The following is a 576,716-nucleotide window of genomic DNA, read 5'->3' on the forward strand; positions in this document are numbered from 1 at the left end:
AAGCCTCACACTTTTCAACAACTAGACTACATTGAATGGCACTATGTGTTAGTTATCAGCTGACATAAGAACAGCTTAAACAATGTCCCTCTAATTAAATTAATAACAAAAGCAATATCATATTTAATGAAAATTCACACTTTATTTTTTCAATGAACAGTATCTGAAAGTCAACTACTGGAAGTTTTCAACAAACTGCGTCTCGCACTCTTTCAGCACCACGGACAGTTCACGTAAGGCCTGGAGAGTGAACAGGAGGAGAGTAAGAGAGAGGGGGGAAGCATGCGGGAGAGAGAAATTACAATTTGTGGAAACGTCGCCTATACACATAGTCATAGTCATACTTTATTGATCCCGGGGGAAATTGGTTTTTGTTACAGTTGCGCCATAAATAATAAATAGTAATAGTAATATTACTATTAGTAAATAGTAAACAGTAATAGTCATAGAAATAATAAATAGTAATAAAATAGTAATAGAAAATAGTAATAAATAATTAAATAGTAATATGTAAATTATGCCAGTAACTTATGAAATAAGTCCAGGACCAGCCTATCGGCTCAGGGTGTCTGACCCTCCAAGGGAGGAGTTGTAAAGCTTGATGGCCACAGGCAGGAATGACTTCCTATGATGCTCTGTGCTGCATCTCAGAGGAATGAGTCTCTGGCTGAATGTACTCCTGTGCACACCCAGTACATTATGTAGTGGATGGGAGACATTGTCCAAGATGGCGTGCAACTTAGACAGCATCCTCTTTTCAGATACCACCGTGAGAGAGTCCAGTTCCATCCCCACAACATCACTGGCCTTAGGAATGAGCTTGTTGATTCTGTTGGTGTCATTTTGAGTGAAATACGTGGTTTATTTTATTATTTTAATTATAAACTTTATTTCTGCTAAAAATGTTTTAAAAGACTTACCACTAGAACTTCACCACCCTCCTGTGCTTGAGCGCTGTGAATGCTTTAATGAGCTCAACTTTGTCCAGCGATCTTGTTATTTCATGCTCAATTGATATCTGAGCAAGAGCTGACAGACGCTCCTGGCGCATGGTTGTCCACAGATGCGTTTTGATGAGCTTTAGCCTCGAAAAGTTTCTCTCTCCACTCGCTACAGTCACAGGCACTGTCGGGATGAGTCTTAGAGCAATGGTGAGTTTAGGATACAGTTCAATCAGATTGTTGCTGTAAATGTAGTTCAGAATCTGCAGGCCAGTGGTTTCTTTTGCAGGCACGGCACTGACAGCAGCCGACACCTCGCGCAAAAGGTCCTCAGCATCCACATAACCAAGTGTCCTCTTCATGTTTACGCAGCTGTCTGTCAGTGTGCGACATTGGGTGGCTTTTTTCATTTCCTCTCTTCCATAAATGAAGCCAAACAGACTGTAAAATGACTCCATCAGCTTGAAGCGCTCACTAATGCCTGTGATGGCAGAGTCCACTAGTGTAAGGAAAACTTCTCTCCTGTACCGTTCCTTGGGTGCCACTGTCAGGGAAGAATCTGCACTTAGGGACTCGTACTGGAACTGGTGTTTTGGTTTTCTGATTCGTGCAGTAGGAAAGACCATTGGCATCCCTACCTCTTCAGCTATGTCTGACATCTGTTTGGGTGGATGAAAGTCCGCTCTCTCTGTATTCCTTGAGAAATTTCAGAACCACCTCACGCTGTAGCACATCGATTCCCACTTGTAGGCTCTGGAGCAGCTTGCTGACACGATTCACCTCATGTAAAACGTTGTACCAGATGATAACAGTCAGCAAGAATTTCCATGACATGATCTCCTGTTCTAGGCCTTGGGCTGCAGATGTGGTTTCACTGTCACCTTTCTGTGTGGCATGTTCAATCAGTGACAGGAGCGCATTGCCAATGTCGGGAAGCTGGTAGCACAGGACTTTCACACTTTCCACGCGGCACTCCTGTTGCATGTTGGATATGGCCTTGAGGGTCATCTGTGGCACGTTCTCCTTTGAAAGCTCCCATCTCTGTGTCGATGAGCTGAATAGTGTGTATAGATGTTGCAGCACCCCCAAAGAAGCTCACAGACTCCACTATTGATTTTGCAGCATCGACAGTGACTAGGTTTAGGCTGTGGCTGGTGCATGGCATGAACAGTGCCTTTTTGTTAATATCTAGCACCTTCTTCTGTACCCCGCTATTTTCCCCCGCATATTGCTCCCGTTATCATATGCCTGCCCACTGCATTTTGAGATATCTAATCCTAACTTCTCCATATGTGTTAAGGAAAGGTCGGTTAAGCCTGCACCTGTTGTGTCAAGCACCGGTAGGAAACCGACAAAATGCCCACTAACAGTAGCTCCAACATTTACTTGGCATGTGACAATGCGCAGTGTCACAGAGAGCTGCTCTATGTGTGCAGCGTCAGTGGTGCAGTCCATTATCACCGAGTAGTAACGTGATTGTTTTACTCTCTCTGTTATCGCTTCCAGTGTCTTGTCTCCAATAAGTGTGATTAACTCATTTTGTATGGTTTTCCCCATGTAGTGGTCAGCAATCTCTTTTTTCTCTGCTCGTCTGATATGTTCACTCATCACTGGGTTGAACTCAGCAAGCAGCTCCCCCAGACCTAGAAAGCTCCCATTATTTGGTTCATGTAGGGTGGAATTGTGGCCACGGAAAGCAAGGTTTCGTTCTGCAAGCTGGCAGACTATGGCAATGAACCTCTTCATGACATCATTCCAGTGTTTTTTTTTCCAGCATTTGCATTTCTTGGTACGTGCTGTCCATGGCACTATTCATTCTTAAGCGCGTTTCCAGCTTGCACCAGCTATCTATGTTGGCACAGTGCACATTTGACTTCTCATGATCCTAGAGTGTGAGAGTGAGTCGCTCCCACACTCTGAAACCTCCACAAGTGAGACTGTGATTTCACTTGCTAAATAGGGTACAGCAGAAACAGAAGATTGAATCAGATGTTGCTGAGTACACTAACCATGACCGACGAATAGTTTCTCCATTTTTCATCTTCATAAGATATCTGTCCTTGGTAAAACAATGGTGTGATTGACTCTGTAGAAAGTTAATGTCCTCTAACTGAACGGGACCTCTCCTAACAATGTCGATCCACTGGTCACTGGTGATATGCGTTGGCCAACGTGCCGGATTGGTCTCTGTGAACGTTAGTGGGGCTTTCTCTCTGTCTGGTCTGCTGGTGGCAGCATCTCCCTCACCTGTCTCAGTTGTAGGACTGTCATCATGCTGTGGTGCTTGTTCATCAAACAAAGTTTGGTCATCATTATCACCATCATTGCTCTGATTATCAACATCTCCTGTACCGCTTACACTGTCACTTGGCACTGCAGCCCCATGCTGTGACGATGGTGCAGCAGCGACTGCAGTCGGTAGACCTTTTACAGATGCTGGACCAAAGAAAGATGTAACTTTTGGGAAACTATTTAGAAGTTTTGTTTTGTTGTCTAATATTTCCTGTTTTTCAGCACCACTAGGATAGGAGTGTTTCATTTTCCTCTCATTGAAAAGTAGCCTTCTTTGCTCGGAGCAATGTTTACAATTAAAGTAAATATTTTAATGTATTTTCTTAGATGTCAGTCAGCAAGCGCCCACAGGTGGTTTGGCTGGCAATAGCAGGAGAATATTGTGGCGTCTGGGAGCTGTGCATTAGATTTTTGCATGTCAGTCGGGGGCCCTGGGAGGGCGGGACCCGTTTCAGTTGAAACGGATGAAACATAGCTAAGGCCGCCTATGGTGGTCAGCAGGAAAGAGGAGCTAGAATCATTTGGAATTTGACCCCTCAGTTTTACAGCAGGACTGGATAGAGTACCACCCACAATCAATTCATTTTAGTCACTGAATCTGTAGGGTAGTTAAGGGGATGTAAATGTTTGAATTTATTATTTTAAAACAATGGATTCCAGTTAATTTGGCCATTGATTAATTGGGGCAGTGACTTATTTGGCACAACTCTTAAAGAACAATAACTAATAGAGAAAACATCCGGGATTCCCTTTGTTTATGTGGACACTATGCCACTTAATTGGGGAGGGAAGATATTGCCGAACAGGTTCTAACTAGTGTCAGCCTCATGCACTTGTGTGGCTGTTTGTTGTTACACCGTGCTTAGAGCAAACAGTTTTTAAATAGCATCAGTTGCATGTGTTTTTGTTCAAAAGGCAGTGATTTTTGTCACTGATAGTTTGTGAGAAATAAATAGTAAGACAGTTCTGAACTATTTTGGTCACTGCAACTTCAAGCATTCAGGCTTGGAGATGCCAGAGACTGTCAGGATTGAAAATAAAAGGATTTCACTACTTCAACAAGTTAGGAACTACAAAGAGTTTGAAGGTATTAACAATCATCTCGAATATTACAATAAAAATGAATATTTGGAGGATGTAATTGTCCATAACATTGTATGAAAACACTCCAAGACACTGGGTGTCTTTGCTGGTTTTGTACATTATGTACACTGGATGAATTCCTGCGTCAGTAACTATTAGGAACTAATACACAGTGTAAGAGACATGTATTCTGTGTTATTCATTTATTATGGTTATTATGGTGACTGGTCATGTTCGTGATGGTGTGGTAAAAGCAAAGACGATAAGTTACATGTTCATGCTTATTTCATGGCAGTTTGTAGATTGGGCTGGTAGAGGTCATATTTTTGATGACTGCTGAGATGATGCTCAAAAATGCTTATTTTTACTTTTGCTAATTGCCAATAAATGATTGGAATAGAGAATTCGAGTCTTTGGAGCAATCGTCAGAGCTGTGGGCGTGTCATACAGTATAACAACTCCATTTGCAGGTTTGCAGCAATTGTTTTGCTTTGATTTTAGATCAATCTTGCTGCTACACCCACAGTTTTATAGCACTGTAGTACTATTGGTAGTATTCTAATTGGTTCTGTATTTAATTTAAATGCATAATTTGTTACTCGGATTGTCTTTTTTATATATGAAAGTCCGTGAAAGTTTGGCTTATTGGGCCAAAACGTACTGGTCCCGATGTGTCCCTATTAATTGGGATCTACTATATTTTTTAAATGATTTAAGATGATTTGAATCGTCTCAAAACTTTTCATCAATGCAGAGGGTTACTTGAAAGTTCACTCATCTCTCAGACAGAGAGTCAGCCCATCCATCCTTACTCATCCATAAAAAGTGAAATTAGATCAGTGGAGAATTTCTTCAGGCAGTTGCTGGATCCACTACTGTTCCTTTGTGCTATTTTGAAAAGCTGAACTGACCACAGCCGCCTTAACACACCTCTGTTGGCTTTCTTCTGCAGCCTGTTCTACAAATGTATTGCTTACTCTTGATCCTCTCCTTGTTATGTCTGTGCACCACTACATACCAATTAAATAAAAGCACACACACGGAAGATGGCTTTAACTGGAGTATTTACGTTGCAGCGTGAGAGAGCGAACAACGTGCATGCGTAGACAACAGATCAATATGTCGTGCTAAGATGGGGTGGGGGGGGGGTGGGTTCATTGCCCTAAAAGAAATAGACCCATATGTTACACTTCCTTCCCCTTTAGATTAATGTAGTATAAACTGTATGTGTACAAAACATTCAATTTCCCTTTCATAACCCATATTCTAAATAAACATGCTTTCACAATAACAGTCCACAGCGAACTTCACAGTTCTAAGGATTCAGTTTTTTTTGGGTGGTGCTCTGTTTCTTTCAGGTTAGCACCTCTGGACCTGTGGAGTGGCATCAGGTTTGGTAGGGGTCTTGTCAAAGACAATGCTTTCAGGTTCCAGTGACTCATTGCTGTCAGTGACATTGTCACTGAGAGATAAGTCCGGTACGTGACTGTAATGTGTTTCTCTTGTTGGATGTGGTCGACTCCGATGTGTTCTTTGGTTGAGCATCCAATGATGTCTTAGTGTCTGATCTCTAACATCCCCTGTGTACGTCAGTAGTCCAGTTTTTGTAACTAGCCTACGGGGGTCCACTTGTCTTCTCGGTAATCATGCGCTGGGACTTCCTCTTCAATCTCGAAGCTCCTTGCTGCTTCACTTAGCAACTGGTTGAAAAGTTTACTTTGCACTTCCCTCTGTAGGTCTGCTTTCAGGAGGGCGATGCGAGATCTCAGGTTCCTGTTCATGAACAGCATTGCAGGTGTTTGATTTGTCATTGCATGAACAGAGTTTCAGTAAAGCTTTTCTAGAGGTTGAATAAAAAAGTCACCAAACTTCAAAAGATTAAATAAAGTAAGGAAGATGCAGGATCAGGTGATGTGCTGTAGCTGCATGATGTGGGAGCTGGAGGACCAATTGTAGTTCCTGCTGACCACATCTGCAGCAAGTGTTGGCTGCTCAAGGAAACCAGGCTCAAAGTTGATGACCTGGAATCTGAACTTCAAACACTGCGGCACATCAGGGAGGGGGAGAGTTACCTGGATTTTCTGTTTCAGGTAGTAGGCACACCCATTAGATTAGCAACCTCAAATTCGGTCTGTGGTCAGGGACAAGAGGGTGTGACTGTGAGTGAGGCAGGTAGTGGGATCCAAGAGACAGTGCTGGAAGAGACTCAGCTCTTGAGCTTGTCCAACACGTCTGAGATTTTTGCTCCCTGTGTGGATGACAGTGGGGGCTGTAGGAAGGCTGAGCAACCTAACTGTGGCACCATGGTTCAGGGAGCCACTCAAGAGGTGGGGAGAGAAGAGAAATGTAGTGTTAGTTGGAGATAGTATAGTCAGGGGAATAGAGAGAGCTCTCTGTTGCTGGGATAGAGCATCCTGAAGACTGTGTTGGTGAACACAGCAGGCCAGGCAGCATCTCTAGGAAGAGGTACAGTCAATATTTCTGGCCGAGGCCCTTCGTCCTGATGAAGAGTCTCGGCCCGAAACGTCAACTGTACCTTTTCCTAGAGATGCTGCCTGCCTGCTGCATTCACCAGCAACTTTTATGTGTGTTGCTTGAAATTCCAGCATCTGCAGATTTCCTCGTGTTTACTGAAGACTGTGTTGCCTGCTTAGTCACCCGAATTCAGAACATCTTACCTGATCTGCAGAGGAATTTGCAGTGGGAGGGGAAAGATCCAGTTGTGGTCCATGTGGGTGCCAACGACATAGGCAGAATGAGGAAAGAGGTTCTGCTGAGCGAATTTGGGCAGCTAGGGACTAAATTAAAAAGCGGAACCATAAAGGTGGCAATGTCTGGATTGATATCTGAGCTGTGTGCAAATTGGCACAGGGTCAAGAAGACTAGAGTGTTAAGTGTGTGGCTCAAGGATTGGTGTGGGAGAAGTGGGTTTGAATTCATGGGAAACTGGTACCAGTATTGGGAAAGGAGGGAGCTGTACCGATGGGATGGGGTCCTCTTGAACCGTGATGGGACCCGGATCCTAGTGAATTGCATAACTAGGGTGTGGATAGGGCTTTAAACTCAATAGTGGGGGGTGGGCTCAACAGGTTGGAGAAGTATGAATAAGGTAAAAGAGAAAATTGTGGATAAAGGTAAAGTAAAAGCAAAAGTTAAAGAAGAGAAAAGTAAGTGTGGAGTGCCGAAAAGTCAAGTGGAAAAGAGACAAAGGTCACTAGATTTTAAAGGCACAGTGAGTATAAGGGCACTTTATCTGAATGCCCCTAGTATTTGTAACAAGGTCAGTGAAGTTGTGGCGCAAATCAGTACAAAGGGGGAGGATTTAGTGGCCATTAGAGAGTGCTTGGAGGTTACAGCTGATGACCGCAACAAATGGTGAGGTACTCTTCAGCAACACCTACTGATCCTGAGTCAGTTTGAGGAGCGGAGAGCTAAACGGAGAGTACAGCTGACAGCGGACAGCAATTCCACAATGCCCTACACATGCAGCAGCTGTGGCAGAGCCTGCCGTTCCAGGATCAGCCTCAATAGCCACAGTCGATGCTGCTCGACAAACCAGTGACTACCAGAGGCCCGGTACCCACGTACCCATGGTCGACCACAACTAACGGAGGCCCCCCCCTCTCACTCACACACACACACACACACACACACACACACACACACACACACACACACACACACACACACACACACACACACGGTTGGAGGGTGGAGAGGATTGGGAATTAAATATCCAAGGATATCAGGTAATAAGGAAGGATAGGCAGGAAAGTAAGAGAGGTGGGGCAGTGCTCTTGATTAAGGATGAGCTCAGGGCAATAGCGAGAAACGATATAAAATCTAAGGAGCAGAATGGTGAATCCATCTGGGTAGAGATTAGGAATAGTAAACAGAAAAAAAAATCACTGGTGGGAGTTGTCTACAGGTCACCAAATAATAACATTATAGTGGCACAGGCAATAAACAGAGAAATATCTCAGGCATGTAAGAATGGAACAGCAGTTATCATGGGGGACTTTAACTTGCACATAGATTGGACGAATCAAATTGGTCAAGGCAGTCTTGAGAGGACTTCATAGAATGCATACGTGATAGCTTTCTTGAAGAGCATGTTACTGAACCTACAAGGGAATGTGCTATCTTAGATCTGGTCCTGTGCAATGAGACAGGTAAAATTACTGATCTCGTCATTGGAGATCTTTCCACTTGGAAAGAGTGATCACGGTATGATTGAGTTTCTCATACAAATGGAGGGTGCGATAGTTCAATCTGAAACCAGTGTATTATGCCTAAACAAGGGAGACTACAGTGGGATGAGGGAGGGGTTGGATAGGGTAGACTGGGAACATAGGCTATATGGTGGGACAGTTGAGGAACAGTGGAAGACTTTCAAGGAGATTTTTCACTGTGCTCAACAAAATTATATTCCAGTTAAAAGCAAGGACAGTAAGGGTGGGGAGAGCCAGCCTTGGATAATTAAGGAAATAAAGGAAAGCATCAAACTAAAAGCTTGTGCGTACAAAGTTGCCAAGAGTAGTGGGAAACTGGAAAATCGGGAAAATTTTAAAAAGCAACGAAGAACCACTGAGTGAGGAATAAAGAAAGGGAAGATAGATTATGAAAATAAGTTAGCACAATATATAAAAACGAATAGTAAAAGTTTATATAATTATAAAAGGTTGGCTAAAGTAAATGTAGGTCACTTGGAGGATGAGAAGGGGGAATAGATATTGAGTAATGAGGAAATGGCCGAAGCTTTGAATGACTATTTTGTATCGGTCTTCACAGTGGAGAACATGTCTAACATGCTGAAGAGAGATGATATGGATGTGATGGGAGGTGAAGACATTGATACAATAGCTATCACTAAAAAGGTAGTGCTGAGCAAACTTGTGGGCCTAAAGATAGAAAAGTCCCTTGGTCCTGATGCAGTGCATCCCAGGGTACTGAAAGAAATGGCCGAGGTTATAGTTGAGGCTTTGGTGATAATTTACGAAAATTCTCTGGAGTCTGGGCAGGTCCCTGTAGATTGGAAGAAACTGCACAGAAAAGGATGTAGGTAAAAGGCAGGTAACTATAGGCCAGTTATTTTGCCATTTTTAGTTGGGAAAATGCTTGCATTTATCATTAAAAAAGAAACAGCGAGGCATCGGGAAAGAAATGGATTCATCAGGCAGACGCAGCATGGATTCAGCAAAGGCGGGTCCTGTTTGACAAACTTACTGGAGTTGAGGGGGGATCTCATAGAAACATTCTAAATTTAAAAGGCCTGAACAGATTAGATATGGCAAAATTATTTCCCATGGTAGGGGAGTCTAGAACAAGATGGCACGAATTCAGGATTGAAGGACATCCATTTAGAACGGAGATGTGAAGAAATTACTTTAGTCGGAGGGTGGTAAATCTGTGGAATTTGTTGCCATGAGTGGCTGTGGAGGCCAAGTCATTGGGTGTATTTAAGGCAGAGATAGACAGGTTCTTGATTAGCCAGGGCATCAAAGGGTATGGGGTGAAGGCAGGGGAAGTGGGGATGACTGGAAGAATTGGATCAGCTCATGATTGAATGGTGGAGCTGACTCGATGGGCCAAATGGCCTACTTCTGCTCCTATATCTTATGGTCTTATAGTGTTCTTTGAGGATATAACAAGTACAGTGGGTAGAGGGGAACAGATGGATGTTAATTACTTGGGTTTCCAGAAGGCTTTTGATAAGGTGCCACATATAAGAACTTATCCATAACATATGGATGCATAGAGTTGAGAGGGGAATGTATGAGCATGTATAGAGGATTGGTTAACTAATGGAAAGCACTGAGTTGGGATACATGGGTGTTTCTCTGGTTTGAAATCAGTGGCGAGCGGTGTGCTACAAGGGTCGGTGCTGGGCCCACAAATGCCCACGATATACGTTAATGATCTGGAAGAGAGGACCAGGTGTAGTGTATCTAAGTTTGCTGATGACAATAAATAGGATAGGAAAGCAAATTGTGCAGAGGATATGCAAAGTCTGCAAAGAGGTATGGATAGGTTAAGTGAGTGAGCAAGGGGCTGGCAGGTGGGGTACAATGTTGGTAAATGCGAGGTCACCTACTTTGGAGGGAAAAATGGAAGATCAGATAATAATTTAAATGGTAAAAGACTGCAGCATTCTGCTGTGCAAAAGAACTAAGAAGTGCTTGTGCATGAATTGCAAAAGTTTGGTTTGTAGGTGCAGCAGGCTATCAAGAAGGCAAATGGAATGTTGTTCTTCATTGCTAGAGGGATGGAATTTAAGAGCAGGGAGGTTATGCTACAACGGTACAGGGTGATGGGGAGCTGACGTGAAATGTCTGATGAACAGTTGGAATTCTTCTGATATGTATTGTGCTCCATTGCCACTCCCAATTTGTTCTGGTAGACATTTCTGGTGAAGATTGTCCTCAGAGTGAAAACAGTCTTTGCTGAAGTGGTTGACTTCATTGGTATAGCCTCTGGCCACTTCAAATGAACATCCACAGCAATCAGGAACATGGAGTCCATGAATAGCTCAGCAACGTCAATATGTACTGTTTGCCATGGTGATAACAACCACTCCCACGGGTGCCTATGAGGGTGCATTTTAATCTTTTTAGCATCTGAGATAGCTTTTGGCCAAGTCTTCAATCTGCTTATCTATTCCTGGCTACCACACATAGCTCCAGGTGAGACTCTTCATCTCGACTGTACCCAAGTGTCCTTCATGCAGATTTTCTAACATTCTGGTGCACAGTTTAGAGGGAACCACAATGTGAGATCCACACATCAGCATTCTTTGACATACTGACAATTGGTCTCGATTTGCTGAGAACTCTAGAAACATAGGATTACCATGAACTGGCATCCTGGCATTCTTGCATGGTGATTTCATAGACTTTCGACAATGTCGAGTCATTCCTGGTTTCCCTTTGTTCTTTGGAATTTGTTACTGGAAACTGGTCCACCAATGTGGTGTGGAACACTTCTGCTGGGTCACAGAATGAAGACTTTCCTTCAGTTGCCAATACTGGCAGATGTGATAATCCATCAGCATTTCTGTGTTGTTTGCTACCCTCGAACTCCACGTAGTAAGAGTGGGCTCCTAGAAATAGTGCCCAACATTGTAACTGGGTAGCAGTCATCACTGGAATTCCCTTCCTGGCATTGAAAACTGGTGATCTGTCACTAGTCTAAACTTCTGTCCGTAGAGGTAGAGGCAGAACTTCTTTATTCCCCATACTAGACTAAGGGCCTCTCGGTCAATCTGTGTGTAGTTGCCTTCTGCATTCGTCAATGATCTCGAAGCAAAGGCCATTGGGTGTTCAGATCATTTTATACTATGTGACAAAATGGCTCCAGTGCCATAAGGGGATGCATTACATGCCAGTCTGACGGGCAGGGATGGGTCATAATGGGTGAGTAGTTCATCAGATGTTATTAGCCTCTTTGTTTCCTTGAATGCTTTTTCACAAATTTCTGACTATTCCCACTTTGCTCCTGTCTGTAACAATGCTTTCAATGGATGCAGCACTATAATAATGTTTGGGAGAAACAGGGTGGTAGTAGTTTACAAGGCCCAAGTATGACCTGAGTTGTGATACATTTTCTGGTTTGGGTGCCTGTAGCACTGCTTCAATCTTCTCTTGTGACTTATGTAGTCCATGCTTGTCAATGACATGTCCATAATATAAGATTTCATTCTTGAAAAGCTCGCCTTCCTCCCTCTTGCATGCAGACCATACTCCCTCAGCCTGGTAAGCACTTTACCAGGTTCTGGAGGCGCTCTTCATCATTTTTGTCAGTAAAGATGATGTCATCAAGGTAACATTGTGTTCCTGGAATATCTTGGAGCACTTGGTTGCTTGCTCTTTGCCACATAGCTGGAGTTGATGTGACACCAAAGACAAGATGATTATACTGGAACAGTCCCTTGTGAGTGTTGATTGTGAGGAACTTCCTGCTTGGCTCCTCAATCTCCATTTTCAGATAGGCTTGTGAGAAGTCAGCCGTTGAAAACTCTCCCCTGCTTGCCAAAGATGTATTCTAACAAGAGAAAATGTGCAGATGCTGGAAATCCGAGCATCACACAAAAAAGTGCTGGAGGAACTCAGCAGCATTTATAGAAACAAGAACAGTCAACATTTCAGGCTGAAACCCTTCGGCAGGACTGGAGAAGAAAAGCTGAGGCATAGATTTGAAAGGTGGGGGGAGGGAAGGGAGAAACACCAGAGATAGGTGAAATGGAGGGGGAGGTATGAAGCAAAGTACAAGGAAGTTGATTGGTGAAAGAGACAGAAGGCCAGAGAAGAAAGAAAAAATGGAAGGGGGAGGAGAACCAGAGGGAGGCGATGGGCGGGCAAGGAGATAAAGTGAGAGAGGGAAAAAAGGGATGAGAAATGGTGGTGGTGGTGGTGGTGGTGGTAGGGGGGTGATTTGCAGGGCATTACCAGAAGCTTGAGAAGTCGATGTTCATGCCATCAGGTTGGAGGCTACCCAAACAGAATATAAGGTGTTGTTCCTCCATCCTCAGTGTGGCCTCATCACGACAGTGGAGGAGGGCATGGGTGGACATATCGGTATGGGAATGGAAAGTGGAACTAAAATGGGTGGCCACTGGGAGATACCGCTTGTTCTGGCAGAAGGAGCGTAGATGCTCGGCGAATTGGTCTCCCGATCTACACCGAGGCCAGACCGGGAGCACTGAATGCAGTAAATGACGCCAACAGACTCACAGGTGAAGTATCACTTCACCTGAAAGGACTGTTTGGGGCCTTGAATGGTAGTGAGGAAGGAGATGTAGGGGCAGGTGTAGCACTTGTTCCACTTGCAAGGGTGAGTGCCAGAATGGACAAAGGAGTTGTGTAGGGAGTGATCCCTGTGGAAAACAGAAAGTGAAGGGGAGGGAAAGGTGTGTTTGGTGGTGAGATCCAGTTGGAGGTGGCAGAAGGTTTGGAGAATTATGTGCTGAATGCGGAGGCTTGGTGGGGTTGTAGGTGAGGACAAGAGGAACCCTCTCCCTGGTAGGGTGGCGGGATGATGGGGAAAGGCAGACATACGTGAAATGGAAGAGATATGGATGAGGACAGCACTGATGGTGGAGGAAGGAAAGCCCCTTTGAGAAAGGAAGACATCTCCTTTGTTCTAGAATGACAAGCCTCATCCTGAGAGCAGATGTGGCAGAGATGGAGGAATTGAGAGAAGGGGATTGCATTTTTACAAGTTGGAGGGTGGGACAAGGTATAGTCCAGGTAGCTGTGAGAATCCTTTGGTTTACAATAGACATTCTATTACTCTTCTATTCCTGGCAGGGGATACTGTATGGTACACAGCACCGGGTTGATGCTCACCTTGAAATCCCCACATCTGCGAACGGCTCCAGCCTTCCCTTTCTTGACCTTTGGGACAATGGGCTTGGCCCAATCACTCCCCTCAACCTTGGGGGGAATTCAAGATGACTCCAAGCTCTGCAGTTCAGCATCCACTTTAGGATATAATGCGTAAGGCAATGGACATGCTTTATAGAATTTTGATGTTCATGTTTCATCCAGTTCAGTTCTGGCCTTCAGACCTTTGTGTTTACCAATCCCCTTCTCAAACACCTTCTCATTAGCATTAAGCAGCTGTGCCAGTCTCTGGTTAGTGCTACCATTTGGGCTGCCATTTCCTGTTGATATCATACTGAGAGCTTTGACTGAGTGCCAGTCTCGTTGGAATTTTCTCAACCACTCACATCCAAAAAGTGCTGGCCCTCCAGTTTTCAATACATAAAGGTCTAACTGTGGTGTTTAGCCTCATTTTATTTTCATTTTGCCTTTGGAAAACACTTCTTCACTTGTGTAAATCTTTAGCATCACTGAGGTCTTCTCTAATGGTATCTTCAAAAACAGTCTGTTGTAGTCAACCTCTGGAATTATGAACAAAGGGGACATTGTATCCGGCTCCATTTTCAGTTTTACACCGGACCATCTACTGTGATCCAGATGATTTTGTGATCTGCTTCAGTTATACTATGTAGTTCTAGGCATGACAGTTCACCTTTGTCAAACTCTATGTTGTCTGTTTCTGTTTTACATTTGGTAACTTTATATATTTGCTTAGTTTCGTGTTTGAGACTTTTCACTCATTGTGCTTTTTGTCTGCTTTGCACATTCTGTCTATGTGCCCTTGTCTGTGACACTTACTGCAGACTTTTTCTTTGAACCAACGCTCATCTGCATCATGGGAGGATTTGCAACATCGATAACATCTTTGGCTTTTTGCACCATTCAGGGACATTTTGTGCATCTCACATTCTAACCTGCTTTTCTGTAGTTCTGCTGCATCCTTTGCTGCAGTCTCCAACGATATTAAGATGGTCACTGCCCATTCTAAGGTTAGGTCTCTTTCAAATAGTTGCCTGTTTTGCGTGATTTGACTATGCATGCCACATACAAGTCTGTCCCTTAATGCATCAATAAGTCCATTTCTAAAGTCACAGTACTGGGAATGTTTGTGCAGTTCTGTAGTGTACTCAGAAAGGTTTTCAACTTTTGCCTGGTTCCTTTTTGCAAAATCTAAATTGCTCAGCTATTACCAATGGTTTAGAGCTCAAGTGAATTTGTAAAATTGTATCAATTTTGTTGAACGTCTTGCTTGCTGGCTTTGCAGGGATTACTAATTTGCATAAGAGACTGTACGTTCTTGGGCCCTTTAAACTAAGAAGCGAATGAGTTTCGTTTTGCTCCTCCACGCTGCTGATGTTACAATATGTTGGGTGTAATTACGGAAGAGATTGATAGACTCTTGATTGGACATGGCATCAAAGGTTACGGGGAGAAGGCTGGGGAGTGGGGTTGAGGAGGAGGAAAAAGAAGGATTAGCCATGATTGAATTGCAGAGCAGACTGGTTGGGCCAGAAGGCCTAATTCTGCTCCTATGTCTTATGGTCTTTGGTTTAATACAGTTCAACGCTCTCCATATACGACTCCCAGCCTTCATTAGTGTTATCAAATTCGTCAACTTTCCCGACTGATGCAATTGCCACGTTATTTTCACTTAAAATTCAGTGCTTCTTTCACTGTTACTCATGCACACCCTTCAGCTTTTTCGTGATGTTTAACTCTCGCTGTTTTCGTCCCATAACTGTTGGTGCGGTTGATGATCTTCTCTGACATTCAGGTTCAATACTTTTTGCCAAATTCTTGTGTCTGTGCACAACTACATAGGAATTGAATAAAAGCACGCACGCAGGAGATGTCTTTTACTGGTGTATTCGCATTGCAATGAGAGAGAGAGAGAGAGAAAACAATGCGCATGTATAGACTACAGCGCATGCATAGACAGCAGATCAATATGTAGTGCTAAGGGGGTGAGGGGTCATTGCTCTAAAAGAAATAGATCCACACGTTACACTCCCTCCCACCTTTTCAACCCATTTAGAGTTCTCAGTGAAGGTGCCTTTCTTTGGCTAATCTTTGTGTTGCCCAAATATTAACTTTTCCTGCTGGAAGGAAAGAAGTAAAACAAGGAGAAAAAATTGCAATTGGAAATACACAGGCGACTTGACCACTCATATTTTTGCTCCATGTCACTCTGCCAAGGCATATGTTCTTCTGCGTGGCAGGGACGCACGCTCAGAACTGGAAGAATAGTTCTTTATATGCGCAGAGTGGGGTCTGCTGGCATCTGTGTAGCTGATGAGGCTTCTGAAAGGAATTCACATTGGACTGGAAACTATTTCTTGGAGGTAATAGGACCATATCTTTGCAAACTTGCAAGGGAAGAGTAGCAACACGCACAAAATACCAGAGGAACTCAGCAGGTCAGGCAGCATCTATGGAAATGAATAAACAGTCAACGTTTTGGGCCGAGATCCTTCTTCAGTCCATATTTCATGGCCTGAAATGTTGACTGTTTATTCATTTCCCTAGGTGCAGTCTGGCCTGCTGAGTCCCTCCAGCATTTTGTGTGTATTATTCTGGATTTCCAGCATCTGCAGAATCTTTATAAGTGGAAAAATCATTGAAGCTTCATCTATCTACAATGATAGACAACTCAATAATAATTTGTACTGTTGCAATAGATTTAAGGGAAAATTGATCAATTTTCATGTTAGAAATTAGTTTAAAAGTGTTTGCTCCATTAAGATATATAACCGAATTCCTACTCTACCGTTGCAGAATGTACAAAAAGTAGCTGTCATTGCATATGTCACACAATTTAATTACAAGCCTTTTATCTGCTCACACAGCAGTTCATTGTACTGACACATTGTATTTGGAGCTGTGTGTGGGAGTAACTGATCAAGTAGTGCTGAATGCTTGGCTTAGAATCAGCAGAGAATAGTGACTGTCTTTCCAAGGACGCTTCATTAATATAGTTTGTAAAGTAATGAGAGTTATTATTTTCTTGGCCTTGAACAGGTTGGAATTGAAACTCTCTTTATGAGCCCCACTATTGTCCAGTAGCACTCACATCTACATGATGAAGTGCTTTGAGAGCTTGGTTACGGCCAGAATTAACTTCTGCCCGAGCAAGGATCTGGACTCGCTGCAAAATTTGCTGACAGCCGCAACAGGTCCGCTGCGGGTGCAAACTAACTGTCCCTCCACTCAACCTAGGACCAGCTGAACAACAGCAATGCCTACATCAAGCTGCTGTTCATTGATTACAGACTGATGTTCAGTACTGTCATCCCTTCAGTATTAATGAACAAGCTTCAAAACCTGGGCCTCTGCAACTGGATCTCTGACTTCCTCATTGGGAGACCACAGTCTGGACAAATCAGTCATAACATCTCCTCGCTGGCCATCCACACAGGTGAACCTCAAGACTCATGCTTCGCTCACTGCTCTTTCCTCTCTCTCCACTCATGACTCTGTAGCTGGGCGCAACTCAAACGCCATCTAGAGATTCGCTGGGCCCAGCTCCTATTGGCAGAATCTCAGATGGTTACTAGGAAGTGTACAGGAGTGAGATAGATCAGGTAGTTGAGTGGTCTTGCAACAACAACCTTCCTGCACACAACATCAGAAGAAATAAGGAAATTATTGTGGGCTTCTGGAAGAGGAAGTCACGAGTCCTCATCAAGTGGTCAGTTGAGGAAAGGGCGTGTTTCATGTTGCTTCGTAGGATCTAATCTGTGCCCAACGTGTTAATGCTGATATGAAGAAGGCACTGCATCAGCTATATTTCATCAGAAGCTTTAGGAGATTTGATATTTCAGCAAGGATCTCTAGCAAATTTCTTTGACTGTATTGTAGAGAACATCCTGTCTGGTTGCATGACCATCTGGCATAGGGATGCCAATGCATAAGATCATAAAAAAGCTGCAGACTCCGATAGCTTCATCGTGGGTACAGCCCTTCCAGCCATCAAGGACGTGTTCAGGTGGTGCCTGAAGAAAGTGGCATCCATCATTAAGAACCCTCATCATCCTGGACATGCCCTCTTCTCATCACTACTATCCAGGCAGGGGTACAGGAGCCTGAAAATGTACACTCAACGTTTCAGGAACAGATTCTTCCTCTCCTCCATCAGATTTCTGAGCGGTCCATTAACCCATGAATACCTTCCTTTTGCTCTCTTTTTGCAATATTGAAGTATTTTTACAGATTTCATATTGTAACATTTAACATTTTTTATGAAATACACTGTACTGCTGCCTTAGAGCAACAAACTTCATGACATATGTCAGTGATAATAATTCTGATTCTCATATACAATCCTAAATGTATCTTTATAATAGAATTTTTGGTTGAGGTTGAGTGTCATAGTTTCCAAACAAGAGAAAATCTGCAGATGCTGGAAATCTGAACAACACACACAAAAGTGCTGGAGGCCAGGCAGGATCTATGGAAAAAGTATAGTCAACACTTCAGGCTGAAACCCTGCTGCATTCTTTTTCCTTTCTGACTGATTACATTTTCAAATCTCTAACATACACATAACATTATTGACAAAGTAGTAGCATCATTCAGATATATGACAATTTTCAAGTTTGGATTTTGGACTATTTTGCTTGATTAATAAAACAATTTCAGATGAGGTTGAGCTTTTCTACGGCTGCAGAACTATAATAATAAACTGAGTGTCAAATGTTTGGCATTGAAAGTTTAACGTGGACATTTCAAGAATGAATTTTGTGAAAGAAGTCAGACATCAACACTATCAGGAAGTAATATGATGGGTGGAATGAGATAAAGTTCTTAAAAAGTGACATGTTCCTAGAGGGCCAGCTGAAGACTAGATATGACCTGATGACAAATTTCATACCACTGCCGTGGTGGTTTGCATGGTGAACAGCTTGACAGATATCACTGATGTTTATAGGATTCTTCCACATGCATGGTTTTCTCTGGACCGTTTTCAATGCTGTAGCAGAAATTATGGTGAGATGTGCCTTAGAAAATTAAACCTAGTCTCCCAAAATCATTCTCATCTGATTCACCTATTCCCAGCAATTATCATCTTTGACTATCGCAATGATGGAATGTGCACACAGCATGCAAAGGATTAATGAGATGAAGACTGATGATTAATGAGATGAAGAGTGTCTTTCTAACATTCAGTGCCACAGATGTGATGAGCTAATTTACAGCACGCAGCAAGCATAGGTTCACCCACTTCTCTACTATCAACTGCAGAAGAATGCCTGCTCCTCATACACTGAGACCAAAGTAATGCACCAGCCAGTGGCCTGTTTCTCCTCGACACTAGCTGCCAGTTTATCCTGGGAAAAAAATAACATCATTTGCTACAGGACAGAAGATTTTTTTTTCTGGGTGGCAGCAGAAAGTCAAAGAACACTTGAATATTAGAAATTGTAATTGATGTGTGCAAGAGATGATGAGAGAAATGTTCTGCGGGCTTCTGAATCAGTTGTGTATTTGGTGCACGGCAAGGACTCTTGACACACCTTATGTTCTCTTTCATGGTCTGTATACTTTAAAAATATTTTTGTTGATCTTATACTGAATAATAATAATGGCCTCCTACATATATATTAAGAAAAAATAACTACCGCCATATGTATATGTCCTTCCCTATGATTTTTTACATTTGTAAGATCCAGTAGAATTGAAAGGAGCTCTGATACTGTTAAATCATAACAATCCCTTCAAAAATATGAAAAGAACAAGACCTCAGAGGTTTTCTGATTTCAGGAGTTCCCTTGTGGCACCCCTGAGTACACTTTTTCTCTGTAGCATCACAATGGTAATTGTTTCTGTTTACAGAATTTCTGTGTAAAGTGACATATTAATTCACAGGGGAATGGGCCTCAAGCCGCAGTGTCGTCTGTTCACAGCCCCCGAGGAGAGAGGTTCAGGAGTCGGTGTGCCCCATTGGAATGCTGGGGGCTCTGTGGTGTGACCTCCAAGCTGGAGTTGGTGCTGCTGCCAGTGTTCGCTCAGCAGAAGACAAGCCATATTATGTTCAACTGTAGACTGCTACAACATTCATAGACTCAGGGTCGGACTATATATATATATATATATATATATATATATATAAAATAATTTTTTTGTGTATTTTACTGATAATTTTATATGTGCTAAATGGCATTGTGCTGTGTATGACTGTTGGTACTGTGTTTTGCACCTTGCCCTTGAATGGTGTTTCATTTCACTGTATTCATTGGTATTCATGTATGATTGAATGAAAATTGAACTTGAACATGAACAGTAATAAATAGTTGTGTATAAAACAAAAGTTTAAAAGTAAAGAATGTGTAGCTGCATCCTTGTCTGTGGTTTTATGCCAAAAGTGCAGTCTGGCTGAATAAATAGCTATGTTTTAGGGTTAGCTCATTTTCTTCTGTCTAGCTTAAGTGTTGGCTCTTATTTTCCTAGGACAAGCCAGTAATTTCTCATGGGATTGACAGCATTTCCCTTCCCTCCATGAATCTATCCAAGTGCCTCTTGAATGTTGCAATTTTATCCTCCTTGACCACTTTCTCTGGCACCTCATTGCAGGTACTCACTGCCTTCTAAATAACAAAGTGCCTCTCAGGCCTCTTTAAATCTCTTCTCTAGTAACTCGAGTCTGTGCCCTCTGGTTAAGATTAATAAGAATGTTGCAAATTTACGATTGAATTCAGTCATCCATTCTAAACTAATGGCTCAGAATTTCTTGGCACCAGCAAGATTTGAAGACCCTCAAATCTCAGCAAAACTCAGCATCTATACGGGGCAGGTTTTCCAGCAGCAACTTGCTTCCATTTCAATGGACAGGAATCGATGCAACAGAGCAAGGTTAGTTTCAAATAATTTATTTTTTAATAAATGGAGTTAAATATTTTCAGTTGATAGAAGAATGTTGTAGAGTTTTAATGTGTTAATTTTTAAATAAAGTTAATTTTATTTGCTTTTGAATATTTGTGAATGTCTGCAAGATTCACAAACACCCATAGTTTCAACAATGTGTTAAGCAGAGGGCAAGATTTAAAATGCTATTAAAACCTCACCACATGATGCTATTTACAACTGGAAGGGCCTAATTTGAGCATTGCCTTACTGTTCACATGAGAGCTAACTTTGTTCTTGAAGTTGCTGATGGAAAACCTGCTCCACATAAATGTGGACTTAGTGAGTAGAGGACTTTGAAATGTTGGTGATGTTGAGAAATTCTCAGATAAGGTTTATAATGGCTGATTGTATTGAATAATAAATTTGCAACATCTTTTATTCAACTATTTTCACCTTAATAATCCCCTGATGCTGGTAAGGTCACATTTAATAACCAGCTCCAGTTACACTGACAAGGTTGTGATAAGCTCGTGCAGTCCTTGGACTGACTGTTTCACAATGACGTTGTTAAGGGAGTTTGAAGGTTTGATCGAATAATGATGAATTGAATCTTAACGTATGTCCAAGATAGAGGGTGTTGTGTTCATTGAAAGTAATGGTGCCTTTGCATTTTTACTCTGCTCTTTCTCAGTGCTAAAGATTGTAGGGAATTGACTTACTGTAAAAATAATCTAGGTGAGTTGCTATGCTATATTCCGCGGAATGCATAGACTGAATCTATTGCATGCTTGTAGTGAATGAGGTGGTTAATGATTATTGAACGCAGTGTGGAAAGAATTCTAAGTTAAATTGCTGTTACAGTATGGGATTCATATTTCCACCTTTAGAATGACCAGCTTGAAGCAAAGCTTCAGAATAACTGTGTTGTTTACTTTCACTAAATCTGCTGCAATTCGACTGCCACATGGGGATGAACAGACCTGACATCTGAGTAGACAAATGATTGATTTGGCTGTGGCAGGGCTGCCTTTCATCTTCTCCGGTCTTCTGAACTCACAAGTCAGGAGCAATTGTTGCCTTGATGGGATTGATGCCTAACAGTTTCAAGCTTGTTGGCACCTTGAGGGACAGGCAATGGGATTCACTTAATTAAGAAGCATTGTATTAGAATTTCTGAGAGGTAATTTCACAGACTCAGACTTAGGATGTGTGGTGTACTTATTAGAAAATCTCATTAACAACCTGATCTTAGTCATTCAAAAGACAGGGCAGTTTTCTTCTTTGAAGAAAAGTTACCATTTGGTTTAAAAAAATGCTTTGTGAATTACAATGCAGGTGCACAATGGTGGATTTTAAAGCAGTTCTTTAAGATGTAATTTGGGATCTAAGTGTCAGACTTTTGCATTTAGAGTGCTTTTCTGTGAGGGGCTATTTATCCGGAAATGCAGAGATGCTGTCATGAGCGATTTCAGTAATTGGATCAGGGGTTCTTTCATTGATGCTTTACAATCAAAGCAGATGGACCTGCAAAGAAGAACGTGAAAGAAAACTAGGAGTCATCTAGGTCATTCTGGCTATTCATTATGGGGTTTATAATGATTAGAGCAGCCTTTCTCAACCTTTTTGCCCTGGAGGAACCCTTGAAATAATCTTCGGGTCTCAGGGAACATCTGTCTAAAAATGATTATATCTACAGCTCACAGTATGTTAGCATGATCAGTAAACTGTAAATATAATAATCCAAAAATAATTGTCAATGTTCTTTGGAGTAAAGAATGAAATTTTAGCCAACCTTTCTTGGAAAAAAAAAGCAAGTAGTTAATCTTAGCTCACCCTTCTTGAAATTAATGTCTTTCTTTCCCTTTCATATCTTTTAAAAACTCATAAGGAAACCATAATAGGTTTCTGTTAAATAACTGACTTAAATCAAGATGGGATTTAATTTTTCTAAAGGTAGACTCGGTAGATTTAATTTAAATGATGGCTGTAAATTAATTTCTGAGTAATAAGTTCTACTACTAAATAACTTACCTCCTTATCCTTCTACTGACTGTGACTTTATTAACAAAGGCTTTACGCTGTTTGTTTTGAGATTCCAATAGCCGGTCAAAATAATCAGCACTTTTACGTGTCATATGGCTGTGATTTGTAGTTAAGTGTGCTTTCAATTTTACTGCAGCCATGGCTACATTTGTAAGGTGTTTGCCACAGCCTAGATCCAATGGAATAGGACATCTTGGATCATCAGCCCATATAAAACCCATTGATAAATAGCTTTCATTGCAAAGATGGACTTTTTTCATGTCTGTTGGTGAATTAGTGCCGTGAAATGACTCAGAAGATTGTACCATCAGACATGTCTGTACAACATAGGGGTTTATAAAATATAAAAAAGACCACCATAATAAATAACTCAATGAGAAAATCACAAAAAATATGAAAACTTCAGAATACAATTCACTTCTAACCTCCACAATCCACCTTCTGCAATGTTTACAGCAACAGCAAAGCAACAGGCCAGCAGTACAGTCGCAGCTCATAGAAATTCCTTCTTTCGAATGAAAATTTCCCTCCAGTTTTCTACTACTATGCAATGCTCGGAAAGTGCATTTCACGCAAATCATCAGCGTACCATAATCCCCTCCGTGCAATACAGTGCTTTATGAAAGCCTCTCCTATCTCATGTCAAAAGCTGAGAATCAACTCAAGCCAGTAGACGCTGTCCTACTGTGCACCACCATACTGGGCTGATAGATATCTAACGAGATTGCTAATGGGGCTGTTTGATCACTGTCCACCACTGCGAGCACTAACATCGCATGTTACACAAAGTTCAAGAAAGGACGTTTATATTTTAGTCATGATTGCTCGCGGAACGCCTAGCTACCTCTCAGGGAACTCTAGGTTTAATTGAGAAATCCTAGATCAGAGTATGGAAAGAATGACTTGCTTTGTATGGGAATTATGAGGAGAATATCCACATACTTTTACTAAACAAATCCCTCATTCCCAATCTCTCTCCTCCACTCAGTCAGAAAGTGAATGTCCTAATCCTTTGGAGCTGTCAAACTCGTGACCACCTTTTAGCTGCTGATTTTCTACACTTGTTTCCGGTTCTGGGTTTTCTAGTCGTTCTGTTATACGTAGCAACTGCTGCCTTCACTTTGTTCAGCATGCAGTTCTCTGAAGTCTCTGTACCTCCTGGGTGTATGTTACATTGTCCCCAAGTAATAAATACTGTGGGAACGCAAACACGAGGAAATCTGCAGATGCTGGAATTTCAAGCAACACACATAAAAGTTGCTGGTGAACGCAGCAGGCCAGGCAGCATCTCTAGGAAGAGGTACAGTCGATGTTTTGGGCCGAGACCCTTTGTCAGGACTAACTGAAAGAAGAGCTAGTAAGAGATTTGAAAGTGGGAGGGGGAGGGAGAGATCCAAAATGATAGGAGAAGACAGGAGGGGGAGGGATAGAGCCAAGAGCTGGACAGTTGATTGGCAAAAGGGATATGAGAGGATCATGGGACAGGAGGCCTAGGGAGAAAGAAAAGGGGGAGGGGGGAAAAGCCCAGAGGATGGGCAAGGGGTATAGTGAGAGGGACAGAAGGAGAAAAAGGAGAGGGAGAAAAAGAATGTGTGTATATAAATAAATAATGGATGGGGTATGGGGGGAGGTGGGGCATCAGTGGGAGTTTGAGAAGTCAATGTTCATGCCATCAGGTCGGAGGCTACCCAGACGGAATATAAGGTGTTGTTCCTCCAACCTGAGTGTGGCTTCATCTTAGAAACCATAGAAAAACTACAGCACAGAAACAGGCCTTTTGGCCTTTCGTGGCTGTGTCGGACCATTTTCTGCCTAGTCCCACTGACCAGCACACGGACCATATCCCTCCATACACCTCCCATCCATGTATCTGTCCAATTTATTCTTAAATGTTAAAAAAGAACCCGCATTTACCACCTCGTCTGGCAGCTCATTCCATACTCCCACCACTCTCTGTGCGAAGAAGCCCCCCTAATGTTCCCTTTAAACTTTACCCCCCTCACCCTTAACCCATGTCCTCTGGTTTTTTTTTCTCCCCTTGCCTCAGTGGAAAAAGCCTGCTTGCATTCACTCTATCTATACCCATCATAATTTTATATACCTCTATCAAATCTCCCCTCATTCTTCTACGCTCCAAGGAATAAAGTCCTAACCTATTCAACCTTTCTTTGTAACTGAGTTTCTCAAGTCCCGGCAACATCCTTGTAAACCTTCTCTGCACTCTTTCAACCTTATTTATATCCTTCCTGTAATTTGGTGACCAAAACTGAACGCAATACTCCAGATTCGGCCTCACCAATGCCTTATACAACCTCATTATAATATTCCAACTCTTATACTCAATACTTCGATTAATAAAGGCCAATGTACCAAAAGCTCTCTTTACGACCCTATCTACCTGTGATGCCACTTTTAAGGAATTTTATATCTGTATTCCCAGATCCCTCTGTTCTACTGCACTCCTCAGTGCCTTACCATTAACCCTGTATGTTCTACCTTGGTTTGTCCTTTCAACATGCAATACCTCACACTTGTCTGTATTAAACTCCATCTGCCATTTTTCAGCCCATTTTTCCAGCTGGTCCAAGTCCCTCTGCAGGCTCTGAAAACCTTCCTCACTGTCCACTACACTTCCAATCTTTGTATCATCAGCAAATTTGCTGATCCAATTTACCACATTATCATCCAGATCATTGATATAGATGACAAATAACAATGGACCCAGCACTGATCCCTGTGGCACACCACTAGTCACAGGCCTCCACTCAGAGAAGCAATTCTCTACTACCACTCTTTGGCTTCTTCCATTGAGCCAACGTCTAATCCAATTTACCACCTCTCCATGTATACCTAGCGACTGAATTTTCCTAACTAACCTCCCATGCGGGACCTTGTCAAAGGCCTTACTGAAGTCCATGTAGACAATATCCACTGTCTTCCCTTCATCCACTTTCCCGGTAACCTCCTCGAAAAACTCTAATAGAATGGTCAAACATGACCTACCACACACAAAGCCATGTTGACTCTCCCTAATAAGTCCCTGTCTATCTTGACAGTAGAGGAGGCCGTGGATAGACATATCAGAATTCGAATGGAACATGGAATTAAAATGTGTAGCCACTGGGAGACCCTGTTTTCTCTGGCAGACAGGGTGTAGGTGTTCAGCGAAATGATCTCCCAGTCTGCGTTGGGTCTCGCCAATATATAGAAGGCCACATCAGGAGCACCGGACACAGTATATCATCCCAGCTGACTCACAGGTGAAGCGTCGCCTCACCTGGAAGGACTGTCTGGGGCCTTGAATGGTGGTGAGGGAGGAAGTGTAAGGGCATGTGTAGCACTTGTTCTGCTTACAAGGATAAGTGGCAGGAGGGAGCTTGGTGGGGAGGGATGGGGGGGACGAATGGACAAGGGAGTCTCATAGGGAGCGATCACTGTGGAAAGCAGAGTGGGGGGGGGGAGGGAAAGATGTGCTTAGTACTGGGATCCCGTTGGAGGTGGCGGAAATTAGGGAAAGTAACTTTAAGATGCTTTTGGCAGTGTTACCCTAGCAGTCTTCTGTTGGCTCTTAAACTGGCTTGTTGATGCCTTGATGCAAAATTGTGCTCCTGGTCCTCATGATTTGTCCATGACTGTTGGCTTCATAGTTTCCACACCAGGAATACCAGACTCAAAAACAGTTACTTTCCCCAAGCAGTAAGGCTGATTAAGACCTCCACCCACACCCACAACCCACCACCACTATTTTATCATTTCCTGCCAGCCACCTTCTGTACAGACACTCCTGTGATTGGCATCACTTCTGGGCATACCATCAATCTATGTATATAAGCTATTTTATATATCTATATTCTATTGTGTTTTTTAAAATTATTGAGTTTTCCGTCTTATTGTGTTTTTTTGTGCTGCATCAATTCAGGAATAACAATTATTTTGTTCTTTACACTTTTGTACTGGAAGTGACAAAAAGCAATCTTGAATCTTAAATATTAACTGCTGATTAGCTAGCTTTCCCACTTCTGTAATCTCTTGCTTTTATTTGAATAAATACCAGCAGAAACCTGATAGAAGTAGCCTGTTGTTGCCAAGACAATGAAGGACACCTCATTCTCTCTCAGACAATCCCTAAAGATTGAAGATTGTTTACTTCCACTCTAGTTTGTGTACTCTGAGGTGGCTAATGAGGCCTTTATGAGGATTGCAGACTCACTCCAGATAAGAATGTAAGAAACAGAAACCATAGTTGCTTTACACAATAAAAGCAGGGGAGTTCATCCATGAAAAAAATGGGTGGAAAGTAGATGTGTATAAATTACATGTAAGAAATCGACTGGAGCAATCATCTCCATTCTTGCTGGCTGTAGCTCAGTCTTGTATGCAGCTGTTCTGGGTTTTGCCTGAGTGGTTGTTACAAGCGTAATGACAAGTAAATAAAAAAAATGTGCGCGCGTGTGTGCACTCTCTCCCTCTCTCTCTCTCTTTCTCTCTCATTCTCACTCACTCTCTCTCATTCTCACTCACTCTCTCATTCTCACTCAATCTCACTCTCTCATTCTCATTTTCTCTCTCACTCTCTCTCTGTCACACTATCTCTCTCACACACACTCACTCTCTCTCACACTCACTCTCACTCTCTCTCTTACTCTCACTCTCACTTTCTCTCTCACACACTCTCACTCTGTCTCTCTCTCTCTCTCTCTCTCTCACTCTCACTCTCACTCCCTCTCTCACTCTCACTCCCTCTCTCACTCTCACTCCCTCTCTCACTCTCACTCCCTCTCTGTCACACTCTCTCTCTCACACTCTCACACACTCTCTCTCGCACTCTCTCTCTCACACTCTCACTCTCTCTCTCACTCTCTCACTCACAACAAAGGAGATTGTAATGCTGAGGTTTTTTTCCTGATGAAGGAAGGCATTTTTAAAATTTTACTCAATTGTTCCTAGGGCATTAAGTCCATGTCTTCAGACTCCTGTACCTCATTCCTAACCTCCCTAATGGAGGTAATAATGAGAAGAGGGCATGTTGGTGATAGGGGCCCTTCATGATGGATGCCACCTTGTTGGAGATGTCCCCGACGGTGAGGAGGCTTGTGCCCATGATCGACCTGGCTGAGTTGACAACCCTCTACAACTTTTTTCATTCCTATGCAGTGGGCTGTTCATATCAGATTGTGGCACAACCAATTAGACTATTCCCCACAGAACATCTGTGGAAATTGCAGTATTATGCACAAAGCTGGTTACCACACTACAGGAAGGATGTGGTGAATAGAGTCTAAGATTCCCAGATTAGTTTGGGAGTTTGAGAAAAATGCTGTATTATCTGTGAAAACAAGAGCTATTTTGAGTGATCTGGAACACTGCCAGAAAGAGAATGCTGAAACTTGTGTAACATAAAAACTGCAAATACTGAGCATGTCAGGCCAGTATGAGGGTGCCAAAAGAGATTTGCTATGATACCAGCCTCTGGGTCCAACATATAATTCTCTGTAACTTCCGTCACCTCCAACGAGATCCCACCACTAAGAACATCATTCCCTCCCCCCCCCCACTGCTTTCCGCAGGGATCACTCCCTACGTGACTCCCTTGTCCATTCGTCCCCCCCATCCCTCCTCACCGATCTCCCTCCCGGCACTTATCCTTGTAAGCGGAACAAGTGCTACACATGCCCTTACACTTCCTCCCTCACCACCATTTAGGGCCCCAGGCAGTCCTTCCAGGTGAGGCAACACTTCACCTGTGAGTTGGCTGGGGTGATATACTGCGTCTGGTGCTCCCGATGTGGCCCTCTATATATTGGCGAGACCCGACGCAGACTGGGAGTTCATTTCACTGAACACCTATGCTCTGTCCGCCAGAGAAAGCAGGATCTCCCAGTGGCCACACATATTAATTCCATATCCCATTCCCATTCTGATATGTCTATCCACGTCCTCCTCCACTGTAAAAATGAAGCCACGCTCAGGTTGGAGGAACAAAACTTTATATTCCGTCTGGGTAGCCTCCAACCTGATGGCATGAACATTGACTTCTCAAACTTCTGCTAATACCCCACCTCCTCCCATACTCCATCCATTATTAATTTATTTATATACACACATTCTTTTTCTCTCTCTCCTTTTTCTCCCTCTGTCCCTCTCACTATACCCCTTGCCCATCATCTGGGCTTTCTCCCTAGGCATCCTGTCCCATGATCCTCTCATATCCCTTTTGCCAATCAACTGTCCAGCTCTGGGCTCCATCCCTCCTGCTCCTGTCTTCTCCTATCATTTTGGATCTCCCCCTCCCCCTCCCACTTTCAAATCTCTTACTAGCTTTCCTTTCAGTTAGTCCTGATGAAGGGTCTCAGCCCGAAACGCGACTGTACCTCTTCCTAGAGATGCTGCCTGACCTGCTGCATTCACCAGCAACTTTGATGTGTGTTGCTTGAAATTCCAGCATCTGCAGATTTCCTCGTGCTTGCTATGATATTGCCTTGAATTGAGTGTAACTATAAAGAGAGATGAGATACCTGGTTTATTCTCTCTGGAATCTAGGACACCGAGGATTGACCTAAAAGGGATTTATAAAATTAATTATAGCCATATAACCATATAACAATTACAGCATGGAAACAGCGCATCTCGGCCCTTCTAGTCCGTCCCGAACACTTATTCTCACCTAGTCCCATCTACCTACACTCAACCCATAACCCTCCATTCCTTTCCTGTCCAAATGCCTATCCGATTTTTTTAAAATGATAAAATCGAACCTACCTTTACCACTTCTACTGGAAGCTCGTTCCACACAGCTACCACTCTCTGAGTAAAGAAGTTCCCCCTCGTTTTACCCCTAAACTTTTGCCCTTGACTAATTATAGGCTTAAGTAGTCAGAATCCCTTTCTCAGGGTAGGAGTGTCTGGGACACAGGTTAAAAGTGAGAGGAGATACATTTAAAAAATACCTGAGGGTTTTTATATATATAGAAGATGGTGACTAGAATAAGTTGAGAGAGGAGGTGGAAGAGGTAGGGATAATTATAATGTTTAAAAGAAATTTGGGTTGGTAATTGGACAAGAAGTCAAAAATGTATATGTGCCCAATAAGGGCAAATGGGATTAGCACAGATTGGCATCATGATTGGCATGGGTGATTTGTTTCTTTATCAAGCCAAGTCAAATAAAATGCACTCTTGAAGTACTTTTATTACAAACTTTATCATAGTTTAAAAGGAAAGCTCATTAGGAGTAGCTGGGAGTTAGCGATAAACGTTGGCTGTTTTATTCAGTCCCAAACTGAAGAATGAGTGGCCATAAAGGGATTTGTCATATTTGTATAGGTTATTTGTTTTATCAATGAAGTGCAAGAGTGGGAAAAGCATTCTTATGACAAGTTACAACAGACTGTCTCCTATTCAATTGCATGTGGGTCCCAAATTAAATTGGAAATGATTTATTTTCAAATGTTTGTGTCACATTGATATTTATGCACATTGATAAGTGTGTGTTAATAAGAAAATTCTCTGCCATCTCCTGATCAGCAACCACGTCCTCTGTGAAATATCATAAGTACAGAAAAAATGGGAGCAGGAGTAGGCCATTTGGCCCATTGAGCCTGTTCTATTATTCAGTAAGATCATGGTAGATGTGACTGCTGACTCAATTCACTGACTTGCCTTTTCCCCATAACCCTTATTTCCTTTACTATGCCAAAGTCTATCTAACTGTGTCTTTTATATCTTCAATGAGGTATCCTCTATTGCTTCCTTGTGCAGAGAATTCCACAAATTCACTACTCTCTGGGAAAGCAGTTCCTCTATGTCTCTATCCTAAATCTACACCCCTGAACCTTGGGGCTATGTCCTAATTCTAGTGTCACCTACCAGTGAAAACAACTTTCCTGCCTCTATCTTATCTATCCCTTTCATAATTTTGTAAGTTTCTGAAAGATCCTCTCTCTTTTTCCTGAATTCCAACATATATAGTCCTAGGTGTAGGTGATTCAATCTCTCTGCATAGGCATCTCAACTTGCTGAGCCTCTCTGCACTGGCTTCAAAGTCAATATTGCCTCAAGTAAGGAGACTAGAACCACACTTGGTACTCCAGGTACTGCCCCTCAGGTACCTTGTACAGTTGCAGTGGAACCTCCCAGTTCTTAAATTCAATCTCTTTAGAATGAAGGGCAATGTTCCATTTGCAAAAGCACTCCCAAGTCCCTCAGCTCAACAGCACACTGTGGTCTTTCAGCATGTAAATAATAATCTGATCTTCTGCTTTTCCTTCCAAAGTGGAAGACATTGTATTTACCAATATAATTCTCTATGTGCCAGACCATTGCCCACTCACTCAATGTATCTTTATCACTCTGAGGACTCAACTTATCCTTGTTCAATTTGCTTTACCACTCAATTTAGCTATTATCAGCAAATGTAGGTATGCTACTCTTGACCCCCTCTTCTAAATAGTTAATGTGCATCATTAGTGCAGTGCAGTGTTATGTGTTTCACTGGAACGGGGCTGCACGAGGATATACCCGATCAGACTTTTCCCTGGACGGCTTCCAGACCGTTCGGGCTGACCGGAAGTGCACTGAGAGTGGTAAGCGTAAAGGAGTTGGGTGCTTACTGTTCTGGTTAACAACAGATGGTGCAATCCGGGTCATATTACAATCGAGGAACGTGTTTGTAGACCGGATATGGACCTTTTTACTGTTGGACTTTGGCCACACTCCACCGAGATACAACACTGGGCGGCACGGGAGGTCGTTCCTGCCTGTGGCCATCGAACTTGCAGCGCCTCCCGTGGAGGGTCAGACACCCTGAGGCAATAGACTGGTCCTGGACTTTTTTCTATCTGGCATAGTTTGCATTGTGTTGTTTGATTGTTTGTGGTTTTTGTATTGCTATATTTATGCTCTATTCTTGGTTGGTGCGGCTGTAACGAAACCCAAATTCCCTCGGGATCAATGAAGTATATCTATCTATCTATCTATCATGAACACCTTTGGATCCAGCATCAAACCACGTGGCACTCTGCTCACCATTGATTGCCTACCAGAGAAACACCTATGTATTCCAGATCTCTGCCAAGTTTAAAGTACATTTATTATCAAAGTATGCATGCTGTAAACAACAGTGAGATTTGTCTTCTTGCAGGCAGGCAATACAGTCCATTTAAAAAAAAACAATAACGACTGTCAAACACCCAATGTGCAGAGCGGAAGAGAACAAATTGTAAAACAATAAAAACAAATAACACACAGAATAAGAACCACAGACTCCACAAAAGCAAGTCCACAGCCACAGAGCCAGTTCATTGCTGAGGCGAGTGGGCTGCAGGCCACAGCTGCAGCCAATTCAGTGCTGAAGCAAGTAAAGCCTCATAGAGGAATGAGCTGAACACTAGTTTGTCCTTTGCGTAAGGTCTTGATCATTTTAATCTGACTCAGCACTTAAGTCAGCCAAACATTGGTTCATTTTTGGCCAGGGCCCTGCTGCTTCGATGCGGCCCCAAATCCACTCCAGCAATGGCCGTCACAGCCATATCTGCATTCTCAACAGATCAGTTCACTGAATCCTCCAGGATACTGCAAAAATGCCAGCTCATACAGAAGCACGATTCCCAAAGGGAAATTACAGGCTGTGGATTGCAGTGATCGTAGTCCAGAAAAAAGTAATTAATTGAGTAGTTAGTAGTTTCCTAGGACACATCATGTGGAAAGATGAGCTAGAAAAAGTCATGCTCTCTGGAAAGATCGAGGGGAGCAAACCTAGAGGAAGACCTCAGCTTATGTACATCAAAAGCATAGCCAGGTGGCTACACATCGAGGAAATGGAAGTCATCCAAAGAACGAAAGATAGATCTATATGGAAAACCATGGTCACCAAAGTCCGCATCGGATATGGTACCTAGACAGACAGAAGTTTTGATTGCTGCCTATAAAGCATCACCGTGACCCACCAGCACCATTTTTACTAGCCTTCTATTGATTGACCAATTTTCTATCCATGCTACATTACCCTCAATTTCATGTATCCTTATTTTATTGATGTTTTTTATGCAACACCTGTTTGAAATTCTAATATACAACATCCACTTGTTCCCCTCTATCCAATGTACATATTACGTTTGTAGATTCTCAAAGAACTCTAAACTGTTAATAATACCATAAGACATAGCAGCAGAATTAGGCCATTTGTCCAATGAGTCTGCTCTGCCATTTCATCATGGTTGATCTATTTTTTCACTCAACCTCAAGCCTCTGCCTTAAGTATATATACAGACTGCCTGTGGCAGTGAATTCCACAGACTCACCACTCTTGGGCTGAAGAAATTTCTCTCACCTCTGTTTTAAAATGATGCTCCTCTATTCTGAGGCTGTGTTTTCTGGTCTTAGACTCTCCCACCATAGGAAACATCTCCACATCCACTCTGTCAAGACTCTCCCACCATAGGAAACATCTCCACATCCACTCTGTCAAGGCCTTTCACTACTTGATAGGTTTCAATGAGGTCACCTCTCATTCTTCCTAATATCCAGTGAATACAGGTCCAGAACCATGAAGTGCTCTTCATATGACAAGCCATTCAAACCTGGAATCATGTTCATGAACCTCCTTTGAACCATCTTCAGTTTATCTGTAGCTATGGTACCTAATCAGAAAGAAGAGTGTGATGATTTTAAGGAGCATAGCAACTGTCACCATATAAATCTAGTCAACAATTTTATGAACCCTTTTAGTGTGCTTATTAAAACCTAGATGATCCTTCAAAGCACCAAGATACTTGATGGATTGACATAGCTCTTATGGGAAACATAAAGGCTAGATTGCACTTTTATTAGAAACTTCTGAAAGTTCAAAGAAAATTTGTTATCAAAGTACATACAGCATATATGTCACCATGTATAATTCCGACATTCATTTTTTGCAGGCATTCACATTAAATACAAGAAACAGAGTAGAATCAATGAAGGACCTCCCCAAATAGGAGGACAACAAGCAATGTGTAATGCCTTGGTTAAGAACATGTTTTATTATATTCCTACTGCTATACTGTGAAGTATTTTATTTCAGCAGCTTTTCTGCAAAACACAGTGCATTCTGTTAATTAAGCTTCATAGACTAGTGTTTTGACTTCTTCTAAGATAAGGAGCTGTTTGGTCAGCTAGGGAATGTAGTGTTAGCCATTTGGGTTTGTCTTGGTAATAGTTTGTAACATTCTGTCCAGTGGGATGCCATGGAACATTGGAACAAGTTGGGCGGGATCAGATTTCTGAGGGACAGTGGGTAGTTTTGGTTGTTGGTTATCAGGACGTGTGGAGTAGAGTACAAGGGAAGATGCTGCAGAATGCCATTCGAAGGAGAGATCCTGTTGTAAGAAGTGCTTTGTGCAGAAGAATGGTTCCAAAGAGGAAGTGCCAGTACTCCTGAGTTAACCAGTTTGTTTGAAATGGTCTTTGAGGGACGTTTGAACTGTGGCTGGTGTCTTTCACACAGAATGTGGGTTTAGTGTGAGAGTAAATCAATACACTGACTACTCCAGAAATGAGCTCCAATGTTTATGTGCGCACTTAGACTGGTTTAACTGTACTGAGCCCTTTCCTTTTTTTTAATTACCCGTTTGTTAAAGTTGAAATATCTGTATATACTCTTTCACTTTAATTTTATGCAAGGTCTGTTATTTCCAGGTGAACGATAGCTTCTCACACAATTTTCAATCTTTCTCCTTTATGCTGATTTGTCACCACCTTCGATTCGGCCAGTGAAAGTGGTGTCAGCAGCAAACTTAAGTGTGGCATTGGAGATATACTTAGCCTAACAGTGATAAGTATAAAGTGAGTAGAGCAGGGGACTAAACATACAGCCCTGTGGTGCACCTATGTCTGATGGAGATTATGGAGGAGATATTTTTGGCAATATGAACTGACTGGGGTCTGCAAGTAAGGAAATCAAGGGTCCAGTTGCATAAGGAGGTATTGAAGTTTATTGATTAGTTTTGAGAGGATGAAAGTATTGAATACCAAGCTATAGTCAATAGTGAGCACCCTGATGTTTTCATCTTTGCTGTTCAGATATACCAGGCTTCAGTGAAGAGCCAATAAAATGACCTCTGCTGTTGACCTGTTGTGACAGAAGGCAAATTGGAGCAGATTCAAGTTCCTTCTCAGGCAGGATTTGGTATGTTTTATCAACAACCTCTCAAAGTACTTCACAGTGGATGTACAGTAAGTGCTACTGGACAATAGTTACTGAGGCAGGTCACCACGTTTTTCTTGGGCCATGTTCTAACTGAAGCCTGCTTGTAGCAGGTAGGTATCTCAGACTGCCGAATGTGGGAGGTTAAAGATATCAGTAAACACTCCAACCAGTTAATCAGCATAAGTTTTTAGTACCGGGACAAATACCCAGTCTAAGCCAGATATTTTCCATGGGTTCACCCTCCTGATGGATGCTTTCATGTTGGCTCAAGGAAAACCCAGTTCCACTGAATAGATGACACATCATGAAAAACTAAATATTTACTAATATATCCTCAGTTGATTGGATAATTTCCCATAAATATTTTTATATTTACAAAGCAAACATTGTCAAAAAGGAATAAACTGAAACTTGATTTGTTCTAGCCTTCAGCACTTATGGTGGTGTGCCCATGTGTCATATTTGTTGACAGTACTCAGCATATGCCAGATGTTTGGCTGCTCTCCTGAGGTTGTCTGTAGAGCAGTAGAATTTCGTCACTTCTGTGGCTGCCCAGTTAAGAAGCTTCCTTGCTGGCTTGTGACAAGGCAGAATCCAGCAGTCATGCAGTAAGTACCTCAGGTCTTCAGGGAGAAATGTGCTTAAAAAATCCATCATGCAAATGATAGACTACACACTGTAGGAAACATCAAGGGGGTACTTTGAACTAAGCCTGATGTAATCAGGGAGGTGAAACTTGCATGCCATCTGTCAATATTCAGCTGCTGCTTTGGGTAAGGGCGGGATGGAATAGAAATTGGCTTGAAGTACATTGCCAGGAACCAATGACTCATAAAAAGCTGTTACTTCAGAATATGGTGAACAGGACTTGGTTTCAGATATATATACTTTTCTACACCACCAGCAGCAAAGTGTAATTTTAGTTTTCGCATACAACTAAGGAGATGTGACTGAGCACAGAAACTATCAAAGAATGTCATTAATGCAAGTGGGGAGGAATGTCATTAATGCAAGTGGGGAGGAATGTCATTAATGCAAGTGGGGAGGAATAGACTTTCCTGTTCAATGCTGTTCATTTTATGGGTAGGGCAAGAGAGTGATTAAGACCTAACAGGCTGGAAAACAGAAAGAAAGGGGTATTTAAAAACACAAAACACAAGGAAATCTGCAGATGCTGGAACTTCAAGCAACACACATAAAAGTTGCTGGTGAACGCAGCAGGCCAGGCAACATCTCTAGGAAGAAGTACAGTCGACGTTTCGGGCCGAGACCCTTCGTCAGGACGAACTGAAAGAAGAGCTAGTAAGAGATTTGAAAGTGGAAGGGGGAGGGGGAGATCCAAAATGATAGGAGAAGACAGGAGGGGGAGGGATGGAGCCAAGAGCTGGACAGTTGATTGGCAAAAGGGATATGAGAGGATTATGGGACAGGAGGCCCAGGGAGAAAGAAAAGGGGGAGGGTGGAAAACCCAGAGGATGGGAAGGGGCATAGTGAGGGGAACAGAGAAAGAAAAAGGAGAGAGAGAGAAAAAGAATGTGTATGTATATGTGTGTGTGTGTATATATATATATATATATATATATATATATATGTATGTAATGGATGGGGTACGAGGGGGAGGTGGGGCATTAGCGGAAGTTTGAGAAGTCAATGTTCATGCCATTAGGTTGGCTACCCAGTCGGAATATAAAGTGTTGTTCCTCCAACCTGAGTGTGGCTTCATCTTTACAGTCGAGGAGGCCGTGGATAGACATAACAGAATGGGAATGGGATGTGGAATTAAAATGTGTGGCCAACGGGAGATCCTGCTTTCTCTGGCAGGCAGAGCATAGGTGTTCAGCGAAACGATCTCCCATTCTGCGTCGGGGCTCGCCAATATATAGATGGCCACATCAGGAGCACTGGACGCAGTAAATCACCCCAGCCGACTCACAGGTAAAGTGTCGCCTCACCTGGAAGGACTGTCTGGGACCCTGAATGGTGGTGAGGGAGGAAGTGTAAGGGCATGTGTAGCACTTGTTCAGCTAACAAGGATAACTGCCAGGAGGGAGATCGGTGGGGAGGGATGGGGGGGACGAATGGACAAGGGAGTTGCGTAGGGAGCGATCTCTGCAGAAAGCAGTGGATGGTTTCATATAAAATTGTAGGTGATCTGACAGCTGAAGAAAATTTCAGTTATGCTCCTTAAAGTCTGCTTTTAAAGTTCCTTTTCTGTGCCTTATAGTGAAGAACTTGATAGCTATAGAAGCAAATGGTCAAATACCAGTTTTTATCCAGGTCATGCATTTCTGCATCTTGACACAAATGAGACTGGAAGGAAGATTCAGGTGAATCTTGCATGAAAAGAAGAGTAATTGCTTTCATCCTCCATCTACATGATCTTGTCACTGATAATTGTGATTGTGCAACTAAGGCACAGTCATAGATAGATTCATAGAGGCGTTCTCCATGCTGGTATTGGTCTTTGGCCCAGTAAGTTCATGAAAGCCATGGTTGCAACTCATCTAGTCCCTGCTATGTTTGTGTGGAGCAAGACAATGGAGTTGTATGATTAAGTGTTTTTAACTGAGTCATGTTAGTAACTGTATGTGCTGTGCGGCATAGAGTGTGTGAGCTAATTAAGATCCAGGAAAACCGCTAATGTTATACATCACCATGTAGGATTGGGGCTGTATTCCTACAACAAATGCTCACAGAATAGAAATGCCTTTTGCTTTTGCTTCAAGGACAGTGTCTCATGAGGAGTCGAGTTATTTGCAGCTTGATTTTCATTGCTTCTTCCAGCTTTGATACTGGAGTTAAAATTGGTAAAAAGTCAACATAGTTCAGGAAGATTTTCTTCCATTGCAGGAGTTGGTCTGGCTGTTCGTTGTAGAATGGCCATTTTTGTTTTGATCCTTGCTGCCAAAGCTACTTTGGCAAGACTCTGGGAAGAAGATGGCGCCAGCAAGCAATGCGACCAAAGGTGACATCCTCCAGGTGGTTTATGAAACTATTTCCCCCACTTCTTTTAAGTCTTCTTTTTCTTTCAAATGTGGAGCCTAAGATCTACATTTGGGTGGTATGTTTTCTGCTCAATTGAGTGATCTGGCACTTTGCTGCCTCCAAGGGTGTTCCGTGAGGTTTTAAGTGAAGTGTGCATCCTCCAGGCCAAGAAGCCTGGATATGGATCATGAGCCCACGATCACCTTCATTTCTCGTCCATCTCATTTTGCTGACTGAAGCATCAAGGAAGATTGAAATCATCGAGCCAAGAGCAGGAGGCGAGCGAGTGTTCAGCGCTGTCTACCAGCCTCTCGCTCGCTGCTACCAGAAGAAGGTATCTGCATATGATGGTCTCTCCCTGCCTCTCACTCGCTGTTCCTGAAGTAAGATCCTCCATTCAAATGATCTCTCTCTCTCCCCCTCGCTCGATACTGCTGGAACCCTAGGTCTCGGGCAAGGTTTAATCAACACGGTTTGTGGATTGGACTCTGTAGTTCACGTTACAATATGTTTCTGGTTTCAGGTCGCTCCCGCTTTTGTTGCTATTTTGGGCATTTTTGATCGGAGAGGCATGTAGATAACGAACTGAGGCCAACAGAATATGCTTGGACTTTTATGATTTGTGTTTTATATTCTGTGTTTTCACTCTTTTTTGCCATTTGCACGTTTTAATGTTTCTCTTTGAATGGGTTCTATGGTTTTCTTTGTTTCGTGGCTGTCTGCAGGAAGTCGAATCTCAGGGTCGAGTACTACATACAGACTTTGCTAATAAATGCACTTTGAATCTTTGAATCTTTTCATCTTTGAGCGGAGCAGGAATGACAACAGATTGGTATGATTATGTTATGCCAGTAATGATATATAAGACCATAAGATATAGGAGCAGAATTAGGCCATTCAGCCCATCGAGTCGGGTCCGCCAATGCATCATGGCTGATCCTAGATCCCACTTAACCCTATACATCTGCCTTCTCGCCATATCCTTTGATGTCCTGACCGATCAGGAAACCATCAACTTCAGCCCTAGAAACATGCACAGACTTGGTCTCCGCTGTAGATGGTGGCAGAGCATTCCACAAATTCACTACTCTCTGGATTAAAAAAAATCCTCCTTACCTTTGTTCTAAAGGGTTGCCCCTCAATTTTGAGACTGTGCCTTTTAGTTCTGGACACCCCCACTCTAGGAAACATCCTCTCCACATCAACCTTATTTAGTTCTTTCAACATTCGGTAGGTTTCAATAAGATCCCATCACATTCTTCTAAATTCCAGTGAGTACAGCCACAAAGCTGCCAAATTCTCCTCATATGTTAACCCTTCATTCCCGGAATCATTCTCAAGAACCTCCTCTGGACTCTTTCCAAGGACAACACATATTTTCTGAGATATGGGGCCCAAAACTGTTGACAGTATTCCAAGTGTGGCCTCACCAGTGCTTTATAAAGCCTCAGCATTATCTCCTTGCTTTTATATTCTATTCCCCTTGAAATAAATGCCAATATTGTATTTGCCTTTTTTACCACAGACTTAACCTGTAAATTAACCTTCTGGGAGGCTTGCATGAGGACTCTTAAATCCCTCCACATCTCTGATGTTTGAATTTCCTCCCCATTTAGATAACAGTCTGCACTATTGTTCCTTTCACCAAAATGCATTATCATACATTTCCCAACACCGTATTCCATCTACCACTTATTTGCCCATTCTTCCAATTTGTCTAAGTCCTGCTGCAATCGCATTGCTTTCTCAGCACTACCTACCCCTCCACCTATCTTTACAGATGATGTAAACTTTGCCACAAAGCTATCAATTCCATTATCTAAACCATTGACAAACAATGTGAAAATTAGGGGTCCCAATACTGACCGACTGAGGAACACCACTAGTCACTGGCAGCCAAACAGAAAAGGCCTCCTTTATTCCCACTCGCTGTCTCCTGCCTGTCAGCCATTGCTCTATCCATGCTAGTATCTTTCCTGTAATGCCATAGGATTTTATCTTGTTAAGCAACCTCATGTGTGGCACCTTATCAAATGCCTTCTGAAAATCCAAATAAATGACATCCACTGCCTCTCCTTTGTCCACCCTGCTTGTTACTTCTTTGAAGAACTCTAACAGATTTGACAGACAAGATTTCCCTTTACAGAAACTATGCTGAGTTTGACTTATTTTATCATTAGTCTCCAAGTACCCTGAACCCGTTCCTTAATAATAGACTCCAACACTTTCCCAACCACTGATGTTAGGCTAATTGGCCTATAATTTCCTTTCCTTTGCCTTCCTCCTTTCTTAAAGAGTGAAATGACATTTGCAATTTTCCATGCCAGAGTCAAGTGATTCTTGAAAGATCATGACCAATGCATCTGTTACCTCTTCAGCAACCTCTCTCAGGTCTCTAGGATGTAGTCCATTTGGTCCAGGTGACTTAAGACCTTACGTCACCTTAAGACTTTTGAATTTACCTAGCACTTTTTCCCTTTGTAATAGCAATGACACTCACTCCTGTTCCCTGACACTCACAGACCTCTGGCACACTGGTAGTATCTTCCATTATGAAGACAGATGCAAGGTAAGTTCATCTGCGATTTCTTTGTCCCCGTTACAACCTCACGAGCATCATTTTTCAGTGGTCCAATGTCAACTCTCACCTCCCTTTAACTCTTTATATAACTGAAAAAAACTTTTCGTACCCACTCATCATGCCGTGGAACTTTCAGTGTGGGAGCTACAAACTGGGCCTGCTGAGATGAATATATACAGCCATCCTGCAGGCTTAGTTTAGCTCCCACACTGTAAGTTTCACAGCGTGTACTGTTATTAACATGACTCAGTAAAAATATTTAATTATACTACTCTGTTGTTGATCTTGTTCTGTTCATACATGACAATCCCAATTTCTAGTGTTAGGCCCATATTGCTCCAAGCTCTTACCTACATGTACCTACCAAAGTGCTTCTTAAATGATACAATTGCACCTGCCTCAACCACTTCCTCTGGCAGCTTGTGCCATATACTCACCACCCTCTGCTTGGGAAAACTTACCACTGTGGTCCCTTTAAAATCTTTCCCCTCTTACTATCAATCTATGTCCCCTAATTTTGGACTCTCCTACCCTGAGGAAAAGACTATGGCCCTTATTATTTTATAAGCCTCTATAAGGTCTCCCCTCATTCTACTACGCTCTGAGGATTAAAAGGGTAGCTTGGCCATTCTCTCACTCTAACTCAGGCCCTCTGGTCTCGGTAACATCCTTGTAAATCTTTTCTGTACTCTTTCAGTTTTACCACATCTTTCCTATAACAAGATTGTACACAGTATTGTACAACAACTCATACAATTGCAACATGATATTCCCACTCCTGCACTCAGGGCCCTGACTGATGAAGGCCGGTATGCTAAACGACATTTTCACCATCCTACCTACATGTGACGCTGTGTTCAGCAATCTCTTGTACTGCTAGGTCTCCCTGTTCCATTGCACTCTCTAGTACTCTACCATTCATAGTATAAGCCCTATGCTGGTTTGACTTTTCAAAATGCATCACCTGTATTGAAGTCCATTTGCCATTCCTCAGCCTACTTCCGTAACTGACTCACGTCCCCCTGTAATCTACAATAACCTTCACTCTCAACAGCTCCTAATTTCATTCATTCACTATCTGAAAGCCAATAAAAATGTAGTCACTGGAGCCAAAGTGCTCCCTATCACTCAGTTACCTGCCATAAGAGATGGATTCACGCTGCAATGTATTGAACCTGCTCAAAATTACTGCAATTTGTGTTATTAGGGGAATCACATCTGAATACACCCAATCAATCCAGGTAAGTCACATTAATCACAATACAGGTCTAGTCTGGTGGAGGGGGAGAACACGCAGACTGGGGTGTGGTTGGAAGCTCTCCATAAATTTATAGATCCCTTAACAAGAGAGGTTACTTCAAGCAATTTTTTTTGAGGGGTATTTGCCTCGATGCATCTTTGCTCTTGGAGTATAGAAGGTAGAAATTAAATTCTAAGTTTCTGAGTAGGCTTCATGGTCCACATTGGGTAAGTATATATGCCACTTCTCGGCAGTGTACCTGTATGAGTCTTCCCCCATTGATGGTCATGAGGGAACAGGAAGATGGGAGTCCTGACCTCCGTGTGTTATCTTGAACACGTAAGTATTGAACTCAGACCCATCAACCCAGACCCTATTTTTTGCTTCCAACTTTTTCCTCCATGCTTCCAACTTTGTGATAGCAAACACATGACTAAAGTTGGTGACTTCCTTTTCCAGCCAAATGTGATGAGTATTCCTCAAATTTTCTGCTCTTTTTTATATTACACAGCAGAAGACTCAGGGTGTTCTTTCTTTCAATGCTCCCCGCTCTTTCAAAATAGCTTTCCTCTTCACAGATAATACTGTACTATCCTCAGACTAACCTCGGAATTTTAAGATCTATTCCCCATCAGTTTTAGTTTTAAAGATCAGATAATCAAGACTTCTTTTGGACTATGTCTAATAATTTATGTTGAGAGTCTTTAGCATTTTGGAGCTGCATTCATGGAGGCAAGTGAAATAACCTCTCTCACATTTTTGATTTGTGTTATGTATTCACAGGGAATGAGGTTTGTTATCTGTTATAGAAAATTCAGGTTCTTCACTGCTGTTCCAGCTGCACTACTTATGTGGTTGATCTAGGCAGGTTTGTGGTCAACGGCAACTCCCCAGGATGTTGATGGTGGGGTATTCAGTGATGTGGTTAGACCTCCCCTTAATAGTGATGATCATTGCTTGCCAAGCTGTGAAATTATGTTTATGATGGAATAGCCCGTTTCTTCAAGGATTTCCAGTGTGGAGAAACTATATTTTTGATCTATTCCAATTAGTCTGATGATAGTGTCATACAATATGATAGAAGGTGTCCTCAGGATGAAAATAAGGCAACGTTTCCTTGAGATTTGGTAATCACTTCTACCAATGTGTCCGTGGAACAATGCTTCAATTTTACAAAGGTTTAAGGAGGATGAGTTTCAATAGGTTTGTCCTATGTGTAGATTTAGTCACCCCCGGCTGTGTGCTTCAGGATTCAGGCAGCATTCAGTCAGTCTGGCCATTCTTGGCGCTAGGCTTTGAAGTCCACCATCCAGAGTACTTTTAACACACTTGATAGTTCGAGAGCTTCCAAGAAATGTTCACCATGGGACAGTGAAATGAATTAAACAACATTTTTATACATTGTTGCATCAAAAATATTCATGTCTTTATTTACAAAAGCTTTCAGATGCATTTCAAGACAATAAATTAATTCTGACATGTTTACTGATTGTTTTCATTACCGGACTGAATCTTGCGCAATGCACATGTAAGCCTGACATGTTACATAATGAAGTTATCCTGGTTTTCTGAATGATTGCATGTGGATCATGGTAATTTTACATTTAATGAGCAATTGTATAAATGTATAGTAAACTAATAACAACCCTCCTATTTCAAAACACGGTCTAGCCCCTGAGGCTTTCGCTGCAACAGTGTCTGGGTCCTAGTGCGAGGTACGATGCACTGCTTAGACAATTTAAATGTCGGCCCAGATTGGAGACGAGCCGACTTCACTTGCTCTCTGCAACCTTCACTCCTCTCTCCAGGGTGCCGGAGCCTTGCGCTGTTAAGTTGTTTGGTCAATTTAAACGCCAGTCCAGATAGACTGCAATGACAGGGTGTTCGTCGGGATGAAAGCGGAGTTCGCTTGTTCTCTGCGATGGTCACTCGTCGTTCCATGGTGCTGAGGCTATGAAGACAGTCCCGTCTGCTGTGCTTCGTGCCCGCTAGTATGATGAACTGATAAACAAGGCTTTGTGCCAACTCTGGGCTGCTCCAGGATTCAGATCTGAGGGCTCTATTTTGGTTTGGAATGCTCTTTGCTTCAATTGTTTGCATGTGCTGTGTTTTCTTTCACTCGCACATCGAGTGCTGGTCTTTTATTTTTATTTTTATACTTTCTTTCTTTAATTGAGTTATTTTGGGTTTCTTGTTTTGTAGCTACCTGTGAGCAAGCAAATCTCCAGGTTGTATAATTTATACATTCTTTGACAATATGTATGTACTTGAATCTTGAAAATATGTGTGAGAGCTGAATATGCCTATTGGAAGTAAAGTGAAAGTTATTGACTCCGGCAGAGAATCATATCCCTGATTGAATTTGGTGGGATAGGCACAAAGTTAATGTTTCCACTTACAAACAAGGTCATAAATAGAAAGGTCACTAAGAAATCAGGTGAGAGGTAAGAATTTGAAACATGCACCCACAAGGCATAATTGAGCTGAAATTTACAAAGGTATTTAAGGAAAATCGAATCATCATGAGGAAGAACAGATTAGAAGGATAAACTGATAAAGAAAGATGAAGTACATGAGTATATCAATACAGCTCCTGGGGCACAGATAAAACACATGAGTAGTTCAATGCACCTCCTAGGGCATAGACTTATTGAACCAAAAATGTTTTCTTGAAATTTTGATTCAGCGCAAGGTTTACAAAAGCCATAGGCTCTCTGCTAAATCAATCTAGAATTAATCTGCTATTGGCCTTCTCTTTATTCCCTTGTACTGTATCAACTTGCAAAGTTGTACAAAAATATGAAGTTGAAGCATGAGTAGGCAATTTGGCCCTTGAGACTTGCTTTGCCATCTTATATGGTCATGGTTGAATTGATTGTGACCTTATCTCTGGATTTCCATCTCCCCAAGTTGATACTTTGCTCCCTTATGTATAGTACCTTTGGTTTAAAAATAATCAGAACTTGCTTCCATTGCCTTTTGAAGAGAGAATAAAAATAATCACTTCATCTCTCTCTTAAATGGGCAACCACTTATTTTTAAATAATTATCCCCTAGTTCTAGATCTTCCCATGAGGAAACATCCTCACCACGTCCATTCCACCAAGACTGTTTATCATCAAATATTTTTCAATCAACTTGCTGATCACTCTTCTAAACTCGAGGGGATACAAAGCTAACTACGCAAACACGAGGAAATCTGCAGATGCTGGAAATTCAAGCAACACACATCAAAGTTGTTGGTGAACGCAGCAGGCCAGGCAGCATCTCTAGGAAGAGGTACAGTCGACATTTTGGGCCGAGACCCTTCGTCAGGACTAACTGAAAGAAGAGCTAGTAAGAGATTTGAAAGTGGGAGGGGGAGATCCAAAATGATAGGAGAAGACAGGAGCGGGAGGGATGGAGCCAAGAGCTGGATAGGTGATTGGCAAAAGGGATATGAGAGGATCATTGGACAGGAGGCCTAGGGAGAAAGAAAAGGGGGAGGGGGGAAAAACCCAGAGGATGGGCAAGGGCTGTAGTGAGAGGGACAGAGGGAGAAAAAGGAGAGAGAGAAAAAGAATGTGTGTATATAAATAAATAACGGATGGGGTACGACGGGGAGGTGGGGCATTAGCGGAAGTTTGAGAAGTCAGTGTTCATGCCATCAGGTTGGTGGCTACCCAGACAGCATATAAGGTGTTTGTCTACTATAAGATAGACATATATATATACTATATATCATACATCATACTATAAAGTAGACATACTATATAGTATGTCTACTATAAGCCTACTGACTCTCACAGCTATATGGACTATTCCTCTTCTCACCCTGTCTCTTGCGAAAATGCTATCTCCTTCTCGCAATTCCTCCATCTCCACTGCATCTGCTCTCAGGATGAGGCTTTTCATTCCAGGACGAGGGACTCCCTTGTCCATTTGTCCCCCCCATCCCTCCCCACCGATCTCCCTCCTGACACTTATCTTTTATGCCCTTACACTTCCTCCCTTACCACCATTCAGGGCCCCAGACAGTCCTTCCAGGTGAGGCGACACTTCACCTGTGAGTCGGCTGAGGTGATATACTGTGTCTGGTGCTATCGATGTGACCTTCTATATACTGGCGAGACCCGACGCAGACTGGGAGATCTTTTCGCTGAACACCTACGCTCTGTCCGCCAGAGAAAGCAGGATCTCCCAGTGGCCACAGATTTAATTCCACGTCCCATTCCCATTCTGATATGTCTATCCACAGCCTCCTCTACTGTAAAGATGAAGCCACACTCAGGTTGGAGGAACAACACCTTATATTCCGTCTAGGTAGCCTCCAACCTGGTGGCATGAACATTGACTTCTCAAATTTCCGCTAATGCCCCACCTCCCCCTCGTACCCCATCCGTTATTTATTTATATACAGACATTCTTTTTCTCTCTCTCCTTTTTCTCCCTCTGTCCCTCTCACTATACCCCTTGCCCATCGGCTGGGTTTTTCCCCCCCCCCTCCATTTTCTTTCTCCCTGGGCCTCCTGTCCCATGATCCTCTCATATCCCTTTTGCCAATCACCCGTCCAGCTCCTGGCTCCATCCCTCCCCCTCCTGTCTTCTCCTATCATTTTGGATCTCCCCCTCCCCCTCCCACTTTCAAATCTCTTACTTGCTCTTTTTTCAGTTAGTCCTGATGAAGGATCTCGGCCCGAAAAATCGACTGTACCTCTTGCTAGAGATGTTGCCTGGCCTGCTTCGTCCACCAGCAACTTTGATGTGCAAAGCTAACTATATTCACTTTCATTTCAGACATCTCACCCATTCCAGACATTCATCTTAACAAATTTCTAAATTGCTTCTAATACAGTGAAGAAGTTTAAGCAAGAAGTTTAAAGTAAATATTTTTATCCATGTACATATATGTCACCATGTACAATCCTGAGATTCATTTTCTTATGGGCAATCACAATGAATACAAGAAATACAGTAGAATCAATGAAAGACTGCACCTAACAGGATGGAGAAGCAACCAATGTGCAAGAGAAAACCACAAACTGTGCAAATACAAAAAGAAAGAGAAAAAATAAATAATACTAGTAATAAATAAGTAAATAATAAATAGCAATAAGTAAGAAAATTGAGGATCCGGATGTACAAGGAACTATTGATGCCTAGGACTTTAAACTTATTGATTAGTTCTGTGGGGATGATAGTATTGAATGTTGAGCTGGAGTCACCGAAGAACGTTCTGATGTATGTATCTTCACTGTCCAGCTGTTCCAGGATGGAGTGAAGAACCAATGAAATAGCATCTGCTGTTGACCATTGTGGTGGTTGGCAAACTAGAATGGATCCAAATCACTTCTCAGGCAGGAGTTGATAAGTTTTATCACCAACTTCTCAAAGCACTCCATCACAGTGGATGTAAATGCTCCTGGATAATTGTCATTGAGGCAAGTACCACGTTCTTCTTCAGCACCATTGCAATTGAAGCCTGTTTACAGCAAGTAGGTACCTCAGACCACTGAAGTGAGTGAATACTCCAACCAGTTGATCAGCACGTCTTTAGTACTTGTCCAGGTATCCTGTCTGGACCAGATGCTTTCTGTGGACTCACCCTCCTGAATGCTGCTCGTACCTTGGCCTCAGAGACTGAAATCACAGCATTATTAGTGGCTGTGGGAGTTTGTAAAGGTGCTTCCATGTTTTGAAGTGCATTGGCCCTCAGCAGAATGTGGATCTCATCTATCATCCAGAGCTTCTGAGTAGGAACAATTCTGAATTAATTTGTTGGACGTACTTGTCTACGATTGATCCTATACTCAGCACTCTGGGTCTGTTCTCACCATGGCCTTTCATTGACTGTGATTAAACCTTTCTACTTTTGTTCTTAGTTCCACAAGCAATATGTAAGAAAATACTATTTTCTTTCCTAATTATTTCTAAATCTGTGTAGCAGCATTTTTCAAACCATGTAGGATGAACCTAGATCACTCTGCATGCCTTATAATTATTTCGCTTGACAAAATGGACAATTTTTCATTTTCCTACAATATACTCCATTTGACATATCTTTGCCCACTCAGATAAACCATTGCAGTCCTCTTCAAAACTCACTTTCATAGCTACCATTGTGACATTGTAAATTTAGCAACATATCTTTGACACCTTCATCCAGTATATTGCTAAAACGTTGAGATTCAGCATCAATTTCTGTCATGCACCACTCATTACGTCTAATAACTGGTAAACAAAATGTAACATTTATCCCTGTTTTATTTTAGGCAGTTGTGACTACAAGTGTCCTTGGTGACACCCTGACCTGAAACGATATATTTCTAACTAACCTCAATGTCGAGCTGCTTCCCTCACTCAATTTGTACATGATGACAGCATATATACCGATGATTTAGAGACAAGTGTACATTGTTTTTCAATTGAAGATAGCAAGGACCACCAAACTCAGAGTTTTCAACAAATTCAATATCTTTGTATTCTCTTGTCCAATGGCAAGAGTCTAATGTTTCATGCCACTTCATTGCTCTCATTTCTAGTAACTCAATATTCAGCATTCTCATTGGTTTTAACGTTCTTTTAATAATAACTTGTACCCAGTTAGCATGCAGTGCTCCAAATGTCTCAAAACCAATGTCCAACATAAATTACACCTGGCTTCACTTTGTGGCTTGTAAAATGGGCACAAGTATCCATGTGTTGAATGCTTTGGTGCCAGTTAACATATGAATTTAAAGGGGGAGGGTTTGCAGTCTGAAGGGAAGGAGTACAACGCAAAATATTGATGTTTGGGATAACCGTGGGCAATTATTCTGCTTCCATTTTCTTCTTTCGTCAATCTTAATTTTTCTCTCCACATTTGAATGCTAGCAAGTTGGCATCAACAAGACCTTCCAAGGTGCAAGGGCTATCCACAAACTGTGAGCAAATCAAAAATAAGGTCTACTTCTTGCTATGGTTGCATATCCTGAGTTTTGAATTGTTATCCCTCTTGATTAAAACAGTTTAAAACCATCAAGGTTTATCCATTCCTCCTCTGCCCACACAGCTGATTGTCTTTTTTTCCCCATGTTGACCCCATCCCCAAGGTTATCAAGTCCCACTTGCCCTATCCCCTTGTGGGTGGTAGCATATGTAGTTAGAGTCTCTCTGTTGTAATTAGAACACTGTTTCCAGACCTTGGGTGATTTGCTGCTGTGCTGAAGATGTGGTGTCCTCTGCTTGTAACTTCCTCTCTGCTTGGCTGGTCATGGCTCTCTATGTAATTTTAGTGTGGATGTACAAGCAGTTGATATTAGTCTATGATAATCAGCTGTCATTCTTTACTGCCGATTATGCCACTGGCATTTAGGTCAGCAATGAAGGTTCTCCATCTCTGTCTGTTCATACCACATGCACAGATACAGAAGAATTCTTCATTTGCTGTTTCCATAACAACTTTTTTGACCAGTCAGGGTTGTTAGCCCTGAGCCGAACCCCTGAACTTGGAGGACAGGTGGACCACTCTTAGCCTGAGCTCTAACCTTTGACCATCCCAAGAGCCGAAGCACTGACTCTGACTCCAGCCAGTTGTGGTCCTCTTGGAGGAGGTGTTATTCAGTCCTGGATCTAATTTCCCAGCCTGGAAAGAGAGCTCTTTGACGGTACAAGCATAATTAGTCTAGTACCATCTCGGTAATAGCAGCAGTCTTGACTGTGACTTAGCACATTCCTGATTTTGTAATTACAAGTTTCCAATTGCTCCTAATTTTGTGCTGACTTTCCTACATTGGACTTGAATGTCCAGGGCATTCAAAGATAAACTCGTGCGCGCAGAAACTCTAGTGGATGCTGTTTTGGCTGGTATCACTGTTGTGTAAATGGGATAGACTGACCTATTCCTTGCCTGGATTGGCTTTTGAAGACCTGGGTAGGTCTGTAGTCTAGTGTAGTTTTGTGTAGTTTTTTACGTAGTTCAGTGTAGTTTTTGTATTGTTCATGTAGCACCATGGCCCTGAAAAACTTCGTCTCGTTTTTACTGTGTACTGTACCAGCAGTTATGGCTGAAATGACAATAAAAAGTGACTTGACTTGACTTAAGGTTGATTGGTTTTCATTCATGCAAGTAAGTGTGACATCAGTTTGGGCTAATTAGTTTGCTTATACTTCTATAACAGGTTATTACTGTAGATGATATAGCGCATACTTTTCTGCATTGGTTGAATGTGTTGTTATTAAGCAGATGGTTTTCTGAATATATTTCCTTGTGATCGATTGTTTTGTTACATGTGCAGAACAGTATCATATTGGTGTTATAGCTAAATCAGGAGAAATCGATGTTGGGAGCGAGGGAATGCATACTCAACCATTTTGCAATCTAGTATTATGGTGCTGTTGCTGACAAAGTTGAAGTTTGGGTTGGGCATTACTGTTTTCAGCATTTGCCTCACTGAATCTGGGTCAATTGGTTCAACTCCTCCCAACTTTCCACCTGCTCCCCAAGCTTAATGGTGGTGTTGTATCTTTTGTTTGTACCGTGTTGCAAGGCTCGCCAAGCACAATTTAAGTTGTATACGTCACTGGATTTTACGTTTCCTTTAGGTGGGTTGTGGAAAAGTGCTTGAAAAAAAAGTCATTTATGTGCAGGGTGTTGAATTTTATGTTCAAAATCTTTATGCCATTATCTGAAAAGCTTTGTTTAATTTTACAAAGATTGCATTGTTGTGCTATCATGAGATTGTTTATTCCTCAACTTCATGCCAAGTTTCCGTGGCCACTGGCAGGCTGGTCCTTTGCATCTGTTTTATGTGTGGATCTGAGCAACTAAGCATTATCCAACAGAAGCAGGACCTCACTGCTGACAGAAGCCACAGTTTGCACCAGTACTCAAAAGGGCTTCTTTTTATGACAAATCCACAGCTGCGTCCTGGTGCACTGTCAGAAGGTAACATCTTCTGGATAAGACATAAAACTGAGAACCTGAATGCTCTCTGAGGTGAACATAAATATCCATCAGCATTATATAGAAGAGGAAGTGCTGTATTTCCCATCTCCTGGCCACTACATAATCCTCAATCAACACTTTTATAAAAGAGATGACCTGGCTTTTACTCCATTCCCATTTGTGGGAGTTTCCTTGCATTGAACAGCAAGCATACTCGATAGGATAAAGAGTTCTTAAAGAAATGTAAAAGAAATTTTACAAATGTTTATTTATTATTTTTGTTCCTCCAGCAGTGTTGTCCTGCTGACCATTGTTAAGTAAATAACAGGGAGTTGCCATTGATGTTTCTTACAATAGTCTGAATGAGGTTTGTAGCTGAAAAGTAGAAGTTTTAGCAGTCTGTTGGCCGTATCCTAGACAACTCACCCTGTGACAGTAGGTGACAAATTTCAATGATGTCATCCTTTATGAATCAGAAGTGCCTGAGCTATTTCTTTCCTGAAAAGCAAATTATTTCTGTAGAGCAACAGTGGCTAGGTTGTACTTTACTCCCTCTCTTCTTGCCCACAGTAGTGCTTCTCCTCCTCCTCCAGCCCCTAAGAAGCCTGATCAGACAACCACACCTTTATAGAAAGCAGTCAAAAATAAGCCAGCAACAGTAAAATCTGCTTCTCAAGAGCCAGAATTATGTTTACACCATCAGAGATATTCACCAACAGCTTCAAAATCAATGTCAAAACTAACAGAAGAGCTCTTTCAAAAGTCTCAAAGGTCCAATTTAATGTTAGAGAAATGTATACAATATACATCCTGAAATGTTTTTTCTTCGCAACCATCCACAAAAACAGAGGAGTGCCCCAAAGAATGAATGACAGTTAAATGTTAGAACTCCAAAACCCCCTCCCCCCAGCTCCCCTCCCTCCTGCGGGTAGGCGGCAGCAAGCGATAATCCCTCCTCCCCCCATTGGCAGAAAAAGCATCAGCACCTGCCACCAAGCACTCAAGCGTGAGCAAAGCAATAGCAAAGTCACAGACTTGCAGTTATCCCAAAGACTTCGCGTTTCACCTGGTATACGACATACCACAGGCTCTCATTCTCTCCCTAATAAGGAAGAAGGAAGTGCAACACACATCAAAGTTGCTGGTGAACGCAGCAGGCCAGGCAGCATCTCTAGGAAGAGGTACAGTCGCAGTTTTGGGCTGAGACCCTTCGTCAGGACTAACTGAAAGACGAGCTAGTAAGAGATTTGAGAGGGGGAGGGGGAGATCCAAAATGATAGGAGAAGACAGGAGAGGGAGGGATGGAGCCAAGAGCTGGATAGGTGATTGGCAAAAGGGATATGAGAGGATCATTGGACAGGAGGCCTAGGGAGAAAGAAAAGAGGGAGAAGGGAAAAACCCAGAGGATGGGCAAGGGGTATAGTGAGAGGGACAGAAGGAAAAAAAGGAGAGAGAGAAAAAGAATGTCTGTATATAAATAAATAACGGATGGGGTACGAGGGGGAGGTGGGGCATTAGCAGAAGTTAGAGAAGTCAATGTTCATGCCACCAGGTTGGAGGCTACCCAGACGGAATATAAGGTGTTGTTCCTCCAACCTGAGTGTGGCTTTATCTTTACAGTAGAGGAGGCTGTGGATAGACATATCAGAATGGGAATGGGACGTGGAATTAAAATGTGTGGCCACTGGGAGATCCTGCTTTCTCTGGTGGACAGAGCGTAGGTGTTCAGCGCAACGAACTCCCAGTCTGTGTCGGGTCTCACCAATATATAGAAGGCCAAATCGGGAGCACCAGACGCAGTATATCACCCCAGCTGACTCACAGGTGAAGTGTCGCCTCACCCGGAAGGACTGTCTAGGGCCCTGAATGGTGGTAAGGGAGGAAGTGTAAGGGCATATGTAGCATTTGTTCCGCTTACAAGGATAAGTGCCAGGAGGGAGATCAGTGGGGAGGGATGGAGGGAACGAATAGACAAGGGAGTCGTGTAGGGAGCGATCCCTGCGGAAAGCAGAGAGAGAGGGGGAGGGAAAGATGTACTTAATGGTGGGATCCCCCTTTGTTCAATCCCTTCCGACCTATGTTCATGACACTTCTCACGCTCTTAAACTTTTCGATGATTTTAAGTTCCCTGGCCCCCACCGCTTTATTTTCACCATGGATGTCCAGTCCCTATATACTTCCATCCCCCATCAGGAAGGTCTCAAAGCTCTACGCTTCTTTTTGGATTCCAGACCTAATCAGTTCCCCTCTACCACCACTCTGCTCCGTCTAGCGGAATTAGTCCTTACTCTTAATAATTTCTCCTTTGGCTCCTCCCACTTCCTCCAAACTAAAGGTGTAGCTATGGGCACCCGTATGGGTCCTAGCTATGCCTGCCTTTTTGTTGGCTTTGTGGAACAATCTATGTTCCAAACCTATTCTGGTATCTGTCCCCCACTTTTCCTTCGCTACATCGACGACTGCATTGGCGCTGCTTCCTGCACGCATGCTGAGCTCGTTGACTTCATTAACTTTGCCTCCAACTTTCACCCTGCCCTCAAATTTACCTGGTCCATTTCCGATACCTCCCTCCCCTTTCTAGATCATTCTGTCTCTATCTCTGGAGACAGCTTATCTACTGATGTCTACTATAAGCCTACTGACTCTCACAGCTATCTGGACTATTCCTCTTCTCACCCTGTCTCTTGCAAAAATGCCATCCCCTTCTCGCAATTCCTCTGTCTCTGCCGCATCTGCTCTCAGGATGAGGCTTTTCATTCCAGGACGAGGGAGATGGCCTCCTTTTTTAAAGAAAGGGGCTTCCCTTTCTCCACCATCAACTCTGCTCTCAAACGCATCTCCCCCATTTCACGCACATCTGCTCTCACTCCATCCTCCTGCTGCCCCACTAGGAATAGGGTTCCCCTTGTCCTCACCTACCACCCCACCAGCCTCCGGGTCTAATATATCATTCTCCGTAACTTCCGCCACCTCCAATGGGATCCCACCACTAAGCACACTGTACCTCTTCCTAGAGATGCTGCCTGGCCTGCTGCATTCACAATCAACTTTGATGTGTGTTGCTTGAATTTCCAGCATCTGCAGAATTCCTCGTGTTTGAGAAGGAAGTGCCTCCATTTTCAATGGCAGCGATGAAAGATCCATTCTTCCTGGTAGTACTGTGAGTTTGAGTAATTTTATCTCCTGCCAGCACTTATGCTTGTAACTGGGATGTTAACATGTGGCTGATGGCTGGCCAGGGGGCATTTGCACTGTGCAGACGGATTTGTAGCAGCCAAACAAGCCAAACTTCTGTCCTCGAGTTCAAATTCCTGAAACAGATGGGGACCACTATCCTTTTGGCAGGTTTACTGGAGCTGTTGGGGAAGGTTTAAACTAATTTAGCAGTGGGTAGGAACCAGAGTGATGGGGCTGAGAATAAGGCAGTTGGTATACAAGTAGATGCAGTGTGTGGTGAACCTGTGAGCGAGGGCATGTAGATCATAGGGGAAAATTACAGTCAGTGTGATGAGTTGAAATGTAACATAAGAGCAGAATAGAAAAGAGTGATGAATACAAGACTGGATGTGTTATATTTGAATGCACACAGTATACGGATTAAGGTATTGTAGTTGGAGAATGGCAGGTATGATGTTATGATAGTCACGGTGTCTCTATGACTATCTCCCATGTCTGAAGGAAGATCACAGTTGGGAGCTTAACATCCAAGGATACACATTGTATGGAAAGGACAGGTCGACAGGCAGAGAGGGGTGGGGTGGACCTGTTGGTAAAAATTGAAAGCAAATCCTTAGAAAAGGGTGATATAGGATCAGAAGATGTAGAATCTTTGTGAGTAGAGTTAAGAAACTGCAAGGGCCTAAAGACCCCGATGGGAGTTATATACAGGCTTCCAAACAGTAGCTAGGATGTGGGATACAAGTTAAAATGGGAGATAGAAAAGGCATGTAAAAAGGATAATGCTGCACTAACCATGGGAGATTTCAATATATAGGTAGATTTGGAAAATTAAGTAGGTACTGGATCCCAAAAGAGGGAATTTGTAGAATGCCTACAAGATGGCTTTTTAGAGCAGCTTGTGATAGACCCCACCAGGAGAAAGGCAATTCTGGATTGGGTGTTCTGTAATGAACTACATTTGATTAAGAAAGTTAAGGTAAAGGGACCCTTAAGCAGTGATCATAATATGACAGAATTCACCCTACAGTTTGAGAGGGAGAAGCTAAAATCATTTGTATCAGTATTATGGTGGAGTAAAGGGAATTACAGAGCCATGGGAGAGGAGCTGACCATAGTTGATTGGAAGGGGACACTAGCAGGGATGATGGCAGAGCAGCAATAGCTGGAGTTTCTTGGGGCAATTTGGATGGCACAGGATAGATACATCCCAAAGTAGAACTATTCTAAAGGGAGGCTGACAAGGGAAGTCAAAGACAATCTAAAAGCAAAAGAGATGGCATATAATATAGCGACAATTAGTGGTAAGTTAGAGGATTTGAAAACTTTTAAAAACCAATAGAAGGAAACTAAGAAGGCCATACGGTGACAAAAGATGAAATATGAGTTAAGCTAGCCAATAATATAAAAGAGGATAAAAATTTTTTCCCCAGATATATAAGGAGTAACAGAGAGGTGAGAGTGGGTACTGAACCACTTGATAATTATACTGGAGAGGAAGTAATGGGAAGGTGAGGTTGGGATGAAGAAATAGCAGATGAACTTAATAAGTAGTTTGTATTAGATTTTACTGTGGAAGACAGTATGCCAGAAGTTCAAAAGCGTCAGAAGGGAGAGGTGAGTGTAGTTGCTATTAGTAAGGAACAAGTGCTTGGGTTAGCTGAAAGGTCTGAAGGTAGATAAATCACCTGGACCAGATGGACTGCACCCAGGGTTCTCTAAGAGATAGGCAAAGAGATGACGGAGGCATTAGTAATGATCTTTCAAGAATCACTAGATTCTGTAATCGTTCCAGAATACTGGAAAATTGCAAATGTCACTCCGTACTTTAAGATGGGAGGAAGGCAGAAGAAAGGTATTATAGGCCAGTTGAATTGAATTGATTTGACTTTATGTCTTATATTCTTCACATACATGAGGAGTAAAAATCTTTACGTCTCCATCTAAATGTGCAATGTGTAATCATAGTAATTTATAATAATTTATAATAAATAGAACAGTCAATGTAATATAGAGTACACTCAAGTTAGCATGAGTTCATCAGTCTGATGACCTGGTGGAAGAAACTGTCCCGGAGCCTGTTGCTCCTGGCTTTTATGCTGCAGTACCGCTTCCCAGATGGTAGCAGCTGGAGCAGATTGTGGTTGGGATGGCTTGGGATGAGGTTTCGAGGTATATAGAGGCAGATGATAAAATAGGCTAAAGTCAGCATAGTTTCCTTAAGGGGAAAACTTGTCTGACAATTCTGTTGGAATTCTTTGAAGAAATAACAAGCAGGATAGACAAAGGATAATCAGCGGATGTTGTGTACTTGGATTTTGATGAGGTGCCACAAATGAAGTTGCCTAACAAGCTAAGAGCCATGGTATTACAGGGAAAATACTAGCATGGATAGAAACCTGACTGACTGGCAGGAGGCAGAGATTGGGAACAACATGACCTTTCTCTGGTTGGCTGCCAGTGATCAGTGGTGTTCTGCAATGTGTTCTTTTCATGCTGTATGTGAATAATTTGGAGGACAGAATTGATGGCTTTGTGGCCAAGTTTGTGAATGATACTAAGATAGGTGGAGGGGCAGATAGTGTTGAGGAAGCAAGGAGTCTGTAGAAAGGCTTGGACAGATTGGGAGAATGGGCAAAATGTGGCCGATGGAATATAGTGTTGGGAAATGTATGGCCATGGACATGTAGGAGGAATAACGTCATAGACTATATTCTAAATGGGGAGAAAATTCAAAATTTAGAGATGCAAAGGGACTTATGAGTCCTTGTGTAAGATTCCTTTAAGGTTAACTTGTAGGTTGAGACAGTGATAAGGAAGATAAATGCAATGTTGGTATTCATTTCAAGAGAACTATAATATAAGAACAAAGAAGTGATGCTATTCCAAGTGCTCAGATGGCACTTGGAATATTGTGAACAGTTTTGGGCCCCTTAGCTCAGAAAAGATGTGCTGGCATTAGAGAGGGTCCAGAGGAGGTGCACGAATATTATTCCAGGAATGAATGGATTAATGTATGAGGAATGTTTGATAGCTCAGTGCCTGTACTCGCTGGAGTTGACAAGAATGAGGGGGGAGCTCATTTGAACCTGTCGAACATTGAAAGGCCTAGATAGAGTGGATACGGAGAGGATGTTTTCTATAATGCGTGAGTCTAAGACCAGAGGGCACAGCCTTAATAGAGGGATGTCCACTTAGAACAGAGATGAGGAAATTTTTTTATAGCTAGATGGTGGTGAATCTGTGGAATTCATTGCTACAGATGGCTGTGCAGGCCAAGGCTGCATCCATACTAGACTGGATAATTATGAAAATGCCGGTTTTGCGTAAAAAACGTCCACACCAGGCGTTTTTGAAAATACCTCCATTCCAGGTTAAAATGGATATTTGAGCGAATCTCCTTCTACTGGGCATGTGCAGGACACATCTACAGAAAACAAGCAAAGAGGAAGCGGGATACTTGGTGCACGTTTGTCCAGATACAGACTAGAAAAACTAAAAGGAAATTGCCAAACGACGGACAACTGGGGTTGGCTCTCGCGCAGGAGGACCTAAAACTAAAAAAAAATACTGGAGTGTATAGAGGCAACCGACAGGGAGTTCACAGACAGTATGACCCGGCTGCCGACGAACATTGAAAAACTGACCAACTCTGTTGCAGAGGGATTTGCAATGATGAGGAATATGATGGCTCCCCCCCCCCAGTACTTTTCACTACCACAATACCAGCCTCACAGCCACTACAATAGCTACACATACGGACACACAGACCCCCGGGTAGCCCAACCAACATCTTCCCCACTCCCACAGAGGGGTCACCCTGGAAACATTTCCTACAGCCATAGTCTCTTCACTGATGAAAGGGACAACAGCTACAACTACATGCAATAAGGCTTGTTGCTGGGCAAAAGTGAAATTTGCTGTTACCTCATTTGTTTACCTTTACTTTTGCCTTGTTTTTCTGTATTATTTTGCTGTATTTAACATGTGCAATAAAATGAGTTACTGGGCAAAAGTGATTTTATTTTTACCTGAATACCTGAATTTTTTCCTTTCTTGGCCTTAACATTTTTATGTCTATGCCAAACATAAGCTACTACTTAAAAATGACATTTTGGAAGTAGTCACAATTGCATCTATTGAATGTTTGCATAAGCAATACATTAATAAAGCACCTTGTTAAATGTATAAAACATGTCTGCATCAGTGTTATCTTGTATTTCCATACAATGTTACATTAGGCTGTTACACATCTATTGTTGGATATTGTTGTGGTGTGGGGGGTTGCGTTCAAGAAAACAATGAAATCCCGTGCTACCGCCACCATCTGTTCCGGCATGTCATGACAGCGTTTTTAAAAAGCTGCAGTTACCCCATACACACTACACCGCCCAACTGGCGGTTTCAGATTTAAACACTCTGAAGAGCGTTTTAGAAAAGCTCTGTTTTCAGGTGAGGAAAACGCCGTTTCAGTGTGGACGGAGGGTCAAAACGAAGAGAAAAAGCTTCGGTTACGGAGTTATCCGGTCTAGATACTGTGGACGTAGCCCAAGTCATTGAGTATATTTAAATGGGAAGTTGAGAGGTTCTTGGTTAGTCAGGTGGTGAAAGGTTACAGGAAGAAGGCAGTAGAATGGCATTGAGATACAGTAAATCAGCCTTGATGGAGTGGTGGAGCAGGCTCGATGGGTCAAATGGTCAAATTCTGTTCCTATGCCTTATAGTTTTTTGGTCTTTTCTCAGACACTAGGCTTCGTCAGGTTAACCTTGTGCAAGTAAAGAGAGAGAAATGTATGTAGGTCTTCTTGATTTATTTAAGATATTTTAGATGTTTTAAAGCGTGCAACATGTTTACTTTTAATTTTTAAATTTCATTCATTGCATTAACAATTACCTGTAATTTTAACTGGTCCAATGAAAGTTTGTTAGATTCAAAGAGATTTAAATAAAACTTTAAAAAAGTGACCATTTTGATAGCTGGTGAGCCTGAAGCTGGCCTGATCAGTAGTCAGAGCCTTTATGCGAACTGGCCATTTATGCTGTGAGAGACTCTGCACTGGGCTGAGCCACAACAATGAGGTAGGCATTAGCCCTACAGCTGAAATAAACCTCTAGGTAAGTGATGATGATCTCAGGGAAGTGGAAGTTCTACCATATCATACCAATGAAATCCTGGTGATCCCTATTGTCCAGCTTCACATAACATGGCAACCACTGCATTTTCTGCACATGACGTGTGAATCATATTTTCTGGATGTTTAAGTCCTCATTTTGTGTCTGAAAATGGATAGAAAGATATAGAATTTTTATATCACAATATGCAGTTGAAATGACAGATGATTGAATATTAGCCATAAGAACTTCTCGGCAAACACAGGCCAATTATGGAATTGAGCAACACTAAGGGAAACATGACATTTCTAATAAATGTGTTGCAATATGGGAAATTAATTGCTTGAATTTTGTTTTATTACTTTCTGTAAACTGATATTTGGTTTTGATATTTTGGTATTACTTCAGCTAAGTACATGGTCAATCCTGAGAAGGACTTCAATACTGTATGGAGAACTTGTCTTTTTGCCTGCCTGCTATGTTTACAATGAGCTGGAAACCGAATTACTGCCAATTGTGCAAAAACCCTGACAAGGGATTTAGTGAAAGGCTTCCTTATCTTGAGGTGAAAAAGTTTTGCTTGTGGATAAAAGATTTCAGTAAGGTTCAATGCAACCACTAATCTGATAATATCCTTTTATTTTCCCTCCCTCTCCATGCACAAGTGGTGCTCTGTGTTCTAAGGATTGTCTTGAAGATTACCTCATTGATGATTTGATGAGGCATGACTTCTGATGAATAAGTCATAATTCTTTAACTCTAACTTCTGTCACAGTTGTTCACCTGTCTGGTGGTTTCAATTTATGTGGGAAGACAGTGGAATTGCTCATTTACAGTGGGGTTGTATTTCATGTGGGGAAAATACAAATTCCCCCACTTGTATCTCTTTAAACTTTAAAGGTACACTTTAAAGTTTAAAGTGTCCTAATAATGTACTAATATGAAATGCTGTATATTAACAAACCAGTCCTTCAGACCTCTGTTTCCAATTATAGTGATTTTTTGTTTATATAGTTGAAGTGTACTGATGTATTTTGTTTTAATCAACAGCCTCAGTCTATTAGATTTTCCAAATGCTTTGGGTAAAGAACCAGACAGTTGGAGTCTATCAACAAATATTACAGGCTAGTGGGTAATTAAAAACCAAGGGGGGGGTATGTCAAAGAAGAAAAGATGTGGTTAAACTTAGCAAATGTACATCTCCCTCTATCTTTTCACATCTTGTCCACTTACAGAGCCCTTGTTTCTCTTATTGTAGCCTGGAACATTGAAATAGTGATCAATTCTGTACACGTGTGCCACAAACTGCTTTCACTGTTTAGGCATTGGGCTTTGTTGGTATAGCCTCTGCCTCTTATTCTTCCTGCAGATGTGACTGTAACCAGTAATAGCATTTTCTTATCTTGGGAATATCTGGTCAAAAAGGCAAGGGCACAGGTGCCAGAGATTAAATGTCACTTACTTTTATTGACCCCAGGATAGCTGGAGTTTCTACAGAGAATTGAAAGGAGATTTCCCAGACTGGCCAGGCATCACCAAGATCAGAGATTCAGTAGTAATGATAAAGTTTTCTGGGATAGCCTCGGTGCCAAGACTAGTGTAGTTTCTGTTACATCAGGGATGAGAACACTGATAACATTCCCCTTAAATTTAAAGTATGGGAGAAAAGAGAGAGAGAGATGGAGGTGGAGTTGATGGGCAAAGTAGTGATATTAAGACTGACATTTTCAGGTGACTACTTAATAAGTCATTGTAGTCTCTGGATAAAATTGCCTAATCATAAACTTGTTCTGGTAGGAATAAGGAAGAGTGAAGTGGTAATAATGAAACATAGAAATATAGAAAACCTACAGCACAATACAGGCCCTTCGGCCCACAAAGTTGTGCCGAACATGTCCCTACCTTAGAAATTACTAGGGTTACCCATAGCCCTCTGTTTTTCTAAGCTCCATGTACCTATCCAAAAGTCTCTTCAAAGACCCTATCTTGTCCGCCTCCACCACTGTTGCCGGCTGCCCATTCCATGCACTCACCACCCTCTGCATAAAAAAACTTACCCCTGACATCTCCTCTGTACCTACTCCCAAGCACCTTAAACCTGTGCCCTCTTGTGGCAGCCATTTCAGCCCTGGGAAAAAGCCTCTGACTATCCACACAATCAATGCCTCTCATCCACACAATCAATGCCTCTCATCCACACAATCAATGCCTCTCATTGGAGATAAAGGTGGGAAGATGTGCCTGGAGGCTGTGGAAGTGAGCGAGGTCCTCAATGAATACTTCTCTTCGGTATTCACCAATGAGAGGGAACTTGATGATGGTGAGGACAATATGAGTGAGGTTGATGTTCTGGAGCATGCTGATATTAAGGGAGAGGAGGTGTTGGAGTTGTTAAAATACATTAGGACAGATAAGTCCCCAGGGCCTGACGGAATATTCCCCAGGCTGCTCCACGAGGCGAGAGAAGAGATTGCTGAGCCTCTGGCTAGGATCTTTATGTCCTCATTGTCCACGGGAATGGTACCGGAGGATTGGAGGGAGGCGAATGTTGTTCCCTTGTTCAAAAAAGGTAGTAGGGATAGTCCGGGTAATTATAGACCAGTGAGCCTTACGTCTGTGGTGGGAAAGTTGTTGGAAAAGATTCTTGGAGATAGGATCTATAGGCATTTAGAGAATCATGGTCTGATCAGGGACAGTCAGCATGGCTTTGTGAAGGGCAGATTGTGTCTAACAAGCCTGATAGAGTTCTTTGAGGAGGTGACCAGGCATATAGATGAGGGTAGTGCAGTGGATGTGATCTATATGGATTTTAGCAAGGCATTTGACAAGGTTCCACATGGTAGGCTTATTCAGAAAGTTAGAAGGCATGGAATCCAGGGAAGTTTGGCCAGGTGGATTCAGAATTGGCTTGCCTGCAGAAAGCAGAGGGTTGTAGTGGAGGGAGTACATTCAGATTGGAGGATTGTGACTAGTGGTGTCCCACAAGGATCTGTTCTGGGACCTCTACTTTTCGTGATTTTTATTAACGACCTGGATGTGGGAGTAGAAGGGTGGGTTGGCAAGTTTGCAGACGGCACAAAGGTTGGTGGTGTTGTAGATAGTGTAGAGGATTGTCAAAGATTGCAGAGAGAAATTGATAGGATGGAGAAGTGGCAGATGGAGTTCAACCCGGAGAAGTGTGAGGTGGTACACTTTGGAAGGACAAACTCCAAGGCAGAGTACAAAGTAAATGGCAGGATACTTGGTAGTGTGGAGGAGCAGAGGGATCTCGGGGTACATGTCCACAGATCCCTGAAAGTTGCCTCACAGGTGGATAGGGTAGTTAAGAAAGCTTATGGGGTGTTAGCTTTCATAAGTCGAGGGATAGAGTTTAAGAGTCGCGATGTAATGATGCAGCTCTATAAAACTCTGGTTAGGCCACACTTGGAGTATTGTGTCCAGTTCTGGTCACCTCACTATAGGAAGGATGTGGAAGCATTGGAAAGGGTACAGAGGAGATTTACCAGGATGCTGCCTGGTTTAGAAAGTATGCATTATGATCAGAGATTAATGGAGCTAGGGCTTTACTCTTTGGAGAGAAGGAGGATGAGAGGAGACATAATAGAGGTATACAAGATAATAAGAGGAATAGATAGAGTGGATAGCCAGCGCCTCTTCCCCAGGGCACCACTGCTCAATACAAGAGGACATGGCTTTAAGGTAAGGGGTGGGAAGTTCAAGGGGGATATTAGAGGAAGGTTTTTTACTCAGAGAGTGGTTGGTGCGTGGAATGCACTACCTGAGTCAGTGGTGGAGGCAGATACACTAGTGAAGTTTAAGAGACTACTAGACAGGTATATGGAGGAATCTAAGGTGGGGGCTTATATGGGAGACAGGGTTTGAGGGTCAGCACAACATTGTGGGCCGAAGGGCCTGTACTGTGCTGTACTATTCTATGTTCTATCATCTTATACACCGCTATCAGGTCACCTCTCATCTTCCGTCGCTACAAGGAGAAAAGGCCGAGTTCACTCAACCTGTCTTCATAAGGCACACTCCCCATTCCAGGCAACATTCTTGTAAATCTCCTCTGCACCCCTTCTATGGTTTCCACATCCTCTTCCACATGAAGAGTAAGCTAAAATCCTCTTCCCGCTGCAACTCACCACTATTTGAAAAGTTGGTTGTTTTTGGTAGTAGAGGCACATCACGAAATACAGTGTAAACAAATTCACTTGTATTGGTTTTATATGACTTTCTCTAGTCTCCCAGATATGATTATAACTTGACAAGCCACACTCTCAAGCAAGCAGTGGTGCAACTTACTTCACAACCTTAAGCCCTAATGCAGATGCTGCTTGATCTGCTGAGTTCTTCCAGCAGATTATTAACAAATGAAAGAAACTCTTCAGATGCTGGAAATTGAAGTAATACACACAAAATGCTGGAGGAACTCAGCAGGCCAGGCAGCATCGATGGAAAAGTGTAAGCAGTTCACATTTTGGCCCAAGACCTTCATCAGGACTGCATTTTGTGTGTCCAACAAATTATTCATTGCTTCAGCTTCCAGCATCTGCATCCTCTTATGCTTCCATTACTTCAGTCTAACATATAAGATTCAAAGCTGCAATTAAAAAGCAGTTATATGTATATTCTCCAAATAACTATTAGAATCAGTTTGCTATTGTGCATTGTGTCTTTTCAAGAAGATGAATGAGCATTACATTTGATTTTCAGTTCATTCTTCCCTTAATTAACTTATAGAATGGGGTCAATATTCATCAACCTACCCTATCACCCTTGAAAAAGTGGTCAATTGCCCTTATTGCCCTTGAAAAAGTGGTCATGGACCATCTTCTTTGAATACCTTCCGTAAATCTGGTGAAGATAACCTCCAGAGCAATTGCACTGAAAGTGATAGTGGAGGACCACTGATACTCTGTGACTTGGAGAATAACTGTCTAAATAAAAGGTGGTGGTTCCTTGCATGTACTTGGAGATTACAAATTGGGAAATGCTTTCAGATGAGCTAAAATGAGTAATTGCATAGTATTTTGTAAATGGTAGAGAGTGGCCAAACTAACTACCCCCTTGACTTCTATTCATGGCTGGCAGTTTACATGTTTGCACAGTAACTAGGGCTGGTTTGAAAACTGACTAGATTTGCCCCCCATTCTGCCTCATAATCACCACCATCACCAGCAACTCCTACCAGCTGATGATCCTGGACTTAAAAGTCTCCGCTATATACCTAGCTGGTAAAGTTCATCTGCTAATGAGACAAATCATCCAGTGATTAACAGGTTCATGCACATGAACATATCCCTGCACATGGCATACACAGCAGAGGTTAACCAGATCTAATGGTATGTGATAATCCAAGGGCCAATTTGCAAATGTTTGTGTTCATTTTTATACCCCCTTCTGAAGCTAAAAGCTACCAGTTTTATATTTTCCTCTGAAGTGTATGATTGCAAGAAGTTGCAGTCCAATAGTAATCAAGGCGAACTGAGATAGCACAAGATGTATCACAGCTGAAGTAATAGGATATGGAGATTTTAAATAGGGCACATACCGATAGCTGTTTGTGAATGATCTGTTTATACATGGACTGAAAGTCTTAAGTTCTTAATACACAAACAGACTAATTTACTTGCACTTGTATTCCCAACATTTGAAGTTCTGGTCTGGTAAATGCTGTGTAATTTCACTGTTTCAATGACCTTTCATCTGTGTTTATTTCATTCTTGATGTAGTTCATCAGATATAAAATATATATTTACAGGTATTTCCTGGAAATGCTGTAGTTTTCCCACCATGACTTTACTGACGCAATATATGGTTGAGCCTGCATCATGGCAAAACTAGGGTGCAGCCATTCAAGTGAAATTCTATGTTTTTCCATTCTTTGATGTGGAAACTCAGGATTAAGTGCAAACATGCCATACACTTAATAGTGATCATGGCAAATTCCTGTTTACTTCATATCTCTGCCTCTTTACAAAAATATTATTCAAACTTTTACTGTAATCAGAATATCAGAGTGCATTGCAGTGTATTATCAGCAAACAAGGCAATGTGAATTTATTGTACCACATGGACTAAGCCCTTTCAGCCTTCGAGCTGTGCCGCCCGGCAACCCTTGATTTAACCCTAGCTTCATCACAGGACAACTAACAATGACCAATTAAGCTAACAATGCTGTCTATGGACTGTGGGAGGAAACTGGGGCACCCAAAGGAAACCCACCTGGTCATGGGGAGAACATACAGACTCTGTGCGGGCAGTGAAGGGAATTGAACTCTCTCACTGGTACTGTAAAGCATTGCGCTAACCACAAAGTTACCGTGCTGCTTTTTCCTTTCGACCTAATTGTCATTAGATATCTAAAAGGCAACAGCTGTTGATTATTTGATGTTATCACATCAGCCAACAAATATACCTACAATGATTATTTTTAAAATTCCTTATATTTTGTGGAATATTTTCAAGACTTATTAGTTGATATTGAAAACAATTTAGAACAGTAAATTGTAGTTTGGTCATCACTTATGTATTTTTTCCAGAGCAATGCAAGTTCTTGCTAAATTTGATATAATCTCTCTGTACTAATATTAATGACTCTTATTGATTTATACAGGTTTTTTTATCGATTGAGATGTCAACCACAATGGGGAAACTGGCATTTATTATCTATCCTTAATTGCTTTTCACTGAACTGACTTGCTCATCCACTTAATACTTTGCAGGATTTAACCACATTGAAGGCCCGTGGTCACAGACTGGACAGCATACCCTTTATTATACCCTTTATCCAACATACCTTTTATTTGCTGAGAAGTAAACAAAAACAGGCAGCATGGTAGCATAGCAGTTAGTGCAATTGCTTTACAGCACCAACAATTACGATCAGGGTTCGATTCCAGATGCTGTTTGTCACAAGTGTGTACATTCTCCCTGTGACCGTGTGGATTTCATCTGGGCGCTTCAGGCTTCTCACATTCCAAAGATGTGTGGTTAGAATTACCGAGTGGTGGGCGTGCTATGTTGGCACTGTAAGCGTGGTGACACTTGCGGGCTGCCTAAGCTTTCCAGTGAATCTAGTAAATTTAAAAGGAACATAAAAATGTGACTCTGGTAAGTTGAAAGAGAGCTCTGGTGAGTTTAAAGGGAGTTTGGGAACCAGAGTCCCACTGAGAGACTAAAGGTAGCGTGACAAGCAGTACGACAGTGAGTCGAAAGAGAGAATGGTAAACTTGGAAACTTGGGAACTGGGGCTTAGGGAATGGAAATGTTCGGGGAAGGGTTGGGGTGGGAGGAACGGGTGACTTGAAAGGGAACATGCCAACTATCACCTTGTTAGTCAGATGCCTAGCCTTTGGGATTTCTGAATAATTGGATAGCAGGTTATTAGAGTTTTATCATAATTCTTCTTGAAATTCCACTTCAAATTACAAATGAGAAAGTCAAAAACACTCTTAACCATTTACTTCCTGAAGTGTAGAGAGGGAAATTATCACTATCCTGAGTATCAGAGGTTGATTAATTAATTTAATGGATGACAAAATCTACAGCACTCCAGTCAGCAGGGCCGGAGAGTTCATGAAATCCTTTTGCATTTATATTCACAAATTTCTTTTGACTAACTCTCCTAATAGCTTTGTGTTAGAGGCTGTTACCAGCATTCCGCTGATCTCTTGCAGCAATTTAGTGCAGTGTATTAATATATCTATTTTCCTTCAGCCGTCGCTCTTGCTCCCCTTACATTGCTAAGCTAGAGTTCAACAGGCACTAGCGTCTATCTGGAATTTCACTCAGCCAACCATGGGAGTATACAGTGAGAGTTAGAAGCCTATCTCAGCATGGAAGATAATACTATTGTCTTGTCAGCTAAATCCCTGCAGTAGCTCTCCAAAAGGGTTTGCAGGCCACCAAGGAACAGAAAAGAGTGTTGTATTTCACTTAGAGGATGAGGGCAATGCTGGCAATGTTTTCTTTAAGGTCTATCCATTTAGGTTCTTGAGAAGGTGAAATTTATTCTTGAATGTCTGTTGCCTGTGTGATAGAGCTACTTGTTGGATGAGGAGCTCAATATGTAGGTTCAGAGATGATGTATGAGTGATGTTATATTTCCAAGGCAGAAATCTTACAGGCAGCAACAAACACAGAATGCTGGAGGAACTAAGCACATCGTGTTGCTTCTATGGAAATGAATAACTAGTTGATGTTTCAGGCTGAGATCCTTCATCAGGACTGATGACTGTTAATTCATTTCTATAGATGCTGTTTGACCTTACAAGTTCCTCCAGCATTTTGTGTGTGTTGCTCTGGATTTCTTGTATTTATATTTTACAGGCAGTCCTGCTTCCATGTTGCAGAGGGACTGAATATTTAGAATGAAGGATTGGGTACCCACCAATTGATCTAATTATCCTGAATGTTACTTAACAAAATGTGTGGCTGGAGCTTCGCCTATCTAGGCAAGTGGAGAATAATCCATCAGAGACTTGTATAATATACTTTGTAGATAGGAAAGTGGTTGTGAGGGATGCAGGATATCCAGACTCTTTTCTGTTCTTGTAGCAGAGTACTCCTGACTGATCTACTTGAACATTTGATCAATGGGGAAATCCACAAGATGCTGTTGGTGACACAGATCCCTGTTAATTATTTTGTTAGTGCTTAAACGGCCTTTGTCCTGTTGAGGATAGTTTTCACCGAATTGATTATTTGTTTATGTTCCTAAGGTAATTTTCAATGCTGTTCTCTTTCTAACTCAGTAAAGGCTGGAAGTTCTAACATAAGATTTCAATTCATGTCCAGCAGAGTGATGCTGTCTCTACTTTAGATGGCCAGCAATGAATGATGAAAAGGTGACTGGAGGGAAGCTAAAGGAGATGTGCAGGGCAAATTTGATTTCACATAGAATTATAGGTGCCTAGAAAGGTCTAATGGTAGAAGCAGTTACAATGGTGGCATTTAAGAGGCTCCTAGACAGACACGTAAATATTCAAGGAAGAGGGATGTGGATCACGTTCAGGCAGAAGAAATGTAGTTTAGTTTGATATCATGTTCAGCAGAATCATCATATGGCAAAAGGGCCTGTTCCTCTGCTGTCTGTTCTAGATGCTCTATATGTTCTATAAACCCTGTGGCATCCTTCACAAGTGTTTATCTGGAGAACTGCTAGGGATCAGTACTTTTGAAAATCTGACAGTCAGATACGTCGATGGAATCTCCCTTTAAATATACATGCAACTTGATTTTTTAAAAAATGTACATTACTTATCATGTCTCAACTTAAGTTAAGTTGCTGTTTTCCAACAATCCCATGGTTCAAGAGACCTTTTGAATTTCCCATATTTGTCAGTGGATTTGCAGATCAGCTCTGCTCATGGGGAGATAACACTTCAATGAATTGCAATGTCATGAATATGGTTGCTTGAGGTAAATGCGGTTAAGGGTGAATGTACATATGAAAGGTTTTTTTATTGTTCCTCAGTTGAAGGATATTACTTTACCTCTTAGTTGTAAGCTCCCTCTTTGAAACATTTCTGCCCCTGTAGCTTGCTTTTTCTCATGGAAGAGGATTTATCTATCCTAATATCCTCTAGTATGTTTGACATAACCTCTGGAAGTGATTTGATACATCCAGAGGTGGTGAAACTTATTGAGAGCTTGTGCCCATATTGGCGATAATCTTAAAAGAAAATTCTCTCTGGTGCCATAGATTAATGAATTAGTAATAATAATAATAGACTTCATTGAGGAAGAAGGATGAGTCCTGTTGCTTATTTATGTATATTAATTGTTTTACTAGTAATAAAAGTATAACAGAGACAGATTGGACTAAATGAAGCATTTTAGAAAACCTGTTAAAATTATTAATATTCTTTTAAAAAAGCAATTGGAAAAATAACATCATTTCTAAATTATTGTAACTGTGACCAATTACTATCTAAATACTGACGTGTTTGCAATGGTTTCAAAACGAATCATCCAAAGCCACTTGTTCTCGCAACCGTCGAGCTGGCACCAAGCCAGCATGACATGTTTCCTGTGAAAACATCTCTCTGCACTTGGGTTGTAAAAATTCATTCGCTGCTTCATTTGGCTGTTAAGATATTCATGTAAATGAGAAAATCTGCAGTTGCTGGAAATCCAAAGCAACACACACAAATTGCTGGAGGAACTCAGCAGGCCAGGAGGCATCTGTGGAAAAGAGTAGACAATCAACATTTGGATCCTTCCATAGATACCGCCTGGCCTGCTGAGTTCCTCCAAGATCATGTATCTTTTTGTTGTGGGCGGGGTTTAAAGAATCAATGAGCAGCAATGCATGCCACATAGAAACATAGAAAACCTACAACACAAAACAGGCCCTTCAGCGCACAAAGCTGTGCCGAACACGTCCTTACCTTAGAAATTACCTAGGGTTACCCATAGCCCTCTATTTTTCTGAGCTCCATGTGCCTGTCCAGGAGTCTCCTAAAAGACGCTATCGTATCCGCCTCCACCACCATCGCCAGCAGCCCATTCCATGCACTCGCCACTCTGCATAAAAAAACTTACTCTTTGACATCTCCTCTGTACCTGCTTCCAAGCACCTTATAACTGTGCCCCCTCGTGTTAGCCGTTGCAGCCCTGGGAGAAAGCCTCCCAGCAAGAACTTGATTGAACAGGACAGAGAAATGCATGGATTAGTGTAGATAGAATTGATGGTCAGCAAAGATACGATGGGTTAAAGGGGCTGTTTTCAAGTCAAACAGCTGATTCTGAACAGAATGGACAGATTCTCTGTGGAGCTTAAAGTTTTCCACTGAGGTTGGGTGGAACTACAACCAGAGGTAATGGGTTAAAGGTGAAAAGTAAAAAGGTTAGGGGGAACGTAAGGGGGAACTTCTTCACTCAGAGGATGGTGAGAGCGTGAAATGAACTTCCTGTGTAAGTGGTGGATTCAAACTCTATTTCAATGTTTTATTGAAGTCTAGATAGGTACATGGATAGTAGGGTTAAGATAGGTACATGGATAGTAGGGTTATGGATGGTTATGGTCTGGGTACAGGTCGATGGGAGTAGGCAGTTTAAATGGCTTGGTATGAATGAGAAGGGCCTGTTTCTGTGCTGTACTCTTCCATGATTCTAAACGAGAGAAGCACAGATAATGATTTCAACAACAAATTTTATTCTGCAGTACAGAATTTTGGACATTAGTTCATGAATTATGTAAAAGTGAGTTTCTGTTACCTGAACTTGTGTAAAAGCATAACACATCGGAGGACAATTAGGCCATTCAGCCCAGAGTCTGCTCCACCGTTCTATCATGGCTGTTTTATTATCCCTCTCAACCCCATTCTCTTGCCTTCTCCCCGTAACCTTTGACATCCTCATTAATCGAGAACCTATCAACCTCTGCTTTAAATATACCAAATGACTTGGCCTCCACAGCCATCTATGGCAATGAATTCCACAGGTTCACCACTAAAGAAATTCCTCCTCACCTCTATCTAAGTGGATATCTCTCTATTCTGAGGCTGTGCCCTCTGGTCCTAGACTCGCCATTTATAGGAAACTTCCTCTCCACAGCCATTCTATCTAGGCCTTTCAATATTGGATGTTTCAATGAGATCCCTCCTTATTCTTCCAGTGAGTACAGGCCCAGAGAGATCAAATGTTCCTCATACATTAACTCTTTCACTCCAGGGACCATTCTTGTGAACCTCCAATGCCAGCACATCCTTCCTTGATAAGAGGCCCAAAACTTCTCACAACGTTCATGATAAGCAGAAGGTTTGAATGAAGCTTTACATCCTGCTCTGTAGAATGGATTATTGAGTAATATGGCATTTAAATGCACAGTAGGTATTGTTACTGTCCCCGCCACTTCCTCTGGCAGCTCATTCCAGATACCAACCACTCTGAGTGAAAAATATACCCCTCAGACCCTCTTTGGACCTCCTGCCTCTCACATTTAACCAATGATCTCTTGTTTTAGACAGTCCTACCAGAGGAAGCTAGGTGCAGGATGGAGATGTGTCTCTACCAAAGGAGGTGGAAGATGTTTCTTCCCTCTGCTAGACTGCAGGTCACCTTTGGGCAAGGTGTAGCACCTGCTTAGCCTCCCCAAACCGCCCCCCACCCCGCCGCCTCAGATCAGGGTCACATGAAGCCATGAGAGCAGGTGGTGGATGGTCATATGAGCAGCTGGTGCATATCACAATTCCTGGTTATGCGACCACTGATGCCAGGCAGACAATGTCTAAAGAATATTGATAATGGCTGGGGTCACCGATCTTATAAAGACACTAACCAAACGAAGGCAATGACAAACCACATCTGTAGAAAAATTTGCCAAGAACCATCATGATCAAAGACCATGATCTCCCAATTCATAATGATGGTGATGATGATAATGTGCCTAGTGTAGGTCGTGTGCTTTGGTGTGGCCATTATGCACAACATCGTGCTTAGAGTGAACAGTTTTTAATTAGCTTCCATTGTGTGTGTTTGTGTTCAAAAAGCAGTGAACTTTGTCACTGACAGTTGTTGAGAAGGATGGCTGAATCAAAGGTGATGATAAATCAGCAGTTAGGAGGGAGATTGAAAATCTGGCCGAGTGGTGCCATAACAACAACTTCTCACTTGATGTCTGCAAGACCAAGGAGAGGATTATTAACTTCAGAAGGAGAAAACGGAGGTTCATGAGCCAGTCCTTATCAGAGGATCAGAAGTGGAGAGGGTCAGCAACATTAAATTTGTCAGAATTGCCATTTCAGAGGGCCTGTCCAAGGTCCAGCACACGAGTGCCATTACGAAGAAAGCACAAAGAAAGCTTGGCAGCGCCTCTACTTTCTTAGAGGTTTGCAAAGATTTTGCATGTCATCTAAAACTTTGACAAACTTCTGTAAGTGTGTGGTGGGAGTATATGTGACTGGCTGCGTCACAGCCCGGTATGGAAATACCAATACCCTTGTATGGAAAATCCCACAAAAAGTAGTGGATATGGCCCAGTCCGTCATGGGTGAAGCATTACACACTACTGAACAGATCTACAAAGAAAACAGCATCCATCATCACTCAGGACATGCTCTCCTCTCTCCGCTGCCATCATAAAGGAGGCACAGGAGCCCCAGGACCCACACCACCAGGCTCAGGAACAGCTACCACCCCTCAACCATCAGGATCCCGAACCAGAGGGAAAAACTTCACTCGCCTATCACTGAACTGGATGAAATTTGAAGGACTCGATATTTATTGCTTGTTTATTTATTTTAAAAAATCTTTCTTTTTGTCTTTGCATAGTTTGTTGTTTTTTTTTGCACATTGGTTGCCTGCCTATCTTGTTGGGTGTGGCCCCTCACTGATTCTATTGTGTTTCTTGTGTTTAGTATGTAAGCCCGCAGGAAAATGAATCTCAGAGTAGCATATGGTGACACACATGTACTTGTTAACAATTTTTTTTTGCATGCTATAAGTTCGCCACCCCTGCACTATACTGTAGAAATGCAATTTAATTTTGATTTGACGTGTATTTATCTAGCTTCCTTCATCAGTCTTTTTAATTTATTGTAATATTCCAAATGAAGTAAAAGTGTAGAACTATAAATTGAACCAACACATTTGGCATTGTTGCACTTCAAATCATTTGGAGAGACTGTGTTGGCCAAATTGTGCTTTTAAGTTGAAGTGTTCTATCTACACATCAGCTATGATGAATAGGAACCAGATAATTAAATAATAGCATTTCCAAAACTGCAGTTCTTGTTGGAATGTATTCAGTCTGCTGTGCAGAAATTTTCATCCTTCTCTGGCTGTGGTGTTTTCTTGCTGTTAGAAGATAAACTTCCCTCTATGCACCCCCAGGAAATATTAAAACATTCATTAATAGTTACTTAAGAAAAGTTATCCAGACTGGTTGTGTACAGCTTTCCTGTCTTTGCATTTTCCTGCTTCGACAGGATTATTTTCTCTGCTGTATCTTATCTGAGATAAGCATGAAATGTTTGTATAGTTATAATAATCTGTTAGATTTTATACCTGTATGACAGTTGGCAAAATGTCAAATTTTTCTTAGACTCTGCATAAGAGACTCTTCCCTTGCCTTAGCATGACTCCTGCTTTGTAGTGTGTTATTCTGAACTGCACAGAAATGCCTGCGTGATGTGGCCTCTATGGCCTTATTGCTCACTTGTTAAAGAGGGAAGCTTCCTCTGCACAAGAGACCAATCTCTCTTCTCTCTACTGTGGATTAGTTGGGAACAACTCTCCAGATTCTTCACTGGCTGTTCCAGAACAACTTCCTGTGAGGAGTAGAATTTTCTCCTTTAAATGGATGAATATGTTACTATCAAGAAAAAACACCTACAAAAACCCATATTTAGGTAAGTGATACTACTTGAATTTTACTCAAGCTGCAGAAGGCATTCTGTTGTTAAAGTTTCCTTCCTTCCCTTTCTGCTGTATTGATGTTGTGCAAGTATTTCACTGCATTCATTTTTATTAACTTTGTAAATACAATATTCTGACAAATAACGTAATGAACCAGAATTTATTTTCTGTTTCCTCCACATTGCTGATAAGTAAATGATTTTTTTGTACTTTGATCAAGACTTTAAAAAGTGCCCAACAGGCTTCTCAAACACACTTTACATGTGCTAGTTGTGGATTCTGTGGTCTGAAAACCATTTGTTACAGAACCTTGCATCTGAGTTTAATCCATAGGCTGCAATTTTTAATCATTAGTGTGTTAAGTCTCCAGCAGAACAATTATTTTTGCTGATCTGTGTCAAGTGTTAAAGTTCGAGATCTTATTTGTGAAATAAGCATTCTGTGTTTAATGGCAACAGTGGCGCTGATAGGAAGTAGATTTTCATAGCTTCAGAAAACCGGAGAAGTATTTAGTTTGAACAAACTCCCAGTGTGGGGTTATTTTCTAATTCAAAACATGATGTACGCCAAAGAAAATGAGTATTTTAGTAAAGGGGCTAACTTTTCTCATGTGTAAGGGACCTATTTTTTCATCTGTCTGTGTATCTTGAGTTTTTGTTGTTCCCGGGCTATACTCATTCATTTTGAAGTCAGTCTGCTGATATCTTAGCATGGGAATAACTTACTTTCTGGCACTCATTACAAGGATTCAGTGGTTGGAAAAGGAAATAGCATTCCTGCTATCTTGTTTATAGCAAGTGACATCTCAAAATCCATTTAGGCTCCCATTGGACCAAAGTTTATGACATCTGTGGTATATCATAGCTGTGAGCTTGATAGGATAAATAAGCAAGCACATATAAAATACAAATGGTCAGTTTATATTGGCTTTTCTAATTTCAGATGTATATAAGTTTATGAGACAGAAATGAAAAGGTTGTGTGAACTTGCACAGCTAACGAAGTGACTTCAATTGATACAAAGTTTTATTTGTTGTTGTGACAAAGCCATTAAGATTTTCCCTATATTTTAAAAGCAGCAATATGTCCCTATATTTTATTTTGTGGCTTGCCCAATAGTTTAATTATATTATACTATATATTTGAAAAACAAACTTAACAAAGGCCTATGTGTTGAAACGTAATTGAGACCACAAACATCACAGCCAATGTTGTATTGACTGAGAAAGGGAAGATAACTGGACTGTATACCTGGAGCTAAATGTCTACTTCAACTTCAGTCTGTATTCTCCCAAGAGAGCACTCAGGAGCTGTCTTTTCCACAGGACAAGTTGGGGAGAGAGAAGTAATACATGCTAAGGTTTCACTTCACTTGTGCAGTGACACAGTGTCCTATATTTTCATCGGTAGATGGCAAATGTCAGAATGATTTCAACCATTAATCTATTATCATTAATGTCTAGAAATAATGATCGGCAGTTTTAGTAATAATTTTTTCAGTGTTGCAAATTAATCAGTGTTGATTACTGAGAAGAATATCATCAGCATGAATAATAAATCTGATTCCTAACGAGACCTAATATTCCCCCTGTAAACTGGCTATAAATAATATCCAGAAAAACATTGTTGTGGGAGTGTTCAGATCTACTTGTGGTGCCCATTGTGTTGGTTAGTTGCACTCTGTTATATTTATTTGCAATCTCGTTGTCCCACTTTTCAATAATCTGCAACTATTTTCACAAGAGTTTGATAGAGATTTAACGAGAGCCAAATGAAAGTATGCTTGGATGTTTTCTAGTGCCAATGCGAATATTTCGATTAAGCAGGATAAGTTGTTCTGTACTTACTACTCTCCTCTGTCAAAGTCTGAGAGAATACAGCTGCATCATGCTTCACCCTAAGTCCTGCAATTGAGCTGCCCTTTGATAATATCATAAAACGTGAAGTACTTGATTGTAGCTTTCAACCAAGAGATCAGAGCAAATTGTAGCATTTGTGTAAGAAGCACCAGCAGAGAGATTTGCTGCTGACAATGTATTAAAAAGTAGTGATGAGCAGAGTGGCTATTTTCGTGTTAGGTGGGATTGAGAATACTGGCTACAGAGAATCAAAGCCTGTTTTAATCCTGGCCCAGTCTCGCCGCAAAATAGCAACTGTTTATTCCTTTCCATGGATGCTGCCTGACTTGTTCAGTTCTGCCAGCACTTTGTGTGTGTTGCTCAAGATTTCCAGCATCTGCAGAATCTCATATGTTGACATTTCTTTTGGTAGGATATATAACCGGTGGTAGATCCAGAATCATATTTCAGACCTAACACCTTTGCAACATGAAATTCTGCAGATGAGACCCTTCATCAGGACCTGGTCTTGGCCCAAAACATTGGCCGTTTATTTACCGCCATACATGCTGCCTGACTTGCTGAGCTCCTCCAGCTGTTTGTGTGTGACAGAAATAAAAAGGTTGTGTGAACTTGCACAGCTAATAAAGTGACTTCAGTTGGTAGAAAGTTTTATTTATTGTTGTGGCAAAGCCATTTACATACCCTTTGCTAGGTAATCTGACTTAGATGAGCTGCACATTCCTTCAGTTAAGCATTTTGATCAGGGTTTCTCAACCAGGGTTCCGAGCGAGATCATGATTTAAAAAATTAAACATCGTTTTTTGAACTTCTTGCAATGTGTGATGCTAGCACTCGCAGTGCTGGGCAGTGACTGAGTAGCCCAGTTAGCAATCTCATTAGAGGTCTCGGCCCAGTATGGCAGTGCGCAGCAGGACAGTATTTATTTGCGTGAGTCCGTTCTCAGTTTTTGGCGTGAGATAGGGGAGGCCATTGATAAAGCACTGTACTGCATGGAGATGGAGACGGTAGGCTGATCAGGAGAGTGAAGTGCATTTTCCAAGCGTTGAATGGACTTGCCCAACTTGGGCTGTGACATCAGCCTCTCCTTCCTGAATTATCTCCCCCAACTTTCCCTTACACACCACTAGCTGACTCATGGGGGTGAACAAACTCTAACAGTATACTGTAGTAGAAAATTGGGGGAAATTTTCATTCTAAAAAAGGAAATTTTACATACCATGACTCAGCTGCTGGCCTTCCTCTTTGTTTTTGTTGCAAACCTTACAAGTGTAGGTTAGAACTAAATTGTATTGTGAAGTTTTTTGTATTTTTTGCAGCTTTCTCGTTTAGTTATTTATTATGCCGTTCTTTCAAAGATGTTTTCAAAGTCTTGTATAAAATTGTGTCTAAGGCTATATTTTTATTCATATTGCTTTGGCTTATGGATTTTAGTAACTTTACTATTCAACATTGCCAATAAATGTTCATGCTGTAAATACCATTAATTAGAATCAACTTACAACCTTTATTTAAGTTAAATCTACTGAGCCTACCTTTAGAAAAATTAAATCCTATTTTGGCTTAAGCCAGTAATTTAAAAGAAATTTATTAAGTTTACCTCATGAGTTGGTAACACTTATGAAAGGGAAAGAAAAGGATTAATTTCAAGAAAGGTAAGCTAAACTTAACTACCTGTTTGTTTCAAGAAAGGTTAGCTAAATAAAATTATTCTCTACATAATAAAGAATTGATAGTCATTTTTGGATTATTTTATCTACAACTTACTGATCACGCTAACATACTGTGAGCTGTAGATATAATAATTTTTATGCAGGGGTTTCCTGAGACCTGAAAATAATTTCAAGGGTTCCTTCAGGGCAAAAGGGTTGAGAAAGTCTGAAGATATCAACTGCCAGCCCAAGCCAAACCTTGTACCCTTGTCGCTGAATCCATCCATCTCTCCACTCATTGACACAGACACAGACATGGTTTGCAGTCTTGATGCTCGAATTTACCTAACTCATGCTTCCAAGCCATTTATCCATCATATAAAAAGGAAGAGAACAGCTAAAGCAAATGTTAGAGGATGTGACTGAGAATTCAGAATGAGAAATAGAGAAAAAACACAATGATTGTAAATGGCTATTTTGGGTTGAACAATCCAATACGCCAAATGCATCCCACTAATAATAAATAGATAATCAAGAGGCAATAGAGAGGGAGGAATTTAAATCAATCTCCAATATTAGACAAAAAATGCAAATTAATGGGACCAAAGGTCAACAAATCCCTTCAACCTGATGACCAACAGCCAAAGCTTGGAAAGGAAATCACTGCCCATCAGCTGTTGGAATAGCTTCCCCTTCCTTTCCTGTAGCAAGACCTGCATTGTTGCCCTACTTCCTGTTCTTCAACTTTTATTGAAGCTCATCGAATATTGAAAGACCTAGGCAGAGTGCATGTTTCCTACAGGGGGGAGTTGGGATCAAAGGGCACAGCGTTAGACTAGAGGGACATCCATTTAGAACAAAGATGAAGAGGAATTTCTTTAGCAGGAGGGTGGTGAATCTGTGGAATTAATTGCACAGATGGTTGTGGAGGCCATGTCATTGAGTATATTTAAAGTGGAGGTTGATTGGTTCTTGATTAGTCAGGGTGTCAAAGGTTACAGCGAGGAGGCAGGAGGATGGGATTGAGATGGTTAATAAGTCCGCCAGGATGGAATGGTGGAGCAGACTCAATGGGTTGAATGGTCTAATTCTGCTCCTGGATCTTATTTCCTTCAGTTCATTTGTGCTTCACTGTCCTGTTTGATCATTGTACTACAACTTGCTGACCAATATTCAATCCCTGTTGTAATTTAAGTTCTTATCCTCATTTTTAAGTTCTTCAGTTCCCTTGCTCTTACCCTTCTCCAATTCTCCAACTCTGTCCTTGTGTCTCTATATCATTAATCCAGTCAACTGCTCAGGTGTGAAAATGTGGAAACTTCTCAAACTCTCATTCTTTAATAATTCCTGTGGCTGTATCTTTAATTCATATAACCTAATATTTTTACTTTTGCCTTAACCCTTAATTCTGGCAGTTTATGGTGGACTGAAACACCTTGGAACATTTTGCTCTGTATTAAAGTTGCTATAAATAGTATGTTTGAAATCTCAATAACTTGCTCTTTAATAAGCCAGTTAACTTACGATTACGTAAGCCATGTTTCTTTTTGCCTGATTGTGACTTTCCTGCTGTATTGTTGCATTTATAAAATCCCTGATTTTATAATGGAGTATATCTAACATTAGTTTAATTTTTATATGCCCTCAGCTGATGGCAACTTACAATGTAAGCAACTTACAATGTAAGAGCAATTGAATGTGTTTTAAAATTATAAAGTAAAAACAAATGACAGATGTTAGAGATCTGAAATAAAAAAAAGCAGAATTAACGGAAACAGTAGATTAGACAGCATGAAGTGGAGGTAAGAGGTTGAATGCCAAGTTTAAACACTTGAGTTTTTCTAGCAATGCAGTCAACATAAAAGAGAGAGATTCAGGAAGTTCATGGGGATGAGTAGCCTTGACTTCCTCTGCATTTCCAATAGTTTCTTATTTTAAATGCAATAAGTTCAACTGTACAGGCACAATTATCTGGACCAATCAGCTCTGGAAAACAGCCTGCCCAATGCTTCTTTTATTGAAGTTAATGATTGGGGAAATTGGATGTGCCCAGTTTGCCTTCTTGTCTGGACAAAACTGTTTTAGCGGCATAGATCTGGGACTTAGAAAACCAAGCACCTTTTACATTTTAAGATTGACTGACTTGTGAAAAGCGCCAAGACAATTTGATGAGGTTGAGAATGGTTTCAGACTGAGTAACTCACGCGTGTCGAGGCACCTGTAACATGTCACTACCTAGTGCTTGGACAACTTAAACACTGGCACAGATAGGATGAAAGCTCAAGTGTTAGATATCAAGGCGAGGGTCGGGCTGATTTCACTCACCTCTCCCACAAATGTTCATTCCTTTCCCCATGGCGCCAAGGCTGTGAACTGATCTGGCTGTTATGCATTTCCATCCCATCAGCGTAAGGGACCGAGGCTTGGGTTTACTCCGACTGATCTGGGAGCAGATCTCAGACTCAGTCTAGTTCGGGATGCTGTTGGCTTACATCTATTGTTTACGCAATGTTTGAGTGTGTTTTTTTCTCTCTCTCTCATTCTCTGCGCAGTGGTTTTTGTCTTGTTTTAAAATTAGTTATTTGAGTTTCTTGCTTTGTGGCTGCCTATAAGCAGACAAATTTCAAGATGTATAGTTTATACATTCTTTGATAATAAATGTGCTTAAATATTTGAAGTACCTATGGCTGTGACTGTGGATTTCAGCTGTAGTAGTACTAAATGGGAATACTTGATGACTCCTTTTGGAGTTGCACACGGATTCACCATTCATTGGCACCAACTAGATCTTGATGTTGTCAAACATGCTTCACATTTGATAAATCTATAATGACTGCCCAATTCTGTGCCCTTTACCACTTTTTAAATAACTGATTCCAGCATTTTCTCTGTCTCTCTTGACTGACTAGTGCTACAATGCTCAGTCCAAGAAGTTCTTACAATATCTTACCAATCTTAAGGAAAGCACAACTCCACAAGAACTGGTCACTTAGGTGCACGAAGTTCTGGTCTTTGTCAGTAAATTATCACAAGACATTATCTTACTACGTAATCCTAAACCTACTCTGAATATTTGCAAAATAATTAGAACTCTTCCATGGGCTGCTCATATTTATCAATTATTAAATTCATTGTAGTCAAATGAAATGTGCTTTCATTTTAAAAACTATTTATTGTCTGTACATTATTAATTTAATTTTAGTTTTTAGTAAAAATAAACATCAAAACTAGTGTTCTGTTTCAACTGTCAGTCAAATTACAGTAGTTAACTAGTCTAGAAATCCTTGGTTAAAACTGCAAATAGTAAATTTTATTAATGTTCAAAGTTAGAAAATGATGATGAACTACCTATTCATGCAAAATTTTTTTCATTAATCACAAACTGCAAATTTGGCTGAACGTATGGCTCGATTTTGCCTGCCAAATTTCGTCATCACCAATGAGACTTGTTCTCCTATTTCCTAACAATGCTAATTAACTTGAATTACTGGTTTTCCTGGAAGCAGAGAGAAGACTGCATTTGCAACATCCCTACAAGTTTAATGATCCTCCTTGTTCAAAAACATCACTTAATGTACCACCAGTTCTATAGTTTTCAAACTTGTTAGTATGTATTTTCTCTTGGAGTTGCACTATTCTGAGGACAGTCCTTATCATTAAAGAAGTTGGCATAAAAGAGAGCTGTATTCACAATTAAAACAACTAAGGAACTTAAGAACTATTTCTCAATGTGGCAGTTGGATCATGTCTAAAAAATTCATTATGGTTCATTCAGGAGGCAAAAAAAGTTAATTATTCTTACTCTGCCTTGCCCCGAAGCCTTCTGTTTAAATCTGAACCTATTTTTCTGCTTGGAAGTGGCTTTTAATTACTTGATTGAGATTCATTCAAGTTAAGAGGTGAAATTTTGATTGACTGGAATTCAAAATGAAATAATTTGTGTTTGTAGCTCATGTATTATGGAACCAAGCACACTGCATTTTTTGAAGCTTTTTTGTTGACTGATAATGAAAGCTGCAACTTGACCTAAAAACTTGTGGGGCTGAGATATCAAGATAAACTATATTTTGCTCTTTTAGTTGGAAATTATCAATTTCTTTCAAAATATCAGGAAAACTAAATTTATCTTTAAATAATAAAATAGCCCAAAGAAAGAGAGAGATTACAGATTCAAGAAGATAAAAACTATATTAAAAGATCTTGGAGACAAGATATAATTATATTACAAAACTTATAAATTGACTTTTAGTTTCTAATATCCATGGAGATGTAATTGTGTAGAAGAAAGATCACAGAATAATTTTTAAAGACCTGGCACGTAAGGGGAATATAGCATGTGGGAGTTAAATAGGCAGGCCACAAGGTATTTTGAGACACTCGTTGCTGACGTTTCTAATCTTAGACTCGGGATTAGCATTAGTTTGTGCTGGGGTCTAATTTTCTGGTTTGTTGCTCTCCCGCTTATTGATCCCTTATCATTCCGGACTTTAATGTGGCGATTGAATGTGGATGTGGATCCTCTACTCCATCCCAAAGAGTGACCTTTGAACCATTTTAGAGTCAGCTGCATTAAGGTCTGGAATTACAGGTTGAGCAAGCTGGCAGATTTTCTTCTCTGGATCTTTTGAATTGAATTGACTTTATTACTTACATCCGTCATATACATGAAGAGTAAAAATCTTTGCGTTATGTTTCCATCTAACTGTCAAATGTGCAATTTATAGTAACTTATAAATAGTATATACAACAATATAACATAGAAATACAGTGTTGTCAGCATGAATTAATCAGTCTGATGGCCTGGTGGAAGAAGCTGTCCTGGAGCCTGTTGGTCCTGGCTTTTATGCTGCGGTACCGTTTCCCTGAAGGTATCAGCTGGAACAGTTTGTGGTTGGGGTTGACAATACAGTTATTTTACTGTTTCAAGACTTATGCCAGTATTTTATTCTGGGTTAATCTGAATATTTGAATTTAAGTTCCTCTGGTGCAAATGACTCCAAGTTGTGGTCTCTGTTGAGATCACAGCTCCAATTTACTTGCTTTATACGTTTTTTTTTAGGTTTGTAGGGACAGTTTTGGGGACAGAAGGTGAGATAGAGGTCTGGTTAGGGTTTACGGACAGGAATACAACGGAGTTAGAGGATAGCTTGAAACCTAAGCCACCAATCTGCATTCAGAGTATGAGGACATGGATTTGGTCAGATTTTGGGCTGGCATACCAGCGAAGATGAGGGACTGATGGTTCCACCGGGTCAGAAAGTTGCCGGCATGTTCCAGTATTCTGGTTCTATATGGGCAGGAAGCATAAGAGCCCATAACCTCTTAGGTCCAAGAATCAGCAAGACAGGGCTTCGAGGCTTAGTGTTTGCGTCCTGCATTAGCAAGTCTGGCACTTGGGGCCTGGACTTTTGGTCCTCATCCAGGCTCTTCGTTCATTATTACTGGTACTGGGTCAATACCAACGATTCAAGAGTTCAATCAGAAGTCCAAATCAAAGTCCAAAGATCAATCAGAAGTCCAAATCAAAGCCAAAGATCATTCGGAAGTCCAGTCGTTGTAATCCGATGGCCAAAACCCGAGTCTGCAAATTTGATGGGTAAATTGAAGGTCTGCGAATGCATGAGTCTTTTGGAGGCTTGAGGTCAAGGAAGATGGCCTCTCCTGGGATTAGAGTGTGTATGTGAAGGGAGGAATGGGCTGTTGTTTTTTTTTTTTGCTGCTGTTGTTTGTTGTGTTTTGTGTTGCTCTGCCGAACATGGTGAGCCTGCTTTGATAGCACCAGAACGTGTGGTGACTCTCGGGTGTGTTGGTTGTTAGCGCTAGTGATGCATTTCACTGTATGCATTGATATACATGTGTTTAAAAAATCTAAATCTGTATCCCAGATTCAGATTAATTTATCACATGCCTTGATAGGGTTCAAGCTGATGTCTGCAGTTCTAAAAGCAAATCCTCTGGCTGCTAATTCATCAATTTGACTGTTATGCTATTGTATCGGAGTTTGGTTGAGAGTTAATATTAATGTTCATAAAGCCTGCGTGTTAAATGGATCTCTGATTTAGGTTGAGCCTACTGCCAGTCAACCCAATTCAAAGTAGTCCCATTGACCTCATGTAACTAACACACACACACACAGAGGAACTTGGCAGATTGGGCTGCATCAATGGAGAGAAATGAACAATTGGAGCTCCAGATCAAGACTGGAAAGGATGCTGGCAGAAGCCAGAATAGAAAGGTAGGATGAGGGGAAGGAGCATAGGCTGGTGAGTCCAGATGAGTTGGAGGATGGGAATGATGGGAGAAGTTAGGAGGTGGTAGGCAGAGGAGGCAAAGGGTTTAAGGAAAAGGAATATGAAAGAAAGGACAGTGGACCCTCCAGCCTTTTCTTTCCAGTCCCAAAGAAGGGTCTTAACTCAAAACATCGTCTGTTCATTTCCATCCATAGATGCTGCCTGATCTTCTGAGTTCCTCAAGCCTATTTGTGTTTCCAGCATCCGCAGAATCTCTTTTGTCTCCATTGACCTCGTGCTGGCATTTCAGTTCATTGTAAGGCAGGGTTCAAGAGTTTGAATGGCATCAAAATGAATTTTGCATTCTCTAACGTTGCATTTATATTTTCAAGAGGATAGGGAATCTGCTTAGTGGTTTGATATTGTGTTTTAGTCATGTCTACAAATGATCTCATTAATTTTAATCCAGTTTTACGTTTTTTTCACGTGGTTCTGATCAGCACAGAATGAAATCAAGATAAAACAACTAACAAAATTACAACACAGAAACAAGCCCTTCAGCCTATCTAGTCTGTGCTGAACCATTTAAGCTGCCTACTCCCAGTGACCAAGACCATAGCCCTCCATAACTCTACCTATCCAAACTTCTATTAAATGTAACAGTCAAGCTTGCATGCACGACTTGTAATGGCATACTCTCATGGCCCTCTGAGTGAAGACGTTTCCCCTCATGTTTCCCTTAAACTTTTCACCTTTCACCCTTAACCTCTAGTAGTCCCATCCAACCCAAACTCAGTGGAAATACATTTAACCATGTATTAATTATCTTACAATCTTTATGTGCATAGCCAGGTTATCTGTAAAAAAAATATGCAGATTAACTGCCAGGTTTCTGCATTTAATGAATTAGTTCCTCAGTGTAGAGTGAAGTGTTGTTATCTTGAAAAACATTTGCCATTCATTTCCATTTTGATTGATTCTAACTTTGCAGTCAAATTAGCTAAATAAAATTACACTCTGTATTTGATGAACTGCAGTTATTCACCATTACAAATGTGTTCAGCTCTGCCGTAGCTGATACGCAGATAAAAAAGTCCAAGTATTAATTATTTTTGAAATATTACATAATGTACAGTTTAATCTGACATTAAAGGATATGGAATAACAATTTCATCGCTCTTAGAGTATTAATGAATTTCATGCAATACCTTATAACATCTTAATCCTGCAGCTGTACTTACTTTTTTCTGACTGCATTACCCCTTGCCTTATGTTTTGCAAATACTCTACAAGAGCCATCTTGTGATGTGGAGTAGCTGGTGAGAAGAAACTTTTCTATTGGGCCGTGACTGGCCACTTAGCCAGGAGGCCTTTTCCACCATTTCCACATGCCCTTAATGATTGGAGATACTTTGAAAATATCAAAATGAATTTGACTAACTTGAAATAAATTTTTAAACAATTGAAATGATTTGTGTCAGCTAATCAAAGCATTAATAATAATTAAATTCAAAAAGTAACAAATAACTTAGTGTCACAGTAAGTGAATGACTCCACATTCAATGCCAAATGTTAGCCAAGATTGTAAAGGAAGGACCTTAGGGTTGAATTGACACCAGGTTGCTAGGACTAAAAATGACATATTGGAACACAGTTGACTAAATGTGGCAACTCCACAATGTGGGGTAAAGAGGAGGCTGGGTAGGTTGCAGTATGCAGGTTGTGGGGTGATAGTGGAGAACATATTGAATGAGAGGCCAAGGATGTTAGATCAGGGTTTGAATTAGGGAGATTGGAACATTCTGAATGGAAGCAGGAGGTGTGTGACACACAAGTAATGCTTTGATTTATAATGCATTCCTGATTACAGCTGTCTATATTGAAGAGCAAGGAACTAGAATTTTCTATTAATATTGTGATTTCCCAGAAATGTTATAAGCTCAATCTGTATATACAATAATTTTGACCCCAGACTTGTGCCTTTCAGTACTTATAAGTGTTATAGGTTTTCTTAAGAGGCGTTATACTGGTGTGACCGATAAATTTACCTGCAAGCACTTAGAAAGCTTTGGAAGAAAATGCATAAAAACCAGTCTTCAAATGCTGTATTTTAACCTTTGCCCTAGCCCCTTGATAGTTTTTCCTGCAGAGATTTTGCAAGCAAGTGTATTGCAATCGGGACATTGTCTATTGAAGAAAATGCAATCTGGGTGCATTTTAAGGTTGACTGGTCCAATGATCTCAAACTTTGTCCATGCTTGGCTCAGCCTGTATGCTTCCATGCTTATGACGTAGGAGGCCACTTACCCAAGAGGGGTATGCCAGCTCTCAGAATATTTCCAGTTGTCCTATCACTCCACATTTTCCTATAAATAATTCTGACTCGCATATCTATCAACACCCCCTATTCTCCTGCTACCCAATTTACAACAGCTATTTAGCCACAAACACATACTTGTGAAGTGGTAGGAAGCCAAAGCAACCTGGAGGAATCCAGGTTAGAAAGGAGATGTGAAAGTTCCACAAAATCAGCAGCAGAGGTATAGGTCAAATCTGTGCTAATCAGCCCCTCAGTACTAATCTACAAGCTTCAAAACCTGGGGCTTTGTACCTCCCTCTGCAAGTGGATCCTTGACTTCCTCATAAGGAGACCACAGTTAGTGTGGATCAGAAGTAACATCTCCTCCTCACTGATAATCAACACCAGCACACTTCAAGGATGTATGCTTAGCCCACTGCTCTACTCTCACTCCTTCCATGACTGTGTGGCTAGGCACATAATAGATCAATTTGCTGATGACATAACTGTTGTTGGCAAAATCTCAGATGGTGCTGAGGAGGTATTCAGTAGTGAGATAGACTAGCTAGTTGACTGGTGTCACAACAAAAATCTTCTTCTCAACGTCAGTAAGATCAAGTAATTGATTGTGGACTTCAGGAAGGGGAAGTTGAGGGAACACACACCAGTCCTCATCGAGGGATCATCAGTGGAAAAGGTGAGTAGTTTTAGGTTCCTAGTTATCACAATTCTGTAGAGCTATCCTTGGTGCAACATATAGATGCAATTATGAAGAAGGCTCAACAGTTACTATATTTCATTATGAGTTTGAGGAGACTTGGTACGCCACCAAAGACTCTTGCAAATTTCTATAGATGTACTGTAGAGAACATTCTAATTGGTTACATCACCCTCTGGTATGGAGGGGCCACTTCACAAGATCAAAAAGAGCTGGAAATGGTTGCAAACTCAGCCAGCTCCATCATGGGCACTAGCCTCCCCAGCATCAAGGACATCTTCAAAAGGCAGCATCCATCATTAAGGACCCCCATCACCTAGGACATGCTCTCTTCTCATTACTACTATCAGAGAAGAGGTACACACACTCCAGCCATAGGTGTTCCCTGTTTCATTCGTTTACATTCAGCTGATTGTACATAATCAATGTAGGAAAGATACTTGTCTATGAACATGCATTAATTAGACCAATATTTCAGTAATTTAAAATTCTATGTTACTATACATGGAGTATTGTTGACTTAGTGAAAATTTGTCATCAATGAAATGGAAAATTACTACGGCAATTGGGGTGACTGAATAAAAGCTGGATATTAGTGCATGTGGATATTCCAGTTATTTCTCTATCTATTTGTACTGATAATTTAGTTATAGTACCTTAGTTGAAAGGTTTTCTGAACAACTTTAGAATAGGAAGTACCTTAGCTGCAATAGAAAGGAGCTTAGATGAGAAGCAATGTGATTGGCAACAGCCTGTTCAAGTATCTGGCCTTGGGGAGTGAACAGTTCACAAAAAGCACTGTTCACTCATTTGGACTCATCTATCAGAGACAGGCCATTTGCTCTACCCACACTTCACACCACATATTCTCTGCTACTAAAAACTAACTTATTTTTGCTTGTTTCCTGATTTCTCGGCCCTAAAACATAAAATTTTGAAATCTTAAGAATTTCAACCAAACATCAATGATGGAATGATATTATGTAAAAGAAATGGGGCAATTGTATTCATAAAGTGCCTTTTGCTACATCACAGGTGACCCTCATGTTGCCACTGTTTGGGTTATGGAAATTCTCCCTTACAGAATTCACAAATCATTACCAAAATAATTCAGATGCAGAATAAAGTTCACTGTTGGAATGAACTTTAATGAAATATGGAATTTGTATGGGGGGAACAAAGTAAATAAATGCAATTTGTTTTTCTTTTCCTCAAGCAACACGTAAAATGTTGGAGGAACTCAACAGGTTAGGCAGCATGTATGGATAGACAATAAATAGTCAATGTTTCAAGCTGGGCTCCTTCATCTGGATTGGTCCAGGTGAAGAGTCTCGGCATGTAATTTACTTCTGTAGAAACATTGGTGAAGGTATCAAGAAATATTGTTCAGATTAATTTTAATAAACACCCATAATTACTAGTGGGTGTTCTGCTTAATCTTGTTGGATAACAGGGAGACCAATCATCAGTGGGTCTCCTTGGGATTTTAGTAATGTACCCAAAGCATTTCATCAATTCATCTTTCATAATATTACTTTTTCCCTTTTAAAGAAAGGGAAATAGAAGCCGAAGCCCAGCAAAACTAATCCCTTCTCCCTACACGTTGTCCACATCCTCCTTTTCCCTATACGTTCATATGCCTATCTAAGACCTTCTTGAATGAACACCTCTATCATATTTGCCTCCATCACTATGCCAGGCAACACATTCTAGGCACTCACCTAACTCTGTGTTTAAAATAAATAAATAACTTGCCCCACACATCTCCTTGAACTTACCCACTCTGATCTTAAATGTATGCCCTGTGGTATTAGACATTTTAAACATGGGAAAACAACATTGGCTACCTATTCTATTTAGGTCTCTCCTAATCTCATAAATCTCTATCAGATTTCTCTTAATCCTCCACCACTCCAGAGAAAATAACTCAAACTCATTCAATCTTTCCCTATAGCACCTGTTTTTTTATTCAGACAACATCTTGGTAAATCTCTTCTGTACCTTCTCCAATGTCTCGACATCCTTCTTATAATTATAATTATATATGATTCTGGGAATGAAGGGGTTAATATATGAGGACCACTTGGTAGCTTTGGGCCCGTACTCACTGGAATTTGGAAGAATATTGGGGGGTGGGTGTGAACTTATTGAAACCTACCAAATGTTGAAAGGACTAGATAGGGAGGATGTGGAGAGGATGTTTCTATGGTAGGTCTATCCAAAACTAGAGGGGACAGCCTCCAAATTGAGGGGTGACCCTTTAGAACAGAGATAAAGAGGATTTTTTTTTTAGCCAGAGAGTAGTAAATCTGTGGAATTCTCTGCCACAGACTGCAGTGGAGGCTAAGTCTGTGCATATATTTAAGGTGGAAATTGTTCGTTTCCTGAGGGGTCAGGGCATCAAAGGGTTTGGCGAGAAGGCAGGTTTGTGCGGTTGAGTGGGATCTGGGATCGGCCATGTTGCAATGGCGGAGCAGACTCGATGGGCTGACTGGCTTAATTCTGCTCCTATGTCTTATGGTCATATAATGGAATAACCAGAATTGAATGCAATACTCTAGAGAAGCCTAACTAGTGTTTCATAAAGCTGTGACATAATTTCCCGATTCTTAAACTCTATATGACAAACAGCAGAGCTCCCAGAATGGAGCCCTATGGAACCCCACTGGTCACAGACCTCCAGCCAGAGTTAGTTTCATTGACTATAACCCTCTGCCTTCTATGGGTAAGACAAATCTGAAACTAAGCCCCCAGATCACCGTGGATGCCATACACTTTAGACTTCTGGATGAACCTCCCATGGCGGATCAGGTCAGACTAAAATCCATGTTGATAACATGCATAGTCATACCTTCATTAATTGCCATCATCACCTCCTTGTAAAACTCAATCAAGTTAGTGAGGCACAAAATGCCCCAAACAAACTCATGCCGACTGACCATGATTTTCCAAATGCTCATAATTCCTATGCTTAAGAACCGTCTCCAGTAACTTCCTTACCACTGACGTGAGGCTAACCGAGTCTATAGTTTCCTAAATTTTCCCTATTTCCCTCTTGAACAGCAGAACAACATTAGCTACTTGCCAGTCCTCTGGAACCTTGCCTATGTCTAGATAAGACATGAAGATATTAGTCAAGGCCACAAAAATCTTATTTCTTACCTCTCTTCAATAACCTGGAGAATATCCCATCAGACTCTGTGAATGGCTATTGGGCTGATGATCCAACGTAATGCTTGTTAAGAGAACCCAACATTACCCCTTCCTTAACCTCAAAGTGTCCCAGCAAATTAACACATTCCACACTGATCTCCCTTTCCTCGTTGTCCTTCAGTTTGGTAAATACTGATGCAAAGTACTCATTTAGGACTTACATCTTCTTTCTCCAAGCACATGTTTCCTCCTTTATCATTCCCTAATTACCCTCTTGATGTTGATACATATATCGGTAGATCTGATTTCAGTCTGAGTGCACTCAAATCTATCAATCTGGTTTGAGTGAACTCAGACTGAACCTCCACTGCATTCTGGAATAGGGAATTCCAAAGATCCTCCACCCTTTCAGTGAAAATATTTCTTTTCATTTCAGCTAACCAGTGAAAAGATTATTGTAAGTTTTGCTGGAATTTCCCAATTACATTGTTTTAGAGGATTTTGGATCCAAATGGAGAGTTTTTGGACTAAATCTGCAGCTCAGATTTGTCATATAAATTACAGCTAGTTTGTTATTCAACATGCTTATATTGTGCAGTCAGCTGTACATGATTTCAACATTAACCTTTTGCTTCCAGTGGGAAGCTTCGCCCACCACTTGCTTCCAATTTTGCAATCTAGATTTTAAGTCAGCAGAGAATTCTGACCAACAAATGCTGGAACCTCTGATATCCACTATCAGTGAGAATATTAAATTTCTGAAAGTTCACTCTTTTTTGAGATTTGCATTCTGTTCCTTGTGTCCTTATCCATTTTATCTGATGTGCTTTCTCTACTGAAACTGAAATTGTTTGATAGAACAGGAGAACAAGGACTAGGAGTAAACCATTTGGCTCTTCAAGCCTGTTCCACTGCTCAAGATTTCAACTGATCTTCCAGCTCAGTACCAAGCATCATTTCACTTGATTCCCTTAATATCCGGCAATCTCATGGTCTGTATTGATCAATTGATTGACCGAAACTGCATGGCTTGCTGGGAAAAGAATTCCAAAGCTTCAGCTGCACTGAGTGAAGAAATTGCTCATCTTAGTTCTAAGTGGCTGATCCCTCATTCTGAGATTGTAAACCTTCATTCTAGATTCAGGTGAAACACCATGCCTGTTCTAACTGAGGAGACCAAACGTGTAAACATAGAAACATAGAAAACGTAGAAAACCTACAGCACAATAAAGGCCCTTCAGCCCACAATGCTGTGCCAAACATGTACTTAATTTAGAAATTACATAGGGTTACCCATAGCCCTCTATTTTTCTAAGCTCCATGTACCTATCCAGGTGTCTATTAAAACACCTTATCGTATCCGCCTCCAACACTGATGCCGGCAGCCTATTCCATGCACTCACCACTCTCTGCATAGAAAACTTACCCCTAACATCTCCTCTGTACCTACTTCCAAGCACCTTAAAACTGTGCCCTCTTGTGTTAGCCATTTCAGCCCTGGGAACAAAGCCTCCGACTATCCACACAGTCAATGCCTCTCATCATCTACACCTCTATCAGGTCACCTCTCATCCTCCGTCGCTCCAAGGAGAAAAGGCTGAGTTCACTCAACCTATTCTCATAAGGCATGCTCCCCAATCCAGGCAACATCCTTGTAAATCACCTCTACACCCTTTCTATAGTTTCCACATCCTTCCTGTAGTGAGGTGACCAGAACTGAGCACAGTACTTCAAGTGGAATCTGACCAAGGTCCTATATAGCTGCAACATTACCTCTCGGCTCTTAAACTTAATCCCATGGTTGATAAAGGCCATTGCACCGTATGCCTTCTTAATCATAGAGTCAACCTGTACAGCAGCTTTGAGTGTCCTATGGACTTGGACCCCAAGATCCCTCTGATCCTCTACACTGTTAAGAGTCTTACCATTAATACTATATTCTGCCATCATATTTCACCTACCAAAATGAACCACCTCACACTTAATTAGGTTGAACTCCATCTGCCAGTTCTCAGCCCAGATTTGCATCCTACTGATGTCCCGCTGTAACCTCTGACAGCCCTCTACACTATCCATGACACCCCCAATCTTAGTGTCATCAGAAAATTTACTAACCCATCCCTCCACTTCCTCATCCAGGTCGTTTATAAAAATCACGAGGATTAAGAGTCCCAGAACAGATACCTGATGCACAGCACTGGTCACCGACCTCCAAGCAGAATATGACCGGTCTACAACCACTCTTTGCCTTTTGTGGGCAGTCCAATTCTGGATCCACAAAGCAATGTCCCCTTGGATCCCATGCCTCCTTACTTTCTCAATAAGCCTTTCATGGGGTAACTTATCAAATGCCTTGTTGAAATCCACATACACTACATCTACTGCTCTACCTTCATCAAAGTATTTAGCCACATCCTCAAAAAAATTCAATCAGGCTCGTAAGGCATGACCTGCCTTTGACAAAGCCATGATGACTATTCCCAATCATATTATGCCTCTCCAAATGTTCATAAATCCTGCCTCTAAGGATCTTTTCCATCAACTTACCAACCACTGAAGTAGGGCTAAAACTTTAGCATATGGAAGACTTTAGGTTCAGTCTCACCAAGGCTCTATATAATTACTGTAAGTTATCTTTATTTCTACAACAAATACTCTTGTAATAAAGGCCAGCATAGTAAATTTCCTGTTATGCCTGCATGTTTGCTTTCAGTAACATGTATCCAGGACCCTTTGAGCATCAACATTTCTCAATCTATTGCCATTTTAAAAAATACTCTGCGTTTCACACTTTCTGTGTTATACTGCTTTTGTCATATTCTTGTCTATCAACTTAGCATCACTATATCCCAATGAAGCCTCCTTACATCCTCCTCCCTACCCATAATCATTCTTACCTTTGTATCATTTCAACTATCTGTTTTGTATCAGTTTTCTCATATTTCTTTTTTATTCCTAAATGAAAACCCTGGGATTAAGATGTAAATGCTGCCAACTATTTTTTAATTTTTGAGATGAAGGTAGCTGTGCTCAAAGAGCCCGCATGTGCTTGATTGATTTACATGTCTGTACCTCTTCGATTTCTCATGCTCTGCAACAGTCCCTCACCAATACTCTCTGCTCAGTTAAAGGGAATGAGAGTTATGCTGAAGGCTTACAAGTCATAGTGACATGGAGGACAAAGGAAATTTCAGTACCTGGGCCACCATGAGAAGGCATACAGGAATGAGATATCCCAGCTAGTTAAGTGGTGTTGCAGCAGCAACCTTGTACTCCACGTCATTAAGACCAAAGAAGTGATTGTGGACTTCAGAAAGGATAAGACGCGGGAACATGAACTAATCCTCATAGAGGGATCAGAAGTGGAGAGAGTGAGCAATTTCAAGTTCCTGGGTGTCAATATCTCTGAGAATCTAATCTGGTCCCAACATATCGATGCAGCTATAAAGAAGGCAAGACAGCAGCTATCTTTCATCAGGAGTTTGGGGAGTTTTGATTTGTCACCAAAAACACTTGAAAACGTCTACAGATGTACCGTGGAAAGCATTCTGACAGCTGCATCACTGTCTGGTATGGGGTGGGGTGGGGGAGGACTACTGCACAGGATCAAAAGAAGCTATAGAAAGTTGTAAAATTAGTCAGCTTCATCATGAGTACTAGCCTCCGTAGAATCCAAGGCAACTTCAAGGAGCGGTGCCTCAGAAAGTCGGCGTCCATTATTAAGGACCCCCATCGACCAGGACAAGCCTTCTTCTCATTGTTACCGTCAGGAAGGAGGTGCAGAAGCCTGAAGGCACACACTCAGCAATTCAGGAACGTCTTCTTCCCCTATGCCATACAATTCCTGAATTGAACCCTGAATACCTCCTCATTACTTTTTTTCCTCTTGTTACACTACTTATTTAATTTAACTTAAAAAAATAAATAAAAATTGTAATTGAGTTATTATTATTATTATGATGTATTGAAATGTACTGCTGCCATATATTTCTGTTTCTGCACTACTATTTTTAATTTAACTATTTAATATACATAGATATACGTACTGTAATTCATTTATTTTTTTCTATTGTTCTGTTGCCGCTAAGGTAGCAAATTTCACGACATATGCTGGTGATATTAAACCTGATTCTGGTTCTGTTATCGTTTGTTTTTTTTTGTGTCAGTATCCTTGGATTTGAGGGTAAATGTCATGTTAGAAATGCACCATTTTTCAGGGCTGGGTAAGCAGCTATCAACCCCAGAGGATCATGGGTTTGTGCCTCTGGTGGACTGTGTTCTCTCCAGGGCGCAAGCCTAGATGGGAAGATTTGAAGAACCGGCTGTTGCCCATGCAGTGGGTTCCCCTTCTCCACGTCACTGATGTAGTCCAAGGGAAGGGCAAGCGCCGATACAGCTTGGCACCAGTGTCGTCACAGAGGCTGCCAGAGTGAACTTGTAAACAACTTCAAACTGCCCAGGGACCCTGGCTCTGGATTTCTTCCTTGGGGCTTACTTCTGAACCCTTTCCCCATGGGTGGGTATGGCCGCAAGGCAGTGGAGGTTAAAAATCAGAGATTTCCTTCTCCTAGACAGGCTGCCATCCAAGGCTGACGAGCCCCACCTGCCCGAAGCAATTGGTTTTGAAGTGCCAGTGGTCCGCCTTTGCCTCTTCTCTTGTCAGTAGAAACATTTCCACCACCTAATAGCTAAGCCACATATGAAGGCCAAGAGTCAGACCTGGGTGTCAGAAGCTGTTAGAGTCGCATGCCATTTGGAGCACTTTATAGGTAGTGGGAGCTTATCCCCACTACCACCCACAGCTATGACAACCTTAGGAACCCTTTTTTTTCCAGGGCTTACTATTTTATGAAATATAGGAATAAATTCATTTATTCAAGTGCTATCTTCTCATTCAACACTAAGAAAGCAACCAGAAACTAAAACTCTATGCACAAAATAGAAACACTGGTCATTTTAGTTTAATATGATGATGAATGATTATTGCCTACCTCATACTGCAAAAAAATGCCTGCTCTACACTGATCTGCATAAGTGTCCTGTAAATATTTTTAGAACTTCCAAGGATGGTAATGAAGAGTGATTCATAAAGGATGACAAGGTCAAGTTTAAGCTTGCAATCAGTTTAAAAAGAAGCAAGCTGTCTATAAGTCACTGCCAAACCATTTCTGAATTCAGCTTGCAGGTAAAGGAAGTTGGAGCCTTTTTGAAGATTTGGATCGTTTTACCTGGATATGATGCTGCGGCAGTTTCAGCGGGGCTCCAGGGAGAGAAGCTATATCAGTTGATCTGATTGGATAGCAGAAGAGGCTCATCTGAAGTGCATAAAGACATTATTGATGGGCTAAGCACCACCTAGAAGAATGTGACTGCTACCACCACCTCAAATATGTCACCTTTCTCACATGGGATTATTGTAGAATATCTTTCCGGCTAAGGACGGCCTTATCTTGTGTGACCAAAGCCACTCTCTATTGTCTGTTTGCAGAAGAATCAGAATCAGGTTTAATATCACTGTCATATGTTATGAAATTTGTTGACTTTGCAGCAGGCAGTACTATGCCTAATAATAGAGAAAAACTGTGAATTACGGAAAGTGTGTGAAGTGTGTGTGTGTGTATATATGTACCGCACCTCTGGTAGTCACTGGTTTGTTGAGCAGCGTTGACTGTGGCTATTGAGGCTGATCCTGGAACGGCAGGCTCTGCCACAGTTGCTGCATGTGTAGAGCATTGCGGAATTGCTGTCCACTGTCCTCTGTGCTCGCCGTTTAGCTCTCCGCTCCTCAGGATCACTCTTTCGCCTTACTCTAGGTGTTGCTGAAGAGTATCTCGCCAACTGTTGCGGTCATCTGCTGTATCCTCCCAGCACTCTGTGTTGACTTTCAAGGCTTTCATGTTGCGCTTGCAGAGGTCCTTGAAGTGAAGCCTGGGTCTACCAACGTTCCTCTTGCCTGTTGCTATTTCTTCGTAGAGGATGTCCTTTGGCAGTCTACCATCCTTCATACGACAGACGTGGCCCAGCCAATGCAATCTGCGTTGTCTTAAATGCGTGAACGTTATGGGAAGTCCAGCGCAGAAGAGAACCTCAGAGTTTGGGACTTTGTCTCTCCAGGTGATGCTGAGGATGCGGCGAATGCTGCGTAGCTGAAAACTATTGAGTTTCCTGGCCTGCTTGGAGTAGATGGTCCAATTCTTGCTACCATACAAGAAGGTGCTGATAACGCGTGCATTATACACAGCAGTTATGGTCTTTGTAGCGAGTTCCGGATTCTCCCAGACACGCGAGGAGAGTCCAGCAAGGATCGATGCTGCTTGCCGATACACCTGTTGATTTCAGCATTGAGGGAGAAAGTGTCGCTAATGGTCGACCCCAAGTATGTGAACTCGTGGACCATTTCTAGATCATAATTATCGATGGTAATGACTGGTGCCTCCACTATGTTCTGGGCAAGGACATTTGTTTTATTTAGGCTGATGGTAAGCCCGAAGTCCTTGCATGCCTTGGAGAAGCAGTCCATGAGAGTTTGTAGTTGCTGTTTTGTGTGCGAGCTTATAGCAACATCATCGGCAAAGACCATGTCACGTATTAAGATCTTTCGCGCCTTTGTTCTTGCTCTCAGGCACGCAGGGTTGAACAGCTGCCCATCAGACCTGGTGTGCATGTAGATGCCTTCTGTCGACATCCCAAACGCGTGCTTCAATAGCAGCGAGAAGAAGATGCCAAATAATGTTGGGACCAACACGCATCCTTGTCTGATTCCACTACGAATAGTGAAGGGTTCTGGTGAGCTGCCATCGTACTGAACGGTAGCCCTCATGCTGTCATGAGATGACTTGATGATACTTTGGAGTTTCGGGGGACATCTGATCTTGAGGAGAATCTGAAAGAGCCCATTCCTGCTGACAAGGTCGAATGCCTTGGTCAGGTCGATGAAAGTGGCATAGATGGGTTTCTGTTGTTCCCTGCACTTCTGGAGTTGACGGAATGAGAAAATCATGTCGACAGTTTGCGTGAAAACCACATTGGAACTCAGGGTAGACCTGTTCTGCCAGAGTTTGTAGATGTGCCAGAGTTTCATGAGCAAAGACTTTGCTGAGGGAGATACCCCTGTAGTTGTTGCTGTCGCTCCTATCATCCGTGTTCTTGTACAAAGTGACGATTTTGGAGTCGCACATGTCCTGTGGTACGGCTCCTTCCTTCCAGCACTGACCGAGGACCTCGTGTAAAGGTTGGAGGAGTGAGCTCTTGCAGTGTTTGATCAGGTCTGGAGGAATCCCATCATTGCCAGGAGCATTCCCTGGGACCAGACTGTCAGTTGCCATGCTGAGGTCCTCAATGGTTGATTTGGAGTCGAGTTCAACCATAACTGGTAGACTATCGATGGCATCAGTGGCTGAGCTAACAACAACATTTTCCCTCGAGTAGAGGTCAGAGTAGTCTTCTACCCAGCGTTATATCTGCTTGCTTTTATCGGCGATTATTTCACCGCTGGATGACTTCGGGGTGTTGTCTTGATCTGCGATGGGTCAAGGGCCTTCTTGATACCATTATACATTGACCTGATGTTGCCTGTCACAGCTGCTGTCTGAATGTCCTCACTGAGCTGGAGCCAGTACTCATTTGCGCACTGCCTTGCAGTCTGTTGCACTTTGCTTCTAGCAGCTCAAAGTGCCTGGAGTGTTTGGTTGGATGGTGAGCGCTTGTACTCTGTGAGAGCTGCACGCTTGACTTCGATGACAGGAGTCATGATGTTGGACTTTGCCTCAAACCAGTCACTGCTCTTTGTGGTCTTTCTTCCAAAGATAGAGAGTGCTAATTCGTGGATGGTGTTGTGAAGGTATGACCATTGTTCTTTTGCAGTATCTCCTTGCAAAGAGGTAGTCTTAGCACCCTGTACTGACTTGGCAAACTGCTCAACCTTTTCTGATGTCTCATCTCTGTTGTGTTGATGTGGGGTTTTCCAGTTTGTTTGGAGTGGTGGATTTTCTTCGGACGTAGTTCGATCTTTCAGCATACTAAAGTATGATCCGTATCGCAGTCTGCACTATGGTGTGAATGGGTGATTAGTACAGAGTTGATGAAAGAGCGCCTGGTGATGATCATGTCTAGTTGGTGCCAATGTTTAGATCGTGGATGTTGCCATGAGACCTTGTACTGCGACTTCGTCTGAAAGTAGGAGTTAGTTACGCACAAGCAGAACTTCAGGAGACGTTGTCCATTGTCATTTATTTTGCCAATTCCAAAGTGGCCAAGACAAGACGGCTAGGAATCGTTACCGGCTCCCCCTCTGGCGTTGAAGTCACCAAGGAGAATGAAGTGCTCATCACTGGTAATATTCCTGACAACAGCTTCTAATTTGTTGTAGAACATGTCTTTTGTCTCAGAGGTGGAGTTCAAGGTAGGGGCATACACACTGACGAGAGATACTGGGCCATGACTGGTGTAGGCAGAGAGTCATAGGTCGTTCTGATCCATTTTCTGGTGGCTCCACCATTTGCAGCAAGGAAGTCCTAATGGCAAAACCCACTCTATGCTTGCGGGGCTCATCTTGGTTCTTACCCTGCCAGAAAAAAGTGTAGTCCCTTTCCTTCAGTGTACCTGAATCCGCCAAACGTGTTTCTTGTAGGGTAGCCATATCTACCTTGAGCCTTAGTAGCTCATTGTTAATGACCGGTGTTTTTGGTGCATCTTCGATATCCTTGAGATTTTGGACAAGTCCAGTCATTATTGGCAGACATTCCAATATCCCAACATGAGGGGTGTTGCCTTATTTGATTTGTTTTCTTTCTTGTCTGGTGCAGTAGTTACAGTCAGCTCTTTGTGGAATAATCCGTTATCCCCATGCACCCAACGAGGAAGACTGACTGTGGCGGACAGCACCCTATAGGCTGGGGGCTGTTCGGTTTGAGGCGGGCGGTCGCTGTCCAGTGAAACGCAATGGGCTCTCCCACCGTCGGAAGCGACCCCTGGCACCATGCTGTACGCCAATCAAGCATTATGACTTATAACCGGTACGTGCTGCTTCCCGTGTTTGTCCGATGCTATATGCCCCTCCAGGGTGCAAGCCAGGGCAGAGTTGATATGGAGAGCCGTCTGTTGCCCATGCAATGGGACCACCCTCTCCATGCCGATGACCGGTCCAAAGGAGTGACGAAAGTCAATACAGTTTGGTGCCAGCAGCATTGCAGAAGTTGCCATGCCGGTGCTGGGTACAGCAGTCAGCACCTTCGGGACTCCGACTCTGGATTTTTCCTCGGGGTTTACTCCCAAAGCCTTTCCCGTAAGTGGGTGTAGCTGCAAGGCAGTGGAGGTTTGAAATCTGAGTTTTCCCTCTCCTAGGTGAGCTACCAGCCGTGGTTAACGAGCCCCATCTGCCCGGAGCAACTGGTTATAAGGCACCAGTGGCCCGCCTTTGCCCCTTGTCAGTGAGAACAGCTCCGCCGGGCATAAGATCTGTGCCAGATCTATTGTCAGAGGCTGTTTGAAACGTACGCCATGAAGAGCATTTGTTTAGCAGTGGGAGCTCGTCCCCGCTACCACCCTTCGGCTATGACTACCTTTGGAACTATATATATATATATATATATATATATATATATATATACATATAAAATAGTTAAATTAATTGAGAAGTGCAAGAATAGAAATGAGAAAGTAGTGAAGTAGTGTTCATGGGTTCAATGTCCATTCTAAAATCAGATGACAGAGAGGAAGAAGCTGTTCCTGAATCGTTGAGTGTGTGCCTTCAGGCTTCTGTACCTCCTTCCTGTTGATAGCAATGAGAGCAAGGCATGACCTTGGTGATGAGGGTCCTTAATGACGGACACCACCTTTTTGAGGCATCTCTCCTAGAAGACGTCCTGGATACTGCAGAGATACTGTAAAACCCACTCTATGGTAAAATTGCTTGTCAGAACACAAATTGAGGCAAGAATAGTCCACATCTTCTTTGGAGTCACTCTGCCAAATAAAAGATTCAAGATTGTTTATTGCCATTCATCAGTACACAAGTGTAAAAGAGAACAAAATGGGTGCATCTGTTTTGTTCTCAGGCCCCATTCGTTTGTGTCCCCTGGTGTCCAAAAATTTATCTGATCTGAGGCTTGAATCTGCTTAAGAGCTGAGCATCCCTAGCCATGTGAGGTATGCCCGTCAGAATTTCCTCTAGCCTCTGAATCTTTCTGTTTATTTAGCCTCAGAGCAGAATATGCAGATAATTCAAACACTTTGGTCAAGAAATATGCTAGCAGCGCTTTTCCTGAATTTAAATTGTATTAACAACCTCTATAAAAGTTGTAAAAACAAAGTGCAAAATTCATTGGTGTCCAAAAAAGACAGTACTATCTGGCCCCTGAGTACAGTGCTATCATTTCAGAAGCAGCAGGCAGTACTGGACAAGATTCTGACATGAAAAGAACATTTATTCACAGTCCTGAATTCATAAGCAAATATCAAGGCTTCACGCTGTACAAGTAACACATGTCCAACCACTGGGTGTTGTTGGCAGGGAATGCTTGCTTGCGCTGTGTGGGGGCTGGTTGACAAGAGCCCAGTCAGGGGAGCAGCAGAATGTGTACAGACTTAAGAACGTCCTTGTGCAAAGGACAACCAATCTTGCCAAGAAGGTGTCAGCAAGGGTTATCTGACTTCCTTGAATCCCTTGCACTTTTAGACGCTTCATACTCTAGCCAAATCCTCCGTGGATTATTAAAAATAGAATGTTACTCACTTTGAATCTTTTTGGACCCCTGAAAAGAACAGTAAAGAACAAAGTTGTATTTGATATTGCCCCCACTGACTCCCGTTGCCTAGGGTGAATGGCCGTCGACCCTGCCAAACAGTGCAAATGCTTTGGTGCGGATAAGGTGTGAGTCACCCAATGATCAGCCACGACACAAATATGGAACAATATACAAAGTGTGAGTAAAGAATTATACTTTATAGCAAATTTTGGTGATGGGTTAGTAGCAACAACTAAAAGAAAAGGAGCCACATAAGTAACTTATCAGTCTTGTGCACATAATATTTTAATACATTGGAGCTCACGCCTCCGATTCCATCCACAACATCCTTCCGAAACTCCGGCTACCCTCCAAACCCCTGAGGTCCGATATCCGCCGCCCTGGAACCGCTGTCCTCACACATTCGTCCTCCCTGCTCGCCTCCCGAAACAGCCCATGCTCCTTAACTCAGCACACATATACAAGATAACAGAACATGACTTCCATTGGCTAACAAATGAATACAGTTGTACACATTGTATAACCCAAACATTGCTGTTACAGAGAACCCCTTGCTCAGCAGTTAGCTGTAAAAGAAGCCATTTTAATATAACACCTCAGAGAAGCCATTTTGATAATAAGTGATTAACAGTTAACAGACCGTCTAGTATTACTGAGAGCCCTACGTTCTCCCCCCCCACCAAAATAAGTCATGCCCTTATGACGTTCAGATAATTTGCCATCCCTTCCTGCAGAACACACAACCCAATCCAAGTGCAGAAAGCAGTGATCTGACTTCCCAAAACAGTAGAGATCACACCTTGTTCCCCGGGTGCTACGTAGGCCAACCTCGCTGGGGGTTTCCGACTCCTCTGAGGCCTACGTACCCCATCGTCTACCCCTTCTGTCTTGGACACTACAGGACACCCTTTGAAACTATGAGGCAAACCCTCCCCCGAGCGGTCATCCAAGCTCCTCTGCACCTCGGAACCCTCTATCTCTGGTTCGGGCCCTACATCCTCCCCTTCAGCGCCCTGCGGTACCACGGACTGCCCCTCACTAGCCCCGTATAACCCAGTGGGGGAAAGGCCAGGAGTCTCTTCCTCCATCACGGGAGCATCAGCGAATGGCAGAATGTACCAGTCATCCCTGTCATCATCCTCTGAATCAGTATCCCTCACAGGGGCTGGGCCCGGGCCCGTCTCTCCCGGGGTAGGCATGTCCTTCACCCTGCAGGGACTCAGAATCCTGGTATTGGGCGCAGCTGCCTCGTCAGGCTCCCGCTCTACCTGTACATTTTGCCCCAGGGGCAACGGGTGATTCTGATGGAGAATCTTGACAGACCCCTTTCCGTCCTCAGGCCGCACCTGGAAAACCGATAGGTTTGACATCTGACTCTCCACCACATAGGGCGTGGCTGCCCAGCGATCAGCCAGCTTGTGTTTTCCTGGTAATCCCAGATTCCTGATGAGGACTCGGTCTTCCGGCAGGAGTTGAGAGAACTTTACTTTCTGGTCATACCCCCTCTTATTTCCCTGATTCTGCAGGGCGGCTGCCTCCCTGGTCAACTCGTAAGCTCTTTTCAGTTCTTCCCTCATATCAGACACATACTTCAAGTAAGGCTTTGGCGACACCTCACCCGCATCAATTCCGAAACAAAGGCCAATGGGCAACCTTGCCTCCTGCCCAAACATAAGATTATAGGGCGAGTAATCAGTAGCTTCATTGCACGTACAGTTGTAACAGTGAACAAGAAGCCCAATATGTCCACTCCAACAATTCTTTTTGCTGATCTCCAGAGCCCTGATCATGTCTAGTAGCGTCCGATTGAACCTTTCCGGCTGGGGATCACCCTGCGGATGATAGGGTATGGTCCTCGATTTCTCAACCCCCAGCAAACTCATAGATGCTCTCAAAGTCTCGACCCTGGTCTCTATGTATCCACCAAGGAAGACTATAATGCACAAAATACTTATCCCATAGCACTTTGGCCACTGTGGTTGCCCTCTGATCCTTCGAAGGAAAAGCTTGAGCATAGCTGGTGTAGTGGTGTGTGATGACCAAGACATTCGCTGTGTTGCTGGGATCGAGTTCTATGGAGAGGAAATCCATACACACCAGCTCCAAAGGTCCCGCACTCTGCAAGTGGGACAAAGGGGCAGCCTGCCCGGGCATTGTCTTCCGTTGTATGCAATGAATGCAGGACTTGCAGTACTCTTCAACCTCCGTCCTCATTCGGGGCCAGTAAAACCGAACATGAGCAATCCATAGGTCTTTTCCACCCCCAAAAGTCCAGAGTCATCATGGAGGAACTTCAACACAACCTTCCGATACTTCTCCAGCAGGACCAGCTACCAACACCGAGGTCAGTCCGGGGGTGACGTTACCCGGTATAACATTTGGTTCTTCAACCTCAACCGAAGCCATTCTTTCAGGAACAGGGACACGGGACCGTGCTTAGCCTTCTCCGCCCGTGTCACATCCCCCTCTTCCACAGCATGCCAGACCGGGCTTATGTCTGGGTCATCTCGCTGCGCAGTGGCCACTTCCCCAGGGTTTAACCCTGGCAGCTGCGTGGTCTTCAGAGCAGTCATGTCACAGTACACTAGGGGCAGAGCGTCATCGGATGCCCCCAGTGAGTCCACTGCCCACTCTGGCCTCCCTTTCTCCTCAGCCTGTATGGTGACAGCAAACTGGCACATTGCCTTCACTCCGGATGCAGGAACACTCTCCCACTCCTCGTCCTTCCCCAGCTCCTCATGGCCCCGTCGGGACAGTGCAACTGCGTCGACATTCCGGCTCCCCAGCCGATACTTCAGGCTGAAATCATATGAAGACAAAGCTGCCAGCCACCAATGGCCTGTGGCATCTAGTTTCGCCAAGGTCAAGATGTAAGTGAGCGGGTTGTTGTCTGTCTGCACCTCAAATTTGGCCCGGTAGAGATAGTCACTCAGCTTATCCACCTCCGCCCATTTCAATGCCAGGAACTCCAACTTGTGAGTGGGATAGTTTCTCCCTGAAGGTGACAGACTCCGGCTGACAAACGCTACAGGCCTCAGGCCGGCGCCCTGATCCTGATATAGAACAGCCCCTAACCCCTCATGACTGGCATCAGTGTGTAGTACATAGGGCAATCGGGGGTTTGTAAAAGCCAGTACCGGTGCCTGAGTCAGCTTCTCCTTCAGTGACTGGAAAGCAGCTTCACATTTATCATCCCATCTCTGTCTGAAGGGCTCTGATGGGTTCAAATATTCTCCCACCCTCCCATCCTTTCCTCCCTTTCCCCCTCTGTCCCAGTGGAGGGTAGCCACGCAGAAGCTGATTCAAGGGATGACTCACCTTGGCGTAGCCCTTTACGAATCTCCCATAGTACCCACAGAACCTAGGAATGAGCGCAGAGCACTCACGGTCTGGGGCCTTGGCCAGGTGGTCACTGCTTCGATCTTAGCCGGGTCTTTCGCTACACCATGCCGCGAGACAATGTGTCTAACATAGCTAACAGACGTCTGGCAGAACTGGCACTTGTTTAGGGAAAGCTTCAACCCTTCCTGCTTCAGCCGGTTGAGCACCTTCATTAGCCTCACTTCGTGTTCTTCTGAGGTGGATCCAAATACTATGAGGTCATCCAAATATACCAGCACTTCGAGCAGGTTCATATCCCCCACTGTCTTCTCCATGACCCTCTGGAAGGTGGCAGGGGCCCCCGATATGCCCTGGGGCATCCATTTGAACTGGTAAGAGCTCAAAGGGCAAATGAAGGCCATCTTCTCCTTATTGCCCTCACTCATTGGGATCTGGTAATACCCACTCCTCAAATCCAGCATGCTAAATCACTTCGCCCCTCTCAGACAGGCCAGCGCATCTTCCACCCTGGGGACCGTACACTGATCTGGGACCGTGTGCCGGTTCAGTGTTCTATAGACGACACATACGAACCTTCCCATTCTTCTTCCGGGCCACTGCGATAGGAGACGCATATGGGCTTCGGGACTCCACGATGATCCCCGCCTCCTTCAACTTGCCCAAATGCTGCCGCATGTCTTCCACCTCTGCAGGCACCAGTTGCCGTGATCGTTCTCCAAACGGAGTATCCTCGATCACCCATATCATGTGGCGAGTGCTCCTGGAACAACCCACATCAAATTCGTCAAAGGAAAAAACATCTGTCATCGTCAACATCTTCTCCACCAGCCTCCGCTTCCAATCCTCCGGCACAGGTGATGCCCCAAAGTTAAAAGCTTCAGCGGTCAACTTAGGCGTTTTTCCCGACAGCTCTCTCCCAACTGGCCTCACGGGGGTGCTATGCATCACCGTCACCGGGAACAAATGCGCCAGAGGCATCCCTCGCTTGAAGGTGACCTCCCGTGCAGTAGTGTTCCTGACGATCACCACTAGCCTGCGTGCCTGTACCACCAAGGGCTTCTGCAACTCGGGTCTCACCAGCACCCTAGCGGGGAATCTCGACTCCCCCTCGAGATCTTCCGGGGCGTCCACTAGAAGGGCTTCACCCTCAGGCACCCCCGGGAATCTAGGGATCCCCATCACTCTCACTACTTCACCTGGCTGCAGCACCCTGGGCTTCGACTGGGCACACCACACAATACCTCATTCACACGCCGCGTCCAGCCCAGGACGACCCCACGCTTCCTCAAAAGCAGCTCGGAACACTGGGTAAAATGACAAGGTCTCCAAAAAGTCTTCACCTGCCTTCTCCTTGCAGGCTCCTAGAAGTCCCTGTACAATAGGGGTGTTGGTCCCCACCACAATTGACACACCCCCAGTCTCACTGGGATCTGGGGAAACCAATACCAGGGCCTCGTGAGCCTTAGACACCCCCACCTAAGCGTCCAGGAACTCCAGTTTCACAGACAAATAGCCATTGTACGGGTAATCACCATCACTGATGCCCCAAATCTCCAGTGCACTGAAAGGTGTCAGGGGTAAATGCGCCAGATACTGATTGTAGAAAGACCGGTACAGTAATGTGACCTGCGACCCAGTGTCGAGTATGGCTATCTATCCCCTCTATCCGTATCGACACGCTGGATCGGGGCCCCACCAATCCTTCTGGGATAGGATCTTTTCCTCTCGAGGGTCCCGCGGCACATTGTTGGGAACATATTTTCCCAGAGACTCCAGTCCGTTCCCTCACTGAGTCTCCTCTAAGTTTCCTGAACCCCCCCCCACCACCTTCCTGCTGGGACACCCGGCAACTCTCCCTCCGAGGGGCTCCCTGCCGTTCACATTCCCGTCTGAAGTGCCCCTCTTCCCCGCAGTTATAGCACACACCTCGCCTCGCCGAACACTGGCCTCAGCCTGGCCTCAGTGCCGTCCATCCCTTCTGGGAAGGGCCTTCTCCGCTAGTCCCTCCCACGGAGGGACCCCACCTGCCGCAACCCCCTTATGTGTCTCCCGAGTGGAGCTGGCCCCGGTCATTTCACCACAAGCGGCTACTACCGAGGACTGTACCTTGTTAACAGAGCCTTCTTCCGCTTCCAATTCATCCTCCTCCTCCCTAACCTCTCTGAGCAACTGAACAAAAGACGGTGGGGTGGATGCGCTCTACGAGACTGCCGGAGGCTCTTAGCGATCACATCATGTCTCTGCGCGCCCCTGACTACCTGGTCGATCCTTATCTGATCCACCTCAGCTGCCAAAATGATCCCCCGGCACATCATCAATTTAGCCTATGCTCGAGTCAGAGAAGATACTCAAAGTTTTTCCCCTTCTCCAGACACAGATTCTGAATCCGCCCTGAAAGCTCCACCGGGCTTCTTGTCAGCCCAAACGCCTGCTCTAGGGCGACTAGACACTCCCTCCAAGAAGCCAAGGCTGGTTAACTCTCCCCCCTTTTACCACCTCAGCTGCCGCCCCTCTCAAACTGTTCCCCAATCTTTGCCGCTTCTCCTCCTCAGAACACTGCCACTCAGCTAGCAACTGAGAGCTATGTTCTACTCAGGACTCGTAATCATCCTCCCCATCGGGGATGGGTACCCTGCCTGAGAAAATTCTTAACTTCTGTCACGGACCCTAATGGCTGAGGCCAAATCAGAGCCCTCCCCCTTCTGTGGGGAATGAGAACTAATTACATTCTCCTCTGGTGTCCTTTCCGACCATTCCTCCGTGACAGCGTGCATGCCACATGGCCCCGCCTCACCTACGTCACCGATAGAGGGGGGCAGTCCCAATTCCTTGACGTCGACACCCGTCTGTATCAGCACAAAGGCTGAGTTCCCCGTTTTACCAATCTTTCTGCTTACAATTTCAACCTTACCAACAGCTCTGACCGTACTCAAACATTGAATTAACACATCATCCGGTGTACGTATATCCACCCCACATAACACGCAGGCATGAGTAACCGGGACATCCTCAACCTCACACCAAAGTTCGATCTTATCCGCGTCCATCCCTTTTAATTTAACCCGGGCGACTTACCCCTTATCCTGACAGAATTCAAATCCACGGAACGAGCCCCCAAATGTAACGGCCTTTGCCCCCACTGACTCCCCTTACCTAGGATGAATAGCCGTCGACCCCGCCAAACAGTGCAAATGCTTTGGTGCGGATAAAGTGTGAATCACCCAATGATCGGCCATGACACAAATATGAAAACAATACACAAAGTGCGAGTAACGAATTATACTTTATAGCAAATTTTGATGATGGGTGAGTAGCAACAACTAAAAGAAAAGGCGCCACATAAGTAACTTATCAGTCTTGTACACATAATATTTTAATACATTGGAGTTCACCCCTCCGATTCCATCCACAACGTTCTTCCGAAACTCCGGCCACCCTCCAAACCCCCGAGGTCCAGTATCCACCACCCTGGAAATGCTGTCCATTCCTCACACGTCCGTCCACTCCGCTTGCCTCCTGAAAAAGCCCCCGCTCCTCAACTCAGCACACACATACAAGACAACAGAACATGACTTCCATTGGATAGCAAATGAACACAGTTTTCATTATCACATTGTATAACCCAAACATCCCTGTTGCATAGAACCCCTTGCTCAGCAGTTAACAGTACGAGAAGCCATTTTAATATAACATCTCAGAGAAGCCATTTTGATAATAAGTGATTAACAGTTAACAGTCCGTCTAGTATTACTGAGAGCCCTACAATATGTATTGGCATATATAGTTAAGAAGGATTGTGTAGGTTGGTTTCTAACACCAAGGGAACACTAGTTTTGCTTCTGGGAGTGCTGCAAAGTACTTGAGAGTCTGCATTTTTGTGACCTTTCATAGGTTACATCCTGAGGTCAAAAGCTATGTGGGATGGTAATAAATATTCCCAGTGGTGTTGTTGGATGGTTTTCCCCTGTTTCTACAGATGGATTCAGAGACCAATGCCTGTTTTACATTTCTGCATTTGAAGAGTTAATAGTTTAAACTAAGGGAAGGGCTATGAAGTCATAATCTGTGGTAAATAACATTTGCTATAATCTCTGGTTGAAAATTCATTAATTGGTTGGGCACTCTTGAGAATAATGTATGGTGATCCTTCCAAGGTTCCCTCACCTGCAGACTTGTATGTGATCATGTTAATGCCGTGCAATATCATGTCCTGATAAAGGGTCTCAGCCTGAAATGTCAACTGTTTATTCACTTTCATAGATGCTGCCTGACATGCAGAATTCCCCCAGCGTTTTGTGTGTGTTGCTCAATATCATGCAGTGCAAATTTCAGTCGTGTTCCCACTCAAGTCACAGTGGCCGAGGAGAGATGAAAACCACATGTACTGGAATAGAAGTGGGGAGTGCCTTTGGCTTTCTGAAGATGAGATACCCCTGCCTTTTTCAATCTAAAGCAAACAATGTATATCCACATAAGTTGCAAACAAAAGGCAGCAGCTTACGCTAGAGAAATAAATGGTAGCAAGGAGATTCAGAATCGGAGGGACAGGAAGCAGACACAGAGGACCAGCAGGAATATTAGGAGCAGGAGAAGACTGAAAGCTTCCAGGGGACGTGCCTTCCCAATATCAGTAGCTTCATCTTCCAGCTGGAAGAGGGAGGCAAAGTTTAGAGAGGAGAGAAGAGATTCTCTTTGAGAGAGACTTTTCCTAAATGGCTCACAGAATCATTGTCCTCAATGTAAGGCAAGTGACTCTCTCTGCCTCTAATACAGTATACTAATAATCACCTGTTCAGATGCACCAATAGATGCTGCAACATCTTTGTATTATCACTTGAATGGATTTTGTTTGTAAAGCTCAGACATCTGCACAACAGACACTTTCTCAATTCAGCAGGCATAACCAGTTGTTCAGAATTTGAATATTTTGGACCATTGTTGAAATGATAGCGCAATGGGTGATCAGATAGGTGGGAAGATGCATTGAGGGGGCCTGCATTTCAAACCAATGAATTTCACTCTCAATCCATGATGAGAAATCATTTACATAATTCTAAATGAAATTCATTGTAGGCCATGTGCAAATTGACCACTTCAAAGTGCACAATGAAGTAGAATTGATGAATTCTCAGTGGTAGAAGCACTGTGCTTCACTCTGCATAACAATTGGATGTGATTGGTGTAGTTTCACAATACTGTTCAAACAATCGTTTCTGACAAGCACTGTCTCATAGATTTCTTCGCTTTCAACCCTCTGCATAACTAAAAGCCCTTAGAGAGGAAACTTAGAGAGCAGACATTTCATCTCAGTATACAACATTGCTCTTCCTTCAGCATCTCCTGGCAATCACACCCTCCCAGTTTGCCATTAAAAGTAAAAAGACAGGCCAAGCAGGGAAGAAAAATTGCAAGTGAAGAATCACTTTCACATCAGATATTGTAAATATTTGTAAGAGCAATGTGGCAGTGGAAATAGCAAAATATTTTACATTCATGTACTCTGCTATAGTGAGGCTCTTGTTTCTAGCAGCAATCCAGTACATTAATAGGAAATAAGTGACCTTTGCAAACCCTTTGGGAGATGCACCAATATGACCCAACTCTCAACACTGGAAGATCTTATGAATCCTGATTAAGGATGCAATTAAACATCAGTAATGTATGGAGAATTGTTGTCAACAACACAAAATTAAATAAATGTACATGATGACATTTGCCATAAAATTAAATACTATAAATCAGTTCCCCTTTGGCCAACTTGCACATCAATTTGACTATCCAATGCTAATCACAATGTCCCTTTATGGCTGCAGTTCTATTGTTGAGAGGCTGATCTCTTTCCCTATGTGTCTGCAGAGATACACTTAGTCATCAATGAGACGTCCTTGACAGAAGTAGGACAGCTTCATAGAACAAATTGAAGGAGCAGTCTGGAATGTTTGGCTGACCTTCCAAGGGAAGCAATGTTGTCACCTACTCATACTTAGACTGTTGCTGCTGTTGTTTGAACCACTAGACATGAGCTCATTTGGCTGTCAGGTCTTGAATTGGGGGAACTCGGGGGCCCTGTGGTTTTCATTGTTCTTGGAGTCAGCTCTTGCACAATTAGAGTGGGGGATAAATGAATCTCTTCCTGCAGGAGAAAGGGGAGACTGTATAGAAACAGATAGACATTGTGTGGCATCCATTTATGCCTCTGCAGCATTTGCTACCAGAACATCGATAAGATTGTTGCTAAGTCCTAGAAAAGAAAAGTGCTTCTCCTGTGAGTAGAGATCATAGTCTCCTAGTCCCACACATCCAATGATGAGAAAATATATACAGGGTACTCTCACAATACTTGACATGTATCTAGATGAGTACTTAAAGGCTAAGAAGACTATGGTCAGAGTGAGGTTAAATGGGCTTGTCTCTGTGTCGAATAATTCTATTTCTCTCCAAAAGAAGGGATTCAAAAAGGAGCAGGCCACTTGTCATTTTGAATCTGCTTTGTCATTAACAAGATCGTGAGCGATCTACCTTATGATATATACATAATACCTTGATCTCTTTGAATGCTCTTTGGATTTGTGCTTTGAACACAGTTTGTCACAAAAAACTGTGGGTCAATTGTTTAAGAAAAATAACAAGAAGGCTTGAGTCACAAAACTAGATTGAGGTGCTTTTATTTACCTCAAAACAAGACAAAAACTGGAAAAAAACAATATATATAGCCACCCTCAGACTAAACACAAAAGAAAACTAACCCCAAAGCCCTGGTAACCTGAGGCTTATAACTGCTAAGCCACTCCCCCTAGACCAACCAAAAGCTAATTAACTCAATTATCCAATTAAAAATGGTATCCTCCACCATCAGCACACCTGTGCAGGTTGCTGCTGCCTCTATATGAGACAGCTCCATGCAGCAGCACTGTTTCAGACCCAGTCACTATTACTGCTGGGGATGAGTGTTTTACCGAGTGCGCCATGTGCTGTCCATAGTCAGTGACGAGCCTTTGTCACACAATTGATGATTAAGTCTTCATCATGCTCTAGGCTAGAGAATGCTAAATATTCTGCCTTGAGTTGTACTATGTTGTGCCCTTGTCTATGTGGAGGTCTTGGACAGGCAGGCCAAGTATTGCACGCACTATCTTACTGCATCAGCCTCCATCTTGTCATGAAAGCAAACCAAGGTCATCAGTCCACAGCCAAGAGCCAACTCACACCTGATTACACGCATCGATCAATGAGGATGGCGTCCATCCTACATAACGGTCAACTAACTCAGCCCGGACAACAATTATCCCCTAATCGGATTCTAACGAATAAATTGCTGATTGCATAATCGGTAACCAATAGAAATAGCACATATACCCACACACACAAACGGACTAATCACATAAAAGGTGAACTATGTAGATCACCAACATTTCATTCGAAGTTGCACTGATTATGTTGCCTTGCTGGGTAACGAAACGTATGCAAGCTAATAAGCCAGCTCAGCAAGCTACTCAACAACAGCAAATTAAGGTTTATATCCCACCCTGAGGAGTAATACAAATGTGTGGATTTCCTGCATCAAAATCCCTACACCTTGTGCTTGATTACAGTCCACAGCACTGCCCACCCACCTCACCCTGTACCAAATGTCTGGTGATTCTCTCCATGCCAATCACGCTGCAGTTCTATTCTATTCGTCTTTTATGGTGCCAGTCTCTGAAATAGTGTTGTGACATGTTGAGCATTATGGTTTTCACTATCACCATCTTCATCTGCTTTTTCATTTGCTGTATCTCGTCCTGATCCCCCTTCTCTGTCTCCTGCTATTCTGCTGTTGGGAAAACACATAATGTTTCCACAAGGAAATCTGCAGATGCTGGAAATTCAAGCAACACACACAAAATGCTCGTGGAATGCAGCAGGCCAGGCAGCATCTATAGGAAGAAATACAGTCGATGTTTCGGGCCAAGATCCTTTGTCAGGACTATCCTGACGAAGGGTCTGGGCCCAAAACGTCGACTGTACTTCTTCCTATAGATGTTGCCTGGCCTGCTGCGTTCCACACAATGTTTCCTCTGCTTTAGTGGTGGCTTGCTTTGATTGTCCCTCTGTCCATGAAAAGGAGAACCATCTCTATCAGCTTCATGAAGTACTTCCTTAAAAAGGGTTGTCCGCCAAGTCCTGTCTAGGTGGATTCCATCCAATCTTTACTGTTTTATCCTAAGCAGAGGAGATGAAGGACATTGGGGTTGATTTCATTACTCTACTGTTGGAAAGGACTTGGAGGAGCTATGTGTTTGAGGATGTGATATAGTTTAAAAGAGGATAGAGGGTTTGGGTTGTGTGGATAGTGTACGAGTACAGTTTCTGAGTGTTGGATTAATATGATTTTGTGAGAAATGGTACTTTTGGTAGTCTGCAGCTCACCTTGCCTTGCAATATTAGGTCTGAAATTTCTTTGCATATTGCTTCATTGGGTAGTGATTCTCAGAGGAGGAGACATCATGAACCTGCTGCTGACATGTGATTATGATGCCTCAGCCGAACATTCCCTCATTCCACCTCCTCCTTGTGTTCAGGGTCTTTGTCCTTGCACGCATCTCACTGATAGTTTCTCTGAATACTAGGGCTCCTTCCCTCTTCAACCCTGGCCTGTCTGTCCTCTGTGACACATTGCCTTTGCTCTGCTATTTGGCTGTCCCGAAAATTGTGCCCTTCTGATTGCTGTGCAGAAGTGGTGGCAGCCGTAGTAAATTGAGCCTGACCACTGCTGCAAACATGCAGAGGTTGTATTTTGAGGATCTTCCTGAATGAAAATCCTCTAACACCTTTGCACACTGTCTTTTTTAATTTTTGTATAATTTGAAAGGGATCTGATTTGGCTAAACACATTTATGATATTGCAAAAACATCAAAACTACAGCCTCATTTCTAGGCCTTTGTCTGCATTATTCCAAAACAAAACTATCTAAAAGCTGATATATTTTAAAGAATTAAATAAATGGCAAGTCTTTTAGATGGCTTTTGTAAACATTTAACATCCATAGTATCAAATCAAATTTAGTTTCTAACCAGTCGTTTAAAAAGCTGCATATAATGACAATACTAATAACTAGGTAGAGTGGGTAATTGGGTAATTTCCCTCTCAATCAAGTTTGCTACTACACTACAATAAGAGAGTAAAATTATTTTCATGAATGGTTATCCTCCAGTCACTGCCTTTGTCTGGAGTAATTACCTTGTTTTGATTGGGAGAAGTTGTTTCTGTTTCCCCTTCCCCCGCTTTCTGATTAAATTGACTTACTTTGCTGTATAATAAACAGAATTTCTTTGATGTGCATTCCACCTTTGTTGCATAGGGAAATTGCAGCAACTATTTTGTTCCACGAAGAGGAATAAAGAACCCACTACATATTGTGTGGTGTAATGGCCTGTATTAAACCTCAGTCTACCATTACCAAGAAGTAGAAAAATCGATTGTCATTCTATGAGCAGTGCAGAAGGTCATGCCAACAGCATTTCCAGACATCCAAACACTGTGATGTTTCCAGCCTTGTGAAGCTGCAGTGGAGGGTTGTTTGTGTGCTAAGTAACAAACACAGCTTGTGTTAGACAGAGTTAAGCAATCTCACAAGCAAAGTTCCAATGCCTACTACACCTGATCATAAATGTTGGGTACCAACTAAATGGGGAGCTGGAGTTGGCATCTTCAAGAAAATTCAAAGTTCAAAAGTTCAAAGCTCAACGTACATTTATTATCAAAGTATGTGTACATTATGCAACCTTGAGATTTGTCTCCTAACAGGCAGCCATGAAACAAAGAAACCCCCCCACAAAAACACCCATATATAAAAAAAAAGATCGTTAATCACCCAATGTGCAGAGAGGGAAAAAAAGCACATCATGCCCATAAAAAATGAACCCATAAATAAATAAAAGAACCCAAATAAAAAAGAACTCCGTTGAATACCCAATGTGAAAAAAAAAAGAAATGCAACAAATAGCATTCTGAAATGAAGTTCGCAAGGGAGTCTCAGAGATTAGCATAGTTCTTAGTGTAGAGCCGTGGAGCATCAATCTCAACCAGCCCATCCCTCGCCTCACGGCTTGACATCCTGACCTGTTCAATCTGGCCTGGCGCCTAAATCAACGACCAAATATTGGGTCTAATCCCCTTGATATGCTCTGGGATCTGGACTTCGCCACCTGGATTTGGCCCACCACTTCAGTCTCCGTCCAAACATCGAGTTCAGTCTCTAGTGCCAAACCTCGCCTTGTTTACAATCGAGTTCCAGTTCTAACTTGGAATGAGACCTTTGAAGGACAACAAAAGTCTTGCTCTAAGTAAGAACTGGAATTCGATTGTAAACAATGTGGGACAGCAGAAACCTGATTGGACGAGGACTAATCAATCAGGAAGGACCAACAAGGGGAGATATATATATATGTATACCACTGAACTAGACTTGCCTAGTTATCATCCCTGATGAAGATGGGAGAGTTTGTCATTGAAACGTCAGTTAAAATCGATGCCTGTACCCAGCTGGAAGCTAGGAAAATACTAGATCCTTTATTATTTAGTTGTTTTCCTTGTTTTGTTAGCCACCAGACAGAAGTCGTTGAAGTTCACCAGTGCTACTCCTAGTGATGGAAAGCCAAGAGTGTGTGGGTTAAAGGGACTGAAGTACTTACAAACACATTGAGATTAAAGGGCTGAATAAATAATCTATCTAAGCTTCCTCCTGAGATCAGCACCGTCAGAGGAGCTACACTGCACCCAATTTGATCACTCCACATGATATCAAGAAACAGCTGAGAGCACTAGATGTGGTAAATGCCTATGGGATCTGATCACATCCCAGCTGTAATATTGAAAACTTGTATACAAGAAAGAGCTGCTGTTTCCAGTCAATCTGCTCCAATACAATTACAATACTGACATTTCTGAAAACATGCAAAGTAGTATGTCCTGTTATGAAAAACTGTATCAAAATCTCTATTGCTGAGGTGACAGAAAAGCATTCAACATTCAGCTATGGACTGATAAGTGGAAAATACATCCTCTTTACAAAAGAGGCAATGAGTTGATGTTCCGTACCCCAGCATCAATATCCTAGATGTCACCCTTGACTAGAAAGTCAACAGACCAGCCACATAAAAACAATAGCTACAAGAGTAAATGAGTGGTCATGTAAAACTGTGGTAAATGACTCATGCCCTGCCACTGTCTTTATACCATCTCAAGGCACAGGAGTATGAAAAAGTTTTGTCTACTTACGTGGATGAATACAGTGCCAGCAACTATAAAGAAAGCTTGAGCCATCATCCAGAATAAAGCACCCAGTTTGACTGACACTCCATTGTCCTGCCCAAAATATCCTTGCTCCATTACCAGCCCTCAGTGGTTTAATGGTGTCCCATTTACAAAATCCAACAGTTACTCACCCAGACAAATACAACTGTTTCTCACAAACATCCAGTACCTGTAGTTTCTACTCCAAGTCACACAGCATCCTGACTTAGAAATATATTACCAATTCTCCCTCCTCACTGTTCCTAAATCCTGGAATTCCTGCCCACAGCACTGCAGAAGGACTTTCACCAATAGGAATTCTGTTCACCATCATCAGGGCATTTAGGAATGAGAAATAAATGTTAGCCTTTTCTGAGATAACTAGATCCCAAAAATGTTGACTGAAAAACTATGGTACTATGCCTTTTGATGAAGAGAAAGCTGTAGAAAGCTACCCTGATCATTCCTGTCTTTTCTTTGAATGGCACCATGAAATGTTTGAGATTGAGTGGAACTAGCAGCTAATTTGAAATATGGTACCCAATTGATGTAATATGTTTTCAATGTTGCACTGAAGGGTATCATCTTAGCTTATACAACAGGATTTAAAGAATTTCCTATATTGAATAAGTGGCAAATAAATGAGCTAAACTAACACTTAGTCTGAAGTTCAAGTAAGTTCATCAAAAAGAGTTTTAGAAATTCAATTGCGATAAAGAAAGTAATATTGGAATGTACAATTGTTAAAAATGCAACATTTTCATTGTTTATCCTTGAAAAATAATGGAGAAGAAATATTCTGAATGCTCAAGGTGCTCTCTATATTCATGTCTTATGATGCATAGAACTGTAATGTTAACACATAAAATTGTTTACAGCCTACTAAAATAAAAGTTAGGCTTAACAGGACTGAGATCTGTCTTCTGCTGCGAAGCAAAATGGCAATTGTGAATTGACTGCCTGTTAAACAGATTTGATTTCATTGTGATCATTGTAGAATGGGCTGAGAATTTCCAGTGCTCATTTTTGCAGTCCTGCACAAACTCATTTATAGCCCATGTTTCCTTGCTGAAGTGATGAGAACTTGATCCACAGCAATTCCCCAGTTGTCTTTGCTGTGACCCCATAAGCACAAACAAAATGACCTAAAAATGAATACATCTTTATTGCTTTTAACACTGTGCTACATTATGGAGATCTGTTTGTGTGAATAATAACTCTGAACCTAGAAAATGGATAGATCAGCACTCTCATTTTCTGCACGAATCCCTTATCAATAGATGTAAACCTAGTCATAGATTGTACCAGTGATCATCTCCAGAAGAAATTTTGCCCATTGCAAAACTTTACTAGGTTCTTCTGAGCTGTTCACAATGGTGTGTCTAACTTTTGTTTTGGGTTGAGTACACCCTGTCATGGTCCGGTCCGTGAAGTCCGTATTCCAGTTCACGGTCCGGTCCATCGACCCTTGCTCCAGGTTTTCCTGTTTACCCTGTTTCTGTTCTTGTTTAGCTTTAATTGAGGCAGCTGATGCTCATTGGGACTGGCTGCATAAATACCTCCAGAGACCAGGGTGTGGTTGCTGGATTGTTCTTGTCCTTACTCCTTTATTCCTTGCTCTGCCTTCTGTTTCCTCGCCTGAAGCCCTGCCTTATCTTGCCGATAACTCTCGCCTCGCCTAAAGTTCTCGTCTCGCCTTGCTTTGCCAGAAGCCTTGCCTTATCTTGTCGGTAACTCTTGCCTCATCTGAAGTTCTCGTCTCACCTTGCATTGCCTGAATACTTGCCTTGTCTTGCTGGTAACTCTTACCTCATCTCACCTCGTCTCGCCTGCAGTCTTGTCCTGGAGCCACCCTGTACCTAGCTCCCTTCCTGTCCCTTGCCTCCGCCCAGGTAAGCCAGGCCGTCTTGCCGTTACTTGTGGTTGGTTCTGTCCCTTCCTGTCCCTTGCCTCTGTCGGGTGGTGATCCGCACCCTGCCCAGATGAACTGCGCCCTGCCCAGGAGGACCCTGCCTTGCCTCAAGCCTGAAGAATCCAGCCTCCTGCCTAGCCTCAAGCCTGAAGAATCCAGCCTCCTGCCTAGCCTCAAGCCTGAAGACTCCAGCCTCCTGCCTAGCCTCAAGCCTGAAGACTCCAGCCTCAAGCCTGAAGACTCCAGCCTCCTGCCTATTCTCAAGCCTGAAGACTCCAGCCTCCTGCCATGCCTCGCCTCAAGTCTGTAGCTTCCTGCCTCGCCTCAAGTCTCCTGCCTCCTGCCAAGCCTCGCCTCAAGTCTCTAAGACTCCAGCCTCGTCCTGCCTGCCAGTCAAGTCTCGTCCTTGCCTAGTTCTGGGGTCTGAGCCAGAGGCAAGACCCAGGTACTGGGTCCTTGTCCAGTCTCTGGCTCAGAGTCCAAGCCCGGGCTCCTAGCTCTTTTGTTCAGTCCTGTTCCAGGTTCCTGGTTTTCCTGTCCATGTCCTTGCCATCACCCTGTATTCTAGTCCTGTCCCTACTACTTCAGTGTCTGTGTCTTGCACTTGGGTCCGTTCCCTGCCACCTCCTTATGACACACCCTTGAAAGTGTCGTGATACATGCAATGCTCATTTTCTCCCTGACCAGCATAAATTCCATCTCCAAGGTGCAACTATTTTGGGATCTAATCCTTAGATCAGTCATAATTGAATAATGAGCACATTGTGTTACTTGATTGCTGTCACATTTATTCAGTGGAATGCTGAAACCTGACTGGACACCTCAACTCATTGCATGCTACCAAAACATCTATCAATGAGTATTTTCTCCTGCACTTAGCTGCTGAGACAATGAGTGTTTCAATGAGGACTTTTCTATATGGTTCACATATGTGACATTCTGCAGCTCTGCTCTTGTTTTTACCTTAAACTTCTAGGTCACAGGATTTTTTCAGAGCAGCTGCAGCAGATCTCTGCCATATCTACTAATTTGCAATTCACCACTGCACCAGAGAGACACTGAAAAATGACTTCACACACTTTGATTTCAGTGAGGAACAAGTGACAACTTAGGGATTCACATTTCCCAGCATTGCTGGCCTCCCACAATGAGGGCAGCATTTGATCTCACTTACATGCCCATTAAGAACCAGACTTTTTCACCAACACTCCACAGGATTCATGTGAATGTGGGTCATCAGAAGAATTTCTTCATTGTCATTGCCGTGGTTCTGCAATGTACATACGCATAGGCAGGTTACTCTGTAGATATTTTCAGTGTCAGGGTTTACGGTTACCCTCTACTTCTTGCCCCCCCACAGTAGACAAACCATTGCAGCTGAGTCCAGCAAGAGTCACACAAGTATCAACATCATTGTGGAAAACATTGTCCAAAGCATTCTGAAGGGGAGGGTGAACAGCCAGAAGTCAAAGTACATATTGATACAAATGACAGAGGTAGGAAAAGGTCCAGAAAAAAAAAGTTAAGTTGAAAGACAGGACCTCAGTGGTAGTAACTTCTGGATTGCTGCCTGTGCCGTGTGCCAGTGAGGATAGAACAGGTTGATATGACAGATGAACGCGTGATTGAGGAATTGGTGCAGGGAGCAGGTTTCAGATCTCTGGATCATTGGGATCTCTTCTGAGGAAAGTATGACCTGTACAAAAAGGATGGATTACATCTAAATTCAAAGAGGACTAATATCCTTGTGAGCAGGTTAGCTAGAGCTGTTGGGGAGGGTTTAAGCTAATTTGGCAGGTGGATGAGAACTGGAATGATAGGGCCAAAGATGAGGTAACAGGTATACAAGCATATGCAGTGCGTAGTGAGCTGTGAGGAAGGAAAGGCAGATGATAGGGCAAAATTGCAGCCAGGAGAATGAGTTGAAGTGTAACATGGGAACAAAATTAAAAAGGGGTGATGAATACAGGACTGAAGGTTTATATTTAAATGCATGCAGTATGTACAGAATAAGGTGCTGTAGATGATCTTGTAGCACAGTTAGAAATTGACAGATATAATGTTGTGGCCACCACTGAGTCGTGGCTGATAGAAGATCACAGTTGGAAGCTTAACTTCCAAGGATACACATTGTATCGAAAGGACAGGAAGTAGGTGGGGTGGGGGGTGGGGGAGTGGGTGGGTGGCTGGCTCTACTGGTGAAAAAATGTGAAATCAGATCCTTAGAAAGAGGTGATATAGGATTGGAATATGTAGAATCCTTGTGGGTAGAGTGGAGATACTGCAAGGGTTAAAAGACCCTGACAGGATTTCGATACAGGCCTCCAGACAGTAGCCAGGATGTGGGTTATAAATTACAATGGGAGATAAAAGAGGAATGTAAAAAGAGCAATGCTACAATAGTTATGGGAGATTTTAATATACAGTTAGATTGGGAAAGTTAGGTTGGTGCTGGATCCAAAGAAAGGGAATTTGTAGAATGCCTACAAGATGGCTTTTTAGAACAGCTTGTGATAGAGCCCACTAGGAGAAAGGTAATTTTGGATTGGGTGTTCTGTAATTAACCAGATTTGATTAAGAAGCTTAAAGTAAAGGGACCCTGAGGAGGAAGTAATTATAATATTATAGAATTTGCCCTGCAGTTTGTGAGGGAGAAGCTAAAGTCATTTGTATCACTATTACAGTGGAGTAAAGGGAACTGGTGAGGCATAAAGGAGGACATGGCCAAAATTGATTGGAAGGGTCACAAGCAATGGCAATGCTGACAGCAGAACAGTAATGGCTGGAGTTTCTGGGGGCAATTCAGAAGGCTCAGGATAGATACGTCCCAAAGTAGAAGTATTCTACAAGGAAGATGAGACAACTGTGGCTGACAAGGGAAGTCAAAGGCAGTATAGAAGCAAAACAAAGAGCATATAATATAGCCGAAATTAGTGGGAAATTAGAAAATTCAGAAACTTTTAACTAAACAGCCAATAGGAGTGGAAAAAATGAAATATGAAGGCATGCTAACCAATAAGAGAAAATACCAAATTTTTTTTTTTCGGATTTATAAAGAGTAAAAGAGAGGCAAGGATAGATGTAAGACCATCGGAAAATGACACTGGAGAGATAGTAATGGGGGACAAAGAAATGGCAGATGAATTTCATAGGTATTTTGTGGCACACTTCACAGTGGAAGATATCAGCAGTATGCCAGAAACTTGAGAGTGTCTGGGGAAGATGTAAATATAGTTGCTATTACTAAGGAGGAGGTGCTTGGGAAACTGAAACGTCTGAAGGTAAATATATCACCAGGACCAGATGGACTACACCCGAAGGTCCTGAAAGAGGTAGCTGAAGAGACTGTGGAGGCATTAATAAAGATCTTTTGAGAATTATTAGTTTCTGGAATGGTTCTGAAGGACTGGAAAATTGCAAATGCCACTCCACTATTTAAGAAGTCAAAAGAAAATGGAATTATATACCAGTTAACCTGACTTCAGTGGTTGGGAAGATATTGGAGATCATTATTCAGGATGAGGTTTCCGGGTACTTGGAAGAACATGATAAACTAGGCCAAAGTCAGCGTGGTTCCCTTGAGGGGAAATTTTACCTGACAAATCTGTTGGAATTCTTTGAGGAAATAGCAGGCAGAATAGACTATGGAGAATCTGTGGATATTATTTACTTGGATTTTCAGAAGCTCTTTACCAAATTGGGGCACGTGAGGCTACTAAACAATTTAAGAGCCCATGGTGTTACAGGAAAGATACTAGAATGGATAGAAGATTGGCTGATTGGCAGGAGACAAAGAGTGGGGATAAAGGGAGCCTTTTCTGGTTGGCTGGCAGTGACTAGTGTGGTCTGTGTTGAGACTGCTTCTCTTCACATTATATGTCAGTGATTTGGATGATTGAATTCATGACTTTGTGGCCATGTTTACAGACAATATGAAGATAGGTGGAGGGGCAGGTAGTGCTGAGGAAACAGGGTGTCTGCTGAAGGACTTAAACTAAACTGTGGAAAGCATTCTAACTGGCTGCATCACCATCTAATATTGGGGGGGGGCTATTACACAGGATTGAAATAAGCTGCAGAGAGCTGTAAAACACTATCAGTTCCATCATGGGCTCTAGCCTCCATAGTATTATCCAGGACATCTAGAAGGAGCAATGCCTGAAAAAGGTGGCATCCATCATTAAGGATCCCCATCACCCAGGTGGTACCTTTTTCTTATTGCTACCTTCAGGAAGGAGATATAGAAGCCTAAAGGCACACACCTAATGATTCAGAAACAGCTTCTTCCCCTTTGCCATCTGATTTCTGAATGGCACTGAACTCAAACACTACCTCACTACTTTTTTATTTTTATGTTTGGACTAGTTATTTAACTGAACTATTTAATACATAATTACTGTAATTCATGCTTTTATAACTATTATGTATTACACCCTACTGCTGCTGCAAAGACATATGCTGGTGTTACTGAACCTGATTGAGATTCTGATTGTGTGGAATGGGCAAAGAAGTGGCAGATGGAATGTAGTGTAGGTAAGTGTATGGTCATGCACTTTGGTGAAAGGAATAGACTATTTTCTAAATGGGAAGAAAATTCAAAATTGCGAAGTGCAAAGGGACTTGGGAGTCCTTATGCAGGATTCCCTAAAGGTTAATTTGCAGGTTGAATTAGTGAGGAAAGCAAATACAATGTTGGCATTCATTTTGAGGGGACCAGAATTCAGAGCAACAGTGTAATGCCGAGGCTTTATAAGGCACTGATAATGCCTCACTTGGAATATTCTGAATATTTTTGGGCCATTTATCTAAGAAAAGCTGTGCTGACATTGGAGAGGGTCCAGAGGAGGTTCACAAGAATGATTCAGGGATTGGAAGGATTTAACATATGAGGAGCATTTGTTGGCTGTGGCCTGTACTCAGCAGACTTTAGAAGACTGAGGGGATATCTCATTGAAACCTATCGAACTTTGAAGGGACTTGATAGAGTGGATGTAAAAAGGATATTTCTTATAATGGGTAAGTCTAGGATCAGAGGGCACAGCCTCAGAATAGAGAGACATTCCTTTAGAACTGAAATGAGGAGGAATTTGTTTAGCCAGATGGTGGTGATGATTCTGTGAAATTCATTGGCACAGACTGCTGTGGAGATCAAGTCATTGGGTATATTTAAAGCGGAGATTGATAGGTTCCTGATTAGTAAGGGCATCAAAGGTTAAGTGGGGAAGGAAGGAGAATGGGGTTGAGAGGGATAATAAATCAGCCATGGTGGAATGATGACATAGGCTCGATGGGCTGAATAATCTAATTTTGCTCCTCGGTCATATTTACTTATTTACTAAGTTACAGCACAGAATAGCTCACTCCGGTCCTTCAAGTTGCTTCACCCAATAATCCCCCAATTTAACTCTAGCCTAATCTTGGGAGAATTTACAATGACCAATTAACCTACTGACTGGTATGTCTTAGGAATATGTGCTGATTGTAAATGAATTATGATGACATTGTTCAGAAGTTAGCATTAGTAGTCATGATTCTAGATAGTAAAATACCTTAATAGAATTATTACATTTTAAGATGTTCTTCAAAATAACTGTGCTTTAACAGCTGAATGCTAAGATTCATCACGTTTATCTTTACAGAGCTCATAATCTTGACCTTGTACAATGATGTTAACAACAGAAGTACATTTTGCACCCTAAGCAAAACTTTCAGACCTCAAAGGACTGTGCAAATTTAAGTCATTAGCACAATTAATCAGTACTCTCTCAGCAGGAAAGATGCGAGTGAGCCTGTGAGGTTTATAGTCTGGTACAGGAGCAGAATGGAAACGCTGCCATGCCTGAAGGGTGAGTCTGTGCTCTAGCTGCAGTGCATCACCTAAACTGGCTTTACTTTGGTTGTCAGCAGATGTATTTTCATTTGGAAATCTTTTACTTTGTTGCGCACGATTACAAGCCTGTCCATGGCCATGCACAACACCTCTTCCAGCTGCCAAGAAAACAATGAACTGTGGTGGCACGTTTATCAGATAACTTCAGCCTACTGAGAACGCTTTCATCAGTTGTTACTCACATGCTCCATATTAACTTTCCATCTACTTGTAGGTAAAAGAGCTCAAGAAGAAAGTCAACCAATAAACACCTGTAATCAATCAACTACTTTGTCTTGAAGCAATTATAAGTCACATAATGGACCTAGTATTATTTGAGGCAATTAGAGGGCATCAAGCAAGCAGAAAAAGTATTTTCCGAAGCCAGACTAATACTGCTCTTTAAACTTATTCCTCTGGTCATGAATGCACTCAAAAATTGAGAATGTAATATGGACAATAACAGATCACTCACCTATTATTCATTCACACTTAATGACTTCTAAGAAAATTGTCAGAGGTGACTAATGGACTAATTCTCCAGTTGTGCAAAATCTGGAAGTTATGGAAATCATCTTCCAAAGTAGGGGTTCCCAACCCGGGGTCCACGTACCCTTAGTTAATTGTAGGGGCTCCTGGCATAAAAAAAAGATTAGGAACCCCTGTCCTACACCATGTATAATGGCATGGCAAACCTCTTAGCAGTAGAGCCTTACTTACACTTACATTAATGTTCCAAACAAGTTGACCAACCCCTATTGGGTTTGACAGTTCCTGGCGACACATTATTCTTTTCACCAATCACAATGATCAAAATAGATGAAGATAAGAGGATAGCTACACAACCCCTTGATGATTTGACTATCCATACCATAAGTCTGTAAACTGAGTACTGAAGAAGTCTCAATCCAGGAAGCTGTTGAAAAGAAATGAATTAGCTAAATAATCGCAACCATCTTTCTTTCTGCTTCTCATCAGCTGGAGCAGAAAGAAAGAAGGTTGTGAATATCTTCACCATGCATATGGCTTCAAATGACCCAATTCCAAAACTGGTCAGCAGTTTCATCAGTGATCTTCCTAGCATCATAAAACAAGGATCATCACAGCTATTTCACAATGTTCAATGTTGTTCACAATTTCTGAAATAATTAACAGCTCTTGTCTGCTTGCAGACACATTCTAACAATGGCAAAGTGTCAGGTAATGTTGATACTGCACAAGTGCCAGACAAGGATCACTCCAACAACAGAAAATGTATTTATCTCAAATTGATATTCATTGATATTTCCAGTGCAGAAGCTCCCACCATCTGCATCCAGGGGGTTACTATTGATAAACTTAATTGAATCACTAAAAACATATTTATTTCTGGAACTATCCAACATAACTGTGAGTAGCTCCTGCCAATAACAGTCAAGGTATCTTTTAAGATAGTGAATCTTTCAGATAATATGGTCCATAAGACCATAAGAGATAGGAGAGGAATTACTTCAAGGGATGCCTACATTTAGGAAGTTTAAATCTTCTCTTTGACAGGAGTTCAGTGAAGACCTTTCTCACTGTTCTCCCTCTGTGGTCTCAGCTGCCCTCCACCTCTTTGACCATATTATCATCCAGATTTGCTCCTACCCACTTGGTTTCACCTAACACCTCCTACCTTTTCTCCTTCCCAACTCTCCACATTTTATTCTGGCATCTTTTCCCTTCCTTTCCGGTCCTGAAGAAGGGTCGTTGCCCGAAACATTAACTGTTTTTTCATTTCTATAGATGCTTCCTAACCTGCTGAGTTCCTCCAGCATTTTGTGTGCGTTGCTTTGGATTTCCAGCATCTGCAGATTCTCATGTTTCTGCTTTAAATGTTCTCAATGACTTGGCCTCTACAGTTGTCCATGGCAATGAATTCAACACCTTCTGTCTCAGGAAATTTCTCATCATCTCTGTACCAATGGATATCCTAGTCTGAGGCTCTGCCCTCTTGTCTTAGACTCACCGACTCTAGGAAACATCTTCTCCACATCCACTCTGTATAGGCTTTTCAGTATTCAATAGGTTGAAACCCTTATTCTTCTATGTGCCAGTGAGTACAGGTCCAGAGCCATCAAACACTCCTCATACATTAACCCTTTCATTCCTGGGTTCATTCTCATCAATCTCCTTTGGAGCCAGTTAAGATCGCATTTCCAAATACGTATGACAGGTGTCCAATAGTTTAAAAAAACAAGAAATCTAACTAAAAACATCATTAAAAATATCTTTCCTGAGATAATTTGTGTTAAATTATCACCAAGAACAGTGAAGGGCTGAGCAATGGCGAGACTAGTTCAGGGATGGAGCCTAGATGGTGTGTTTCAGAATTGTTGCACATGAAGTTCCAATGCCTGTATAATTCGCCTGGGTGCAAGGTTGGATCCCTCTGGGTGCTGAGCTGATTTGAACACCTTGCAAGTGACTTCAGGCTGGGTGACAAAATTTGAGCCCGGAGTGAGTCGCTGGGTGGCATACTCTAGGCCCAAAGTCTTTTGATGCAGCCTGTTCCTAGTGAGAGGTATGATTTGCTGTTTAGACACCAGCCCAGATTAGAGGCAAGAGCTGATTTTGCTCTCTCTCCATGATGGTCACTCCTCTCCCCATGGCACCAGAGCCTTTCTCTTTTACGTTGTTTGGTCAATTTAAACTCCAGGTCAGATAGACTGGAAAGAGAGGATGTTGGGATCCTGGGCAAGAGCCAATTTCGTTCACTCTCTGTGATGCTCCCTGAGGCTATGAAGACTTCCCCAAATGCTGTGCTCTGTGCCAGCTAATCTGATCATGCTGAGGCATTGGGCCAACTCTGGGCTGCTCCGGGGTTCAGATCTGGTTTTGGAATGTTGTTTGCTTCAATGATTTGCATGTATTGTGTTTTTTTTCTTTCTCTTGCGCATCGAGTGCTGGTCTTTAATTTTAATTTTTTTTCTTTATTTGGGTTCTTTTGGGTTTCTTGCTTTGTGACTACCTGTAAGCAAAAAAATCTCAAGGCTGTATAATTTATACATCCTTTGTTAATAAATGTATTTGAACCTTGACTCTCTCTAACACTAGCATATTTTCTCTTAGCTAAGGGGCCCAAAACACAATATCCCAAGTGCCATCTGACCAATGTCTTAGTCAGCTTCAGATCACATCCTTGCTCTGATATTCTATTCCTCTCAAAATGAATACTAACATTCCTTTTGCCTTCCTTACCACTGACTCAACCAGTAAGTTAACCTTTAGGAAATCCTGTATAGGGACTCACAGTTCCTTTTGCACATCTGAGTTTTGAATTTTCACCCCATTTAAAAAATAGTCTGTGCTTTTATTCCTTCTACCAAAGTGCATGACCATATAATTCCCACCACTATATTCCACCTGCCACTTCTTTCCCCATTCTCCCAATCCACTGAAGTCCTTCTGTATGCTCCCTGCTTTCTCAACAGTCCCTCCACCTATCTTAATATCATCTGCAAACTTTGTCACAAAGCATTCAATTCTGTTCTCCAAATCTTTGACATATAATGTGAAAAGGAGCAGTCCCAGTACTGACCTTTGTGGAACACCACTGGTCACCACTGTCAACCGGAATAGACTCCCTTCATTCCAACTCTTTGCCTCCTGCCAATCAGCCATTCGTCCTGGAATATCATAGGCTTTTATCTTGCTAAGCAGCCTAATGTGCTTAAAGTCCAAGTAACCAGCACCCACTGACTCTCCTTTGTCTATCCTGTCTGTTGTTCCCTTAAAGAATTCCAACAAATTTATCAGGCAAGATTTGCCAATAAAGAAATCTTATACCCATAGAACATTGCAGCACAGAAAAAGGCCCCTCATTATTTTCTATACCACTATCAAATCTCCCCGCATTTTCCTATACTTTAGGGAATAAGGACCTAACCTACTCAACTTCTCCCTATAACTGAGATCTTCAAGCCCTGGCAACATCCTGGTAAATTTTCTCTGATTTCTTATTGACATCTTTCCTGTAGGTGTGACCAAATCTGCACAATACTCCAAATTTAGCCTCACCAATGTCTTATATATCTTCAATATAACACCCAGCTCCTGTATACAATACTGTGAATTATGAATGTGCCAAGAGCTTTTTTATGACCCTGTCTACTTGTGATGTCACTTTTGAGGAATTGTGGGTATGCATTCCCAGATTCCTCTGATCTACTGCACTCCTCAATGTCTTATCATTCACCGGCTAAGTCCTTCTCTAGATTGTCCTCTCAATGTGCAATACCTTATACTTTTCTGCATTGCATCCCATCTGCCATTTTGCCTCCCATTTTCCACTGGTCCAGATCCCACAGCAAGGTTTGATAGTATTCCTCGCAGTCCACTACACCCCCAGACTTAGTGTCATCTGGATACTTCCTGTTCCAGTTTACTACATTATCATCCAGATTGTTGATATAGTTGACAAACAACAATGGATCCAGCACCGACCTCTGTGGCGCACCACTTATCACAGGCCTCTGGTCAGAGAGGCAACCGTCTGCTACCACTCTGGCTTCTCCAGTGAAGCCATTGTCCAATCCAATTTACTACCTAGTAGCCAGCCATTTCTGCTTTTTATAATTTATTATTATTATCATCCGGTACTCACTATTTATGAACCTGTGAATTCCTCCATTTTCTGCTTTTTTTTAAACTCAAACGTCTTTATCTTCTAGGGAAGAAAAATGACATGCTGCAATTTTGTTTAAACTTGATTATCTCACTAAGCTTTTTTTAAAAAATGAATATCTTGCTGCATATTAACAGGTAAATAGTCATTTCGGGTTCATTTAAAACTTTCTCATCGCCACAGTTACGTTTTGTAACTCCAAAACATAAAACCAATCAAACGAAAAACACAAGGAGACCGTAGATAATAAGACCATAAGACCATAAGACAAAGGAGCAGAAGTCGGCCATTCGGCCCATCGGGTCTGCTCCACCATTTTATCATGAGCTAATCCAGTCTCCCATTTAGTCCCACTCCCCCGCCTCCTCACCATAACTTTTGATGCCCTGGCTACTCAGATACCTATCAATCTCTGCCTTAAATACACCCAGTGACTTGGCCTCTACTGCCACCTGTAGCAAAAAATTCCATAGATTCACCAACCTCTGGCTAAAAAAATTTCTCTGCATCTCTGTTCTGAACGCACGCCCTTCAATCCTTAAGTCATGCCCCCTCGTACTAGACTCCCCCATCATGGGAAACAACTTTGCCACATTCACTCTGTCCATGCCTTTCAACATTTGAAAATGTCTGTACTTCTTAGGTTCGTGCACATATGACGTACTGGCATAATGACATATGCCATTGGCATACTTTTACATATAACTCATAATAAGTTATTTAAACAAAGAATGCTTAATCAACAATATATTCATAATATTACTGAAATGTTTAATTCACAATCCCCTTCCAATAGCTTATCCACTACTGATGGCAGGTTCACTGGCCTATAATTTCATAGCTTATTCTTAGATCCTTTCTTAAACAATGGAACAACAATTGCTATCCTCCAATTCTCTGGCACCTCACCCATGGCTAAGGAGGTTTTAAATATCTCTGCCAGGGCCCCTGCAATTTCTGCACTGGCTTCCCACAGGGTCCAAGGGAACATCTTGTCAGGCCCTGGGGATTTATCCACCCTAATTTGCCTCAAGACAGCAAACATGTCCTCATCCATTAACCCTATGCATTCTATGACATCAGTGCTGCTTTGCCTTCCTCTGTTGACTCTTTATCTGTCTCTCAAGTAACTACAAATGCAGAAAAATCCTTTTAAAATCTCCCCCATCTCTTTCAGCTTTAACCACTCTGACCTTCCAGAGATCCAATTTTGTCCTTTGCTGTCTTCTTGCTCTTCATATATTTGTATATCCCCTGGGATTCTCTTTTCCTTGTCTGCTAGACAACCTCATGCTTTCTTTTAGCCTTCCTGATTTCCTTCTTAAGTGTTCTCTTGTATTTCTTAAACTCCTCAAGTATCTCATTTGGTCCTTCCTGCCTATACCTTCAATGCTTCTTTTCCTTAACTGGGACCTCAATTCCCGTCCAAAACCAAGGTCTCCTAAAACTGTTATCCTTGCCTTTTAATCTGACAGATGCATATAAACTGTAATCTCAAAATTTCACTTTTAAAGGCTTTCCACTTACCAAGTACACCTTTGCCAGAAAACAACCTTTCCCAATCCTTTCTGATACCATCAAAAATGGTCTACTTCCAATTTAGAATCTCAAGCCAAGGACCAGACCTATTCTTCTCCATAATTATCTTGAAACTAGTGGCATCAAGAACAGTAAATGCTACACAAATTTCTGTCACCTGCCCTATCTCATTCTCTAATAGGAGATCTAGTATCACACTCACGCTAGTTGGGGCTTCTATGTCCTGATTAAGAAAACTTTCCTGAACACATTTCACAATCTCTATCCCATCCAGTCCTTTTACAGTATGGGAGTCCCAGTCAATATGTGGGAAATTTAAAATTGTCTACTATAACAACCCTATTTTTCTTGCAACAGTATGTGACCTCTCTACAAAATTGTTCCTCTAAGTCCTGTGGACTGTTGGGTTGTCTGTAACATAATCTTATTAACGTGGTCATCCCTTTCTTATCCTCAGTTCTGCCCTTATAGTCTCAGTAGACAAGTTCACCAGTCTGTCCTATCTGAGCACAGCTGTGATATTTTCCTTGACCAGTTATCCCATCCCTCCCCTTTAATGCTTCCACTGTATCATGTCTAAAACAATGGACCCTGGGACATTCATCTGCCAGTCCTGCTCCTCCTGCAACCAAGGCTCAATAATGACTACAATGTCATAATCCATGTGCTGATCCATGCCCTAAGTTTAGTGACTTATCTTATATCAATCCATGCATTGAAATATACACAACAAAGAACATTAGTCCCTTAAGTTCTAAAGTTAGCTTCTAACTCCCTAAGCTCATTCTTCAGGCCCTTGTCACCCTTCCCACCCATCTGATTGATATAGGCATGGTTCATGACCTCTGGCTACTGACCTTCCCACTTAAGAATGCTGTAGACTCAATTTGAGATGTCCCTGATCCTGGCACCTGAGCCAACATACCATCCCATTTTCGTCCACAGAACCTCTTGACTGTTCCCCTAACCAGTCACTACATCTCACCCTCCTTCCATTCTGAGTCCCAGAGCCAGACTCAGTGCCAGAGACCTGACTACTGTGGCTTTCCTCTGCTAAGTCCCTCCCAACGTTAATCAAAGCGGTATACCGTTTATTGAGGGAATGGCGACAGGAATGGCCCCTTTCCCCCTTCTGACAGTAACCTGTGTCCTGCATCTTGGGTGTAACTACCTCCCTATATCGCCTTTTTATCAACCCCTAAGCCTCCTGAATGATCCAAGTTCATCCAGCTCCCACTCCAAGTAGACAATAGACAATTAGGTGCAGGAGTAGGCCATTCGGCCCTTTGAGCCAGCACCACCATTCACTGTGATCATGGCTGATCATTCACTATCAGTATCCATTTCCTGCCTTACCACATAACCTTTGATTCCACGATCTTTAAGAGCTCTATCCACCTCTTTTTTGAAAGCATCCAGAGACTTGGCCTCCACAGCCTTCAGGGGCAGAGCATTCCATATATCCACCACTCTCTGGGTGAAAAAGTTTTTCCTCAACTTCGTTCTAAATGGCCTACCCCTAATTCTTAAACTGTGGCCTTTGGTTCTGGACTCACCCATCAGCAGGAACATGCTTCCTGCCTGCAGTGTGTCCAATCTCTATAATAATCTTATATGTTTCAATAAGATCCCCTCTCAGCCTTCTAAATTCTAGAGTATACAAGCCCAGTCGCTCAAATCTTTTGACATATGACAGTCCTGCCATCCTGGGAATTATCCTTGTGAACCTATGCTGCACTCCCTCAATAGCAAGAATGTCCTTCCTCAAATTTGGAGAGCAAAACTGCACACAGTACTCCAAGTGTGGTCTCACCAGGGCCCTGTACAGCTGCAGAAGGACCTCTTTGCTCTTATACTCAATTCCCCTTGTTATGAAGGCCAGCATGCCATTAGCTTTCTTCACAGCCTGCTGCACTTGCATGCTTGCTTTCAGTGACTGATGTACAAGAACACCTAGATCTCATTGTGCTTCCCCTTTTCCTAACTTGACTCCATTTAGATAATAATCTGCCTTCCCATTCTTACCGCCAAAGTGGATAACCTCACGTTTATCAACATTTTACTGCATCTGCCATGTATCTGCCCACTCACCCAGCCAGTCCAAGTCACCCTGCATTCTCATAATATCCTCCTCACATTTCACACTGCCTCCCAGCTTTGTGTCATCGGCAAATTTGCTAATGGTACTTTTAATTCCCTCATATAAATCATTAATATATATTGTAAACAGTTGCGGTCCCAGCACTGAACCCTGCGGTACCCCATTGGTCACCGCCTGCCATTCCGAAGGGGACCCGTTAATCACTACTCTTTGTTTTCTGTCAGCCAGCCAATTTTCAATCCATGTCAGTACTCTGCCCCCAATACCATGTGCCCTAATTTTGCCTACTAATCTCCTATATGGAACTTTATCAAAGGCTTTCTGAAAGTCCAGGTATACTACATCCACTGGCTCTCCCTTGTCCATTTTCATAGTTACACGAGGGCTGTGGAAGTGAGTGAGGTCCTCAATGAATACTTCTCTTCGGTATTCACCAAAGAGAGGGAACTTGATGATGGGGAGGACAATATGAGTGAGGTTGATGTTCTGGAGCATGTTGATATTAAGGGAGAGGAGGTGTTGGAGTTGTTAAAATACATTAGGACAGATAAGTCCCCGGGGTCTGACGGAATATTCCCCAGGCTGCTCCACAAGGCGAGAGAAGAGATTGCTGAGCCTCTGGCTAGGATCTTTATGTCCTCGTTGTCCACGGGAATGGTACCGGAGGATTGGAGGGAGGCGAATGTTGTCCCCTTGTTCAAAAAAGATAGTAGGGATAGTCCGGGTAATTATAGACCAGTGAGCCTTACGTCTGTGGTGGGAAAGCTGTTGGAAAAGATTCTTAGAGATAGGATCTATAGGCATTTAGAGAATCATGGTCTGATCAGGGACAGTCAGCATGGCTTTGTGAAGGGCAGATCGTGTCTAACAAGCCTGATAGAGTTCTTTGAGGAGGTGACCAGGCATATAGATGAGGGTAGTGCAGTGGATGTGATCTATATGGATTTTAGTAAGAAATTTGACAAGGTTCCACACGGTAGGCTTGTTCAGAAAGTTAGAAGGCATGGGATCCAGGGAAGTTTGGCCAGGTGGATTCAGAATTGGCTTGCCTGCAGAAGGCAGAGGGTGGTGGTGGAGGGAGTACATTCAGATTGGAGGATTGTGACTAGTGGTGTCCCACAAGGATCTGTTCTGGGACCTCTACTTTTCGTGATTTTTATTAACAACCTGGATGTGGGGGTAGAAGGGTGGGTTGGCAAGTATGCAGATGACACAAAGGTTGGTGGTGTTGTGGATAATGTAGGTGATTGTTGAAGATTGCAGAGAGACATTGATAGGATGCAGGAGTGGGCTGAGAAGTGGCAGATGGAGTTCAACCCAGAGAAGTGTGAGGTGGTACACTTTGGAAGAACAAACTCCAAGGCACAAAGTAAATGGCAGGATACTTGATAGTGTGGAGGAGCAGAGGGATCTTGGGGTACATGTCCACAGATTCCTGAAAGTTGCCTCACAGGTAGATAGGGTAGTTAAGAAAGCTTATGGGGTGTTAGCTTATAAGTCAAGGGATAGAGTTTAAGAGTCGCGATGTAATGATGCAGCTCTATAAAACTCTGGTTAGGCCACACTTGGAGTACTGTGTCCAGTTCCGGTCACCTCACTATAGGAAGGATGTGGAAGCATTGGAAAGGGTACAGAGGAGATTTACCAGGATGCTGCCTGGTTTAGAAAGTATGCATTATGATCAGAGATTAAGAGAGCTAGGGCTTTACTCTTTGGAGAGAAGGAGGATGAGAGGAGACATGATAGAAGTATACAAGATATTAAGAGGAATAGACAGAGTGGATAGCCAGCGCCTCTTCCCCAGGGCACCACTGCTCAATACAAGAGGACATGGCTTTAAGGTAAGGGGTGGGAAGTTCAAGGGGCATATTAGAGGAAGGTTTTTTACTCAGAGAGTGGCTGGTGCGTGGAATGCACTGCCTGAGTCAGTGGTGGAGGCAGATACACTAGTGAAGTTTAAGAGACTACTAGACAGGTATATGGAGGAATTTAAGGTGGGGGCTTATATGGGAGGCAGGGTTTGAGGGTGGGCACAACATTGTGGGCCGAAGGGCCTGTACTGTGCTGTACTATTCTATGTTCTATGTTCATCCTCAAAAAAATTTCAGAAGATTAGTCAAGCACGATTTCCCCTTCATAAATCCATGCTGACTCAGACCAATCCTGTTACTACTATCCAGATGTGTCGTAATTTCATCTTTTATAATTGACTCCAGCATCTTTCCTACCACCAACGTCAGGCTAACCGGTCTATAATTCCCTGTTTTCTCTCTTCCTCCCTTCTTGAAGAGAGGGACAACATTAGCCACCCTCCAATCCACAGGAACTGATCCTGAATGTATAGAACATTGGAAAATGATTACCTTAACAATTTCTGTTAGAAGCTGCAACTGAATGCACTTCCTGCAGGTATAGTCACCAGGGACACTGGAGGTTGTCCTGGCGTTCCACATCCTGCAAGAGGAGCATTCCACTATCCTGCTTGGCATTCTCACCATTCTGACTGTGCAATAAGAAAGAAGTAATGAAAAGTTAAATGAAAAAATCTACCTACAGTCTCCACTTCTCTTCGCCAAAGCCTCCATGAGCCAAATAGTGAGCTCCCCACTCTAACACTGGCCACTCCACTTAAACTTAACAACTTCTTATTGCCAAGTGCCTAATTATGTACAGTCCAACATCTCCAAGGAAACTGTGGTGCGCAGAATCGCCTGACTGCCCTTGCTCACGTCCTGTAAAATTTCTCTTGCGCTACCCAATCCAATGTCTCCAAGGGAACTTCACGCAGTATCAGTGCTACGAATTTTTAAAAAAATTATTTCAGTGACTTGATTAGGATGTAGTGCAACATTTCAATATTTAATATTGATACTAAACTTGGAAGATTGGCAAACAGTGGAAACAAGGCCAATTAATTGCAACATTTTATAGATAAGCTGACAGAATGGGCGGACAAGTGTCAGGTTGAATGTCACACAGAGAAGAGTGAGGTGATACATTCTGGCAAAAGGAGAGAGCAGGCAGGAATAGAGGGACTTGGATGTTCTTGTATTTAGATTGTTACAGCTAGCAGGACATATTGAAATAGTAAGGTATAAAGGGATCACACAGATGATGGAAATTTGAAGTAAAAACAAAATGCTGGAACTTTCAGCAAGTCAGGTAATATGTGTGAATGGAGAAAGAGTTAACATTTCGGGTTGAAAGACTTTGCCAGACCTGCCAGGGAAAGAAAATAAGTTAGTATTATTATAAAGCTCAGTTTGGGCCACAACTCATGTATTATGTTCAGTTCTGGTCGCTAAGATGGGAAGGCCATTCGGAGGGTGTAGAGGAGATTTGCCAGAATGCTTCCTATTAGCTAATGATGCATGGAAGATGCAGCACAGACTTACAAAAGGTTTTGGGAAAGAGGAAGATGAGTTAATGGGAAAGATGCATTTGTACAGTGATTGTTAATGATATGGAACTCACCACCTGGCAGAGATGATTAATGACATTAAAAGAATATTTGAAAGGCACCTGAGGAAGGTAGGCTTATGGAGTTGAGAATAAGACTAACTAGACTGCTCTACTGAAAGTAGGTGTGAACTCTAAGGAGATCAGTGATGTCTTTCTGTATTGTAATAACTCTGAATGTAGGACTGGCAGCATGGTGGTAAAACTAGTGGAACTGATGCCTCATAGCTTCAGTGATCTGCGTTCAATCCTGACCTCCAGTGTATCTATAACTAATCATCTAGAAGAACTTAACAGGTCGAGCGCATTGAGATCCCCCCCCCCCAACAGATTGTTTGTGGTCCCAGGTTCCAGCATCTACTGTCTCTTGTGTCTTCCTCATGGAGAACATTCAAACCTGGTCCTGGTTCCTTCAACCCAGAGGTACGCTATTTGGTAGGTTAATTTTTCATTGTTAATTGCCCCGAGGATGTGGATGGACAGTAGAATCTGAAAAACATTTGAGGGGAAAGTAGTTGAAATAATAAAAGTAGGGCTAGGTAAATGGGTGCTTGACGGTCATGTGGATTTGATGGGCTGAAGGTCCTCTGCTTTTATTGCCGCCTGGTAGTGAGTTCCATGTCATTTACAATCACTGCATAAATGATACCCTTTCCAATTACGTCATCTTCCTCTTTCCCAAAACCTTTGAAAGCCTGTGCTGCCTTTAATAACTCTTGGGTCACATTACTTCTCAATAGCAAATAGAGCTTGTGAGTAAACATTAGCCTTGTCACTGAACCCTACAGTCTGTGTAGGAGTCAAACAAAATGTAAGTAGAATTGGTACTGTGGAGCTGAAAGTTTCCAAAGTTGCTAAGGTGCACAATTGTTGATCTGTAATGCTTGCAGCAAAAATATGCTGTTACCTGGAATGTTTTAAGAGGATATGAGACACTGGAGACCGTGCAATGATGGAAGAATCTGATGGTTCTGTATGGTTTCCTCACAGGTTTGAAAAGTACTGAATGGGTATGTCATTGTTGAAGGTGAAATAAGACACTAAACCGCAGTGTTATATGAAGCAAGTCCAATTCTCCATTTTAAAAAAAAGAGTTTTGCTGGTACTAATGTGCAACTCTTAACCAAAGAATGAAACCTCATTTATCTCTGCTATTTGCGGGAACATTCTGCATACAATTTGATTGTCTTGCTTGCCTTCATATTGCAAATTTCCTGGCAGTATTTTGGGACCTGTGAAAAACATAAATGGTGGTGTACAAATACATAGGGACATATGTGACCCAAGCCAAGAAAGAAACTATCTCAAACACAAGGAAATCTGCAGATGCTGGAAATTCAAGCAACGCACATCAAAGTTGCTGGTGAACGCAGCAGGCCAGGCAGCATCTCTAGGAAGAGGTACAGTCAACGTTTCGGGCCGAGACCCTTCGTCAGGACTAACTGAAAGAAGAGCTAGTAAGCGATGTGAAAGTGGGACGGGGAGGGGGGAGATCAAAATGATAGGAGAAGACAGGAGGGGGCGGGATGGAGCCAAGAGCTGGACTGGTGATTGGCAAAAGGGATATGAGAGGATCATGGGACAGGAGGCCCAGGGAGAAAGAAAAGGGGGAGAGGTGGAAAAGACCCAGAGGATGGGCATGGGATATAGTGAGAGGGACAGAGGGAGAAAAAGGAGAGAGAGAAAAAGAAAAAGAATGTGTGTATATAAATAAATAACGGATGGGGTACGAGGGGGAGGTGGGGCATTAGCGGAAGTTTGAGAAGTCAATGTTCATGCCATCAGGTTGGAGGCTACCCAGACAGAATATAAGTTGTTGTTCCTCCAACCTGAGTGTGGCTTCATCTTTACAGTAGAGGAGGCCGTGGATAGACATATCAGAATGGGAATGGGACGTGGAATTAAAATGTGTGGCAACTGGGGGATCCTGCTTTCTCTGGTGGACAGAGCATAGTTGTTCAGCGAAACGATCTCCCAGTCTGTGTCGGGTCTCACCAATATATAGAAGGCCACATCGGGAGCACCGGATGCAGGATATCACCCCAGCCGAATCACAGGTGAAGTGTCGCCTCACCTGGAAGGACTGACTGGGGCCCTGAATGGTGGTAAGGGAGGAAGTGTAAGGGCATGTTTAGCACTTGTTCTGCTTACAAGGGTAAGTGCCAGGAGGGAGATCGGTGGGGAGGGTTGGGGGGGGGGAACGAATTGACAAGGGAGTCTCGTAGGGAGCGATCCCTGCGGAAAGCGGGGGGGGGGGGAGGGAAAGATGTGCTTAGTGGTGGGATCCCATTGGAGGTGGCGGAAGTTACGGAGAATAATATGTTGGACCCGGAGGCTGGTGGGGTGGTAGGTGAGGACAAGGGGAACCCTATTCCTAGTGGGGTGGCGGGAGGATGGAGTGAGAGCAGATGTGCGTGAAATGGGGGAGATGCGTTTGAGAGCAGAGTTGATGGTGGAGGAAGGGAAGCCCCTTTCTTTAAAAAAGGAGGCCATCTCCCTCGTCCTGGAATGAAAAGCCTCATCCTGAGAGCAGATGTGGTGGAGACGGAGGCATTTGCTGGGTAATCAGCTCACTATCCTTACTCACTGAAGCAGATCTAAATGAGGGACAGAGGGGGATGAGTAAAAATCACTCGCCACACACGTGAAAATGCAATACAATTTGAAACATGTTAAACAAACATACATGAAGTGGTTCCAATCAAATTTCAGTTTGTAATATGGCAGATATGGATAGTAGTGGATGACCAGAAGTGTGCACATGGTAGCTATAAAATATACAGCGTACATAATTTTGGGCAAATATCTCTTTCAGGATTTTAATATACGATAAACTTACTTGTTAATTTGAATCAATGACTTTTTCCCACTTTACCATGGTCTACTTGTATATGTGAGCATGTTATAAAATTCATAGAAGGTCTATTCATTGGATTTAGCGGAGGCTGCTGTCATCTTCCTCCACCCGCTTTGCTTCCTACATTTCTATGAGAATAAGACCTGTTCCCAGAGAAACTGGCATCTTTATATATCAGAGTTCTCAAAATAAGCTGTTGGCTGTTGCCAAATTTTATTGTATTAAGTGTACAAACAGGATAAAACTTGTAAGAGTTGTAAGAGTTCCCAAGACCAATGCTTAGTCACCAAGAACAATTCCTGCAAGATTTTTGGCAGTTTCAGAAAAATTCAGCCTCTTCATTTTTCATTTTTATAACTCAATGAGACTCTTGCTTAGTAATGTATTGGAGACTTTTGTTAAAGAGCATCACAGGCAGTGGCTAGTATATTTAGTATCAAAGAATATGCATGTTTATATATTTATATTGAAAATAAATGGCAATAGATTGGTTTGCAATAAACTGCACAAAACAAGCAAATTTAGCTTGGACAAAAACTGAATGATACACAGTGATTTGTGAGTTAAACCACATGGATTGGAATGCATGCATGTCAAATTGGGTCATTATAGTGCTATTATAACCACATGTGAAAACAAAACTTAGGTCTGAGAAAGAATGTAAGTGGTTAAGCTTTATGGAAAATAGAATGAGATTTTCCTAAAATACTTTGTTAATGCAGTTAGCCATAATAACCGTGACATGGAGGCCCAATGTATGTCAAAATATTTCGTTTACTTCTTTAATAATGAGTGAAACATGTTATGATACTGAGCCATGCAAAACAAGATGATCTTAGATTTGATTTCTGATTTCGTGTTCCATTAGCAGACTTCTATAAAGATAGCAGGTGAACCATGACAATCAGCCTGTGTATAGAAATGGGTGAGTTGGGAAAACAGCAAGCATTCCTCGATTGCATGAGTTAGCCTCATCAGTCCACAGCACCGGGCTGAAAGCAATTCATCCTTAATCTGTTTATGATTAGAGAAGATTGTCTTCCTGAACAGCACTTGGTAATCCTCGTTTTATGATGCACGCACATATGCATGGGCATCTGGTGGGGATGTGTTTAAATCCAATGTTTCTTGTATGTTAAGTATTTTGTTGTCACTCATTGTTTTGAGAAAAATAGGCAAAGTTGAGGAAGTGAGAAATTATTCACTGATACTAATAACAAATATAAGAAAGTAACTGATTATCTTTTGAAAATACCGATAATATATGCTGCAGAATGCTAGTCTGTCAAGCGCATGTGCTGCCATAATTTGCTCCTTTCTCTGGGATCTTTATGGTACCACTAGCTTGAAATTCTAATACACTTTCGAGCGTGAACTTGACAGCAGCCGTACAGGGCCCTAATAAACGTTTCAGTTAATAGGCCTTAAGCCAACTTGACTAAGTTTGCAATTGTTCAGCTTTTTTTTTTGCCAGGAAATTATTGAGGAAATGACCTTACCTTTCAATTTAGCCAACTTGTGTTATCTGGTGTCAAAATGGAACTGAGCAGCCTCAGTTAATAACTCTGCTATTTCCATTTATACCTCCTCTCTACTAGTCGTCTGTTTCATTACTTGCTCTTTATGCCTTACACCATTAATTCTTTACCAATTTAACACTTCTTCCCTTGCAATTTATTAGATATAATCCCTTTTCTCCTTTGCTTCATCTCGTTTTTAAGCTAGATCTTTAAGCTATATCTCTGACCATTTTTCAAGTTTTGATAAAGGTTATTAACCGAAAAATAAGTATTTATGTTTTTCTCTCCACGAAACCTGTCTGACTTGTATGTTACCTGAAATTTCAGGGTTTTTTTTAAACAGTATATCAACATGCAAGGAGATAGCAAGCTGAGTAATGATTACTTGAATGTAGATTAGTATTTATTCAACCATTATATTATCTTGAATGTACACAGAGTTCTCAAAATTTCTATATTGGGAAATGGCATAAAATCACTTTTTCCATTAAGGTGCAGAATATGGATTGGAACCCACAGAACCTCTATCAAGATTCTACACTGTTTAAACTGGATCCTTTAGATCTGGTGTAATGGTCTGGGTTGATCAGACTCAAAAGACCGAAACCCATTAGATTCTCCAAGAAATGCAGTAATAAGTGAACAAGCACAACAAAGTAATTTAAGCCTAATTTAACACCATAGAACAAAAAGCACAAATAAATCACACAAAGTATAGTAAGTTACAAAGCTTTCAGGGCTCACAATTCTCAGCTGCCACTTGATTGTTGCCATTTTCAGGGGACTTGATGACCACTTGTTGGGGGAATTCTGAATTTTGTCACCCTAGGTCCATCCTAGGCACCTATCAAGCATGATACTTTGGTCTTGGTGAAATCCTAAGAACCAAGGGAAAGGTGCCTCAATCAATAGGGGTTCAATCCACAAGCATTGAGAGATATGGAGAAACAGATAAACTCTTTTGGTCTTTTGTTCTTATGCCACTACCTCAGCACAGTTTCTCTCATTCAAACAACATGTGTTCGTTGACAGACAACCCCATGTCACTCGTGCCTTGAGGCCAAGGAAGACTCTAGCCGCTATCAATGAACATTAGACATTAACAATCCGACTGTGTTTAACTTGGACACCTTATGCGCTGAGTTAAAGTGTCACTTGGAGCTGTTCAGATTTTCATCCACTATTTCACAAAATTTTAATACGCCACAGCACATAGCTGGTTCCAAGTTATATGTCTCTCGACTGAAAAAGGATTAGCAGCAGAATGGCTACAAAGGGACTCAGTTTCTGTTATTGAATTTTTTACACTGATTGTTTATCAGCAAACTGGATCAAGCCAGTCTGATGTGGTCTTTCAGAGGCTTTATGTGCAGTGACTCCATTGCCAAAGCTTGTAATGGAGCTTGCAGTTTTGAATGTGGGTAGGGAGGAGACATGAGGTTCAGTTGACAGAGCGGGTGACCTGAAAGCTGGAAGCCGTTGAAGTTGGATGTAATTGAAATCTGTATGTGGAGGACCTAAGATCTTTGTAAAGAAGTACAGTCAAGGCAGTCTCTAGGTAAAAATATTAAACGTGGCACTGCATGATACCTGAGGAACTTGAAGAAGATTTACTATATTATTGGTTTGTAAACTGAAATTATGCTAGAGAAGGTATTGGAGTTGATTGAATACATACCGTTTGCTCAACAAATATAAAATACTACAGAGTAGTTGAAATATGATTGCTACCAATATCATTACAATCTATGTTTGATTAATGAACATTCTGAAAAGACATTTGAGTATGAAAATATTTTACAGAGTTTGAACATATAGAAGCGGTTGAGGAAAAACACTTCATTTCTGTCAGTTGATAGCTTTCCCTCAAAATGTGAAGAATACCCTTCCAAGAGTAGATTAAACTTCTTGCTCATTCCTTACTCTGGTGTAGTGAGGCTCTGATGTTTAGACTGTAAGACTGTAAGATATAGGAGTTCAATTAGGCCATTTGGCCAATCAAGTCTGCTCCGCCATTTCATCATGGTTGATCCATTTGTCCTCTCAGCCCCAATCTCCTGCCTTCTCCCAGTATCCCTTCATGCCCTAGCCAATCAAGGACCTATCATCCCCAGCCTTAAATACACATAAAGACTTGACCTCCACAGCTGCCTATGGTAATGAATTCCACAGTTTCACTACTCTCTGGCTAAAGAAATTCCTCCTCATCTCCATTCTAAAAGGAAACCCCTCTATTCAGAGGCTGTGTCCTCTGGTCTTAGACTCTCCCACCATAGGAAACATCATCTCCACATCCACTCTGTCTAGGACTTTCACTATTCGATAGGTTTCAATGAGGTCACCCCTCATTCTTCTGAATTCTAGTGAATACAGGGTCAGAGTCATCAAAAGCTCTTTAAAGGAAAAGCCTTTAAATCCTGGAATTATTTTCCTGAAATTCCTTTAAACCCTCTCCAATTTCAGAATGCCCTTTCTCAGTGTAGCAGCCTAGTTAAGATTTTTACTGCTATACTGTAGGTGTTTCATTTTAGCAGTTCTATAAGAGCAGTTTGTTCTGCTTTTAGTATGTTTGGGTTTGAGCTAAAGATAAGGGCTATGTTGTTCAACTTAGGGATGTTGTGTCAGCCAATCGGGGTGGTGGAATTGGGAGAAGATTCTAGAGAATGCTGTGCGGAGAGTTTTTGGTGATGGACACTGGTGTGGGTTGAGTTCTTCTTAGCGGGAGCTGGGAGAAGACAGGAGGGAAAATGGCTGAGGATGCCGTCCCTGTTGCACAAGGTGCTTTGTGCAGATGAATGGCCTCAAGGAGGAAGGACCAATACTCCCATGGGGGAGCCCATTTGTTTGAGATGGATTTTGAGCGACATTTGGAAGGTGGTGTGCACTTTCGTGAAGACTGTGGGTCCAGCGTGTGAGTTAAAGACAATTTGAAGATGAGTTCCCACTTGTGTGCACATTTGGGCTGGGTTAATTCTAATGAGCATTTTTTTTTTCTTTTCTTTTTCCTACTAACTGTTTGATAAAGCAGAAATTTGTAAATAAACTTTCTTTATAATTGTATGCAGTGTACAATCTGTTATTTCCTGCTGATGGCTAATTGCATGGGGGCAGTACTTACACTGTGTTCACACGAATCGGGGCTCGCGTGGTTGAGACATCCCAACTTCCTGGTTTTGGTGCGACCCGAGTCATATCAACCCTAGTTATACAGAGTCTAAGGCTACGTCCACACTAGACCATCTAATTTTGAAAACACCGGTTTCGAGTAAAAGTGACAGGCGTCCACACCAAGCGTTTTTCAAAATATCTCTGTCCACATTAGAACGGATATTTGGGCGAATCTCCTCCTACTGGGCATGCGTAGACACATCTACAGAAAACAAGCGAAGAGGAAATGGTATAATATTTACATTTCCGCGGCGGTGTTATGCTATTTCCATTGATCAAAAACTAGAGTACCAACAACAACAGCGGAAGAAAGTTTTCAACAATGTCTTCGAGGAATACAAAGAAAACCTCCACTGGAAAAAGCAGACCAGATTTCTTCGTTTAGACAGACAATGAATTTGAGCTGTTTCTGCGAATTACAAATGGCTACAAAGTCAGCAAAGCAGTGGAGAACGTGGAGATGTTTAACTCCAAACAAGCTATTAACGTAGACAATAAAGTAAACAACACACATGAGAGTGGAATCTTCTGCCTCCAGACCTGCGCAGTATTTCTGACATTAATATTTTTAAAGATAGACTCAATCAAATCAATTTAGGGAATCTAGTCAAAAAAGCTCACTTTACAATTTAACTCTCAGGCCATTCACACCGACTGCGCGTTATAACAGCCATCTGGCAGTGCTTGCACAGTACCAAGCAGAAGCAGAAAAAGCATTGTTGTTGTGGTGTTGTCATGACAGTGTTTTTAAATATCTCCATTTACTCCGTCTACACTACAACGTGCAACAATCGTTTTCAAATTTACACACTCTGTAGAGTGTTTCAGAAAAGCTCCATTTTCAGAGGATGAAAACGCTGTTTCAATGTGGATGGAGGGTTAAAACGAAGAGAAAAATCTTTGTTTTCGAGATTATCTGGTGTAGTGTGGACATAGCCTGAGAAAGGTTGTTTCCTCACTGTTGAGTCCAATGGCTGTTAACAAGGGACTAACGAGCCCCTCTAGAGACTAACCAGAGACACCTGGTAAAAGGGGTTTCATAAGATAAGGTGCCTAAAACTGCTCACAATACTCCTGGAGTCTCACCAGTGCTTTATAAAGTCTCAACATTACGCTCTTGCTGTTTCTGAGATGATTACAAGGTTGGCGGACTGATGGAAGTTGAAAATGTCAGTTCATTTGCAATGCACATTCAGTGAGACTATTGTTATTCAGATGATTCTCAGTCAATCAAACCTGCTGTTTATGTCTGATCTACTATGCAAATCATTACAGGTAAAAGGGTTTTTGTTCCCAGTACCTCTAATAGTAATGAGTGAGCCTGCACTGCACATATACGTTGATCTTGAAGTTCTTGCTCAGAAAATATTGGCCAATTCCTCTCTAAACATACCTTGAATTAATTTGGTTCTCAGTTCTCCATCAGCATGGCTTTTGAATCTTTCAAGGCGTATCACTGAACTACTATTACTTTTTCAATGATCAGCATCAAGCCACCCACAGAGATATTAGAGAATTGGTAAAGACATTAAAGATAGATTAGCTTTACTTAACACATGCACATCATAACTTACAGTGAAATGCGCAGGAAATTCTGTAGATGCTGGAAATCCAAAACAACACACGCAAAATTCTGGAGGAACCCAGCAGGTCAGTCATTTGCGGCAACGATCAACACTGTCCAAGGATGTGCTGAAGGCAGCCTGCAAATATTGCCATGCTTCTGGCACCAACATAACATGCTCTCAACTTACCTTAAACCATACATCTTTTTGAAATGTGGGAGGAAACAAGTGAACCCAGAGGAAACCCATGCAGTCATGGAAAGAACATATAAACATCTTACATACAGCAGTGGAATTGAACTCCAGTTGCAATCATTGGGGTTATAAAGCATTACATGTTATGATAATGCTATCATGTAGCCAAACGCCTTGTCATACATTTAGTGGTAAAAATAGGAAAAAAAATGGAGAGATGGAATTTCAAATGTGTCAACCATGCAGGGATTAAAATATGGGACCCACATCAAAAAGGATTTAGAATGAATTCACCAAATTTTTTAAATTGCATAGAACTAAAGCCTCCAACTGAAAAAAATCCTTAGTAACTTTCCTTTGTGTAGAAGCAACATTAAATAGCTTAGATGGCCGCAAACCATGGGTCTCTGGTCTCTGGAACAATTCTATTATAAATCCTGAAATCTGATCATTTACTTTTCACAGTCAAAACTGTGCATATTTGCATCTGGATGTTACTCAATTTCTATAATGAATTCATCCATCCTGAGGCTGAATAACAGATAATGAATCTCCTAGGACATTTCTAATAAGGTCAGGAAAGATGTTTCGAGCAGAAAGATCTGGTCCTGTGGTCTACTTAATTAATATGGCTTCTATCACCATATCCATCTACTGCTTTCCCATTTCTTCCAATATCTTATTTCAATTAAAATCTACGCACTGTATACTACAACTTTGGCGTGATATGATGGCATGAATATTGATTTTTCCTTCCAGTAAAATTCTTTCCTTTCTTCTTCCTCTTCTTCTATTCCCCACTCTGGTCTCTTAAATCTTCTCACCTGCCTATCACCTCCCCCTAGTGTCCCTCTTTCTTCCCTTTCCCCAATGGTCCACCATCTTCTCCTATTAGATTCCTTCATCTCCAGCCCTTTACCTTTTCCACCCATCTAGCTTCACCCATCAGCTTCCAGCTATCTTCCTTCCCTTCCTATATCTTTTTATTCTGGCATCTTCCCCCTTCCTTTCCAGTCCTGAAGAAGGGACTCGACCCAAAATGTTAATATCCATTTCCATAGATACTGCCTGACATGCTGAGTTCCTGCAGAGTTCTGTTCTTGTTGCTTTTCAACTTAACTAACTTTGTAATTTCTATTCAACTCAAATGATAATGAATATGATTTTAGCTTGCTAAATAACACGGTGCATAACAGGAAAAAACCCAAAAATGTCAACGAATTGTCATTTGTCTGATAAAGTAACATCCCTTCAGCATTTCTCTTGAAGTGGCAGATGGTTCTCTGTCTCCAATGTCATGTTATATAATTAGAAATGTGTACAATAAGTCAGAAGGGATGTTATACAGGGAAGATGATGTTGTTTCATGAATTACTTGAGTCTGCTAGTAGGAGCATTGGGGCTTCTTTGACAGCTTCCCAAACAAATCAGCTAGCATTAAAAACGTAATAAATTCCTGGGTTATTGAAATCACAAACAAGAGAAAATCTGCAGGTGCTGGAAATCTGAGCAACGCACACAAAATGCTGGAGGAACTCAGCAGGCCAGACAGCATCTATGGAAAGGAGTACAGTTCACGATTCAGGCTGAAACCCTTCAACAGGACTGGAGAAAAAAAGCTGAGGAGTAGATTTAAAAGGTTGGGGGTGGGGGGGGGGGGGGTGGGGAGGGAGAGACAAACTCCAGATGATAGATGAAACCTGGAGGGGAGGGATGAAGTGAAGAGCTGGGAAGCTGATTGGTGAAAGAGACAGAAGGCCATGGAAGAAAGAAAAAGGGGGAAGGAGCACCAGAGGGAGGCAATGGGCAGGCAAGCAGGTAAGGTGAGAGAGGGGAAGGGGGATGGGAAATGGTGTGGAGGGTGTTGAGGGGCATTACCGGAAGTTTGAGAAATCGATGTTCATGCCATCAGATTGGAGGCTACCCAAACAGAATATAAGGTGTTGTTCCTCAAACCTAAGTGTGGTCTCATCACAACAGTGGAGGAAGCCATGGATGGACGTATCAGAATGGGAATGGGAAGCGGAATTAAAATGAGTGGCCACTGGGAGATCCCACTTATTCTGGCAGACGGAGCGTAGATGCTTGGCGGAGCGGTCTCCCAATCTATGTCGGGTCTCACCAATATACAGGAGGCCAGACCGGGAGCGCCGAACGCAGTAAATGACCCCAACAGACTCACAGGTGAGGTGTCGCCTCACCTGGAAGGGCTGTTGATCTGGATTTGTAACTTCAAATTCCATCAGACAGCAGGAGAATTTAAATTAATCAGTTAAGTAAACTTTGATTAAAGATTTAATACCTTTAATGTGAACATGAAGCTGCAAGGAACCTATCTGGTTGTCCAGTGTTGATGGAAATCTCTGCCTGATCTGGCCTATGTGTGACTTTTAACTTTCCTCTGAGTCTGTTGAGCCACTTTATTTAAGGAAGATTTAAGGATAAGATTTTTAGATTTCAGATTTATTTATCAGATGTATATCAAAACATACAAAGAAACGTACTGTTTGTGGTAACAACCAACACACCCAACAATGTGCTGGGGGCAGCCTGCAAGTGTTGCCACACATCCTGCCTCCAATATAGCATGCCCACAATGTTTAGCAGATCAACACAAGCAGAACCAACAACAACAAAACAAAAAAACACACTTTCCCACCCATCCAAGGCCAAAGATCTGGGCCTCCAATCCTTGGCCTTAGACTTTCAGACTTGCAGACATCAGACCTTCAATTTTGGACTCTGCCACCCTCTGGTTATTGTCCCCAGGACTGGTTAATCATGGCTTTGACCAGGTCTGGACTCCGGGACTCCTCGATCATGGGTTTGACCTTTGGGCATCGGCTTCCGGACTCGCATGGATGACCTTCAAGCTTCAACCTTCACTGTCAACCTCAGGACTCACTGATCATAGGAGTCACCTGCCTTTGTCCATGGCTGGGGGGTGGGGGGGGGAAGTGGAGGTTGAGATGGACATCCCTAGCCTGGACTCTCAGACATTAGGCTTCTGACTTCTGGACATACCAACATTGACCCTCAATGTCTGAGCTCACCGAATTTGGTCTCCAACCTTCAATATTGGCTACAGGGATTGCTGGTCTTCGCCTCAGCACTTGATGACCCAGTGTCCATCCATGGCAATCACTGTCCTTCTACTCCTGCCCCTGACTTATCATTTACTGCACCTAGCCTCTTCCTCCCCTCATCCCTGTTCCTAAACGCTAAACCTGTACTGTCCCAAAAACCATCCCTGCAAACATAAAAACATTAAGTCTGAGCTATGACCATACCAAAGGCCACTGCTTGGCGCCATTTTGATCGGAAGTAAATGGGCAGTAAATGCTAGTTTTGACCACATCCCAAGAAAATACAGATTAAGAGTTAGGCTTTATGGATAGAAATCTAAAAATCCTGGTTCAAACAAACTTTTGTTTCCATGCAAACACATATAAGATGATATTCACCCTCCTTCCTTCAGGGGATTTAGGACATAAACTATAGTCAGTGCCTTAGGATCATTAAGCTGCTATACATTTGAAATTTTTGTTTTTTCCCCAATTACAGTTATAGGCCACGTGGCCCTTCTTATCCTGGCCATATGAGACTCTGTTCATCCCCTTTTCATCTGATTATATTAAGGTATCCATCTGCTTTTTCATTACTTGTGTTTTTCCAGCTTGCATTCAAATGTATCTTTCTGATCATTTCAACTACTCCCCCATGACAGGACAATCCATTCTGATGCAGCGAAGAAATACCATATAAATCCTGTGCCTTTTGTGCATTCATAATGGTTTATTAACATTTTTATGCATGTAAAAGAAAAATAAAGGAATTGGACTGATCTTTGTTGTTTTCTTTGGGCCATGAATGTTTATGTTAATTTGACTTGTTCAGTGGGATATGAGATTTTCTTTTTATTTGTAATTTTTATTTGAAAATCATTGTAAATCTTGCTTAAATTTCCCCTTTACATAGTTTTAGGGAATTTTGGATTCAAGTGGGAAGCATTTGGACTAAATCTGCAGCTCTTATTGATCATATAAATAATAGCTGGCTTACTATTCAATATGTTTATGCTGTGCAGTCAGCTATACATGATTTCAACACTAACCTTTCTCTCCCAGCGGGTAGCTTCACCCACCTATTGCTTCCAGTTTTGCATTCATGGTATAGAGAATTCTGTCCAGTGAATGCTGGAATCTCTGATATCCACTCTCAGGGAGAATGTTAAAATCAAAAAGTTAACTCTTTGTTGAGATTTGCTTTCTGGCCCTAGCTTTTTTTTATTCACTTATCTGTCTTGCTTAAGAGCTGAAGTTACTTTATATTTAAAGGGTAGAAAATTAAAGATAAAGGTTAGCTTTATTTGTCACATGTACATAAAAAAAATCAAAAATTACAGTGAAGGGCTTTGTTTAGTCAATGACCAACACAGTTCAAGATGTGTTGGGGGCAGCCTGCAAGTATCACCATGCTTTCAGCACTAACTTAGCATACCCACAACTCACTTACCCTAACCCATATGTCATTTGGAATGTGGTTGGAAACTGGAGCACTCAGAGGAAACCCACTCGGTCATGGGAAGAATGTGCAAACTCCTTAATTGGGAATTGAATCCTGATCTTACAGCTGGTGCTGTAAAACATTATGCTAAGCATTATGCTACAGTGCTGCCTATAAGATCTAGGAACAGGAGTGGGCCATTCAACTCCTCGAGCCTGCTCTGCTATTCATCAAAGATCTTCTAGCTCTGCACCAGGCAACATTTTATTTGATTTCCTTAATATTCAGCAATTTAATGATCTCTGTTTTACATCAGCTGAATAACTGAGACTCCACAGTCTCCTGGGAAGAGAATCCCTAAGATGTGTGAAGCAATTTCCCTTCATCTTAGTCCTAAATTGCTTATCTCATGTCCTGAGATTGTGAATCCTCATACTAGATTCCACATTCAGGAAAAACATCTTCTATGCTGGCAATTTTTTTTTAAGTTTCATAAGATCATCTCTTACCATTCTGAGTTCTAGACATTACAGTTCCAATCTACTCAAAATCTTTTCATACTGCAGGCCCACAGTCATATGATCAAGTCTGGTCAGTTCTTGTCCTTCTTTACCTACAAACACACCTGCTCTACCGTCACCTGCATACTTACATATATGACATTGAGTATCCACAACCAAATTTTTGATATGTAGTAAATCGCCAATAATTTGTTATCTGACTATTTAGAAGTCCCAACATTCAGTATCTGGCTCACCACATGATGTTCCCTGGTTCTCCCAAAACTCACTAGGATCCCACTTATCGTGTTCCTCAAAATTCACTGAGACCTCATTTCTTGATCTCTCCTGTAAATCACCATGTTCTTGGTTGCTATGCTCTTGAAACTTGACTGGAAAATATATTATAGTACTATGTTACCCCTAAAAGAAATTAAAAGGGCACTGGAGTATTATTAGGCATGTCATCACTAAAGTTCTGGATGTGTTGGATTATCAAAATTTTACTGTAAAGTGTGAATGGCTGTGGCCCAGCACCATTCCCTATGGTAAACTATTAAGCACAGGATATCTTAATGAAAATGTGGCAAGTTTAAGATCTTTGTCCAATGAATCCCAAATCTACCAACAATTCCACCTCCTCAGGTTCTACTAGTGCTTTACTAAGTCTACTTGATTGCCAGCAGTGTACTCGGCTTGACTGTTCCAGCTTTTGGCATCTGAATCTGCCACAGAGGATTAAGTTCATAACTATACCCAATCTTTTGTATTGTCCCTAGAAAAATTAACCTAACCACAGCTAAATTCTGAAACCTCCTCACAGCAAATGCAAGGTGGTCCAGTAGAACTGTCTCCAACCATTTGTTAAATGCTTTTCTTTCTGTAGTCTTTATACAATGTAAAAGTGAATTATTTTCAGTGAGGAAACTAAATGGCAGGTTTTAATTGGAACATTCCATTTGTTTTATGAGATTCAATACCTTTTGCATTAGCATTGTGCTGGCAAAGAGTGCATTTTTCTTTGCAAGTCTTTCTATAGTCATTAAAAGATAATTGTGTATCTTATAATCACAGTTTAAGTTATTTGCTAGTGAGTTGGCAATCTTGTTAACATTCGTTTGAACATTTCATAAAAGTACTAATGTTAAAAACTAATCTACAAGACATCAGTTACCAGCCAATAAAAAATGGTAATATTTACCAATCAGCCAAATTCCACATTAATCAATTAAGGTGACATAACCTAATTATAGATGGACACCAAATTAAAAGCTGTACAGGTCATAATGATACAGAGTTTGAAACTATATTTAAATGACTGTTGAATGAACAGTAAAGTAATCAGGCATTAATTACATATTGGACACAGATCTACATGCTTCTCTGAAAGATAGACTGAATGTCCATAAAGTCTGTGAGCATACTGTACTGTCCAAGACCGGAAGAAACTGCAGAAGATCGTGAACACAGTCCAGCACATTACACAAACCATTCTTCCATCCTTGGACTCACTTTACACCGCACGCTGTCGGAGCAGTGCTGCCAGGATAACCAAGGACACGACCCACCCAGCCAACACACTTTTTGTCCCTCTTCCCTCCAGGAGAAGGCTCAGGAGCTTGAAGACTCATATGGCCAGTTTTGGGAACAGTTTCTTTCCAACTGTGATAAGACTGCTGAATGGATCCTGACCCGGATCTGGGCCATACCCTCCAAATACTCAGACCTACCTCTCGGTTTTTTTGCTCTACCTTACTTTCCCTTTTCTATTTATGATTTAGAATTTAATTTCATATTTACTGTCAATTTGTACTCCAGGGAGCACAAAGAGCAGAATCAAATATCGCTGTGTTGATTGTATGCTCTAATATCAATTGTTTGGTGACAATAAAGTATAAAGTAAATTATCCTATATTAGCACATGGGGCTTCCAGAGGTAAATTTATGTATTAAACCTGAAAGCAACAAACAAATATTTAGGTCTTCCAATTTCGAATCAGTGCCAAAGCTAGAATATAAGTTGTTCAAGAATTAGTTTATACATTTCTAAATTTCTACGTGAACCATCACCCTGGGACAATTTTTACTACCCTTGCCCAAAGATGTTAAGAGATACTTTATTGCTTACCCTGGATATAATATTAGAAACTACTGTTAATGGTCTTGGTATGATGTGGCTATATTAGATTTCTGAGGTGGGAAAGCAGCTCTGTGAGTGTAAAGGGCACCAGAAACCCAAGGGAGAATAGTTCTCATAACTTTTGCTTTATATCTTCTAGGGGTTTTATATGGAGTTAAGTCTGCTTACTACACATGGTTTAAATTGAATATATATTAAACCTTTGATATCTGTGGTTGGGAGCAGATTTACAGGGGTAAAAATTTCATTTCGTACTTGAGATTCACATAGAATTTTGGCCACTATCCTAATCCCAATGTATTTTGAGGGTGAAATTATTGCCATTTTATCCTGGACCTCTGCAAAGTTCAAAGTAACATTTATTATCAGAGTATATACTTGTCACCACATACAATCCTATGATTCTTTTTCCTGCCAGGCATACTTAGCAAATCTATAGAACATCTGCAGGTTCCCTGGACCTAAGTGGTACCCTTGAAAACTGAACTGGGAACAGAGGCTAGCATGCATGTGTTATATCAATGCCCACTTGCCTGGAGCCTTTAACCAACTGAAAAACCTAGCATTCCTCACAACACTGTGATTGAATAACACTTGGCCCTGAAGTGTAATGGAAGATATTGCTACAGATCATCGATGTTCGCAAAACTGCTGGATGTGTGCCCCAGGCCCATGTTGACACTGGTACGGTCTACTGCTGAGATGTTGGCTTCCAGCACTCTGACAAGTCAGAGCTATTTCACTGCAAGCAGCCTGCTGAACTCCCAGCAAACCACTTGACAGCTTGTGACACTCTACCTCCAGGCTCACCAGCTGTCAAAGCTGTTACTATTCTTGAACATCTCTGTCACTATGATACTCACAATACCGCAAAATACACACACACACACACACACACACACACACACACACACACACACATTTTTGAAAGCAGCAGTTAAATAAAAGTAATCCCCAGAGACTTTGCTCCCATCAGCCAGCCTCTATACCTTATTCCACTGAATGCAGTGGCAGCACAGTTTAAGGTGGTGCAGAGTCAGCCAGCAACATTCTTTACCTTCAGGATTTTGAGATGCAGCTGCCAGTTTAGACCCAAGCTTGCAGCTTGCATTAGACACCAGGTAATCTAGAGTGAAGTGTGAGTAAATAGTAATACTGAGACAGCTGCTTTGGTTATTTGAGCAGGTAGCTAAAATTCTAGGCTGAATGGTAGGTTTTAAAGCAGTTTATCCAGCAGGACAGTAAGAATAGAGGCAGAGAGGTTAGGAGGCAGAAACATTCGGTCATGTAATTCAAGAGTAGCAGTCCAATCAGAGCTCATGGAGATTAGAGAGAGAAGGAGACTTGAGATTGGGAGCAGAGCTGAAAACTTGAGGATTAGTGCATTCTCAGACCAGGTGAGAGTATGGGCCATCAGGTATGTGCAGGATGTGTGATCACTCGCTCCAGCTGTGGTGGAGTTTGTGGTTCCTGTACTGGTTTCATCAGTCATCTCAAAAGCTACAAAACCTCAAAAGAAGAACCACCAACCAGTGTAATTCAGCTCTGTTTGAAACTTTAGACTTTCCAAACCATCTAACGTCAGGCTCCTTTCACTTTCACTTCATGAGGTCTGATGACTTGATCTTCACTGCATAAAAACATGCTGCACAATCCTTTGCATATTTAGATTTGCTCCACCTATCTAGGCCCTCAATTTCAGGAGGAATTTTATTTAAGAGAAGAGGTTAACGATTAGCTTTATTTGCTACATGTACAGGAAAACATCGAAGTATACAGTGAAATGCATTCTTTGTGTTATTGTCCAATACTGTTCAAACATAGTGCTGGCGCAGACTGCAAGTGTTGGCACACTTTGGGAGCCAACATAGTATGTCCAGAACTTACTAACCCCAACTCATACATCTTTTTGAAAATGGGACAAATCCGGAATACCCAGAGGCAACTCATGCAGTTATGGGGAGAAAGTACAAACTCTTTACAGACAACAGTTGGAACCTGAGAACAATCATAGAGCTGGTGCTGTAAGGCATTACAGTAATTGCTACACTAGGGTGCTGTTTTATCATTGTGTGTATTATTCTAGTAAAATCAAACAGAAAATGGTGATGCAATACCATTTGACAAGGTAGTGTATACATAGCTACCTGCACGGTAGTGAAGCATTTAGCTGTTATAATCTGAATCTGAATTATGGCATCAGAAACCCAGGTTCAATACCACTGCTGTCTGTAAGAAGTTTGTATGTTCTCCCATGACTATGTAAGTTTCCTTCCACATTCCCAAGACATACGGGTTCTGTTGGTTAATTGGTCACATGGGTATAATTGGGTGTTCTGGGCTCATTGGGGCAGAAAGGCCTTTTACTGTGCAGTATCTCTATATAAACAAACAAACAAACAAATAAATAAGGAACCTAGAAATCTCAAATTTAAAAATCGAATGCTGGAAACAGCAGGTTAGGTCACATATGTGGGTGGAGGAATGGAGTTAACAGGTCAGGGTTTAAGACCCTTTATTGGAACTGGGCAGAAGATAAAAGAAGTTTGGTAAACTGAGGAAAGTGAGAGAGAGCAGATACATCTCATAGGGTATAAGGAAAAAAGTGGGGGAGGGTGAGCAAGCTAAGCCAATATTGCAGATGGGTAAATGATACACACACACAGATCAAGAACTGAAACTGAAGAATTCAATTTTGCTTCTTGGAATGGAAGACTTAACTATCCCAACCTGGGAAATATGTCTTTCTGCTCTGAATTTTGCAGCTCCTCTATTCTTTTTGTCTATATTCTCAATCTCTAACTGCTCCCATTCACTGGCTGACCAAAGTTCAACGGATATTTATTATCAAAGTATGTATACTATATATAACCTTGCAATTTGTCTCCTTACGGGCAGCCAGATAAACTTGTTTACAGCTTATCCCCAGGGTCGTCTCTTATCCTTAAGGAGAAATACCCCCCCCTTCACTTTCTTTGTCATTTAATAAGCTTTTATTGTCTCCTTCCCAGTTCTGATGAAGGGTCTTCATATTGAAATCTTATTTATGTTTAACTTCCCACAGATGCATCCTGACTGACCGTGTGTTTCCAGCATATCTGTTTTTGTTATTAATGTACCACCTGTGATATTTTTCTGAAATGCTTTTTTTCTGTTGTATTTTAAAGCATCATAAATATTGCTAATTAAAAGATTACAACAGAATGCATTTTTTGACTATTTCCTGTCTAGATGACACTATCCTTCAATGTAAATAGACTTCCTAATAGTGATAGACAACATTCATTTCTGGAATTATCGATCTACAAATGAAATAGTTACCAAAAGCCTATTAGTATTGCATACTACCCTTATTGGATTTATTTGTGGACAGTAAGTATCAGGGTAGATGTTGCTAGCTCTGCTGCTCCAGGCAAATTTGCCACCTCTTGCACACTCTGCTTCTACTGTCCCCTCTCTGTACCCAACAAAACCACTACTGTCTGATGTTGCACCTGATCTAACCGTAGAGGGTCAGTCCCTCTGGCTCAAAGTTTCCTTCAGCCAAATGGTCAGTTGGTGTGGTGAAACAACTTTTATAAGTGCAATGAATAGGCCCCACTCCTAACTGGTCCCAGCAGCCTGCAAGGACTTCCCCCAATTTTACCAGTTGCAAAAGATGAAAGTAAATTTAAAGATCTAATTATATTTAAAATGTGGTGAGATGGGAATATTCATTATTGAGCTCTGATATAATGGTTCACTGTTTGCTTCCTCATTTTAATGGCTGTCATTATGCATTATTAAAAACTTTGAAATGAAGTGAAATAATTGAACAGAAGTAATTTTCCTTCACTCTTTTCTCATAGAGTCATAGGGATTCTAATTCAAAGTCATAGTCGTACAACACAAAATCAGGCCATTCTGACCATGTCAATGTCAACCATCAAGTGCCTATTTACAGTATATTAATCACCAGCACTTGTTCTGTACTCTATTATGTTTTAGCAATTCAAAAGTTCATCCAAATACTTCTTAAATGTTATGAGAGTACCTTCCTCCATCATCTTCTCAAGGCTAAAAACCTCAACCATCCTCAGATTCCCTCTAACTCCTTGCCCTATAATTATGTCCTCTGATCCTAGACACTGCTATGAGGAAAGGTTTCTTACTAACTACCCTATATATAATCCTCCTAATATATTATCTGCACCAGGATCCACCTCCACCCCCCCAGCTTTATTGGCTGTAATGAAAACAAACCGTGCCTGTCTATTCTGTCCCTACAACTGAAATGCTCTTTCCCAGGCAATCTCATCTGGTCTCTCACTAGTGTAATTACTTCCTTCTTTTAGTGCGGTGACCAGAACCGCATATAGTTCAAAACAGCCTCCCAAAGTCCATTGAAGGTGGTGTGGGTTTCCCTGCCTGTTTGACATGAACCCTCGCAGAGGAACACCCTGATAGATTTGATTTTTTCAAGGCAAATTTGCAGTCTACAACTTTGTGTAGTTTATTTGGATAAACACTGATGTTTCAATTTGGAACTGCTGCCAATGTCCAGCCAAATCTACCCTGATAATTTAAATGTCAGTGTTAATATTTCAGACTTAGCAATCCAGCATTTCAACGTTGCCACCTTGGCAATGGCAAATATCATTAGCGGTGTGTAGAAGTGCTCTGTTTCTCATACAATTGACGTTAAGCTTGAGAATTCATGAAGACATTGTGAGTATAACACACTCCTGAGACCACGCTTGAAATTTGTACTAAGAAGTCCAGTCTTTGGTTGATTGGAATTTTAATTATTCCCAAATGTTCTGCTGAAACAAGTTCATCGTCCTGCTGCCAAGATAATTGTTAATAAAATAAACAAGGATAAGATTAAAAGTGGAATGTTATGACAATTAAACATTGTTTTCAAAGGCATCATCCTGAGTAATTTTGACTCTCGGTTTAATGTTCAGGGTGACCTCGCTCCCTCTTTGCTTTACTCATGTTTTCCTGCTGTAACTTTCCACTTTTGGGGCAACGATGAGTGTGCCAACAGGCTTGGGCAAGGTGTGTTTCTGGTACGTTTCTTTTTCATCCTTTGTCTGTTAGTCCTTTGTCTCCAGGAACTGTGTTGTGCACTTTGTGTGAGATCTGGGGGACCTCCAGCCTCCCAGGTAACCACATCTGCACCAGGTGCACTGAGCTGCAGCTCCACAGAGAATGTGTTAAAGAAATGGAGCTGCATCTCGATGACCTTTGGATCATACAGGAAACTGAGGAGGTGATAGATAGGAACTACAAGAAGGTAGTCACTCCCTAGTTGCAGGAGGCAGGTACCTGCGTGACTGTTTGGAGAGAGAAAGGAAATGGGCATCCAGTGCAGAGTAGCACTGTAGACCACCTGGTATACTATTGAGAGGGACAACCTAACAAGGGGAGCCACAGTGACTGGGTCTCTGGCACTAAGTTTGGCGCCGTAGTTCAGAAGGGAAGAGGAGAGAAGAGGTCTGTAGTAGCAATAGGGGGTTCCATAGTTAGAGGAGTAGATGTGAGATTCTGTGGACGTGAAAGAAACACCCGGATGGTATGTTGCCTCCCAGGTGACAGGGTCAGGGACATCTCAGATCATGTCTACAAGATTCTAAAAGGAGAAGATGAGCAGCCTGAAGTCTTGGTACATCTTGACAACAATGACATAGGTAGGAAAAAGGAGGAGGCCCTCAAGAGAGAATTTTGGGAGTTAGGTCAAAGGCTGAAAAGTGGGACCTCTGGGGTAGTAATCTCTGGATAGCTGCCAGTGCCACACACCAGTGAGGATAAGAATAGGATGATTTGGCAGATGAATGCGTGGCTGAGATACTGGTACGGGGGGGAGGCTTTCAAATTTTGGGATCATTGGGATCTCTACTAGGGAATGTATGAAATGTACAAAGGAGACGGGTTACACTTGAACTCAAGGGGGACCAATAACCTTGTGGGCAGGTTTGCTAGATTTGTTGGGGAGTGTTTAAACTAATTTAGCAGGAAGTTGGGAACTGTAGTGATAGGGCAGTTAATATACAAGCAGATGCAGTGTGTGGTGAGACTGTCAGGAAAAACAGGCCGATGATAGGACAAAGTTGCTATCAGTGGGATGAGTTGTAACACAGGGACAAGATACAGGATTGAAGGTCTTATACAGTACTTGAATGCACACTGTACACAGAATAAGGTAGATGATCTTGTAATGCAGTTAGAGATTGGCAGATATGGCATTGCGGGCACATTGATTCGTGGCTATCATCAATTATAGTTGGGAGCTTAACATTCAAGCAACAACATTATATCAAAAGGTCATGTTGGTAGGCAAAGAGGTAGGCTCTATGGGTAAAAAAATGAAATCGTCATTAAAAAGAGGTGATATAGGGTTAGAAGTTGCAGAATCCTTGTGGGTAGAGTTAAGAAACTGCTGGGGTGAAAAAAACCCTGGTGGGTGTTATATACAGGCCTCTGGTCAGTAGCCAGGATCTGGGGTACAAATTACAATTGGATAGGAAACCATGTTAAAAGGACAATGTTACAACAATCATGGGGGATTTCAATATGCAGTTAGAGTGGGAAAGTTAGGTTGGCGCTGGATCCCAAGAGAGAGAATTTGTAGAATGCTGATGAGGTGTTTTTTTTTTAGAGCAGCTGGTGGTTGAACCCAATGAAGGTTATTCTGAATTGGGTGTTGTGTAATGAACCAGATTTGATTAGGGAACTTAAGGTAAGTTGACCCTCAGGAGGCAGTGATCATAATATGATCAAATTCACTCTGCAGCTTGAGAGGGAGAAGCTAAAGTCTGATATATCAGTATTATAGTGGAGTAAACAGAATTATAGAGGCATGAGAAAGGAGCTGGCCAAAATTAATTAGAACAGGACGTGAGCAGGGATGACTGCGGAACAGCAATGACTGGAGTTTCTGGGAGCAATTCTGAAGGCACAGGATAGATACATAATAAGATAAGAGCCCATTGTATTACAGGAAAGATACTAGCATGGATAGAGGAATGGCTGATTGGCAGGAGGGAAAGAATGTGAATAAATGGAGCCTTTTATGGAGCTTCTCGTTGGCTGCCGGTGACTAATGGTGTTCTGCAGAGGTTGGTGTTGGGAGTGCTTCACTTTATGTTACATGTCAATGATTTAGATGACTTTGTGGCCAAGTTAGCAGGTGATACAAAATTAGGCGGAGGGGCAGGTAGTACTGAGGAAGCAAGGAGGCTGCAGAGGACTTAGATTAGGAAAATAGGCAAAGAAGTAGCAGATAGAATACAATGTCAGGAAGTGTATGGTCATAAACTTTGGTGGAAGGAATAAAAAGATAGACTATTTTCTAAACAGGGAGAAAATTCAAAACTCAGAAGTACAAAGGGACTTGGGAGTTCTCATGCAGGATTTCCTAAAGATAACTTGGAGATCGAATCGGTGGTGAGGAAGGCAAATGCAACGTTAACATTCATTTTGAGAGGACTAGAATATAAAAATGAGGCTGTAATACTGAAGCTTTATAAGGCACTGGCGAGGCCTCACTGTTAACAGTTTTGGGTTATGCTGACATTGGAAAGGGTTCAGAGGAGGTTCACAAGTATGATTCTGGGAATAAAATGGTTATTGTATGCGGACAATTTTATTGCTCTAGGGCCATATTCACTGGAATTTAGAGGAATGAAAGAGTATCTCATTGAAACCTATCAAATATTGAAAGGCCTAGATAGAGTGGATGTGGAGAGGATGTTTCTTACAGTGGGTGAGTCTAGGACCAGTGAGCACAACCTCAGAATGGAGATACATCCCTTTAGAACAGACACGAGGAGGAATTTCTTAAGCCAGAGGGTCATGGTGAATCTGTGGAATTTGTTGCCACAGGCGGTTGTGGAGGCCAGATCATTGGGTGGACTTAAAGCAGAAATTGATAGGTTCTTGATTAGTCAGAGTGTGAAATGTTACAGGGAGAAGGCTGGAGCATGGCGTTGAGAGAGAAAATGAATCAGCCATGATGAAATGGTGGAGCAGACTTGATGGGCCAAAGAGAAGTTTCTGCTATTGACTATTAACATACGTTCTGGGTCTCGGATTAGCCAAGGCATATCTGTAGACATAAAGGATGCAATTGCTGTAATTGAAGGTACAATGAAATGTTTTCATGACACAAACTTAGCAACTTGAAACATTCTGACTGGGTTATAAGGAACTAAGGAAAGAACGGTAGGTTTGAGTGGTAGGTGAAGAGCTGTCAGACACAATTCATTGTGAAAGAAGTTAAAATTTCATTTCATAGCTTTAGTTTTAATACATAGAAGACAATTAAACATAAGTCAATATTTCTTCTCACTCATTATCAGATGTTTATAAGAAAATTAAAAGGACTTTTGCCTTAACAAAATGCAATGCGAATGGTTGCTGGGGAGCAGGGATTGTGGAGTGTTGCCCAAGGCCATTTCATTACTGCAGGCCTAGGAGATCAGGTGACAGCAGCCTTGACTATTTTCGTTTTTGAACCAGGGAATTTCCCCTTTAGGACCCATAACTCTTCACCGAGTAAGTGCCGAAGGCAGGTGCTCCATCAGTGGTTTCACTACCATCTACTTAATCTAATATATCTCTGGAAGGAAAGAGAGGCTAGCAGACTGCTTTGAATTCAATTCATCTATTGGGTTTTGGTAAACACCAAATGCTGTTCTCCAACAGCTCAGCTGAAACTTTTTGACCTGCTTAATTATTTTTCTTGCTGCTTAATTTGTTTACTTTTTTTCTTCAAACCAGAACATATGCACCCTACAGCCTCTAAGGAATTCATTCAGTTGATATCATATTGATATTGTGCCTTCTTTTCAATGTTAGCAGAATACCCAAGAATAACCAATCACTAGCACAGATAGTTGTGTGAGACCCCTCTTTGTATTAAATCTAAAGACATGAAAGGCAATTTCATCCAATTACTTTCATAACTTTCATACCTTAGTAATGATATTACATGGTCATCTTCAAAGGTTCATTTACTATTAAAGTATACAACTCTGAAATTCTTCTTCTCCGGGTAGCCATGAGATTAAGAAAGAAAAGAAAGACAGCACGATCATCAACACTCAAACGTCCCCACCCTACACAGAACACTGAACAAAAACGGAGTAGACACGTCGACCCCCGAAACCCCCGACCCCACACAAAAAACGAACAAAAATGGGACACATTGACCCCCAAATTCCCCCGCACAAAAGATGAGGAAGATCAGGTGAAAAACTCAGAATACAAAAAAAAACTATAAGACAAAAACAAACTCTATAGTCCAAGCCCACAACCAAAATGCAGAAAACCTGGTTAACATTCTCTGGGCATAGCAGTAGTCACTTTCCTCTCTGGTAGTGTAGCAGAGCGATCCTTATCAATCAAATGGCAGACAGCAGGTGCATACCCTCCACATTCACCTTGATGCTTCAATCTCCCTTGTTGCTTTAACCGGCACACAAGGAAAGCTTTAAATGGCGAAATAGAGTCAAACATTCGCTCACGCCCCGTCCTACAGCCTGCCCGCCATGATGCTCTCACACGCTGCCTCTGTCTCCTGGAATCCTCTCAGACACTACAGAGTGTTGAAGCACCCAAACAATCTCCAAACTTCCGCATTCGCCTCGATGTTTCAATCTCTCTCGTCACTTTAATTGGTGAACAATGGAAGCTTTAATCGGTAAAATGGAGTCAAACATCGGCTCGTGCCCCACAGCTGTATTTTGTGTTTTAAAATTGCTCCAGCATGAATACTTTTTGCAATAGTATTTTTAAAGCAAGTTTCTTAATAACTGAATAAAAAGTAAAATAGAATGTTTTAATCTCCTCCTGTTGGTATGCACAAGGAATAATACTTCTTTTAAGCTTCAAAGGATATAAATTCCATTGACAGAGATACAAAATGTAGATACAAAAGGCTGGTCCATATGAAATGGAAATGCAAAAAGCAACAAAACTACACTGTAGAGAAGAATAGTTTATTCGCACGGATGTATGAGGTGCTTTGTATATGTTACGCTACTTAGGAGGGAGTTTATGTATGTATTTTCCAATGGAATAATTCTCAAATGTCTACTTTTCCCTTCTACTTTCTCATTTTCTTGAAACCCCAAAATGAATATTCATAGATAAATAGCAATTCAGGAATCCATAGGCAAAAGTTCTTACAAACAAAAATTTAAAGTCTATGTTATTAGTGTCTTGAATCCCTACCTTTGTTTCTCCTGAGACTTTAGTTTGGGTCCATCTCACTATTAGGATTCAGAAGATTATTTGCCTGGAATTACTCTTGTTATGTATTTCTCCAAAGGCAGCTCACTTGAATAAAGACCTTAAGGTATGACTACATCACAACCAAAGGATATAGAAAAGCATATCACTAGGGTTTACACTGGCCCCAGAACATAATTGCATAATTGCACACTTTTTTTCACGGAAAGTTCATCTCGAGCCCACTTCACTAAACTGCACAAATCCTTTTGCAACCTATTTTCCATTGCCCAGGATGTGCCTAATTAAATGTAGTAACTATCATATTTATTTTACCTGTTTTTATGAACCTAGAAGAATCTTTGCACCATTATGTTTAATGTTTGTTTTTTTATTTGGGTTCTCTCTGGATGTAGAGTCATTGTCTTTGAGGGAGTTTAAGATGGCTTGTCTTTGACTTGTATTCTTTAACAACTATGGAGAAGATCAGAGAGTTTCTTCATTTAAGAGCTTGCAAAGCACTGGTAAGAGCATCGTCTCGGTAATGACAATAAGCATCCTGGAAGGCTGGTGTCATTCTTGCAGGATCTTTGACTGAGGTAACTTGGTCTTGTCATCTTGTTTTATTTCACATTATTGTTATTCTTAATATAACTTTATGACATCTAGCACTTTGGAAATTCTCAGTAAATGGACATAGGATCTTTCTTCTGTTTATTTCCATAGAATATTGTTTGTGTCTGGTATGCTCTCTCAGTGCCATTTACTTTAAACACTGGTGTTAACAATGATTTAACAATGGCAGAAGCATTTGAGCTTAGCTGATCTGATGCTTCATTCAAAGTTCCAGGATTTAGATTTCAATAGATCTCTGAGTAATAGCTGCAGAACAAGTTCACCATGGAAAGTTCCTGTCTGGACATTGTGTAATATTCAATGTGCCAGAAAATGAACAAAATGCAGCAAATCCTTGTGTCTAATAATATAAACTTGCCCACAAAATTTTTGACTTCATGCTCTCAAGTGTTGATTGTGTAAACGTGCATCTTTTGTGGTTTAAAAAGTGCAATTTGTTAAATATTCAACTCCGCATTTTCATATTCAAAGTAAGTTTATCATCAATGTACATATATGTCACCATATACTACCCTGAAATTCATTTTCTTGTGGTAAGTACAAAGAAACACAATAGAATCAATGAAAAGCCACACATAACAAAATGGACAAACAACCAATGTGCAAGGACAACAAACTTTGCAAATACAATCAATCAATAAATAAATAAATAAACAAACAAACAAACAAGCAAGCAAGCAATTAATATCAAGAACATGAGATGAAAAATCCTTGAAAGTGTATCCATAGATTGTGGGAACAATTCAGTGTTGTGGGAAAAATCCAGTCTTTGTAATGGCACTTACATGTTGGACCCGGGACCCGGTCTGTAGTGATAACGCTGAAAGATTTAAAATTACTGACCCTCTCCACCTCTGATCTCCTGATAAGAACTGACTCATGGACCTCTGGTTTCCTCCTCCTACAGTTAATAATCGGCTCTTGGTTTCGTTGACATTGAATGAGAGGTTATTGTTGTGGCACCATTCAGCCAAATATTTAATCTCCCTCCTATTGTATATGCTGATTCATCACCATTTTTGATTCAGCCAATGACAGTGGTGTCATCAGCAAATTTAAGTATGGCATTGGAGCTGTGCTTAGCCTCACAGTCATGAGTATAAAATCTGTAGAACAGGGGGCTAAGCACATAGACTTGTGGTGCACTGAGCGGATGGTGATTGCAGAGGAGATGTTGTTGCCAATCCGAACTGAGTGGGGTCTGCAAGTGAGAAAATCGAGGGTCCAGTTAGACAAGGATGTATTAAGGCCTATGTCGGAGTTTATTGATTAGTTTTGAGGGAATGATAGTATTGAATGCAGAGCTGTAGCCGATGAAGATCATCTTCACTGTCCTGCATTTGACATTACTGTAACATCTTACATAGCTGACTTTGCGTTGTCTGTAATTCGAAGCCGTCTATCAATTACTTCTTCAGCAAATTCTCACATTGTTTGAGTGCTCGTAGTCATAGAATTCTAACTGGTTGCGTCACTGTCTGGTATGGTGGGGCTACTGCACGGGATCCGAGAAAGCTGCGGAATGTTGCAAACTCAGCCAGCTCCACCATGGGCACTAACCTCCCCAGCATTGAGGATGTCTTCAAAAGGCGATGCCTCAAAAAGGTGGCATCCAATATTAAGGACCCCCATCTTTTAGGGCATGCACTATTCTCATTGCTCCCATCAGGGAGGAGGTTCAGGAGTCTGAAGACACACGCTCAATGTTTCAGGAACAACTTCTTCCATCCACCATTAGATTTGGACTTTCAGAAGGCCTTTGGCAAGGTGTTAGACATGAGGCTACTTACCAAGTTAAGAGGAAATTTACTGGCATGGTTAAAGCATTGGCTGATTGGTAGGAGGTAGTGAGTGGGAATAAAAGGATCCATTTTTTGGAACACTGTCAGTGAGTAGTGGTGTTCTGCAGTGGTCAGTGTTGGGACCACTTCTTTTTATGCTGTATATCAATGATTTAGATGATGGAGTAGATGGCTTTGTTGCCAAATTTGCAGATGATACGAAGATTGGTGGAAGGGCAGGTAGTGTTGAGGAAACAGGTAGGCTGCAGAAAGACTTAGACAGATTAGGAGAATGGGCAGGAAAGTGGCAAATGAAATACAATGTTGGAAAATGCATAGTCATGCATTTTGGTAGTAGAAATAAATGTGCAGACTGTTTTCTAAGCAGGGAAAAAATCCAAAAAATCTGAGGTGCAAAGGGACTTGGGACACCTTGTGCAGAACACCCTAAAGGTTAGCTTCCAGGTTGTGACAGTGGTGAGGAAGGTAAATGCAATGTTAACATTCATTTCAAGAGGTCTAGAATACAAGATCAGGGATGTGATGCTGAGGCTTTATAGGTTGGACGTGGCATCAAAGGTTATGGGGAGAAGGCCGGGAAGTGGAAAGAAGAATCAACAATGTTTGAATGGTGAAGTACACTCGATGGGCCAAATGGCCTATTTCTGCTCCTATGTTTTATGGTCTTCTGAAGGGAAAATGAACCCATGAACACCACCTCACTATTTTTTGCTCTCTTTTTACACCACTTATATATATATATATATATGTGTGTGTGTGTGTGTGTGTGTGTGTAGTATATATACATAGTATATAAATCGTATGTATATGTGTGTAGATACACACACACACACACGCATTATAATTTATAGTTTTTTTAATGTGTTACATAGTACTGCTCTGCAGTGATATTAAGCATGATTCTTAGACTTGGTAGGCTGAAGGGCATGTTTGTATTTGTTTAATCTCCATAACTCTACGAAGCTATTCATTTTACACAGCTGAATTTGTTAACAATTAGCATCATGTTGGTTTATGAATGAAAAAAGGAGAAGCCTTTATAATGGGCCAGTGGCCATTTTTCAAGCTGTGTGGTCCTGTTCAGTAGAGAAGTGTATTTATCACTGTGCAAATTGGAAAGCGGTAAAATAAGACTTGCATTATAAATATTTCATGAAACTATTTCCAAATCTTGGATTGAAGCATTAAATGCACTCTCATGTGATAAGAGACAGAAGTGCTATTTATTGCCATAATTTCAATTATATTAAAAATTCCATGAAATGGAAATATCTATTATTGAGCTCTGATACAATGCTTTAGTTGTTTCCTGAGCTACCACAAAATCAAACATGCCTAACCATTGTCACAGACGTTGCAAAATTCAAATGCCTCCACATTTTCTCAACACCCAGCCAAGGAGTTGAGGCAATTGTCTTTGCAAATGAATTTGTGCTACAGTCATGACCTGAAAGGGCAGAAATATGACTGAACAAATGATAACAGAACTTGCAGAAGACTCAAATATATAAAACAGGCAGCTTTTCAATTTTTCCTAACAAATTATCTAATTTTTTAAAGTTATTTGTGTTTAAAAAATATCATAATAAAGGCAAGGTACTGTGAAGGATGTGAATAATCCCCTAAATAAAAAACAACTTTTGAACAGTTGTATATTTTTGACTTTAATATGTCCTTGCAGCACACACTTGAGGTTCGTACAACCCACCAAGTCCAAGGTATCCGTCAACCACCCACTTAAATGATCTTATATAAGCCTATTTTAGATTAGATTATGAGAACACTCAGTCCTCTTTTATTGTCATTATTGATACCTCCCACATTCTCATTAACTCCCACCAGATTCTAGCGCTTGCCAACACACTAGCGGCAATTTACCTACAACCTATGTACATGTTGGGATGTAGGAATGAACAGGAGTATGCACATGAAACATTTTTGCTCACAAGGAGATGCAAGCTTCGCACAGACAGTGGCAGAGATTGAACCAGGTCTCTGGCGCTGTGAAGCTGCAGCTCCAGAGGCTCTGCCACTCTCAGTCAGTATGACCCCAGGCACAGTTTTCCTTTGGAAGGCTGGTTCCCAGCTGATCGGAGGTGCCCCTGTAGCATGAGGCCACAAAGAGTGCAAGTCTCATATTCCTCCTCAGAACAGCTTTAACACTGCCTCAAGGCTTGCACGCAGTCATAGCTGACATTTAAATAGAAGGTCTCAGACATTCACAAACTTTACATGAGTACTATTTAAAAATATTGCTGAAAGAAATTAAAATTATTAAAGATCAAAAAAAGTTTGAATTGATCAAATTAAATCAACTAAACATGAACTACTTTCCACAATTTTTTGGCAGTTATTCCTCCTGATTAGAAGCAGTGTGGACTTAATGGGTAGCCTGGGTGCTGGGTAGGTTAACCTGCTGAACTCCATTAAATTTGAAAAGATGAGCAGTTCGTTCAGCAGATGACCAGATTGTAGGCTGATCTTTATGGAGTGTGTTCTGGAAACCCTCAAGATTGGTAAATCTTTCTGGTGTCCCACATTTTGCATGGTTAAGACTTGTGTAGATCTACTGTTTTGGTGGAAGATTTTGATAGATGTGTGTGCTTATGACCCAAGTGCAGAGAGGGAGAGACACTGAGGTGGATGAATTGAATTTTAATAAGAACTGTGCAGAATTAAAGAAAAAACAATAAAAGCTAAGCCAACAGGGCAATTAACTAAAACTCTCAAACTGAAAGCTAACGCCGACGCTGTGGCTCGGAAGAAGTAATTTAATACTAAATAAATACTACTCCATTTACAGTGCCAATCTAAACAGCAGTCTTATATCCTGAAACAAGAACAGTGAGTGTAGCCATTGCTGTGCTTTGATCAAGATTCAACAAGACTAAAACAAGACGAAGGGAGTTAAATACAACCACAATGGGACGCTAATTGGCTGGAATGTGCATACTCATGAGTGTGCTTGCTGACCCCAACTCTGCATCAGAGTCCATGGTTGTGATAGGGACCCCCTCCCTCGGTGCAGCTCCAAAGGCGGTGGAGACCTCTTCCTGGATGAGACACTTGTCCAGGATGTCATGGGCTGGAAACCCAACAACATTCCTCAGAGCCGTACCCCTCCCAATTCAGGAGATGCTGGACTCTATTCGATACCTGGCAAGTGAGGAGGGTGGAGTGGAGGGGTGACTGGAACAAGTTACCGGCTTGAACTAGAAAATGTGGAATACTGGGTGACTCTTCATCGATTATTGTAAGAACAGTCTATATGAGACTCTGTTGATATGCTTCTCCACTACAAATGGTCCAACGTAGCATGGGTCCAACTTCCAGCTTTCAAAGCAAGATCACAGGACACCAGTCAGACTTTCTCCCCTGGCCTGAGAGGCCTGATCAGTCTGCCAGGCATATTGTTTCCGAGTGTGCAGCAGGAATTCCCACATAAATCTCTTGGTCAGGGTAGAGTGGTGGCTGGAATCCCTTTTGGAATTCTACGTGGGACCTGCCAGTGGAGAATGACTGGAGGTTATATTGGGCAACCTCTGGCCAAACCAGTTGAGAGCTCCGGGTTGTGGGGTGAGAAGAGTCAAGGCAGTGCAGGGTCTCTCCAGCTCCTGATTCACTCCCTCAGTCTGGCCATTAGATTGGGTGTGGAAACCTGAAAAGAAGCTAGTTGTGGCTCCCAGAAATGAACAGAAAATCTTCTGAGTATGGGATATGAACTGTGATCCTTGATCAGACACTATGTTCTGAGGGAAACTGTGCAGTTTAAACATGTGCTAAACAATGAGGGTGGCTAGCTCATGGAACAACAAAAAATTAGGGGAGAGCGATGAAGTGGGAAACTTTGGAGAACTGGTCCACAACTATCAGAATGGTAGTGTTTTCATCTGTGAGTAGCAGACCAGTGATGAAATCCACCGAGGGGTGGGACCAGGGGTGGTGAATTACAGGCCGTGTGCAGAGCAGACTAGGAGGGCACTGATGTGATATCTTATTCTGAGCACAATTGGGGCAGGCTGAGACAAAAATTTGTGGGCATCCTCGACAATCACCAAAATTGTCTATTTATGAATAACCGGATGACCAACCAGACAGAAAGAGTGATCCCACTCCAACACTCCGGGGTGCACAGTGGCAGGGACAAACAGCGGTTTGGGAAGTCCCCTACCTAGGCCAGGATCATCCTTTACCTCTGCTTCTATCCCCGCAAATCACCGAAGCAAGGAAGGATGGGGTCCGCATTGGCGTTGTTCTCAGAGATGCCATAGTTCTGAAAGATAGCATTGGCCTGGGTAATTTTGCTGCCAGAACAATAGGTGAATGTGAAATTAAACTGGGCGAAGAAGAGAGCCCATTGGGCTTGATGGGAGTTGAGTCTCTTGGCATCCTGAATATAGGAAAGGTTCCTGTGATCTGTCCATACCAACAAGGGGTGCTCCGTCCCCTCCAGCCAGTGTCAGCATGCCTCCAGGGCGTCCTTAACAGCCAGAAGTTCTCAGCTCCTGACATCAGCAGGAGTCAAGTGACGGGAGAGAAAAACACTGGATGAAGCCAATTATCTAGAGAAGCATGCTGGGAGAGTACCGCTCCAATGCCAACACCTGATGCATCAACCTCGATGATGAATGGATGGGTTGTATCTGAATGTTGCTGCACTGGGACAGTGGCGAAGTGTCACTTTAGTTCCGAAAATGCTTGGTCAGCTTCGTTTGTTCATAAGAATCCTGCAAAGGTCTTCTCAGTGAGTGCACTTATGGGGACTACAATGCAGACATCCCACCCTGCAAAAAGTCATTTCAGGGAGGTAGCATCACCGCCTCCCACAACCCCATATTCCGCACCCCCCCACTTCCCAGTTGACCTCCAAGGGTGTATGTAATACTTTGTTTAGTGATTTTGTCTAATCTGCAAACCAAGTTGGGTATATGCAGAAAATGTGACATTAAAATATGTACTTATATTATATTATCATGTTTATTCGATTACAACTTTAAGCAAGTCTACAGGGAGTTTGGCCTCATCACAAAGGACATCAATAGAGTAGCTCCTTAGCAGCTAGCCAATAGTTTAAATAACTTTAGTTATGCTAATGAATGAATGACACCTGTTAAACTCACCTCAACATGTCTTTTACATTTTAACCCACGATGAGCAATAGAAAAGTCACTGTTGCAAACTGTGGAGCGAGCAACATTGTCATTATTTTTGAGGTCAACTGTAAAGCCCACCCACAGAGAAAACTGATAGGTCTACTTAGCATGAAGAGAGATCAATCAGGATGCTTGCTCTCCCTCTCAAAAAAATCGATTTCCGGGGTATTGTATATAATTTTCAGGCGTCAGGGAGCCGCTATCAATATGTGGGAGACTCCCGGAACTTCCGGGAGAGGTGAGATGTCTGACAAAGCAACTGAAGTTTCTGTTGAAGCAGTTTAAGCTGGACCCAGACAGGTAGAGAGGCAAGCTGGTACCCATTCTTCAAGTGCATTTAGGGACCAATCAATCCCTGAGCTATGGCAAAGTAGCCAGGGAAGGCCAAGCACTATAGGCCACTCAACAAGACAGAAGGAGAACTGTTCCCTACGGTTGCCTTTTATCACAAGTTGGAGAGATTCTGTGGAAAGGCGGACCTTGCCGATGCCCAGAGGCCGATCATCCAGAGCTTTGACATCTTTATTCTCTATTGCTGAGTCGGAACTTTCCATCTTTGAGCCAATGAGATGCCCATGAAGTTCTCGGCTGTCCCAGAGTCAACAAATGCCTGAAGTTCATGGATCTGTGACCCCAATGACAGGAAAGCTGGGAGCATTATGTGATTAGCAGAAGGTGCATCCAGGAAGAATCGACCCATCACAGTTCCACTTCCTGCTGATGGGTATCATCTTTTACTGGGTGCTTGAGACATAATGCTCAGAGTTATCCTGGATCGCCACATTAGAGACAGGAACCCGTTCTCCTGTGCCGATCTCATTCTCTTGAGATAGGCGCGTGTGCCCCACCTGCATAGGCTACTCCGCAGGCTGCCTACTGAGTGATGAGGGAAAAGGTGAAGACAGATGTGATATAAAGAGTAGGAAGCTCAGGGCATTCTCTCCCTGTGCCGCTCAGTTGTATGGCTATCAGTTTGAATGGCCAGATTTATCAGGCCAACCATGAATTGTTAGGAGGACCGGGCTACAGGGGAACCTTATTCTTGTAGAGCATTGAACAGGCTTAGCGAGAGTCATCTAAGAGGTTCACCATTATCACTGAACTGACCTGGCTGGGCTTGGAAAGTCAGCTCACACTGGCTAATAAAGGTCCTGCAGATGTCCGGGTACCAGAGTATCTGCTCAGTGGAAGGATACTCAGCTCTGATCCAGAAACAGCTAAAGGAATCAGGGTATTAGTGACTGAGCCTGACAGGACTACGACATTGGAAAATGTAGGAGATGCTGGGATTGGGACTGCCCTGGCTGACGGCTGCTGCTGCTGAGTTGCAGCAGTGAGAGTGGTCATGGCTGCCACCCGATTCTGGCTGTCAGTACTGAGCTGCTGAACTGCGGCTGTGAGAGCAGTGCCTCTCTATCCTGAAACAAGGACAAAAGTAAGCAGGGAGTGTTGACTTTGTTTACTTTGGTCAAGATTTGGCAAGAATGAAAGAAGAGGAGGGGAGTTAATTACAACCACATTGAAACACTGATTGGATGTAAGGAGTGTGTTTGCTGACCCCATTCAGCGGCCCACCTGCAAGGGTGTCTGGGCTCCGTGGTTGTGACAGATTTGGGCCAATATTTGGTGGAGGGACAGCAGATTTAAAGGTAACCATCTACTGGGTATAACATGTACAGGTCTTTTCATGAAGTACTCATGAAATTCATGTTTTGTCTTTTTGCTTACATGACACTGATTATTTTCAGTATGATGAGAAAACATAATTAACAATCCATGCTACTTTATTTGTGACCTCCACATTCCCTCAAAAGCTATTTATCCTTAACTGCGCTCTGAAAAGACAGTCGGTCCTGTGTTTGGCCATGAAATGACAGATTTGTCATAGTGCTTACGCCTTTGCAGTCAAAATTTAAAACAGGTGCCCTGCCAATCCACATAGAATGTGAGGTGATGCAAGTATGATGGGATTCAGTTAAGTATTTATCTGGATGTTTGAAATTGTAATCGCAACACTGAAATTTGGCTTATTCAGCATAAAATAAGCTTATTCTAAAATTGTAATTATCATAATTTAGTAGTAATTTACCAATCATTTATTATAAAAGATTTAGCAATGTTGAAGGTCTCCAGAATGCACTCCATAAAGAACAATTATATTGTTAACATTCAGTACTCAGAAACAGTTTTTAAAATTAGAATGGTACACTATTTATTTAATGTGCAGAACAATTATGCTAATTAAATTAGTGCAATGGCTTAATGATGATGGAGGACTGCAGGTGCTCTCATAAAATTGTAATTTGATTATACTGGGAACCCAAAGACCTGTACAATTAGTTCAGAAAAACAGAGTTCTTGCTTTACAATGTTAGTGTTTAAAGCAAAACACTTCAAATTTGGCTATCTGAAGGTAAAACAAAATGCTGGGTTGGGTAATGTTGAAATGACAAGCTGTAAAACATTAGCACGCTCACACTGAACTGGCTCAGGAACTTGGAGCCTATTCATGTGAATGAAGGGGGAGGATTGTGAACAGAAAGCAACTACAAAGTAATTGAATTTTTATTAATTATTTGAATTTTCTTTTAATTTTTCCGTGGTTGAAAATATTTATTAGAGAATTATTTTTTTAAAATTTTGAGCTTGTAAGTATTTTAAATATTTCTGTGCTTTTCAGAATAACTGGAAGTCTTTGTCTTAACACCCGGCAAAACCTGGCAGGAATGTGGTTTTGCTAACTTTTGAAGTTATTTCATTGGTTTGTGGGTGGGGCCTTATCTGGTCCACCCACATGAATGTCATTATACCAGGTCAACCAGGGGTGCCTTTTAGAATCCAGCTAACATTTACCAGCGAGTAGACATTGTGGGATCTGTAAAATGGGAATTATGTACTGTACCTAATTAATTCATTGGTGGGGCACACAGGTGGCTTTCCACTAATTTCTAGTACAGGTATAATAAATCTGTTATTCACCGTCTGCTAGTGCTGCCTGACCTGTTGAGCATATCTATGACTGTGATTTTACATTCAGTATGGCAGGAGGAAAACAAAATAATATTGAAAAAGTGAAATTGACATTCAAAGCCAAATTGGTGCTTTTTAAGAGAGGAAGTGATTTTCGTACTTATCTCTGAAAAGGCCCTGCATGCTATTCAGCTGTGTAAAATTACTGGAAAGTAATAATAATAAATCTGGTTGGATCATTTAGTATTAAATACAAACATAATGCAGGCAAGCATAGTACAATTCACCCCCAACTGGAAAACTGCACAAAAACAAAAGAGAGCTGCCACACAGACAATTCAAGGATCAATCAGCCTGACATTCTCATACCGATGCCTGTTATTTAACATCCCCAGAACTTTCTCCTTCCTACCCTACTGGCAAGAGAGATCCACTTCAGGGAGCTACAGGATACTGTGGCACTGGAGTGTGTAACATTTATAAAAGTGGTTCACAATCCTTGCTATTTAAGATGAGATCATTGAAGGAATGTGTCATGTGACATTACTTAGTGTGAACCTTGCCCACAGCTATATTTCTTTCTAGAAGTCAGACTCACTAAGAAAATGTCATCCTGGCTCTGTAAATTTTTTCTTTTATTCAATTAAGCACGCTCACCCTTAGTTTGAATCACCAACTATTATCTAGTATCTTCCTGTGAGATGCAAAGACTGAATTCTCAAAAGTGATATCGCATGGCTTCAGGTCACACTTGGGCATGGAAACCATCTGCTGATTATAGCCTCCAGCCTTTCCTCAACTGATTGATTTTTGGAAGAAAATACAGTGTTTCTAAATCGCAGGAAATAGAGGAGGTTGTATTTCAATGTGCAGTGGATGGACAGTCCTCACACTTGACTGAGCAGGTTCTTTCAGCATACAGCTGCTGCACTGGGCCAGCAACAATTACACCCGTCTTTCTTCTGTACAAGGTATCACTTCAGCCTGCAGTGAAGTTCTTTCCAAGGCGTCCACTGACTTTAATTTTCTCAAGATTTATTGAATCCACACACCAAAGGGTTTCGGCCCAAAGCATCGACTGTACTCTTTTCCTAGATGCTGCATGGCCTGCTGAGTTCCTCCAGCATTTTGTGTCCGTTGCTTAGGTTTCCAGTTTCTGCAGATTTTCTCTTGCTCACAATCAAATTTTGCTTTGCTGTCAAGGAAAGTAAACTTTCACCCAAATTCCAGAATTCAGCCTTTTCTTCATGTTTGGGCTGACTGAACTGTAATGAGGTCTGGAACTGAGTGGAATGAAGCCAGATTAATGCACAGTTATAATGAATAACTGCTGTCTGATATTACTAGCGACAACACTTCCATCACTTTCATGATAGCAGATTGAAGGAATAATTGGTGAGTTGGATTTATCCTGCTCTTGAGAACAATACGTACTGGACAATTTCTCATTCAGTCTGAACAATGCAATAATAGTGCTGTATCTGATAATTCACTGTAATCAAAGTTGAGAGATCAATTATCTGAAATGGTATTATATCATTATGCAACATGGCATCAGATAAAAATAAAATTTTCTGTTTGCAGATCATATTTTTGCAAAGTAAGAATGTTTTCAGAAAATGGGACTTTTGTAAAACATGTTTGTGAGAGTAAGCAGATTAAATGCAGTAATCACTCTGATCCAGATCAATACGTACTCTTGAATCACTCAGACTTGGTTGAATGGGCTTTACAAAATTCCATTATATGGTCGTAAAGCTAGTCATGTCAGGTAAGCATAACTGATGTCAAGCCCATGAATGAGGCACTGCTGGATGCACACCGGGCAGTATCAGAGCTGAGAGATGATAACACTCATTGAATGCACCAGAGTCTGGGGTTCTTTCATCTCAGAATAGAAAGCTGGGAGATAAGCTGAACATAGTGGAGGGGTAACCTAATATTTGTCTTTGAAATCATAAAAGAATTTATTGAAGGTTGGTGGGGGTGTTGAATATTTGAGGATAGATTACAAAGTCATCCTTACAAACAACCAGGACTGATATCTAAGCTGCAAGTAGTGTCCCACAGATAAATTTAGTAAAAAAACAATATAATCTCCTGCACAGAATCATCCCTTATAGACAATATGCTAGACTTATCTATCACTATCCCTGGATATGACCTAATACCACACATAATGATTTATAAGCAGAGAAGTGTAGTCTCAAGGACCCTCAACATTGATTCCAAGCCATATGAACTTGGACAAGCATGGGCAAGGAAACTTCCTCCTAACTACCACCTAGAGATCTCTCTCAGCTGTTGACTCAGTGCACCTCCACACTGAAGAGCAATTGAAAGGAGATGAGATATTAACTTCAAACTTTCTGCATAATCACTCAAAGAGTTGAACTGCATGTGCATGTAACGAGAGCTGTATAACTCATCTCCTTCTACCTTAGGCCACAAACTTATCAATCACCCTTGCTGTGGACCACTTTCTGGAGGTCCAAGATGCCGACTTCTACAAAGAAGGGATCCATTGCTCCACAACTGCTGGACTAAGTGTGTAAATGTAGGAGGGGACTATGTTGAAAAATAAATGTGGTAGGTTTTCTAAAATTGACTCCTTCGACCCTAGGCCACGAACTTATCAATCATCCCTCATAAATAACTTTGCTTGACTTTGAAAGATTCACAATGAACTTGAACCATAATCAACAGTACTTCATGGATTTGATTATAATATGATTTCATTTCTGAACAGAGCATTGAAAATTATCTTGTTGATGATTCAAGCATTTTCTCAGTACATTTCTGCAGTTCATAAGTAACAGTTATTAAATCATGATGTTGATGAGTTCCAAAATATTCTTTGTATGCGGTACTTTGTGCACAGTCCATTAAAAAAAACTGCATGGTAGTAAATGTGTATCAGTGTTAATAAATTCAAATGTTTTAGTCATTGCACAGTGAAAGTTAGTCATTCGGGACATGGCTTCAACCTGCAGGGACAGGGAGAACCAGTATGTTCATGATGGACAGAGTCTGATAAAGCCTGGAGACATGTCAAATCTAAGGCCTGATTTTCTTACTCATAGTTCAAGGTTCAAAAGTTTAAAGAGAATTTATTATCATAATACGTATACATCACCATATACAGTCCAAAGATTCATTTTCTTGCGTGCACAATGAAAGACTGCCCCCAACAGGATGGACAAACGATCAATGTGCAAAGGACAATAAACTCTGCAAATACAAAAAGAAAAAACTGAAATAATGTAGTAATAATGATGATGATAATAATAATAATAATAATAATTAATAAATAAATAAATAAATAATTAAGCAATGAACATCAAGAACATGCGATGAGGAGTCCTTGAAAGTGAGAACATAGATTGTGGGAACAGTTCAGTGATAGAGTGAGTGAAGTTTAGCAAAGTCATCTCCTCTGGTTCAAGGCCCTGATGATTCAGGAGTGCTAACTGTAAATGAACCTGGTGGTGTGAGTCCTGAAGCTCCTGTACCTTCTTCCTGTTGGCAGCAGCGAGAAGAGAGCATTATCTTGATAATGGATGCTGCTTTCCTGCGACAGTGTTCCATGTAGATGTGTTCAGTGGTGGGGAGGGCTTTACCTGTAATGGACTGGGTCATATTCACTACTTTTTGCTTGGAGCAAACAGAAATCACTGCCTGGCCAAATGTAGAAATGTGATTAGAGGATGCTACCATGGTGGCCTTAAGACCTTAAGACATAGGAGCAGAATTAGGCCACTTAACCCATCAATTCTGCTCCACGCAAACATAAGAAAATCTGCAGATGCTGGAAATTCAAGCAACACACACAAAATGCTGGTGAACGCAGCAGGCCAGGCAGCATCTATTGGAAGAAGTACAGTCGACGTTTTGGGCCGAGACCCTTCGTCAGGACTAACTGAAAGAAGAGATAGTAAGAGATTTGAGAGGGGAAGGGGGAGATCCAAAATGATAGGAGAAGACAGGAGGGAAAGGGATGAAGCTAAGAGCTGGAAAGTTGATTGGCAAAAGGGATACAGAGTTGGAGAAGGGGAGGATCATGGGACGGGAGGCCTAGGAGAAGGAAAGGGGGAGGGAAGCCCAGAGGAAGATGGAGAGCAGGCAAGGAGTGGTTGTGAGAGGGACAGAGAGAGAAAAAAAGGAGGTAAATAAAAATAAATAAGGGATGGGGTAAGAAGGGGAGGAGGGGCATTAACGGAAGTTAGAAAAATCAATATTCATGCCATCAGGTTGGAGGCTACCCAGACGGAATATAAGGTGTTGTTATACCATCAGGTTGGAGGCTACCCACTATTCCATCATATCTGACTTACTATCCCTCTCAATTCCAATCTGCTACATTCTCCCTGTAACTTTTGACAACCTGACTAACCAAGAACCTATCAACTTCCAAATTAAAAATACTCAATGTCTTGGTCTCCACAACCATCCGTGGCAATGAATTCCACAGATTCAACACCCTCCGGCCAAAGAATTTCCTCCTCATCTCTGTTCTAAATGGACATCTCTCAATTCTGAGGCTGTGCCTTCTGGTCCTAGTCTCACACACTATAGGAGACATCCACTCTGTCTAGGCCTTTCAACATTCAATAGGTTTCAATGAGATCTCTCTAATTCAACTAAACTCCAGCAAGTACATGCTTAGAGCCGTCAAAAACTCCTTGTACATTCATTCCGAGAATCATTCTCATGAACCTCCTCTGGACTATCTCCAATGCCAGTACATATTTTCCTAGACAAGGGGCAAAAAAAAACTGCTCACAGTACTCCAAGAGCAATCTGATTAATGCCTTATAAATTCTCAGCATCACGTCCTTGCTCTTGTATTCTAGTCTTCTTGAAATGAATGCTGACATTGCATTCTTTTCCTTACCACTGACTCAACCTGCAAGTGAACCTTTTGGGAATTCACAAAATCCCTTTGCCCATCTGATTTTTATAATTTTCTCTCCATTTAGAAAATAGCCTATGCATTTATTTTTTTCTACCAAACTAGATGAACATATACTTCCCTACACTATATTTCATCTGCATCTTCTTTGCCCATTCTCTGAATCTGTTCAAGTAATTCTGCAAACTCCTTGCTTCTTCAGCACTACCTGCCCCTCCACCTGTCTTTGTATAATCTGCAAATTTGGCCACAAAGCCATCAACTCTATCATCCATATCATTGACATATAACGTGAAAGGTAGTGGTCCCAATACTGATCTCTGCAGAACACCACTAGTCACTGTTAGCCAAGCACCCTTTATTCCAACACTTTGTCTCATAGCAGTAAGACAATCTTCTATTCATGCTAGTATCTTTCCTGTAAATACTAGATCCTGGAATGGGTGTGGAGGACTGGAAAATTGCAAATGTCTTTGAGAAAGGAGGGAAGCAGAAGAAAGGAAATTCTTTTCTTATCTTAAGCAGCCTCATGTGCAGCACCCTGCCAAGGGCCTTCTGAAAATCTTACAAAGCGTCAGGCCCCAATGGAGTACCAGGAAGGGCTCTGAAAACCTTTGCCAACCACCTGGCGGGGGGAGTTCAAAGACATTTTCAATCTCTCATTGCAACAGTCAGATGTTCCCACCTGCTTCAAAAGGGCAACAATTATACCAGTGCCCAAGAAGAGCAGGGAGAGCTGCCTTAATGACTATCGTCCAGTAGCACTCACATCTATGGTGATGAAATGCTTTGAGATGTTGTTATAGGTCGAATTAACTTCTATCTCCGCAAGGATCTGGACCCACTGCAATTTGTCCATCACTATAATCGTCCTACGGCAGATATGATCTCAGTGGCTCTTCACACGGCCTTGGATCACCCAGACAATACAAATACCTATGTCAGGATGCTGTTTGTTGACTACAGCTCAGCATTTAACACAATCATTCCTGCAGTTCTGATCTAAAAGCTGCAGAATCTGGGCCTCTGTTCCTCCCTCTGCAAATAGATCCTCGACTTTCAAACCGGAAGACAACAATCTGTACAGATTGGAAATAATATCTCCATCTTACTGACAATCAACACTGGTGCACTTCAGAAATAAGTGCTAAGCCCACTGTTCTACTCTCTCTACACCAATGACTGCTTGGCTAAGCACAACTCAAATGTCATCTATAAATTTGCTGACGATACACTATTGTTGGCAGAATTTCAGATGGTGATGAGAGAGTGAAGTACATTAGCTAATTGAGTGCTGTCACAGCAACAATCTTACACTCAATCTTGGTAACACCAAAGAACTGCTTGTGGATTTCAGAAAGAGTAAGACAAAGGAATACACACCAGTCCTTAGACAGAGATCAAAAGTGGAAATTGTGAGCAATTTCAAGTTCCTGGGTGTCAATATCTCTGAGGATCTAACCTGGACCCAACGTATTGTTGTAGCTACAAAGAACGCATGTCAGCGGCTATATCTCATTCGAAGTTTGAGGAGATTTGAAATGTCACCTATAATACTCAAAGGTTTCTACAGATTTACTGTGGAGAGCATTCTGACAGGCTGCAACACAATATGGTATGGGGGGTGGGGCTAAGGCACAGGATCGAAATAAGCTACAGAGTTGTAAATTTAGTCAACTCCATCATGAGCACTAGCCTCCATAGTATTCAGGATATCTTCAAGGAGCAGTGCCTCAAAAAGATGGTTTGATTATTAGGGACCCCAGTCACCCAGGCCATGCCATGTCCTCATTGCCACCGTCAAGAAGGAGGTACAAAAGCCTGAAGACAGATACTCAATGATTCAGGAATAGCTTCTTCCTCTTTACCATCCTATTTCCCGATTTCTGAATGGATATTGAACCCATGAACAAAAACTCACTACATTTTTATTTCTATTTTTTTCATTACTTATTTAGTTTAACTATTATATATATATAGTAATTCATAGTTTTGTTCTATTATTATATATTGCATTTTACTGCTGCTGCAAAGACAACAAATTACACAACATATGCCAATGAACCTAATTCTGATTCTGGTACTGATCGAAATAAACAATATTTACTGACTCTCCTTTGTCTATGCTGCTTGTTATTTCCTCAAAAAATTCCAATAGATTTGTCAGGCAAGATTTCCCCTTAAGAAAACCATGCTGACTTTGGCCTATTTTACCATGTGCCTCCAAGTAGCCCTAAACCTCATTCTTAATAATGGACTCCAACATCTTCCGAGCCACGGAAGTCATGCAAACTGGCCTGTAATTTCCTTTCTTCTGCTTCCCTCCCTTATTAAAGAGTAGAGTGAAGTTTGAAATTTTGCAGTACTCTGGAACCATTCTAGAATCTATTGATTCTTGAAAGGTCATTACTAATGCTTCCACAATCTCTTCAGCTACATCTTTCAGAACCCTGGGTAGTAGTCCATTTAGCCCAGATGACTTATCTACCTTCAGTCCTTTCAGCTTCCCAAGCACCTTCTCCTTAATATTAGCAACTACACTTACTTCTGCCCCCTGACACCCTTGAATTTCTGGCATACTGCTGTAGTCTTCCACAGTGAAGGCTGATGCAAAATACTTATTAAGTTCATCTGCCATTTCTTTATCCCTCATTACCACCTCTCCAGCATTATTTTCCCGTGGTCTAATGTCCACTTTTGCCTCTCATTCATTCTTTATTTATCAGAAAAGCTTTTGGTATCCTCTTTGATATTATTGGCTAATGTTATTATATGGCATGCTCAATTAAGAATGAGAATTCAAGAGCTTATGTCAAATAAGTGTAAAGGAACAGTCCTGATCACTCCTGAAATATAGTATGACGTCTCCTCCACACTCATCAACCTCTCTCGTTTCCTCATTCCACCTCACTGGCAGGAATTTGTTAGGTCTAACACTTGTTGCGAGTTGTGCATTTTCTTATTGGGCCAAGGGTCCCTTGAGGTTGTTATAGCTGGGAGTGTTAGTGGGGATAATCTTCCACTACCTTTTGAATGCTCCCAATGGCATGCATCACAAATGGCCACTGACAACCAAGTCCAGCTCCCATCCTTCACGTGTGGTTTAGTTACTAAGTCTGGTGGAACTGTTTCCGCTGACAGGAGAAGAGGCAAGTTGCTGGCTTCTGAAAACGTCTGTCATTTCCGGCAGATGGGCTCATTAGCATCTCCATTTAGGAGAAAGAAAACTCTGATCTCAAACCTCTGCTGCCTTGCAGCTATAGCCACTCATGATTCCCTACAGGAGTCCTTCATTAAGTTCAACGCTGACTGGCAACTCCTGCAATGACCCTAGTGCTAAACTGTATTGGTCTCTGCCATTCCTTTGGATTAATCAGCTGTTTGGAGGACTGTGGAGAGCCAGTAACGTGGACAACAGCTTGCGCTCCATGTTGTACTGCACTGGATGGCATATCTTGTAGACAGCTGGGACTCAACATCCATGGTCAACCACAACCAACATAGGGCCTCTATTAGACTGAGACACTTGCACTTGTTTGTGAGACCAAATTACCTCTGTGTATTCAGACGAGGGCACAAAAATTGCAGGAATAGTGCTAATTGGGGTTCATCTCTATAATACCAGTGGAAGATTAAGCCAGTAACTGATAATCCAGCATCAACTTTGGCCAAAATAATGGCACGGCGCTTGTCCATCACAATGATTATGCCAGCCGTTGTGTGCATTAGACATGGAGAACAAAAACTTCACCCTCCTTAAAAAGAGCTCAGAGGCAATATTTTTCCGAAATGAGACTTGCAGGGTGTCACACTGGAAATAGGTGCCATCAAAAGAAATGTTCATTCCTTTTCAAAATTCATATGGATCTAGGAATAGCATGGTAGTTGTTCCAGCTCTAGATTGTACCAGTTTTTCTTCTCTCACTTGCTTGCTTCAGGATATCCTAAGGTACTTTACAGCCAATGAAGTATTTATTTTTGTGTATGTGTATTTCTATTATCAGCATTTAGGCTACAGTGGCAAAGTTGCATTTTTACCTGCCCGAATTGTCTTCAGTTGAGGGCTTTTATGTGTCAACCAGATACTCATATGGACATGACTTGAATATCTCCCCCCCCACCCTGTATGTTGCTAGGGAAGTGTTTGTGGTCATGACTCATTTTCCCCTAACATCCATATTGGTTATTGAATATAAACTCAGGGATTCTGAATTAGTTGTCTGGCAATTTAATGGCTCTTCCACACATGGGCAGAAGGGCCTTTGTCCATTTTTCTTGCCCATGAGAAATGAAAAAGCATGGATAACTTCATTCATCTCAATACTAAACTGATTCCACAACCTATGGGCTCACTTTCAAGGATTCTACAACTCGTGTTCTCAGTATTATTTACTTACTTTTTTTTATTTGCAAAGTCTGTCTTCCTTTGCACATTGGCTGTTTGTCAGTCTTTGTGTGTAGTTTAACATTGATTCTGTTGTATTCTCTGTTCTACTGTGATAACCTTCAAGAAAATGAACCTCAGGGTAGTATATGGTGGCATGTACAGTCTCCGATTATAAATTTACTTTGAACTTGAAGGTAGAGTGGGTAGGCAGATTTCCCAGTTTTGCCAGCTTTCTGAAGATCCAGGCATAACTTCCTTCCAGCTGCCCTTCAGAACCCAGGGCTCAAAAAGCTTCAATTCAATAATTAGATTATGGTCAATCGTTAGATTATGGTAAATGCAAGACACCCCAATAAGTCATATGACCTGCTTTTTCTGAAAAAGGTATACGTTGAACATTTTCAGTGACCACATTCGTCCAAAAAAATGGATATTGGAGGATAACACCTATTCCCTCTTTATGTTGTCTATTGTGCATTCCACAGGACTACTAAGTACTACTGCAACAAAATGCACAGCAGATTAGTTAAGATGGCTATTCGCCTCTTCAATGTGCGACTTTGCTATCTACTCCTCTCTGGGAACATCCTCTAGAACTCATAACTCAGTGACTACACAACTTAGCAAACAGTGGAGCTGAACTCTTCCCAGAGAGGTTTCCAGCAAATGGAGGAATAGCAAAGTCATCCAAATGAGGAGGGAGTGGAAGGGGACAGAAGCACCATTAGCCATACCGATGCAGGTGACAGCAGAAGATCTAAGCGATAAACAGTGCGGAAGACCTGGCCCTACCTGGCAATGCTTATAAAAACCATCTGAAATCTGTCAGAATTTTATTGTGTACCAGTTTCCAGCGAGAGTGGATATTGGACCACTGGAAAATGATGCTGGCGAGTTAGTAATGGGAGACAAAGAAATGGCAGACAATCTTGCATCAGTCTTCGCAGTGGAAGACATCAGCAGTATGCCAGAAATTCACGAGTGTCAAGAGGCATAAATGAGCGTAGTTTCTATTACTTAGGAGAAGGTGCTTGGGAAGCTGGAAGGTCTGAAGTTAGAGAAGTCACCTGGACCTGATGGATTATACCTGAAGGTTCTGAAAGAGATAGGTGAAGAGATTGTGGAGGCATTTGTAATGATCTTTCAAGAATCACTAGATTCTGGAATAGTTCGGGAGGACTGGAAAATTGCAAATGTTAATCCACTCTTTAAGAAGGGAGGGAGGCTGAAGAAAGGAAATTATAGGCTAGTTTGTCTGACTTCAGTGGTTAGGAATATGTTGGAGTCTGTTACTAAAAATGAGGTTTCAGGGTTACTTGGAAGCATGTGATAAAATAGGCCAAGTCATCATGGTTTCCTTGAGGAGAAATCTGGCCTGACAAGTTTGTTAGAAATCTTTGAGGAAATAACAGGTAAAATTGATAAAGGGATGTCAGTGTATGTTGTTTGCTTGGATTTTCAAAAGGCTGCAGATGAGACTGCTTAACAAGAAAAGAGTCCATGATATAATAGGAAAGATATTAACATGGGTAGATGATTGGCTGACTGGCAGGAGCAAAGAGGGAGAATAAAAGGGGCCTTTTCTGGCTGGATGCTGGTGACCAGTGGTCTTCTGCAGGGGTTGAATTGAATTGAATTAACTTTATTACTTACATCCTTCATATACATGAGGAGTAAAAATCTTAATGTTATGCCTCCGTCTAAATGTGCAATGTGCAATTTATGGAAATTTATAATAAATAGTATGTACAACAGAACAGTCAATATAACATAGAAATCCAGTTGTATCAGCATGGATTAAGCAGTCTGACAGCCTGGTGGAAGAAGCTGTCTCAGAGCCTGTTGGTCCTGAGGGAGGAATCCCATTGAAACCTATGGAATATTGAAAGGTATGGCTAGAGTGGATGTGGGCAAGATGTTTCCAATCGTGGGTGAATTTAGGACCAATGGACAAAGCCTCAGAATAGATGGACATCTGTTTAGAAAAGAGATGAGAAGGAATTTCTTTAGCCAGAAGGAAGAGAATCTGTGGAATTCATTGCCACGGATGGCTGTGGAGGCTAAGTCATTGACTACATTTAAAAAGGAGGTTGATACTTCTTGATTAGTGAAGATGTCTAAGGTTACGAGGAGAAGGTATGAGAATGGGACTGAAAGGAATAATAAATCAGCCAAGATGGAATGGTAGAGCAGACTTGATGGGAGTGAATGGCTTAATTCTGCTCCTACATTCTATGGTCTTATGGTCCATTCACAGACACCTCAAGCAGTCTAAGTTTCTTTGATCTCCTATGCAGACAATGGAAACACAAGCTGCTGCAGGATATTATTTCAAAATTGGGCATTTACTTAATACAGGTTCATTTTGCTTATTATGAGGCCACTCCTCAAAGATGTGAACTCACTGTGACAAGCTACCTCAAAAGTAGCCACAGAAATAACAATGCAACTGAAGGAAAAAAACTAAAGATGCTTGACTTCTGAAGTGAAAATGCAAGAGAAGATGCAAGGAAAACTCAGCATGCTAGGCAGCATTGGTGGGGAAAGAAACGAAGGCAATATTTCTTTTCCAACTGACACGTCATGGGAATTTTTTGCCTCATATTTATATCACAAGTTTGTGCTTCCTTCTGCGATGTCTATCAACATTACTTCAGCTGGATTCACATCATGAGAAAGTAAGAAACAGAAGGAAGTATAATTTGATATTGTGGCTCTTGGTTTTAGACATCCTAGCAAGTGGAAACGTTACCATGGCATCAACCTTGTCAAGCCCCAGAAGAATTAAATAAGTTTCAATGAAATTACCTCTTCTTCTTCTTCTAGACTTAGGAAATTATAGACCTAGTCCCCTTAATCTTCTCATGATCCAGATATCTTTTTACAGAAAGAATCTGGTGACCCTTGTTGCATTCCCTCTGTTGTAAATGTATCTTTTCTAGATGAGGATATGTGTATTTGGTCCTCCATAATATTCCGCGTGAGAATTTAAATTGGAGGTGGCAGTGGCTTTTTTTACAAGGTTGATTTGCGAACTCGACATCTACCCGGCACGGATGGAGAGTGCGCTCGGGAGTGGTCTGTCAGTGGATCAAACACGGGAACCCCTGTTCTCGAGCCCAGTGCTGATCTCACTGCACCACCAGCCGACCAGGATAGATAAGATTCCAGCAGTTTATAGTTACACTAGAACATCTCACTCAATCTTCTTGGAGGCCAATGTACTGTTTGTCTTCCTAGTTGCTTGCTGTACCTTCACATTAACTTAGTTTGATTTGTATACAATAACATTCATGTCTTGTGCATTTCAATCAACTGTGCTGCTTAAGAGTCTTGGAGTTAGACAGGTTAGTAAATTTATAACTAATAGGAGGTGTACTTGACAATGCTAATACCATTTGCGTGCTAGAATTCCAGCCACGATGAACCATTAACAGAAAATGTATTTCCTGTGAACTTGAAGGAACATAAACATGGTATCAGCTAATTCCAGAAACAAGATTGTAAGATTTATTTAAAGTTTGGCCTGGCTTTTAGATTTGCCACTTGACTTTCTGCACAGGAGAGATGGTCAAAAAGGAATTGTCTTTCAAGGGAAATTAAATTACCTTGTTCTTATCAAGATTGTGTTTAAAGGTAATCTATCAAGGCATCTGCAAATGTGAAGGAACAGCTGTGACTGACATTTGAGTTCCTGACCATTCTCTAAGGAGCAGTCCTTGAGGATGGTACACTGTTGGGAGAGAAGCTGCTGTGATGACTCATGGACCACTGATTCTGATGACTGTCCTCAGTGACTAAAGGTATCTTGTCCCAATGCCAAGATGCACTGCAAATAGAATGTGAGATTCAGTGACATGGATTTGCCCTCGATGAAATAGAAGCAATGACAAAGTTTCAGGTAACGGAGTTTTGAGGTTGTTTTAACATGACAGTATTGAATTAGCAATGCAGATAATTTTGTGCCTTACTTTCTACAAAAAGGAAAGATATCAAATTTATACTGGTTCCCAATTATGATCGGTGCCATTTACCCCTTCTTACTCATTTCTCTGTAGTTCTGTATTTTTCTCTCTCACACACCCATCAACTCCCCTTTGATTTATTTGCCCTTTACCTGAGCAAATGGATCATTTGTATGATCCAATCTTTGAAGCACTGAGGAAACCGATGTACCAGGCAGAACCTCACACAGATAGCTTGCAAACTCCACACAGACAGCACGCAGGGTCAGTAATGAACCTTTGTCCTTGGAGCAATGAAGCAGCAGCTGTCTGGTCACACTACAGCATAACTGTCCCAAATGGAGGCATTAGAGTGACCAGAGATTTAGGACAACGAGCAGAAACAGTGTAAATAGGGTGGCATCCCCTAGCAGCACAATTTTTAATAATGTATTTTTCTTTCCATTGTGAGTGCTCTCACAATGCTGATGCTAATGAGCTTCAAGTTAGACTTGAATGTTTGCTTGGTCTTGCTGCAAATGAAATTGAGGATTCCGTATTGAACATCCCCTCATTTTGAGTGACATGGTATCATAATGGTCAGGGCAATGCATTACAGTACCAGCGACCCAGGTTCAATTTCTGCCACTGACTGTCAGGAGTTTGTATGTTTTCCCTGTGACGATCTGGGTTTCCTCTGGCTACTCTGGTTTCCTCCCTTAGTCCAAATACAAACTGGTTGGTAGGTTAATTGGTCATTGAAAATTGTCCCGTGTTTAGGCTACGGTACATCAAGGTCTGTGTGGCTTGAATATCCAGAAGTGCCTATTCCACGCTGTGTCTCAATAAATAATTAAGTAGGTTAATGGTAGACTTATCAGATGGTAATAGAAACATAGAAAACCTACAGCACAATACAGGCTCTTCAGCGCACAAAGCTGTGCCAAACATGTCCTTATCTGAGAAATTACCTAGGGTTACACATAGCCGTCTATTTTTCTGAGCTCCATATATCTGTCCAGGAGTCTGTTAAAAGACCCTATCGTATCCACCTCCACCACTGTCGCCGGTAACCCATTCCACGCACTCACCACTCTCTGCGTAAAAGACGTACCCCCGACACCTCCTCTGTACCTACTTCCACGCACCTTAAAACTGTGCCCTCTCATGTTAGCCATTTCAGCCCTGGGAAAAAGCCTCTGACTATCCACACGATCAATGCCTCTCATCATCTTATGCACCTCTATCATGTCACTTCTCATGCTCCATCGCTCCAAGGATAAGAGGCCAAGTTCACTCAACCTATTCTAATAAGGCATACTCCCCAATCCAGGCATCATCCTTGTAAATCTCCTCTGCACCCTCCCTATGGTTTCGACATCCTTACTATAGTGAGGCAACCAGAACTGAGCACAGTACTCCAAGTGGGTCTGACCAGGGCCCTATATAGGTGCAACATTACCTCTCGGCTCCTAAACTCAGTCCCATGATTGATGAAGGCCAATGCACCGTATGCTTTATTAACCACAGAGTCAACCTGTGCAGCAGCTTTGAGTGCCCAATGGACTCGGACCCCAAGATCCCACTGATCCTCCGCGCTGCCAAGAGTATTACCATTAATACTATATTCCATCATTATATTTGACCTACCAAAATGAACCACCTCACACTTATCTGGGTTGAACTCTCCATCTGCCACTTCTCAGCCCAGTTTTGCGTCCTATCAATGTCCTGCTGTAAACTCTGATGGCCCTCCACATTATCCACAACACCTCCAACCTTTGTGTCATCAGCAAATTTACTAACCCATACCCCGGCTTCTTCATCCAGGTCATTTATAAAAATCACAAAGAGTAGGGGTCCCAGAACAGATCCCTGAGGCACACCACTGGTCACTGACCTCCATGCAGAATATGACCCATCTACAACCACTCTTTGCCTTCTGTGGGTAAGGCAGTGCTGGATCCACAAAGCAATGTCCCCTTGGATCCCATGTCTCCTTACTTTCTCATAAAGCCTTGCATGGGGTACCTTGTCAAATGCCTTGCTGAAATCCATTTCCACTACATGTACTGCTCTACCTTTATCAATGTGTTTAGTCACATCCTCAAAAAATTCAATCAGGCTTGTAAGGCAGGACCTGCCTTTGACAAAGCCATGCCGACTATTCCTAATCATATTATGCCTCTCCAAATGTTCATAAATCCTGTCTCTCAGAATCTTCTCCATCAACTTATCAACCACTGAAGTAAGACTCACTGGTCTATAATTTCCTGGACTATCTCTACTCTATTTCTTGAATAATGGAACAACATCCGCAACCCTCCAATCCTCTGGAACCTTTCCCATCCCCACTGATGATGCAAAGATCATTGCCAGAGGCTCAGCAATCTCCTCTGTCACCTCCCACAGTAGCCTGGGGTACATCTCGTCTGGTCCCGGTGATTTATACAACTTGATGCTTTCCAAAAGCTCCAGCACATCCTCTTTCTTAATATCTACATGCTCAAGCTTTTCAGACCACTGTAAGTCATCCCTACAATTGCCAAGATCCTTTTTCCGTAGCGAATACTGAAGCAAAGTACTCATTAATTACCTCTGCAATCTTGTAATGAGCTGGTCTGACTTCTGCTTTTTCTGAACAGGATATAGCTAGACAGTTTTCTACATCTTAGAGTGACTGGCTTGATTGTAACTCTATTGAATCAGCTTGGCTAGAGATGCAATTTGTTCTGGAGTACAGGGCTTTGGTGCTGCAGCAGGCTCATCATCCTTGAATTGTTCAGAGCTTGCATTCTTAATATCACATGCTCTTCACAAGTGCTTAATATCACATGGACTCAGCATGGATAAACCTTACACTCAGCATCAGCAAGACTAAGGAATTGATTGTGGATTTCAGGAAGGGGAAGTTGGGAGAACACACTCAAATCCTCAATGACGTGTCAGCAGTGGAAAGGCTGAGCAGCATCAAGTTCCTGAGCATCAACATAACATCTCAGAGGTCCAATATATTCTGAGTGAATTAAATTGGCTAAATCCTGATGGATTATGTATTTGGCACAGTTGACTGAACATGACTGAAAATAGTTCAACCATGTCTTCAGCATACGTATGCTAGGTGCCAACGCTATTGAGAATATTGAAGTTTTTTTTGAAGACTTCTCCTCCATTTTGATTGGTGTCATTCTATCATTCACTTTACTAACGGTGACAGGGCGCTAGGGACAGAAAGGCAGAGCTCTCAACTGATCTGTTGGTCACATAGTTGCATAATTTTCACTTGCAAGCTGCTTTCTGACATCTAGCTTGCCTCTAATCCTGTGATGTAGTATCACGAAGCTGACACTTCATTGCTCAATGGGAGTAGTGTTGCTCTTAGCATGTTCTTCTGCACTTTTCATTGAACCAGTTAATCTTCTGCATTCTAAAGTGTCAAGGGGTAATAAATCACCCTTTCAGTGGAAGCGCTGGTCACCGAGTTCCCTTCAATGCTGGGATGCTGCCTTATGGTTTATGATGATGAATGTAAATGCTTTAGCACTTGTGCCCGAATGAATGCTAATCTTTCTTCATGTTGGAAGGGCTGATCCTGGTGTTACTGATTACAATAATGAATTGCTGCGGAATGCATCTGCCACACATTATCCTGCACAATTTCTTTGTTTCACATGAAGTCTCGAGTTGAAGCAGAGTGATTTACTCAGCTTTAAAAATAATAAAAATAAACTCACAAGTGTTTCAGCATAAAATCCTTTTCCTGTGGGCCAAATTATTTCTACTATTTCAGTCTCTGAGACCGACATGAAAGCATCCTTCAGGAGAGTGAACCTATGGAAAGTATCTAGCCCAGAAGGGGTACCTGTCCCAGTACTGAAGACCTGCGCTAATCAACTGGTTGGAGTGTTCATTGGGATCTTTAATCTCTGCCTTTGATAGTCTGAGGTGCCCATCTGCTGAAGCAGGCTTCAATTATACTGGTGCTCAGGAAGAACATGGTAACCTACCTCAATGACTAGCGTCCAGGAGCACTTATATCCACTGTGTTGAAGTGCTTTGAGAGGTTGGTGATGAACCATACAGTATCAACTCCTGCCTGTGGAGTGGCTTGGATCTGCTCCAGTTTGCATACCATCATAACAGGTCAACAGCAGATGCCATTTTATTGGTTCTTCGCTCAACCATGGAACATCTGGACAGTGAAGATGTATACATCAGGTTGCTTTTATTGACTATAGCTCTGCATTCAACACTATCATCCCCTCAGAACTAATTAATGAACTCTAAGACCCAGGCCTTAATACCTCTTTGTGCAACTGAATACTTGATTTTCTTACTGGCAGACTCCAGTCTGTTCAGATTGGCAACTATACTTTCTCCACAATCACCATCAGCAGAGTTGCACCAGAAGGCTGTTTGCCTAGCACCCTGCTCTACTTACTTTATACTTATGGCTGTGAGGCTAAGTGCAGCTGTTATGCCATATTTAGTTTGCTGAAAACACCACTGTTGTTTGCTGAATCAAAGGTGGTGCGGATTCAGCATATAGGAGGGAGATGGAAGATTTGACTGAATGGTGCCACAACAAGGTCTCACTCAATGTCAGCAGAACCAAGGATTTAAGTATTGACTACAGGAGGTTCATGAACCAGTCCTTATTAGGGGATCAGAGGTGAAGAGGGTCAACAACTTTAAATTCTTTGCTCTTAACATTTCAAAGGATCCATCATGGGTTCAGCACGTAATTGCCTTTTCAAAGAAGGCATGACACTCCCTCTACTTTCTTATAAGTGTGCAAAGATTAGGAGTGACATCTAAAAATGTGATGAACTTCAATAGACGTGTGGTGGAGAGTATAGTGACTGGCTGCATCACAGCCTGGTATGGAAACACCAGTAACCTTGAATGGAAACATCTCCAAAATGCAGTGAGTACAGCCCAGTCTATCTACTTTGAGCATTGTTGCAGGAAAGCAGCATATATCATCAAGGTCTCCGACCATCCAGCCACGCTTTCTCCTCACTGCTGCCATCAGGAAGGAGGCACAGGAGCCTCAGGACCCTTACCACCAGGTTCAGGAACAACCATCAGGCCTCTGAAGCAGAGTGGATAACTTCACTCACCCCAACACTGAACTGATTCTACAACCTATGGACTCACTTTCAAGGAGTCTACAACTCATGGTCTCATTATTTATTGTTTATTTATTTATTATTATGATTTTGTTTTCTTTTTTCTATTTGCACAGTTTGTTGCCTTTTGCCCATTGGTTGTTTGTCCATCTTTGTCGTGTGCAGTTTTTCATTGATTCTATTGTGGGTTTTTTTTTGTACTTACTGTAAATGTCCACAAGAAAATAAATTTCTGGGTAATATATCATGACATATATGTACTTTGATAATAAATTTACTTTGAACTTTAAAGTACATAACATCTACATAAAACATTACACGATTGATCTGCAGCTTGTCAATACTTCCCATTGTACTTACCTGACACACAGACTTCGTTGTTGTCTTCTGATGTCCCGTGATTGCAGCCAGGCTTCAGGAAGGCTTCCCCTTTTCCAAGGTAGCTGGAGGAACGTGCCCATGATCAGCTCCAGCCCTATGTGCATTGTAGTCTGGGGAAGCTGGCTGTGGGGCATTTCCTCAGATTCCCTCCGAGGAGAAAATATTCTGACACCTTGATGGAGAGAGAACTGTTAAACTCCTCAATGTTACCAGGTCTCTCAATGAAACCAACATATGATAGTATATCCTTCCGATCTAGTTTCTAACCTTGTAGTTCCAGTACCCAAGCTGCTTCTCAGTGTGAATGGGGTATGAGCGCCCTACTGCCCGTACATTTGACATTCCCATAATTTTCAAGTTCATGTTTCTCCTCCTTCACCTCCTATTTCACTTTTCATTATGATGGTGATTTTCCAGCCAGTGAGCCTGTATTGCTAAGGACTGAGGTGGTGTGCAGGGAAAGAAATTGCATACATCCTCAGCGTATTCTGGGGATGGAAATTCAGCTGCCCCAGGATATGGATGGACCCAGGGTACCCACAGGAAATCCACACAGTCGCTGGGAGAATATGCAAACTTTATGCAGGCAGCTCCAGATGGAAGGACTGATCTCAGGTCACTGGAGCTGTAAGGCAGCGACTCTGCTAGCTCCACCGCTTTGCTGTGCGAGTTCTTTTAAGGGCAGGAGCCCAGAGGCATCAGCTGTATGGCAAAGTGTTCAGCTGTAGTAAGACAAACATCTCAATGGGTATGCCACTTTCCAAAAAAGGGAGTATTTAAAAATAGAATCAGCACTCTTACTCTAGGATTGCAATTGAAAATCTTGATCCTTAGGCAGTATTTAAAAACCCTAAGCTTAAATCACAAAAATGACCCTATTTAGGAGAACATGGATTTCAAGGCCAAGGCTTTCATTGTCCTATGTTGGTTGTAGAGAGTTATGGTCATGGGTTGCTCTGCTTGCTCTCTCTTTTCCTTGTATTTTCACGTGTTCCATTTTGAAACAAGTAACCATGGAAACAAAATATTCCACTGCTTTATTTTCCAGCTTCTGACGTAATACATTTTGTTGCCTTTCTATATATCATTTCTGAAGCTGTAAATATCAGTTTCCTTTTAAATAATAGTTAATCGTTGCAGAGTGACATTGGAAACCAAGCCTTTAACTTATTTCTAATCCTTCTGTGAATGTGCTAATTTATCCTTTAGATTCTAAAGGGTGCATTGTGTGAGCCTAATGTCACTAAGCAGTGTGATTTGGCTGCCAGCTGACAAACAATTAATGATGCTTCCATCTGCATGGTATTAGCAAAGAACTCTTTGCTCCTAGTTCACCGCCACACGGTGAAACCAGACAGTAATCTGCCCCTTGTTGCTTCATTTTCAGAACCAGATCTTTTGGTCTCATTAAGCTCATGACCCTAACCCGTATCTTTGAGCATTTCCCATCCTAACCTCCCACTCCCTGAGCTCAGTTCATTATTTCACTGCTTCATTTCTAATTTTTCCTTCCTACCCAGGGAGACAAGGGCTGGATTATTCTGATAACACTCCACTGAGTCCTGACTCTTCTGTAATGGCAGCCTGTTTTCCCATGACTCATGAGAGATTCCAGCCAGATATGTGACAGTGCTTAGGGAGATGCTAGCAGGAGTATCTAACTGATATGTTGACTGGTTTAAAGGGGATATGGTGAGGGAAAGACCCTCAGATTTCAGTGCTTACCCTGCTGAACATCTCAGAGAAAGTCTGAAATCATTAGCAGGTGAAATAAGCAGCTTTGAATTGTTTGATGTTATATATTTTGCTCAATTTTCCAGGAATTATTTACTCTGTTCCCTATATTATGAATGCCCTCAGGAAAAAGAGTCTCAGGGTTGTATGTGGTGACATGTATAATAAATTTGACTTTGAACTTTGATTTACTGAATTAGTTCATGCCCACCTCTTACTTGTATTTGAATGTAATCAATGTAATTCTAGATTCCTTGAATTGGGATACTGAGTTAACTAGATGGATGTTGGTTGCATTTTTAAAGTATGCAAGCATTGCTGGCAAGACCAGGATGTATCTTCTATCCTTAATTACAAAAGTGATAATGAGCCAACTTCTTGAACCTCTGTGGTCCTTTTGGTGAAAATACTCCAATGATGATGTTGGATGGAGAGTTCGATGATTTGGACCAACATTGATAAAGGAATGTTGGCTCGTTCCAAGTCAGGGTAGTGGGTGACTTGAGGGGAAACTCTGGATGGTGGTGTTCCTATATGCCTGCTTTCCTTATCCATGATTTGGGAGCTGCTGTCAGAGTCAATGCAGTGCAGAATGTAGATGGTGCATACTGCAGCCACTATGGACTGCTAGTGGAAGAAGTGAATCTTTTGGTTGATAGGTGAGGTATCATTCAAGTAGCCTGTTTTACACTGTACAGAATGGTGTTAGCACTGAATTCATCAATTACATTCCTGAGATGTGATGGTGGAAAGACTTTGGGGTTTCAGAAGGCAAGTGACTTGCAACAGGATACACAAACTGCTTTTGTTGCTGTGATATTTACGTGACTGGTCCAGTGGAGTTTCTCTTCAAATGCTATTAATAGGGTACTCAGCAATGGTAATACCGTTAAATGTCAATAGGAGGTGATTAAATCACTTCTTGTTTGAGATGCATATTATTTTTTTAGGCATCCGTTAGTCTCATGAGACCATGGATTTGTGCCTTGGAAGGGCAAATGGAGGACCAGCAGTTGCCCATGCTGCAAGTCTCATCTCTCCACGCCACCGATGTTGTCCAAGGAAAGGGCACTAGGACCCATACAACTTGGCACCGGTGTCGTCGCAGAGCAATGTGTGGTTAAGTGCCTTTGCTCAGGGACACAACACGCTGCCTCAGCCAAGGCTCGAACTAGCAACCTTCAGATCAGTAGACGAATGCCTTAACCACTTGGCCACGTGCCAACACATATATATGTATATTATAATATAGATGTATATTATATGATGTACAATTTAGTAATATGACTGTGATCAAAAGACAGTATGTATATGTTACTATATTCTGCCTTGAGATTTATTTTCTTCCAGGTATTTATAAGCAATAGTTCTGTTCCCCTTATGAGGGCTGGGCCATGGATCTCGACTTCTCTTCTTATGATCAACAATCAGCTCTTTGGTTTTGCTGACTTTGAATGAGGCTATTGTGTGGTACCACTCAATCAGATATTCAATCTCCCTCCAAAAGCTAATTTGTCACTAGCAACAGTGATATCAGCAGCAAACTTAATTAGGGCATTGAAGCTGTACTTAGCCACACAATCAGAAATATAAAGTGAGTAGAGCAGGAGGTGCTGATGGTGATCGTGGAGGAGATGTTGCCAATCTGTACTAACTTTACACCGCACGCTGTCGGAACAGTGCTGCCAGGATAATCAAGGACACGACCCACCCAGCCAACACATTTTTTGTCCCTCTTCCCTCCGGGAGAAGGTTCAGGAGCTTGAAGACTCGTACGGCCAGATTTGGGAACAGCTTCTTTCCAACTGTGATAAGACTGCTGAACGGATCCTGACCCAGATCTGGGCCGTACCCTCCAAATATCCGGACCTGACTCTTGGTTCTTTTGCACTACCTTACTTTCCATTTTTCTATTTTCTATTTATGATTTATAATTTAAATTTTTAATATTTACTAATTTTAACTGTTTTTAATATCTTTAATATTTAATATTTTGTAATCCAGGGAGTGTGAAGCACAGAATCAAATATCGCTGTGATGATTGTACGTTCTAGTACCAATTGTTTGGCGACAATAAAGTATAAAGTTGACCTGGGGAGAAATGAGGAAGTTGTGGATCCAGTTGCATAGGATGGTACAGAGGCTGAGGTCTTGGAGCTTAGTGATGTATTTCAAGGGGGTAACAGTATTGAATGCTGACCTGTAATCAATGAAGAGCATCCTAATGTATGCATCTTCATTGTCCAGTTCTTCTGGAGCCGAGTGAAGAGTCAGTATCAGAATCAGGTTTAATATCACCAACATGTGTCATGAAATTTGTTGTCTTTGTGGCAGCTGTACAATGCAATACATAATAATATAAAAGAGCTGTGAATCACAGTAAGTACATATATATATATATATATGTTTGTTAAATTAAATAAGTAGTGCAAAAATAGAAACAAAAAATTAGTGCGGTGGCGATCATGGATTCAACGTCCATTCAGAAATCAGATGGTAGAGGGGAAGAAGCCTTTCCTGAATTGTGTGTGTGTCTTCAGGCTTCGGTACCTCCTTTCTGATGCTAGCAATGAAAACAAGGCATGACCTAGGTGATGGGGGTCCTTAATGATGGACGTTGCTCCTTGAAAATGTATTGGATACTACAGAGGCTAGTGCCCATGATGGTGCTGATTAAGTTTACAACTCTCTGCAGCTTACTTCGATCCTGTGCAGTAGACCCCATTCCAGAAAGTGATGCAGTCAGTTAGAATGCTCTCCACAGAACAACTGAAGAAATTTGTGAGTGTCTTAGGTGACATACCAAATATTCTGAAACTCTGAATGAAATATAGTCACTCTCATGCCTTCTTTGTAGCTGCATCATCAGTACATTGGGTCCAGGTTAGATTCTCAGAGATATTGACATCCAGGAACTTGAAATTGCTCAACATTTGCACTGATCCCTCAACAAGGACTGGCGTGTATTCCTCATCTTATCGTTTCTGAAGTCCATAATGATCTTAATGATGTTGAGTGAAAGATTGTTGCTGCGCTGATGTTGAGTCAGTGAAATGGCATCTGTTGTTGAACTGTTGTGACGTTAGGCAAATTGGAGCAGATTCAGGTCACTCCTCAGGCAGAAGTTGATATATTTCGTGACCAACCTCTCTAAGCACTTCATCATGGTGGTAGTAAGTACTACTGGATGATAGTCATTGAGGCATGTTACCGCGTACCTCTTGCACCGAAATGGTTGAATACTCTTGAAGCAGGTGGGTGTGAGATGTTGGAGATGTCTGTATACAAGCCAGCCAGTTGATTAACACAGGTCCTCAGTACTCAGTCAGGTATACTGTTTGAATTAGGTGCTTTCCAGGAACTATGGGAATTCATGAAGGTTCATTCATGTTCTGTTGTTCAAAGTTGGTGGTCTAGGTTACTGGTAAGTCACTGCCATTTTGCTAATTATTGAAAGCAAACTGTTTAGTCTTTGGTTAGTTTGGATTTGCACTATTTCTGATTCAAAGATTTCAAATAATGATAAAATAATATTAATAATAAGTACGTTATTTATCCTGAGTAGGAATTATTTTGTTACAGCAGCAGCATTTAAAAACGCACTTAGCAATAATAATTGGTTGAGTGAACTCGGCCTTTTTTCCTTGGAGCGACGGAGGATGAGAGGTGACCTGATAGAGGTGTATAAGGTGATGAGAGGCATTGATCAGGTGGATAGTCAGAGATTTTTTTTCCAGGGCTGAAATGGCTAGCATGAAAGGGCACAGTTTTAAAGTGCTTGGAAGTAGGTACAGAGATGTTAGGGGTAAGTTTTTTATGCAGAGAGTGGTGAGTGCGTGGAATCGGCTGCCGGCGACGGTGGTGGAGGTGGATACGATGGGGTCTTTTAAGAGACTCCTGGACAGGTATATGGAACTCAAAAAAATAGAGGGCAATGGGTAACCCCAGGTAATTTCTCAGGTAAGGACATGTCCGGCACAGCTTTGTGGGCCAAAGGGCCTGTTTTGTGCTGTAGGTTTTCTATGTTTCTGTGTTCTAATAAATAATAGTAATAAATATAATAATGATAATATTATTAACTAATAATAATATACAGAACAATAATACACACAAATATAATTTAGGCTATGGTTTCTGTTTAACTACCATGACATCAATTTATCTTTTCCTTTGGAAGTATAGAGCTCATTGCAGGTTGCGAAAGCTTCGCTTAATAACTTTATACTGTACAGGGATCTTTGAAATTAAAGAAACTGCCTGGATTAGAGAGCATTAAAGCTGGATAAACTTAAATCATTTTCTTTGGAGTGTCAGAGGCTGAGAGTGGCCTGATAGAAGTTTATTGATAGGATAAGTCGATTTTCTCTGTCATGGAAATGTTGAATACTAGAGGGCACAGACCTAAAGTGAGATGAGGAAAGTTTAAAGGTAAGTTTTTTATACAGAGGTGCCTGCAACTTGTTACTATGGGAAATGGTGGAAATAGAACAGTTACATTTAAGAGGCATTTAAATAAGCACGTAAATAGGCATGTATTCATGCGCAATAGGAATGGATGATACAGAATATGTGTCAGCAGAAGTGCAGTTTAATTGGCAATCATAGTTGGCATAGACACTGTAGACTCTGTTTCTGCACTATACCATACTTTGTTCTATGTTCCAAGGCTACAAATACTGATACTTGTAGCCTTGGCAACCCTACTTATTAGATCATGGTCTCTTTCAGCATTTTCCTGATCTCCAGAAGGAAAGTGATTTGCAGTGTCCAGTTGTAAGTAGGATTTTCATCAGTGGACTTCTGCTGTAAACAAAAACATGTCAGACATATAAATGCCAGTCACTGAGTGCTCTCTTGATTGTGAACTCTATTCCTCCAAAAAGCTTAGGGTTCTGTGAAAATGCATTGTAAACACTTTTACAGGAGTAGCTATGATAAGTGTACATCTGATATCTACAGTAATGCTCTCAGATGATACCCTTAATACGGTGGTGAGAAGAGAAGTGGTAAGAGAGGAGCCAGAATGTGGAATCGGAAAAGGGAGAAAAGAAATCGGGGAGAAATTACCAGTAGTTAGAGTTCATGCCATGTTCATGTCATCAGACTGGAGACTACCCAGACAGAATATGAGGTGTTTCTTTTTAAAGCCTACAGCACAATACAGGCCCTCAGCCCACAAGGTTGTGCTGAACATGTCCTTACTATAGAAATTACCTAGGGTTACCCATAGCTCTCTATTTTTCTAAGCTCCATGTATCTACCCAGGAGACTCTTAAAAGACCCTATCGTATCCGCCTCCACCACTGTTGGCAGCAGCCCATTCCACGCACTCACCACTCCCTCCATAAAAAACTTGCCCCTAATATCTCCTCTATACCTACTTCCAAGTACCTTAAATCTGTGCCCTTTTGTGTTAGCCATTTCAGCCCAAGGAAAAGCTTCTGACTATCAATGCCTCTCATCATCTTATACACCTCTATCAGGTCACCTCTCATCCTCTGTTGCTCCAGGAAGAAAAGACTGAGTTCATTCAACCTATTCTCATAAGGCATGCTCCTTAATCCAGGTAACATCCTTATAAATCTCCTCTGCACCCTTACCTATGGTTTCCAAATCCTTTCTATAGTGAGGCAACGAGAACTGAGCACAGTACTCAAAATGGGGTCTGACCAGGGCCCTATATAGCTGCAACATTACCTCTCGGCTCGTAAACTCAATCCCACGATTGATGAAGGCCAATGCTCCGTATGCTTTCTTAAACCTAGAAACACAGAAGTCAACCTGCGTAGGCAACCACAGGGTCAACTTGCATAGTAGTTTTGAGTGCCCTATAGATTCGGTTCCAAGATCCTTCTGATCCTCCACACTGCCAAGAGTCTTACCTTTAATACTATATTCTGCCATTATATTTGACCTACCAAAATGAACCACCTCACACTTATCTGGGTTGAACTCCTTCTGCCACTTCTCAGCCCAGTTTTGCATCCTATCAATGTCCTGCTGTAACCTCTGACAGCCCTCCACACTATCCATAACACCCCCAATCTTAGTGTCATCAGAAAATTTACTAACCCATCCCTCCACTTCCTCATCCAGGTCATTTATAAAAATCACGAGGATTAAGAGTCCCAGAACAGATCCCTGAGGCACACCACTGGTGACCAACCTCCCCGCAGAATATGACCCATCTACAACCACTCTTTAACTTCTATGGGCAAGCCAATTCTGGATCCACAAAGCAATGTCCCCTTAGATCCCATACCTTCTTACTTTCTCAATAAGTTTTGCATGGGGTACCTTACCAAATGCCTTGCTGAAATCCATTTCCACTACATCTACTGCTCTACCTTCATCAACGTGTGTAGTCCTATCCTCAAAAAATTCAATCAGGCTCGTAAGGCATGACCTGTCTTTGTCAAAGCCATGCTGACTATTCCTGATCATATTATGCCTCTCCAAATGTTTATAAATCCTGCCTCTCAGGATCTTTTCCATCAACTTACCAACCACTGAAGTAAGACTCACTGGTCTATAATTTCCCTGGCTATCTCTACTCATTTTCTTGAACAAGGGAACAACATCCGCAACCCTCCAATCCTCCAGACTGTCTCCCGTCCCCATTGATGATGCAAAAATCATCGCTAGAGTCTCAGCAATCTCCTCCCTGGCCTCCCATAGTAGCCTGGAGTACATCTTGTCCGGTCCCGGTGACTTATCCAACTTGATGCTTTCCAAAAGCTCCAGCACATCCTCTTTCTTAATATCTATATGCTCAAGCTTTTCAGGCAGCTGTAAGTCATCCATACAATTGCCAAGACTCTTTTCCATATTGAATACTGAAACAAAGTATTCATTAAGTACCTCTGTTATCTCCTCTGGTTCCATACACAATTTTCCACTGTCATACTTGATTGGTCCTATTCTCTCACATCTTATCCTCTTGCTCTTCACATACCTGTAGAATGCCTTGGGGTTTTCCTTAATCCTGCCCGCCAAGGCCTTCTCATGGCCCCTTCTGGCTCTCCTAATTTCTTTCTTAAGCTCCTTCCTGCTAGCCATATAAATCTTCTAGATCTCTATCATTACCTAGATTTTTGAACATTTCGTAAGCTTTTCTTTTCTTCTTGACTAGACTTACAATGGCCTTTGTTCACCTCGGTTCCTGTACCCTACCATCCTTACCCAGTATCATTGGAATATATCTATGCAGAACGCCACGCAAATATTCCCTGAACATTTGCCACATCTCTTCTGTACATTTTCCTGAGAACATCTGTTCCCAGTTTATGCTTCCAAGTTCCTGCCTGATAGCCTCATATTTCCCTTTATTCCAATTAAATGCTTTCCTCACTTGTCTGTTCCTATCCCTCTCCAATGCTATGGTAAAGGAGATAGAATTGTGATCACTATCTCCAAAATGTTCTCACACTGAGAGATCTGACACCTGACCAGGTTCATTTCCCAATACCAGATCAAGTACAGCCTCTCCTCTTGTAGGCTTATCTACATATTGTGTCAAGAAACCTTCCTGAACACACCTAACAAACTCCACGCCATCTAAACCTTTTGCTTTAGGGAGATACCAATTAATATTTGGGAAATTAAAATCTCCCACCATGACAACCCTGTTATTATTACACCTTTCCAGAATCTTTCTTCCTATCTGCTCCTCAATGTCCCTGTAACTGTTAGGTGGTCTATAAAAAACACCCAGTAGAGTTATTGACCCCTTCCTGTTCCTAACTTCCACCCACAGAGACTCCGTAGACAGTCCCTCCATGACTTTCTCCTTTTCTGCAGCCATGACACTATCTCTAATCAGCTGTGCCACGCCCCCACCTCTTTTGCCTCCCTCTCTATCCTTTCTGAAACACCTAAAGCCTGGCAATCTTAAGTAACCATTCCTGCCCCTGTGTTGCTCTTCCAACCTGACAGTTGTCTTCTTGTGGCAGCAGAGGAGGCAATGGACCAACATGTTGGAATGAGAATGGGATGTAGAATTAAAATGAGCGGCCACTAAAAGATCCTGCCTGTTGTGGTGGACAAAGCAGTCTCCTAATCTATGTCAGATCTCACCGACGTAGAGAAGACTTCACCAAAATCACCAAATATAGTAAATGACTCTAACAGACCTGCAGACCAGCCTCACTTGGAAAGGCGACTGTTTGGGGCACTGAATGATGGTGCGGGAGGAGATGTAGGAGCAGATGTAGTACATGTCACGCTTGCAGGGGTGAGTGCCAAGAGGCGGATCAGTCTGGAGGAATGAGTGGACAAGGGTGTCATGAAGAGAGCGATCTCTGTGGAAAACAGAGATCAGGGGTGATGAGGAAAAGGTATGTTTAGTTGAAGGATACTATTGAAGGCGGTGTAAGCTGACATGCAGGATGCAGAGGCTAGCGGGGTGGTAAAAAAGCTCCAAATAGGGTTTCTTTTTTTTATAGTTGTTTAATGATTCCCACAATTATGAAGTTGTTGTTGCTAGGTATATATTATTGTACACTTTTGACTGTTTGCAAATAATATAATATTAAGCTGGAAGATTCACACTTAATACTTATTAAGTACTATTTCATTGGAAACTATTTCCAAAGGTTTTCACTAATTCATGGCAACTACAATCAGTTCCAGTGTTCCAAAGTTGTGACAATCATACTTACCTGAGAATTGAACCACCTAATCATATCCTTCTCCCAGCCTTCAATCTAATGCTTCCAGAACTTAATGTTCATAAACGGTCTTAATTCATCATAATTTGATTGACTATTCACTAATGAAAATCAACTCACTTAATTAAATGAGAAAACTGTACTGTTTTAAAATGAGATAGAATTATGAAATGCTGATCTATTTCCCCTGCCTAGTTAACCTGCTACAATTTCCCATGTATTCTAATCATTCCATAACCTCTTTTTTTTAGGAAATTTGTTGGGGTAGACAATAATTTCCACTTTAAACTTATAGTCTCTGAGGTCACTGTGCGAACTTCCAGCTCTCCCACAGAAGGCACAATGCTCGATGGAATGGCTGGGAGGGTAATTTGTGAGATGATGCGCTCTTTCGTAATGGGCTTTCTGTGCTCTACAAATCTCCATACCATTTTGGATGTTTCTGCACCACTTTTGTGGTTAGGGGCCAGAGATGCCCAAGAGTCTATGGGGGTGTTGCATTTCTTAATGCAAGCTTTCAGCACACCCTTGAATCTTTTCTTCTGTAAACCTAGTAATCGCTTCCTGTGCAGCAGCACAGAATAGCATGTCTGTTTCGAAGGTCTGGTGTTGGGTGTGTGATTGACAAGGCCTCCCAGTGTCACTGACTGAGTGTTACATGGCGTCAGTGCTGGTGATGTTGACCTGGGAGAGAACACTGATTAGTTGTTCACTATCCTTCCAGAGAATTTGAGAACTTTATGGAGAGAGCATTCATTGTATTTTTCCAGTGCCTTGAAATGCCTACTGTGTTCTGTTTAGGCCTCAGAAGGATGTCAGAGCTTAGAGATTATTGTTGCCTGATAGACCATTGATATTCAAACACTCTTAACCACAATCGACCAAAAGCTATGTCGGCTCATTGAAAGGGGTGATGAACTTTATCATCCATGTCTACTTTACTGAGAGGTGGCTCCTGAGATTTGAGAAGTGGTCCATATTTTCTAAGGTCTCACCATCAATCTTTGCCATTAGCTGGTTTTATTATACAGTGGAAGCAATTTGATAGAAGACCTTGATCTTGTAGATGTTCAATGTGAGGCCTACCTTTGGATGCTTTTATAAAAAGCTGCCAAAAACTTGGAGCACGTGTAAGGGCAGTCTGTCTACTGTATCTTGATTTCCAAGATTGTCATGGCCTTGTCTGGAGTGCAGTTGCATTAGGTTGAACCATTTTCCATTATTGTACTTAGTCTTTTTGACTTCAGTGGAAACTTTGATTTCATCAGCCAGAGGAACTGCAGAGCACTGTCCTCAAATTTGGCAGCATACATCATAAATTTGTTCTTCAATGGCATGCAATCCATGATACTAACCAACAGATCTACAACAGAGCTGAGGTCTGTAAATGTTCGTATCAAGTTAATTTGTGTCATTGTTCTGATACGTTGTTCAGTCTTCCTCACACAAGGATGCAGCTCACATTCAACAAACTTCCCACTTATAGACCTAATCTTCTGCAGCCTTGGATATTTCTCTGTTACTCACACTCTTCACTGGCATATGTGTAACTCTTTTTTTACCTCATGGCTTGCATTCAGGAAAGGAATACCTGCTAGAGCACTACTGAGTATATTTTATGTCTTTTACATTTGTTTTTCATCTTGAATGTGATTCTGGAACTTTTGGAGCTTGTGATTTGCAGTTGAGAGATCTTTTGGGTGTTTCAGCGCTCTGCAGTCTTTGAGAGGATTCCAGGGGGCAGAGGCAGCATGCATGAAGGCTATGGGACATGAGCCAATGTTCAACTCCATTTTTATTGTTCGCTGGTTAAAGCAATAAGGGAGATTGAAACAACAAGGCGAATATGAAAGGTGAGCGCCCGCTGCCTGCCTTTTGATCGCTGGTGGGATCGCTCTGTTAAGGTGAGGGGAGACTGCCTTTTGATTAATGGTGAGATCGCTTTACTATGGAGAGAGATTTTGGATATGGACTTGGACTATAGACCTTTTCGGTCTTACAGTTTTTTTATATTCTGTGTTTTTCGCCTGATCTTCATCGTTTTTTTTGTGTGCAGGGGAGGGGATTTTGGAGGTCAAAGTACCTGTTCTGTTTTTGTTTGTTTCTTGTGTGGGGAGCAGGGATTTGGGGGTTGAAAATCATGCTGCATTCTTTCCTTTTCTTTTCTCTCTTGCTTCATGGCTACCTGAAGAAGAAGAATTTTAGTGTTGTATATTTTATTAATAAATGAACCTTTGAACCTCTGAATATCTGCTTATCAGGAGGCTAGGCAAGCTAAGAAATTTGCTTCTTAATTACAAGGAAATAACATTATTCTTAGCTTTTGACACCCAAAAACCCTTTGCATGAATACAACAATGTCAAAATAACTCTTTTAATTTGCTAGGCAAAGCATTAAAAAGGTCCAGAAACATGTCAGATGATTATGGGAATGATCTTCATGATGTTCATACTCCATCACTGAAAAAGAACATGGAAGCCTGAGACATTGATGTCACAGCACTTGGATAGCTCCTCCACCAAAGGTACAGATGGTAGAAATGGGGATATCTACAGAAAGTTAAGCCCCAAACAAGATAAAACCTGCAGATGCTGGAAATCCGAGCAACACACACAAAATGCTGCTTAGTCTGCTGAGCTCCTCGAGCATTTTGTGTGTGTGTTGCTCGAAAGTTAATCCCTCTGCATTTAATTTATATAGAGTGAGCGAAATATTGACAGAGGCAAAGGAGTTAATTAAAGTATATTGCATTTTAATTTTTAATAGAGATATATTAAACAAATATACGACAAACGAGGTACAGGCTATCTCTTTACTTTCATAAATTAATGTAAATTCACTTAATTCACAATACTTGCATTGGATTCTAAGCATGTCTTTCTTTACTCATCCACTGAAGATGCATATCCATTCCACATTTCCACACCACAGGATTCCTTCCACTGAAACAATCTAACCTATGACTTAACATGAGCAGCATCACAGGAGATCATCTTTTAATATATTATAGGCTGTGCATCTGCGTTTACTTCATTAGACTTCAGGAGCCAATACTTGCAGTACCATATTTTGGTGCACTTCAGAATCCTAATTTATCAATTGGCATTATTATTTTTATTCTAAAGCATCAGAACTGAGATAGTACGGAATGTAAAAATCAAAGCCAAAGCAAACAGTTAAACTAGTTGCTTTTGGAAGTTTATCAAGGATTGAAATATACAGTACCGCAACTATGATTCTCCTTGTGAAGTACTTTATCATGTCTTCAGGATGACTCACAGTGTTTCTCATCTCATGAAGCACAATTCCTACTTTTTGAGTAGCAGTTAGCATATGATCATTGAAGTTTCCAGTCCACTCACTGAGTTTCTGTTCGGTATCTCTCTCCCTCTCTCTTTAACTTTCCACATTGCTTTTGGCAGTGTTGATCAGGAAGGAATGTTATAATGTGGATTTCTCTGCTCTTTCCCAAATGGTATCATGGGATCTTAATAATATTGACTTCAACAGGCAGTGGGTCATTAAGTGCTACACTAGTGAAGGCTCAAGCATGGGGGAGAAAAAACAAAAAGGACGATTGCTTTGCAGGCATGTTATAAATTTAGGAGAAAACATAATCTTAGGAAAGACATAAAACATAATCTTTTAGGAAAGGAGGCAGCACCTTCTTCAAATCCAGGAGAATATGGAAGCTGAGATGTGTGCTATCTGATAGCTGTGTAGCCTAATTTGGAGGAACTGAGCTCTACTGTTCAATGTAACCTCTTAACATGAACATGGCAACAAATTGCTGTTTATTGAGTAACATGAAGTGCTAATGAATACATATCCATGTGTATGACTGGAAGTGGCACCAATTGTTGGGACTTGAACATTGAATTACCTTACTTGAGGTGATTATCCAGCTTTAGAATGGACATGTAACAAAACTCATTGATTTCCCATGGTGTTATACATTGTGGTTAGGTTTAAAAGGACTTTCCAGAAGAGGAGAAAGGTGATAGGGGTACTCACAACGCACTGGAGGAACTCAGCAGGTCGGGCAGCATCCATGGAAAAGATCGGTCGACGTTTCCCGAAACGTCGACCGATCTTTTCCATGGATGCTGCCCGACCTGCTGAGTTCCTCCAGCCCGTTGTGAGTGTTGCTTTCACCCCAGCATCTGCAGATTATTTTGTGTAGGTGATAGGGATGGTGCATAAGTGGAAGGGGTCTACCATTTGTAATATGTAGGAGAGTCAAGGGCAAATAAATGATAAGGAGGTGGACCTCCGTTTATGTAAGTTAACTTCCCTACTCTGCATCCCTCTGGATGAGGTTTAAGCAGAGTATTCCCACTGGCAGTGACGTCTTCTGCTGCCAAGACTGTCTCATTGGTACAAATTTCTACCAAAGTTTCTCTCAGGTTGAGATGTGGTTAGAAGGGGTAATTATCAGACCATATTTAATTAGCTAGTGTTCTTATAGTGGATAACCCCCAATAAATCTGCAAATAAAAGTAGAAACAACGGCTGACAGCATTTTCAACTCTCACACAAAGCCTGAGATCAGCAAGTTGGAAGGTTGAAGATTGAGGACAGATGTTGGTGAGTTGGAAAGATCGAGGCCTAAAGGTCGAAGCCCCTGAGTTGGAATGTCTGAAGGTTGGAGACCCAGTGTCTGTGTGTCTAAGAGTCTGGGATAAAGGACTAGAAGTCAGAGGCCTGGAGGTGACCCATCCTGGGGTTGGAAGCCAGTGTGTGTGTATGAGGGTGTGAATGGGTTGGAGTGTGGGTAAGGGACTTGTTTTGCTGATGATTTGTTTTATTGTTGTGTTTGTTGCTTGTGTTGTTCTGCTAAACATTATGGGCCTACTATGTCGGCGCTGGAATGTGTGGTGGCTCTTGCAGGTGACCACCAGCACATCCATAGGTTATGTTAGTTGTAAACATAAACAATACATTTCACTGTATGTTTCTGTGTACATGTGATAAATAAATAAATCTGATTCTGAATCTAAATCCTAATTTAGGGGACATAAAGGAAATTGGTTCATCTACACATTTTTTAGAGTTTAGATATTCAGAGGTTCAATAGGACTTAGGAGACCATCTCGCAGCCTATTACACAAAAGTAATGTGCACCTATGCATCATCGCAAACCACCTGTGGAAGCCACCTTCAGAAGCAATCAATAATTATTTTTCAAGGAAAAAGTAATTGAAATTGTCAAGTGAAGAACAGTTATTGTACACCTCCAACAAGGATGGAAGTTTTTTGTTCTTGTCCTTGAGCTCATTCTCATTAGCTTTCAGTAACCCACGAACTGTCCGACACACAAGGTGCTGAGTGGAATTGCTGAGGATGTAGCATGGATCTGAAAAGATCCAGCTTATCAATGGATCTGACCTGTTTCTCTACAACGTTCCTCTGGTGTGAAACATAAAAGGGGTTGTGAGGCTTTGAAGTTTCTTTGTGGATAAATGGTTAGCATCAGGAATTGAAATACATTCAAAAATCTGAATCAGAATCAGGTTGAATATCACTGGCATATGTCATGGAATTTGTTAACTTTTGTTAAGTAGTGAGGTAGTGTTCATGGGTTCAATGTCTATTGAGAAATCAGATGGCAGCGCGGAAGAAGCTGTTCCTGAATCACTGAGTATGTGCCGTCAGGCTTCTGTATCTCCTACCTGATGGTAGCAATAAGAGGAGGGCATGACCTGGGCCATGGGGGATCTAAATAATGGATGTTGCATTTTTAAGGTAACACTCCTTGAAGATGTCCTAGATAATACGGAGGCTAGTGCCCATGATGGAGCTGACTAATTTTACAACTCTCTGCAGCTTATTTTGATCCTGTGCAGTGGCAACCCACCACTCGCCCCCCTGCCCCCCCATACCAGACGGTGATGCAGCCAGAGTGCTTTCCACTATATATCTTCAGAAATTTTCAAGTATTTTTGGTGACATATCAAATCTCCTCAAACTCCAAATAACATGTTTCCTTTTTTATAGCTGTCTCTAGTTCCCCAACCATATCGCAGCCACCACCCTGAGACCAGACATTGTCCTAGTGTCTGAGTCTACTAAGCAAGTGGTGCTGCTGGAGCTGACAGTCCCATGGGAAGATAGCTTGGAGGAGGCCTTTGAAAGGAAGCTCTCCAAGTACGCAGGACTGGTCAGCAACTGTCAGCAGGCTGGATGGAGAGTGAGGTGTCTCCCAGTAGAGGTTGGTTGTAGGGGATTCGTAGCCTATTCTTTAGTTAGAGCCTTCAGCATTTTGGGCATCGAGGGAGAGAGGAAGAGGAGAGCTATCCGCAGTACCACCGATGCGGCAGAGAGGGCCTCAAGATGGCTGTAGCTCAAAAGAGGGGAGCCATGGAGTCATAAGTAGCTAGCCATCTGGACACAAGCTGGGGTCTGATCAGCCCCGGTTGGGTCACCTGGAGGAGGTTGTATGATGTTGAAAGAACCGAAACACTAGACGATTCCAGGAACATGACTGAAGATGTGTCCAGAAGCATCAGTAGATGTATGTACACAGTATGAGAACTAGTATGTGTTCTTTCGTCTTACCCTTTCTGAAGATGATAATCAGTTCTTTGGTCTTACTGACGTTGAGTGAATTTTGTTAAACCTAACCTTTATGAGAAAGATTCTTTAGCCCAAACTGTATGTGCCTTCCCTAGGTTTACTCCTCTGCTTTTGCCTTCTCACTAAATATGTTAGCCTCTTCTACAGATTCATGTGTACCATTGCTTGGTGCTCAAACATCTGATTCTCCTGTATACTTAGGGCGGAGGGTGGATGGAAATGAATCCTCAGTGGTTCTGAAGACCGGGAGGACAATTGAAAAGAGGACTGCATAGGGAGGAAAGGGTTTCATTATTGATATTGCTAAGATCTTCAATCACAGAAGGTCAATTTCACCCGAGGATTCTCAGTTACTCTTTTGAAGGATTTTGTTGTCTCTCCAATAACTAAGTGGAACTATAGCATACAGATGAAAATATTTGCAAGCTGCAATGACGTCAGTACTTGCCATACTATATTGCTACTGTTGCATGCTTTTTTACTTGAGATATTTTATTGGGTGCCATGGGTACTCATTTATTATTGGAAAATGTTCTTTTTCGGTTTGAGGAAATATTTCTATGTGTAAAATAGCAGATAATGTTTTTCTAGAAGACATTTTGAGTCATTAGCATAGATAGATTACAAAGTGTGATAATGAAATTCTTATTTAGTTTTTAATATGATGTGTTAGCATTGGATGTTTCTTAATCATTTATTATGAAAGTTCCCAATGTAAATTTTGAGATTAAAAGCTGGTATTGGTGTTAAATTGGGAGGCTTTGACACAATAGGCTTCGCGAGAACAGATTTGCACAAGCACAGGTGGAGGTTTTAAGTAAGTTTCTAGAAAACGTTACTTTCTTTTCTTTTGTCTATAAGTATATAGCTCTTGAACTGAGAGTGGGTCCAGAGTTCGTGGGTTGTTCTTTGTATGAGACGTGGGAACTCTTGGAGACCTCCAGTCTCCCTTATAACAACATCTGCACAAAGTACATCAAGCAGCAGCTTCTTGGAGACTGTGTTAAGAAACAGGATCTACAGCTCGTTGATCTTGGGCTCATCTGGGAGAATGAGGAGGTGATAGATAGGACCCACAGGAAGGTAGTCACCTCTAAGTTACAGGATTCAGGTACCAGGATGACTGTCAGGAGAAGGAACAGGAAAAGGCAGTCAGTACAGAATACCCCTGTGGATGTTCCCCTCAATAATAAGTATACCATTTTGAATACTGTTGAGGTGGGGACCCACCAGGGAGAAGCCACAGCAACCATGTTTCTGCAACTGAGTCAGGCTCTGTGGCTCAAAAGGAAAGGGGGGAGAAGAGGAATTCAGTACTGATAGGGGCAGCCATAGTCCAAGGAACAGACAGGGGATTCTGTCGATATGAAAAAGAAACTTGGATGGTATTTTGCATCCCAGGTGTTAGGATCAGGGATGTCTCAGATTGGGTCCACAGCATTCTAAAAGAAGGAAGGTGAGCAACCAGAAGTTGTGGTATATTTGGTACCAATGACATAGGTAGAAAAAGGGAGGAGTTCCTGAAGAGAGAACATAGGGAGTTAGGTAGAATGCTGAAATGCAGAACGTCCAGGGTAGTAATCTTTAAATTGCTGTTTGCCTCATGCGCCATTGAGGGTTAGATAAATGCATGGCTGGGGAACTGGTGCAGGGGCAGGGTATAGATTTCTGTATCATTGGGAATCTTCTGGGGAAGGTATGAGCTGTCGAAAAAGGTGGAGTTATACCTGAACCAAAGGGGGACCAATATGACTGTGGCCAGGTTTGCTGGAGTTGTTGGGGGGGGGGGTTTAAACTAAATTTTCAGTGGGGTGGGAACCAGTGTGACAGGGCTGAGGTTGTGGCAGTTAGTATACAAGAAGATGCAGTCTGTAGTGAGACTGTGAGGAAGGACAGGCAGATGATTGGGCAATATTGGAGTCAGTGGGATGAGTTGAAGTGTAACATGGTGGCAAAATCTATAAAGGTGCGGAATGCAGGACTGAAGGTGTTATATTTGATGAATGCACACACGGCATAAGGTAGGTGATGTAGTGCATTTAGAAATTGGCAGGTATGACGTTGTGGGCATCACTGAGTTGAGGCTGAAAGATGATTGTAGTTGGAAGCTTAACTTTCAAGGATACACATTGTACCAAAAGGAAAGGCAGATAGGCAGAGGGTGTGGGTGGCTCTGTTGGTAAAAAATGTAATCAAATCCTTCAAAAGAGATGAGATACCATAGAATCCTTGCGGATAGACTTAAAAAACTGCAAAGGTAACAAGACCCTGAATTCAGTTGTGAACTCAGTTAGCTTCATCATGAGCACTAGTCTCCCTAGCATCTAGGACATCTTCGAAGAGCAATGCCTGAAAAAGGCAGCATCCTTCCTTAAGGACTCTCATCACCCAGGATGTGCTCTCTTCTTATTGCTACCATCAAGGAGGGGAGGTACAGGAGCGTAAAGGCACACGCTCAATGATTCTGGAATAGCTTTATCTGCTCTACCGTCAGATTTCTGAATGGACATTGAACCATGAACACAATCTCACTCCTTTTTTTTTCTAATTGCACTTTATTCGATTTAACTTTATATATACTTACTGTAATTTACAGTTTATTATGTATTGCAATGCATTGCTGCTGCATAGCAACAAATGTCACAACATAGGCTGGTGATAATAATCTGATTCTGAATAGTAGCCATATTGTGGGATACAAATTATAATGGAAGATAGAAAAGGCATGTAAAAAGAACAATGCTTCAATAGTGATGGCTGACTTCAATATGCAGGTAGATTGGGCAAATCAGGTTGATGCTGGATCCCAAGAGAAGGAACTTGTAGAATGCTTACAAGATGGCTTTTCAGAGTAGCTTGTGATCAACCCTACTAGGGGAAAAGAAACTCTGCATTGGGTGGTGTGTAATGGATCTGATTTTATTAGGGGCCTTAAGGTTAGGAAATCTTTTGGAGATGATGATCATAATATAATTGAAAGGGAGCAAATAAAGTCAGATGTATCAGTATTACAGTGGAGTAAAAGGAATTAGTGGCATGAGAGAGGAGCTGGCCAAAGTTGATTGGAAGGGGACCCTAGCAGGGATGATGGCAGAACAGCGATGGCTGGAGTTTCTGAGGGAAATTCAGAAAGTGCAAGATAATTACACCTCAAAGATGAAGAAGTATTCTAAAACAAGTATGAGGCAACTGTACTGACAAGGGAAGTCAAAGGCAGTATAAAAGCAAATGAAAGGGTATATAAATTAGTGGAAAGTTAGAAGATTGGGAATCTTTTAAAAACTAGCAGAAGTCAACCAAAAAAGCTATAAGGAGAGAAAAGATAAAATATGAAGGTAGGCTAACCAATAATATAAAAGAGGATATCAAAAGCTTTTTCTGATATATAGTGAGTAAAAGAGAGGCAAGAATAGACAACAGACCACAGGAAAAATTATGCTGGAGAGGTAGAAATGGAAGATAAAGAAATAACAGATGAACTTCATAAGTATTCTGTATAATTCATCACTGTGGAAGACACAAGCAGTATGCCAAAATTCGAGAGTGTCAGAGGGCAGAAATGAGCGTAGTTGCTTTTACTAACTTTGATTATTTGATTATTTTATTTCTTACATCCAAGGGAATAAAAATCTTTATGTTGTGTCTCCATCACAATGTAAAGCAATAAAGAGGGGACATGTGGGAGGATATTGCCCAAACACTAAGATTGTGTACATGTATGTACAGTCAGATATGTAATCAGATCAATGGGTATTGATAAGTCTGATGGCCTGGTGATAGAAGCTGTCTGAAGCCTGTTGGTCCTGGCCTTAATGCTGTGGTATTGTTTGTCAGACGCTAGCAGCTGAAACAGTTTGTGGTTGGGGTGGGTGGAGTTCCTCACGTTCCTCCGGGCCCTTTTTATGCACCTGCTGCTGTAAATGTCCTGAACAGAGGAAAGTTCACATCCACAGATGTGCTAGGCTGTCTGCACCACTCTCTGCAGTGCTCTGCGATTAAAGGTCGTACAGTTCCCACACCAGGCGATCACACAGGCAGTCAGGATGCTCTCGATGGCACCCCTGTAAGAAGTCCTGAGGATCTGGAGACTCATGCCAAACTTCTTCAGTCTACAGTCGAGCTGAGACCCTTGGTGATGTGTATACCAAGGAACTTGAAACTACTCACCATCTCAACTACAGTCCCATTGATGTCAATAGGGGCTAGCATGTCTTTGTTCCTCCTGTAATCCACAATCAACTCCTTGTTTGGAAGATGGAAGAGGTTGTTTTCTTCGGAAGCTGTTTGGGAAGTTGAAAGATCTGAAGGTAAGTAAGTCACCTGGTCCAGATGGTCTCCAGCCCAGTGTTCTGAAAGAGGTAGCTGAAGAGATTGTAGAAGCATTAGTAATGATTTTTCAAGAATCACTAGATTCTGGAATGTTTCCAAGGGAATGGATAATTGCAAATGTTAATCCACTCTTTAAGAAGGGAGGGAGGCAAATGAAAGGAAATTATTGGCCAGTTAGCCTGACTTCAGTGGTGGAAAGATTTTGGAGTCCATTATTATGGATGAGGTTTTGGGGTATTTTGAGGCACATGATAAAATAGGCCAAAGTCAGCATGGTTTCCTTTAGAGGAAATCTTGCCTGACAAATCTTTTGGAATTTTTGGAGGAAATAACAAGCAGGATAGACAAAGGAGAGTAACCAGCAACTTTGATGTGTGTTGCTTGAATTTCCAGCATCTGCATAATTCTTGTTGTAAGTGGATATTGTTTACTTGGATTTTCAGCAGGCCTTTGGCAAGGTCCACATATGAGGCTGCTGAACAAGATAAGAGTCCATGGTATCCAGGAAAGATACTTGCATGGATAAAAGATTGGCTGACTTGCAGGAGGCAAAGATTTGGAATAAAGGGGCATTTTCTGGTAGACTGCCAGTAACTAGTGATGTTCTGCAGGGGTCAGTGTTGGGATTGCTTCTTTTCACATTATATTTCAATAATTTGAATGATGGAATTGATGGCTTTGTGGCCAAGTTTGCAGACTATACTAAGATAGCTGAGGGGGTAGAGTTGCAGGTAGTGTCAAGGAAACAAAGAATCTGCAGAAGGACTTAACCAGATTTGGAGAATGGGCAAAGACTTGTTAGATGGAATATATTGTAGGGAAGTGTATGGTCATGCACTCTGGTAAATGGAATGAAGGTGTAGATTATTTTCTAAATGGGGAGAATATTCAAAAATCATTGGTGCAAAGGGACTTGGGAGTCCTTTTCAGGATTCCCTGAAGGTTAACTTGTAGATGAGTAGATGGCGAGAAAGCAAATGCAATGCTAGCATTCATTTCGAGAGGACCAGAACATATGAGCAAGGATGTAATTCTGAGGCTTTATAAGGCATTTTTCAGACCACATGAAGAATTGTGAGCAACTTTGGGCCCCTTATGTAAGAAGCGATATGCTGGCATTAGAAAGTGTCCAGGGGAGGTTTATGATAATGATTCTGGGAATGAAAGGGTTAACATATAAGGAAAATTTGATATCCCTGGTACTCTCCTCACTGGAGCTTATAAGAATGAGGGGATCTCAATGAAACCTATCAAATATTGAAAGGCCTGGATAGAGTGGATGTGGGTAGGATGTTTCTTATAGTGATCAGAGTCCACAGCCTCAGAATAGAGGGATGTCCATTTGGAACAGAGATAAGGAGGAATTTCTTTAGCCTGTGGGTAGTGAATTTATGGAATTCATTTCCATAGACGACTGTGGATGCCAAGTTTTTGAGTATATTTAAAGTGGAGGTTGATAGGTTTTTGATTAGTTGTGACGTGAAGGGTTACGAAGAGAAGGCAGGAGAATAGAATTGAGTAGGATAATAAATCAGACACGATTGAACGGTGGAACAGACTAGATGGGCTGAATGGCCTAGTTCTGCTCTTATGCTCTTTTGGTCTCATTAATATTCTGCTGTATGAATAGCATAACATTTGATAAAAAATAGTTGTTAAAGAGATTTGAAGTTACTATTTTCCAAAGAAAGTGAGTGAAAGAGCATGTAAAGGCAAACAATAGACTTGATTAGAAATACACTCCCTTTTCCTACTGATTACTGATTCACTTCACCGAACCAAATTCCAGTTTGAAGGGGTGGTCAAGGCCACTGATGGCTGTGTTTATTACTTTGTGTGGTTTCCTGCTAGATTAAGGGTGAAAAGTAAAAAATATAAAGTGAATTGAAGGGCAAATATTTCACACCAAGGGTGGTGAGCATAGGTAAATTTATTAGCTTCATCTTTCATGTATACATCAAAGCATTGGAACATAGTTCAATATGTTATTTGCGTCAACGTCCAACACAGTGCGAGAATGTGCTGTGGGCGGCCCGCAAATGTCGCCCTGCTTAAAGTACCAACATAGCATGCCCACGCCTTACGACCCCTAACCCACACATCTTTGGAATGTGGAGCAAATTGTAGCACTTGGAGAAAACCCACACAGTCATGGGGAGAACAAACGCCTTACAGACAGTGACAGGAATTGAACCCCAATTTCCCAATCGCTGCCATTGCAAAGCATTACACTAACCACGATGTTACCATTCCATATACGCTGCCAGAGGATGTGGTTGCCATGTGGATGCTTAAAAACCACTAGGATAGGTATTGAAGGGTGAGGGTTGAAGGGATATAAGCCGAACACAGGAAATAGGGAATGAGCTAGCTGGACACTTTGGTTGCCATGCACCCATTTGTCTGACGGGCTTGTATCCATGCTGACTCCATGATTCTGTAACATCTTAATGCAAGTATCTATGTCTATTTTTAAAATTTCTCTTAATCTATTTCCAGGCTGATTGCTTTTAGCTGGGATATATATCAATACACTTAACCAATCAAAGAAACTGCATTCAGAAGTAGTGAAGGCAGCACTTTCAACTGTCTCATATAGATCTGATCCATACCGAAATCAGTTTCAACACACTGTATGCATAATAGTTCAAACTAAAATGTAATCCAAAAGTAAGTTGGATTGTTGGAGTTGTCTAAAAGTTTTTCTATTGAATGCTAACTAGATTTCATTGGTTTTGGTGAACACAAATAGAATCTTGATATTATGTGTTAATACAAGCAGTCTTTCAATGAAAGGTTATGTTAACAGTGGTGTAAATCAGAGGGATTATAAATTAATATATTCTTGGCACAGTCCCAAAAAGTAGAAAGGCAGTTTGATGTTTTTTGACTAAATCATGAATGTTTCTATAATTTAATATAAATAAAATGATATAATAAATTGAAATGTCTTTTTAGTTTAAGTAAAAAGGATAATTCCAACAACTGGAATTCTGCAGATGCTGGAAATTCAAGCAACACACATCAAAGTTGCTGGTGAACGCAGCAGGCCAGGCAGCATCTGTAGAAAGAGGTGCAGTCGACGTTTCAGGCCGAGACCCTTCGTCAGGACTAACTGAAGGAAGAGTGAGTAAGGGATTTGAAAGTTGGAGGGGGAGGGGGAGATCCAAAATGATAGGAGAAGACAGGAGGGGGAGGGATAGAGCCAAGAGCTGGACAGGTGATAGGCAAAAGAGGATACGAGAGGATCATGGGACAGGAGGTCCGGGAAGAAAGACAAGGGAGTGGGGGGGGACCCAGAGGATGGGCAAGAGGTATATTCAGAGGGACAGAGGGAGAAAAAGGAGAGTGAGAGAAAGAATGTGTGCATAAAAATAAGTAACAGATGGGGTACGAGGGGGAGGTGGGGCCTTAGCGGAAGTTAGAGAAGTCGATGTTCATGCCATCAGGTTGGAGGCTCCCGCTCCTGTCTTCTCCTATCATTTTGGATCTCCCCCTCCCCCTCCAACTTTCAAATCCCTTACTCACTCTTCCTTCAGTTAGCCTGACGAAGGGTCTCGGCCTGAAACGTCGACTGAACCTCTTCCTACAGATGCTGCCTGGCCTGCTGCATTCACCAGCAACTTTGATGTGTGTTGCTAATTCCAACAACTGGCTGACAGTAATTAGGAATACATAACTATGGAGCACTTGGAGATTTTCGTGGTACAGTCCCCATGCCCAAATATTGCCTCCAATATCAAACCTTGGGCTACTGTTCTTCCAAAAAGAGCCCTAAGCTGCTTGAAACACTTTGAACGTCCCCATAGTCTCTCCATTACCAGTAGCTGTCACTACTTAATACCCAACTCCATCCCATCCCAGTCTATCTACTACAGACCTCTTATCCAAAGCAGTTTCACATTGCTCTCCTTGTCACTCTTCCATTGAGAGTACTTACTCTCAAAGTTGAACTGAGCAAATCCAACATCCCTGTGCAGGGCACGTGTGTGTGCTACTTTGCTATATAATAGCTTTAAAGTAATATGATCTCCATTCTTAAAATAATTACTGGTATCAGTGTAAATATATCTTTTGCTACAAAAAGTTATAGGTTAATGAGACATTTTTATTATCTAGTGCATAGATGAATGTGAATCTCACTTTTATGATAATACCACAAAGTATAGATGACCTCGCTCTACCCATACTGGAATAATTCCTTTGATTCTGTTACATGGTTAAAGTTCCCACTCATGACTGAATTTATATATTCATACATTATCCTTTTACTTTCCTAGATGGTACTAACATGCATTCAAAATATCTCAGTGCAGAAATTGCTCAAATGTATATCTCATGGTTATCAATCGTCCTTACTTCAGATGACAACATATTGTTTTGCAAATAGACCCAAATACATTTTTTAATGGGGAAGTGATACCATCATTGCATCAGAGACTACGTGTGCATCAGATTTAGTTGTCTGTTCCTATGGCCAATACAACAAGAGGAGAGAGCGAATTACTGTAAATTATCTTAAAACTGGAAGAGGTTAACAGATGGACAGATGTGGAGTTAACTGAGAGAATGTAGAGATTGAAAGACAACCATAAGCTTTTATAAAAGAAGATAAACAGAAAATTATACTCCAGTTGTGTTTGGAATCTGTTAAATTGCTCCTTATGAATCAGAGAGAAATGTGAAAAATATTCAAACATTCTTGAGCAATAAGTCATTACCAATTTACTTCCTGAGGAGACTGAGGTTCTTTGGAGTATGCAGGCCTCTCCTTCACATGATCTACCAGTCTGTTTTGTAACCAGTACAATTTTTTATGCGATAGTGTGCTGGGGCAATGGTATCAACATGGGTTATGCCAACAGGCTCAATAAACAGGACACACTGGGCACACTGGAGGCTGTGAGAGAACAAAGGACCCTACGGAAAATCCTGGCAATTCTGGAAAATGTTTCTCACCCTCTGCACATGACCTTGGCAGAACAGGGAGCACATTTAGTAATAGACTAAGACAACTGCACTGCTCTAAAGAGTGCTATACGAGGTCATTCTTACCCTCGGCCATTAGGCTCTATAATGAGTCAACTTACAGCCGGGGAAGTGATGACCCCCTCCTGTTAGACTGTTTGAGGTAATGTATTTTTTATTCTTTCATTCTTCTCTTCTAATATTTGTATATTTGTATATCTGTGCACCTGTAATGCTATTGTGGCATTGTAATTTCTTTGGGATCAATATCATAACAGAGAACAGTGTGAAGCAAAGGATTGACAAAACAAGATCTAAAGTCATAGAACAAAATAGGATGGCTACAGGCCCTTTGGCCCAATGGGTGCCGACCCAGCCAGTCCCAATTTCCTGCATTAAGATACATCCGTCTGAGCACCACCTATCCATGTACATATCCAAAAGCTTCTTAAATTAAAACAAAGTACCTCTTCAACCACCTCCTCTGGCACCTCATTTCATTTACTTACCACATTCTATGAGGATAAAGTTGCCCCCCTTAAATTTTTTAAATCTTTCCCTTCCCAGCCTAAATCTACATCCCCTAGTTTTGGACTTCCTTACTCTGGGGAAAAGACTTTTACCATCTAGCTTATCTATGCCTCTCATAATTTTAAACAGTTCTATAATGTCACCCCTCACTCTTCTACAGTATATTCCAAAGAACAAAGACCTTAGCCTGGCCAATATCTCCCTGTAGCTCAGACCTAGTCCAGGCATCATCCTCATGATTTTTTTTCTGCACTCTTTCCAATTTAACCACATATTTCCTCTAACAGAGTGACTATAATTGTACATAGAGAGTGCAGCCTCACCAATGACTTATACAACTGCAACAATATGTCCCAACTTCTATTCTTAGTGCCCTGACTGATGAAGGCCAGCATGTTAAGCACTTTTATCACCATCCTGGCTACCAGAGACACTGCTTTCAATGAACTATGCACTTGTACTCTTCCTTCTGTTCTACTACATGCCTTATGCCCTACCATTCATAGTACAAGTCCTTTGCTGGTTTGGCTTTGTAAAATGCATCACATCATACTTAGCTGCATTGAAATTCATTTTCCACTCCTTGGCCCACTTCCATAACTGATCAAAATTCTCCTGTAAACTATAATAGCTTACACTATCAACAAATTTGGTGTCAGCTGCAAATTTACTGATCAAGCTTTGTGCATTTTCATCCAGATCATTTATATAGATCATGAATAACAACGGTTCCAATACCAACCCTTGCTGCACAGAGAAACAACCTTCAGCCTCCAGCCTCTGCTATCAAACTCTGAGCCAATTTTGAATCCACCTAATTTAGCTCTCCCTGGATTGTATGGATCCTAACCATCCAGACTAGCAGGACCTTGTCGAAGACCTTGCTAATGTCCAAATAAGCACATCTACTGCCTATCCAGCATCTACCTTTTTGGTTACCTCTTCAAAAACCTCCAGAAGATCCCTCAAGCATGTCTTCCCACGCACAAAGCCATGCTGACTCCTATTCAGATTTTGTCTATCCAAATGCTGATGTGTCTAAAACGTGGAATTCCTGGCTCAACAGTATCGTGGGATTAACCTCACCGGAACTAGTGCAGAAATTCAACAATGCTGTGTTGTTTTAATGGTCAGAAGTACAGTTCTGATGGATTTATTTTAGAAATTATATTTCGGAATACAGTGTATGAAGATTTTGTGAGATGATATAGAAAGTGAATACCTGGGAAGAATTGGTGATGACAGATCTATATAGAGGGGCCTATTATGTGGAGCAATATTGGATCTCTCTCAGGGAATGTGGCGGGCCAAGTAAGTGAAGTGGCAGTCAGGAAGCACTTGGTCTCTAGTGACTATCATTCCCACCAGTCATTTCCCCAACACTGATGTAGGGTGTCACTTCATTAGCTGGGCCTTGCTACTCTTTTTAAACAACAGAACATTAACCCCCTTACAGTCTTCAGGAATTTCACCAGTGTCTGACAATGAAACAAATACCTCTGCAAGGGCCTTCACAATTCCCTCTCTAGCCTCCCACAAAGTCCACAATGCACTTGGTCAAACCCTGGGGATTTATCCACCTTAACACACTGTAAGACTGCAAATACCTCTTCCCTGGTAATATGAAAATCCTCCAAAGCATCTCCATTTGTTTCATTACCTCTTGAGTAACCGTGATTTTCTCCTCAGTAAAGGAGAAATAGTTATTAAAAATACCTCCCAACTCCTGCAGCTCAAGACATTCCCTGCTGATCTCGAAAAGGAGCCACTTTCTCCCTAGCCATCTTTTTAAAACTATAGAATCTCCTGAGCTTTACCTGACCCTTACCCGATGGATCCATTTCATGTTCTCTTTTAGTCCTCTTGATTTACTCTTTAAGATTAGTCCTAATTTTTCTCATCATCAAGAGATTTGTTCAATCCTGACCTCCTAAACTAATATATGCTTCCTTTTTCTTGACTAGAACCTCAATATCTCTTATCAGCCAAAGTTTTCTAACCTTACCAGGTTTATCCTTCACCCGAAAAGGACCATGTTGCTCTTGAACTGTTGTTATCACACTCTTAAAAGACTCCCACTTGCCATTCACTCCTTTCCCCAATTCAAAGTCAAAGTGCAAAGTTCAAAGCAAAACTGATTATCAGAGTACATACATATCACCACATACAACCCTGAGATTCTTTTTCATGCGGGCATAATTGACCTCTGTTAAATCCTGTCTAATTCCTCCTAAATTATTCCTGCTCCAGTTTAGGACCCCAATCTATAGATCTGTCCTATTTTTTTCTATCACTACCTTAATATCAACAGAATTATGGTCACTAGAGACAAGTGCTCTCTGACTGCCACTTCATTTAGTTGCCCCGCCACATTCCCTGAGAGAGATCCAATATTGCTCTGCCTAAAAGGCCCCTCTAGATAGATCTGTCAATAATAGCTCAACAATCCCCAATTCTTCCTAAGTGTTCACTTTCTATATTATCTTTCAAAATCTTTATACACTGTCTTCTGAAATATCATTTGTAAATAAATCCAACTTAACTGTACTTCTGACCATTAAAACAGCACAGCGTTGTTGAATTTCTGCACATGTTCCGGTGAACGTAATCCCACAGTACTGTTGGGCTGGGGTTTAGACAGATCAGTGATGAATGATTGTTCTCAGAGGGGAATGTGCAGGTGATGCTGTTCTCATTTGTCCTGTGTCCTTCTGCGTGGTAGAAGTAGACTGTGTGGATAACTGCAGTGCATTTGGTAGATTGGACGTACTGCTGCCACAGTGCACCAAAAGTGGAGTGATTGAATGTTTATAGAGTGGTTGATTGGGCTGCTTTATTCTGGAGGGTGTCAAGCCCTTTAAGAGTTGTTAGAGACTTTGAATTACTTCCTGTGCAATGTACAGCCTCTGAATTGCTCATGTTGATTTCCTGGTCAAAGCTGATCCTCAGGAAAAGTTCAAGAAAGTAGTAATTTAACACGTAGACAAGTTCAGCAAGGTGAAGAAGAGTGGTATTGAGGTGGACTAAAATATATAAGATGTTTTGGAGCCTTAACGGGATCAACTGTCCAGTTCTTGGCTCCATCCCTCCCCCTCCTGTCTTCTCCTATCATTTTGGATCTCCCCCTCCCCCTCCCACTTTCAAATCTCTTACTAGCTCTTCTTTCAGTTAGTTCTGACGAAGGGTCTTGGCCTGAAACGTCGACTGTACCTCTTCCTATAGATGCTGCCTGGCCTGCTGCGTTCACCAGCAACTTTTATGTGTGTTGCTCATAGCGATGATGTTGGCATTTGTAGGAAAATATATGGCTAGAGCTCACTGTTTGAAAAGGTAGTGCCCAATTAAAGTAGATACAAGGCACTTTTCTTTTCTTTCAGAGGTCACAAGTCCTTGATTTCTCTTTTATAAAGTGCACCAGAAACAGAATCCTTGGTCATTGTCAGGGAGATTCCTAATTAACAAATAGGTGAAATGTTATGGCATATAATGGAAGTGCAGAGTTCCGCTTACAGTCAGATCAGCCATTAACATACTGAATGGAAGAGCATCTTAAAAGAGCTCATGATCTAGTCCTGCTTCTAACTTATATTTCTCTGTTGAAGGAGGAACTGAAGGACCCTCAAGGTGTTCTGGTGCAGATTGAAGGTGTCAAGGGACTTGCTGAACTTAGAACGTCCTTGCTGAATGGAGGAAGAAACTGTTGAAGTAGAGCAGGGTGTCTAGTACACCAGAGTGCATATTGGAAGAATGTTTAGAGTCAAGGTGGAAGGAATGAGTTCCTTGCGACAAAAACAGGCTGAGACAATGGTTCTACCAGAACAGTCCTGATTATGGATCTTGGGGAAGTGGTAGAAATGGGTTTTGTGGGTTTTGGAGCCTGCGAGAATCAAAGCTGCGGAGGGTTAATCTTTAGAGATCAGTGACTTTCTGAAAAAAATCAATAGCCTGATGTTCTAGTGAGAACCAAAGGGAGGTATAACGAGGTGTCAAAGAGCATTCAGCCTCATTGAGCTTGTCCATCAGCAGTTCTATTTCTGTCAGCAGATTTGATGATATTGGTTCTCACTGAGCAGAGTGGTGCTGTTCAGAGAAGGCTAGGACAGTGAAAATCTTGAGGTAGCATGATGCTGGCAGTTAGCAATTAGTAAGTCTAAGAGGTTAACAGACATGAAACAATCTTGTTAAGGCACACATGAGTTACACAAAGGAGAATGTCTGATATATTTGCAGCTATAAACTCAAGTTAATGTCTTCAAGAACTTGCAATGACTCGAGTTCAATACCACGTTGAGCTCGGAATTCACTGTAGAAGGTGAAGCTGAGGATCTGAGAAGGGAAGATCAGAATGAACAAAGAAGGGGTAAGACTGGGGAAGAGATGGATTTATAGAAATGTGAAGGGGAAGAAGATCTGAAGGATTATTAGAACTCCAGAGTCCTGTCATAAGGTAGTGGCTGGGAACGGACCCAAGTGCAAGACACAGACACTGAAGTACTAGGGACAGGACTAGGATTCAGGCTGATGGCAAGGACATGGACACGAAAACCAGGAACCTGGAACAGGACTGGACAAGAGAGCTACGAGCCCGGGCTTGGACTCCGAGCCAGAGACTGGACAAGGACCAAGTACCTGGGTCTTGCCTCTGGCTTGGACCCCAGAACCCGGCAAGGACGAGGCTTGGCAGGCAGGCAGGACGAGGCTGGAGTCTTCAGGCTTGAGGCTAGGCAGGCTCCTCCGGGGCAGGGCACAGTTCACCACCTGACGGAGGCATGGGACAGGAAGGGACAGAACCAACCGCAGGTAACAACGAGACAGCCTGGCTTACCCGACGGAGGCAAGGAACAGGAAGGGAGCTAGGTACAGGGTGGTTCCAGGACAAGACTGCAGGCGAGACGAGGCAAGAGTTACCAGCAAGACAAGGCAAGGCTTCAGGCGAGGCAAGGCGAGACAAGAACTTCAGGAGAGGCGAGAGTTACCGGCAAGACTAGGGTAGGGCTACAGGCCAGGAAACAGAAGGCAGGAGAAGGGATACAAGGAGTAAGGACAAGAACAATCCAGCAGCCACGCCCTGGTCTCTGGAGGTATTTATGCAGCCAGCCCCAATGAGCATCAGCTGCCTCAGTTAGAGCTAAACAAGAACAGAAACAGGGTAAATGGGAAAACCTGGAGCAAGGGTCAATGGACCGGACCGTGAACCGGAATACGGACTTCACGGACGGGACCATGACAGTACCCCCCGCCCCCCCACGGGAGCCTCCTGGCGACCAAACAGGGAATCCAGACTATGGACGACCAGTGCAGGTGGGAGGGTATTTAACAGAAAGGAACCCCGGGTGGCAAGAGGAAAACAACAGTGTCTGTGTCGCTGGGTCCATGGTTGGCTGGATCGTTCTGTCATAAGGAGGTGGCTGAGAACGGACCCAAGTGCAAGACACAGACACTGTACGAGAGATAGGACTAGGATTCAGGCTGATGGCAAGGACATGGACACAACAACCAGGAACCTGGAACAGGACTGGACAAGAGAGCTACGAGCCTGGGCTTGGACTCCGAGCCAGAGACTGGACAAGGACCAAGTACCTGGGTCTTGCGTCTGGCTCGGACCCCAGAACCCGGCAAGGACGAGGCTTGGCAGGCAGGCAGGCAGGCAGGATGAGGCTGGAGTCTTCAGGCTTGAGGCTGGGCAGGGCGCAGTACTCCTGGGCAGGGCGCGGATCTCCTGGGCAGGGCGCGGTTCACCATCCGACGAAGGCATGGGACAGGAAGGGACAGAACCAACCGCAGGTAACGCTGAGACGGCCTGGCTTACCCGACAGAGGCAAGGGACAGGAAGGGACAGATCCAACCGCAGGTAACGGCAAGACAGCCTGGTTTACCTGGCAGAGGCAAGGAACAGGAAGGGAGCTAGGTACAGGGTGGCTCCAGGACAAGACTGCAGGCAAGACAAGGCAAGAGTTACCAGCAGGACAAGGCAAGGCTTCAGGCAAGGCAAGGCGAGACGAGAACCTCAGGAGAGGCGAGAGTTACCGGCAAAACGAGGCAGGGCTACAGGCCAGGAAACAGAAGGCAGGAGAAGGGATACAAGGAGTAAGGACAAGAACAATCCAGCAACCATGCCCTGGTCTCTGGAGGTATTTATGCAGCCAGCCCCAATGAGTATCAGCTGCCTCAATTAGAGCTCAACAAAAACAGAAACAGGGTAAACAGGAAAACCTGGAGCAAGGGTCGATGGGCCGGGCCGTGAACTGGAATACAGACTTCACGGACCGGACCATGACAAGTCATTGAAATTTGCAATCTTTGACCCTGAATGAGAAGTGAAAAACCTTTTGCTAAGGCATCAAAGATCTGAAAAAAACAGAAAGTGCAGGAAATGCTCAGCAGATCAGGCTGCATCTGTGGGAGGAGAAGCAAAAATAACATTTTAGCTGAAAGACCTTTTGACAAAGGACTGAATGGAGCTCTAGTGTTGGACAGTATCAATCCAGTACTGGATAGGGAGCAACTGAAAAAAGGCTGATCTGAATAGCTGGCTGTTTCACTGCCTTTGATGCTGCTAACCTGCTGAGTGCCTCCTGCATTCTCTATTTTCATTTTGAATTTCTAACATCTGTACTTTCTCCAAATAATATTCAAGGTGGAATAAACAGATATCTAAATGACAAAGGAGGTAATGGTATGGGAAGGTGGGGAAAGGTGACTCTGAGACCAGTCATTATCTTGTTAAGTAGTTAAGCAACCTCAAAAGGCTTACAGGCCAAGCCCTCCTCCTACTTCTTAGGTTGTTTTGCTCTTCTCTCCTTATGAATCAGATGAATTTGGTGACTACTTTCTGAACACAATTATTGATATTGTCTTTTATTCCATTTTTACAAGTCCCCACTGCCATGTTAAATTCCAGCTCATACGTCTGCAATATGTGCAGACATATGAGCTGGAACTTAACATCTCTGCTTCACTACTTAGTGACAAAATCACCCTGCTACTATTCCTTCATGCAGGGCAGGGGTTCAGAATAATTTAGCAGCTGATAGTACAACCCAAGATTATTCTCCTGTACCATTCTGTAGCTGAACTCCTTTGTTTCCTTTTCTATTTTGTTTTTTAAAACATTGTCATTACAATTGACATCTTTGCAAACCTACTAACTCGAGGTTTTAGCTGCAAAAGATCAACCATTCCTCCAATTTAAACGTCTGACAAAGGATTATTGGTGAATGACCTAACCACAGCAAGCAGTATAGCTTAGCCTGATCTTGACCATATCCACAAATACTTCTGACAAATAGCATTCTAATAGTCATCGTTAGCCTCTTTCATTGCTTTACGGAAATTAGGTAACTAATTAAATAAGGCAGGCTTGAGATAAATATACTGTGTGTCCAATGAAAAATATTCTAAGAATACATGACTCAGCAGCAGTAAATGAATCAAATGTACTGAGAATGTAATTGTAATATTCTCAGTATACTTAGTGAGCTATCCTCACTTAAGCCATTGGTCTGAGTTGTGACTTACTCATTTTCAATTAGGTCCCAATCTTATCTCCATGTCTTTATGTACACCAGTCTAATTTTGAAAAGACAAAGGAAAGGATCGTATAGGCCTCCTGGCTGACTCTTTCAAGAATGATATGCAGTGCAAATAATTTGCAGGTGCAGAACTAGCTGAGTTGTACAGAACTCTTCAGAGCTTTATCCTTGATAATCATGGCTTAACTTTGATAATTACAATAGCACTTTATCTTTTCCCTCCTCTAAAGACCATTATGTCTTTGTTACTCTCAAGGACCTGTTCTTAGGTTCATGTTTCCATGGAAACAGAAGGAATAGGACAACTTTTATTGGCACATTTTCACAAGGTGTTTCAACGACGACTATCTTTGCCAGGGATCTCTCTTTCATTCCACTTGCCTTGTGTATGATAATGTGGAAATAATACAATGTTTTGATAATTAGAATCATGGAATGAAGAATTTTAAAAGGTGATCGTTTGGGACACCAAACTTGTATTTCAAAAGAACAATCTAATTAATTCCACTTGCACTCTTTGATTCCTGCACATATTGAAATATTTATCCAATTTCCCTATAAGGCAGTGCATTCCTGAGCATGTCAACACCCACACAACATCATGCCTTCTCACCTCTTTAATTAAGTTAGTTATTTCCCAACTTCAATAACTGATTTAATAGTTCAATCTGAGCAAGGATTTCACGGACTGAAGATAGTTATTGTATAACACAATGCTTTTGTGCAATGTGTGACTGAATCTTAACTGGAGAGGTGAAGCTGGCTGCGGTGGATTTACAGAGGCCTAACGGTACTTGATCCACTGCCATGGGGTCCTTGATAACCTTCATTTTACAGATAAGTTCTCCACTAAATATTTCCTTGACCAAATCTTTATGTTCTTACCCTGCTTGCTGTTGATGCCATTGTTGAACTGTCCACCCACCTGCCGCCTAGATGCTTCTACAAATATGCGTCTGATCCTCCTGACCTGATCAGATATCTAAAGCCTCACTTTGCACATCCCAGTTGACCCATCCACCACTCAATAGCGTCCACTTCTGCTCCCAGCTTTCTAGCTATGTGTCTGGCTATCACACCTGCTTGACACCAAATCAACTGATGCCTATCCCACTGCTAATTTCCTCCTCCATTTGCTCCTTGTCCAGATGCTTCTGACCTCTGCCATGAGGCCCAGTCCTTTCTAGCATCCCCTTCAATTATCTCCTACACAGCCCCACCTATCCTTCCCTCCTCTGCCATCCACCTATTTTCTTTTGCAGGCTCCACAATGAAATCTTCCTTCCTTCAATAGTAGATGGCCTGTTTTGATCGACTTGATTCCTTTGGTCCTGCAAATTATCAAATCTTGCTTCCTAGGGCCTCACACAAAGTTGGTTCATGTCTAGGTCTTTCCTGGTATGTTGTGATATACAGCTCTTTATAGTTGTATAAAGCTTTTTATAGCTCTTTATATGAAGGGTCTCGGTCCTAAATGTTGACTGTTTACTCTGGCCTGCTGAGTTTCTCCAGCATTTTGTATGTTTTGCTTTGGATTTCCAGCTTCTGCAGATTTTCTCATCTCTATAGTTTACACATTTTTGCACTTTGAATTTCCTCATTGAATCCTTCCAGTCAGCCCATCGTAAATGTCATAACCTCAAATGAGGATAATTATAATGCACTTTAAAAATATATGAAGTTTTATACATATATCTCAGAACCTCCATCTAACATTGTAAAATTCCCTATTGATTTTATGGGGATATTAGAATTAAGATGATGCCATTCATAGCCTTTTAAGTATGACTGATGTTAGTGTTTGAACATCAAAGCCCTTTATATAAAAAATTGTAGCAAGGAGAGCAAGGAAATTTGAATTGGTATGATTTTACTTTTCCTTTTACAATTACTGACAGATCTGCTGTGCATTCTTGGGATTCCCTATTTTAGTTTGCATCTCTTCAGACCATCGACTTCACGTTTGGAGTGAATATATGCAACTGTACTTAAGTGAGGTCTGCATTCTTTTTTGGTTTGCTCTCTTTTAGTGGACCTTGATATACCATTGTGGTGTTAAAACTTCCAGCCAGATTTACCAAGCTGCAAGTTTTCCCAAAGGATAAGAACTCTGAAGCCAATTTCTCAGCATCATCAAGAGACCAATCAGCATTCATGGAGGGAGTGGAAACTGACAGTGCTGATGTGGTCTTCAAAAGGGTCTAGGTAGCGCTGTGGTACGTGGTGTGGTCTGTGCCACTGTCCTGCATCAAGGCAGTCACCTAAGCCATCTCCCACTTCATCTGGCTATGCAGGACGAATAATGTCCTTTAAGTTACAGGTCTCCAGAAAAAAAAGGGAACAGGGAATGTACCCAACATAATCCTCATCCTGGTTGCCCCCTTGTTTGTCTGCATCAGGTTGTGTATAGAACCAAAGGATGCAAACACCAAGTATCACTATGTGCTGAAAATTGAATTACATACAGCAGGCACATCAGAGACACTGGGAAGATGCCACCAGTCTTCTCCCCAGAGATTCCTCCAGATTCACTAGAATGTTAAGTGAACCAGTGTTACTACTCTCAATACCTGGCATTCTGTATACCTTTGAGTTTGGAAGAATGAGATGAGTCCTTATTTGTGCATATAAGATGCTATGGGAACTTTACAAGACAGATGTTGAGATGTTATCACAAGTGGGAGAGTCACGAACAAGGATATATAGATACGATATAAGCAGCCAGGCATTTAAAACTAAAGTGAGTAGAAATTTCTTCTTGTAGAGGATCATGAATCTCTAGAATTCTCTGTCCGTGAGCCTGGCAGAGACCAGATCATTATTATATATATAAGGTGTTGATAAATAAATGTTTGAAAGATTGAGGAATTGTGGGCTCTGGGGACCTAGCATAGAAAAGGAGCTGAAAGCAGTGTAGATCAGCCTTCGTCATATTGAGTAGCAATGCAGGCCTTATTTCCTTGGGTATTTGTGTTCAATAGAAAATAGGATTTATTAGGCCAGCTTATAGTCCATTGGTGCCGCAATGGAGAACAAACTCTTTTCAATGGCATTTTCTGAAGATGCAGTGCCTATGTGAAATGGTGAGAACATGGAGTTAAGATTAGGTTTTTGTACAATGAAGCAGGAGTTAGTTTACAGCAGGAAACAATTAAGTTTATAAGTGTTCTAGAGATTTTATTCTACCCCATTCACAATTAGATTAGATTAGATTCAACTTTATTGTCATTGTGCCGAGTACAGATACAAAGCCGATGAAATGCAATTAGCATCTGACCAGAAGTGCAAAAGAATAGTATTATTTACAAAATAACTGTGAATAAAAAGTAAGTGCCACAGCATACAAATATAAAAGTACTGAGACAGTCCAATATGGGTGCAATACTGCTTAGCGCTGTGATGAGAGGTTCAGCAGGGTCACAGCCTCAGGGAAGAAGCTCTTCCTGTGCTTGCTGGTGCAGGAGTGGAGGCTCCTGTAGTGCCTACCAGATAGGTTGAGAGTAAAAAGTCCGTGGTTAGGGTGAGATGCATCCCTGATAATGCTTCTCGCCCTGCCCAGGCAGCTTTTATGGCAGATGTTCTCAATGGTGGGCAGTTGGGGGCCGATAATCCGCTAGGCAGTTTTCACCACATGCTGGAGTGCTTTGCAGTCTGATACGGGACAATTGCCATACTACACTGAGATGCATTTGGTGAGTATGCTCTCAATGGTACAGCGGTAAAAGTCTGTCAGTATCCTGGGACAGAGGTGAGCTTTCTTTCTTTCTTTTTAAATCTTTTCATTAATTTTCAAAATTATAAGCTCAATAACAAAGTTGATACAAAGAGATTGGAATAATCTTAATCAGCATATACAAAAGGGATTTTAAGTAACATAGGTATAATAGACTTCCAAACTCATAATGAAATTAGTCATAAAAAAATAAATAAAAAGAAAAAAAATATATATATATATAAACAAAGAAAAATCCCCAAAAGAAAAAGAAAAAAAACAAAAAGAAACAGAACAAAACAGGGCTAGACCAATATCTTGAATCAGACACGTTCAGTAATGTTGTCAACTCCACTCCTCTATTCATATAATTTAAGTTAAAAAAAAGATTCAGAAGGGTCAGATTACATCATATGAAAATGTTGCATCAAAAGTTTCCAAGTTTCTTCAAATTTAACCGAAGGATCAAAAATATCACTTCTAATTTTTTCTAAATTTAAACTTTTAATATAGTTTGAGAAAACCAATGGAATGTAGTAGGAGGATTGATTTCCTTCCAGTTCAACAAAATAGATCTTCTAGCCATTAAAGTAACAAATGCTGTCATCCGACAGGCTGAAGAAGACAAAGAACTATGTTCTACCATTGGCAATCCAAAAATTGCCATAATAAGATGGGGTTTTAAATCAAAACATAGAACTGTTGAAATAATATCAAAAATATCTTTCCAATATTTTTCCAAAAGAGGACAGGGCCAAAACATATGAGTTAAAGAAGCCACCTCAGAGTGACACCTATCACAAGTAGGGTTCATATGGGAATAAAAACGAGCTAATTTATCTTTGGACATATGGGCTCTATGTACTACTTTAAATTGTATTAATGTATGTTTAGCACATATAGAAGAAGTACTAACTAATTGAAAAATTTTATCCCATTTCTCTATAGGTAGACAAAGTTGAAGTTCCCTTTCCCATTCATTTTTAATTTTATCAGATATATCTGGCTGTAATTTCATAATTATATCATAAATAATTGCTATTAATCCCTTCTGAAAAGGATTTAAACATAAAATTTTATCAATAATATCAGTAGGAATTGAAGTCGGAAAGGTAGGCAACATAGTATTTAAAAAATTTCTTATTTGTAAGTATCTAAAAAAAATGGGATCAAGGCAAATCAAATTTCTTCGATAACTGCTCAAAAGACATAAAACAGTTATCCAGAAATAAGTCACAAAAACATATTATACCTTTCGTTTTCCATATCAAGAAGGCTTGGTCCATTACTGAGGGTTGAAAAAAGAAATTAGAAATAATAGGACTTGATAACATAAATTCATTCAGGCCAAAAAATTTATGAAATTGAAACCATATTCACAATGTATGTTTAACTATAGGGTTAAACATTTGTTTATTCAATTTAGATAGTACAAAAGGAAGTGAGGTTCCTAAAATGGAAGCTAAAGAAAACCCTTGTACAGAGTGGCCTTCAAAGTTTACCCAATATGGGCTTGGAGTTATATTTCAATCTTACATCCAAAATATTAAAAATCGAATATTAATTGCCTAGTAGTAAAATCTTAAGTTAGGCAATGCCAAACCACCCTCTCTGTTAGATTTCTGTAGGTATTTTTTACTTAATCTGGGATTTTTATTTTGCCATATATAAAAGGAAATTTTAGAATCAATAGTATCAAAAAAGGATTTAGGAATAAAAATTGGTATCGTTTGAAATAAATATAAAAATTTAGGTAGAGGTGAACTTTCTTGATGCTGCACAGGAAATAAAGGCGCTGTTGCACCTTTTTGATCAGGATGGAGGAGTTCAGGGACCAGGTGAGATCATCGGAAATGTGGACACCAAGAAATTTGAAGCTTGATACACGCTCCACTACAGCTCCGTTGATGTAGATGGGGACATGAGTGTGGCTCCTAGCATGCCTGAGGTCCACAATAATCTCCTTGGTTTTCTGGGTGTTAAGGGCCAGGTTGTTATCAGCACACCACACGGCCAGGAGCTGGACCTCATCCCTGTAGGCCATCTCATCATCCCCTCTGATCAGGCCAACCACCATGGTGTCGTCTGTGAACTTGATTATGGAGTTAGAACCATGTACAGGAACGCAGTTATAGGTGAAAAGGGAATACAGAAGAGAGCTCAGCAAACAGCCTTGAGGCATGTTGGTATTCAGGGTGAGAATGGAGGAGGAGAGGTTGTCTAACTTAACAGATTGGGGTCTGTTAGTCAGAAAGTCCAAGGTCCAATTGCAGAGGGATGAGCTGATACCAAGCTGGCAAAGTTTGGCGATCAGCTTGGAGGGGATCACAGTATTGAATGCTGAAGTAAAGTCAATGAACAGCATTCTGACGTAAGAGTTGGGGCTGTCCAGGTGGGTCAGGGTAGAGTGAAGTGCCGTGGAGATGGCATCATCTGTAGACCTGTTGGTGCAATAGGAAAATTGATGGGGGTCCAGGGTAGTGGGCAGACAGGATTTCAGATGTGATAGAACCAGTCTCTCAAAGCACTTTGCCATGATAGGGGTGAGTACAACTGGGCAGAAGTCATTCAGGCCCTTGGCAGTGGAATGCTTCGGTACTGGCACGATGGTGGCAATCTTGAAGCTTGTGGGGACAACTGCCTGTGCCAGGGACAGATTGAAAATGTCCGTGAAGACCCTGGCCAACTGTCCTGCACAGACTCTGAGCACATGGCCAGGTATTCCATCCGGACCAGCTGCTTTCCGTATATTCACCCTGCTCAGGGTGGCGCGAACATCGGAGGTGGAAAGTGAGAGAAGCAGTTCACCAGGTGATTCACTACCAATTACTCCAAAAGACTGGAAGTAGAGTAAATACTGAAAGGCTTTTATTAACAGTAATTGGTCCAATGTCCATGCTGAGTATCTGCCCTGGACTGAGAGGAGGAGCAGTGGCACAATCGCCTTTATTCAGGGTACTGTGGGAGGAGCCACAGGAGCAGTCAGCAGAGGGGCATGTCCAGACATGTAATCCAGTTACAACATATATATATGGTTTACCAGAGCAGGTGGGAGAACTGCTTTGAGGGTGACCTCCTTGTTCCCTCAGTCAAAGCGAGTGTAGAAGTAATTGAGCTCGTCAGAGCTGGAAGGAGACACAGTACTAGGTGGTTTGAAGTCTGTAATAATCTGTATGCCATGCCACATGCGCCGGGGGTCCGAGGAGTTGAAATGCGCCTCGCTCCTCTGTTTGTATGTGTGTTTAGCCTGAGAGATTCCCCTCCTCAGGTTGGCCCTGGCTGAGGTTTAAGTCTCCCGGTCTCCAGAACTGAAGGCTGAATCTCTGGCTTTGAGCAGGAGGCGAATCTCTCTGTTCATCCATGGTTTCTGATTGGGGAGAACTTTTATTTCTTTTTGTGATGTCACTATCTACACACTTGTTGATGTGCTCAAGGACAGAGTTGGTATATAAATCAATGTTAATCTGAGTCTGTGGTGGCATGGGCAGCAAACGTGCTCCAGTCTGTGTGCTGGAATTGGTGCTGAAGAGCAAAGTCAGCACCCTCCAGCCAGATCTTAATAGACTTCATTGTGGGTTTCACACATTTAGTGACCGGGCTATACTTGGGAAGCAGAAACACTGAAAGATGGTGGGACTGTCCCAGGTGGGGGAGGGTAGTGGCTTTGTAAGCATCAGCCACATTTGTGTAGACATAATCTAAGGTTTTATTTCCCTTTGTGGTACGTGATGCATTTTGGTAAAATCTTGGAAGCACGGTCCGTAGGTTGCAATGATTAAAGTCCCTAGCACCAATAAAGGCTCCGTCTGGATGCAATGTCTGCAGCTTGCTAATAGCAGCACTGAGGTCTTTCATGGCTACTTTAGCATTAACATCCGGTGGAACATAAACTGCGACAGCAATGATGCATGTAAACTCTCGTGGTTTGCACAATTAAACAGTGAAGCATATTAATAAGTATATGATATAGTAGAAGTAATGCTACCCCAGTAAATTACTTCCCAAATTATGAAGTGTGTAACATGTGATACACGCATCTTGTTTTCTTTATACACATTCTGTTTCCAGCATGGCATCATTTGAAGCAATGCACTTTGTTTTAACATTTGTGAAAGAAGACTTCTACAAATATGGTCAAGTTCTGCCAGTATTACAATGAAAATTAAACATGTGGACCCCAGTAATACCTGCACACAGATAAGAAATTATTGAAGCACAAAGAAAAATGAAAACAAAATTAACATGAAACACTGATTTTTTTTAACTAACAATATAATCCTTGAATTCTTGTAATGTCTTATAAACCATTTGACAGTACAATGGAAATCTCTTTCAACTTTGGAAAGGAAATTATGCTTTGGAAAGTAAATAACATTATAGGCTATTGCCATCCCTGAATATTCCAAATGTTCTTTATGGTATAATATTCCCTAACAAACAACACAGCTGATTAACTTAAACAGCAATATCTGTAGTATGTACATTGGCTTCAAAAGGTATAGCTGTCTTCCAAAAGATATAAAAATAGCATGGCAAACACATAAGCTGACAAGTTTATCTCCACAATTTTGTGCTCATTTGACAAAACAAACTGGACTACCCTGGTGATAAATATGCTCTGGTTAGAAAAATGATTGTAATTATTCAAGAGGCCAGTGTTCATTGACAAAAGATTCTGAGTTCCCTTTATTTCAAATGCAAACAACAGCAGAATAATGTGCGCTTTGTTCTATATACCATTTGCCGGCAATCACATTGAGCAAGGTGTTATTCTCCAGTGATGGAACAAAGTTATTACAATACCAATTTTCAGCAACATAAAAATAAAATCCTGGGACCATTGATGTCTCATGAGTATTGATTGTTTTAAAAAGGCTGTTCCTACTGCTCTTGGACCTGAATCTATCATTTTAATGATTGGCTTGATGACTACATTTCTTATTTTTTTCTGAATGCTGATAATGATTTTTTTTCTGATGCATGTAACCTATTGATTATTTTATATGTACGGCATCAAGCCAAAATAATTGTTGCTGTAAGAAAAACCTTTTATACCTTTAACGACATATATTGCGTAATTTATAGAACCAAATAAGTGTTCTACAAATTCATTCAGTAACCGAAGGTTTCTAATAATAACAGTAAGTATGTGTTTAGAATAGGTTTAGCTATATTTAGTGGGAGATTGTATAATACTTCATACAGTAATTCTTCATACTTTGGCAATGATTTTGTTTTATTAGCTAATAGATTATGCTTTTATTTCTGATGACAATCATAAATTGAAGAAATACTCCAGGAAAATAACTTTTAAGTAAAATGTTTGCAAAGTCTCTTGAAGAATTCCATTAAGATCATATGCAAAATCATTTGTTTGGAATGTATATAACACAACAATCAAATTCATTGGCGGCAACAATTAACGTCCTTACTCTAATTATCAAAGTCAGCGTGCAATGAAGTATCATACAAGTTGTTTGAAAGTTTTATTTTAACAAATATTATGCACAATGAAACTTGTTAAAGTCGAGTTATTCTCTTATGGACAGGTGCAATGAGAAATTTAATTGCAGCATGAGCATAACTTCAACATAAAATATACACATTTTATGTCAAAGAACACAAAATAAAACAAAAAAAGTCAATTTTATTGCAAAGTGGTCAAAGGGGTCTTAGTGTTCCTATACTGCAGTGATTAGGGTTGTGCCAGTTCAGTCAAGAACCGATTGGTTGAAGTAAGTGTCTGTTCTTGAACTTGGTGGTGTGGGATTTCAGACCTCTGCTCGATGGTGGCTGACATAAGACAGCATGAGCCCATGTGGTGGAGATTTTCTATTGTTTTTGCCTTACTTAGGAAGCATCACATTTAGATATTACCAGTGGTGAGAAGTGATGTGTCCACAATCTATTGGGATTAGGCCACTACACTTTGCAGCTTCTTACATTCCTGCATATTCAACTCATGCGTTTCTAGCATACTGAGATTATTTAAAGTGAACTCCTTGATTAGGGCTTATTGCGGGGTCCTTGTTCTGAGAATGATTTGTCTCGTGGTGTGGTTCAGTCACGCCTCCGATGTTCTGTTAGAATTCTTGTGTGTAACTCTTGTTTCCATGGGAGTCTGCCATTCCTCCGCACCTGGGTTTAGTCGCTGTCAGCGCACACCGTGACTGCAGTGCATTTCCTGATTTTGGCTGAATAAATTGTTGTGACATGAACATTAACCATAAAGTTGCAAAGTAGAGGAAATAAAAATGGCCAGTGATATGTAAAATGCCACTATTTAGCAAAAATGGCAGATTCCACCTCTGTTGCAATTTTTGAGGCATGGACTATCAGTGTCAAGTTCTGACCTGTTCAACTCTGTTACACACAAGGAGATTCTGCAAGTCAGTTCACCCAGCAATGAGGGGCAATCACCAGGCTGGTGGGACCTCCTTCTGGTGCAAGACGGGGCAAAGCATCAGGGCCACACTTCCCACAGCTGGGGTGCGAAATGCAGTAAAACAGTCCTGCCCGCCTTCTTCCCCATCACTAGACATCAGTAGTGAGCGTCACTTGCTCACTCTCTGGTCTCTTGAAAATTATGGCTAATGACTGAGTAAATACAAGAGCCATAACGTTATATTAGTCTGACTAGCTTTTTCAAAAATGGATAATTTAAACTGATAGAATCAGGCAGTTTAAATGGCTTGGCACGGACTAGATGGGCCACAGGGCCTGTTCCTGTGCTGTACTTTTCTATGACTATATGACTCTAAGACATCAGTATGCTGAAGATACAATTCAGAAGCCTTGGTATTCACCAACTAATATTTTGGTTGTAGAGTGCTACACTTTACAGAGTATTACACGGCAGTGGAGAGGGGCAGTGAGCAATAAATTATCAGAATCCCTATTTCTCAGCTCATCTCTGGACCACTTCCAATCAGCCATGAACTAGATATCAAAAACAAAACACCACAGATGCTAGAAATCAACAATCAGCTCAGCAAATATTGATATGCACAATCAGTGCAGCAGCAACTGTGGAGAGAGAAATTAGTTGATGTTTCATGGCAAAGAAGAGTATGAGGTGTACACATTTACATCATTTGTTGCAGATCCATTGTGCAATAAATATATAAAAATGATTACTCAAAATGTAAGGCAATATCCGTGGAGAGAGAGAAAGGGCAAACACTATTTTTATGAGTGATGACATTTTTGCAGAGATGTTAACATGACATGCATCCTTGAAGTGCACTCTTTCAGCCTCTCGGAAAAGTTCAGTGTAGCTGAGGTGCCCACCAGCTGATCATACATTCTTTGTGGATGATTCTGAAGTATCCTATTTATCTTTATTACGTGCATCAGAACCTGAATATATATTGGACTCTTCCTTTTTTGCTGCTGAGCTTGTGTTTACTGCCTACTCTTTCTCACTTTATATGAGAGAGGTAAATTAGTGAGGGGAACAATGTGTTGAGCATACCACATTTGGAGCATCTTTTTGTCTATAGGTTTATTGACTTTCTCAAGGGATATTTGGAATATTAATTACAATTTGTCTCTGTCTGGACTCTTCTTCAAAAGGTTTTATTTTTGTGCCTGCATGTCATCTGATGGAAGGTATGAACTCCTACTCGTCCTTGCTTTCCTTAATGGACACTTTACTCCCTTATGGATACTTATACTTTACTCCTTAAATACACAGTACTTTACATTACTGTTTCCACGAAGAATTTTTTTTTCAGTTCTTGCAATCATTATGAAGTAGTATCAATGCCAAAGCCACACTGGTAGAATAAAATCTAAATTAGAACATCATCATATTTTATGCATGATAAAAATTGTGTCCATATTCCCTGATGTGCGTCACTCAACATCATGGAAATAATTTGTATATTTTTACTGCCTATAAATGTTCTGATGTGAAAGTCAGAAGACGAAACACTTCCAGTTAAAAAGCAATCTGCAATGTTCAGGCATGGTATTATACAGAAAGACCGAGATATTGATTAAAGCAGAAATTATAATTAATAAATAATTCCCATGGCTTTTTTTTCTGCTTACAAGCTCATGTTTACACTGGTCTTTGTTGGAGTCCTCTGCCCTGTCTATTTGTTTGGCGAGAGGTGGAAAAAGCCTTCTTACTTCATCCACCTTCTTTTTAATTTCCAGTCTCTCTGCTATGTTTATACATTAGAAAATACCTTGGATCCTGAGCACAGCCAGATGGCCCATGGTTTGCCTTTGAGAGTAAAATTGATAATTTTCAGCAAAAATGTTGGAGTGACTACAAAATGGAAAATCATGTTAATTGTCTTAATGAAGTGAGAAGAATAGAACATAATTAAAATAAGTGTCTAATAATGTAGTATTTGATTATTTGGCACATTTAAAGCTATCATATCAGCTGATGTAAATAGTTAAATGAATAATTAATTGCCTGTAAAATATTTGAATAACATCAGATTACCTTTGAGAAAGTGAGAAAAAGAGTAAGAAAGAATTGTTAACATTTAAGAAGATAGCCATTATGTTCTTAAGACTTGCACTGAGTTTAAAATTTCACTTTATTGCTCATTAACCTTTTTCCCGTTGTGGGCACGTCAAGTCCTGGTTTATTAAAGTAAGTTAAGGAATACTGTCTTCTTCTCTAAGTTGATTCTTTTGCATATCATCACAATCTCCAAAGCAAGTTACTTATTTGTGGATGAACAGAATAAGGAGCAGAGAGAAAAGGAAAACGATTTTTCGTTAAAGTGGGTTTACAAATATTGGAGACAGACCTATTGGAGGCAGACCTATTGTCTCAGCTTGCTCCTGCCCCACCGAACTCATTTCTGCATACCTCGACACGGTTTCATCCCCCCTTGTTCAATCCCTTCCTACCTATGTTCGCGACACTTCTCACGCTCTAAAACTTTTCGATGATTTTAAGTTCCCTGGCCCCCACCGCTTTATTTTCACCATGGATGTCCAGTCCCTATATACTTCCATCCCCCATCAGGAAGGTCTCAACGCTCTCCGCTTCTTTTTGGATTCCAGACCAAATCAGTTCCCCTCTACCACCACTCTGCTCCGTCTAGCGGAATTAGTCCTTACTCTTAATAATTTCTCCTTTGGCTCCTCCCACTTCCTCCAAACTAAAGGTGTAGCTATGGACACCCGTATGGGTTCTAGCTATGCCTGGCTTTTTGTTGACTTTGTGGAACAATCTACGTTCCAAACCTATTCTGGTATCTGTCCCCCACTTTTCCTTTGCTACATCGACGACTGCATTGGCGCTGCTTCCTGCATACATGCTGAGCTCGTTGACTTTATTAACTTTGCCTCCAACTTTCTGACACCTGTCAGAATCTGTCCATTTCTGACACCTCCCTCCCCTTTCTAGATCTTTCTGTCTCTGTCTCTGGAGACAGCTTATCTACTGGTGTCTACTATAAGCCTACTGACTCTCACAGCTATCTGGACTATTCCTCTTCTCACCCCGTCTCTTGCAAAAAATGCCATCCCCTTCTCGCAATTCCTCCATCTCCGCCGCATCTGCTCTCAGGATGAGGCTTTTCATTCCAGGACGAGGGAGATATCCTCCTTTTTTAAAGAAAGGGGCTTCTCTTCCCCCACCATCAACTCTGCTCTCAAACGCATCTCCCCCATTTCACGCACATCTGCTCTCACTCCATCCTCCCGCCACCCCACTAGAAATAGGGTTCCTCTGGTCCTCACCTACCACCCCACCAGCCTCCGGGTCCAACATATTATTCTCCGTAACTTCCGCCACCTCCAATGGGATCTCACCACTAAGCACATCTTTCCCTCCCCCACTTTCTCTGCTTTCCGCAGGGATCGCTCCCTACGCGACTCCCATGTCCATTCGTCCCCCCCATCCCTCCCCACTGATCTCCCTCCTGGCACTTATCCTTGTAAGCGGAACAAGTGCTACACATGCCCTTACACTTCCTCCTTTACCACCATTCAGGACCCCAGACAGTCCTTCCAGGTGAGGCAACACTTCACCTGTGAGTCGGCTGGGGTGATATACTGTGTCCGGTTCTCCCGATGTGGCCTTCTATATATTGGCGAGACCCGACGCAGACAGGGAGATCATTTTGCTGAACACCTATGCTCTGTCCGCCAGAGAAAGCAGGATCTCCCAGTGGCCACACATTTTAATTCCACATCCCATTCCCATTCTGACATGTCTATCCACGGCCTCCTCTACTATAAAGAGGAAGCCACACTCAGGTTGGAGGAACAACACCTTCTATTCTGTCTGGGTAGCCTCCAACCTGATGGCATGAACAATGACTTCTCTAACTTCCGCTAATGCCCCACCTCCCCCTTGTACCCCATCCGTTATTTATTTTTATACACACATTCTTTCTCTCACTCTCCTTTTTCTCCCTCTGTCCCTCTGACTATACCCCTTGCCCATCCTCTGGGTTTTCCCCCTCCTCCACCTTTTCCTTCTCCCTGGGCCTCCTGTCCCATGATCCTCTCATATCCCCTTTGCCAATCACCCGTCCAGCTCTTGGCTCCATCCCTCCCTCTCCTGTCTTCTCCTATCATTTTGGATCTCCCCCTCCCCCTCCTACTTTTAAATCTCTTACTTGCTGTTTCTTCAGTTAGTCCTGACGAAGGGTCTCGGCCAGAAACGTTGACTGTACCTCTTCCTAGAGATGCTGCCTGGCCTGCTGCATTCACCAGCAACTTTGATGTGTGTTCCTTGGAGACAGACAGACATGGGTTTTAGTGTAACAGGGCAGAGTAAAAGTGTGGCATCAGCGACAGTTAGAAAGTCTGAGAGTGTGTCAAATGTGAGCTAAATCAAATGATGTGACTGCGGTTGAAAGCTGGGATCAACAGGGCAATGAAGTAAATTAGAGCCAAGGACAAGAATCTTAAAGTTAATGTGTTGAGCTAGCAAGCAAGGTGGTTCAAAGGAAACGGGTGCCTGGAATTTAGTGCACTTCTGAGGTTATTGAATTGATAAATAAGAGTTGAGAGAACTGCAAAAAGAACAGTGAAGACTGATTTTAAAGCCTTAAAAATTGAATTGTTGCCTGAGTCTCTACTTTGGATTAAGGGGATTTTGCACAGTCTCTATAGATGGTTGGGGAGAAGAATAAGATCAGTGCTAAAGGAATGCAAATAATTCTGTAAGGTGAAAGGATAAGTTATGCTTTTTTCTGTACTCTTCTGTGGCGACCTGAAACTTATATATGGCAATGATGTACAAGGAACAAAAGGCATAGAGATGATATGGTGTCAAGACAGGTAAGAGGTTGGCGACATGTTCACCCCATGTCTAGATTTGAAGCCACTGAGAGAGAATGCATGGATTCATAAACACATGGATTATCCTGTGATTATATACAGCAGCTATTGGAGAATAACTTTTGCAGAACAGCTGGCTAAATTCAATCCGATGCTAAGGGAATATAATATTATTTATGCATCAGATTCATATAGTATTCAATAAAAAAGGAAACCATTAGGCCCATCTATCTGTGCTGGTTTAAAAAAATCTAACCATCTAATACCAATCTCAACAGGAAGTCCATAACCCCCAGGCTCTTCACACAGACATGTACTATTAAATGCAGTAAGGACTTCTGCCTTTGCCTTACATTCAAATAGTAAGCTCCACCCTTCTAGGTGAAGAAGGGTTTCCTCACCTCTAATCCTTCTACCAGTTACTTTGAACCTGTACCCCCTTATTAATGAAACCCTCCTTATAATTGCTACATTTGATATGAATTAGAGAATACACCTGCGGAAAAGGCAGTTAACCCTGATCCTCGTGTAGGGAAAACAGTATCCAAATATTTCTCTGTATTTATAGTAACTAGTAATACAATGGGACCTGCTTAAGGTTCTTAATTATTTTCTTCTGATATATAAGACCATAAGAAGTAGGAGCAGAATTAAGCCATTCAGCCCATCGAATCTGCTCTGTAATTTTATCATGGCTGATTTATTATTCTTCTCAACCCGTTCTCCTGCCTTCTGCACGTAAGAACTATATGTTCCGCACAGCATTGTGGGCCAAAGGGCCTGTAATGTGCTTTAGGTTTTCTATGTTTCTTTGTAACCTTTGATGCCCTGACTAGTCAAAAATTAATAAACCTCTGCTTTAAATGTACTCAATGATTTGGCTTCCACAATTGCCTGGAGCATTGGATTTCACAGATTCACCACCCTCTGGCTAAAGAAATTGCTCCTCATCTCTGTTTGAAATGTATGTGTCTCTATTCTGACGCTGTGCCCTGGGTCCTAGACTCCCTGACTAAAGGAAACATCCTCTCCAAACCCACTCTATCTTTGCTTTAGAATATGTAATAGATTTCAATGAGATTCCCCACTCCTCATCCTTCTAAACTCCATCGAGTGCCACCCAGAGACATCAAACATTCTCATACAGTAACCCCTTCATTACCAGAATTATTTTAATGAACTTCCTCTGGGCCTTCTCCAGTGTCAGCACATCTTTTCTTAGATAAGGGACCCAAAACTACTCACTTTACTCCAAGGTTGGTCCACCCGATGCCTTATAAAGCCTCAGCATTACATGCTTGCTTATATATCCTAGTCCTCTCAAAATGAATGCTAATATTTATTTCATTTACCTTCCTCACCACTGACTCAACCTGCAAGTTAATCTTTAGGACTCCCAAGTTCCTTTGCACCTCTGATTTTTGAATTTTCTCCCCATTTAGAAAATAGTACGTGCCTTTATTCCTTCTACCAAAGTGCATGACCTTACAATTTCCTACACTATATTCCATCTGGCACTTCTTTACACATTCTCCTAGTCTGGCCTAAGTCTTGAAGACTGCTTGCTTCATCAACTATACCTGCCCTCCACTTATTTTTGTATCATTTGTAAACTTGGCCATCAATTCTGTCATCCAAATTGTTGACATATAATGTGAAAGGAAGTGGTCCCATCGTCAACTCCTGTGGAACACCACTAGTCACCTGCAGCCCACCAGAAAAGGCCACCTTTATTCCCACCCTTTGCCTCCTGCCAGTAAGCTAATCTTCTATCCATGCTGTTATTTTTCCTGTAATACGTGGGCTGTTGGCTTTTTTAGCATCCTCTTGTGCCAGAACCTTGTCAAAGGCCTTCTGAAAATCTAAGTAACCAACATCCACTGACATTTCTTTGTCTGTTCTGCCTGTTATTTCCCCAAAGAATTCCAACAGATTTCCCCATAAGGAAACCATGCTGACTTTGATTTATTTTATCATGTGCCTCCAAGTACCCTGAAACCCTATCCTTAAAAATGTAGTCCAACATCGGGGAATGGAACAAAATGTGAAGTCAGAGTTATCATACTTATTCCTTCAACAGATGATACATAATTGATTTTTCAATTTATGTTTTCCAGTCTTTAAGAATAGGCAATTTTAATTTTGCTAGAATCTTTAACAGGATTATTTTTCTGATTTTTAATATTACTGAAAGCATTTTCAAGCAATTAGTTTATTTTGAACTATAAATTTGATCTACCTCACTGATCATTATTTTGCCTCAAATGCACTCATCTGTGCTTCAGATACCAATTCTGTTAGGAGATTATAATTAATTGAAATTAAGAGATTCAGGTTTGCATGTATTAAAGTCCACGATCCTAAATGCACTAGCATATGTATCCTATTCTTATGGAAGGAAAATTATCAAGCACTCGTGAAGCAAAAATCACCTGATAAACAACATGCTGGTTTATTTTGCATAATATATGAATTAATGAACTTGTTTTGTTTTAGCAAAATGCACCTGTACAAATTCTTCAAACCATCTAAATGATAAATTGAAGCAAAAAAAACTAAATGTGAAAATGTGAATAAGAAGAAAAAATAATGGGTTTTCACAACAGGTATTCATGGAAACTGAAACAGAATTAATGTCTCAGGTCACCAATTCTTCAGTTCCCCAGCTTTTTTTTTCTGTTTTTATTTGAAATAATTGGTTTGATTTTGCCATTCACTTATTTAAAATCTAGCTGACATTCAGCTCAAAATTCTTCAGTGTATAAAACCATGCACTGAAGTGGTATTTACATGAGGAATCTCCACCACTGTTGAACCAATAAGGGAATAGTAATCTGAAACTATGTAAAATGTCAACATAGACATCCTGGACAGTGTGTTTATTCCTGCACGTCCAAGGTTCCTGCATGTGAAAAACAAGGTTTTATCTGTAATTACTTGTTAGGAAGGGAGGGCCTAAAGCTTTAAATATTTTGGAATCACTGCTGTGACTTATGTTGTAGCTTTGGTACATGCCTGCCTTTGACTGGTGGGTGGTTTAGAAGAGGCGCCACCTGTTTTACACTGCCTGAGGGGCATAGTGCCATTGGAAATGGACATCTCTGCCATGGCTCAGGATGGACGATATCAGATGCAATGTAAAAAGATTAGTAAGACATTAAAACCTTTCATGACATCTTCAGATGCCAGACTAGCTAGCAATAGGTCAGAAAGGCCTTTAAGTAACCCTAAATAAGCCCCCTGTTAAAACCTCCTGTTGGATTCAAGGCTTGAATCTTTCATGATTCACATCTTACACACTAATGCCTGTGCAATAATTTCCCAATAATGCAATGTAAAATTTTTAATCTGTGGTGCAATGTGCTAGAATGTCTAGCCTAAACCTCTCAACTTGACCTATTACACTAAACAGGTCACTGAGTCTCCCAACAGAGCAAGTCTTCTTCATTCCCCGTCTCTTTCTACTCCTGTATCTCTCATTTGTTTAATTTGCCACCAAGCTGCACTCAGAGGTAATTTACCTATTATTTGCCAGTTAACCTACCAGCACATCCTTGAGATGGGGAAACAAACTAGAAAAGCCAGAGAAAATCCGTGCAGCCATAGGGATAATGTGCAAACTGCACAGAAACAGCACCTGAGCTCAGAATTAGAATTGGTTGCCGGAATTGTGAATCAATAGTATGATTCATCATAGTGTCACCTACTTAACAGCTCTGTAATGTGTTCCATGCCTTTGAATGAGTAAAATCTGCTGCCGTTATTTACAATGCACACCTTGAAGTTTAATTTACCTGGTATTTCAGCTAATTTGTTCAAGGCAATATTCCAGAGATTATTTATGCCTCAGGGAAAGAACAACTTCAAACTAAATCTGTCAGCAATTTCATAGTGTAAATTAAAAAAAAAATCCTCCCAGATAATAACCTCAACATGTTGATCAATGCAGCTTATTAATTGTCATTTCTTTGGATGAATTCCATCAAAAGTTTAAAATTAATGTCTACCCCTGGTGGGGAAGCAATCAGGCACGTGCAGAAGAAAACACTTAAACGGAATTAGCATGCAACCATACAGGAAAGTATGTAGGCTAGGCCCAGGCAAGTGAACGAGCAGTCAAACTCAGTGGAGAGATGAACAAAGGTCAAGAAGGAAGGCACAGTGGCAGAGGTAGTCGAGCTGTGGCCCCACAATACCAAAGACCTGGTCATTGTAAGGGTGGAGCTTGCATGTTCTCCCTGTTAGCACATGGATTTCCTTGGGATGCCCATTTTTCTTCCATAATCCAATGGCATGTGTCTTGGCAGTTTAGCTGCGCACAGTATACTGCCCCTTGTGTTTGGATGAGTGGTAGAATCTGGGGGGCTGTTAATAAGTATGCATGGAAAATAAGTAAAGAGGATTAGAATAATGGCATGGTTGGTAGTCAGTGGGCACCATACACCTATTCCTGTGCCACATCCCTCTCTGAATCTCCGTGAATGTATAATTTGCACCAATGCACTGCATAGTATTTAATTATAAACACAACTTATCTGTGGTACTCTGTAAGGTGGGGCTAGTTTTATAACCTGGCATTAGATGAAGGAGATTGGGAGTGACATTCTTGTATGGATTCAGCAATATAACAGTTGTTACAATGAGGAAGAACTAAGTTTAAAATGCATAAAGTAAAAATCCATTACTAAGTTCAAGTCACCATCTAAAAGAGATTTACATCAGTCAGTATTAATTTAAGATCTTGTGCCAATAAATTATACTATTCTTTAATGAACTTTAAATATTAGCTGGCATCATCTAGCACATAGAAATTATTGTATTCAATGAGAAAATACACTTAATCCATGACCTTTCAATAAAAGATGAAAGTGCTGAAGTTTAACATTTGAAGAGTTTGCAGAAACCTGGCATAATGCAAGCTGACTTCTATGCTTTTTGTCAAAGCAAGTCTAGTCCCTGTGCATTGAAATATTATGAGCCAACTTCAATAACTCATAACAATTTGAACAGACTAATATTCCATTTTAGGTATTGTAACTGGTTGAGCTGTAAAAACTGCAAGGCCAGGATTGGCAGGTAATAGAGTTACGTGGTACATAGTGTATTGTTAAGTTGTTTTAGCTTAGAGTGGTGCTGTCTGTTTTCTGCTGAATGCTTATGTCTGGACTTCAGTTACAAAGGAATTCATAGAACAGAGAACAGTACAGCACAGGAACATCCCTTTGGTCCACAATGTTGCAGCAAACCAATTAAATTGGTAATCAAGTGGCTAACTAAACTAATCCCTTATACCTACATAATTAGATTAGATTAGATTCAATTTTATTGTCATTGTGCCGAGTACAGATACAAATCCAATGAAATGCAGTTAGCATCTAACCAGAAATGCAAAGAATAGTTTTATTTACAAAATAACGGCGAATAAAAAGTAAGTGCTACAGCACACAAATATAAAAGTACTGAGACAGTACAATATGGGTGCAATACTGCTTAGCACTGTGATGTGAGGTTCAGCAGGCTCACAGCCTCGGGGAAGAAGGTCTTCCTGTGCCTGCTGGTGCGGGAGTGGAGACTCCTGTAGCACCTACCAGATGGGAGGAGAGTAAAAAGTCCATTGTTAGGGTGAGATGCATCCTTGATAATGCTTTTTGCCCTGCCCAGGCAGTGTTTATGGTAGATGTTCTCAATGTTGAGCAACTGGGTGCTGATAATCCGCTGGGCATTTTTCACCACACACTGGAGTGCTTTGTGGTCCGATACGGGACAATTGCCATACCACACTGAGATGCAGTTGGAGAGTATGCTCTCAATGGTACAATGGTAAAATCTGTCAGTATCCTAGGACAGAGGTGAATTTTCTTGATGCTCTGCAGAAAATAAAGGCGCTGTTGCACCTTTTTGATCAGGATGGAGGAGTTCAAAAGCCAGGTGAGATCATTGAAAATGTGGACACCAAGGAATCTGAAGCTTGATACACCCTCCGCTACAGCTCCGTTGATGTAGATGGGGACATGAGTGTGGCTCCTAGCATGCCTAAATCCACAATGATCTCCTTGGTTTTCTGGGCGTTAAGGACCAGGTTGTTGTCGGCACACCATGCGGCCAGGAGCTGGACCTCATCCCTGTAGGCCATCTCGTCATCCCCTCTGATCAGGCCAACCACCATGGTGTCGTCTGCGAACTTGATTATGGAGTTAGAACCATGTATAGGAACGCAGTCATAGGTGAAAAGGGAGTACAGAAGAGGGCTCAGCACACAGCCTTGAGGCACGCCGGTGTTCAGGGTGAGAATGGAGGAGGAGAGGTTGTCTAACTTAACTGATTGGGGTCTGTTAGTCAGAAAGTCCAAGGTCCAATTGCAGAGGGATGAGCTGATAACAAGCTGGCGAAGTTTGGTGATCAGCTTGGAGGGGATCACAGTAATGAATGCTGAACTAAAGTCAATGAGCAGCATTCTGACGTAAGAGTTGGGGCTGTCCAGGTGGGTCAGGGCAGAGTGAAGTGCCGTGGAGATGGTGTCCTCTGTTGACCTGTTGGTGCGATAGGCAGATTGATGGGGGTCCAGGGTAGTGGGCAGACAGGATTTCAGATGTGATGGAACCAGTCTCTCAAAGCACTTTGCAATGATGGGGGAGAGAGCAACTGGGCAGAAGTCATTCAGGCCCTTGGCAGTGGAATGCTTTGGCACTGACACGATAGTGGCGATCTTGAAGCTTGTGGGGACAACTGCCTGGGCCAAGGGCAGATTAAAAATGTCCATGAAGATCCCAGCCAACTGCCCTGCACAGACTCTGAGCACACGGCCAGGTATTCCATCCAGACCAGCTGCCTTCCATACATTCACCCAATGTCCATATGCTTCCATTTCACTCTCATTCCTGTGCCTATCTAAATATCTCTTTGAAGTCCCTAATGTATCTGCCTCCAGTCAGTGCATTCTAGGCACCCACCACTCTCCATGTAAAATAATTGCCCCTCGCATCTCCTTTGAAACTAGACCACAAAACCATAAGATGCAGGAGCAAAATTAGGCCATTCGGCCATTTGAGTCTGCTGTGCCATTCCATCATTGCTGATTTATTATCCCTCTCAACCCCATTCTCCTGCTTTCTCCCCGTAACCTTTGACACCCTGGTTAAGTAAGAACCTCCACCTTAAATGTGAATCAAGAATCACCGCACTCTGGCATTCTTTCCTCACTTCTGTTCTAAATGAATGGCCCTCAATTTTGAGATTGTGCCCCTTGGTCCTAGACTCCCTCACTGTGAAAACATCCTTTCCATATCCACACTGTGTAGGTATTTCAATATTCGATAGGTTTCAATGAGATTCCCCTCTCATCCTTCTAAACTCTAGCGAGGACAGGCCCAGAGCCATAAAACGCTCCTCCTATGTTAGCCTTTCATTCTTGGGAATATTTTTGTGAACCTCTTCTGGACCCTCTCAATGCCCCATCTCACTTTAAATGAATACCCTCTGGTATTAGACATTTCAACCCTGGGAATAAGATACGGTTTGTCTGCTCCATCAATGCCTCTCAAATCTTATAAACTTCGGTCAGATTTCCCTTCAGCCCCTGCCAATCCAGAGAAAACGAACTAAGTTTGTCCAGCCTCTCATTATAGCACCTGCCCTTTAATCTAGTCAGCACCCTGGTAAACCTTTTCTGCACCCTCTCCAAAACCTCAACATCCTTCCTATAATGGGACAACCAGAAATGTATGAAATTTTCCAGGTGCAGCCTAACTAGAGTTTTATAAAGCTGCAACTTAACTTCCTGACTTTTGAACTCGGCGCTTTGACCAATAAAGGCAAGCTTGCCATATGCCTTCTTAACTAAAGAACGTGTGCTATCAGCCCATGTAGTCACTTCAGGGAACTATGGATTTGGACTTCAAAAATCCTCTGCTCATCAACTCTCTTGCCCTTAACAGTGTACTGTCTCTGCATTTGTCCCATGACGCAACACTTTACATTTGGCTGGGTTAAACTCCGCCTACCATTTCTCTGCCCATATCTGCAACTGATTATATTTTGTTGTGTTCTTTGTCAGTCATCGACTCTATCCACAACACCACCAATCTTCATATCATCTGCAAACTTACAACCCACCCATCTACATTTTCATCCACGTCACTTATATAGATTACAAACAGCAGAGGTCCCAATACTGATCCCTGCTGAGCACCACTAATCACAGACCTCCAACTAGAATAAGTTCCTTCAACCACCACCCTCTATTTTCTATGGGCAGGATAATTTTGAAGCTAAATGGCTCACTATTGATCCTATGCATTTTAATCTCCTGGATGAGCCTCTATGAGGGACCTTGTCAAACGTCTTACTAAAATCTATGTAGACAACATCCACAGCTCTACCTTCATCAATCATCCTTGTCACTTAGTCAAAAAAACGAATCAAGTTAATAAGACATGACTTGCCCCACACAAAGGCATGCTGGCTCTCCCTAATTAGGCCATGGTTTTCCAAATACTCATAAATCCTATCTCTAAGAATTCTCTCCAGTAACATTCCTACCACTGACGTGAGACTCACCAGTCTATAGTTTTCATAATTATCCCTGATTTGCTTCTTGAATAATGGAATGACATTAACTATTCGGCAGTCCCCTGGGACCTCGCCTGTGGCTAGAGAGAACACAAAAATATTGTTCTAGGACCCAGCAATCTCTTCACTTGCCTCCCTCAAAAACCTAGGTTATATTCCACCAGGCTCTGGGGACCTGTCCATCTTAATTCTCTTCAAGGGATCCGATACTACCCCTCCATTACTTCGAAATGCCCTCGTATATTGATACTCTCGGCACTGATTTCTCTTTCCGCCACATCCTTTTCCTTGGTAAGAGCTGATGTAAATTATTCACCAAGGACCTCATCCTCATCCTTTGCATCGAAGCAAGTGTTTCCCCACTTTATCCTTGAGTGGTCCCACCCTCTCTCTAGTTATCCCTTTGCTCCTGATGTGTGTACAGAATGCCTTGGGTTTCTCTTTAATCCTTTGAGTAAGGAAGCTTCTCTTCATTTCAGAACTGGATATCCAAGCCCTCACTCTAAGACTGTGGCCAATAGTGCTAAATTCTTCAGGCAAGTGAAATATCCTTCCCACATCAAAACTCAAAACGATAGAGGCCTAGTCTTGTCAATATTTCATCATATGACAGATTGGCCTGTTCATGAACCAGTTTGGTGAATCTTCTCTGCACTCCCTTAATATCAATGTTAGAAGAAGAACTGTATGGGTGGCACGGTAGCACAGTGGTTATCACAGCACTTTACAATATAGATGACCCAGGTTCAATTCTCGTCACTGCCTGTAAGGAGTTTCTATGTTCTCCCCGTGACATGTGGGTTTCCTCTGGTTTCCTCCCATGTCCAAAGATGTACTGGCTGGTAGGTTAATTGGTCATTGTAAATTGTCCCATCATTAGGTGAGGATTAAATCGGGGGATTGCTGGACAGCATGGCTTGAAGGGCCAGAAGGGCCTATTCCACACTGTATCTCAGTAAATAAATAGGAATAAAAAAATTCCAGGTGTGATTTCATGACAGAACATACTACTCAGCATTTCTCCAAGTGTCGAGTGGAATTCTGGCAAAGGAGGGGCAGCAAGATAGCATTGCTACCAAAACCACAGCATCACCACACCAAAGACCTAGGTTCAATCCTCACCTCAGGTACTGATCTCCCAGTGGCCGCACATTTTAATTCCACGTCCCATTCCCATTCTGTCATGTCTATCCACGGCCTCCTCTACTGTAAAGAGGAAGCTACACTCAGGTTGGAGGAACAACACCTTATATTCCATCTGGGTAGCCTCCAACCTGATGGCATGAACATCGACTTCTCTAACTTCCGCTAATGCCCCACCTCCCCCTTGTACCCCATTCGTTATTTATTTTTATACACACATTCTTTCTCTCTCTCTCCTTTTTCTCCCTCTGACCATACCCCTTGCCCATTCTCTAGGTTCCCCCCCCCCCCTTGTCTTTCTCCCTGGGCCTCCTGTCCCATTATCCTCTCATATCCCCTTTTGCCAATCACCTGTCCAGCTCTTGGCTCCATCCCTCCCCCTCCTGTCTTCTCTTATCATTTTGGATCTCCCCCTTCCCCTCCCACTTTCAAATCTCTTACTAACTCTTCCTTCAGTTAGTCCTGACGAAGGGTCTCGGCCTGAAACGTCGACTGTACCTCTTCCTAGAGATGCTGCCTGGCCTGCTGCGTTCACCTGCAACTTTGATGTGTGTTGCTTGAATTTCCAACATCTGCAGAATTCCGGTCGTTTGCTCAGGTACTTTTGATGCGGAGTCTGAACATTCTCACTGTGACCTCCAGGCATTCCCTCAGGAGCTTTAGTTTCCTCCAGGTTAGTAGTTAATCAGCTGTTGTAAATAGTCCCTAGTGCGTATTTGAATTAATGAAAATGCAGGGAGAATCTGAATCTATCACCCTCTCATAATGATGTGTTACAGTATGCTGGAGCTGTATGATAAGGAATACATCATCACAGTAGCTGTAGGCTAGATGAAAGTTTTGTATATTGTGTTTAATAGAAAATGTGATAAGAGAAATCAACAATAATTCTGTTAATTGGTTCTGTAGATTCTGTACCAATCGGCTGCTAAAACTTACAGTGGGGAATTGGATACATTCCATGGAAGTTATAGTGTTTTAATATTAACAAAACAGGGAAAATGACAGCAGCTAGACTGTTATTTCTAAGATGGGGAGGCCAAGTATTTTTGAAAGCACACTTAAAATGTGCTCACAGGTAAATAGAAAATTAAGACCTGGCACCAGAAAGTTACAGGAAGTTATTCTTGGAACACACACAAAATGCTGGAGAAACTCAGCAGGCCCGGCAACATCATGATGAAGGGTCTTGGACTGCAATGTTGACTGTTTATTCTTTTCCGTAGATGCTGCCTGGCTGCTGAGTTCCTCTAGCATCTTGTGTGTGTTGCTTGGATCTCCAGCATCTGCAGATTTCCTCGTGTTTGAGATTGTTCTTGGCTGTTTTTCCATGAAAAGGCTTTTTTTTTCTGAAGTAGAACAAAATTGGGTATATCTGTGCTAGTCATTGTTGTAGTTTCTGGTTTAGAGATCTGCCCTAAATGGATCCAAACAAGTAACAGATATCTATCCTGCAACACCATCTCCTGTTTCAGGACACTGAATAATGCGTATTCAAGGAACAGCGACTTAGTAAAAACCTGAATTGGCCTTGAACTTCTTTCTGACTTGGTGCCACAATACCTTTCCTGGAATACTTCAGATATTTTTGCATGTCTTATTTTGGTGATGCTTTGGAAGCCTGGTGGCAGAGTTGAAAGACATCTCATCTTTGATTATATCTTGTATTTAGAAATTAATTCACTATGGCACTAATTTCCTCACAGTAGGTCTTGTAATACACTCTCTGTTAAACATTGAGATATTCTGTTTACCGCCACTTATATCGTAAAGTCACAGAGTTGTGCAGCATGGAAAAAGGCCCTTCAGCCCAGATCATCCATGCTGACCAACTTATCCACTTGAGCTGGTCCCATTTCCCAGTATTTGTCCATGTACTTTGTAATTTTAAATATTATTAAAAACCATGAAGCCATAAGATATCGCAGCAGAATTACGCCATTTGGCCCATCGAGTCTGCTGCACCATTTCTTCATGGCTGATCTATTTCCCTCTTAGCCCCATTCTCCCATCTTCTCCCCATATCCTTTCATGCCCTGACTAATTAAGAATCTGTCAGCCTCTGCCTTAAATATACTCAATGCCTTGACCTCCACAGCCGCCTGTGGCAACAAATTTCATACATTCACCACTTTCTGGCTAAAGAAATTCCTCCTTATCACCGTTCTAAATGAACGTCCCTTCTTCTGATGTTTTGTCCTCTGGTCTTGGACTCCCACACCATAGGAAACATCGTCTCCAAATCTACTCTACAATATCTTTCAACATTCAATAGGTTTTAGTGAGACCCCCTCTTCCCATGTTCTTCTGAATTCCAGTGAGTGCAGGCCCAGCCATCAAACGATCCTCATATAATAAGCCTTTCAATCCCAGAATCATTTTTGTGAACATCTTTTGAACTGTCTCCAATGTAAGCACATCCTTTCTGTGATAGGGGGCCCAAACTCACTCATAATACTCCAAATGAGGCCTCATCTCACATTGTAATCATATCTGTCTCTACCACTTCCTCTGGCAGCTCATTCCATATACCCCATCATCCTCTGTGTTACTGCAAGGTTTATTCTAAATCTTTCCCCTCTCACTTTAAAACTTTTCCCTCCAGATTTAAAGTACACTACTCTGAAAAAGGACAATGAGTATTCACCTTATCTATGCTCCTTGTGATTTTATAAACATCTATAAGATCACCCCCCAGCCTTCCAAAAAGTGGATAGAAAGCACTCTAAGAATTCAGTAGCAGCTCTGTTAATGTTCTTAAATGGAAACTTACACAAAGACTAATTAGTCCTAGCCCCAATTGGATCTGCCTTTCTGGTCAATCAATGCAAGTCAAAATAAAGGCTCCACCGAAGACTGAAATAGTAATTACGCAATGTCCCTCATTTCCAAGTTTTGCAGACTAAGATCTATACTTCTGTATTCTGATACCAGCTGGGGCAATTGCCCTTGGAAAGGTCAGTGCTGAAGAACATTAGATGACAAACCTTTTTCTCCTTGAGTGCACACAGACTTGGCTTGGCTGCAAAGTTCCCACAACTCAATCACTTATTGACGTTTGCAAAAAGGAATGTTGACTTACCAAGAAAATGCACTGCTGTAGAACTATGTCCCATGTGTTTTTTTCACTCCTCTGCAGAGGTGAGGTGGACAAAAGTTAATAGTATTTGCAAGAATGTAATGGGGAAGCTGATTTCCAGTATCAAATGTAATGAAATGGCCACTGAAAGTCTGGGTCTGCTCTGGGACTCATACTAAATCTCTGTTGCTGATCACTTCAAAAATCCAGTACTTCATTGCTACAGAAAAAACAAACCATGCCTGTACATTCGTTAGACCGTACCAATGGCAGTGAGAGTTTGGCTTTCTAAAACTGCTCAGTTTTGAATCAAGTGTACTTAACACCCAGCTGATAATCAAATCCTACTTTATCTAACTTGTCTACTTACCTGCAATGTTATCAGTTGGTGCAAAGCTATTGCTGAAAATAGTTGTGTCGCACTTTAACTTGAAAGACACCAGTGAATTAATTTCTTTCTGAATCAAAAGCTCTGTCATATTTGAATTATTGTATATCAATGGTTGACCTAGCTTCTCATGCTGGGTAGTGTGTGTGAGCCGGACTGCCTAATTTTAGGACTGGAAGACAAGGATAATTTCCCACTCTTATCCCCACCACAATCCATCCATGCCCCAGCTGGCTCAGTTTATGCTTCATACGTAAAGAAACAGCTGCATATCTGAAAGGCTGTCAGACTTTGTAATTCCCCAGGGAGGCCTGTACTCTGTGCCAAAATCAAATTGTAGCCAATTCACAGAACCTGTGACCCAAAGTTCAAAGTACATTTATTATCCAAGTCTATATACTTTATACAGTCTTGAGATTCATCTCCTTACAGGCAGCCACAAAACAAAGAAATCCAAAAGAACCCATTTTAAAAAAAAGAACACAGTCAAAAACCCAATGTGCAGAAAAAACACATCATGCAAAAAAACGGAAAGTAAGCAAATAACATCAGGAACTGAAGTTCACGAAAGTGAGTCCACAGCTACGAAGCCAGTCGTCACTGCAGCCAATTCAGGAGCCCATTAGTTGTAAGCTACAGCTTCAGTTCAGTACAGAGACAAGTAAACCTCATGGAGCAGCCAGTCACTTACCTCCTACCCTGACGCACTGAACTTTTCTACTTGGCCCAGCACTTAAATCGTCCAAACCTTGGGTCATTCCTCACTCACCGATCTAGGCCCTGCTCTCAGGCGTGGGCCCCACTGCCTTGATTCAACTCATACCCCACCTTTCCAATTTGGCCTGGAGTTTAAATTGATCAAACCTTGGGTCTTTTCCCACTCTCTGGCCTAGGCCTCGACTCTGGGCCTTGCCTCCACTCATATTGCCTTTGTTCTCCCACATTGAATTGCCTCCAGGTCCACTCCAGCAATGGCCAAACATTGACTCACTCCTGTTCTTGGGCCTGGGCCCTGCCGCCTCGATTTGGCCCATACACAGCAAGCTGTAACCATCCTGCACCTTTGGGACTTCAGTTCACACAGCAAAAATGCCAGGTTGTACAGGCAGTTCAAAAGCTCATCTCCGAAAAGGATGTTACAGGCTGTTGAAGGCCATTCAGCCTTCATTGCACAGAGTAATTTTGCTATTGACTCTACATCATGGATATCAGTATCCTCCCATCACGATACAGACAAATACCATCAGCCATGTTATGTATGAAGCCACTATCTTTCAATACATGCTGAGCCTGGCTCTATTTGTCTCTATTTCTTGGCTCACTATAAAAGCAGTAGTTCTGCACCAACTATTGAAGCAATGCCTTTAAAGAAAATGGTCCAGAATTTATTGGAAAAATAAAAAGATGTTCATAATGACTGTCATTATTAGTGAACAAAAGCAGGTTTGTTATCATGAAGGGAAACACCTCAGGTTCTGATTTGCCACAAATTGCTGAATGAATTCAGTTGATTATTTATTTATTTGGAGATACAGCACAGTCCCACGTAATGAATCCCACCCCAAATTATATTCATAAGGCAACCTACTGTACTGTATGGCCTACAGAATAATGAGGGACTACTTTATGTTGTAGGGACACACCATTGCATGCGCTATTATGCATGTATTGAGCATGCGCTATTAGGCACGTATTGATCTGTACGTGTGTGCCGAGTTTGGTTTCTGCCAGTAAAGAACCATGAACCTTAGTTCCCATCTCCAGTGTTTTTATTAATAGCATTGTTGTGTAATCAGGCCACATACACAACAAACTGGCGACGTTTAATGAACCTACATCTTATCAGAACGCCGTGTTTTAATTGATAACGACACTTGGAGGAAGAGTGCAAGGAACGAGCTAAGGAGCGGGAGAAGGAGGCAGAGCGAGGCCGCGAGTCCGAAAGGAAGCGAGGGCACAGCCGGGCTGGGAATGTCGCGAGACCAAGAGACACAGTCGGAGCTGCAGCAAGTCCAGGCAAGACCACAGCCGGCACTGACCCCAGGGACTGAGGGTCTGCCTGCTCCAGAAGGTAGATAAAAAGGAGCGACACACACATGTAGACGGAGTGCGCTCGTGACGCTAGCAAAAAGGACACGAGTCAAAAAGAAAACAAGGGGGAAAAGGGGCTAAATTAGCATAACAAAGATGGTGATGATTGGAACCATTACAGCATTTGATAGTGGCATTGAAGACTGGGCAACACATTGAGAGAGTGGAGTTATATTGTGAGGCTAACAGTGTTGATGATGAAAAGAAAGCCAGCGTCTTACTCAGTATTATGGGAGCAAAAACATATGGCTTGCTACAGAGCTTGTTAACCCTGAAAAGCCAGCTGACAAAATGTTCAAGCAAATAGTAGACACCCTCCAACAGCATTTAAACCCCAAACCACTGGTCATTGGTGAAAGATTTAAATTTCACAATCAGAATCAGAGCAAAAATGAAAGCATTTCTGAATATTGTGCTGAATTGCACAAATTATCAGAACATTGTCAATTTGGAGCTGGTCTATCGGATGTATTGAAGGACAGGTAAGTGTGTGGCAAGCACTATGAAACCACACAGGAGAAGCTTCTGTGTGAAAGAGACCTTACAATCATGAAAGTGCTAAACATTGCAATATCAACCGAAACAGCGGCACGGGGTGCTTCTGAGATACACAAAAATCTCTGGAATATGCCACAAATAAAATGTCACTGAACAGAAATGAAGGAAAGAAATGTTACCATTGTGGGAACATGTCACATGACCCTGATGACTGTTGGTTTAAAGTCAAAGAATGCAGAAACTGTGGCAAACAGGCAGAGTATATATGTAATTATCTGGATAGACAGGGCCTGGTTAGGAACAGTCAACATGGATTTGTGCGTGGAAGGTCATGTTTGACAAATCTTATTGAATTTTTTTGAAGAGGTTACTAGGAAAGTTGACGAGGGTAAAGCGGTGGATGTTGTGTATATGGACTTCAGTAAGGCCTTTGAAAAAGGTTCCACACGGAAGGTTAGTTAAGAAGGTTCAATCGTTAGGTATTAATATTGAAGTAGCAAAATGGTTTCAGCAGTGGCTGGATGGGAGACGCCAGAGAGTAGTGGTGGATAACTGTTTGTCAGATTGGAGGCCGGTGACTAGTGGTGTGCCTCAGGGATCTGTACTGGGTCCAATGTTGTTTGTCATATATATTAATGATCTAGATGATGGGGTGGTAAATTGGATTAGTAAATATGCAGATGATACTAAGATAGGTGGTGTTGTGGATAATGAAGTAGGTTTTCAAAGCTTGCAGAGAGATTTAGGCCAGTTAGAAGAGTGGGCTGAAAGATGGTAGATGGAGTTTAATGCTGATAAATGGGAGGTGCTACATTTTGGTAGGACTAATCAAAATAGGACCTGCATGGTAAATGGTAGGGCATTGAGGAATGCAGTAGAACAGAGGGATCTAGGAATATTGGTGCATAGTTCCTTGAAGGTGGAATCTCATGTGGATAGGGTGGGGAAGAAAGCTTTTGGTATGCTGGCCTTTATAAATCAGAGCATTGAGTATAGGAGTTGGGATGTAATGGTGAAATTGTACAAGGCATTGGTGAGGCCAAATTTGGAGTATTGTGTACAGTTCTGGTAACCGAATTACAGGAAAGATGTCAACAAAATAGAGAGAGTACAGAGGAGATTTACTAGAATGTTACCTGGGTTTCAATACCTATGTTACAGAGAAAGGTTTAACAAGTTGGGTCTTTACTCTTTGGAACGGAGAAGGTTGAGGGTGGACTTGATAGAGGTATTTAAAATTGTGAGAGGGATAGATAGAGTTGACGTGGATAGGCTTTTTCCATTGAGAGTGGGGGAGATTCAAACAAGAGGACATGAGTTGAGAGTTAAAGGGCAAAAGTTTAGGGGTAACATGAGGGGGAACTTCTTTAATCAGAGAGTGGTAGCTGTGTGGAACGAGCTTCCAGCAGAAGTGGTTGAGGCAGGATCGATGTTGTTGTTTAAAGTTAAATTGGACAGCTATAGGGACAGGAAGGGAATGGAGGGTTATGGGCTGAGTGCAGGTCGGTGGGACTAGATAAGCTAAGAGTTCGGCATGGACTAGAAGGGTTGAGATGGCCTGTTTCCGTGCTGTAATTCTTATATGGTTATATGGTTATATAAGTTGGGTCTTTATTCTTTGGAGCGTAGAAGGTTTAGGGGGGACTTAATAGAGGTATTTTAAATTATGAGGGGGATAGATAGAGTTGACGTGGATAGGCTTTTTCCATTGAGAGTGGGGGAGTTTCAAACAAGAGGACATGAGTTGAGAGTTAAAGGGCAAAAGTTTAGGGGTAACATGAGGGGGAACTTCTTTACTCAGAGAGTGGTAGCTGTGTGGAACGAGCTTCCAGAAGAAGTGGTAGAGGCAGGTTCGATATTGTCATTTAAAGTAAAATTGGATAGCTATATGGACAGGAAAGGAATAGAGGGTTATGGGCTGAGTGCAGCTTGGTGGGACTAGGTATGAGTAAGCACTCGGCATGGACTAGAAGGGCCGAGATGGCTTGTTTCCGTGCTGTAATTGTTATATGATTATATGCAAAGCTAGTAAGCAATGCTACCATTGTTGGAACATGTCACATGACCCTGATGACTGGTTTAAAGACAAAGAATGCAGAAACTGTGGCAAACAGGGCCACACTGGCAGAGTATGCAAAGCTAGTAAATAGCAGAAAAAGGACAAAATACAGAGAAACAAGAAACCCCAGAAAGGAAAACACAACCATGTACACAAAATGGAAGAAAGCAGTTCTGATGAAAACAACTCAGACGAAAGTGAATTGTCTTGTCTGCAACTTCACAGTGTGAAAGAGACAGATGATCGAAGAGTAATATGGATCACTCCACAAGTGGCAGGTGTGAGACTGAAAATGGAGTTGGACACAGGCTCAGCTTTAACAGTGATCTCTGTACACGACTGCAAATGATGGTTTTCTCACATACCTCTGAAACGAACTAAACTACTGCTAAACACTTACACAGGACAGAAAGTGTGTCCCAAAGGTAAAATTAAAGTGATAGTGACCTACGGAGACAAAACACAGCAGCTGAATCTCTATGTACTGAAAAATGGAGGACCAACTTTGCTGGGACGTGAATGGCTCAGGAAAATCCAGTTGGATTAGCACACCATCAAGGCACAAGATGTGTCAACAAAGGAGGGCAACTCGGCGGGGAAGATGTCCGCAGCTCTTCTCTCACCCATTGTCGACTATTACAATGACGAGGAGGAGCTAGACAGTGTCGACGATGAGGATGAATGCAGTATCCATGGCTGCGACTCAGATGAAGATACAGAGGATGCAAGGGAGATAGATATTGGCAATAAGCAGGATGATGATGACTACCTGGAAGTAAAAGAGCAGATGTACCAGGAGAAACTGACATCTCTCAAAAGACAGCTACAGCAGTTACAGGAAGGCACTTGGCAGGAGTATCAGAAAAGGATGAAGAAACTAGATCAACAATACAAGAAAAGAATACGAAATGCAGAGCTTTTTCTGCAACTGAAGACAGAACAAGTGGAAAGGAATTATATTAAAAAGAAGGAAAAGGAATTATATTAAAGAGAAGAAAGCATCAGCGAAGGAATTTGAAGATAAAAAGATTGAGTTAGAAGAAAAGAAAAAGATGATTGAGAATAAGAGGCTAACTCACAGGAGATTCTATGGAGGTAAAGCCAGTAATGACTAGGAAACTAAGGAGGAGACCTAATGACCCTGTTCCAATTACTGACAAAAGACAAAAACCTGCACCTGCACAGTTAAGTTACTTGTTAACAGATGAACAGATAATGGAAAATCTGCGAACTCTCAATAAGCTTAAATCTCCAAAAAGACCAGCGTCTCCATTGAAACAGAACAGCTTTCGCACAAGGTAAATCTGGAACCAATCATTTCCTCCATTGAGAATCATACACTTAATCCTTCGCAGGCAAGTTCCTTTTACATGTACATATTTTGAGTCCTCAGCCAATGTGAATTGTTTTTCACAAAGAAGTTGGGAAGCAGCTTCAAAACAGAGGCGAATTTTGGCAACAAACTGTAAGGTTTCTATTGTTGTATTTTCACACTTGTGCTGAATGTGCACCTGAAGGAATTCTCCCTCTTGAGCCAGACAGATAGCACTGCAGGTAATCCTTAATATCAGCAAAACTGTACTTTAACAGCAGTTTAAGAACAATGGAACAAACAACAGGATTTCAATCAACTGCTGCATCAAATGGTGAACAATTACTGGTAAAGTACTGATGTTTCTGTGAGTCATTGAATTGCCCGACTTTTAAATAACTAGCAGAGACAGCAGATCACCAACTGCTTCTTTGTTGGTGGCAAGTCATCTTTGAAGCAGACCATGGAAACCGAAGCTACGAAAAATGCATCACATCTCTTGCGAAATATGACTAATTTTGCTACAGCTTCACTTGTTTCTTCTGTTACCGCTGGTACATAATCATCACCTAGAGAAGTACGGCACAGTGGGCAGAGTCATTGTCCGGATTCAAGCCACCGCTTTATACATTTTAAACAGTAAAAATGATCACATGGAAGCAGGATGGGATCATGAGTTCTCCTAAGCAAATTGTACATTCTTTCAGATCATACCTGAAGAACAGACATCCTGCACTATTTTTACAGTCCCTGAGAACCTGAACCACAGCCCAAAAGAGCCCCCGGGATCTCACATCAGAGTTACTGTTCAAACTCTTTGCAAGTTGACCAGCGTAGAATGCAACCTTGTTCCCTGTAACCTTTGATGTCTTGACAACTCAAGAACCTATCAACCTCTGCTTTAACTATACTAAATTTCTTGGCCTCCAAAGCTGTCCATAGCAACAAATTCCACAGATTCACCACCCCCGGCTAATGAAATTCCTCCTCATCTCAGTTCTAAATGGGCCTCCATCTATTCTGAGGCTGTGCCTTCTGGTTCTAGTCTCACCCACTATAGGAGACATCCTCTCCAGATACACTCTGTCTAGGCCTTTCACTACTCAAAAGGTTACAATGAGATCCCCCCCACTCCCATTCTTCTAAACTGCAGTGAGTGCAGGCCGAGAGCCATCAAACAATCAAATACTTCTCATACATTAACAGTTTCATTCAAGGAATCATTCTCGTGAACCTCCTCTGGACCCTCTCCAATGCTAGCACATCTTAGATAAGGGGCCCACAACTGCTCATAATATTCCAAGTGTGGTCCGATCAATGCCTTATAAAGCCTCAGCACCACATCTCTTCTGCTATATTCTAGTCCTCTCAAAATTAATGCTGACATTGCATTTTCCTTCCTTGCCACTAATTCAACCCACAAGTTAACCTTTAGAGAATCCTGCACAAGGACTCATATTTTGTGAATTTTCTCCCCATTTAGAAAATAGTCTACATCTTTTTTCCTTCTCCTAGAGTGCATGACCATACACTTCCCTACACTTTATTCCATCTGCCATATTTTTCCCATTCTCCCAATCAGCCTCTCCTCCTGCAGACTCTCTGCTTCCTGAACACTACCTGCTCCTCCCCCTATGTTCATGTCATTACAAAGCTGACCACAAAGCCATGAATTTCAGCATCCAAATCATTGACATATAATGTGAAAAGAAGTATTTCCACACCGATGCCTGCAGAACACCACTAGTCATCAGTAGCCAATTAGAATAGGCCCTTCATTCCCACACTTTGTCTCCTGTCAGTCAGCAAATTTTCTACGCACACTGGTATCTTTCCTCTAATACCCTGGGCTCTTATCTTGTTTGGCAGCCTCATGTGCGGCACTTTGTCGAGGGTCTTCTCAAAATCCAAGTTAAAAACATCCATTGACTCTCCTTTGTCAATCCTGCCTGTTATTTCCTTGAAGAATTCCAACAGATTTGTTAGGCAAGATTTTCCCTTAAGGAAACCATGCTGATGTTGGCCTAGTTTATCATGTGCCTCCTAGTACCCTAAAACCTTATCCTTTATAATGGACTCCAACATCTTCCCAACAACCGAAGTTAGGTTAACTGGCCTATAACTTCCTTTCTTCTGCCTCCCTCATTTCTTAAAGCGGGGTGATATTTGCAATTTTCTAGTCCTCTGGAACCATTCCAGAATCAAGTGATTTTTGAAAGTTCATTGCCAATGCTTCCACAATCTCTTCACTTACTTCTTTCAGAACCCTAGGGTGTAGTCCATCTGGTCCAGTAACTTATTTACCTTCAGACCTTCCAGCTTCCCAATCACCTTCTCCTTAGTATAAAAACTGCACTTCCTTCTGCCATCTGGTGCTCTCAAATTTCTGGCATACTGCTGCTGTCTTCTACAATAAATACTGATGCAAAATACTTATTAAATCTGTCTGCCCACTTCTTTGAACCCCCCCCCCCCCATTACTGCCTCTCCAGTGTCATTTTCCAATGGTCTGATTTCCACTCTCACCTCTCTTTTACTCATTATAAATCTGAAAAAAAAACTTCTGGTATCCTCTTTTACATTACTGGCTATTTTACCTTCATATTTAATCTTTACCGAATGTCTTTGGAGTGAGGGAAGAAATCAGAGCACCTGAAGAACATGGTCACAGGAAGACCAAACAAACACCTTACAGACAGCAGCAGAACTGAACCTGGGTCACTGTCTCTGTAACAGTGTTATTGTGCGACGCTACCTTTTCATCTGTTCAACAGCAGATACACTAACTAATTTCAGTCTTCCCATTGAAATTTGCTGGATTTCAGCCGTCAATATGTATATATTTCACTATGGTTTGTATTTCATGTTGGAAGGACTGCCTCAATGGTCTGTGGTGCGCTTTATGTTAATGATATAAAATTAACCGAGGAAGTCTTAGAAGGGAACACTTGAAATTGTGGAGGATAACTTACATTCAAATCAAAGGTTTACAACATAGCAATTTTAATGTTTTTTCTTACTTTTCATTTAATCCGATGCTCTTTTGTTTTCAGTTTGTCTTACTTCAGATTGACGTGTTAAGGAGATCAGATTGTAGACCTGATTCACAAGGTGATGCCACTACATCGTTAGCAGAGTATATTTTAAACTATTTATGGTGCACAAATAATACAATCTGAAATGAGTTAACCAATTTCTGGAGTAATGGATGAAAAATCTACAACTTCATTTGGTGCAGGCACCCATTAGTCCAAGAGCAGAAATTGGGCTGAAATCAGGCCACATTCTTCCCTTCCGATTTCTGCAGGAATTTATTTAGACTGGGGCTTCTAAGTGGCTGCTCAAGTTTCAAAGTATGATGGTTGGGAGAGAAACTCCCAGCCCAGCTGCCTTGCAGAAATGACTTCTGAATGAAATAAAAATGCAAGAACTGACATTAAAAATACCTACAAAGTACTGCTGCAAATATTCACGGAGGGCATTTCCTTAAATATCACACCCAGTCTGTTCCTGGTGCCTATTGTATATAGACGCAATGATAGCTGTGTGCAACTTAATTGCATAGCTTTCCAAATTACACAATGCAGTCCTATTTTTAACACTGTAAATTGGCAGATGCTTCCAATGCTGGTAAAAATTCTAAATAGAGCATACCAGGGTGAGACAGTTTCTGAGACTAACTGAAGGAATAAATCTCTAGCTGCTAAGTCTATGACTAGACAGTATGTGAGTAGATCTTATGATCTTGACCTCAGTATACTGTGGAAGTTTGGCTACTGAGTATGTTCAATGTGAAGTTGATAGAGATCTGAGCATAGTATTAGTCAGAAGACGTAGGCTAAAAAGTGAAAAAGCCACAAGACCACAAACAAGAGAATATATACAGATGCTGGAAATCCAAGCAACACACACAAGATGCTGGAGGAACTCAGCAACTGTGGAAAGGAGTAAACAGTCGACGTTTTGGGCCGAGACCCTTCATCAGGAGTGATCATATTTCCTTTGAACCGCAGATTTATCTGATGCATTGGTAAAAGTATTATGGAATGATGAATGGGCAGCTTGTGAATTTTGAGTAAATGTACTACTTAACCAAATTATCATCAACACACTGTCCAACTAGATCTTCTGCAAATTACTCTGCTAGGATAATAACATGTATAACTGATATCTCATTTACTTCATTCACGTGCCAGCTCCAGTCAGGCGCCAGCAAAATGGATGTTGTCCTTTTGAATTCTCTGTATGCTGATTACTACTGTTTAATCACCTTCTGTTCTGATGAGATTCCTTTACATCTCATTCCTAATGATGGTGGTATCAACATTAGAATTGCGAAGATGGTGCTGGTGAGACACATTGATGCTTTGCAGGCAGCAAATAAAACTGAAATTAAATATACTTTTTCAGGACTATGATTTACTGCAATCCACAGCCTGAACCATCTGTACGACCTGGAGTTTTTGTGGTATCCTGAAATAGTCAGTGAAATAGACTCTGGAGCGTGCAGGAACGGCTGTGGCTGTCATTGCTGGAGTGGGCTTGGGGCCCAGGCACAAAAGCAGATAATGTACTGATGTTTGGCCGATTTAAGCACCAAGCCAGATTGAAAAGATTAAGTTGTCGAGGCTGAGGGCAGAGGAGACTACTCTGGGAGACTTTACTCGCCTCAGTGCTGAAGGGACTTTGCAGCTGTGGTTTGCAGGTATTGGCACTCAGCTTAGAGCTGAATCTGGTCTAACTGGTCCAGAACATCAGGCTCCTGGACCAGCTGCAGCATTAAAGTGGCAACGTGGCTATGGACTTACTTTTGGGGACTCTGCTGTTCATGTTTGCGGATTGTTTGCTTGCTTTTTTATTCTTTGCACGATTTGTTCTTTCTTTTTCACACAGTGAGTGTAAGACTGTCTTGGGGTGGGGGATTTCTCATGAACTTGATTGTGTTTCTTCGTTTTGTGGCTGCCAGCAAGAAGATGACTCTCAAGATTGTATATGGTATACATACTTTGATAATAAATGTACCTTGAACTTTGAACCTGTCTGCATGAAGCTTTCCAAGGTAAGAATGAAAACTTCTCAAGTTTGATTTGACTCATTAGCTATGATTCATTTTTAGATATATATCTTTGTAAAACTATGAAGAACTTAAACTAAGAAATTCAATGGATGATAGAAGCAAAATCTTAATTAGGTTTGATTTATTCATAGACTTGACCTAAACTCACACATTTCAGTTCAATGCACGTGAATGGAAGATTTAATTTAGATGACTTTTATTGGTTCTGAAAGTTAGAATATTAATTGTTACTCTTTTGATAGACATGGGTTGCTCTCTATTGTATTATATCAAAGTGTATTTTAGCAAGGTTCTGCTCAGAACTGAGCAATATAGATTACAAAAAGAGATTAATAGTTCCTTGAAAGAAACAATGTGCTTCATACAAATAATATGAAGCATGATATCTCTCATCCCAGCTGGGTTCCCGGGCTAAGTTCAATACTGATGTCCCGTTTGACCCAGACATAAGACAAAATTTATTATTAAGTTTGTTTTTCAACTGCTCATGTTATGTCAAGGTGGAAACTCCAACAATTTACTGGCAGCTCCTCCTGACTCATCTGAATGCTGAACTGTACGTCATAATTCCACACACAATAATCCCTCTGCTCACTGCGCCCACCATTCGCTCTCTGTCTCTCAACACTCTATCTTAGAAGGTCGTTGCCTGCATTTTTCTATCCTAGTACTCCAGATTTTGTGGCCCTGCGATGGCTTTGCACCGTCCTATCTGCAAGATATTCCCCTTTTCTATATCCCAGAATATGTACAAATCATTCTCCTGACTTTGGTCTGCTATACATTTCTTAATTCTAGTCTCCAGATGTGGCATCCTGATCTTCACTTTACAAAAATTTAGAAATGCTTGGGTAATCAAGTAAAGAAGACTAATCTAATAGACTGTTGGAAAGAAATGAGCAGCTGGATAGATTTTCTGGTGGATTTGGTTTTACAATTTGAATTTGATAAGATTTTCTACTATTTCTACTATTCCTTTAATATTTCTTGATTGTACACATGATTTTTTTAATGTTCTATCACTGAGCAGCAGTGAACCATCTGTCTGGCCTATCAGAGTTCTCTTTGAGAACTAATTGACTTGATCAGCATTTCTGATATGGCTGTTGTTCACCATTGCACTTAATTTAAAGAAAAGATGAATCCCACAACAATTGTTACCAAGAACCAGAAAAATGATCTAGAAGAAAGTGCAGACGCATGGATTGAAAGTTGTCTGACTGACATGATGAAAGAGTTGAAGTACACAGGTGTCTTTGACTTTGGAAAGGGCGTATCACCTTAGTCCCCTTATTTACTGAGTAATATAGTTTGGAGGTTGAGAAAGAAAGTTCAGCAGGTTGATTTCTGGGATGAAGGGTTAACAAACTTTTGGAATCCGTGATCTCTGACATTTAGAATAATGAGAGACAATCATATTGTAGTGTACAGTATAACAGTCTGAAGGGACTTGATAAAGCAGATACAATGTTTTATGCTGATGTATTGGAAACTTGTTTCAAAATGGGGAATCATTAAAGATAAAGTTGAGGAGGTATTTCCATTCTCAGAGGGTTCTGAATCTTGTAAACAGCTTGCCATATGAATTGAACGGCTTCTTATACAAAGAACATTTAATGGCTCTAAGCCTGTATTCACCTCGAATTCAGAAGAATGAGGGGTGACCTCATGGAAACATATCAAATGTTGAAAGGCCTCGACAGAGTGGATGTGGAGAGGATCTTTAGATCATAAAATCATAAGACATAGGAGCAGAATTAGGCCATTTAGCCCATTGAGTCTGCTCCGCCATTCTATCATGACTGATCCTGGATCCCACTCAACCCCATACACCTGCCTTCTTGCCATATCCTTTGACGCCCTGACCAATTAGGAAACTATCAATTTCCGCCTTAAATATACCCACAGACTTAGCCTCCACCACAATCTGTGGCAGAGCATTTCCCAGATTTACTATTCTCTGGCTAAAAAAATTCCTCCTTACTTCTGTTCTAAAGGGTTGCTCCTCTACTTTGAGGCTGTGCCCTTTAGTTCTAGATGCAACTACCATAGGAAATATCTTCTTCATATCCACCTTATCCAGTCCTTTCAAAGAGATACCCCCGTATTCTTCTAAATTCCAGTGAGTACAGGCCCAAAGCTGCCACATGCTCCTCATATGTTAACCGCTTCATGCCTGGCATTATTATCGTGAACCTCCTCTGGACTCTTTCTAATGACAGCACATCCTTTCTGAGATATGGGGCACAAACCCATTGACAATACTCCAAGTATCTTGACTAGGGTCTTATAAAGGCTCGGCATTATCTCCTTGCTTTTATATTCTACTCCCCTTGAAATAAATGCCAATATTGCATTTGCCTTCTTTACCACAGACTCAACCTGTAAATTAACCTTCTGGGAGTCTTGCACGAGGACTCCTAAGTCCCTCTGCATCTCTGATAGAACCATAGAACCATATAAACTACAGCACAGAAACAGGCCTTTTGGACCTTCTTGGCTGTGCCGAACCATTTTCTGCCGAGTCCCACTGACCTGCACACAGACCATATCCCTCCATACACCTCCCATCCATGTATCTGTCCAATTTATTCTTAAATGTTAAAAAAGAACCCCCATTTACCACCTCGTCTGGCAGCTCATTCCATACTCCCACCACTCTCTGTGTGAAAAAGCCCCCCATAATGTTCCCTTTAAACTTTTCCCCCTTCACCCTTAACCCATGTCCTCTGGTTTTTTTCTCCCCTTGCCTCAGTGGAAAAAGCCTGCTTGCATTCACTGTATCTATACCCATCATAATTTTATATACCTCTATCAAATCACCCCTCATTCTTCTACGCTCCAGGGAATAAAGTCCTAACCTATTCAACCTTTCTCTGTAACTGAGTTTCTCAAGTCCCGGCAACATCCTTGTAAACCCTCTCTGCACTCTTTCAACCTTATTTGTATCCTTCCTGTAATTTAGTGACCAAAACTGAACACAATACTCCAGATTCGGCCTCACCAATGCCTTATACAACCTCATCATAACATTCCAGCTCTTATACTCAATACTTTGATTAATAAAGGCCAATGTACCAAAAGCTCTCTTTACGATCCTATCTACCTGTGATGCCACTTTTAGGGAATTTTGTATCTGTATTCCCAGATCCCTCTGTTCCACTGCACTCCACAGTGCCTTACCATTAACCCTGTATGTTCTACCTTGGTTTGTCCTTCCAACGTGCAATACCTCACACTTGTCTGTATTAAACTCCATCTGCCATTTTTCAGCCCATTTTTCCAGCTGGTCCAAGTCCCTCTGCAGGCTCTGAAAACCTTCCTCACTGTCCACTACACCTCCAATCTTTGTATCATCAGCAAATTTGCTGATCCAATTTACCACATTATCATCCAGATCATTGATATAGATGACAAATAACAATGGACCCAGCACTGATGCCTGTGGCACACCACTAGTCACAGGCCTCCACTCGGAGAAGCAATTTTCTACCACCACTCTTTGGCTTCCTCCATTGAGCCAATGTCTAATCCAATTTACCACCTCTCCATGTATACCTCGCGACTGAATTTTCCTAACTAACCTCCCATGCGGGGCCTTGTCAAAGGCCTTACTGAAGTCCATGTAGACAATATCCACTGCCTTCCCTTCATCCACTTTCCTGGTAACCTCCTCGAAAAACTCCAATAGATTGGTCAAACATGACCTACCACGCACGAAGCCATGTTGACTCTCCCTAATAAGTCCCTGTCTATCCAAATGTTTGTAGATTCTGTCTCTTAGTACTCCCTCCAATAACTTACCCACTACCGACGTTAAACTTACTGGCCTATAATTTCCCGGATTACTTTTCGATCCTTTTTTAAACAACGGAACAACATGAGCGACTCTCCAATCCGCCGGCACCTCACCTGTAGACAGCGGCATTTTAAATATTTCTGCCAGGGCCCCTGCAATTTCAACACTAGTCTCCTTCAAGGTCCAAGGGAACACCCTGTCAGGTCCCGGGGATTTATCCACTTTAATTTTCCTCAAGACAGCAAGGACCTCCTCCTTTTCGATCTGTACAGTTTCCATGATCTCACTACTTGTTTTCCTTAATTCCATAGACTTCATGCCAGTTTCCTTAGTAAATACAAACGCAAAAAACCTGTTTAAGATCTCCCCCATTTCCTTTGGTTCCGCACATAGCCGACCACTCTGATCTTCAAGAGGACCAATTTTATCCCTTACAATCCTTTTGCTCTTAATATACCTGTAAAAGCTCTTTGGATTATCCTTCACTTTGACTGCCAAGGCAACTTCATGTCTTCTTTTAGCCCTCCTGATTTCTTTCTTAAGTATTTTCTTGCACTTCTTATACTCCTCATGCACCTTATTTACTCCCTGCTTCCTATGTTTGAACCTTCTTTCCATTTAGATAATAGTCCGCTTTATTGTTTCTTTTATGTACCAAAATGCATTATCATACATTTCCCAACGCTGTATTCCATCTGCCACATTTTTGCCCATTCTTCCAATTTGTTTAAGTCCTGCTGCAATCACATTGCTTACTTAGCACTACCTACCACTCCACCTATCTTTGTTTCATCCGCAAACTTTGCCACAAAGCCAACAATTCTAAATCACTGACAAACAATGTGAAAAGTAACGGTCCCGATACTGACCCCTGAGGAATACCACTAGTCACCGACAGCCAACCAGAAAAGGCCTGTTTTAATCCCAAGCTGCCTCCTGCCACTGGCCTGTCAACCATTCCACTATTCATGCCAGTATCTTTCCTATGGAAGGAGAGTCTAGGACCAAAGGACACAACCTCAGAATAAAGAGTCGTCCTTTTAGAACAGAGATGGGAGGAATTTCTTTAGCCAGAGGCTGATGAATCTGTGGAATTTGTTGCCACAGGTGGATGTGGAGGTCATGTCCACGTATACTTAAGGCAGAAGTTGATAAATTCTTGATTGATCAAGGCATGAAGGGATACAAGGAGGAAGCAGGTGCTGGGGGCTGAGACGAAAGATGGATCAACCCTGATGAAATGGCAGAGCCAACTTGACGGGCCAAATGACCTACTTCTGCTCCTATATCTCATGGTCTTATGGCCTATTATTTTATCCAAAGAGGACTGTAGAGGTTGAATACATAGACTACTGGGGCAGGTTTTTTGACTGAAAAAGGAATGAAGGCACATGGGAATAGACATGCAAGTAGAGCAGAAGCCAAGATCAGAACAGCCCTGACCTTACTGAGTGAGGCTGGAGTAATCTCAAGGAGCTTCATGGCCTAATCCTGTTGATTTTATTCATGTTCATACATACTTAAGCTAAATGGAGCTGAATTCTCTGTGTAGAATACAACCAGGACACATTACCTTGCACTTAATTCAAGGACTAAGTTTCTATTCAATGGCTTGTTTGGGTTAGTTAACATTGTGAAAACTTGGAGGTTTGAGGTAAGAGGAATGGACATTAAACTGGCAGAACCATGAAACGTGAAGGGATATAGTTTCAAAACAAAGATGTAAGTGGGAGTAAGTGGGGTTTTCCTCAATCCTATGGAGGAACAAATGGATCAAGATGTAGGTACAATATAAATCATCAACACTGGTTGAAACGTACTTGAAATAAACAAACCATTTAGAAGGAAAATAGGTTTTCATGGTTTACATTAGGAAAGATAGAAATGAAAAGCAAAGCTATTATGAGGATTGTACAAAATAGTCATTGGACTAAATCTAGTATCTTGAGTGCAGCCACAACATGAGGCACAATTTCAAAATAAATATATATGGGAGAGACTGGAAAAATATTGACATAGATTGCTGCAGCAGGCGATTGCATTATTCTACAAAGTAGCAAAATTTTAAGGGTAAAGAATATCAATGAGGAAACAATGAAAGGTTAGAAGAGGACATTGTATAAATCTTCCATTGAAGGGAATATAAATTCAGTGTAGGAAAGGTCAAATAATCCCATGTGTAGAAAAGCACATCATTTGCTGTTTCTAAATCATTGTTCAGTGTCCCTCACAAGGTTTTGAAAGTAAAATTAATTTATAAACAAAACAGCCAGCAAATCCAATGGAGTATCTGAATAAGGTGGTTATAGCCCTTTGGCTCTGTGGAAGAAAGGCACAATTAAGAAATGAAGCACGGCAAGACATTGCACAATATGACAGTAACAGAGATTGTACTGGAAGGAAATTTAAATTAGTTCTGTGCAAGATGTCACCTTAAAATGAGGTAACCCAGTGAGTCCTTCACTCATGGATTTGGTCAGAGGATGCTATTTCCAAGGATACTCAGATTATCCTGGTTTTCTTCCATTTTGCCTTTATAATACTCGAATGGAACTCTCCCAAACTGAGGGATTTCCAGTCTTTTTTGTTTTAGTATTTGACAATTACTTGTCTTTAAATGAGAGCCTTGTGGAAAGTATTCCATTCTTCAGAACTGATTATCTTCAGTCTATAGGTTGCTCAACACAAAAATACAATACAATTTACCGAGGTTTCACGTTTGAGTAGTAGTAGCTTGGATGTTGCTGGGATGTGCTTCCCTCAGCCCCATTCACTACTGGGCCACAACACTATCCCATATTTACATAATCTACAAATGGAAAAGTAATCTCACAAGTTGAGATCATCCTAATGCTGGATTAAATGCCCCTGTATGGTGTTAGGACCTTGCACATTGTTGCAGAGACTCTTAGCTGATCCAGAACAACCTTCACTCTGAAAATGCCTCCGAAAAAATGTTGGACGTTGTACTCAATGTCTAGGTTTTGCCATGCTCCTGACATTCAAAAATAATTAAAAACAATCAATTGTATTGATAGAAAAGATTGAAATACTTCTAAATAATCCACAACATGATTGCAAACCTGAATGATTTAAAACAATTGCCCTTCTTTCTTGCAGATGTAAAAATCTCATTTAAATGAACTGGTTTGTTCAGTGGGGCTGGAGCGGGATTTATGAGCTGTTATGATTGCTGGGTACTAGAAATAAAGCGCTGCCCTGTGCAGGACTTAACTATGGAGCACAGAGGTCATAGGCAGAGTTCAGTCAGCAAGTTTGGGACTTGTATTTGCACAGGGTCCCATAAGCGGGGGGTGAAATCAGCAAAATCCAGACATTTATTTTTATGTCTACATGTCTCATTATAGCAATGCATTTAGGTTTTAAATTATAAAGAATTATTCAATAAAGCTGTACTCTACTGCCCATAATGTCACTGGTGTTTAGGGCAGCAATGAAAGTCCTCTATGTCTGGTGGTGTTCCTTCATCGTGTCAGTAGCTCGGTTTTCACAACAGTCAGTCATGCAAGTTCCAGGTGGAGACTCAGGAATACCATTGCTCTCAGATGTAGAAGGATTCCTCATTGCTGTTTCTGTAACTATTTTGTTTTATCTGTCAGGGTTGTTAGCCTTCAGCTGAACCCCCAAACCAAGTGGATCATTCTTAGTCTCTCCTCTACCTTTGACCTGTTTGACAGGGGTGATCCTACCAAGAGCCAAAACATTAAGCCCTGACTCCAGCAAACATAGCTCTCCGGGTCATTGAGGCACACAAACCTCCAAACCATAACAAGGTTTTGGTCCTATTGGATTTACAGGAAGATGTTGTTTTCTGCTTTAAATATTTGTTTTAAAAATCATGGCAAACTTTGCTAATGGCAGTGGTGATGCAGCAGTTTGTGCCATTGCTGTCTTTCAGCTTCAGTGTTTGTGTGACGGTTAACCCATTCTCCCCTTGACTGCTAGGTACCCCTGTATTTTACCACCTCCAAAAATGTTCTGAAAAATGAATTGATTGCATACTTGAGTTAGCTATCAGTGTAAAGGAAGGAACAGAAAGAACCAAAGTGGAATTGACAGGGTTATGGAGGAGAGTGTTCCAAGACTAGAGGGGGAAGGGTGGTGAGACTGATGAGATTGATCTGCTGGGAGCCAGCATAGACCTGGTGAACTGAATGCTTGCCTTCTGTGTCATAATAAGTAGGTAAATATAATGAAGCATTCAAATATCTGCCCTCCAAAAGGCACTATAAGCACAACCAACATTTGCGCAGTGTGATCCACTGAGTGTACAATGTTAAGTTTCACCATTCCTTTATCTTTAACAGATTTAATTATCATCTTAAAAAAAGTTGCTCATCCATTCTGGCACAGTTCTTCTTAATAAATGGAAACTTGTTTGAACTTTTTTCCTGTGTAATTACTGAAATACAAATTGGTGGATCCTGAGTAGGAAACTATGTAATAGAACTCGGTTATATATTTACATCAATTTTAAACAAATCCAGGGAAAAAGTAATTGCTTCAATGTGAGGAATTTGCTGTTTAGTTTTCACAACCCAAACCAGATGCAATTGTACCAAACTTTCATATGGTTAAAGTATTGCAGCTGTGTCTGTCATTTTGGCTCAAACATGTAGACTGATGTAGAACCAAAGAGGAGAAGTCTACATTTTGCTGTCATCATAGATCAAACAATATAGCAGATGGTTGTATCAAGCTGTTCAATAGTGATTGGTTAAAACACATCCAATATTAAACAGGTAAACAACGAACTGGATTGTACTGACTTCCATTGCCAATCTGAATCAGAAATGTTCAGTCATTGAAACTGAAGAAAGTGCCTAGACCTGTATCTATATGCCTTGAAATGAAGGCTAGGGATATTGACAGATTTGAAGAGTTAAAGATGTAATTTCCTTTTACTGCTGGAGTCTGGTAGTGGGACACAATCTTGTGAAGATTCCATGGTTTTTTGCGGAGGAATTGTTGGTCAAATCCCATGTGGGATATAAGACCTTGTTCATAGAAAATAGAACAGAACGGCCCAGGAAAAGGTTTCATAGCCCACAATTCCTGTACCAATTATTTAAACTAGTCCTATCTGTTTGCAGGTGATCTATATCCCGCCACCCTTTGCCTATTCATATGACTGTCTAAATACCTCTTAAATGTATCTGCATCCATCTCCTCTCCTGGCAGCCCAAGCACCTACCACCCTCTCTACTACTTTGTGTAAAAAAATATGCCTTGCAAAACTTTAAAATTCTTTCTTTCACTTTAAAACTATGACCTCCAGTATTTGACATTTCCATCATGGGAGAAAATGACTCAGTCTGTACCTCTCATAATTTTATAAATTACTGCCAGATCAACACTCAACATCCCACATTCCAGTGAAAACAGTCCAAGTTCATCAAACCTCTCCCCATCGTTAATACTTTCTAATCTAGGCAGCATCTTTCTGCATCCCCTGAAGAGCTTCCTCATCTTTCCTGTCATGCAGTGACCAGAGCTGCACACAATACTGCAAATATGGCTAAAGCAAAATATTACATAGTTGCAACAAAAATTCCTGACTTTTATACACAACACCCCCGACCAATGAAGGCAAATATACCATATGTCTTCTTTACCACTCTACCTACTATGGGTGCCATGGTAGTATGGCACTAATACAGATCAGAGTTCAATCCCAGCATCCTCTGTAAGGTTTGTACGTCTTCCCAGTCAAATGTGTGCGTTTTCTCCAAGTGTTCCAGTTTCCTCGTGCAGTCCAAAGACATACTAGGTAGGTTAATTGGACATTGTAAAGTCGTTCTGAGTTTAGGTTAGAGTTAAATCGGGGTTGTTGGGAGTTGCTGGGCAGTGCTGTTTGAAGGGCCAGAAGGGCCTGCTCCACACTGTATCACCAAATAAAATACTGATTATGCCACTTTTAAGGGGATATTGATCTGTATCCCAAGATCTCTCTGTATTGTCATTAACTGTATAACATCCTCATAATTTTGACTTTCCAAAATGCAATGCCTCACGCTTGTCCAGATTAAACTCAATCTGTTGCTTCCCTGTATATACTTCAAACTGATCTATATCCTGCTCTATTCTTTAACAGCCTTCCGCACTACACACAACTCTTTGAGAAGTCTCAGCAGTGATCCCTGCAGAACACCACTGGGTCACAGATCTCCAGTTAGAGTAGCATCCCACCACCACTACCCTCTATCTGTTATGGCCACACTAATTTTGAATATGTCTACAAAGTCTCTATGTGCCTTAATCTTCTGGATCAGCCTATGATTGTTTTAGTAAAGTCCAATGCAGATAACATCTGCTGCCATACTTTCATCAGCCATCTCCTCAAAAAACTTTAGTTAAAGATATAACTTACCTTGCACAAAACCAATATTGATTTCAATGAGGACTGCAGGGCAAAGAATCAGGTGGCAACATCTAAATTACATAATTTTTAACAATTTTTGGCTTAAAGTTTGAAATGTAGTACAGCAAAGTAAGTACTGTGGGATAATATCACTAGTAAGCAATTTGGTAAAATAATTCCAGAAAAAACTTGCTTGAAGAATTGAACCACATGGGAATTATGGATCCTGAAAACTTGAGTATATGTTTGGCTGTTGTCTAGGACACAAAGAGCAGTTGTCAATGGATGTTTAGCTCTGATTGGAAAGAAGTGTGTAATGAGGCACTGAGGTGAGCCATAATAGTTCCATTGCTTTTGTTGCTGTATTTCTGTATTCATTTACACCTATACTCTGGTATAAGGAGTACATTTTAAATTTGGGAGTGGGTCAAAACTTGTCAAAGTAAACTTGTAGAAGGCTGCTGGAGGAGGTAGCCAAGTGAAGCAGAGAGTCATGTGGCAATGCACTTTAGTGCAGGTAAGTGCATGATAGTGCACTCAGGGCAAAGCAACATGAAGAGACAGCAGAATAATTGGTTTGAGGAAAGTTGTGAAGAGACAGGGAATGTTAATAAATGAACTCATTTAGAAATACAGTGTGGAATAGGCCCTTTTGGCCCTTCAAGCTGTGCTGTCCAGGAATCCCCCGATTTAATCCTAGCTTTACAATGAACAATTAGCCTCCCAACTGGTACATCTTTGGACTGTGGGAGGAAACCCACACTGTCATGGGGAGAACATACAAACTCCTTACAGGCAACGATGAGAACTGAACCCAGGTCACTAGCAATGTAAAATGTTGCGCTAACCACTACACTATCATGCCACCCTGAAAGTTGTGCTTAAGCTGGGAAGAATACAGAGAACACATTTATTCATTTATTTATTTATATTTTTGTGTATATTTATATGAGATACAGCGCGGACGAGACCCTTTCAGCCCTTTGAGCTACATCGCCCAACAATCCCTTGATTTAATCCTAGCCTAACCATGGGACAATTTACAATAACCAATTAACCTACAAACCAGTACATTTTTGGGCTGTGTGAGGAAACCAGAGAACCCATAGGAAACTCACATGGTCACAGGGAACACATACAAACTCCTTACAGGCTGCGGTGACATATTTGGCTTTGTAAGTTTGAGCACTAAATAATTTTTTTTTAATGTTGAACCATTTATAAATCACTAGTTGGGACTCAGCTGCAATATTGTGTGCATTTCTGCTCCATGAGGAGGTTAGAAACATAGAAACATAGAAAACCTACAGCACCATACAGGCCCTTCGGCCCACAAAGCTGTGCCGAACATGTCCTTAGGTTAGAAATTACCTAGGGTTACCCATAGCCCTCTATTTTTCTAAGCTCCATGTACCTATCCAAGAGTCTCTAGAAAGACCCTATCGTATCCGCCTACACCACCATCACCAGCAGTCCATTCCACACACTCACCACTCTCTGCGTAAAAAACTTACCCCTGAAATCTCCTCTGTACCTACTTCCAAGCACCGTAAGACTGTGCCCTCTTGTGCTAGCCATTTCAGCCCTGGGAAAAAGCCTCTGACTATCCACACGATCAATGCCTCTCATCATCTTATACACCTCTATCAGGTCACCTCTCATCCTCTGTCATTCCAAGGAGAAAAGACCGAGTTCGCTCAACCTATTCTCATAAGGCATGCTCCCCAATCCAGGCAACATCCTTGTAAATCTCCTCTGCGCCCTTTCTGTGGTTTCCACACCCTTCCTGTAGTGAGGTGATCAAGAATTGAGCACAGTACTCCAAGTGGGGTCTGACCAGGGTCCTATATAGTTGCAACATTACCTCTCGGCTCTTATACTCAATCCCACAATTGATGAAGGGCAATGTGCTGTATGCTTTCTTAACCACAGAGTCAACCTGCGCAGCAGCTTTGAGTGTCCTATGGACTCGGACCCCAAGATCCCTCTGATCCTCCACACTGCCAAGAGTCTTATCATTAATACTATATTCTGCCATCATATTTGACCTACCAAAATGAACCACCTCACACTTATCTGGGTTGAACTCCATCTGCCACTTCTCAGCCCAGTTGTAGACGGGTTCATAATAACTTCACCAATGGCAAGCAATGGCATCAGCTATGTAGGGAGATTGTGAAGAACTAAGAGAAGCACTTAAACTTACGGAATGCCCCTCAGGAACAACAGGGAAAAATGGTTTATACTAGCAAACAGCTTGATAAGTAACTGGCAAAAATTAGAGAGGGGAAATGAGATTTTTTTGCACAGACTGCCAATAAGAATTCAAATGCACTGCCTGAAAGGGTATTGAAATTAAAATCCATGAAAACTTTTAAAATACTTTTGGACAGGAACATGAAGAGCCAAACTGAAAGTATGCAGGACTGCTATACTTTTGGTAATCAGATGGAGCCAGCAAATGATTCCTTGTGCTAAGAAATGGAGACAGAAGATTTTAGGTGCCCGTGTGAGAATCATGACTGACCAATTTGAACTGTATTGTTTAATGATGGTTTCCCTCGTAATTCTACTTCTGGCAAAATTACAATAAACTCAGATTTAGAACATAGGACATAGAATAGTACCGCACAGTACAGGCCCTTCGGCCCACAATGTTGTGCCGACCCTCAAACCCTGCCTCCCATATAACCCCCCACCTTAAATTCCTTCATATACCTGTCTAGTAGTCTCTTAAATTTCACTAGTGTATCTGCCTCCACCACTAACTCAGGCAGTGCATTCCACACACCAACCGCTCTCTGAGTAAAAAACCTTCCTCTAATATCCCCCTTGAACTTCCCACCCCTTACCTTAAAGCCATGTCCTCTTGTATTGAGCAGTGGTGCCCTGGGGAAGAGGCCCTGGCTATCCACTCTATCTATTCCTCTAAATATCTTGTATACCTCTATCATGACTCCTCTCATCCTCCTTCTCTCCAAAGCGTAAAGCCCTAGCTCCCTTAATCTCTGATCATAATGCATACTCTCTAAACCAGGCAGCATCCTGGTAAATCTCCTCCGTACCCTTTCTAATGCTTCCACTTCCTTCCTATGGTGAGGTGACCAGAACTAGACACAGTACTCCAAGTGTGGCCTAACCAGAACTTTATAGAGCTGCCTCATTACCTTGCAACTCTTAAACTCTATCCCTCGACTTATGAAGCTAACACCCCATAAGCTTTCTTAACTTCCCTATCTACCTGTGAGGCAACTTTCAGGGATCTGTGGACATGTACCCCCAGATCCCTCTGCTCCTCTACACTAGCAAGTATCCTGCCATTTACTTTGTACTCTGCCTTGGAGTTTGTCCTTCCAAAGTGTACCACCTCACACTTCTCCGGGTTGAACTCCATCTGCCACTTCTCAGCCCACTTCTGCATCCTATCAATGTCTCTCTGCAATCTTCAACAATCTTCTACACTATCCACGACACCACCAACCTTTGTGTCATCTGCAAACTTGCTAACCCACCCTTCTACCCCTACATCCAGGTCGTTAATAAAAATCACGAAAAGTAGAGGTCCCAGAACCAATCCTTGTGGGACACCACTAGTCCCAACACTCCATTCCGAATGTACTCCTTCCACCATGACCCTCTGCTTTCTTCAGGCAAGCCAATTCTGAATGCACCTGGCCAAACTTCCCTGGATCCCATGACTTCTGACTTTCTGAATAAACCTACCGCGTGGAACCTTGTCAAATGCTTTACTAAAGTCCATGTAGATTACATCCACTGCACTACCCTCATCTATATGCCTGGTCACCTCCTCAAAGAACTCTATCAGGCTTGTTAGACATGATCTGCCCTTCACAAAGGCATGCTGACTGTCCCTGATCGGACCATGATTCTCTAAATGCCCATAGATCCTATCTCTAAGAATCTTTTCCAACAGCTTTCCCAACACAGATGTAAGGCTCACTGGTCTATAATTACCTGGACTATCCCAACTACCTTTTTTGAACATGACAACAGTCGCCTCCCTCCAATCCTCTGGTACCATTCCCATGGACCACGAGGACATAAAGATCCTAGCCAGAGGCTCAACAATCTCTTCCCTCACCTCAGGGAGCAGCCTGGGGAATATTTTGTCAGGCCCCGGGGACTTATCCGTCCCAATGTATTTTAACAACTCCAACATCTCCTCTCCCTTAATATCAGCATGGTCCAGAACATCAACCTCACTCATATTGTCCTCACCATCATCAAGTTCCCTCTCATTGGTAAATACTGAAGAGAAGTATTCGTTGAGAACCTTGATCACTTCCACAGCCTCCAGGCACATCTTCCCACCTTTATCTTTAATTGGTCCTACCTTCACTCCTGTCATCATTTTGTTCTTCATATAATTGAAGAATGCCTTGGGGTTTTCCTTTACCCTAATCGTCAAGGCCTTCTCATGACCCCTTCTTGCTCTCCTCAGCCCCTTCTTCAGCTCCTTTCTTGCTACCCTATATTCCTCAATAGACCCATCTGATCCTTGCTTCCTAAACCTCATGTATGCTGCCTTCTTCCACCTGACTAGATTTTCCACCTCACTTGTCACCCATAGTTCCTTCACCCTTCCATTCTTTATCTTCCTCACGGGGACAAATTTATCCCTAACATCCTGCAAGAGATCTCTAAACATCGACCACATGTCCATAGTACATTTCCCTGCAAAAACATCATCCCAATTCATACCCACAAGTTCTAGCCTTACAGCCTCATAATTTGTCCTTTCCCAATTTAAAATTTTCCTGTCCTCGCATTTTCTACAGTGTAAGTATCCAGCTATAACATTAATGAAACACCTCTCAAAGCAATTAAGAAGAGGAGTCACTTTAAAACAAGTCTTGGTAAAGTAGAAGTCTGATATTTAAAAAAAAGCTTTTTGTAAAATATGGTTCAAAGTCCATTTGTGAGGAGGAAAGAAAACTATGTATAGTTGCCTTGAAATAATTGCCACAAATTTGACAAAAATTGAAAATAGTCTCTTTCCAAAATTATCAATCATTTACCTGGCATAGACAGACTCAGAGGATAAAAGCAGACTAACTCTGCCAGACAGTGAACATACACAGCACGGTGTATGTCACTACACTTCGTTACTTCTGAAATGCTAACCTGCTTTCCAGCTTCAAAGCGCGTGGCGAAAGTAGTGACAAAAATCACATTTAAATGCAATGGTTTAGATAAATTGTCAAATATGATATCAATAATATAATGTCATGTAATTAAGAGTTTAATTTACTGAATTACTAAAGTGTGGCAACCGAGCTAGAGGAAGGATGTGGGATGCACTTTATGTAACTGTTTGTGAGTAGGATGCATTACCTGAAAGAATAATGGATAGGGAACAAAACCCTCAAAAGATTGGGTTTATACTCAAAAAGAAATACATTGCAAGCTATGGAAAGCAGACTACCTAATTAACCCTTTTCCACTCATAAGACCTTAAGACATAGGTACAGGATTAGCCCTTTCAGCTCATTGAGTCTGCTATATCATCCGATCGTAGTTAATTTAGTTTCTGGCCATTCTCCTGCCTTCTAATCAAGAACCTATCAACCTCTGCTTTAAATATGCCTGTAGACCTGGCCTCCATGGAAATGAATTCCACACATTCACCACCCTCTGGCTAAAGAGATTCATGCTAATTTCTGTTCTGAAGGTTCATCCTTCTACTTCGATGCTGTGCCCTCTGACCCTGGATCTTTCCACTCTCCTACCAGATTACTGCAAAAGGCAGTAGAGGCTACGGTTTTCTAGATTGTCATAATTTTGTGACGGCTTCTTGAGATCAGTCCATAGCCCGGTGGAAGCCGGCACAATCCTCTGAGGTAAATTGATTCTTGACCTCTGAAAAGCAGTCGATCTGGGTGCTGGCAAAGGTTGCTCTGAGTTCTTAGGGGAACCAGACCATTAAAAATTGTGCAAGGAACCACAGAAGGGTGGTCAAGTGAGATGTGCTGTTTTACCACCTGACCACTGACAGATCAGTCTGGATTCTAAATGGGTGCTCAGTGGTGCTTTTGCAGAGTGAGAGGTGCCGATTGTATATTTCACAAGGTAGTACCGTGCTGTGTTCTCCCAATGAAAGGGGTCTAAAATGGTAATCCAGTATTATGTCTACTCTGTTTCCTTGAGGTTCGTTTAGAGATTGGTCAGCAAAATTTTGAGCTTTTCTTTTTGTTCTAGTAATCCACTTTTCCAATGTTTGTCAGATCTCACAATGGGTGACTTTTTTTTAAAAGACTAATTTTCATGTGATCCATCCAGTGCCTCTTGTACCTCTTCTGATGCATGGGTAATGATAGCAAAGCCTCATTTATTGCCCATTCCCTATAAAGCAGAAAATATTGACTGTGGATGTGAAGGAGCATGTGTCTAGAGAAGACACAGAGGAAAATGATGGTGTTCTTAAAAACTGCTACTCTTAATTTCCAAAAATAAGTCTTCTGAATTCGTAGAGTACTTCCTATATAGAAAAACAGACTACACATTTTATGCAACACACATAAAAGTTGCTGGTGAACGCAGCAGGCCAGGCAGCATCTCTAGGAAGAGGTACAGTCGACGTTTCAGGCCGGGACCCTTCGTCAGGACTAACTGAAAGAAGAGCTAGTAAGAGATTTGAAAGTGGGAGGGGGAGGGGGAGATCCGAAATGATAGGAGAAGACAGGAGGGGGAGGGATGGAGCCAAGAGCTGGACAGTTAATTGGCAAAAGGGATATGAGAGGATCATGGGACAGGAGGCCCAGGGAGAAAGAAAAGGGGGAGGGGAAGAAAAAAGCCCAGAGGATGGGCAAGGAGTATAGTGAGAGGGACAGAGGGAGAAAAAAGAGAGAGAGAAAAAGAATGTGTGTATATAAATAAATAACGGATGGGTATGAGGGGGAGGTGGGGCATTAGCGGAAATTGAGAAGTCAATGTTCATGCCATCAGGTTGGAGGCTACCCAGGCGGAATATAAGGTGTTGTTCCTCCAACCTGAGTGTGGCTTCATCTTTACAGTAGAGGAGACCGTGGATAGACATGTCAGAATGGGAATGGGATGTGGAATTAAGATGTGTGGCCACTGGGAGATCCTGCTTACTCTGGCAGACAGAGCGTAGCTGTTCAGCAAAGCAGTCTCCCAGTCTGCGTCGGGTCTCACCAATATATAAAAGGCCACATCGGGAGCACCGGACGCAGTATATCACCCCAGCCGACCTACAGGTGAAGTGTCGCCTCACCTGGAAGGACTGTCTGAGGCCCTGAATGGTGGTGAGGGAGGAAGTGTAAGGGCATGTGTAGCACTTGTTCCGCTTACAAGGATAAGTGCCAGGAGGGAGATCAGTGGGGAGGGATGGGGGGGACGAATGGACAAGGGAGTCGCGTAGGGAGCGATCCCTGCGGAAAGCAGAGAGAGGGTGGGAGGTAAAGATGTGCTTAGTGGTGGGATCCCGTTGGAGGTGGCAGAAGTTACGGAGAATTATATGTTGGACCCGGAGGCTGGTGGGGTGGTAGGTGAGGACAAGGGGAACCCTATTCCTAGTGGGGTGGTGGGAGGATGGAGTGAGAGCAATACCTTGTAGGACCAATGCAGGAAGTAAACCTTCAGTTCAACTAAGGTCCTTACCATCATTGCAGCTGAGAATCTTTATGCATTATGTTTCTTTGAAACTACACACTACAGGTGCTGGAATCTGGAGCAGCACACAAAGCACTGGAGGAACTCAATGGATCAGGCAGCATCTGTGGAGGGAAATGGACAGAGAATTTTTCAGATTGCAGTCCTTTATCTGGACTGAAAAAATGGTTTGAAGAAAGCCAGTGTAAAAAGGTAGAGGGAAGGTATTGAGCAAGAGCTGGCAGATAGTAGGTAGATCCAAGTGTTGGGGTGATAGGCAGATGAAACATAGAAACATAGAAAATCTACAGCACAATACAGGCCCTTCAGCCCACAATGCTGTGCTGAACATGTACTTACTTTAGAAATTACCTAGGGTTACCCATAGCCCTCTATTTTTCTAAGCTCCATGTACCTGTCCAGGAGTCTCTTAAAAGACCCTATCATATTCGCCTCCACCACCATCGCCGGCAGCCCATTCCATGCACTCACCACTCTAGGAGGAGGAAAAGAGTGAGAATGACTTCAGAAGCTGGGAGATGAGAAGTGAAAGTGCCAAAGGGCTGAAGAGAATGGAATTGGATGGATACTGAAACCACTCCCCTCTGCCCTTTCTCCCTTTCTTTGCTTTTCTCTCTGTGCTCCAAATACAACTGGGCCCTATCACTCTATCACTTTCCACGCCCACACTATCTCCGCCTGCCCATCACCCCCACTCTCCCACTGGTTGCCCTCCCCACCTCCTTCCCTTTATTCCATACTCCAACTTCCTAATCTATCAGATTCCATCAACTTCACCCCTTTGTCACTTCCACCTAACAGCTTCCAGCTTCAGACATCATTCCCACTCTCTCACCCCCACTCTCATCTGCCAGTCACCCCTTTACCTGAATCCACTTACCACCTGACAGCTTTTGGTTCACTCTTCCCTCCTCCTTTCTGTTATCTTTTGTAGCTCCAAAAACTAATTGGGGGGGAAATGCACGGAGGCTGGGAAATGTGTCTACTTAGTTTCTCTTTAGTGAGATGCTCACATACAACTCGGTGGTGTAATGACATATACCATGCACGTACTTCTTACATATAACCCATAATAAGTTATGGAAACAACAAAGAATGCTTAATCAAACAATAGATTTACAATATTACTCAAATATTAGTGTCATATTAAATCCACTACACTTTCTAAACTGGCTATCTCCCCTCTGTTTTTTCACTCTAGCTGAAACTTCTCAATCCAAAGCATTGGCTGCCCTTTTCCCTCCATAGATGCTGCCTGACCTGCTGATTTCCTCCAGTGCTTTGTGTGTTGAACAACAATTAAATGTAACGTTTGTGATTCTGAGCTCCGCACTCTCCATGTTAATATGGAACCAGCTGGATATTGTTATGATACCATCTTACTAAGCAATCTATTATTTAGGATTTATCCTTTAAAAAAAAGATGGATGGATCCAGGGAGTTGCCTGTCTTTGTTTTAACCTTTCACTTATGAGGTAAGTTACTTCTGGAAAACAAAACATTGGTTGTGAAGTACTAAAATTAGTCCATGCCAAAATATCATTGGCAGGGATTTAGAGATTCAAAGGGTCATTCATTTTCCTTAATCAGTGTGGCAAAGGGACATGACAGGAGATCTCAACAAAAAAAAATTCTGAAGAGTGATCATATGCTGCGACTTCAGAAGACAGAAAACCACTATGTGCAGGAAAATGTGGAATTCCTGCATCCGGGACAATTGAGCATAATATTATTGACAGTGACCTGACAGTTTAATTAGTTATTCATTTGAACTCTAACATTGTCACTGTTCATGCATCTTGTGGATATCTTTTTGGCTTCTCATTTGCAGTGCTTATGCAGCCCTGCATTGGAGTTCATAGCTAGAAGGCATTCCCATGAATCAAATCCAGTAGTCAGTCTGGGACAATACTAATCTTGTCTCCTAGTTGCTTGATTGAGGCTAGATTTATTAATATCCATAAGAATCCAACATAGTAATCTATAATATATATACTTCTGGATCTGAATCAAATCTTGCCCTGATCTGTGCTAAAGGGGTAAACGTATTTAATGTGGTGGCGCAGTTTGCATTCTCAGTGTTCTGTGCTGATTTAACACAGGATATAACAGGCCTGAAAAACGGTTCATACTGTTAACTTGAACTTTTACAGCACAGTTCGGTTGTGACCTCAGTTGCTGTAATCACTATGTTGCAATTACAGATTGCTTTTATTAAAAAATAATCACATTTTCTGAATATTTTCCATCCAGCCTGTAGAAGCAGGAGATTTATCTCAAATGTGTAAGGCCAAAATACCAACAGTATGATTCAGTAGTGCCCCTGTTCTCAGGAGGTTAGTGCCGACTCTTGAACTGAAAATCTGTGACAAGAGGCAGACTGAGAGGGTTTTGTTTTAAATGAAAAACAGTGATAAGGATGGGGGAAGAGTAACATGACATTAGCTGTTCTGACTGGATTCATTATGTGTGGGTGGAAAGTAAAATCGGGTGAGCATGTAATGAACACTGCTTTACTACTGCCACCCCAGCTGAAGTTTAATTTGCCCCACCCACTCTTTCAATGTTTTCAGCTTGCTTCAAAGCCAAAGTTCTATTATTGAGTTATTAAATTAAAAATTATTGATGAGAGAGGAGATTTCAAAAGGTATTCAGGGCCCATCTTCTGATTGATATTATTGATAGAAAGAGTATGGTAAATAATCTATTGGCCTTTATTGGGAGTGATTTGGTGCCTGTTTCTTTATTTCTTCCTTTGTATAAAATGTTGCCTTGAGACCATTTCTGGTTAGAATTCTGGCCAAAATGAGTTTACAATTATTATCCAGGCTGTCAAAAATGCCTTAAAGCCACTATGATAGTTCTTTTAAGGTACTTTTAATTGGAAAAATTAATTAAATATTGTTCAATCCTCTCCAGAGCATTGATGTTCTTTTATTAACCTCTCAGTCAATTTATTTTGTGACTTCTATCTGTGAAAGGTCAAGTTGAAAGTAAGCAAAACAAAAGAACACAATATGTCATTGTTGGCAACAAAATGATTAAAATAAATCTCTTAATGATATTTATAAGAATAATGAATATTATTTCTAAAGCAATAAGAACACATTTACATTTGTACTTTGATATTCATTTGATGGAAAACCAGAATATTAACCCTGACCCAAATATCAGATCTGCACTTAAAAGCTTGCTAAAATTTTAAAATTAAATGATTCAGGATTTTAGTACAAATTTACTTGCATGATTACATTATGATGTCATTGGATTGCTGCCAGCTTCCATTTCATTTTTAAATCTTTTTATTAATATGATCTTCTACAGCTATAAAATACAGAAATTCAACAAATTAGTATGTATATAATTAATAAAGCTGAAAAAAAACATATATATGCTAATGAAAAAAAATTATAAAAGGAAAAGAAGGAAAAAGAGAACCCCAGCTAACTAAAAAAAACCCACTAACTATAAAACAAAAAAAGAAAAAAAACATTAGGAACTAACTCCTGGAGCAATACGTCTTACAATCATTTATATATATAAAGAAGTAAAAGAAAGCAACAACTGCCAAATCATATTTATATAACATAAAATTCGAAGGAAACCATGTAAATTGATTCAAATTGAATGATAATATTTAGCAAAAGAGCTCCACCCTCTCTCAAAATCAAATCGGGGATCAAAAGCTCTACTAATTTTTTCCACACTAAGACATAACATTACTTGGGAAAACCATTGAGTTAGTGTAAGAGCAGAGGTATCTTTCCACTTCAATAAAATAGCTCTTCTTGCCAACAATGTAACGAATGCAATTACATGTTGATTTGAAAATGAAATATCCTGAATGTGATGCGGAACTATTCCAAATAGAACAGTCAATGTATTAAGTTGTAAATTAATTTTTGAAGCTTTAGAAATTGTAGAAAATAAAGATTTCCAAAAAGATTTCAATGAGGGACATGACCAGAACAAATGTGACAAAGTAGCTACTTCATTTTTGCACCTATTGCAATAATTATCTATATTAGGAAATATTTTGGATAGCCTCTCCTTTGTTGAATAATAACGGTGAACAATTTTAAACTGAATTAAACAATGATTGGCACATATCGAAGAAGAATTAACCATTTTCAGAACCCGCGACCAATCTTCATTAACAAAAGTCATATTAAGTTCTCTCTCCCAATCCTGTTTAATCTTTAGTGAGAGGTTATCTTTTTGTAATAAAAATAAATTATAAATTCTACCAATGGAGCCTCTCACTAAGGGATTCATATTCAAAATGGTATCCAACAAATCAGATTCTTGCATATATGGAAACGTAGAAACATATTTTTGAAAAAATGTCTAACCTGTAAATATTGCAAGAAATGTGTGTGATTTCTTCCAAGTGGTCATAAAGTGTGGAATATGGTTATGTTTCACCTTACAGTACCCAGCACAGCCAAATGCTGGGTAACGGATGTTAGTTGAGTGTCTGTCTGAGCAGATTTATAGCTTCTACCACAGTGTTATCTTGGATATTAAAGGTTGCTAGAACTTATTCTAGGCCAACACTCTAGCGTTGGACGTTTGCTCTGAAATATCGTCCTGTTTAAATGGATGGAAAGGAGGAAAAGCATTGGAGGGACTTTTCACAAGTCAGGATCAACAAAGCAAGACCATCCCCAACCTCCCCAAGAGCAAGAAGTTTTATGTATTGGTAATTATACCCATTAAGCCATTTTATCTCACCACATCTGTTCTACACATCCCTCCCACATTCTACTGAAATCTAACTTGTATGTCTTTCCTTCCCATTTCTGACAGTGGATTCTGACCTGCTTAGTCTTTCCAGCATTTTTTGTTATTTCATTTTTTTTTTCATGAGCAGTTTTCTTTTGATTTTTATTTTACCAGTACCTCCAAACTGGAAAGTACAGGCAAAGGTACACATATAAAAGCTAACTTTTGTTTGGATGTTCAAGAGGAGGAGGCCCTCTGTTGTTCAGGGTCGATCATGGATATTGCATCCTCACTGTCTATGTGATATGTAAACCAGAATGCAGACTGGGGCAGTATGATATGGAGAGAAAGCTATTGTCCATGCAGCAGGCTCTCCCTCTCCACGCAGCTGATGAATTCATAGGAACAGCAGAGACTGACCGATACAGTTTGGCGCCAATGGCGTCACAGGAGTTGCCAGTCTGTGTTGAACTCAACGCTGGGCATTTTACCTCAGGGTTTACTCCCGAAGCCTTCCCCATGGGTGGGTATAGCGCATGGCAGTGAAAATTTAAGATCAAAGTTTTCCTTATCCTAGAGGAGCTGCCAACCACGGCTGACGAGCCCCATGTGCCCAAAGCAACTAGTTTAAAGGCACCAGTAACCAACATTGGCCCTTTCTCCTGTCAGTGGAAATGGTTCCACCAGGCATAGTAGCTAAGCCACATGTGAAGGCCAGGAGTTGGACTTGGTTGTCAAAGGCTATTTAAGGTGCAAGCTATTGAGAGCATTTAATAGGTTCCCATTATCTCCCCTGGCTACAACAGCCTTAAGAAACCAAGGAACCAGACATTGAGGAATGTCAGTATACCTGCAGGAATCTTGATAAATACCATAAAATGTTAACACTTTCTGATATTTGTCCCGGAAGAATTTCAATGATTTAATGTAATTCAATGAAATTAAATTTAGTTCATAAACCATTCAATTTTCTGATATCTGTCCAGATGGTATTTCTTACATGCCAGATCAGTATAAGCAGCTTAGTTTGCTTGAGGCAGGTAAGAATGGATATATACGGAGAACAAATCATAGTTTATGAATGATTCATGTCATCAACTGGCCAGTCTTTCTGTTGAAGATATTCCAGGGTCATTTAGATCATTTTTTTAATGCTGCTGTCTTGTTTTGTTTAGAAAAGAAAATTGTAGTGTAAGTCTGAAATGGAGGAAATTACTCTATAATTTATAATAATGGATTTAAATTTTCAGTTCCAGCCAATTTAAAAATATGGGAAAAAACAGAAGGTTACTTGGAATTCTATTTGGAAGTTTTGCTTTCTACTGTATTTAATCTAGATATTTTAGTGCCGGCAATAATTGCAGCACTGCTGTGTACATACATCTATTGACGCTTCTGGACACATCTTCAGTGATGTTCCTGGAATCATCGGATGTTTCGGGACTTTCAACATCATACAACCTCCTCCAGGTGACCCAGCCGGGACTGATCAGACCCCAGCTTGTGTCCAGATGGCTAGCTACTTATGACTCCATGGCTCCCCTCTTTTGAGCCACAGCCATCTTGAGGCCCTCTCTGCCGCATCGGTGGTACCGCGGATGGCTCTCCTCTTTCTCTCTCCCTCGATGCCCAAAATGCTGAAGGCTCTAACTAAAGAACGGGCTATGAATCCCCTACAACTAACCTCCACTGGGAGACACAAACTTTACAATTAACATTTAGCATGCTCTCAAGATATGGCTGCAGATTACTGAACAGTTTTATTTGATTGCAGGATGATAGAGGAGAAAGAAGGAGTAAAAATACAGTAGGATATGGGGCAAAAGAGATTTGAGCAGTCATGTGAAAGAAAAAATATTTTGCTGAAGGAATAATTGAATGATACCTTAATCCACTGTCAGAATTGAAAGCTAACATTTCTGCGGATACCAGCAAAAACACTGCTTGTGCTTTAGAGCCCCCATTTAGAGTATAACACACAAAAGTTTAAAACAAAATATACTCATTTCCTGGAGCAGCCTAAACTCTAAATCAGGTGAAATAAATAGCATGAAAAAAAATCTGCAGCCTGTAATTTCACTTTAAACAATGTACTTTAAAACCATCTTAATGAACAAGTGATTTCATGATCTTCTGAAGGACTCAGCAGACTTAACTCTCAAGCATGCAGTTACAGCACCTTTAAGCAGATAAGGTACATTGTCATGTTCAGAAGAGAGAGAGAATGTTGAAGTCAGGCTGAAATGCTAAGCAATGAAGGTTCCTCTATCCAGCATCTTATTAGTAAATGTACAATCGTTGGGAAGCAAGATTGAGGACCAGATTACTGTATCAGAGGGAAATGAGGAATTGCCGCATTCTGTGTTTCACAGAGGTATGGCTCACTCCAAACATGCCAGATTCATCAATCAGACTCGAGGGTTTCTCGATATACAGGATAGACTGCACTGCTGACTTGGAGAAGGCAAAAGGTGGGGGTCTGTGTTTCAGTATATACTCTTTGTGGTGCTCGGACACAGCAGTCTTGGTCTTCTTGTGCTCTTGTTCCTCCAATTAAGTGCCGTCCACTCTATTTATCAAGAGAATTCTCCTTCATGATCCTGACTGCAGTTTACATACCCCCAAAAGCTGATGTTAACCAAGAACTCGAGATATTCAAACAAGAAACTGCCCACACTGACACATTCCAAATCATAATCGAAGAATTCAGTTGTGCTTGTTTGAAGAAATCTCTGCCCAATTATCGTCAGCATTTAACCTGCAGCACCAGGGGATCCAACACATTCAACTACTGCTATATGATAATTATGGAAATTTGCCATTCCATGCCAGCCTCACTCATGATTATTCAAGGACTCAAATAGTCCTTCCAGGTGAGGCAACACTTCACTTGTGAAATGCTGGATTTGTTTATTGTATCCAGTGCCCCTGAATTAGCCTCGTCCATATTGGTGAGACCCATCATAAATAGGGGGACCATTTCATAGGGCGTCTTCACTCTATCCATCAAAAATGGAACTACTCGGTGGCCAAATATTTTAATTCCAATTCCCATTCCCCCTTCAACCAGTCAAACTGGATCTCCTTTTTAATGAGTGCATCTATTTTGAACAAGCAAACAAACTTTAACAGGTATGGGCCTCCTGTGAAATTAAGACTGGTTCTTTGCTAAGACAATCAAATGCATGTTCAGTACAGGCTGAACATTGAAATCATTACACCATAATGAACAAGCAATAGAAATTCCATACATTGAGTCAAGTTAATCACATGTCATGATCCCAGCTGGCATTTTTGGCAGTTATCCAATTGGATCTTCTATCTTTGATATTTACGTAGGTCTACCATGAGGACTCCAAGTTTACTAACGTTCTGTTTCAGAATTTCTACATCAGGTTATATTGTTCTACCTGTAATGAATATCTTTAAATGAGGTTCCTTGCTGTGCAGTAATTTGCTAAGCCTAATAATGACTGCTTCATTCTCAGGGCTGGATTTATTCACACGATAGAAGTTGGATTTACGTCAATGCTCTAGAACTTACCTAACTTCCAACAGAATAAACTAACGGATTTTCTCTGATGGAACTCAGTTTTGATAAATGCAGACAATATTTAAGGCTTTTATTGTTAGCCGTAAGGATTAATGTTGTTTCATTTCAGAAATCTAAATATTATTTAGCCATTGCCATAGCGCAATGACTCTTAATTAATATTTGTGTTCAAATTATTAAGTGCATTTCTCTTTGTGCAGTACTTGTATGTCACATAGAGGCTTTTCTGCTCCTTTTTAAAGAATCGATATTCAGGATGAAGGTAAACCAGATTATTATGTTTAGGCAGCAATTCACCTGCAAGACAGTTGGGGTCATCTACTATATCCTGTGCCCCCGGTGTGGCTTGCTGTATATCGCTGCTCCCCGTGTGGCCTCCTGTATATTGGTGACACCCGACGTAGATTGGGAGACTGCTTCACTGAGTGCCTTCACTCCGACCACCATAAAAAGCAGGATCTACCAGTGGCCACCCATTCCTGTTCTGACATATCAATCCATGGCCTCCTGTACTGCTGCAATGAGGACACTCTCAGGTTCGAGGTTTAACACCTTATATTCTGCCTGGGCAGCCTCCAACCTGATGGAATGAGCATTGATTTCTCAAACTTCTCGTAATTGCCCCCCTCCTTTCCTTCACCATTCCCCATTCCTGTTTCCCTCCCTCACCTTATCTCCTTACCTGCCCATCACTTCCCTCTGGTGCTTCTCTCCCTTCCCTTTCTTCCATGGTCTTCTGTCCTCCCCTACTAGATTCTCTTTTCTCCAGCCCTTTACATCTTTCACCAATCAATGTCCCAAGTCTTCACCCCTCCCCCTCTCCCGGTTTCACCTATCACTTACCACCTTGTACTTCCTCCTCTCCTCCCTACACCTTCTTACTCTGACTTTCCTTTTCCTATCCAAGTCTTGAAACACCGACTGTTTAGTCCATAGATGGTGCCTGGCCTACTGAGTTCCTCCAGCATTTTGTGCAGGTGTTGCTTTGGATTTGCAACATCTACAGATTTTCTTGTGTTTGTGATATGACGTTGAGGTTCAGTCCTCAGCATTCATTGGTAATTCTTTAGAATTACTTTTTGAAGTTGAGAAGAATGGCATATACTTGAGTAGTTTGAAATAACTCAGGGAATAATAGTGTTAGAACCTTGAGCTTGGATAATATTGCGCACACGGTGCTTCCATATGCAAGTTTAAATAGAACTGTTCGATATCTTCACAGTACTGTAATATTTTTCCTGTGATTTGACGCAATCAAGTAGTAACAAGATCCATCATCATAATAAATAAGTAGAAGTTCCTCCTTTCTGATTCAAATTTAGACTTCTTATAGAAACTTTTCTGGGATCAGACTCCAGAATGTATTTAGTGGAATGTCAATTGTTTGTGAAAAATATTCTCATTTTTCAAGTTTGTTTCTCAAAGTTGGTAAAACATTTATATCCATTTAGGTTAAAGTCGTATAAAAATGGAAAAATTATCTGTCTTTGCGGTGGTTAAAAGATGTGTAATATAATCTCTTTCCATTTCAGGCTACGATGTCTTGTGAAGCAACTAGAGAAAGGCGAGATCAACGTGACAGATTTAAAAAAGAATATAGAGTATGCAGCCTCAGTGCTTGAAGCAGTTTACATTGATGAGACAAGGTAAGTTATCATCTTTAAATTCAACACCCTATAGTGATTTGCATGTGTTTTATACATATGCTTTAATACTGTACTAATTTTTGTGTATTTAACAAAAATTACATTACTGTTTACAAAATGGAAACAAGTACATTTCATTTATAGCTCAGACTGGGAAGCCCTTGTTCCTTGAGTGAACAAAAATTACTTGCATTGAAATGAAGGGGTAACTTATTGTTTTACTATGGGTATGCAGCAGGACACTGACTACTTTCACACCAACACTGAGAGCTTTTTTGTACTAAAAATAATAATTGGAGATCAATTGTAGGTTTGTACAACTTCTATAATGGACAGTGTGTGTGTAAAGTTCTCTGAAATAGAATATTTTCCTTTTGAATTCCTGTGTGTGTAATTTGCATGATAGGTGGTGTACATGGGTTTCCTGTTTCGTCAACTATTGTAAAAACAGCAAATGAAGATGGTGCACTGAACATACCACAGTAAAAGAATCACAACCAATATAAACCATTTGTTTTACGTGTGAAAATCTAGCATCAAGACATTAGAACTAAACTTAAATTTAGCCATTAATAGTCAATCGGTAGCGATGGCCTACTCAGTTTTCATTACAGTGAAGGTCAAAGGAAAGCAACATTGGAAAGCAAATATAACAGGAGACTAGTGCAAATACATTCTATTGTTAAAGTCAGGCTGACTGAATCTCAAAGTTTTATATACACATTCCATCATAAAGTAAATTCCCTATGCTTCCTGCGTTGGTGTGTGCAGTGGAATGAATCTGTTTTCCACAAATCTCATGCAAACTTAGTTGCAAAGTACTTTTTATTTGGGAAACTATAAACATTTTTCATAGTATCTTTATTACAATCTCTAACTTTACTTAATTGCCCTCACATAGTTCAATATTTCATTTGACTGTACTGTCAATTCTTAACAACAAATTTTGTAAGAGGAAATACTAATGCCCTTACCTGTTAGGCATGCACAGGCAAGAACCTCCCAGTCTCCACCCAGCTAATAGGAATCACCTGCCACTCATATCTGACTCATCACCTGCAGCCTATTTAAACCCAGCTCTCATCCACAATCCTAGCTAAAGTGAGCCCATGGACACGAAGCGTGGAGCAGCCGGATCAGGCCCACAGTCTCAGCCTCAGTTCATCACACAGTGGTGTAAAACAAAGCTCACAGACATGAAGCCTGGAGCAGGCCACAGCGTCCGCCTCAGTGCTGTGGAGGGCAGAGTAACATCGCATAACAGTGAGCAGAACCAACTCCTAACACCTGGCCTCTTCGATCCATTCAACCCGGCGTTAAATTGTCCAAATATTTGGTTATTCCACACTCTAAGACTTAGACCCTGTTGCTTCAATACACTCTGGGTCCTAAAGCCTGCCTTCATGTTTCGGCCCATACCCAAACTTTCTAAGTCAGCTTGGCACTTAGATCAATCCCACCTCGCTCTTGATTTAGGTTGATGCATTCTCAAACTTTTCTCCATGTCGAATGCTTTGACTCCATCTTGAACATGCCTCAATCTTGCTTCAACCACTTTTACTCGAACGTGCCTCGACCTTGCTCCAAATTTGCATCGCGCCAGCATGCCTCAACCTTAGAGTCAGCTCACCTTCACTTGCCTCTTCATTGTTTGCAGTGATTGTTTACCACAATTTACCACAGAAAATCTGTTATTAATAAATTATTTAGTTGTATTTCTTGAATTACGAACTGCCAGTAAGCTGCCACCCATCTTAAAACCACCTCTACATTTCCCAACAGAGAGATCTCTCTCTTGACTAGGTGAGCTCTGACCCATGCCACTGCTAACTAGCATACAAAAGAACCATTTGCAATAAATATGAGGAATTTATCACTGTGATGCGCCAGGTTTTCAACAACACAGGAAGTGGAAGGGAGATAGCAGATTGTATAATTTACCTGTGTCAAGACTCAGTTTGGATTCTGGACCTTCACAGCGGACTGTAGCTGGAATGCGGAAATGATGCTGGCCTATTACCATCACAGCTTCTCAGAGTGCTGGAAAGATGAACTATCTAGCTGAGAGAGTTCATCACTCGAAAACCTCATCACTCTGGCCCTCCGTATTGACAAGTGTCTTATGGAACAAACCTCCAGGTCATCAGCCAGAACCCCAGTTCCATTCCCAGAACCAATTCAGGCTGCAGGACCTTCATCAGCAACACCTCCAGAACCCATGCAGATTGGGAGAGCTCATTTAACACTGCAAGAGTGTATCGCATATGTGCTTACTTAGGGTAGCTGATCACCCTGATTACCCATACATCAAATGCCCACTATGTCTGGGAAAATGGCATCACCAGGTACAGATGAGGGGCCTTCTATCAGACCCTTGTTCTAGCGCTATAGCCCAAATCATTCTCTGTGTCCTCTTCCACACCCCAGTGGCTCCCTGTGTACCGGCGTCTCTGGTGGATTTCGGCACAGTAGGCATTTTTCTGGACCAGACTCTGTGTCAGCCATTGATGGATGACCATTCAGGGTCTGGGATGTTCAGGATGCACACACGGTCTGTGCATATGAGCTTCGGAGAGCACCGTGCATCCATCCATCTTCTCCTTATTGACTCCGCCAACACCCCCTCATCTTGAGTTACCCCTGGCTCTCCACTCACAACCCTCACTTCCCACGTTCATCCAGTTCACTGCTGAGCTGGGGACCCACTTGCCTGCAACCTCATTGACTTCACACCATAAATCAGTGGAGATGGAGGAAACCCTCGACCTCACCAAACTCCCACCATTTTACCTCAGCTTCGCTGTCGCTCTCAGTAAAAGGGAAACCAGCACTCTGCTACCTCACAGACTACAGATCAACCTCTTCCTGGCCATGACCACATCCAGAGATCATCTGTTTTCTCTCTCCCCTTCCATGAATGACTGCATTGCAGAGGCCCTACAGTACAGCTTCATTTGACCATCCCAGTCCCCAGCTGGTGCAGGATTCGTCCTTGTCAAAATGAATGATGAAGGTCTCCAAAACTACATTGACCAACGTGCACACACAATAAAATCACCATTTAGAATTACTACCCTCTCCCCTTGATAGATAGAGTGCTTGAAACATTCCACAGGGCTCAGATCTTAACCAGACTGGATCTACAGAGCCCATGTAACTTGATCCGCATCTGCCAGGGGATGAGTGGAAGACTGTGTTCATTACACCCAGAGGCCACTACAAATACTTGGTGACGCCTTTCAGATTTTCCTATAGATCAGCCATTTTCCAAGCCTTCGTTAACAATATCCTCTGAGACATGCTACACAGTTATGTGTTCATCTATATCAATAACATTCTCACCTTCTCCTAGGGCACCCAAGACCATCTGTCACATCTGTTCAGTCCTTCAATATCTCCTTGAAAATCATCTGTACTGCATGTCAGAGTAATGTCCGGTCCACAACCCAATTGTTTTCTTCCTGAATTACATCCCTTTATCCCACGGCATAGCTGTAGACCCAGAAAATGTGTGTGCCATTGTTGAATTGTCCCAACCACGCATCCTTATACAGCCAGCATGCTTCTTGTGCTTCTCCAACATCTACTGTCATCTCACCAGGAACTACAACCAAATTGCAACTCCTCTCATCTCCCTAACCAAATCGCCTACCTCACAGATAACTTGGTCTGCTACCATGGACCACACATTTGTGGAACTCAAGAGAAGCTTCACCAATGCTCCCATTCTCCATCATCCAAAACCCTCTGCATATTTTTGGTAGAGGTGGATGCATCTGACTGGGGTCTTCCTCTCCCAGCAAGGACTGGATGGGAAGATACATCTTTGTGCCTTCATCTCATGCATTCAACTCCACACAGCACCATTATGAAGTAGTGTACAGGAAGCTATGTGCCATTAACTGGGCCTTGGAGGAATGGAGACATTAGTTTATGGGAAACACCGATCCTTTCCTGATCTGGACTGACCACCAGAACCTCATAACCATACAACAGACCCGCCAACTCAACCCGTGTCAGGTTCACTGGGGCCTCTTCTTCAAGCAATTCAACTTCACCATCTCCTACTGACCCACCTCCCAGAACACGAAGGCAGATGCCCTGTCATGACAGTTCAATCCAGCTGAACCAGAAATTCACACTCAGCCCCATTATCTCAGATCCTTACCCCAATTGTCTGAGATCTTGAAAACCTGATCTGCCAGGCCCTACAGCACAAGTCCATTCCAGCCGACACACTTGAGGAATTTCATCACCGATTGGCCACCTTCTAATGTGGCCATCTTGATCATGCCAGTGGCGGACCAGTTCTCCAAGGTGGCCCACTTCATTGTCCTCCTCAAAATTCCATCAGCCACTAATTCGCCAACATGTAGTTCACCTCCACAGCTTCTCTCAGGATATTGTGACGAACCAGGGTCCCAATTCATTTCCTGCTTCTGGCAAGCCTTCTGCTCCCTCCTCCACACCTCAGTGGGTTTTTTCTTTGGTTATCATCTACAGACCAATGGTCAGTCCAAAACAGCCAATCAGCAAGTGGAGAAATTTCTGTGATGCTTCTCTGCCTCTAACCTTTCCACATGGAAGAAATATCAGCTCTGGGCAGAACTGTTCCACAATCTACACACCTCCTCTACCACAAGTATATCACCCTTTGAAGTGCGTCATGGCTATAAATACACATGTTCCCCACAGAAGAGCCAACAGTGGTGGTCCCATCCACCAGGGCCCTGGTCCACTGCCACCGGAATGCTTGAAGAAGGCTGAAGAGCCATCTTTCCCGCCAACTATGCCTACTGTCGCCAGGCCAAATGCCAGTGGCACCCACCAAGGCTACTCCAATCTGGTGACCGTGCCTTGCGTCCACACAAGATCAGCCCCTGTGTACTGACGCCAGCAAGCATTCGTTCCTGTTCATTGGTTCCTTCAAGGTAACCCATCAACCCAGTCACTTACTGCCTTCAACTGCAACTGTCTGTCAGAATCTCACCTATCTTCCACATGTCTTGCCTCAAGACCATTGTCCACGGAACACAGAACCCACCTGACCCTGCATCTCTAGAACCCAGGATGGTGGAAGGAGGGCCAGTGTAGGTGGTTTGCTGGTTGATTGATTCATGTCATCATTAATAGGATGTGCAGTACCTGGTCAACTGGGAAGTGTACGACATGGAGGAGAGGTCTTGGGTGCCGTCTAGTTTTATTTTGGATCCATCACTCATTGAGGAGTTCCACCAGGCCCATCCACATCATCTTGTACTGTCAGGTCCCAGCCATAGAAGGGAAAATCCTGTTCGGCCTGCAAAGTGAGGCACCTCCCAGACTCCACCCAGATAAGAGGATTCACCTGTCACTTGTTTCCAGCTCATCACCTGCAGCCTATTTAAACCCAGCTTTCATCCACATGTCCTGTTCACCCATCGAACCAGCCAGCCTCAACCTGTTGCTCCATGCCTTCAGTTATGCTGGTGCCTGTGGTGTTTAATATCTGTTCTCTCTTGTTTTGTGGTCACTTATGGCTTGCTATTTTTGCTGTCTATTATTAAAGTTATCATTCATCACTTGAGTCATTTCCACTGCTCTTCTTTTGGATCAAACCTACTCTACATTTCCTGATATTACTTTTCTTTCAGTATACACTTCTTATGCTTTTCAGATTATTAGAAGAAGATAATTCCCTCCCTAATATGACTGTGTTATTTTGTATGCAGAACCATCATGAATACAAATAAGGGGTATGCTGAGATTGCCTGATTACTGTTGTTCTTCAATTGACATTAGAAGTTATGAGCCCAAACACTAGACATATTGCTACTTTGAAACTCAGTCCAAGGTTCATAGGAAATTGAGTGTCCTTATTTTGGCCAATAACTTGGAAGAGATGATGTTCTATCACCTGTGACAAAAGAAATTGGATTTGGGTTCTTTGGAATTTGGAAGAATGAGGGGTAATCTTATTGAAATACTTAGAGTCTAGGGAGACATGATGGGGTAAGTCTTGAGATGTTTACACTGACAACGAGTAGGACATAGTTGGAAGGTAAAGGGTCAGTCATGTAAAAATAAGCTTTATACGGATTTTTTCTCACAGAAGGTCGGGAATCTCTGGAATTCTACATCTTTCCTGTAGGATGGTGACCAAAGCCATAGAATACTCCAAAATTAGGCTTCAGCAATGATGTATACACTATTGCATTCCAACTCCTATACTCCATGCTTTGATTCTGAAGGCCAATATGTCAAAAGGTAGAGGAGTGGTCTAAGCACACATCCCTGATGTATACTAGTGCTGATTATTAACGAGGTGGAGATGTTATTTCTGATCCGCACAGACTGCAGTCTTCCAGTGAGAAAGTTGAAGATCCAGTTGCAGAGGGAGGCACAGAGGCCCAGGTTTTGGAGGTTTTGATCAGAACTGTAGGAATGATTTTGTTAAACAGCGGCCAGACGTAGGTACTAGTGTCATCAAGGTGATCCAAGGCCATGTGAAGAGCCAATGTTATCGCATCTTCTGTAAACCTATTATGGCGATAGGCAAATTGCAGTGGGTCCAGGGCTTTGCTGAGGCAGGAGCTGATTCTAGCCATAACCAACTTCTCAAAGCACTGCATCACTATAGATGTGGGTGCTATGGATGATAGACATTACAGCAGCTCATTCTGCTCGTCTTGGGCACTGGTAAGATGTTGCCCTTTTGAAGAAGGTGGAAACTAACGACTTTAGCAGTGAGAGATTGAAAATGTATTTTAGCACACCCACCAGTTGAGTGGCACAGGTTTTCGCAGCCTTACCGGGTACACCATCGGGTTCTGTCACCATGTGGAGGTTCACCCTCTCGAAAGATGCTTTGATGTCAGCCTTCAAAACAGAAATCACAGGGTTACTGGACGCTGCAGGAATCCTCATAGCTGTGGCTTTATTCTCCCTTTCAAAATGAACATGAAAGGCATAGAGTTCACCTGGCAGTGAAGGATCACTATCATTCACCATGTTAGGTTTCATTTTTAGGAAGCAGTAGCCTGCAAACCCTGCCAGTGCTGATGAGCATCCAATTCTGCCTCTAACCTCAATCGGAATTGTTCTTTGCTCTTGAGGTAGCCCTCTGTAAGTCAAACCTGGATTTCTTGTATAATACCGGTGCACCAGACTTGAATGCCACAGATCTAGCCCTCAGCAGACTACGAATCTCCTCGTTCATTCACGACTTTTGATCCAGGTATGCACGATATGTCCTCATAAGCACACACTCATGCACACAGGTTTTAATGAAGTCAGTGATAACTGTGACATTCATTCAGGCCTGAAGACTATCCAATGCACCAACTCATAACAGTCCTGTGAAAACCCCTCCACCTCCTTTGTCCATACCTTCTTGGTCCTCTCTACTGGTGCTGTGGTATTCAGTCTCTGCCTATACTCAGGGAGAAGGAGTACAACCAGATGATCAGACTTTCCAAAGTGTGGACACGGGACGTCACAGTACGCACTCCTGATGGTAGTCTCACAGTGGCCCAGTGTGTTGGCTCCTCTGGGTCCACAAGTGATATGTTGGTGATAATTATTTGGAGATTTTTGCAAGGTGGCCTGGTTAGAAACCCCCAAAATTATGGGAAAGGCACTGAGTTGCTGCCTCATGATTGGCTGATTAGATATTTGCATTAACGAACAGGTGCAGGGGTGTACCTAATGAAGTAGTCTCCGAGTATATATTGGGTAGAGCAGGGAGCTAACCACACATTCTTGAGGTGCACCTGTGTTGATGTTCAGTGATGGGTAGATAGTGTTAACAATCCTCAGTGTGAGTTCTGACGATGAGGAAGTTGAGTATCCAACTGCAGAGGGAGGAGCAGAAGCCCAGGTCTTGAAGCTTGATGATGAGTTTGAATCGGATGATTGTGTTGAACACTGAGAGGTAGCTGATGCACAACAGCTTCATATATGGTATGAGTTTCCGTTGTCCAGATGACCTAGAACTGAGTGAAAGGCCAGAGAAATTGCATCTGCTATGGTAATAGGCAGATCCAGGACATCTTTGAGACAGGGGTTGATTGGCGCCATAATCAACTTCTCAAAGTACTTCATTATGGTTGACGTAGGTGCGAAGATGAGCAGTTGGGAATGGGAGGGAGAATGTGGCAGGTGAATGATGGATGTAGGTGGACAAAGAGTGGAGAAGTAAAGATGAGAGAGTGATGGAGCAAGATTGAGAGAGATAAGCCAAAAATCAAAGGTTACCTCCACTCCTCCCATTTTTATCTTCTACCCCTCAACAACCCATCCCCCAAACTGCTTAACTTCATCCCCCTCCCCTTCCTGGTTCTAACCACTCACTATACATGCAGTCACCCAGAGGCTTACCCCCTTCCCACCCACATCACCCTCCTCAGCTAATAGTTTCCATGATCACTTCCTTTATTTATCCAGCTTTGGTAGTCCTTCAAGTAGCGTTCCTGCTTATATCTCTTCAACAGCTGTCTCCAACCTTTCCACCCCACATACCCCAACCTCACTCCATCTGCTCTCAGTTCTTTCCTCCTTCCACCTATCATTCACCACCAGTCCCCCACATTGCACAACCTCCTTATTATCTTTCACCCTTCATCTGTTCACTAATTGTCCTTCTCCCCATTCTCCTTCTCCTCTTCATATTGGCCACCTCCCTTCTCCATTCTCTGTACTGGTGCACTGTCTTGACCTGAAATGTCAGCAACTCCTTCCCTCCCACAGATATTGCTGAGTTTCTCCAGTAGACTGTTTGTTGACCTCTTCCTGCTCCTACTTTCTTTAGTCGTCTTGTTATCCAAGTTTTGTTTCTTCAGATACTGCATCTAATGATATTAACAGTTCTATGCGTCATTTTAAAATCAATTTTAATGTCACTTAGAGGAAGGAGCTGAATGTCTTTGTCTCCAGCCACTTTTGCTAGAACCAAGGAGCATTTGATGTCATTCCTGGTCCGAAATGATACCAAATATTGGAGTCTGCAAATGGGTCTGTGATGCCACCAAAAGTTATTTTCAAGTTACTGCAGAGAATGTGCCAGTTGTCAGAAATACATGTCTGTGTAAACATAAAGAAAGGTTATTAAATAAATTTTCATATCAAAAATTTTCTTGTAACTTTATATTGAAAAGATATAATTTTCACTTCAATGATAAAGTGAAGGAATTCTCCTGCGTGTCTTTTATACATAAATCTCTTGAGAGGGGAGGTGGGAGGATATTTTTTGACTGAGGTTCTTTCTCAAGGTATTTGTTTTCCTTGTTTAATTCACGCCAAATAGGTCACACCTACATTTTCTAGACCTTGTGACAACAAGGTGAATAGGAGGTATGTATTGAATATTGCATACTTAAATCTTGTGGCTCTTTTGCAAAACACAATATTGTAAGTTAATAGCTGAAACCATGGAAGTGTTACCTAGGAAAGAATTTTAAAATAGATTATATATATATTACATAGTGCAGGATTCAAAAGCAAAATCCTCTAAGTTGATGGAGCAAAGAGAGAGTCAGAATCAGGTTTAATATCACCGGCATTTAATGTGAAATTTGTTGTTTTGCTCTGGCAGTACATTGCAAAACATAATACAGCTTGAGTACCCCTCACCCGAAATTCCAAAATCCAAAAAACTCCAAAATCTGAATTTTGTTTAAGTGCTGACATGACCCTCACAAATGGAAAATTCCACAAGATGCTGTGAAGGTTCCCAGACGTTGCAAGGGATCTGCGCACCACAGACAGTTCTGAGAAGTGGCCTCACATATGTAATGAACAGAATTTAATGACAAATAGAAAATTACTGCATGAAGTGAGAAAAGATCCTGATTGTGTATCATCAGTGTCGCAGTAAACGTATATCACTTAACAGTGTGCAAATCATGAAACAAGCAAAGACCTATCACTATGAACTGAAAACTGAAGGTAAACCGAAACAGGACATTCAGCAGGCTGGTTGCAGAAATTTAAGAAAAGGCACAGCATTAAGTTTTGAAAGCATCTGCTGATAATGAAAATCTAACACCAGAACAAGTTTATGCCTTACATAAAACCTAAAAAAAAGTATTATACAAATATAGTGTACTGTAACCTTTTAATCAAAACACAGCATCGTAAGTGGAGGCTGAATGTCTGCCATCGTTTGTTGTTCAACAGTTGATTCAGGTTTTCTCCCGATGCTGCTGTGCTGCTTTTGTTACCCTGCACACATTATGCTTTTATTATATTGATTTAATGTAATAATTCTTACTCTTAAGTACAGATACAAGTGTAAGACAAATACTGCTTACCGGTAGCACATAAATTCAAAGTTAGAAATGATGGTGATCCCAAATTATCTCAATATATATACCAAATTCTGAAAAAATCCAAAATCCAAAACATTTCTGGCCCCAACCATTTCAGATAAGCGTACTCAACTTATAATTAAAAAACTATAAACTACAATAAGAAAAATATATAAAATTAAATTAAATAAGTACTGCAAAAAGAGAACCAAAAAAAGAAAAAAAATAGTGAGGTAGTATATGTGGGTTCATTGTCCATTCAGAAATCTGATGGTAGAGAGAAAGGTGGTGTTCCAGAAATGCTTGCGTCTGTCTTCCGCTCCTATATCTCATCCTAGAGGGTAGCAATGAGAAGAGAGCATGTCCTGGGCAATGAGAGTCCTTAATGATGGATGCTGCCTTTCTAAGGTATTGCCTTTTGAAGGTGTCCTGGATCTTGGGGAGGCTAGTGTCCATGATGGAGCTGGCTGTTTACATCTTTCTGCAGTTTTTTCCAATCCTGTGCAGTTGCCCCTCTATACAAAACAGTGATGTAACCAGTTAGAATGCTCTCCACTGTACATGAAGAAATTTATGACATACCAAGTCTCCTCAAAGTCCAAATGAAATATACCCGCTGTCGTTCCTTTGGAATTGTATTAATATGATAGATCTTCAGAGATGTTGACACCAAGGATCTTGAAACTGCTCACCCTTTCCACTGTGCTCCATTGTTGAGGACTGGGGTGTGTTCCCTTGGCTTGCCCTTCCTGAAGTCCACAATAAATTTCTTGGTCTTACTGATGTTGAGTGTGTGGTCATTGCTGCGACACTACTCAACCAGCTGATCTATATTATTTCTTTGTCACCATCTGAAATTCTGCTGCAATAGCTGTGTCATAGGCAAATTATAAACACAAGAGATTCTGCAGATGCTGGAAATCCAGAGTGAGATGCACAAAATGCTGGAAGAACTCAGCAAGTTAGGCAACATCTGTGGAAATTAATAAACAGTTGTTGCTACCTAGATGGTGCTTCTTCAACCTGAGAGTCACCTCATCATGGCAAAAGAGGAGGCCAAGGACTGACATGTCAGAATGAGAATAAAGATAGGAATTAGAATAGTTGGCTACCAAGAAATTCTGCTTTTTGCAGATGGAGTGGAGGTGCTCAACACTGAATCTACATCAGGTCTCACTAATGTAGAGGAGCCCACATCAGGAGCACCAGATACAATAGATGACCCTAACAGATTAACAGGTGAGGTCTTGTCTCACCTAGCAGGACTGTTTGGGGCCCTGAATGGAGGGGACAGAGGAGGTGAATGGACAGGTGTAGCACTTCAGCCGCCTGCTGGGTAAAGTGTTGGGAGGAAGATTAGTGGGAAGGGGCGAATGGACAAGGGAATCACAAAGGGAACGATCATTAGCAAGTTTCTAGATGGTGTTCGAGCTGTGCCTAGGCACACAGTTATGGGTGTAGAGAGAGCTAAGCACGCATCCTTGAGGTGCTCCAGAGTCAATTGTCAGTGAGGAGGATATATTATTTCTGATCCACCCTGACTGTGGTCTCATAATGAGAAAGTTTCAAGGATCTAGTTACAGAGGGAGGTGCGGAGGCCCAGGTTTTGAAGCTTGCTGATTAGTACTGAGGATGTTGAACACTGATGGTGTTGAATATTGAGCTGTATCCTGATGTAGGTGTTACTATCGTTCAGCTGATCCAAGGCCAAATGGAGGTTGCATCCGCTGCAGACCAATTGTAGTGATAGGGATATTGCAGCAGGTCCTGGTCCCTGCTTATGTAGAAGCTGATTCTAGCCATGATAAGGAGATTCAGAAGAGTTTGATATAATACACCAATATGCAGTTGAAGACAATGACATATTGCAGAAAGTCATTATGTCTTTATTGTTCCCATTTATATATTGAATGGAACTGTATGACAGCACATTGACTGGGAAATAAACTGGTTTGATTACTGCAATATCAAATACATTTATAAAAAGTTACTGTGCTCGATAAAGAGGAAGAAGCATAAATATTTTTAAAAAGATATTGATTCTGCATAATGCACGGTTTTAACTCATTCTGTAGTATTGATCACAATAATGACAGTCCTGAAATGCTATTTTTTTCGGATAGCTCATTTGATCTGTGTATTCAAGCCATATTCTAAAAGTACTCAAAATGCAGTTTATGCATTCCTGTTTTTTTAGAGCAATCAAATGTAGACAGTATTGGTTTGACACTCTATTCCTTGTTTTCTTTAACAGACGTCTCTTGGACACTGAGGATGAACTTAGTGATATCCAGTCGGACTCTGTCCCGTCAGAGGTTCGAGACTGGTTGGCATCCACTTTCACAAGGAAGATGGGAGTGTTGCAAAGAAGGCCAGTGGAAAAGCCTAGATTCCGCAGCATTGTTCATGCTGTTCAAGCTGGCATTTTTGTAGAAAGGTAGATGGAAGCTATGCTATTTGTTTTGACCACTATCTACAATTATTAAAAATAGAAAACTACTTAACTGGTAAAGGTAAATATAATTGTTCTTAAGTTTGCAAAGCATTTCATAGATATCAAAATATAAAGGAGTAAAGGGCTATTCAGCTTATCCTGGGCTCTAAAACATTAAAATATTCAGTCATATGGCCTTGTAAAGATATATTTCAATTGTAATATTGTCAACTCAATGTTTCTTAAAATAATTATGAGTGTATGATCCTGAAAAATTAATCCCACAGTGCAGTTTTATATTTGTGTATCAAAGGATCATTCTTTCCTTTTTTTAAAATTATTTTGCTTTCTTCAGGTTCTAATCTAATTTACTGCTCATAATGCGTTAAGACATACCAAACCATGATTCGGTTGAGTTGTTCTCTGATCTTGGCAATCCATATGTAAATGTTTCATCACCATTCGAGGAGATATCATCAATGCATTGTTCACTTGTGACGAGACTCTCGCCCTATGTCACAATTGAGTTTCTGTAATGATGGCCAATTAACTGCTTGAGAAGTATATAAAGGCCAAGCATTCGGAGGACACACCATAAGTGAACACCATACTTAAGATGTCTCCTCGTATGGTGACGTAACGTTAGCAAATGGATTGCCAAGATCGGACAACAACTCAACTCAACTATTAACCAGCTGAGCTACACAGTTATTTCCAATATGAAAAGTGTTGTCCAAAACCAAGACTTTCCCCACTTTAAGTAAAGTTGAAATCTGAACTTTCGAAATATTTTTTAAAAATTCTCAGCTCCTCACAATATAGAAAAATTAAAATCATCAGTTACAATGATTTTTTGAAGCATCAAGTGGAAAGCATGATTTCCTGGTCAGTCACTGCTGACAAAGAGCAGTGAGGGGGGCTTGGTTAGGTTGGGCACGATAGTGAATGGGCGAAAAGTCAGGTGGGAATTCAGGCCGGGCTGAATCAGCTTTGACCAGTGTAGATTCAAATATGTCCAGTCTTGGCAAATTTGCTTTTGTGCAGGGAGATTAAAATATATTTGGTGAAGATAAAAAATAATGAAGTATATAGAGGATCTGGACCTGTAGTGACTTGGAATATTTTACTGATATAAGAGTGCAATATAAATGTAATTATTACAGAAATATTAATGACTTGACTTTCTGTGCAGCCTGAATGGCCTACTGGGTATTTCCAGTCCTTTCTGTTTTCAGTTCAAATATTTACATTTCAATGTCGCTTTCCTTTTTAGGATCAACTAAATGTTCATGTAGAGAACCAGTGATGCACAGAGAATATCTTGGAAATATTTATCTTAATTTTAAATATTGAACTAAACATTGGATCAAGTCTTGAGAGAAATGAGAAAAATAAACTTTATTCAGCATCTGGTCTGTCATTCTGGAAATGCAATGACTCTGTTGAGTTGGAGTGAGGCCTGATCACCAACAGAAATTAATCAAGGGCTAAGTCTCTCTGGCAAAATTTTACTTCAGCATTTATAGAGGCTGTTGTGAAGCATCATATCTTTAAATATTATAAATATTCTTCCCAGTACCAGGGCAGTTTTGTTATGAGGAGAGACTGGAGATGTTAGGTCTTTTCTCCCCAGAAAGGAGGAGCCGATGCGGAAGGGAGTTATAATTGAACTATATAAAATTATATTGGGCATAGGTTGTATTGACTGAAGGAATCTTTTCTCCAGGACATAGGTAGATAAAATTGGAGCTCATATATTTAGGGTAAAGGGAAAGAGATGCAGAGGGGTTATGAGAAAGAAGTTCTTCATCCAGAGAGTGGTACCAATCTCAAAAGCACTGACTGACAGAATGGTTAGAGCTGGGTTGGTGACAGCTCTTTAGGAATGTCTGAATGAACACTACAATCACTTTGGACCAAGTGCAGAATGATGGGGTTAATGTGGAAGGATGCCCACTCGTCACCGTGAATGATTTGGCTGAATGGCCTGTTTCCATGCTGAATGATTCCATAGCTACTACGTTTCCAAACAGCTTTTTATGAAAGATAAATAACGCCCCTGTTGTAACAACCAGAATTCTGTCCCGTTAGAGTCAAACCACCGGCCATTTACAAGATTTGCTTCTTCAGTTTAAAATTAAATGTTCAGTAATAATGTTTTCCAGGCTGCAAACAATACTGACAAAGCTGGCATTTAGAGTCCAATCCTAACTGTCCTTGAGATAAAGGATTACTGAAGACTGTGTGGTAATAGTGCTCTTGGGTAGGAAGTTACAGTGTTAAGATTCTGTAACCAGGAAAGAGTTTGTTAAATGTATTTCCACGGCAATGTGTAGCATGTGATATGGAGGGGAACTTGCTGGTGGCAGCCAGTCAGAATTTGCAGTGAAAGTTTATATGAGGCTGACAATTACCACAGACCCATATTTGAATAATATGCCCACAGGAGGGAAAAACATTGTGATGCAGAACAGACAATGTGATGCTAGTTATATCTGCTTAATTTAGAGGATTTAAAAGGGAAGTAAATTTAGTCAAGTGAATGAGGCTAATCCCCATGGAGATTATATGCAATACAATCTTGTAAACATATATCCACAAAGTACATATGGGCTGAGTATGGTTCCTTTGGAGTTTAGAAGATCATTGTGATGTGAAGGAAATTGCTCTCATCTGCTTGTGCAGGTCAGAGTTGCTTATTTAGATCATAAGACCTTAAGACATAGGAACAGAATTAGGCCATTTACTGCATCACCTGATCACCATCAACACGACAACTAATATAAACACTCGCCCTTCTCAATTACTGAGCAAATTGGGAACTCCAAATAGAATATCTGTGCATAATGTTAAAAGTTGTCATGCCAAAACTTGGCAAGAACAAAAGCAATTTCAAAAAATATCTAAAATCTGGAGAAAAATAAGCAAAAGCATTTCAAGAATTTACTTTAGATTTAGTATTGAACGTGTTTGTGTGTGAAACACTTGTTGGTCCCATATTTAAATTAAGATTTTAATTCTTGTACAGAACCGCAAATGATGCAATGGCATCATTTTCCTCAAAGTTATCCACTGCAATTCCACATGGTTCATAATTTGCCAATTTGTCACATGGTGCAAAAGCCACTGCTAGCCACACAGAACCCAACAAATTTTATGCTAGAGATTGAAAATGCTTCATCTTCTTTTACTCATAGTTCTTGGGTGAAACATATTTAAAGTAATTCTACAAATAATTGCATTGAGGGGAACCTGACAGTCCAAGCTTCACATTGTTCTTGTTACAGGAATGAACTCAAAATTATAGATAAGTTAGGGATGCTGTTGAAATCCATAGTCAAAGTTTATACCTTTTTACTATTTTAAATTCAAGGATGTACCGAAGGACATCAAACATGATAGGACTGACATATCCAGCAGCAGTGATATCTGCTTTAAAGGTGCGTAGCAGAGTAATTTTGAAACTGTTGATGATGTTGGTGAATGTGACTAAATTTGCTCTCTTTTCTCTTTCTACAGGATATTGATAAATGGTCATTTAACGTGTTTGCCCTTAATGATGCCAGCGGAGACCATGCATTGAAGTTCATGGTGCACGAGCTGTTCACCCGATATGACCTTATCAATCGTTTCAGGGTCAGATAATTTTAACATTTAAAGTGGTTTACAAAATCACATTAAATCTACCATGTTTAATGCAAATATATGTGAATATCTATAAATAAAGAATTTTATAATATATATGATCAGTTTATCTTAAAGAATATCGATCTAAAAGTAATCTATTCATTCAGGAGTGATTAGATAGCAGATATACACAATGATGCAGAATCCCTTCATCAACATATAAAACCCTCTAACTAAACAATTAAAACTCTCACCAAAAGCATTCATTAGATAAAGCAGAATATAGTTTGTGCTCGGATTTGTTTTCTACGGATTTTTCCTCACGTGTTATGCAGTTTTCTTTTTTTGGCTGCTTTGAACTTAGTAAAATTCAATGCAGAAGTAAGAATGATTACTTCAGTGCTGACAGACACTGTAGTACTTATTTATTTCAAAGTTTAATGTACATATATGGCACCGTGTACAACCCTGTGATTCATTTTCTTATGGGCATGCTCAATAAATCTAATAACCATGATAGAATCAGTGAAATACTGCACCAACTACAACCCATGTGTAAAAGACAACAAACTGTGCAAATATGAAAGAAAAATAATAAACAAATAAACAATAAATATTGAGAACATAAGATGAAGTGTCCTTGAAGGTGAATCCATGGAAATTTTCAGTGATGGGGCAAGAGAAGATGAGTGAAATTATCCCTTTTGGTTCAAGAGCCTGCTGGTTGAGGGATAGTAACTGATCCAGACCTTGGTGGGGTGAATCCTGAGGCCCCTGTACCTTTTTCCCAATGGCAGCAGCGAGAGCAGAACATGACTTGAGTGGTCAAACTACGGGCTGAGAGAGTCACAGTGCAAGGTAGCAAATCCAAAACATTGAGCAAACTCACCGAAATGGAAGGAAACTGTTCTGCAGTGTTTCAAGGCCAGCCATTGCTAAAATTTAAAATCAGATGTCTCAGAACAGAGGCTGCCACATCAAAACCGCAAATGCACATTGATCTCAACACTCTGTGCACTCTAAACTGAAAGAGATTTTAGTTATTAGGACTAAAGTGAAGCATTATTGACTGCTGAGCAACCTAGACTATTTATTGATTATAGTAGCGCTCAACAACTACATAAGAGGCGTTATTTCTCACTTGTTAAATCACTGCACTAAATGGAAGGTCTATACATTTACTGGTGTCTTTAGCTTGCACTTCTAGTGGGTTATTATATTTGCCTGTGAGAGGGTAAAGAATCATATTTCTGTTCTTCAAATCTTTGGACCAACCACTCTTTAACCACACACAGAAATACAAGCTGGTGTTCAGAACCCAGGCCCACAGCAGTAACACAAACACATTGTCAATTAGATTAACTGCTATATTAATTACTTAAAAAATCCTTCTGATTTGAAATGAGTTTTAATGAAAGTAAACAACTAACTTAGGAAGTTCCAACCTTCCAAACTTTCATCAACAGATCAAGCATTAAGGTTTTTTTTTGCCTTAGATTTCAGTTAACAAGCGTAGGGCTGTGGTTTATTTAAACAGAGAGCAATTCTTGTAGCATTGTTCATTCATTCATGCTTCATATTGTATAACCCAGAGTTGTGACTGAAAGTTCCAGTCTTTTTTTATAGACATACAGTGCAGAACAGGCCCCAGGCCCTTCCTCTGCTTAGAGACACGCTGCCCAGCAATCCCTCAATTTAATGCTAGCCTAATCACGGGACAATTTACAATGACCAATTAGCCTACCAACTGATATGCCTTTGTACTGTGGGTGGAAAACAGAACACCTGGAGGAAACCCACAGGATCACATGGAGAATATACAAACTCCTTAAAGGCAGTGGCAGGAATTTGGGTCACTAGTTCCAAAAAGTGTTGTGCTATTGTGCTGCCACTATTCAATCTTGCCTATTACGCAATGTATTTTATACCTTCTGGATATTCCCATAGTACTTCACAATCAATAATCTAACTTTCTGAGTTGAAAAACCTAGGTATAAGTAATACCTACATAGAGCTAGGATCTCCCTATGCATTTTTAAGTAAAAGATTTATCAAAGAGGTTATTTGGCCCACTCCATCCATGCCATCCACTGAGTCCCAGGTAAATGAACCTCATTTACTAACCCTCGGTCTGTGCCTTAGTGATTGCTGTGCTCAGTCATGTACATCTGAAAGATTATGAGAATCTCTGTTCCCATCATCCAAATGCCAACCATGCCTCTCAACAAAAAAAGGAAATACTCTAAAACTCTTATTCCTCAGCTTAAACCTAAGTCCTTGATTAATCAGCACCTCTGCCACAAGAACAAATGATTACCCTCTCGCCTATTTATCTTCTTCATAATTTTGTACACCCCTATGAGATCTCCCATCTACGACCATGTCAAATATTTTACCGAATTCCACATAGACTACGTTAACCTCACTGCCATCATCTCGATATATATCTCGTTACATTTTTGAAAAAAAAATCAGTCAGAAAGGATTTCTCACAAATAAACCCACGCTAACTATCCTTGAAAATCCTTTCCCATTCTAAGTGTAGATTGAAGCTGTCCTTCAGAATGTTTTCCAGTAACCTCCTTACCACTGACACGACTCACAATCTTCTAATTAACTGCTTGAGCAAAACAAAAATCACAATTGCCACAACTATTTGTTTGCCTTCATTCCTTTGGATTAACTTGAACATAACCCCATCCTTAATAGTTCCTCTTCTTCAGAACGCTCATTAAAAATGTAAGTATTCAAAATATTCATTATAGTATGTTCTTTTTCGTGTTCAATTACTTAGAAACCTTTTTTTAATTCAAGTTATCTAATTCTGATGCTGAAGTTATGTATTAGATCATGAGGGGCAATTAAAATTTGCTGAAATAAACCTGTAAAACCTGAACCACTGAAATAAGAAGATACTTTGTAGATGAGGATCTACGTGTTACATAAAGATAAAGATCAATGGTGTTGTGGATCGTGTAGAAGATAGTGTGGTATAGATCAGTTGTAGATTTGGGCAGAGAAATGGTAAATGGAGTTTAACCCAGCCAGATGTGAAGTGTTTCACCTTGGTAGGTCAAATGTAAAGAGACAGTAGAGATCCTGAACAGTGTTGATAAGTTGAGGGATTTGGGGGTCCAAGTTCATAGCACCTGAAAGTGGATACACAGGTTGATAGGGTGGTTAAAAAGGCATCTGGCATGCTTGGTTTTGTAGTTAAGGTATTGAGTTCAAAAATCAGGACGTTATGTTGCGGCTTCATAAAAGTCTTGTTAGGCTGCATCTGGAGTATTGCATACAGTTCTGATTGCTCCATTACAGGAAGGATGTTAAGGCTTTGAAGAGGCTGACCAGGATTAGAGGGTATGTGCTATAATGAGACCTTGGACAAACCTGGGTTGTCTTCTCTGGAGTAGCGGAGGCTGAGGGGAGATCTGGTAGAGGTTTATAGGATAATGGGAGGCATAGATAGAGTAGAAAAGGAGTATCTTTTTCCTAGGGTTGAAATGTCTAATATCAGAGGACATGCATTTAAGGTGGCGGGGGTGGTGGGGGGGGTAGTAATTTCAAAGGAGATGTGAGGAGCAAAATTTTTACACAGTGTGTGGTGTGCGCCTTGAGTGATGGTAGAGGCAGAAATAAAAGGGACTTTTAAGAGACATTTAGATAAGCACATGAATGTGAGGAAAAGGGAAGGATAGGGATATTCTGTAAGCAGAAGGGACTAGATTAGATAGCTTTTTGATTGCTAATTTAACTGGTTTGGCACATCATGTGGAAGTGGGCTGTTGGGCTGTAGGGCTGTAGGGCCTGTTCTTGTGCTGTACTGTTCTACGTTGGATTTTTTTTTTTGCTGAAGACCGAGAATAACACATGCAGTAAAACAGAGGGAAGTAACGTGAAAAACTAACGTCACCATGGCAATTGCTCAAAGATGCCTAATACACATACAAAATTGCTAATAATAAACTGTCAAAGACTAATCAGTTATTAATTCTGCACAACTAATTAAGTCTGACATGCCTTTTCCCAATAGAAATATACAATAGCCTAGAGAATGTCAGATCTTTTGTAATGTTAATCCCTCTCTGAAGACTAATTGTAAACTGGACAGCGTAAGTTAATTGAAAATTCTAATTATATGGTATTTTAATTAACTATCACTGAGCATTTAGGACTATTAGGACCTCAATGACTATTGTCCAGTAGCACTTACATAAACTGTGATGAACTGCTTTGAGAGATTGGTGATGAAACATATCAACTCCTGCCTGAGAAGTGACTTGGATCTGATCTAATTTGCATACCATCACAGCAAGTCGTCAGCAGATGCCATTTCACTGGCTCTTCATTCAACCCTGGAACATCTGGAAAGCGAAGATGCATGTATCAATATGCTCTTCATTGACTACACTTTGACATTCAATATTACCATCCCCTCAATACTAATCAATAAACTTCAAGAACTTGGCCTCAATGCCTTCTTGCGCAAATGGATCTCAATTCCCTCACTTGCAGACCACAGTCAGTTCGGATTGGCAACAACATTGTTCCACAATCTCCATCAGTACAGTTATCATTTTAGAGGATCCGCTCTGGGTCCTGCACATAGGTGCCATTACAAAGAAAGCACAGCAGTGCTTCAACTTTCTTAGACGTTGGCAAAGATTCAGCATGTCATCTCATATTTTGGCAAGCTTCTATAGGTGTGAAGTGGAGAGTATATTGACTGGTTGCATCACAGCCTGGTACAGAACCACCAATGTCCTTGAATGAAATATCCTAAAAAAAGTAGTGTTATGGCCCAGTCCATCACGGGTAAAGCCCTTCCCACCATTGAGTACATCTACACAGAGCATTTTCACAGGAAAGCAGTATCCAACATCAAGGATCCCCACCATCCACACCATGCTGTCCTCTTGCTGCTGCCATCAGGAAGGTGGTACAAGAGCCTTAGGACTCACACCACATGCTTCAGGAACAGTTACCACCCCTCAACCATCAGGCTTTTGAACCAGAGGGCACTCAACCACACTCGACCCATCACAGAACCTATCAAATATTTACCTCATGTTCTCAATATTTATAGCTTCTTTTTTTTTCTTTTTTATTTGCACAGTTGTCTTTTGCACATTGGTTATTTGTCCTGCTGGCTGTGGTTTTTCATTGTTTCTATTGTGTTTCTTGTACTGTGAATGCCTGCAAGATCTATTAGGATGAGAAACAGCTTCTTCCTTCAGGCTATAAGACTATTAAACAACCTGCCATCACCTAGGTTTCATCATGTATAAAGCGCTAGTAGTGTTATATTGTTTGCTTTTTAACTTGTATCATATATGTACCTCATTAATTGTTGACTTATTAGTAATAATACTACTTTACAAGGGGTGATTGATAAGTTTGTGACCTAAGGTAGAAGGAATCAATTTTAGAAAACCTAGCATATTTATTTTTCAACATTGTCCCCTCCTACATTTACACACTTGGACCAGCAGTCATGGAGCATATGGATCTCTTCCTTGTAGAAGTCGGCATCTTGGACCTCCAGAAAGTGGTCCACAGCAGGGGTGATTGATAAGTTCGTGGCCTAAGGTAGAAGGAGATAAGTTATACAGCTCTCGTTACATGCAATTGCAGTTCAGCTTTTTGAGTGATTATGCAGAAAGTTTGAAATTAATAACTCATCTCCTTCTACCTTAGGCCACGAACTTATCAATCACCCCTGCTGTGGACCACTATCTGGAGGTCCAAGACGCTGACTTCTACAAAGAAGGGACCTGTATGCTCCACAACCGCTAGACAAAGTGTGTAAATGTAGGAAGGGACTATGTTGAAAAATAAATGAGCTAGGCTTTCTAAAATTGACTCCTGCTACCTTAGGCCACAAACTTATCAACCACCCCTTGTATGTGTTATGTTTGGCAGTTTTATATAATGTGTTGTTCATCTTGGTTGAGAGGTACATTGTTTTGATTGGTGATATACATGTGTACAGATGAATGACAATAAACTGAACTTGAAAATGAATCTCAGAGTTGTATATGGAGGCATACTATATATGTATTTTGATAATAAGTTTACTTTGAACTGTTGACATATGTGGACATCGTTTATGAAGCAAAATTAACTATATTTCCTAACTAATGTATGTATTACTTGTGTAAGTTGCTTTATGAGCATTGAATGTATTAGAATGACCAAACAATGAATCTTGAACAGATTATGTTAACAGTGTTTTGTTTTGATATTTTAATAATTTTAACAATATTTCAAGTTTGTGATTGATTGCTTTCTACCTCTCCTAATCTCAATTATTTTTCTTATATATATAGATTCCTGTATCTTCACTAATGTCTTTTGTTGAAGCCCTGGAGGCAGGTTACAGCAAGCACAAGAATCCTTACCATAACTTAATCCATGCAGCGGATGTGGCCCAAACTGTGCATTATCTAATGCTCCATACTGGCATTATGGTAAGAGATCGACAGTATGGATTTATTCTCTTCTGCCTGCAGTGTATATTTAAGTTTGTGCTTGATATCTGAAGGGTCTGAGAAACAGTTTTGTCCAATTTATTCTTGGAAGGAAGCCAAAGAATTCAATGTAAAAGCTTTCACATTGCAAACTATTTTTGCTTTGGCATTGAAACACAACTGTTCTGGGGGTGGGGAGGGGGGGCATCAAAGGCAACAGAAGCAAATGCTCAGTGATCATTGCATTTTTTTACTAGTATGCTGAGTAGAAGTGAAAATACTGTCAAATAGTTATGTTCCAAGAGGAAACACTATTTGAATGTAAAAATTGCAATTTCAGCATGGCATCTGTCTAAAGCTTTTTGAAACATTTGAAAATTGCTATTGTAGAAAAATTAAATGCAAATCATTTAATAGTTATACCCGACATAATGAATGAAACATTATACAGAATACTTATTAGATACATGATAGCAATGAATTCATACATTGTTAAAACTTTGATCCCTTATTTAACCACTGAATAGTCTTGGACAGAAGAATACCTAGCTTTTGAAATATTCAAAGTTAGATACTTGATGCAGTTTCCCAACTCGCACAATTCTTCAGATATTTGGATACCCCAACCTAAAATTTTACATTGCAGTGCTAATTACAGAGTACATTTCTGTTGGCTGCTTCAATTCCCTCCTTCATTGCATAACTGCATAATGAACTCTTGCACATTCCTAATGGAAGAACGAAATATATATCTGAGAGAGGCACCATTTACAAGTACTGTAATTAAGGCTACTAACAATGCTGAGGCCAAGGGGATTGAGGCTCTTAAAAAGGATTAAGTTACATTGTTTTTGCTACATTTGGTGTAAATCAGAAAAAAATAATAAAATTGAAACCAAAATGTGCCTCTAATGGAATGCATCTGTGTCCTAAATATAAGATAATCATATTTATGTATGATTATATAACCATATTAATCATAAAATGAGGAAAATGATTGCAATGATTTATTGACAAGCAAGACAGATTACAAGGATTTATAAGTGAAAATATCACTACATTGGTACATGTATGTTTATTTTAAACAGGAATAAACTCTGAAAGAAATTAGGCTCTTTAAGTTGTAATTTAACTCGGTGGAGGTTCATTGTTTGATTAACGCTAATAATAAATATCTTTCCATACCTGGTGATTGGTGCAAATGTCAAATCAGCTGTCAAATCACTAAAAGGAACATTTCAGAAATAGATCCTTATCACATTCTGTATTGTATTAGAAACAATATTGCATATCTTGATGGTCTTATACTCAGAACTTCTACAATTTTACCTTGTGTTCAAAATTATAGCACCTTGGTGTTTGAGGGTAGAATGGAATTTACGAATGTTACCTCCAAGTTGAAGAAGAGAGCAATTGTGGGAAGATGACCAGTGGATATATCATGCATGGCACAGGAGCTAAGGCTGGTGGTGCTGGTGGTGCACGTGGTGCACCTGGAGGGATATAGCATTTTTAGGCCGTACTCACTGATCCGCAACATACATCAAGTCACACAGGTCCTTGGAATATATTTCTGGCATCAGTCTCTACTGCTGAGTCTCTGTCTGGCTGTGTATGAGGGCTCCAAGAGATACAGGCAATGCAGACAAAGTGCTGGAGGAACTCATCAGGCCAGGGAACATCTATGGAAAAGAGTATAGTCGATGCTTTGGGCCGAGACTAGGAAAAAAAAAGATGAAGAGTCAGAGTTAGAAGGTGGAGGGGGGAGGGGAAGGAGAAACACAAGGTGATAGGTGAAACTGCGAGGTGGGAGGTAAAGAGCTACAACGGGAGGGTGGTCAATACAATGGGTCTGTACACGCTGATCTTTGTGCCTTTCTTCAAATGCTTGTTGTTCCAGACTCTTGTACAGCCTGCCAAATGCGCTGTTTGCCTTTGTCAGTCTGTTGTCAATCTCTTTGTCGATCTTGGCATCTGACAAGATGGTGCACCCCAGGTAGCTGAACTGGTGGACTGTCTTCAGCTCTACCTCACCGATGGTGATGCGGGGAGGGTGGTCATCTTCCTGAGCTGCAGGCTGATGGAGAACTTCTGTCTTCATCAAGCTGACTTCCAGTCCGAAGAGCTTGGCAGCATCTGCGAAGCAGGATGTTATACGCTGCAGGGCTGTCTCTGTGTAGGCAACAAGGGCAGCATCGTCGGTGGAGAGTAGCTCTCGGATGAGTTGCTCCAATGTCTTGGTGTGGGACTGTAGTTGCCTCAGGTTGAACAGGCTGCCATCGGTGCGATATTGGATGTAAACACCGTCCTCGTCATCAAGGTCTTCTGTGGCCCTTTCGAACATCATGCTGAAGAAGATGGTGAAGAGAGTCGGCGCGAGGATGCAGCCTTGCTTTACTCCGTTGCCTATTGGGAAGGGTTCTGGGATGTTGTTGTTGTGTCTGACTTGCCCACTCTGATCTTCATGTAGCTGGATGACCATGCTGAGGAACTTTGAGGGGCATCCCAGTGGTTCCATGATTTGCCACAGACCTTCCCTGCTCACGGTGTTGAACGCTTTGGTAAGGTCAACAAACATCACGTACAATCCCTCTACTGGTCAGCAAGCCAGAGACTGAGAGACACCTTTCTGGCATTGGCTTTATGGTCAGGAACTCCATTGCCTCCAAACGTGAAAAATTGCCAACGGGTCATTCCGACCGCATCATCTCCATGCGTCTCCCATTTTGAACCAAACAGCATGCCACACTCTTCAGCATGTACGCCCCCACTCTTCAAACGGATCCTGCAGAAAAGGACACGTTTTACACTGATCTGCGCAGACCCTGGAATGCCCCTGCAGACAACAAGGTCTTCATCCTTGGCGACTTCAATGCCAGAGTAGGCCAACATTCAGAAACCTGGAAAGGAGTACTTGGCAAACGTGGTGTTGGAAACTGCAATGACAACGGGGGTCTTCTGTTAGAGTTTTGCACGGAGCAGCAACTCACCATCACTAACACCATTTTCCAGCAGAAAGACAGTCTGAAGATAACCTGGATGCATCCTCAGTCCAAGCATTGGCACCTCATAGACTACATCTTGGTGTGCCAGAGAGGCCTTCGGGACATCTTACTCACCTGAGTGATGCCCAGCGCAGAGTGTCATATGGACTATCATCTTGTCCACTGCGAACGCAGTCTCCATTTCAAACCCAAGCCAAAAAGAGGAGGCGCTCCAAGGAAGAAGTTTCAGGTTGGCAACCTCCAGTCAGCTGAAGTGAAAGCTGGCTTTCAGACGAATCTTCAGTCAAGGCTTCAGGATCTCAGTTTCCCTACAGATTCCTCTCCCGAAGTGCTTTGGGAACACCTAAAAACCACCATCCTGCAAACCTCTGTAGAAGCACTAGGGTTTTCCACAAAGAAGAACAAGGACTGGTTCGATGAAAACAACCAGGAGATCCAAGAATTGCTTGCGAAGAAGGGATCCGCCCACCAGGCACACCTTGCTCAGCCGTCTTGTCCTGATAAGAAAGCAGCCTTCCGCCTTGTATGCAGCAACCTCCAGCGCAAGATTTGAGAGATTCAGAACGTGTGGTGGACCAACCTTGCACAGAGAACTCAGCTTTGTGCAGACACCGGTGACTACAGGGTTTTATGAAGCCCTGAGAGCGGTGTACGGCCCTTCGCACCAGGTCTAGAGTCCCTTGCGCAGTGCAGACGGTCAGGTGCTCTTCACAGACAAGGCTTCCATCCTGAACCGGTGGTCGAAACATTTCCAGACTCTCTTCAGTGCCAACCGCATGGTCTAAGACTCAGCAATTTATCGCATCCCACAACAACTAGAGAAAGCAGAACTGGACAAGATTCCAACCCTAGAAGAGGCAGTCAAGGCCATAGAGCAGCTGAAAAGTGGCAAGGCAGCAGGAGTTGATGGAATCCCAACTGAGATTTGGAAGCATGGGGACCCAGCGTTACACACCAAACTCTACGAGTTCTTTATCTGCTGCTGGGAACAAGGTAAACTACTACAGGACCTCCATGATGCAGTCATCATCATCCTGTATAAGAACAAGGGGGAAAAGTCCGATTGCTCTAACTACCAGGGAATAACTCTTCTCTCTATCGCAGGAAAAATCCTCACAAGAGTACTCCTGAACAGATTGGTGCCCATCATTTCAGAAGGACACCTCCCAGAGAGCCAGTGTGGCTTCAGAGCCAACAGGAGCACCACCGACATGGTATTTGTTCTCAGGCAGATCCAAGAGAAATGCAGTTCACTAGCTGGCAGTGATTATTACAAAATTAGTCCCATACTCAAAAGCAGCATTGTTTCCCCGATGCATGAGCATTTTAAATGGAAGACAAAACAAAGTATTTTTCAACTATGAGAAATAATTAGCCAATTAAATTGAAGAACAGACATAGATGCCATTCTACTTTTTTACAGTACAAGTTTGTATATGCATAGAGGTGTTGGTAGCTCTCCAATGGGTACATGTATGTACAAATGCCCAACATCCAATATGGCATTAGCTCTCCTTGTAAAGCTCATTATTCAAGATGAGAAATCATTGACGGATACTCATCCTGCCAACTAATCCTTCTTCTCAAATCCTACCTTTCCCTCAGTACACACTCTTCTGATTTCCAAGCACTTGATAGTACACGTTTGCACTTCCCTTGGGTCACCTGCCTTCTCCTCAACCAGGAGTTGGCACCATTCACCAACCACATTTCAGCAGAGGGATAAGAGATTGTTTATAGATCTAATTTGGCATGTATATTCTCAGTGGCACTTTATTAATAACAGCCGTATACCTGCTCATTAATGCAAATATCTAATCAGGTGGCAGCTACTCAGTGCATAAAAACATGCAGACTTGGCCAAGTTTTTGTTCAGACCAAACATCAGAATGGGGAAGAAATTTGTTCAAAATAGTTTTGTCAATGGAATGATTGTTGTGCCAGATGGGATGGTTTAAGTATCTCAGAAACTGTTGATCTCCTGGGATTTTCATGCACAACGGTCTCTAGAGTTTACAGAAAATGGTGCAAAACAACAAAAAAAAACATCCAGTGGGCAGCAGTTCTGTGGGGAAAAATGCCTTGTTAATGAAAGAGGTCAGAGGAGACTGGCCAAACTGGTTCAAGCTGACAGGAAGGCGACAGTAACTCAAATAACTACATGTTACAGAAGTGAAGTACAGAAGAGCATCTCTGAACACACAGCACATCGAACCTTAAAGTGAATGGGCCACAGCAGCAGAAGCACACAAGCATACTTTATTAAGTACAGGAAGTACCTAATAAAATGGCCACTGAGTGTAATCTACACAGGCTTTTATTTTTGTCCTGCATCAAAGTGAACATTATTAGTGGCAACAGAACCATGCGACTGTTGGTCAGTGGGGAACAGGATTGTGGTTTCAGAGAAAGAATTTGGATGAGTTGTTTGTGGACAGACCTGGCAGAAGAGAGGAACAAACACAAACTGCTGGAGGAACATCTGCTACTCTCCAGTCCTTTCGAACCTTGGCAACTGCGAGTGAGGACATGAAGTCCTACCTTCTCTGTAATTATCCTCTTTTTCTGAATATTAGTATAAAATATCTTGGGATACTCTTTGATCCTGCTTGCCAAGCACATTTATGGCCTCTATTGGCCTTCCTAATCACCTGTTTGAGAACCTTCCTGCTATATTTATACTCACAAGCGTCCAGTTTGATTTTAGTTTCATAAATCTTAGGTATGCTTCCCTTTCCTTTCTACTAAATTTAGGATTTCTTGGGTCTCCAAGGTTTTCTTGCTTTAACATCCTTGTCCTTACTCCTTACCAGATCATGCCAATGCTAAACTCTGATCAGCTAGTTTTTAAACATCTCCCACATATCACACATGGATTTGTCCAACAGCAGTTGCTCCCAATCAACTCCCCATAATTCATGTCTCATCCTGTTGTAAGCTGCCCTCCCTCAGTTTAGTACCTTCCTGTAAGATCAATTTTATCCTTACTCATAACATAATGAGTTATGTTCACAAATCCCAAAATGTTCACCCACTATCAGGTCTGTTATCTGGCCTGGCTCGTTTCCCAAAACCAAGGCCAGAATGTTTACTCCTCCAGTTGGACGCTCCATATACTGTGTTCAGGAACTCTTGCTGGAATGCCTGAAAACACCCTCAGCCCATCTAAGCCACATGTATTAAGGAAGTCCAATCAGTATGGAGAAGTTGAGGGCACCTACTACGATAATCCTGTTTTTTTCTGCAGCTTAGCATAATGCAGCCACATATCTGTCCCTCCACCTCTTGGTGGCTATTGGGGTCCTACAGTATAATCCCATTTGTGTAATTGTGCCTTTCTTATTTTGGAGCACCACGCTAATTGCCTCTGTGGGTGAGCAAACCACTGTGGCCTCTCTGAGTATTGTTGTGATATTCTTCCTGATCAGTCATGCAAACCCTCTGTCTCTTTTACCCCTCTCCAAGACAACAAAACTCAGGAATGTTGAGCTACCAGTGTGTCCCTTACACAACCAGGTCTCTGTAATGGCATTAAAGTAATTCCTTATACTGATCCAGGCTCTAGGTTCAATTATAATTACTCATTCTATTCTTAGCATTGGAATAAACATTTCCAACCCTTTTTTAGCTTGTTCCCTGCTGTCCTTCCTTTCGGTTTTACCTACCATATCATCTTTCTTACTCAACCCTACCACCTGTTACCTTGCCACTCTGATTCCTATCACCGCCACTCTAGTTTGAACCTTTGTGAGTAGCACTAGCAACATCCCAACAAGGATATTTGTTCCTGTCTTATTCAGGAGCAAGCCATTTTGTTTGTACATGTTTCACCTATCCTGGAAGAGAGTCAATTGAGCTCTGGATGAATCATGAGATCAGCAATCATCTGAGACCCAGATCAAGTCGAGTCAAGTTTATTATCATTTAACTATATACATAAAGTATATAACCATATAATGTATATAGAAAGGAGACAATGCTTCTCCAAACCAGGGTGTGAAGCACAGAAGTACAGATGGAGTTCAATCTAGAAAAGTGTGAAGTGATGCACTTTAGAAAGTCAAACTTGAAGGCAGAGTGCAAGTTTAATAGCAGGATTCTTAACAGTATGGAGAGAAAAAGTGATCTTGAGCTCCACGCCCACAGATCCCTCAAAGTTGCCGCACATATTGTTAGGGTGGTTAAGAAGATGTATGGTACATTGGCTTTCATTAATTGGAGAATTAAGTTCAAGAGCTGTGAAAAAATTACTTCTCTGTCTCGTAATTTTAATTTATTAGAATCTTTAAACACACAGGCTCATCAACTTTCAATGAGTTGTATTGTCACATCCCCTTTCTTCATTCCTTTGTTACTTCATCTAAATTTTGTTGTGATTAATTTATTACCATTACACTGGGCTTCCCTCTGTGATGCAAGAGTAAGTTTCTCTTGTCATCTTGCATAGTGTTTCCCACATGAAGTTGTCAGTAGTAAACTCTGGTCATCTAGCATCTGTGTTAATGCAGGGTCCACTACAGGGAACAGCAAGCAAAAGACAAGTTCGTGCCAGTTAAACTCTTGGGCCTTTAGTGAGACATACAGAGTCTAAATAAAGTTTAGATTTTTTTTTAAAGCTGGGAATTAAAAATATCCATTTTAATCATGCACAGAAAATAAAATAAGGATCAACAACTGCAAATGAGATTAAGGAAGAGATCAAAGAGAAAAACATACGTTTCTTTTAAATCTCTATCATTAATTTTATCTGCAATCCACACTTAAAATTATTCTTTCAGGAAGAGAAGCTGATTACTCCGCAATAATTATCACTTGAGGGCAACAGTATAGGCCCCTGGGGTGTGTTGTAGAACCCAGGAATACAAGTACGTGGTTCCCTGAAACTGGTGTTGAGATAGACAGGGCTTTTTGTGCACTATATTAGTCAGAGTACTGAGTAGAGAAGTTGGGAAGTTACGTTGTCATTGTATAGGATGTTGATGTGGCCACATTCAGAATATTCGATGCAGATCTGAATCGCCTTGCAATAAGAAAGATACTGTTAAACAGAAAAGAATGCAGAAAAGATTTGAGGATGTAACCATAACTCAAAGGACTGATTTATGGAGGTGGGTTGAGCAAGTTGGGACTTTTTTCACTGGAGCGTTGAGAATGAGGGGTGATCTTAAAGAAGTGTATCAAATTAGAAGCATAGCTAGTCAATATCCACAGTCTTTTATCCTCAGGATTGGAGTATCAAGAAATAGAGGGCATAGTTTTAAGATGAGAGGTGGGGTTGGGGGAGATATTTAATAGGGATCTGAGAGGCAACATTTTCTCCCAGAGGGTGGTCAGTTTATGGAATGAGCTGCCAGAGGAAACGCTTGAAACAGGTAAATTAACAACATTTAAAAAGTAGTTGGATATGTACATGGATAGATATGTTTTAGAGGATATGAGACATGTATATGGATAGGTACATTTTAGAGGATACGAGCCAAACACAGGTTTATCTGACTAGCTTATATGAGTAACTTGGTTGGCATGGACTAGTTGGGCTGAAGGGCCTGTTTCTGTGCTGCATGAATCTCTGATTCTCTGACTCTAAGTACACATGATTCACATAACACATGATAACTAGTGATCAGAGGCATTCAAACCTGCTAAACAAGAAAATTGCAAGAGGTCCATATACGATCCCTAGAAAGCCAACTCACTGATAACGTGGCAATAGCTGACTAAACTTGAATCAGTGGAGGATGCTCAACAGTTGTAGCAGGGCTTGAAAACTAGCACATCTTATAAAGTAAAATCAAGCAATGTAGGCAACAACCGGGCTTTGCTTCCAGGTAAGCTCTAATACCTTCTATGAGGAACCATCACGAACTCCCACAACCCCCGATGATCCAGTGATTTCAGTCTCTGAGGCTGACATACAAGTAGTCTTCAGGAAGATGAATGCACAGAAGCCATCTGGTCCAGGTGGGGTATCTTGACAAGTACTAAAGGCCTGTGCTGAGCAACTGACTGGGGTGTTCAATGAGATCTTCAAGCTCTCGCTTTGGCAGTCTGAGGTACCCACCTGCTTCAAACAGGCTTCATCTGAATGTGGTAATCTGCCTCAATGACTATCGCCCAGTGATGAAATATTTTGAGAGGTTGGTGATAAAACATATCAACTCCTGCTGAGAAGCAACTTGGATCCACAGCAGATGCCAGCTCATTGGCTCTTCACTCAACCCAAGAACATCTAGACAACAAAGGTGCATACATCATGATGCTCTTTATCGACTACAGCTTGGCCTTTAATACCATCATCCCCTCAAAACTGATCAATAAGCTCCAAGACCTTGAGCTCATTACCTACTTGTGCAATTGGATCCTCAATGTCCTCACTTCCAGATCGCACTCTTGGCAACAACATCTCCTCCACAATATCCATCAGTGCAGGTGTGCCACAAGGCTGTGTGCTTAGTCCCCTGCTCTACTCGCTTAATGCCTATGACTGTATGGCTAAGCATAGCTCTAATGCCATATTCAAGCTGGCTGACGACACCACTGTCTTAGGCTGAAGCAGAGGTGGAGATGAATCAGCATGTAGAAACGAGATTGAAAATCTGGCTGGGTCTCTTATTCAATGTCAGCAAGATCAAGGAACTGATTATTGACTTCAGCAGGAGGAAAGCAGAGGTCCATGAGTCAATCCTCTTTGCAGTATCAGAGATGGAGAAGGTCTGCAACTTTAACTCCCTCAGCGTTATCATTTCAGAGGATTTGTCCTGGGCCCAGCACGTGAGCGCAGTTACGAAGAAAGCAGGGCAGTACCACTACTTTCTTAGGAGTTTGTGAAAATTCAGTGCGACATTTGACAAACTTCTATAGGTACTGTATGTAGTGGAGAGTATATTGACTGGCTGCATCACAGCCTGGTGTGGAAACACTGATGCCTTTAAATGGAAAACCTACACAAAGTAGTGGATACGGCTCAGTCCATCATGGGTAAAGCGTTCACCACCATTGAGCACAACTATATGGAACGTTTTCACAGGAACAAAGCATCCATCATCAGGAACTCCCATCACCCAGGACATGCTCACTTATTGCTGCCGCCATCAGGAAGAAGGTAATGAAGCCTGGGGACTCACACTACCAGCTTCAAGCACAGTTATTAACTATCAGGCTCTTGAATGAAAGGGCATAATTTCACTCAACTTTACTTGCCCCATCTCATAACCTATAGACTCACTTTCAAGTACTCGTCATCTCATATTCTTGATATTTATTGTTTGTTTCTTTGTTTGTTTATTTATTATTTCTTTTATTTTGTATTTGCATAGATAGTTGTCTTTTGCACACTGGTGGAATGTCCAAGTTGATGCAGTCTTTCATTAATTCTGTTTTGGTTATTATTCTGTTATGGATTTTTTGAGAATGCCCGCAAGAAAATGAATCTCAGATTTGTATATGGTGACATATACGTACTTTGATAATAAATTTACATTGAGCTTTTGAATTTAGATCTGAAGCCCTCCTTCCTCAACCATCTCCTTATCCATGTATTAACTGCAATATGTATCTATTTCTCACCTCACTAGTATGTGGCATAGGTAGTAATCCTGAGATTATATTCCTGGAAATCCTGCATTTTAACTTCCTGCCTAAATTCTTAAAAGTTCCTTTGCAGGAACCCATCCCAGCTCCTGCCTATGTCATTGAACCTAAATGAAACAGGACCTCTGGATACTCACTCTCCCCACTCGGAATATCTTGTACCTGCTGCAAGCTATCCTTAACATTGGCACCTGAGAGGCAACACACCATCCTGGTGCTCAACTGCAGCCATAGAAATGCCTACTTGCGCCCCTTACTGCAAACTTCTCTTTCACTATTGCTCTGCCTGGCACAATGGATTACTGGAGAATGAAATCATTATGACTGGAGCTAGGATGCCAGGAATTGCCTGGCATGATTTGCTGCCTGTGATTGAAAACTAACTGTACCTTGTAAGGGCAAATCTGTCAGCGACTGGAGTGGATGTGCTGCATGTCAATATACACACCCAGCTCATTCATCTCAGCACATGGAGATTGTAAGCTTAGCAAAAGCACAAGCCCAAGGTGCTTTTTTAAAAATGCAGACAACAGGAATTCCGCAGATGCTGGAAATTCAAGCAACACACATCAAAGTTGCTGGTGAACGCAGCAGGCCAGGCAGCATCTCTAGGAAGAGGTACAGTCGACGTTTCAGGCCGAGACCCTTCGTCAGGACTAACGGAAGAAAGTGTTAGTAAGAGATTTGAAAGTGGGAGGGGGAGGGGGAGATCCAAGATGATGACGAAGGGTCTCGGCCTGAAATGTCGACTGTACCTCTTCCTAAAGATGCTGCCTGGCCTGCTGCGTTCACCAGCAACTTTGATGTGTGTAGCCCAAGGTGCTTGCTGGTCATGGACAAAAGAGAATGAAACTTGTCTTTCCTTTAACTGAGAGAGCCAGCAAACTCTTTCGTACAACAGTGGATAACACACTGAGTTACATCTTTAGCATCAACCTTAAAGGAGCCAGATGCAAAAAATTTATTGCTGTGGTCAGTTTGACATCTACTGATAATGTGGCATTCAGAGTTTTGTGAAGCCAGATTGTTGTTTCTTCCTCCTTGAGTTTCAGGCAGAATATTTAGTTTTTTGAGGACTCTTGGCAGATTGTCTCCTGCTGAAAACCTTGTAGCTCCTCCATTCTCTTCTTACTGCTTGACCTCTCTGTGTTCTTCCTGCATGTTTTCCTGATTATGTTGTTGCAAAGATATTGTCTGTTAATCCCCCACTTTACAGAAGTTTGTACAGAGAAGTTGAAGTCTGTAAAAAGGTGCATAAGTGGCTGCCTGGGCACACTTCGTATCCTTTAGCACTTGGAGCCAGTCAAAAGAAAAGAACATCAACTAATTTATTCCACAGAACCCGATATCCGGTTTCAGTATGAAGATTCCACAGCTCCTTCCCGCCCATGGATGATAACTGAGTTTTTCCAGCACATTTTTTTTGTTGCACGATTGCACAGTTGTTATAAATTGTATTGGTGTGGGTGAAGTGAGAGTGACGATCCCTCATCTGTGTGGGAAAGGCATCAACTTCAAAAATAGCAATGGTGCCATTAAATAAGGATGGAGTACAGTGCTCGCTGACATCACAATCTGCTTAATTTGCATCCTTCCAGACAGCATTAGGCACGGGTGTCATGTTCGTCAGTATAACGTCTGGCATAACTTACCCCACAAATATACACAAACAGCTCTCACAATACTTAGTCAAGAGGAGCTATGGATTTTTCAGCAGTGTTTTTTCATGGCTGCTTCCATTTCAAGTAATAAGTAGATTTTGTGTCAAAGCTAATCAGGTCTTTTTTTTTTATAACAGTTTTTCCAAGTTGGACTGTTGGGAAAGATGTTGTGACAACTTTTACAACAACTGTTCAGATGAGGACTTTAGTCATCTGTTCTAAAAAGATAGAAATATCAAGCAGAACTTTAATAAGTATATTGCGAAGTATATAAGTATATCTCAATCATACATTTTGGATACTGTTGTGGGGAGGATGATCTACCAAGAGGAAGCTGCAGTGAGCCAGGTCTCCAGCACTGAGTCTGGATCAGAGAGAAGGGACTAGAAGAGGAGTCCAGTAGTGATCGGGGTTTCCATTGTCAGAGCAGCAGACAGGAAATTCTGTGGACATGAAAGAGACACCCGGGCTGTACGTTGCCTCCCAGGTGCCAGAGTCCAGGATGTCTCAGACTGCAGCCACAACATTCTGAAGGGAAACAGCTGGAGATCGTGGTACATATTGTGGTACCAATGATGTGAGCTGGAAAGGGGATGAAGTCCTGAAAAGAGAAAATAGGGAGTTAGCTAGAAAGCTGAAAAGCAGGATTGCAAGTGTAGTTATCTCTGGATTGCTGCCTGTACCAGGCGACAGTGAGGGTAACAATAGGATGATTTGGCAGATGAATGTGTGGCTGAGGAATTGGTGCAGGGGACAGGATTTCATATTTCTGGATTAGAGGGGGTGGCGTGGCTCTGTTTGTAAAAATGAGATTAAATCATTAGAAAGAAGTGACATAGGGTCAGATGGTGTTGAATCACTGTGCATAGAGCTAAGGAACTGCAAGGGTAAAAAGACCCTGATGGGAGTTATATACAGACTCCGATGGGAGTTATATACAGACCCCTAAACAGTTGAAAGGAAATGGTCTACAAGTTACAATGGGAGATAGAAAAGGGAGATGGGTGCCAAAAGGACAATGTTACAATAGTCATGGGGGATTTCAATATGCAGGCAGATTGGAAAATTCAAATTGGTGCTGAATCCCAAGAGAGCAAATTTGAAAAATGCCAATGAGATGGCTTTTCAGAGCGGCTTGTGGCTGAGCCCACTAGGGAAAAGGCAATTTTCGATTGGGTGTTATGTACTGAACCAGATTTGATTTGGGAGATTAAGGTAAAGGAATCCTTAGGAGGCAGTGATCATAATATGACAGAATTTATCCTGCAGTGTGATGCAGACTGTAAGGAAGGACCGGCAGATGATAGGGCAACATTGCAGTCAGTGAGAAGAGTTGAAGTATAACAAAGTTGTTAAATACAGGACTAGGGAAAGGAAATTTTGGATTGGGGACTGTGCAATGAATCAGATTTAATTAAGGAACTTAAATACTTTGGAACTCTTAGAAGACAGTGATCGTAATATGATAGATTATGCTCTGCAGCTTGAGACGGAGAAGCTATGATCAGATGTATCAACGTTGCAATGAAGTAAATGGGGTTACAGAGGCATGAAAGAGGAGTTGGCCAAAGCTGATTGGAAGGGGACATTAGTAGGAATGATGGCAGAACATCAATGGCTGGAATTTATGGGACCAATTCAGAAGGTGTAAGATAGATACATCCCAAAGATAAAGAAGTATTTTAAAGAGAGTATGAAGCAACCTCGTGGACGATGGAGGAAAATCAAAGACATAATAAGGCAAAAGAGAAGGCAAATAATACAGCAAAAAGTAGTGGGAAGTTAGAGGAACGAGAAGCTTTTAAAGACCAGCAGAAGGAAACTAAAAAAAGCATTAAGAAGAAAAAAAGATGAAATATAAAGGTAAGCTAGCCAATAATATAAAAGAGGATTACAAAAATTTTTTCAAGTATATAAAGAGTAAAACAGAGACGAGAATGGATATCGGACTGCTGGAAAATGACACAGAGGTTGTAATGGGGAACGAAGGAAAGGGGGTCAAACTTATGCATTATTTTGCATCAGTCTTCACTATGGAGGAAACTGGCAGTAATCCAGAAATTTGAGATTGTTGGGTGGGAGGCAGAAGTGAGTGTACTATGCAGAAGGTGCTTGGAAAACTGAAAGGTCTGAAGGGAGGTGAGTCACCTGGACCAGATGGTCTACACCCTAGGGTCCTGAAAGAGGTGACTGAAGAGATTGTTGTGGCATTAGTAGTGACCTTTCAAGAATCACTAGATTCTGGGATATTTTCAGAGGATTGAAAAATTGTAAATGTCACTCTACTCTTTAAGAAGGGAGGGAGGCAAAAGAAAAGAAATTATAGGCCAGTTAGCCTGACTTCAGTGGTAGGGATGATGTTGGAATTCATTATTAAGGATGAGATTTGCGGCTACTTAGAGGCAGATAATAAAATAGGCCAAAGTCAGCATGGTTTTATTAAGGGGGACCTTGCCTAACAAATCTATTCAAACTTTTTGAGGAAATAACCAGCTGAATAGACAAAAGAGAGTCAGTGGATGTTACTTACGTGGATTTTCAGAAGGCACTTGACAAAGAGCCACACATGAGGCTGCTTACCAAGATAAGAACCCATGGAATTACAAGAAAGATACTGGCATGGGTAGATGTTTGGCTGACTGGCAGGAGACAAAGAGTGGGAATAAAAAGTGTCTTTTCTGGTTAGCTGCCAGTGACCAGTAGTCTTCCACAGTGGTCAGTGTTAGAATCGCTTCTCTTAATGTTATACGTCAACAGATGGATTTGGGCAGTTTGTGGCCAAGTTTGCAGACAATACAAAGATTGGTGGAGGGCCAGGTAGTGTTGAGGAAGCAGGAAGTCTACAAAAGGACTTAAACTGGTTAGGAGAATGGGCAAAAAAGTGGCAGATCGAATATACTGCTGGGAAGTATATGGTCACGCAGTTTGAACATAGAACATAGAATAGTACAGCACATTACAGGCCCTTCGGCCCACAATGTTGTGCCGACCCTCAAACTCTGCCTCCCATATAACCCCCCACCGTAAATTCCTCCATTTACCTCTCTCTTAAACTTCACTAGTGTATCTGCCTCCACCACTGACTCAGGCAGTGCATTCCATGCACCAACCACTCTCTGAGTAAAAAACCTTCCTCTAATATCCCCCTTGAACTTCCCACCCCTTGCCTTAAAGCCATGTCCTCTCCTATTGAGCACTGGTGCCCTGGGGAAGAGGCGCTGGCTATCCACTCTATCTATTCCTCTTAATATCTGTACACCTCTATTATGTCTCCTCTCATCCTCCTTCTCTCCAAAGAGTAAAGCCCTAGCTCCCTTAATCTCTGATCATAATGCATACTCTCTAAACCAGGCAGCATCCTGATAAATCTCCTCCGTACCCTTTCCAATGCTTCCACATCCTTCCTACAGTGAGGCGACCAGAACTGTACACAGTACTCCAAGTGTGGCCTAACCAGAGTTTTATAGAGCTGCATCATTACATCGCGACTCTTAAACTCTATCCCTCGACTTATGAAAGCTAACACCCCGTAAGCTTTCTTAACTACCTTATCTACCTGTGAGGCAACTTTCAGGGATCTGTGGACATGTACCCCCAGATCCCTCTGCTCCTCCACACTAGCAAGTATCCTGCCATTTACTTTGTACTCTGCCTTGGAGTTTGTCCTTCCAAAGTGTACCACCTCACACTTCTCCGGGTTGAACTCCATCTGCCACTTCTCAGCCCACTTCTGCATCCTATCAATGTCTCTCTGCAATCTTCAACAATCCTCTACACTATCTACAACACCACCAATCTTTGTGTCATCTGCAAACTTGCCAACCCACCCTTCTACCCCCACATCCAGGTCGTTAATAAAAATCACGAAAAGTAGAGGTCCCAGAACAGATCCTTGTGGGACACCACTAGTCACAATCCTCCAATCTGAATGTACTCCCTCCACCACCACCCTCTGCCTTCTGCAGTCAAGCCAATTCTGAATCCACCTGGCCAAACTTCCTTGGATCCCATGCCTTCTGACTTTCTGAATAAGCCAACTTTCTGAATAAGTCTGGTGGAGGAAACAATGAACAATTTTCTAAATGAGGCTAAAATACAGAAATCTGAGGTGTAAAAGGACTTGGGAGTCCTCATGCAGCATTTTCTAAACATGAACTTGCAGTTTGAGTTGGTGGGGAGAAAGGCTAGCATTTATTTTGAGAGGACTGGAATAATAAAGCAAAGATGTGGTACTGAGGTTATATAAGGCATTGGTCAGACTGCGCTTGGAATATTGTGAGCACTTTTGGACCTCTTAACTCTGAAAAGACATGCTGGCATTAGAGAGGGTCCAGAGGAGCTTCGTGAGAATGATTCTGGGAAGAAAGGGGTTAATTTCCATTCCCAGTATGAGTAGTGTTTGATGGCTCTGGCCCTGCAGTACTCAGAAGAATGAGGCAGTATGTCAGTGAAGTTTATCAATTATTGAAAGGCCTAGATAGAATGGATCCGAAGAGGATATTTTGTATTGTGCGGGAATCTAGGACCGGAGGGCATAGCCTCGGAATAGAAAGATGTCGCTTTAGAATAGAGATGAGGAGGAATTTCTTTAGCCAAAATGTAGTGAATCTGTGGAATTCATTGATACAGACAGCTGTGGATACCACTCATTGGGTATATTTAAAACAGAACTTGATAGGTTCTTGATTAATAACAGCATCAAATGTTATGGGGAAAATGGGGTGATGAGGGATAATAAATCAGCCATGATGGAATAACAGAGCAGACTCGATTGGAGAATTGTCTTAATTCTGCTTCTATGGTCTAATGGTCTAACAGAGAGTTTTAATTTATGAATCTTTAAACCACATAAGGCTGAGCATTCTCAAGATTGCTAATCCAACAAAGCACTGCACTGTTGGCTTCCAGGGACAAAGATTCAGATTCATTAAAAGAAACAAAGAATGTTTATATAATTACTTAGAGACCCTCAAAGCAAAGAGAACACAATGAAACATTTAGTAGAGCTGCTACTTCACAACCCCAACCACCCAGGTTTAAACCTGACTTCTGATGTGGGCAGTGTGGAGTTTGCACTTTCGTCTCATATCCAATAGGGTTTCCCCTGAGTGCTGCACTTCCTCTGACATCGTAAAGATGTGCAATTTGGTTGGTTAATTGTCCTTACTGTGTTTGTGAGCGGTGGAATCCAGGAGGAGTTGATGAAAATGTATTGAGAATAAAAATAGTATTGGTGTAATTGGAATGGGCTGTGTTAACAATAGACCTATTTCACTGCTGTATGACTCTATGAAATGTGGAAACAATTCAAATTCTCCTGAGCAAATCTTTTTGTGGAACATTGTCACAGTGAACTGGAGAAGTAGGGGGCTGGAATGGATATAGGCAGTTTTTTGTTTAAGTGTTATTGCAGTCTCCTACTCATGCCAAATGAGATCTCAGCAAAAGAGGTGCTGCTCAAGCAACTCATTGGCATTAAAAGATGGCACCTCATTTAGTGTGTATGACGACCATCTTGTCTTGTGGCATCCAGCTCAATTCGTGCACTGCAACAATCTGGGTTTTCAAACACCTTCCATTCCTTTTTGTCAGATACCCAACTAATCGTGTCACAACTTCACATCAGGGTTAAGTGAGTCAAAAGCATTTTCCCGAATTATAACTTTTCTGTTACAGCACTGGTTTACAGAACTGGATATTCTAGCCATGCTCTTTGCTGCTGCCATTCATGACTATGAGCATACAGGGACCACAAATAACTTCCACATTCAAACCAGGTAGGAAGCAATGTTGCAGAGTGACAGGAATAAAGCTTACTTGTGAATTTCTTAAGATTATATGTACTAAAATGCTTCTCAGTGTGTGAATCATTGCTCTAAAAATGTATATATTTCTATGTTGATTAATTGGGTGTCAACAGGTAGACATCTGAAACCTTTTCTTGCTGGTGATTTTCAATGCAGAGTAGTCCTAAGTGGGTGGAATTGCTCTGGCTGCCTTTTACTGAGTGGTTTGACACAGAGATCAATCAAATGGATTATCGGCTGAAGGATCAGGTTCAATATCACCCCTTCTCTGCACTCCAACTCCAGACAAATTTCAACCACAAAAGATTCAATGATCAGAGCTCATGTTACACGAGAGCATGCTGTATTTTGAGGTCCATTTTTTAGGCTCATTTTCCAATAATGAACAAAGTGCAGCTTTCATTGACATCTTGTTCCATTATGGCCACGTCAGAATTTTGATGAGATACACTTCTGGAGATCTGCAAGAATAGTAAATATCTTGACATTTTCCATGATTGACATCTTAAGGAATAGTGTGTTTTTTTTTCCAAAATGAAATAAATTTGCACTTCGGTCTGGAATTTGGATCATTCCCAAAAGCCTCCAATCCAATTCCAACAAGGCAGCTGGCAGAAGTTTAATAAAATTTCCTGTTACAATTGAGCTGGAGACATCAGGTGTATCGGAACAGCTGGCATGCTGCAGTTATATACAATAATGTTTTTTAAAAGGGAGTTTCAAAGGGATGCAATGTACCTGCTTGCCTATGGAAACAGATAAATATCTTTACTGTTTGGCAAATGGTACATCCCTGTCACTGAATAGAGATGTGTACACCAGCCAATGCATTGGACACTTACATGTATTATAGGTTCACGTTAATATTTGCTCACAAAGGTCCTTTAACTACTTGACATTGTGTTAATACATTTCATATTACCATATTCTGAGGGGTTCATAATACTTTGTTGAGTTTTCTATGTTTGTTTCTCTTTCACCTATTAGTACGGTGTATATTTCATTAGACAATATAAATTCCGAGTAACTCAATAACAATAAGAAGGCCACATGGTTGTTCTCCACCCTACCCAAGCTTTGCTTGCTGACACCTGCTCTGATATCTCTGGCAAATGCAGAGATAAGTGGATGCAGTGGATGTTGTATATTTGGACTTCCAGAAGGCCTTTGACAAGGTGCCACACATGAGGCTGCTTACCAAGTTAAAAGCCCATGGTATTTTAGGAAAGTTGCTGGCATGGTTAGAGCATTGCCTGATTGGTAGGAGGCAGTGAGTGGGAATAAAAGGATGCTTTTCTGGTGGGCTGCCAGTGACTAGTGGCATTCCGCAGAGGTCGGTGTTGGGACCTCTCTTTTTATGCTGTGTGTCAATGATTCGGATGATGAAATAGATTGTTTTGTTGCCAAGTAGATGGCATGAAGATTGTGGAAGGGCTGGTAGTGTTGAGGAAATGGTTAGGTTGCAGAAGGACTTAGACAGACGAGGAGAATGAACAAGAGAATGGCAAATGAAATACATGGTCATGCACTTTGGTAGTAGAAATAAATATGCAGACTATTTCCTAACTGGGGAGAAAATCCAAAAATCTGAGATGCAAAGGGACTTTGGGAGTCCTTGTGCAGAACACCCTAAAGGTTAACTTACAGATTGAGTTGGTGGTGAGGAAGGCAAGTGCAATGTTAGCATTCATTTCAAGAGGTCTAGAATACAAGAGCAGAGATGTGATGCTGAGGCTTTATAAGCCACTGGTGAGGCCTCACCTTGAGTATTGTGAACAGTTCTGGGCTCCTCATCTAAGAAAAGATGTGCTGGCTTTAGAGAGGGTTCAGAGGAGGTTAGCAGGGATGATTCTGGGAATAAAAGGGTTATCATGTAAGGAACATTTGATGGCTCTGGGTCTGTACTCACTAGAATTTAGAAGGATGAGGGGGAATCTCATTGAAACCTTTCAAGTGTTGAAAGGTCTAGACAGAGTAGATGTAGAAAGGATGATTCCCATGATGGGGGAGTCTAGGACAAGAGGGCACAGCCTCATGATGGAGGGGCACCCATTTAAAACAGATATGTGAAGAAATTTCTTTAGCCAGAGGTGGCCGCTGTGGAGGCCAGGTCACTGAGTGTATTGAAGGCAGAGCTTGATATGTTCTTGATTGAACGTGACCTCAAAGGTTACTGGGGAGTGGGGTTGAGGAGGGGGCAAAAAAGGAATAGTCATGACTGAATGTTGCAGCAGACTCGATGGGCCAAGTGGCCTAATTCTCCCTAAGTTTTATTGTCCTTTAAGTGCCGGGAGGGAGATAAGCGGGGAGGTGAACTTACAGTTTTTCCTTGGCCAGAAAAGTTTCTATATTTCTGGTGGATTATAAATTAACACAAATTGAAAATCTTCAAATGAGCTGTCTCAGCATTGGTCAAGACGAATATCACTTTAACACTCAAACAAGCTCGCTTCAGATAATGCTGTAATTATTAATCGCTGCAAATTATTTCCCTAACCTTTGTTTTATTTTCAAACTTTTTAGGTCCAAGCCTCCCACATATTATAAGATCATTATTTCACTCTCCCATTGTCATGTCATCTCTCAGTCTGATCCTTCCCGATGTTGCATCTGATGTTTGCCCATTTTGTAGTCCAGATTTTCATGCAATTAACCTTCCTCAACCTTTTTACTGTCAAGTTTCCACTGTATTGTATTTCGTTTTTCAAGCTATTAAGATTCATTAGCTGCATGGTTTTAGTAATAATGTGTTTATTCAACTAATATTTTCCATGACTTTTTATTCCCTTATACATTTGTTTTGCCTGATGCTTTTAAAGAAGTTGGCTAATTTCAGTTTTGCCAACACATAATTTTGCTCAGCACACAAGCAGCCAGGGTATTGGGGAGAGAAGATACTTATTCCATTAGTCAAGGCTCGATTTATATCATGTGGTAATTTACCTTTTTGGCTGTCCGCTGACCAGTCTAAATATTACATCTTTTCTTATCTAGTGACTGAAAAACTTATCAAAATAAAAGTTAATAACTTGATTAATATTTACCTATGCTTATAACTTACGTTGTAGACTAACTGTTAAGATCCTACTAAAGGTTCCAAGAAATAATCAGTCAAATGCAAGCAAGTCTTCCAGAAAGCTTTATTTAAATAACATATTTTAATATTTTTATTTCAACATTACAGTATGTTAAATTATGATCACGGCATAATTACCAATAATGTTTTTCTCAGTTATTCTGGTAGATGTGTTAACTTCATGGATTAACTCATATGAATCAGATCTTTCACTAAAATGAAAAAGGACATTCTCTTCATGATCACACAGCATAATTACAGTATCTGTTTATTATCAGTTTTTTTGTTATCATTTACACCCAGAACAAAATATTTAATATAAGTTAATATTTATTTCATTTATTAACAGATCAGATGTAGCTATTTTGTACAATGATCGATCTGTTCTTGAAAACTATCATGTGAGTGCTGCCTACCGATTGATGCAAGAAGAGGAAATGAATATCATGTGCAATTTATCAAAAGATGACTGGAGGTAAGATGAGACTGCTTGAGAATGAACACTTAAAATGCAATACTTCTAATACAATACTGTGCAAAAATATTAGGCACATATCTATAGCTAAGGTGTCTAAGACTTTTGCACAGTATTTTAGTCATTTTATGTATTGCACTGTAGTGCTGTCACAAAAAAAACATTTCATGACAAATGTGAGTGATGATAAACTTGATTCTGATATGGATCTCAATTGTGAACTGAGAGTGGGAAGGAGGCAGACAGAGGGGAATCATGGCTGGGAAAAGGGGAAGGTAGAGAGAGGGAGTGGGAAGCACCAGAGTAATCATTCTGTAATGATCAACAAACTGATGTCTGGAATCAAATGACCTTGGCTGGTGTCTCAGGGCTGGGTGTGTCTGCACCTGCTGTCCCCTAGTACTCTTTCTTTGCCACCTGTCCCACACCCCTCCTGTGACATTTGACCCTTGCCATTTCCAACTTCCTTGGCACCTGCCGGATTTACAAACTCTGTCTCTGCTCCACGTTGCCATATACAGTACTGTGCAAAAGTCTTAGGCAGCCTAGCTATATATATGTGCATAAGGCTTTTACACAGAACTGTATATCATTCTATACAAAACTTTCTGTGACACTTGACCAGGCATGGTACAAATATCCAAATCCCTTTACTTTTGGTATTTGATGTTACACTGAATTACCAGGCTGTCTTAAAACAAAAGCATTCCATGATTTGAACAGGACTGTCTGAAAGTTGATTACTGTGGTCAAATAGCTGAAAAATATCTCCACAGATTTTCAAAAACGTAGCTGCTTGCATTTACACCAAGATGAGAAAACTTCCCAGATAAGCTTCGTGCTTATTTAGGCTTTGATGCAATAGGAATTGGTGCCATCCAAGGGTTAAAGCATGATCACTCAACAGCATCATTCTAACTTAACCAAAATAGCATAAAAGTCACATTCTTCAACTGAATAACAAGAATTAACCCTGAATACATTTAGCTTTAGTGAGAATATTCAGACTTACTGGTATGTCAGCTGTTGAGCTATACCTCATGCTGTAAGTCATGGGAACTTTAGAGTTCAGCACCTTTTTATATATTTTTCCATTCCTTCTTATCCTAGACATGGAAAGAAAGTTAGATGCCAGATCTATTCTTGCATTTAACATTATCAGCTAGTCATAGCATGTTTTATAAATCAAACAGGGATCTGCGTTCTTTGGTGATAGAAATGGTTTTATCGACCGACATGTCTTGTCACTCCCAACAAATCAAGACCATGAGAAATACTTTGCAGCAGCCTGAAGGGTGAGATGATCTCCTTTTCTTGACAATTTCTTTAAAAACCAGGAAGCTTATAGACATATCATATCCAATACAGTTTACTCACAGTCCTTCAATGCAACAACCCAGGATATGCCCTTGATTTTTCAGGACTGACAAGGCTAAAGTCATGTCATTAATGCTGCATGCTGCGGATATAAGTCATCCTGCAAAGTCCTGGCAACAGCACTACCGCTGGACAATGACACTGATGGAAGAATTCTTCAGACAGGTAAAGGCTTTGATGTACTGCGAAGCAGTAAATGAAGTAAGACCATCTTTTATTCAAGAAGTGTTGAATTTATAGAAGCAGTATTCTATCAAGCCAGTGTCTTATCACAAGAATATTCTACATAATTTAACAAGAAATTTTGCATTCGTTGTCTGATCCCTTGCAAAGATCCCAACACACTGGGAAATGAACCTGGTCAGGTGTCAGGTCTCTCAGTAGGGAGCATTTCGGAGATAGTGATCACATAATTGTAGGGGTGATTTACCGCTGGTTGAAAAGCTTGAGCATATAGACATTAAGAAAGAAGATCTGCTGGAGCTTTTGGAAAGCATCAAGTTGGATAAGTCTCCGGGACTGGACAAGATGTACCCCAGGCTACTGTGGGAGGTGAGGGAAGAGATTGCTGAGCCTCTGGCAATGATCTTTGCATCATCAATGGGGACGGGAGAGGTTGCAGAGGATTGGAGGGTCACAGATGTTGTTCCCTTATTCAAGAAAGGGAGTAGAGATAGCCCAGGAAATTATAGACCAGTGAATCTTACTTCAGTGGTTGATAAGTTGATGGAAAAGATCCTGAGAGGCAGGACTTATGAACATTTGGAGAAGCATTATGTGATTAGGAATATTCAGCATGCCTTTGTCAAAGGCAGGTCATGCCTTTCGAGCCTGATTGAATTTTTTTGAGGAAGTGACTAAACACATTGATGAAGGTAGAGTAGTAGATGTATATGGATTTCAACAAGGCATTTGACAAAGTACCCCATGCAAGGCTTATTGAGAAAGTAAGGAGGCATGGGATCCAAGGGGACCTTAGTTTGTGGATCCAGAATTGGCTTGCCCACTGAAGGCAAGAGTGGTTGTAGATGGGTCATATTCTGCATGGAGGTCAGTGGCCAGTCGTGTGCCTCAAGGATCTGTTCTGGGACCCCTTCTCTTTGTGACTTTTATAAATGACCTGGATGAGGAACTGGAGGGATGGGTTAGTAAATTTGCTGATGACACAAAGGTTGGGGGTGTTGTGGATAGTGTGGAGGGCTGTCAGAGGTTACAGTGGGACATTGACAGGATGCAAAACTAGGCTGAGAAGTGGCAGATCGATTTTGTCATGTGCCCCGTGATGGGTTAAAGAAGCAGCAAAAATAGAAAACATTTTGGAATCTGGTATTGCTATTCACTAATACTATTTATTAGTAACTACGCAATACATTGATATAAATTCAGATATATTAAACAGGTTAGCAGAGATCATATGTATATAAATGTGGAAATATAGAAACCAAACTTCTTCAAGCCTAGGGGTAAATAGATAGTCTTACGGTGATGAGTAAAGTTCAGTTCAGTTCGTAGTATTGAGTTGAGTAGTGATGAAGAGAGAGAGAGAGGTTTTAGTCTTCAGGTGAGCTGACGCCGTCGATCTTCCCGTTGTCCTCTGAAATCCTTTAGAAGTCACCGACTGTGACCACAACAAAGGGGGACCATTCTTCTGTGGTGGAATTATCAACCCAGGCGAGGGTGGACACACGAATAACTCCCCACCAGTCACACCCTTTTCACACTGCAAGAGCCACTGATCGATCCGCCTGACCAATCTTCCAAACACCCACCTTTTCTGTGGGCACAACAAAGCTCATCCAGTGTCCAAAACCATGTGTCTGTGAGTCTATCAGATGACCTTCTATTTATCTCACCATGCTGAACACCAGTTGTCCATCAAGCAGCTCCTCCCTTCTCTCTCTGTAAGAACACAGAAGCTGGTAATGTCCTTGCAAAAGTGTAAACATGTGCAGAGAAACCGTAACACCAGTTCAAAGCAGTCTCCACTTCTTTCTCTGTGCTGTCTGTGCTGGACAACTCTCTCTCTCTCTCTCTCTCTCTCTCTCTCTCTCTCTCTCTCTCTCTTTAAAGGTATAGTCCATAAAAAAATAGGACTCCAAGGGGTACATAACAAGTTCATCCTGGATACGTGTGAGGTGGTTCATTTTGGTAGGTCAAATATGATAGCAGAATATAGTATTAATGGTAAGACTCTTGGCAGTGTGGAGGATCAGAGGGATCTTGGGGTCCAAGTCCATAGGACACTCAAAGCTGCTGTGCAGGATGACTCTGTGGTTAAGAGAGTATACGGTGCACTGGCCTTCATCAATCGTGGGATTGAGCTTAGGACCCGAGAGGTAATGTTGCAGCTATATAGGACCCTGGTCAGATCCCACTTGGAGTACTGTGCTCAGTTCTGGTCACCTCACTACAGGAAGGATGTGGAAATTATAGAAAGGGTGCAGAGGAGATTTGCAAGGATGTTGCCTGTTTTAGGGAGCATGCCTTATGAGAATAGTTTGAGTGACCTCGGCCTTTACTTCTTGGAGCGGCTGAGGATGAGAGGTGACCTGATAGAGGTGTATAAGATGATGAGAGGCATTGATCGTGTGGCAGGGCTGAAATGGCTAGTATGAGAGGGCACAGTTTTAAGGTGCTTGGAAGTAGGTACAGAGGAGATGTCAGGGGTAAGTTTTTTACGCAGGGAGTGGTGAGTGCATGGAATGGGCTGCCGGTGATGGCGGTGGAGGCGGATACAATAGGGTCTTTCAAGAGACTCTTGGATAGGTACATGGAGCTTAGAAAAATAGAGGGCTATGGGTAACCCCAGGTAATTTCTATAAGTACATGTTCGGCACAGCATTGTGGGCCAAAGGGCCTGTATTTTGCTGTAGGTTTTCTATGTTCTATGTTTCTCTATTCTACACCTTTGAGATACCCATTGTACAGTTCTCCCATGCCCTATTACCCTATCCTATTTCAGGAATGAAGTGAGTCACATTTACTCTTGCTTGTCATAATTTGTGATCAGTCCACAAAGACTAGTTCAACACTTGTAACCCCCGATCAAATGTAAATGGAGCCTGGCCCTCAAGAATATGACACCAAGAATATTTGAGGAAGATGGTGTGATCGCGCAGCGGAGAAAAGTCTCATTCTGTAATTTACCCATCTTGTGAGCAGAGATAGTCATAGTCGTAGTTATACTTTATTGATCCTGGGGGAAACTGGTTTTCATTACAGTTGCACCATAAATAATTAAATAGTAATAAAACCACAAATAGTTAAATAGTAGTATGTAAATTATGCCAGTAGATTATGAAATAAATCCAGGACCAGCCTATTGGCTCAGGGTGTCTGACCCTCCAAGGGAGGAGTTGTAAAGTTTGATGACCACAGGCAGGAATGACTTCCTATGACGCTCTGTGTTGCATCTCGGTGGAATGGGCCTCTGACTGAATGTACTCCTGTGCCCACCCAGTACATTATGTAGTGGATGGGAGACATTGTCCAAGATGGCATGCAACTTAGACAGCATCCTCTTTTCAGACACCACCATGAGAGAGTCCAGTTCCATCCCCACAACATCACTGGCCTTGCGAATGAGTTTGTTGATTCTGTTGGTGTCTGCTACCCTCAGCCTGCTGCCCCAGCACACAACAGCAAACATGATAGCACTGGCCACCACAGACTTGTAAAACATCCTCAGCATCGTCCGGCAGGTGCTAAAGGACCTCAGTCTCCTCAGGAAATAGAGACGGCTCTGGCCCTTCTTGTAGACAGCCTCAGTGTTCTTTCACCAGTCCAGTTTATTGTCAATTCGTATCCCCAGGTATTTGTAATCCTCCACCATGTCTAGATGTGGTCTATTATTAACTTTGCTGTTCATTTTCATTTGCCTGGAGGTATACATTAGATAGATGCATTTTCTGAACTAGGCCACAGTAACTTGCAGAAGTGACACGGTTGAACCATAACATGTGATCATGGACAGTGTATTTTTAATCCTTAACACAATGTTTAGTGCCTGACATTAATTAAAGAAAGGTTTATGCTCTAAATGCATTGTTAATCTCTTTGGAATTAATGATTAAAGCTGAAATTTAGGGATATTTAAAATTTTTGTACATCTAAATATAAAAAAGCAAGTCTGCTTTTAAATTTGTATTTCTTTTCAGTGTTCATGCTACTGGTGTATATCAGATTTTGTGATGGGTCTTGTAGAACAAGGGAATAAGATGGAGGATGATGATGTCATGTAATATTTTGTGATGGTGATAGCGGTCAATATGATAATAGGTTGCCCATGCTTTGATGGTATATCAGCAATCTGCTTGGTACTTTCTGGATCACTGACAGATTAAAGTTTACTTTTACTCTCTCCTCGTAAGAAAACATCCTCATTTTAAATCAACATTAGCTTCTTTTTATTCAAGCAGTAACTGCAAGAAAGTAAGGTGTTTTAAAATTCTGATCTGTTCCGGTGGTTGAATATTGCATGAAGTAGTTAGCAGTCAAAACAAGATGAAAGTACAGCAGCTAAAGGATCTCATTTAGTCTCTCCAATGCAGTCAGTACAGCAGGAAGGAGAAAATGAGAGAATAACCCAATGATTTAGATTACAATTTTATTGTGATCCACAACTTTGCACTGGGCGGACTTTCTTACACCTAATAGTTTTTAGGTTATTGATTAGCTGAGAGCTTAATGTGTTACTCCTGTTCCCTATTGCTAGATACTGTTTAACCTTGCTGAGCATATCTTGTTCTCTTGAGAGAGACAGGTTAATCAAATTGGAGACACCATGGTTCAGTGCTTGACGCACAGGAGATAGTGAACATTCTACATTACTCACTCCTCCCACCCACAAAACATACATGCAGATCTGCACGTGCATTATCTGTCCAATTGAAATACATATAATTAGGGTTTTTCCAAATATAATATTTTCCTTCATTATTTTCTCCGCAGGGTGACAGCGAAGCAGACTTGGGGTTACCATTTTCTCCACTTTGTGATCGAAAGTCCACAATGGTAGCACAGTCTCAGATTGGTAAATATTTGCATACATGTCATCTGGGAATATGCTTGTAAAAAGGTTTAGATTTATTCATCTTTTCAGTTGGCTGACCATTTCAAAGGTGCTTGGTTCAATCCAATTCAATTTAAGTTTATTTGTCATTTAACTGTATGTGAATACTCATGAGTACAGCCAAACGAGACAGCGCATCCAGATCATCTGTCGACTGACCCCCAATGCCCTCAAGGCAATATCGTGGCTTTGAGGTCTAGTCCTCACATATAGAAGCATATATAGAATATTAGTAAAAACACAACCAGGCAAATATATATGTATGTAGTCCAAGCCCCTCATTCCATTTTAAATATTCAGTCACCACAACTGCTTCAGACTTAGTCCTCGCTACGACCAAAGGCTTGGCCCCCTCCATCCACCCCTGTTCTCATCCAATAAATCAGTGAATTGAGCTTGCAGCATACCTGCTTAACAATATCCAAAGGGGTCTTGAGATCACAAGAAAAGTGACCATGACAGCCACTCACTATTAGACCGTATATCTCCATCGACTCAGGCAGCAGCACGATGCACAGCTCCTTCATTATCTCCACCAATGAGCAATGCACTGATGATGTAGGACCACAGTCCTTTGAGTTCTTAACCGATAGCAGGATTTTGCGAACATTAGATGTACGTTTAAGTATAATGGTAGCTTCTTTTGTTGACCCCGTAGAAGCCGCTCTGACCAGTCACGCCGCCATCTTGCCAGTTGTTTGTACCCAGCGCTTTTTTGTCCAAAGGTTTATCCATAAGACATAAGAGCAGAATTAGGCAATTCGGATTATCTGTGCTCTGCCGTTCCATCATGGCCGATTTATCATCCCCCTCAATCCCATTCTCCTATCATCACTCTGTAAACCTTGATACCTTACTAATCAAGAACCTATCAACCTCTGCTTTTGTAATTTTTACCCCACATCCTGGCTACTGTTCAGAGGCCTGTATACAAGTTCCAGTCGGGACTGTTACCCTTGCAGTTTCTTAGCTCCACCCACAAGGATTCTATATTTTTCAATTCTGTTTCTAAGAATTTGATATAATTTATTCCAATGGAACCTCCCCACCCTCCTCTGCCTACCAGCCTGTGCATCCTTGGACGTTAAGCCCCCAACTATGATGTTCTTTCAACCACGACTCAGTGGCACCTATAATGTCATACCTGCCAATCTCTAAATGCACCACAAGATCTTCTACTGTGTGCAGCATACTATTCTCCTTTCTCACCATAAACACAAGAACTCCCTCATTCTCTTTCCACTGCTGTAACTTTAGTAAAGACAGTCGAACACAATATCCGCAATCTCTTCCAATAACAGTGTTTCTTCCCCAACACCCATCTCCCTTCCCTTCGCCCAATGTTTCTACTTCATGCAACATCCCTCCCTCCCAAGTCCCTTCTCCTACCAGCTGGCTTATGCCAGAGGGCTCTCTGAACAACTGCCAATGCTTCAGTCCAGTCAGGAGGCAAAGACCAATAATGCTAGTTGTGTACAGCTGTTAAATTCTGATTAAGGAAAATCCATGCTTACAAATTTCTTGAGTCTTCCAACTGACTGCTACACCTCTCCATTCCCCCTCTGCCTGCCTTCCTCAGACGTTCAAGCTTGCAATCTGACCAATATTTATGTTGTAAACAGGATTACCATTCCACTCTGATAAAGACTGGAAGCATCTCTGGGGAAACATTGCAGCCCATATTGTATATGCCACTGTCCTTAACCTGTACATGATGGTGACGTCCTATGGGGAGATACAATTTGCACGCTGATTTAAAGTCTCTTGCAACTGAAGAAGCCCAGTCAGGAGATAGCTTTAGAATTGCCGACACGTTTAACTTTTCTCCGTCACTACTTTGTCCAGTAGCTATCTGCTGCATATTGTATTTGAAAAGTAAATAAGATCCAGGTTGTGAAAGGAAAGGAGATCCAATTCTTACATTAGCCTGAGAAGAAACACTTTCATCTAAACACAAGAAAGTCTGCAGATCTGGAAATCCAAAGCAACACAAACAAAATGCTGGAGGAACTCAGCAGGTCAGGCAGCATCTGTGGAAATGTTTTATGCTGAGGACTGGAAAGAAAGGGAGAAGATGCCAGAATAAAAAGGTGGGGGGAGAGGAAAGAGAACTAGCTTGAAGGTAGTAGGTGAGGCCAGGTGGGTGGGAAAGGTAAAGACCTGGAGAAGAAGGAATCTGATAGGAAAGGAGAGTGGATTGTGGGAGAAAGGGAAGAAGGAGGGGCAGCAGGTGGAGATGATAGGCAGGTGAGGGGTCTAGATAAGAGGCCAGAGTGGGGAACAGAAGAAGAGGTAAGGGGGAGGGTAAAATAATTACCAGGTGGACAAATTGTACAGCCTCATTCCATTGAGTTGGAGGGTACCAACAAAGAATATGAGATGTTGCTCTTTCACCCTGAGTGTGGCCTCTTAGTGGCAAAAGAGGAGGCCATGGATCAACAAGTCAGATTGTAAGTGGGGATAGGAATTAAGATCATTGGCCACTGGGAAATTTTGCTTTTGGCAGATGGAGTGGAGGTGCTCAACAAAGAGGTCAATCCAATTTATGACATTGTAGAGGAGGCTGTATTGGGAGCATCAAATACAATAGGCAACAATAATAGATTTGTAGTTGAAGTGTTGCCTCACCTAGAAGGACTGTTTGGGACCCTGAATGAAGGTAAGGAATGAGGTGAATGGGCAGGTGTAGCATTTTTGTTGCTTGCAGGGATATGTGCCAGGAGGGAGATTAGTGGAGAAGGAAGAATGGACAAGAGAATCCTGGTAGGAGCAATCCCTATGGAAAGCAGAGAGTGGAGCGGGGGAGGTAAAGATGTGTTTTGTTGTAGGATCATGTTGAAAATGGCAGAAGTTGCAAAGAATGGTGTGTTGGATGCAGAGGTGGATGGGATGGTAGGTGAGGACAAGAGCTTCTCTATTGCTGTAAAGCGGTGGGACGATGAGTGGGCACATAAATTTAGGAAATGAAGGAGATACTGGTGAGGGCAACATCAATAGTGGAGGAGGAGAAACACTATTCTTTGAAGAAGGACAACATTTCTGAAGTCCTGAAAAGGAAAGTATTCACACAGTATTTTCTTCAAGACAACAAAGAAGTTAAATGGTAATGGCATCTTTTTAGTAGTTTTCTTAAGGCTAGGATTACCAATCTGATTTCATTTGTGCTTTTTGCTTCTCCCTGTTGATAGTCACTTTGAACTACAAGTTGTAAAGTAATGCTAAAATATTGAAAGTTTAAGGGGAATGGCATGAAATTCGTAACCAGTGGCATAGAACATATGCTTGCACTCACTGTCAAGAAAGTTGTGGAAAAAGATCCAGAGATATCTGTACCATGTTCCTGACTTCAATTGCTGTCAGGAGTCAGTTTTGGGATACCTGGCATTCAACAGCAGCACCCTCTAGCTGAGGAGCCAAATGTTGAAGACTTCTTAATGACACCAATACTGGACAAAAAAAGTACAATTTTCTTATATGTTTTAAACATTTAATAGCACACAATAAAGACTGAACATGCATGCATTTAAAACTAAGGTAGGAGCTGAAATACTATAAGCTTCTTAAGAGATAGAAAAGTGTTCTTTATGATTTAAAATTCCTTTGCATTTGAAGTAAGAATGGTATTAAATGTAATTACAGCTCATTCACTCTAACCATGTTCAGACCATTTTACACTGAGAGGAACTCGTAAATACTGAAATTTTCATCTGTTAACTGATTTCTGGAAATTATGCTGGAGAAGACCACTAGTCAGTGTAGCCTGTGGAGGAGCAATGAATTATAGATGGCAATCTCCACTTCTCCACACATGGTTGCACTTGCTCAAACTTCCAGGTTTGCTGTTTGTTTCATTGTGTAATGATGGGGAAGCCGCCAGTTGCATTGTCATTACAACATCAGCAGTTGGGTCATTATCTGGTATTCTGGCTTCACATGCCAATAAATAGAATCATATTATACATCCAATCATAAACGAGAGAAAATCTGCAGATGCTGGGAATCCAAGTGACTCCCTGCCGTGCTCCTCCCCCTTTTCTTTCTTCCATGGCCTTCTGTCTATTTCACCTCTCAACTTCCAAGTCCTTTACTTTATCCCTCCTCCTTCAGGTTTCACCTTGTATTTCTCTCCCTCCCACCCCCACCTTTTAAATCTACTCCTCAGCTTTTTGTCTCCAGCCCTGTTGAAGGGTTTTGGCCTGAAACGTCGATTGTACTCTTTTCCCGGATACCGCCTGGCCTGCTGAGTTTCTCAGCATTTTGTGTATGTTGCTCATATGGTACATCTGGGTTTTATTATAAATTCACCACCTTCTGGTCTTATTTTCCAGAGATTAATGTAGTAACAATAGTTTAAAGGGTCAATAATAAAGTCTGTCCAGTAATTTGGGTGTACAAATAGGGCTTGGAAAAACGTTTTAGCATTAAGAGATTAGCAATCAGTGTCAATCAAGGTGAAATGCGATGCAATGTTTTTGCTTGGCACAGGGAAAAGCTGCCCCACCTCACCTTGGCATTCTGTCTTATACTATTTTGAACTTACTTATCCCCTCATCCATCTGTGTTGTTCACAGCATTAATTCATTGGATGAATGTAAATTTCTCCTGTGCAAATTATACCCTGGGCACTTCCAGAATTTAAACTGCCATGCAGGTTGTGAAAAGGGAGAAGCCTTGAAGAAATTTTTCAGACATCTTTAATTTTTGTCCACCCCTCTGCTCAATGTGAAACTTAAATAGTAGTCACAGAGTTTTCTGCCCTCTGTTCCCCAAATGTGGGCTTTCTTTGTAGATTCACAGCAGGCTTGAATATGCAATAATGCCAACCTGGGAGATTGCCATGCAATATTTCAGCAACCACTGCTAATGAAACCAGTCAGAATGACCTCATAGAGCTGTGGAAGAACATCGAAGAACAAAATCAACTTTGATTATTGGACATCAGCATTCTTAATAATTTATAGTGTTCATGGGAATATGGTAAACATATTATCAATGCGTTACAGAATTTCCCTCTTGTAGTAAAGATGTTAAAATTTCAAGACATTTGTTTGATTCTGAATAGAAGAATGTTTTTTTATAAAATACCGTTTGAAACAATACTGCAATTGAATACTTTAATCTGCCAGAAAATTATACATTATCTTTAATTATTTTTACTACATCCAGACTGACAAGTAAATAATCCCTAAGGATGACAGAAACATGCGAGCTGAAGCCAGTTGTATCCTATGCCCTCAAGCTGTCATAACCATTCATATTATTATGCATGTTCATGCATTGCAACAGTGATTCTGTTCTGTGAAACCTCAGTTGTTAATACACAAGCCAAATGCTCTAAACATCTTTGGTCAGTTATAACAAAGCTTAACTTCCATATTGTTTTCTGTTTTATGCTATGAGGAAATTTAAAGGTCATATTGTCCTTGAGCATCTGACTGTGGACTTAGTGAGTCATGGCATCCAAGAGCGGACAAGTCTGTTCAAATTTCAGTTTATATTTGAGAAAATCTGTTTATCTAACTCTGCGCTATTGGTAAAACTAAACTTTTGTCTCCACCAGGTTTTATTGATTTTATTGTGGAACCAACCTTCTCTGTTCTGACAGATATAGCTGAAAAAATAATAACACCTCTTATAGAGGAAGCTTCTCAATCTGAGACTGAATTTCAACGACAAAGGTTTGTATGGTATTTTTTCAACAATATTCTCGGCAATTGTTTGTGCTTTTAAATGACAACATTTTAAATCAGTTTGAAGAAATTTGTAAAACTTAATTGCAGTGTGAATATCAACCACTGTCTTTGATGTGGTTTTTGCCCATCCATACGGAAGATGCCTAACAGTAATTGTAGCAAGGCCAGAATTTAAAACTAGAAAATGCCCAAAAATTATTTGATTGCAACTGATATTTATTTTGAACATCATGTTAAACTTGTAAATCAGGATACTGTTGTACTGATAAAAAGAATCAATTTCTCCTGATAGTAACCATATTAGGTAATGTATAGATTGTACACCTTCTTATTTATAATTGGCTTATATATTGTCACATGTACCAAAATGCAATGAAAACTTTGTTTTGCATGCCATCTATTCAGATAATTTCAAAACATAAGTATATAGAGGTAATACAAGGTAAAAACAATAACAGAATACGGAATATAGTGTAACAGTTACAGAGAAATTGCAGTGTTGATAGGTATTAAGGTGCAATGGCTATGACAAGATAGATTGTGATGTCAAGAATTCAGAATCAGAATCAGATTTAATATCACTGGCATATGTCTTAAAATTACTTGCTTTGCAGCAGCAGTACATTGCAATAATAAAAGAAATAGTAAATTACAATAAGAAATATATATATGTGATTAAATTAAATAAGTGGTACACACAGAGCAAATAAAAGGGAAAAAAAGTAGTAAGGTAGTGTACGTGGGTTCATTTTTCCATTCAGAAATTTGATGGCATAGGGTAAAAAGCTCTTCCTAAAATGTTGACTGTGTGTCTTTAGGCTCCTGTATCTCCTCCTAGATCGTAGCAAGGAGAAGAGGGCATGTCATAGGTGATGGAAGTCCTTAATGATGCATGCCATCTTTTTGAGACATCACAATTTGAAGATGTCCTTGATGCTGGGAAAACTGCTGCCCATAATGGAGTGGCTCAGTCGTCAATTTTCTTCAGCTGTTTCCGATCCTGTGCAGTGGGCCCTCCATACCAGGCAGTGATGCAACTAGTTAGAATGCTCTCCCTGGTACATCTATAGATATTTATGAGAGTATTTGGTGACATACCAACTCTCCTCAAACTCCTAATGAAATTTTCTGTAGCTGCTGCTGTGCCTTCTTTGTAATTCCACCAATATGTTGGGCTCAGGATAGATCTTTAGAGATGTTGACACTTGAAGCTGCTCATTCTTTCTGCTGCTGATCCCTCGATGAGGACTGCTGTGTATTCCCTCAATTTCCAATTACTGAAGTCCACAATTATTTCCTTGGTTCCTTAGTCTTACTGATGTTGAGTGCAAAGTTGTTATTGCAGCACAACTCAACCAGCTGATCAATCTCACTCCTTTATGCCTCCTCATCACCATCTGAAATTCTGCCAAACATAGATGAGTCATAGGCAAATTTATAGATGGCATTTTAAACTGTGCTTAGCTGCAAAATTATGGGTTTAGAGAGAGTAGAGCAGTAGGCATCCTTGAGGTGCACCAGTGTTGATTGTCAGTGAGGAGGAGATTTTTCTTTCAATCTGCATTAACCGATCTCACAATGAGGAAGTCAAAGATCCAGTTGCGCAGGGAGATATGGTAGCCTAGATTCTGGAGCTTGTTGATTCGTACTGAGGTTATAATGGAGTTGACTGCTGAGCTATAATCAATAGACAGCAGCTGAGTGGAGAGCCAGTGAGATTGCATCCACTGTAAACACATTGTGGCAATAAGCAAATTGCAGCAGGTCCAGGTCCTTGCTGAGCCAGGAGCTGATCTGGCCATGACCAACCTCTCAAAGCACTTCATCACAGTAGATGTGAGTTTCACTGGATGATAGTTGTTGAGGCAGCTCACCCTGCTCTTCTTGGGCACTGGTATGATTGTTGCCCTTTTGAAGCAGGTGGGAGCTTCCAACTGCAGCAGTGAGTGATTGAAAATGTCCTTGAACACTCCTGCCAGTTGGTTGGCATAGGTTTTCATTTTCCCAGCTGGTACACCATCGTGGCCTGGTGTCTTGTGAGAGTTTACCCTCTTGAAAGATGTTCTGACATTAGTCTCCAAGACTGGCTCAGTAGAGGAGTATAGATGGGTAAATGCAAGGAGCTTTTTTCCACTGAGGTTGGGTGAGACTACAACCAGAGGTCATGGCTTAAGGGTGGAAGGTAAGAAGTTTAAGGGGAACATGAGTGGAAATTTCTTCACTCAGAGGGTCATGAGAGTGTGGCATGAGTTGCCAGCACAAGTGGTCCATGTGAGCTCAATTTAAATGTTCAAGAGAAGTTTGGATAGGTACTTGGATGGTAGGGATATGGAGGGCTATGGTTCCATGCAGGTCTTTGAATGTAGGCATTTTAAATGGTTTTTGGCATGGATTAGATGGGCTGAAGGGCCTATTTCAGTGTTGTACTTTTCTATGACTGTGACTGCAGGGATTTAGTCAGGTGTAGCTTTATTCTCCCTTTCAAAGCATACATAAAAGGCATTGAGCTCATCTGCGAGTGAATTATCACAGCCATTCATGATGTTACGTTTCACCTTGTAAAAAGTAATGATCTGTAAACCCTAGCAGAGCTGATGTGCATCCAGTTCTATCTCTAACTACAATCAGAATTGCTTTCTTGCTGTTAATATGGCACCCCATAGCTTGTACCTGGACATCTTGTACAGTTCTTGATTCCTCTTGATAGTATTGAATTCCTCTTGCTAGTACATTTATGATACAGAGGATTAATCATAATTATTGAATGAGAAAGCAGGCTTGAGGGGCAGAATGCTTCCTATTTTCTCTCTCTTCATACAGGTGAAATTGCATCTGATTTAACAGCAGTGGGGCTCACAAATTCAAAATCAGTTCTGGGCTCACTCGGCGATTTTCCAAGCTCCCCCTTACAGTGGAGTTGTGGTCAACCTGTCAATGGATTTTGATTGACTTTAAGAATATAAAAGATGTTCTTGTCCCTCTTTTAATGGAAGTTTTTGCACTCATATTTGTAGGGCATTTCCATACCCAAGACCAACCACATAAGTTCGGCCCCTCCCCTCCCCAGCATCCTCATGCCCAACTTATACCAAGCTGCCTGACTACTTTACTACAATACTGAGGAAGTGCTGCACTGCTGAAGAGACCATCTTTTGGATGAAATGTTATAGTGGTACCCCAACCTCTAGTCTCACTATAAAGAGGAGGAGGTGGATTGCTTTGGTGTCCTGATATCCTTTAACGTTCTGGCATCAATCAGTCAATATCACAAAAAAAGTATCTGGTGATGATCTTAGAGTTGTTTGTGGGTTCTTGCTGTGTATATCACCTGCTGTGTTTCCAGCATTGAAGCATAATTGCAAATCAAGGAATATTTCATTGGCTGGAAAGCCCTTTAAGGTCCCAAGGCTCTGGATAAAACACCAGTCTGCCTTTCTGTACATTGTAACTTGCAATTGGTAATTGTTTTGTTATTGTCATGTGTAACAAGGTTGAGTGAAAAGTATTGTTTTGCATGACATCACTACAGATCACTTTATCGTCTATCCAATGAAGTACTATAAGGGAAAAGCAATAATGGAACCTGGTGCGGAGAAAGTACAGTGCAATAAGGAGCAAGACTCTTCTTCTTCTTTGGCTGTCCATCAATTTTCAATGATGACTGAGGCCTGGGCAAGGTCGTATGGAAGACTGGCAGTTGCCCATGCTGCAAGTCTCCCCTCTCCATGCCACCGATGTTGTCCAAGGGAAGGGCACTAGGACCCACACAGCTTGGCACCGGTGTCGTCGCAGAGCAATGTGTGGTTAAGTGCCTTGCTCAAAGACACAACTTGCTGTCTCAGCTGAGGCTCGAACTAGCGACCTTCAGATCACTAAACCGATGCCTTAACCACTTCGCCACACGCCACGCAGGAATAAGGTTACAACAAGGTCAATAACAAGCTTAAGCTTATCATACCAGTAACCATTCAATAGTTTTGTAACAGAGGAATAGAAGCTGTCTTTGAGCTTGATGATAAATGCTTTCAGTTTTTGTATGTTCTGCTCAATAGGAAGGGGTAGAAGAGAGAATATCCTGGGTGGGAATGGTGTTTGATTATGTTGGCTGCTTTCCTGAAGCAGTGGAGGGGAGGCTGGTTTTCAAAATGTACTGAGCCATGTTCCCAACTCTCTGCAGTTTCTTGAAGTCTGGAGGCAGAGCAGTTACCATACTAAGGTATAATGCATCCAGATATGAGAACTTGAAGCTCTCAACCATCTTCACCCCAGCATTGTTAATATAAACATGAACATGTGTACTGTCCCCTTCTTGAAGTCAATGATCAACTCTTTGTTTTGCTAACATTGAGGGAAATGTTGTTGTCGTGACATCTTGTCTCTAGTCTATCAATCTCCTTACTGTACTCTAACTCACAGTTATTTGAGATCTGGCCCACTCGCAAACCTGTAGATGGAGTTAGAATGGGATCTAGCCATGCTTTTGTGATTGTATTGCGATTAAATAAGGGGCTGAGGACACAGACTCTAGGATAGCAGTATTGAGGATAATTGTGACCGTGCTGTTGTGGCCTGCTGATCAGGAAATCAAGGATCTATTCACAAAGAAAGGTGTTGAGTTCCATGTCTAGGAGTTTGCTTGGAATCCTGGTATTGAAGATGAAGCTGCAGGGTATTGAATTATGGCAAAAAGATTGAGGTGAAGTCTTATGATAGAAAATAAAGCCAGATGCCTAGAGGCAACATAAGGAGCATGACAGTTCTGTTATAATGCTGTTGACTACATTGGTATGACGTTAGTTAACATTTCGTTTGAGAGTTTCCAACCTCAGTTCCTTTAGAGTAAAGAAACATTGGCCTAGAATTTTTTAATCCACAATGAGACAAGTGCAAACACCACTGAGCAATGAAAAGGAATTGGAATTAGCTCACATAAGTTACTTAGTATGAATGTGAAGAGAGAGGGAGAGACTAGCAGCATCCATTGCAATGACATCCTGCACAGGGACAGATTCTTTCACCATTAATGTCATTGCATGATGATAGCTGAGCAAAACAGAACAAGATCCACTGACACAGATGCATTCATCCAGGTTTGTCAGCACATAAAATCTACTAAAAACTAATTAACTTGCTAAAAATTAAAAAAGTAAAGAAAAAAAACTAAAAGCATATATTCTTGAATGTATTTAGATGTTTTAAAATAATTACATTGCCACACTCATTCAGACTCGGTGGCTGTTCCCTCTATGGAAGTAAATAGGGAACTCATTCCTGCTACACATTATTTAAACAGACCCATCGAATGAAATTGTCATTTATGGAGACAAACTGTTCTAAAATATCCATAACCGGCTGATGGCAGTTTTGAAACTTATAGTCTCACACAGAAGTTCCAAAATTAGGGACATTTATGTGGGAAAACTTCAGCAATAACATAAGAAAAATGCTGATATTTCCACGGAGCAAGAGATTCTGCAGATGCTGGAAATATTGTGCAACACACACAAAATGCTTGAGCAACTCAGCAAGTCAGGCATCATTGATGGAGAGAAATAAACAGTTGACAGATTAGGCTGAGACCTTTCAGTAATACTGGAAAGGAAGGGGGAAGAAGCCAGAATAACAGACTCGCAAGTGAAGTGCCACCTCACCTGGAAAGGTTGTTTGGGGCCCTGACTAGAGGTGATGGAAGAGATGTAGGCATAGCACTTGTCACACTTGCAGGAACAAGTGCCAGGAGAATGATCAGTCAGGATGGAGAAGTGTACAAGGGACTCACATGGAGAACAATCCCTACAAAAAGCAGAGCAATTGAGAGAAGGTCAATTGCAGTGATCCTACATTTCCACCCTATCTGTTCTCAGGATTTGGCTTTCCATTCTAAAATATCCGAGATGTCTCCTTTTTTCAAAGAATAAATGTTCCTTTCCACCGCCGTTGATGCTGTCCTCACTTGCATCTCCTCCATTTCCCACATCTCTATCCTCAACACATCCTCCCATCATCTTAACATGGATATGTTTCCCCTTGTCCTTACCTACCACCCCTTGAGTGTCCACATGCAGCACATCATTCTCTGTAACTTTCACCATCTCCGCTGCTCCAGTTGTCGCTCCTCCACATCAGCGAGACCTGATGCAGGTTGGGGAACCGCTTTGACAAGCACCTTCACTCTGACCACCCCAAAAGGACGCATCTCTTGGTGTCAACCATTTCAATCCAACTTTTCATTCCCATTCTGACATGTCTATGCTTCACTTCCACTACTGTTACAATGAGATCACATTCATGTTGAAGGAGGAACACCTCGTATTCCATTTGGGTAGTGATTTCTTTTACTTCCGGTAATTTTACCCTTCCCTCCTTGGTCCCTTTTTCCATTCACCATTCTAGTTACCCTCTCACCCCTTCTCTTCTTCTTACCTGCCCATCACCTCTCTCTGGTTCCCCTCTTCTTTCTCTTTCTTCCATGGTCCACTGTCCTTTCCTATCAGATTCCTTCTACTCCAGCTTCTTACTTCATTCCCCCCTCCACACCCCCACCTAACCATCCTCATCTGATCTCCCTATCACCTGCCAGCTTGTGCTCCTTTGCCTCCTCCACCTTCTTGTTCTGGCTTCTCCTTCCTTCCTTTCCAGTCCTGATGAAGGGTCACAGCCTGAAGCATCAACTGTTTATTGCCCTTCAGAGATGCTGCCTGACTTGCTGTCTTCCTCCAATATTTTATGAACTTTTCCAGAAGGTCTGGAATATGAGCATTTGAACAAGTAGGAGGGTGATTTTAGCCTTACTAATCTCATGCACTTTACATCGGTTGCGTGGAATATTGTATGAGCAATTTCATGAAATCATATCACATACTCGCTTTTTGAGATCATAGGAATCTTGCACAGAATAAACTAAAGGACAGAAACTGGACATGAAAGAAAACCAAACAGAAAATTTTAAATGCAAAATGTAAATGCCAGTTTCACCAACTGTTATTTTCAGTGCTTAATGCTGATTTATGTCGTGGCAAAAAATTCCTCTTTAGCATTCATGATGATAATTGCTTCATGACTATGCTGTGACTCACAAGAATCTCACTGAGTTGCTAAAGCGTGTCACGCAGGTGTTGTTTTGATATTCATTTAACACTACCGAAAGACTTGGGATTTAAAATACTTCATGCATTTCTAAATGAAAATTCATATTCCATTCTAAAGAATGTTGCATTTGCCATCACCTATATCCTTCAGCGTATAGTCAGTAGTACTGCAATTATTGGAGGTGACAGCACCAGTAGTATTACATTATTTGTTTAATGTCACAAGTGCAAGAAATATCCCAGGGAGGAATTAAATATGCTCCGGAACAGAAGGAAAAGGTTTAGTATATTTTTTTTAATGCATTTTATCCTCAGAATGCAGCAGAGCACCCCTTTACAATGTTTTGTTAAAATGCAGATTTGTGCAGACCAAAATTATGCCTACAAGGAAAGGAATAAATTAAATGACTAATCTGCTCACCACTTGCTTTGGATGGGGAAGAAATTCTGGCCAGAATACCAGACGTGCATGTGCAATAGTGCTTCATCTTTAATTATATTACTTTTAATTAAATCTTGCCATTGCGCTGATTTGAAGAGGAACTGTGTCTGAATAGTGCAGACAACAGTGCAGTCCTCCCTCAGTACAGCATTGTAGCGTCAAACATTATCTCATGAAGTGCAGGGAGAAAATATATAACTTTCAACTGAGAAGCAGGACTCGTGCAATACAGTTGAGCCGATGGTTAAGTATGACAGTAACTTTAAAGATTTATTATAATATATTTCTATTAATTCATTTGAAGACATTATTGGAGAAACAGCAGAATTCTATTTGAAAAACATTTTACGTAAGTATCCCACTTGATTTTTTGGAGGACTGATGGCAGATAAAATTTAATACAGACAAATGTGAGTTGTTGCACTTTGGGAGGACAAGCCAGAGTAGGATACTCAAAGTGAACGGAAGGGCACTAATGAATGCATGTAACAAAAAGATTTGGGAATACAAACCTATAATTCGTTGAAAGTGGTGGAACAGGTAGAATGAGTTGTAAAAACAGCTTTTGGCACATTGGCCTTTATAAATCAAAGTATTGAGTGCAGGAGTTTGGATATTATGTTGATGTTCAAAGTTCAAAAAAGTTCAAAGTACAAATTGAATTTTATTATCAGAGTATATATATGTCACCACATACAACCCTGAGATTCATTTTCCTGTGGGCACACTCAGCAAATCTATGGAATTGTAACTACAACAGGATCAAAGTAAGATCAACCAGATTGCTGAAGACAACAAACTGCAAATGCAAATATAAATAAATAGCAATAAATAGTGAGAACATGAAATAACGAGATAAAGTGTCCTTAAAGTGAGATCACTGGTTGCGAGAGCATCTCAGTGAATGGGCAAATAGGTATAATTATCCCCTTTTGTTCAAGATGTATTAATATATTTCTTATTGAAAAACAGGTATAACAATAATATTTAAAGAATACAGAAAAAAAATTACAAGGATGTTGCCAGGAATTGCAGACCTGAATGATATAGAATAGTGGAGTAGGTCTGGATTTTATTCCCAGGAGTGTAGGAGAAGAAGGAGAGAATGGTTAGAGGTACATAAAATTAACGGGAATAGATTGGCTAAATACAAGCAGACTTCTCCCACTGAGGTTGGGTGAGACATAGGTTAAGGGTGAAAGATGAAATATTTAAGAGGGATCTTCTTCAATCAGATGGTGGGGCAAGTGTGGAACAAGCTGCCAGTGGAAGTGAAGGATGCAGGTTTGATCTCAACACTTAAAAGAAATGTGTATAAGTATATGAGTGGCTGAGGAAGTGGTGTAAGGGGCAGGGTTTCAGATTTCTGAATCATTGGGTCTCTGCTGGGGAAGATATGACATGTATAATAAGACCAGGTTACACCTGAACCCAAGAAGGACGAATATCTTTGTGGGCAGGTTTTCCAGAGCTGTTGGGGAAGATTTAAACTAAGTTGGCAAGGGGATGGGAACTGGAGTGATGGGAGTGAAGGTGGAGCAGTTGGTGTACAAGTCAATGCAGTGTCTAGTGAGACTGTGAGTAAGGACAGGCAGATGACAGGGCAAAATTGTAGTCAGTGGGATGCAGAGAAGTGTAACATGGGAGCAAGATCAAAATGGGGATCTTGAATGTCAGAGCAGGCTCGCTGGGCCAGATGGCCTACTCCTGCTCCTATTTCTTATGTTCTTAATATTAACCTGAAGGTGTTATATTTGGTTGCATGCAGTATACAGTATAAGGGAGATGATCTTGTAGCATAGTCAGCCACTGGCAGGTATGACATTTTAGCTACACTTCACTGAGAAGTGGCTGAAAGAAAATCTTAGTTGGCAGCTTAACATCCAAGGATACGCATTGTATTGAAAAGACGGGGAAGTAGGCAGAGGGATTGGGTGGCTTGGTCGGTAAAAAAATGAAATAAAATCCTTAGAAGCAGGTGACATAAGATCAGAACACATAGAATCCTTATGGATAATGTTAAGAAACAGCGAGTTTTAAAAGAATCTGATGGGAGTTTTTAACTCTGAACAGTGACCAGAATGTGGGATATAACTTAAAATGGGAAATAGAAAAGGTGTATAATAAGGGCAATGTTATGAGAGTCATGAGGGATTTCAATATGCAAATAGATTGGGAAAATCAGGATGTTGCTGAATCCCAAGAGAGGAAAGTTGTAGAATGACTATGAGATGACTGATTGGAGCAGCTTGTGGCTGAACCCACTGGGGGAGAAGCAATTCTGGAATGGGTTCTGTGTAATGAGCCAGATCTGATTAGGAATCTTAACATAAAGGAACCCTTGGGATACAGTGATCATAACATATTAGAATTCACCCTGCAGTTTGAGAAGGAGAAGATAAAGTAGGATGTATCAGCATTACAATGGAGTAAAGGAGATTACAGAGACACTAACAGGGATGATGCCAGAACAGCAATGGCTGGAGTTTCTGGAAGTAATTTGGAAAGCACTGGATAGATACATCCCAAAGATTAAGTTTTCTCAAGGGAAGATGAAGCAACCGTGGCTGATAAGGAAGTCAAAGACAGCATAAAAGCAAAGGAGAGGGCATGTAATATAGCAGCAATTAATGGGAAGTTGGAGGATTGGGAAACTTTTAAAAACCAACAGAAGGCAACTAAAAAAAACCATAAGGAGAGAAAAAATGAAATATGAAGGTAAGCTAGCTAATCATATCAAAGAGGATACCAAAATATTTTTCAGAGTAAAAGAGAGGCAAAACTGGGTATTGGACCACTGGAAAATGATGCTGGAGAAGTCATATTGGGGGACAAAGAAATGGCAGATTTGGGCAGCTTAAGAGAATGGGCAAAGAAGTGGCAGATGGAATCTAGTGTAGAGAAGTGTACGGTCATACACTTTGGTAGAAGGAATAAAGGTGTTGACTATTTTCTAAATGGTGAGAAAATTAGACGTGCAAAGGGACTTTGGAGTCCTTGTGCAGGATTCCCTAAAGGTTAACTTGCAGGTTGAGTCAGTGGTAAATGCAATGTTAGCATTCATCTTAAGAGGACTAGTATCTAAGAGTAAGGATGTTATGCTGGGGCTTTATAAAGCACTGTTCAAACTGACCTTGGAACATTGTGAGCAGTTTTGGGCCCTTTATCTAAGAAAACATGGTCTGGCATTGGAGAGGGATCAGAGGAGGATCATGAGAATGATTCTGGGAATGAAAGGGTTAATTATGAGGAGCATTTGATGGCTCTGGACTTGGACTTTCTGGAGTTTACAAGAAAGAGGGGGGATCTCATTGAAACCTATCAGATATTGAAAGGCCTAGATAGAGTGAATATGGAGAGGATGATTCCTATAGTGGGTAGGTCTAAGACCAGAGGGGACAACCTCAGAAGAGCACCATCCATTCAAAGCAGGGATCAGAAGGTTATGAATATGTGGAATTGATTGCCATGGATGGCTGTGGAGGCCAAGTCATTGAGAATTTTTAAAACAGAGGTTGAGAGATTCTTGGTTAGACAGGGCATCAAAGGTTACAGGGAGAAAGCAGGAGAATGGGGCTCTTGATGGATCAAGTGGCCTAATTATGCTTTTGTCTTAAGGGCTAATGGTCTAATGGGAAGATATGGAGGGTATGGTCCAGGAATGGTCGAAGGGACGAGGCAGGATAACAATTTGGCATGGACTAGCCATGCAAAAGGGCCAACATCAGTGCTGTGGTGTTCTGTGGCTCTGTGGCAGGACAGATGCTGTCATGGGGGACACTATCATGTTCCTCGTCAGTAACTCAGTAACCCTAGTAATTTGATGCTGTGGGTTGTGAACAGCTGGTAGCTACTTTGAATGCTGATAGTTAACACTACAATGACAGCAGTCTGCATTTTAGAATGACAATCTGAGCTTCCACTGTGGCAATCAGAACTCTGGTGCACACTGCACACTCCACAGAAAAAGCTGAGATACAGGCCATTAGTCGGAATGACTCAAGAATTAGAGTTGTTTTCACAGTTATACTGACCATTATACTCACTTGTGCTGGCAATCATCACAAAAGCACACCTCGAAGGCAGTCATTTATTCAATCAAGTACGTCCGGGAGCTGTACAAGATTAAACAAGCATGTCCCACTCCACTGCCCTCTGGCAATTGTCCTGCAAAAACTTAGCGTAATCCCTATTAAAGGCTATTTTTAAATTTCCTTCCATTATGATACCTTAGCAGTGCATTCCAGACCCTATCTGTTCACTCTGCCCAAGGATGTTTTTACATGTCACTTTGATTCTTCATTTGTTGTCCACTATTTCTTCACTCCTCTACTAATGAGAACAATTTCTCCTTGTCAACTTTATTTTTATCCTTCATGATTTCAAATATCCTTATCAAACTTCCTTGCAACATCCACAATTCTGAGAACAACACAAGGTTCTTCCGTCAATTCACAGAGCTAGAGACCCTCAAACTGGAATCATCTTAGGAAAAATCTCTGCACCTTTTCCAAAGCCCTCCATCACTCTCAAAGTGAGAGGCACAATATTCTAGTGATAACTGAACTGATGCTTTATTAAGATTCATTATAACTTCTTTACTCTCACGCTCTCTGCAAATGTTTATAAAGCCCAGATTCCTATATGCCACATTTCTAACCACATTCTTAACTTCTCCTGCAATATTCAGTGTGTTATGCGCATTAATGCCTTGATCTCTTGGTTCTTGTGCCCCATTTAGATATGCGTTCTTTTCTCATATTATCTTCACTCATTCTTCCTGCTAAGATACAACACTTCACATCTCACATTAAGTTTCATCTGGCATCCAACAGGCCATTCCACAAACCTGTCAGTTTCTCCTTGAAGTCTTTTCCTTAACTCACTTTTTTCAGGGCCACTACATCAATGATTCCAATTCCCTGTATGATTGGCACATTCTGATTAATTCCTGCTAGAAATGATTTCATCTTCCTCAAAAGAAGGTGCATCATTGAGTATGAAGCTATTGTCACGAGTTGTCAATTGAATAGCTCCTGTTGAGTACAAGCTACGCAATGTGGGGGGATGTTTGCAACAGCATTGTGAAGTTGAGTGAGAGAATGAGTGCAGTGGTAGAAATTGTCTGTAGATGGGTAAGAAAGTACAGTAAATTGAGCAGCAAATGAGAGTAAGGATGCAGTTAATTAAAAATATGGCATTTGAACGTGAACTCTTTGGCCATAATATCTCAGAGTCATAGAAAAGTACAGCACAGAATCAGGCCCTTTGGCCAATCTAATCTGTGTCAATCTATTTAAGCTGCCTACTCCCTTCAACCTGCACCAGGGCCATAGCTCTTTATACCCCTACTATCCATGTACCTATACAAACTTCTCTTAAACATTGGAATCGAGCTCTCATGCACGTCTTACTCTAGCAACTCATTCCATACTCTCACGACCCTCTGAGTGAAGAAGATCCCCCCCATGTTCCCCTTGTGTAAAATATTTTTAACATTTCCTTCCCTTATGGTTATTAATCCCTAGATGTACTGCATCTGGCGTTGACCCCTGAATGTTTTCTCTTTCCATTACATCATAACATTGGTCTGGGATAGGATGGCATGATGTCTTCTTCAGTGCCTTTCCCCAACACGAGAATGCAGGTCATTTTCTCTCAGTTTTAACTTTCACACCAAGATTTCTGTTAGTCTTCTGAAACAGTGGCCTTTTTGGTCTCCTTTGCCACAATTATGAGGAGGAATTTCTTTCCCCGAGAGATGGTGAACCTGTGAAATGTATTGCCAGAGAAGGCTATGGAAGTCAAGTCATTAGGTAAGTTTAAAGCAGAGATTGATAGATTCTTGATTAGTCAGGGCATCAGATGTTATAGGGAGAAGACAGAAGAATGGGGTTGAGAGGGATAATAAATCAGCCAAGGTGGAACAGCAGAGCTGACTGAATGGGCCAAATGGCCTAATTCTACCCCTATGTCTTATGGTCCATTTCTAGCACCTATCCAACCTGCCCGGGGGATGTGAGGTGGTTTTAAGTAATAAATAATACCCACTCTTTCTTGCTAATATAGCTGGTTTTAAGCATTGTCTACATTATTATTTAGGTTGTTTTCATGTGTGAACTTCTATTGTAAACTCTATGAGGTTATCCTTCCAACCACATACATCAGTCCATACAGAGTTCAGCAGTATGACCTGGATAGAGATCTTTGGCCTTTTTGGTCTCTCTCTAGTCTGAAACTAATAGTAGCACAAACTCGCAGATCAATTATCAAGATAGACAAGGGGTCAGATCTGCAGTCTGCAAAACACAGCTTTCTAATATATACAATGTTCCCTTTTCATTAAACATAGACCATAGAACACTACAGCACAGTACAGGCCCTTCAGCTCACAATGCTGTGCGGACCTTTTAACCTCCTCTAAGTCCTATTTAACTATTCCTTCCTGCATAGCTTTCCATTTTTCTATCATTCATCTGCCTGTCTTAGATTTTCTAAAATATTCTTAATGCATCTGCCTCTGCCACCACCCTGACAAGGCATTCCACACACCTATCACTCCCTGTGTAAAAAACTTACCTTTATTCTTGCTTCCAATCACCTTAAATATTCCCCCCGGTATTAGCTACTTCTGTCCTGTGAAAAAAAAGTCTCTTGCTCTCTACTCAATCTATGCCTCTTATCATCTTGTACATCTTTATCAAGTTGCCTGTCAGCCTCCTCTCCAATGAGAAAAGCTCTAGTTCACTCAAACTATCCTGATAAGACATGCTCTCTAATCTGGCAGTATCCTGACAAATTAAATTTTCTACATCCTTCCGATAATGAGATGATCAGAACTGAACACAGTACTCTAAGTGTGGTTTAACCAGGCTTTTATAGAGTTGTGACATTGCCCCATGGTTCTTGAACTCAATCCCCCAACTAATGAAAGCAAGAACACCATATGCCTTCATAACAGTCCTTATCAACTAGTGTGGCAACTTTGAAGATCTATGGATGTGGACCCCAAAATCCCTCTGTTTCTCCACACTGCTATGAGTCCTGCCTTTAGCCATGTATTCTCCCTTCAGATTTGACCTTCCAGAGTTAATCACTTCACACTTTTCTTGGTTGAACTTCATCTGCGACTTGTCAGCCAATTTCTGCATCCTGTCGATGTCCCATGGTAACCTACAACAACCTTTTACACTATCCACAGCACCACCAGCCTTTGTGTCATCTGCAAACTTACTAACCTGCCCATCCACTTCCTCATTTAAGTCATTTTTAAAAACCACAAAGAGCAGGGGTAACTGAACAGATCTCTGTGGAACACCAGTGGTCATCAACCTCGAGGCAGAATATGCTCCATCTACAACCACCCCGTGCCTTCCATGGCCATGAAAATTCTGAATCCACATAGCCAAGTTTTCCTGGATCCCGTGCCTCCTAACTTTCTGAGTGAGCCTACCATGGAGAACCTTATCCAGATATGCCACATCCACTACTCTATCTTCATCAATGTGCATTGTCACATCCTCAGAGGATGCAAGCAGGCTCGTTAGACATGATCTGCCCCTCAGTAAGCCACGTTGACTATCTATAATCAGACTATGCTTCTCCAAATGCTCATAATTCCTGTCTCCTAGAAGCTTCCCCAATAATTTGCTCACCATTGAAGTAAGACTCACTGTTGTATAATTCCCTGAGTTACCCCTACTCCCTTTCTTGAACAAAAGAATAACATTTGCTACCTTCCAGTCATCTGGTACTGCTCCTGCTTCCAGGCTCAAAGATCATTGCCAAAGCCGCTGCAATTCCTTCCTTCACTTACCATAATAGCCTGGGGTATATCCCATCTTGCCCCAAGGATTTAACCATCTTAATGTTTTACAGAAGTTCCAGCAATCCTCTTTCTTAACATCGACGTGCTCTAGCATATCAGCCTATTTTACACTGTTCTCTTACATGTCAAGGTCCTCTCACTGGTGCGTACTGAAGCCCAAGTGTTCAGTAAGAACCTCCTCCTCTAGACACATGTTTCCTCTTCTATACCTGATCACTCCTAACCTCACTCTAATTAACACCCTGTTCTTAACATATGTGCCGAACGCCTTGGCTACAATTGTCACTGCAGATCTTCCAAGATGTGTATTCTTGAGCTTTCAATAGTTTGCATCCTTTCCTCATTCAAAATGTTGATTTTTAAGTTGTTTAAATGTGTGTATTGAAAAGCTTCAATGTTTTTGTAATCAAATAATTCTATCATTGTTGGCTAATTACATAGGTTAATTTAAGTTTCCAAACATGCATAAAGTTTGTAATGAGCAGTATACAATATTTTCACAAATGCTTTGTGTTGTTTCTTTCGTTTCTTTCTGCTGTTAGTAGGAGGTGCAATTGAGGAGCAACTAAGTACCTTTTGGTTTTATGTTTTCACGGTAAACATAGCCATGGAATGATAAAATACAAAATTTGACACTGAGATTTTTAACTTTTCGCTAGGATTTTGAGAGGTTCTCTTTAATTTATGATGTAGCACCATCTAGTGTGAGATTGCAGAGTTTCCCAGATTTACAGAACAGTGCAATATTTTCAACTTTAATGTTAATTTGATATATTTCTGCATTAGATTTTAGAATTTCCTAATACATGTTCTTTATGGTTTAAATGTCTAGGATTGTCATGTCACTTGTGAAAGTTATTTAATTTTCTTCTGACTCATCCAAATGTACATTATGAAAGGTTGGTAGAGTGTTATGTTTTCAGTTTTGCACAGAGACAAGAAGAATGATTGAGCCTTATATGGCTGAGACAAAAACAGACAGATTCTCAGGAGATTTCAAAAACAGATGGGAAACAGAGCACAATAGAGTTGGCAGATGGAGAGGAAGGGATTATTGGGACAGTCAGGAAGCACGAAGAGCAGATGGGGAATAATGCACATAAATGACAAAGGTCAGAGCTTGGAAGATTGTAGGAGAAGAGTCACGTCTTGCCAGAGAGACCAGAGCAAAAGCTGGCAGAATGGAGTGCACTCATGATATAGCCAACAGTCACTAAGATAGAACTGAGCTGAGAGATTGCAGCAGATCCTTTTCTGATCACCTTTTCAGTCACTGTTTCTGACAGAGATGCTTGAATGTCCCTGGATGACCTGCAGAGAGAAGGATTCGTTGTATGTGACTCAGAAATGAAGTGGCGGCTCCTAGGTGGTCAGCTGTCAGGGAAGCTGTCTCCTGTGTATCATTATCTCTGACCAACCAGCACTATTGCTTACCTAATCTCCTTGCAATAAGTCCCTCCGGCTTTAAGTGAGGACATTTTGGCCCTAGTTCAAATGAAATCCCAGTTTAAACTGCCACTTTCCATCTGTTGCAAAAAAAAAGGATATGGAGCTGAATATGATCTCTCTCTCTCTGCCTCTCCCTCTCCCCATCTCCCACTCCATGGATGATATGCTAAACTTCATTTCCTCTGCACTGCTGACCCTACCTGCCAGGTGCAACACTGCTGTTTTTGTTATATATGCAGTAAATCAGCTTTCACCACCCCACTGCACAAACCGCTTAGATAATATTTTTAATGATCCCTTCAGGGACTGTACTATTTTTTTCAAATCTCACACCATCAAATCTAATCTAAAACCCTTTCATCCTTACAAATCATCTCTGAGCTCCCAAAGTCCTTGAACTTCCTGTCACCTCACAAACCCAGGCCGCCTTCTCTCCAAACTCCATAGTTGAAAGGCTTCTCGCATGTTTCTTCCCCCATCACCTAATCAAAATAACTGCTATCAAATCCTAAATTTTGTATGTGGCAAAGTAATCTACCTCTCTTCATCTATTGGCAGCCTTTCTCTAGTTTGACTAAGCTCTCTTCTTCTCTTCAGCATCATCCAGCTGGCTGGGACTGCATTTCCCAGGTTCTATCCTAATCAATGCAGTCACGGCCAGGGATCCCCCGAGGTAGTTTTTCTTCCTTTTCCCATGCCATCATATCTGTTGCTGTTGCCTTTGGCCTGTTCTTCTTTTTCACATATGGGCAACATCATCTCAGAATCAGATTCAGATTTATTATCACTGTCATATGTCCTGAACTGTGTTGTTTTGTAGCAGCGGTGCTGTGCAAGACAGAAAAATATTATTATAAATTACAATGTAAAATGGTGTAAAAGAAGGATAACAAAATAGTGTTTATAGACCATCTGATGACAAAGGGAAAGAAGTTGATCCTAAAACAATGAGCGCGGGTCTTCTGGTTCCTGGACCTGCTCACTGATGGAGTAATAAGAAGAGGGCATCTTCTGAATGGTGACGGTCCTTAATGGTGGATGCCACCTTCTTGAGGCACTGTCTTTTTATGAGATTGTCGGTTTCTAAGTGTATGATGCCAACCCTCACCTCTACTGCACCACCACCTCCATTAGCTCTCTTGACCTTCTTCCCACCTCTAAGGCTTATTTGAAGCCCAGGAGTAGTTGACACTAGGAAGTTGAGTCTTACTGACACAGACCTACACAGTTTTACATTGATGTTTCTCACATTACATGGTACATGTGTTCCACCTTGTTTGCATGTTGACACTTGTAGTATTTGGCAATAATTTGGGCTGCCTGGGGACCAAGCCTTGCCTGCAAAAAGTGACAGGTGTCTGACTAAGTCTATATGCTATTTTTAAAAACAAAAGTCCTCTGCAGTGGCTTAAAGCTTCTAAATATCTTTAAGTAGTTTCCAAAATGTTTCATACAAGTAAAAACCTTAGCAGAAGGTTAAAAGTTTTTCATACCCAAAGCCCTTAATTGGATTTTTTTTCTGTAAGTTCCATAACAGTAAACAATCAGAAGATTATTAGAATAAAAGTGTTAAAGTTGACAACACACACAAAATGCTGGAAGAACTCAGCAGGCCAGGCAACATCAAATCTCCAGTCCTGCTGATTGGTCTCGGCCTGAAACGTTGACTGTACTTTTTTTCCATAGACGCTGCCTGGCCTGCTGAGTTCCTCCAGTGGTTTGTGTGTGTAGCTTGGATTTCCAGCATCTGCAGATTCTCTCTTGTGCTACTGCCTGGCCTGCTGAGTTCCTCCAGCATTTTGTGTATGTTGCTTGGATTTCTCACATCTGCAGATTTTCTTTTGTTAATGAATGGTTGGCAGCTGTTGGGCAAAGCTCCAGTAAATATTGTTTGGAAATTTAATTACTCTGTTTCTGAGTTTTAATCTTTTAGCCAAATTCCTTTCATTTTCCTGTTCCCACTCTCCTCATGACCATTTGGGACCTTCTTTTTCTCTTAGTGCTACAGTCCAATACGCTGCTGTTGACATATCCAACATCGATGGTTTGCCACAACAGTGCCAGCCCTGAGCTGGCACAGAATCTGTGAAAACCTTCCTCAGCAAAACTGCAAGGAATCTTAGTCAGCTCATGTTCCAAAGCTGGAGTCCATATGGAACCCACTGAAAATTTGACCTGACTTTTTAAATCTGTAATGCATTTCTGAATATTAATATTCAGTTTATGTAAATATGTGCATACCCAAATGCACCAACATTTAAATGGGGTAAATGTTGGCAGTGTGGCACAGAACTGGCAAGATCTTGTGCATTCGCCCTGGTCTATGTCACAACTCTGCACTCTAGATATTGATTCTACTCTCCCTGATAATTGATATTGATGGGCTTCTGCCAACAAATCTGTGCCATCACTAAAATCACTACCTCTGTGACCGGAGCTGAATGCTATCGAGATGTTTAAAAAGAGAGGGAAAGCAGAAATAAGCCAATTGACAAATGAAAATAAGCACAAAATGCAGAATAGGATACGTTACAAAGTTGTTATTGATTCATTTTTCAGGTTGCAAGCATCAATGACAAGTTGAGCATTTCTTGTCCATCCCTAATTGCCTTGAGAGGTAGCAGTAGACCTCCAATGTCCTTCTCATATCTCATGGTGCTCTTGGGTAGGAGTTCCCAGATTTGGACCCAGTGATGATGAAGAACTGATGATAAATTTCCAAATCGGGAAGGTGTGAAGACTTGAAGGAAAACCTGCAAGTGGTGGTGTTCTGGTACACTTGCTGCTCTTGTCCTTCCTGTTAACTGTTTGGGAGGTGTTCACAGAGTAATCTGTGTAGGTAACTAGAGAGCATTTTGTACACGATACACAAGACAGCCACAACATCATACCTGGCAATCTGTAATAGTGTAAATTACAGATTGTCAAGTATGATGTTGTGGCCATCACTGAATCGTGGCTGAAGGATGGTTGTAGTTGGGAGCCGAATGTCCAAGGTTACACGTTATATGGGAGGGATAGGAAGGTAGGCAGAAGGGGTGGTGTGGCTCAACTGGTAAAGAATGACATCAAATCAGTAGAAAGATGTGACCTAGGATCAGAAGATGTTGAATCCTTGTCGGTTGAATAAGAAACTGCAAGGGTAAAAGGACATTGATGGCAGTTATATACAGGCCTCCCAGCAGTGGCTGGGAGACAGAACACAGATTAAAACAGGAAATAGAAAAGGCAAGTCAAAAGGGCAATGTTATGGTAGTCATGGGAGATTTTAACATGGAGGTCAATTGAGAAAACCAAGTTGGTAATGAATCTCAAGAGAGTGCCATTCAACAGTGCCTGTTGAATGCCTAAGAGATGGCTTTTTAGATCAGTTTGTCATTGAGCCTACTAGGGGATCATCTATACTGAATTGGGTGTTATGTAATGAACCGGAGGTGATTAGGGAGCTTAAGGTAAAAGAACCCATAGGAACCAGTGATCACAATATGACTGAGTTCAACTTGAAATTTGATAGGGAGAAAGTAAAGTCTGATGTGGCAGTATTTCAGTGGAGTGAAGGAAATTACAGTGGAATGAGAGAGGAGTTGGCCCAAATAAATTGGAAGGAGATGCTGGCAGGGATGTCAGCAGAGCAGCAATGGAGTGTGTTTCTGGGAAAAATGGGGAAGGTGCAGGACAAATTGTATTTCAAAAATGAAGAAATACTCAGATGGTAAAATAGTACAACCATGGCTGACAAGGGAAGTCAAAGCTATTGCAAAAGAAAAAGAAAGGGCATACAACAAAGCAAAAATTAGAGGGAAGATGGAGGACTGGGAAGTTTTCAAAAACTTACAGAGAGCAACTAAAAAAAATCATTAGAAGGGAAAATATGAAATATGAAAGCAAGCTAGCAAATAATATCAAAGTGGATAGTAAAAATTTTTTCAAGTATGTTAAAAATAAAAGAAAAATGTGATTGGATATAGGACCACTAAAAAATGAGGCAGGAGAAATAATAACGGGGGACAAGAAGATGGCTGATGAACTAAATGAGTATTTTGCATCAGTCTTCACTGTGGAAGACACTAGCAGTGTGCCTGATGTTATAGTGTGTGAAGAAAGAGAAGTGAGTGCAGTTACTATTACAAGAGAGAAGGTGTTCAAAAAGCTGAGAGACCTAAAGGTACCTAAGTCACCTGGACCAGATGAACTGCACTCTAGGGTTCTGGAAGAGGTAGTATTAGAGATTGTGGTGGCAGCAGAAATGATCTTTCGAAAATCATTGGACTCTGGCATGGTGCCAGAGCACTGGAAAATTGCAGATGTCACTCCACTCTTTAAGAAAGGAGGAAGGCAGTAGAAAGGAAATTATAGACCAGTTAGCCTGACCTCAGTGGTTGGGAAGATGTTAGAGTCAATTGATAAGGATGAGATGATGGAGTACTTGGTAAGACAGGACAAGATAGTACAAAGTCAGCATGGTTTCCTTCAGGGAAAATCCTGCCTGACGAACCTGTTGGAATTCCTTGAGGAGATTACAAGTAGGATAGATAAAGGGGATGCAGTGGATGTTGTATATTTGGACTTCCAGAAGGCCTTTGACAAGGTGCCACACATGAGGCTGCTTACCAAGTTAAGAGCCCATCATATTACAGGAAAGTTACTAACATGGTTAGAACATCGGCTGATTGGTAGGAGGTAGCGAGTGGGAGTAAAAGGATCCTTTTCTGGTTGGCTGCCAGTGACGAGTGGTGTTCCGCAGGGGTCAGTATTGGGACCGTTTCTTTTTACGCTGTTTATAAATGATTTAGATGATGGCTTTGTTGCCAAGTTTGCAGATGATACGCAGTTTGGTGGAAGGGCAGTTAGTTTTGAGGAAACAGGTAGGATGCAGAAGGACTTAGACAGATTAGGAGAATGGGCAAGAAAATGGCAAATGAAATACAGTGTTGGAAAATGCATGGCCATGCACTTTGGCAGTAGAAATAAATATGCAGACTATTTTCTAAATGGGGAGAAAATCCAAAAATCTGAGATACAAAGGGACTTGGGAGTCCTTGTGCAGAACACCCTAAAGGTTAACTTGCAGGTCGAGCCATTCCTGAGCAAGACAAATGACATGCTAGCGTTCATTTCTAAAGGTCTAGAATATAAGAGCAAGGATGTGATGCTGAGGCTTTATAAGGCACTGGTGAGGCCTCACCTGAGTATTGTGAACAGTTTTGGGCCTCTCATCTTAGAAAAGATGTGCTAGCATTGGTAAGGTTCCAGAGGGGGTTCACAAGGATGATTCCAGAAATGAAAGGGTTATCATACGAGGAACGTTTGATGGTTCTGGGTCTGTACTCACTGGAATTCAGAAGGATGAGGGGGGGATCTCATTGAAACCTCCTGAATATTGAATTGCCCAGACAGAGTAGATGTGGAAGGATGTTTCCCATGGTGGGAGAATGTAGGACAAGAGGGCACAGCCTCAGGATAGAGGGGCGCCCTTTCAAAATAGAGGTGCGGAGAAATTTCTTTAGCCAAAGGATGGGGAATTTGTGAAATCTGTTGCCACATGCAGCTGTGGAGGCCAGGTCATTGGGTGTATTTAAGGCAGAGATTGATAGGCTCTTGATTGGACATGGCATCAAAGGTTATGGGGAGAAGGCAGGGGACTGGGGTTGAGGAGGAGACAAAAAGGATCAGCCATGATTGAATGGCGAGCAGACTCGATGGGCCAGATGGCCTAATCCTGCTCCTATGTCTTATGGTCTTAGGAAAATTTGAAATAGTCAATAGAATACCAATCAATCTAGCTACTTTGTCCTGGATGGTCCTGATAAAAAGCCTCGGCCTGAAATGTTGACTGTTTATTCCCATCTATAGATGCTGCCTGACCTGCTGAGCTCCTCCAGCACATTGTGTGTATTGCTCTAAGTTTCCAGAATCTGCAGTCCCTTTTCTGTCTGTGGATAGTATTAGGTTACCTGAATGCTTCAGAAGCTTGACTCATTCAAACAAGAGAGCATTCCAGTACAGTACTGACTTGTGCCTTGCAGAGAGCAGAAATGCTTTGGGCTGACAAGTGGTGAATCAATCAGCACAGAATGTTCGGCCTCTCATCATTGGGGGTAAATTGCATTGACTGAAGGCTTGCTTCTGACCTCACGTGGCTGCTGTAGTTGAACTTCTGGTCAGTAGTGACCCCAAGATGTTGATGATGACAATGACAATATTGATGAATGTAAGAGGCAGATATTAGGTTCTCTTTTATTAGAGATGGCCATATCCTAGCTTGTATGTGGTGCAAATCTTTCTTGTCAGTTATCATCCCTTGTCTGAATGTTGACTAGGTTTTGCTGCTCACAGGAATGGGCTGCTTCTCTGGCTGAGTGGTTGTGAATGGAATTAAACACTAGCCTTCATCAAAGCTGGAGTCCAACCACAATCTCAGCCCAGATCACCACACTCATCATGCCATCCGACTGGCAACTGACAGTCGATTTTTGCAAGCATTTAAATTTCCCTATTCCTGAGGCTTGATATGGTCATTCTGTCAGAACTCTCAAGGCAGGTGGTCAATGTAGAACTGACAGTGCTTGGGAAGACCGGATTGAGGAGGCGTTTGAGCATAAGAAAGCCAGATACCAGGAACTGGTAGAGCAGTGCCAGAGACAGGGGTGGAGGGCACAATGTGAGCCTGTAGAGCTGGGGTGTAGAGGTTTTGCTAGCTGCACACTGGGTGGAACCTACTCTCTCCTCCGCATTGTGGGTGCTGCAAAGAAAAGAGCAATCAGGACCATCACAGATGCTGCTGAGCGAGACTCTGGTTGGTTGTGGATCAAGAGGAGTGACCTGTGGACCAGTGCTGCTGGGACACAAGACAGGGCCTGATGGCCGGGTCGCCTGGGCGAGAGTGACTGATGTTGAAAGACCCAAAACACCCGACGACCCCAGGTTACATCACTGATGATGTGTCCCAGCGCATCCTAGGATGTATCTCAGCATCATGCTATTATCAGCAAACATCCCCGTTTCTGATCTGATGGTGAAAGGAAGACTATTAATGAAGTAGCTGTGGATGGTTTGCTCTAGGAGGCTGCCCCGAAGTGATATCCTGGGGTTGGGATAATTAATCTTCAATAGCCATCTTCTTTTGTACAAGGAATAGGTAACTCTGACAGTTGGAGTGCTCTCCTCTGGATGCCTGTTGACTTCAGTTTTCATCAGAACTTGAAGCTATACTTTATCAAATGATAATATGATGTCAAGGGCGTCTATTTTCACCTCAAGCTCTTTAGTCTGTGTGTTTACTAAGGCAAAAATGAGGATTGAGAGTGGTTCTGAAGAAATGGATATTAGACACTAATGAGCAGGCTATTGGTAAGAAGGTGTTACTTGACAGCACTCCTGATGACACCTTTTGTCGCTTTGCTGGTGATAAAGTGGTTTTTAGCCAGACTCAATTTGTTCTGCTTTTTCAGATCAGGAAATACCAGACCAATCTCCTGCACTGTTGAGTATATGCCTATAATGGAATAGCTTGGTTAGGGGAAGATGTAGTATTGGAACAGGTCTTCAATGCTACTGCTAGGATGTCAGTCTGCTCCTATAGCCTCTGCTGTATCTATTGCATACAAGTGTTTTTAAGATCATGTGAGAGTAAATCAAATTAGTTGAAGACTGGTGTATGTCATGGAGGAGATCGAAGAAGCAGAAATCATTTGGCTCTTCTAGCTGAAGAGGGTGGAAAATTCTTGTCTTGAGCATGCAAGAGCTGGGCCAACCACAGCTGATGAATGAGAAAACATCATAAGCACATTCTTGAAGAGGGGTTTGCTGCTTCTACTACTTCAGTTTGCCATCAGTGTTTCTTAAATGCTCAATTTTGTGCTGCCAAATCAGTACCATCTGTCCCATTTAGCATAATGGTTGAGTCATGCAAGAAAAAGGAGTGTTGCCCAGTTCTGCCACTTTAGCCATAGATCTATAGATGTCTATAAGATGGACTTGGCAAGGTTATGACTCTGAGAGCAACTTTGTGTGCCATAATTCAGTTGCTAGGTCAATGCTGAGTTCAAAGTTCAAAATAAATTTATCATCAATGTATGCACACTATATGTTACTATTTACTACTTTGAGATTCATTCTCTTGCAGGTGTTTACAGAAAAAAAGGAATAAAATTGAATTTTACAAAAAAATTATACCTAAACAGAAAAAGACCAACAAACAAAAAATGTGCAAAAGACAAACTGAGCAAATAATAACAAAATACTGATAACATGACTTGTAAAGAATCCTTGAAAATAAGATTATAGGTCAGAGAATCAGTTCAGTGTAGAAGCAAATGCCAGTGCAGAGGCCTAATGACTGTAAGGGCAGTGACTGTTTCTGAAACTGGTGGTGTGGGACTTGAAGGCTTCTGTACCTTCTTCCCAATGGTTGTAGTGAGAAGAAGGCATGATCTGGACAGTGGGGGTCTTAGATGATGGATGCTGCTTTCTTGTGGTAGTACTCCATATAAATGCACTCATTGATGGGAGGGCATTGCCTGTAATGGACTGGGCTAATTCACCACTTTCTATAGCCTCTTCTGTTCCTGGCCATTGGTGTTTACATACCAGGCTGCGATGCAACCAGTTAGGACACTATCCTCTGTGCATCTCTAGAAGTTTGTCTAAGTTTTTGGTGACATACCAAATCCACACCAAGGAAGTAGAGGTGCTGTTGTGCCTTCTTTCTGATGAGACTTAAGTGCTTGCTGATGCCAGAATAGATCCTCTGATATGTCAACACCAAGGAACTTAAAGCTACTGGTGGTATCCACCTCTGTTCCCCTAATGAGGATGGCTCCTAGATCTTTGGCTCTTTCCTCCTGTAATTGATCACCAGCTCTTTGGTTTTGCTATTTATCCACCCTAATTGCCTGAAGACAGCAGACATCTCCTCCTCTGTAATTCATATAGGGTCCATGATTTCACTGCTGCTTTGCCTCACTTCTTTAGACTCTGTGTCTGTCTCCCAAGAAAATACAGATGCAAAAAATCCATTTAAGATCACCCCCATCTCTTTTGGCTTTATGTAAGGATGACCACTCTGGTGTTCCAGACCAATATTGATATTTGCTGCCCTGTTGCTCTTAATGTATCTGTAGAAGCTCTTGGGATCCTCCTTCAGCCTGTCTGCAAGAGCAATCTCACACCCTCTCTTAGCCCTCCTGATTTCCTTCTCAAGTGTTCTCTTGCATTTCTCTCCTCAAATACATCATCTGCTCTTTCTTGTCTATACCTGCCCTGCAGCTTCTTTTTCTTAATCAGGCCCTCAACATCTTTCAAAACCCAAAGTTCCCTGAACTGGGTATCAATTGCCTGTTATTCTGACAGGAACATACAAACTCTGTATTCTCAAAATTTCACCTTCTTGTCCCCAGATCCTTTCTGATACCATCAAAATTGGCCTTTCTCCAATTTAGAATCTCAACCCAAGGACTGAATACACTGTACAGCAGGTGCATCTGATAATCTCAGAAGCTATGAGGAGTATAGATAGGATAAATACAAGCAGTCTTTTTTCCACTCTGGTTGGGTAAGACTAGAACTAGAGGTCAAAGATGAACAGTGAACTATTTAAGGAGAACCTAATGGGAAACTTCTTCTGTCAGAGGATAGTGTGAATATGGAGCAAGCTACCAGCGAAAGTGGTGGATGAGGTTTTGATAGAAAAATGTAAGAGAAGGTTATATAATTATATGGATGGGAGTGGCATGGAGGGCTATAGTCGAGATGTGGATTGATTGGACTAGGCAGAATAACAGTTTGGCATGGACTAGATGGGCTGAAGGGTTTGTCTCTGTGCTCTAGTGCTCTATACCTCTATTTCATCAGGGATTGTTTCCAAATGATCTGTGCTGACAAACTGAATAAACTTTGTCTTTGCCTCTCAATTTCTGGAGTGTCAATTTATTTGAATAGTTCGCTGGACTTCATCTAGCAGATGAGTAAAGGTTACACTTTCTGTTTTCTTTTATATTTAGCTTTTAACTAATTAACAATAGTTTAATTTGTTGTTGATTAAATTTTACTTTTTAGTTACTCTTAATATGATGTTTAATATTTTCAATTTGTTATATGTATTCCAATTGTTACCAACTGGTCCTAATCAGGAATTGCTATCACAAGGACATTGGGGGAACCATAGTCCACCATTAAGACCTGGTCAGTGCTTATGGTTCTGCTCAACCTCATAGCACTGAGGATATTGGTAACCAAGTGCAACCATGGGATTAGCCAAAGGGATGTACTTGAGACAGGAGGAAAAATAGTGTACAAATAAATTGAGCTCATAAAATCTAAAAAAAGCTAGGAAGAACAATCAGAAGACTTAGAAAGTAATTCAGAAGTGGTACTGAAGAGATATACCAGAGCCAAACAAATGAATTTCCTTTTATTGGCCAAAACATTTTGTTTTCTTTACATAATCTAATTGTAAAAGCAACCCATTTAAAACATGTCTGATTTAGATAGGCACTGCTCATCTTTGCTAACAAAAAATTACCTAAAGTTTAAAAGTTTCCTTCATCATGTCTCAACAACTAACATGTCTTTTTTTGTGTGTTGTTAAAGTCTTACCAATATTGGAGTAGGAAGCACTCCAGAAACAACCAGAAGGCACAGTGTAAGGAGTGTTCCATCAGATGGAGGCTGTTCTATTGAATATTCTGTGGCTACTGTGGACCTCAAATGCTTTAAGTTGAACTGGATGGACATAATTCAGCAAAACAAAGAAAAGTGGAAAGAGCTGGCAATTCAAGGTGTGTGCGGGTCATTAATATCTTGTGGTATAAACTTTTGATGTGTCTGACAATTACTCCAGTGATTGGTAGATTTGTATAAACATCAGAACTTAGGAAACCCACAGTAATCCCAGAAGATGTCATTGTTAACTGTGCTTGGGGTTTGAAAGTCAGAGTTCAAAAATGATGTCCATAAGGCCATGAGGCATGTCTGCAGAAGGCAGGTAGCTGATTGATCCAGCAGCAGCACAGCAGAGTAGTGGTTAGTGCAATTGCTTTACAGCCACAGTGATCACTGATCAGGGTTTGATTTCCTGCTGTTGTCTGTAAGGAGTTTGTGTGTTAACCCCGTGAAGGCATGGGGTTCCTCCGAATGCTCTGGTTTCCTACCTCAATTTAAAGGTGCACAATTTGGGTTATTAAGTTGTAGGCATGCTATGTTGATGGTAAATGCATGGCAAAACTTGCAGGCTTTCCCCAGCACAACCTTTGCAGATTTGGTTGGATGCAAACAATGCATTTTACTGTAAATTGAATCTTTAATCTTATTTCTCTTTGGTAATTAGCTAGTGAATATATCTAGTGCCTAATTTCTGATCTCCATGTTATAAGCCATAAAGACAAGGAATATGAATGTAGCTCAGCTGAGTGGAGTGTGCATCCTGTGTCCTGTTACATGTGGGAAGTTGTGAACACCCTCATGACCTACACAGCCACATACGTGGAGTGTTTCCAACTTTAGCAGCTTTATCTCAGGGTTTCAGAATGGGAGCAGCAGTAGTAGTCACCGTGACGTATCCACAAGGTTGAGAACTATGTGGATAGCGCATTTATGAAAGTATCTAAAAGCACAAATTAAGAATGTGCAGGCAGAGAGAGAATGGGTGAATGTCAGTAAGACCAGGAGCAAAGCAGTAAGGGTAAGAATCTCCTGATTCAGTCCTCTTCACAAATAGAATTTCCATTTAGACACTGATAGACGTGATAGCTACACATGGTAGTTCATGCCCTCTAATCCAACAGAATCATGGTAAATCTCTTTATTACCCTTTCCAAAGTTCTCACATTGTTTCTGTAATGGGGCAATCAGAATTTTACACAAAACTCCAAGAGTAGCCTTTCCAAAGTATTATTTAACTGCAACATGAAAGCTTGGCTCAGCAGTTCATGATGTAGAATTAGAATCAGTTTGAGTGGAGTTAGAGACAGCAACAGGCAGAAGGCATTGGTGGAAGTTAGTTATACACTGCCAAATAGTGGTTATAATTGCTTATATACTGCCAAGTACTGGATGCAATATTGGAGGATCAAATATGAGTACAATATAGTAATAACAGTAACTCATGCCTTCCTATAGATCATACATGTCAAACTCTTGGAGAAGCTCATGAAATGCATCCAGTATGTTTTTTTCTAGATCAATATATTGTACAGACAACTATAGAAAAAGGCTATTTTAGATGTTGCATTGTGCAGTGAGAGAAAGAGTTAATTAATAATGTATTAAATAAAACTTGGGAAAAGTGGCCATAACATGGTAGTGCTTTCCATTGAGCTTGGAAGTGATATAGTTCAATAATTATTTCAAAGCTAAACAAAAATAAAAACATGTAGGAGACAAATGACTGATAGGGGAACTGTATTTAATGATATTCAAAGGAGAAACAGTGGCTAGTTTTTAAGTAAACTGTATGAGTTGCAAAAAAATATATAATGCTCAGCAGGAAGAATAGCCCAAGTGTGTTTGGCAGGAAAAATTAAAGATAGTATTGAATCATAAGAAGGAACTTATAAAGTGGCCAGAAATAGAAGTGGACCTAGGAACGGGGAATGTTTTACAACTCAGGAAATGAGAAAGGGCTTCTACTAATATTTTGTTTGAAATCGATAAGTCTAGCGAGAGTAAATTCTGGAAAAAAGGCAAAAATGGACAGAGAAAAGAGAAAGAATGGCAGAAAATTAAATACATACATTATATATATATATATAATGTGTCCATGTAAGGAAACACAAAAATCCTGCCAGAAATAATAGAGAACCAAGGCTATAGCAAGATGTGGAACCAAAAGGCTGTTAGTATTAGGAAAAGTACAGAAAAATTGCTGAACTTGAAAGCTGATAAATCCAATAACCCTATGATCTGCATCCCAGAGTTCTGAAAGAGTTGATCACCTTGGAAAATTCTTTGATTCTACTATAGTTTGTATAGATGAGAGATCAGTAAGTGTGACTCCACTCTCTAAAAGAAGAGCAAGAGAGAATGCAGATAACCATTGATTGTACTCTAATCTCATAGTTGAAAAATGCTGCAATCTATGGTGAAGGCTGAATAGGTGATAACTGTAGAAAATAATAAGAAGATTAGCCAGCATGAGTTTGTGAAGAGAAAGTTAGCCTTGACTAATCTACGTGAATTCTTTGAGAGTGTGTGATATCGGGTATATTGTCAACCTGACTTCTAACGGTTAATGGGAGCTGAAACGTTAAATCCTAGAAGACATAATCATTGAAGCTTTCACAATTATGAAATTAATCCCATTTCTGTCTATACCTAAGCTCCATAAAAAAAATCTAATTTGCAAGGTTCACTTGATCATCATCATAAATGAAAAGCCTGGCTCTTTGCTTCTAATCTGACTCAGAGATATCAGCAGTAACTCTCGGTGAGCAGCAGCAAATTAGCATTTTGACTTCTTCATTTTCCTTTTCAATAAAGTCAATAATAAGGTAAATTGAGCAGTGTGTAAACTGAACAGATGATTTGCTGTTGCCTCCTGCCCAGTTTTGATCAACAACTGCATTCACCTACATTAAATCAATGGTTCTAACAGAAATATCATCTTCACTGTCATTAGCTGAGATAAAGGTCAAATATCAAATGTACAGCCTTTCCTGTTTGCACTCTGCAGAATATCTACATATTCTTATGCATAAAGTAGATTTAATAAAAAAGCCACAACTTTACAGTTATATATACATTTTGTTTTGTAATGCCAGTAGTTACAGACTGTCTTCATTGAATAATGAAGTAGTTTGTTAATCATTACAAAGACTTTGCATCCAGGTACAATTACGAAAATATGTATCTGGATGCAAAAGGCAAAAATATTTCATACTTTGGGTGCAAAGTGTTCTGAAAGCAGCACTATCAATTTTTATTTTTGTGGAATTTGAATTTAATGCTTCACTAGATCCTGATACGTTGGTTGATTTTGATTTCCTTGGCCCTGTTCACCAGACAAAGATTAGTTTTGTAATGAGCCATCAAGACCATTGCTCAATTTTCCAGGAATAACACTTCAGTCATGTGCTTTGATGATGTGATGACGTAAGTAAGTTTAATCTTTAACTAGTTGATGCTAAATTTCTGACAATTAATAATTGTGTGTAATTAGTATACAGGATGCGATAAAGTTTAACCACTAAGTTCCCAAAGCATAAGATCATAACAGATAGGAGCAGAATTAGATCATTCTGCCCTTTGAGTCTGCTTCATTATTTCAACCTAGTTGATCTATTTTCCTTCTCAGCACCATTCTCCTGCCTTCTCCCTGTAACATTTCATGCCCTGACTATTCAAGAACCTATCAAACTCTGCCTTAAATACATCCAACGATTTGACCTCCACATCCACCAGTGGCAATGAATTCCATAGACTTATCACCCTCTGGCTAAAGAAATTCCTCCTCATCTCTGTTCTGAAGGGATGTCTTTGTAATCTGAGTCTGTGCCCTCTGGTGCTTATCTCCCTCACTATAGGAAACATCTTCTCCTCATCCACTCTATCTAGGCCTTTCAACATTTGATAGATTTCAAAGAGAAACCCCCGAATTCTTCTAAATTCCAGTGAGGATAGGCCCATAGCCGTTAAAAGCTCCTCAAAATCTTCTCCTGAACCACTTCTGAATCATCTCCAATGTTCCAATGTCAGCACATCCTTCCTCAGATAAGGGGCCTAAAACTACTCACAATAACCGAAGTGAGGCCTCACCAGTGTCTTATAAAGCCTCAGCATTACATCCTTGCTTTTATATTCAGGTCATCTCAAAATGAATGCTAACATTGAACTTGCCTTCCTCACCACTGACTCAACCTGCAAGTTGACCTTTAAGGAATCCTGCATGATGTCTCCTAAGTCCCTTTGCACCTCAGATTTTTGAATTTTCTGCCTGTTTAGAAAATAGTCTATGGTTTTGCTCCTTCTACTAAAATGTGTAACCATACACCTTCCGACACTGTGTTCCATCTCCCACATCTTTGCCCGTTCTCCTAATCTGGCTAAGCCTTTCTCAGCCTCCCTGTTTCTTCAACAAGACCTACTTCTCCACCTACCTTTGAATCATCTGCAAACCTTGCAACAAAGCCATCTATTCCGTCATCCAAATCACTGACACTGTAAGTAGAATCGGTCCTAACACAGGCCCCTGCAGAACAACCGTTGTCACTGACAGCTTATCAGAAAATGCTCCCTTCATTTCCACTCTTTGCCTCCTGTCAAGCAATGAATCCTCTATCCACACCAGTATCTTTCCTGGAATCTCATTGGCTCGTAACTTGTGAAGCAGCCTCATGTGCAGCATCTTGTCAAAGGCCTTCTGAAAATCCAAGTACAGAACACCCACTGATTCTCTTTTGTCTATCCTGCTTGTTATTTCCTCAAAGAATTCCAATAGATTTGTCAAGCAAGATTTTCCCTTGAGGAAATCATGCTGACTTTGGTCTATTTTATCATGTGCCCATTTAACAATCGACTCCAACATTATCCCAGCCACTGAGGTCAGACTAACTGGCCTATAATTTCCTTTCTTCTGCTTCCCTTCCTTCTTGAAGAGTGGAGTGACATTCGCAATTTTCCTGTCCTCCAGAACCATGCCAGAGTCTAGTGATTCTTCAAAGATCATTACAAATGCCTCCAAGCTTTCAGCACTAAATCTGCTCCCGTCATTCATTTGCAGGATACTTTCTGAGATTGATGTTAAATAATATTTTGAAATTAATAACCAGGTTTGATATAGCAAAATTTCAAATCATGAAAAACTAGAGATTTGTATTTAAATAGTAGTTTCTGTGAAAGTTTTAAACTAGAGTTGTTTATTCCTAGTAAACTACCAATTGAAACAGCAAATCTGGAATCTACAATTGCTTCAAGGACAGGAAGCAGAGGTGATGATTCATGTTTGTCCTTATGAATGGACAGATAATACCAACGGAATTCCACAATGCTCAATAATTAGTCAATTTCTTTTTGTTGCTTTTATTACGGATTTGAACTGAAACAAACTGGAAGTGATGAAGAAGTTTGCAGATGATACAAACATTCACATTGAGCAGATGTTTCAAATCTCCAGCACTAGATTTCACTGGCAGGTTGCAGAATGGATTGAATACGATCTGAAAATTTCATAATGATGCAGTACTTGAGTAGGTTGAGACTAAGATAATAGGGTACAGTAATGCAAAAGTAAAATAAAAGTAAAGAGAGACTGCTATCAGTATTTAGAAAGTCAGGTAACGTCTGGTGAGAGGAAAAAACAGACTTAACATTTCAAACCAACCAAGTTAATATTAATAGCAACACACATCAAAGTTGCTGGTGAACGCAGCAGGCCAGGCAGCATCTCTAGGAAGAGGTGCAGTCGACATTTCAGGCCGAGACCCTTCGTCAGGACTAACTGAAGGAAGAGTGAGTAAGGGATTTGAAAGTGGGAGGGGGAGATCCAAAATGATAGGAGAAGACAGGAGGGGGAGGGATAGAGCCAAAAGCTGGACAGGTGATAGGCAAAAGGGGATACGAGGGGATCATGGGACAGGAGGTCCTGGAAGAAAGACAAGGAGTGGGGGGGGGAGGTGGGACCCAGAGGATGGGCAAGAGGTATATTCAGAGGGACAGAGGGAGAAAAAGGAGAGTGAGAGAAAGAATGTGTGCATAAAAATGAGTAACAGATGGGGTACGAGGGGGAGGTGGAGCCTTAGCGGAAGTTAGAGAAGTCGATGTTCATGCCATCAGGTTGGAGGCTACCCAGACGGAATATAAGGTGTTGTTCCTCCAACCTGAGTGTGGCTTCATCTTTACAGTAGAGGAGGCCGTGGATAGCCATGTCAGAATGGGAATGGGATGTGGAATTAAAATGTGTGGCCACTGGGAGATCCTGCTTTCTCTGGCAAACAGAGCGTAGATGTTCAGCAAAGCGGTCTCCCAGTCTGCGTCGGGTCTCGCCAATATATAAAAGGCCACATCAGGAGCACTGGACGCAGTATATCACCCCAGTCGACTCACAGATGAAGTGTTGCCTCACCTGGAAGGACTGTTTGGGGCCCTGAATGGTGGTAAGGGAGGAAGTGTAAGGGCATGTGTAGCACTTGTTCCGCTTACACGGATAAGTGCCAGGAGGGAGATCAGTGGGGAGGGATGGGGGGGACGAATGGACAACGGAGTTGTGTAGGGAGCAAATAATATTAATATTAATAGGTTCTTTTTTTCACAGATGTTGCCTAACTTGAAAAATACTTCCAGTACTTTATGTTTTGTTTTATTTCATCTAACACACACCATTGTTGACTCAAAATGCTAGAAAAAAAATATGGAGAATGGGATATTCCACTTCCATCTTCTATCTGATGCAAAGTTATCACAAAGGCAACACTTAATAGGTCCAAATAAAAACAGAAACAACACAAATTCCTGATTCACCATGAGATGGTCCAGCATGCACAGGCTATCTAAATAGTTATCTTTATTACTATACTAATCAGTAGCTTCTGAATAGTAGATGCTGCTGTTTCACAAAGAATGATATTTTCTGTTTCAGGATGTAATATACATATGGGATCCTAAACAGGGATAGAAGACAAACAGAAGATATGTAACAATAAGCTCTGTGACCTTCAGAAAGGCTGATGCAGGAGGGGCTTTAAAATTAAAAAAGTACAAAAACAAGCAACTTTTTTAGGTTCACTGTACTTCCTGTAGATAGACTCCTGTAGACCCAGAAGACACAAGGGATTATATGCTGTGAATGCTCTGCCCAGTATTGCCCCACCTAGTCTTACAAAACTAAGCAGGTAATAATCTCCTGATTATTTTTTTATGAATGCTATCCGCTGTCTTAGAGCTGATGCCCCGACATTCATATATCATCAGCTATCGGGTTGGCATTTCCTAGGGACTAGTGTTGTAGTGATGAGAAGACTTACGTGTAAAGTGACAGAGATGCTATTTAGAAATTGCTCTCAATAATTAGATTTTTTTGCTCAGGATCTGTATACTAATTTCTTCCCATATTGTGCAATTCCTTAATTTGTCTTTCCTCACGTCAATTCTTATACAGAGCAAGATTTTTGTGATTGGCCATCTGTATGTGTTAATGGGGCCATTTCTCAGTTGTTTGTATCGTGGTAATAGAAACCAAACCCTATTACATGAACCCTTAGATAAAGAAAAACCTGAGTTCTTACTTTCTGATGATAACTTCACCAAAGGTAATGAAAGGTACAAAGAGTAGCAGAGAATCAAAACAGAGCCAGAGTGTAAGGGAACATGAGTCGGGTCAATTCTCACCTCTCCTGTAAGGAGCTAGTACGTTTTTCCTGTGCCCACGTGGGTTTCCTCTGGGTGCTTTGGTTTCCTCCCATACTCCAAAGGTGTAACGTTAGCATTAGTTGGCATGCTATGTTGGCACTGGAAGTGTGCCAACACTTGTGGGCTGCCCAGCATAATCCTTGCTTATTTGATTTGATGCAAGTAAACATTATGTTTCCATGTGCATGACAAATAAAGCTGATCTTCAACTCTTTCTTTTTGCACAACGTTCAATCTGATTATGCCAGATGTATCCATGCTTCCGGTCAAAACATTGAAAATGTAACTGGTTGAATTTGGGACTACTGAATGATCAGCTTTCTGACAGGCTATCAGTTTATATTAGAATTGAAAAATGTGGAAAACACAGTGATGTTGTCTGCAACAGATATAATTCTCACTAACTACTCTCACCTTATAGTTTTTGTTCATCCTAACTCTTTCCAGTTGATCTCAGTAACCCATCAACCAGATGACTTCTACAGTTTACCCTGAAGCAATCCTGTCTCGTCCCATCAAATATTCCTTTGAGTAATTTTAGTTAGGGGACAGGTCTTATCAGTTATTATCTACATTTAGATGATCTATGACTGTTTGATATTTAATTCCATGTTAATGATCAACTCACATCAACCTCAGCGATAATGTTCATCCAGCACTAAAGCAAATGATAAGAACAATAGATCCCTCAAAGAGTTGAGAGGTTTACCCCGTCAAGTTCTGAGTCATAGTCCTACATAGCATCTCACCCATCTCAGAAGAAGGAGTATTTATAAGGAAATGTTGCCCAGGAATCCTTATCTTAATTGTCAGTGACTCCTCTAAGAAATACTAATGCAGGGATAATTGAGTGAGCACTGGAAATGACCTTAGTCACTATGCCCTAAGATCATGTTTAAGAAGCTTTCATGACTCTTGGCTAAATAAGTGAGATACTAGAAAATGACTAGTATTTTTGAATGAATGTCCCAATAAGGAATCAATATTTTTTCAAAGATGATGAATAAGGTTAAACCTAAGGTTAGATATTTTTTCTGAAATAAATTTATTGACGGCATTTGTATAGAACTCAACAGCCCAATCAGTCCATGTGGGGTTTGATTTTGCTTTAACCCTAAAAAAGGTAACTCACTAGTTATGAGATCAATGTTTACTTTCTTAATTATCACCTTAAATATTTTACTTCTCTTTCTTTTATAAAAAAAACTTGCAAACTACAGAAGAAAAAACAAGACTGGGTAAAGAACAAAATGAGCATGATGACCACCATGAGAACAACAATGAGAATCTAATGGCAGCAGATGATAACGTAAGTGTGGGACATGATGAAGAGATCCAGGAAAGAAATATCTCTCCATTCAAGTCTCTTGTAAACCAAGCTTGCCAACTTTCAACAGCTACCAACAACCCTATTCTGCAAAAACATCTCTACACCACCAGTTGTGATTCTGCAAGTTGGGAACATGATGCTGATCCAGCAAAGACTCTGATTCAACATGGACCACCATGGAATGGTAACTCCACTCACTGATTAGGTAGTAATACTTTAGGAAAGTGTATCAATTATTATTTGGAGTAATGTTGAAAGTGGCGGCTTTTCAAACTTGACTGACCAACATCTTCTGATTGGATCCTGATGATCTCACTTAAGCTCAGAGATTAAGATATAATTTTTTTTTTGTTTGCATACTGAATGAAATTTGCTCTGCAAACTGAATTTCTGTACGGACTTGGTAACAATTCTCAGAAGCGGCAGGATATGAGCAATGTTTTCGTTTGTGCAATACTCAGTCAGTCAATATGGAAAATAGACATCGGTGTAGATTTCTGAGAAGGGTTGTAATAATACTGATATAATATTTGCTATTCATAAGATTGTACCAAATAGCGTGAAGTACAGTTACTCTCAAAATGAAAGATGTTGCTGTACTATTTGCTATCAATACCACTTCCTATGGTTTGTGGTGCTACATTTACATTCACTTTGTAAATACCACAGTCAAAACAGGTGAACTGATTTCTCCATTTTGTTTGCAAGTTTGATCCTGGACTCCCATTGATACCCTAACTCTGCAATCATCCCACATTCTTCCAGAGAGCTTCAGGAGAGACGTTGGTGTCATGTTTTCCTACTTTGCTATTTTTGCTTGGTGTAACCTGTGAGTTTATCGGCCTTCTTTATTATTCAGTGATATTCCCATCTGTCATCAGATTCATTTGAGTCATAAAGCTTTGACTAACTTAAAGGGATAGTCAGATTTTTGATAAAATGTTGTATGTTTGAATTTGAAATTTAGCTACTGCTTCAGAAATGAGACTAGGCTGGCATGTTTAATGTAGCATACAGCACCAGTGAGTTGAGTTCAGAACCACCAATGTCTGTAAGAAGTTTGTACATTCTCACTATGGCCTTGTAGGTTTCCTCGGGGTACTTCAGTTTCCTCCCTCATCCCAAAGATCATAAGACCATAAGAAATAGGAGCAGAATTAGGCCATCAAGTCTGCTCCACCATTCCATCATGGCTGATTAATTATCCCTCTCAAACCCATTCTCCTGATTCTCCCCACAACCTTTGACTCCTTACTAATCAATAACCGATCAATCTTCGCTTTATATATACCCACTGACTTGGCCTCCACAGCTGTTTGCGACAATGAATTCCATGGATTCTCCACTCTCTACATAAATAAATTCCTCCTCATCTCTTTTCTAAGGGGATGTCCTTGTAGTTTGAGGCTGTGCCACCTGATCCAAGACTCTGCCGCTGTAGGGAACACCCTCTCCACATCCACTCTACCTAAGCCGTTCAATATTCAGTAGGTTCCAATGAGATTCCCTCTCATTCTTCTGAACTTCAGCAAGTACAGGCCCAGATTAAACACTCCCTATGAGTTAACCATTTAATTCCCAGATTCATTGTTGTGGACCTCCACTTGACTCTCTTCTATGTCAGCACATCCTTCCGTAGATAAGGGGCCCAAAACTGCTCACAAAACTCCAAGAGTAGTCTGACCAATGCCTTGGGATATTTATTCATCTGGGTGTACAAGTTAGTAGGTTAATTGGTCACGTGGGTGTAATTGGACAGCACAGGCTTGTTTGTCTGCAAGAGACTGTTACCATGTTGTATCTCTGAAAAGAAAATTTACTGGTTCCCATTTAAATTGAGCTGTCTAACTTCAGACCAATTGCAGGCAAGCTATCAGTGTTTGAGGCCACAATAAGGTAGAGGCCAGGATTAGTTACCAGTGAGGTCACAACTTTAGAAAAAAGGAACTGAATCCAAGAGCAGGTTTGAGTTATTTGAGGAAGAAGGAAGCCAAACAGGAAAAAAACTAACTTGTTAATGTAGGGAAAAGGCCCTATTATCTTATTATGGAAGTGGCAACAGAACACCTAGAAAAATAATGAAAGGTTTGAGTAGAGAGAACATGGATTTATGAAACGTAAATCGTGCTTGACAAATCTGTTAGGGTTCAATGAAGTTGTAACTAGCGTGACGGATGAAAGGGAATGTACACACAGTGGCCACTTTATTAGGTACCTCCTATATCCAACAGAGTGGCCACTGACTGTATGTTTGTGGCCTTCTGCTGCTGTAGCCCATTCTCTTCAAGGTCCAAATTGTCATGCATTTAGAGATGAAAACCACTTGTAACATGTGGTTACCTTTCCAACAGCTTGAACCAGTCTGGCCATTCTCCTCTGACTTCTCATTAACAAGGACTTTTTGCCACACACTATATTTTTCTTTGTGTCTCACACCATTCTCTGCAAACTCTAGAGGCATGTTGTGCATGAAAATCCCAGGAGATCAGCAGTTTCTGAGATATTCAAACCACCCCATCTGGCATCAACAATCATTCCGCCATCAAAGTCACTTGAGTAACACACATCAAAGTTGCTGGTGAACACAGCAGGCCAGGCAGCATCTGTAGGAAGAGGTGCAGTCGACGTTTCAGGCCGAGACCCTTCGTCAGGACTAACTGAAGGAAGAGTGAGTAAGGGATTTGAAAGTTGGAGGGGGAGGGGGAGATCCAAAATGATAGGAGAAGATAGAGGGGGAGGGATGGAGCCAAGAGCTGGACAGCTGATAGGCAAAAGGGGATACGAGAGGATCATGGGACAGGAGGTCCGAGAAGAAAGACAAGGGGGGGGGGAACCCAGAGGATGGGCAAGAGGTATATTCAGAGGGACAGAGGGAGAAAAAGGAGAGTGAGAGAAAGAATGTGTGCATAAAAATAAGTAACAGATGGGGTACGAGGGGGAGGTGAGGCCTTAGAGGAAGTTAGAGAAGTCGATGTTCATGCCATCAGGTTGGAGGCTACCCAGACGGAATATAAGGTGTTGTTCCTCCAACCTGAGTGTGGCTTCATCTTTACAGTAGAGGAGGCCGTGGATAGACATGTCAGAATGGGAATGGGATGTGGAATTAAAATGTGTGGCCACTGGGAGATCCTGCTTTCTCTGGCGGACAGAGCGTAGATGTTCAGCAAAGCGGTCTCCCAGTCTGCGTCGGGTCTCGCCAATATATAAAAGGCCACATCAGGAGCACTGGACGCAGTATATCACCCCAGTCAACTCACAGGTGAAGTGTTGCCTCACCTGGAAGGACTGTTTGGGGCCCTGAATGGTGGTAAGGGAGGAAGTGTAAGGGCATGTGTAGCACTTGTTCCGCTTACACAGATAATTGCCAGGAGGGAGATCAGTGGGGAGGGATGGGGGGGATGAATGGACAAGGGAGTTGCGTAGGGAGCGATCCCTGCAGAATGCAGACAGACGGGGGGAGGGAAAGATGTGCTTAGTGGTGGGATCCCGTTGGAGGTGGTGGAAGTTACAGAGAATAATATGTTGGACCCGGAGGCTGGTGGGGTGGTAGGTGAGGACCAGGGGAACCCTATTCCTAATGGGGTGGCGGGAGGATGGAGTGAGAGCAGATGTACGTGAAATGGGGGAGATGCGTTTAAGAGCAGAGTTGATAGTGGAGGAAGGGAAGCCCCTTTCTTTAAAAAAGGAAGACATCTCCCTCGTCCTAGAATGAAAAGCCTCATCCTGAGAGCAGATGCGGCGGAGATGGAGGAATTGCGAGAAGGGGATGGCATTTTGCAAGAGACAGGGTGAGAAGAGGAATAGTCCAGATAGCTGTGAGAGTCTGTAGGCTTATAGTAGAATTCAGTGGATAAGCTGTCTCCAGAGACAGAGACAGAAAGATCTAGAAAGGGGAGGGAGGTGTCGGAAATGGACCAGGTAAACTTGAGGGCAGGGTGAAAGTTGGAGGCAAAGTTAATAAAGTCAATGAGTTCTGCATGCGTGCAGGAAGCAGCGCCAATGCAGTCGTCGATGTAGCGAAGGAAAAGTGGGGGACAGATACCAGAATAGGCACGGAACATAGACTGTTCCACAAACCCAACAAAAAGGCAGGCATAGCTAGGACCCATATGGGTGAGTCACTTGAGTCACATTTCTTCCCCATTCTGATGTTTGGTGTGAACAACTGAACCTCTTGACCATGTCTGCATATTTTTGTGCATTGAGTTGTTGCCACATTATTGGCTGATAAGATATTTGCATGAACAAGCAGGTGTACAGGTGTACCTAATAAAGTAGCCACTGATTGTATGTGGTGCATTACAATTTCAGGAAAACCATAAGATCTAGGAGCAGAGTTAAGCCATTTATCCCATTGAATCTGGTCCACCATTTCATCAGGGCTGATCTATTAACGCCCTCAACCTCAGTACCTTGCCTACTCTCCATAAACTTTGACAACTCCCCACTATAGAAAACATCCATTCCACATCCACCCTATCTAGGCCTTTCAATATTCAATGGGTGTCGATGAGATTCCCCCTCATTCTTCTAAACTCTAGCAATTACAGGCCCAAAGCCATCAAACCCTTCTCATATATATTAAGCCTTCATTCCTGGAATCTTTGCCGTGGACCTCCAAAGCCAGCATATATTTTCCTAGATAAGGGGCTCAAAACTGCTCACAATACTCCAAGTGCAGTCTGACCAATACTTTATAAAGCCTCAGCATTACATTCTTGTTCTTAATATTTTAGTCCTGTCAAAAGGAATGCTAACATTGTATTTGCTTTCCTTACCACATATTCAACTGGCAAGTTAACCTTTATAGAATCTTGTACAAGTCCCCAAGTCCCTTTGCACTTCTGATTTTAGAAAATGGTCTATACATTTATTCCTTCTACCAAAGTGCATACTTCCCTACACTATATTCCATCTGCTGCCTCTTTGCCCTTTCTCCCAATCAGTAGAAGTCACTCATCAGACTCCTGCTTCCTCAAAACTACCTGCCCCCCTCCTATTTTCATATTGTCCGCAAGCATGAAAACAAAGCTATCAACTCCACCATCCAAATCATTAACATACAATGTGAAGAGAAGCAGCCTCAACAGCGACTCCTGCGGAAAACCATTATTCACCACTAGCCAATCAGAAAATGTCCACTTTATTTCCAATCGTTGCCTCTTGCCAGTCAGCCAATCTTCTATCCATGCAAGTATCTTTCCTGTAATACCGTGAGTTCTTACCTTGTTAAGCAGCTTCATGTGCAACATCTTGTCAAAGACCTTCTGAAGCATAAGAGAAGTACACAAAATCCACAAATTCTCCTTTATCTGCCCTGCTTGTTATTCCCTCAAAGAATTCCAACAGGAATGTTAGGCAAAATTTTCCCCTTAAGGAAACCTTGCTGACTTTGACCTATTTTATCATGTGCCTTCAAGTATCCAGAAACAATATCCTTAATAATGGATTCCAACATCTTCCCAACTACTGAAGTTAGGCTAACTGACTTATAATTTCCTTTCTTCTGCCTCTCCCCCTTCATAACGTGTGGAGTGACATTTGCAGTTTTCCATTTCTCGAAAACCATTCCAGATTCTAGTAATTCTTGAAAGATCATTACTAGTGCCTTCACTGTTGCAAAATACTTATGCAGTTCATCTGCTATTTTTTTATCCCCAATTACTACCTCTCCAGCTTCATTTTCCAGTGGTCCAGTATGCACTTTTCCTTCTCTTTTATTCTTTATATATCTGAAAAAACTTTTCATATCCTCTAACTTCCCACTAATTTTTGCTATTTTAAATGGCTTCTCTTTTGTTTTTGTGCTATCTTTGACTTCCCTTGTCAGCCAAGGTTGCCTTGTCCTCCAATAAGAATACTTCTTTATCTTTGGGATGTATCTAGCCTGTGCCTTCCGAATTGCCCCCAGAATCTCCAATCATTGCTGTTCTGCCATCATCCCAGCTGGTGTCCCCTTCCAATCAGTGTTGGCCAGCTCCTTTATCATGCCTTTGTAAATCCCTTTACTGTGCTGTAATACTGATACATCTGACTGGAGCATTTACAACCAAAACCATTCATGATTGCTGAACTCTTTCGGTTTCCTAAGTGAAATCAGAAGGAAGGGGAGTCCATTTCAGCATGTGCGGCTGAATTTAAGAGACTGTCTGAGCATTGTCAGTTCAGTCATGGTCTCAATGTTGCATTTAGATATCATTTAGTTTGTGGAATCTTACAAGAAAACATTCAAAAACAGCTCCTAACTCAAAGACAACTTACATTTAAAAGAGCAGTAGAAATTACTGTATCAATGGAAACAGCAGTCTGAGAAATCAATTGAGCTGCAGTCATAGATGAAGGTGAGTGTGAATAAAATTGCAATGTCTAGATGGCAGCCTGCCTTGCTGAACAAATTGTGTTACTGGCCAATGGAGGTTTAAAGGTGAAATTTGCTAGAAAATGCAACAAAATAGGATACATACAAAAAGCATTTGGGGCAGACAGAAAGAAATGGACTATACTGGGAAGAGAAAGTGATAAAAAGTCAAATTTCAGTTTCAAAAAGAGCACTAATCTGCATGTAATTGATGAAAAATCTGAAAATGATGAGAGGCTCACAGGACTGCATAGCCTTGAGATTTACAATGTGTAAATTAAGAATAGACAATCATCAGAAGTGGACAGCGCATTATTAAAATGGAAATGGACACTGGTTCAGCTGTTCCAGTTATTCCACAAAATGATTTTGAATGGCATTTCAAAGAAACTGAGCTAAAACCTGCAGATATCCAACTAAGAACTTAAACTGGAGAAAAGATCATTCCTGTGGGAATGTTATTCATAACAGTGAAGTACAGCAACCAACAAGCCACAATGGGGTTTTATGTGGTAAAAACAGAAAGGCCAGCATTGGGGAACCATGAGAGTCTAAGACAACTACAATGTGATGAACGATTCATCCACCATTTGTATGCCATATCCCCGGTAAAATAGTCAACTGGAAGTGAATTAAGAAAGGTACTAGATGATGCCACAGCATGTGTTCAAGGATGGCACTGGAAAACTCAAATATATCAAGTGTAAGATAGAGAAAAATTATAAACAGATTAACAGAGAGGCCTTTTGTTTGGTTTGAAGTGTAAAATCTTTCAACCAATACCTGTATGGGAGAGAGTTAACCCTCCTTACTGATCATCAACCACGAGTGTCCATTTTCAGTCCACAGAAGGGTGTTCCACTAACAGCAGCAGCACGAATACAACGGTGGGCTCTGTTTCTTGGAGGATATGAAATTCAAAAGGACAACTACTCATGGAAATTCTGATGGGTTGACCCATTTATCCTTGAAAAAGAAAATACCTGAAAAATTTACAGATGAGAACACTCCTTGATGTATTCTCCCTAATGCAAATTTAAAGTATTCCAAAGGGAAGAGATAATCCAAAGGGAAACCAGAACAGACCCTGCGCTGTGTCGGTTCTACACAGCAAATCAAAATGGCTGGGACGTGCAACAGAAATTCCAGTTCCTCCATTTTTACCAACACTGGGATGAATTTGCTGTTGTCGGTGGTCGCCTGATGTGGGGAATGGGAATTGTTATACCATCCAAGCTGGGAGCTAAATTACAGGAGTAGCCACATGCCGGTGATCTACGTGTGGTCAAAATGATGGTGTTGGCCTCGGATAGATCAGCAGGTCAAGCAGCTTGCCATGCACTGTTTGGGATGCCAACATGTCCAGAAGGTGCAAAGAGCAGTGCCTGTCCGTCCTCGGCAATGGCCTACAGTGCCCTGGTAGAGGATTCACGTGGATTTTGCCAGAACATTCATGAGAACAAATTTGGTAGTAGTGGATGCAGCTACAAAGTGGCTGGAAGTGTTCCCAATCGCCTCCAACACAGCTTGCACACTGTTAACGTGTTGAGAAGCCTCCACTCCAGGACTGGTGTTCCAGAACACTCAGTCAGTGACCGTGGTCCAAAGTTTGTTGTGGAACAGTTTCAGCCATTCCTAAAAATGAATGGAATAAGACAGATTACATTTGCATCGTACCATCCAGCTGCAGATTGGCAGAAAGGTTTGTCCAGAATCTAAAGAACACACTGCTAGCACTGTCGGCAGAACACACTACGCTAACAACGAATCAGAATCCCGCTAACTTCCTCCTTGCATATCACAATGCAGCTCACTGCACGGCCAACAACTCACCAGCTATGCTGTCTCTTGGTCGTCCCTTGCACTCACACTTAGATCTCCTCAAACCCCATCTCAGAATTAGTAAACAAGACAAACCGATGAGACAGATTAAGTGCTCCTTGAACAAGGAGGTTCAATGTTTCACTCCTGGACAAGCGGTCCTGGCAAGGGACTACAAAAGTGATCAAAAATGGGTACTTGGAAAACTTAAGGATAGAGCTGGACCCCTCTCATACACACTGGGGGTTGTGTCTGATGTCATCTGGAGATGAGACATCGAGATGTTGAGAACAGCAGAGTCAATTGTTTGATAAGGAAGATGTCCAGGACTGTCAAAACCACTACCTGTAGTCCCAGAGTCACTTCTACAACCGTCATAGATGAGGCCCCAGAACCCGAGATTGTTTTGCAGCCATCTGTCACACCTGCCAAGCACAGTGACCCCCTCCCAAGCTTGTCAGGAAACATGTTAGCCCACAACAGTAAGAATTCCTCCACAGCAATTAAATCTTTAGGCCTGAATAGGACAATTTAAAATTTACTGTGCTGTGGATATCTATATAGTAGTTGTATTATAAAGAATACTGTATATAGAGTACATACTGTATATGTATATAAGTTGAGATGCATTCTATACTGTTTATAGCTAAGCAGGGAGGAGTGTTGTGTATTTAATATTTCAGTAATATTTCAGTAATATTGTAAATATATTGTTTAATTCAGCATTCTTTGTTGTTTACATAATTCATTATGGGTTATATATAAAAATACATGAATGGCATACATCATTGCACCACCATGTCATAAGTGGGGACCTCACTAAAGGAAAAATGAAACTAAGAAATATACATACACGTTATCTCAGCTCCATATTTTTCTTTTGATTAGTTTAATGTTACAAAAGATAACAACTACCCTATGTTATCTATGACCAAACCAGCTTATAAGCCTACCGTATGACTTAATCTTCTGAATCAGTCTACCTTACCAAATGCTTTACTAAAGTCTGTGTAGATGACATTCACTTCCCTCCCCTCATCAGTCAGTTTCATCATTTCCGTAAAAGACTTGATCAGACTTGTGAGACGAGGCCTCACACTTATCAGACCATGCTGACTAGGCTTAATTTTGCCAAGATTTCCATATACAAGTAAACCCTATTCCGAAAAATCTGCCCTATTTCCCTACCACTGATATAAAGCTCAGTGGTCAATAATTTCCTGGATTATCCTTGTTGTCCTCCTTAAGCGGAAGGATGGCAATGGCTTTTCTGCACTCTTTTGATGTATCATCTGTGGCAACAGAGGATACAAGGATCTCTGTCAAGGACTCAGCCATCTTCTCCCTTGCCTCCCTGAACATCCTGTGATAGATTCGATCAGGCACTGGAGACTTACCTGCCTATTTCATATACCCAACAATTCATCCTTCTTAACAGTGACATACCTTAGAACAGCTTAGTGGGCGGCATGGTAGCGTAGCACTTAATATAACACTATGATAGCCACTGTCTATGAAGAGTTTGCATATTTTCCTCTTGACCACATGGGTTTCCTCTGGGTGCTCAGTTTCCACTACATTCCAAAGTTGTATGTTTAAAAGATTAATTGGTCACGTGGTTGTAACAGAGTGACGTGGACTCATTGAGCTCGAAGGGCCTGTTACTGCTGTACCTCTATCTAAACTTAAATCGATATACCACTCTTTAATATCACCATTATCCAAGTGTTCCTCCTTGGTGTACACAGAACATTTATTTAGTACCATCCATTTCTTCAGGCTTTTGGAAGAAATTCTCTCCTTTGTCCTTGTGTGGACTTACCCTTTCTCCAGCTACCAGCTTGCTCCTAATGCCTTGAGATTTTCCGTAACCTTACATTCGTAAGACATTTCATGGCCCCTTTTAATCCTCCCAATCCTATCGAAGCTTAGGAAATTGAAATTGGACAAAGCTCTTGAAGAATATAAAGGAAGTAGAAATAACTTCTTTCTGCTTCTTTTATATTCTTCAAGAGTTTTGTCCAATTTCAGCTTCTCAAGCTTCTTTTTCTTTTCAACTGAACTTACAATAACCTCGAACCTTATCATCCTTTCATCCTCACTGGAGCACACTGCTCCTGCATTCTAATCATGCTTTAAAAGGTCCCTACTTGATTTTGTAGTGATACCATATAACCATATAACCATATAATAGTTACAGCACGGAAACAGGCCATCTCGGCCCTTCTAGTCCGTGCTGAACTCTTACTCTCACCTAGTCCCACTGACCTGCACTCAGCCCATAACCCTCCATTCCTTTCCTGTCCATATATCTATTGAATTTAACTTTAATGAACAACATCGAACCTGTCTCAACCACTTCTGCTGGAAGCTCGTTCCATACAGCTACCACTCTCTGAGTAAAGAAGTTCCCCCTCATGTTACCCCTAAACTTTTGCCCTTTAACTCTCAACTCATGTCCTCTTGTTTGAATCTCCCCCATTCTCAATGGAAAAAGCCTATTCACGTCAACTCTATCAATCCCCCTCATAATTTTAAATACCTTTCCCCCCTTCAACTTTCTACGCTCCAAGGAATAAAGACCTAACTTGTTCAACCTTTCTCTGTAACTTAGGAGGTGAAACCCAGGCAACATTTTAGTAAATCTCCTCTGTACTCTCTCAATTTTATTGACATCTTTCCTATAATTTGGTGACCAGAACTGCACACAATACTCCAAATTTGACCTTACCAATGCATTGTACAATTTCAACGTTACATCCCAACTTCTATACTCAATGCTCTGATTAATTAAGGCCAGCATACCAAAAGCTTTCTTCACCACCCTATCCACATGAGATTCTACCTTCAGGGAACTATGCGCCATTATTCCTAGATCCCTCTGTTCTACACAAAATACTTTCATTTTCCCTTTTTACTTGTTACCCAATAATAGTAAAACGTTTGGTGAATTTAAGGGATTCAGAAAATTCAGCTTAAAGGAAGAAGGAAACAAAGCTCAGATGAATTTGAAGGAAATGGAAAGTAGAAGATGGTGAACTTCAGCTTGAATGTTTCAGTTTGTAAGTTTCAGCTTGCCCTGAGAAACAAATGAATAGGTCAGGTGGTGAACCACTGGATTTGCAAACATTCCGACAGTGAATTGCCAGAGTTTTGCTGTACATTTCATTGGCAAAGGTTAAAAAATAATGATGTTCAGTGGGTTTAGAGTAGATATGAACATTCAGCAAGCAATTAGAAATATGTTGGTCAACATTACAAGATTTGAGTGCAAGGGTTAAAATGGATTACTGAATTTAACTAAGATCCTGATAAGACTACATCTGGAATATTGTGCACAGAGAAGCTCTCCCTATTTATTTTAAGTGAAGAGAGTTCAATAAAGACTGATTTCTGGATGTGGGAAGTGTTTGAATTTTTTTTGTGGGCTAGAGCAGCACAGTCAATGAGCGTATTTAAGATGGATGTCAGTTGACTTTCAGGTTTTAAAGAAAAGAGGGGATATCGAGTTAGTAGGTACAGAGAAGATGTCAGGGGTAAGTTTTTACGCAGAGAGTGGTGAATGCGTGGAATGGGCTGCCGGCGGCGGTGGTGGAGGAAGAAATGATAAGGTCTTTTAAGAAACTCCTGGATGGGTACATGGAGCTTAGAAAAATAGGGGGATATGGTAAGCCTAGGTAGTTCTAAGGTAAGGACATTGTGCTGTAGGTTTTCTATATTTCTAGTACAGGAAAGTAACACTGAGATTAAAAGTCAGTATGATCTCATTGAATGGGGGAGCAATCTCCCAGGTTTCAAAAGTCTTACTCTTGCTTTTGTTTCCTCTATTTAACATTGTGTGGCCCTGTCATGTACTCTAGCCTTTCCAGCCTGTTGAGAAAATGAAAAGCTCGACTTCGTTAGTCTGCACCCACTGTTTATTGTCTATTCTGGGCAGCAAGCCCTACTTGAAAACACAAAATACTCTGCAGATGCTGGGGTCGAAGCAACACGCACAACACGCTGGAGGAACTCAGCAGGTCGGGCAGCATCCGTGGAAACGGACAGTTAACGTTTTGGGCTGAGACCCTTCATCAGGACTGTAGAGGGAAGGGGCAGAGGCCCTATAAAGAAGTGGGGGGAGGGTGGGAAGGAGAAGGCTGGTAGATGTCAGGTGAAAAACCAGTAAGGGGAAAGATCAAGGGGTGGGGGAGGAGATAGTCAGTAAAGGTGAAGAAGGAGTAGGGGAAAGCACAATGGGTAGTAGAACGAGGCAGAACCATGAGGGAGGTGATAGGCAGCTGGAGGAGGGGGCAGAGTGAAACTGGGACGGGGAAGGGAGGGGGAGGGAATTACCAGAAGTTGGAGAATTCAATGTTCATGCCAAGGGGCTGGAGACTACCCAGACGGTATATGAGGTGTTGCTCCTCCAACCTGAGTTTAGCCTCATCATGGCAGTAGAGGAAGCCATGTATGGACATATCCGAATGGGAATGTGAAGCAGAGTTGAAGTCGGTGGCAACCGGGAGATCCTGTCTGTTGTAGCATTTAGGAATCAGATGTTAGAAGGTAAGAAGCTGCTCCTGAATCACTGAGTGTGTGCCTCCTTCTGTACCTCTTCCATGATGGTAACAATGAGAAGAGGGAGTGTCCTGGGTGATGGGGGTCCTTAGTAATGGAGGTTGCCTTTCTGAGGCACAGCTCCTTGAAAATGTCTTGGATGCTACGGAGGCCAGTCCCCAAGATAGAGCTGAATAATTTTGCAACTTTCTAAAGCTACTTTTGGTCCTGTGCCATTGGCCATTGGCCTCAACCACCCCCCCCCGCCACCATACTAGACAGTGATGCAGCCTGTCAGAATGCTCTCCATAGTACATCTGTAGAGTTTTCAAGTGTTTTAGGTGACAAGCCAAATTTCCTCAAACATTTAATATACTATTTTTTTTAAAAAGAATGCTTCCAGATTTGAGATAGCATGATTAAAATGGGAATAACTAATTTACAACAACTTTAGACAGGTATGTAACCTGAGAGAATATAGAGGCTGGTATAGTAAAATTTCCCTTTACTTGTGTGTGTATCTCATCAAATCTTACACTACTTTATGGATCATTCAAGCCTTTTATTCACAAAATGCATATTCACATCCTCAATAAGTTGATCTCTGCTTATTAAAGGAAGGCTGATTTGCAATTATATTGCATCCTTCATGACCTCATGAAGTCATAAGTTGCTTTACAATTGAAGATACAACATATTAGTGTTTTAGCTTGTAGCAATCTTCTTTCCCTTTCTGAAAGTTATGAATTTGCCACAATTCTGAGACGTGAGAACAGAGGTGAAGACTGATATTCCAGTATAGTATTGAGGAAGAAAGTATTGCACTGTTAGTGATACCACCAGAAAAAGGCACAAAAGCAAACACCTGTACAAAAGTAGTGATGTGGTAACATTCTGAAGACGAACAGGTAAGCTATCCCTGATATCAGGTCAATGCCTATCCATCATTATTTATCCCAATCAATATTTATGGAATAAACGTAATCCCATAAAATGCAGTAATATATTTTTGTGCACAAATTGAAGATTGTATTTCTACATTATGAAAATAACTTCACTACAGAAGTATTTAGATGGCTGAAATGGCACAATGTGATATCCTTTTTAAGTGTCAGGCTGTCAGTCAGGATAATATGCTCAAGTCTCTGGAATCAGGCTTGAACCGCTCAGCCTTGTGACTCTAGGACAAGTGAACGATTTTCTCACCTACTTCTCAACTTTTTTTAAAAAATGAATATTTGTAAGCCAACCTACCTGTGTGAAAGAAGCTGGTAGATGTGATTCTTGACATTAATCTCTTGCTGGTTTCCTCTCTAGTTTGTTCAGTCCTTGAAGAGAAACATGCTCATACTCTGCTTTCCGGCAATAGACTTACATGATCGACTTCCTTACATTTCATGTATTTTTCAGATGTTAAAATTCTCAGTAGTCCTTTTATTATTATTTCAATAGCAAAAATGATAAATCAACTAAGGATTATATTCATGACTTAGATCAGTGGTCCCCAACCTCCGGGCCGCGGACCGATACCGGGCCGCGAAGCATGCAGGGGTGCAGCAGTAGCTGGAGCGCACCCAGCACATCTTTAAGAAAAAAAGCCGAAATAAACAAGCTAATTAATTAGGTGCTTCCCGGCACGTAAATGCCGGCCCAGATCAGAGGCGATTGCCGATTTCACTTGCTCTACGCGATGTTCACTCCTCTTTCCAGGGCGCTGGAGCCTTTAGCTGTTCCATTGTTTGGTTAATTTAAACGCCAGCCCAGACAGGCTGAAAAGACAGGGCTGTCAGGATCGAGGTGACATGTTGAATCTACACGAACTTTATTAGAAGTATAAGGGCTGCCGTGCTTTCTTTGTAATGACAGTTACGTACGGGTCCCAAGACAGATCCTCTGACACCTTCCAGAGAGAGAAACGTCGATCCTTAATGCCGAAGAATTTAAATTTATTGACCCTCTCCACCTCAGTTCCTCTAATGAAGACTGGCTTCTGGGCGGCACCTAATTAATTAGCTTTTTTATTTCGGCTTTTTTCTTAAGGATGTGCTGGGTGTGCTCTGGCTACCACTGCACCCCTGCATGCTTCGTGGCCCGGAGTTTGGGGACCACTGACTTAGATGAAGAAATTATGCGTAATTAGGAGAGATTCAAATATTTCTTCAGTAAATGAGAGTATTCCAAAAATGAATTGAAATGGTATGTTTTGACAATTTATTATATTTATGTTTAAGACTAGACTACAGGTGAATTCAAGCTGAGATACTATATTGGAATATGCTGAATAGATCAGTAATTAAAGAAGCTAATGCTGACAATTTGCAAGTTGTTCAAAACCTGTAATATTTTGTTTTAATTACTGGATTTCAAGTATTTGTTAGTTATTAAAATAGAATAGTATTACAGCTTCAATTTAATCCCAGACTAGTTTCATCTTCCCCTCCCCTCCCCGTTCTGCATCCTGCAGGGTCCGCTTACTTCATGACTCTCTGGTTCACTCGTCTATCTCCATTCCATGGTACTTTTGCATGCAACTGGAGGAGATGCATCATCCGTCCATTCGTATTTTCCCTTCCCACCATCCAGGGAAACAAACAATCATTCCAGTTGAAGCAGTGATTCACTTGCATTTCTTCCAACTTAGTCTACTGCATTCTGTGTTAACTATGTGGACTCTTCTGCAGATCAGATCTGTGCTCTGCAGGGGTGATGCTGAGCTTCCTGTTGCATGCCTGTTAATTTCTCAGTCACACTTCCATTCTGGTTTGAACATTTTAATTTGACTAACCTTCTCCACTGCCATACTGAGGCCAAACACAACTAGAAGAACAACATTTTACCTCCCATCTTGGTACTTAGCAATTGCCTTTAATGAACTTTAACTTTTCCAGCATTAGATAAACAGGTCTCATTGTATCCCATTATCATGCTGATATCCATTTCTCATCCCATTTCTTTAAAATATCTTAAAACTGTCAATATTCACACACCTTAACACCTGATCATCTTAGCCTATCACCATATAAGCTTTTGTCCTACATCTCATTCTTCTTTCCAACTCTGCTATAAAAACTATAAAACCTCCACTCATCCCTCTAGTTCTGAAGAAAGTCCACCGACCTGAAATGTCAATTGATTTCCCTTTCCCCACATCCTGCTTGATAGGCTGAGTTCTTCCAGCATTTCTGTTTTTCTCTCAGTATTTGTTTGGACTGAATGTTACAACAATAAGACATGTATTTTTTTTTCCAAACTGGATGAAGCTGTGTAAATGAAACTTTCTTAGATCTGAAGAGGACTGTTTAGGATAAGTTGTCAGTGGTTGATGTTATAGACCAAGGGAACTTAGCATGTGCTTTGCCATTGGTGATCCAATCAGTTTTCATTTAGAGTTAAAAGCTAAGGTGTTATTGTTAATGTTGAATATTTCTCCAACTGTACCCCTTATCATAAGATTTTTTTTTAAAAAAACAGCCCACATTTCCTTCCCCCTTTCACATTTTCTCAATCTATTTTCTCTCAAGGATCACAGTAACTTATCAATCAACCCCATTTATGCTGTCCGCTTTCTGGTGGTCATTTTGGTTTATGTCAATGAAAACTAGCTCGCTAAGGATCAATCCTGAGATTAAAAGATCACAACTTCACTGTGGATACCAGATGGGTTTTAATTACAGACATACACCATCATATTTCTAGTGTAATCTAGCTTTATCAAGGCTCTTTTTTCAACACTTTTCCTTTCTTTGGATTCTTGTTTTCCCCCACACCTTTTCTAATTGCACTTATCCTTGTTGAATCACTTCTGCCTCAAACAATCTCAATGATCTAAAAGTGACATAAACGTCTTTGATTTTGACTGGATTATTCCTCATTGTTTGACCTGAAAAGCCATAAAGTAAAAATGTTTGGACCCAGTTTTCGCAGGCGAATGTAGTAGAAATTGCTATATTTCCTGTGAGTGTCAGCAACTCCTGTGTTCTTCATACAAATGTACAGATAGATTTGGAAAAAGGGCCTGTACTGTGCTGTAGAATCATAGAGGCATAGAAACCAACCCTCTAGCTTCACCACATTTACTGTTACTGTTTCTGACTTCGCCACAGCCTCTAGCTGTCATTCCAGATACTAATTATTCTTTGTGTGATAACTTACTCCTTAACCGCCCTTTAAATGTTACCCAGCCCTTTAACTTAATTCCTTTGTATTTTAGACAGCCGTAGACATTGACTATCTACCTTACCTGTGCTTTCTCTAATCTTAGCGTTATAATCACTGATATATGATGTGAAATTTGTTGAGCTGTTGTAACAGTATAGTGCAAAAATATAAAAATATATAAATTACAAAAACAAATAGTGCAAAACAGAGAATTAACAAAATAGTTCATGCGCTGTTCAGAAAGCTGATGGCAGAAGGGAAGAATCTGTTCTTAAACCATTGAGTATTCAGGCTTCTGTACCTCCTCCATGATGGTAGTGACAAGAAAAGGGCATATCTTGGATGCTGAGTGTCTTTGTGTTGGATGCCACCTTTTGAGGCATCACACTTTGAAGACGCAAACACGAGGATTTCTGCAGATGCTGGAAATTCAGGCAACACACATCAAAGTTGCTGCTGAACGCAGCAGGCCAGGCAGCATCTCTAGGAAGAGGTACAGTCGACGTTTCAGGCCGAGACCCTTCATCAAGAACATTTTGAAGATGTTCTTGATGGTGGAGAGAGTTGAGATGGCTAAAACCATAACCTTCTGCTGCCTCTTGTGACCCTCTGCATTGGAGCCTCTATACCAGGAAATCAGCCAGTATGCTCACCCACTGTGCATCAAGAGAAATTGGTAAACATCATTGATGACATGCCAAATCTCCTCAAGCTTCTAACAGATAAAGCCAATGGCATGCCCTTTCCATGATTATACCTTGATGTGTTGGGCCCAGGATAGATCCTCTGAGATGTTGGATTGCTGCAACTTGAATCTGCTCATTATTTCCACCATTTCCCATCAATGGGACCTCGCGCATGGTCTCCTGATGTCCCCTTCTTTCAGTCCAGAATCAAATCATTGGTCTCGCTAATGGCGAGTGCAAGCTTGCTGTTGCAACACCACTCAACCAGGCAATCAATCTCAGTCCCGTACACCTTCCCATTGGAGCAGAATGAGGCCACTCCACTCAGCAAGTCTACTGCCATGACATCATGACTGATCTATTATCCCTCTCAAACCATTCTCCTGCCTTGTCCCTGTAAACTTTGTCACCCTGAACCTACCTTTGCCACCAAGTACCTATCAACCTCTGCTTTAAATATACTCAATAACTTGACCTCCACAGCCATCCATAACAATTAATTTCACAGATTCACCACCCTCTGGCAAAAGAAATTCCTTCTCATCTCCATTCTAATTGGATGATTGTTCTAAGGTTGTGCCCTCTAGTTATAGAAAATGTATAACCCACTATAATAAACATCCTCTCCTCATCCACTCTATCTAGGCCTTTCAATATTTAGTAGGTTTCAATAATGTCCCCCTTTATTCATCTGAACTCCAATGAGTACAGCCCCAGAGCCATTAACCCTCCTCAAACGTTAATCCTTTCTTTCCGGGAACCATTCTTGTGAAATTCCTCAGGACCCACTCATCCTTTCTTAGATAGGGAGCCCAAAACTGCTCATAATTTTGACCAATGTCTTATAAAGCCTCAACATTCATCCTTGCTCTTATATTCTAGTCTTCTCAAAATGAATGCTAACATTGCCTTTGCCTTCCTTTCCACCAACTCAGCTTGCACGTTACCTTTTGAAAATCCTGCACAAGGACTCCCAAGTCCCTTGGCACCTCTGATTTTTGAAATTTCTCCTCAGTTCAAAAGTAGGCTCAGCCTTTATTCCTTCCTCCAAAGTGCATGACCACACACTTCCCATCACTATACTCCATCTGCTATTTCATTGTCCATTCTCCCAATCTGTCCAAGTCTTTCTGCAAACTTGCTGCTTCCTCAACACTACCTGTCCCTCAACCTATCTTTGTATTATCTTCAAACTTGGCAACAAAGCCATCAATTCTGTTATCCAAATCACTGACATACAATGTGAACAGAAGCAGTCCCAATACCATCCCCTGCAGAACATCAGCCAATTTATTGCCATCTGAGATTCTGCCATCAACCATGGTATCATCAGCAAATTTTATAGGTGGTATTTGAGCTGTGCTTAGCCACACAATCGTAAATGTAGAGAGAGTAGAGTATGGGCTAAGCACTCATCTCTGAGGTGCACTTCCTTTGCAGACCCAGTATATCCAATCTCACCTTATCACTCAAGCCCTTCAATTTAGGTAAAATCCTTGTGAATTTTCTCTGCACCCACACAGCTTAATCACATCCTTCTGTAGTGTGATGATCAGAACTGCACATAATTCTCTGTGACTGGCCTAACCAATGATTGATACAACTGCAACATATTACTTCAGCTCTTAGTTCGCTGAGTGCCTTAGCCAGTTGAGGCAAGGATGTCATATTTATTGCTCTCCATCCTTTACCTTTGTGCTGCCACTTTTAGGGAACTGTGTATGTCTACCCTAAATTCTATCTGTTCAGCAGCTCTCCAGGGGGCCCTGCCATTGACCGTGTTGTACCCAAGTTTAACTTCACAAAATGCATCACTTCACACTTGTCTGAGTTAAATTCTACCTCCCATTCCAGATGGGGTCAGAGTTCTGATGTAGGGTCTCAGCCCGAATGTTGAAGTCCTGATGAAGGGTCTTGGGCCGAACCATCACCTGTTCATTTCCTTCCAGGAATGCTGCCTGACCAGCTGAGTTCCTCCAGCGTTTTGTGTGTGTTGCCCGTGTTCCTGACTGACCTTTATCCTTTGGTAACCAGAAAAAAACCATCATCTACAAACTGACCATGCCACTCACATTCCCATGAATATACATGTCAAACAACAAAGGACCTGGCGCCAATCCTTACAGTACGCCACTAGTCATCAATCTTCATTCTGAGAAACAATCCTGCACTACTATCCACCAAGCCAATTTTGTATCCAACAGCAGATGTTGCTGCCACTGTGTGAGGTTGGCTGTGCTTCAGTACTAGACTCCTCTGGAGGTCAAGTAGAAGCAATGACTTGGATATAATGCCCTTTACTTACACCCCACTCTCGCTGATGAAGACTAGGTGAAACTAATCTTCCCACTTGGTTTGAATGGAAGAGAACACTGCAAGAGTCTTGGGTAAGTGGTTAATGGAAAAGGATATTTTTACATAGATTCCTAAAATAAAAATAATGATACATGTCATTTCTTAAATTTTGTTTTGAATCTCCAGTGTATTAGTAATTTAGATTTTTAGAGTGCAAGAGTATTTTAATTCTTTTTTCTTTTTTATTTAAAATTTTAAACGTTTTAGCATTTTTGAAATATACCAATGCATTTTAGTGTTTTAAAAGATCTGACCAAAGCTGTAGATCATTAGAAAAGTAAAAGACAAAAGATCAGGAAATGTGAAATAAATGAAAAAAAACACACCAGAAATACTCATTTGTGAAGAGCGAAGCAGAGTTAATATTTCGGGTTGATGATCTCATCCCAGAATATTTCATCAGCCCATCAACCTGAAATGTTACTCTTGTTTCTCTCTCAGTTGAGGCAGCATTAAATCTGCTGAATATCTCCTGCTATTTCTGGTTTATATATTTTTAAACTGGAGTATGACTGGGCCTAAATGTGGTTCAAACCATTAACAGATCAATAACATAATGTCTTACCTAGTCTTGCCTATGGCTCCACGTTCCTGTCTGTTCCCCATAATCCTCCACTCTTCTGAAGATTAATGTCTCTATGCCTTGGTTTTGAATATATTCAGTGACAAAATCTTCATATTTCCAATTTGAAAGGATACTCCATTACAACTCTATAACCCCAATTTTACATTACCCCATGCTGGAAAATATCCTCACAGCCACTGTCTTGTCAAGCCCCATCCGCTTCTAAAATGTTTCACTAAATTTATCATTCATTCTTCTAAACTCCAGTGAGAATAGACCTTACCCTCTCAACTCATAAGATAATTCCTTTATAGCTTTCTCAGTAGGGATTGTTCTTCCACCAATTCCCCCAAAGTTGGGGGAATTATGTGCCAAGGAGGCCCATTTACAAGCAGGGCATTGTGACAAGAGATTCATTCTGTTGAGTCCAGAAATTCCTATAAGTCTGAATTCATTTTGAAGATCAGTGATGAACTTCAATGCCTCGTCAGTGGCCTTTAAATTTCCCTCCCGACCAATGAGTTCCCACATGCAGCCTCTTTTCAGTCTAAAAATTTGTATAATTTTCTTTGTATACCAATAACTTTTCCAGTCACATGTTGCCCTCCCACTAAGCTCAATAAATGTAAGATACATTTTACTTGCTCAATATGTCAGTATAGGAAATCCCCGGGTAATGAATGTGTTCCATACTTTACGGAGATCTATAATTTGACTTTCTCTGTAAGTTAAAAAATACACAAAAACCAGTCGATGTAGTAGCTATACTTTGACAGTAGTGTAATGCCATTGAAAGCACATAAGGATAATGAGAAGGAATAATTACTAAAACTGAAAACAGAGAGGAAGCCAGTTCTGTTGTTTGTAGGAAGGAATGTATGCACATACGTCAAACTTTTGAATTTAATAATACTATGTGAGTTGATTTGAGGGTAAGAGTGTCTACAAGCTGGGCATTTGTAACCCAGGGTCGGCCTGTAATGTTCTTAAAAACCACCAGATTTGTGATGTGAGACCATCCTTACCTGACGCTATGCTGATCGTTAGTGCATTTTCTAATTGTGTCCTCATTGATTTCCTCAAAAACATTTTCAATGCAGTCTTTGCATTTGACATTTTCTGTACAAAATGGCTAATGCCATGTAGCCTACCCTCTCACACCTTTTCTTTCCCAGCTACCATCCCTCCACACACACACAGACATACTTTAATGATACGGAAATAGAAAGTTAAGGTAAGTGCGTGTGGTTTTGAAGTGATTCCTTCAGTGAGCTAGTGACGGGTTCATTTGTATTTTTAGTGAATGCATATGTTAGTCACATGGTGAATAACTAATCGTGCACAAGCAGCAGGTTTGTCAACAGATGAGAGAGGTGGAAGACAACCTCAGGATGACATTCAGGTTAATAGAGAAAACAGGAAGCAGACTCAACTGTATATGGATAATAATGAGTTAATACATTCCGGCAAAAGAAAATCAATATGAGAACACACTTAATGGAAAGATCTTGAAAGGGTCTGCATAAACAGTGTACCAGGTGCTCATCAGCATAATCTGGAGAGTACAATTACTATTGGAGAAAGCCAGGAAAATGCCAATAAAATTGGAGTTTTGTGCAATGAAACACAGATTATGATGAGTTTATGCAAAACATTAATTACCCTGCACACACCACTTATGAGACATACAGTACTTTACAGCTGTAAGGAGCAATTCTGGTTAATTCAGCAGGATGAAATCGGAAAGTACAGCTGCTAGGACTTTTTTTACTGGAGCACTTATCAGAGAGCTTAATGGAAGCTTTTAAAATTCTGAAGCATTTTGATCGCGGAATGAGAACACTATATCCTTGCACTGGGAACTTGAGAAAATAACAATTTAAAATTTATTATCAGGAGAGAAGTCAGCAGATTTTTTTTTACAGTGTTGTTGGATTACTTGAAATTTACTTTAAATAAGTAAGAGTATAATGCTGTGAAATGACGCTGGGGCAAAGGGGTCACAATTGTATTGCACCAACAATTAGCTTCTTTGCTGTAAGTTGCAATGGTCTGTGGGCTTTGTTGGCTGGTCATCACTGGGAAAGCAAATTACAATTTTAAAACTTAATTAAATATAAAAAGCTGCCTTAAATAACAATATAACCATATTTCTGGAAAATAAAGGAGAACAAGAGATTTTCTTATCAATGCCAATCTTATTAATATTTTCATTCGCCTTGTTTGAATGCTTGAATCAATTGTCCTTTCCTATCAGATAAATCAGTTCCCGCTTGGCAAGCGCTCTTCATACACTGCTTTTATAATAATGACAGTAACAATGAATGTTGAGTAAGATAACAATTAAAAAGTAACTTGTTTATTTGCATTGATGGAAGTGCAAAAGTTAGATCAAATGGTTAAATTCCATCTCATCTCTCAGCATAATGTGATTTCTTTTATATTTCCTCTTGTACCGCAGCATCACTCTTGACATCACTCTTGTAAAGTTAAGTTATACTGAAAGCAACCTTTATGAGTCAACTCTTTTTAATGTTACACAAGAGTAGAAGATGTTTCCTGCCTTCTCAGAGAAATAATTATGGCTAAACGTAAGAAGTTCAAGCCCTTTTTAAATTGCTCTTCTAACTGTGTCAGATGGAGTGAACTTGCCTTTTGGCAATCTCTATGAACGTGCTTTCTTGTTCTATAATGATATTTGGTTTCAATGAACAGTTCAGATCTGGAGTTTTACAGTATCCACCTTTTCAATTTGAACATGGCTGTATGTCAATTAAATATAAATATGTAAATGTATAGCAATTTGATTTAAAATAGATGCAAAAGATAAAGTCATGTTGCAGCAACAAGCAAAAAGCATAAAACAACTGAAAATATTGTAAATCTGAGTAACAGCAGAAGATGCTGAACATACTCAGCAGGCTGGGCAGCATCTGCGGAGAGAGAAACGAAGATAATAGTGCGGTTCATGACTTTTCTTCAGAGAGCTGGGAAATTTTAGAAAACAGAGAAAAGGAGAACTGGGAATAGAATTAAGGGAATGTCTGGAAAGAAAATGGTATCATGGAATGATTTCAACTGAGAGAATGAAGAAGTCGTGTTAATGGCAGTTAATTAATCTGGAAAAGATATACTGCAAGTAGATGCAAAAAGGAGGGAAATATTTTTTTAAATCATACTAGAATTGTGAGTACAGAACACTGCAGTTATTGGAAATTTGGAAGAATGGAGAGTGCTGGGAACATTCAGTGGGTCAGGGAGAATCTGTGGAGGAAGAAATAAAGCCAATGCCCCAAGTTTATCAGCCCCTACCATAAGAACACATCAAGGCAAAACATCAGCACTATATCCCCTCACCAACAGACACCTTCAATAAAAATATATAAAATATAAAAGGAAGTATTTTGTTTTACAATTGTCTTTGTTCAAGTTAGATTTTATAATCATTCACCAAAATGCTGGATGCATAAATGAGTGGTTAACAAGTGAGAACAAAATAACTAGTTAAGAGGTGGTAAGGGGAAACTATCTGGAGTGAGCCTCCAAATAGTTCCTAAATAATCCATGCTAAGTTCAGAAGTTGGTAAAATATACTAAATAACATTCATTATATATTTAGAAATTAGGCTAATGTATTGCTAACTAGGAGTTATAAGACTGGAAGTGATGTTTCCAACGCTCACTAATTTATAGAATTGATAGCATAATTTAATGTTTGTAAGCATTGATCTTCTAAATTCTTACATTACCTGTTATTCTGTTCCAGGGGAAATGTGATTTTCTCAGCAAGTCAGACCCTACGCTATTTTAATCTCAGTACCATACTAATTAGAAATTAGATCCAGAGAAAAACTTAGTGGCAAAGAATTACCATCACATGTTTAACACTTTCCCACTGCTGTTGGGCAGTGGCACATTTTCAACAATTGCTAGTTTTCTGACAGCTGAAGCAGCTAGTCCCTCACAACATTTCCACGATTCAGTAATACCATTACTTATTAGTGGCCTATCTCTAGACATCTACCCTTTCCCTAGCTTACATCACTTTTAAATAACAAAATTCCATCACACTGCGACCTAAAATTAGTAGTTGATCTTGCACCAGTTCTCAGCCTAAAAAGTATGCTAAACTTCCACAACTCCTTGCATACAGAATATTTTCCTAACGTGCCTCTCACATTGAATCTATGCTGTCTTATTCTTATATTACAATTAGCAGAAATAATTTCTATTTATCTACACTATCACTTTATTTTAATCTCTTGAAAAATGTGATTCTAACACCTCACACCCTTCTCAATTCCAAGGAACAAATACACTTTAAAGTAGTAGAACAAAATTCAACCCTTAAAATCCAAGAATCTTCTTTGTAAATCTACTCTGCAACCAGGGTCAATGGACCCTGAAGGTGTATGTCCAGAAAGTAATTGGAAGTAAGTTATATTCAACTATTTTTTAAAGTGAATTTTGTATTGGACTGCAACAAAAAAACTCGGTGGATGTTCAATATGTTAAGGTCCAATGAACCAAGTTATAGAATGCCACAGCTCCCATTCTGTTTCAAATTGATTTTCCAAAAGTGAGTTGTCTTATTCTAGGTTTGTGACATCCCCAGTTCACTTTGACCCTGATGCAAAGGTCACTAATAAGTAAAAGAGAGAAGTACTCACTTCTTTTGATTTCAGTTGTAGTGTTCAAATATAAGTTGGATAAGTTTCTGGAAACAAAGGCTCTCAGGGCAATGGGGAGAGTGCATGGAAATGGGTCGCCATGGATGTTTGTGTTCTCTGGACCTTGTACAGAGCCAGAATGGCCTTGTTGGCAGAATGCCCTCCTGTCCTCGGGAACTGGTCTGTGATTCCTCGAAGCATTTCATGTGAGCATTTGTAGAGCAAAGGTGAAGGGTAAACAGAAACACGAGATCTAATGAGAGTGATATATTTAATTTGTGTATGTATTATAATTGGATTAGAATGAAGATTGTGCCAGGAAAATTATGACAGCATAGTCAGTGATGTAGGAAAGACGACCATGGTGGAATGAGTATGGACTAGAACGATCCAGCCCATCACTGGAGATGCCCTCGCTGACATCGAGTACATTTGCATGGAGTGTTGCCACAGGAAATCAGCATCCATCATCAAAGATAACCACCATCCTGACCATTCCCTATTCTCGCTACTACTGTCAGACAGAGGGTGCAGAATCCTTCGGTCCCACGCTACCAAGTTCAGAAGCAGTCACAACTATCAAAAACCTGACCTGGCATGGAATACTGCATTCACCAATATTCTGAACTGATTCTACAGACTCATTTTCAAGGATTCTTTACAATTCATGTATTTGGTATTTTGCTATTATTTGCACAGTTTGTCTTATTTTGCACAATGGCATTTGTCAGTCTTTGTGTAAAGTTTTCCATAAAATTCTGTTGTATTTCCTTTTTTCCCTGCAAGAAAATGAATCTTTTGGTAATATCTATGTACTTTGATAATAAATTTACTTTTGAACTTTGAATATTAATTCATTGATGACTTAGAACTCAGAGAGACTTGTGCTCCTTTTTTTTTCCTGTTGAACTTTCCATTCTTCTAATTGCTCTACTTTGTGTCCTCTTCCTCACCTTCTGTGCTGATAGGCAACGACAACATGTGGTACAGGCTGTTCCTTCACACTGACCAGGTTGAGCATGTAGAACGCACCAGAGCCTTCTCAGCTAAGTACAGCTCCTGCATATTCCAGGCAGTTTAAGCACTGCTTTGAAAAACTGGCTCCTGACGATAGCCTGACTCTTTTGTGCTAATTGCTGCCTAACACCCTCTCTGTCCTCACTTTTACAGTAGATTACACACAATGTTAGTCTCTGGGTTGGTGGCTGCAAGTGTTAGGTCAAATGATGGATTCTTTTTTTATCTATATATTCCTCTTTCCCTTGCTTGTCCAACTGGGAACATTCCAGTTCTTCAGATTCTAAGATGAAAAGACCCTAGAACTGGGTTATGGTGAAGGGAGAGGAGAAAGTGATAAGTACTTGCTTCAAACCCCTGCAGAGTTTGATTCAGAAGAGGCCTTGCAATGAGGAACAAGTAGATTCGAGAAACAGGTTTAAGTAATGATATAGGCGTCCTTATTTTTCCCTTTCGTCTCATGAGTGAACACGGAAACATGCATCCTGGTGAACTCAGCACTTCATTGGTTAAAAATGTGGGTGTCCAACGCTCTCCCCTAGTGTATTTCATTCCTACTTGATTGTTTGGTGTTTATGGCTTTCTTTGCTTCCAGCTCTTGAGTACACATACTTGTGGTGCTGTTGTGGTGCTCTGTATAGATCCAGTGTGTTTTTCCCTAAAGTTTACCCCTTACGATGGTGAAAATTTATTTATTAAGCACTTTAATTCAAAGCCAAAAATTTACTTTTATTGACAATTTCAGAATTCTTTTCTATTTCAGTGGATTTGTTTTCTCTGATAAAACCTTTATGGACCATGAATGAATTCCTTTTTAATGCCCTCGGCAATCCCATTGCATCTTGTCCTGATTGTGATGAGGTTCTTTTCATTTGCAACTGTGGACAGCTCATTTGGGTGAGATATCAGTGAGTGACCAATTCAACCATAACCCACTATAGTAACTCATTTCAGAATCAGAAGGGAAGGAAGGAATATCTTGAATTAATCTATTCCATGAGAAGTGTTTTTTGGTATCTCACTCAGCTGTCAAACTTGTTGGAAAGTAGTGGGAACTAACAAATTACAACTGAATCCAAATACGTTCATGCAATTTTCCAGCAAGGATTTTCCCCACCCTAATTCCCAGGAACATAGTTGTTACCATCCTGGCTGAATTCAGCTGATTTGGTAAAAATAGCCACCAACCTTTATGATTTTTGAATTCAAGTGGAAATCTACTCTTAAGGATTTGTTTCTTCCTACAGACAAAATCACATTTTAGTTTCCTTTAGTCACTATCGAAGCAGAATGCATTGGACCCCAATGGCTATTTTGCAATGTAACACAAGTTCAAAGACTCCTTAGCATCAAATAATTAATTAAGTCATTTCATGACATTTTCAGAAAAATGAAGCATCCATATGAATAAGTGGAATACTTGTATAATATTCTTTTAGTTGTATAGTGACTTTAGGAACAGGTGTATGGATATGAAACCATTACATGCAGATGAGGGCAAATTAAAGCTTTTGTTTCGACAGAAATAGGACAATAGTACTCTGGAAATACTGGGAAATACTCATGCCATATCACTGAGACCACTGCCTTCTTCCTTTGGGACTAATGTGGGCTGACTTGCTGTCACAATGCAAATCATTGTGTAGTACATAGGGGCTTGTGTGTGTCCACATCTGAACCACAGAGAACCAACTTGTGTGCATCAAAGCTGAATCACTGGCAGCATGGGAAGATTCATGTGATCTATATTCATGGGAAGGGTGAATGTAGGGTGATGTAGATCAGAGGACTGCTCCCGTGCTGCCATTAATTAACAGGAAGGCCTTCAAAAAATCATGCTGACACCCAAGCTTGTGTATTTCACCTTTTGTGTGACGCACCATTTTGTCAAAGGATTTAGACTTAACCTGTTACTTTCAGGGGAGATAAAACACATTAAGAACTTGGAGGAGTCATTAAATAACAGCAAAGCTACTGAGATACTGGAGAATAAAGCTACATTTATGCACAACTAGCTCAGAAAAGCTTTGAAGAATACAGCCCTATATGAAGAACGAGGTAATGATATTATTTTTAAGCTTGAATTTGATTAGAAAATTTTGAAGCCAGAATAGTAGGAGTGTAAAATGAAAGTGTCAATCATATTATAACCATTTTATTCACATAGAAGCATGCTTCTTTATCTTTATTATTCAGAAGACTTGCATGAAACATATTTGCTTAAAGCTCAATATTTGCCTACTGTATTTCAGTGCTTTGTTAAATTATTATCACATTATTGAGATGTACTGTATATTATTGGAGCCACAATGCTTTTAAAAACATCTATAACCCCCAGGCTTTGAAAAGTGAATGCTATGAAACAATATATTGTTAGAAGTAATCCAGTTTCAGCAGAGTACATACAATGAAAGTGGATTAAATAAGGCAGAACGCTAGATGACTCCTCCAGGGAAGGAGAATGGATTACGTAGTTATACCCACACTATATTCTTTATTATAACAAAATATATTTTCTTGAATTCAATCTTTTTACATTGGGATCTGAGGTATTATAACAAAAGAATTGTCAACAGCCATCTTTGAGAGATGATATGTTGCACTAATAGATATTGCAATGGGAAATGTTTAAACATTCATTTTCAGTAATATGAAAATATTTATTTGCTCTTTCAGAATAATGGATCATGGAGTGGCACTGGAATGACTAGAAATGAATACTGCACCTTTATTGAGCACCTCTCAACATCACTGGTGCTCTGCTTCAAGGAAATCGGACTTGATATCATGGCATTGACCTTTCAGATGATGTTTGGAACAGGTGGCTGGAATAACCAGTTTCGTCTTTCTATGAACAATTTAATCTAACAATTTCCTCTTCACTAACCTGCCCATTTGGCTAGTGTTGCTTAATATCCAACAGATAAGGCAGGACATTTGGACTTGCACTTGCTAATAATAAAAAAAATCAGCTTATAGACCTTCAAATTTTAATAGAGTGACTAAACTTACACATGTATTTCCTTGACCAAAACACAAACAATACACAAATAATAATTTGGCAGCAGAGAAGGATGTTTATAGCATCGGGAAGAGTTGCAGGTCTTCAGGCTTTCGTATAATTGTTTTATCTGATGAGAAGCTATAACAGCTCTAGGATAAAAAAGTAAATGGAGGCCCTGTGCCTTCAGATTCTGTTGATATGCACAGTGACTTTTGAAACTGATACAAGTACAAATTTAAGAAGAGTCACAGTATTACAGTGATGCCACCTTTTGACCTACCTTGCATGCTTCTTAATAATCAGTCCCTAATATGATAATATGACCCCCTAAGTGGACAAGTTCTAATTTCCGAGGTAACAATAGTGCGTTGATGGTGACTCAGATGAAATTTAGCAGAATCCAGAGCCACCGTATGTATAAATATGTCAGCTTACATATTTCATAGACTTGTAAATACACTGTATGTTCAATGTTGTATTGATGAACCATTACAGAGCTTTATAGTAATGTTGTTAATAAAAGATAAAGGAAATTCAGATCCCTACTCAATAATTTATTAATCCAAAATGTACTGAATGAATGCCCAGTTTTCTTTAAGTGTGTATATTCTTTTTTTAATTGCTGATCTGCTCTGGACTGAAAACATTGTTTTGCTAACTTAAGGTAAATTCTGCAGCCTTGAAGATAATGAGTCTTACCAATGGCAACTTTATTCTGACATCTCAAGAATTACTCCATAACATCTGTTTATTATAAAGGGCATTTGGAGATGAATTCTTACAGGAGCTTATCCTCTGCATCTTCAGTTGAATAGCCTGGAAAAATAGCATCAATGGCATTTGTGCCATTTCTGTAGGGTGTCCATGACTTTCTCATGAAGGTTTTAATGGATAAGGAAGAGAATGTGCAGGTTCATGCACCTTCACTATTTCAAAATTATTTTCCCTTTGGAGGCCTAACACGGTCCAGTTTTAACACTGAAAACAATCACATTTCAATGTGGAATATTATATAATATTGACAGTTGTAAAGGATATTTGACTACTGTATATAACTAGGAGCTAATTTTGCAGAATCTCCATGGTAATCTGATACTTACAAGTTGTATCAATACAGAAACTTTGTTAAAATGTGGTTGAAATATTGTAAATGTAAAGACAGACCAATTTTCCCACCTCTCACTGCAGTGTCAATGGAAGATCAATATTGATCCTAGAGAACTTAGCATCTAAATCACCTTTAAATGTTTCTGCTGATCTTCCAGCCAGATTATGTAGGGAGATCAGATGTTCCCAATGTAAGGTATAGACTAAATGTTCTAGAGCAGGGGTTCCCACCTTTTTCATGCCAGGGACCTCTACCATTAACTGAGGGGTCCGTGGACCCCCTGTTCTAGAGTGTTCACAATTTCCTTTATACAGAGCAAGAACCTTGATTTTAAGTTTGATGTAAACAGTATAAACAATTCTAAAGTGGATATTCTTGATATTTTGAAACATGTTGAAAAAGGCAAGAAAGCAATAACACAATAGTTTAAAAATATCAATTTATTAATTAATACAAATTAAAATGCATTGTTTTTCTTGCAATCTTAATTAACGATGGTGGAGTTTAAGAGAAATAACAAACCAGAGTACTTTGTTAATCTTTAACTCAATGAAATAAGATTAAAATAATATACTGCATCATTTAATCTTATGATTCAATACATTTAATCAGAATAGTCTAGTCCTTATTTTTAGTGATTTATTTATTCTTTTTTATTGTATTTATTTATGTGACATCAGTTATTGCTCTGGCTGCTCTTTTATTGTATTCTCATCAGCAATAACACAATTACTATGGACTGAATATGACACCCAAGAAGAATTTAAGAACATTATGTTAAACAGTTTGAAAATATCTGATAATTACAAGGAGTAACTTCTTTACGCAGATTTTATTTTTATTTCTTCATAAAATGAAGCCAGTACTCTACTACTGTACTGCTTTTCAAGGTTTCTGTGTGGGCTTCCTGCTAATGTCATAGTAACCAATCAAAAGACCTGTACAGGTATTCCCACTCCACAGTTTGAGATTGCCTGCGAATTTTGGACAACAATGTCATGGAATCAATTTCACTCAGGAAAGTGAAATTGGGAGTAATTTAAAAAATATTAAATTATGTCAAATAACAGTTACAAACTGCTGTTCAGGTCTAAATTACTGGTAGCTTAACTGGCAGATACTTTCTGTGCATTAGTTCAATATTCTCTGCAGTTGTTCTTCATTTTCTGGCTGCAATCATTGTACAGAATATACATAGTTGTACCTGAGTAAGTAAATAAAAAGCCTGAACTTTTTGTATCATTCATTAGTTATATGCAAAAGAGAGAAAGCATTGTCCTCTGTCATGGTTGTTCAATCCTTTTCAAAGACAAAGAAATAAAAACACAATAACATTTTACATTGTTACTGATTTATATATTAAAATGTAATGTAATAAAATTTCTCTAAAGTTCAAAGGTTTAAAGTAAATTTATTATCAAGGTATATTTACGCCACCATTTTCTTGTGGGCATACTCAATAAATCCAATAACCATAATAAAATCAATGGAAGTGCAGCAACTGGACATACAACCAGTGTGCAAAAGACAATGAACTGTGCAAATACAAAAAGAAAGAAAGAATAATAATAATAAATAAGCAAAAATATGAAGAACATGAGATGAAGCATCCTTAAGAGTGAGTCCATTGGTTGTGTGAACATTTCAGTGATGGGGAAAGTGAAATTGGGAGAAGGTACCTCTTTGCTTCAAGAGCCTGATGGTTGAGGGGTAATAATGGTTCCTGAACCTAGTGGTGTGAATCCAGAGGCTCCTAAACCTTCTTCCTGATGGCAGCAGACCTGACTGGTGGGGGTCCTGATGATGGACGCTTGCTTTCCTGTGACAATGTTCCATGTAAGTGTGCTCGATAATGGCGAGGACTTTACCCATGATAGACTGGGCCATATCAACTAGTTTTTATAGGATTTTCCATTCAAGGGCATTGGTGTTTCTAAACAGGCTCTGATGCAGCCAGTCAATATACTCTCCACAACACATCTATAGATGTTGGCTGTTAGGTAGATGTTAGTCTGTCTTGAAAGGGAGCGAACCCTTGCAAGGCAGAAGGTCCCAGTGAAGTACCTGATAAGGCTCTGAAAACCTGTGCCATTGAACTAGCAGGAGTACTCAAGGACATTTTCAACCTCTCACTGCTATGGGCGGAAGTTCCCACTTACTTCAAAAATGCACAGTTATACCAGTGCCTAAGAAGAATAATGTGGGCTGCCTTAATGACTATCGCCAAGTAGCACTAACATCAACAATGATGAAATGCTTTGAGAGGTTGGTCATGACTAGACAGAACTTCTGCCTCAGCAGGGACCTGGACCCATTGCAATTTGCCTATCGCCACAATAGGTCAACAGCAGATGCAATCTCAATGGCTCTCCACACGGCTTTAGACCACCTGGACAACACAAACACCTACTTCAGGATGCTGTTCATCGGCTATACAGTAGCTCAGCATTTAATACCATCATTCCCAGAATCCTGATTGAGAAGTTACAGAAACCTGGGCCTTTGTACCTCCCTCTGCAATTGGATCCTCGACTTCCTAAGCAGATCACAATCTGTGCGGATTAGTGATAACATATCCTCCTTGCTGACAATCAACACTGGCGCACCTCTGATGTGTGCTTAGCCCACTGCTCTACTCTCTATATACACACAACTGTGCGGCTAGGCATAGCTCAAATAGCATCTTAAATTTGCTGACAATACAACCATTGTTGATAGAATCTCAGGAGGTGGCGAGAAGTCGTACAGGAGTGAGATATGCCAACTAGTGGAGTGGTGCCACAGCAACAACCTGGCATTCAATGTCAGTAAGATGAAAGAGTTGATTGTGGACTTCAGGAAGGGTAAGATGAAGGAACACATACCAATCCTCATAGAGGAATCAGAAGTGGAGAGAGTGAGCAGTTTCAAGTTCCTGGGTGTCAAGATCTCTGAGGGTCTAACCTGGTCCCAACATATCAATGCAGTTATAAAGAAGGCAAGACAGCGACTATGCTTCATTAGGTGTTTGAAGAGATTTGGTATGTCAACAAATACACTCAAAAACTTCTATAGATGTACCGTGGAGAGCATTCTGACAGGCTACATCATTGTCTGGTGTGCAGGGGTGGGGGGGGGGAGGGTGTTGCTACTGCACAGGACTGAAAGAAGCTGCAGAGGATTGTAAATTTAGTCGTCTCCATCTTGGGTACTAGCCTACAAAGTGTCCAGGACATCTTTAAGGAGCGGTGTCGCAGAAAGGTAGGGTCCATCACAAAGGACCTCCAGCACCCAGGGCATGCCCTTTTCTCAATTACCATCAGGTAGGAGGTACAGAAGCCGGAAGGCACACACTCAGTGATTCAGGAACAGCTTCTTCCCCTCTGCCAGACAATTCCTAAATGGACATTGAATCTTTGGGCACTACCTCACTCTTTTCTAATATACAGTATTTCTGTTTTTGCACTTTTTTTTATCTATTCAATATACGTAATTGATTTACTTATGTTTTTTTATTGTATTTATTTTTTTCTCTCTCTCTCTGCTAGATTATGTATTGCATTGAACTGCTGTTGCTAAGTTAACAAATTTCACGTCACATGCTGGTGGTAATAAACCTGATTCTGATTCTGAGAAATTGTCGAAGTTTCAGATGTCATGTCGAATTTTCGCAAACCCCCTAAAGGAGTAAAGGCACTGGGTCTAGGCCAGGTTCTCTGAAATGATAACTCTGAGGAACTTAAAGTTGCTGACCCTCTTCGCCGCTATCCCCCAGTGAGGACTGGCTCATGGATATGCGGTTTCCTCTTTCTGGTCAATAATGAGCTGCTTGGTCTTGCTGACATTGAGTAAGAGGTTGTTGTTGTGTCACCACTCAATCTTATATGCCGATTTGTCACGACCTTTGACTCGGCCTATAACAGTGGTGTCATCAGCAAATTTGAATATGGCATTGGAGCTGTGCTTAGCTACACAGCCATAAGTGTAAAGCGAATAGAACAGGGGCTGAGCACACAGCCTTGTGGTGTTCCTGTGCTGATGGAGATTATGGAGGCGATGTTGTTGCCAATCTGAACTGATGGAGGTCTGCAAGTGAGGAAATCAAGGATCCAATTGCACAAGGATGCCTTGAGGCCAAGGTCTTGAAGCTTATTGATTAGTCTTGAGGGATGTTAGTGTCGAATGCCGAGCTGTAGTTGTAAATTGCATTCTGATCTATGCATCTTTGCTGTTCAGATGTTCCAGGATTAAGTGAAGAGGCAATGAGATGGCATCTGCTGAGGATCTGTTGTCCCTGTAGGCAAATTGGAGCAGATCCAAGCCACTTCTCAAGCAGGAGTTGCTATGCTTCATCAGCAACATCTCAAAACACTTTATCACTGTTGATATAAGTGCTACTGGATGATCGTCATTGAGTCATTAGTGAAAGTTAACTGCAGGTTAATTTAGTATATTCCTACTTAAAAGTTTTAATGGGTTTATTGGGTTGCTCTCAACAAGAATCGTATTGCATCTTCAACTTTAACTTCTTGACTTTTCTGGTCATTTGTCACACCTTTGTTCATCAAGAATACCTCACTTTTACTCCTTTTAGGGAGAGAGTTCCAAAGACTCACCACCTTCTGAGAGAAGAAATTTGGCTTCATCCATATCTCATATATGCAATTCTTGTTTTAAAATAGTGATGCCAAAATCTAGGTTGTTCGCAGCAAATATTCCATGTTCACTCTGTCAAGGTCACTCAGAATTGTACGTTTCAATCAAATCCTCTGTCACACACCTAAAGTAATAGGTACAAACCTAGAAATCCAACCTCATAAAACTACCTGCCAATTTGAAATATTCGTTTATGAGAGACATGCATTAAAATACAGTACATCCTCACATTATGGGGGGTGGGGTTGCATTCCTAGAAAACAGACAGATTGTGATTTTCCATAAATGAACTTGTAGCAAAAACCTTATTGTTACTTTCATATTTTGTGTTTACTTAGTTATTCTATCTCAAATAAGTTCAGTGAGAGTGCATTTTTATTCCATATCTCTTTTTTTTGGTAATGGGAATGGATTTCCCTGTCCGGGAAGGATAAGGGTCTCATACCGATGGATTAGACACACATAGAGCTGCCCAGAAAACGTTACACACACATAAATGAGATTTTAAAGGTGCAATAATTATGTTAATGTTGATCAAATGTACAAACGTGTATGTTCTCGTACAACTTTTATTTGTACTTATATTTTCTTTGATTACTTATGTCTCTTCCTTTTGGGTTCTCCTGATATTTCTTTTACTTATTCTCATCAATTTAGTTCACTGTGGATGAGTTTCCCATGGTACTCTGTGAATGGTTACTGAAAAACAACTTTTTCAAGGAACAGAAGTGAAGGAGGAGGAGAAGATGGCGACGCGACGCAGCGTGCGGCGCCCACTCCGGTGAATGATATCTGTAATCTGTCAAGTAGGGTGCCGTGCACAATCCTGATTTGTTGGAGCCAGGCGTGAGAGAACGAAGGAACAGCTGGAGAAACTTCTGAAATGCCTTTTTCGCTGCCACTGTTACTGTGTGATCCAGAATCTCTGGAGGGGAAGGCCCCGAGTCCTCAGCTTTGCTTGTTGCTCGGCGGCCGGGGTGAGGTCGAAGTGCTCGGCAGAGATGGTGCTTGGTGCTTGGTGCTTGGTGCTCGGTGTCGAAGGGCTGGTCGGACGCTCAAAGTTTTCGGACAGACTCAGAATCGACTGTGGTCGGGTGCTTCCAATGCATCGACAGTTCTCGGTGCCTGGAGGTTTATGGCAGAAAGAGTTTCTCCCTTTTGCTGTCTGCTATTGGGACTATCAGGAGTCGATTGGAACTTTGAAACTTTTTTTTTACCATGCCCATGGTCTGCTCTTTATCAAATTATGGTATTGCTTTGCACTGCTGTAACTATATGTTATAATTATGTGGTCTTGTCAGTGTTCGTCTTTGGTTTGTCTTGTTTTTTTTTTGTGATAGCTCTCTGGAGGAACATTGTATCATTTCTTAATGCATTCATTTCTAAATGACAATAAATGAGGACTGAGTGTCCTCATAATCTAATTTCCAATTCTGTACAATCAGGCTATCCTGAATCCACACAGAACGTACTCCAAGATCCAGTATCTGCCATGATACACATACACTCATTTGGTTTAAATGAGCAAACTCCATCAAGCCAGAAGCTCAACATCCAGGTCAAACCATCCTCCTTGATTGGTCCAAACCTTCACTCCTTCCACAACCACTACACTATGGCAGCAGTGTATAAACTCTGCAGCATTCATTGCAGTATCTCTCCTAGGCCTCTTCCACAGCAACTCCTGGTCCCGTGATCTCAAAGCACACAAGAACAGCACCACCAGCAAATTCCCCCAAGTCTTATCTCATGTTAATTTTTGGAATTATGTTGCCAGTCCTTCAGTATCATTTGTTCAAAATGCCGAATCCCCCCCCCCCCCAATAGAACCGCATTGTAGGTAGTAAATAGGCTGCTGAAGGAGGCGGTTCAGAACTGCTTTCTCAAGGGCATGTAGGGAAAGGCACAACATGGTACCTTTGCCACTGTTAGAGTTACTGAGTCATAGAGCACTACAGCACAGAAATTGGATCTTTGGTCCATCTAGTCCGTGTTGAAATGTTATTCTGCTTAGTCCTATTGACTATAGCCCTCTATACCCCCTCTCATTCGTGTACTTGTCTAAACTTCTCTTAAATGTTGCAATTGAACCACATAGACACCTTCCACTGGCAGCGTCTTCCACACTTCAACTGCCCTCTGAGAGAAGGAGTTCCCCTTAAATATTTGACCCTTCTCCCCCAACTTACTTGTTTTATCATTTATTCAGAGATACAGAGCAGAACAGGCCCTTCTGGCCCAATGGCCTCAGTTCTAGTCCCACCCAACCTTAGTGAAAAAAAACTGTTTCCACTTACCCCACCAATACCATTCATAATTGTACATGGATGTGAAAAATACAGGGCAATTTGTGCTTCACATGTGCAGTTTGGCAGCATTAGTAACAAATCAGTAAAGGAAGATCACGCAGAAAGATGGAAGCAAATCACTATCCTTAGGTTTCAGGGAGCAACTGTGGTTTGGCTGGAGTTCACAACCTGTGTGAGGATTTCACATTTGTCAAAAGTCTCTGTTTTCTCTGTTAATGCTGTTTATCCTCTGTAGTGGCAGCCATGTTGGATTAAACACATCAGGAAACGTAAAGGCCTGGAAGATTGGCATGGACAGCTGTAAGCAGAATAACAAGCAAGCCCAGTTGCTGGTGATTGTTCACTCCCAGAGCAGAAGACTAGAAGCTTCATTACACTTCAGCACTGAATGAAAAATCAGGGGTAGAAATTCATCTACTGTCACTATTACTAAGCACCTGTGCAAGTATTGACGTCCAGTTGTAATCAAATTGCCGTGATCAATACCTCTGTGTTAAATGGAATTGAAATGGCAAAGACTAATGGCTCTTACAGCATTTGGCACTGGCGCACAAAGTTAGATTTCTCTCCCATCTAGTTACTGAAAGCCTGCATCATACACTAGAAAATTGTAAACAATTTACTGGTACGTGTACTGAAAATATAGGTATCAATATACAAACACTCAGAAATATTAGAAATGGGATTTGTTGAGCTAAAATAAATTGGTCTAGCTTACTAGCTGCATTTTTATTTAGGTGACCGTGGATTCCCGCAGGAAAATTAATCTCAGGGTTGTATAGGGTGACGTATATGTACTTTGATAATTAATTTTACTTTGAAATTTGTACTTCTAGCTTGGGCATGTATTTTTGAATTCACACAAGTCAGAGTTCCTGATATGTTTAACAATCTAAGTAAGTTTAACAGGACTTGAGAAAAGACAAACCCTGCAGCCAGCCCACCTAGTAGCTTCAAATGGATGGCTTCAGGCACTGATAGCCTCAATGACTATACTAATCGAAAAAGCACTCAGGTAATTGAGAATGGTGTTCTGTTTGGAGCTTTGCCACATATGTGCTGATTAATCTCATTTGGCTTTGGTCGGAAGAACGTAAAGTCATAGAAAAGTACAGCACAGAAGCAGGCCCTTCAGCCTGTCTAGTCCATGCCAAATCATATAATCTGCCTGTTTCCATCGACCTGCACCCTAACCATGCCCCTACTATGCATGTACCTATCCAAACTTCTCTTGAATTTTGAAATTGAGCCCGCATGCAACACCTACACTGGCAACTCGTTCCACGCTCACATTTGGAAGGATTAAGAACAGGAGAAGGAAAAGTGTGAACACAAGGCCTGCACATCAAATACAATGACAGTAATTAATTTAATGTGAATATAATTTCCTTACATCAAACTCTCATTTGTGTTAAATAACAGTGTTTATAGGCTTAAAATAAAATGTGCCTACTCCAGCAGAAAGTTCAGCCAAAGAATGCAATTACTTTGAGTGATGTTTTCGAAGTGCTGTCTGCTGGTGTATAAATCTGTGAGGCCTGGATTACACCACAGACTTCAGTGATGGGGATGAGAGATTCAGTGTTCCCAATGATAGAGTGAATACTGTTTGAGGAGGTAGCTGGTGAAAAATAATCATAGGTTCTGTCAAGATGTTTTTAAATCCCCAGTGAGCCTGACATAATGGCATCTTACATTCTCATTTCTTGTCCCCTGAAATCCTTATTTCAGCAGAGCTGGATAACTATCTATGTGCTGGAGCTGAGAGGAGATGGTGTTTCTTCCAAAGGAATATCTCTGTATGGATGGCGTCTTCAGAAGATATCGTTGTTTGATAATGACAGGAGAAATGGGCACTTCCAGCACTGTAGACTGGCACTGGCCAATTCTGTGCTGCACTTTGACATCATATTTACTAAAAGTGGGTTTTATTTTGTGTGAGATAAAACAAGTGGTAGAACAACTGGTTATTGCAGATGTATACCAAGCTTGAAATCTTTAATGTCAATAGTTATGAAACAACATGAATTGTAGATTCTGAATTCAGCCTTCCTGAATGTCCTTATTTCTTCCTTTTTTCAGTGAATTATAATTGGATAGAGGTAGAAAGCTGTGGCTTGGGTTCATGGTACTTGGACAACGCTATGTTGAGGCTGAGACCATAGTGAATGATAAAATTTAAGGCTTGGGGAACAAACCTGTCACAGTTGGAGATTTAGTTCCCAGATTCTTACAGCAATTTTGATTTTAAATAGAAGCTAAGGCTTAATTCAGATATTCCATATACAATACACAGATGAGACTTTCAATTCTTGGGAAGATTTTAATGATTTATTTAAAGTGTACATCTTAAGGAACTTAAGTCTCACCTTAGAATCTTTGCCATCCACTGAGCTAAGGATAATGGCGGGTTGGAAACGGGGGTCACTTTGCCCCTTGCATAGGTCTACACATCTGAATCTCCTCAGGTCATTGTGGACTAGCATACCAGGTCTCTCTGCCTTTCAACAGGATTTAATTCGGAGTGAGGCTGCTGCCAAACATTTGCATATCTCCATCCATCCTCCTACATTTATTGACCCCAAGCCTCATCCATCATGTGTTGGCCTTATTCCCAACTTGCTGAGATTGAAATGACATTTTCAATCCCATCCAAATTATTTCAGTACTCAGAGCAGCATACTGTACCTCTCTGTCTTCCTCTGCTCTCAGATGTACAGTACATTACAAAGAGCAGAACATTAACATTGACTTGCGCAGGACATAATTTATGGTGAGACCGTTTGAGGCCAATCAATTCCTTGAGATCATACTAGCTCTCATCAGTGCAATTGAATATTCTATTCCCCACCCCCGGTTATTTCTGTCACCTAGCAACATTCACTTGCATGACTGTCCTTTAATTCTTCTGTCCTTAGCTTCAGTAAGGTATCATGCAGTAGCCAATTAACTTACCAACAACTAAATCTGTCTAAAGCAAAGCACGCGTAGAAAACCCGTGAAAACTCCACAAAACATCTATAATCAGGACCAAATCTGGGTTACTGGTGCTGTGAAGCTGTGGTTTTAACTATTGCATCAGTAAGCTGTGCACATGATTTCAGCACTGAGACCTGTGCATCTAATGACAACCCTCTGCCAAAAGACGTTAAGGCACTTCACAATCCAATCCTGGATCTGTCTTTTAATCATTCACAGAGTCTCACTGTATTGAAGCCCTTGCACAGACCCCTTGCCCATTGATCTGTACCATCCAACCAGCACCCATGCACAGTAATCCCATGTTATCCACTTTCCATCAACTTCTTTCCACCCAGGGCCACTCACTTACGCAATTAGCTTACCAACTCACAGGATCTTGGCATGTAGGAGGAAACTAGAGCACCCAGAGGAAACAAATGCAATGAGCAGCTCCAGCAGTTGTGCTGCTGAATCAGCCTGGTCTATGCCTTATGACTGTCCCTAGCAAGACCTCCATTTGAGATAAGACTCATTACTATTTGAGATTTTTTCCCACAGCTTGGATCAAGCTAATGAACCTCAAATTTTCTGCATTTTCTTAAATATTGGTGCAACATTAACTGCTTTCTTTGTATCAGTTGGACAGTGGTACAACTTGGCATGGCCTTAACCTAGGACTGATACAAAGTAGCTAGCTATTGACACACTTGAAAGACGTTACATGCATCTGACCTGTAGAATTCTCTAGGTAGAGGCATTATTTTAATATAAAGTTTAGAGGAACAATGAAAAGTGATTTTAAATATATATAAGAGAAATAATTAGTAAAGTCTTTGGTCATGATAAAAAGAATTGAGATGGATTGAAAATGGTAATCTGTGGGCTCACAGAAATATATGGGCAGTCTCTGGAGATTGAGAATGTCTTGCGTCCACTTTGGTTCTAGAGTAACTGAGGACAACGTGGGACCTGGTGATTGCTACTGCCCCCCATCCCCACTCTCGCCTTCCACAGACCCACAGATATAGCAGGAGATCCCAATGTGTACCTGTGTGTATTGGACGCACGTGTACTTTTCAGGATGATATGCATCTTCTGATATTCATGTAAGTATTTCTGGAACGAGCTTTGAACTTGAGGAAAAGGATAGACATTCTAGATGTAGATGCTAGCTGGCAGCAATTTGATTCTTAGGTGATGGAAAGGAGAAATGAACACAGTAAGAGTTTCAGTTCTGATCCAGTGAATTTTAGATTTTTTTTTTCTTTTTTTTTATTTTAATTGATAAAATGGGCTTGATATGGGACTGACATGGAAATGCTACAAGTGTTGTAGTTGCTCACCATAATACCACACTTAATGGAAAAAGGGAGAGTCCCACAAAGGAATAGTGTATAGCATGTAGAATGGTAAAAACCCAGATAACTAGGAGGAATGTAAAGAGTGGTGAAGGGTGAATTGGTAAAAGGAAAATCAGCTTGTCAGAGTTTGTGAAATAAGCAGCATTCTTAACAATTGTTAACAGGAAAAGGTGGACAAGGATAAAGTCAGCCCTCCTTAGTGTGCTGGGAAAGCTGGTACTGAAAATGGCAGTTTTACTGAAGAATTTCACTCTGGACCTTGGCAAATTAGTTTTCCAAAGAAGAAATGAAGGAGGGAATTTTCTATGCTTTGTAACTCCAAAACTTAAAACTAATTGAAAGAAAAATGCAGAGCTGGGAGATGCTGACCTAGTTTGTTTTTTTTTAAACTTTAGTGAGGTGCACACATATGAGATGGTGGTGTAATGACATATGCCATTCACATACTTATACATACAGTCTATAACCCATAATAAATTATCTAAACAAACAAATGCTTAATCAAACAACATAATTACAATATTACTCAAATATTACTGAAATATTAAATACACAACACTCTTCCCTGCTTAATGATAAACTCCAACTCAATGTAGAATGCAGCTCAAATTATAGAAACATAGAAACATAGAAAATAGGTGCAGGAGTAGGCCATTCGGCCCTTCGAGCCTGCACCGCCATTTATTATGATCATGGCTGATCATCCAACTCAGAACCCCGCCCCAGCCTTCCCTCCGTACCCCCTGACCCCCGTAGCCACAAGGGCCATATCTAACTCCCTCTTAAATATAGCCAATGAACTGGCCTCAACTGTTTCCTGTGGCAGAGAATTCCACAGATTCACCACTCTCTGTGTGAAGAAGTTTTTCCTAATCTCGGTCCTAAAAGGCTTCCCCTCTATCCTCAAACTGTGGCCCCTCGTTCTGGACTTCCCCAACATCGGGAATAATCTTCCTGCATCTAGCCTGTCCAATTCCTTTAGGATCTTATACGTTTCAATCAGATCCCCCCTCAATCTTCTAAATTCCAATGAGTACAAGCCCAGTTCATCCAGTCTTTCTTCATATGAAAGTCCTGCCATCCCAGGAATCAATCTGGTGAACCTTCTTTGTACTCCCTCTATGGCAAGGATGTCTTTCCTCAGATTAGGGGACCAAAACTGCACACAATACTCCAGGTGTGGTCTCACCAAGGCCTTGTACAACTGCAGTAGTACCTCCCTGCTCCTGTACTCGAATCCTCTCGCTATAAATGCCAGCATACCATTCGCCTTTTTCACCGCCTGCTGTACCTGCATGCCCAATTATATATATTATACTATATAATACAACTATTATATATACATCCACATGATAGTAAATTTTAAGTTGTTACATTCAGGCCTAAACATTTAGAGGATTTCTTACTCTTGTGGGATAACATCTTTCTTGAAGCGGGGGATAGGTCAGGAGGTTCATTCTGCTTGGCAGGTGAGACTTGTGGCTGTGAAACAATCTTGGGTTATGAGACCTCTTCCGTGGTGGTTGCAGGAATTGACTCTGGGACTGAAGGAAGTTGTCCTGACATCTCTGGATACATTTCTTCTCAACTGATCAATGTGTCATTTCCAGATTACATCAGATGCAATCTCCATTGTGTTGGAGAGGGGTCCAGTTCTTTCATTAGTCTTTTCAAGTACCCATTTTTGATCAATTTTGTAAGTTCTCTCCAGGACTGCTCATCCAGCAGCGAAACATTGAACCTCCTTGTTTGAGAGCCCTCAGTTTGTCTCAGCTGTTTGTCCTGCACACTCCTTCATGAGGAGATCCAAGCATGACTGCAAAGGACAACACAGAAACAACATAGATGCTGAGTTGTTGGTTGTGTATTGTGCTACTTTACAATATGCCAAGAGGAAATTGAGAAGCTTCTGATTCACTGTGGGGTGTTCTGCTGACATTCCTTGCAGTGCATTCTGTAGATTCTGGACAAACCTTTCCACCAGGCCATTTGTAGCTGGATGGTACAGTGCAGATGTAATATGTCTTATTCCTTTCAATTTCAGGAATGACTGAAACTGTTCCACAAGAAAAAACTGGGCCATTGTCACTGACTAAGTGTTCTGGACCACCAGTCCTGGAGAAGAGACTTCTCAAGACATCAATAGTTTATGAGGCTGTAGTGGAGGCTATTGGGAACACTTCTGGCCACATTGTAGCTGCATCCACTACTACCAAGAAATTTGTGCCCAGGAATGGTCCAGCAAAATCTCCATGAATCCACTGCTAAGCAAAGCAGACTATTCCCAGAGATGGATCAGTGAGCTCTTGGCATCTTCTGAATTTGTTGGCATCCCAAACAGTGCATGGAAAGCTGCTCAATCTGCTGATCTATCCCAGGCCACTAGGCAAACCTATGAGCCAACACTTTCATTTTGATCATGACTAGATGACCAGTATAGAGCTCCTCCAACACTTTAGCTCTCAGCTTACAACAACTTTCAATCCCCACATAAAGTAACCCTGGTCAATGGCAAGTTCATCCTGGCGCTGGTGAAAATAGTGGAAATGGAATTTTTGCTGCACTTTCCAGTCATTTTAGATTGCTATGTAGACTTGAGACAGTGTGAGATCTTTTCTGGTTTCCCTTTGGATCATTTCTGCTGTAATAGGGAGACTTCTGATTTGCATTAGGGCGAATATTTCAAGAGGAGTGTCCACTTTTGTAAATTTCTCAGGTGTTTCCTATTCCAAGGGTAAACAGGACAATCTATCAGAATTTCCCTAATTAATTATCCTCTTGAATATGATCTTGTGATTTTGTTCTCCAAGAAACAGAGCCCATCTCTGCATTCATGCTACTGCTGTTAGTGGAACACTATTCTGTGGATTGAAAATGGACGTCAGTAATTGATGATCAGTAATGAGGATAAACTAGTTGAAATGTTTTACATTTCAACTCAGACATAAGGCCTCTCTGTCGATCTCTGCACCTAGACCATAAGGTGAGTCATCACAGCAACAGTCAGTCAGTCTACATCACCATTTTCTTTACCTTTTGGAAAGCCACCTCACCCGGTTTTGTCCATTACCATTGCTTCTTGACCTATAGTAATGAGTTCAAGCAGTGGAGCACAGTAAACAGGTTTGACAAAAAAACTATTATTGACAAATCATAAAAAGACTGCAACCAAAAGGTCATCCTTTTGGCCTTGGGGCATCCACCTCTGCTTGAATTTTCTCATTTGTGCATCAGTGGTGTGACCACAGTAAGTGATGCCTGGTTTAAAGATTTCACTGTTGTTGCTTAGTGCTCTGAGTTTATAATCTTCTAATCTCTTGGAGATGTTTCTTGTCATCCTTACCAGTAACAAAGATGCCATCCGGGTAAATCTGAGTGCCTGGGCAGCCTTTCAGCATCTAGTCCATAGCTTTCTGCCACAGTGCATGTGCAGATACTACCCCAGAAATAAACCTAGTATAATGATAACTCCTTTGTGACTGTTAATGGTGAGAAACACTTTGGACTCCTCTTCTGCCTCCATCTGTAAATAGGCCTCAATTAAGTCCAATTTGCTGAAGCATTTTCCTCTAGAATGGTTTGCAATGATATCCTCTAACCTGGGCAGAGGGCATTGATCTACTCTCAGAACTGGGTTGATGGTGACCTTGCAGATACTGACAGACCCATCCTTCTTGGCTACTGAGGCCACTGACATTGCCCATAGGCTCCACTCAAACTTGGAAAGAATTCCTTCAGCCTCCATGCGATCCAGTTCACTGGCTACTTTATCATGAATGGCATAAGGAACTGGACAGGCTTTGTAAAACTGGTATGTGGCATTTTCCTTTAACATTATTTTACCCTTGATATGTTTGAGTTTTTCAGTGCCATCCTTGAACATGCTGTGACATCATCCAGTACCTTTCTTAATTCACTTTCATTTGACACTATTACAGGGGATGTGGCATACAAATGGTGAATAGATCTCCAATCATGTTGCAGTTGTCTCAGCCAATCACATCCTCACAATGCGAGCCATCCTGTTTTTATCACATACAAACCCAACGTGGCTTGTTGGTTGTTATATTTTACAATTACGAATGTTATTCCCGCAGTTATTTTTTCTCCAGTATTAGTTCTTAGTTGGTGTCAAAACGGTTGTTGTGATGTGTCTACTGTGGTAGTGTAGTGGGTAGTGCTTGTCGTCTCACTTTCAGTTTCCATTGCTGGCTAGCAGTCTTGCGAAAAGGAAGTCTCTCCCTACCAGTACATAACCTCTCCAACTACAAGCCTCATGTAGTGCCTCCTCACTGGCGACACATGGAAACTGAACTCCTTTCAGACTCGGGCTGATCTACAGAGGATGGGGAGGAGGTCTGGTCCCTGCACACCTAGCACGCAGGCCCACCGGCGTGTGGACATGCCCAGGTGCTCATGAACCAGAACCCCAGCTATGGGTAAATAGCCCCACTGCCTCGTGGGCAGCCTCGGGAGAGACGAAGGCTACGGGAGTAAACCCAGACAGAAAACCTGGAGTGGAGCCCCTACGGCAGCTGGACGTCATTGAACATCCTCCCGGCAACTTCTGCAGCCAAGCTGGTGCCAAACGTATTGCTTCATAAGCTTTCCTTTGGACTACACTGGTGAGGCCGAGAGGAGGATCTTGAAGACTGGGCATCTCAAGATCTCTATACCTTCCACCCAGGCTTGTGATGATAATCATCATCACCCACTATTCTTCAAGACAGATGGATGTCAACCAATCAACCAACCGGTTATTAATTGGATATCTTTTTTATTTTTACTTTATTTTATTCTGATACAGTACAGAGTAGGCCCTTTCATTCCTTTGAGCCATGCTGCCCAGCAATGCTCGATTTAACCCTAGCCTAATCATGGGACAATTTACAATGACCATTTACCAACCAACCAGTAAATCTTTGGACTGTGGAAGGAAACCAGGGCACGCAGAGGAAATCCATGCATTCCTGAGGAGATCATACAAGCTTCTTACAGACTGCCGTGGGAAATTATCCCAGGTCACTGGTACCGTAAAGTGTTGTTGCTAACCACTATGCCAGGCCTCAGATCAGTACCTTTGAAATGCTGTTCAAACTCATTTTGTGGAATCACTGAAACAGCCAAGATAGTATCCAATTATATTTTAATTGATTTGCTGTTCACTTCTGGTGTAAACTATATTGCTTGTCTCCTATTAGTTATCACATTGCAAATCTCAAAACTACTCAGTCCTGTGTCACTCCAATCATTACCAGATTTTTCATCAACAGCACGTAGATTAGTGCTCTTTTTCAAAATGCAACTTGATCTTTTATCTTTTTCTCTTTCCTGTGAAGTCAATTTATTTTTCTCTGCCTGTCACGCTCTTTGTATGTGCCCTACTTTGTTGCATTTTTCTCCAAATTCCACCTTTAAACCTCCATTGGTCTGGTGTATATGAGAACCTGCCACAATAGTAACACAATTTGTTCAAACAGGCACACTTCTGTTTAGACATTGCAATTTTGTTCATGCTCGCTTTCATTCCTGACTGCGACACAATTGTATCTCTGTCTGCTGTTTCCATTGACACGGTGATTTCAACTGCCCTTTTAAATGAGCTGTGCTTCAGTTAGGAGCTATTTTTGAATGTGTTATCGTAAGATTCAACAACCTAAACAATCTCTCAGTGCATCATTAAGCCCATCACTGAACTGTCAATGCTTAGACAATTTCTTAATTCTTAGTGGACTTAATGATCTTCGTTTTGATTCTGCTTATGAAACCTAAAGTGTTTTGCAATCAGCAAAGGTTTTAGTTCCAAATTTTTCTGCATTACTTTCAGGATATCAGAAAAGCTCATTTTGGCTGTTTTGGTTGGAGCAGTCAAACTTCGAAACAAATTGTATGCCTTTCATCCAATGCATTTAGCAAAAACTGATATGCGCTTGTTATTGGCTACTTTATTTGCTTCAAGATACTGCTTAATTCACTCAGTATACAATATCCAGTCATCTTTTACACAATCGAGTGCATGTAGCTTTCTAATGTAGCCAGCCATTTCTGCTCTTTTTAAATTTATGATTATTATCACCCGGTACTCGTTGTTTATGAACCCATGAATTTTGTCCGTTTTATGCCTTTCTTTTTAACTCGCCCATCTCTGTCCCCTCCCGAAGAAGCATGTGTTGCACTTTTTTTTTCACTCCAACATCTCACTGCACTTTTTTTGTAACTCAAGTGTCTTGATGCGTTTCAACAGGTACATAGTCATCTTAAGTTCATTTAAAATTTCCTCGTCACTGCTGTTGTGTAACTCTAAAACATAAAACTAATTGAACAAAAAATGCAGAGCCAGAAGCTGCAGATCTATTTCATTTTTCACTTTAATGAGGCATGGATATATGACCTGGTGGCATAATGACATATACCATACATGTACCTTTACATATAACACATAGTGAATTATTTAAACAAACAAAGAATGCTTAATCAAACAATCTATTTAAAATATTACTCAAATATTACCGAAATATTAAATATACAACATAATGGAACAGAAGACTCAAAATTACAATGCTTTCTAAGATTGGGAATTATTGGTTCAGATTGAAAAACTAATGGTAACTTTTATTTATACGAGATTGAAGTGGTGACTATGTATTTTAATAGTATGAAATGCTCTCAAGAATTGGTGCAGTAGTGTTGATCATGCACTAAATTAATTGATTAGATATAAGGCGCATAATCTAGTTGCTTTCGTTCTGTCATCAGTAATGCAAGAAAGTGAATTAAAAATGTTGAAAACACTCGCAGAGCCAGACAGCATCTCTAGGCAGAGAAGTAGAATCTATTGTTTTTTTTATTTCAGATTTCTGATGCTTGTAGTTTTATTTTCAAGAGGTGGAGAAAATGATCTAGATTGTTGAAAATAATTTTTACTGAATAAATGAGACAGTTTTTTTTAATATTGGATTGGAGGCTGGTGGGTGGTAATAATGTTGGAGTGTGAAGAATCAAAATGGGTATCAACAGACTCAGGAATTTGATCCCATCTGATGTCTTGTAATGTCCTATGGAGCATAGTTGGATTAATATCCAATATATCTGTCTCTCCCCCTTGCTTTCTCTCCATCTCACTCTCTCTTACTTGCTCAACCAAACTAATAATGATAGCTATTATACATCAGAACCTAGAAAAGAGAGAAATAAGTTGTTTTTAGATAGCTGACAGTATGGGAAATGACAAGGGTAACATCTGCGTTAGTGAAACTGGGGTTGCCTTGATAATCATGATGTCTATGGAGCCACCTGATTTAATGAGTGATTAGAAAACAAGAAAACATCTTAAAGCTGTAAAATGCAAATCAGGGCAGTTGTTGAAACCTCCGAGAACACTTGCAATGCACAATAGATGAGGCTGAGTTCCTCCAGCATCTTGTGTGTGTTGCTATGGATTTCCAGCATCAGCAAAATTTCTCTTGTTTAAGATGAGGCGGTGCCCGTGTGGAGTGATGAAATGAAACGATAGGATTGTGGTGAGGGTCATATACTGACCACCACGCAGGGGGTGATGGTACATGAAATGAAGTACCAGAAGAAGTAGGGCAGGTACAACAATATAATTTAAGAAGCAGTTGGATAGGTACATGGAAGGTTGGGGCATAGAGGGATATAAGCCAAATGCAGGAAATGTGCCAAAGGGCTGTACTGATCTTTAACTCCGGATAAGCTACAGTAGAACTGACCAGTTCAGTTACAAACAAGAAGCAAATAATCATATTTCAGTAATGAAGTGTTGAAGGCTAAGACATGCAGATGGAAGATGAGGTGCTGTTTCTCAAGTCTGTTTTAGTATTTTATGGAACAGTGTAGGAAGCCACAGACGGGTCAAAATGTGAAGGGATATTTAAAATTTCAGGGAACCCAGAAGCTGAGGTCACCCTTCTGAAGTGAACAGATTATTAATGATTACTGTTAGTTTAATAGAAAGTGTACTGTCCTGAAGAAGGGTCTCAGCCCAAACCGTTGACTGTTTACTTTTTCCCATAGATGTTGTCTGACCTGCTGAGTTCTTCCAGCATTTTGTGTGCGTTGCTTTAGATTCCCACCACCTGCAGACTTTCTAGTGCTTATGACAAAAAATGTATTCCATTTATATTAATGAGTGCTGGTTTTGTTTTCAATGAGCTTCAGTCAGTGACTGAAGTCCTGAATGCTCTCGGTGCACCCAGAAGCATTCTAAATGTTCTCAGACTTCTGCAGCACTACTTGTGTGCTCCAGATACAGTATAATCTCCACTGTTTCAGAAACATTACCGGGAGGAGAAATAGTTACAAGACAGTCCTGGTTACATGCTTTTCAGGTGTGAGACAAGATTTTTTTCTAAAAAATAATGGCAGACTGGCGATCCTAGTTGGGACACAATGACAACTAGGAATCACAATCTCTGAGGTGTGGTGGTTGGGAAGAAGAGGTGGAGTTGGTGGTCCCTGAAGATAATATTAATTTCCTGCCCTGGTCCATCTTCAAGATGTTTTGCAAATCAAGGAAGGCCATTCAGCTGTGTGAAGGTCAGCTGACAGTGGCTGTGTCTGGTTGAATATCAGTATTAAATGTCAATTACTGTCTTAATCTGAATTGGATATAAAACCAGTGCAATCATCAAGATTTTCCTTGCATGCTTATGCTGACAGATCGAAGACTTTCTATATCTGTACCTCCTGAGCACTGGTAATTGATCCAAAGCATACATTGGTAGTAAGAAGGCCATTGCAATGTCAGTATTCATTTGCCAAGGAATAAAATAGAATATAAAAGCAAGGATATAATGCTGAGCCTTTATAAAGCATTGGTCAAATCACATTTGGAATATTGTGAGCAGTTTTGGGTCCCCTATCTGAGAAAGGATGTACTGACATTTGAAAGAGTCCAAAAGAGGTTTACAGGAATGAGTTTATATATGAGGATCATTTTTCTTGGCTCTGGGCCAGTACTTGCTGGAGTTTAGGAGGAGGAAGGGATCTTATTTGAAACCTCCCAAAAAAAAAACAAAGATGTTCCTCTAGTGGCCCAGTTGAATCAGGAATGAGAAGGGAGGGTATGCACAAGTTCGTGAGTGAGATTTAAAATGGAGTATTCATGGGCTTTCAGTGTTTTTCTGTTGACCTAATCAGATTGGAAGCAAGAAAGGACGCAACTCACATGTTCATCATTGGGATTTAAAATGAAGCACTTGTGGGATTTCGTAATTTTCCCAGCGGCCCGGTCAAATCTGAAGGTGAGAGGAAGCTCACAGGTCTGTGAGTGAGATTTAAAAAAGAGTGTTCGTGGGTTTTCAGCATTTTCTGGTTACCCAATCAAATCACAATTCATTAGCAAGGGCAAATATAAATAAAGCAGGAACAAGAGTTGCAGACATTGTGTCAGTGGACCAATTTTGAAGTGGGGAGGATTTGGCTCATCAGGTTTTGGTGAGAATAGGCTTGGGCAAAGTAAGTATAAGTTTCTTCTTTGTTCTTCCTCTGTTAGTGCATAGTCAGTGCAGGGAGGATGGCTCCAGCAACAGTTCTGTAATCTTTGTGCGAGATGTGGGGGATTCTGTGAGACGTCCAGCCTCCCAGATAACCATGCCTGCACCAAGACACCAAGGTGCAGCTCCTCAGGGAATGTATTAGGGAACTGGAGCTGCAGCTCAGTGACCACTGGCTGATACAGGAAACTGAGGAGGTGATAGATAGGAGCTACAGGGAGGTGGTCACACCTAAGTTGCAGGAGGCAGGTACCCAGGTGACTGTCAGGAGAGGAAAAGGAAATGGGTAGTCAGTGCAGAGTACCTCTGTGGCCTTTCCTTCTTAATAGGTGTACAGCTTTGGATACTGTTGAGAAGGAAGCCACAGTGATTGGGTCTCTGGCACTGAGTCTGATGCTGTGGCTCAGAAGGGTAGGGGGCAGAAGATGACTGCAGCAGTGATTGGGGGTTCCATAGTTCGAGAAGACACGAGATTGTGTGGACATGACAGAAACATCCGAATGATACCTTGCCTCCCAGGTGCTAGGGTCAGTGATGTCTCAGATCAGGTCTGCAGCATTCTGAAGGGGGAGAGCGAGCAGCCAGAGGTCTTCATACCTACTGGCACCGATGTAGGAAAATGGAGGAGGCCCTGAAGGGAGAATTTAGGGAGCTAGGTAGAAGGCTAAAAAGCAGGATCTCCAGGGTAGTAATCTCTGGATTGCTGTCCATGCCATGTGCTAGTGACAGTAAGAAGAGGATGGTTTGGCAGTTTAATGTCTGGCTGAGGAACGAGTGCAGGTGGCAGGGTTTCACAGTTTTGGATCACTGGGATCTCTTCTGGGGAAGGTATGACTTGTACTAAAGGGACGGTTTACACCTGAACCTGAGGAGCCTAATATTATTGTGGGCAGGTTCGCTGGAACCGTTGGGGAGGGTTTAAACTAATTTGGCAGGGGAGTGGGAAGCTGAGTGATAAGACAGAGGATGGGGCAGTTCGTATGCAAGCAAATGCAGTGCATAGTGAGACTGTCAGGAAGGACAGGCAGATAACAGAGCAAAATTGTATTCAGTTGAATGGGTTGCTGAGTATCATGAGGACAAAATCACAAAGGGTGATTAATAGACAATAGGTGCAGGAGTAGGCCATTCGGCCCTTCGAGGCAGCACCACCATTCACTGTGATCATGGCTGATCATCCACTATCAGTATCCAGTTCCTGCTCTATCCCCATAACCTTTGATTCCGCTATCTTTAAGAGCTCTATCCATCTCTTTTTTGAAAGCATCCAGAGACCTGGCCTCCACAGCCTTCTGGGGCAGAGCATTCCATATATCCACCACTCTCTGGGTGAAAAAGTTTTTCCTCAAGTCCATTCTAAATGGCCTACCCCTAATTCTTAAACTGTGGCCTCTGGTTCTGGACTCACCCATCAGCGGGAACATGCTTCCTGCCTGCAGCGTATCTAATCCCTTAATAATCTTATATGTTTCAATAAGATCCCCGCTCAGCCTTCTAAATTCCAGAGTATACAAGCCCAGTCGCTCCAATCTTTCAACATATGACAGTCCCGCCATCCCAGGAATTAACCTTGTGAGCCTACACTGCACTCCCTCAATAGCAAGAATGACCTTCCTCAAATTTGGAGACCAAAACTGCACACAGTATTCCAGGTGTGGTCTCACCAGGACCCTGTACAGCTGCAGAAGGACCTCTTTGCTCTTATACTCATTTCCCCTTGTTACGAAGGCCAGCATGCCATTAGCTTTCTTCACTGCCTGCTGTACTCGCATGCTTGTTTTCAGTGAATTAATGCTGTTATATTTGAATGTACATAGTATATGGAATAAGGTAGATTATCTTGTAACATAGTTAGAGATTGGTAGGTATGACCTTGTGGACATCAACAAGGCACGGCTGAAAGAACATTATAGCTGGGAGCTTAACATCCAAGGATCCACCTGATATCGAAAGGACAGGCAGGTAGGCAGAGGAGGTGGGGTGGCTTTGTTGGTAAAAAAATGAAATCAAATCCTTCGAAAGAGGTGAGATAGGATCAGATGTAGAATCATTGTGGGTAGAGTTAATGAACTGCAGGCGTAAAAAGACATTGATGGGAGTTATATACACGCCTCCAAACAGTAGCCAGGATGTGGGCTACGAAATACAATAGGGGATAGAAAAAGGATGTCAAAAGTGCAATGTTACGATAGTTATGGTATATTTCCATATGCAGGTAGATTGGGAATATCAGGTTGGTGCTGGATCCCAAGAGAGGGAATTTGTAGAATGCCTGTGAGGTGGCTCTTTAGGCAGCGTGTGGTTGAGCCCACTAGGGGAATCATCTATTCTGGATTGGGTGTTGTGTAATGAGCTGGATTTAATTACAAAGCTTTAAGGTAAAGGAACCCAGTGATCATAGGGGAACGTCGACTCAGACGATGAGAGGCCTGCGTCGGGCATTTTCAAGCCTTACAAGGCGCAGATTGGAAGTCTGTGTGGGGCGCCACTCCTCGCACAGGCTAGAGCAATGTGTGGTTAAGTGCCTTGCTCAAGGACACAAACACGCTGCCACAGCTGAGGCTCAAACTAGCGACCTTCAGATCACTAGATCAACGTCTTAACCACTTGGCCACATGATATGATAGAATTCACTTTGAAATTTGAGAGGGAGAAACTAAAGTCAGGTGTATCAGTATTACAGTGAAGTAAAGAGAATTACAGTGGCATGAGAGGGGAGCTGACCAAAGTTGAGTTGCTTGGAAGGAGACCCTAGCAGGTTTGATGGAAATACAACAATTGCTATAGTTTCTGTGGGTAATTCAGAAGGTGCACGATAGCTACATCCAAAAGAAGAAATATTCTAAAGGCAGGATGACACTAACGTGGCTAACAAGGGAAGTCAAAGCCAACATAAAAGCAAAAAGAGAGGGCATATAATAGAGTAAAAATTAGTGGGATGATAGAGGACTGGGAAGCTATTAAAAATCAACAGAAGGCAACTAAAAAAGATGACGTATGAAGGTAAACTAGCCAATAATTAAAACTAAATATAAAACTAAAAATAATTAAAACTAGCCAATCATTCCACTCTTCAAGAAGGGCAGGAGGCAGAAGAAAGGAAATTTTAGGGCAGTTCGTCTAAAGTCAATTGTCAAGGATGAGGATTCGAGGTAGTTGGAGGCACATGATAAAATGGGCCAAAGTTAGCATGGTTTCCTTAAAGAGAAATCTTGTCTGACAAATCTGTTGAAATTCTTTGAGAAAATAACAAGTAGGATAGAAAAGGAGAATCAGTGGATGTTTTGTACATGGATTTTCAAAAGGCCTTAGACAAGGTACCACACATGAGGCTGCTTAGCAAGAAAAGAGCCCACAATATTACAGGAAAGATACTAGCATGGATAGAGCATTAGTTGATTGGCAGGAAGCAAAGAGTAAGAATAAAGGGAGCCTTTTTATTAACAACCTGGATGTCGGGGTAGAAGGCTGGGTTGGCAAGTTTGCAGACGACACAAAGGTTGGTGGTGTTGTAGATAGTGTAGAGGATTGTTGAAGATTGCAGAGAGATATTGATAGGATGCAGAAGTGGGCTGAGAAGTGGCAGATGGAGTTCAACCCGGAGAAGTGTGAGGTGGTACACTTTGGAAGGACAAACTCCAAGGCAGAGTACAAAGTAAATGGCAGGATACTTGGTAGTGTGGAGGAACAGAGGGATCTCGGAGTACATGTCCACAGATCCCTGAAAGTTGCCTCACAGGTGGATAGGGTAGTTAAGAAAGCTTATGGGGTGTTAGCTTTCATAAGTCAAGGGATGGAGTTTAAGAGTCGCGATGTAATGATGCAGCTCTATAAAACTCTGGTTAGGCCATACTTGGAGTATTGTGTCCAGTTCTGGTCACCTCACTATAGGAAGGATGTGGAAGCAATGGAAAGGGTACAGAGGAGATTTACCAGGATGCTGCCTGGTTTAGAGAGTATGCATTATGATCAGAGATTAAGGGAGCTAGGGCTTTACTCTTTGGAGAGAAGGAGTGGATAGTCAGCGCCTCTTCCCCAGGGCACCACTGCTCAATACAAGAGGACATGGCTTTAAGGTAAGGAGTGGGAAGTTCAAGGGGAATTTTAGAGGAAGGTTTTTTTACTCAGAGAGTGGCTGGTGCGTGGAATGCACTGCCTGAGTCAGTGGTGGAGGCAGATACACTAGTGAAGTTTAAGAGAGGTAGACAGGTATATGGAGGAATTTAAGGTGGGAGTTTATATGGGAGGCAGGGTTTGAGGGTCGGCACAACATTGTGGGCTGAAGGGCCTGTACTGTGCTGTACTATTCTATGTTCTATATGCTTTTCTGATTGGCTGCTGGTGACTAGTGGTGTTCCACAGGGGATGATGTTGGGACAGATTTTTTTACATTGTATGTCAATGATTTGAATAATGGAATTGAAGTTTTTGTGGCCAAATTTGTGGACGATGCAAAGATAGGCGGAGCAGCAGGTAGCACTGAGGAAGCAGAGAAGCTGCAGAAGGACTTAGACAGATTAGGAGAATGGGAAAAGTAGTGTTGGATGGAATATAGTGTTGGGAAGCAAACGGTCATACACTTTGGTAGAAGATATAAAAGTGTGGACTATTTTCTAAACAGGCAGAAAATGCAAAAATCTGAGGTATAAAGGAACTTGGGAGTCAGATTCCCTAAAGGTTAACTTGCAGATTGAGTCAATGGTGAGGAAGGCAATTGCAATGTTAGCATTCATTTGGAGAGGGATGGAAAATAAAAGCAACAATATAATGCTAAGGCTTTGTAAGGCACCGGTGAGCCCTCACTTGGAGTACTGAGAGCAGTTTTTGGCTCCTTATCTAAGAAAGAATGTGCTGACATTGGATGTGCTTCAAAGAAGGTTCATGAAAATTATTCCAAGAATGAAAACCTTATCATATGAGAAGCAATTGATGGCTCTGGGCGTTTACTCGCCGGAATTTAGAAGAATGGGATTGTGGGGGGGATCTCATTGAAAACTATTAAATGTTGAAATGCCTAGATAGAGTGGATTTGAAGAAGATGTTTCCTATTGTGGAGAGACTAGGACCATAGACTAGGACCTCAGAATAGTGGGACATCTATTTAGAATGGAGTTGAGGAGGAATTTCTTTTTGCCAGAGAGTGGTGAATCTGTGGAATTCGTTGCAACAGGTGGCTATGGAAGCCAGACCATTGAGTGGATAAGGCAGCATTTGATAGATTCTTGATCAGTCAGGGCAGGAAAGAATATGGGGAACGCGTAGGAGTATGGGCTTGAGAGGGAAATGAATCAGCCATGATCAAATGGCGGATGAGACCCGATGTGCCAAATGGCCTAATTCTGTTCTAATGTCCTAAGGTCTTACAGTCTTATACTGAAAGGCCTAGATTTGGAAAGGACGTTTCCAATGGTCAGAGCATCTAGGATCAGAGGGCACTGCCTCAGAAAAGAAGGAAGTCCCTTTAGAACAGTGCTGAGAAGAAATTTAAGTAGCCAGATGGTGGTGAATCTGTAAAATTCATTTCCACAGACAGCTGTGGAGGCCCAGTAATTGGGTATATTTGAAACAGATGTTGATAATTTTTTGATTTGTAAAGCCATCAAACGTTAAGGGCAGAAGGCAGGAGAATGGAGTCGAGAGGGAAAATGAATCACCATGATCAAATAGTAGAGAAGAGTCAATGGGCTGAATTACATAATTCTGTTCCCATGTCTTATGATCACATGTAGGAACCAGATAACTTCAGAGCTGACCATGTGGTTAACCATAACAAGCAAAGCATCAAACTATGGGAAAGTATTAATGGCCTGGTCAGGTTAACTGAACTAGAGAAAGGGATTTAATCAAGAGAAGTGAGTTAATTAATGCACACAGAGAGCTGCAGCAAGACATTGTAATGCAATGAATGGAGGTCCCACTGAATTCATATCTGCATAACTCGACTCCATTCTATCCCCCTTGCTTCAGTCTCTTCCCACTTACATCCGCAACATTTCACATGCTCTCAATCTCCTCATAGATGGATGTCCACTCCCTATTCTCCTCTATCCCCCATCAAAAAGGCCTTAAGGCTTTCCGCTTCTTTCTCAACAAAAGACGCAACTGGTTCCCCTCCACCACCACCCTCATCCATCTGGCAGAACTAGCCCTGCCCCTCAACAATTTCTCCTACTTTCTCCAAACTGAAGGGTAGCCATGGGAAACCACAGGAGCTCCAGAAATGCCTGCCTTTAGTTTGGCAATGTAGAACAGTCCATGTTTTAAGCTTTCCCTGAATATGCACCACAACTCTTTCTGCAACATGTTGACGAATGACTGGTGCTGGTTCATGCACCCATTGCTGAGTTTGTTAATTTCATTAACTTTGTCTCTAACTTCCACCCTGATCTTAAATTCACTTGGTCTATTTCCGACATCTCTCTTCTCTTTCTCAATCGCTCCGTCTCCATCTCTGGAGACAAATAGTCCACCGACAACGTTTATAAACCTATCAATTTTGATCCCGCGGGATCAATAAAGTATGACTATGACTAATTCCCACCATTATCTTAACTATATGTCTTCCTACCATGTCTCCTGTAAGAATGCTATTCCGCAGTCAGGTTTGTGGATCTTGGGTAGGAGGTAGAAACAAGTAGTGTGGGGTGAGGGAACTATGAGCTTGATAGTGAATAGGAGAGCTCTAGAGCTGATGAGATTAGTGTTGGTGCAGGAGACAGTGGCCTGATTCTCCAGAATGGGGTTCTTTTGAAGGGGTAAGTAAGAGGAGGTGTCTGGGAGTTGCCACTTGCTAGAGATCAGTCCAAAACATTACAACAGCACCCCTTTCATCTGTGGCTTTGATGATAAGGTTGGGATTAGAGTGTAGAGAATAGTGGGCAGTGCATTTAAAGGGGGTAAGGTTAAAATGTTATTCTCTTTTCTCAGTTCCTTCATCTCTGCCACATATGTTCGCAGGTTGAGGCATTCATTTCCAGGAGATGTGTTCCTCTTCAAAGAATGAGGTTTCCCAATCTTCACCATTGACGGTGCCCTCACCTGCATCTTCTCCATTTCCCAGACATCTGCACTCACCCCATCTTCCTGCCATCTTAACAGAGATAAAGTTTCTTCTGTCCTCATCTACCACCCCACAAGCCTCCACATTGAAACACCATTCTTTGCAACTTCCAACATGCTTAACAGGATCCTACCTTTACTTCCCTTCCCCTCACCCCACTTTCCCACTTTCCACAGGGATTGCTCCCTCCGTGGTTCCTTTCTACATTCATCCCTCCCCACTAATCTCCTACTCAGCACTTATCCCTGCAATGACAGAAATGATACACCTGTCCATTCACCACCTCCCTCCCCACCATTCAGGGCCCCAAACAGTCCCTCCAGGTGAGGCAACACTTCACCTCTGAATCTGATGGGGTTGTCATTTGTATTTGGTGCGCTCGATGTGGTCTCCACTACACTGGTGAGACCCAACGTAATTTAGGGAACTGCTTTGTCCAGCAGCTCCACCCCATCTCCCAGAAGTGGAATTGCCCAGTGGCCAATCATTTTTATTCCTATCCTTGTTCCCATTCTGACATGTTGTTTCATGGCCTCCTCCTTTGCATGATGAGGCCACTCTCAGAGTGGCCATCACGTTGGAGGCTACCTGGACAGAATATGAGGCAATACTTCCTATTCTGTCTAGGTAGCCTCCAGCCTGATGGCATGAACACTGGTTTCTCCTTCTGGGATTTTGTTTTCCTCCCCTTTACCTCTTCTATCCCCCACACTGACCTCTTACCTCTCCTCCCCACTTGCCTATCACCTCCCCTGGCTCCCCTCCTACTTCCCTTTCCCTCATGGTCCACTCTCTTGCCCTATCAGATTTCTTCTTCTCCAGCCCTTTACCTTTCCCACTCACCTAGTTTCACCTATCACCTTCTCATTTGTCCTCCCCACACTATTTTATTTTGTCATCTTCACCCCTTCCTTTCCAGTCCTGAAGAAGGGTCTTGCATGAAACGTTAACTGTTTATTCATTTCCGTAGATGTGTCCTGATCTGGATTTCCTCCAGCATTTTGTGTGTGTCCGAAATGGAATTAATGGACGATATATTTTGATTAGCTATACATTTTGGAGTAGGCCCTTTTGGTTCCCCAGCAACCCACAATCCCAATTAACCCTAACCTAATCATGGGAGAATTTTATTATGGCCAGTTAACCTACCTGGTACGTCATTGGACTGTGGGTAGAAACCGGAGCACCGGGAGAAAGCCCACACATTCCATGGGGAGGACTACACGGACTCCTTACAGACCGGTGTCGGAATTGAACTTTGAACCCCAGAATGCCCTGAGCTGTAAAAGCATCCCGCTATATTGAAGCCCGATATTGGTAGAGGAATAGCCTCCTGAATCAGTAAATAGACAAATGAGGTGGTTGCCCCATGGCTGGGAGCAGAATCAGCACAGGTATTAGTTCAACACCAGACCACAGCTTGAGTTCTGATCATCATATAGCAGGGGTGATGTCCGAAGCGGTTGAAGAGGACATTGCCATGACTTGGTGCCTCGGAAATGTTACCACAGAATGTTGATGCAGAATGCCAGCCTTATCAGAATTAAATTGTAGAGATAGTAGAATGAGGCTACATGGAGGCTGATTAAGGAAATAGCTGAGTGAATGGTAACTCTGTACACTCAGTGGTCTCTTTGTTAGGTACAGGAGTGGAACCTGGTGTGGGCTGCTGCTGTAGCCCATCCACTTCAACATTTGATGTGTTGCACATTCCCAGATGGTCTTCTGCACACCACTGTTGTAACTCATGGTTGCAGTAGCCTCCTGTCATCCTGAACCAGTCTGGCCACTCTCCTCTGACTTCTCTCGTTAACAAGGCATTTTCACCCACAGAACTGCTGCCCACTGGATGTTTTTTTTTGTTTCTCTTTCACACCATTCTCTGTATACTCTAGTGAATGCTGTGTGTGAAAATTACAGGCGATCAGCAGTTTCTACGATACTCAAACCACATCATCTGGCATCGACAATCATTTCACAGTCAAAGTCACTTAGATCACAATTCGTCCACATTCTGATGTTTGATCTGAACAACAACAGAACCTCTTGACTATGTCTGCATGCTTTTTTTCACTGAGTTGCTGCCGCATGATTGATTGATTGATTAGTTCTTTACATTAACAGGCAATCGTACAGGTGTACCTAATAAAGTGGCCACTGAGTGTAAGTGTTTTATAGTTTAGGGGATGATGTAGATGATCGTGGGAAGATATGAGTCAATACAGAACGATTACAGAACAATTGGAGTGAGGGTGTTCCTGGAGCTTTGAACAAGCTATATTGTGAGAAAATGGAAATAGTCTGCACGTACCAAAAGGAAGGTGGATGAAATGGGTAGGTTAATAGAAGGTTAATTCTGTTCAGATGTAGAGGATAGATTATATTCTTCATTTGAATGCAGATATGTTAGTAGGTTTTTAAATACAGTGTGTGTGTGTGTGTATGTCAGAAAACTATATATATACATATAATTGTCTAACATAACGAGTTAGGAGCACCAAGTTTCTGGAAGTGCACATAATGGACGATCTCACCTAGACCATCAACACCACTTCTTTGGTAAAGAAAGCATAGCAAAGTCTCCACTTTCTGAGGAGACTGAGGTGAGTGTGGCTCTACCCTCCTCCCATTTTAACCAAATTTCACAGCACCATTGAGAGTGTCCTGACCAGCTGAATCACTGTCAGGTACAGGAATTGCAAGACATATGACAGTAAGTTCCTACAAAGGATTGCAAGCACTGCTGAGAAGATCATCGGGATCTCTCTTCCACACATTAGCGATATTTATCAGGAGCACTGCGTACACAGGGCCCCTAAATTGTTAATGATCCCTCCCATCTGCCCAACAATCTCTTTGACTCTCTACCATCAGGCAGAAGGTACAGTAGCATTAAGATAAGAACTTAGGATGGAAAACAGCTTCTTCCGTCAGGCTGTAAGACTACTGAAATCCCTGCCACCATGTATGAATCTCATCATATAGTAGTGGTACAGGGCCAGAAGGGCCTCTTTCACATTGTAGCTCAATAAATAAATAAATTATCATGTATGAAGTGCCAGCAGTGTTATACTGTTTATTTTTTAACTTGTATCGTCTGTGCACATTATTATTTGTTCATTTATTTGTGGTATTATTACTTTATGTGATACGTGTTTGAGTTATATGTAGTGTTATGCTCCTTGGTCTGGAGGACCATTTTTTCACTTGGCGATATACACATGTATGGTTGAATTTTTAAAAAAACTAAACTTGAACTTAATTCCCTTTTAACCTTGTTGCTTGAATGTGAAGTAGGATATAGTTTTCACAGTAACAACTTGAGATCTTGTCTGTTTGGATGAATGCATCAATATTTATGCACTGTAGGGACCTTACTGATTTGGTGAATTATAATAGAAACAGGCAAAAAGAACATTATTTTTGCCTTCACTTTCAATTTAGAACAATGTTTAAATTATCATTTTAAAATAAATTGAAACTTCATTTATATACAATTTATTTGATTCACTTCAGTGTCATTAGTATTTCAATTCTAAAGACACCAAAGTGGTATTTAAATTCAAATGTTCGTTGTCTGATGAATTGTTATAGCACAGGGAGCTGATTTGGCCCATCAGCGACATGAAGATTTTCTATAAGATATTTCAGATTATCTCTATTACACAGCTTTTTCCCATAGCCTGTAAATTATTTTATCTTGATGTACTTGTCGTTCCTATTTGGAAGCTTTGATCCTGTTTCCACCAACCTGATGATTTCGGATCTGCATTTAGTTTTTTTTTCCTACTCCCATCTACTACTTTCTTATCCCAGTGGCTTTCTGCCTTAAATTTGAATCTATAATCTTTGGCCCTCTCTCCATCAGCTATCAAAACAGTTGATTTCAAGTCCATGTAATTCCATCATGTTTTGGTGCACAATGTATCAAATTTCTTCCCCGCCTTCTTCGTTCCCGTTTTTCCTTTCAAATGGTGTAGGTGAAAATTCTCATGTCTGTATGTCTTTTTCTGTGCCCTCTTTGTGTTCTTCCTGAAGTGTTTTGTCAGAAATGAAAATAATCTTGAGTTGTAGCCAAGTCAGAGTTTTTAGAAAAGTTTAGCAGAACCTTCCTGAATTCCTATTTTATACTTTGATTTATGCTGCCTAATACTTATTAGCTGCTCTTCCATAATGTCCTGCCACCTTCAAAGACTTTTACGTAGATTCCCCCAAAACCCTCTGCAACCACACCCCTCATTCTGGTAAGTCCTTACCAAAGTACTAGTTGGTTTACATTGTCATTTTGCAAAAATGTTCTTCACAAAGCTGTTAGATTTCTTTGTTACTCATGTGATTCTGCTTGTGCTTCTGTTTTGGGTTCTATGTTCCTCATGTTTACTATACTTCCAATTTTGTCAACAGCAGATGTAGAAATTTCACTTTGCACATCCTTGTATGTCTATCTTAGCCTTGTTAATCTTTTGACAAGGAATTACTTGGGAGGATCAAATTCCATTTCTTGCTTCCATGCCCAATCTACTAACTAATTTTATTCCACAATCAAAGACAATTCTTCCTGCATTTGGTTGCACCATCTTTTTTGTCATTTGCACACTTGCTCATTGTATTTCCTACATTCAGATCCAAATCATTAATGTATATAGCAAACAACAAAGGTACTGCCTCCAATCCCTCTGGCACAGCACTGGTCATAGGTTCCCAGTCACAAAAGAAAAACCCCACCATCATCCTGTCTTTTTCACCAAGTTAACTCTGGATTAAGGTTGCCTTGGACACAATGGGATTTTGCCTTTTTCATCATTCTCCCACATACAACTTTGAAGATGAGAATATTTTAGTTTTCTATTTGTCAAATCTTTTGTGCACATAAGTTTGAGGAATCTGAAATCTTTACGTGGGTAATTGTAGTGTCTCATCCAAGAGATGTATATTGTTAAAAAGTGTTACTAATATTAAAGTATGGCTGCTAAATGAGCTTCTACCACTTCTATCTCTAAGGTTTCCTGCTGAAAGGAACCATTAACATTAGATAGCCAATTCCAAAATCTCTCCAATAGAATTGGCATCTGCATTCCAAAACAGACCATCCACTTCCACTCCCAAGAAGATTTCAAAATGGGATACCTCTCACTAACATAAGGGAAGGGTATGACAATATTGAGGATGTCTGCTTCAGGAAGCAGGTGATATTACAGGCACTGGTGCACATTGGGGAGGATAACCCATTGGGTCTAAGGGAATCGATCCCAGAATTCACAGGGAACAAAAGGGAGTAGATTGCTGAGGCTCTGGAGACTGGTGCATCTTTGTTAACTGTGTGTAAAGTAGCAGATGACTGGAGCATGTTTAATGTGGTTCATTTGTTCAAAAAGAGCAGTAGAGGTAAACTTAAAAACAGGTCTATTAACTTTACATCCATGGAAATTGTTGGAGAAGATTCTGAAGGAGAAGACTTATGTGCACTTTGAAAAGACAAGGGACTGATGAAGAGGAATCAATGGTTTTATGTAGAGGAGGTCTGGTCTCCCAAATCTGAGCTTTCTGAGGAGTGAACTACGAAAGTTGATGCAGCTGTGCAGTTGATGTGGTTTATATGGAATTCCATAGAAGTGTATATAATATCTACATGGTAGGTTGGTCCAGAAGGTTGAGGCACAAAGGATTCAGGTGTGTTGAGAAAAATGGCTGTGTGATAGGAAGCAAAGGGTCCTAGGAGTGCTTTGCTGACTGGAGGTCTGTAACAGAAGGTGTACCATAACGACTAGTGCTGGAATATTAAGTTTGCAGGTGACATGGAAATTGATAGAAACATAGATATTGAACCAGGTTTGTCAAGGATATAGTAGTAAATATGTTGGGAAACTGGGCAAAGCTGTGGCCAATGGAATTTAATCCAGACAAGTGTGTGGTAATATATGTCGATGTGTCATGTTCTGGTAGGATATAGAGTAAATGAGAGTGAAAGGGGAAATTTTTAAAGGAAACCTGAAGTGATTAACATAGATGGGCAGCATTGGCAGGATGGATGACTTGTGCAGAAATGTATTGTCTTTGTGCTGTAACAATGTCTGATACCAAACACACCAGGGGGATGAAAAGATAAAGAATTAAAGATAAAGACATAAAAAGTGCAGAAAAATAATGGAAGAACTGAATCAAATATGTGTGTGCTCAGTGTACCTTTGGCCTCTGAAGAAGTCCCTTGCAGAATGTACAGATTGGTACTTGAAGAGATCTGTACGTGAGTGCTTAAGAGTTCCTTTAACGTTTTTGCAGGCCAGTGAGCTAATAGCACTGCAGTCAATTCTTAAAGTGGTGACACTTTGTCCATAGCACTGTTAAGATTTGCTACCATCAAATCTTTGCTGCTTATATATTCAGTGAAGAACCTTAACCTTTAATACAGCCTGTTGGGAAAGGGAAGGAATTGTGGACTTTTTGTGGAATTTGACCATTCCTTCCCCTAACCCCACAGATGCTGCTCAGCCCTCTGCGTTCCTCACCAGATTGTGTGCAGGTAAAATTTTAAGTGTCAGGTGAAAGGAAGGATTGATGAGAAGAACATGTTCATAACCACAAATTACTGTTTTGTACATTCAGTCTTCAGTACCTTGAACATCCTTTATCACTTCACAAAGCTGCAGCTTGAGATCAGCTGCGTTTCTTGTGTTGCATTGAAAATAGTTGGCAGTGGTTACTTCCCTCAGTAGAGGGCTCCGGATCTGAGGATCCCAATGTTGAGCATACTCGGCAAAAAGAAAAGTCATTGAATTACATTGCAAACTGGGAAGGGCTGTGAGGTCTATGCATTTTCGACTGGCAGTGCTGTCTTTGTGTTTGCTCACTCCCACTGATCTTGCTGCTTTTGATCACTTTGTTTTTTGTTCTCTTCCATTTTCAACAACTTTCCCATAAATGAGCTAATTTTCTCCCCATCCCCTCACCCTAATCGCTATTACACCTTCCCCATCTCAGCAAAGGTGGCACAGTTTGATCCCCTAGATGGTGCATGTCCTGCTCTGCTACGCCTGAAGTCTTGGTATCTTTTTGGCCAATAATTAAGTGGTTACAGGCAACCTGTCTCAGTTCATTATTTTAATGTAGTAATTGTTCCAGCATTCCTCTGCCAAATTTTCCTACAATTGTCAATTTTTTTTGGGTCAAGAGCTACAAAGATGCATGTAGAGTGATTGAAGGGGGCTAAAATATTAAACTGTCAGTTTATTTTCATTCTTTATTTAGAGTTCTTGAATATTTACAGTAAGTTAGATTTGCATCAACAAAGTAGAATAATAATATTCATTTAACAATACCAATAATGTCAATATTATTACATTTGCAAAGTGACTAAAAGTGAATTTATGGTAGACAGATTTGAATTTTGGTTCTACACAATCATATTTGTGTGTATTTTTGATTGTGTGAGACTTGCTTCCTGGACTGAAGTCTAATGTGTATTTATACAAGTAGGTTTCTAAGCCCCAAACCCCTTCAAGATGATTAAATGAGGGCCTGGAAATATCCACCAGATTTGATGCAGGATGACAGAAGGAAAGCTTTCTCAGTTCAGATACCGTAAAACTCCTTTCCAGATGCTCAAAAGTTGGTCTTTGGTGACCATTCTTCTTTTTCAGATGCCACCTCTTCTTCCTCAAGGAATGGTGTTTCGTTTTTGCTCCTTAAGTGTTTCACCCCTGTAAATGTGCAAAAGAGCATTGGCAAATGGGACCAGTTCTCTTTCTGGACAAAGATTTTAAAGACAGACTTTGCTCTGTGAAGAGAATTTTGGTAGGTTAAAATGTGAAACAAATGCATCTTAATTCCATTGGTCTTATCGGTGTGCATCTTACTTTGCTCTAGTAATTCATTTGCAAGGTACCAAGAAATTTCATGTAATCAACTAGAGATGAGGACCAACATCCAATCCTTTCATACTAATTCAACCAATCACCTGGAACTATTCAACATTGGTTGCATTTTGTGATGACTTATTTACTAATTTTAAAGAAAAATAATCATCTTAAAGTTATCTGGTGAGGGAAAAGATGCATGATGACACTTTTTCTGACATTCCAAATAGGTCTTAAACATCTAGAAGTATAGAATTTAATTTCACAAATGATTAATGAAATTTTAAACCTAGTTTTCATTGCAGTTTCAGAAGTTATTGCACAACTGTCCTAGGGAAGAAGCTAAACAATGGGTGCATTGTTACTTTGATATAAGCACACTTAAGACAGGACATTCTGTCAGGGAGTTGTTGAGGAAACCTGCAAATGTAGAATGTCAGTAGTACACACCCTAAGTAGAAAGCAGTTGCTTGATTCGAACTTCTCTTGCAAACACTTCTCTTGTATCAAATTTGGTTTGTTCTGAATTTCAGGCAACTCAGTTCAAATGAAGGAAGACCACTCTTCCTAACTTCCCCCACCCCAAACCTGCCTTCCCTCCCTGATAGATGCATCACATAATTTGCAGTGCTCCTTCGTCAATCCAGAATAAGCAGTGGGCCACAGACAACTTGTGATGAGCTAAATTAGGAAACAATAATACTATAGTCAAGGAGCAGAGAAATATGTTTTTTTGCTCACCATTGGGTACCTGCCTATTTAATCCAATTCACCTCCACTTGAAACCACGGCCATCTATGGGAATTTAACCTTAAGCCTGCTAAAATAGTTAATACCCTCTGTTTAATTATAACAAGTTCTGAAATATCAACCCCTCTCTGAATTCTTGTTCTCCTAGTTGAATAGAGGTAAGTATTTAAGAGCTCATTTACAACCTCCTGGTTCCACACACAGCTTACCCATTGGTACTCTCCTCCTTCTCTAGTTACCCTTCTGCCCTTCACATGCTTCATAAAGTGCTTTGTTTTTTCTCTTTTATTTTGTTAATCTTATTGGCAATTGATATTTCATGCCCACTCATTTTATACTGAAGTTTCTCAATGCAATTACTATACTCCTAAACAAACACCTCGAGCTCTGTATCTGCTGTGTGCTCTTTAAAATCAAGCCCTTGCCTTCTAAGGTTCCTTGGGCCTGTTGCAATTATCTTTCAACATTATGGGAACATGTTGGCTTCATTATTTCACCTTTAAATCACTCCTGTTTATGCAACATAGACTTACCTGTAAGTTGGTACTGCCTAGTTTACTTTTATGAGCTACTGCATTGTGATTTTGAAAGATGCCTTCTCCCAGTTTGGTAATTTGATTCCCGGACCATACTTATTCCTTTCCAAAGCTATCTTCAAACTTAGAGTTACAATCATTATCTCAAATACTGACACTCCAACTACATTATGTAGGACTGGGTCCAGTCTTACCTTCTCTGTCAGACTATCCATGGCTGGTTTAGAAAGCTCCCCTTGGTGTACTCTTAAAAAAAATCAACCCTCTCTAAGCCTTTCAGAGGTGATCCCAGTTCACAGAGAAGTTGAAATCCTCTCATACTGTAGGATTCTCTTTGATGTGTCCTTATACCTGCCTTGTTTATCTGCTGATCATGAAGCCTGTAGTATATCTCCAGAAATGGAATAGTGCCCCTTTCATTTGTTCAAAGCTCCAGGATATCTTGCACTTTAGTGATGAAGGACATCTTAATCAATTTGCAAGACCATCTTCTCTTTTATAATTTCTCATTCCCTATCCCATCTGCAGATTTCATAAACTTGAATGAGTTGCCAATCCTGCCTCTTTTTCAACAAACTCTTTGAGAGCAACAGTATTATACTTCCATGTGTTGATCAATACTCAAGTTTAAGTTCTTACTGGTCAGACTTTTAACGATAGTTGAGCTGTCTGCTGATATTCTACAGACATCTCGAACGCAGCTTTGCCCATTCCAGCAATGATCTGATCCTCAGTGCTAATGCTGCAACAGCCTCCAGGTCCAAACCATTCTCTAGGCCCATATGTCTGAGTTCTAGGAAACAAGGATTCCCAAAGTCTCGTAAAGAACATGAACAAGAAAGTAACTGTTGCACCAAAAGCTGAACAGAAAATGTATAAAAGGCATGGAACTATCAGAAAGCAGTGAGATGCTAGAAGATGATGTAAACCATACAGTCAAAAAAAAAAGATTCCCAAGCCCTGGATGTTTAAATTAAAGGTCACACAACTACAGTACAAACATGGAAAATTGAGGAAATCAACTGGCTCAACCTACAGCTGTTTTTATGTAGTTGGGAAATATAAAATGGAATCTGTGTCCCATAGTCATTCTGTGCTGTGGCAAGGCAACATGAACCTCAGTAGTCATTGGTATTCCAGTGAATACTCACACATTGGCAAATTTTTTTTTTTAGCATGTCGCACCAGACAGTCAGCCATTCTTGTCTGGCGCGTAGTGTCAGGATTGGTCTCCTTTCGGATTAACCGGGTCACGATATGAACGTTCCTGACTCAACCCTTTTTCCCTACGAGGCCAAGTGGCTAGCTCGATGCTCAACCCGGCACAGATGGAAAGCGTGCTTGGCGGGTGGCCCAACTTGGATTGGAACTGAGGAGCCTTCGCTCCGGAGTCTGGTGCTAATGCCATTGTGCCACCAGCCAGCCTATTGGCAAATGATGATATCAATAAGATAGGTCAACAGAACATTTAAAATCCATCCCTGTTTCTTTGTTACAGAATGTGCATCTAAGCACTCTATTTTGGTGAGTTGCACATAGGTGCACGTGTTACTGCCCAAAGACAATTGTATTTATAGACTAAGGCCTAAGCATCTGGTTGAATCACCCTGCTCAAAACTCGGTTCATGAATGCAAACAGAATTTGTCTACTTGCCACCTAATCAGCGAACACCAGTACAACTCCCAGAATTGTGTTTTCAAAGTACATTCTATGTGTTAAATTCGGAAATGCTCCTATCAACATCAGAGCTACTGAAATCACTCATTCCTGATCACTTCATTACCAACCTACCCAGCCACCACACCTCACCCTTGTCAATCTTATCTCTTTCCTCCTCCCAAACAAATTGATGAGATGAGAGTGTTTTGCTTCCTGGTAGACTTGTTGCCTGCAGCTTTTCAAACTTATAAAACAGAAGCTTGTGGCTTAGTATCTAGTGCAGATCATGCCTACCTTCTCAGCATTAATCGAAGTGAAAATGTGGGTGTATGTATACACTATGCACAACAATCTTCGCAAAAATAATATCAAGCAGATGTGTCGAATTGCTTATGAGTTGATTAACAGTTTTTAAATTCCCTTTTTGTATGAATATGGTGCCAGTGAATAAAGCAGAAAGCAAAAAAAAGAAAACCAGATTTTTTTTTACATACGGTATCAGCCTTGCTGGATGAGTCAGCATTCGTTGCCATTGTCCCTTCCTTAATTCTTTTACACTGAGAGGCCCAGTCACTGCAAAAGTAGTTATAATGCAAATATATACTCTGGATCTGAAGCTGCACGCTTGGTAATGTGGGATATTTCCATCATTAAATAACATTGATGAATCAGATGTCTTATCCAGTAAGCTTATGGACATCAGCTTTTTATTTCAGATTATTTAGTTCACTGATTTAAAATTCGCCAACTACTATCAATTTGTTATCTCCGGATCTTAAGTTCTACTCTTCAGATTCTCATTTCAGCAACATACCAGCTATTCCTACAAGTACCCCTTAATCAACAAACCTATTGTGGGCAGTAATCCTGAGGTTGACATACTCTTGACATTCAGAGTGTTGCTGACCCCTACTGGAAAGCCTGATGGTGGTCAGTTGAATGACGGGTGAAGAACCCAGAAATTCTCAGGTAGCTAACATTTTTATTCAATATGTGGTGCACTTTTGCCAAAACTAAATTCGTTGACTTGGAGGACCAGTAGCTTGCCTCCAGTCATTTTCTTTCAGATCCTCCATGCACAGCTGAACACTAAAACAATTCTGAAACTAAGGGTTGGAGTCAACATCTATTTGGTTGAGGGGGTCCAACACTTTGAACTGTTTCCATAACAAGTTCTCCATTAAACATTTTTTTTCTTTAGCGGCTTAATCCACCCACTCACTTCCATTCTTCATTCTCCTGCACTTGACCCCACACCTCTGCCATCCCAAAAACACTACTGTTGTCCTTAGGTTCCCAATTGTATTCCTGCCGGTGCCCTGCCAATTAACCTCCTGAACAACCACCGCCACTTTCTCCCCGACCTCAAGCTGATGTTCTTATCATGGGGATTGATCTTTCATGCTCCAATCTGCATCATGGACCAGACATGGTCCACAGTAAATAATGTTGCCAGGTTGCCTCCTGCAGAAACACAGCACCCACCCACGCCAACCCCACCCCCATCCCAACCCCTATAGAACATAGAACATTATAGCCCAGTATAGACATTTTGACCCACAAAGTTGTGCCGACCTGTTAGCCTACTTCAAGATCTAACTAACTCCTCTCCAACATAGCCCTCCATTTTCTTTCATCCATGTCCTATCTAGGAATCTGCCACCTCCCCTGGCAACACGTCCCATACATCCACCACCCTGTTTGTATATCTGACATCTCCCACCCCCCATATTTCCAACAATCACCTTAAAATAGATACTCCAGTAGCAACAGAGACAGGCTGGGAGGCAGATTAGGGAAAGTTGCACAAATAACTGTATAAATCCTGTGGTCAGATGAGATATATCCTGTGTTACTGCAAGAAGCAAGGGAAGGGATTTCTGCCCCCTTGGTGATGATCTTTGCATTCTCGGTGGTTATTGGATGGTACCAGATGATTGGTCAAGGGCAAATGTTCAAGAAAGGGAGTAGGAAAAACCTTAGGAATTATAGACCAGTAAGTTTTACTTCAGTAGTGGGCAAATTATTGGAGAAGGTTCTTAGAGACAATATTTACAAGTATTTGGAGAAGCATGGGCTGATTTGGGATAGTCGGCATGTGATTATGAGCCTGATTGAATTCTTTGAGGATGTAACAAAGCACATTGATGAAGGTAGAGCAGTGGATGTGGTGTATATGGACTTTTGTAAGACATTTGATAGGGTCCCCCATGGTAGGCTTATTCAGGAAGTCATATGGCAAGGGATCCAGAGACACTTTCTGTGTGGATACAGAATTGGCTTGCCCATAGAAGGACGAGGGTGATAGTAGATGGAGTGTATTCTACCTGGAGGTCAGTGACAAGTGGCAAGTGATCTGTTCTGGGACCCCTGCTCTTTGGGATTTTTATAAATGACTTTGGATGAGGAAGTGGAAGGATGGGTTAGTAAGGTTGGGAGTTAAGGACAATATTAAAAGCTGCTAAAGGTTCCAATGGGGCACTGATCAGATGCAAAGGTATGCTGAGAAGTGGCAGATGATGTTTAACCAGGAAAAGTGTGAAGAGTCAAGTGTACAGAAGATACTACTTTATTGGCTCTTCATCAACCCTGCAACATTTGGACAGAGAAGATGTATACATCAGGATGTTATTCATTGTCTACAACTTGGGGATCAACACCATCATCCCCTCAAAACTAACCAAAAGCTCAAAATCCTAGGCTTCAAAACCTCCTTGTGCAACTGGATCCTCAGTTTCCTCCCTTGCAGATCCCAGTCTGTTCAGATTGGCAACAACATCTCCTCCACAATCATGGACAGCACAGATATACCACAAAGCTGTATATTTAGTCCCCTGCTCTACTCGCTCTATATTAATGACTGTGAGGCTAAGCACAGCTGCATCGCCATATTTAATTTTATCCATAACACCATTGTCTTTGGATGAATCAAAGGTGGTGACAATTCAACATACTGTATAGGAGGGAGTTTGAAAATCTGGCTGAGTGGTGCCACAATAACAACAACTCACTCAATGTCAGCAAGACCAAGGAGCTGACAATTGACTTTAAGAGGAGGGAACCAGAGGTCCATGAACCAGTCTTCATCAGAGGATCAGAGGTAGGGAGAGTCAGCAACTTTAAATTCATCTTTGTTATCATCTCAGAGGATTTGTCCTGGATCCAGCACGTAAGGACCATTACAAAGAAAGCACAGCAGCAACTCTACTTTCAACGAAGTTTGCGTAGATTTTGAAAGACTTCTATATATGTACAGAGGAGAGTATATTGACTGGTTGCATCACAGCCTGGTGTGCAAACACCAACGTCCTTGAATGGAAAAGCCTACAAAAAGTAGTGGATATGGCCCAGTCCATCACAGGTAAGCCCTCTACAAGGAATGCTGTTGCAGGAAAGCAGCATCCATCAACAAGGAACCCCACCATCCAGGCCATGGTCTCTTCTCACTGTTGCCATCAGGGAGGAGGTACAGGAGCCTCAGCACCAGGCTTAGGAACATACTACCTCTCAATCATCAGGTTCTTGAACCAGAGAGGCTAACATCACTCAATGTCACTCAGCCCAACACTGAACTGAATACAACCTATATATTCACTTTCAGGGACTCTTCATCTCATGTTCTCAATATCTATTGCTTGTTTGTTTGTTTGTTTGTTTATTTATCTATCTATATTTTGTATTTGCACATTTTGTTGTCTTTTACAGATTGGTTGTTTGCCCATCTTGTTGTGTGCAGTCTTTCAATGATTCTATTGTGTTTCTTTGTATTTACAGTGAATGCCCACAAGAAAATGAATCTCAGGGTTGTATATGATGACAAATATATCATCTGATAATAAATTGATTTTGAACTTTGATTCATTTTTGGAGGTCGAATTAGAAGGTGGAATACAGGATTAATGGGAGGATGTTTGGCAGTGTGTAGGAACAGAGGGATCTTGGAGTTCACATCTATAGATGCTTCAAAGTTGCCACATAAGTTGATAAGAATGATTATGGTGTTTTGTCTTCATTAGTCGAGTGATTGAGTTCAAGAACCATGGGATAATGTTGCAGCTCTATAAAACGCTGGTGAGACCACACTTGGAGTATTGTGTTTACTTCTGGTCGCCTCATTGTAGGAGGATGTGGAATCTTTAGAGAGGGTGCAGAGGGTATGGATTTATCGGAATGCTACATGGATTGGACAGCATGGCTTATGAAAATAGGCTGAGCAAGCTAGGTTTTTCTCTTCGGTGTGAAGGTAGGTGAGAGGTGACTTAATAGAGATGTACAAGTTGATAAGAGGCATAGATCGAGTGGATAGCCAATGATTTTTCCCAGCGCAGAAATGACTGGGGTGTATTTTTAAAGTGATTGGAGGAAAATATAGGAGGGGTGTCAGAGGTAAGTTCTTTACACAGAGAATGGAAAGCACTGCCAGGTGTGGTGGTAGAGGCAGATACATTAGGGCCATTTAAGGAACTCTTAGATAGGCACATGGTTGATAGATAAATGGAGAACTATAGAGGAGCGAAGAGTTAGATTGATATTACAATGGGTTTAAAGGTTGGCACATCATCATGGGCCTAAGGGCTGTAATGTTCTGTGCTCCAATAGTCAGAGAAATGACAATGAGAAAAGGCAGGTAGTAAATTGAGAGATTAGAATCAATGGCTGAGGCCTGTCCACCAGTGAATACACACAATATAAGGCAACTATGTGACAGTTGAGACAGTAAAATGGCCCTTTGGCTCATCACATCCATGCTGATCATCAAATACTCATGTCATTAACTACACACCAAAGTCATTTTATTCTCCCCACATTGTCATTGACAACCTTCCACCATGCATCAAGATTCCACCACTCGCCTAATTACTGAGGATAATTTCCATTGGTTAATTTATCTACCCATGTGGTAGCAATGGAGCATCTGAAGTGAAACCACACAGTTACAAGTAGTGTAAACTCTATGATGCTACTGTGATGACGAGTTTCAAAGCCATGGGGAGATTTGATTTTAACTTTGAGATTATGGAGGACCATGGATGCCAAACAACTGAATACCAGGCAGGTGTAATGGGTTTAAACAGGGATGAAGATTACACCAAATACAAATGTGGAAGAAAGTTTTCTTTGTGATGAAATGAAGATGATTTTGGAAGCTCGGCTTATTCACAAATAGGTCAAGGCTTTATGACTGGCCCCAGACAGTGGGTGGGATGAAAATAAAACTGATGGAAAGGGAAAACTGGAAAGCAAGGGAATGCACTTGTGCTTCCAATGAGAAATTGTGAATTCACTGTTCAACTTTTGGCAAGCCTAGTCTAAGCTCTCTGAGGCCAAGAACATTGTCAGTGCTTCCCCCACTTCACTGCAGTAGAAGTTTGTACAAATGGTTCTTATTGCATTACTGGCAACATTACAATGGAACAGAAGTGCCAATAAGAATCTAATTCCATTGGTGCTTGTTAGCTGCATTCTTATCTTTTGTCATCTAAAAGTAGCCATGTAAAGCTTTCATGACTGTTATTTCTATTACAAAGGTTATTTCTTCAGCGGTTTCACCAGGGCATGACTGCACAAGCATGTGGATGTCAGCCAGTGAGAACAGCGAGCAGTATTTAAAAGCGAGAAGAGTTTAAAGGGAGATGGTTATTTTTCAGCAGTTTGATTGGGCACTACTGCGCAAGCACATGGATGTCAGCCAGTGGAAACAGCGAGAAGAGTTTAAAAGTGAGAAGAGTTTAAAGGGAGATGGTTATTTCTTCAGCGGTTTGATCGGGGTATGACTGTGCAAATGTGTGGACGTCAGCCAGTGAGAACAGCGAGAGGAGTTAAAAGGAGACACTTACAGAGCGGGCATCAGATGAGCAGGGAACGGAATAGAGGGAGACAGAGTAGGAAGGCTTTGGCTCAACGAGGCTTCGGCAATAATGGATCAAGGTGAGGTAGATTGCCTGTGTAGAATACAGACAGGAAGAATGTGTGTGAGGCCAGTGTTCTGTGCTCAGTGTCAGATGTGGGAGGTCCGGGAGACTCCCAGCCTCACGGACGGCCACGTCTGCACCAGGTGCGTCAAGCTGCAGCTCCTAAGAGACCGTGTGATAGAGAGGAGCTATAGGCAGGTAGTCACACCGGGGCCTGGGGAGACAGGTAAGTGGGTAACAGTCAGGAGAGGGAAGAGCAGGAGTCAGACGCTAGAGTACCCCTGTGGCTGTAGCCCTTAAAAACCCTTGTTTGAGTACTGTTGGGGAGATGGCCTACCTGGGGGAAGCAACAGTGGCTGTGCCTCTGGCACAGAGTCTGGCCCTGTGGCTCAGAAGGGTAGGGAAAGGAAGAGGATGGCAGCAGTGATAGGGGACTCCATAGTTAGGGGGTCAGACAGGCTATTATGTGGAAGTAGGAAAGTAACTTGGATGGTAGTTTGCCGCCCAGGTGCCAGGGTCCGGGATGTTTCTGATCGTGTCCACGATATTCTGCAGGGGGAAGGAGAACAGCCAGAGGTCGTGGTACATATTAGTACTAATGACATAGGCAGGAAAAGGAAGGAGGTCCTGAAAGCAGACTGCAGGGAGTTAGGAAAGAAGTTGAGAAGCAGGACCACAAAGGTTAGGCATCTCGGGATTGCAGCCTGTGCCATGTGGCAGTGAGTATAGGAGTAGAGTGAGGTGGAGGATAAATGTGTGGCTGAGGGATTGGAGCAGGGGGCAGGGATACAGATTTCTGGATCATTGGGACCTCTTTTGGGGCAGGCGTGATCTGTACAAAAAGGATGGGTTGCACTTGAATCCCAGGGGGACCAATATCCTGGTGGGGACGTTTGCTAAGGCTATTGGGTAGAGTTTAAACTAGGATTGCTGGGTGTGGGAACCAAATTGAAGAGACGGAGGAAGGGGCAGTCGGCTCACAAATAGAGAAAGCTTGGAGACAATGCGAGAGGGAGGATAGGCAGGTGATAGAGAAGGGACGCAGACCAATGGTTTGAGATGTGTCTATTTTAATGCAAGGAGTATTATGAACAAAGTGGATGAGCTTAGAGCGTGGATCAGTACTTGGAGCTGCGATGTTGTGGCCATTACAGAGACTTGGATGGCTCAGGGGCAGGAATGGTTACCTCGAGTGCCAGGCTTTGATGTTTTAGAACGGACAGGAAGGGAGGCAAAAGAGGTGGGGGCGTGGCACTGTTGATCAGAGGTCAACCTAATAGTAACAGGGACATCGAGGAGCAGATAGGCAGACAGATTCCGGAAAGGTGTAATAATAACAGGGTTGCCGTGGTGAGAGATTCTAATTTCCCAAATATCGATTGGCATGTCCCTAGAGTGAGGGGTTGAGATGGGGTGGAGTTTGTTAGGTGTGTTTAGGAAGGCTTCCTGACACAATATGTAGATAAGCCTACAAGTGGAGAGGCTGTACTCGATCTGGTTTTGGGAAATGAATCTGGTCAGGTGTCAGGTCTCTCAGTGGGACAGAATTTTGGAGATAGTGATCACAATTCTATCTCCTTTACCATAGCATTGGAGAGGGATAGGAACAGACTAGTTAGGAATGCATTTAATTGGAATAAGGGGAAATATGAGGATATCAGGTAAGAACTTGGAAGCGTAGATTGGGAACAGATGTTCTCAGGGAAATTCAAGAAAGGGAGTAGAGATAGCCCAGGAAATTATAGACCAGTGAGTCTTACTTCAGTGGTTGCTAAGTTAATGGAGAAGATCCTGAGAGGCAAGACTTATGAACATTTGGAGCGGTATAATAGGATTAGGAATAATCAGCATGCTTTGTCAAGGGCAGGTCATGCCTTACAAGCCTGATTGATTTTTTTTTGACGATGTGACTAAACACACTGATGAAAATAGAGCAGTAAATGTAGTGCATATGGATTTCAGCAAGGCATTTGACAAAGTACCTCATGCAAGGCTTATTGAGAAAGTAAGGAGGCATGGGATCCAAGGGGACATTGCTTTGTGGATCTAGAACTAGCTTGCCCACAGAAGGCAAAGAGTGGTTGTAGACAGGTCATATTCTACATGGAGGTCAGTGACCAGTGCTGTGCCTCAGGCATCTGTTCTGGGACCCTTACTCTTCGTGATTTTTATAAATGACCTGGATGAGGAAGTGGAGGGATGGGTTAGTAAATTTGCTGATGACACAAAGGTTGGAGGTGTTGTGAATAGTGTAGAGGGCTGTCAGAGATTACAGAGGGGCATTGATAGGTTGAAAAACTGGGTTGAGAAGTGGCAGATGGAGTTCAACCTGGATACATGTGAGGTGGTTCATTTTGGTAGGTGAAATATGACGACAGAATATAGTATTAATGGTAAGACTCTTGGCAGTGTGGAGGATCAGAGGGATCTTGGGGTCCGAGTCCATAGGACACTCAAAGCTGCTGTGCAGGTTGACTCTGTGGTTAAGAAAGTATACGGTGCATTGGCCTTCATCAATCGTGGAATTGAGCTTAGGACCTGAGAGGTAATGTTGCAGCTATATAGGACTCTGGTCAGATCCCACTTGGAATACTGTGCTCAGTTCTGGTCACCTCACTATAGGAAGGTTGTGGAAACCACAGAAAGGGTGCAGAGGAGATTTACAAGGATGTTGCCTGGATTGGGAAGCATGCCTTATGAGAATAGGTTGAGTGAACTCAGCCTTTTTTCCTTGGAGCGACGGAGGATAAGAGGTGACCTGATAGAGGTGTATAAGATGATGAGAGGCATTGATCGTGTGGATAGTCAGAGGCTTTTTCCCAGGGCTGAAATGGCTAGCATGAGAGGGCACAGTTTTAAGGTGCTTGGAAGTAGGTACAGAGGAGATGTCAGGGGTAAATTATTTACACAGAGAGTGGTGAGTGCGTGGAATGGGCTGCCAGCGACAGTGGTGGAAGCGGATACGATAGGGTCTTTTAAGAGACCCCTGGACAGATACATAGAGCTCAGAGGGCTATGGGTAACCCTACGTAATTTCTAAGGTAAGGACATGTTCAGCACAGCTTTGTGGGCTGAAGGGCCTGTATTGTGCTGTAGATTTGCTATGTTTCTATAATTATGCTACTTTTAGTAAATAGGTATAACAGTTGTATCCAAATAATTCTATTAGATTATTTTGTCTGAAACTTCTTCAATGCTTTGAATTTTCCTGAAAAACAGTTAATCTGCTTAAGGAGAAATAAGTTAAGATCTCTTTTAACAACTCACACAAAACAAAAATACTGGTGAATGCAGCAGGCCAGGCAGCATCTATAGGATGAGGTACAGGCGACGTTTCGGGCTGAGATAAACGTCGTCTGTAACTCTTCCTATAGATGCTGCCTGGCCTGCTGCATTCACCAGCATTTTTTTTTGGTGTGTGTTGCTTGAATTTCCAGCATCTGTAGATTTCCTCATGTTTGCACTTTTAACAAGCTTGCGACCTAGTTTAATTTGACAGCTGTTTATTAATTATATTTGTTCAAGTTAATGTCAGTAACTTAGCAACATCCTTCCCTGCAGTGAGCACAAGAAAAATGTAATTTTGTGAAATACATGTAGATTATTGTTATCCTTCCTCTTTAAAGACAGGCTATGAAAATGAGTTGGTTGGAATAGTACTCTTGCTCAATATGTAACATAAAGTCTACCTGCCATGAGTGGTGGTGGCTGGCGCAGAAATGGTGTATCTTTCCGCTGAGGTCTCAAAGTTTGCTCATCTGTGCCTGTTTCTGTCTGCTGATCCTGTGAGCTTCTTGAGAACTGGTGAGGCACATCGTCATTACATTTAAGGGGGGCTACCTGTTCAGTTCCTGTAACTGCGATAGAAATAATTTTTCAAAGCCATGTGATGCAGCAGTCACTTCAATGACAATAAATTTACTCCACACCGGGTTATATCTGGAAACTCTCCCTTCTTTCAGAAACAATGATCCAAACCTTAATAATTTATTTTCAGGATAAATAACTGGGGAAAAAATGTCATTGCCTGTTTCTTTATGGCAGAATTCATACCACTGTCTCTGAATTATTTAGGAGTGTTAGACCAGGTTCAATCCCATTAATTCAAGAGATATTTCTAGTTATGGTTTAATGAATGTACCGACTTAAATGTTATACAACCATTTGAACAAGTAGAAAGATTTCATGAGCAATGCACACAAAAAATGCCCAGAGAACTCAACAGATCAGGCAGCATCTATGGAGGGAAAGAAACAGTCAATATTTTGGGCTAAGACCCTCCATAGATGCTATCTGACCTGGGTTCCTCCAGTATTCTGTATGTGTTGCTCAAGAGTTCCAGAATTTGAAGAATCTCTTATTTCTCTAGAAAATCTCATGTTACGTTGCAACAATTGCTCAAAGGTAACTGTGTTTTTGTTTCCTAGAACATTGAAGGTTGAAGAGTACACCACTGTGCAAGCCCTTCCGCCCACGATGTTGTGCCAACCTTCTCCGAGATCAATCTAATGCTTCCCTCCCACCCCTGGAAGTTCATTCCACATACCCACCACTCTCTGGTTATAAAACCTACCTTTGACATCACCCCCTCCCCATACTTTCTTCCAATCACCTCAAAATATTGCCTTCTTGCAGTAGTTATTTACTTGATGGAAAAAGTCTGTGGCTATCTATTCTATCAATGCCTCTTATCACCTTATACATCTCCATCAAGTCACTACTGTTTCAAACCAAAGAAAAAAGCCCTTGCTCATTCAACCTGTCAAAGTCTTTTGGCCTTGAGTCTTGTTCAAGTTACTGCCTCTAATTCCTCTTTTCCCACAATCCTTCAGCTCACCTTACAACCAAACCAAATATCTTCCATCACCTCTCTTTCCCTTATTTTCAGAGTCATTTTTCCTACCAATTTGACCCATTCTCCCCTATCAAATATCACAGGTCAGGCATGCACGGTGGCACCTGGGTGTTGAAGGGGCAGTAACACTCATGTTGGATCTGCAATTGCAACTTTTAAGGAATGCCTTATGAAGTTATAAAGTAAACAGTGGACAAGCTGTATGTCTGGGCAAGGTGCTTGCACAGAAGATAGGAGTAGGGACAGAACATTCATTCCCTGAAGTCTGTGATAATGGCCTGGTTCTTATTTTGTGATGTCTGTTGTCCTGGGCTTAGCCACCAATGAAAAATGCATCTTTCCCCTAACAATTGACTACTGATTCAACCAAATCATCTCTAAGCATTCTGAATTTCAGGAAATCTTGTGTAAATCTAGTCTAGAAGAAAACATAGGTTGCATGGACTTTAGTAAGGCTTTTGAAAAGGTCCTACATGGTAGCCTGATTCAGATTAAGGCACAAGGGATCTATGGTATGATGGCTAAATGGATCCAAAATTTGGTTGGTGATGAGAAAGAGAGTAATGGTGGGTAGGTGTTTTTCTGATTGGAAGTTTGTAACAAGAGGAGTGCTACAGGGATTGCTGTCAGAATCTTTGTTGTTTGTAATAGACTTTGGAGAGGATTCAGAGGAAGTTCACAAGAACGTTTCTGGGAATGAATGAGTTATCATATGAGCAGTGATTGAAGGCCCTGGGCCAGTGCTCGCTGAATTTAGAAGAATGAGGGGGATCTCATTGAAACCTATTGTATGTTGAAAGGCCTAGGTAGAGTGGATGTGAAGTGGATATTTCCTTTGGTGGGGGAGTCTAGGACCAGAAGGCACAGCCTCAAAATCAAGGCTCATCTATTTAGTACAGAGATGAGGAGGAATTCCTTTAGCCAGAGGGTGGTGAATCTGTGGAATTTGTTGCCACAGGGGGCTGTGGAGGTCAGGTCACTGGGTGAATTTAAGGCAGATTCTAGGTGTGAAAAGCTATGGGGAGAAAGCAGGCAAAATGGATTAGCCATGATGAAATGGCAGGGCAAACTCGATGGGCTGAATGGCCTAATTCTGCTCCTATTTTGTGGATGACATGAAAATTAGTGAAGTCATAGACATCAAAGAAGTATAGTTAAGGATACAACAGGACATTGATCAGATGGAAAGTTGGGTGGAGCAGTGACAGATGGAATTTATCCAGACTAAAGCGAGGTAATGTACTTAAGGAAGTCAAATCTGGTAGATCATACAAAGTAAATGGCAGGACCTTGTATCTGCTGATGTATAGAGGAGCTTTTGCTACGACAGCTCTCAAAGTACAACACAGGTGGATAGGATAGTGATAAAGGGTATTTCTATGTTTTCCTTCGTAGGCTAAGACACTGAATATAAGATTTGGGACGTTACATAGCAGTTGTACATATTGTTGTATTGGGCCCACATCTAGTGGCAACGCTATAGAAATGATGTGGTAGTAACAGAAAGAGCGCAGAAGATTCTTATAAAAGTGAGGGGCACAGACAGGATAGACAGCCATAATCTTTTTCCCAGGACAAGGTTTGAATGGCACAAGTTTAAACTGAGATGGAGGAAATTTGAAGGAGATCAGAGGAGGCAACTTTTTCCACAGAGGTTGGTGAGTACCTGGAATGAGCTGCCAGAAATAGTGAAGGCAATTAGAAAGCATTAGGACTGATAAGAAAAACATAAAGGGGTATGGAATAAACGTGAGCAAGTGGTATTAGCACAGATGGTGATCAATATGGATGAAGTGGACCAAAAGGGTCTATTTCTGTCCTGAATGATTCTATGATTCTATTATTGTCGACAACCGGTCCCATCTCCTACAAGTAGATTTTGGAAATCTAAGTCTACTGTGGAAATGGATCTTGAGTCATCAATGAAATTATTAAAAAGATAACATTTCTGATTTGTGTAGCATTAACTCTATAAGAGTGACTATTATTACACAAATCTGTGTCTTACTGTACTGGAGTTTTCAGACTCCATACAGACTTTATAAAGGCTGCAACTACAGATCCAGAATTCCTTTAAAGTGGCATCAGACAGACAAGGTTGTAAAAAGAGCTTTTGGCACTTTGGCGTTCATAAATCAAAGTACTGAGTATAGGAATTGGGATGCTATGTTGAAGTTGTTTAAGATGTTGGTGAGGACTAACTTGGAGTGTTGTGTGCAATTATTTATTTATTTGTTTATTGGGATAAAGCGCAGAATAGGCCCTTTGAGCCATGTTCGCCCAGCAATTTCCAGATATAATCTGGACCTAATCACAGGACAATTTCCAATAGCCAATTAACCTACCAACTGATATGCCTTCGGACTGCTGGAGGAAACCGGAGCACTCAGAAACCCACGCAGTCATGGGGATTTCGGACAAACTGCTTACAGGCAGTGGCAGGAGTTGAACCAGGGTCACTAAAACTGTACCTGAGCATTCTGACAGGCTGCATCGCTGTCCTGGTATGGAGGGGCTACTGCACAGGACCGAAAGAAGCTGCGAAGGGCTGTAAATTTAGTCAGCTCCATCTTGGGTACTAGCCTATAAAGTACCCAGGATATCTTCAAGGAGCGGTGTCTCAGAAAGGCAGCACCCATTATGCAGCACCTCCAGCACCCAGGACATGCCCTTTTCTCACTGTTACTATCTGGTAGGAGGTACAGAAGCAACTCAGCGATTCAGGAACAGCTTTTTCCCCTCTGTCATCCAATTCCTAAGTGGACATTGAACCCTTGGACACTACCTCACTTTTTAAAAATATATAGCATTTCTGTTTTTGCACAATTTTTAATCTTTTCAATATATACTGTATAACGTATACTGAATAAGATTTACTTTAGTTATTTATTGTTTTTTTTCTTCTATATTATGTATTGCATTGAACTGCTGCTGTTAAGTTAATAAATTTCATGTCACATGCCGGTGATAATAAACCTGATTCCGATTCTGATTCTGTAAAGCATTCTGCTAACCATTACACTTCCATGCCATCCCTGCTCTGGCCACCTACAGGAAATATGTCAATAAGATTGAAAGTGTGTAGAGAATATTTATAAGGATGTTGCTGACACATCAGGACCTGAGTTATAGGCAAAGGTTGAATAGGTTAGGACTCTTCCTGAAGCATAGGAGAATGAGGGGAGATTTGATAGAGATATACAACATTTTGAGGGGTATAGATAGTTTAGATGCAAATAGGCTTTTTCCATTGAGGTTGGATGAGACTAGAGGTCATGGGTTAAGGATGAAGGAGGAAATGTTTAAGGGAAACATGAGGGGGAACATCTTCACTCAGAGGGTGATGAGAGTGAGGAACAAGTTGCCAGTGGAATTGGTTGATGTAAGTCTGATTTCAACAGTTGGGAGAAATTTGGATAGGTACATGGATGGGAGGGGTACGGAGGGCTATGATCCGGGGATGAGGAAGAATAATAGTTGTCACTGACAAGATGGGCTGAAGGGCGTGTTTCTGAGCAGTATTCTATGACTCTGTGCACTTGAGAATTTGTGATCTATAGGGCTACTGGCCTGGTTCTGTAAGTTATCGAGTAGCTGTTCTTCCTCTTGTAACAGTCTCCTGTGTTCTACATTTTCTGTTTCTATGAATTTCAAACTGGCAGCCTTCAGAGATATGCAAACTTGTGCGGTCTCTGTGAATGTCTATTATCAAGAGGGGATCGCAACAGAAGACTTAAACACAATAATGGGGTCAGGTCCCAGAAAGCTAAAGATCTCCCTTATGAATTGAGCTCATGCAGATTGACAATAGGAATAATCTACCTAAACTTTGGCAAATAGAGATGTCTGGAGCTTTTCCAAGGAGTAAAGTGAAGCACTACCACATCCCAGGATGTGTGAGGCCTAGGTACCAATTAAAAGAACGAAAGGCCTCCTATCGCTGTTCATCCTCTACAGAGAGGAAGAGGAGGGATCATTGCTTCCGGAGTTTGGTCTTCAGCTTAACGACTGAAAAGTATTGATAAAGTAAACTGCTTTATTTTCATGTGTACTGAAGATCAGTGAGAGACTGTCTTGCATATTGTCCATGCAGATCAATTCAGTACAAAAGTGCACTGAGGTGGTACAAGGTAAATCTATAAAAGTGCAGGATGAAGTATTACAGTTACAAAGAAAGTGCAGTTCGGGTAAACAATAAAATTCAAGGTCACAACAAGGTAGATTGCGAAGCCACAAGTCCATTTTATTGTACTAAGGGACAATTCAATAGTTTTCTTACAGCGAGATAAAGTTATCCTTGAGAATACTGATATGTTTTTTTCACATTTTTTTAAATCTGCTTGATGGGAGAGAGAGAAAAGAGAGAATGGTTGGGGGGGGGCATTGATTATATTGGCTGCTTTACCTAGACAGAGTCGATGGAGAGGAGGCTGGTTCTATGATACGTTCAGCTGTGTCCTCAACATTCTGCAGTTTCTCACAGTGTGGGCAGAGCACTCTCCATGCAAAGTTGAGGGTCAAAGGGAATATAATAAATTACTTTATCCGATTTATCTATGCAGTTTGTCTAGGACAGGCTATTGGTGATGTTCAATCCAAGGAATGTAAAGTTCTGAACTTCAACTCTGTTGATATAAACAGAAGCATGTACACTGCCCTCCTTGCCTGAATTCAACGACAAGCTGTTTTGTTTTGCTGGCACTAAGAGAAAGGTTGTCATCATAATGCCATGTCACTCGGCTCTCTATCCCTTTCCTGTACTCTGTGGTATACAGTGGTATCATTTGCAACAGAGAGTAGAGTAGAGTACTGAGAATGCAAGTTTATGGCTAAGAATTATCGTGCAGAGGAAGTTGTTTAAATACATAATTTATTTAAAAATATTTAAATACAATAAACAAAAGTAATGACAAACTTAGGAAAAAAGTATGAAATGCAGTAGATTCTGGTTAATTGGTCATCTATTAATCAGGGCAGCTGCCTATTTGGGACATATCTTAAAGAACAAACTCTAATTGAGAAAATTGCTGGGATATCCTTCATTTATTCGGGACATTATGCTAATTAATTAGGGAAGGGAACTATTGCTGAACCGGTTCTTACTAGCGTCAATCATGCATACACGTGTAGCCATTACACGCTACACCGTCCTTCGAGGGATCAGTTTTTAAATAGCATCAGTTGCATGCATTTGTGTTCAAATAGCAGTGATTTTTGTCACTGATAGTTGGTGAGGAATAACTGGAAGACAATTCAGATTGGTTTTGCTCACTGTGGCTGTGCTTTCAAGCAATCAGGCTTGGATATGCCAGAAACAGCTGAGAGTGAAAATGAAACAATTTCACTGCTTCAACAAGTTAGGAGCACTGAAGCAGTTGAAGGTATTGATAATCATCTTGAAAATTACGACGAAGTTGAAGAGTTTGAGGAGGCAATCACTGATAGCATTGTATGAAAGCAATCCATTATCTGCACTAAGTGTCCTCACTGCTTTTGTTCATTGAATTTCTCTGTCAATAACTAATACACTGTTTTATAATACTGTTGTACTATCGGTAGTGTTATAATTTGTTCTGTATTTCATTTAAATACATATTGTACTACTTAGTTTGTCTTTTTATACCTTTTTAAACTATTTCCACGCAACTTCAGCTAATGGGGGCAGTTGCTTAATTGGGCCAAAATGTGCTGGTCCTGATGAGTGCCAGATAATCAGAGTCCAATGTAATTAAATTATGGGTTATTATATTGACTAAGCTGCTAAGTGCACCGAGGGTGTTTGAAATTTATGAAACTAAATTTTCATTATCATTTCAGAATTTTCTAAGCAAGCTTTTTATGTGGTTGTATAGCTATACTTGCATTTGCTCATCAAACTTTACAACTGCTCCCTTGGAGGGTCAGACACCCTGAGCCAATAGGCTGGCCCTGGACTTATTTCCTGGCATAATTTACATATTACTATTTAACTATTTATAGTTTTATTACTATTTATTATTTATGGTGCAACTGTAATGAAAACCAATTTCCCCCGGGATCAATAAAGTATGACTATGACTATAGGATTATTTCAGATTCCTTTGGATCAGTCATATTCTCCTGCATAATACAAGAGATTGCAGATCAAATTAATACGTGTGCGATTATGTATCTTTATGTGTGCAAATGTATTGGATGGCAAGCAAACATTCTAAGCCTCAATTCAATAATTTTGGTGACAGACACGGTCAAGATGGCACCAACGTACAATGCTCTCTCGGTTTGGGAGTTGATGTTCTGTTTGTGTTCTGTTAGTTTTTTGTGTGGGAGTGGGATTATTTGGGAGTTGAATTTCCTGTTATGCTTGTGTGGGGGGAGGGAGGTTTCGGGGGGGCTGATGATCAGAATGCCATTCCTTTTTGTACGGGGGTGGGGGGAGAGTCTGACGTTTGCACTGAATGATTTGTTTGATGGCTACCTGGGCAAATACAAATTTCAGAGTTGTGTATGGATACATGTTTTGATAATAAATGACCTTTGCATCTTTTTGAACCTTTGACTTTCTTTGCAGCTCAATCAGAGATTAAGGGAGCTAGGGCTTTACTCTTTGGAGAGAAGGAGGATGAGAGGAGACATGATAGAGGTGTACAGGATAATAAGAGGAATAGATAGAGTGGATAGCCAGCGCCTCTTCCCCAGGGCACCGCTGCTCAATACAAGAGGACATGGCTTTAAGGTAAGGGGTGGGAAGTTCAAGGGGGATATTAGAGGAAGGTTTTTTACTCAGAGTGGTTGGTGTGTGGAATGCACTGCCTGAGTCAGTGGTGGAGGCAGATACACTAGTGAAATTTAAGAGACTACTAGACAGGTATATGGAGGAATCTAAGGTGGGGGCTTATATGGGAGGCAGGGTTTGAGGGTCGGCACAACATTGTGGGCCGAAGGGCCTGTACTGTGCTGTACTATTCTATGTTTAACTGGTGCAGTGGAAGGTACAGAGCTGTATGAAACCCAGCAATTGAGCTGAGCTGGAGAAGGGATCCAAAATTGTGCAAAGATGAGAAGGCTGGCTGAGAGAAAGAGGTGAAGGATGTCAGTTGAGAAATGCTTTATAAAAAATAATGTTTGTGGATCTTAGAATATTTCACCCAGGGTTACTTCCTTTTTGCATTTAACTTAGCTGCTCAATTTACCAAAGCCAATAGTTTGTCTGCCTACAACATCTATGCAGTAAGAACCTGGTACCCACTCAGCTATAAATTTTATAAATTTCAGTAAGATATTGATAACATAAGTTATTAAAATAGATTGGAGCTGTTTATAGTGCTTGTGTTACGTTATTGCATTGGGCTGACCAACAACAAATTAAAAAGCAGTGATTTTTGACACTGCTTCATGCAGGAAGGCAATGAAAGTGGTTCGTTGTCTGTACTGGTTTTATTCATTTACAGTCAATCAAAAGAACATGGCAGAGTACACCACATGAATTCCTCTGTCAATAACTACTAGAAAATAATACACAACTTGTAGTAATGAAGTGATATTTGTAGCGTTCTAATTTGACTTTTTTGAACTATTTCCATGAAACTTTGGCTAATTAGGGCAGCCGCTTTATTGGGCCAAATTGTACTGGTCCTGATATGTCCCAATAACTGGAATCCACTGAAATAGCAATACTGAATTATCTTTTTTTCCCATTTCCTTGATCCTTGCAGTGTGTTAATTTCAAAATCAAATATTATTCTAGTTGCCCATTTTACTTTGCTGATACAATGTAATTTCCTTTCATTTCTTTCCAATTGAGTATCTACAACTTCCTGCTGTACATAGAACACCAACATATTACATAGGTCAAGTGCAAATCTGATTTTAGTTAATATCTAATTAATATCTAATTAATTAATTTTAGCACATTCAAAATATCCCCATTTGAGTGAAGGTCCTTAATTTTTGACTTGCAAATTTGGAGTTGGATGTTAAACAAGTTGCTGACTTGCTGTTATCATTTAAAAAGTATCAGATAAATTCTAAGTAGACTTGAAGTCTTTGTTCTCTGTCCATTCCCAAAGCTTATTTAAGATTTAATACCATGCATGATCCTTGCTCTCTGCAAAGCTGTCACTTTGAAGGATTTTTAAAGGGAGAATAGCAGGAAACATTAGAACAGAGAAACATCACAGACTTCTTTCAGTGTCAATGAAACAGACCACATTTGAGTTATTTGATTGTCCTGTTACAGACATGGTTAAAATTGTAATACCGGATATCTTATAAAGAGACAGACAATGATTAGATTTCCAAGTTTGTATGTCTCATTCTACAGATGAAAAATTATGCTAATCATTTTACTGTCTTCAAATGTATTGATTAGTAAATTGCTATAGATTAATTAAATGTAAATATATCTAGATTGCAGAAATTATCCCAATATATAATATAGCCACAGGAAGCAATACTTTCACCAAGTGAAGTTTTTTATACTGATTTGGTTTGCCATAATTTGAGTCATTTGTTTTGTTTGTAAAACATTTTTATTTGTGCTGATTTCTGAATTCATTCAAAAGACACTGCAAGTACTGTGAACTCACTCCATTGAAAATGTATGGTAAATTCATTTAACACGAAAATACAGAATTAGGAACATAGCAAAGGAATACTGATTAATTAATCAGCAACATAAAAGATATGCTTCCTTCTGCACAACAACCACATGAATTACTGAAACTTTCATTTTGTTAAAATGCACATGAAATAACTTAGGTCTACCTGAATCAGCAGAACTTGTGACTTTTCAGTAGCAGCATTTTTTTTTTTTGCCTTGCTGTATCCACAGTAGGCAATTCCCTGATATAAAGTACAAATTTTAAGACTTGCATATAAACCTGTACAATAATGTTTTACTGTCAGAATGACTCGGGAAAGCCAATTGATGTCTGGGGAAATTATGGCATTAGATGAATCTTAGATCCAATAAGCAAGGTTCAAAGTTTTTAAATAGGTAACTGTTGTTTGAGTATAACTCCTACATGCTCACTTCAATTAACTTGTGCAATGATTAATTGATTAAGGATGATTGCTATAATTATTGATGCAGTTAGTTAGATAAGAAAATCAATAGCTGAATTTTAGAGATGAGTCATTAGTATTGAGAAATTAACTAGGGAAAGGAGTCCATCAGGAATATGTCAGAGAACTCTCTAGGAACTAAATGCCAATAGTTCAATATATTTTGGTACACTGCCAGAGGTATTTTGTTCCTATGCTAAATAAAATTATGTTATGATCTTAAAAGTTAACAGGAGGCACCTGCTAACAGCAAAAGCAAAATGTGCTTTCAAATAATTCCAGCAATACACTTCAAAATCAGGACTAAAAATTCCTTTTTAAACCCTTGAAAGTGCAAAGCATTCTTGCAAGTTTAAAGATTCAGACACTTGAAGTTGACCTGAGATTTGTTGGTTCTGGATCTTCTGGGTGGGAGATCTGCTGAATGTGAAGATGTGCCTTTTCATTACTTGAGTATTACCATCACTGTGGACTATGTTCATGTCACTGTCAGTGTTCCTTAGATTTTGTCCTTGCTTAAGGCACAATATTCAAAATATCATATTCATTTAATGAATTTCCTGAAGGTCATTAAAATGCAGGTGTTAAGTTGTGTTCTATATTAAACAAAAGCAATAGGAGGTCTTTAAATAGGCAGTGCTGATTTATAACAATCCATGTATTTTTTTCAGTTCTACTTACATAAACTTTGGCAGTTTATGCAGAGAGTGGGCAAAGAAGTGGCAAATGAGACACAATGTTGGAAAGTGTATGGTTATGCACTTTGGCAGAAGAAATAAACGGGGAGACTATTATTTAAATGGGGAGAGAATTCAAAGTTCTGAGATACAACGGGACTTGGGAGTCCTCGTGCAGGATACCCTTAAGGTTAACCTCCAGGTTGAGTTGGTGGTGAAGAAGGCGAATGCAATGTTGGCATTCATTTCTAGAGGAATGGAATATAGGAGCAGGGATGTGATGTTGAGGCTCTATAAGGCGCTGGTGAGACCTCACTTGGAGTACTGTGGGCAGTTTTGGTCTCCTTATTTAAGAAAGGATTTGCTGACGTTGGAGAGGGTACAGAGAAGATTCACTCGAATGATTCCGGGAATGAGAGGGTTAACATATGAGGAACGTTTGTCTGCTCTTGGACTGTATTCCTTGGAGTTTAGAAGAATGTGGGGGGACCTCATAGAAACATTTCGAATGTTGAAAGGCATGGACAGAGTGGATGTGGCAAAGTTGTTTCCCAGGATGGGGGAGTTTAGTATGAGAGGGCATGACTTAAGGATTGAAGGGCGCCCTTTCAGAACAGAGATGCGAAGAAATTTTTTTAGCCAGAGGGTGGTGAATCTATGGAATCTGTTGCCACGGGCGGCAGTGGAGGCCAAGTCATTGGGTGTATTTAAGGCAGAAATTGATAGACATCTGAGTAGCCAGAGCATCAAAGGTTATGCTGAGAAGGCAGGGGAGTGGGACTAAATGGGAGAATGGATCAGCTCATGATAAAATGGCGGAGCAGACTCAATGGGCCGAATGGCCAACTTCTGCTCCTTTGTCTTATGGGCTTTATTGCCTCAACTCTGAACTCACAACTTAAATATAATTGTAGTAGCTTTTGCTGTGTCACATATCATGTCAGTGACAAGTATATTTTTATGCTTGTTTAAAAAATATGGCCATACAGTGCACATTAATTTTATATCTTGAAACATGCTGTCCATTGAAAAATCAAAGATGTTTGTTTGACTTATTACTAGAATTATTTTGATTTTCTATTGTAACAAACAGTGGAAAATGACTTTTTGTGAATCTGAAAATGAGATTATTGAAATTGTATTTTATTGTTCATATTTGTAACTCTCCAAATATGACTTAGAATCTGCATAAATACTAAATGTGTAATACATGAATGATAATGATATAAACTAATGTGTGAGCATTCAAACGTTAATGCAGCTATGTGTTATCAAAATCAGTAGCAAATGTAACACTGCAGCAAAACAAGAGATAGCTATACTCTGATATGATGGCTTTACAGCCATAAATGAAATTACAGTTTGATGAGAAATGGTCTGAGCTCATTGATGGCATGCTCTCTTGTGAAATCATCGAGAATCTTGTGGTTATTGGGTATAGTGATGGAAGGAGTAATAATTCTAGAACTGCCATTGACTTACCAGCAACAGAGCTGTTGTCTGGGGGTTCCTCATCATTTAGTAGCAGTTGGATGCCCGTTTGGTTGCTGATGTGTTCACAGCAGTTGAGGGTACCCCAGTCTGTGTCTGCCAAGCAAGCAGGGGCTCCATTGCTATGACAGCACTCAGTCATCATTGGGCTAAGCTCGTCTAGACAGCTGGGGTCACTTTCAGAGTAATCCTGCTTCGGTTGCTCCTGTTTCTGAAGATGGTGCTCCACCAGCAACTGAAGTTCTGCTTCAACAAGAGCACTTGGTTTAATAATTAGTTCACGCTAGCCAACTACTTGCTTTACCTGTGCAATAAATTAGTTGATATTTCAAGTCTCTGGTAAAAACAAAAACTTGGAGAAGCCTACTGAACAGTTTGGATTCTTAGACCATAAAACGCAGAAGCAACATTAGGCCATTCAGCCCATTGAGTACGCTCCACCATTCCATCATGACTGATCCCATGTCCCGCTCAACCCCATACACCTGCCTTCTCGCCATATCCTTTGATGCCCTGACTGATCAGGAAGTGATGCCTTCTTGTAAAATATGGTTTAAATAAAAAACCTGCAACTTCTGATAAACTGGATAGTTACTTTTTTCATCAGCTCACTTCCATAACCTCTACCTATGAATAACACAGGAACTCGGTTACCTACGGTTGTCCTCTGAAGGTAACGGTACCAACAAAAAATAATTGATCACTTCAAAGGCTATTTATTTAATCCTATACCCAGGTTTAATGATAATAGTGAGCAAGGACTTTACTTAACACGAGTTTGTTATTTGTGCCATGGGAGAGAAAAATGCAGCCAAATAGCAGCCCTCAGTAAGAAAACATACTACCTTGTCTAATGCAAATACAATGTCAATACTCCAAGTACTTACTACAAATGTTGGAAAAGCTCTTGCTCTGATAGTGTCATTTAACTACTCATGGGAAAAGCCCTACAAGTCTTCATTGTCCAAAAGCTATTCCCATAGCATTGCGTCTTAGAAGCCCAATGCTTCCTTGGTCAACAGGTCCTTCTTTTCATAGCTTGTGCTAATTTCTGAATAAAACGTTAGCATTATTTCACTGTTCCAGGATGATACTATTTTCTGGATTACTTTTTGTTCTTTAAGAGTTGTCCCAAATAAGAAGCTGCCCCGATTAAACAAAAGGCCAATTAACCGGAATCCACTATATTTGAAAATGAACAATACTTCAAGTACTGCATTGGCTGTAAAGCATTTTGGGATGTCCTGAACGTAATGTAAAGTGGGCTGAATTAAGCCTTTCTTAAAATCACTTTTTAAAATAAGATGTACCTGTGATTTCTCATCACATAATTACATTCATAGAAGAGTCTGTGGTTCCTACACTGGCATTGTCAGCCACCTCAGTACCCACAGAACCAGAGTAAAAGCAAGTCCTGAGAGAAGGTCTAAGAAGACGATTGAAACCTTTGCAGCAAAATAATTTGCTTTAATACTCAGTCTAATTTCCTCAGAATAATTTCCTAAATTCATATATTAAATATAATCCAAAATTAACATAGCTTTCAAAAAATGTGTTATGTCAACTTCTGCCATAGTTTTGTGCGGCATATCCGCAGTCTTTCTTTTGCTTATAATAATCAGTTTGGATGGGGAGATATCACCATTGGTGAATCCCAGAGCAGGTGACAGCAGAATGAAGCTACTTTGAAAAAACATCCTCTTTTATGGAAAAGAGAGATCAATTTCTCAGGGATCTCCAGAGCTTTGTGAGCAGTGTTTGTTTCCGGCAAACACAGGGCCATTGAATTCAGAACATATAAAGTTATGTAGTATAGGACATACAATTGATCTTTTGTTCTTTGATTCAAATATGCCACTTACTCCTATATCAGTCTCAATTGTAATACCGAAATATCACGGCCCAGATTCCTGTAGGGATCTGCTGATATAACCAACCCTGCATAACCAACCATACTGGGACTTCAGAAAAATGTGGAAGTTGTGAAGTTGGAGACAGTATCTTTGCCAAATGCACTCCTCAAGCAGCATTATGTTGTGACAATTCTCCATCTTCACTTCAGTTACTGTTCTGGAGCTGTCACAGGAAGGGTTTCACTGAATTCTCTGGGGGAAAGCAATTGGGAGGATCAAGCACTTTAATTATTCGATTGAATTGATTTCAATCTTCAGTGATCTCTATGTTTCAGCAAGTTTTTATTTCAAGTTTTCATAATTTGAGAAGTATTTGAAGGTTTAATAATTTTAAATATTGAAGAGTGCCAGATTTAACAGCAGGCTGATATTGCAAGTAATGACCTTCCTGCCACTCCCCACTCACTTTCACTGCTATGCAATCTATACTGCATCAGTCCCTGTGGGTTCTCATTGTGAAGGATGGAATGACTTGTCTAGTAAACACTGGGGAGGACTGTGGGAGACATGAGAACATTTTTAAGGCCAGCTTGCCAGTGATCATATTAACTCAACAGGTGTCATACAACTGAATAAAACATCTGTTTCTAACAAAGTTATTTTATAGGACAGAATGCCTGTCTTCTAGTTCTGGGATTTGAGACAATATAAAGTAAATTGCAAAAAGTGAACTTAATGAAGTATGTGAAACAGGCATTTCTTTTCTAAAGGGTAGAACAAGTTTTGTATTGCAACTTTTGTCATTTAAATGAAATATAAGGTAATGCTGACCTTCAGATGGAATATTGAACTGGGGAACCATCTGGCTATTGGACATTGGGATGCATTATTGACCGATGAATAATAAGGTTACTAAACTATGATTGAAGTGATAAGTGGCAACCTTCAAACATCTCAAACACCTTTATCAGGTACAAGACATTCGAAAGACATGTGGACCATTTGGAGTAGTGCAATTTGTCAATCAGTAACCCTGTGACACAATTCAGCATGCACCGTATCTACTGTGGCTGCATTATGCAGAATGTATTGCTGCAAATCAGGAAAAAAAGCTTACTCCAACAATAAATCTTATCATCATCACGCTTACATCAGGCAGGTGATGAACAGCAGGGATTTTGGAACATCACACATCAAGGTTTGGACAAACAACTCTTTATTACTGTGGCAATATCCAGATATGTAGTGGTGGGCAACAGAATTTTCCAGTATCTCCTGGGTACCATGAGCAAACATAAGGTAGACAGTAAAATCATTATTAATTGATTGTCATTTAAATATCCTGTGGTTAAGTAAATATAGTTAGATATCAGTGTAAATTTCTTTTTATACCAATTGTATGTTATCAATTTATTTAAAATAAAGTTTTTGCCCTTAGTGGAGTTAGATATTTTGTTGGTAATTTATTTTAAATTCTAAAATAATCCATCAGATTCCATTAGGTAATGTGAAACTGCATACTGGAAAAGGGAAAATCTATACCTGTAGTTTGCTCATTGATTGTCTTAATGCTAAGTGTACAAAAGCACATGGCCCTCTGCTATATTACTGCTGCCTAGTCTGGCTTGTTTTTGCTGATGCATGATTTTTCTCACTTACTTGATTATCAGACAGAATGCTTTACTTATTCTTTGTGTCATTACATCCAGTAAGGTATCATCCAGTTTTCAAGCAAGACTCCCTATGCTGAAGTCAAGTATGTAAATAGATCAGATTTTGCACAGAGACTTTAGCACATCCACACACAACAAACAGGCATTGAATGCAACAAGGTCAATAAGTCCTTACCACTTGCAAAGGGAAATCTGCACAAAACAAACTGTTTTTCATGCTTTGCATGGAGCAAAGTAATTCCATAGTAAGTGATAATACTTTTAAAATCATTTGATATTATGCAATTGTTATCAACTGTTTTTAAAATGTTTTTACTTTTTGCTTTTGTCACAATTTAACATTTTAAAATGTGTTGATAGCTTAACAATGGATTGTTTTGACAGCCAACTCAGCTTAGGAAGTATAGTTTACACGGTGTGAAAGCAAGTCTCACTTGCAAACAGCACCATGTCTTTCCATTTGTATCGCAAAGGAATAGCTACATGGAAGACCTCATCAGAGCATCAACCTATCTTTTGTCAGCTTGTTCCTGCCAGGAGGACTACATAAGGAAAATATAAATTATTTCCAAAACTCAGCCACAAATGCAGGTGCCTTGCCACTGACTGTAATTTCTTGGCCAATATCTTTGCAGTTCACTTTTAATCCTGTTTGGTTGCTCAAGTTGTAACATAAATGCAACATGGGGACTGTTGAATGTAAGTACAAGGTCTGGAGTTTGCTGTCATGGGTCTACCTGTGGTCATCCTGCCCCTTAACGTATCCTGTTCAGCTGCGGAGGACCTCTCCTGCAGGCTCAAGCAGACCCAAAGTTCAACAAAGAGTCTTTGAGTTACAGTGGGCACAGTTGAGAAATTTAACTGAGTACCAAAGCTGTCAATATTAAACCACTATACTCTTCAACAATCTTTTAGATTCCTCTCAATATACCTTAACCTCTTTTACGTTGGTTGATATCTGTGTTTACACACTAGCAATCTCCCGTTTACAAGAGGAGCAACTTTTCCCATTTTCACTGTATGAAATGCCATGGCACAGACAAATGATATTCAAACCATGAAGGTGCTGAGCAAAGGCCATTTCCAACAAGAAGGAATCCAACCACCTAACTTACATATTCAATTGTATTTCTGCTGACAATTCCTCGCCTTTGAGGTCCCCAGAAATTCATATGGACCAGATATATAAATACCATGGCTATGGGAACAGATGGCAAGCTCTGTATCCTGTGGCAAATGACTCGCATTCTGACAGTCCATTCCTCCACCATCAACTACAAGGCATTGATCAGGAACATAGTGGAATGATGCATACTTTCCTGGACAAATGCGGCACCAGCTACCCTCAACAAGTTGATCAACATCCAGGACAAAGCAGAACTTCCATGGCTGGTGCATAAATGCTCATTCCCACCACCACAGTACACAGTGGCGCCAGCGGGTACCATCTACAAGGTGCAGAGAAGTTACACACCCCAACTACTCTAACAGCACCACAATCCTGTGACCTATTCCATCAAGAAGGACAAGTGCAGCAGGCTCCTGAAAGTAACAGCACAAATAGATTCCCATCCAAGTCGGACACGGTCTTGAGTTGTTGTGGAGCCTACTGGTGGTATAAGTATCATCTCGGGTCTAAATCCGGAACTCCCTGCCCCTCAGCACTGTGGGAGAATCTGCAGCAGTTCATGAAAGCTACTCCCTACGGTGTTCTCAAAGGTAATTAGAGATGGAAACAATGAGATGTAAAAAAACATATCTTTTTTTTAAAATACAAGGCTGGCAGGAGTATAAAAGTAATCTGTTTTCACTTTATAATGCTGAAAGCCATTTTAATGCTATAATGAAGCAATGAAACATGGACTGTGTAAAACATGAATTATATGCTCATGTACATGAAGCAGTAATCCACTTCAAGTACTTTTGTACAAAGTTTACACCATCAATCATATCTGACAATGATTTTGTCTGCTTTTCAAAAATGTTTTCTTTTGCAGAGACATTATTAATTTTGCTCTACAATTGTTCTCTCATCTTTTGGTTCTAGTGACAAGCTATTCTCAAAACGCCCTCTGTTATTTTTCTCAGGAAATACCCCATTTAAGTGGTGGTTTACTTCAAAAATGTTAATATTGACAAATATTATGGATGTAAGTCATCACAGCAATCTTCATCTGATACCTAAACATACGTCTTTCCCAAGTGCCAAGACTGTTTCCATTCTAAAACTCCCTATAGAACATAACACCGCACAGGTCTTTTGACCAATGATATTGTGCTAACCTTTTAACCTGTTTGACACTTAGCTCCTGCATAGCTCTCCATTTTGCTTTTATCCATGTGCCTATCTAAGAGTCTCTTAAATGACCCTAATGCATCTGCCTCTATCACTACCCTGGCAGTACATTCCATGCACCCACGGTTCTATGTTATACATTAACAAATCTAGCTCTGACAACCCCCCCCCCCCCCGCCCCGACAACCTTCTCCAATTTGCCTTAAACTATGGCCCTCTCATGTTAGTCATTTCCACCCTGGGAAAAGGTCTCTGGATGTCCACTTTATATATGCCTCTTATCATCTTATACACCTTTATTAAGTCACCCCTCATCCTCCTTCGCTCCAAAGAAAAAAGCACGAGTTCACTCAACCTTTCCTCATAAGACAGTTGTCTAATCCAGCAGCATTCTGGTAAATCTCCTCTGCATCCTCTCTAAAGCTTCCACATTCTTCCTTTAATGAGGTGACCAGATCTGAACACAATACTCCAAGATGCTCTATAAATCCAGGGATTTATAGAGCTGCAACATTACCTCAAGGTTCTTGAACTCAGTCTTCTGACTAATGAAGGCCAACGCACCATACACTTTAACCACTCTATTAATTTGTGCAGGAAATTTGAGCAATCTGTGGATGGATGTGGATCACAGGATCCATCTGTTGCAGAACACTGCCAAGAGTCCTGCCATTAAACCTGTACTTCCCCATCTTCCCTTGCTCCCCAGATGATAAGACCAAAAGACCATAAGACATAGGAGCAGAATTAGGCTATTCTGCCGATCGAGTCTGCTCCACCATTCCATCATGGCTGATGCCGGATCCCAATCAACCTCATACACCTGCCTTTTCACCATATCCTTTGATGCACTGACCAATCAGGAAATTATCAACTTCCGCCTTAAATATACCCACAGACTTGGCCTCCACCGCAGTCTGTGGCAGAGCATTCCACAGATTCTAATAATGCAGACTTAATAGCCTTGTGTAAACCATATCACTGGTCAAATCTTACAGGGGATCCATTAACTGCACAGAAAGGACGTGAATTTGGGAATGCCTTGACACCTTTTAGAAAACCAACTGGATCACTGAGGGAGTCTATGCATCTCCTACATAAGAGTGATTCACCAACTCTTTGTTCTCAGACCTATGTTTTACACTTGGCATTCTTTGTGCACAGTGTTGTTGTCACTGACCACTTTTGAGGAGCAGAGTCTCCTGGCGCCAATTTGCTACCCTACAGCTGCAGTACTGAATATTGGTTTATCTATTCTTATTTTTTTGTAGCCTTTCTAAATAAATTCATTAAATATTAAAGAATATTGTAGCCGCGTTAACCTGTGGTGTCAATTCTACCCAATTGGTTTCCAACCTTGCGTATGTGGCCTCATCAGCTGCTGTGCTGCCCTGAAGAGTTGTCAGATTTGGTACACAGTAGTTAAGCATTGTTGTAGAATCGAAAAGCCATTGTTCAAATGTTGTACTTTTACGTTACATAGGTAATGCTGTAGAATCAGGAACAGGGTATTCAGCCCTGTATACCTGCTCTACCATTCAATCTTTCAGCTTAGTGCTACTTCCCGTACTAATCCCATACCACTCTAATCCATAATATTAAACATCCACCTACAGCAATGCAGTTAGCACAACACTATTACAGCTCAGGACGTCGGAGTTCAGAGTTCAATTCCAGCGTCACCTGTGAGGTGTCGATATATCTTCCCCATGGAATGCAGGGGTTTTCTGGGTACTTCAGTTTCTACCCACCATCCAAAGACATACTGAGTAGGGTAATTGTCCCATGATTGGGTTAGGGTTAAATTAGGATTATGGGCAATGTGGCTTGAGGGGCCAGAAGGGCCTATTTCGTGCTGTATTTCTAAGTAAACTTCTACCTGGAATAAACTCAGCCATTGACCTCTCACAAGGATTCACTTCTGTCTAGGAAAGAAAAGGCTTTTCATTTCAGTCCTGAGTTGGCAACTCTGAGTCTGTGACTTCTTACTGTAAATACTCCCTGTCCAGGAAAATACTATTCCTACATTTATTTCACCAAGCCATGTGTGTATTTTGTATGTTTCAATTAGAACTCCACCAATTCTTCTAAATATTACAGGACCAATCAGTTCAACGTCTCCTTTCTCAACAAAGCCACCATCAGAGGAATCAATCAATTCCTAAGAAACCTGCACTCCAATTTTTTATTATTATACATCATTTTTGAACTTTCCATTGCATTCATAAAACAAAGAAAATGGTCATACATACTTTTTGAAATGGTATTAAGTTATGTTTGGCCACCAAGAACATTCAACCCTTCTCCCTTTAGCTTTTAATTCCAAACTGAGTTATGAGATTTTGATTCTGTCTAGTGAGGAGATTTCAATCATCAGGAAAGAATCATCAGAAAAAGTATCCATGACTATCGTCAGGTAACAGTTCACTGCACTGCTGTAGCCCACAGAAACACACCTAAACTGATCAAGTGCCATTGAAGGTCACCAGACAGAGAGATAAATCCAATTCATCTCTTTCAATTGACATGATGAGGAAAAGAAGTGTCAAAAGTGGGTAGATAGTGAGAATAAAATATCAAATTCTCAAGACCAGCACACATACAGAACTTTTTCAATAATATAACAAAGTTTTATATGCCGAATCTTCAAACAATTACATTATTAATCCCTCTGGTAAGACATTAAGGAGTCTAAATTATTGAAATTTCCAGGATAAATTTAAGACAGTCACACTGCTAAATATGCCTAGGATTAAAATTGTTATTTTCAAATTCTTAATCTCGCTACTTAATTTTGGAGTAATTTTGAATTAAATTGCTAATACATGATCTGCAATGTTACTGTATCATGTCAAAAGCATGTTGGCAATAATTTTATATAGATTTATTTAGAGATACAGTAACGGACCCTTCGGCCCAATGAGCCCAAAATGCACCATTACATATATGTGACCTAACACACACTGACCCTGGAAATGATTTCACTGTTTCATGTTTGGTTTTTAATGGCTCCAAATTATGCATCAGCTCATGGTGTATGTTCAATTCTGGGACACCGGAGGGCAGTTTAAATTTTGATTATCACATAAAACTGGCCATATCACATTGAGGCTGGTAGATTCTGAACAGTAAATATCCCAAATTCATTTCCATTGAAGAGAATGAAGACTAAAAGTCATGCTGTTTATCAAAAATCATCATGTTCACTATTCCCGCTGTCTCATCTTCAGCTGTAATCCAGGAGCTAATATAATACTTGTCCACCAGGATCAGAGTTCTGGCTCTTGGGTTGGATTGCTCTTGGTATTAGAGTTTTGGTCTCGGTGGGTATTCAAAGGATAGCATGGATAAGGGTCTCTATGACTGTGGCCAGTTCATCAAGACAACTGTAGTCCATGCTAACGATGCTTAGAAAAAGGAATGAGATTCAGCCAGTAAAATTTAAGGAGTTGGGGGAGAAAGAATAAGCAAGACCTCAAAATTAATAATCTTTGGATTCCTCTCTGTGGAGTACAGAAATTAGAGTGGCAGAGAGGGGAAGAATTTGTGGCTCAGTCTGGGAGGTGGCTTCATTGGACTTGTTTCACTTGTTCTGGTCTCTATTCCAGCACTAAGTATCAGTGTAGAAAGTCTTAGTCAACAGAAGTAATAATTTCATAACTTCATAAGCTTTGTACTGCTTCCTCACAGATCCAGTGACCCAGACTCAATCCCAACCTTGGATAATTTTGCAATACCCTCCATGTAACCACAAGTTTACCCTGGCTGCGCCAGCTTTCTTTGGCTCCATGCCAAAGATCTGCCAGTTGGTGGGTTTACTGGTCACAATGAAATGCCCTAAAGAATTTGAATGGCAGGAAGGAGCAAAAAAAAAGGTACTGTTGTAGTTGGGTGTTCGATGGTCAATGAAAAAGCCAGTATAGAATTATTATGAATCATGTCTAAATAACATGAGCAACGAGAGAGAAAGCAACTTATCTCAAGAGCTTGTGCCCTGTGTCCTGATAGTGACAAGGAACCAAATGAGAGAGAAAGCAATGTTATTCAGAATTAATTACTGTTATTTCAGACACCCTATTGACTGAAGGTTAAAGTGCTAAAATAATGATGTCACAGCTACTCTGGTGACATTGAATTGCTTGCAGCAAGAAATCAGCAAGTTGATAAATTACTTTTTTGTCAATTTATTGCCCAACCATTTAATTTACTCACTGGATGCTTTGAACGAGAACCAGTTCAATCCAGCTCACAACAAATATTTGCTGAGGCAAACTAGGTCAGAAAGACTCCAGTCAGCTTCAGCAATTGGTCATACACACATACAAGCAGAATTTTGAACAGTACCTGAACAGTACCTTTCATAGTTGGAGGTGTATATACACTCTTCTTTCTCTGCTGAGGTGACATCTCAGCATTCTAGGAATAAAAAATAACATTATTATTAAATTGATGGGATCACATGATTGCTGAATAGTGTTTCTTTTAGAATTTGATAGAATGTGATTTTTTTTAAAATTATGAACTATTCAATTTACTGGTTGTTTTGACCGCTCATTTTCAACATTAGGATCAGAAAATATTTCAGCTCAGCATTTCTATTTAAAACAGTTAACCTGTTGCTTTGTTAGTGATCATACTTTTTCCATTAATATGAACTTTGTCCTCCCCCTAAATTTTGCTTGAAATATTGTATAAACAAGTTTACTAGAAGGTGCTTACAAGAAATTTAGTTAGTGGTAATCAAATTAAAATCCTGCACTCACATCCACGGTGGAATTTGTAAAGCTCTGAACAACACTCAAGGAATAAAACTTTAGCTGTAGTTGCTTGGTAGTTCACAAAAATATCATTAAACAGTTCTTTATCACTGAGTCCATATTTGAAACCATGACTGAGGAATTAAGCTCAATCTATCTGAATGACTGTACCAGGGACAGGTGTACAGGGATATCCTGCACTTTGTTTTCCTGCTGGATTTCATATTCTCCATATTGTTCCAAATAGATTTAAGCTAACCTGGGCTGTCTCCTGAGAGAAGTACAGAGCCAGATGAAAAATGCATATATAATTCTTCACCTTTCGCCAAACAAAACATAAAGAGAATATAGTTAGGGGCAGTTGCCAGTCCTGCCCACTGTTTCTTGGAGTCAACAGCAAACCAGTTCCCCCACCAATATTTAAGGGGACTTTAGCTGCAAAGGGATATGAAGCATTTGTTTCAGCTTCATGGTGAGCCTACCTTTGGATAAATGTAATGCTTTACAGCCAGAATTTTGCCCATATAAAGGCTTTATCCACTTTTTGCATCTGCCTGTAGTGATATGAGGAGGAGGGGCAAACAAGACAGTAAAGGAAGGGGTACGGGGAGCCTTCTGAGGAGAAACACCACCTATGGAGAACATCGAACAGGACAGCACAATACAGACCCTTCAGACCACAATATTGTGCCAAACTTTTAACCTACTTTAGATTTATCCCTTCACCGAAGAGGCTGTTTTATCTGTTCCAACAGCAAAGTGCTTTGATGTGGCCTTCAGATTTAATTATCAGGGTTCTACCAGGTTAAAAGAGTTGAAGCCCCCTACATGGCTCCTGGAATACTGAGTGTGCACCCTATTAAGAATTACTGCACATGACAACCATGTTGTATGTTAGTCCAAATGCTTCAGTGCTGCCAAAAGCCACTACAGAAGAATGCACTACAAGAAATGCTGTTTTACACAATATCTAGGTACTTTGATAAACTATCTTTGTTTGCATCATCAGCTGCCTTTCAGTATTCTCAAGGGAATGAGAGAAGGTACTAAATCATGGGGTCACAAGTGCTGAAAGGATACTGAAGATACTGAGGAGTCTGATCAGATATACTCCAGTCTCTCAGGGATTGATGCAGAAGATTGAGGAAGCCAACAGAAGAAATGATGCAACACAGGCAAAATACTGGAGGAACTCAACTGGTTAGGAAGCATCTATGGAGGGAAATAAACAGTCAACATTTTGGACCAAGGCGCTTCATCAGGAAAGGAAGTGGGCAAAATCCACTAGAAGGTGGATGAGCAGTAGGGGATAGGTGATAAGTGAGAGCAAGTGAGGTGGAAACTGAGTGGGTGGAGGAGGGACTGATGATGTAAGAGGCTATGAGGTGATAAGTGGAAGAGGTACAGGACTGAAGAAGAAGGAATCTAACAGGAGAGGTCAGTGGACCATGGAATAATGGACCATGGAGGGGAACCAGAGGGAAGTGATGGGCTGGTCACAAGAACAAGGAAGGAAATTAAATGATGCACTGCCTGAAGATGGACACAACAGAGAATAAACTTGTTCTCAGTACATGAGTTGGTAAACTGGGTAACCTGGAGACACGAGACAGTAGGTACTTGAATCTGGAGCAACAGTCTATCTGCTGAGGGAACACAACAGGTTGAGAAGCATCTGTGGGTGTTGGGGAGGGGCAAGAGAAAATTCCTTCTCCCATCATCGCTGATTATATACTGAGTTCCTCCAGTAGGTTCTTTGTTGCTTGGGTAATCTGATCTTTAGTGATAAGGGTATAAACTATGCAGCCAGGACATTTTTAAATACATTCCCTCCTCGTATTGGGAGGGTATGATTGTTGAGCAGAGCACTCACTGGCCAAAGATGCAACTCTCTATAATGAATCCCACAGGAAACACTTCACTCTCAAATAATAGGCAGACCTCAGGCGAAAGCAAGGTCTGATCTGTTTTGCCTGAATGGAAAAATATATCTGGCAAAATGGACTACTTTTCAAATTTTTGGTAGACAAGCTAATTGGAGGACATTTATGCCTGGAATAATATTATCCTGGTGATATCACCGCCTCACTGACGATCAACACTGGTGCACCTCAGGGGAGTGCGCTTAGCCTACTGCTCTACTCTCTCTACACGCATGTCTGTGTGGTTCGGCATAGTTCAAATGCCTTCTATATATTTGCTGAAGATACAACCATTGTTGGTAGAATCTCAGATGGTGATGAGAGGGCATACAGGTGTGAGATATGCCAACTAGTGGAATGGTGTCACAGCAAAAACCTGGCACTCAACGTCAGTAAGACGAAAGACCTGATTGTGGACTTTAGGAAGGGTAAGATGAAGGAACATATACCAATCCACATAGAGGGATCAGAAGTGGAGAGAGTAAGTAGTTTCAAGTTCTTTGCTGTCAAGATCTCTGAGGGCCTAACCTGGTCCCAACATATCGATGTAGTTATAAAGAAGGCTAGACAGTGACTATACTTCATTAGGAGCTTGAAGAGATTTGGTATGTCAACAAAAACATTCAAAAACTTCTACAGATGTACCGTGGAGAACATTCTGACAGGTTGCATCACCGTTTTGTCTGGTGGGAGGGGAGAGGAGGGCTACCGCACAGGACCAAAAACACTGCAGAGGGTCGGGTTGTAAATTTAGTCGGTTCCCTCCTGGGTACCAGCCTACAAACAACCCAGGACATCTTCAGGGAGCGGTGTCTCAGAAAGGCAGCGTCCATTATTAATGACCCCCATCACCCAGGGCATGCCCTTTTCTTACTGTTACCATCAAACAGGAAGACACACACTCAGCGATTCAGGAACAGCTTCTTCCCCTCTGCCATCCGATTCCAAAATGGACATTGAATCCATGAACACTACCTCACTTTTTTAATAAATATTATTTCTGTTTTTGCATGAATTTTAATCTATTCAATAAACATATACTATAATTGATTGATTTATTTATTACTTTTTTTTTCTATATTATCGAACTGCCCTACTGCTAAGTTAACAAATTTCACAAGACATGCTGGTGATAATAAACCTGATTCTGATTCTTCTGAAATCTCCTATGTTAAATAGCAATAGCTTGTTGTATTTAAAACTAATTTCTTCTAATTATTCTTTAGTGATGTGATATCAACTGTGTTTCTGTCGATGTATTTAGATGCTGCCTAACCTGAGTAGAATTTCCAGCTTTTAAATTTCATATTTCCTTCAATTGCAATATTTCATACAAGCATGGAAATGTTCATGTAGCTAAATTTCTCAAAATCTAGCTTGTTTTAATTTAGCACCCAAAATCAGCTATGTGTTTTTATAATAGATAGGGGATTAAACGTATTGTTCACTTACCTCGCCTTGCGGATTATTCTCTCTTTTCTCATCTACTTCTGAAAATCAAAAACAAGGTAAAAATGAATGCTTGTATTTTACAATCGGTTAACTTGTAATATTGCATATCTTGCTTTATAGAGCCAACTTAGTAAACTGTGCAGTGACAATGTACAACCAGAGCAAAATGAAGAATTGCTGGATCTGAATTACTCTGCACAATAATGCCTGTGTTCTGCTGTCCATTAAATTTGATGTACATTTTATTTGGAAAGAGAATAAGGTTTAAATTAATAATGTCAGTATAAGTTAAAAGTGGAAGAGCAAAGTAACAGATTCGGAACTGTGAAAACTGATTTAAGTGATTTGCAGGACAGAAAATTATCAAATTCGGTGAAATTAAATTTACAAAGAGCATTCATCAGTTCTATTATACTTATTTCTGGAATAAGATGTGCACTCTTACAATTTACCATCATTTTCTTCCAAAATAATAAGTACCATCAATTTTGATGGAATATGGTACTGATATCACTTCTTAAATGCAATGCACCTCCTGTCATAGCTCTTACCAAGCCTAGATCTCTGATATGTTAGTACAAACGTGTTTGTAGTTAAATATTTGATCACAAAGTATAAGCACTAGAGATCCTGCAGAATCTGGAAATCCAGAGCAACACACACAAAATGCTGGAAGAACTCAGTAGATCGGGCAGTATCTATGGAAACCTATGTTTCAGGCTGAGATCCTTCATTGGGACTGGAAAGGAAGGAGGAAGATCCCAGAATAAAAAGGTGCGGGGGAGAGAAAGGAGAACAAGCTAGAAGGTGATTGGTGAAGCCAGGTGGGTGGTAAAGGGAAAGGGCTGGAGAACAATGAATCTGATAGGGGAGGAGAACGGACTATGGAGAGAGGGAAGGAGGAGCAGCATGAGAGGGAGGCGACAGGCAAGTAACGAGAAGCAGCTAGAGGCCAGAGTGAGGAATAGAAGAGGGAAGGTGGAGGGGAAAAGAAAAAAATTAAACGACAGAAAAAAATCACGAGAAGGAAAAATCAATGTTTATGCCAACAGATTGGAGGCTACCTAGACAGAATACGAGGAGTTTCTCCTCCACCTCGAGAGTGGCCTCTTCATTGTAGAAGAGGAGGCCATAGACCAATATGTTGGAACAGGAATGGCAATAGGAATTAAAATGGTTGGCCACCAGGAAAATTTCTCTTTTGGTGGATGGAGCAGAGGTGCTTGACAAAAATCCCCCGCCCCAATTTACATTGGGTCTCACTAATGTACAGGAGGTGCATCGGGAGCACCAGATACAATAGAGGACTCCAATAGATTTGAGCTGAAGTTTTGCCTCAGCTGGAAGGACTGTCTTGGGCCCTGAATGAAGGTGAGCAAAGAGGTGAATGGGCAGGTGTAGGATTTTCTGTCACTTGCAGGGATAAGTGCTGGGAGGGAGGTTAGTGGAGAGGGATGAATGGACAAGGAAATCACAGAGGGAGTGATCCCTGCAGAAAGCAGAGACTGAGGGCTGAGGGAAAAATGCATAGTGAGAGGATCCTATTGAAGATAGCAGAAGTTGAAGAGAGTGATGTGTTGGATGCAAAGGCTCATACGGTGGTAGATGAGGACAAGAGGACCACTATCACTATTTAGGTCATGGGAAGATGGGTGAGTGTAGATGTCCAGGAAATGAAGGAGATGCAGGTGAAGGCAGCATCAATGGTGGAGGATGGGAAACTTCATTCTTGAAGAAAGGAGACATCTCTGATGGCCTGGAAAGGAAAGCCACATCATGAGAACAGATGTGGTGGAGATGAAGGAACTGAGAAAAGGGAATAACATTTTTACAGGAGACGGAGTTGCCTTCAAGATTGCCATAGAAATTGGTAGGTTTATAAAATACATCGGTAGATGTTTTTTTTCTACAGAGAATGAGACAGAGAGATCAAGAAAGGGGAGAGGGGTGTCAGAAATGGACGAATTGAATATAAGGGCAGGGTGGAAGTTGGAGGCAAAGTTGACGAAATTGACAAGATCTGTATGGGTGCATGAAGCAGCACCAATGCAGTTGTCAATGTGTCGCAGAAAGAATTGTGGAGCATTTAGAAACATAGAAACATAGAAAATAGGTGGGCCATTCAGCCCTTCGAGCCTGCACCGCCATTCAGTATGAAAATGGCTGATCATCCAACTCAGAACACTGTACCTGCCTTCTCTCCATACCCCCGATCCTTTTAGCCACAAGGGCCATATCTAACTCACTCTTAAATATAGCCAATGAACTGGCCTCAACTGTTTCCTGTGGCAGAGAATTCCACAGATTCACCACTCTCTGTGTGAAGAAGTTTTTCCTAATCTCGGTCCTAAAAGGTTTCCCCTTTATCCTCAAACTGTGACCCCTCGTTCTGGACTTCCCCAACATCGGGAATCTTCCTGCATCTAGCCTGTCCAATCCCTTTAGGATCTTATACGTTTCAATAAGATCCCCCTCAATCTTCTAAATTCCAATGAGTATAAGCCTAGCCAATCCAGTCTTTCATCATATGAAAGTCCTGCTATCACAGGAATCAATCTGGTGAACCTTCTTTGTACTCCCTCTATGGCAAGAATGTCTTTCCTCAGATTAGGGGACCAAAGCTGCACACAATACTCCAGGTGTGGTCTCACCAAGGCCTTGTACAACTGCAGTAGTACCTCCCTGTTCCTGTACTCAAATCCTCTTGCTATGAATGCCAGCATACCATTCGCCTTTTTCACCACCTGCTGTACCTGCATGCCGGCTTTCAATGACTGGTGTATAATAACACCCAGGTCTCGTTGCACCTCCCCTTTTCCTAATTGGCCACCATTCAGATAATAATCTGTTTTCCTGTTTTTGCCACCAAAGTGGATATCCTCACATTTATCCACATTAAATTGCATCTGCCATGAAATTGCCCACTCACCTAACCTATTCAAGTCACCGTGCATCCTCTTAGCATCGTCCTTACAGCTAACACTGCCGCCCAGCTTTGTGTCATCCGCAAACTTGGAGATGCTGCATTTAATTCCCTCGTCTAAGTCATTAATATATATTGTAAACAACTGGGGTCCCAGCACTGAGCCTTGCGGTACCCCACTAGTCACTGCCTGCCATTCTGAAAAGGTCCCGTTTATTCCCACTCTTTGCTTCCTGTCTGCCAACCAATTCCCTATCCACATCAATACCATACCCCCAATACCGTGTGCTTTAAGTTTTCACACTAATCTCCTGTGTGGGACCTTGTCAAAAGCCTTTTGAAAATCCAAATATACCACATCCACTGGTTCTCCCCTATCCACTCTACTAGTTACATCCTCAAAAAATTCTATGAGATTCGTCAGACATGATTTTCCTTTCACAAATCCACGCTGACTTTGTCCGATCATTTCACCGCTTTCAAAATGTGTTGTTATCACATCTTTGATAACTGACTCTAGCATTTTCCCCACTGCCGATGTTAGGCTAACCGGTCTATAATTCCCCGGTTTCCCTCTCCCTCCTTTTTTAAAAAGCAGGGTTACATTAGCCACCCTCCAATCCTCAGGAACTAGTCCAGAATCTAAAGAGTTTAGAAAAATTATCACTAATGCATCCACTATTTCTTGGGCTACTTCCTTAGGCACTCTGGGATGCAGACCATCTGGCCCTGGGGATTTATCTGCCTTTAATCCCTTCAATTTACCTAACACCACTTCCCTACTAACATGTATTTCCCTCAGTTCCTCCATCTCACTAGACCCTCTGTCCCCTACTATTTCCGGAAGATTATTTGTGTCCTCCTTAGTGAAGACAGAACCAAAGTAGTTATTCAATTGGTCTGCCATGTCCTTGTTCCCCATAATCAATTCACCTGTTTCTGTCTGTAAGGGACCTACATTTGTCTTAACCAGTCTTTTTCCTTTCACATATCTATAAAAGCTTTTACAGTCAGTTTTTATGTTCATTTGCAGGGCAATGGACTATTTAACATAGTCAACAAGAAAGTAGGCATTGCTGAAGCCCATGTGGGTGCCCATGGCTCTCTCTTGAGTTGAGAGAAAGTGGGAGGAGCTAAAGGAGAAATTGTTGAGGGTGAGGACTAATTCTGCTAAATGGAGGAGGGTGGTCATGGAGAGACACTGATTAGGTCTTTTGTCAAGAAAGAAGCAATAAATTTTAAGGTCTTCCTGATGACAAATATAAGTGTATAGAGACTGGATGTGTTGAATGTGGGGACTTATAGTGAGGTAGGTGAGGAGAAGAGGAACTCCATTGCTGTTAATGCAGCGGGAAGATAGGGTGAAAGCAGATATCCAGGAAATAAAAAAGATGTGGTTGAGGACAGCATCAACGGTGGAGAAAAATACACTTCATTCTTTGAAGAGGAACAACATCTCCGATGTCCTAGAAAGCCGCAGACAAATGAGGTGAAAATGAGGTGGTCAGGGCCAGGGAATTGCAAGCTGTTGAGGAGATTGAGAGTACATTAAGTGTCACAGATGCACAGATGTAGGTGGGAAGGGACTGAACCAAGAGGGATAGTATGTAGTCGAGGTATATGGGCATGACTTCAGTGGGATTGGAGCAGGCAGAGATAATGGATCTACCAAACATTCTTGGGTAGGAGGTAGAAATGAACAGTGTGCAGTCCGGGAACTGTAAGTTTGCTGGTAGCGTATGGGAAATCTCCAGAGTTGTTGAGGTTAGTGTTGGTGCTGGAGAGGGTATCCTGATAGTCTGGAGTGGGGTCCTTTTCGAGGGGTATGTAAGAGGAGATGCCTGAGAGTTGCCGTCTGGCCCCAGCAAGATGGAGATCAGTCAGCCACATTAAAACAGCACCTCTTTGTCTGCAGCTTCAATGGTAAGGCTGGGGTTGTTACAGAGAGACTGAAGGGCAGTGCGTTCAGAGGCAGTAATTATCAAATGCTACTCTCTTTTCTAAGTTCCTTCATCTCTGCTGCAACTGTTCACAAGTTGAAACTTTCCTTTACAGGACATCAGAGATGTTGTGCCTTTTCAAAGAATGTGGCTTCCCTTCCTCCACCATTGAAGTTGCCATCACCCACATCTCCTTTGTTTCCTGGATATCCACGTTCATCCATCTTCCCATCACCTTAACAGCAATAGAGTTCCTCTTGTCCTCATCTACCACCCTATGGGTCTTCGCATTCAACATGTCATTCTTCACGACTTCTGTGATCTTGAATATGATCCTACAACCAAACACATCTTTACCACACCCCCCACTCTCAGCTTTGATCATATCAATAGGATGAAATGGATGAATGATTAACCAAAGAGAAATGCTGTTCCTGCAGGGATCGGTCCCTCCATGATTCCCTTCATGATTCCCAAGTGACAGTAATACTACACCTGCCCACTCACCACCTCCATTCAAAACCAAACCAGACCTTCCAAGTGAGGCAACACTTCACCTGCATGCCTATTGGGGTTGGGGTTGTCTGTTGTATTATTGTATCTGCTGCTCCTGTCACACCCTCCTCTACGTTGGTAATACCCAACATAAATTGAGGAATTGCTTTGTCGTGCACCTCCTCTCCATCTGCTGAAAGCAGAGTTTCCCACTGGCCAAGTATTTTTATTTCCATCCCTTTTTCTGTTCCGACATGTTGGTCCATGGCCTCCTCCTCTGCCTGAATAAGACTGTACTCAGGTGGAGGAGCAACACCTCATTTTCCGTCTAGGTAGCCTCCAACCTAATGGCATGAACATCGATTTCTTTTTTCAGTAATTTTTTTTTGTTTTTTTTTGGCTATTTTCTTCTCCCCATCCCTCTTCTTCTATTTTCCCCATCCTATCCTGGCCTATTACCTCTTCTCACCTGCCTATCATCTTCCCCCGTTGCCCCTCATGCTTCCATTTCTCCCATGCGCACTCTCCTCTCCTGTCAGATTCCTTCTTCTCCAGCTGTGTACCTTTCCCACCCACCTGGCTTCTCCTATCAACTTCTAGCTAGTCCTCCTCCCCCACATGCCCACTACCTTTTTACTCTGGTGTCTTCTCCTTTCTTCTCCAGTCCTGATGAAGGGTCTTGGCCCAAAGCATTGATTGTTTATTCATTTCCATATATGCTGTCTGAACTGCTGAGTTCCTCCAGTATGTTTGTGTTGCACACAATATAGATGGTCATTTAATATGAACAATACACTAGGAGCGTTCTCACTGATTGTCAAATTTAAAACTGACTGTTTCTTGCTTTGAAGGGCCATTACTGCAGATCAAGCTAAGTTTTGCTTTAATGCAGGATGCATTTGGCACAGAACATTCAACAGATAATTATCAAAATGAGTTAGAAAAATATATCGTAACCTAGTCAATTTAGAACTTGCAAAGTCAAATTTGGGCTTTCTGTGCATATTCTTTTCATCAAACTACCAACATTTCTGCATAAAGTAAACAGGGTAATTTATTTTCCTTACCTCATCCATTATAATGCTATATCCCCAAGCTACTCAGCATGAAATTCTGCCCAGCAAATAACAGTTATTTCTACCTTTTATCATACCATTTGTCTGCACCAGATTTTAATTTGTTCAATGGTTTGATATACTTAAATTTGTCGTGATGTTTACAAACCTCTTACCGTGACCGAGAAATGCATGCTGGGAACATTTTTTTCATCCACTAACGGCCACTGGTTCTTACTGAGCCTAACAGGTGAGCCATGCAGTTTATTATACTTTATTATACCAGGCAAAAAAAGCTTTGAGAACAGACTTCACAAGAACTTTGCCAACAAAATGCAGTGTAGCATGAACAGCATTTCTCTTTGGTTAATTATTCATCTATTTTATCTTATTGATGTGATCAGTGTTTAACTAGGAATCCAAAGAAAACTTCTTTGTTATTCAGAATAGTGTCTGAAAATCTTTGGTATCCATCTTAGTCAACAGTGAATGTCTCACTCAAATGGCAGTTCCCCTGACTATATCAGTAACACAGTCAGTTGATTCAATTTTTATGCTTGAATTTACAGAGTGATACAGAGTGATATTTGAGCCCACAAAAAAATGCCATCAATAACCCATTTAAAGATTACGTAAACCACACTAAACTAGTAGCGTAGCAGTTGGATTGACACTGTCACACCTGGGGCATTGGAGTTTGGAGTTCAATTCTGATGCCATGTGTAAGGAGTTTGTACATTCTCCCCGCGGCCTCTGGTTTCCTCCCTCAGTCCAAAGACATATCAGTAGTAGATTATTTGTTCATTGTATATTGTCCTATGATTAGGTTAGTGTTAAGTAGGGGGGTTGCAGGGTAAATGGTGAAGAAAGCTTTTGGTATGCTAGTCTTTATAAATCAGAGCATTGAGTATAGTAGTTGGGATGTAATGTTGAAATTGTATAAGGCAGCGGTGAGGCCAAATTTGGAGCATCGTGTACAGTTCTGGTCACCAAATTATAGGAAAGATGTCAATAAAATTGAGAGAGTAAAGAGGAGATTTAGAACAATAGAATTGTACAGCACAGATTTACTAAAATGTTGCCTGGGTTTCATCTCCTAAGTTACAGAGAAAGGTTGAACAAGTTAGGTCTTTATTCTTTGGAGCGTAGAAGGTTGAGGGGGAACTTGATAGAGGTATTTAAAATTATGAGCGGGATAGATAGAGTTGACGTGGATAGGCTTTTTCCATTGAGAGCGGGGAGATTCAAACAAGACGACACGAGTCGAGAGTTAAAGGGCAAAAGTTTAGGGGTAACATGAGGGGGAACTTCTTTACTCAGAGAGTGGTAGCTGTGTGGAACGAGCTTCCAGTAGAAGTGGTTGAGGCAGGTTCAATGTTGTTGTTTAAAGTTAAATTGGATAGATATATAGACAGGAAAGGAATGGAGGGTTATGGGCTGAGTGTGGGTCAGTTGGACTAGGTGAGAGTAAGAGTTCGGCACGGACTAGAAGGGCCGAGATGGCCTGTTTCCATGCTGTAATTGTTATATGGTTATATGGTTATATCCCTCTTTGGATCAGAAGGTCCTGTTCCCCACTGCATCTCTAGATAAATTAATTAATAGATAAATAAATCGACAAATCTACAGCCACAAACTGGCTGCTAATGAAGCAGAGACTCATTGCCATCCTACCTCTTCTCCAAGTAATTTGGCAAAGGACTGTAATAGAGTATGTGGGAAAACTTTGACTGAATCACATTGTCACAAAAAGGTGTTGCAGAGCTGCTGATAACAACCTTAATGATATTGTCACTGGCATTCAATAGGGAGCTAAATCTCAGTCAATTAACACACATAGAAGTTGTTGGTGAACGCAGCAGGCCAGGCAGCATCTCTAGGAAGAGGTACAGTCGACGATTCGGGCCGAGACCCTTTGTCAGAACTAACTGAGAGAAGAGCTAGTAAGAGATTTGAAAGTGGGAGGGGAGGGGGAGATCTGAAATGATAGGAGAAGACAGGAGGGCGAGGGATGGAGCCAAGAGCTGGACAGTTGATTGGCAAAAGGGATATGAGAGGATCATGGGACAGGAGGCCCAGGGAGAAAGAAAAGGGGAGGGGGGAAAAAAGCCCAGAGGATGGGCAAGGGGTATAGCGAGAGGGGTATAGCTTTCTCTGGCGGACAGAGCGTAAGTTTTCAGTGAAATGATCTCCCAGTCTGCGTCGGATCTCGCCAATATATAGAAGGCCACATCAGGAGCACCGGATGCAGTATATCACCCCAGCCGACTCACAGGTGAAGTGTCGCCTCACCTGGAAGGACTGTCTGGGGCCCTGAATGGTGGTGAGGGAGTAAGTGTAAGGGCATGTGTGGCACTTGTTCCGCTTACAAGGGTAAGTACCAGGAAGGAGATCGGTGGGGAGGGATGGGGGGGGGGGGGGGGAAACAAATAGACAAGGGAGTCGCGTAGGGAGCAATCCCTGCGGAAAGCAGAGGTGGGGGGGAGGGAAAGATGTGCTTAGTGGTGGGATCCCGTTGGAGGTGGCGGAAGTTATGGAGAATAATATGTTGGACCCGGAGGCTGGTGGGGTGGTAGGTGAGGACAAGGGGAACACTATTCCTAGTGGGATGGCGGGAGGATGGAGTGAGAGCAGATGTGCGTGAAATGGGGGAGATGCGTTTGAGAGCAGAGTTGATGGTGGAGGAAGGGAAGCCCCTTTCTTTAAAAAAGGAGGACATCTCCCTCGTCCTGGAATGAAAAGCCTCATCCTGAGAGCAGATGCGGCGGAGACGGAGGAATTGCGAGAAGGGGTTGGCATTTTTGCAAGAGACAGGGTGAGAAAGGGAATAGTCCAGATAGCTGTGAGAGTCAGTAGGCTTGTAGTAGACATCAGTAGATAAGCTGTCTCCAGAGAGAGAGACAGAAAAATCTAGAAAGGGGAGGGAGGTGTCGGAAATCGACCAGGTAAACTTGAGGGCAGAGTGAAAGTTGGAGTCAATTATCTGGTTCTCTTTGAATCTTGTAAACCTTCACAGAGATTTGTTGTCTGAAGTACATCTGATTAGTGAAATGAAAACATTTGATAGAAGTTTTATCTTTTTATAGGTTATGTACATTGCTGCACAGCCTACATTGAAATGCCATGCAGAATGATCTATGGAGATACTGCGCCATTCAGAGTGCTGTTATTGGTCATATTTAGGCCAGACTCAGTGAACATAGCAGATCTCTTTCCCTGAAGAACATTAGAAAATGTGATGGGTTTTTACAAGTATACAGGATCTTCTTGTCATAACTACTGTCACAAGATACTTTCTAATTTATTTCCTGTTTTCTATTTCCCAGTTCCAATGTTATGAATACTTATCCCTTCGTTATTCACCCACACACTTCTGAATTACTATTCTAGTAAAAACTTCCACAATCTGGGAAATGTTGTATTTGCGTTAAAGCAGATTGGAGATTGGTTGTTAATGATTATGAAGTGTGTCCAGTGTTTGAAAACAGTCATATTGGAACAATAGTCTGTATCTCAAAACAAAATGGAAACAAAAACTCATACCGTGTATCTATGAAAATAGCCCCATATATTAGCATGCAGAATTACAAAGAATTAAGTGATACACAGCTGCATATCATCGCCATCATCATCAGCTTCAATCCTCCACCAAACTGCATTACCAGTATCCAACACTAAGTGAGCCGTAATTTTCTCATCACTAAAAGTAGGAAGGATCAAAGCCGCAGGCCCAATCCTCTAGCCAACTAATGGTGGCAACTGGCTGGCATTGAACTCAACTGGTTGCAGCCTCAAGGTCTTCTGCAGCCAAATCACTCAAGTACTTTTCACTGCTCAGAATTACACCTTCCTCAATTTATTTGTTATTGAGATGCTCTTCATTCTAATTATTCTCTAGGCTAGATTATATCAATCGCTGCCTTGCTCCATTCTATCATTTCTAAACTGAAAGCTGAAACTTTGACCTTGCCATTTCCAAATTCGCAATGTCTTGTCCAGGCACATGCTTGAGATTATTGAACTACTGGTCTCAGATTTTTAGTGTCACCACAATTATGATTTTGTGTTTTCAGGTCCACTCACTGCCTTGTTCTTCCCTTTTCCTTTCATCTCTAATTCTGGCCTTTGGAACATTTCCACATGGTCATTGCTCTACCATGAACCATATCTTCAGATGCCGAAGCTCTGGAATTCCTTCCTGAAACCTCCTGTCTCTACCTCATTGATTTCCATAACCCTTTTCTTAAAATCTTCTTTCAGTCATCTGCCCTAATAACTTCTTATGTTCAGAGACAATTTGCATTAGACAATGTTTATGTGATTCAAAGAATCTACGCTCCATTCCATGCTGTCCCACCTGGAAAATGATGCCTCCAGTGCTAGAATACTGTTTATCAACTTCAGCTCAGTGTTTCATCTGATCATCCCTCAGAAGGTGGTTGGTAAACTGTCCTTGTTGGGTATCAACACTCTCTCTGTAACTGTATCTAAGACTACTTGACAGAAGACCACGTCTTTGTTGGAAGAAACATCTCTAGCTCTATCATGCTGAGCACTGGCACTCCCCAGGCTGCATGTTCGTCCCGATGCTGTTAACACTGCTGACGCATGACTGCACTGCTAGTTTCAATGCAAACCAAATCAAGTTCACCGATGACACAACAGTGGTTGGCCTCATCATCAATGACAATGTGTCGGCATACTGAGAGGAGGTAGAGCTGTGAGCGCAACAACTTGAGTCTCAGCGTTGGCAGGACCAAAGAGATAATTGTGAGCTTTAGGAAGGTGCACGCTGACCACTCCTCATTGCACATACACGGCTCCTCAGAGCTTGGAGCACCAAGATTCTGGGAGTGCACATAATGGACGATCTCACCGGATCCCTCAACACCACCTCTTTGGTCAAAAAAGCACACCAGCATCTCCACTGCCTGAGGAGACTGAATTTATTGAGGCTCTCCCCCTTACACATCCCCTCGCCCACCATTTTAACCAGTTTTTACAAGAGCAGTATGGAGAGTGTTCTGACCAGCTGCATGGGAACTGCAAGGCATCTCACTGCAAGTCCCTTCAAAGGACTGCTGAGAGGATCATTGGGGACTCTCTTTCACCCTTCAGAGATATACTTATCAGGATCGCTGCATATGGAGGGCCCTAGCATTGTCAACATTCCCTCTCATCCGACCAACAATCTCTTTGACCCCCTACTTCAGGCGGGAGGTAGAGTAGCATTAGGACAAGAGCTGTCAGGATGAGAAATAGCTTCTTCCCCCGGGGCTGTAAGATGACTGAACTCCCTGTCACCACCCAGATCTCATCACGTATGAAGCACCAGCAGCATTATACTCTTTATCTTTTTTAAACTTGTGTAGTAAATGCACCTTTTTATTTGTTATAAACACAAGAAATCCACAGAGGCTGAAAATCCAAAGTAATGCACACAAAATGCTGGAGGAACTCAGCAGACCAGGCAGCATCTATGGAAAAGAGTAAACAGTCGATGTTTTGGTCTGAGACCCTTCTTCAGTTCTGAACTGTTCACTTTTTTCTATTGATGCTGCCTGACCTGCTGGGTTCCCTATTATTTCCTAACTTACTAGTGGCAATATTATTTATATGTTATGTGTGTGAGTTGTATCTACTGTGTTGTGCCCCTTGGTGCGGAAGAACATTGTTTGTACATGTGTACGGTTGAATGACAATAAACTGATCTTAAACTTGAACTTGCCAGTCTTTCACAATCAAATCATTTGGATAAACTGATTTAACCAGAAACTCTGAATCAAAAACATTGCTCAGGTTTTCCTTCCTTAAATAATTTACTACTTTTCAAGATTCAAGGAAAGCACCGCCGAATATCATTTGTAGATTTATTTTTTATGAGTTTTGACTATTCATGAGACTTGTAGCATTCTGCACTTAGCTTTTTTATAAAAATAGTAGAAACATGTCTGACTCAAACTTAACCATCAAAACTAATACTATATTTGAGATATTCTTAAGAATTCAATTAACAGAATTTATCTAAACCAATCAAATATTACTGTAAGTTGAAATGCAAAGATTGATAGAATATTGAGAAAGTATAGATAAAATAGCCAATAATGAGGCCCCATACTTTAGTAGTCAAACTCCTCAATGTCTGCTTTAACATGCTTGTGTCATATAGCTTAAAAGGTGCAAACATTCTAACAAGGATTAATCTACTCATTTTTTTTTGGAGGTACAGCACAGTAGTGGACCCTTTCAGTGCAATGAACCCAATTACAGCTATGTGACAAAATAACTAACTAACCTGTATGCTTTTAGGATGTGAGACGAAACCAGAATACCTGGAGGAAACCCACACCGTCAAGGGGAGCATGCACAAAGTCCTTACAGACTGTGGTGGAGTTGAGCCTGAGTCGGTGGTGCTGTAACAGTATTACGCTGATCACTATGCCACCATGCCACCCTCATTTAAATAAGCCTCAATGTTACAGAGGTTACGGTAATAACAACTTTCACTTTTGCCCTGTTTGAAGATTACAAACCTTGATCACTGGACACTGCAGAGAGTGGTACGGACAGCCCAGCACATCTGTGGGTGTGAACTTCCCTCCATTGAGGACATTTACAGCAGCAGGTACATAAAGAAGGCCTGGAAGATCATCGGGTACACCAGTCACCCCAACCATAAACTGTTTCAGCTGCTTCCGTCTGGCACACGGTACCACAGCAATAAAGCCAGGACCAACAGGCTGTGGGACAGCTTCTTTCTACAAGCCATTAGACTTATAAATTCACATGTCTGTTCATTGAAATCAAGTCATAACACAAAGATTTTTACTCCCTCACGTGGCTGTACAGATGTAAGATTTAAATAAGTTCAAACAAGAAGTACAACCATGTCAAACAATGATGGGTAAATCTCCACCAGATCGCTACTTCTGCCAAAAGTAATGCTGATTGGGTGTACAAAGATGGCCAAGTGTGTGTTAAATGCATATCATCGATTAGAAGTGGATGTTACCTCACAATTTCCTACCTTCTATCTGAGAAGCCCAAGACAAAAGAAACAGTCATATTCATGACATTCAACTTTGATTTTGGAAGTACAGGGAAATCTAAAATTTACAGTTCCAACATTATTTTTGTGTTTTTATAAAATGTAACAGTCTGGAAGATCCTGCTGCTCCTGCACTGTAGCAGATCTACAAACCTGTCACAGCTGATCTCTAATCCCAATGCACAAAGGCCAAAAAGGCTGCCCAACAGTGCGAATGATGTTGACATCTAGAAACCCAGCCTGGGTCAGGGGCACATCTGTGTGGCAAATATTCATTCAAGATGCACAGGGACTCTGACAAGGCCTGTTGTATCCTGCATCCATCCCAATGAACAGAGGCAAATATGGATGGACTATTTCATAATTATTTGATTCATAACCATGAGGATCATATGTAAATTCCTGAGAATTGAAGCATTATAATCAATACTCACCATGAGTGGGTAGACACTACACATGATTGCAAAGTACTGCAAGTTTAAACAGAGATAGATTTCACAGAAAATTGGTCAATGCTGCTTGTTGACTGCACTTCCTTAAAGTGAAGTTCACATCACAATGCTTTAACTTTATTATAGTCAACATTAAAAGAATGCCAAGAGTTGCCCAGGTTTTGTACTAAGGAGAGCTTTTAACAAGAGAAACAGAAGAGGCAGCTTCTGAAGAATTAATGTTCCAGGTTCACCTCTTCTCAGAATTGGTGGTTGAGCTGGTTTTAAAATACATAAGGAAAGATTGAATAAGTTAGCACTTTATTCCCTGGGACATAGAAATCTGAGGGAAGTTTTGATAGAAGTATATACAAAATTATAAAGGGTATAGATGGGCTAAATGCAAGAAGACTTTTTTCACTGAAGACTACAATGACAGGTTAAGGGTGAAGGGTGAAAGATGAAAAGTTTAAGGCGAGCATGAGGGGAAACTCCTTCACTCAGAGTGTGGAATGAGCTGCCAGCACATTTTGTGTATGTTGCTCTGGATTTCCAGCATCTACAGAATCTTTTTAATTCCACATCCCATTCCCATTCTGACGTGTCTATCCACGGCCTCCTCTACTGTAAAGATGAAGCCACACTCAGGTTGGAGGAACAACACCTTATATTCCGTCTGGGTAGCCTCCAACCTGATGGCATGAACATCGACTTCTCTAACTTCCGCTAAGGCCCCACCTCCCCCTCGTACCCCATCTGTTACTTATTTTTATGCACACATTCTTCCTCTCACTCTCCTTTTTCTCCCTCTGTCCCTCTGAATATACCTCTTGCCCATCCTCTGGATCCCCCCCCCTCCTTGTCTTTCTTCCCAGACCTCCTGTCCCATGATCCTCTCGTATCCCCTTTTGCCTATCACCTGTCCAGCTCTTGGCTCCATCCCTCCCCCTCCTGTCTTCTCCTATCATTTTGGATCTCCCCCTCCCCCTCCAACTTTCAAATCCCTTACTCACTCTTCCTTCAGTTAGTCCTGTCAAAGGGTCTTGGCCTGAAACGTCGACCGCACCTCTTCCTAGAGATGCTGCCTGGCCTGCTGCGTTCACCAGCAACTTTAATGTGTGTTGCTTGAATTTCCAGCATCTGCAGAATTCCTATTGTCTACAGAATCTCTGTTGTTTCTGGTTTAAAAATCACACCACTGTTCCTAAGTTACATTGGAACATTATAGGAGACAGAGGACAGAAAGATCACATTGGAAAGAGACTGAAAGTTAAAGTGGCAGGTGGTAGAAAGCTTGGCATTAGAATAGCGTGTTGCACAAAATGTTCGATCTCCCGAAGCATTGAGCAAAACAGTATGAAGAATCAAAATTCAAAACAGTGTAGGTGCCAAATTCCTGAAATAAAAACAGAACATGCTGCAAATATTTCCTCTTATGACATCTTCCTGCACATCTCCAGGACTTGGAACACCTGCTCATTCACCTTCTCATGCAATTCTGCACTTGTCCCTGTTCTACCATTCAAAATCTCATGGTTGTTCTTTTACCTCTTCTCTATTTTCCTGTACCGCTTTTGCTATACTTCCGAATTATAACATTCTCTGCTTCTTTGTAAGTGCGTGTCGGGTCACTTTGATCCCTGCATACTTGTTTGTTGGGATCAATGGGCTGGGTTGTTTACTACTATGAGCATGCTAAGCACTCTGCCACTTATTGCCAGAAATAGAACAAGATCTGTTTTTCTGCTCAGTATTACTCAATGTTTCCATTGGATATGTACATATCCAAGGACAAAATTAGTGGAAGCATTTCTACAAGGCCATATGGCTGAGTTACCAAAAGGTTACTACATGCCAGAAAGGAAATTGCAGGAAAAGATTTGCTTCCCAATTCATGTCAAGAATATTAATTTTAATTCAGAGCTTTAACTGAAGATGTTGAAAGCAATAGTAAATATCATCATAGACTTGTATGGTATAGAAGTAGACCCTCGGCCTACCACACCTATGTGGACCATCATGCTTATCTACACTCCCTGCATTATTTCCATATCCCTCTGCGCCATTCTCATTCCATACGCCTCTTGAGTATTGTTACAATTCCTGCCTCCACCATGTCCTCTGGCAATTCATTCCAGATATCAGCTTGTGTGAAAAAATTACCATTTCAGCCTCTCACCTTAAACCTATTTCCTCCAGCTTTAGATTCCCTTGCCTCTGTCATATCACCCTTAGCCTCATTTGCTCCAGGGAGCACAGTACCAGCCTATCCAACCTCTCAAACTCACCTAATTTAGGAAACACATGAATTTCCCATGAGTTTAATTATAATCGTTCTATGATGTTGCAACTAAAGCCACATATAATGTTCCAACTGCAGCCTAACCAAACTTTTGTACAACTACAACACAACACTCCAACTCCTACATTCAATACCTCAGCCAAAACTAGCAAGCACACCATACACCTGGCTTACCATCCAAATTACTTGTGTTGACACTTTCAGGAAGTGATGCAAATGTACTGCAAGGTCCCCCTTCAACAACATTCCCGGACCCCGGTCATTCAATATGTATGTCCTGCCCTGGTTTAGCTTTCCAAAATGTATTACTTTGCACTGATATGAATTAAATTCCATTATTTTCAATTGTTATATACCATAACAAGATGACTAGAGCTCATCAGACTTAAAATTAAACACAGAAAGCTTATTGCCAATACTATTTAAAAGCATTGGTGAATTCAGTCACGGAATTACAGAAATAAACTCTAATCTAGTATTTGCACCAAATTGTTTCAAAACTAATTGAAACTGAAAGATTTCCTGTCAATAAATATGGTTTTATGGTTTGTGCAGCCAACCTAGCAACCAGGTTAGACTTCATTTTTGGTGAACACTGCGTACATAAGGTGTTAATAAGTGCTGGGAAATTAAAACACTCCTATTTCAAGGATCCTGCAGCTTAATTAGATGTAGAGTTATCATCTGTTTAGCCTCAGAAATGCAACCTAGCCTCAACCTTCAAAGAACTGCTTCTCTGACACATTCTCATTTCCCATACCCCGCCATGCAGTAACCTCTCTCAGTGGGATTGTCAGTTTAATGCCAATTACAGAGGAATTACAGGATGTTTTCTGCTGTTGCACCACAGTACTAGAAACTGGATTTAGTCCTGAAATTAAAATTACCTGGTTTTAATCTACTTAATGAAGAAAATGGTGAAATTGACATATTTACAAACATGAATAATATTTTTGCATTTAATCAATCCATGGACGTTCATTGAAATGTTATTTGGAAAGAGGATGAGTGGACTGAGATCAATAGCTCTGGTTTTGTAAAATATATTGAACAGAGAAACAATCATGTGCCTTCAGCAAAATAACAAACGCCAAATAAATATTCAGTACTGTATGCATGTACTATTCAATTAAATGGAAAAAGGTAAAATCAATTAACTATGTTATCATATTTTTATCAGAAATGCAAACTTATTTTCTGCAATGTACAAAAAGCTGGGATTTATTAAAACTAATTATGTTGGATGCCAAGAGAAATAAAAACACAAAATATTAAATTAAAAATATTGAGAAAAATAAACCAGGTTTATTACTGCTGTCTTAACTTCCTTAGGTACCAATTAAACAGTGGGAATGTATAATAACTTCATTTTCATCAAGTTATGTGCTCAGAGAGAAATGCAATAATTCTGATTTGATTCTATACAATGTAATTTCAGCAGACCACTAAGGTGATTCTGTAACCAAGAGCAATTTTTTTTCAATTTTTATAAACTTAATATTTCCAGTGCATAACTCACAAATTTATGTTTATATTTATAGAGTCCTGAAGGTAGACAGTCCCTTTCAGATGATTTCCAATCTGCCTCCAGCAATGAAAATGATTCTCTGCTGAAGGTTAATGTTGAATCTGTATTCATCCTGCTTCCAGGCAGTTATATCCAATTTTTTATAAAACTTCAAGCAAAGGCAGCTACAGCTGCTCAACAGTAGCAAGTTGCTCCATCCAGAATCTTGCCTTGTATAATTTGCACAGATAATAACTATTGAGTTCTCACAATTTCTTACATTTTTCCATTTCTAGTACTGTTGGCAGTCTGCTAAATCTACGTGCCTGCTCCCAACATAACAATGATGAACGTGGGAGAGTCTAAGACCAGAGGGCACAGCCTCAGAATAGATTGCTGTCCTTTTAGAATGGAGATGAGAAATTTCTTTCACCAGTGAGTGGTGAATCTGTGGAATTATTTGCCATGGGCAGTTGTAGAAGCCATGTTTTTATGTATATATAAGGCAGAGTTTGATAGATGCTTGATTGGTCAGGGCATGAAGGGATATGGGAGGTAGGTAGGAGATTGGGGCTAAGAGGAAGAATGGATCAGCCATGATGAAATGGCAGAGCTGACTCAAAGTCGAATGGCCTAATTCTGCTCCTGTATTTTATGGTCAGATGGTCTTATCTAGATCAGGGATTCCAACCTTCTTTATGCCATGTACCCTAACATTAACCCAGGTGTCCATGGACCCCAGTTTGGGAACCCCTGCTCTAAATAGTCTCAGTCAATCAATCAACACTGGGATATACTGGTGGTCTTTTCAGATTCAGATTCAGAAAGAGATAGGTAAGTTTTGAGAGGAAGTACATGTGTTTGATAAATGCTATTGTTACACAAAAAAAACCCCTGATTATCCTTTGTGCAATATAGAACATTTTAATGGTAGACCTGAATTTCTCGATTATATACTTGGCTCTGTGTCCTCCTTTGAACTCTTACTGTGATTGAAAATTTGGTACTTCATGATATCTTGAAATTACACATAATTAAAGCAGAGCTATTTCTAATTCCTCTCTCTCTCTACAATGAAATTGATGCAAATTGAGTGTCTAGTTAACTTTAATTTTAGGACAATAAACTCTGTAGTAGCATAGATATATCACTTCCAATCCTCGAAGGCAGACTCAGCCAATGGAACAGTTGTCAGACCTTTGAAGAACAAAAATGTTAAATAATTGGAAAGTTATATGTTGGGAAGCATCACGGCAGAGTAGAGAAAAAACAGACATGGTATCAGGAAACGCAGTTAACATTTGTAGAGCTGACAGATAATAGAAAATATATATATTAGTTTTCAGAATACACTTACTACCTTTAATCTCTACTACTTTTGATATTTATCAGCAACATGTACCTCGAGGAATAATATTTTAGTGAGTACAATGAGAGGAATTTTCCATTGTGCAATCCTATTAATTGTACGGCAGCAGATTGAATATAAAACAAGGGGAATATTTCTATTTTAAAATACAAACATTTAGATTATATTTCTTTCTTACTTATCAATGTCTCCAATAAGGCAGCAATTGTGGAAACAACAAATTTAGAACAGAACTTTTAAAGCAAAGAATTTACTTTGATTGCCACAAAGTAAGCAAGCAATGGAAACTGCATTAAAAATATCCCTGCTGAAGTCTCAGACACTTCACTTTGCATTCAGTGATGAGGTTGTAATCTGCACTTATTGTCTACAGCAATTTTCAGGGCAATTTTCCTTTTGGGGAAATATTGCGGCAGCATATAATAGCAAACGATGTCACAATTCTGCTTCCGAGTGGATAAAAAAACATTTGCAATTTAATTGGATCCCGGTGGAACAAAGTGACAGAGCCACAGTCACAGTTCTAGTTTGTTATGCTGCTACTGCTGCTTAGGCAGTCTCTTAGACTGAGCGTGACCTGTTTCCACTCCTGTTACCGATGGCACCAATATTGATGGGTTCCACAGACTGTACCAAGATGGGGCAGGAGGTATCTGATGAGATGGGCAGAAGGGCAGCTTGCCAGTTAGCGCACTTGCTTCTGTGTTTATTCCTATGCATGTATTCAAAGCTCACAATACCATCCTGAAATCTTCTTCAGCTTAAATGGTCAATGGCCAGAGATTCCCAGGATTCAATGGGAGTGTTGCCATTTTTCAAGGAGGATTTGAGCACATCCTTGGACATTTTCCCCCATGTGAATCTTGCCCTCGTAATTGAATGGCTGCTATGGGTCTCCAGAGTTGTACGTGTGTATATTGATCTGCCCAGCAGAGCTAACTGAACGTAAGTCAACATGGAAAGGAGATATTTTTGTGCGTGTTTATCTGTTCAGTGAATTTGAAGAATTTGCAGAGATATTAACAGTATTTTAAGCTTCTTACTGAAGGTAATCGATGTTTCTAAACTACAGAGCAGTCGGAGGATCACTGCTATCTGGCAGACAGTGAGTTTTGTGCCAGATTGAAGGACTTAAGCCTTAAAAACCCTTTAAAGGGGCTCTGCTAGCATAGTGAAGCCTATGATAAATTTCTTCATTGCAGAGAAATGGACACTGAGATGGAAACATTCTCCCCCTATCTCACCGTGAACTTTTATTATCAGACACCGGTATTGTACAGTGGGCCAGTGCCAATGATGATTGGAAGTTCTACATCACAAACATTTACATCATCAGTATACTGCAGCTCATCTACTGAGGTTGAAGTGCTCTTGGCTCTGAACCACAGGTGAGGTAGGTTAAGAGTCCCATTCATCTTATGGACTAGTTTTTCTCCAGCAGGAAGATCTAACACAAAACCAGCAAATTGCAGCCATCACTGTATATGACCAAACCCAGAATTCTAAAAAAAAGTGGCTAAAGATATCCACTCTAACCTCAAGAACACCCTGGTCTGCATTTCAGAAAGGAATAAATTGATTCTCCAGAGTGACTTCACTGCCAGGATCAGCAAAGGATCAAATCCTTTGGGGATGTGTAATCAGCAAGAAGAGATCAATGTCTATCCATAATGAATTCCTGTCTTCCCAGAGAGACAGACACAAGACCCCACGGCAACAATCTCAGACCAGACACTGTCATCTGTTAGATTATATACTTCTGCACAGACAAGAAACCGTAAAGATGTCTGCATCAGATGACTGGACTAACAAATGTCCAATCTGCTCTTTTACCTTTGTCAGCCTCATTCAAAAACATTAATATGAACAGTTAATATGTAAATCCTGGCGCTGGTTTTGGCCTCAAACGTACTATAACCCATAGGGAAAGTGGCCAAAGGAATGACAAGATTGAAGTATTCGCAACCATCTTCAGTCACAAGCATGGAGTGGCTTAATTAATTTCACTCTGCTTTTTCACGAGATCACAGAAAACAGTCAATTCACTTTGCATGCTAACAAGAATGGACCGGCTTCATTTGATGGACTGAAACCGATAGATCCCAGCAATATCACAGCTGTAGTTTCTGAAGACATGCTCCAGAACCAGTTAAGCTGTTGCAGTTTAACTACACACAGGCATCAACATGAATGTGAAAACTAACTCCTTTTCGAAAATAACTACCAACCAATTTCTTTAACATCTGCCCATTTCTTTAACACCACAGGGATGAAAGGTTTTTTCAACGTTACTATCAATCATCTCTGTAAGCCAAAACCAAGTTGGGAATGGACCCTGCTGACTGTCCTGTCTCCTTTTACCTTCCATCATAAACACATCTGTCATTTAACCTCTTTTCACCTGTCCCTTCCTCTTCAAGTTCCCAGCCTAATGTTACCTTGTCCCTGGTTCAGAATTTGCTGTAAAATTCTTATATCTTCCAATTCTGAAGAGAAGTTTTTGACCTTAAATGTTAACGATGGTTTTCCACAAACAGCAATGGGCTTAATGTATTTTGAGTGGACACACCAGGTTTCATTTTGTCTTTCGCTCAGGACACCAGTTGCCTAGGAAACCAATGTATCATTAAGAAGCAGGATCTGGAACTGAGGTTAAATGTCTTTAATTCTCATGCTGATTCTGATAACCTTCTGCCTTTATCCCATTTTATTGGGTTTCACTTAGCTACCTGACAAAATCATGAATACCTCAGGTGATAATAGTCAAAGATTACTGCACAACCATTTGAAAAATCATGGGGATAATTTTAAACTATCCCACTCAGCTGTGGACTCTTGCAATTGGATCACCCACACTTTTACAAAGCACAGTTTTATATTTTTCAGCCGTTTCTCAGGCCTCGTGTCAAGGAAGATAGTTATCCTCCTGCCTCACGAGATGGGCAAAGTAGAAGATTTACTGATGCGCTTGCGCAAACACACAGTGGGATTTCAGTAATGTATCTCCCAGCTATCAGATTCTCCATGGTGAATAGTATGATTTGTCGTCTTGTTCTAACATTTCATGTTGGTACAAAGAATAGAGTCATAGAGCCATAGTAAAGTACAGCACAGAAGCAGGCCTTTTGGCCCATCTTGTCCATGCCAAACCATTTTATCTGCCTATTCCCACTGGCCTGCACCAGGACCATAGCCCTCCATTGATCCATGTACCTATCCAAACTCTTTTAAATGCTGAAATCGAGCTTGCATGCATCACTTGTGTTGGCAGCTTGTTCCAAACTCTCATGACCCTCTGAGTGAAGAAGTTACCCCTCATGTTCCCCTTAAACTTTTCACCTTTCATCCTTAACCCATGACCTCTAGTTGTAGTCTCACCCAACCTCAGTAGAAAAAGCCAGTTTGCATTTACCCTATCTATACTCCTCATAATTTTGTATACCTCTATTGAATCTTCTCTCAGTCTTCCACATTCCAAGGAATAAAGTCCTAACCTATTCAACCTTTCCATGTAACTCAGGTCCTCCAGACCCAGCAACATACTTGTAAGCAACACACACAAAATGCTGGTGGAACGCAGCAGGCCAGGCAGCATCTATTGGAAGAGGTACAGTCGACGTTTCAGGCCGAGACCCTTTGTCAGTCCTGATGAAGGGTCTCGGCCCGAAACGTCGACTGTACCCTTTCCTATAGATGCTGCCTGGCCTGCTGCGTTCCACCAGCATTTTGTGTGTGTTGCTTGGACTTCCAGCATCTGCAGATTTCCTCGTGTTTGCGTTTTTAAACACATTTGTAAATTTCCTTTGTACTCTTTCAACCTTATTTACTTCTTTCCTGTAGTCAGATGATTAAAACGGCACACAATACTCCAAATTAGGCCTCACCAACGTCTTCAACATTACATCCCATCTCCTGCACTCAATACTTTGACTTATGAAGCCAATGTGCCAAAAGCTGTCTTTATGACCTTATCAACCTGTGATACTACCTTCAATAAAATATGGATCTGTATTCCCAGATCCCATGCTCCTCAGTACCCGACCTTTCACTGTCCTGATTGGACCTACCAAACTGCAACATCTCATATTTGTCTGCATTAAATTCCATCTGCCATTTTTCAATCCATTTTCCTGCTGGTCCAGATTCTGTTGCAAGCTATGATAGTCGTACTCACTGTCCACTACACACCCAATTTTGGTGTCGTCCAGAAATTTGATTCTACAGTCTCTATTATTTTTTCCCCACATGCATTGATTATACATTTCAGAAGGTTCAGCCTTCCAACACTTTTGTACTCTTTCTTCTCTGGCCTCAAGATCATCCCTGAATTCTATCGCTGTTATCAACTCACAAGGCCATGGACTCACTCAAAACTACCATCTCACTACCTTACTTTTCTCTTTCAAGATGTAACTCGAATACCACAACATTCCATGCGGCAGGGCATCAACATTTATTTCACATTTCAACAAATCACCTTGGGTTATTTTAAAAAAGTAAAGAAGCAGCCCAGATATTTTTGTCAAAACCCAGCACAAAAATTGCTTCAACCTCGTGCTTTGTTCTGTAGTGGATGTTTTGAATGTTGTCGGCCTCACAGAAACCAGATTTGATTGGAGAAACAAAATCTGCTTTTGTGTGTAAAGTGGACTGATTCACCTATTCCCTTTCCCAGGCAGTTTGAACATCCACCATCTTCCATCCAGATCCTCCTTTAAGTTGTTTATATGAATGTGAGTGAGGTACTTAATTAGTACTTTGCTTCAGTATTTACCAAGGGAAAGGAAATAGAGGACCAAGAGATCAGTGCTGAGTGTATAAATATGTTAAGGCATTTAGAGGTAAAGGAGGAGGAAGTGTTGGGTCTCCCAATGAGTAAGTGGATAAGCCCCATGACCTGATGGGATTTGCTCCAGGTTACTGATGGAGCTAAGAGTCAAGGTTGCTGGGCCCTTGATTGCTGGGTCTTTATATCCTCTCTAGGCACAGGTGAGGTCCTGGAGGACTCACTTGTGGCTAATGTTGTACCTCTATTTAAGAAGGGAGCAAGAGAAAATCATTGGAACAGTAGATCCTTGAGTCTCATGTCAGCAATAGGGAAACTGCTAGAGAAAATTCTTAGGGATAGGATATATCAGCACTTGGAAACCCAAAATTAGGGAGAGCCAGCGCGGCTCTGTGCGTGGCCAGTTGTGCCTCACCAGTCTGATTGAATTTCTTGACAAGGTGACGAGAGACAGTGATGAGGGTAGGGCAGTGGATGTTCTCTATATGGATTTTAGTAAGGCGTTGCCAAAGTCCTTCATGGGAGGCTAATCCAGAAGATTTAAATGCACGGGTTCCATGGTGAATTGACTGTTTGGATTCAGAATTGTCTTGCGCATGGAAGGCAGAGGGTGATGTTTGAAAGGTCTTATTTGAGCTGGAGGCCTGTAATTGGTGGAGTTCTGCAGGGATCTGTGCTGGGACCTCTGCTGTTTGTGATGTAAACTAATTACCTGGATGAAGATGTAGATCAGTGTTAGTAAATCTGCAGATGATACCAAGATTGGTGGAGTTGTGGATAGTGCAGAAGACTAGCAAAGAATACAGCATGATGTAGATCAGTTGCAGATGTGGGCAGAGAAATGGCAGATGGAGTTTAACTCAGATGACTATGAGGTGTGACACCTTGGTAGCACTAATGCAAGGAGACAGTACACTGGTAAGGACAAGATCCTTCACAGTGTGGCTGAGCAGAGAGATCTTGGGATCCAAGTTAATAGCTCTTTGAAAGTGGCTACAGAGGTCGGTAAGGTGGTTAAGAAGGCTTATGGAATGCTTGAATTTACTAGTCGATGCATTGAATTCAAAAGTCAAGAGGTTACGTTGCAACTTTATAAAACTCTGGTTAGGCCACATCTGGAGTATTGCATACATTTCTGGTTGCCCCACTATAGGAAGGATGTTGATGCTTTGAAGAGGGTGCAGAAGAGGATTACTGGAATACTGCCTGGTTTAGAGGGCATGTGCTATCACAAGAGGCTGGATAAACCTTCTTTCAGTTAGTCCTGATGAAGGGTCTCGGCCCAAAACGTCGACTGTACCTCTTCCTATAGATGCTGCCTGGCCTGCTGTGTTCACCAGCAACTTTGATATGTGTTGCTTGGATAAACTTAGGATGTTTTCTCTGGAGAACTGGAGGCTGAGGGGAAATCTGGTAGATGTTTACAAGATTATGAGAGGCATAGGTAGAGTGGACAGAAGTTACCTGCTTCCCAGTGTTGAAATGTCTAATACCAGAAAGCATGCATTGAAGGTGACACTCACAACATGCTGGAGGAACTTAGCAGGTCGGGCAGCATCCGTGGAAATGATCAGTCAACGTTTCGGGCCGGAACCCTTCGTCAAGACTGAAGAGGGAAGGGGCAGAGGCCCTATAAAGAAGGTGGGGGGAGGGTGGGAAGGAGAAGGCTGGTAGGTTCCAGTAAGGAGAAAGATAAAGGGGAGGGGGAGGGGAAGCAGGGAGGTGATAGGCAGGAAAGGTGAAGAAGGAATAGGGGAAAACACAATGGGTAGTAGAAAGAGGCGGAACCATGAGGGAGGTGATAGGCAGCTGGGGGAGGGGGCAGAGTGAAATAGGGATGGGGAAGGGAGGGGGAGGGAATTAGCGGAAGTTGGAGAAGGTGAGAAGGGATTGTTTCAAGGCTGATATGAGTGGTAAGTTGTGAATGCCTGGAATGCACTGCCTGGTAAGGTGGTAGAAGCAAATATGTTAGAGGCCTTTAAGAGACATTTGGATAGGCACGTGGATATGAGGAAGATGGAGGGATATGGACATTGTGCAGATAGGAGGGATTAGTGTCTGGGAGTTTTTGATTTGCTTTTTAGCTGGTTCAGCACAGCACTGTGGGCTGAGCGGCCTCTTCCTGTGCTGTACTGTTCTATGTTCTATAGTGTTAGCTCCCTACCATGAATGCACCCCACCCCCTAACCAGCACAACACTGTCACCGTTGCACAATCAGACACTCAGTCTGACTTCCATATCACATCATCACCACTCTGTTTCTAGGATCTTGCTAGCCGTTTCACTCATAGCAACTGAAGGCATGAGAAGCGAGAGGAAATCTGGTATAAGTTTAGAACTATGAACATACCAGTATATTGTTAGGTTAAAGATGCATTTTCAGATTACTATGTGGGAGTTCTGTCAGAAAACCCCACTAAAGAGCATTTGTAGTAAATCTCTTTACAGATATCAAGTTTAGCTGCCATGAAATTCTGTTGCAGATGTGAGAGATGCTCACTGCTATTTTAATTAGCTCAACAATGTGGCTTTCCTCAAACACATTTATGATAAATTGAAGGTACTGTTCAGTTTCATTTATGATATGATCTATTGAACATGAAAATTTTCCATAAATCTTACTACGGTATCAAATGAAGCCAGCAGGAGTGTGTATGTCAGCTATTTCATTAAACGATCTGGGAATTAAAAAAATCATTTAAAAGTCTAGACAGTGTGAAAGTTATTTGGTAGAACAGATGGATGCAAGATAGCGTTAAGGATAGCCATAAAACTTGTGGAAAGTGGATATGTAAAATTTCCAGCAGCACATCTGCGCAGGAAATGTCATGAGTTGTTCTCCAGAGAATTAGATCACAGCTCCTCAGCAAAGAGCCTATTCCACCTCCTTAAGCGTGCCAGGTTCCTGAAAATCACTGTGTAATTTAGACCATATCTCCCATCATTTTTGCTTCCCTGTGGTAACGATTATGTATTAAGTAGGAGAGATTTTGCTTACATCTGTGTCCAAATTTAAATCTTATGGGTTCCTCTCTAATAATGATGAAATCATACAATCCTAATCGAGTTTTCTATAGACATTAAATCTGCCCACAATTTCTCGTGTTAATGTAATAAGGAGAGCAAAGTTGATCTGTATGTAATGTAAGTAATTCACTTAGGCTTTAGAAAAAAAAATAACGTCTGGATCACCAATGGTCATTGATTTGCCTTTTGTTCTCAGCTGAGGCACCGATTAAGGGAAGCTTTGAAGGAGAGCTTGTTCTTTCTAAGGCTATTAGCCAGGAAAGACGAGCTGAGATCGAAAATATAAATGGCAGAGCCAAGAAACACAAGCTGCTATATTACATGCTGACTTCAGAAAGGCAAATCCATTACCAAAATCCCAGTAGATTCACTATCTAGCCCTGAGGGACTTATTGAATTCCAGCAAAAGATAGGAAAAAATCCCATAAGATTTGTAACTGCTCCTTTTGGTAAGCACTGCTTTGATTTTAAAAGGAAGAATTATGTCAGGATTACAGAAGCTTTTTGAAAAGATGGCATGAAAAGGGGAGGTAACCAAGTAATCATTTATTAATTTCCCCTAATAATGAATATCAATATAAACTCATCTGCCAATAAGTTGCTGCGTAACTGCATGCAGAAACAGATATGTGGTCAAACACACTCATGTTCTAGTTTACAACTTGAGCAAATGGCAATGTGAATTAATTTGTAAAGCACCATCACCAGAAGGACACCTCAACTTTAACAGATAAATCATAGAAACTAGGACCATGTTTAATAGAATTTAGAAAGTCAACTGATAACTTGATTGAGATATTAAGGGTAGGGTGGATAAAGAAAAGCTACTTTCACTATTCTACCACAAGGGGACATGATCTTAAAAACTGTGGCCATACCTTTAGGAGAGAAACTATCAAACACTTTCTACATCCAAAATGGTAAAAATATGGAAAAATCTTTGGCAAAAGGCAACTAATGATGAGCCAAAGGATGAGCCATGATAACACGACATGTTAAAACTGCAGGAGAAGATAAATTGCCTAATCCTGCTTCTTCTGTTTGCTCCTTACCCAGAATAGAAATATTTCACTTCACGTTATGAAGTCATTCGGAATTGAAATACTGTGACATGTCAGGAATAAAAGGACTATAACAGTAATATGCGTATGCCTGTTTCAGGACAGTTTCTGGCAGATGGTGTGTGAGAATTGAAGGAACTTCGCTATAATCTTCTGGCCACAAGTCCCTGCCATACACCCATATTCAAAGAGAGAGTGAATAGCAGAAATAAGTGTCTGATCTATTTTCTGTCATTAGAGGTGTATAAGTTTATGCGAGGCATTGATAAAGTGGGCAGCCAGTATCTTTTTCCCAGGCCAGCAATGGCCAATATCAGAGGACAGATCTGTTTATGGTCAACGGGGGAAAGTTTAGGGGAGATATATCAAGAGTTCGTTTTTTTCTTACACTGGGTGGTGACTGCCTGGAACACATTGCCAGTTGTGGTAGTAGAGGCTGATACCATAAAGGTTTTTAAAAGACTCTTACTGAGACACATGTATGTAAGAAAAATGGAGGGTGATGTGTAGGAGAAAGGGTTTAGGTTGATCATGGAGTAGGTTTATACAACTTGGCACAACATCGTAGGCCAAAGGGCTCTTACTGAACTGTACTGTTTTATGTTCTATTAAAAATTCATTAGCATTGGGCAGTAGTATTTCCAAAACATCCCTGATACTCAGGGTTACCGAGGTTGCAGAATGGATGGAAAAAGAAAGACACTTGGCTCACATAGTCACGTTAAGTGCCTGACACCTACAGAAGGAGAACTCAGTGAGAGGTCTATGCAGTCAGAACAGGATAGCAATATTGAGAGGAGAGTGGTGAAAAGGTAAAAGAAAAAGGATGCTGCATTTTCCGAAGAGGACACATTTTGTCACTGCCAAGGCTTTTAAAAAATCTGAGCAACACATACAAAATGCTGGAGGAACTCAGCAGGTTCGGCACCATCAATGGTAATGAATAAAGTGTTGACGTTTCAGGTCAAGATCCTTCAGCAGGATTTAAAACTCTGTTAATTTTACACAAAACCAAGTAAATAATTTAGAAATCCAATGTTGAAAACTGACCATATCATCTGTTTACACACTGTAACATGAAACAGCATATTCTTTCCTATCATTAAGTTAAAATAACAAAACTTCTACTCCCTTTCCTGGGCAAGTTCTCCAACTCTGCCAAATAAACCATGAAGAATGAATTGTTCAAGGGTCTAGTACTGAGAGTTTGTGGAACAGAATGTATTATCAGTATTTGAACAAGGGTCAGAGACTTTGTATTCTGCAAAGAATAGCACACTTTCCGACTCCCCATTGGCTCTGCACCATCTGTAAAAAGAACTTGCCTGATAAGTGCAGCTCTGACAGGTTTCAGAAGCTTGGCACCCTGCAGGATAATGTAGTATGTTTATTGGAGACCACAATCTCTGCCCTAAATCTTCACTCCCTTCAGCGCCAGAACAAAAAGATATTCTCCAAAAGTTCTGTGACAGCATTTTCCAAACCCATGAGATACCACGAGAAGGATGTAAAAATTGCAACCTTCCCTCTAATTCATACAGACGGACTCAGAAGCATGTGATAGTTTAAACTGAATGAAATTTCCAGAACTCACAACAAGCAGCATTGAGCAGAAGGTCAGTAGAAAGGAATGCAGTGGTTCAAAAAGTGCCTCACCACCAACTCTGCTGGGGCAGTTAAGACTGAGCAAGCAATGTGGCTCCTGCCAGTGAATAAAAGACATTATGTGAATGGGAAAAATATCCAAAATGCCGCTGTAATGAGTCAATATCCAAGTGGACCAAACACTTGTCCAAAAAAATTAATGAAGACAGGAAATTGTGCACAATCAGTGGAGCACTTGCAGGCAACCCCATTACTGCCCAACCCTGCATCCCTTGCTTGTCTCAAAAAGGATTTGGTATAAATGCTGGAAATCTGAAATAAAAGAACTGAAATTGATGGATGTACCAGCAGACCATGAAGTCAGGATGCTGCCTGGCCTGTTTTGTATTTCCAGCATTCCCTGTTGTAATACCCATTTTTTTAAAACTGCGGTTGTGAGGAGACTGAAAGGGGATGGCCTTTCTGTTATTGCACCACATTTCCCCTAGTGGGCAGCACCGCAGTATGCCTGGCAATGCTGATAACCAGGGTTCACAATATACTAGTGCAGCTAAAACCCAAAATGTAATGTTATAAAACACAACGTAGTCTTACAGACATCACTTACCACATTGTTATCCCAAGAATACCTGCTAGAAATTGTTTATCAAAAAGGATGCACATTTAGTACTTTTCCTCACACAGTCCTCCAGCTCTTGTCAGTCCAACAGGACACACATTCAAGTGCAATTCAAATTGACGCTTTCTCAGTAATACTGTTGTTACAACATAAATTATCCTATTGTACTAGATCCTTTACTAAAATCCCAGAGTAGAGGCTTGTGCAGGCAGGAAAAAGAAGTGCCCATAAGAAAGTCTCAATAATCAGATGAAATTTACATTTAGCATGGGATCATCAGCATGCATACACATCTTCACCACACGTCGTTCCTGTGCAGACTTCTACAGAGGACAGATCGCTGAGTAGCATTTTGCAGGCAACACCCATGCCTTCAGGAATGCAGCAATGTAGTAATTATGAAAAAAGTGGTGCGTCACTGTTGATGATCAGTGACCTCATTGTGAAGCACACTGGTCATCCATATACAATGAAGGGGATCAGTATTTTGGCTGACCTACATACTGGTTGCCCTCATCAAATCAGTGGCTGATAAAGCAAACTAACTGCATCACTTTCACTTCAGAGTGCAACCATACAAATCCTATAGCAACAAGCAACAGCCTGCAAAACTAGTTCCCCCAAGATGGCTCTACCAAAGCAATCAATATGATCGGTAACACAGAGGAAAGTGCTGAAGGTCTAGCTCTGGTGGTTTCTGAAATCCTGAAGGCTCTCTATCATCATGCTCCATATCAGGGGTTAATGTATCAGACCCATTATTTGCTTTAACTGGATGAGACAAGCTAAACTCCACATGCATGGCTCCAAATTTATAATTCCTCCATCATGCTACTAGCTCTGATAGAGTTGACTTTGTAAAGATTCCTTTACCGCATCATTTTTTTTATACTCCTTCTGTATTCTTGTTCTTGGAAGCATTTCAAATACGGATGCCTTTCTCATTCATTAGCAAACAGTAGGCAGCCAATCTAGGTTCTACAGTAAAGTTACACCCCCTTTGGAGAAAGCATAAAACTCCGATATCTGTTTAAATAGTAGTAAAAATATGAAAATGCCAATAAAATAGATCATAGATGTCATCATATCATTAGATGAGAGATCATAAAGATGATAGGACATGAAACCCCTGAGAGTTCCAACACCGAAAGTTCACTCTGATACAATCACACCCTAAGCTGTTGGGGATTCTATTCATCTTTAAACTTATATTTAAATAAAGCTACAAACCTTTTCATTTAGACTGATTGATGTCCATCTGAAAAGCCTGCAAACAAATATTATTTTGTACTAAGCACCTCTCTGTTTTATTATAGTAAGACTCACATGTGCCCCTTTAACCTCCGACTCTTGCTGCCAAGTTTGATGTGGATTAATAGTAGAAGGTTCCTTTGTTTCTCTACGCCACCCTTCCTCAATGCCCTCAACCACGTGGCTAACTTTTCTTTCATTTGCAAACCTGTGACATTTAGATCTAAGTAATTAATGGTAAGGGACAGTATATTTGCCTTGTAGAATTCCTATGATAATCCCCCAGCACAAAAACAAGCACCAACCATAACTCTTTACTACTTGCTACAGAGCTAATGTTGCAACCAATTTGCATTCTCCCTTAGATCCCATGGACTCTTACATTTTTAACTAGTGTCCTGCATGAAATATTGTCAAAGGCCTTACTGAAGGTTCTACAGACTACACCAAACAAACTTGTTACCTCTTCAAAAAATTCAGTATAATTTGTCACATAACATGTTCACTTAACAAATCCATCTGGACAGCCCTTGGTTTTTTTTCTAAATTAAGATTATTTTGCTTAGAATTGATTGCAGTCTCTTTCCTATCTCTAAAGTTAAACCAACTCACCAGTAATTAATTGATCTTTCCTTTCCTTCTAAATAGCAGTCCAACGTCAACAGTCCTCTAATCCCCTGTCACCACTCCTTTAGTCAGGGAGGATTGAAAATTTGTAATCGGAGTTCCCTCAGTTTCCTTCCTTGCTTCTTTTAACAACCTGAGGTCATATTTCACATGGACCTGGTGATTTTCTATGATTTTACCAAGCCTGATTTAAAAGGTGTTCACACATGTACTTAGATTTCCAATGCTCTCATTCAGACTTGGCTTTGCTACATTGAGAGGTAAACCCCTACACTCATTCACAAACTACTTCAAACTACATAATGACAAATGGGATCCTATGTAAGTCTGGATATTTAACCAACTTTTATTTGCATTTGGAAATTGGTAATTGCTTTATTATTATCAAGTGTACTGAGATAGAGTGAAAAACCTGTTTTTTCCAAGCCATCCGCGTGGATCGTTTCAAAACACAAATGCATTGAGGAAGTACAAGAGAAAAGAAATAGCAGAATGCAGAACATCGTGTCACAGTTTCAGAGAAAGAGCCATCCAGCCAGACACTACAAGGGCGTTGATGAAGTAGATTGTGAGATCAACAGTTCAAATTTATTGTACAAGGTGCCCATTCAAGAGTCTTATAACAGCCAGGAGCTGTCCTTGACCCTGCTAATGTATGCTTTCAGGCTTTTGTATCTTCTACCTGAACCAGAGGGAAAATGAGAGAAAATGACTGGGTTGGGATTTTGATTACATTAGCTGCAGTCCCAAAGTAGCTGAAAGTATAGGCAGAATCCATGGAAAGGAGGCTGGTTTCTGGGACGGAGAGAATTGTGTCCACAACTCTCGGAAATTTCTTAGGGTTTTGGGCAGAGCATCTGCCATACTAAGCTTTGATGCATCTGGATAGGATGCTCTTTATAAAAGAGGGTATTATAAAATTGGATTTTATAAAACTGGTTATGTACATTTATAAAATTTGATGAGGGTCAAAGAGGACATGCTAAATTTCCTTAGCCTTCTGAGGATATTGATATTGTGGTCAGTTTACAAGTGGATCAATTTCATAGGATTTTTCCAAAATCTTGTGCTGTCATATCAGAATATTTGTGACATTGTCTATTATCAGAGCTACAATTTGAACTATTGTGATTTTGCTTTGTCATATTAACTTCTTTTCTAATTCAATGCAAAATAATGAACTATGCAGACAGATCCCCATGAGTCATTGTAGATGCAATTCTCTCTCTCTCTATGTCTATACCTATCATGTTCTTAGTGGCCACTTTATTAGGAAAACCTGTACACCTGCTTGTTAATGCATATATCTATTCAGCCAATCATGTGGCAGCAACTCAATGCATAAAGCATAAAGTAGTGGACACAGCCCAGTCCATCACAGGTAAAACCACCCCCCCCCCAATCACTGAGTGTATCTACACGGAGCGCTGTTGCAGGAAAGCACTTTCCATCATCAAGAACTCACACCGTCCAGGACATGCTCTCGTTTTGCTGCTGCCATGAGGAAGAAGTTACAGGAGCCTCAGGAGCCCACACCACCGGGTTCAGGAACAGTTATTACCCCTCAAACATCAGGCTTTTGAACCAGAGGGGGTAACTTCAATCAACTTCACTCATTCCATCACTGAACTTTTCCCACAACATATGGACTCACTTTCAAGGAAACTTAATTTCACATTCTCAATATTTATTGCCTATTTATTTATGAATATTATATTTTTCTAATAGTATTTGCACAGTTTGTTGTCTTTGGTCATTTGTTCATCCTGTTTGGTTGAGTCTTTCATTGATTCTATTGTATTTCTTGTCATTTCTGTGATTTGCTGCAAGAAAATGAACCTTTGGGTTGTATATGGTAACATATATGTACTCTGACAGTAAATCTACTTTGAACTTTGAAGTTGAGAGAAGGCATATTAAGCAAACTATTGACTTGTGTCATACGATTTGTCCCTATCATCCATTAAGATGAAATATATTAACTGCTTGCCTCAGCATCACATGAACAGGTTTGTGAAGATATCCATGCATTACGATAATTACCACTGATGGTGAATATCATGTTCAAGAACTTCCAGTAATGCTCCACAAACCCCCTCTCCTTCATCATTTCCCATCCCCTTTTCCCTCTCTCATCTTATCTCCTTGCCTGTCCAATGCCTCCCTATTGCTCCTCCCCCCTTTCTTTCTTCCATGGCCTTCTATCTCTTTTACCAATTTACTTCCCACCTTGCCTTTCTGTCTCCCCTCCCCCCAACTTTTAAATCTACTCCTCAACTTTTTTTCTCCAGTCTTGCCGAAGGGTTTCGGCCCGAAACGTTGACTGTTCCCTTTTCCTAGATGTTGCCTGGACTGCTGAGTTTCTCCAGCACGTTGTGCATGCTGATCATGTTCAAGTCATCATTTTTGTCATTTGACATTCTACAGGTGAAATGCATTTTGAAATTACACTAGTAAAACTCTCAGAGAAAGATCGGCACTGAATCTAAAATGTTTATCACTTATGCAGCTCCTTTGACATGCTAAGGAATTTCACAGGAGCATAACTAGATACAAATATTCTTAATACAATTGACAATAATTCTCAAATAAACATCCTGCAGTGTTGCTCAAAATGAATATTTTTCACCTCTTTTATAAGACATGATCAGAAATTCTGAGGATCAGAATTTATCGTTGAGGCTTGGCATTCATGATCACAGCTGCATTTTGGACAGTTAAGCTTTCCCTATTCTGGAAAAGATGCCTGCATGTCCACAGGCTGGGAGGACAAAGCCAGGGATGTCTGCCCTGGGGATTGTGCTGAGGTTTTTTTCCTTGTACTGGATGGGCCCTACAGTTCCTGCCACCTTGTTGCTGGGTTTGTGCCCACAACACAGGCACTGGCTACTATTTCCCCAGAGTGGCCAGTGTGACTTTAAACCATTTTGCCAAGTTTTGATGACTAGGAGAGCTGATATTGCATGTTATGACCTTCCATATCCTCTCAGAATTAAACAGATTAATATTTGAACATTAAGCCACTTAAAAATTCAGACCACAATGATATCACACAATTCAATTTTTTCTCCCTGCTTTCAAATGCAACATCTCGTGAGTAACCTAATTAAAACTGTTGACTAATAAATGGCAGAGTTCAGATTCTCATTCTGGGCCAGCACAATAAAATGGTACGGAATTAATCTGGATAAACAGCTGAGAACATGGATTAAAAAGCAAAATCTAATAACATTTCAAACCAAGATTAAAAACACCAAATAAATAAATTTGCTTGAGGCAACAAGAATAAAAAATAGATGCAGATTAATTTTAATTAAAACAAACATACATGAAGTTGAACTTTTAATGAAAGGGAAAGCAACCACTCAAAACAAAACGATGTCTTTGTTTCATCTGATTGCAGACTCAGGCACTGTGTCTTAAAGGAATTCCAAAGCCCGGGTAAGAATTTAAATTATTTCTCCAACTCTTTAGAGAACAATAACGCCAAGCAAATATCCATTCTCACCCGCTGAGACGTGAACTTTCTAATAGTGCCCAGAAAAAGGCTTGTGTTTCACACTACACTCTCATAAAATGGAAAACTAGATTATCTGCGGAGCGTGGCTCTGATTTGGTACCCATGAACATGTGTGAAAGAAATACCGACAGGTTGGAAGGCTGAATTAGGGAGTTGGAATAGAATAAGTACACACTAATTGACAATAATATTTTCAGGGGAACTGCACTGTAGTCTTGCATTTCCTAGCAATGCCCAATTCCCAAGAATAAGAAAAGTATGTGTATAACTGATCGAAATTTTTGTTCGACATCAGCCATCCAAGGGTATGGACAAAAGCTGAGGAAATACAATCACAGAAAACAGAATGTGGGCAGAAGTGTAGGGGGATGAGTAACAGACACCTCTTCCTCTGTGCAGAGTTACATGAGCACAGTTAGACTACCATACGCAGAAGCTGAAAATACCACCCTTTAGGCAACATGCACCTACACCTTTAAAATATAATGGAGAGGTTATCTTCCATGTAATCCTGAATCAGCACCAGGTTTATTATCACTGACATGTGTCATGAAATATGTCACGTGGCCAAGTGGTTAAGGCATTGGACTAGCGACCTGAAGGTCGTGAGTTCGAGCCCCAGCCGAGGGAACGTGTTGTGTCCTTGAGCAAGGAACTTAATCACACATTGCTCTGCGATGGCACTGGTGCCAAGCTGTATGGGTCCTAATGTCCTTCCCTTGGACAACATTGGTGTCATGGAGAGGGGAGACTTGCAGCATGGGCAACTTCCGGTCTTCCATACAACCTTGCCCAGGCCTGCGCCCTGGAGAGTGAAGACTTTCCAAGCGCAGGTCCATGGTCTTGCAAGACTAACGGATGCTTTTATGTCATGAGATAGTGCAAGACATAAAAAAGTTACTGCAGGTTACAATAATAAAAAAATAAATAAATAGTGTGAAAGAGGAATAAAGAAGTAATGTTTGTTTAACCATTCAGAAATCTGATGGTAAACAGGAAAAAGCTGTTCTTAAAATGTTGACTGTGATACCCCCTCCTCTCTTGGCAACAATAAGTACTAAGAATAATTTAAATGAATCAAATACATAAAAGTACATTCTCAATTGCATACAGGTTACATCAAGTCATAATGCTTTTTGACTGTATTATACATTTTGACTGCATGGTGACTTGTGGGGAGCATGCATTAATATATCCAAGTTTCCTGTCATGACTGAATTTTTCTGGGAAGGAATAAAGTCAAGAAGCAGAGATAGCATGGACAGTTTTGGGTTTGGATTGAGGTTGGATAGGTTCTTGCTGGCCAGTAGTCATATGAGCTTCAGTTGCTTTTTATGGTCACCAGATAGATGTGCTGGAAAATAAAGAGTTTATGTTTTGAGTTCTTCCAAGAATAGCCCCAAACAATTTATTATGTCTCCATTTTCAGAGGGAGAACGGAAGATGCTCGATCTGATTGGCTAAAGTTTTGTTGATCCTTCAGCTAAGACTTTGAGGAAAGGAAGGCTGCACTTTCTCAAGAAACAAGAAATGTGGTTGCTTGTTTATATGGATATTCTTCATTCACTCGAGATGCATGGTGAGTCAGCCTCTGGTGATTAACAGGGCTGCTGCCCAGAACTAATAAATGTGGGCGAGAGAACAAAAAGGTACAAACCAGTGCATTTTTATAGTCATTGGTCATTACTTCAGCCATAGCCAGCCCATTCATTTGGAATGGGGCCACTGGCCTTCAATAAAGATGTTTGTTTTTATTACTTTTTCATAATCCATATTACAACCTTTAATTAATTTACATAATCAGTTTGAACATTTACATTTTTATTATTTCTGCTTCCACAGTTTCCAAGTGGGTCAGGTTAAAAGAATGAAAGATTCAAAGATCACCTGAGCGTTTGGAAATAATGGAAAAGGCCTTTAACAGGATAGACTGGCAACAGGCTACAAGGTTGTTGCATGCACTGGCTCTTGGTTTCCACCATCCTCAGCCCAACTGCTGCTCGTGTACAGCTCCACTTCCTGGCAGGAGCAAAGCTAGCCATGAAAAGCAAGAATGTTGACAGGGCTAACAGCTGTCCGGCACAGGCCATTGTAAAACAGTAGCATTTCTCCATGAGATTAAGTTGGGTTTTGTCCATTCATGAGAAGAGGTGCCTTGGGCAGGGGCGGGAGAGAAGAGTTAGGTGCTCGGACAGATGAATCCAACCAATAGCAATGGCGCAGAGGAGATGAGGAAACAATTTGAAAAGAACTAACTTCTTTTTTGGATCTATTACAAGTACATGCTGCATTGCTTCAATGTCAGTGTCAAGCAGCTATTAATTTAACTGATGAAGCTAGCATCCAAGTACTCACTTCTTTGTAGATTAGCTTCCTCTGTTGTATACACTAGATCCTAGGCACACAACCGGGCCTAAGTCAAAACAGCGAAGGATATTGTCCATCTTGCTGAAGGTCATGTTGCCCTCCTTATGAAGTTCGTGCAGAAATCACCTTACCTTCACTTCCTTCTGGGCTGCACAGCTGCCACAATCCAGGTTCAATCCTGACTTTTGATGTCATCTGTTTGGAGTCTGTTTATTTTCCCTGTGGCTATACGGGTTTCCTATGCGCCCTTCAGTTTCCTCCACATTCCAAAAACTTACAGGTTGATAGATTAAATGCCCACTGCAAATCCCTCCTAGAGGGTAGACAAGGGGCAGTCAATGGCAATGTAGAGAGAATAAAATGAGTTGGGTAGGATTACAGTAGTGTAAATAGGTGCTAGATAGTCAACATGCACTCAGTGGACAAAAGTGCCTGTTCCCTACAATTTATTATACATTTCCTTGCCTTTTGTTCTCTCTTTAAAATCCTGCCTGTATGCCGCTGGTGCTTAGGACAGCAATGAAGGTCCTCCCTCTCTGTCTGTCCTCACACACAGATATAGAAGGATTCTTCATTGCTGTTTCCGGAACAATTTTTTTTTGAGCAGTCAGAGTTATTCGCCCAGAGCTGAACCCCCAAACCTTAGTCTGGCCTCTGCTCTTTGATCTGTTTGGCATGGGTGAAACAACCAAGAACCAAAGCATAAGGCCTTGACTCTAGCCAACATAGCTCTCCGGGTCATTGAGGCTGGCAAGCCTGCAAAAGGATGACAAGGTTATGGTTCTCTTAGAGGTTTTCTCTCTTTGTGTAAGTTTTAATGAAATGAACACATAGTTATAAAACATCACAAGGTGAATGACAGTTCTGGATGAGCACAATCAGATTCCCTGGCTGATGCCATCTCTCTGACTGAACACTTTCTAATTCTATCCCTGTAATTGCTTTTCTTACAGCGCGCCTGGTTCTTTCCAGAAATATCTTTGATCAAGCCAGTTGCTGCCTTTGCCTTTTAATCATCTCACAAGATTTGCGGGTCAATGCAAAGGCTGGTACTCAATAGCCTTTATTCTGTATTGGATGAGAGATCAGTTGGACAATTCACCTGTACTTATGGGTTTCCTGGCGAGCGGATAGGTTAAATGTTCTGTTCTGTATCAGATAAAGTCCACATCCCTTCGGAGATATGGGACCCAAAACTGTTGACAATACTCCAAGTGTAGCCTGACCCCTGATGCCTTATAAAACCTCAGCAGTAACTCCTTGTTTTTATATTCTATTCCCCTTGAAATAAATGCCAACACTGTATTTGCCTTCTTTACCACAGACTCGACCTGTAAAATTAACCTTCTGGGAGTCTTGCACGAGGATTCAAGTCTCTCTGCACTTCTGATGTTTGAACCTTCTCCCCATTTAAATAATAGTCCGCACTTTTGTTCCTTTTGCCAAAATGCATCATCATACATTTCCCAACACTGTATTCCATCTGTCACTTATTTGCCCATTCTTCCAATTTGTCTAAGTCCTTCTGCAATTGCATTGCTTCCTCAGCACTACCCACCACTCCACCCATCTTTGTATCATCTGCAAAGTTTGCCACAATCCATTAATTCCATTATCTAAATCACTGATAATGTGAAAAGTACTGACCCTTGAGGAACACCACTAGTCACAGACAGCCACCCAGAAAAGACTTCCTTTATTCCCACTCCTTGCCTCCTGCCTGTCAGCCATTTTTTTATCCATGCCAGTATCTTTCCTGTAATGCCATGGGATTTTGTCTTGTTAAGCAGGCTGATGTGCGACACCTTATCAAATGCCTTTTGAAAATCCATGTAAATGACATCCACTGCCTCTCCTTTGTCCACCCTGCTTGTTACTTCCTCAAAGAACTCTTCAAGCAAGATTTCCCTTTACAGAACAATGCTGACTTTGACTTATTTTATCATTAGTCTCCAAGTACCCTGAAACCTCATCCTTTATAGTGGACTCCAACACCTTTCCAACCTCTGAGGTTAAGCTAACTGGCCTATGCTTTCTTTGCAATCTTCCAGTCCTCCGGAACCATGCCGAAATCAAGTGATTCTTGAAAGATCATAACCAATGCATCAGCTATCTCTTCAGCAACCTCTTTCAGAGCTCTGGGATATAGTCATCTGGTCCAGTTGACTTAGTCACCTTAAGATCTTTGAATTTGCCTAACACTTTTTCTTTTGTAATAGCAATGGCAGATGCCCTTGCTCCCTGACAGTTACAGACTCCTAGTACTTACTAAGACTGATATAAAGTACTTACTAAGTTCATCAGCCATTTCTTTGTTCCCCCATTACTACCTCACCAGCACCATTTTCCAGTGGTCCATTATCAACTCTTACCACCCTTTTACTCTTTATATAACTAAAAAACTTCTAGTATCCCGTTTTATATTATTGGCTCGTTTGCCCTCATAATTCATCTTTTCCCTTCTTATGTCTTTTTAGTTGCCTTTTGTTGGATTTTAAAAACCTCACAATCATCCAACTTCTCACTCACTTTTGCTACATTACATGCCCTTTCTTTGGCTTTTATGCAGTCCTTAACTTTCCTTGTCAGCCATGGTTGTCTACCCCTGCCACTTGAGAACTTATTGTTGGACACTTACGCGAGAAGCCTCAGCTACTGAGGACAAATGAAAATCGTCAACAAAACGTTTTTAGCTTAGTTGAACTATTGAAAAGCATCAGCAATTAAACCCATTATATTCAAAAAAATTTAATTTCTTGTTTTTCCAAATTCCTACCTGATGCAAGTAGTCTAAAGTTATATTTGTGTTCAGCTTCAAGTGGTCTATCATAAACAAAAAAAAATTCTGCTATGGATATCCCTTGGTAATTTCTAGATGCAGATGTTTGGCACAGCCTTATGGGCCAAAGGGCCTGCCTGCATTGTGCTGTAGTTTTTCTGTGTTTCTATGCATCGGGAGCAGACAGAAGCCACCTGTAAATGGCAGAAGGAATCCGCCATCACACAAACTTCTTGCCTCTTTGTTCTGTCAGGTGCTACCCGCCCCATCTGTGGATGATTCTATGGTTCACACATTGGTTGCATGTCACAAAACCAGAATGAAAGCATTCACCCTCAATCCAGAGGGACCGCAAAAAAAACAGTGGTCAATAATCTCACGGAATATTGTGACCAGATGACAAAGTGGACTTATGTTATTGGATCAGCAAAGACCTTGATGGACAATGGAGTAGGTTCAAGTTATTGTATGTCCTGTTCCTGCATTTCTTGCAATATAAAAAGAGGAGAAGGGAATGAAGCTCCTCGAACCTTATCCTCAACACATGCAGTAAAAGTACCATTCTGCAAACCTCAGCCAGCGAACCGAGTTATCGCTGGATAATTAAACTTGTTTCATTATTTATGTAATCTGCAGTTGTGTGATTTCTGATAATATAAGCTCAGGATAACAGTGAAGTCAACCTTTAAGAAGAGAAAGTATTTCATTAAAGAATAATTAGAGCAGGTGACTTTCTTGCCATTCAGTAACCCCATGATTCTCAACCTGTAATGAAATGTTTATCTCAACTTTTTTTTAAAATTATGTACAGTGGATTATGGTTAATTGAACCATCAGTTAATCGGGGCAGCTGTTTTTTTGGAACATCTCTTAAAGAACAAAAACTAACCGAGAAAATAACCAGAATTCCCTTCATTTATCTGGGACACCATGATGCTTAATTGGGACAGGAGGAGGTTGCCAAAAAGTTTTTAACCAGTGTCATTTGTGTGCGCTTGCATTGGCTGTTAGGCATTACCCTGTTCTTAAAGTGGTCAGTTTTAAATAGCATAAGTTGCATGTGTTTGTGTTTAAACAGCAGTGATTTTTGTCACTGATAGTTGGCAAGAAATAGCAGTAAGATAATTGGGAACATTCAGCATTCAGGCTTGGAGATGCCAGAAACAGCCAGGAGTGAAAGGAAATGACTTCACTACTCCAACAAGTTAGGAATTACGAAGATATCGACAATCATCTTGGATGTTCCAATGAAAAATGAAGATTTAGAAGATGCAATCATCTAATGCATTGTATGAAGACAGTCTATTAGGTGCCTGTGATGATTTTGCAAATGTGGAATGCTGCAAGTTCGATTCACAAATTTATTGGCAGAGAGCAGGGTGGGACAGCAGGGAAGCTCCGTAGACCTGGTCGTAGCGAGGACTAGACCTCAAGGCGAGGCACTGCCTGCTTACAGCCGCCAGGAGAGAGATATCAGAGCTGGTGCACTCCACTGGGGCCAATGTAGTGAAGCACAGAATCCAGGCTTGCGTCAATGCTTCCCGCCAAGTGTTCGCTAGGCAGAAGACAGGCTATATTCTGGTCAACTGCAGATTTCTGTGGCTTTCATAGCTTGGGCCTGGACAATTTTATTTTTGTGTGGTTGTATCTTACTAATATCTTTATGTGCGACTGTTGGCATTCATGTGTTTCGCGCCTTGGCCCCAGAGTAATGCTGTCTCATTTGGCTGTATTCATGGGCTTTCATGTAAGAACATGGCAGATGAATTCCTCCATCAATAACTACCAGGAATTAATACACAGTTTTATAGTACCGTAATAGCATTGGTAGTGTTCCAATTTGTTCTGTATTTCATTTAAATACACAAATTGTTACTCAGTTAAATGGTAGTTTGACCTTTTTATACTGCTTAACTATTTCCATGTAAGCTTGGCTAATTGGAGCAGCCACTTAATTGTGCTAAAATGTACTAGTCCCATTGTGTCCCAATTAACCAGAATGCACTGTAAGTATCTTACAAAAGAATAAAAAGCTGATTCTATCCACTGCAGGAAGTGAGAATTGTATTTTTTCCAAAATTTCTACCATGGGTAACAAAAATGAATCTCAGTGACCCATGAATTCATTTGGACAGGGTAGCATTTTGCAAACTCTTCAAGCAATTAAAAGAATATTTTAAAATATCCCTTAATCTCTAAAACAATCCTATTTAGTTAATGACCGCTGCCAGCACAACAGATTTGGAAGTGTAGCTCCTGCTAAGTTTTAATTTAAGGATCATAAGTCTTACAGTTCGCTTCCATTGAAGTGTTTCTTTCTGCTATGCTGCTTTAACTTCAAGCCTGAACAGTTAAATCATTACAAGTGCTCTCAATTACATTACTGTATATCCTGTTTCAAGTTAGGGTAAATTAATCTGACGGACAATATTCCTTTCACACTGGCATTAACAGACTAATATTGTTCTGCTTATAATAGGCAGAAAGCTCAACTCTGCAAGTAAGCAATTGGCCTGGAGGAACTGGTATTGGTACTGGTTTATTATTGTCACAGGTACCAAGATACAGTAAAAATCTTGTCTTGCATACTGTTTATACAAATCAAATCAATACACAGTGTATTGAGCTAGGATAAGGTAAAACAATAATAAAGCAGAATAGAGTGTAAACGGAACAAGAAATACAGCGTAGGTAAATGATAAAATGCAAGGTCATAATGAGGTTGATTGTGAGGCGAAGAGTTGAGATTATCTTACAAAAGATCCGTTCAAACGTCAGATAACAGCTGAATAGGAGCTGTCCTTGACCCTGGTGGTACGTGCTTTCAGGCTTTTGTGTCTTCTGCCTGATGGAAGAAGGAAGACGAGAGAATGTCCAGGGTGGTGGGGGTGGGGGGTGTCTTTGATTCTGCTGCCTGTCTTACCGAGGAAGGGTGAAATATAGACAGAATTCATAAAGGAGAGGTTGGTTCCTGTGATGCGCTGAGCTGCAATTCATTGCGGTAATGTGCAGAGCAGTTGCTTACCAAGCTGTCATGCATCCAGACAGAATGTTTTCTAAGGTGAATCAATAAAAATTGGTAATAGTCAATAGAAGTATGCTAAATTTCTTTAGCTGCCCAGGGAAGTAGAGGCATTGGTGACCTTTCTTGACTATAGCATCAAAATGGTTGGCCCAGGACAGGTTATTTGTGATGTTCACACCAAGGAACTTGAAGCTCTCAAATCTCGCCACCTCAGCACTGTTGATGTGCACAGGATCATGTGCCTTCCCCCCACCCGAAGACAGTGATCGGCTTTTTAGTTTTTAATTCCATTCAGAATAACTCATCCTACATTCCAGCCTGACAACAAGCAACCGGCTACCTAAAAAGCCCAGGCAAATGGGAATAGGACCTACTTTGCATCTCTACTCCAAACAACTGCTCAGCAATTTTCACACAGTTTATCACGTTATAAAAACAAAACACAAGTTTCTCTCAGTAGATCAGTGATCTAAAAGTTAGAACAGCAGAGACAGCATGTGAAGAAGTAAGATATACAGCCAGAAATGGTACAAATGTCCATGCCATTGTGGTGTGGAATTCATTAAAACACAAAAGAGATGATGCCAGTAAAACTTAAAAAAAGCCACATGTAATTTCATGTGTTAAAGGACTAGATCAGATCTAGAAAGTTCTGCAATAAGTAATTAGAGGTCATTGAGCAAGAATATAGGTATCATTACTATGTGACAATGAATAACCAAGTCAAATAAAAGATCATTTGTCAGTGAAGGTATCCAGTATTTGCTGGTATTTGATCCTGGTATTTGCTGCATTAATTCATCTTGAATGGTCAAGGTCAAGGCGAAAAAAATATCAGTCGCCCTGTCAGCTCCAAAATTCTGCACAGCAATCCTTACTTTGTGAAAGAGAGGACTGACCTGCCTTTTTGGTTGCAACAGCTAAATTGTCCATTACATTCACAAGTCGAGATTCAGTCACAAATAATTAGAACAGATTTAGAGGCTGCCAATGCCAAAAGAACTGAGCCACAACAGAGAGCCACTGGCTTCTGTGATGAGTGTGAAACATTCATGTGATAAAGGGCGGGGTGAGAGTTAGGGAATGATAAAAGTAGATCAGGAACAGTCCAAACTTCCAAATCGGAAAGAAAATTCAAGTCATGTGCTGGAGCAGGCAAATATGATTAAAACCGGTTAACAAACATATTTCAGATAGTTCCTTTGTATTTCAAATTATTAGCCACTCAAATCAATTACAATCTGGCATTAAAAATGCTGAATCAGTGAGAATATACAAAATGGTTTCTGCTTTGAAAGCCATAAATGAGAGGCATGCTACCATTACTGCTCAGAGAGGCACATTCTAAATATAAACATTTCAGCAGCTGGGTAGAAATAACCATAAGAAGCAGGAACAAGAGCCTCTATTTGGCCCCTTGAGCCTGCATCACCATTCAACAAAGACCATCCTTGACCTCAGTTTCCTTATCCACATTCCCCATATCCTATCAATTCTTTTACTAAAAAAGTTATCTCAAATTTGAATATAGACAAGAATCCAATCCCTATGGTACTGTAGGCAAACTATTTCAAAGAAGAAATTTATCCTCACCTCAGTCTTAAACTCTGGAACTGAAGTTCCCTATTCTGAGATCTGCCTTTTGCTCAGAGACTGGGAACACTTCCTCCTCCCCCACCCTACATAAGGAAAACATCCTCCCAGCAGTTACCTTATAAACTTCCTCTGACAAGGAGATGAAAAGAGCATACAGTGTTCTAGATAAGACCTCACAGTTGCCTATTTTGTAAGAGTTACCTTTTTTGATATTCCAAACCCCTTGAAATAAAAAAATCATTCCATTAGTGCTCCTAATTAACAGTCACACCTACGTATATGGCACTTTTCTGTGTTTTTGGTGCAAGGACCTCTAATTCCTTTGAGCTGCAGATTTCTGCGGGTTTTCGCTATTTAAATATTTTGCTTTTTATCATTCTTCATTTCATTATGAACAACTTGACATTTTCCCACACTGCAATCCATTTTCCAACTTCTTTGCCCACACGTTAACTTATCAGTGTACGTGTATCTTCCTCACAGTTTGCATTCCCACCTGCTTCTATCGTCCACAAATATAGCTAAATAATGACTATACGGCATATTGCAAATAGTTATGGTTCCTGATATACCCCACTAGCTACAGTCTACCAATGTGAGAATGAAACCTTTATGTCTCCTTGCTGCTTCCAGCAGGTTAGACAATTCTTTATCTATACTAATTTTTATCATCTCCTTCAATTTCTTTTACAAATTTAACTACTTTACTTCTACCAATACCCCTCTATCCCCTTCTTCAAATGTCTAATAACCTTTTCAGCCATGATGTCCTCTCCATGAAGTAATGCAGACTCCATTAGATCTTTTTTTTCTTTTTCAATCTTTTTATTAATTTCAGCATCATAATCATCACAGAAAATAGATGCAGAGCAATTGGGATTACATTAGTGGTAAATAGTTTATACAAGTATAATCTCAATTGACACATGATTAATGAGCCTCACAAAATCTCAAAAAGTACAAATATAATATAGGAAAATATAAAGTGAAAATATAAAAATATCATGAAAAAAGAGAAAAACAATTATACCCCAAAAGAAAAAAAATCTAAACCAACTAGAAGAAAACTAAACTAAACTAAAGACAAAAAAAGAAAAAGAATGGGCTATTATGATACCTCAGATAAGACCATTAGTGTCATTAACTCTGCTCCACCATTAGATCAGAGAATGATTTTCCAAATGTTCTGCTGTTACCTCCTTAATAGTTCATTCAACAATTTTCCAATAAGGGCTTTAAGCTAACTGGTCTATAGTTACCTACTTGTTGCCTCCCTTCTTCCTTTCATGATATTACACTGGCAGTCTTCCAAGGGAGTTGAACAACTCTCTCTCATTCCAATTCTTTTAAAATATAACCTTTACAGTTTTACTGCACATTCCACTGAGGTTATAAAACAGTGTAAATAGATTGGTGATTTATTAAATTCTCCATTAGTTACAATTTATTCAGATAGACACTTGTTTGCCAGATGAAACGGAAGCTCGTCACCAAGCTTTTTAAGAAATGTTTGCTCAAGATGAAGAAAAATACATTTGTCAAGGAGCACTTTGAATCTGATTTCAATGTCAAATACAGCCAGGTCAGGTATAATCCAGAACTCATTTTACTGACAAAGTCTAAAAGCTCATTGTATCATTTCTCAAATTACTTACTTTTATGGGTTTTGTAAAGTTCCACTGTTGGAGGTGCTTCCTTGAAGTAAGTACAGCAAACGTGGGAAGTGCAAGGTTATGAACTTATACTTGTGTTAGATTATACGAATAGTGACTGTAGAGAGGAGTAGAAAAACAGAACTAATCTGAATAGCGTAAATTTAATTAATTTCATTCGCAAAGATGCACAACATCTAAAAACAGATTTTGATATTATAACATTGATCAGAAGTTCTAAATGAGTATTTGTGTACTTTCTACCATGCCATTATTTAGCATAATTGGCATTTTAAAATGTACTATTTTAAATTATTTAAACAATCAATTTTAATATGTTTGGATCTAATGCATGAAAATCTAGTGGACTATACAGAGTAACATTCAAGTATTTTATATATCTAGGGACACATTCAAGTAGAATATATTTATGACATTGTTGATCAAAGCAGCTAGGTCACTTCATTTCCTGTTATATATCAAGATAGCTCAATTTGCCAAGACATCTTAATTAGATTTTACTTTTTTTTTAAATGTAAAAGGATCTTTTTGTTGAGAGATTCTATTTTTCCATAGCCCACAAAAATCCACCTTCTTTGGCTTAGAGAAAAGAAATGTAGAAATTAAAGCAAATCCCTAATTACTATAAATAGACTATACAGGGTTGAAATATTCAGGTCATGAGTGGCAGAAGTTCTCAGGTACTTTCGAGAAATTTTTGAGCAAAAAACATGGTATGGTATGATGCAGGAAAAGACCTTTTGGCCTAACATGTCCACGCCAAAAATGGTACCAATTTAAATAACCCTATCTGCCTGCACATGGTCCTTATCCCACTATGCGCATGTCCATTAATCATTGTTATTGTATCTGCTTCCACCAACTCCTTTGGCATCTCAATCTAGGCATCTAGCACTCTCTGTAAAATAAAATTGGATCATAAATATCCCTTAAACCTCTGGTCTCTAGAAATTGGCATTGATCGTCAATCCCCACCTATGACTTTCATCATGTTATATACTTCTACCAAGCTGCCCCTCATCCTCTGATGTTACAGAGAAAACAATCAAAGTTTGTCCAAGCTCTTCCTGCAGCTAATACTCTCCAATCCAGGTGACATAGTGGTGAACCTCTTCTGCATCTTCTCCATAACCTCCACATACTTCCTGTAATGCAACTAACAGAACTACTCACAATACTCCGAACACCAAGCCAAGGTTTTGTACAGCTGCAATATAACTTGCCAATTTTTATACTCAATGTCACAAATAATGAGGGCGAGCAAGTCATCTGCCTTCTTTATCACCTTATCGACTTTCAGGGAGCTATTCACTGCACCACAAGGTCCAACCATCTGTACTCCCAAAGATCTTGCCTTTTACTATGAACCTTTAATGTCAGCTTTGGTTCACTTTTTAACCTCTTGTCTAAATCAACCCTGGACAGGATGCAGAGCTGGGCTGAGAAGTGGCAGATGGAGTTCAATCCAGAAAAGTATGAAGTGATATACTCTGGAAGATCAAACTTCAAGATTCTCAGCAGTGTGGAGGAATGGGGGGGGGCAGTCAATGTCCTTCGATCTGTCAAAGTTGCTGCACAAGTTGATAAAGTGGTTAAGAAGGTGTAAGGCATGTTGGCCGTCTTTAGTTAAGGACTGAGTTCAAGAGCCAAGAGGTAATGTTGCATCTTTATTAAACTCTGGTTAGACCACACTTGAAATGTTGTGTTCATTTATGGTTCCCTCATTATAGGAAGGATGTGGAAGCTTTAGAGGGGGTGCAGAGGTGATTTATTAGAATGCTACCTAGATTTAAAGAACATGTCTTACGTGGAAAGGTTCAGTGAGCTAGGGTTTTTTCCTTCGGAGTGAAGGAGGATGAGAGGTAACTTGATAGAAGTGTATATGATTATAAAAGACATAGGGAGGGTGGACAGCCAGTGCCTTTTGCCCAGGGTGGCAATAGCGAAAATCAGATGATATCCATTTAAGGTGAGTGGAGGAATGTTCAGGACAGACGTCAGAGATAATTGTTTTTTTTAAAACACAATGATTGGTAAGTGCCTGGAGCACACTGTCTGTGGTGGTGGTAGAGGCAAGTTAGGTAGATCATGGGACTACATTTATATAGGTCAGCACAACATCATGAGCCTCAGGGCCTGTGTGCTGCACTGTTCAATAGTTCAATGTAGTTCAATAGGTCAATAGAGTTCAATAGTTCCATTTAATATCAGAGAATGTTCTTTATTCTATGTTAAGTTCAAGTGGCACTCCAGAAACTTGAGCACGCACATTGAAGCTGAGTCTGTGTCATAATGAAGGAGTGGTCCTCTGCCTTCAGTGCTGCCTTTCAAGAAGATTCGTACTGGAGCCCCATCCACCCAATTGTGTGAATGTAAAGTTTCCAAGGTGCAATGTCAAAGAGGAGACAAGTGAAGACAAGTTATTCTCCAACATAAAGCAAAATAAGTCATTTTCACAATGCAGGCTGTGCACGCTTACAGGGTGCTAGCTGACTGCTGCTCTTCCATTATCACATCAGCATTTGCACTTCAAAGAGCACAAATTCAACTGTAAACAATTTTGAGCCATGCTGAAGCTGTGAAATTTCAATGTTAGACAATACTTATAATTTAATCTGGGATGGTCAGCATTGAGTCAGGTAATATAAATAGAGAGAAGTGATTTCCAAATGTTTAGTAAAATCAAGATCCTTGATGGGAAAGCAGAGATAGAATTAGGAGATAGCGGTTTATTGGGATCTGGAATACTGGAATACTGGGATTTAGAACCTTGTAAATCTGGAGATTTTAGGGTCTTTTAGAAGACTCTTAGATAGGTACATGGAGCGTAGAAAAATAGAGGGGTATGCAGTAAGGAAATTCTAGGCAGCTTCTGGAGTAGGTTACTTGGTCAGCACAACATTGTGGGCTGAAGGGCCTGTAATATGCTGTCAATCTCTATATTTCTATGTTTTCTGTTAATGGAAGGTATTGGAAGAAGATCTACAGCAGCTTTCATAGAAGAAGCTGGAATAAAGGAAAAGTTATTAGGTTACAACAGAATTTCAGAGTAATGGATTTAATCGCATTGAATCAACATCCATATTAAGGGTTAAACGTGTTCATCTGTGCAATCAGTTTGTACTATATTTTTCTTCCTATAGCTCAGAAGTGCAACATCCAGATTTAGTACATCCTGGCCATTGTTAGTTCAGTAAAGGCCAAAGAACAAATCTGGTCTTTATGACTCATTAGCTCGCTTTACAAAAATTAAGCAGTAGGCAACACTACAGTTTGAACAGTTGTCCTGGTTTCTAAGTGCTTAACTGCAGCTTCACAAAGCCAAAGTAACAGGCAAAGTCAAGTGCTTGACAATTTCACGGGCACTTATCTTTGCTTGTCAGTTTCAATCAAAATCTACCCGAGAAAATAAAATTCAATATACTTTGCAAATCAAATAAAGGTACGTGTCTCGCTGTTCCTATATAATCGTTTACATTAGAAGACTGAGTGGCATCCATAGGCTCTGCTGCAACATGTTACCTGAGATCTGATGTAATATGCAAAGGCCAGGGGTTGAAAGGAGAATGGAAAGAGAATCTCAGTGTTAGAAGGGTTGCAATTGAGCTGTGCAGCAGGCCCTGAACCAGAATCTCTCCAGGGAGGATGGTGGAGATTGGAGGTTGGGATATAAGAGCCCATTTCAGGAAGGACAGGCTGGGTGGAAGTCGCAATGTTGACTATATTTACACAAAATAGCATAACGTACAGCGGCAAAAGAGAAAGCAAGAACTTGGATCAATGCAAAATCAACAAAGCAATACAAGTTAAAGGGAACGGGGGGCCTTAAGAAGAGAATGAGCTGTTGTTTTTATGTTATTCATATGTCATAGGTTTCCTCTAAAAAATCCGCAAATTTTTAATAATCCCCACCAATCCATCTTGTTATTTTGTGCATTTGTTTACCCAATTAAAGACAGTAAGCAAAGCTTTGCTACTGGTGGTTTATTGGGCAAATCTATGTAAAAATCTTGAATACAGAGCACACTTTAGAAATCTTTTACAACATCAAACGAGTACTTTCAGCCCAATTAGTCTATCCCTATTATCAATGCATTCCCATCAAACCCAAGACTCAAACCTATTTCTCGATTCTCTCTCATATGTTCCTTTACTACTCCAGTTTTCCTGCCTTCTATCTGCACTCAGTGGCCACTTTGTTAGGTACTCCTGCTTGTTAAGGCAAATATCTAATCAGACAATCATGTGGCAGCAAGTCAATGCATAAAAGCATGCAGACATGGTCAAGAACTTTAGTTGTTGTTCAGAGCAATCATCAGAAGTAATGTGATCTAAGGGACTTTGACCATGGAATGATTGTTGGTGCCAGTCAGGGTGGTTAGAGTATCTCAGGAAATGACGATCTCCTGGGATTATCATGCACAACAATTTCTAGCATTTACGGAGAATGATGCAAAAAAAACTCCACAAAACTCATCCAGTGAGTGGCAGTTCTGTGGGCGAAAACACATTGTTAATGAGAGAGCTCAGAGCAGAATGGCCCAACTGGTTCGAGCTGACAGCAAGCCAACAGTAACTCAAATAACCATGCGTTACAATAGTGGTGTGCAGAAGAGCATTTCAGAATGCATAACATGTTGAACCTCAAAGTGAGTGGGCAACCGCAGCAGAAGACAACACCAGGTTCCACTCCTGGTGGACAGTTGCCAAATATGTTATGGAGCTACAGAGAACAGAAATGACGCTTCACCTAGTTAGCACTAATCCACTCGAACTAGTTAAATAATAGTCATTTTCTACAGCAGCATTGGAGGGTGGAGGGGATAGAAGCCGATTGGTAATAGTGGAACCAGATGGGGAGGGATGATGGGCAGATTGATCCACCCCAGTAGAGGGAGGGAATGGGAAAAGTGACCAAAGAATAAAGAAATCTAGGTGGGAAGGGTGAGTGAATATGGGAGAAGGACATTGGAGGTATGAATCATCTGAGACTGGAAAATTCTATGTACATACCACTGGGCGAGGTGTACATTTATCAGCAGTGGGATAACTATCCTTCATGTTTGCTGTTCTTTTCACTGGAGATTCAGCCTCACCAGAAACTGCCACTCTCATCTGGTCCGCACTTTCATTACCCTCGTCTAGTTTGACCCACATTTACTAGAGTCTAAGCTTTATGGTTTATTTGATTTTTATTGGGTTGTATAAGAGTCTCTGGCATTGTGGTATGTCGGGTTTAACATTGTTCAAAGGCGCAAGTGTATGGGATCAGTCGTGGGGGCAGGGGGGTGTGGAAACTGGTGGACCAGGATTGTGTAGATGGGACTTGGAGAAAGCAGAGGTCTATCCTCAGCCACCAGAATTTGGTGCGATGGCAATGTAAGTGAGGGTCAGGAGTATGCTACTGGGGTTCCTAGGGAACTGGTTTCTGCCCACCTGTGTGGCTGGGGTCAGGGTAAGTTATAGGTGGAGTTCCGGAGTGATTCTGGGGTCTGATGGCAATCAGAGTTAGGGTTATGCATCCGGGTTAGTGTCAGCTGGGTAAATAAGATGTTGTTAATTTTAATTTACATTTGGTCTCTCCAATGGCATGGTGAAGACAGGGGCAGGTAGGGCAGTGTGGGTGTAAAAACGAGAGTGAAAATGACATGAACCCAGAAGGTTGCTGCAGTCAGCGTGCAGGAGCTCTGCAAAACAGTCACCCAGTTCTCACGTGGTTGTACCAACGTACATTGCAGGCACCAACCAGGGCGGAGAAAAACATCTGCTTCATTTGGAAAGTTAGTTTAGGTTTCTAGACGGTGGTGTGCCAGGAGGTGAAGGGACAGAAGTTACACCCGCTACAATAGTAGGGGCACATGCTAATCACCACATTTCAAATCTTGAGTTTCTGTTCCTCTCTCTGCAACTGGATCCTCCAGTTTCCTCATCGAGGGACCACAGTCAGTGCAGATCAGTAATAACATCTCATTCTTGTTGACAATCAACACAGGTGCATCACATGCTTAGCCCTCTGCTCTACTCGTGCATGTAAAGCAAAGCACAGCTCAAATACATCTAAATACTGTATTTGCAAATGACACCACTGTTGCTGGCAATGTCTCAGATTGCAACAAGGAGGTGTACAGGAATTAGGTAGATCAGCTGCTTGAGTGGTATAGCAACAACAACCTTACACTCAACTTCAAAAGACCAAGGAATTGAAGGGGAACTTGGGTGAACACACTCCAATCCTCATGGAGGTGTCACTGGTAGTAAGGGTGAGCAGCTTCAAGTTCCCGGTGTCATCATCTTGGAGGGATCTATCCTGGCACTAGCACATCGATGCAGTCGTGAAGAAGACATAGCAGAAGCTCTACTTCAATAGTTTGAGGAAATCTGGTATATCACCCGAGACTGGAAATAATTTATATAGATTTATGGTGGAGAGCGCTCTAAGTGGTTGCATCATCGCCAGGTTTGGATCACAAAAGGCTTCAGAGGGTTGTCCCTTCAACCAGCTCTATCATGGACATTGCCCTCCCCACAATCAAGGACATCTTCAAGAGGATCACCAATTACATCATCCAGGATATACCACCTTCTTGTTGCTATCAGGAAGGAGGTAAAGCAGTTTAAAGACTTCACCGTTCATCTCCACATCTCCAGTTTCCGGCATCTACAGTCTCTTCTGTCCTCTAACCTTCTCCAGGTGTCCTCTCATTCACATCAGCTCCCTCTGCATTCTACCACACACTTTCACAGGGCCAGGCAATTTATAACGTCCGGTGAACCCACTAACCCTCACGCACAGGAAAACACAGGAAGAAGTGCAAAATCCGCGCGGAGAGCAGCAGAGGTCACGACCAGATCCGGGTTCCTGGAGCTGCCATGTAGCAGCTCTCCCAGCTGCCCCAAATCCGACAACCAACAGAGCTCTGAGGTGTCAGAATGGCCCAAGCACACAGGCACTGTTTACACATGCAAACCACACGCAAATAGCACCCAAGGTTACATCATCACTGACAGAAAACACCATTTGCTGCATGATTCCAATGCCTCCAACACTTAAGGGGCCAGATACAATCCAAACCTCAAAGAGGACCACAACCTTACTGTAGGATTTGTAGGCTTGCATGCCTCAATGATCTGGAGAGCTATGCTGGCTGGAGTCAGAGCTTTATGTTTTGGCTCTTGGTAGGGTCGCCCGTGCCAAACAGATCAAAGGTTAGAGGCCAGATTAAGAGTGGACCACTGGTCCTTCAGGTTTTGTGGGTTCAGCTCAGGGCTAACAACACTGACTAGTCAAACAAAGTTGTTTCAGAAACAGCAATGAAAAATCCTCCTATATCTGGTGCTGATGATATTTGTCAGTTTCCACCCAGGACTTGCATAACTGTCAGTAGTGAAAACTGAGAGGAAACTACTGAACAGATAAAGGAAGCCTTGAACACAGCCCGAGATGGAGGACCTTCATTGTTGCACTAAATGCCAGTGGCATAATGGGCAGTAAGGTTAAGGTAAAGGACCCTCCAGAGAGACAAACATGAACACTAGCTTTACTGAAAATAATCTTTAAAGGAAGTCAATTTCCCTTCTATCCATTTGTTTTTCTTCCATAACTCTACTCACATTAAACAGTATCTGAAACACTAACTTTCTTAAAAACAAGCTTCCAAACAAGCAGAGTGATGAATCAATAGACTTTGCTCTCCCAGTGTCCATTCTGACTGAGAATGCCCAATGTTACTTTGAAGAAACCACCTCTGTGACCCTGCCCCAGGTTGAGCACTTCAAATCCATTGGGTATCCCAGAATTTCTCGTTTCACAGGGCATGGGTGGAAGTCCCATACTAAGTGTGTTTAAACAACTACGTGACAGCAGTACCATTCAGGAGTGCTGCCATAAGTTAGTGGGATTCAGCTGAATATATCTATTCACATTAGGCCAGGTCCAACAGAAGAGTCAATGACAAATATATCGGGAGTAAAAATCATTGGAAATAATGATGCCGTTGAATAAGTTTTCTCCAGACTTCGGCCTGAAGTCAAAAGGCTGAGGAAAATTTCCACTTTCCATCCATATCTTAATATTAATGTATAGCATATTACAGAGATCCTCCACAATGTCAGCAGGAGAACCATCCACAAGTCATCTAGGACTTCTGTCCTTGCCAGTACAGAGCTCACTTCCTTCACTGTTAGTATGCCTCTTCAGCTTTTGTTACTTGCCCTCTGGTTCTATTTGCAATCAGGTATATACTATTTCTCATTTTGCTGACTAATTTGACCTTCAAAACATGCAGTGGTAAAGACTCAATAATTTATAGTACCTGCATAAAGTGCATTAGGGAACAAAGAGAGATGGGAAGAAGAAAGCCAGTAAAGAAGATCGTAACTAAGAAGGAAAGATTAAGGAAACAAAAATGCAGAGGCACAAAAGTAGGAAAACTGTGGACAAAAAGAAAAAGTCAAGTGGAATTAGAAAATGAACAACACAAATAGTCTTGACATGGGGAGGATATTTCCAAAAGTAGGAGACTGTAGCATCCAAAGCAACAGCTTCAGAATAAAGGCATGTCTCTTTGTAACAGGGATGAGGAAGAATTTCTTCAGCCAGAGGGTGGTTAATATGTGGAACTCATTGCCACAGAGGATTATGAAGGGCTAGTCATTGTGTCTATTTAAAGCAAGGAATAATAGGTTCTTGATTAGTAAAGGGGTTAAGGTTTACAAGGAAAGGCAAAAGTGTTAGAAAAAAAATTAGCCATGATTGAATGCCAGAGCAAATGGCCTAATTCTATTCCCATTTATGGTCTTAAATAACTACTGACATGTACAAGAATTTTATTTTGTTCTGTGACCTGCACCACTGAAGATCAACCATTTAATATTTTCCAGCAATTAGCAATGCAGACCGATAAAAAGATAATCGTTATAGCATCTCCAACAATATGCAGCAACTGTCCAGAGATTGACATTGAACAGTAAGGGATTTCAAACAGAGCAGCAGACCACTCGTAATTACACTGAAACCTGAAGACTTCTGTACAGAGTCCTGTACTCCTCTGACCATTTGATCTAAATGAATCAATATGGGCTTCACGTGATACTAAAAGGTCTTCACTGAGTTCAAAGAAGCAAACTCGAACCCTATTGTACACATTGTGCTGGAAACTGATATTGCATTTTATAGAGCTCATAACGCTGCCCTATGACTCCTTCACTGATTTAGTTTATGACTCATTTCCTAAGAGAATTCTTTCTCTACTGCCTGCTTCCGGAAGGTTTCAGTTTACTTCTGAACAAACCTTTATGATATTCAGTGAATTCAATCAAAAAAGTGCTGATATATCTCTTTTTCCTCAGCAAACAAGCAAACTCTGTGTTTATATATCTACACATACTGCTCCACATTAGGACATGACTGAGAAATAATAGCATACAAATAGATGTTTAATAAAATTGGATAGAAGTTGTCATATGCCTAATAAAAGAACACAAAGGCAAAAAGTACTTTATATTACATTTTATTATTGAGGTACAACGTGGAATAGGCCCTTCAGGCCCTTCGAGCTGTGCCACCCAGTAATCCCTAGCCAAATCATGGGATAATTTACAATGACCAATTAACCTACTTCACCAGTATGTCTTTGGACTGTGGAGGGAAACCAGAGCACCTGGAGAAAACTCCTTACAGACAATGTGGGAATTGAACTCCAAACTCTGCCGCCCTGAGCTGTAATAGTGTCGCGCTAACTGCTTCACCGCGGTGACTCATGACTAAAACGTACACAGTGTCAGAAAAGACTTCAAATATTAGTTGTTGCCATCTTACAGAGCCAGATTTCGTTATCTTAGGTTCAGTTTACAATCCACAAGGACAGGGTACAAAGGTAAATGCGATAACAAATATGGGAAACAGCTGCGCAAATGCCAAGAGCATTCTGCTTTCTGCCCACTCATCAAGTAGATCCATGCACACTGGTTCCCTGGCCCCTGTACATGCTAAATGAGGTGGCTTAAAACTGACCTAGATGGGAAGGACACCACGTTACCCCGGTCAAAAATTATCATTAGTGCCTCACGTACATATTTTTGGCATTGACTGTTTCTGTTTATTAGTGCTATCAGATCAGAGATAACTAGCCACAAAATGTAGTTCAGTTTCCAATGTTAATCAGGTGAAGTAGCATTTAGGTAGTAGAGGTTTGCAAGCAATTTCAGCAAAAGAGAAAGAGACTTAAAAAACATCAATACTACAATCATTTGGTGCATTAATGAAAGTGATTAACTTACTTCATTGCACTTATGCAGTAATATTTTAGAAAAATCATTGTGATTAATTCAGTTGCACTGCCATACGAAACCTATTATTTTTTTCAAATCAAATTAATTTCAATACCTGGTGAAGATTCATTAAGAATAACCAGTGACGCTGGAGTAGGTCTTCGCCTTCTTATCTGAAAAAAAAAACAACCAAAACAGAACAAATTCTTTCATTTACACACAAACTTTTATGATGTACCTCAATTATATAAAAAAAAGCTCTTACATTGTTTAATATAGTGGAGCGAAAAATAACAATGATTTAATATTAGACTTGTCTCAACATGTATGAAAGCAAATTTTAAATCAGTGCATTTAATATCCAAATACACTGTGAAATGTTTAGCTTATTGGATTACCTGTTCAGCTGCCTCGGGATCCAGATGACTTTCAAATAACGGCACAGCAAACTGAATCTTTTTTGGACTGTTTGACTCCATTCTCAAGCACAGGAGACTCTGGCAATCCTGAAAGCAGAAATGAGCTACTGTTGTTATCCACCGTCACACTCCTTAAAGGAACACAATAGCAGCCTGTCTGGAAGTCTCCCAGTTAGCGAATGAAGGTCCTCTACGCTGCATGTACTGTGCTCAGCAACTCCCTCATTACACATCCAGGGGTATGTTAGCCTTTGCTCTTGCAATCCTACAGTTCCCTCTGTGAAAACCATCAAAAACAATGAGCTAATTGTACACTATCCCAACTCCTTGGTAGCCAGGCATTTATCCACAGGCTAATTTAAAATGCGATGCTGGACTTGAATGGTTTTGTGCTCAGGGATTTGAATGCACCAATCCATCTACTATATATTATTAGCAGTCTACTCAACTGTGCAATATAAGCTCCCCTTGGACTTTGCTGATGCACTGTTAATTATTGATAAGCAGAACTCAGGAAGCATTTTCTTTTTTTCATACTTGACAGAGTGGGTTTCAATGCAGATCCACTGTACTGATTGGTGCAGGGATTAACTTAAATCCTGCACCATACATTATGCTGTTGAGCTGAAAAATAACTAATTATTACCCCCCACCATCCTACCACCTCCCACGCCCCCCAATGCTGGCATTTGTGTGAATCTCTCCTGGTTCGAGTCAGGTCGAATGGCAGCCTGCTCACTCCTTCCTACCATTATCAGACCTTCACTAGTGGATAAAGAACTTATAAATTCACATGCCTAACACCCACCAGTTGAGGAGGAATTTGGCATCGCTTATGTAAATGTATTTGCTGACAAGTCCATGCAATGTCTTTGTTTAGTTAGAGAGTGTAATGAAAAATTCCCGCAAAATCAACTTACTTTTATGACTGCTGTTGATAGCAAGGGGTTAAACTGAGCTAAACTGCCAGATTTGTAACAAAGGACATTTATAAGTGATGGCTTGAGTTACAAAATCACCTGATATTTGAATGCCACCAGACACACAACTCTCATTGAGACTTGTGGGCCAATGTCATGTGTCATGTGTGAAGCTTTGAAGTACAGTATGCAGCTGCATCAAACAGCAAGGATGAGTGAGAAGTCTGACATTGAACCCAAGCCAAATTTAAACCATAACAATTATATATCCTTTCTTACAATGTAATGCCAAAATAAATTATTGGCTTAATTTCAGTTAATAAAATTAAATACCAGGACTTCTGTGGCTACCTATTGGGTGGGTGGAGATCAACGTGACCTTGAAAGCAATACTTCACTCACTCACCCCTGCAACTGAAGGACACTTTTAAGGATGAGAGCATGTGAAAAGAAATTAAATGAATGTTCCCCAGTATGACCGTGCATAGATAACCTTACTTGTGAAAATTGTACGGAGACACCCAGACTAATTGGAAGAGGTAAGGTACAAAGGACTGATCGGAAGGTTGCTCAATTCCATCAACTTGAATCAAGATATTAAAAACTTTGAACAGCTCTGCATAATTTTTATATTTTTATTTCCCAGTTTTCTCTTTTAGCATCTGGAAGAGCTAGGTAGAAACAGAGGGCATTAATAGGTCTGTGATACATTGCTTGACAAGAATCTAGATTTATCCATCTGCAGCAGGAGTTCCCAACCTGTTTTATGCCACGGACCCTTACCATTAACTGAGGAGACTGTAACAAACCCCTGATCTCCGGCAAACTCCACAACATTGTCTTTAATAGAACAGGCTTTATTATCAATTTGGAACCAGAAGTCCTACAACATCGGGAAGAGGAAAGACAGGAAAAGACAAACAGCCCAGAGACCCTTGTGCAGCCTAAACTCATCGAGGAAGAGTTCAAGTGAATTACCACAGTCACCATCATTGGTTCCACCCCCTTCCCACCTAATTATCTTATAATCTTACAATTTCCATCACCATCTTGACTACCACTGCTTGATTGCTTTACTTCAACCCAAACTATGGATTTTCCCTCCCTCCACTCTAAAAAATGAACATCAATATAAGAACCTGAATTTAAAAAAAACTGCTATCACATGATTCAAGTACATTAGCAAAATAACCAGCCATCTGACCTTCCAAAACATCATTAAGAACTGTCAAATGAGCTCCATAATGCTGACCACACTGCCACTGTTGTTGGAATGGTCTGCCAGCTCAGGGAAAGGTTTCCAAGTTGTTTGAAGCTGGACCTCCCCGTGCTTTGAGCAGCCGGCAAATCGGAGATCCGAAGCGTGGGAAGACATAGTTCATTCTGGTTTGCCAACTGAGTACATAAGGCATCAATTTACAGCAGTTTGGTGTTTTGAGCAGTGCCCAATCAGCAATTGCAATTGATTGGCAAGAGCATATTAAAATAAGGCAGGGGCAAGTGGAGCGGCCATCGTTGGAGTGGACAATGTTAGACTGGGCACTTTGAGGCTTTAGCTCTTCAAGGCTTCAGTGAGAGAAAGTAAAAAAGCTGTAGGTAGATTTTCCCCATTGATTTATTGCTTTTACTTCTTTATATTTGCTTTGTCAGAACAGTAGGGATGCCAGGCAGGAATGTTGAATGCACCCTTTGCAGGGTGTGGGAAGGAGATCTCCAGTGTTCTTCCAGCTGCAGCTTCTAACACTCCGTGTAAAGGAGTTGGAACTGAACCTGGATGAACTCCAGATCATTTGAGAGGCGGAGAGTGTGAAAGATAGGACATATAGAGAGGTGGTCTCACCAGTGGTGCAGGACACAGAAAGTGGGTGACAGTCAGGAAGGGGAAAGGGGTTAAACAATCAGTGTAGAGTACCCCTGCGGCCATTCCCCTCAACAACAGGTATACCACTTCGGATACTGTTAGGGGGGGATGTCCTAACAGAGGAAAGTCACAGTGGTCAGGTCTCTGTCTTTGAGTCTGTTTCTGTGACTCAGAAGGGAAGGTGAGAGAAGAGGCAAGCCGTAGTGATAAGGGATTTGTTAGTTAGCGGAACAGAAAGGAGGACCTATGGGCAAGAATGAAATTCATGGATGTTATGTTGCCTCTTGGGCGCCAGGGTCCGGAACATTTTGGATCGAGTCCTCAGCATTCTTAATTAGGAGGGTGACAGTCAGAGGTCATGGTCCAGGTAGGAACTAATGACTTAGGTAGGAAGAGTGACAAGGTTCTGCAAAGTGAGTTCAGGGAGTTAAGTGCTAAGTTAATGGGAAGGACCTCCAGAGTTGTTAGCTCAGGATTACTACCTGTGCCACATGCTAGTGAGGCCAGAAATAGTTTAACACATGGCTAAGGAGTTGGTGCATGAGGGAGACCATGAGATTTTTGGATCATTGGGCTCTCTTCCAGGGAAGGTGGGACCTGTACAGAAAAGATGGCTTACACCTGAATTGGAGGGATACTAATATCCTAATAGGAATGGGAGTTGTAGAGGATGGGAACCAGAGTGCCAGAAATGATAGTGGAGAGGTTGTGGAGGCAGATGGTGTTTAAACCTCAGACAAAGTCAGGAATCAAAAGGTTGAGCATGGTGTGACTAGTGTCCTGATCTGTGTATATTTCAATATAACAAGTATCATACAAAAGGCAGATGAGTTCAGTACATGGATCAACACACGGAATTATGACATAACCTTTAGAGAGTCTTGCTTGTCGGAGGGGCAGGACTGACAGCTCAGTATTCTGGGCTTTCATGGATTTAGACACAATAGAGGGATTAAAGGAGGAGGTGTGGTTTTACTAGTCAGGGAAAATGTCACAGCAATGCTTAGTAAAGACAGACTGGAGAGCTAATCTAGTGAGGCTTGATGGGTGGAAGTGAGGAATAAGAAACATATGACCACGTTAATGGTGCTATATTATAGATCACCCAGCAGTCAGCAGGATATACAGGAACAAACCTGTAGAGAGATCACAGACTGCTGCAAGAAACATAAGTTAGTTATATCTGGTGATTTTAAGTTTCCACATATTGACTAGGATTCCCGTACTATAACAGGACTAGGTGAGATACAGTTTGTCAAATGCCTTCAGAAAAGTTTCTTTGATCAGTACATTGCCGTTCCAATGAGATTGCTACATACTGACCTGCTATTAGGTAATGCAGTGACAGAAGTTTTTTGTAGGGGAAAACTTTGTATATAGTGATCATAATGCCATTAGATTCAAAGTAAATAAGGAAAGCAATAGATCTGGCCTGCAGATTGAGATTCTAAATTGGAGAAAGGCCCATTTTTATGGTATCAGAAAGGATCTGGTAAGTGTGGATTGGGACAGATTGTTTTCTGGCAAAAGTGTACTTGATAAGTCGAAGGCCTTTAAAAATAAAATTTTGAGAGTTCAAAGCTTGTATGCACCTGTCAGAATAAAAGGTAAAGATAATAGGTTTAGGGAACCTTGGTTTTCAAGAGATATTGATGCCCTGGTTAAGCGAAAAAGGAGATGCATAGCAAGTATAGGCAAGTAGGAACAAATGAGGTACTTAAGGAGTATAAGAAATGCAAGAGTACACGTAAGGAAGACATCAGGAGGGCTAAAAGAAAGCATAAGGTTACCCTAGCAGGCAAGATGAAGGTGAATCCTAAAGGATTACATCTGTATTTACCCAGGAGATGGTCACAGAGTCTATAGAAGTGAGGCAAAGCTGCACTGACTTCATAGACCCTATACAGATTACAGAGGAAGAGGTGTTGCTGTCCTGAGGGAAATTAGGGCGGATAAATCCCCAGGGCCTGACAAGGTGCTCCCTTGGATCTTGTGTCAGGCAAGTGCAGAAATTGCAGGGGTCTTAGCAGAGTTTGCAGGGGTCTTACCAGGAAAGTTGATGAAGTCAAGGCATTTGATCAGGAAAGTGCAGTTGCTCGGCATTCAAGGTGAGGTAGTAAATTAAATAATACATTGGTTTTGTGGGAGAGTACAGAGAGAGGTAGTAAATGGTTGCCTCTCTGACAGGAGGCCTATGAGTGGTGGAGTGCCAGATGAAACAGTGTTGGGCCCATTGTTGTCTGTCATCTATATCAACAATCTGGATGATAATGTGGTCAACTGGATCAGCAAATTTGTGGATGACACCAAGACTGGGGGTGTAGCGGGCAGCAAGGAAGGCTATCAGAGCATGCAGCAGGATCTGGATCAGCTAGGAAAATGGTCTGAAAAATGGCAGATGGAATTTAATGCTGTCAAGTGCAAAGTGTTGCACCTCAATAGGACCAACCAGGGTATGTCTGACACAGTGAGCGGTATAGCACTACAGAGTGTGGTAAAACAAAGGGATCTGGGGATACAGGTCCATAATTCACTGATAGTGGTGTTACAGGTAGATAGGGTTGTAAAAGAAGCTCTTGGCACATTGGTCTTCATACATCAAAGTATTCAATACAGGAGATGGGATGTTATGTTAAGGTTGTGTAGGACATTGGTGAGGCCTAATTTGGAGATTAAGTGCAGTTCTGGTTTCCTACAGTACCTGTAGGAAAGACGTAAAAAAAGGTTGAAAAAGTGCAGAAAAAAAATTACAAGGATATTGGCGGAACTGGATTACCCGAGTGATAAGGAAAGATTAAATAGGTAGGACTTTATTCCTTGGAAGTTAGAAGATTGAGAGGAGATTTGATAGAGGTACACAAAATTATGAGAAGTATAGATAGGATAAATGCAAGCATTTTTTTTTCCACCGAGGATGAGTGGGACTACAACTAGAGGTCATGGGTTAAGAGTGAATGGTGAAAAGTCTAATGAGAACATGAGGGGAAACTTCTTCACTCAGAGGGTTGTGAGAGTGTGGAACGAGCTACCAGCACATGTGGTGCATGTGAGCTTGATTTCATTGTTTAAGAGAAGTTTGTATAGATGCATGGATGATAGGGGTATAGAGGGCTAAGGTCCTGGTATAGGTCAATTGGAAGTAGGCAGCTTAAATGATTTGGCACAGACTAGATGGACTGAAGGGCCTGTTTCTCTGCTGTACTTTTTTTATTGTGTTATGCTCTGCAGCAGTGTGTGGAGCTCACTGGGAGCATAGCCACTGAAACTGGCAGCTCATGTTCCCCTTAATAGCTTTTCCAGTGGTGCACCTTTCCTTTAAGTGGATTTCCAAACTTCTACTCTCACCGCTCTCCATTGCTGCCACAATGGGTGCAACCAGACTTACAAGTTGTGGTTTTGGCCAGTTGTGGTGTGGCCAGTGATGTTGTGGGGATGGAACTGGACTCTCTGACGGTGGTGTCTGAAAAGAGGATGCTGTCTAAGTTGCATGCCATCTTGGTCAATGTCTCCCATCCACTACATAATGTACTGGGTGAGCACAGGAGTACATTCAGCCAGAGACTCATTCCACCGAGATGCAGCACTGAGCGTCATAGGAAGTCATTCCTGCCTGTGGCCATCAAACTTTACAACTCCTCCCTTGAAGGGTCAGACACCCTGAGCCAATAGGCTAGTCCTGGACTTATTTCATAATTTACTGCCATAATTTACATATTACTATTTAACTATTTATGGTTCTATTACTATTTATTATTTATGGTGCAACTGTAACGAAAACTAATTTCCCCCGGGATCAATAAAGTATGACTATGACTAATGAACTTGCAGCATAGATAAGATGCATGAGCATGCAACTTTAGTAGCAGGAATGTGTAGCGTGCACCCTGCCCAGCAAACCTGCTCTCCACATGATCACATTACTAGCCTAAGAAGCATCCTATTCTGGAAAAGTGCGGTGAGTCATTCAGGAGCAAAATTTAAAAAATACATTCCATCATTAAAAGAGAAGTGGAATTTTCAGTCACACGGATATGCTGTAGTTGACAGATTTTCATTGAAGATGAAACAATGACAACTAAGTGAAGTTCTGGTTGGATTCACCACTGTCTCATAGAAAATTAAGGTAACACGAGGAGCTGATGGTTGATCCTGCTCTTGTATCTGAAATAGATGCATTGGAGGGGGTGGAGGGGGTATTGGTGTTTCTGGCTAAATGGCTTTCACTCACTGGGATCAACTGATCTCGTTAGTCAGCCAAAGAGCTCGAAATGTGTACAAAACTGGAACTGTACAATAAACCCACATCAGATTCTTGAAAAATGCACAACATATTGGGCACTGCACAGGGCTTCAGAATAGTGTCCTATATTTAAGCAGGCCTCTTAATGTACAACAGTACATCAAGTGAAATGTACCAATAATCTCACTGATGCCCGTTCCAGGTTTTGCCAAGAGAGCTCATCTACAGACTTTATCACAGCCTTGTTTTAAACCTTGAACAAAGAGTTCTAGAGAAAGATGGTTTTGATGTCAAAACAGTAGCTGATTGAATGAGGCATCAAGTGCCTCTGTTAAAGCAGGAGTCAATGGGCATCAAGAGGAAAATGTTCCAGTGATTAGAGCCATATCCCATAGAAAGAAAGGTGGTTGTGGTTTTCAGAGGTCAATAATCTGAGCCCAAAACAAAACGCAGGACTTTTTGGGCAGTTCTCAGCCCAACCATTTTCACCTATTCCATCAATATCCTTCCTTCGATCAGAAGGTCAGATGCAGTGGTACTCACTGACAATTGCACAATGTTCAATTCCATTCAAAACTTCTGGAGAAATGAAGCACCCCATGCTTACGTATAGAAAGATCTAAACAACATTCAAGCATAGGCTGAGAAGTGGCAAGTAATGCCCATACCAAACAGTGCCTGACAATTACAGAGTCAACCACCTATCTTTGTCATTCAACAACATTATCATTGCCATGTCTCCTGCTATTAATACACTGGAGGAGTCATCATTGATCTGAAATTCATCTAGACCAGTCACATAAATACCGTATTTCCAAGAGCAAATCAGGGATTGGAAATCCTGCAGAGAGTGACTCCTTCCTGACACCCCAGAGCACAGATCATCCACTTGTCTGACAAATATAACACCAACAGTTCTAAAGAAGCTTGAAACTATCCAGGACAAAACTGTTCACTTGACTAGTGGCCCACTGTCTACCTTAAGCATTCACTGCTTCTTCCACTGACAGCATTCAATACAGTTTCCAAAATGCATTGTGTTATTTGTGCAGGCTACTCCAACTGTACCAAAACAAAAGTATCCTCTAGCATTAAGAAGGGCAAGGACAATGTGTGGATAAGAATACCACCTCCAACCAAGTTCCCTCCAAGTCACATGCCATCCTGACTTGGAAAAATAATCACCATTCTTTCAGACAAATCCTGTAATTTCTACTGAACTGTAGGAGTACCCTCACCAAAAAAGGATCAAAGGTGTTCAAAAAGATGGCTCACCACTATTTCTTAAGGGCAATGAGGAATGGGAAATAAGTACTGGACTTGCCCACAACGCTCAGACCCCAAAATTGAATTTAATGAGTGCATACTTACTTCCCCTGTTAGCATTTCCATTTCAAAAGATTTTTATAATTTTGTTAACGTGCATGGCCGTTGACACTATTGCTGCACGCTCAGCAACTTCAACTTGTAAAATTATCACATCCATGGGGAACTGCAATATAAATTTGCCTTGTGTGCTATGCTCACACTGGAAACGTTGAACTCATTTAGCCATTGATTTTCAGCTTCAATTCTATCAAGTAATTTACATGGAGGTATTTCTAATCTATTATCTTCCTGCTTATATCAATTTCAGCTCCTCAGGATCTCCCCAAAGTGCTTCAGGGTCAAACCCTAAAGACCAGATCTGCTTCCCTGAATGCCCTGTGCTGAGCTGACCCACCTGACATAATAACATCCCAATGCAAATTTATGTACATATATGCACAATGGTCAAAACAAGAGTTATTCGCACACTCTACAAGTGGGAGTCTGTTTGCATTGAGGTACCAAGTACATTGTTTTGGACTGCTCCACAGATAAATAGATTGCATTATTCAGGCTGAATAGAGAAGTAAAAATGACTGAGTATAAGTGACACACTTACATCACTGGATTATTTGCTTGCCTTAAAAAAAAGACATGGTTGAATTCTCCTAGATCTTACTTACTCACTGCCCATTATGTTGCTGGTGTTTATGGCAGCAATGAAGGTGCTCCCTCTCTGCCTGTCCATACAGTCACACACAGAATCACGATGACTCCACATTGCTGTTTCCGGAAGAAATTTTATTTCCCAGTCAGGGTTGTTAGCACTGAGCTGAACCCCCGAACCTGGAGGACCAATCTTAGTCTGTTTGGCATGGGTGACCCTGCCAAGACCTGAAGCAAAAGGCCCTGACTCCAGCCAACATAGCTCTCTGGGTCATTGAGGCACACAGGACTCTAAACCCTACAACAAGATTGTGGTCTCTTAGAAGTCTCCTAGTTCAATAACCTGAAAGAGTCAGATATAATCTGACGTTATATATATATATATATATAATTAGCTGTTAATCTATATATGAACCTATTACAAATCAATTTTAGGAACAACTGTATTGTTAAGGAATTCATTGTTATTGTTTCCGTCTCCTTTTTGGCAGTACAGTAGTTGATTTGGAGTGACATTGATTGATATCAAGGACAATACACAGATTGCAGTTTTCTACTATTCTCCATGGAAATAAATAGACTGGGAAGAAAGAACACCTTGGGAAAACAGGGAAAGAGTCAAAGTTTTTGTAACAATATTCTCAGGTGCACACTGATAACAAATAAGATATGGTGAAAATTGGTTTAGCTTCAAAGACTTTACAGTTCCAATGAGATTAGCTCGGAAAAAATAGGCTTTTGTAATCATGGCAACCGGGAATGTAAAAATTGCTTTGGATTATTACAATGCTGACCTCTACTTTCCATCCTAGTTATTGGCAAATGTACTGTCAGGAATTAGGCACATGATAAAGCTCTGCAAAATCAGAGTAAAATTGTACTTCCAGTTTTTTAAATTCAATTATCAACAGACATAATTTTAAATTTAATCACATGAAGAATGTCATTTATAAATAAGCTCCTTTCACTTTCCTCTTCTTCAAAGGTATTTTTCCTCACCACTTGTCAGACCCCAGACCACACAAGTCTGCTTCTAATGTCTGTGATCTTCGCCCTGCCTTATTAATAAGCTGCTTTACTCTAGGCTGGAAATTTTAATTATAAGGCACTGAAAGATTTTAATCTTTTTATTAACTCTCAGTAGTTAATTGCTGAAATAATGGAAAGTAAACCTCCGATGTTTTGATTTTGCTTTGTTAAACCTTTTATTTGAACAAAGTGCATTTAAGACCTTTAAGGTTGAGTTATAGTTAGAGATGCCAGGCATGCTCTTATTGTAATATTGCAAGTGTTTAACATGGCTCCCTTCACAATACTTCATTCTCCATGACCTTGCTAGCTGTGTACCTTTATAAGGACATAGCTTAAGAATAAATATGTAACTAGCTGCATTTAATTTGACAAGTGTTGCCGAACCAATTTTTTGTAAATATGTCAGATATTGTCAAAAGAGCAAAAGAATAACTGAGCAAAGCATCCATTAGTTCAAGTTATAATTATAAGATGAGATGTAACACAGTTGGCGATGTTAATTGTACCGTACATAGATTCATGTTTTGCATATCAGATTGGCCATGGCTATTCAGATTTCAGTTTCTTGATATGCCACACTAGTTTTGAATGTTTTTCATTCACCCTCTCTTTCTTGCTTTTACTTACTCTCACATTTAGCTTAGAACCATTGGTCAGTTGAAAATATTAATTGTCAAGAGAACATCCCTATTTTAGTTGTTAAACCCTTGTTTGACGATGTAAAATCTGTGACACAGCAGCAAAAGTGCCTGAAGTTGATGAAATTATTTAGATAATTTGTATTCACTAAGGGCACTTTTCAACCAAGGGAAAATCATTATCATATTAGAGAAGGGAGCAACCTGAACAGTTGATCAGGATATATAATTTCTTTTGATAAAGCAAACGATAGGAAGAGATATAGGAGAATATAGGCAATATATCAGAGTGGCACGGTAGTGTAGTGGTCAGCACTATGTTTTACAGTACCAGGGACCCGAGTTCAATTCCTGCCACTGCCTGTAAGGAGTTCCTACGCTCTCCGATTGACTGTGTGGGTTTTCTCCGGGTGTTACGGCTTCCTCCCACATACAGGTTTGTTGGTTAATCATCATTGTAAATTGTCTTGTGATCGGGTTAGGGTTAAATTGGGGGATAGCTGGGTGGTGCAGCTCAAAGTGCTGGGAGGGCCTGTTCTCAGAATCAGAATCAGAATCGGGCTTATTATCATCAACAACTGTCGTGAAATTTGTTAACTTAGCAGCAGCAGATCAATGCAATACATGATATAGAAGAAGAAGAAAAACAATAAATCAATCAATCAATTACCATATATGTATATTGAATAGATTAAAAATAGTGCAAAAACAGAAATAATAGATATTTAAAAAGTGAGATAATGTTCACAGGTTCAATGTCCATTTAGGAGAGGGGAAGAAGCTGTTTCTGAATCACTGAGTGTGCGCCTTCAGGCTTCTGTATCTCCTTCCTGATGGTAACAGTGAGAAAAAGGCATGCCCTGGGTGCTGGAGGTCCTTAATAATGGATGCTGCTTTTCTGAGTCACTGCTCCTTGAAGATGTCCTGGGTACTTTGTAGGCTAGTGCCCAAGATGGAGCCAACTAAATTTACAACTCTCTGCAGCTTCTTTCAGTCCTGTGCAGTAGCCCCCCCACCCACCCACCCACCCACCCACCCACCATACCAGACAGTGATGCAGCCTGTCAGAATGCTCTCCACAGTACATCTATAGAAGTTTTTGAGTGTATTTGTTGACATGCCAATCTCTTCAAACTCCTAATGAAGTATAGCCGCTGTCTTGCCTTCTTTATAACTGCATCAATATTTTGGGACCAGGTGAGATCTTCAGAGATCTCGACACCCAGGAACTTGAAACTGCTCACTCTCTCCACTTCTGATCCCTCTATGCAGATTGGTATATATTCCTTCGTCTTACCTTTCCTGAAGTCCACAATCAGCTCTTTTGTCTTCCTGATGTTGAGTGCCGGGTTGTTGCTGCAACACCACTCCACGAGTTGGCATTTCTCGCTCCTATATGCCCTCTCGTCACAACCTGAGATTCTATCAACAATGGTTGTATCATCAGCAAATTTATAGATGGTATTTGAGCTATGCCTAGCCACACAGTCATGTGTATATAGAGAGTGGAGCAGTGGGCTAAGCACACACCCCTGAGGTGCACCAGTGTTGATTGTCGGCGAGGAGGAGATGTTATCACCAATCCACGCAGGCTGTGGTTTCTAGTTTGGAAATCGAGGATCTAATTGCAGAGGGAGGTACAGAGGCCCAGGTTCCGTAACTTCTCAATCAGAATTGTGGGAATGGTGGTGTTAAATACAGTGCTGTTTCTCAATAATAAATTTTTTAAAAGCAAACATAGAACAATGCCAATAAAAAAAACAAAAATACAAATTCTAAAAGAAAATGATTCAACTTACATTACTGTATTTTACAAAGCTATGCTAAAAACACATACGTTACATGAAATATGGTGTGGTGCTCTTAATTAAGGATGAGATCAGGGTGATTGTGAGAGACGATATAAGATCTATGGAGCAGAACGTTGAGTCCATCTGGGTAGAGATTAAGAATAGTAAAGGGAAAAAAATCACTGGTGGATGTTGTCTATAGGCCACCTAATAAAAATATTACAGTGACAGAGGTGAGTAACCAAGAAATAACTGAGGCTTGTAAGAACGGAACAGCAATTGTCATGGGGGATTTTAACTTCCACACAGATTGGGTGAATCAGGTTGGTTAAGGAAGTCTTGAGGAGGACTTCATAGAATGCATCCGTGATGGCTTCCTTGAGCAGCATGTTAGTGAACCTACAAGGGAAAATGCTGTCTTAGATCTAGTCCTGTGCAAGGAGACAGGTAAGATTAACATTCTTGTAGTCAGGGATCCTCTTGGATTCAGAGAATGGCATTTTTGCATGTGGTGGGGTGGGAAGAGGTATAGTAGACTCTTCCCACCCTGCCACGGAGGAACTGGGAATCTCCCCTATTTCCAGTTCCTTCGTCTCCGCCGCATCTGCTCCATGGATGAGGCTTTCCGTTCCAGGACATCTCAAATGTCCTCTTTCTTTAAGGATCGTGGTCTCCCTTCTGCCATCATCAATGATGCACTCACCCGCATCTCCTCCATTTCCTGCAATTCGGCCCTCACTCCATCCTCCTGCCACCACAGCAGGGACAGAGTTCCCCTTGTCCTCACCTACCACCCTACCAGCCTCCGGATCCAGCACATTATCCTCTGCAACTTCCGCCACCTTCAATGGGTCCCCGCCACTAAGCACATCTTTCCCTCTCCACCCTTCTTCGCTTTCCGCAGCAATCGTTCCCTCCAGGACTCCCTGGTCCACACGTCCCTCCCCACTGATCTCCCACCCGGCACTCGTCCCTGTAAACGTAAGTGCTACACCTGTCCCTACACCTCCTCTCTTGCCACTATTCAGGGCCCAAAACAGTCCTTCCAGGTGAGGCAACACTTCACTTCTGAGTCTGTTGGGGTCATCTATTGCATCCGGTGCTCCCAGTGCAGCCTCCTCTACATCGGTGAAACCCGACGCAGATTGGGGGACCGCTTCGTCGAGCACCTCCGCTCCGTCCGCCACAACAGACAGGATCTCCCGGTAGCCACCCACTTCAACTCTGCTTCCCATTCCCATTCAGATATGTCCATACATGGCGTCCTCTACTGCCATGATGAGGCTAAACTCAGGTTGGAGGAGCAACACCTCATATACCGTCTAGGTAGTCTCCAGCCCCTTGATATGAACATAGAATTCTCCAACTTCCAGTAATTCCCTCCCCCTCCCTTCTTCTATCCCTATTTCACTCTGCCCCCTCCCCCAGCTGCCTACTACCTCCCTCATGGTTCTACCTCCTGCTACTACCCATTGTGTTTTCCCCTATTCCTTCTTCACCTTTCCTGCCTATCACCTCCCTGCTTCCCCTTCCCCACCCCTTTATCTTTCCTCTTACTGGTTTTTCACCTGGAACCTACCAGCCTTCTCCATCCCACCCTCCCCCCCATTCTCTTTATAGGGCCCCTGCCCCTTCCTTCTTCAGTCCTGACGAAGGGTTCCGGCCCAAAACGTCAATTCATTGTTTCCATGGATGCTGCCCGACCTGCTGAGTTCCTCCAGCGTGTTGTGGAGAATCATGTGTTGGATGCAGAGGCCCATGGCGTGGCAAGTGAGGACATGGGAAACTCTAACCCTGTTAAGGTAGCAGGAAGATGGGGTGAGGGCAGCAACAATAGTGGAGGCAAGGAAACCTTGCTCTTTGAAGGAGTACATCTTTGATATCCTGAAAAGGAAAGAGTCATCCTGGGGACAGATGTGGTGGAGATGAAGGAATTAGGAAAAGTGATAACAATTTTACAGGGGACAGGATGGGAGGATGTATAGCCAAGATATCTGTGGGAATTTGTGGGTTTATAAAAGATGTTGGTGAACAGTTTGTCTCCAGAGATGGAAACAGAGAGATCAAGAAAGGGGAAATGGACTGAGTGAACTTAAGGGCAGGGTGGAAGTTAGGGGCAAAGTTGATTAAATTGGCGCGCTCAGCATGGGCGCATGAAGCAGCACCAATGGCAGTCGTCAATGTAGTGCAGGAAGAGTTGGGAAGCATTACCAGGGAAGGCTTGCAACATGGACTGTTCTATGTATCCAACAAAAATGCACGCAGAGCTGGGGCCCATTCAGATGCTCATAGCTATCCACATAAAAGTTGCTGGTGAACGCAGCAGGCCAGGCAGCACCTCTTCCTAGAGATGCTGCCTGGCCTGCTGCATTCACCAGCAACTTTTATGTGCGTTGCTTGAATTTCCAGCATCTGCAGGATTCCTGTTGTTTGCTCATAGCTATCCCTTGAGTTTGAAGAGAGTGGGAGGAGCTGAAGGAAAAATTGTTGAGGGTGAGGACCAGTTCTGCCAGATGGAGGAGGATGGTAGTGAAGGCGAACTGGTTGGGTGATTTGTTCATGAAGGTGCGGAGAGCTTTAAGGCCTTCTTGATGGTGGGATAGACGTGTACAGGGACTGGACACTCATGATGAAAATGAGGCACTCAGGGCCAGGGAGTTGAAAGTTGTTGAACAGATCGAGAGCATGTGAAGTGTCACGGGTGTAGGTGGGAAGGCATTTGAACCAAGGGGCACAGAATAGAGTTGAGATATGTGGACCCAGGTTCAGTGGGGCAGAAGGAGGCAGAGACATTGAGCCTAGCAGAAATGTCACGCTTGTGGATCTTAGGTAGGAAGTAGAGACAAGCAGTGTGGGGTAAGGGAACAACTTATGGGCTTGATGGCAGTGGATGGTTAGTAAAGGAGTCAAAGGCAATTTTCTGATGGTCCAGAGTGGGGTCCTTTTCAACGGGTAAGTAAGGGGAAGTGTCTGAAATTTACTACCTGGCCTCAACAAGTTAGAAGTCAATCCACTGCACTCCAACAGCACTCCTTTGTCTGTGGGTTTGATGGTAAGGCTGGGATTGGTGCAGGGAGAGTGAAGGGAAGTGTATTCAGAGGTGGTAAGGTGTAACGAGGAGAGAGGAGTGCAGAAGTCAAGCCGGTTAATGTCAGGTCAGCAATTAGAGATGAAAAGATCCACAGAGGGCAGAGAACTAGAGCGGGGTGTCCGAGAAGAGGAGAAGGATTGGAGACGGGAGAAGGGGTCGTTGGTGCAGGGTGGGGAATTCTTGCCGAAGTGGTGGGCTTGGAGACGGAGGTGACAAAGAGCTTGGTGTTGTGGCGGTCACAGAACTGACTGAGGTGCAGGCAAAGGGGGACAAAGGTAAGGCCCTTGCTGAGGACAGAGCATTCTGCCTCCAAGAGGAAAAGGTCAAAGGGAATGGTGAAGACCCAGCAAGGACTAGAGCTGATCTCAGGGGGTAAGGAGAGCTGGTGGCATCAGGTGAGGATTGGCGTGTACAGGGAAGGTAAGGTGGCAGGAAGATGGATGCTCTGAGATTCCAAGAGGTGTCAAGGGAGCCCAAGAGTCCTGGGGTTGGAGAGCAGTGGTGGTGGGAGAAAGAGAACCCAGAGTCCCAGCTGCAGCAACAGTGGTCTCAGCCTGGAACTGGTGGAAGCCAAGGTCCAAGCTGGAGCCAGAGATAGAGGCAGTATAATTCAGTCTGAATACGTCCAGGGTCATTGGAACTGGAACTGGAGTCAGTGGGATCTATGGTCTGGAGCCACTGGAGTCGGCGATGGTAGTATCCATGGTCTGTAGAAGTCTAGGACTGTCAGAATCTTAGTTGGAGATGGCAGGATCTGCAGTCTGGAGATAGGCAATCTTCCGATCCTTCCTGGATGTGAGGAAGGTAAAGAATTGATGGTTGAAGACATGGGTCTGGTGGAGGAGGAATTATCAGAGAGGTCCATGGCAGGAGGAGGAGTGAGATGCATGGTGCTGTGGCAGAAACTGAGAGGGGGCCCTCAAGTAGCTCTGCATGGCCAAGATGATGACATGTAGAATTCGGACTGAGAAGCAGTCAATCAAATGTAGGCACCTGGGATCCTTGTGGGTCCAAACTGGAAGATCCGACGGTGGACCTGGAAGCCACGTGGAACAAGAAGAGAAGTTCCCAGGGAGGATATAGCAAATCTGGGTGAGTCCAAGGGCAGCAGAGATCACAGAGGGGGAGCAGTGAGGATTGTCTCACTGAACTCCAGCATAGAGATTTAAACTTCTTCAGGGTAGGTATCCCCCAAAGAGTGGAGAAACAAATCATAAACACAAGAAACATGAGCGATTATGCAGATGCTGGAATTCCAGAGCAGACATACTCAGAATACTGGAGCAACTCAGCAGGTCAGGCAGCATCTGTTCAAATGAATGCTTTGGGCCAAGACTCTTCTTCAGGACTGGAATGGAAGGGGGATAACACCAGAATTAAAATGCCTTCATGTTGGCACATCTGATGTTAATACATCGGTCTACACTAGGGAATAGCATGGGCTACGTTAGAATGCTGCCAGTGGTTAGCCAGTGCTAAGGAAACAACCTTCCGCACATTCTAGTTCAGGCACTATGAGCTCCAGTGCTCTGCTGGCGGATCAATTCAGGGATTATGGGAGGAATGGGCAAGGAATTACCATTCTCGGATCCTTTTTGCTCAGGAGTACCAGTGGGCCCACCATCAAAATAATTGTTTCCTTGGCAATTGAGAGCAACTTCTTGTTCTCTTGTTGGAGCCTGAAGGCTTTTTGTTTGGTCTAAGTTTTGGCCATACTAACAGCACTTTGTCAAAATCTATAGAAAGAAGAATTCACAAAAAAATAACTTCAACAATAGGTTGACTGTGGAAAATCCATAGTGGGTGATTAACCACTCAACTTCTAATAAAAGCAATGCTACTGTACAGAACAAGACCACTCCACACATCGGGTCTGTACTGGTTCTCTACCAGAGCAGCTCTCTACTTCCATTCACTAGACCTCTCACAACAGATACACAAATTTTACTCTCCATATTTCCATTTCTCTCTTTAAAGTCACCACATCTGAACAGATTCTAAACAGAAAATGTAAAATGTCTGTCCTCATGATCCCCTTAATTCCCTTCCCTTTATTTGATATGCCCAACCACTTGACCTTACCCCTCCACAGAAGGGAACAGCCTCCCACAATACACACTCTCCTCATTTTCTCATGGCCAATAGGTATGGGTAATAATTGCTAAAATTTCTAACCATGTCCAGGTTATGGTATTTAAAAATCTGGATCATAATAACGCATCTGAAGCCAGATCAAAATTCACCCATAAGTAGTGCACAACTCAGCAACATCAATAAGCTATATCATGCTGGACCCAGTCTGCACCTCACAGTTGCCTCTCATGCGATGCCTGCGTTTGTACTTCCCTTTTGTCTGAAGTTCCCCTCTATGTCCAGCTGGCCCACCTCCTGTTCTCTGAGGAGTCACAATCCACGAGGGCAACCACACCACAAGCAGTGGAAACTATGGTCTGGTCTATGGACAATTCTACAATCAGCATCAATTAGAATCAGTAGGAAATCATTTATCAAGTTTCAAAACTTAAAGATCATTCTACATCCAACATTATTCTAATTAAAGTTATGAAAATTACTGAAAGTTGGTGGCCCTAAGCTAATGAATGGCATGACGCGAAATGCAGTGTTTGTGGTTGATGTAAAGATTAAGAAGCAGGGGCAAATAGTATCCAATCCCACAGCTCAGTAAGTTGGGGAGTACTGGGAAGTTAAAGGTGCTTCCATCCGACCTCCAGTGCTTTCTGTATTTCCGCTCTGCAGTGCGTGGCTGAGGACTTTATAAATGAAGGTGCATACGATGAGGATTGCCAGCAGTTCTCTACAGAACCATTGGCCCATTAAGTCAGTAGCCTTCAATAGATAAATACTATGAGTAATCAATGCTCTTCACACAAGCTTTATGTTATTGTGTGTAACAGATCCTTCGACCTCTACATAGATCAAACGATTTTTAATGTTAAGCAACTGACATGTTGAAAAGATGCATCAGGTTTGAGCAACATGAGTATTTATTTTACACTGTACAAACGTGCTGAATTTAAGAAGGGAATAATGTGCCAAACCATTCTCTTTTATATATATATGTCATGGTCCGGTCCGTGAAGTCCGTATTCCGGTTCACGGTCTGGTCCATCGACCCTTGCTCCAGGTTTTCCTGTTTACCCTGTTTCTGTTCTTGATGAGCTCTAATTGAGTCAGCTGATGCTCATTGGGGCTGGCTGCATAAATACCTCCAGAGACCAGGGTGTGGTTGCTGGATTGTTCTTCTCCTTATTCCTTGTATCCCTTCCCCTGCCTTCTGTTTCCTGGCCTGAAGCCCTGCCTTGTCTTGCCGCTAACTCTCGCCTCACCTGACATTCTCGTCTCGCCTTGCCTTGCCTGAAGCATTGCCTTGCCTCGCCTCGCCTCGCCTCGCCTGCAGTCTTGTCCTGAAGCTACCCTGTACCTAGCTCCCTTCCTGTCCCTTGCCTCCGTCGGGTAAGCCAGGCTATCTTGCCGTTACCTGCGGTTGGTTCTGTCCCTTCCTGTCCCTTGCCTCTGTCGGGTAAGCCAGGCTATCTTACCGTTACCTGCGGTTGGTTCTGTCCCTTCCTGTCCCTTGCCTCTGTCGGGTGGTGAACTGCGCCCTGCCCAGGAGGAGCCTGCCTCGCCTCAAGCCCGGAGACTCCGGCCTCCAGCCCCGCCTCTAGCCCGGAGACTCCGGCCTCCAGCCCCGCCTCTAGCCCGGAGACTCCGGCCTCCAGCCCCGCCTCTAGCCCCGCCTCTAGCCCGGAGACTCCGGCCTCCAGCCCCGCCTCTAGCCCGAAGACTCCAGCCTCGTCCTTGCCTAGTTCTGGGGTCCAAGCCAGAGGCAAGACCCAGGTACTGGGTCCTTGTCCAGTCTGTGGCTCGGAGTCCAAGCCGGGGCTCCTAGCTCTCTTGTCCAGTCCTGTTCCGGGTTCCCAGTTTTCGTGTTCATGTCCTTGCTCTCACCCTGTGTCCTAGTCCTATCCCTAGTCCTTCAGTGTCTGTGTCTTGCACTTGGGTCCGTTCCCAGCCCCTGCCTTATGACAATATATTAGCAATGTTATCAAAATCCATTTGGAGTGCACTGAATGGGTAACAAGGTTCCATGGTCCTAAGCAGGGCTGGAGGAAACTCATTGTTTTGGTCAAATGGACAAAACAGAAAGTAACCTATATGTCATATGATATGTCAAAACCATACCATTATGTGAATAAGTAAAGGAGCCAGTGACATATTGTTAATAATTCCTTCCTGATTGAATATGGTTATAGTGCACAAAAGAATCAAACTCATGGCCATGAACTCAGCCTTAATTTCTCTGAGTAAAGTATTGCAGCTCATGAAAATTTATGAATCACATTCATTGCTAATATTGTGTGATCATTTTTATAAATACTGATCATTTTTATTCTGTGAGTATTACAAGTCAGAAGATGTCTGACTCAATTACTCCCCCTGTGGTGCCTGACTGAGTGCACCACAGGCTCTTTCTACAGCTATCCTGCACCTCCCTGCATATGAATTCCAGTATTTAATCACTATTCTTTATTAATTACCCTGGGAATTATTTCTTTTAATTGTGTGCAACACCATTTAGATTTTCATTGTCTGAGAAGTTATCTTGTGAAGGATGTAAGTAAAGCTTACATCGGCAGAACAATGCACACTGTCACATGCAGATGAAGATGTACTTCCAGATCTGATCTGCACACTGCATTTTGTAGAGCTTTGGAGCATAGAACAGCAAGTTTGCACCAGGTGGCAGTATGTTCCAAATATTCATCTATTTAGCAGGTCAGCTCTCACAATTTACCCTTCACACCTCTGAGCACAAATATGTTCTTAGTGTGAGAAAGGAAAAGTGCTAATATCAGTTCTACTTTATTGTTGAGAGAGCAAGAAAACTTAACAAGCAATTCTTATTTAAACACCATAAAGAAAGACTGTTAAACCTCAGGCTGGCTCTTCCTGCCTTGACCAGTTAATATATTTTGGAATAAGGCTCAGGACATCATTTAGAGTGAAAACATAAAGAAAAAGAACTGACATAAACATTTTTAAGCAGGACAATTTATACACAAATTAAAGTTCAAACTAATATAGCACAAAAGAGAAAGTGTCCTCAGTATCATTGTAAACCATCTTTCTGACATTGAAGACTTTCATGAAAAAAAACGGAAGAATACGTGTAAAATGTATTATTATTTAAAGGAAAAGGATGTTGCTAAAAATAGCTCCATTATCGACCATTTCTATTTGAACTATGACACCTTTAAATGATCTTAGAGGACATTTGACAGTTAAAATTGTATCTGAGTGAGCTTGGACTCGCATATAGGCCAGGAAGGGCAAAACTTGGGTGTTTTCTTTAAAATATATAAGTAAACAAATGGACCTTGCTGACACTTCAGTAGTTTCTTGGTTGTAATTCTGATAGTTGTTTTGTATTTCATTGCAGATGTATTTAAAACATTGAATTTCACCCCTCTAGCTCATAAATCTTGACATTTGGATTACAAGTCTACAGACAAGCCACTATGTTACATACACAAGGTAGTAATAGAATAAGTATCTGCAATCTGCTAGTGTTTCTAGTTCAGTTCACCAATTTATTGTCGGGTAGCAGGGATGGATGGTGGAGGAACTGCGCGACCTCGGTCATAGCAAGGACTAGGCCTCAAGCCATGGTGTCACCTGTCTACAGCCACCATTCGGGAGAGGTATCAAAGCCAGTGCACTTCACCAGGGGCAATGCGGCACAGCGTCCAGGCTGGAATTGGTGCTGCCCCCCCAGTGTTCTCTCGGCAGAAGACAAGCTGCATTGTGGTCGACTGTAGATTTCTGTGGCATTCATGGACTCAGGGTCTGGACTATTTTTTTGTGTGTTGCTGTACTTTACTGATATCTTACATGTGCTCTCTATCTTGTATGTGCTATGTGTGCTTTGTGCTGTGTGTGACTGTTGGTACTGTGTTTTGCACCTTGGCCCAGGGTAGCACTGTCTCATTTGGCTGTACTCATAGTTATTTATGTATGGTTGAATGATAATTAAACCTGAATTGAAATGAATTGAATTGGCTTTAACATGGCCCACCACCCTCAGATCTGAAAATTACAGTTGATCAATCTCAGATTCACTGCAGCACACAACTTCCAAAGAAAAAAATACTTCAGTAGAAAGATACGGAAAAAAAACAGCAGAAACTTTAAAAACAAGAGAAAGTCTGCAGATGCTGGAAATCAAAGTAATACACACAAGGTGTTGGAGGAACTCAGCAGAAACTTGATCATTTCATCAAATTAAAATCTTCACAATCTTCATTTAGCAGAAATGGAAATTTTCATGAACTTGTGATGCCATATTTTGGAAACGTCTTTGGGCACTGTTTCTGAAAAAAATATATTTAAAGCAGGATTTAGAAAAGCAACAAATAAAAATAGTGTAGAGATGATTGTCTGAAGCACATGGCTGGGGTGGCAGAAAGCAGCCCTGGGATGCAAAACTCGGTGGTGCTATCATGGAACCTGAGAAGAGAAAAGAAGGCCATTCAGCCCATTTTTGTGCTGATTCTATAAAAGATCAGTTTTGGTTAATCCCAATCCCCTGCTTTTATCCTTGTAAATTCTTTGGTTTAGAGTTAATAGATCTGAATTTCAGAACTTGAGAGTAATACACAGCAACTACTAAGTTTTATCTTAGTGCACGTGATAGGGGTGGATTTCTATGCCCTCAACCTCCATTACCTACCTGACTTCTTTTTAAAATTATTTGTGCACCACCACACTTCTTATATTTTCCTCTCTAGACATTTTCCTGTTATTTGAAATACATTACCCAGGCGTCAATGCCAGGATGACCTCTTAAGGTACACATTAATCATGTCAAATTCTTCATGGTTTTAAATTTCAGCCATAAGCTTTCCAAACCTTCCTCATAATGAAACCCCTCATCCCTGACAATATCTTGCAAAAAAGTCCTATACATCTTGATTAAAGTTTTTGTCTGATGTTATCCCCAATACTTTAAGCAAACCCTTGGCAATAATCTATTTATTAATAATTGTTTTTCTACCTGTAAACCTAATAACCAATGTGGCTTTTTAATCACCTTTTCAATTCCGAAAGAAGATGGCACCAGCAAACAATGCAACCAGGGGTGACATCCTCCAGACGATTCATGAAACAACTTCTTTCACTCCTTTTACTTCTTTTTTTCTTTCAAATGTGGATCTGCTACTGTTGGAGCCTGTGACCTACATTTTAGTGGCGCAATTTCAGGTCGATTGAGTAATCTGGCACTTCGCTGTCTCCAAGTGAGCTCCCTAAGGAATCGAGTGAAATGGAGAGCCTGGAGGTGGGTCTCAAGCTCATAATCAACTCCATTTCTCGCTGATCTCACTGATTAAAGCATTAAAGAAGGAGGACAAGAGCAGAAAATAGGCGGGTGTTCAGTGCCGACTACCTGCGGCTGATGGGTCCTTCTCCCATTTTGTTGGTACTGCCAGAGGAAGGTGGCTGCATGTGATTGATCTCTCTCTCCCTCTCACCTACTGCTTCCAGAGGAGGATTCCTGCACATGAATGGTCTCTCTCTCCCTCTCGCTCCATTCTTTGTTGCTATTTTTGTGTGCTTTTGATCAGTAAAGACTGGCCGTGCGGCCTGCAGATAATGAAGACACAACACTGGGTTAGGCTGAACTGAGCTGAACTGACTATGACTGGACTCTTTAGATAATTTTGAGGTTTGTTTTATATTGTGTTTTTTAGCCGTTTGCATAATTTGTTCTTTTCTTTGTGCGTTGGCAGTTTGACGTTTTTCTTTGAACAGGTTTTATGCATTTTTTTGTTTCATGACTGTCTGTGGGAAGACAAACCTCAGGGTTGTATACTGCAAACATACTTTGATAACAAATGTACTTTGAACTGTTACCTCCCCTCAACCATCAGGCTCTTGAACAAAAGAGGATAACTACATGTATTTATTGAGATGTTTCCGCAACCAGTTGTCTCACTTTAAGGGTCTCGGCCTGAAACGTCGACTGCACCTCTTCCTACAGATGCTGCTTGGCCTGCTGCGTTCACCAGCAACTTTGATGTGTGTTGTCTCACTTTAAGGATACTTTATCTTGTTATTTCATGCTCTCGTTATTTATTGCAACTTATTTATATTTGTATTTGCACGGTTTGTTGTCTTGTATGCTCAAGCTCTTTTATTGATCCTGCTTACAGTTACTATTCCAGAGATTTGCTGAGCATGTCCTCAGGGAAAAGAATCTCAGGGTTGTAGAGGTGACATGTATGTACTCTGATAATAAAATGATAAACTTACTCTGAACTTCAAACTTTGACTTTAACTTTGAATCTTTGAATTTTCCCTGACATCATTGGGGTGAGGATTTCAAGACAAAATTTCAGTTTTAAAAAGTTGTGCTCATTACAGTACAGTCTTTGTCAGTCATTCCAAAGTGCATCACTGCAGATATTTCTTCAGACTGATTATGTTTTACAAACATCTAAACAATTCACTGTCATTTCCACAGCACAAATTTACTTACCGTTAAAATGCTACCAAATTTTAACATTTTCGGATTATATAGAATTGCATTCTACGCTCAAATCTAGGCAGCTTATAGAAGTTGAAAGGAAAAATAATCCAAAATTAATTTTCATTGGCTTGTACTCTCCACTTTATCTTTCGATACACTGTACGTCAGCAGAATATACCTCATTTCTTAGAATCACAGCACTATAGAACAGAACAGTCAACTGTCCATCAAGTCAATGCCAGCTAGATTCATTGAGTCATTGAAAAGTACAGCATAGAAACAAGCCCTTTGGCTCATCCAGTCCATGCTGTGCCATTTAAACTGCTATACTCTGACCTGCACCAGGACCATAGCCCTCGATACCCCTACCATCCATGTACCCATCCAAACTTCTCTTAATATAATATTGAACTCACTTGCACCACTTGTATTGGTAGCTTGTTCCACACCCTCACAACCCTCTGAGTGAAGAAGCCTTCCCTCATGTTCCCCTTATACTTTTCAACTTTCACCCTTAACCCATCACCTCTAATTGTAGTCCCACCCAACCTCAGTGGAAAAAGCATGCTTGAATTTACCCTATTTATACCCCTCATAATTTTGTATAGCTCTTCCAAATGTCCACTCAATCTTCTACATTCCAAACAATAAAGTCCTAATGTATTCAATGTTTTCATAGAACTCAGGTCTTCCAGACCCGGTAACATCCTTGTAATTTTTCTCTGGACTCTTTCAAACATATTTACATGTTTCCTCAAAGTTGCTTGAATTTCCAGCATCTGCAGAATTCCTGTTGTTTACATGTTTCCTGTAGGCCAGTGACCTAAACTGCACACAATACTCCAAATTAGGCCTCACCGACATCTTCTACAACTTCAACATAACATTGCATCTCCTGTACTCAATAGTTTGATTTATGAGGGCCAATGTGCCAAAGGCTTTCTTCGAAACCTTATCTACCTGTGACTCCACGTTCTGTGAAGCTGTACCACAAGCTGTACCTTCAGACCCCTTTGTTCTACACCACTCCTTAGTGCCCTACCATTCACTGTGTAGTTTGCTGTCGTGTGCTGGGGCAGCAGGCTGAGGGTAGCAGACACCAACAGAATCAACAAACTCATTCGTAAGGCCAGTGACGTTGTGGGGATGGAACTGGTTACTCTGATGGTGGTGTCTGAAAAGAGGATGCTGTCTAAGTTGCATGCCATCTTGGACAATGTCTCTTATGCACTACATAACGTACTGGTTGGGCACAGGAGTACATTCAGCCAGAGACTCATTCCACCTAGATGCAACACAGAGCGTCATAGGAAGTCATTCCAGCCTGTGGCCATCAAACTTTACCACTCCTCCCTTGGAGGGTCAGACACCCTGAACCAATAGGCTGGTCCTGGACTTATTTCCTGGCACAATTTACATATTTACATATTACTATTTAACTATTTATGGTTTTATTACTATTTATTATTTATGGTGCAACTGTAACAAAAACCAATTTCCCCTGGGATCAATAAAGTATGACTATGACTATGACTATGTACACCTGTTGGTCCTGCTGAAGTGCAACAACTCGCACTTGTCTGCATGAAATTCCATCTGCAATATTTCATTCAATTTTTCAGCTTGTCCAGATCCTGCTAATGGTCTTATAGTCTTCCTTGCTGTCCGCTATACCCCCAGTCTTGGTGTCATCCACATATTTGCTGATCCAGTTGACCACATTATCATCCAGGCTGTTGATATAAATGACAAACAATAATGGACCCAGCACCGATCCCTGCAGCATACTACTAGTCACAGAACTCCAGTCAGAGAGACAACCATCTAATACCACTCTCTGGCTTCTCCCACAAAGCCAATATATAATTCAATTAACTACCTCATCCTGAATGCCAAGCTACTGAAACCTCCTGACCAACCTCCCATGTGAGACCTTGTTAAATGCCTTGCTAAAGTCCATGTAGACAACATCCAGTGCCTTATCTTCATCAATTTCCCTCGTAACTTCTTTAAAAAAAACTATAAGATTGGTCAGACATGATCTACCACAGACAAAGCCATGCTGACTACCCTGATCAGTCCCTATCTATCCAAGTACTCATATGTCTGGTCCCTTATAATACCTTACCATAACTTTCCCACTTCTGATGTCAGGATCACCAGCGTATAATTTCCTGGCTTATTTTTAGAGCCTTTATTAAACAGCAGAATATTATCTATCCTCCAATCCTCTGGTACTTCACCTGTCACTAAGGATGATTTAAATGTTTCTGCTAGGGCCCCTGCAGTTTCTGCAGTTGCCTTTCGCTGGGTCCGAGGGAAAACCTTGTTAGGCCCTGTAGATTTATCCACTTTAATTTGCCTCAAGACAGCAAACACCTCTTCTTCTGTAATCTGTATAGGGTCGATGCTGTTGCTGCTGCTTTGCCTCGTTTCTAAATACTCTGTGACCATCTGGACTAAGTACAGATGCAAAAAATCCATTTAGGATCGCCCCTCCCCACACCCCATACCTTTTGCCTCTATATATAGATTACCATTCTGATATTCCAGAGGACCAATTTTGACCCTAGCCATCCTTGCTTTCTTAACGTATCTGTAAATTCCCTAGGACTCTCCTTCAAAGGTTCAAAGGTTCATTTATTATCAGTAAACAACCCTGAAGTTCTTCTTCTCCAGGTAGCCGCGGAACTAAGAATGAAAAGAAAGACAGCACAATCATCAACTCCCAAAACCCTCCTCCCCACACAAAACAAACAAAAATGGAACAGGCACATTGACCCTCTAATCCCCCTCCCATGCACACACAAAAATACAAGATAGATCCGACGAGAAACACAGACTATAATGTAATGCCATGGTTAAGATTTCTACTGCTATGCTATGACATATTTTTATTTCAGCAGTTTTCTGCAAAAGTAGCGTGTCCTGCCAGTATGAGTGTTTTGGCTTTGGGCAAATAGAAGGAGCCATGTTGTCCAAATTAGGAATGTTGTGTCCGCCAATTGGGGTTGCCTTGGTAATTGTTGTAACTTTCTGCCCAGCGGGATCCCATGAAATATTCGACAGGCTTGGGTGAGATGAGACTTCTGAAGGATAGTAGTCTGGTTTGGGGTCTTTAGGCAGGAGCTGTGGAGCGGGGCGCAAGGGAAGATGCCACAGAACGCCATTCGAAGGAGACACCCGATTGTAAGAAGTGCTTTGTGCAGATGAATGGCTCCAAAGAGGAAGTGCCAATATTCCTGAGTTAGCCAGTTCATTCGAAATGGTCTTTGAGTGAAGTTTGAACTGTGGCTGGTGTCTTTCACACAGAGCGTGGGTTCAGAGCGTGAGTAAAGTGATACGCCTGACTACTTCAGAAATAAACTCCAACGTTTATGTGTACATTGGGTGGTTTAACTGTAATGGGCCATTTTATTTTTCTTTTCTTTTTCTGTAACTGTTTGTTAAAATTGAAGGTCTGGTAAATATACTTCCTTTGTAACTTTATGCAGGTGTATGTTCTGTCATTTCCTGGCAAGTGATACCGGTGTATGGGGCAGTGCTTACACAGCATTCGCTACGTCAATGTCCCTCAATCGGAACATCCTACATTTCCTGTTTGGTGGAACCCCAAATCATACTGACCCTAGACATGTATTGCTTATGAAAGGTGACCTTCTCACTGCTAAGTCACGCGGCTGTTAGCAGAGTTAGCCAAGATTGTACACACACCCAGTGAGAGGGTTGCATTCTGAAGTACTCGTCAGGAGTTCTAGTACTATATAAATGCTGTATAAGGATTGATTAAGCAGTTTATTTGTGTGTTAAGCCAGGTTTTAAACTAGTGTTTGTGGAAAGTGAGATGCATTGTAACTAAGGAACGTTAGTATGGATACCATAGGGATTAAGGTCTGGTGCAACAGGAAGCAGCTTTCCACATGTAATGTTTGTGTTCTGAGCAGGGTGGATGTACAAGTATCCAGTGAACTGCTACTTACAGCACAGATATCTGTAAAAGTGTTGGAGAAAGTTACACTGATTTAACAGTGTTTTCACTAATCAGCTGATAAGGATGTCATGTTAGTCCAGACTACCAGTGACCTGACTGAAGTCGTGCTTCCCAATAAGATGGGGGCAGCTGGAGAGCCAGGGTTAAGACCAAATTATATCTCCATAAGAACATAAGACACAGGAGCAGAATTAGGCCATTTAGCCCATCGAGTCTGCTCCGTCATTCAATCATGGTTGATATTTTTTCCCCTCCTCAGCTCCTCTCCCTGGCCTTTTCTCCATAACCTTTGATGCAATCAAGAACCTATCAATCCCCGCCTTAAATACACCCAACGACCTGGCCTCCACAGCTGCATGTGGTAATAAATTCCACAAATTCACCACCCTCTGGCAAAGAAATTTCTCTGCACCTCTGTTTTAAATGAACGTCCCTCTATCCTGAGGCTGTGTCCTCTTGTCCTAGACTCCCCCACCATGGAAAACATCCCTTCCACATCTATTCTGTTTAGGACTTTCAACATTCGAAAGGTTTCAATGAGATTGCCCCTCATCCTTCTGAATTCCAGTGAGTGTAGACCCAGAGCTATCAAACATTCCTCATATGATAACCCTTTCATTCCCAGAATCATCTTTCTGAACCTGCTCTGAACCCTCCCCAATGTCAGCACACCTTTTCTTAGATAAGAAGCCCAAGACTGTTCACAATACTCAAGGTAAGTCCTCACTAGTTCCTTATAAAACCTCAGCACTGCATGCCTGCCCTTATATTCAAGACCTCTTGAAATGAAAGCTAACATTGCATTTACCTTCCTCACCACCGACTTTAACTGCAAGTTAACTTTTAGGATGGTCTGCACAAGGACTCCCAAGTTGTCTGCATCTCAGCATTTTGGATTTTCTCCCCATTTAGAAAATAGTCTGCACATTTATTTCTACTACCACAGTGCGTGACCATGCATTTTCCAACATTGTATTTCATTTGCCACTCTCTTGCCCATTCTCCTAATCTGTCTCAGCCTATCTGTTTCCTCAACACTACCTGCCTCTCCACCAATCTTCGTACCATCTGCAAACTTGGTAACAAAGCCATCTATTCCATTATCTAAATCATTGATATACAGCTTAAAAAGAAGTGTCCCAACACTGACCCCTGTGGAAAACCACTAGTTACTGGCAGCCAACCAGAAAAGGATCCTTCTATTTCCACTCGCTGCCTCCTACCAATCAGCCAATGCTCTAACCATGCCAGTAAACTTCCCTGTAATACCATGGACTCTTAACTTGGTAAGCAGCCTCATGTGTGGCACCCTGTCAAAGGCCTTCTGAAAGTCCTAATATACAACATCCACTGCATCCCCTATTTCTATTCTACGCGTAATCTCCTGAAAGAATTCCAAGAGGTTTGTCAGGCAAGATTTTCTCTTAAGGAAATCTCTAGAGAAGTGGGAAATGTAGCTGGAGGTTCTCATTTCCACGAAGTGAGTGAAAGGAGTTGGCTGATACGAGAAGTCCAATAAGTCCTTCAGCTGTTCATTTAAGTTCTGAGCTGGTTTCAGATGTTGTATCACTAGTTAATAAATGCCAAAGTATATCTGCAAAAAGCCAAAGTTACCGTAGGTTGAAAATGATCTTTGAAGTTAAGCCCACACCTTCTACATTTGCCTCGATGTTTCAATCTCCCTCGTCACTTTAATCGGCAAACAATGAAAGCTTTAATTGGTGAAATGGAGCTGAACATCGACTCACACCCGCATTCTATAGCCTTCTCGCCACAAGATTCACTCATGCTGCCTCTGTCTCCCAGAATCCTCTCAGAGACTGCCGTGA

At 41.3% G+C, this 576,716-nt stretch overlaps 2 protein-coding genes across 14 annotated transcripts; one reads left to right on the forward strand and one right to left on the reverse strand.

Moving 5' to 3' along the window:
• Window positions 1-72,977: 72,977 nt before the first annotated feature.
• Window positions 72,978-415,842, forward strand: pde1a (phosphodiesterase 1A, calmodulin-dependent). 8 transcript variants are annotated; one of them, XM_072261740.1, is made up of 16 exons: window positions 72,978-73,125; window positions 291,092-291,205; window positions 303,746-303,928; window positions 307,299-307,365; window positions 307,445-307,561; window positions 313,882-314,022; window positions 331,955-332,055; window positions 335,511-335,636; window positions 336,830-336,931; window positions 337,058-337,178; window positions 341,964-342,045; window positions 347,645-347,762; window positions 375,175-375,362; window positions 384,144-384,437; window positions 412,343-412,480; window positions 413,099-415,842. In XM_072261740.1, the coding sequence occupies exons 1-15, from the start codon at window positions 73,073-73,075 to the stop codon at window positions 412,435-412,437; spliced, it is 1,902 nt and encodes a 633-aa protein (XP_072117841.1). In that variant the 5' UTR covers window positions 72,978-73,072; the 3' UTR covers window positions 412,438-412,480; window positions 413,099-415,842. The 8 variants fall into 8 exon arrangements, 6 of the variants coding, with proteins under 6 accessions (XP_072117841.1, XP_072117843.1, XP_072117845.1 ...); XR_011886436.1 differs by lacking the exon at window positions 413,099-415,842 and having other exon boundaries at window positions 384,144-385,082; window positions 412,343-412,401; XR_011886437.1 differs by lacking the exons at window positions 412,343-412,480; window positions 413,099-415,842 and adding an exon at window positions 378,583-378,672 and having other exon boundaries at window positions 384,144-384,209.
• A 33,756-nt stretch (window positions 415,843-449,598) lies between these two features.
• ppp1r1c (protein phosphatase 1, regulatory (inhibitor) subunit 1C) lies at window positions 449,599-547,245 on the reverse strand. 6 transcript variants are annotated; one of them, XM_072261749.1, is made up of 7 exons: window positions 546,782-547,242; window positions 546,499-546,556; window positions 489,108-489,145; window positions 485,332-485,392; window positions 475,146-475,400; window positions 462,776-462,943; window positions 449,599-450,072 (listed from the first exon to the last, which is right to left on the reverse strand). In XM_072261749.1, the coding sequence occupies exons 1-7, from the start codon at window positions 546,860-546,862 to the stop codon at window positions 449,975-449,977; spliced, it is 759 nt and encodes a 252-aa protein (XP_072117850.1). In that variant the 5' UTR covers window positions 546,863-547,242; the 3' UTR covers window positions 449,599-449,974. The 6 variants fall into 6 exon arrangements, with proteins under 6 accessions (XP_072117850.1, XP_072117854.1, XP_072117853.1 ...); XM_072261752.1 differs by having other exon boundaries at window positions 449,979-450,072; window positions 462,780-462,943; window positions 546,782-547,243; XM_072261747.1 differs by lacking the exon at window positions 449,599-450,072 and adding an exon at window positions 452,180-452,307 and having other exon boundaries at window positions 546,782-547,245.
• Window positions 547,246-576,716: the final 29,471 nt, after the last annotated feature.

This window comes from Mobula birostris, chromosome 6 (assembly GCF_030028105.1).
Source record: "Mobula birostris isolate sMobBir1 chromosome 6, sMobBir1.hap1, whole genome shotgun sequence".
Classification (NCBI taxonomy): Eukaryota; Metazoa; Chordata; class Chondrichthyes; order Myliobatiformes; family Myliobatidae; genus Mobula; species Mobula birostris.

Excerpts from the sequence above, each read along its gene's own strand:
- ppp1r1c (XM_072261747.1), bottom strand. The coding sequence starts at position 546,862 with ATGGAGTCAAACAGTCCAAAAAAGATTCAGTTTGCTGTGCCGTTATTT. Across the intron at positions 546,557-546,781 it reads ATCCCGAGGCAGCTGAACAG|ATAAGAAGGCGAAGACCTAC; the intron begins GTAATCCAATAA and ends TTTTTTTTTCAG. Across the intron at positions 489,146-546,498 it reads TCTTAATGAATCTTCACCAG|AAGTAGATGAGAAAAGAGAG; the intron begins GTATTGAAATTA and ends TTTGATTTTCAG.
- pde1a (XM_072261740.1), top strand. The coding sequence starts at position 73,073 with ATGGATGAATATGTTACTATCAAGAAAAAACACCTACAAAAACCCATA. Across the intron at positions 332,056-335,510 it reads AACTTCCACATTCAAACCAG|ATCAGATGTAGCTATTTTGT; the intron begins GTAGGAAGCAAT and ends ATTTATTAACAG. Across the intron at positions 336,932-337,057 it reads ACTTTGCAGCAGCCTGAAGG|GACTGACAAGGCTAAAGTCA; the intron begins GTGAGATGATCT and ends TTGATTTTTCAG.